The 559430-nt window shown below is 39.9% G+C and overlaps 7 protein-coding genes and 1 long non-coding RNA gene across 25 annotated transcripts; 5 read left to right on the plus strand and 3 right to left on the minus strand.

The window, feature by feature from the left end:
• Positions 1–8234: 8234 nt before the first annotated feature.
• On the minus strand, positions 8235–172943 carry ranbp10 (RAN binding protein 10). 2 transcript variants are annotated; one of them, XM_043707073.2, is made up of 14 exons: positions 172731–172943; positions 171949–172060; positions 171803–171855; positions 83158–83325; positions 59292–59314; positions 54280–54464; positions 54068–54207; positions 50191–50299; positions 49313–49461; positions 42274–42472; positions 38498–38622; positions 24464–24609; positions 19296–19407; positions 8235–15955 (listed from the first exon to the last, which is right to left on the minus strand). In XM_043707073.2, exons 1-14 carry the CDS (start codon positions 172921–172923, stop codon positions 15825–15827), a joined length of 1845 nt encoding a protein of 614 aa, XP_043563008.1. In that variant the 5' UTR covers positions 172924–172943; the 3' UTR covers positions 8235–15824. The 2 variants fall into 2 exon arrangements, with proteins under 2 accessions (XP_043563008.1, XP_043563009.1); XM_043707074.2 differs by having other exon boundaries at positions 8236–15955; positions 54068–54180.
• A 580-nt stretch (positions 172944–173523) lies between these two features.
• tsnaxip1 (translin-associated factor X interacting protein 1) lies at positions 173524–232677 on the plus strand. Of its 3 annotated transcripts, none has more exons than XM_043707077.2 (16): positions 173524–173985; positions 178056–178155; positions 181107–181219; positions 186496–186622; positions 189917–190010; positions 191153–191349; positions 194242–194380; positions 196337–196506; positions 200159–200291; positions 206617–206684; positions 209749–209877; positions 210925–211083; positions 215557–215666; positions 223003–223123; positions 223701–223807; positions 231563–232677. In XM_043707077.2, the coding sequence occupies exons 1-16, from the start codon at positions 173933–173935 to the stop codon at positions 231759–231761; spliced, it is 2019 nt and encodes a 672-aa protein (XP_043563012.2). In that variant the 5' UTR covers positions 173524–173932; the 3' UTR covers positions 231762–232677. The 3 variants fall into 3 exon arrangements, with proteins under 3 accessions (XP_043563012.2, XP_087852067.1, XP_043563011.2); XM_043707076.2 differs by lacking the exon at positions 173524–173985 and adding an exon at positions 174651–175240; XM_087995941.1 differs by lacking the exons at positions 173524–173985; positions 223003–223123; positions 223701–223807 and adding an exon at positions 174650–175240.
• A 139-nt stretch (positions 232678–232816) lies between these two features.
• On the minus strand, positions 232817–286245 carry cenpt (centromere protein T). 5 transcript variants are annotated; one of them, XM_043707082.2, is made up of 16 exons: positions 286152–286245; positions 283925–284040; positions 282574–282697; positions 267611–267758; positions 266327–266420; positions 264147–264286; positions 261539–261611; positions 255934–256061; positions 252383–252455; positions 248520–248647; positions 243673–244059; positions 242339–242854; positions 242016–242103; positions 237609–237764; positions 236795–236899; positions 232817–234788 (listed from the first exon to the last, which is right to left on the minus strand). In XM_043707082.2, the coding sequence occupies exons 2-16, from the start codon at positions 284020–284022 to the stop codon at positions 234665–234667; spliced, it is 2382 nt and encodes a 793-aa protein (XP_043563017.2). In that variant the 5' UTR covers positions 284023–284040; positions 286152–286245; the 3' UTR covers positions 232817–234664. The 5 variants fall into 5 exon arrangements, with proteins under 5 accessions (XP_043563017.2, XP_087852064.1, XP_087852065.1 ...); XM_087995938.1 differs by lacking the exon at positions 286152–286245 and adding an exon at positions 285848–286129; XM_087995939.1 differs by lacking the exon at positions 286152–286245 and adding an exon at positions 285821–286129 and having other exon boundaries at positions 266375–266420.
• Positions 286246–291947: 5702 nt separating this feature from the next.
• On the plus strand, positions 291948–296867 carry thap11 (THAP domain containing 11). The gene has a single exon (XM_043707083.2). The coding sequence runs from the start codon at positions 292070–292072 to the stop codon at positions 292727–292729; it is 660 nt and encodes a 219-aa protein (XP_043563018.1). The 5' UTR covers positions 291948–292069; the 3' UTR covers positions 292730–296867.
• Positions 296868–309328: 12461 nt separating this feature from the next.
• Positions 309329–355576, minus strand: LOC148147348 (uncharacterized). Its single transcript, XR_015759970.1, has 3 exons — positions 355442–355576; positions 335684–335896; positions 309329–310263 (listed from the first exon to the last, which is right to left on the minus strand). It is a non-coding gene; the product is annotated as an uncharacterized LOC148147348 (long non-coding RNA).
• Positions 355426–407796, plus strand: LOC122558466 (nuclear transport factor 2). Of its 9 annotated transcripts, XM_087995949.1 has the most exons (8): positions 355543–355559; positions 360843–361042; positions 365394–365540; positions 368260–368380; positions 370576–370647; positions 377581–377679; positions 385248–385400; positions 403064–407796. In XM_087995949.1, the coding sequence occupies exons 4-7, from the start codon at positions 368282–368284 to the stop codon at positions 385356–385358; spliced, it is 381 nt and encodes a 126-aa protein (XP_087852075.1). In that variant the 5' UTR covers positions 355543–355559; positions 360843–361042; positions 365394–365540; positions 368260–368281; the 3' UTR covers positions 385359–385400; positions 403064–407796. The 9 variants fall into 9 exon arrangements, with proteins under 9 accessions (XP_043563025.1, XP_087852076.1, XP_087852070.1 ...); XM_087995950.1 differs by lacking the exons at positions 385248–385400; positions 403064–407796 and adding an exon at positions 389583–390038 and having other exon boundaries at positions 355514–355559; XM_087995944.1 differs by lacking the exons at positions 360843–361042; positions 385248–385400 and having other exon boundaries at positions 355540–355559.
• A 31230-nt stretch (positions 407797–439026) lies between these two features.
• Positions 439027–554611, plus strand: edc4 (enhancer of mRNA decapping 4). 3 transcript variants are annotated; one of them, XM_043707095.2, is made up of 29 exons: positions 439027–439177; positions 448970–449126; positions 449546–449654; positions 453833–453932; positions 454315–454501; positions 455568–455712; positions 456135–456239; positions 457798–457907; positions 461841–461924; positions 465245–465340; positions 468862–468961; positions 474350–474530; positions 475789–475852; positions 487963–488054; positions 488850–489046; positions 493470–493558; positions 506463–506616; positions 508622–509079; positions 512387–512488; positions 512942–513094; positions 516428–516461; positions 518378–518561; positions 524124–524279; positions 527213–527328; positions 530361–530526; positions 532225–532411; positions 546064–546283; positions 551578–551741; positions 553645–554611. In XM_043707095.2, exons 1-29 carry the CDS (start codon positions 439087–439089, stop codon positions 553832–553834), a joined length of 4191 nt encoding a protein of 1396 aa, XP_043563030.1. In that variant the 5' UTR covers positions 439027–439086; the 3' UTR covers positions 553835–554611. The 3 variants fall into 3 exon arrangements, with proteins under 3 accessions (XP_043563030.1, XP_043563031.1, XP_087852077.1); XM_043707096.2 differs by having other exon boundaries at positions 518381–518561; XM_087995951.1 differs by having other exon boundaries at positions 475792–475852.
• LOC148147349 (uncharacterized) lies at positions 493576–502379 on the plus strand. Its single transcript, XM_087996125.1, is given in 2 exon segments — positions 493576–498705; positions 499243–502379. Coding segments are annotated over 2 exon segments (4128 nt in total). The 5' UTR covers positions 493576–497088; the 3' UTR covers positions 501754–502379.
• Positions 554612–559430: the final 4819 nt, after the last annotated feature.

The following is a 559430-nucleotide window of genomic DNA, read 5'->3' on the forward strand; positions in this document are numbered from 1 at the left end:
AGTCACAGGCGAGGTGCCAGAAGACTGGAGGTTTGCTAACATGGTGCCACAGTTTAAGAAAGGTGGTAAGGACAAGCCAGGAGACTATAGACCAGTGAGCCTGAAGTCAGTAGTGGGCAAGTTGTTGAAGGGTATCCCGAGGGACAGGACGTACATGTATTTGGAAAGGCAAGGACTGATTAGAAATAGTCCACATGGCTTTGTGTGTGGGAAATCATGCCTCACAAACTTGATTGAGATTTTTGAAGAAGTATCAAAGAAGATTGATGTGATCTATATGGACTTCAGTAAGACGTTCGAAAAGGTTCCCCATGGGAGACTGATTGGCAAGGTTAGATCTCCATTTGGATACAGAACTAGCTCAAATGTAAAGGACAGAGCACGGTGGTGGAGGGTTGGATTTCACACTGGGGGCCTGTGACCGATGGAGTGCCACAAGGATCAGTGCTGAGTCTACTACTTTTCATCATTTATTTAAATGATTTGGATCTGAGCATAAGAGGTACAGTTAGTAAGTTTGCAGATGATACCAAAATTGGAGATGTAGTGGACAGTGAATAGGGTTACCTCAGATTAAAACGGGATCTTGATCAGGATGGGCCAACGGGCTGAGGACTGGCAGACAGAGTTTAATTTAGATAAATATGAGGTACTGCGTTTTGGGAAAGCAAATCTTAGCAGGACTTATACACTTAATGGGAGTGTTCCTGAACAAAGAGACCTTGGAAGTGGAGTCACAGGTAGATAGCATTTGGCATGCTCTCCTTTATTGGTCAGAGTATTGAGTACAGGAGTTGGGAGGTCATGTTGCAGCTGTACAGGACATTGGTTAGGCCACTGTTGGAATATGGTGTGCAATTCTGGTCTCCTTTCGATTGGATGTTGTTAAGCATGAAAGGGGTCAGAAAGATTTACAAGGATGTTGCCAGCGTTGGAGGATTTGAGCTATACAGGAAAGCTGAATAGGCTGGGGCTGTTTTCCCTGGAGCATCAGAGGCTGAGGGGGTGACCTTATAGAGGTTTATAAAATCATAAGGGGCATGGATAGGATAAATAGACAAAGTCTTTTCCCTAGGGTGGGGGAGTCCAGAACTAGAGGGCATAGGTTTAGGGTGAGGGGGGAAAGACGTAAAAGAGACCTAAGGGGCAACTCTTTCACGCAGAGGGTGGTACTTGTATGGAATGAGCTGCCAGAGGAAGTGGTGGAGGCTAGTACAATTGCAACATTTAAAAGGTATTTGGATGGGTATTTGAATAGGAAGGCTTGGATGGATATGGGCCAGGTGCTGGCAGGTGGGACTAGATTGGATTGGGATATCTAGACAAGTTGGACCGAAGGATCTGTTTCCGTGTTGTACATCTCTATGCGACGGTAAATTGAATTTGGAATTTTCCTTCATTTTCCTAGAATGCATAAATACTGTTGAGTTGGCTGTGCTGATTAATAGCAGGAAAATAATGAGGACAAGGGAAATGTGGAAGGGAGTCGTCATCCCAAAATGAAGCTGAGATGTATTTTCCTACCATTCAGTATCTTTCATTGAAAAGAAAAACAAATGAAAAAGTATATCAAGAAAAGCATGGAAGGTTAGTGTGAAAGAAAAGCTTTAAAGACACTGGCAAGTAGGAAAGAGGAGAAAGATATCAGCAATGGGCCTTGACAACATTCCAGCAATAGTTCTGAAGTGCTTAAGAAGTAGCTGAATCCTATCCAAGCTGTTGCAGTGCAGATACAACATTGGCATCTACCTGACACTAGAAGTGCTCAGGTATGAGGTGTACACCAAAAGCAGGACAAAATTAAACCAAAAAGTACCACAGTCTACTCTGGATCATCAGCAGTTCTGTCAAGTGATACCTGTTCACTGATACTGGGTGTTGCCCAGGTCTAGCAGCACATGAATAAATCTTTGAGGTGTAGCAAATTGTGCTGAATATTGCACAATCGTCAGTGGACATCCTACTTCTGACCTTATGATGGAGGGAAAGTCCTTTGGTGAAACAGGTGAAAAGCAGCAATTGTGATGTTCTGTGTTTAAGATGTCTAACCTCCAACAACCACAACCTCATCCTTTATATTCTGTATGATTTTCCCCTATTTCCTATTGATACCAGCTTTGCTCTGGCTCCTTGATACCATATGCTGTGGAATGTTGTCTTGATGTCAAGTGCAGTCACTCTCACCCCTGGAATTATTGTTTATGTTTGGACCAAGATTGCAATAAGGTCAGGAGCTGAATGGCCTGGGAGAACACAGACTAAGATATGGCTGATAAGTAGCAAGTAATATTTGCACAACACAAGTTGTGGGCAATGACCTCCTCCAATCTAACTAGTGCCTTTCAATATTCAATGGATTTACCAGACTGAATCTTAAGGGTTGCCATTGACAAGAAACAGGACGACCCATAAGTATTGTAACTACAACAGCAGTCAGTGGCTGGGAATTTTGCAGCAAGTAATTTCCTTTCTTTTCCCCCCAATGTTTGTCCATGGCCTACAAGGCACAAGTGTAGAGTGAGATTGAATCCTTTCCACTTGTCTGGATAAGTGCAGTACCAACGCAAGATGCTGGTATCATCCAGGACAAAGCAGACTTGACTGATACCTCCAGTAGTAGCAATGTGCTTCGTCTACATGGCAGCAAATCACCAAGGCTCCTTTAACAGCACCTTCCAAACCCACAACCTCTACCAACAGAAAGAGGCAGCACATTCATTGGAACACCACCACCTGCAAGATTCTATCCAATACAGACTATTGACTTGGAAACATATTGTTCCTTCACTGTTTTTGGACCAATTTCCTGGAACTCCCTCCAATGCAGCACATAATGGGTGTAGCAACAACAGAAGGACTGTAGCAGTTTAACAAAACAGCTCATTCACACTTTTCTCCAGGACAATTAGGAATGTACAATAAATATTTCACCTACAGTGATGTTCACATCCCACGAACAAATTAAAGAGAAATAGAGAAAAAAAAATTTTGAAGGCAGAAAAGGCAGGTAAGAACGTACAAACATACATACAAATATGTGAACATACAAATTTGTTCTGCATTTACATCCTTCCTTAAATAAAGAGACCAATACTCTACACTTATTCCAGATATGGTCTCATCAATGCTCTGTATAATGGAAGCATATTTTCCCTGTATTTGTATTCAATTCCCCTTTTTAAAAAAAAAATTCTATTAGGTTTCCTAATTACTTGATGCAACTGCATACTAACCTTTTGTGATTCATGCACAAGGACACTTAGATCCCTCTGCACCTCAGAGTTCTGCAATCACCCATTGTTTAAGAACAATGAATAATGCAGTACAGGAATATGCTCTTTGGCCCTCTAAGCCTGCGCCAACACATTCAGAAACTTTTAAAAAAATTCTTCCTCAGAAGACAATTCTCCCACACTATATTCCATTTGCCAGATCTTTGCCCACTTAAATCTACAATCGCTTTGTAGTCAGCTTATATTCTTCAGAACTTCCTTTCCTACTGAGCCTTGTCTCATCAGTCAATTTAGCAACCATATTTCACACCCCCATATCCAGGTTATTTACATTAGATTGTATACAGTTGAAGCTCCAGCACCGAATCCTATAGCACACTGCTCATTATATTTTGACAACCAGAAAATGAGCCATATATACTTATTCACTGTGTAATAACTCAATAAGGCCTGACTAGAAAGGAACATCATCTACCTGATGAATGTGAAAATAGACGCATTAGTAGTGTCATACATAGGCAGACTAACAGTTCTGCACTCATCCTTGGGTCAGCTTTATTTAATTTTCTAGTTCAATCTGTCCAGCTCTGCTATATGTATCTGTGGAGTAGCTGAGGCTTGTATATGGGCGTCATGGTCCAAAGATAGAGACACTACCAATTCACACGACCCCTTAAAAGGTGAAGGATAATCCATGCTAGACTTAGATTCAAGCCAAGGTTGCTGCAACCACAATACCACTGACCCATATACAAGCACACCACCACACAACCAAAGGTCAGGTTTTAAAAGTTTTTTTTAGATTAGATTAGATTAGATTACTTACAGTGTGGAAACAGGCCCTTCGGCCCAGCAAGTCCACACCGACCCGCCGAAGCGTAACCCACCCAGACCCATTCTCTTACATTTACCCCTTCACCTAACACTACGGGCAATTTAGCATGGCCAATTCACCTAACCTGCACATTTTTTGGATTGTGGGAGGAAACCGGAGCACCCGGAGGAAACCCACGCAGACACGGGGAGAATGTGCAAACTCCACACAGAGAGTCGCCTGAGGCGGGAATTGAACCCGGGTCTCTGGCGCTGTGAAGCAGCAGTGCTAACCACTGTGCTACCGTGCCGCCCACTAATATAATTTAATATCATTAACGGATTAAGTCCTTTTGGAAATCATCCCTGGGTGAAACGTTAAGCCATCTTGCTTACATTTTCCCTACTTTTCTGAATAAGCTAGGTATATTTGCTATTTTCCAATTAAATAGAAACTTCCCTAAATCTAGGGAAATTTGGAAAATTAAAACCAAAGTATCATATCTTACTAGCCCCCATTATTTTGGATGAAGTCTATCAGGACATGGACACTTGTTAACCTACAGCTGTAACAATTTGCTCAGTACCATTTCCCTAGTAATTGTAATTTTCCCAAATTCCTCCCTTTTATTTCCTGATTTACAGCTATTTCTGGAGAGTTACTGGTCTCCTTTGTAGTGAAGATTAATGGGATAATAGATTCGCTGCAATTTATGAGCTCTCACTTTCCATTAATTCCCCAGATTCATTCTACATTTCCAAAGCTCAATTTTTAAACACAATTTGTTTAAATGAACTATTTAAACTCTTGCTATATGTTTTATATTTCTAGATAGCTTTTTTTCATACTCCAATGTTTCCTTCATTATGTTTGCAGTCGTTCTTCGCTGATGTTTATATTCTCTCCACTATCCTGTCCTAGCACTCATTGGCATCTAGCAACTGAAAAGGTTTACTACATCACACGATTACCTTCATACATCAGGATGCAATGGACTGTTCCTGGAGGAAACTAGTCAATGTTGTAGAAAGTTTTCTACTTGTTCAGGTATCAGATGTTGTACTCTCAAGTTAGATCTAATTGTTTTACAGTATTTTAACTAGCTAAACAAAAAAAAACTTTTGCTACTAAATACAGACAGCCTTAGCCGAAGGCATTGGGTGGTCACTTCCCTACATGGTATCATGAGCTTGACCAGTATCAGCTAAAAGAAAAGGTGATGACAAATCTACCCAAGCACCTCAATGGTTCAGAAAGAAACCAAACACTTACAATACGCTGATAGCACTGGCAGACAATTTTACAATACTACTCATCTTTGCTTATTATGTTTTCTTTGACGCCATCTTTAACCTTTTAAATAAAGAATGGTGGGGGGTTTCCTCCCTTGAAATTTATTTTCTTTGAAATTGTCTACGCTGTTATGAAATATCCTCTTAAAACTCATCACTGCATCTTTTGACCTAATTTGCTTTCATGCCCTCAATTTTCTTCATTCATTCACGGAATGATGCCATTGCTGATTAGGCCAGCATTTATTGCCCATTCCAGAGGGTAGTTAAGAGTCAACTACATTGCTGTGGGTCTGCAGTCACGTGTATGCCAGACCAGGTAAGGACAGCAGTCTCCTGCCCTAAAGGACATTATTGAACCAGACGGTCTTTTGTTTTAAATAATAGCCTTATTTAAAATATTCGTCTTGAACTCACTCCTCTCTCCCTCAAAGAATATAGAATTCAATCATTTTATGGCCACTACTACATAGGGGTATCTTCAAGACTAGGTTATTAATTAATTAATCCAATCTCATTGCACAATATTAGTTCTAGTATAATCTGCTCTCTGGTTTGCACCCGAGCATACTGTCCTAAGAAACTATCCTAAAAACAATAAACTCCCCATCCACACTACCTTTGTCCATCTTATCTTTCTAGTCCATATGTCCTATGACTATTGGTGTATTTTTCTGACAAACACCCATTATTTCTTTCTTTTTACTACATCTTATCATATGGTCACTGTTAGGGAGCCTATATACCACTGTCACACGTGACTTCTTACCATACTATTCTGCATCTCTACCCAAACTAGAACTAAATCGTAGCTTCCAGAACTTAGGTCAGGCCTCTCGATTGTGCTAATACCATTACAAATTGACAGAGCCGCCACTCCCCCTTTTCATAGTTTATTGCTAACTGCCAATATATCCTGAGTATGCTGTCTGGTCTTAATCTACATCATTTTGCAATTGTGTCTCTGTAGTGGCAATCAAATCATACAAATGTCTCATTATTTGTGCTCTCAGTTCAATTGCCTTGCTTTAAACACTACATGTATTCTGATATAGACTCTTTAGTTTTGTTCTTTTTTATAGCCTTTAGCTTTGTCTAAAAATAAAAATCTTAAGGAAATTAGTTTTGCTCATATGGAGACCAGCTGCTGTTCGTAGTTGCTGCCTCCTGAACTCCCAGTGATACCATACACCTACTACTCAATTTCCTTTATTGCCCTGTTCTCTGCAGCTTTTGCTTCAATTGACTTCATTTTGAAACCTACTAGGCCTAAATTTCTTCAACTAGCACACTCACAAATCTTGCCCCTTCTCTCCAGTTCTGGAACATGTCACTGCTTTGAAACAACATGCCTATCATTATTTCCAGTCCTTTCAATTCCAATTTCATTTTGATAAACAAAGTAGCACGAGTCACAAATGACATCCTCTGCAACTTCAGCTCCCACATCTCATTCACTTTAACATCAGAAACTGAACTGCATTGATTATTTAATTTTCCTTTACAGTCAACTGTTGGTCTCTTCTACTCTTAATTGACTCACTACGGCATTATCTGTATGTCTGTGTTTTTTTTGCTCTGCTTGCAATTTTAGCTTACTACACAAAATGTTCCATAATTACTTGTATGTAAGGGGTGTAAAATGCATGTTGCTACCTCTTAATTGTACTTCTGTTGCATGGGTACTTAGCAAAGTTGTGGAACAAACCATGGCCCACAACTTCAGAAATAGGGCTCTGGCATTTCAACACATGTTGTTTAATTGATTAGGAAATATATAACATTAAAAAAAGATTCTGAAGGCAAAAAGCAATCAAGAAAGTTAATGAAAGGCAAACTGAACTTTTGAAATTCTCAAGTATCTTTCAATTCTCTGTAGCAAGAAAAATACATTGTGTGGGATGTTTAAAGCAATACATAATGCCTAAGTATGAGCACAGTGAATCTCATATCGGTCAAAGCTACAACTATTTTGGAAGTATGCTCCATCAACAGTAATAAATGGAATGGCAACTTACTTTTGTTCTTCTAACAGTATTTGCTGAGTGTTACTGGTCTTGACAGAGTACTTACTGTTTTTATTCTAACCATGCAATAAGATTGAAAATACCATTTAAAACAGCCAAATGGAACCTTGATTTAACCCTTGCCTATGAAAGATGGCACTGGCAGCATGCAATATTGCTTCAATACTTCATTGGTATAGCACCTAGCTAATTCTCTTAAGTACTGGAGTGAGCTTCCCCTACTAATGTGTCAGGAACACAGTAAAAATCTTTAGACCTAATGTGTTCCGGTTTCCTCCCACAATCCAAAAAATGTGCAGGTTAGGTGAATTGGCCATGCTGAATTGCCCGTAGTATTAGGTGAAGGGGTAAATGTAGAGGAATGGGTCTGGGTGGGTTGCTCTTTGGAGGGTCGGTGTGGACTTGTTGGGCCGAAGGGCCTGTTTCCACACTGTAAGTAATCTAATCTAATCTAAAATCTCAACACATTGCAAATAGGAAAAGTTCTTTTCGCAGTAGTGTAATTTGAATTCTACATGCTTCACCACATCAGGAGGACAGCAAATACATTACCATTGTAACATTTATAAAAACAATTCTAGTTTAGCTTTTCCATGCTCTTTATCTTCCATTCACCTCCTTTCCTTTTCAATAAGAGACAATAAGCAGTACTTGCAAACTGATAACGTAACTGCTAATGCTCTATTTAAATACATCATCATTGTCCTGACTGATCTGAACCAACCAGAAATTGTTAGTCGATCATTTAAATGCTTGACTAATGTGTGTCCATTCCTTCAGCTGCAGATTCATGAGCAAAATCAGCCAAAATGTTACCCAGATATGTAAGATAAATATCCTAGGGAATTAAACTGTGCTTCACACAATACTATCTAAATTCACTACTGAAGCTCAATTTCCTCTCTAAACAGCTGTCTAATTATTCTGAAATCGCAAGAGTGAGAAGCAGAAGATAGTTAAGATATAATTTTTAAAATCTCAAACCCCTCAAAAGTACTGCACATCAGTTCTGACAACACAATTAAATCCATTACATCTTTAATAGTTATCCTATTATTCTTTTGAAACTGTTTGATCACCTAGCCTAGTCCTGATGTCATGATCAGCAGTTGAAAAAGTTCTCTCAGTTTCTCCCTTTTGTTATTTTACTGACAACCTTACGATTTACATATTTGCTACCTTATGTACACCAAGTGAAAACAATTCCACTATTGACCATTTCGAAATCTTTCATTATTCTGAAAACCTCATTTAGATTACTCTGCACATCACCCTCATCTTTTAATCCCATCTGCTTCAGTGAAAAAAGGTCATCTTTTTTCAAACCTTCCATAGCAACTAAACATGAAAATTGCATTGAAAGTTTACATTCACTGTCAAAGGAGTAATGATCAAATTACTCCTTCAAATGAAAGGTAATGAATAACTTCTCAAATTTTGTTTTACACAAAATCTGCATCAAAAATTAAACTAAATGAAAGAATCATGAAACTCAGCACAGTTGATTGAAGATCCACACTTCTTTGGGAACCTGTGCTGAACAGCAAGGAAAAATATAGCCCAACATTCATTCTAGATTTGGATCTGGATTCGAAAAGTAAAAGCATTTTAACCAAACTTTTGACTATCTTCACTGATTGCTGTGCATGTTCATTTAAACAAAACTGGCAATCTGCTGCTAATTTGCTATTTATAGGCTAAAATTGTAACAATGAAAAAGTGCACATAAACAGCTGCAAACAACCTATGGGCAGAAGTTATTAAAAAAATTCAACAGCAATTTAGCACATGACTGTGTATTTTAATAAAAATAATTCTGTCAAAATACAACAGAATACATTTTGTTTTAACATATCTCTAGTACATTTTTTTTTGAGTTTTACTTTTGTTTTAAAAGTTTCTCAAATGTTCATGCTCGTACTGGGTAATTTTGCTTCACAAATACTTACTATGCTCAAACTGAACAACCATTGTACTTGTGCACAACTCATGTGTTCATTTATTGAATTCATAACAAATCTAAACTGATATTGAGCATGGAGCAGAAATTAGTTCATGAGTATTGTGTTGGTAAAATGAAATAACTTGCTTCACATTCCATGCTGTAATTGTATGCATCATACCTGAGTTTGGAGCAACAAAAGAAAATCATTAAATTACAATGTATACATTTTATATTGTATACAGAATTTAAAATTTTATTATCACCCTTCCCTTCCGTTAAACAAAATGACTATAGTTTCAAGCTGAGCAGTTAAGTACACAAAACTAGAATTACTAGATTAACAGAACTTTTAAATTTTTAAATAGTGTCACACAATTTGTATTGTTTTATTCTAAAAAAAATAAAAAAAAATCAGCATTAGTTTTGCAGAGCCCAACCAAGGGAAAAGAGCGCACACAAAAAAAAAATCAAAGCCATGCTTCAGTACACTTCATAACATCAGGAAAAATGAGACCTCCTGTTCCCATATTTCAAAGTGCCTGGTACAAACTCAAAAGCATTAACCTCAGGGTTTTGTGAGAGTGCAAATGTAAATTACTGTTAAATTACAGCGTGCTTCTCTTTCTGAATTACTGTTTGGTTACATCCAGAATCAGAACTCATTTGGGAAATTTAGCAGAAAGAGAAGATAGGAGGTAAATTGTACCACTTTTTTCAACTTGTCAGAGTTTGTAAACTATCTCCCGAATCAGCAAAAAACGTAGCTGCATGGGGACAGAGGGATTGAAAACATACAGCTAGAAAGAAAAGTCAAAATGGCACACAACTGCAGTCATAAAAATTTGTGAGACAATGTACAAATTTGAAGCATTGTTTCCAATGCTGAGTGCTAGAAAACAAAATTAGAAACTTTAATTTCAATTAAATTTTAGATTGTCTCATTAAGGTGACATCACCAACCTCATTACTAATTGGTAGATAGTTAAAACAAATGAGAAAGGAAAATACATGGGTTTACAAAGTTGTCATAGTTCATCATATACTATGATGCCTCCACGCTCATTCACACTTACCTAGTACACAATACAGTTTTCCAGCTTACAGTAACAACTGGGTTGTAAATGTAACCAGTTGCACTATATCCAACATAGCTATTGCTGGTCTTTCAATTATTTGTAAATACACAATACTGAATACAGGTTCATGTTGCTAAATACAATGTTCCTTTTGTCTAGGCTTTTCAAGGTTATTAATTTGCCAACAATGTTCTGGACAGTTAAATGCCATTGGTTTGCTATTTAATTTCTTTTCACTGATATTACTGGGGATGGGAAGCAGGAGGAGAGGGAAAGAGGAAGCTAAGTAGAGTTTAGCAATTACGTCTGGTTTGGCGGTTGCACTGACACTATATATTAAAAAAGGTCATTAGCAGCCAGTCAGAAGAGAAATATTTATTTGAAAGCCCAGTATAATCTTTAAGAAGTATTCTCCAATTGTACGTCAGTATGCAATTTCAAGACCACCAATGTCTAGCTGGATGTCCAAAAAGGGGCATTCTATTGTAATGTCAATTTGCAGGTTATCACCAGACCATAAGCTATCCAGCATCACAAACTGACCAAGCGTTTCCCTATTTCTGATTCAATGTATTTTCAAAAGGATGGGAATACAGTCAAAAAAATCATGAGAGAGCCTGATGAACAAAACAGGGTAATTGCAAAAAAATGTTTCTTTTACTACATCATTATTGTCCAACCGTTGTCATATCTGGCCAATCGAACATTCTGATTTGCTAAATGAATTCCATTTATATTCAGCGGGGCATATGATTCCCACGTTCAGACAGGTGGCACATGCACTGTGCAGTTGTTGCTAAAAAGGCTAAACAAAAAGCTAAATGTGCAAGTTTTTTTGGTTGATGTGATTGCTTTGTTACTCCTTGGGTTACTGAACGGTAGTAGATGCTAAGTAAATATACACAAGGTATATGTACTTGTCTTGAGTGTACAACCATTTTCTATTTCATCTGTGGCTAAAATACTGTAGTATCAGCTGGGGTTAGTTAGCAATCATTATTGGACCACACTCTATAAACATGACACTCCCTTTCCGAATATTTATTTATCTTCTTAAAGAACTAAATTGCTGATCTTTTCAAGCATAACCTTTATACATTTTAATTTATTGACATGGTTTGTAGGCGAAATGACTGAACTAATCTGTAACCAAAAAAAATCTGAAAGAGAGTGTGGTCAGATATTACTCTGATTAAATTTATATTAAAATCATATTAAAATAACTGCAGTGTTCTATTAAATTGGACTGATTATCAGATTAAGCATGACCTTAAATGAAACATCCCACAACCTATAGACAGAAGTCCTTTATTACCTGTTTGCTTATCTAAGTCATTATCTTTCAGTAATACTAGGCTATCCAGCAATTGGAACTTACTAAATCCCTTAAAAGGTCAACAGTTGCAAATGATTTGGCGTAATTTAGTCTACAATTAACACTTAAGTTTTATACTTCAGCAATTAGTGTAAACAAACGTGAAAATCCCTTTCCCTCCAGTGGGGAAAAAGTGGATAATGCACAAATTGCTTCACTGTGACATCACTGAATGTACTGTAGCAGAAGAGGGAACTCTACAAAGAATGTCTTCTGCATGATGCTCTTAATGAAATCATATCAAATGATATACATCTACTTCACTTATGATAGATGAACAATTGTCATTTAATTTTAAAAAAAAAATCAGATTGCAGATCAATTCCATATAACTCCCTTTTCATTAATCCCCTGTCAAATCCAAGTACAAGGAAGGCATTGACTTTAAGCTAAGTCTAACAGCCAAAATCAATATTGACTTATATATTTAAACAGTAGAAGCTTCCAAAAGATGAAGGGTGAACTTATGAGAGCTCCAAATTCCCCACAAATCTTATCAAAAGCTAAAATTAAGATTGGTATAGTCAGATCATTCTGAAAATAAAAATGTCAAATGCAACTCAAACCTCAAATCGTTTCATGTGACTCACACTCCACTTACACTTATCATTCAGAACTGCACAGTGGCAGAGACCATCATTAAAAACTGATTGGTTTTCCCTAAGACAACTAGCTGATAGCATTTTTGCGAAGTTCGGAAGGTATCAGGAACTTCATTCCTTTTGTATTAGGCTATAAAATTATAGTAATTGCAGGCGAGCGATTTATTGCATCACTTCCCTTACGCCAGACTCCAGATAAAATCAGGCCCAGTCAGGGACTGGCCGGTAATTTCCATGGATGCAGAAAACAACTTCAGTGGATTTTCCTTCACACATCACTGACCCAATTTCATTCCCTCAAGATCAATTCTCGCTTCAGTGGGGAAAATGTGCCTTAGTTTAGTGGAGGAGCATTGCTATGTTTCAATAATTATTAGCCACAGTCACACTTGGTGGATTCTGTCACATTTTCAGTCAGGCAATCAAAGTTACACTGAAGGCATCAGTGTTTAAATCCTTTTGACAAAGGCAACAAGGGGGCCTCATCAGGAAATCAGTGGCACAAAAAAACAACCATAGTGGTTAAATTATCCCAGCTATGTAGGTGAAGTGTGTGGCATGTTTGGATGACAAGAAACATCTGGTTTCTGATAACTCAACGAGCAGAAATTTAGCATCACTGTATTAACAGGGATTTGGTAACTACGACAGTCTATTTCTTTAACATTATGGATTGCACAAGTGCTTAAATATTAACATGAAATTCCCAATCAAATTCAATAACTGAAGTTCTCAGTAAACATTAAATACATATTAGATTTTTCCCCAAATACTACACAATTGAGCAGAGCAATGGGCAGTCACATGCTGCACTCCATACTTTACAAACTTTAAGAACTGGCTGAGCAGAGTGGAGGTCATACCAGATCAGTCCTGTGTACCTCCCTGTAGCAAATTATTGTGGAATATGCAGAGACCTGTGAAAGCTGTCTGGTCTCCCTGGTGGCGAACAATGCCCACAGCATTGAGAGAATGGGAAGGGAATTATAGGAGAAAAAAATATATAAACAATGGATTGGTAATATTTTAAGAAATTATTACTGGTTACAAGCAATGTGTTGGCTACAAATGACAACTTTACTCAAGCTGAGGAAAATGTGTTTTTAAACCAATAATCCATTCTACAATTCATTATTAATTTATTTGAAGAGGGGCTTTTAAAAGTCTAATTGGTCTAAGACGACATTTTATTGTCCATATTGACAAAAACTCTTGAAAATGGAAAGTACTGTATTAACTGAACCTTAAAATGGCAATTGTTCCTATGTGTTAGTGGTCTTGCATAGGTTGCCCATTATCCTTCATATTTTATTTTCAAGTATTGCCAAGAAGTGGTTCCATCTTCCACTGAGATTGTGTTCAGGAACATGATCCTTTCTTGCAATCACTACATTTTGTCATTTGGCTCCCTCATTCCATCTGAAAGCAAAGCATTGCTACAGGCTCTCAGGCAAGTCAACAACAAGATGGCAAGTAAATTAACATAGGATCATGCAATTCCACAGGCATTAAAACCTCACATTTTTTTCAAACAGTGTTATATGATCATGTCCACAATGCACAGGTCTGAATGTGTGCTGATTCAGACACATGCACGCTTCCTCTTTGAAATTCTCTGGAAACCATATCTAATTTAAATCAGGGACAAAGGAACTGAATTTAGCATCAAATGCTGAGAGAAGACACAGTGAATCTGATTTAGAATAGCACCAATACGAAATAAGTTTACAAGAGGTGGTAATGGTAATATTTTCGTAAAACTATTACAACCCAAATGCCCATCATCCCAATTTGCTCTTTAAGAAAAAAACAATTAAAAGTCAACATGTCAATCCAAACTTGCTAAGTGAACAATTCCACGATGTAGTTCACAATGAAGCAGTTACACAGTCCAGTTCCTATTCAGACTTACAGGCTACTATTTAGAATAACTCCTCAATCGGTTTGATTCATGGTCAGTGCTTATTGTCCAATTAGCAATCATTTTGCTTTCTGTATAATTACATATAGAACTGATGAATTCCAAATAGTTAGATTGCTGTTTTATGACATTCTAAGCAGCCACATGAATCTCCAGCATATTAAGTCTCTTGGCTTGTGTCTGGTGTTCTGTCATTATAATATTTCTCTGGTGACTTATATTGCTGTAGAAATCTTGTGATTTTGTTCATGTAGCTTTTAGGTGGGGCTAATTGGGCAGGCATGACTAATTGATTGATTGAGATGATAAGAGCTTGCAAATTTTCAGAGTAGCTCCCCACCCCCACCTCAACCTGCCACCTCCCCATCCAGAGCTGATTGTAAATTTCCAGCTTACAACTATAATGTTATTAATTGAACAATCAGTGTTGTGATAATCAGGTACCAACGAAACCAGTCACTAATCAACTAAATTTCCCAGAGGCATTATATGAAAACATTTAATAAATCCTTCCAACGAAGGATGTTGTGTAGTAAAGCTGAAGAGATATATATTTCAACTGCCGATATGGCCTTTGCCTTAGTTTCCTTGGCTCCTAGAAAGTTTATTAGCTTTGTACTCACATTATACCGGCTACCATTATCTCCCTCCCAACCCTAACACTATTTGTTACTGACAAATGACCTAGAGAATTGGTGGCACTGTTATTGAAAAGGAAGGCCTGGTGGAGGACAATGCGATAGGAACAGAGCTCAAAAGTAGGAGGCTGCTCAGAACTCTCTGACATGCAGGTTTTGAATTAAACCTCCAGTAAGAAACAAGTGGAAGCTATGGCTGTGCAACTAGGGGCTGAAGGCAGGAAAGCAAAACCAAAAAGTGATGATGAGCAGCATTGTTCCACACAAATATACACAGGTAGAACACGGTCATGTAAACCAAACGTGGTTGATTACTGGGGCTGTAACAAACCAATAATTGTATTTTTTTTTGCAAAGGATTGGATGAAATAAAGCGAAAATTCAAGGCTGCAACAGTACATACCAAAGCTTTTGAGTGTCAATGAGTTTTTGCTAAAGGAAGTGGGGACTGGACTTGAAGCACTTATTAATGCTGGAGAATAAAACTGCATCAGGTAATGCTGCTACAAAACCAAGATGTTTTTCAGCCTTGTTAAATAATGTAAATGCTTAAAGCTTCAAAATACATGAGTTTTGTTACAGCCCTAATGATAACCAGTAAACAATAGAGGCTAGCATAGGACAAGACCTCCAGGGCTAAATACTGGTGACTCAGTGACTAAAAAAAATGAGAAATATGCTACGTTTGTACTGTGCATTACTGCACCCATGATTTCTTTCAATGCAATGCATTCAGTCATGTAACCTGATAAAATGTAACAAGGATGCTGGCAAGAAAGGAGAATGGTCAGCACCCGTCTGGTGGGCAGTGCGATGGTCTTCAAGAAGAGGGGAGGGATTGTTGTACATCTTGAACAGGAGGTGAGGGGCAGTATTTGAGGTCTTTCCATTGCCACAGCAGTTAGTGCAAATAGTCGTCCACTCTGGCAAATGAGCAGGATCCAACCCCTGCACGTGCCATCAGTCGGAGGCATTCGGAAGCCTGGCCCAGTGCAAGCATCAACGGAGGCTGCTTTGGCAGATTCTGAGATTCTTTGTGAGAAAGAACAAAAACAGGTTTACCTCATACTATGATAAGCACAACAGTCCAACAAACTCTACAGATCACAATTTTCACTTCATCCCATTTAAGGTAATGCGTTTTAAATTGCTCTTTCCTCCTCCCAACACGTGTACTCAATTCAGGAGAGAATCAGATTACCTAAGATTTTATTACATTGAGATAAATATTTTACCTGGTGTTCTGGGCATCAACACAGATCACAGCAACTGACTTTAGTCTCATATCCATTGGATTCTACATGAGAAAACTGCTTCCCCATTCTCCAGATAGCATTTTTAGAACAGGTAGTTAGTGTATGCATAGCTTAGTATAGAGGTTGAGCTTACCAAGAAGAGGAAACCAATACCCCAAACAAGAGTGGGACATGTCACAAGGCCAGGTCAGGTCTGATATCATTTAGTGACAATAGAATAAATTTTTATTTTGATTCATTCACCCAATTCAATATGGAGATTTGAAGAGTGCTTGGCAAATGTCAGAAATAATATTCAACAACAATTTCCCTCTGAGGGACTGCAGCTGCAATATCAGACTTAAGGATTTTCAAATGTGATGTAAATCCAAGGCACCAACTGCTGTTTAAATGGAATATCCGAACAGGGCAGGAAGTTTTGGGCCCTGGCCAGACACTTATCATGTAATTAACTAAAATAGCTGATGTAATCAATTATTTCATTGATTGGAATGACAAAGGGATCTGGGCTCATTGGAAGGAATCACAGGACTTAATTTTATAACTTTCTCAAAAACAAAAACTCTTACTTTATGGGGATCACAAGAGAGACCAAGAATTCCAACAGAAGCAAAACAGCTACTCACTGACATGTAATTTCGTAGGGCAGAGGAGTCCTAAAACAGGCATTTAGCACCTGATTTACATATGTAAGAGGCATAACATGTTACACAAGACTAGCGGAGTTGTGAGAAACAGCTTGAGTCAACACCAAGTTGTAACATCTTTCAGATAAAAACAAAATAGTGTAAATGCTGGAAATCTGAAATAAAAACAGAAAAAGCTAGAGAAACTCAGTAGGTCTGGTCGCATCTGTGGAGAGAGAAACTGAGTTAACGTTTCAGGTCCAATAACCCCATTTGGAAGTATTCCAAAGAACAACCTTTGAACCCGAAACATTAACTCTGTTTTGCTCACTCCGCAAATGCTGCCAGACCTCCTCAGTTTCTCCAACAGTTTCTTTTTTTTTAAATTCATGAACCACCTTTCAGTCTTCCTTTGTGGTGTGGGACATTGCTCCCTGAAGTGAACCTAATTTCTACCACAACCATGACTTAATAAGTTAAAAATCACACAACACCAGGTTAGAGTTCAACAGGTTTAACTGGAAGCACTAGCTTTCAGAGTGCTGATCCTTCATCATGTAGTTGTGGAGTACATAATTGTAAGACACAGAACTTACAGCAAAAGTTTACAGTGTGATGTAACTGAAATTATATATTGAAAAATACCTGGATTGCTTGTTAGAGTGAACATGTTAGTTTCACTTCTTTCCTGAAGAAGGGCCTGTGCCCGAAACGTCGAATCTCCTGTTCCCTGGATGCTGCCTGACCTGCTGTGCTGTTCCAGCAATAAAGTTTCAACTTTGATCTCCAGCATCTGCAGACCTCACTTTTTCCTCACTTCTTTCATATGTAAATCACAAAACCTTTTTTAAAATTTACGTTCTCAGGTTAACTTTAACAATTGGTGTCAGCCCAGATAATATGTTGAAGGTGTTAAGCCCCCTGTTGCTGTTGTCTGTACCATACTGTTTAGACTGGTAACTAATCTTTTAGATTAAAATCAGAGTCTTACATGGATTCATGCAGTTTTTGAGCAAAGTACAATGTAACTCTGCAAGTAAATTCACCCCACAAATGTATTTTTGTGTGTGTGTCTGTCTGTCTGGGATGGGGGTTTGAGAGTGTCTGTGAGAGAGAGTGTACGTGTGTGTGTGTGTGTGTGTGTGTGTGTGCGTATGTGTACGTGTGTGTAAAGGGGTCTAAGTCTGTGAGAGGGTGCATATGAGAGTGTGAGAGTGTGTGTGTCTGCATGTGTATAGGAGTGCGTATGTGCGTGCGTATAGTGCAATGGTGATCACCTGTAGTGTGACACGAACCCAAGGTCCCGGTTGAAGCGCTCCCTATGGGTACCAAACTTAGCTATCAGCCTCTGCTTAGCCACTTTTCGCTGCTGCCTATCCCGAAGTTCGCATTTGAGGATGGTCACCCGAAGATCCGAGGTCGAGTGTCCTGGAGCGCTGAAGTGTTCAGTTCAGTTGCCGTTGCCTCTGCACAGTTTCACCAATGTACCATACCTGGCAAGTACGTTGGTGAAACTGAGCAGAGGTTATGGCAACGGATGAATGGGCACCGCACAACCATCAACAGACAGGAGTGCTCCCTCCCAGTTGGAGAACACTTCAGCACTCCAGGACATTCGACCACAGATCTTCGGGTGACCATCCTCCAAGGCAGACTTTGGGACAGACAGCAGCAAAAAGTGGCCAAGCAGAGGCTGACAGCTAAGTTCGGTACCCATAAGGAGGGTCTCAAACGGGACCTTGGGTTCGTGTCACATTACAGGTGACCACTATTGCACTATACACACACACACTCAAACTCCTACAGACACACACACTCCCACTCACACATGCACCCTCTCAGACTCAGAGCCCTTTACACTCTCACATACACATATACTCTCTCTCTCAGACACTCTCAACCCCCCACCCCAGACACACACATTTGTGGGGTGAATTTGTACTTGCAGAGTTACAATGTACTTTTCTCAAAAACTGCATGAATCCATGTAAGACTATCTTAACTAATTTTTTAGATTAGAATCAGTCTAAACAGTATGGTACAGACAACAACACACAGGCTTAACACTTTCAACATATTATGTGGGCTGACACAACTTGTTAAAGTTAACCTGAGAGCGTAATTTTTAAAAAAGGTTTTGTGACTTACATATGAAAGAAGTGAAACTAACATGGTCACTCTAACAGATGAGAGACTTAACAAACAATCAAGGTATTTTTCAATGTATAATTTCAGTTACATCACACTGTAAACCTTTGCTATAAATTCTGTGTCTTACAATTGTGTACTCCACAACCAGCTGATGAAGGAGCAGCGCGCCGAAAGCTAATACTTCCAATTAAACCTGTTAGACTATAACCTGGTGTTGTGTGATTTTTAACACCCCAGATTGTTGTACACCCCAGTCCAACACCAGCATCTCCAAATCATGATTCAATAAGGATGCAAAGCTACACAAGATATTTTTGTCTTATTTTCTTTGTTGCTTACCTAATATAGCACTATTAAGGGCAGCGCAGATAGGTTCTCTCTGGATAGGATCAAGCTGCTGACCAACTGGACAGTTCCAAGGATCAGAGTATGCTAGCAGGCTAAATGCATCCTGGATAAGATAGATTAAAACAAATTATCTCTTAGCTACAATGAAAACAAAGTTCGTCACCCTCAGCCTTCCTCCTTTCCTAATTAACTTTTACCTGCTACTTCTCAAATGTATATATCTCCATCACAAGCAACAGAAAACCTGCTCTCAAGCATCGTCAAACGTGTTCTTCATTTGAGACTATTTTTATTGGTAGCTCCACACTGCAATGTTAAAAGGTAAAATAGTCAGTGAATTGAGCGATGCTCTTTCCTCATCTCTTTGTGACAATGCTCTTATGCAGAAGTCTGAGACCAGGAGCCGTTAAATGGACTTTGATGAACTTTTGTCTTAAATTTTTTTTATTGTTACCTATGAAATTACTAATGACTTCTGTTTTTAATATAGATGCCATGGTAGGGCAACTTATAGTACCTTTCATTGTATTTTTCTCATAAAAGTATACATGACAATAAATTCTATAAATAAGTACATCACATGATCCAACTGATATAAGGTGGTACCAGCTTTTGAGAACTTTTAATTTTTTGCTAAAAAGGATCTGGAAAAATTTAAAATTTTGGTGTTTCAAAGTAAACTGTATTTACAGGTTCAAAAATAAAACAAAAACCTAACAATATTATCACTCTATCTCAGCACCTATACTTATTGTGTTGGATGTTCCTGGTTCAAGGTGCAGAGCCAGGAACATCCTCAATAATGATCAGAAGAGAGCCATTTAAAAAAAAATTACCAAACTCTTAAAGGTTGCAACGTAGATGGGCAATTAGAAGTTATTTTGTTCAGGTCAAGCAAGATAGTCCACAAATATAGGTAGACATAGCTTGTTTATTATTTTCTGCTATTATATGAAAACCACTTACGCTAATTCAATTAAGTCAAATCCAATTGTAACAACTGGTCTGTATGTTCCTCATGCTGAAATAAAGTAACTTAATGATTCATATCCGACTTTATCTTGTGTTTTCTTAGACTGCCTTTGTAAAGGCTGGAGAGATGTATATGATAGCATAACTTAAAATACAAGGCCAAGATACAAATAATTGGGAAGGCTTTGTTGGTCCTCCTTTCAAGACTGTTGAGAGTATGAATGTAGGGGACTCTCACTGTAACTGGTATGCAATGCTGGGGAGACCATATTCTGGAGTACTGTGAGCAGTTTTGGTCCTGTTATTTAAGGAAATATTATTTCATGGGAGACAGTCAGCAAACGTTGATTAAGATGATCCCAGAGTATGGAGGGATTGTTTTCTGAGCAAAGGCTGAACACGCATGGACTCTACTTACTGGAGTTTAGAAGAATGAGAGGTGATCTCATTGAAACAGGAAATTCTTAAGGGGCTTGATAGGGTGAATACCGAGAGGACGTTTCCCATCATGGCACTGTCTAGGACCAATGGGCATAATCTCAAAGGGGTACCAGTTGAAGACTGAGGAATTTCTGTGCTGAAGATTGAGTATTTGGAACTCCTTGCCACAGAAACCATGTTTATGTTTGAGGCTGAAATAGAGTTTTGATCACGAGAAGAATCAAGGGTTAGAGGGATAACTCTTAAGGAAAGCGGACATGAGGAATGTTGGAGGAGTGAGGACTGCAGATGCTGGAGATCAGAGCTGAAAATGTGTTGCTGGAAAAGCGCAGCAGGTCAGGCAGCATCCGAGGAGGAGGAGAATCGACCTTTCGGGCATGAGCCCTTCTTCAGGAATGAGGAATGTTGGATCAGCTATGCTCCTATTGAATGGTGGAGCAGGCTCAAGGGGCTGAATGATGTACTCCTGTTCCTTATAATGATAACAGGATACTGGTTGGCCAGGTTAGATCTCATGGAATACAGGGAGAACTAGCCATTTGGATACAGAACTGGCTCAAAGGTAGAACAAAAGGGTGGTGGTGGTGGAGGGTTGTTTTTCAGACTGGAGGCCTGTGACCAGTGGAGTGCCGCAAGGATCGGTGCTGGGTCCACTAGTTTTCGTCATTTATATAAATGATTTGGATGTGAGCATAAGTGGTACAGGTAAGTTTGCAGATGACACCAAAATTGGAGGTGTAGTGGACAGTGAAGAAGGTTACTTTGGATTACAACAGGATCTTGATCAGATGGGGCTAATGGGCTGAGAAATGGCAGATGGAGTTTAATTTAGATAAATGTGAAGTGCTGCATTTTGGGAAAGTAATCTTAGCACTTAATAGTAAGGTCCAAGGGAGTGCTGCTGAACAAAGAGACCTTGGAGTGCAGGTTCATAGCTCCTTGAAAGTGGAGTCGCAGGTAGATAGGATAGTGAAGAAGGCGTTTGGTATGCTTTCCTTTATAGGTCAGAGTATTGAATACAGGAGGTGGGAGGTCATGTTGCGGCTGTACAGGACATTGGTTAGGGCACTTCTGGAATATTGTGTGCAATTCTGGTCTCCTTCCTATCGGAAAGATTTTCAAGGATGTTGCCAGGGTTGGAGGATTTGAATGTCAGAGGCTGAGGGGTGACCTTAAAGAGGTTTACAAAATCATGAGGGGCATGGATAGGATAAATAGACAAATTCTTTTCCCTGGAGTGGGGGAGTCCAGAATGAGGGGGCATAGTATTAGGGTGAGAGGGGAAAGATATAAAAGAGACCTAAGGGGCAACTCTTTTATGCAGAGGGTGGTATGTGTGTGGAATGAGCTGCCAGAGAAAGTGGTGGAGGCTAATACAATTGCAACATTTAAAAGCCATCTGGATGGGTATATGAACAGGAAAGGTTTGGAGGGATAAGAGCTGGGTGCTGGCAGGTGGGACTAGATTGGGTTGGGATATCTGGTCGGCGTGGATGTGTTGGACTGAAGGGTCTGTTTCCATGCTGTATATCTTTATGACTCTATGATAAATAGCTAACCTGCTTTAATATTACAGCAACTGAACATATTGAGTAATAGTTACAATTATACTCATTTAGTTCATCTGTGTAACTTATCTTTGTGAAAGAAAACAATGTTAACATTTAAATATTCCACCATTAGTGACTTGTCTTACTTGATTTATATAAAATAATCATTCTGCATTTTAAACAAACAAATTTAACAGTAACTCGCCATTGTAGTTTGTCAGGCCAAAAAGCTTGTTTGCCAGAGAGCATTTTTGGCCTTTTTCTTATCTCTGACATTCAGAACCAGGAAAGAAGGTTTTTTGCCAGACAACACCCTACCTGGTTCCCAACAAGCAATCTATCAATACAATGAGATGTTTAATCAGGTCTAGAGGCATGCTAACAAAAGGCTTACTATTTGAATTTTTCTTCCAAATATTGTAAAGTCTAGCTCTTTAACATTTTAATCACTTAGTCAAATACTTTTCTCCGAGTGTGTGTGAATGCAATTTAAGTAATATTTAAATGCAACCCTCTTTCAAGTCCTGTAGCAAAATGGCTGAGTTTGTTATGAATGCCACCTCTAGGTGGCACAAACAGAAGCAAGCAAGCAAACTCTCAAGTGATGGGAAGTAAATATTGGCCAAGGATAGTGCTGCCTGAGTATAAAATAAAGTAGTCCGTAACACAGAATTAATAAAGTTTATTTTATCCTAGCTGCCTCACTTTTTGTCTTACTCTCCTCCAGGCTCCCAATTCTCTGCCAATCTTTCTCTCACAATCTGGCAAGAGATAAGGTGGTTATCGCTTGCCAGATTGCAGGCCTCCCTCACCTTTGTTCTCAATGTAAATCTACCCTAACCCATCTCAATACCGGCCTATGTCTTGTTGTCACTGAAAATCCAGCTTCTATCTCGCTGACCCCTCATCAGCAGTGTTTGCGCTGATGACAGCGTCACTGTACACAGAATAGAATGATGTCAGTGACACATGAACAGACACTCTTTGTGGCGAGTCCTGCCGCTAGATAATATCAGTGTATTGAGTCATTGATAATTCTCCATGGTAAAACAGTCAAAACATAAAAGTAGATTGGGCTTAGTTTCTAAAAATATCTAAAAACAAACTGGCAAATTTAACTGAAGTTTTAAACTTTGGTGTCTTGTAAAAGATGGAAAGTGCAAAGTATTTCAAAGTACTACGAAGTCTTGTTACAACAGTAGAGATGATTATGGCATTTCAGGCCTATTATGTTACGTCGAGTTTTGTCTCTGAATTTTAAAAAGAATACCTGGCATTGGAGGCAGATCAAAAGAGGCTCACTAGGCTGATTCCTGGAATCAAGGTGCTGCCTCATCAAGAACAGCTAATCAGGTTCGGCCTTATTCATTACAGTATGGACAATGAAGAGTGATCTTACTCAAACACAAGATTCCTGCTTGACCAGATAAATGTTCAGTTGAAAAGTGTGGCGCTTGAGAAACAGAGCAGGTCAGGCAGCAGCCGAGTTGATATTTCAGGCATAAGCCCTTCATCAAAATTAATTTCCAATCCTGATGAAGGGCTTAAGCCCAAAACATCGACTCTCCTGCTCCTCAGATGCTGCCCAACCTGCTGCACTTTTCCCATGCCACACTTTTCAACTAACTTTCCAGCATCTGCAGTTCTCACTTTCTTTTAGTTAAACGTTGAGATGTTTCCACTCATCAGGGAATCTCTAATTAGGGACATAGTTATAGAATAATGGGAACATTTATTTAAAACAGAGATAGAAAATAATTCCTTCTCTATAAGACAGTGAATGTCTGGAATTCTCCATCCCAGACAGTCAAGGAGGCTAGATATTTGAAGTGGAGCTAGATATATTTTGAAATAGTGAAAATTTAAGGGCTGTGAGGAGCTGACACAAAAAGGAGTTCAGGCCTAGGGTAGATCCTTTTCCTGATGAAGGGCTAATGCCCAAAACTTCGATTCTCCTGCTCCTCGGATGCTCCCTGATCTGCTGGGCTTTTCCTGCACCACATTCTTAACTCTGATCTACAGTCCTCACTTTCTACTAGGGTAGATCAACCTTGATCTTGTAGTATGGTGGGGCAGGCTCTCGAGACTGACCGCCTAATCCAGGTCATATTTACGTCTTTTTATTTTAACAGTCAGAGGGTTTACAATGGGGCCCTTTGGTATGACTTCCAAAGTAATTAAAAGCATATGCAATACCTGTAACATTTTCTTGTGTGTAGTATTCTTTCCATATTCACGGCAAAGCTGTTCACTCAAGGCTTGCAACTCTCGCCCAAATTGGATCATGCGTTCTGTTGCAGCTTGATTACCTCCGCAGAGCTGGCGCTGAGGGCAACTGTCCTCTATAATCAAAGAAATAAATTATACAAGAGTATCAAAGAATTGCCAAAAGTTGATCACTATGATGACACAAATGAAATCTAGGTTTTTTTTCCAAACTTTGGGGATTTCATTCAAGTCAACTACTGTATTTTAACCAAAATATCGTGGACACTACAGAGTTCAATAAATGAATGTCAAGTAAACAATCTGGTGAAATACTGATACACATGCAATACTCAGTCGTACTCCATATTGTCAGAGATTAGCTACAGCGTGACAGCAATGTTTATTGGTCAGATATTCAATGTGCAAGTCTTCTAGTATCAGTGGATCATTTATGGCTATTGCCACAGTAAGTTAAGAGTTTAGGACCTATTCCTGGAACATATTGTGGTCTATTTGTATTTTTTATCACTACACTTTGGGTGTCATGATGGCTCAGTGGTTAGCACTGCTGCCTCACAGCACCAGGAACCTGGGTTCAATTCCACCCTTGGGCAACTGTCTGTGTAGAGTTTGTGTATATATTGCGTATAAATATATAGTTTTCTCCGGGTTCTCTGGTTTCCTCCCACAGTCCAAAGATGTGCAGGTTAGGTGGAGTGGCTACGTTAAATTGCCCATAGTGTCCAGGGATGTGCAAGCTAAGTGGATTAGCCATGGGAAATGCAGGGTTACAGAGATGGGGGCAGTCTGGGTGGGATGCTCCTCAGAGGTTCAGTGTTTACTTGATGGGCCAAATGGCCTGCTATAGGGACTTTCTGACTCTTCATCATGTCTTTTTCTGGTCTTAGAAATGCATAAAATAAATTAGTGGAGCTAGACTGAAAAAGGTTAGTGAAGGTAGAAGGGAGAAATATCTTTTTAAATGTATGCAAACTCTTATCAGACTGGAGCTCTGTAGACTCTATGCAAACTTTGGCAGAAAAATTGCCTAAAGTAGTCACAGTGCTTAACAGGTTAGAAAAGAGATGATACTAGTTCTATGCCAGAGGGAAAATTAAATATGTTCTGCAATTTAAATTCATTGTTCATTCTACAACTATTAAAGACACAGTTTAAAACATTATCAATGGTTACGATTGAGTCAGCATAAATTGTAAATGCTCACAGCACTTTGAAAACTTAGGTGCCACTGAAAGCAGAGAGGATTTGAGTACTATTTGCTGGTTAGTAGTCAGGTTGGAAAGGGGGCTGGACATGGAGCATAGAGTTATAGAAGATTGCAGAAGTGTCAAACATTTGGAAACAACATATCAAATACAAGGAGAAGCTTAAATACTCCTTGATGAGAGAGAAAACAAAAATCATGCAGTATCAGAAAATGCAGCTCAGGGGATAGGGCCAAACTATATTTCCAAAATCCTTTGCCTGTTGCTGCTGAGCATCAAAAGAATAAGACTTGAAATTAAATTACTGGAAGTGATACAGGAGAAGGAATAACTTAAGGATGCAATGATGATTAATAGACAACATACTATTGATGACGCATTGTACAATTTAAGGAGCATTGAAGAAAACAGTGAGGTTGAAATGGAATAGTTAGAATTAACAGGTGATGGTTGGATTCAGGGCAGGTGAGTGAAAATGATGTGACTGGGCAGGAATTGGATAACAAAGATGGTCCACATTTACTGATCATTGTAAAACTGTTAGCATTAGACATCATTACTCTTCTGATAGCTCATTCTAGAGTCTGCACATAGACAGGAAAAAGGCTGAAATCCAGAAGGTGCTTCAGTGATTCAATGCTACTCCGGAGTATGTGCTGTTGAGCTCAACGAGTGCAGAAACAATCAGGAGTCACTGCACCGGTTGAGCTCAACCATTCCTTCCTGATTTTAGTTTCTGGGCCCATGTATTTGTGTGGAATCACAGTCTATAATGAATGTGGGGCAATTTAGAGGGGATATATCTTGTTGAATGAACTGCAAATGGAGTTTTCACTGACACCCTTTGTTCATAATTATTGCTGTAAAACATCTCTGGCCCAGTGAAGAGAAACTAATTTTATGTTTATGGAATATCAACTTTCTCCATAATTAAAAATTACACATCTTTTTATCAAAATATTTATTTTTTTAAAGAAATGTTTATGAGTGTTAACCTCTACATTAATCCCCAATCATAACTATGTTCTATGTAAATTTAATCAGTGCATTTTCCTGGCTAGTGTTTTGCAAAAATACTGGCTGCTTGCCTTGCTGAGGATAGCACTATTGCTGGATGCCCAGAAGTCATCATAACTTGGTGTTAGACCCAGACCCCATTTTGCGGAAGGTGAAATCCACATCTGAGGTCATTTGACTTTTATGCAGTTTACTGAAATTCAGTGATCAGTATAGTCATTTTATTAGCAGCCTTAAAATCTGGGCCCATATATTTGTGTGGAATCACGGTCTATAATGAATGTGGGGCAATTTAGAGGGGATTAAACAGGAAGCTGAAATGAGTTAAGGAACATGCTCGGAACTGCGAGAGATTGTGCAATGTGGTTGGATTGAGGACCGACGCAGTTAAGACTGAGCAAAAATTACTTGGTTCAGTGGGAGTGGGAATTTGACATGAGGTAGGAACTAGAATGTATAGTAGGGAAATTGTATAGAGAAATATTATCACAAAGAAAGACATCAGAGTGATCAATGCTATCTTATTTTGTTTTACGAGAAAATAAACTAAGTCTACCCTGTCTGGGTGCGCACATGGAGAGTCAATACAAAGCATAGTCGTAAGTGGAGTTAGTGCACAGGATTATTTGGACATACACGCAAGACATAAGACATGGGAGCTGAAGTAGACAATTCCACCATTGCATCAACTCCACCATTCAGTGAATTCACAGCTGATCTGAATCCTCAACTCTACTTTCTTGCCTTTCCCCAAATTCTCAATTCCCTTATTGATTAAAAGCATATTGAAAGCAAAGATAAATTTAACAACAGATTGCCACAGCTCTCTATAGTAAAGAATTCCACAGCTTCACTACCCTCACAAGAAATTCCTCCTCATCTGTTCTAAATAGATGTCTCCTTACTCTAAGATTATATCCTCTGGTCCCAGACTCTCCTACAAGGGAAAATAACCTGTCTCTTAATTTATCCAGCCAAGTACCCTAGAAATCGTACACATTTCAAAAGGTCATCTCGTTTTCCTAAACTTCAATGACTACAGGCCCCAATCTATTCAACTCCTCCTCATGAGACAGTCCTTCCATACCCAAGATCAACATAGTGGTTCTTCCCTGGACTGTTTCTGATGCCGGTACATCTTTCCTTTGACAAGGCAACCAAAACTGTTCATATTTTGGGTGTGGTCCAACTAGTACCTTGTACAATTCTAGTAAGACTTCTGTGTTTATACTCCATTCCCTTAGGAATAAAGGGCAACATTCCATTTGCCTTCCCTATAACTTGAAAATGTTAGCTTTCTGTGATTTATACATGAGGACTCCCAAATGTGTCTATGCTGTAGCTTTCTGAAGTCTTTCCCCATTTAAATAATATTCTTCCTGTCAAAGTGCACAACCTCACATTTTCCCACATAGATTCCATCTGCTAAGTTTTTGCCTGTTCACTTAACCTATCTATTCCCTTTTCTTGTGGTGAGAAATATGTCAATGGGCTTTGGTTTTCCAATATTTAGCCAGAGTTAATTTCTATCCTACCTGTACTTAATGTTAGATAAGCAACAGGATAAGAGATATGGAGATGAGGTAGAACTAGTTCATCAGCATTTTGGGGTTATCCACAAACCACAATATTTGTCTTCATTTCAAATTCATACTTTGGTCTTTTGTGTTTTCAAATTTTACAATATAACCAAAACCTTTAACATCAAGACCAAGTGGAATGGTCAGGACGTTTAATGTTAAAAGACAATGGAAATAAGTGGAGAGTGTGCTGGAGAAATGAGGGAAGAACCCAGTCAGATCAATAAGGCAAAGCAAGATATAGTGTAAAGGTACCCTTACTTCTACTAGAGTTCCTTCTTTGTAATAGGGTTTATGGTGAGCCAGTCCTAGATATTCTTCCAAAAAGAGAGTCAAGCTAGTGTTCCCTCACTCAAACTTGAAATTCTATCTTGTGGGTAGGGGAACTGAGCCTGGGTAATTATTTTCCTTCTCTTGGGATCAAACAGTGGGTAGATGTGAAGCGCAGGTTTGGAGTACACATGACATGCAACATAATAAAAAAAAGGCGCTGATTTGAAGGCATGGAAGTTGGCACATGGTACAAAGATTAGCAGTAATAAACAGATTTGGCGTAAAGAGAACCTAATGGATTTTGGATTTAGGTTTTATTGTCACGTGTGCACAAGTGCAGGGGTACAGGAGTAGTGAAAAGTGTACAAAATGTGTTATATTTCTGGCTACATTATTAAAACCAGAGATGCTCAAGAGGTCAATATTGGAGAAACAGCACTTCCAAAAGCTTGTAGAAATGTAAGAGGTGATAGAGATAGGGAGAGAAAGACCACAAATGGATTTGAAAAGAGGGACAAGAATTTTATAATTGAGGTATTATTAGCTAGGGAATAAATCCAAGCCAGTGAGCAGTGGAGCAATAATGGACTTGGGGCAAGTGGTAAATGACAAGCGGAGTTTAGGACAAAGTTCTGTTGGATTGAAGATGAAAAGGTGGTCAGAAGAGCATTGGAACAGTCAAGTTGAGAGGTAAAAATGTATGGATGAGTGTTTCAGTATCAGATTGACAGAGTTGGACAATATTATAGAGCTCAAAGTAGAGCAGTGTTGGCAATGCAAATGTAAGATCTGAATGTCATCCTGCTGTCAACAACAGCATCAAGGTCTAGTTCAATTTCTCAGTTCCCAAAGGGAGAGGTGAGCTGATGTTTAGAGAACAGAACTTGTGGTGAGAAATATGTCAACTGGCTTTGCTTTTCCAATATTTAGCTAGAGTTAATTTCTATCCTACGAGTACTTAATGTTAGATAAGCAACAGGGTAAGAGATATGGAGATGATGTAGAACTAGTTCATCAGCATATGGAACCAAAAGTTGTGTGTATTCATGTTGTCATCAAAGGATAGTTATAGATGAGAGGTTGAAGGGATCTGGGGACAGATTCATAGGAAATGTTCTAACTAATAAAAGTGCAGAGCATCTACTCCAGTTGAATCACTGGCTATGACTGGAAAAAGTAAATAAGGTGAAGACAGTCAAACCAAGCTGGATTAAGCAAAAGACTGATGCATGCGGTCAGTTCTGTCAAGACTGCAGAGAGGTCGAGGAGGAGGACAACAGATCATCTATCATGGTCACAGTCTAATAGGGTCTGTTTCAGCATGTACAAGGATTGAAATTCAAATGGAGAAATCCAAAGGTGGAGCAAATTAAAGGGCCTGGATTTGGGAAGTGAAGACAAACTCAAGCACTTTGGACAGGTTAGAAAAGTTTCAGATAGGATAGACAGAAAAGACAAAAGGTAGATCCTTCAGGTGAGGGAGAAGGACAAAAAGAAAAGCAGAAAAACACTTGAGGGGCGAAGTTCAGAGTGTTGACAAGACTTAGACCCATGAGGATTAGAATCAAACACTGGTAGGCAAAACACTAACTGAACAATGGGAAACCTTCAAAAAGAAGATGCATCAGGTGCGAAGTAAACACATCCCTGAGAGGGAAAAACAGAGTCCCAAATACTTGAATTCCCTGGATGATTAAAGATGGAGTAAACAGAAACAATGAGAGGTTTGTAACAAATGTAAGGTTCGTGATAGAGAACCAAACTGAATACTTGAAAAAAAATTAAGGGGACAAAACAGAAAAAGGGAGTACCAGTGAATAGATTAGGACCCAACATAAATCTAAAGGTCTGCTAAAAATAAAAATAGCAAAATGATAGTCAAAAACAAAACAGTGACATTACTGAAGTGGGTTTTGGAGTTTATGCGACTGTAAGACTGCATTATCAATGGTCTTGTATCTGAATAGAAAATGGATAAAAAAGGTTCTTTATTGACACTGGAGATGACATGCAAGATCTGTTCCATAAGGAGGAAAATTGAAGGCACTGTGAATGAACATGAAAGTAAGCCATTTGAGATTTGGGAGGGAGAGGATATGTCTGAGGTACTTTTTAATCTGAATTCAGTACAGAATAGTACTTGTCAATGGCCCAAAGGATATAGTAACAATACTGGATAGGGGAAAGAAATAAAGAGGCACCATTTGAAAGGTTGGAAGTACTCAAAAAGTCACCTCGTCCAGACAAAACAGAGTTGTTGAACGGAACAAGGCTGATTGCAATCTTCCTCGCATATGCGGAATTTGCCAGAGAACAGTTCATAAGAATGGACAAGCAGTCAGTAAATACAGCAGTATCCCCAGTGGTCAATATTAGGACTACTAATCTTTTGGACATACATTTATGTCTGGACTTAGATATACAGGATTACAAAGTTCACAGATGATACAAAATTTGGATGAGTAGATGAAATAACTACACAGAGGCTGGTATCCCGTCACCAAGTCACCCTTTATTTGTACACAGTACACTTGCTGCGGCCAGCCAGCTTGCAGTCATTCCACTGAACTTAGGAGATTCTAACTCCCCCATTTATACTTTTTTCTCTCTTTTTAAAAAAAGTGAAAACACATGCAAAACAGAAAGTACAGACACAAAAAAAGAGTGCAAGGGCTAAGCCCTGCCGTAAAATCAGCACAGTCCTTTTCTCAAAATATAACACAAAGGCAGCAACTGGCCACTGAGGTTAAAAAAAAGCAATTCCCCAATGAGAACTAAAATGGAACAGTATACACTGACCATGTAGCCACCTAAGAAATCAGTTCTCAAAAAAGAATAACAGCCAGCCAGCTCGAAGTCAGTCCCCTGAACTGATGAGATACTAAATTCTCCATGTATATCTTTCTTTTATTCAGATAGTTACACAAAATACAAATCAACAATAACAATATACAAAAGAAATTGGGATACAACCATAAAGTGTCCGAAATCCCTCAAATCAAACAACACTATATAAAACATATGCAGAATTTTCACACAAGTCACTGTCCTCTTAAAAGGACCACAATGACAGAAATCCAGAAAAAAAAAAGTCCTTGCAGCCCCTAAGGACACAGTTTACAGCAGGCTGCAGCCCACAATATACAATTGCAAACACTTTACACATCGCTTGCACCCAGGCATAAAAGGAAAACACAGTCTATAAACACAGTATAACCGAAAACAACATTCAACAATAAAAACCACTGATTACATAACTCAACTCCCTCAGTCACCCTCCTGTCCCCGTGTACCGTACACATCTGACACTGGTCCACACTATGTACTGATCAGACAGTCCTTGGCTAGCCTTCCTGCAGGACAATCTTCAACCAACCTGCATACTGACAGAACCTTCCCAGGCCCGCTTTTTTCCGGGCTGATATTGTCAACCACCCAGCTTCCAGTCACCCAGTGTTCTGACCAGACCATCCTGGGCCACTTTCCTACAAGCAGACTGTCGGACTTCCTGTCTCCAGCTGCTCTGCCTACTGACTAATTCTCCCAGGCCAACTTTCCTCTGGCCTGGTTGTCGGCCTCCCGACTCCCAGTCATCCCACGTACTAACCAAAACACCCTTGACATGCATTGTTGCAGGCTGGCTGTTGGCCTTTCAGCACCTGGCCACTTCAGCTGGCTGGCTCCAGACTGCATACTGACTTGTCCTCCCCCGGTTGGCCTTCCTACGAGCTGCCATCGGCTGCCTGGCTTAGCCTGTCCACGTACTGACTGCCCTATATGGACTTTCCTTGAGCACGCTGTCAGTTACTTGGCTCCATCTACCCCACGTACTGACAGGCTTTCATCCAAGCCGGTTATTGACCCTCTGGCCCCAGCTAGCTCGTGTACTGGCTGCCCCTCCCCTGGCCAGCTTTCCTAAGAGCACACGGTCAGCTGCCTGGACCCAGCCACCCTGCACACTAACAGATCCTCCCCACTCCAAACTGCGTTCCCTCTGGTCAGTATCGACTTTCCAGCTCCTGGCTGCCCCACCCACCGACTAGCCCACTTCAACTTGGGACACCCTGCACACTAACTGGCACGTATCCTGCCTTCCATCACATGGGCTGGCCGAGGACTATTGAGCCCCCAGCAGCTCACCATCTCCAGCCAACCTTCTAACCTCCAACTACACACACAAAAACCCTTAACACAATCAATAATAAGACCCACAGAGAGTAACAGAATTTATAAAATCGTCACAATAGAGATTCCCAGCACCCAGGCAGAGGCCACGCCCGCAGGCAGAATCCACTCCAATTTGCAGAATCCACTCCTGAAGGCAGCAAATGCACAGAGCACACACAGGTGTTCAGTCTCCACAGAAGCCTGGCCAATCCACAGAAGATCAGGCCCACTCACAGGAATACAGTTCATTGTAAAGGTACAGGCTCAGTCCATTCCAGTATGCTCACCTCACAGCGTCACACATGTGTTCAGTCTTTACAGAGGCCCAGTCCACTCACAGAGGCCCAGGCTTATGCACAGAGGAACAGTTCATCTGGAAAGGTTCAGTTGACTCACAGGGGCTCAATCCAAAACACCAAAAAGTGAAAACACATGCAAAGAAGAAAGTGCAGACACTAAAAACCAGAGTGCAAGGGCTGAGCCTTGCCACACAATCAGTATAGTCCTTTACTCAAAATAAAACAAAAGAGTAACACACAGACTACAACCAGCCGGTGAAGTAAGAAACCCCAGCTGTTTTCTAATCAGAACTAAAATGGAAGAGTGTGCACTGACCATGTAGCCAGCCAAGAAATCAGTCCTCAAAAAATAACAATAACAAACTGGCTGTGGCCAGCCAGCTCAGAGTCAGTCCCTTGAATGGAGGAGATTCTAAATTCCCTGTTTATATACTTATTTATTTTATTCGTAGTTTCACAAAATACAATAATAACAATGCACAAGAGAAATAGGGACACCATGGTAAGGTGCCCGAAATTTCACAAGACAATCACTACATAAAACACATGCAGGATATTCACAAAAGTCACTGTCCTCTTAAAAAGGTACCACAATGACAGAAACCCAGAAAAAAAAGTCCATCTCAGCCCCCTAAAGGCAAAGTTTACAGCAGGCTGAAGCCCACAATACAGAGGAACCTCAATTATCCGGCACTCGATTATCCTAATTTCACATTATCCCGCAAGATCCCGATGCTTGGCTAAACCATGTTATCCGGCATTCGATAATCCAAAATTCAATTAACTGAACAAAATACTCCCCACCCGTGTCCTTTGGATAATTGAGGTTCCTCTGTATACAATTCCAAACACTTTACCTGCACCCAGGTACAAAGGAAAGCAATCTATAAATCATAATATAGCCAAAAACAACACCTGACACTTGTCCAAACCACATACTGACCAGACCGTCATTGGCTAGCCTTCCAGCCTTCGGTCGCCCTGCATACTGAATGACTCCCCAGCACCGCTTTAGTCCCAGTTTATTTTGGTCGGCCAGGGCTTCCTGATTGGCCTGGGTTAACAACCCGAATCAAGGACCTCAATCAAGAAAGTCGACCTGGTTCCAATCACTACATCCCTTCCCACCAAGTCCAGGGATGTAGGCCTAGTCTTTCTCTTGTTTTTTTTCTGTGACGTTTTCACCCCAGGTCTGATTCAACTCTGACACAGGCAGCATGTACTGGACCGTAGCCAGTCTCTTGCATCCGGAGCTTCTCAGGAAGGTTTCCCCTTCTTTCAGTAGCAACAGTATCAAGAATGCATCCATCTTGATCCTTGACACTAGACGAGTGGGAGAACCTCCAGCTTCTCAAAGACCTTCTGGATGTTGTGAGTGGCCAGGTGTGTTTTGCTCCTGACCTGTTTGCAAATTAACAGCTTTCAGGTGATCCACACACTTGTTCAGCACCGCCTCACCTACCTGAACTTAGCAAGTCACAGCACCTGACTTCGCGACCACCTCCCTTGGACTCATTCAGGTCCATTGCCATGGTTCCAACACCAAACATTGTCCTCCAAATTAAATTGTTTCTCTTGCTTAGAGATGACTTGTGGCTGGCATTGGCATCCCTGCTGCCATTTCACACCCCCCCAGGAATATCAGGTTTAACCTGGTGTGGAGTCTTCTCCCTATCAGCAACTCTTTTGGAGCCATCCCTGTTGTAATCAACCTGGAACCAGGACAATTTGGTATCAAGCGACGCTGCAGGCTGCTTCTTCAAGCCAACCTTCAATATTTGGAATGCTCTTTCCACCAGACCACTGGACGATAGCATGGAGCTGTCCTTTTGTACCAAATGGTTTTTGACTTCAGGAAACACTCAAATTCCCTGCTGGTAAATGACATCCCATCGTCAGTGACCAATACTTCCCAGAATCAGTGTATCGCAAATGATGTTCATAGCTTCTCAACGGTCTTCCCAGAGTTTGCCACAAGGACTTTATGCTCATTGAACCACTTTGAATGGGCATCCACAATGACCAGAAACATTGAGCCCATGAAAGGACTGGCATAGTTGCCATGTAACCGGGTCCAGGGTTTACCCAGCCATTCCCATGAATGAGAGGTCACTGCTGGTGGAAATTTTTGTTCTTGATGGTACTCCAGGCACTGCCCCACCAATGCAGTTATGTCAGCATCCAACCCCAGCCACCAGATATAGCTTCTTGCTAGCATCTTCATCTTGGAAATCCCTGGATGATCTTGGAGGAGTTTGGCCAGTATCTGGCACGGACCTTTACTCGAGACAACCACTCTTGCTCCCCAAAGTAATACACCATCCTCTACAGTGATCTGGTCTTGCTGGGTCCAGACAGGTTTCAGTTCTGCTTGCGATGGCCTGTTTCCCTCCCCCATTATCACCAGCTGTTTTAGTTTTGCTAGGGACAGGATCTTTTTGCATCCATATTTGGATATTGTCAGTGGTGACTGGAAGGGTGTCTAGGAAATTTAAAACCAGAACAGACTCTTCTGGGGGAGGCACCACCGGAAGGGTATCAGCCACTGGGAGGCAGCCCAGGGCATCTGCATTTGCATTTGGCTTCCTGGATTTTCTGGCTTGTACTTGTACACACTGAGAATAAGGGTCCACCGCCGAATGGCATGTTGGCTCAGTTTCTGAAGAACTTGGCCGAGACCGGGCTTTGTTATGAGCTGTCCTAGGGTCTCTCTGCTCAGGATATGCCCTGCATGCGGTTCTGCATGCAAGTGGTGTTCCCCAAGCTCATTTGAGCAGGTGACGGGGTCCACTTTCATTGAGATGCCCTGAAGTTCCCATACTCCACTTGCCACATTTTCTAATGACAAAATCAGTTTAGTACCTGTTTGAAGTCCAGGTAGTAGGTGCTTCTGCATGGTTACATCATTGTTCCCACATACCAAACCATTTCTCAGGATCTCATTCAGGATAAACCCAAAATCGCATGCCTCTGCCAGTCGTCTTAAGGTAGTCAAAACTCCCGATACGGATTCCCCTGGTTCTCGAACAGCCGAATAAAACTGATAGCATATCAGGATTAGTGTAGCTTTGGGGTCATAATTTTCCATAACCAACTCAGACAACTCTTGGAATGTTTTGGTGTCAAGTATCTCTGGGAAAGTTAAGCCCCTTATAACCAAAAATGCCGCAAAACTGCAAGTAGTCAGAAGGATTACTTGTTGCTTTTCATCTGCCCCAATGTCATTAGCCCAAAATAAAATCGCATTCTTTCGACATACTGTGCCCAGTCTTCGACAGCAGGATCATATGAGTCAAGCTTTCCAAATAAAAAGATGATGCTAATGCTTACCCCAACATCATGATAACTGTTGTGAGTAAATGTTTTTCAGGCATGTATTGTTTTCTCCCACCGCCACTGAAATAACTGCAAAGAGGCTGGTATCCCATCACCAAGTGACCCTTTATTTACTTGTGCACAGTGCACAGGTCAGTACCCTGAATTGAGATTCTAAATCCCCGGTTTATATTGGTCGGACATGGCTTCCTGATTGGGGCTGTTAACCCAGGTCAATCAAGGACCTTGTAGTCAACAAGGTCCACATGGTTCCAATTACTACAGTAGGAAACAATTAGGAGCATAGTAACATATTGAGGGCATAAAATAGTGAAAGGGCAAATGCACAGATGAATAGAGTATAGAAGTGGCCACAAAAGTGATGATTCACTTTAGTACCAGTCATATGAAAAGATACAAAGCAATAACTTTCTTTTCTAAAAGGAATGCATTAAAAAACAAAGTGATTCTGTTGAACCTGTATTTAACCTTGGTTAGATTCCATTTAGAGCTTTGATAGTTCTTGCCTCTATTTTTAAAAAAGTGCACTGGAAAGGATGCAAAAAGGTGTCCTAAAATGATATAGAAATGAAAACTTATATTTATTATGAAAGATTGATCAGATTGGAGCACATTTGTTAAGAAAAACAGAAATCTGAAGCATCACTGGCTAGAAACCTCTAACATTACAGAATAATTTGATCAGTCTCGGTGTGGGGGGGGGGGTTGGGGGTTGGCGAGAGAGTGAGTGCTAGGTAGAGATAGGGTGTTTAGGGACTTCAATTATGCCTAGAGACTGGACACTTTGTGATTGTTCTCTTTAGAATAGAGGTGTAAGAAGGAATTTGACAGAGGATTAGATTTTTAGATTAGATTCCCTACGGCATGGAAACAGGCCCTTCGGCCCAACCAGTCCACACCGACCCTCCGAAGAGTAACCCACCCAAACCCACTTCCCTCTGACTAACGCATCTATCACTATGGGCAATTTAGCATGGCCAATTCACCTGACCTGCACATCTTTGGACTGTGCGAGGAAACCGGAGCACCCGGAGGAAACCCACACAGACACGGGGAGAATGTGCAAACTCCACACAGACAGTCACCCAAGGCTGGAATCGAACCTGGGACCCTGGTGCTGTGAGGCAGCAGTACTAATCACTGAGCCACTGTGCCGTATGCAACAGGAAGAACACTTATAATTCAGTAAGTTGCTGTGATCTAGAATGCAATACCTAAAAAGGTGATGGAGATACAATCATTAGAATCTTTCAAAAGAGAATTGGATAAATACACGAAGTGGAAAATGCACTTGGCACTAGGAAAGAACAAGGTAGTGGGACTTATGGGATAGTTCTATCAAACAGTTGGCAAAGGTATGATGAACACTGGCTTCTTTGTGATGATTATATTTAGATTCCATCAGGGTGTAGTCACTTATTCTCAGCAGCTGTGATGTTAAAAATCTTATGACTACAGGAGTTATACCACTGTTGCAAAGGACGTATGCTTTTCACTCAGAGGGTGGTGGGAATCTGCAGCTCACTGGCTGTAATGGTGGTGGATAACATTTAAGTAATATTTAGATGTGCACTTGTAATGCCAAGTACAAGGCTATGGGCCAAGTGCTAGAAAATGGGAATTGCACTATAAGCCTTTATGTAGAGCACAAGTACATATTCAAAATCAAAGTATTCTTCAGTTACAAAAGGAGAAGAAGGACTTCGTCAGGAGCAGATTCAAAAAGGTAGGATTAGTCAGGCAGGGTGAAAAGTTGCTTAAATTTAGGATTGGTAATGCAAATATATTTGTGACCAACAATTAAAAGAAGATTCAAAATCCAGTTATGTATTGCAGTTGGTGGTGATGGGTTCACAGTTCTTCAGGAGGGAGTGGATCAAATCTACTTAATGACAGAGTATTTAAAAAGATACTGAGGCAATCAAAATGAGCAACATAGTTTTGGGGAAAAATAGAGTGAAAACTGTTGAGTACAGAATCTCACTTTACTACTTCTTCATGCAAGTGTTTAGCACAGGCTCTTCCTCTTATTTTCCCTTTGCAAACACATTTGTCTACAGATCCAACAATCGTTCTTCATTTCTTTCATACAGTGTGTACACCCAGCCCTCTGCCTCATCCTACCCATGCTGGACTCATCCGTCTGCAGGATTTCTTCGTGCTTATAGTTGCCATTCATTATTCTAGTGGAGGTGTTTTCCAAGACTCCGTTGGTGTAGTGCTCTGGTTCCATTTCCATTTCACTATCGCTGTTAAGCAACAACATAAATCAGATGGTAAAATTCTCCAATCCATTTCAATGGATCGTTCAGACTCAAAATTACTGAGATGGATATCAGTAGATTTCCTATCCTCCAATAAAACATTCAAGGGTACATGTCTTTATCTTTTCCTTTTCTGTCTTCAGTCAGACAACCTAGCTGCAGTTCTCTAGCATGCATGAAAGCAAGCCAGTCAGTATTGCTCCAATTTCGGTTGATTCTTTCTCATTTGGATGATTGGGAGGGCAAATGGCTGATTGAAAGTTCTGAAGAATACTAATTATCAAGAGGGAAATCTCAGACATAAGACTTCCAGATATTTTATTGGAGCTAAATTTTCCTCACTTTACATAAAATAGCTACTCCTTTCCATTCGGAATACTCAAATGAGGGAATGAGGGGCAGACATGCTGGGGCACAAATCAGGATAACACTCTGGGATTTTCCATTGTCCGGGAGGTTTCTCAATAGCAAATGCTAGGAGGTCAGTCAACTGGCTCTATTCAGAATAATGTTTCCAATTACCTGTGTAGGTAGGCCACTAGTTTTATGGTAGCACCCTCCCTAACTGACAGGCTGTGGACCTAAATATGCTCTCAGAAGAGCCTTAGGTGAATCAGACAGCCCTCATTATCACACCTCAAACCAAGAAGTTTGCCCAGCAGGGCCTTCCCAAATTTCTATTTTAAGAAAACTTTCCTCTACTAGGGAGGCTCATTTGGAATGTGGCGCTGAAAAAGCACAGCAAGTCAGGCAGCATCAAAGGAGCAGGAGAATCAATGTTTCAGGCAGGAGTCCTTCATCAGAATTATGGATGGGGAAGGGGCTGACAGATAAATAGGGGTTGGGGTGAGCTGGGGGTAATTTAGCTGGTAGGCGATAGATGGATGCAGGTAGGGGATAATTGTGATAGGCGGGTGGGGAGGGTGGAGCAACGAACCCACCCTCTGCACCCAACATTTTCTCTTGCCACTGCACGAGGTTTAATGCCTCCCCCTATTTATCTCTCTCAGCCCCTTTCCCACTCAACATTCCTGATGAAGGGTTTATGCCCGAAACGTCAACTCTCCTGCTCCTCGAATGCTGCCTGACCTGCTGTGCTTTCCAGTGCCACTTTTCGTCTCTGACTCTGCAGCATCTTCAGTCTTCACTTTCTCCTAGCCTCATTCTGGGAGGTTGATTTTATTCATTCATTGGAAGCAAGGCCAGCATTTATTGCCCATCCTCAATTACCCTTGATGGGGTTTCCTGTCTGTGTTTGTAATGCACATCTTTTCTATGGGCACTACTGAGGTTTCAGAGCTGCATGCACTCAATGCACTGGCAGCATCAGAAGCATACCCACTGTACTTAATTGGGCTGTGGGTCTGCTGGCAGCCAATTAGGAGGCCACCTGTGGCAAAATTGATAAGCCTATGCTACTGCCAGTAACTTGGGACTTGCTTTCTGGCCCAACATAGGGGTCACAAAGACTATAGCAATTTAGCTCCAGGTATCAATTGTAAAAGGGCGCTGTGGTATTTTAATAAATGCATGGATTTTTTTTCTAAAACCTAACACATACTTCACTGTAAATGACGAACATGTATTTCCACAGTGCTAATTAATTAAAAGCATTTTAACTTCATAAATCAAATTATAGCTTCCTTTGATCATAAATGTGATGAGATTCAGCTTGAATTTCCAATGACTATTGACCTATCCACTTATTTCGTTCTTTATAACTTCATGTTAAGTAGCTTTAAGTCAACATGTGGATTGAACTGTGCTTTGCACAGAAGAAAGATGTTTTAAAATCTCAGCAAGTATATATTAGGAAAAACTAGATCAAGTTTCTGTATGTTCCTGATTTTTATAACCAAGAATAGAAAGTCACATTCATTCAGCTCCAAAATGGATTAAAGTAGAGCTTCTCACTACAAATAACATTTTAAATAGTGTTACTTCAAAAATAAAATTGTTCTAATCTAAACACAACAAACACTGGATGCCGGAAATCTGAAACAAAAGCTGAATGCGCTGGAGAAACACAGGAGGTCTGGCACTATCTGTTGAGTTTGGAAATCTGGATAAAATAACAAAATGCTGCAAATAATCATGACTATGTCATCTGTGGAACAAAAAAAACAAATTGGTATTTGAGGTCATTGACCTTTTGTCAAAAAGGTCATCAACCAAAGCATTAAAGATCATTGACCTCAAATACCATCTTCTTTTCTCCCTCCACAGTTCATGCAAGACCTCCCAATTAGTTCCAGCGTTTCTTTTTTAATTCAAGAAAGTATTTCTTTGCTTCATACTTATCTCTTTCATGCTGCTGTGGTTTAGAGACTGTACACAGAGCTGATAGGCTGAAAACAGAACATAACCTAGGCACTTACATCACAGCACATGCCTACACTCCACAATGTTCTTTATTCCCCTTCTGCACTTATGACTCAGCCGATTTGGTAATTCAGTTACAAAGTAGAAGAATGCTGAAACATTACAAATTCACAAATGATCACCACGCTGATGATATGTTGCAGCATTCTTCCTAGTGGCCCATAAGCTTCTAAGTTTTTCTATACAGGCAGTCCTCACTAAGTCTCCGATTTTAAAGATTTTTTTGTTTTAAATGCTATTCTTTTCTAATGTCCACTCTTCTTATTTAATATGCCATTCCCTATTTTAGCATCCCTACTTCCTGATCATGTCTGACTTCACCAATGTGCCTCTTGCATTTTGCATGGAGTTGTTTATTTGAATGATCAGTGAAGCCCTGATAGTGCTTCTAGAATTGGCACCACTGTTTCTACACCCTACAATTAATGATCAAAGATCATAGTTACTATTTCAACAGTCCTCTGCTCAGATACGGAACTAAAACCTTTCAAAATACTTCTCTGACGTTTTTACTTAGACGAGCAGAGGAATTGCTGTGAACTGAATTTTTAATAAGAATTCCTTGCTGTAGTGTACTCTACCAGTTTACCTTATTGTACACTTACAGTAGTTGAGAACTTGTACTGTAAATTTCTTTAAAGTCTTCTCTGCAAACAAGAAGTCGGGTTTCTTCACTAAAACTTTCCTTAATTCACTTTGCAAGTTATTTCAGCAAGGAATGCACAATGAACAGGTATGGCACAGTATTTCAATTTTCCATTGGCTGTTCTGGACAAAAATTGTCCCAAACCCAACACTGATGTGAACATTATAGGAAGTTATGCTTCACTTAAAGTCTCAATGTTCAAGAATGCAAACTGAAGTTTAAGTGAGGCCACCCTATAAAGTCACAAATGATCAAATATATCAGGTTGTAAGTAAATAAACTATCTGGAGTATGATTTGCAAATGTGCAGTAACATTGAATAAATTTGATTAAAAGGATGCATAACCAGTGTCTACTAATAGAAAGTAACGTCCTCCATTTAGATAAAACAATTTCACATCATGGTGATATAAAGATTCCTGATTTTTAATGAGTGAATACAGCAAATTCCCTCTTTATTATGAAAAGACATTCAAGGACTGCATTTCATCGTATTCTGTGATCAGCGAAATGGAGATCTATTTGCCTTTATTTACAAGGACACCGCTATCCCTCTTTTTTAAAACAAAGATTTGGCTTGATTGCAGTTAGGGTTATGATAAACATACCTGGTTTCCTGGTTACTTGTACTACTGTGCTGCTGGGATTTGGAAGAGTCTGTAGAATTGGACTCTGAATAGTTTACAGAGGAGGGCGAGGAAGAGGACGAAGATGATGATGATGAGGAACTTATAGCTGGATATTTGTTGTGCACTGGTTTGCTTTTTGACAATACAACTCCATTGCTGCAGTTTGGGCTATCTGCTCCTGCAAGGCACAATAATAGATTTATGTACAAAGAAAGGTGCCTATCACTAACATGGTTGTTACTCTTAAAATTGAGTTTGGTCTTTTCACAAAAATGATATGCTTCTTGGTTAGTAGGCCAAGAAGATTCTTCCAACTAAAAGTACACCCATCTCAAATGTTTTTCTGCAAATACGGAGATACCGGATCAGAGATTCAGAAAAAGTGCACAGGCATAACAAAGCTATACTTGCGGCACAAAGAATGTCTTGCAAAGGCAAGAAAGAAAAAAATCTGCGTAGAACTAGAATAGCAAATAAAACAAAGAGTAACAGAGAACCAGCAACATTTTTATCTGCTGCAGTAATATTATTGGAATAACCTTGGGCCTGACTGTCAGAATCCAGCTTTCAAAGCAAGTTACAATAAATGGAATGCTACTCCTTATTTGGAAATTGTACAACTGGAGATTACAGTTATAAATATTACGCAAGACTGAGAGATTATAGCCTTATTTTACCATCTTTCATAAAGACAGAGAGACAAAGTGAGAACCAAAGAGTGAAAGTCAGAGAGGGATAGCGAGACAAAAAAAAAGAGATAACTAAAAAACTAGTTACAATGATTGTGTTGGGAGCAGAGGGTTGGAGGAGCTTGTAGTTGTAGTAACAGTTCAGTGCTTGCAATTAAACTTTTGGATTATGCAAAGTGTCACATATAGATAGTTCCTGATATTAACGGATGTTCAGTTATCAGAAAAAGACACCTTTTTGGATCAAATATTTGTATTTTAAAATAAGGTCCTGGGGAAGCAGTAATTTCTCATCGCCTTGATGGCGCAGATGACGTATTCTGCAGTTACAGAAAGGATTGTGACCTTTCAAGATTGTTGGAGATTAGGCATAGGTGTCAGTACAAACCAAGAGTAATAAATAGGAAGATTGAAGATGAAAGCACTTTAGGCAGATCGGAATGTTACAACAGAATTGGAACAGCAATAATAGACAAATGAATTTCAGGAATCTCCAGGAAACAATTAACAGACGTCTTAGATACTAACCAAAATGCCTTAATGAAATGACCTTTCTAAAGCACAACAGAATTCAGAAGTTGAAGTCAACGATAAACATCTATTTGAGGGAAATGTACTAGTTACAAGCAGCTATAGTCCAGTAATGAATGTATTGGTTATTTAATTTTGCTACTTTAGATAGGGGTTATACCTCTACATTTAATCAGTAGTGAAATCTGAAATTAAAGTTCGGGTGTACAATTAAAATTACAAGTTCTACACATCCCAGGTCAGGGATGACAACATGGTTAGGGCACAAAAAGACAGTGATGATTTCATGCAAGGTAGCAAGAGTAAAGCACTTTATTTGCACTGCTGTCGTCTCTATTGAGGTAGAAGACCTGCTCAGCAGCCAGCCTTCCAAGAAAAAGGCACATATGAAATTTGATATGGAACATGACATCTTTGCAAAGTGAAGGGACCTGGAATTTACTAATAAGCATTATTGCATTTCCTTAACAAAACTTTGGGTTTCCAAATGAGAATGTTAGCAAAGTGTTAATGGTATCAGGTTAAAAAACAAAAGTCAAGGTTACACAGATAATCACCTTGCCTTTCTCACAAATTAAAAATCCTTCTTAAAGATGCTGGTATATCTATCACTCTCAAGAAAGTGCAGTGAAAAACTGAATAATGTAAAAAGTACAGAGGATGCCACACCTCCTCTTTGCAGATCTTTTATTGTCAGAGTTATAGATTTAAAAGACAAAGACAAACATTTTAGCGAGTTTTGAGAAGATTTGTACCTCAGGTTGAGGTTCTGGATATAGGTTTGCTCGCTGAGCTGGAAGGTTCATTTCCAGACATTTCATCACCCTACTAGATAATGTCTTCAGTGGGCCTCAGAAGAAGCAATGTTCATGATTCTTTCTATTTATATGTTTGGATTGGTGATGTCATTTCCTGTTCTTTTTCTCAGGGGGTGGTAGATAGGGTCTAAATCTATGAGTTTGTTGATAGAGTTCCGGTTAGAATGCCATGCTTCGAGGAATTCTCATGCGTGTCTCTGTTTGGCTTGTTCTAGGATGGATGTGTTGTCCAGTTGAAGTGGTGTCCTTCCTTATCTGCATGTAAGGACACTAGTGAGAGAGGGTCATGTCGTTTTGTGGCTAGTTGATGTTCATGCATCCTGGTGGCTAGTTTTCTGCCTGTTTGTCCAATGTAGTGTTTGTTACAGTTCTTGCACGGTATCTTGTAAATGACATTAGTTTTGCTTGTTGTCTGTATAGGGTCCTTCAAGTTCATTAGCTGCTGTTTTAGTGTGTTGGTAGGTTTGTGGGCTACCATGATGCCAGGGGGTCTGAGACATCTCGGAAATGACTGCCAAACTACTCAGACCCTTTGCATCATGGTAGCCCACAAACCCACCATCACACTAAAACAGCAGCTAATGAACTTGAAAGATCCTATACAGAGAAGAAGCAAAACTAATGTCATTTACAAGATACCGTGCAAGAACTGAAACAAATTCTACGTTAGACAAACAGGCAGAAAACTAGCCACCAGGATACATGAACATCAACTCACCACAAAACGACACGATCCACTCACTAGTATCCTTACTAACAGATAAGGAAGGACACCACTTCGACTGGGACAACACATTCATCCTAGGACAAGCCAAACAGAGAGAGACAGAAGAATTCCTAGAAGCATGGCATTCCAACTGCAACTCTATCAACAAACACATCGAGTTAGACCCCATCCACCACCCCTTGAGAAAAAGAACAGGAAAATGACATCACCACAGGAAATGATGTCACCAACCCAAAGAAACCCAAACATATAAATAGAAAGCAGGAATCATGAACAGTGCTTCACCTGGAGGCCTACTGAAGATGTTACCTAGTAGGGTGACGAAACGTCTGGAAATGAACCTTCCAGCTCAGTAAGCAAACCTATGTCCACAAACATTATCATCTTACATTTTATAAATACTGCAGTCCGGTTCTACAGTACAATAATACATGGCATGGACAAAGGTGATTGTAGATAAAAGTCATGAATCGACTCTGAAATCAAACTGCTGGCTAAATTTCTGACAGTCAGGGGAGGGGAGCATAATATGCATCAATTGGTCTGTGGGAGGAATCCTAATTTACATTCTGTGCTGTGCAAATGATCTTGCTCTAGACTGGTCTATAATGATGAATTTAATTTTGTTCTGCAAACTTGAACACAGGAAGAATGGCATTCATCAAGATCAAATTCTCCAAGAAAATTCAGAAAGCTCTCAGACATTAGGGAAGAAATTCTAGAGATAACCTTTAAATCCTGTACTATAAAAGTGGGGGCCATAAACAGTAAAAAGGTCTAGTTTCAATAGGGTGTAACGTAATAGTGGATCACCAACATGGTGGTCAAATTATTAGAGTCTACTATCATAGTTAATGGAGACTGATTTTAAAATTTCAGAACTTGAGCCATTACAGAAGGAAATGAGGCACCCCTATACCTCTTATACTCATGTGTTTGACAGTTATGAAGAACAGATTACTGTAGATGAAAGGTAAAATAAATTAATCCAAAAGGACCATGCTTAGGTGATTTCTATACCAGAAAAGATCCAGTGAATGAAGAGATTAAACAATTATCTGCCTCTGACTGAGACACAGTGGGCATATCTATTTTGTTTCTTTTTGAGGGAAGTGGGGAGAAAGAGGAGATCTTGTGATCGTAGCTCACAAAGCCATTAAGGTGCTAGTACACCATAATCTGATTAGATTATGCAAAAGAACTGGTAACAAAAATCTTAAGAAACAAGAAGCAGAATCTCTTGCGACTATAAGTTTTGGTGTTTGCAAAGAAACCAGAGGTAATTAAGCAAGTGATTGGGGTTATTTGCTTAAATCATTGACTGAATTGATATAAACAGAAAACTGATGTATGGAAAGAGTTGTAAGACTGAGTAGTTAATACACCTTATCCACAAAGTAAAGGTACGTTAATTAGATCTGAATTAATGTAGAAAATAAATTAAGAGGCAAAATAAAGAGAATTAGACAGTTGGAAGGAATTTGGTGTCCATTCAGCAATGTCAGATAAGGAATAGACAGACTTATCAAATAGGCAAATATATAGAGAAAAAGTACTCCCAGTGAAACGTCCAAAGTTAAAGCAAGACCAGTGAGTTGGGATGAAAGTTTCAAAGAGCAATTTGAAGATCAAGATGTTAGTGTGGACACTTAACAGGGGGACAAATGTAATCCAGAAAATTCTCTTTGGATTGTTGGCCACATTCACAAGAATGTAGGTCGACTGACATAAAAGCTGCATTTCTGTAGGGAGAAGGAAAAAGTAGTTTTTGAAACTGCCTATAGAAGTGAGTGATGTAGAAGCTGTAGAAATTAAACAAATATGTTTGTTGATTGAATAAAGCATCAAGTGCATCTCAGTTAGATCTGTCTTACTGAAAGTATGCTGGTGTCAACAGTAAACGTATTCAGCAATGTTCTATTGGTATCATGGAGGGAAATTCTCAGGCATGTTTATGATGCATATTAGTAATTTTCTAAGGAGGGATGTTTCAGAATTCATTTAAATCACTATAAATAAGATTAAAGGTAGACTTTAATCTTTTTTTGTTGAATTTACCTTGTTCCACAATGACTTTGATAATATTCAATTGGTAAATTATTCTAAGAATGCCTCTATAAACCAAAATTTTGCACTAGGCTTTAGGGATCTTTCAATATATAGGGTTAAACATCAAGAAGAATAGATCTGGGGTAACCTTGAAAGTGTTACAGGAAGTCCCCAGGTTATGAATGTCTGACTTATGAACCGACCTCCAGCTTCTCATTTTTAAAAGTTTTTCTTAAAAATCCGACTTACCTACAATGTTTCATCGTAATGAACGGGCAGACCAATTTGCCCATATCTGTTCCAACTTAGACACAAATTCGGCTTACGAACAGCAGAAAAAAAACAGAACTCATTCGTAACCCGGGGACTTCCTGTACTCACATTCTGATATATTGTTCTAGAGGTAGGGGAGAAAACAAATTGGAAAACTAAACATGATTCAGTTGGTGGTAAAGTATACTGGTAGGGGAATACTCTACTGCATATCTACAGATTGAAAACTTTTTTCTTTCAAGGCTGTTCCTCTCTCACTGTACTTGCCTGCACTAGAAAAAAATACTGTTGATGGTGAGTTAATTGTAAGACTAAGATTAAGAATGCAGGAGGTGGTGTATAGATACAGCAACTTTGAGAAAACTGAAACATTGGATAAGGAGGAGGCAGACATTTAATATGTTGTATTCTATAAATAAATCTCATTAAGTAAATGGTTGACATTTGGTTTCTTATTTCATCAGAAACTAACAAAATAAAAAAAGTTAAAAGTACTTTGCAGAAACATTGCTTCTCTAAGAACCAATAGAAAACGGAATCTCATTTGTAAAATATTTCAAAGGAAGTTCTATGCAAGATGCATTGAGAATAGTTTACCTATTGACTTATAAAAGTCATTGTTCCCTGGGGAATAATGTAAATTCAACAAAAACATTGACTGAGAAAAGGGAAGGCTTGACCTTGTTAGGGTAGATGATGGAGAGAATTTTTTTTTTTCGAAGGTGAAATGGATTGATACAAAAGATCAACTGTCAAATATTCTATGTGAGGAAATAAGACTGTGAAGGAGAATGCTTTGTATTATGATTTGTTGCATGGAATATGGAAAATCACTTCTTTTCCTGAGTTTTGTGGAAATATGTTTCCATGCTGCAAAGTTTTGATTTATAGAAGAGAGAATATGTTAAATGCATTAAGATTATACAAGATATACAGAGGAACCTCGATTATCTGGCAATCAATTATCCGAATTTCGGATTATCCAACAAGATCGCAAGGCCCCGATGCTTGGCTAAACTATGTTATCCGGCATTCAATTAACCGAACGAGATACTCCCCACCTGTGTTCTTCGGATAATCGAGGTTCTTCTGTATACAAGGTGGTTGAGGGTATTAAGCACGTGTAAAAAGACACTTCTGGATTACCATGATGGTTATGGAGGTGGTAAACGTTTATAATGTTTGAATTTAATTTGGACTTATATAGAGTAAGCAAAAGATTGGAATCTGGTTTTCTACTTCATCGCCAGGCTTTAAGAAATTTAACAATTATTCTTTAAACAGTCATTTTGTGCAGTGGGTTACATTTCTGCCTGAGCAAAAAAGTGAGGCTCAAATCTCAGTCTAGAACTTTACAGCCAAGGAAGGGCTGTACATAATGCTGCTAAACAAGTAGCAAATCAACTTGTGAATCCTTCCAAAGCACACCAATAGCAATTGTTAAGAGTGGGAGAGTCATGATCCAATGAAATTGGAGTCTCCATCGTCTCTGTCTTCATTATTCACACCTCTACAATATGCTGAGTGTTTGCCGGTCAACTCAGTTAGCTAGGCAGCCTACATGGATCAGATTAGTACCAACAGCACAGAATTCAATCTCTGTTCCCTCTGTGGTGTCGTTGAGACCTGTCTTCTCACTCAGCCATGGTGCTGCCATTCAGACAACTCAATAAGTTTACTTAAGCAGACTGCCCATATGCTAAGGTATCCTGAAAAAACAAAGTTTGCGATGTCTAAATGAGTAATTAATTGATTTGATGCAAATCCAGAGAGGTGGAACCAGATGATCTTCTCATTTTACCATTATCAGATAACGATAAAACTAAAAACAAAACTGTGTATGCTGTAAGTGACTTTTGGGGATCGGGGAAGGATTCTTTCCCCATCAGTATACTGCCTAGACTTAAGAGCAGAAATAGTCAGCAACATACCTGCATTGTTGAGGTGTGAATTATTTGCTCCGTGTCTAGGGCTCATATTGGGTGATCCAGGATAGCTATCTTGAGACTTTGGACTACGACCACTGAAACAGCGCACTTCACTGTCTGTACCATTCACCATCTCCACAAACTGCCGACACCTATACAACAAAAGCAAAGAATACATCTTCAGCAAAAAGGAGATTCAAAATGAAAAGACAAAACAAATGAACTCAGAACACATCCCATGAATGATTTTCAACTGCCAACTATCCGGTTAACAAATACTGCAGTAGACAATAATGCCAAAGAAACTGGAGTTGTCCTTTCTATGTACAAGCCCACTTGTTGTTGAAACAGAAAGTTACCGACACATAAAAATCAGAGTTCTACACTTGATTTTTAACTTGTAATTTTCAAGTACAAATGAGATACAAACTAATATCAAGCAACCTGTCATCCAATAAAGGGACAAAGGAGACAACTTAAAAAAAAGCACCAACTTTTGGAGGGCTGGAAATCCATTACTACTCTTCCTAGCGCACCGAACACAGCTCCATGTTGCCATGTAGACTCCCACTCCTCTGTAATTCACAACACTCCCTTCCAACAATAATACAAATTTCCAGCTCGGCTTGTTCATGAATCTGGTAGATCTCTCATACTTCAGTCTCGCAAGCTGCTCACTCATGCTTAACAAGCAGTGATCAGCTCATAGGGTGTTTCTAATGAGACCCTAAGCTGAAAATGATTTGTCCCCCCAGTGAGTCCATCAGGTGTGTGCCATTAATGGAACTCCGCTATGTACTGACCTTTGAGCAAAACTCCAACCTAACCCTGCTTACATGTCATCTTCAAACAAACAAATCACAATGTATGAATTTACTTACTTTAACATGAACAGCAAGTTTGGATTACGCTCAAGTAATCCTGGATATAGCTGTTGTGTTGCTTCTATAGCTTCACCCACTCTTCCTGATAAAACTAGCTTTTGTATTCCTGAAAAAGATGTGATTACAGCAATTACTGATACAGTTTCATTCCTACTATTTTTATTTTAAAATGGTGAATCTTACCAAAATGTTATTATATTCATGACTCCATCCAACCTGTACTGGAGGAGAAATAGCACCAGCATGTCAGAAACTGTTAGGAAATCTTTCTCATTTGAAATAGGTTGAACAATGAGACGTAGACTGGACCTTTCAACTAAAAAAGCCTTAGTTTTAATGCCAGTATTCATTGCTTAAACATGGCTTTAAAAATGTCTTGCTTCAATTATTTCCACCAACCATGGTGGAAAATCATTGCAAGCAAGCTTTTAATATTCAATCATGGCATGTAGGTTAGGGTTAGATCACAGGCTAGGCAAGCATTTATTGCCCATCACTAACTGCCTTTGAGGGGGGGGGGGGGGCGGGGGGGGAGTGGGAAGCTCCTTCTTGAACCGAGGCAGTCCTTGGTGTGTAGACAAACTCACAGTGCAGTTAGGGAGGAAGTTCTAAGATTTTAACTTAGGAGCAGTGAAGGATCAACAATTTAGTTCCAATTCAGGATGGTATGTGGCTTGGAGTTAACTTGCAGGTGGTGGTACTTCCACTTATCTGCTGTCCTTGTCCTTCGAGGTAGTAGAGGTCACAGGTGTCAAGATGCTGTTTAAGGAACACTGGCAATTTGAAGTATCTTGTAAATGGTATATGTTGGTGGTGGAAGGAGTTAGATGGAATGTCTATCAAGAGGACTTTGTCCTGGATGGTGTCGAGGTTTGAGTGTTGTTAAGGAGTATAATTTATCCAGGTAAGTGCAGAATATTCATGATCACATTTCTGACTTATAACTCGCAGATGGTGGACAGGCACTGGGGAGGCAGGAGGCAAGTTGTTTGACATAGCCTCTGATCTGCTCTTGTAGACAAAGTATTAATATCTATTGGCCAATTAAGATTCTGATCAATGGTAACACCCAGGTGGGGTTTCACAGGTAACTGATTACATTTGAGATGTGGCTATTACCATTATGTAAGCAAACAACAGCTAATTTGCAAATAGCAAATTAAAGAGAATCCATAAATAATTAATCAGAGTTGGTTGAAGGATGAATGTTAGTTAGAAGAACACCTCTGCTCTTCTTCAAATATACATAAATGAAATAACTCATATCTATCTAAAGAAGAACAATACAAAGCTGTTTAGCTTTTCCAGTCAAGTTGATAAATGCTGATCAGCAAACAGAACTCTATTTACCCACTTTTATAAAATATACCTTAATATCCTTACATTAAACACAAATTTATCAATCTTAAATTTAAAAATCAAACTATCTAGCATTAACTTGCATTTGCCAAGTGAACTTCTAATTTCCATTAACCATACTCTGGCTCTAAGTTTGGTGTTATGGCCCCTCGGCTGAAACAACTCAAACAGTGGAAATAAATAGCTTATCTCTACCTACCGAGCATGTGAAAAATCCTTGAACATATAACTCCACTGTTTCCAGGCAATATTACTCTAGTTTGTAATCTATCCTTTGTAAGTGCATTATTGTAATAAATTTCATAATGCTTGATGCCTAGAACCATTTCTGATACTCCAGGTGTGTTCTAATTAATCAGGACAATAATAAATGACTTTTAACCCCTTGTATTCTCTAGCTATACAGACCAGCATTCTTGATTTTTGATTATTTTCTGCTTCTATTCATGACATTTTAATACTCTACTTACCTGAACCCCAAGTCTCTGATTATCAATTTCTAGTTTTTAAACTCTTGGGTTCAAAGTAGATGACCTTACTTTTGTCAACAATACAATCTATTTTCCCATAGTTTTGCCCATTTACTCAATCTTTTAATATCCTTTCTACATTTATGCTTCCATCCAAACTGTTTAAATGTTGCCTAATTTTGTCATTGGCAAACTATGGTAAAAATATATTGGTATATGCTGCATTCAGTTCCGTCCAAGTCATTAATAAGTACTTGTGAATCCAGCCCAAATCCTTAATACACTCCACAGGTCACATGTTGCCAATTCAGGTACTACTAATTATCCTTATTGACTCCTCAGCTAATTTTCTAACTAGTTCAACAATTTGGTCTCAATTCTACAAGCTTCAACTTTAACTAGCAGTCCTTTACAGGATTAAATACTTTCCAGATGTCCATGTAAATAACATCCACATAGATTTCCCAGTTCACCATTTCAGTCACTTCTCAAAACATTCACTGAAGTTCACTCATGTTATATCCTTTACAAATTCATTCTGGTTCTCTTTCATCAGCTGAAACTCCAACCTTAACCTAAATTCTGGTAATTTCCCCGTGGATGTTATGCTAATTCCCTGGCGTCTAGCTTTTGTCTTTTTAAATCAGGCAGTTACACTTTAAATTTGATGCATGATCTGAAAGACAATAGCTGGAACAACTGAAGTAGTTGCATGGATGATGTTTTAAGGCCCATCTAAGACCTGAAAAGACAACCTCCTGATTCAGAATGAGATTGCTAGCACTGAAACAAACTGACTGTGGTACAGGTTCCTCAGGACCTGTGCAGAGAAGCAAGATGGGCTTCCATAATTCCGATTTACAGCAACAATTTTAAATTGCAGCTTTAATCTCCACCCGAAGCATCACTGCTCTTTATATAGCTCTGAAAATAGAGGCTAAGCTTGGGTTTTGTGTCTGCCTGGGACAGACAATATCTCCAGAGGTAAGTTCCTGATAGCCAAAAGCAAAGCTATATAACACTTAGAGGTAGTTAAAGTCAAAATAATGGATTCAAGATACTGTTGTGGATTTGTTATTCATTACCCACAGCAAGAAAACATTATATAATGCTAAACAGCTATTTTGTAAATGCTTGTTTTTGGAAGCATAACAAAGACACCATTAGTAAGTTGCAGACTCTTAATCAGCTCAATTTCATTGTTTAACACTTCAACATAGATATTTTTTGATGAACATTTCAAATAGTGTTTTTGAAAGTAAATGATAAAATATTCACAATACATCTGTCCATTTAGTTGCTTCCAGCCTGAGACTTCATGTAAAATGCATCCATTTTAATATTCCTACCATTTACAAGAGATATGAAAACAAAATGCAAGTATAAAATAAGTTTGCTCCTGAAACAATTTTTGAAGGTGTTGGTAAAGTCAGCACATCCCAAATTTTACTTCCTAATTCTCCTGACGGATTGAATCTACTCAGGTGGCTGTGTGATTAGGCCATGTAAAATAAATGGAAGGCCATGCTAATTCAAACAACTGAATTTATATTTTTCAATATCCAATTTTCTCTGGCTTAATCTAGCATATATTCACACACTGGCATAATTCAATTGCCTTCAAAAACTTTTAATACATTGATTTTCAACATGCCGCACAGATGTAATTGCTCAGATGCCTGTTTTGGAAACTGGCAGAATTTAATTCCTGTTGCTTTCCAGTGAGTTTTACTCTTGGGTGGCAAGTTGAAAATCTATGCCAGCAGACTGTTTTATTGCAGAGATAGACAGCAACTATTTTCATGGTGAAACAAGGTTCCTATATTTGGATCATTATTGAGTGCTCTCATTAATGTTTTTGTCTGTAGTCTGGAGCTGCAGAAGTTGACTTCAGTGCACCAACTATTACTTTGTTAGGCAATTCCCTCCTCAAAATTCATTTGGCACATACCAATATTGGGCAGTGCAGTTAGCAACTGAGACAACAGGGGACTTAAAATATAAATTTCAAATGTTATACACATACACATCACTGCCAGACTTACGCTGTCTGTTTTTGATTGAACTCTGCTCCTCTTGAATGGTCTGCCCTGTTGCTCTGGCAAAGGCAGTTGCTGTTGCACAGTACCCATGATGCACCAGGTAGGACGACACCATGCTATAAAACAAATTCTCACACAATGAGCTAGTTTAAATATGGTACCAAATCAATCAGCTAACCCATTATGTATGATAAGCAAGGAGCAGCATTTCTTACTTTTGCATCATCGTCTGCCATTCCCCTAGTCTGTCTCCTATAGGAAATCGCTCAATTGTGCCATGAATCTTTGCCCTCCACTCACGCATGTAATCTTCTATGTCAAACACAAATGGCTGCTGGCCAAAATTGGCATCTACTATCTCACCCGGAGTTTGAAGCCCCACAGTTGGATACAGGTTAGGCTGAAAGACAAAAGTAGTGACAATGCTCAAATTAATATTACAGTCAATAACAAACGCAAAATGGAAATCAAAGGAATTTATTAATAGAATTCCTAAATATGAAATTCAACTTTGGTGGAACTTTAGTAAGTACAGTCGTAAGCCGACAACCAATTATACTCCCTAATTTTAATATCCATTCATTCTGCTGCTGCCCAATCTTTGTCCCTGCTAAAGATTAGTTTCACCCTCTCACTTTCCTTGTGAATACTTCCATTCCAGTAAGAGCACTTGAAATTTTCAAGTCAGTATCCCACTATTTTAGCATTACAGACCCCAAGCAATAGGCTGTCACCATTTACAAACATCTTGCATACATAATTTTAAAGCAAATTGTCTTAAATAATATCAAAACAGCATTTGCTAAAATATTGCCACATTTTGCATTTAAACATAACTCTTAGAAAATTTTAGGGATTCTGGTCAGTCAATAATTTATTGTATCAATACTTCTTAGTCTTTAAATCTCTTTTTTCTTGCAGCTGGCCCACAGAAATGTCTTACTGATTGCTTGACACAAGATGAACTCCTGGGTCTGTCTTGAGGCTCTCTTTATTCATGAATCCTCCCTTGGATAGAACACTGTATCCAATGGCAGCAGTATGAGATTCAGATATACTAACAAGTGTGGCATAACTGTTTTATGCCAAAATAGGCTTTTAATTAAGTTACCGAAAATATATTTAAAATAATTGTTTGTGTCATAATTTTACTGTTCACTCTTCAAAAGCATCCTGGAAACATGGTGACTAAGTGACGAGTTAACCTGCCATATTGCTATAAACCTGTATCTGCAAAATGCCTTTTTAATGTAATAAAATGTCTCCAGATACTTTATGGTAGTATTATAAAAATTAATATCTGACCCTGAACCACATTAAGGAATAGTACAGGCATTTACAAGACACTGGTGTTGTTTATGAAGCGAGTGGGGTAGCTACAGGCTCTGTTGTTGGTTTGGAACAAATGACTCTGTTTACCAACTGCATACGAACACATCCACAACACCTAAACTTCTGATAATTAAAGGTTCACTTAAAATGCATTAAATCAGTCCGTTCCTTCACAGTAATAATAAACATTGGTACAGTTACCAGAGTTTGATTCAGAATTCAGCATCTTTCAAACACTAAGTTTTGTACTGAGAAATCCAAATTCCAGAAGATTCCACGCAGTAAACATTAGAACATAAGATGTAGGAGCAGAATCTTGCCTATTGTCTACCCTGCCATTCAACAAGATCATCAGTCTAATTCTCCTCAACTCTATTTTCTTACCTTTTCCCCACAACTCTGGAGTCCCTTGCTGATTAAATTCTGTTAATTTCAGTCTTAAATATACTATTGACCCAGTCTTTACAGTGGTCTGTGGAAGTGATTCCATAGATTCACTACCATCAGAGAAGAAATTCTTCAACGCGGTTTTAAAATGGGAAACCTCTTACTTTGAGATTATGCCCTCCAGTCAGAGACAAGGGAGAAACAACATTTCTGCATGTACCCCATCAAGTTCCCCAAGAATCTTGCATGCTTTGAACGGTTGCCTCTCTTTCTTTTAAATTCCAAATACAAGCGCAATCTATTCAACCTCTGCTCAAAGACAATCCTCCGTACTCAGGATCAATCCAGTAAACCCTCTCTCTACTGCCTCCAATGCCAGTACATCTACCCTTAGTTAAGGGGACTAAAACTTTTCACAGTATTTCGGATGTGTTCTGACCCATGCCTGGTGTAGTTTTTGCAACAGATCTATTTTTACATGGTATTTCCTTTATTGCAACATTCTATTTGCCTTCCCTATTGCCTGAATTTATATGTTGTAGTTTTTTCTCGATTTAAAATATTAATATTCAGCTCAACACTTCTTGATAAAATGCATAACCTCACATTTTCCCACATCATATTCCAACTACTAAGTTGTTGTCTACTCGATAAACCCGTCTATATCCCTTTGGAGATATGATCTTCCTCAGCCTTCCCACGTATTGTGTGGCATTCACAAACTTGGCTATAGTATATTCACTTTCTACATTGAACTTATCAATGTATAATTGTGACCCCAGAATTGAGCCTTGTGGCACTTCACTAGTTTCAGATTGCCATCCTGAAAATGAACACCCCACCCACCCCACCACTCTTTATCCTAATACGGTCTTCTATTAGTTATGCAATCCTAAATCCACACTAGAACACAACATACAAGATCATAGGCTGTTAGCTCATTAAGTAGCCTAATGTGTAGCATATTATATCTCTTCTGGAAGTCCAAATGTATCATAGCCACTGCTTCCCTTTAATCTATTCTGTTTGTTACCACCTCAAAAATATTCAAATTAATTTGTGTGGCATGTTTTCCTGTTCATGAAGCTAGCCTGAATAATAATCTGCATTAGGTATTTCTAAATGCTCTACCATTACATCCTTTATACTTGACTAACATTTTCCCAATGACAGATGTGAAGCTGACTAGCCTATTGTTAGTTTTTTTGTCTTCTCTCCAGTTTAAACAAATTTCATTTACAGCTTTCCAATCTTTGGGATTTCTCCAAAATCTAAGGATTCTTGGAAGATTATAACCAATACATCTATTAATTCTGTAGTTACTTCTTTTAAATATCCTAAGATACATGCTATCAGATCCAGAAGACCTATTGGTCTTTAGTCCCATTAGCTTTCCTAGCACTTTTTTTTGAAGTGATTGATATTGCACGTGTTTACTCTTTACCCCCTTTTTTGAATGCTATTGTATCTTCAACTGATGCAAAATAGTTATTCAGCAACTGTCATTTCCTGCTTCCCCATTATTACTTTCCCAGCTTTATTCTCAAAGTGTCCAATGTTCACTTTGACCTCTCTCTTGCTTTTTATATATTTAAAGAAGATCTTGCTTTCAATCTTGATATTACTTGCAAATTTACCCTCAAAATTATCTCCTCCCTCCATTATTTGTTCTAGTTGTCTTTTGTTGGTTTGTAAACATTTCCTAATCCTCTGGCTCACCACTAATCTTTGCCGCATTGCATGTAGTTTTCTTTCGATTTAAGTACATTCCTTGGAAGATCTCAAAACCTACATTAGTCGTTCTGCTAACTCATGGTCCAATTAACGCTTTTCATGATACTAAGCCATACAGACTAGGCAGATCCCATGTTGCATGTTAAGTTCTGTTGAATATAATGATATACAATTCCAAAGATCACTATTCTCAGTAACTTCTGGGGGCATGAAGAGGGAACTAAAAGAATATCAATTAGGGCTTTGTCAATTTGGTAAAATTTGCAAACGTAATGTCACGTGCTCCCATAACAGAACACACTAAAGAAATTAAATATACAGTGACACCACATACATGTACATAACTAGGTGGATATTTCCAACATTCCAAAACAACAATAATGCATATGAAAGAAAAGTCCTACCTAATATAATCATTCAAATTAATGGATTTGTTACTTTTCAAATATCTACTCCATAATATTAGAAAAGAAACTTTCCAAATAATCTTCGCACAATACTTAACTCTTCACAAGTACAGTTAATATTTATAACCAGAGAAGCACAACTCTCATGGCCTAAGCAGGAAACAACTAACAGTGGTCCAAATTTTGCAGTTCGTGGCAAAGTATCAATTTTTGTTGTTGACTTCAAAGTAAGCTTCCACAAAAACCTAGTGAAATATATGGCTGGATTTCACCTTTCCTTCTACTAATTTCATGAGTTAGTGGGATTCGGGAGCATCCAGCAACAGTGATATCATTAAAAAGGCGAAGCAGCCAATCAGAAAGAACTGTCAAAGACCAAAACCAGGAACTAAACAGCTCTGATTAACTTTCATGTTTTAAATCAGATATTGAAAAATATATTTAATTTCTTTAGAGTGTGTTGTGTTATGGGAGCACGTGACATTACTTTTGCAAATTTTACCAGATTGACGAAGCCCTAATTGATATCATTTTAGTTCCCTCTTCATGCCCCCAGATGTTACTGAGAATAGTGATCTTTGGAATTGTATCATTATACTCAACAGAACCTAACATGCAACATGGGAGCTGACTAGTCTGTATGGCTTAGTATCATGAAAAGCATTAATTGGACCATGAGTTAGCAGAACGACTAATGTAGGTTTTGAGATCTTCCAAGGAATGTACTTAAATCAAAAGAAAACTACATGCAATGCAGCAAAGATTGTAATTAATTGAGGTAGAAGCTGAAATATAATATTTTAAAAACAAATGAATGAATTTTGAATCATTATCAGAACAGCTAACATTCCTCAAATATAAAATTACATTTTTCAGGGCCAGAGAGATCAATTAACATCAACTATGACTTAGCAGACCATTAAAAATCTACTTACATCTCTTTCAACAAGGAAAAACTTCAAGTATTTTTACAACAAAATAAATAATATGAAATGGTGAAGTTCATATTAAATCACTTGATTTCTAAGATTTCCAACTGTGAGACTCTCCATAGCACACCTTGTGGAAGAACAGGAGAATCAATGACAGCAACTTCCACATTTCAGTGTGGAACTGCGCATGCGCTTGAAGTGGAGATGGCTGTCAATTTTACTGAGAAATGGTAACAAATATTAACAGCTTTGCCTGAATTACAACCACAACCAGGTCAGTACATTAAGTGACATAAAAATTTAAAAAGATAATTTTTTAAAAATGGCAGCTAATTGGCTCTTTCCAGAGTGAACTGCTTTCGGTAAAGACTTTTGGCAAAAAAGCACTTTTAAAAATGGATTCCAGTTCAGGAAAAAAAAGTTATTTATACTTACAGGCAGGTCTGTGAATGCTATTCCTGTAAAAGAAATCCAAAACACCAATTAACTTTTTTTTTTGCATAGTAACTACTCAATAGTATGGAGAGCATGTAATCTACGCAGTAGATTTAGCATTGCAGATTTCATTACAGTTACATCAGAAAACAGTCAAAAGGTGGCACTCTTGATCTTTATACAGACCTATATGTTTACAACTAATTCTAATTTCGCCAATCAGCAAGTGTCCAGAGTGAATGTAATTGAGATATGAAAGCTGCACACTCTGCAGTAACTATCAAAAACATTAATATATCAGTGTAATCTATCCACAACAATCTTTTGTTAGCTTAACCTGTATAATTTGAGATCTTTATTTGCTGATTGCCTAGATCGTATCCTTCATTTGCACAGAAGTTAATCCATATGTAATTCATAGAATTGTGCAATCTCGTTTATACTTTCTGGCCTGTAAGTGTGTATTTGATAGATTAGTACCTACGAACGTTAGCTGGTGGTTGAAGAGAAAAAATTGCTTCAGCCCTGTAGGAGCAGAACTCCATGCTGGGAAGGGAAATCCACAACACAATAGTTTGTGATTGAATGAATACATCACGTTTGCACTGTACCAATGACATTCTAATAGTCTGTCACAACCACTGTCTAAGACAAATGTTTTACTATAGAAATAAAAAAATTAGAAAATAGAGTCGTCATCAAGTTCTTCCAAAAATGCTATATTTACCTGGAATCATATAATTATATATGATGGAGGTGGTCATTTGGTGCATCAAGCCACTTGGAAAAGACCTATCCAAATTATACTTATTCCAATGCCTCCATCTTAGGTTTGCAACCGGTTTCAAGTACTCATCTTCCTCATTGAACCTAATTCCACCAACCATTTAGACAGTGAATTCCAGCTCATTACTTAGCACACAAAAGTTTTTCATCATTAAACATCAAATCCTAGTGATGAATCATAGAATGGAGCACAAAATGAAGTCATGAAAGCTCTTGCAAAGCAGACTTTGCTAGCTTCACTCCCGCATCCTTATCACACTGTCCACAACTTTCATTATCTTTGCATTCAAAAGAAAGAAAACTCAGGCTGAAAAGCAAACCATTTCTTTTCCCGCTCTGGCACAAATTTGGTTTACAATAGCATCACTTGTATCCCGTTAGAGGTGAATACAGGTTTGATGTTGGTTAAATCAACTCCTCAGCTCAGCCCTGGTTCCTTCCACCTTTCTTGATGACTTGGGGCCTAACCGGTCTGTCTATCTCTCACTCTGCTTTTCAGACAAAAGAAGACTTGGATGTACTACGTGAAACTTTTCAATGGTCATCTTTATTAATTACTCATTTTTTAAAATTAATGTATTGCTTTTCTATTGTTTTATCATCTAAATTTTACTTTGAAAAGTATGTTTAATGCCATGTTGAACTTGGTGTTTTTGAGAATTGTTCATTGGTCCCACAAGTCCAAAAAAAACTTGAAATGTGGCCTCTCACATTAGCAGATGGAACAAGCCTCTTAGAATGATTTAACACTTTTGTTTATGCCACCATTTATGAAAGCACTCATCCAAACAGTTACTTCAATTTGTCCTGTCACTTCCAAACAGTGTGTAAACACAACATATGACCATTCTATTGCAACCCCTTCTAGCTCATTTTCTTTTAAAAGAAACCTAAATAATATGGATGCAATGTCATACAATCTTCAACTTTTGTGCCTGTGAACCGAAGGGCATCACGTGGAGGTCACATTTTTTAAAAATTGGATTACATGATACAGGTAGATGAGGGTGAGGGAAAGACAAGGACAGAAAAATAAAGCGATAAAAAAACCATCACAAATTGCATGCTTTCTGCTGACAGCTTTTTAAAATGAGTTATTAGTGGAAATTGAACACATTTCAAGTTACCATGTTTCTTTGTGGTGAAGGTTTAAATTAAGAAAATTGGTCTAAGAAAGAACAATACAACCAAGCACTGCCCTTGTAGGAATTAAGGATGGAGTCTATGTTATGATAAAATAATTAAGAGTGCTGCTTTGGCTTAGGCAGTGCCCCCACAATGATGCAGAAATTAAGGTTCTGTGCACCTATTCCAAAGGCACAGGGGAATATTAAATGATCACATATTTGTGATATCTTGATCAACATCCCTCCCTCCAAAGCATCCAAAAGTAGTAACTGATTTTTCACTTAACCTTTCCTTCCATGTTACTCAAAATAGTGGCTGGCTAGGCTTGCATAGTAATAATAATACTTCAAAATGTAACAAAATAAGTTTTTTACCTACCACAGCTCAATATGATAAATATGTAAAACATTACTAGAGCCATTTACATGTATGCTGCTGCTATTCTTATTAAGGGTTATACTTTAATGGTTTTTACTTTACTTTGAAACCTCTTGAAAGATTTGTTCAATTGTACTGAATTTTGGCATCAGTATCACTAAGATGAGTTTAAAAAATGTTTTGCAGGTGAGAATATCTAATTGGGATCCATGAGTTTATTTTAAGTTAATTGCATAATATTATCAACAGAGCTGCTGCTGTAAAGAATACTCCAGTATTTACAAAATATTTAAAATGGATACCAATTACAGATCAAACACATTACAATTAGCTCAAGCACCTCTCTTCAGGTTAAAATATCTCCAAATCAGCTTCTTTCAATATTCAAGTATTAAGAGACTGACAATTAACAACCAGTTTGACAGCAAGCACTTCCACTGCAGACATTCAAGACCAGAGTAAATTAGAATGCAAGAGATGACCTGTTAAATATAGTTTTGAGTGCATCTGGAAATAGAAAATATTCTACCCCAAAGGGGTAGGCAATCGAACTGTTCCAACTCCTATCAATGCCTATGTTTACCAGTTTCTTGCAGGTATTCAGCAGTAGTTAAGGCAGTTCACCAATAGATTTCTCACTCCTTCCTACTGGTCACTAATTTAGTTCAAATAGATTAATTTCAGACCTGTGCTCAATTTGGTGAATGGAAGTAACAAATTGTTTCACTGATCCAGTAAAGCACCAAAAAACAAAATGATCCTTTAATGAGTGTTTTACCACAACAATAACTATCCTCTGTACCCTTACAGATTTACAGTAATTCACATAAGATTGGGAATGCAATGTTAAGTATACCAATATTAGTAAGGGAGGTCCAGTATTTAGATTCAGCCACAGTGAAAAAATGACAAAATAGTTCCAAATCAGGATGGTACGTGGCTTTGAGGGGAACTTACAGCAGGCTGTTCTTCCTGGTGACGTCAGAGTTGCATTCAATCAAGCAAATGGATTGTATTCCAACACTAATGTAGATGATATACAAGCTCTGGAGAATCAGTGAGGGAGTCAGTCACCTTAGAACTTCCATCCTCTGACCTATGTTGGTCCAGGTGAGTCTCCTGTGAACAGTAAACCCCCACTGGGATTTACTGTTTGATACTGGGGAATTCAACAATGATAATGCCATTGAAAAACAAAAGCAAGATACTAGATTTCATCTTGGTGAAGATGTCATTGTCTTGCACTTGGGTGGCACAAACATTATTTGGCATTTTCAGCCCAAGCTTGAATATTATCCAGGTCCTGCTATATAACAAAATAGACTGCTTCAGTACTGAGGAGCTGGAGTAATTATATAACCAGCAAAGATCCTCACTTCTGACCAGAGTAAAAATTAAAGATCATTGGGTTTAGGATACCATGCAAGTTCAGTCAAGATGTTCAAGATGAAATTTATCTTAAAAGTGAAGACAGTGCATAGTTATAAGGAGGAGGAGGGATAATGGTAGTAGGTATATTACTCATTTGGAGATTTGGCACAGACAAATTGGGCAGAATGGCTTCATTCTATTCTGTAACAATTTGATCAACTCTCCAGAGATCTGTCTTTCACTGCTGGAGTGGTTGTTATGTTTTAAAGGTTCGTTCAGGCCTCTCCTCACATCTGCTCAGAGTTAATTAAATCAGAAACAACTAATGCTGCATTGATATACTTCCTGATTCTTTGCAACTTGTCAGTAAGTGCAGGAGACCATATATAGTCCTAGAACATTTTTCTCACTGTCATATAGCTGATGGGCCTAACACTCGCCAGGTTCTATTCCTGCCTAAACAATCACAGCCAGAAAATTACAGACAATAGTTTCACTTTCTGGTTTTGCAGTTACCTCTGGTGTCTGCCAAGAATCTCTCTGACTCCATTCCATTTTTAACCTACGTGCTCGCCCCTGACCACCATCTGAAAGAATGTCAGAAACCACTTAGATGCTGACAATACCCAATGAGTACCTCATTCCTGTCTTGAACTTTCCACTACTGTTTGTTTATACAACTTATTTGACATTTCATATTCAATGAGAAATTTCTTCTAATTACATATTGGGAAAATTGTAGCTGTTGTTTTATGGATCCTTGCCATAAACTCTGTTTCTGAGTTATCATTCCCATCCTCACTCTTGGCTACTGCCAGAGGCTGAACTACATGATTGACCATTTTGTTGTCCAACTCAACTGAGCCAAGTTTCTAATCCCACACTCTCTGCATCACCAAGATTGCCTAATTCTAACTCTGTGCTATCGTTTGACACTGCCCATCTTAGTTCTTGTCACCAAAACCGTCACCTGTGCTTGTGTTACCTCCTGATTCAACCATTACAATGAATTCCTACTCTCACTAAACATGCATTCATTTACAATTCTGACACAGTATCCAAATTCCAAGTCTCTTTCAGCCATAAACCCCTGAATTCACTGATCATGGTTAGTTTTTGGCATTAATTTATGAATTCACTGCTCCGTATGCTTTTATCTTCCTTCAGCTCTACATGTCTCCAAAATCTCAGTGTTCCCCTACTGTGACTTCCCCAAAACTCCAATTTTCATTGCTTTACCTTTTGTGGGACTTCAGTTGCTTTGGCCACAAACTCTGAAGTTTAGAAACAGAGGAAGAGGCCAATTAGCCTGTTGAGCTTCCTCCAATATTCCATGAAATCATGGCTGATCATCTATTTCAATGCCCCTTTCCTGTACTATCTTCATACCCCTTGAGATCATTAGTCTCCAGAATATGGAATATTCTCTTGTATCTTCTGCATGATTGTACCTCTACAGCATTTTGGGGTAGAGGTCTGAATATCCACCAACTCCAAATGAACAAACTTTCTCCTCACCTTAGTCTTAAATGGCCTCCCTTATTCTCGGATTATATTCCACGGTTTTAGATTCACCAGCTAGAAGAAACATTGTATATACATCCACCTTGTCACAATCTGCAAGAATTTAAGTTCCAATGAGGTCACCCCTTGTTTTTCAAAACCTCTAAGGAAATAAAACACAGAAAATGGAGAAACTCAGCAGGTGTGGCATGCAACTGTGGAGAAAGAAACAAGGTTCACATGGAGTCCAATATGATTCTTCAGAACTAAAAGTGTTTGGAAAACATTTTTAAAATATATTTTATGTCAGAGTTGGAGGCGAGGCGAAGGGATCAGATGATATCTGGTTCAAAAAGACAAAGGGTTTGTTAATGGTAGTGAAAGAGAAAGTGATTTAATCAGGTGTGAAAGAATGAGAATGGCTCCTTTCTACTGAGAGCAAAGTTTTGAGAATATAAGAAAAGTTGAGAACAGATATGATGCAGTCAGACTTTGAAGTTGTGGTATTTAATACAGAGATCTAGAAAAGGAAAATTAGGCAGTGTTCCTCAAGCTTGTTTGTGTCTTGTTGGAACATTGCAGCAGGCCCAGGATAGAAATGTTAGCATGTAAGCAAAGGTGGCTTATTGAAATGGCTAGCAACTGAAAGGTCAAGGTCATTCCTACAGACAAAGCAGAGTGTTCTGCAAACTGTTCATCCAGTCTGCATTTGGTCTCACCAACGTAAAGGAAACTGCACTGAGAGCATCGAGGAAATGTAAACTCAGTTTTCTCAAAACACAATCCTGCCAGCCCAGGATTAAATCTGCTAAAACACTATTATACTCTCTCAATGCAGTATATCCTTCTTTAGCTAAGAGAGCAAAGCTATTCACAATACTGAAGGTAAACTAGCAAAGTTTGACACAACTGTGGCAAGGCATCTTTATTCCTGTACTTAAATCCACTAGAGATGAAGGGCAATTTACCATTTTCCTTCCTAATTGCTTGTTGTACTTTAAGAACAAGGACACCCAGATTCCTTTGGACACCTACACATCCCTACCTCTTATCATTAGAGTAACATTCTGCAATTGGTTCTTCTACCGAAGTGAATCACTTCACAATTATGCACATTATATTGCATCTATCATATTTTAACCCGTTCATTTCGGCTGTACTCTTGAAGGCTCATTGCATCTACTCCACTTCCAACCCAGTTTGGTATAATCAGCAGATTTACAATTGGTCTCCACGTCCAAAACATTTATATAGAACGTGCATAGATTGCTTTGCATTTAGCACTAATCCTTGTGTACATGATTAGTGACAGCCTGCCATTCAGGGTGATTCCTTCAAATAAACTGATCTGCCATACAGCCTCTTAATGAAAGGAAGTAGCCACTCTAAGAAAGGTTATAAAACATCAAGTAATAAGACGAGGGAAAAGGAATACAGCAGTAATCATGGTAACTTTAATATAACTGGGTTAATCAAATTGAAGAAGGTAGGTACTACAAAAAATTCATAGAGTACGTTAGGGATCGTTTTAAGAGCAATAAGTCATGGAGCCAACCAAGGAGCAGGCTATCTTGGATTTCATAATGAGTAAACAAGGCAGGTTTAATAAATGACAGAGTAAACAATCCCTTAGGAAGCCACTGTACTAACATGATATCATTTAATATTCATTTTAGGAATGAGAAACTTGGGTCAGAAACAACTGTATTTAACTTCAATAAAGGAAATTGCAATGAAATGAGGATACAGTTATCTAAAGTGAACTAGGTGGATAGACTAACAGGAATGACAGTAAGCAAGCAGTGGCAGGCACTTAAGGAGGTTATTCATGAGTCTCAGCAAAAATATGTTCCATCAGGAAGAAAGATTCAAAGAGAGAGTGACAAATCAACCATGGCCAAACAAGGAAGTTAAGGAGAGCATTTAGTTGAGAAAAAAGCATACAAGGAGGCAAAAGTCAATGATGGCCTTGAGCACGGAGATAAATCCGGGAAAGTAGGACTATAAAAGTAATTAAGACTAGATAAGTAATTAAAATAAAGTACGAGGGCAAACTAGTGAAGCCTATAAAAACTGACAACAAAGGAGCCTCTTTAAATATGTAAAAAATGAAATCAAAATGAACACAGACCTCTTAGAAAACGAACCTGGGGAGATAGTTGTGGGGAAGACAACAATGGCAAAGGAGCTTGTTACGACACAGGGTAAACCCTCCTGCTTATTTTAAATCAGCAACACAGAAAAGATTTATCCTGTGCAGTAATCTGTGAAAATTCGAGAGACCAAGAACTATTTAAGGTAAAAATTAACAACTTTATTTCGTACAGTATAACAGAGAATAATTAACCAACAACTATTTACAACTCTTTCCTCTAAACTATCTTAAACCTTTCCCTTCTATAATACTATTCCCCGATAAAATCCCCTGATTAAGGTTTACCAAAATTTCAAGCTTTCAAAACCAGCCAGTCGTCAAATCTTCTCTTCCTTAGTTGTCTTTTCTTCTTCTTAGGGATGTCTGTTTCACAGCTCACTGATCGATCAAGGTACCTTTAAGAGAGCTATTTTTCAGGTGGACTCGACATGCTGGTGGCATGGCAGTACTCCTCCCAACTGTTCAATTTTCCGTAGTCTCATATCCCCCCCAAAGCATCGGATTGTGTCATTGGCTTTTAAGATTGTCAATATACTAAATTCAAACTTGATATTTTTCGGGGTATAAGTTAAACTGATTGGCCTAATTCATTTTTTTTTTGTCTCCAGGCAGCCAGCTACCCAAACTGCTGGCCCACATGCTACATTGTATCTTGTTGAGTACATTTGGTGCTGTCAGGCAGTTCTGCTAGCTTTTAACTTTCTTAAAGGTACAGTACACCCACATCTTCATAAAGGATCTTAAAAGAAGTAGCTAGAGATAGTGGATGCATTGCTTGTAACTTTTTACAAACTTTTTAGGACCCTGGAGATATACCAGACGATGGGAAAACTGCCAGTGATGCCCCTATTTAAAAAAAGGGACAGAGCAAAAAGCAGTAACTATATAAGCCAATTAACCTAACATCTATTGTTGGAAAAGCATGGAATCAATTATTGAACATCTGGAAAATCATAATCTATTCAAGCAGTCAGCTTAGCTAATGAAAGTAACATCGTGTGATTAATTTATTGGAGATTTTCCAAGCAAGTCTCAACCAGAGTGGATAGAAGGGATCCAATAGGTGTGTTGTATGTGGACTTCAGAAGGCATTTGACAAGGTATTTCACAAAGGTTAAGTTATAAGAATCCACTGTTGGAGGTAGACGATTGGCATGGATAGAAAATTGTCTCATGGGCAGGGAAGAATGAGTGGGGATATGGGGTTCTTTTTCACATTTGTGATCCATGTGGTTCCATAGGGATCAGTGCTGTGACCATGATATATTTATGATATATATGCATGATTTGGAGAAAGGAAGCAAATATAATAGCCAAATTTGCAGACAACCCAAAAATAGGTGGAAAAGCAGATTGCCAGAGGGATACAGTAGAGAGAGATAAGTGGGCACAAAGTTAGCAATTGGGTATTATGTGGGAAAATGCAAAGTTCATTTTGGAAGAGAACAAAATAACAGTATTATCTAAATGGAGAAAAAGTGCAGAAAGCTGCAACACAAATGGTCTTGGGTGGGTACATGTGAACGAAAATCTGAAAGCTAGTACGGGGTGCAGCAGGTAATCAGGAATGCTAATGGAATGTTGGCCCTAATTTCAAGGGGATTCGAATACGAGAGTAGGGAAGTCTTACTGAAACTGTACAAGTTTTGACTATATCTGCAGTATTGAAAGTAGTTTTGGTTCCCTTCTTTAAGAAACAATATAATTTCTTTGGAGGTAGTTCAGAGAAGGTTCAAAAGGATGATCCCCGGTATGGAGGAATTGTCTTATTTGAAGTGAAATAGATTTGGATTCTATTCACTGCTGTTTAGAAGAACGAGAGGAGATTTCATTGAGGCATGTAGGATTCTTAACAGTCTTCTTCGACACCATACTTCGACTGACTGAACTGGTCCTCACTCTTAACAACTTCTCCTTCCAATCTTCCCACTTCCTCCAAACCAAAGGAGTAGCCATGGGCACCCCCATGGGCCCCAGCTATGCCTACCTCTTCGTTGGATATGTGGAACAGTCCATCTTCTGCAGCTACACTGGCACCACCCCCCACCTTTTCCTCCGCTACATCGATGATTGTATTGGCGCTACCTCATGTTCCCACGAGGAGGTTGAACACTTTACTAACACGTTCCACCCCGACCTCAAATTTACCTGGACCGTCTCAGACTCCTCCTTCCCCTTCCTAGACCTCTCCATTTCTATCTCGGGCGACTGACTCAACACAAACATTTACTACAAACCGACCGACTCCCGCAGCTACCTAGATTACACCTCCTCCCACCCTGCCCCTGTAAAAACACCATCCCATATTCCCAATTCCTTCACCTCCGCAGCATCTGTTCCCAGGAGGATCAATTCCACTACCGAACAACCCAATGGCCTCCTTCTTCAAAGACCGCAATTTCCCCTCCGACGTGGTCAACGATGCTCTCCACTGCATCTCCTCCACTTTCTGCACCTCCGCCCTTGAACCCTGCCCCTCCAATCGCCACCAGGACAGAACCCCACTGGTCCTCACCTTCCATCCCACCAACCTCCGGATACATCGTATCATCCTCCGTCATTTCCGCCAACTCCAAACAGACCCCACCACCAGGGATATATTTCCCTCCCCACCCCTATCAGCATTCCGGAGAGACCACTCCCTCCACGACTCCCTCGTCAGGTCCACACCCCTCACCAACCCAACCTCCACTCCTGGCACCTTTCCCTGCAACCACAAAAAGTACAAAACTTGTGCCCACACATCCCCCCTCACTTCCCTCCAAGGTCCCAAGGGATCCTTCCATATCCGTCACAAATTCACCTGCACTTCCACACACATCATTTACTGTATCCATTGCACCCGATGTGGTCTCCTCTACATTGGGGAGAGGGGCCGCCTAGTTGCGGAACGTTTCAGGGAACACCTGTGGGACACCCACACCAACCAACCCAACCGTCCCGTGGCTGAACACTTTAACTCCCCCTCCCATTTCGCCAAGGACATGCAGGTCCTTGGCCTCCTCCATCGCAAGACCCTGACCACACGACGCCTGGAGGAAGAGTGCTTCATCTTCCGCCTAGGAACCTTCCAACCACACGGGATGAATGTAGATTTCTCCAGCTTCCTCATTTCTCCTCTCCCCACCTTATCTCAGTCCCAACCCCCGGATTCAGCACTGCCCTCTTGACCTGCAATCTTCTTCCCGACCTGTCTGCCCCCACCCCCTCTCTGGCCTATCACCCTCACCTCCTTCCACCTATCGTATTCCCAGCGCCCCTCTCCCAAATTCCCTCCCCCCTATCTTTTATCTCAACCCGCCTGGCACACCAGCCTCATTCCTGAAGGGCTTATGCCTGAAACGTTGAATTCTCCTGCTCCTCGGATGCTGCCTGGCCTGCTGTGTTTTTCCAGCACCACATTTTTCAACTTCTTAACAGTCTTAACAGGGTAAATGCGGAGAGGATGTTTCCCCTTACAGGAGAGTATAGGAACACACGGCATGGTCTTAGAATTAAAGGGTGCCAATTTAAAACTGAGATGAGGAGAAATTTCCCGAGGGTAAAACGTCTTTGGAAGTCCTTGCCACAGAACTGTGAGTGCAGAGTCCTTATGTGTATTTAAGGCTGATATAGATAGGTTTTTGATCAGAGGAAATCAAGGGTTAAAGGGAAACAGCAGGAAAGTGGGTGTGAGGAGTACTGGAACAGTCATCACTCTACAGAACACAGAGGCTCAAGGGGCTAGACAGCCTACTCCTGCTCCTATTACTCAAGGCCTTAAGGTCTAACCAAGAACACTGATTAAAGGTAAAGTTATAAAGACCAACAAAATATTCTATAGTATTCAAACAGAATTTTCCATGAATACATTTCTGGAAAAGAGTAGCAGGTATATTTCCTGTACAGATATTGGATACTGAAAATAACAATCTTTCCAGGTGATGATGTACGAGCACTCAAATGGTTTTCTTCATCTTTAAAGGCCTTCAGCCAAACCTTCCAGCTTGTTGCAGACCAGGCATATGACCAAAGATACACATCAAGATGCTGTTAATTCAATTGACATTTGAATCTAAGTGGGAAATGCCTTAACTTTCAATTTGATGGGAAATTTCCTTGCTCTCCAGGGTCCTCAGTGAATGACTCCAGCTCAGAGTCAGGAGACTGCAAACAATTCCTTGGGACTTATCTGGATAGTTAGTGAGCAAATATTAGAAAACCTAGTCTAACGTCTGGCTAAATCCACAACTGACACCTGTAATCAACACCATCATCACCTCCCTGACTAACCTGAACAATCTCATACCTTGGCCACCTAACTCTACCCCCAACCTGCCTAGCCTCTCCACCAATGCTCTTTCAAATCAAGCCACACACCTCATGGCCCTACCCACAGCCACCTAGCCCCCCCCATTACCTTTCTACACCTCTTGCTCACCTACCGACCAATTTACCAACATTCAAACCGGACCATTACACTTACTATATAGGAGCTACTAGCATAGAAAACTGGGTACATCCAGTCTTTCCCAACTCAACTTGCTCAGAAAGTATCCAAGACACGCTTTATTATGTTACTCTGAAAGCCAGACTTAGAAAATGGTTTTGAAACTTGTAGCATTATCTAGTTGATCACATGGTATTTGCTTGGAAATTCTGGGCCTTTGTATTACTGGTTCAAGCATTTGCTAAAACCCAAACACATACTCAAATATTCCAATCACCAAATGGAGCTGTGCAAAAGCTAAATAGACGTAGTGTGGTGTTCAGTAGTTCTTGGATTCAGTACAGTATGTTCAGTAACTAGAATAGGGTACAATGATAATAGAACATATTTCAACAAAAATACATCACTCATGCCAACCAATTTCAAGAAAAAAAGTCCAACTTTTATTTGAAAAAATCATATGTTCTGCTTAATCATAAAAATGATAGAGGAAAACACAGGATCGCCCACTTCCAGTCTTAAATCACCATAGCAAAAACAATCTTCCACTAACAATTCAGTGGGTCCCTAATCTTTGACAAACTGGATCAACTCACTTATCCAGAAGGACTGTTTGGCCTAGTTATGCTTATTTAAAAAATCTTCAACAGAAGTAACTCACCCATTTAGGAGCGGTGACAGTCTCGTAGTATTAGATTAGATTATATTACAGATTAGATTACAGTGTGGAAACAGGCCCTTCGGCCCAACAAGTCCACACCGACCCGCCAAAGCGAAACCCACCCATACATTCACCCCTGACCTAACACTACGGGCAATTTAGTATGGCTAATTCACCTGACCCTGCACATCTTTGGACTGTGGGAGGAAACCGGAGCACCCGGAGGAAACCCACGCAGACACGGGGAGAACGTGCAAACTCCACACAGTCAGTCGCCTGAGGCGGGAATTGAACCCGGGTCTCTGGCGCTGTGAGGCAGCAGTGCTAACCACTGTGCCACCGTGCCGCCCTCGTTCTGGGGATCTGGATTCGAATCCCACCATAGCAGATGGTGGATTTGAATTCAATAAAAATAATCTGGAATCAAGTCTAATGATAACAATGAATCCACTGTTCATTGTCAGGAAAAACCCCATCTGATTCACTAACGTCCTTTATGGGAGCATCCTTACCTGGTCTGGCCTATATGCAACTCTAGACCCATAACAATATGATTAACTCTTAACTGCAGTCTGGGCATTTAGCGATGGACAATAAATGCTGGCCTAGCCACAACACCCCCATCCCATGAATGAATTTTAAAAATATACTGACCTTAACATACAGTGAGTTTTGTGGCAACCTTATTTTACATAACTCCATTTGAATCATAGCATTTAATATCCTTCACATATTCTTGATAAGGCAGTTATAATAGTTAAATAATTTTAAATTATATATTAGAGGATTAAACTTCACCAAAACATCACAAGTTCTTGATCCAAACTAGTTTTAAAAAATCATAGTCCATACAAGTAAGTTTTTCTAGAACTGCTGGTAATGTCAATTTGAAACTAACTATTCTAGACAGCCAACACAAGATTGGATGACTCTTTCAGCACCAAATATTTATTTTGATATGTATTTAGTTTCTTCAAGAAATAACTGGTGGCCATTCAATCCCTATTGAATCTTCTTATTGTAAAATGATGTATACCACTGTCATTGGCATCAATAGCCAGTTTGAATTGTTTTGCATAATTCAATACTGCTAAAACAATTGCAGTTGTCAGTACAACTTTGATACAATTATACAGCCCATGTTGTCAAACGCACTTAGACATTCTTGTGTCCATTCAAATTTTCTGTTTTTCTTCAAAAAATGTCAGGGATCACCATAATGTTGAAGTTTAGAACAAACTTCTGATAAAATCTACTCAATGCAATATTTTGAGTTTCATCCCAGGCATGGGAAAATTCAAAACAGTTTTTCCCTTTCAAATACTTTCACTTCAAAGTGCAATTTAGCGTTGTCCCATTGTAGCAAAGATTCTGAATTGATAGTCACAAAGTCAACACAGTAACAAAGCAATCCCTATTCTATTCCAAGATTGGAAGACAGCATTGAAAGACTGGTCACTTCTGCATTGGAAATACTTACTTTTCACAAAATTTATAATCGATCAAACAATTTAACCAAGTGGTGTACGTGTTATTTCCAGGTTTGGCTGAATATAACCACATCATTGATGTAAACCATGCAGTTACATAGCCCTTCAATGGTTTTGTTGGTTAATCATTAGAGCTTTGCTGGTACGCTTTTATTCCAAATGGAAGAGACTTTGCATTAATAAAGTCCACTCAATGTTTGAAAAGCTGATACTCCTCATGTTGTCAGGCAATGGAACACATGATATTCTTTTCGCTCTTGATTTTTGGTGAAGAATTGTGCTTGTGCAAGTCTTTCAATACTGTCTTCCAATCTTGGAATTGAATAGGGATTGCTTTGTTACTGTGTTGACTTTGTGACTATCAATTCAGAATCTTTGCTACCCATCCAGTTTCATCAATATCAAAAAAGAGGTAAGCTCAAGCTACTATGACTTAGTTCAATGTCACTGTCCATTAAAAACTTTAACTCTTTCCTCACTCGAGTTTATTTTGCTGGAATGAGTCTGCAAGGGTGTTGTTTTACATGCAATTCATCATGGTCAGCCAAATATTCACCTGGCATATTCACCCCAATCAATTTGAGTATGCAATAACTTTAAGTCACTTCAATAACTTTCTGAATGACTAATTATCATGCTACCAGACCTTTTAAACACCTCTATTATGATTTCTGGAGGATCAACATTTGAACATTCAATTGATGATGCAGTCTCCAAACAGAATAAAAATTCTCAGTTCAATCTCCAGTTCCTACTTTATCACAATTACACTTCACTCCTGACTATCACGCTTGCTATAATATTGTCAATATATTAAATGTCATAATGTCAATTGTGAGATTTAAACATTTAATTTTTTGTTATTTTTGAGGATCTGGGTTTCTGCTTTGCTGAGTTAGTTACTAGTGGGTTTTCAGAATGTCTGAAGTTAATTATTCAGTTGTAAGTACTTCTGAAGTCATGGGTGATTTATGTTTGAAAGTTTTTAAGGTCTGGCTTTGGAGGTAATAGATTTTGTGTACTGCTGATGGACTTCTGTTTAGTTAGATTATTTATCATGTGGGACACAAAACAATGGGCCCTCAAGGTTGGTTAGTGTATTCTGGAACTTCAGCTTTAAGCTAAAGGGAAATGTCTATAATTGAGAAAGGAAGCATTTCAGCTTCACTTTGAGTAGGTTAGTCTTGTTAAATTCTTGGATTAGATTGGGTGTTTAGGTCTGTGCTGCTGAGAAGGGCAAGATACATAGAATGATAGAATCCCTCCATTATGGAAACAGAGCATTTGGTGCACTGTCCCTCTTAAGAGCAAATCACACAGACCCTAGCCCTGTAACCCTGCATTTCCCCTGGCTAATCCTGATCCAGCACATTCCTGGACACAATGGCCAATTTAGCATGGCAAATCTACCTAATCTGCACATCTTTGTAGTGTGGGAGGAAACCCATACTGATACTAGGAAAATGTGCAAACTCCACACACAGTCTGGAATCAAACTCTAGTCCCTAGCATTTTGAGGCAATAGTGCCAACCACAAAGTATAGCGAACTAAGTTACTTTAGCTCTTTTGTAATAAACTTCAGTTTTATTGTTAAAGCAAAATCTGCAGCATTCCAATCTCATGCTTAAACAAAAATATGGTATATCAAGCCAGGTTTTTGTCTAGAATACAACTGGTGGGGTAATAACGACAAGTGGGATCATAACATGACACATCGGCTGATCCTCTCTCCTGTCTGGAGTACTCACTACATAATTTACACCATTGTGTTTCTTTGACTTGATAAGGTCTTCGTGGTTCCGGAGAGGGGCAACAATATTAATACCTTGTCTCCAGCTTTTTTGCCAATTCCTTTCAGTGTTGTGCACTCTTCAAAAGTTGTTTGGTCAACTCTCATACTTTGGTTAGATCCTCTCTAAAACTTGAGATTTAATGTGCTTTAATTTATCATCCTTTCTTGAATAGACCTCACGTCCAAATATCAGTTAAAAAGAACTGAAGATTGTTGATTCATTGAGACCATACCAAATGGCAAACTCTAAGCAGGGAATTCCTTTATCCCAATCATTTGGATATTCTATACAATAAGCTCCAAATCATGATCTTCAAAAGGTTAATGCTATCTGATAAGAGGTTGTAGTAATATTTTCCACCACAAACTGGTCATAATTTATTTGAATATTTGTGCTATATAATCATATCAACATTCAAATTTTATTTCTTTGAGTTATCAATACCTCATCTTTTTATTGCTTCAGGAAATCTTCTGGAAACATCCATAATTGTTACAAGATACTTATTCCCATTCCTGGCTTTAGGTTGGAGTCCTACACAGTTAGTAAGACCCTGCTAAATAGTTATTTGAAATCTAGTGTTGAGATTAAAAGGTACTGGCTTAATTGATAGATGGAGTTTCTCCACTACATAGGCCATACACATCAATCTGACAAATTATGAACGCATTTTTGTGTAATCCTCACCAATAAAAATAGTTTTAATATTTTATCTTGCATTTTCTTAATACCTCACAACATTATAATGGCAGGCCACTTGGGGATGTGCAAAATGTATTACGATACTCAGATGGAACTACCACCAGAAGGACCACTGCACATTCCTCATCACTTGGGATTTAAATTGATTTCCTCAGTAGTACTTTATCTTCAAAAGTAACAACTCTCAGCTGTGCATTCTGATTCAATACCTGTCAATGCTGTTTGGTCTAACTCTCAATTCAGGATCCATCTTTTGTTTTTCTGTTGAAGATGATTAGCCAAAGATATCAACCTTGTTCTCCTGACCTACACCTTTTGGTTTTACAATCTTTTGAAAACTATCAAATAATTGAATTTCAGTCAATTCCCTTTGTCATAGGTTCTTCCTCCTGAGATCTAGTCATAACAGCGAGTCAGAAAATAATCCAGGACTTCCTTCCTTAAGACCTCAGTTTATTTTATGTCTACTGATTGTGCCACACCCTCAATGAAGGCAAAACCTCTGAAGGAGCCATATTTCCCAAGATAAAAATCAATATTTTCTATAAAGACTTGTTTCATTCGTCCAACTATAACCTCGCCATTTATTAAGTCACTCTGTAATCCAATGCTGTATAGTGGGACTTGTTTGTAAACTCCAATTAATGTTTTCTCCTTTATTAACTCCTCTGGAAGACAAATGTTATCAGAAGCAAGCATCAGTGATCAACTTGCTTCAGTGTCTTTGAATACCTCTACCGGTTTACTTCTGTGATTTGAAGTGCAAGGAAATGCCTCTCCTTTAAAGGTAAAATATTTAGAAACTCCAGGGGTTTGACTCTTTTTGTCAATATTCAAAGAATAATTTTCATGACTGTCATCAGTCATCCCTCCCTTTTTAAGGAAATGTTCTCTTTGTACTGCTGCTACAGTTTTAATACCAAATGCATGGGAAAATGCCTTCACAAGAATGTCTCACCTATATACTGCTATTTTAAATTTCAAATTTACGCATCGCATGTCCCTCACCACAACTTATTGTGAAGAAAATTACAATACTACCTTTTTGTCCCTGTCCTTGCAGCGCATCTTCCTGTTCCAGTTTCAGCAGCAATCTCTTGGTGCAACCATCCATGGAAAGCAGGATCGAACAAGAGCAATGGAATGACCATGTCCCACTTTTACAAGACCAGGTGGTATGCTCAGTTAACATTTTCAGAGATCTCAGAGTTTCTAATGAGGGAGAGGTGGATGTTAAGGTAAATGGGTGGGTCGTGGGACTAGTGCTGAACACTGGGCAAGGAGATAAATGGAGGGGGTGAAAGTGAGGGATGGGATGAATGGGGATGTGGGTGAGTGGATTGAGAGGGGGCAAATCCAATTATATTGGGAGCAGTGTGGGAAGAGTGTGAGAGAGGGAACTCCTTAGTTGATTTCTGGCATATGTCAGTGATTAACATCAGTGATTAATCAGTTAAAATACAAGAATAAACATCAAGTTATGTGTCGCATAACAGGCCCTGATTTCTGAAACAAAGATTCCAATTTAAATTTTCAGTCACTAAATCTTACACATCCATCAGCCCTGAATTTGTTGACCTACTTATCTGAAAGGCCCAATTTTAAAACCCTCATTTTTAATCCCGCTATGTTCTTAACCTCTTCAAACCTTTGTAGCCTATTCCAGCCCCACTAGCTATTAGATCTCTACATTCTTCATTGTCTAACTTCTTATACATCACTTTTTAAAAAATATTTCATCATTTGGAGATGATGTTTTAAGCTGCTGTGGCCCCAAACTCCAGAAAGATCTCCTAAATATCTTGCCCTTGGCTATTTAAAATGTTCATTAGAATTTCCCTCTTTGGTCAAAATTTTGGTCAGATTTTCTTATAGCCACATGTGGCTTAGTGTTTTCATTGATACCGCTCATCTTAGACACTTATGACATTTGACTATATTAAATATGCTATATATAGATGCTGTTGCGGCTGGAAGTGCCAGCTTTGCTTTGGAATAGTAAGCAGTCTGCAATTGTACTTACAAATGCTTCAATATGCTGTACAATTCTCCACATGAGTATCGACTGCAAATATTCAGGCTCCAGTTATCTACAACTCAGAGGACTGAAAAGCTTAGTTCTGCATCAAGTAAATCAACCCTACAAATAAGCATGCAGCAAACAAAGGGACAGGAGTTTTCACTGCCATGTTCATGGAAACTAAGTCACTGTGAGAACTAATAGAAAAAGTGAGGACTGCAGATGCTGGAGATCAGAGTCAAAAGTGTGGTGCTGGAAAAGCACAGCAGATCAGGCAGCATCCAAGGAGCAGGAGATTTGACATTTCAGGCATAATCCCTTCATCAGGAGGAGAAAGTGAGGTCTGCAGATGCTGGAGATCAAAGTTGAAACTTTATTGCTGGAACAGCACAGCAGGTCAGGCAGCATCCAGGGAACAGGAGATTCGACGTTTCGGGCACAGGCCCTTCTTCAGGAATGAGCAGAGAGTGTTCAGCAGGAGAAGATAAAAGGTAGGGAGGAGGGACTTGGAGGAGGGGAGTTGGAAATGTGATAGGTGGAAAGAGGTCAAGGTGAGGGTGATAGGTCGGAGTAGGATGGAGGCGGAGAGGTCAAGAAGAAGACTGCAGGTCAGGAAGGCGGTGCCGGGCTGGAAGGATCCGGCTGAGACAAGGTGGGGGGAGGGGGGATGAAGAAACTGGTGAAGTCCAAGTTCATCCCCTGCGGTTGGAGGGTTCCCAGTCGGAAGATAAGACGCTCCTCCTCCGACCGTCGGGTTGTTGTGGTTTGGCGGTGGATGAGTCCAATGACCTGCATATCCTCGGTGGAGTGGGAGGGGGAGTTGAAATGCTGTGCCACAGGTTGGTTGGGTTGGTTCGTCCGGGTGGCCCAGAGGTGCTCTCTGAATCGCTCCGCAAGTAGGCGGCCTGTCTCCCCAATATAGAGGAGGCCACACCGGCTGCAGCGGATGCAGTAGATGATGTGGGTGGAGGTGCAGGTGAATCTGTGGCGGATATGGAAGTTTCCCTTGGGGCCTTGGAGAGAAGTGAGGGGGGAGGTGTGGGCGCAAGTGTTGCACCTCCTGCGGTTGCAAGGGAAGGTGCCGGGAGTGGTGGTTGGGTCGGTGGGGGGTGTGGATCTGACAAGGGAGTCGCGGAGGGAGTGGTCTCTACGGAAAGCTGATAGGGGAGGGGAGGGAAATATATCCTTGGTGCTGGGGTCTGTTTGGAGGTGGCGGAAGTGACGGCGGATGATGCGCTGTACATGGAGATTGGTGGGGTGGTAGGTGAGGACCAGTGGGGTTCTGTCCTGGTGGCGGTTGGAGGGGCGGGGCTCAAGGGCGGAGGAGCGGGAAGTGGAGGAGATGCGGTGGAGGGCACCGTCGACCACGTCGGGGGGGAAATTGCGGTCCTTGAAGAAGGAGGCCATCTGTGTTGTACGTATTTTGAACTGGTCCTCCTGGGAGCAGATGCGGCGGAGACGAAGGAATTGGGAGAATGGGATGGCGTTTTTACAGGGGGCAGGATGGGAGGAGGTGTAGTCCAGGTAGCTGTGGGAGTCGGTTGGTTTGTAGTAGATGTCCGTGTTGATTCGGTCGTCTGAGATAGAAACAGAAAGGTCTAGGAAGGGGAGGGAGGAGTCCGAGACTGTCCAGGTGAATTTGAGGTCGGGGTGGAAGATGTTAGTGTAGTGGATGAACTGTTCAACCTCCTCGTGGGAGCACGAGGTAGCGCCGATACAGTCATCAATGTAGCGAAGAAAAAGAGGGGGGGTGGGGCCAGTGTAGTTGCGGAAGATGGATTGTTCCACATACCCTACGAAGAGGCAGGCATAGCTGGGGCCCATGCGGGTGCCCATGGCTACTCCTTTTGTTTGGAGAAAGTGGGAGGATTGGAAAGAAAAGTTGTTCAGGGTGAGGACCAGTTCGGTCAGTCGAAGGAGGGTGTCGGTGGAAGGGTACTGGGTGGTACGGCGGGAAAGGAAGAAGCGGAGTGCTTTGAGTCCTTCGTGATGGGGGATGGAGGTGTACAGGGACTGGATGTCCATGGTGAAGATGAGGCGTTGGGGACCGGGGAAGCGGAAATCCTGGAGGAGGTGGAGAGCGTGGGTGGTGTCACGAACGTAGGTGGGGAGTTCTTGGACTAATGGGGACAGGACCGTGTCGAGGTATGCCGAGATGAGTTCGGTTGGGCAGGAGCAGGCTGAGACGATGGGTCGTCCGGGGCAGTCAGGTTTGTGGATTTTGGGCAGGAGGTAGAAACGGGCGGTGCGGGGTTGTGGGACTATGAGGTTGGAGGCGGTGGATGGGAGGTCCCCTGAGGTGATGAGGTTATGGACGGTCTGGGAGATGATGGTTTGGTGGTGGGGGGGTGGGGTCATGGTCAAGGGGACGGTAGGAGGAGGTATCTGCGAGCTGGCGTTTGGCCTCAGCGGTGTAAAGGTCAGTGCGCCAAACTACTACTGCGCCTCCCTTGTCAGCTGGTTTGATGGTGAGGTTGGGGTTGGAACGGAGGGAGTGGAGGGCTGCGCGTTCCGAGGGTGAGAGGTTGGAGTGGGTGGGGGGAGTGTGGGAGTTCAGGTAGCCCTTCATCAGAAAAGCACCTGCTGTGCTTTTCCACACCACACTCTCCACTTTGAGAACTAAAAACTTAAATCTTTTTCCTCTTAACAGCCATCATGTACAAATGATGCAAATTTTGATTAGCAAACTAAGATGTACTTTCAGTTTATTGCTTAATATATTTTATACAGTGCACTTTATTTTTTGAAAATTCATCCTCTATGCCTATTAAAGTTGAGGATGTTTAAGGGACCAATTTGCCATCCAATAAACTGTTGCTGTCAGGGAGCCAAAACAAAAACAAAAATCAGGTAATTCCAAAATAATATTTTTTGTGATTTTAACATTGGCCATCTTGAAGACCTGGCCAAAATTATTAAGATCAAACAACTAGGCACTCTTGGCAATTTGAGGTAATGTGTTTGAAAAGACAAGATATTTTGATTATCTAAATTGAATTATTACTCCTTTATTTCCACTTATTTCTCAATAGCTGAGAAATTTGTGCCTGAATCTTAAGGTTCAATGTATTCAATACATAACTTTCTTGAATAATTTTGATGTAAAATCTTACACTTGATCAGATTGTATTTCTGTGGGTAGTCTGAATCTAGCAAAACAAAATTTAGCAACTCTTCTACAATCCTTTTCACTGTGATACTGCAAAATGGAATGGCGTCTGGAAATCTAGCAAACATCCATTATGATCAACAAATACTAATTCTCACTTTTGTTTTAGGTAGGGATCCTATGCAATCAATGAAGACTCCTGCAAAAGGTTCCTCAAATGCAGGAATGGGTACTAAGGATGCTGGTTTTATCACTGCCTTAGATTTTCCAATTATCTGGCTTATCCTGTGTCCCATATCCATTTTCCAGCACTTTTTCAGGTGACCTACTTTATTACCATGAAAACACATGAGTTATTTTACTTTCTTTTCCCCTTCCATGGATTTCCTTTTTAATATGTGGTAAACCATCTTTACTATCTTCAATAAGCTTTCCTTTTATCTTACCACTTTCTCTGATTATTATCCCTCACAGATTGAAACTGATGTCAGAAGCCAAATTTTAACTTATGAACAAGCTCATAATCATCTGCCATTTTCACTGCTAATCTTGCAGTCTTAACTCTCTGCTCTTCCACATGAGGTCTCACTACTTAAAGTGAATTTTTGAAATCCTCCAAAGTAATCATCTCTCTAAAAACATCATATGTTTGATCTACTTTCAATGCCCTTCTCCATGTATCAAAATTACTTTGTTTGATCCTTTCAAACTCAATGTACCAGGTTCCTTCCTTAGATTCTTAAAACATTGTCTGTAGGCTTCTGGTATTAAGATGGCTTTTTTTCATCTCATCATATTCCCCAGATACCTTTTCTGATAGTGATGCAAATACCTCATTAGCTCTACCTACCAACTTTGTTTGAATCAACAATACCCACATGGTCACCATTCATTTCATTTGTTGAGCTACTTTCTCAAATGAAATAACAATCTTCTCATCAAACCTTGGCAACTCTTAGATACATTTATACAGATCCCACCAGGCCTTTGGCTACAATGGATTGCTCTCCATCACTGTCCTCATCACAACTCCTATATTTCAACTCTACCTCCACCAATGTAAGTCAGCTTTGAGTTTTCAGTCCCAACCAAGCTAGGAGTATTCTCTCTTTCAGCTTTCAACTGTAATTCAACTGCTTCATTTCCTTTTCATGTTCAAGCGGCTTCATTTGCAATTGAATTTTAGCCATTTCCATAGATTCTGATGGCATTTCCAACAATTGCAAATGTCAAGCTATTGCTGCAATTAGCTCCCCTTTTCACACAGACAAAAGCAACCCCAACTCCAGCTTGTCTGCCAATTCCAAAAGTTTTGCCCAGCTCCCTTTCTGTAAAACTCCAAGTGACTCCTTCCACCCCCAGGAAACACTTAGTGACTGAAAGAGTCATTACTACCCAAAACATACCCTATTTAAAAACTTACCAAATGCAATAGCCAAATTTTTTAAAAAACCCAACATTCACTGCCTATAGATTACAGATCTGGAATTACAGAATTTGATCCTTACAACAGTCCCCAATTTGTTATGGACCAATCCAAATCCCCTCAAAATATATTAAGATGATAGCCTAGACCCTAACATTTTCTTATTTTAAAAGGTAAAGATAAGGCATTGCATTCCAGATGCAACTCAATTGGTCAAACTACTTGATTTTAAGCAAAACACATTTTATTTATACACAGCTGTTGAAATACAAACCAAAAAAACTGACTTAACTGTAACTCTATCGAAGTGCTTTACAAAACAATATGCATATTAACTACTACTAATTAACTTCCAATATAGTACCATCCCATAAACATAACCTTGGCAAAGGCAAATTCAGTAAAATAGATTGTTGCACATGCAATTCAAGCAGCAGGAACAGAACCGCAGCTTTTAGCTGTAACCAAGAGGGATCAGCACTTGCACATTCAGCTTCAAGACCCCAGCAACTGCTGAAAGCTAAAACTAAAACTCCCGATTCTGTGGGAGTTTGGCCCCACCTACTCAGCTGCTTCTGTTGTTCAACTTTAAGAAAAACCCAAGGTCTCACAAGTGGTTTACTTTATTGGCTTTGAGCAGACCATGCAGAACCTCGGTTTTAATCTTTCTTCATTAAAAAAAAGACATAAAACACCTCTTAAAGCTATAGTATCGCTACAATACTGGTGACTTTAACACAGGTTAAAAAGACACATTTACTGCAAAGGAGAATGAAACAAGACAATGCAATGTGATTTGCAAAGTAAGTGATATTTAGTCTTCAGCTTGTTTGAAGTGCAAATTATCACTGAGTGAATGAGTCCCTTAATTATATTTCGTTCAAAGGGTTTGAAAATGGGAGGTAATGGCTTACCCAAACTGTGACCATTCTTCGTGTAAAAGCAGGTGTTATTTATAAGGTTAACACAGCAGCCAATGACATCTCCAGTGGTGAAAGTGGGACCATATGGCTGTCCTGTACCTGAAGAACAGAAGGAGTGTCCATCGTCTCCATGATAGCCATATGAATGTTTGTCCCACCCTGAAAAACAGGATCAAGAGAAAATAGAGTTTAAGTTTGTTTCCATTCAAGCAATGTAATCTGGAAAAGATATTGCTGCTTTTTGCAATTGGCACATAATTCACAGAAGAAAGCAGAAGTTAACATGGCTGTCCACTTTTCAAGCACAAGATCAGCAAAGACCACAGAATATTGCAAGGTAATCTGCCATCCCTGAAACATGCCTGAATTGCATCAGATGACATACTTGCTCAGATAACATTTCAGTTGTCCACAGCATTCATTTGAGAAAGTAATCAGAACTTTTCAAATGGACATAGTGGGACCTTAAGCACCTGTAAGCTCCAAACGCAAAATGTAGGTTAACCCAAACTAACCCAACAAACAATCCTCAAAGACATGGTTCAAAATAACAGTTCCAGAAATGAAATTCTTGTTTCATTTTTGGGGTGGGGGAATTGGGTGGTGGTGAGGGGGCTACTGCGTGTGCACCAATGATAATCTTCCAGTTGGAATATGAAGGAAGTTCAATCATTTCCATGAGTAGCGAGCTGCAGCAAAAGTACCAAATATGTATCTGCAGTTCTGCATTAATATTTCAGGAAGAATCAAAGCTGAGGCTAAATTCATCTTAGGGCTCAGTCCAGTGCACCGAATTTATGTCAGTTGGTTGGATTTCTCAGCAAAATGCCTAGATGTAATAACCATGAGATTTCGAGGAAATGCAAGCTAATAAATGAAGCCTCGTGAGTGTTAGATTGAGCTAAGGATCATCTGCAAATTAAATATTTTGGAAAGGATGTATTTTATGTCTTTTAGGTTAGAAATAAAGATGGAATTAGCAAATGAGTTTTCCATGCATATTAAAGAAAGTATGCTACATTTCTGTATGAAAGCCATTTTAACAGTGCCAGGTCAGCAATAAGGCAATGAAACAGAAATAGTAGTCAGTTGTTTCATTGCATTGAAGCCACTTTTATTGACCTGCAGGTGACTCTGACCTCTCATGGGAAAAAAAAGTGTTACCTCAAAAGATCATAGAATCATAAAATCCCTACAGTGTGGAAGCAGGTCATTCTGCCCACTGATCATCCTAGACCATCTCACCCAAACCCACCTCCCTACCCTAATCCTATATAACCCTGCATTTCCTATGGCTAACCCACCTAACCTGCACATCTTTAGTATGGGAGAAAACCAGAGCACCCAGAGGAAACCCAAGCAGGCACAGGAAGAACATACAAACTCTACACAGACAGACAGTCACCTGAGGGTGGAATTGAACCCAGGTCCTTGGCACTTTGAGGCAGCAGTGCTAACCACTAAGCCACTGTGCTGCCCAGATATTCATGAAACTGGAATAGTATAAAGAAATTTATAGCTACAGATTTCATGAAGGGCTAGGCAGTCTTACAGATTGCAAACCAACAATTAATATTAAATCAATTCATAGAACTTAGAACATTACAGTGCAGTACAGGCCCTTTGGCCCTCAATGTTGCGCCGACCTGTGAAACCAATCTGAAGCCATTTCATTCTCGCTCATATGCCTATTCAATGACCATTTAAATGCCCTAAAGTCGGCGAGTCTACAACTGTTGCAGGCAGTGCATTTCACGCCCCTACTACTCCGAGTAAAGAAACTACCTCTGGCATCTGTCCTATATCTATCACCCTTCAATTTGAAGCTATGCTCCGTTGTGCTAGCCATCAACGTCCTTGGAATAAAGCTCTCTTGACCACCCGATCTAACCATCTGATTATCTTATATGTCTCAATTAAGTCACCTCTCAATCATCTTCTCTCCAACGAAAACAGCCTCGAGTCCCTCAATCTTTCCTCCTTACCAGGCAACATCCTAGTAAATTTCCTCTGAACCCTTTCCAAAGCTTCCACAGCCTTCCCATAATGCAGTGACCAGAACTGCACGCAATACTCAAAAGTGCGGCCACACCAGAGTTTTGTACAGCTGCTGCATGACCTCATGGTTCCAAAACACGATCCCTCTACTAATAAAAGCTAACACACAGTTTGCTTTCTTAACATCCCAATCAACCTGAATGGCAACTTTCAGGGATCTATGTACATGGACACCGAGATCTCTCTGCACACCATCACCCTCTTTCTTATTTCAGCTAGCCAATTCTGATCCAAACTGCTAAATCACCCTCAACCCCATGCCTTCTAAGTATTTCGTGCAGTAGCCTACCATGGGGAACCTTATCAAATGCCTTACTGAAATCCACATCAACTGCTTTACCCTCATTCACCTGTTTGGTCACCTTCTCAAAGAACTCACTAAAGTTTGTGAGGCATGACCTACCCTTCACATAACAGTGTTGACTATCCCGAATTAACGGATTCCTCTCTCGATTATTATAAATCCTATCTCTTAAAACCTTTTCCAACACTTTACTCACAATGGAAGTAAAGTTCACTGGTTTTTAATTACCAGGATTGTCTCTACTCCCCTTCTTGAACAAGGGAACAGTATTTGCTATCCTCCAGTCTTCTGGTACTATTCCTATAGACAATGACAACATAAAGATCAAAGCCAAAGGCTCTGGAATCTCTTCCCTGTCTTCCCAGAGAATCCTAGGATAAATCCTCTCCAGCCCAGAGGATTTATCTATTTTCATACTTTCCAGAATTTCTAACACCTCCTCCTTGTGAACCTCAATCCCATCTAACCTAGTAGCCTGTTTCTCAGTATTCTCCTCGCGAACATAGTATTTGCACTGGAAAAAGACAAACAAAAAATATTTATTTAGCGCTTCCCTATCTCTTCTGACTCCATGCACAATTTCCCACTATTGTCCTTTATTGGTCCTAATCTTACTCTAATCATTCTTTTATCCCTTATATACCGACACAAAGCTTTAGGGTTTTCCTTGATCCTATCTACCAACAACTTCTCATGTCCCCTCCTCGCCCATCTTAGCTCTCTCTTTAGGTCTTTCCTGGCTACTTTCTAAATCTCAAAGACCCTAACTGGGCCTTCACATCTCATCCTAACGTAAGCCTTCTTCTTCTTCTTGACAAGAGATTCAACTTCCTTAGTAAACCATGGCTCCTGCGCTCAACAATTTCCTCCCTGTCTGACAAGTACAGACTTATCAAGGTCAAAGAATGAAGGGCTCTTGCCCAAAACTTCAATTCTCCTGCTCCTCGGATGCTGCCTGACCTGCTGTGCTTTTCCAGCACCACACTCTCGACATACTTATCATGGACACACAGTAGCTGTTCCTTGAATAAGCTCGACAATTCTATTGTGCCCATCCCCTGCAGTTCTTTTCCCATCCTACGCATCCTAAATCCTGTCTAATCACATCATAATTGCCTTTCCCCCAGCTGTTCCTCTTGCCCTCCAGTGTATACCTATCCCTTTCCATCGCTAAAGTAAACATTATTGAATTGTGGTCATTGTCACCAAAGTGCTCACCTAGCTCCAAATCTAACACTTGGCCGGGTTCATTACCCAGTACCAAATCTAATGTGGCCTCACCCCTGTTGGCCTGTCTACATATTGTATCAGAAAACCCTCCTGCACACAATGGACAAAAACTGACCCATCTAAAGTACTTGAACTACAGTATTCCCAGTCAATATGTGGAAAGTTTAAATCCCCCATAACAACTCGCCTGTCGCTCTCCGCTCTATCGAGAATCAACTTTGCTATCCTTTCCTCTAAATTTCTGCAACGATTCGGAGGTCTGTAGGAAACTCCCAAAAGGATGACCTCTCCTTTCCTGTTTCTAATCTCAGCCCATACTACCTCAGTTGACAAGTCCTCAAACATCCTTTCTGCAGCTATAATACTGTCCTTGACTAACAATGCCACGACCCCACCTCTTTTCCCATCTTCTCTGTTCTTACTGAAGTATGTTACAGCTTTTTGCATATAAGCAGAAAGCACATCTCAAGTGAGCCAAGATAGCTTCGTATGGGAGTTTTCATATCAATTCCAGGTCTTGAGGAAAATTCACCCAGATTCTAAACCTGGCATAACCAAATGAAAAATGGTGCAGCTTCCTTCAAAAGCAAACACACGGAGGCAGAGAACTAATAGAAACTGAGGAGACCTTAAGCCAGCACTTATCCAAAGCTGAATCATCAGCAGTACCCTGTACCATTTGCAACAGAAACTTCCAGCACAGATTAGACTTAACTGTGACCTATGTATCCCTCCCAAACACCCCAGACAATGAACATATTTGTCCTTCAAAGTGAAGGAAACTAAGATTTCATAAACAAGTTAGTGTGATGCAAGACATTTTGCTAGTCAATACCACAAAGTTTTTACATTCAAATATGCTATTACCAAACTAAGTCATGAGTGAGAGAGATCAAAATACTAGTCATTTAGAAATCTGAACAGCAACTGTTGTCCTAAAATCCATTCATGTCACAGAGTAAGTCACTCAGCATAAATAGTTGAACTGTACCGTATTTGGTGATCAGTTCATTCCATTATCAGTGAGGGAGCCAGACACCATCATGCCAAGTTAAAAAAATACATAGCTTGAAATGTTAAATTTCAGGTCAGTTTTTAACATTGGAAAAATAAATAAAAAACACACCTAGATTCAAAAGCAGAAAGAAATCCCAAGAAAGAAAAGAATCACACTACCTACATAAAATCAAGCCAAGAATACTCCCCATCATTGGAACAAGAACAATCAAATCACATTATCAATAATAAAAACTTTTATCTGCACTGATCGCGCAGGTTTATTTTGTAAATTGAGAGTGTACAAAATTAAAATTATAAGCCAGCACTGTTCTGGTGTAACAGTTACATACGGGAGAAAGGAAGTACAGCAGAAAATAAGGACAGAAAGGATTAGATATTAGTTTTATTTGCATCTGTTATTGATATAGGCAAAATGATAATTGTATCTCTATCAGGCAAGTACAATCTCAGAATTGCACTGAACTCCATCTTACTGGATGGAGATCGAAAATAGGGACCAAAACAGAGAGACATATTTGAATAATGTCTCATCGTATAAACTACTCAGCAGGGTAGTTATGAATAATATGCTATCAAATTTTTACATGGAAACATCTCAATCTAAACCACACAATTTATCTGTCCAACTTTGACAATAAGATTGTTGGAACAATGCTGATCATACTATCAAGAACACACCTTTAAGTCACATAGTTGCAAGTCTATACATTAGACCTTACAGCAAGGAGAAATAACTGCAACAATTAATTCACTTGTTGAACTGCAATTCATTCAAGTCTACAGAAAGTCTCACTGTCTTCATTATAGATTAGATTTCTGTATAACTGAGACACACAGTTACTGCAACTAAAAGTTGAAAGACCGATAACCACTGAAATGTATTTTTAAATAGCAAAAAGGCCACACAAGTTGTGAATTACTGGTGGACTAATAACTGTCACTCTCCTGTCACAGATCTGAAATACGGTACATTACTTTGTTGTTAAACTAAACTGAACATTTTAACATTGACACAGTGTACAAAGAGTCTAGTCACAAGGCGATGAAAGGTGTCCGATTACACAGTCCAATACAAACACACTTCACAGTTAGCTAAAAATATCTCCTGACCAAATTAGTACTTATTAGCCGCAGCAATACAGCTCTGTGGTGTGACACTAACAAAACCCCACTCATGTGCTTACACTCCATATGATCGTACTACATCTAAACAAATTCACTGCCCAAGGAGAATGATTCCAAACTAGATCTATATTTCCTCCATTAACAATATAGCATTAAAGCTGCTGAATGAGGATCTCTCATTACTAATCCTGCCAATGTCAATCTGCTTTAACACAGAATCAGAAAAAAAATTTCTGTATTCTTTCTCAAAAAGCAGCCAATTTTAAATCCCATTATTTGGTTCGAACGCTGGAATGTAGGCATCAATACTCCCTAAAAACAGGTGCATTCTAAAAACCGTATATCATGTCAAGCATGCAAATTTGCTTTTTCAAAACGGGCATGTGCTGATTCATCCTCAACCTTAGTGTATGAATGTGAAATGTCCCCTTCTGGACCAGTTGATTTGAAACAAACTACAGGAATTGCCTAGTTCAGAACTCGTTTATCACATAACACCTTCATCCTAAACAAATTTCTAATTTTTCGTGGCAGTATCACAAAAGATCTGTAAGTAGGTCTAGACAAATTTAAATGCATTTCTTTCATCCATTCATTTGCATTTATACTGAAGAATGCATAGACATTTGTGGTAGTTTCCGAAAAGATTTTGGGGTGAGATTTAGTAATTTCTCCGCCTACAGATTTTATTTTCTTAATCCCATTATTTTCGGGCCTCCTCTTCCTATAAAATATGAGAGAGAGAGAGAGACTTTAGTCATTGGCAGGCAGGACAAGCCAAAAACATTAACATCCACAAATTTTGTTGCGCTGTAAAGACCAATGAGTCTCATTGTAAGATTCAATTGCAAAAGGTTTTAACTTTTGTCTCTGCACACTAACAGTACTTGAAAGCGCACAGCTGTAAGAAACTACAAGAAATTCTGTCACTGAAGTGAACATTGTGCTGCATTGAAAGAACTTATGTCAGTACAATATTGATGTCAGTTGAAAGTCTTAGTGAAATGAAACCCTGAAGAAATCAAACTCACCATACCTGAAGTATGAAGATACAACTCAAAAGTTTATAAACAGCACATGGAGCTCCATGCATGTAGTGCCATAAATCAATGATCTGATAGGGGTAAACTCAATCTATGTTGTTTCAGATGCAAGAGATTACAGCAAAATATTCACAAACTATACACAAAAGTAGGCCAGAGAACAAGTGGGAGATGAGGGAGAGAGAGCCCTTTGGGGTAAAAGAAAGAGGGTACAAGGAATAGACAACATTGCTCATATTTCCAGCTTATTTTATTTATATCTTATGATTTCCCAAATATTACTTTAAGGAAAAGGTATTTGTTTTTCTTTCTCTCTTCCTGAACCTTGTTTTCAAGTGCAGAATGTACTGCTGGAAAAATCATCAAACAGAAAGAAATGAAAGGTTAAAATTCTTGCATAAAAAAGGAAGAAATCCAATAAATTGAATTAAGAGAGAGGGAGGGATGTGTAGGGTAGAGGGAGAAAAAGTTGTTGCGGGGATATCAGTTTCTTTTCCCAATTTCTCTTAGATTGTTCTTTAATGTATAGAAGTATCTGTCAGTACACAGGCTTTCTTTAGTTTACAGCATTTTTCTTAAAGTTTTAAAATATGGAAAAAGTTGAGAGTCCTGGTGATCCAGATGAACCCGACATTCCAGACTTGAAGTTTGCTTTAATATCAACCACTAGAGAATGGCAGTGTTATGATGAACACAGGAAAACTGTAAAAATTGTTGTTCAATTCTTAGCCTCCTGCCCAGCACTGAGTTTCTTATTTCATTAATATCCTTTAATGGCGGTTTATAGCAAGTTTATAAATTCCTGCTTCAAGAACAGTTTGGTTTTGAACTTAAATCTTTAGATGTGAAGAAATCCCCGAAAAGCAAATCGTGGTGCCTAAAAATTCAAAACGTAGCCCCAAAAAATCTGAGAGTCTTGGAAAAGAAATAAATGTTCTGACTCCTGGTTCCTTGACGAACATGGGCCAAAAGGTCATGAGGTATCACTTCAGAGGAGGAATCAGACAAAAGGAGTTTTTGTGCTTTCTGCAGCAGATTACAATTGATTTTAAAAAGCTCTCTTTTTAATCCTCAATCTCACTCAACAATGCTGAGTTTGCACATTCTCTCCGTGTCTGCGTGGGTTTCCTCCGGGTGCTCCGGCTTCCTCCCACATTCCAAAAATATGCAGGTCAGATGAATTGGCCATGCTAAATTGCCCGTAGTGTTAGGTGCAGGGGTAAATGTAGGGGAATGGGTCTGGGTGGGTTGCGCTTCAGCGAGTCGGTGTGGACTTGTTGGGCCGAAGGGCCTGTTTCCACACTAAGTAATCTAATCTAAAGTTTATACAGTTAAATGCAGCAAGGGACAACAGTAAAAATCTACTATTTTCTTCACGGTACAAACCCAGCTGTTCCCTTAAGTTCTCTTAAGTTCTGAAATAGCTAGCACTAAAAGGGATATTGGCAGAATGAAATCAGTTATGTTTTGCAACTTTTAATCCAATACTTCAATATCTTTAGATAGCAATGAAAGCCAGTATTATCAGAACTAGCTTCAGAATTGAGAAATAAGAAAGAGATGATTACTTTAATGGGATTGTATTATAGATCTCCTAATAGTCAGCGTGAAATTGAGAAACAAATTTGTAAGGAGACGTCAGTTATCTGTAAGAATAATAGGGTGGTTATGGTAAGGGGCTTTTAACTCTCCAAACATAGACTGGGACAGCCATAGTGTTAAGGGTTTAGATGGAGAGGAATTTATTAAGTGTGTACAAGAAAATTTTCTGATTCAGTATGTGGATATACCTACTAGAGAAGGTGCAAAACTTGACCTACTCTTGGGAAATAGGGCAATGAGGGAGCAATTTGGGGCCAGTGACCATAATTCTACTAGTTTGAAAATAGTGATGGAAAAGGATAGACCAAAATCTAAAGATGAAGTTCTAAATTGGAGGAAGGCTAATTTTGACAGTATTAGGCAAGAACTTTCAAAAGCTGATTGCAGGCAGATGTTCGCAGGTAAACGGAAGACTGGAAAATGGGAAGCCTTCAGAAATTAAAAATCGAGAGTCGAGAGATAGTATATTCCTGTTAGGAACGGAAAGGCTGGTAGGTTATAGGGAATGCTGGATGACTAAAGAAAGAGGGTTTGGTTAAGAAATAGAAGGAAGCATATGTCAGGTATAGACAGGATAGATCGAGTGAATCCTTAGAAGAATACGGAGGCAGTAGGTGTATACTTGAGAAGGAAATCAGGAGGGCAAAAATGGGACATGAGATAGTTTTGGCAAATAAGTCTAAGGAGAATCCAAAGGGTTTTTACAAATACATTAAGGACAAAAGGGTAACGAGGGAGAGAATAGGGTTCCTCAAAGATCAGCAAGGTGGCCTTTATGTGGAGCCACAGAAAATGGGGGAGATACTAAACAAATATTTTGCATCAGTGTTTACTAGGACAGGGAAGATATAGAATGTAGGGAAATTGATGATGACATCTTGAAAAATGTCCATAATACAGAGGAGGAAGTGCCGGATGTCTTGAAATGCATGACAGTGATAAATCTCCAGGACCTGATCAGCTGTACCCAGAACTTTGTGGAATGCCAGGGAAGTGATTGCTGGGCCTCTTGTTGAGGTATTTGTATCATCATAGTTAGAGGTGAGGTGCCAGAAGACTGGAGGCTGGCTAAAATGGCACCACTGTTTAAGAAAGGTGGCAAGGACAAGCTAGGGAACTATAGACCAGTAAGCCTGACGTCGGTGGTGGGCAAGTTGTTGGAGGAAATCCTGAAGGACATGATGTACATGTATTTGGAAAGGCAAGGACTGATTTGGGATAGTCAGCATGGCTTTGTGTGAGAAATCCTCTCTCACAAACTTGATTGTGTTTTTTGAAGTAGTAAAAAGAGGATTATTGGGGGCAGAGCAGTAGATGGGATCGATATTGACTTCAGTAAGGTGTTGACAAGGTTTCCCATTGGAGATTGGTTAGCAAGGTTAGATCTCATGAAATACAGGGAGAACTAGCCATTTGGATACAGAACTCAAAGTTTGGGTGAAGATTTGTAGCTCGGGTGCTCGTTGTTGTGGTTCTGTTCGCCGAGCTGGAAATGTTTGTTGCAAACGTTTCATCCCGTCTAGGTGACATTGAGGATGTCACCTAGACAGGGGATGAAATGTTTGCAACAAAAATTTCCAGCTCGGCGAACAGAACCACAACAATGGATGAAGAACTGGCTCAAAGGTAGAAGATTGGTGGTAGACGGTGTATGGTCTCCAGTTGAGATTGGAGGCCGGTGACCAGTGGAGTGCCATAAAGATTGGTGTTGGGTCCACTATTTTTCATCATTAGAGGTATAGTAACTAAATTTGCAGATGACACCGAAATTGGAGGTGTAGTGGACAGCAAAAAAGATTACGTCAGATTACAACAGGATCTGGATCAGAGGGGCCAAATGGGCAAAGGAGTGGCAGATGGAGTTTATTTGCGATTAAATGCGAGGTGCTGCATTTTGGGAAAGCAAATCTTAGCAAGACATATACACTTAATGGTAAGGTTCTAGGGAGTGTTGCTGAACAAAGAGACCTTGGAGTGCAGGTTCATAGCTCCTTGAAAGTAGAGTTGCACGTAGATAGGATGGTGACGAAGGCATTTGGTATGCTTTCCTTTTTCGGTCAGAGTATTGAGTACATGAGTTGGGAGGTCATGTTGCGGCTGTACAGGACATTAGTTAGGCCACTTTTGGAATACTGCATGCAATTCTGGTCTTCCTATTGGAAGGATGTTGTGAAACATGAAAGATTTCAGAAAGAATGTACAAGGATGTTGCCAGGGTTGGAGGATTTGAACTATGGGGAGAGTTTGAATAGGCTGGGGCTATTTTCCTTGGAGCGTCGGAGGCAGAGGGGTGAGCTTATAGAGGTTTACAAAATTATGAGGAACACGGATAGGATAAATAGAAAACTTATTTTCCCTGGGGTGGGGGAGTCCAGAATGAGAGGGTTTAGAGTGAAGGGGAAAGATATAAGAGAGACCCAAGGAGCAACTTTTTCACACAGAGGTGGTATATGTATGGAATGAGCTACCAGAGAAGGTGATGGAGGCTAGTACAATTGCAACATTTAAAAGACGTTTGGATGGATATATGAATAGGAAGAGTTTGGAGGGATATGGGCCAGGTGCTTACAGGAGGGACTAGATTGGATTGGGATATCTGGTCGGCATAGACGAGTTGGGCCGAAGGGTCTGTTTCCGTGCTGAAATTGAAAAGATGCATGCACTATGATTCTATATTAAACCTGACTGAAGCAGCATATGCAATGAAAATGACCCAATCCTATTTACTGAATCTTGAAATTTAACAATGCAGTTTCTATCCATATATTTTCCGTATTTAGTTTAGACCATTATAAAATGGACATGCGCGGGGAGGGTAAAAAGTTACTTCTCATTGCACTACTGATCCAAATTTTCCAGGCTAATGCACTGTGGACATGGTTCAAGTCCCAACACTGCAGCTGGTGGCATTTGAATTCAAAAGCTAGTTTCAGTCACGGTAACCAGGAAACTTCCTTTGATTGTAGTGAACCAGATGGATTTTTACAAACGTTCCTGGCGTGGCCTACAAATGATCCAGATACACAGCAATGTGGTTGTCTTTTAACTGCTCTAGTTACATCATTCAGTTCAAGGGCAATTAAGGGTAGGCAACAAATGTTACACTGGTCAGCAACACTCATGTCTCTTGAAACAATAAAAGAGAAACAATGACACTACCTGAAAATCCTGAAAAATAGGATTAATGCTGAAATTGAAAAAAATGCACGCACTTTCAAAACAAGATATACCAACTCTCATTTACCATATTCTCTGACTAAATTAAAGTCCTAAAGAACACAAAACAAATATTTGATGATATCTCCGGTATATCAGAGGACATTTGACTCAGAGACCAACTCAAAATTAAAAAGTTAGTCTTGCTATACGATCATTTTAATTCAACTAAGATCAGATGAAAAATGTCATTTTGTACATAAAGTCTATGAAATGCTGCACATTTACAGCATTTTCTGTTGCAATTAAAGTAGTATAACTTGTATATACTTATCATTTTTATATTTGTATTTCAACAAACAAGCAGATAAGAGTTGGTTTACCCCTGTGTAGGATTTTCCTTAAAAACAAAAAAAGGTCAGAGTCCTTCGAGAGCAGTGACTCAAATCCAACATTTCTGTGAAAACAAATGACAGCAGACCCCTGTAATGCTAAATTGAAAGATTTTTACACTGTTGGATTTATCAAAGACAGGACAAATACTTAAGGACATTAGCTTCCTTTTTAATTCAAAAGAATCTGGCTTTGTTTAGCTCAATTCAGAAAATGCCAGAGTGAAGAGCAGAAGCAAGTTAAGTTTCTTTCCAAGGGAGCTCAAAGAAGCACAGTCACCTCAGCAAAGATTTAGCTTGTAAAGCTCAAAAACAGGGAGTGTTTGCTTAGAATGCTGAAGATTATAAATTAGAAAGTTTAGGCTCTCAGATTTCTGAAAGATTCACATCGGCAGACTTGAAAGGGACTCACTGCATTGTTCTGCAGTCCATGGCAAAGGCATTGCAAGAATTCAGGTAAGCAGAACCCTGAAGAGTTGAAACAAAAATAGATGCTGCTGGAAAAGCTCAGCAGGTCTGGCAGCATCTGTGAAGAGAAATCAAAGTTAAAGTTTTGGGTCCAGTGACCTTTCCTCAGAGCCCTAAAGAGTTGACACAGGAGTGTAAATTCTCTCGATTTGAGTCTCGGTAACAGACAGTGTTTGGGAACAGGTTGAAGTGTTGCTTTGCTGCATTTTCTAAGACCATTGATGTGTCATAGAAATATAGAAAGTAGAAATAGGCTATTAAGCCCTTCAAGCCAGTTCCACCATTCAATATGATTACCCAACTCAGAATCTCTATTCCTGTTTTCTCCCATACTCTTTGACCTCTTTAGCCCCAAGAACTGTACCTAATTCCTTCTTCAAAAATTATCTAAGCATTGAAGAAGTTTTTATTACGACATAGGAGAAGTAGGGCATTTGACCCATCGAATTTGCTCTGTCATTCAACAAGATAATGGCTAATTTGGCAATTCTCAATTCCATTTTCCTGCCACTCCCCATAATGCCTGATCTCCTTAAGTGATTTAAAAATCTCTCAGCCTCATATACATTTAACAATCCAGCCTCAACAGCCTTCTGCAGTACAGTATTTCACAGACTGACTACAGTCTAAGTAATGTGTCTGTCTGAAATCCCTTATTCTGAGATTACATCCAATAGTCCTAGATTCATCCAGAAAGTGGAAACAATCTCTAAGCATCCACCCTATCAATCGCCCAAAGAAACTTATATGTTTCAATAAAGATCAGCTCCTAATTCTTCTAAAGTCCAATGAGTATAGGCCCAAACTACTCAGCCTCTCATTAGAAAATCCCTTCTTACCTGGTATTGTCTGATGACTGATTCCAGACTGCCTATATTGTCAGTGTATCTTTAGATAAGGGGACTAAAACTGTTCAGAGTTCCAGGTAATGTCTAAATGCCTTATATAGTTTTTGCAAGACTTCCTATATTATACTTCTTTCTCTTTGAAATAAAAGGCCATTTGCCTTCCCAGATATCTGCTGAACTTGGATATTAACATTTTATGATTCCCAAATAAGGACATCCAAATCCCCCTGTACTGCAGATTTAAGGGCTATGAGGATAATGCAGGTCGGAGGAGCTGAAACAATGGATAGAGCAGCCATGATCTTACTGAATGATAGATTAGGCTTGATGGGCCAAATGGCATCTCCTGCTTCTATTATTCTGAAACTATGAAATTTCTGCAGTCTTCCACATTTAAATGTTCATCTCTTTTGTTTTGTGTCACGAACATGTACTTCATTGTCTTAAAAAACTGCACCCTTGTGAAAATGTTTCACTAACTGACCACATCAACTAACAAAAAAAACCAGATGATCTTTCAAGCCAGATTTTATTCTGGGATCTGACGTGTCCATTGCACCATCAATTGGGATCATAGCATTGCTTTATTTTAGATGTTCAGCCATTTTCCTTTTCAATTTTAGCTATAACAGTTCATTTATAATAAGCCTTACAGCCTTAAAATGTATTTAACGTATAACAGGTTTCTCCAGATTTGAGAGATTCCATTCATACTTGGTCAAGCAACTTCCACTCATGAAAAGTAACTTGAATTTTATTTCCCATGCCATATTTTTTTGATTAGCAAACTAGACCATTGCTCTAACATCAACAGTACATGTCTGTGTTCAAACACATATCCTGCTCTAAACATGCCTCTTATGCAACAGCTGGAGAGTGGAAACTCCAAAATATTTACTCAGAGGTAGAAATGCAGTTTGACTTTGTTCAGATTCCTGTACTCCAGAGAGCACAAATATAAACACTGGCAGGTTACCTTGTCCTTTGCAATTGCCCTGAAAGCAGATAAACTCAGTGCTGCAACTCTAACAAAGCTTTCAAAGGTTGGGTAATGGGGTAAAAAAGATTAGAATAGATAACAGTACACAAAACATCACATGAGGAAAGGATGATTTGTGTTCTTACAGTTTAGAAGAGTAAGAGTTGAATTAATTGAAATTTAAGAATCAGGGAAATTTTGACAAGATAGTTAGTGTAAAGGAAGTTGCCTCTTGTGAGAATCAAGTACTAGGGATCACTGTTTGAAAATCAGGGGCACCCATCTAAAACACAGGTAAAGGTTTTGTGACAGAGGGTTCAGAGTCACTGGAACAGACTTTCTGAAAGTTTCGTAGAAGAACATTTCTTGAAAATTTTTAATGCAAAAGGTAGGTAGATTCTTGTTCAGCAAAGGGGGAGAAGTTACCCAGGTTACAAGTTACAAATCAAAGAAGCCATGATTTTATCAAGTGGCAGAATAGTCTTGAGAGAGCTGAACGACTTACTGTTTGGTCCTAACTTATAGGTTTGTATATGCAAAGGCTATTAACGAAAATTGCTGAAGACTTCCAAACAGGATTCAAAATGGAGTATGAATCACTGGTCCAGAATTTGCATGAGGGGGCAAACTGGTGGTTTTACCCGCTTTTACGTTTTTGCACTTTTTCACTTGAAAGAAACGCGACCAGAGATTGCTGTAAGTGCAAGCTGACAGGTTATAGCCAACGAGATATGAAGATAAAGAAACAGAAGTAAAAGAATGAAAGGATTAAATGAACAAAGCAAGGAAAAAGAACCAATGGAAAGTTCCATTCACTTAAAAAACTTTTTAAAAATGATTCATCATGCAAGAATGAGGCTCTCAAACTTTAATGGGTTGAAATTGGTTACAAACATACATTTGACCCCTCAAACCTGCAGTGTCATTCAGTAAGTCCACAGCTGATCTCATTACTCCCCATTCCTGCCAAACTGGATAATTTTTCACTCACTCGTTCATCAAGAATTTTTTGACTCTGCCTTAAAAATATTTAAAGGCCCTACTTTCAGTACCTTTTGAGGGAGCATGTTCCAAACAATCATGATCCTTGGAGAAAAAAAAAAAGTCTAAAACGGGTAACTGCTTATTTCCAAATAATGACCCCGGTTTCTAGATTGTCCCACAACAGGAAACATCCTTTCCAAATGCAGTAAAGGTCCTTCAGCATCTTATTTGTTTCACTCAAATCCCTCTTATTATTCTAAATTCCAGCAGGTACAAGGCTTGCCTTTCCTCTTTCGGCAACATATCCAGTGTTTGTTGAGCAAACCTTCTTTGAACTATTTCTAATGTATGCTTCCTGAAATAAAGAAATCCAATTTGTATACAGAACTCCAGATGTGGTCTCAATACCTTGTCCAAATGAAACATAGCCTTCTTGCTCTTGTATGGAATTCTCCTCGCAATACAAGAGAACAAAGAACAATACAGCACAGGAACAGACCCTTCGGCCTAGCAAGCCTGCACGGATTCCTAATCCTTATTCAGACCCACTACTTATTGCCTATGTGCATTTTATATCCCTCTGTTTGCCTCACGTTCATGGGTTGATCAAGATGAGTTTTCAACCTTGCTAACATGCCTGTTTCCACCACCTCCACTGGCAGTGCATTCCAGGTACCCACCAAACTCTCCGAAAATTTTGCCCGCACTTCTCCCCTAAACTTTCCCCTTCTCACCTTGAACCGATGCCCTCTTGTAGTTGATCTTGGAAACTGCCTCTGACTCTCCACCCTATCTGTGCCTCTCAATTTTGTAGACCTCAAATTAGGTCACCCCTCAACCTCTGTCTTTCCAGTGAAAACAATCCAAGTTTATCCAACCTGTCCTCATAATTAAAACCTTTCACACCATCAACATCCTAGTAAACTTCCTCTGCACCATCTCCAAAGTATCCACATCTTTCTGATAGCATAGCCATCTGAACCATAAGCAATATTCCAAATGTGGTCTAACTGAAGTTTTATACGACTGTAACACGATTTGCGAACTTTTATATCCAATTCCCCAGCTGATGAAGGCAAGCATGCTGCGTGCCTTCTTCACCACCTTATTGACCTGTATTGCCATTTTCAAGGATCCAAGGACCTGAACACCCAGATCCCTCTGCATGTCAATGCACCTAAGGGTTCTGCTATTTATTATATAATTCGCACCTGAATTTGATCTTCCAAAATGCACCACCTCGCATTTGTCTGCTTTAAATTCCATCTACCATTTCTCTGTTCAAATCTGCAATCTATCCATATCCCACTGTATCCATACAAAGAACAAAGGAAGTTTACAGCCCAGGAACAGGCCCTTCGGCCCTCCAAGCCTGAGCCAATCCAAATTCACTGTCTGAACCTGTTGCCCATTTCCTAAGCAGCTGTATCCTTCTGCTCCCCACCTACTCATACATCTGTCCAGACGCATCTTAAATGAACCTATGGTGCCTGCCTCTACTGGCAACGTGTTCCAGACACCTACCACCTTCTGTGTAAAGTACTTGCCACGTGTATCCTCTATAAACTTTTCACCTCTCACCTTGAAAGTGTGACCTCTTGTATTGAATCCTTCACCCTAGGAAAAAGCTTATCTCTATCTACCCTGTAGACCTCAATCAGGGCCCCCCTCAATCTCCTTTTCTCAATGAAAACAAACCTAACCTACTCAACCTCTCTTCATAGCTAGCCCCTTCCATACCAGGCAACAGCCTTGTAAACCTTCTCCGCACTTTCTCCAAAGCCTCCACATCCTTTTGGTAATGTGGCGACCAGAACTGTACACAGTATTCTAAATGCGGCCAAACCAATGTCATGTACAATTTTAACATGACCTGCCAGCTCTTATACTCAATACCCCGTCCAATGAAGGCAAGCATACCATATGCCTTCTTGACCACTCTATCCACCTGTACTGCAAACTTCAGGATAAAATGGACCTGAACTCCCAGATCTCTCTGCTCATCAACTTTTCCCAAGGCTCTTCCGTTTACTGTATAATTCACTCTAGAATTAGACTCCCCAAAATGCATCACCTCACATTTGCCTGGATTGAAATCCATCTGTCACTTCTCTGTCTAACTCTTCAGTCTATCTATATTCTACTGTATTCTTTGACAGTCCCCTTTGCTTTCTGCTACTCCACCAATCTTTGTGTCATCTGCAAATTTGCTGATCATATCAATAGTGCCCTCTTCCAGATCATTTATGTATATCACAAACAACAGTGGCCCCAGCACTGATCCCTGTGGAACACCACTGGTCACCTTTCTCCATTTCGAGAAACTCCCTTCAACTACTACTCTCTGTCTCCTGTTGCTCAATCAGTTCTTTATCCACCTAGTTAGAACACCCTGCACACCATATGACTTCACTTTCTCTATTAGTTTACCATAGGGAACCTTATCAAACGCCTTACTAAAGTCCGTGTATATGACATCTACAGCCTTTCTTCATCTACCAATTTGGTCACTTCCTCAAAAGAACTTTATTAAGTTGGTAAGGCACAATTTCCCCCGCGCAAAACTATGTTGCCTATCACTGATAAGCCTATTCTTTTCCAAATATAAATAGATTTTATCCCTTAGTACCTTCTCCAACAACTTTTCCACCACTGATGTCAGGACAATCCTTTGACAATACTCCTCACTATTTGCAAATCCACCAATTTTGGTGTCATCCACAGATTTAACCAGATGACCTACATTTTCCTCCAGATTAGTTATATACATTACAAACAAAGGTCCCAGCATTGATCCCTGCGGAACACCATTAATTACTGATTTCCATTCCGAAAATCACCCTTCTTCCGCTGCTCTTGGTCTTCGATGACCAAGCCATTTGGTCCATTCATTCAAACCCATTTATTTAAATTGTGATAAAGTTGAGGCCCAGCACGATTTCTGTCACACACCACTTTTTACATTGTGTTCACCATTACCCATTTATTCCTACTGTTACTTCTTAGCAAACTAATTTTCTAACCATTCCATCATATTCCCACCTACAGTACAAGTTTTTCTTTTATTTTCTCCAATAACCTTGATGAGACACCTTTTAAAATGCCTTCTGGAAATCCAAGTACAGTACATTCACTGGTTCCCCTTTAACCAAAGCACATTACTTCCTCAAAGTGTGTCAATAAATTGGTCAAACCAATCCTTGCCAACTTTGTCTGATTGCATCTGTTAAATGACATATCAGTGATATAGATAGTTCCCTAAAAAAGGTCCTTATGTTATTAAGCCCCAATATTTCTTTTACAGCATAATTTGCATTTATTGTCCCAAAGGGGTAGATTTCTTAAAGCTCATGAGATGTTATTAGGAAATTAATATTTCTACAAGGCATCTCTTCCGTGCCTTACATTGTTAGATGGTTTAAACAGTAATAATTCTGTCACATTAAACAGTCTAGTATTTGCTGGAAAAATAGCACATTATTTTTACAAGATTCGTGTACTGGGTTGGACTTCAAAGTCAGAAACTTGTGCAATGAAAACATTCCTTTACTGTACCACTGACAAGAAAAACTTGGACCAACCTTTTTTGTTTCCTTTACATTATTTTTTATTTTGCCCCTTTTGCCTCTTATGTAGTACATTGGTCTTGAAAAAATGTGGTTATAGCTGTACTGTAGCTTCTGCGCTTCCAGTATTTACTCCCTTTCACCAGACTTCTAAGTTTTCAACTACAATGAGGAGGACATCAGCTCATTGAGAATAGGATATGGACCAACAACCAATTTAGCATGGCTTTGAACAATGATAACTGGAATGGATGATTTTCTTTTTGACAAACTGCAAAAGGTGACAGGTCTGGCAAGTGTTAGTTTTGTCATGTTCCTGCCTCAGTCGAAACAAAACGCTCAGAGACACAGCATAGTATTACCTCCTTCATCTTTATTCAGGGCCCTGGGAGGGAGAAAGAACGATCACCCATGTACACGGAGACATAAGTTCTCAGTCTTCTCTCAAACAGCAGTTTCTTAATGAATTATATAGTCACTTACAGGGAGGAGCATCCAGATAAGGCAACATACATATTGATTGGGTAACCATGACTATTGACATTCGCTGATTGTAAAGATTAAACCATCTGCTGTTACACAATGAATAACTGTCTTCACATAATGCTTTTCACTTTGTTAACTGACTTTACATACCGAATGCTTCTTCATTTTGTTAAATGGCTTTACGTAAGGAATGCTTTTCCACCTTGCTAACCCACCAACCTTGCCTCCAGTCCCTCATTGTTTACTGCAAGTTCTTATCTGATCTGAGTCATGCCTAGCTGAACCTTTTGTTTCACAAAAATACTGAAAACTTAACTCTTTCCCTACCTGCTCATTCCTTATATACTTTCTCATCGTAATCCATATCACATAAACATTTCTGTTAATACTGGAGTACACTTCTTGGCTGTTCAATTCAGCTACATATTTGAAGTGAAGGCCATGCTAAAATATCAGCTACAGCTCATGCTTTGTCTTGCCATGCTTCCTCATTCACTATACAACTTCACAAGAGTAGATATTTCTTCCTCTTTTCCTACTATGACCAGAAGCTGAAATGGACCAGCTACATCACCATAACTTCAAGAACAGAAGTACTTTGCAATGAAAGGCTGACTTCTAAGACAATCACGTTTATCCACTATCTACAAGGATGTGTGATGGATACTTTCCATCAGGAGTACAAACAAAGCAATCAGGAGTACGACCAACGAGAACCTTGGATAAAGTATTTCATTTATCAGCATTCTTGCCACTGGGTTCAATGAGACTTCCCTCATCAGAACTCCATTGCTACAATATTTATTACATTGCAACTTTAACAGCATTTTCTTGTGCTTTTTGCTATTAAGATTGACAAAAACAACAATGTCACACTGTCACCTTTAACTACACCTCCACGTGTCTCACATCCTCACTTGATGTATATCACTGTTCCTTTATCATGTAGAACCATAGAAGAATCTTATAATCCCTACAGTGTGGCAACAGACCATTACGCCCAACAAGTCCACACCAACCCTCCGAAGAATAACCCACCCAGACCCATTCCCCTAACCTATTAGTCAACCTTTACCCCTGACAAATGCACCTAACCCACACATCCCTGAACACTATGGGCAATTCAGCATGGCCAATTCATCTAATCTGCACATCTTTGGATTGTGGGAGGAAACCAGAGCACCTGGAAGAAACCCACACAGACACAGGCAGAATATGCAAACTCCACATGGACAGTTGCCCGAGGCTGGAATCAAACGTGGGTCCCTGGCACTGTGAAGCAGCAGTGCTAACCACTGAGCCTCCGTGCCACTATTTCTTGGTATTCCTAACACAGTGTTTGTGGTGATGATGGTCATGAATAAAATTGTGATTCAAGATGGCCCCCATTCTCCTCAGATTACCCAACAAGGGTAAAGCACTTCAAAAGGTGTGAGCAAAAGGTGAAGTTAACCATTTCATGCAATGACTATGAAGCAACGAGCACAAACTATCATTACTAATGAGATGTAGCTGTCAAGCCAGAAAAACATTCCACTTGAGAGTCCGTTTCATTACTTCAAATTGCAGTCACAGTTCTAATGAAGTATATGCAACAGCCAATTTGTGTACAGTATGAATTGCAGTGTGATAATAATCAGATGATCCATTTTTGTGATACTGTTCAGGAATGAATAATAGAAAAAATTGACTAGAATAGTAGGGAGAACTCCTGTGTTCTTTGAATTGCATCATGGGATCATTACAACAGTAACCACATTTTAAAAGCACTCTATTAGTTTTAAAACACTTTCAGACAGCTTGCTGTTAAGAAAGATGCTTTATTAAAAGCAAGTCTCTCTTTTTCTTTAAGGTTCTGAAACAGCGTATCAGGGTAAATTCTGAAGTGTTGCAGGCCCCCACCCACCCCCAGATGAAGAATGGAGAACTAGGTTTGGAATCTCAACCTTAAAGGAAACAAAAGGTAAAAAACTCATCTAGGCCTTCATCTTTTTTTAAGATTAGATTACATTACAGTGTGGAAACAGGCCCTTCGGCCCAATAAGTCCACACTGACCTGCCGAAGTGCAACTCACCCATACCCCTACATTTACCCCTTACCTAACACTACGGGCAATTTAGCATGGCCAATTCACCTTACCTGCACATCTTTGGACTGTGGGAGGAAACCGGAGCACCCAGAGGAAACCCACGCAGACACGGGGAGAACGTGCAAACTCCATACAATCAGTTGCCTGAGGCGGGAATTGAACCCAGGTCTCTGGCACTGTGAGGCAGCAGTGCTAACCACTGTGCCACCGTGCTGCCAAGAATCTTCTATCCTTATTTGAAATAAACATATATAGATGCAGGCTTAGGACGGGTTAAAACTCAGTACTTTTATCCTTCCTAAGATGAAAGCCAAAAACAAATTATCCCAAAACCCAATACAGGCCTATATTTAAATTAGACATAAAGTTTTGAGAGTCCAGATTGGAGAAAATTTCTTCTTCTCACACCGGTCGTGTAACGATCGTGTAGCCAACAATATCACCGCAGGAGCACATTATGTTCTTGTTTTGATAACTACTCAAGCACACATTACCTTTGTACATGATTACATCCCTGTGACTGACACAATTTCTTCAGCAAACCAAAAATCAACCAATAAATGTTTTACTTGCAAAATAAAAGGGTGATGTAAGGAAAACAAACACACAGTTTTAGTTAAGAAACTAACTAGCCAATAATAAAAGCTACAATAACATTTTCAAATTCAAAACCCTATTTAATGTGGATATTTCTTAGTCCAGGAGAATGGTTTCAGATGAATTGCACCTTCATGACCAAGATAGCAAGACACCACTTCTCAACTCTTTCATTTCTAAACATTGTCAAAAAGCCGCACGACTGCCATTACTAACAGAGAATAGAGTGGGGTTAATCCAACAATCCACTAGGGGTGAGGGCATATTTTTATTTTTTTTCATTCTTTTGAGGGGTGGCTAGGCTGATAGGCAGAATTCAGAAAGATGAGGTTTAGTAGAACAGTAAACATGACTTAGAAGTTGTCATCCAAAACAATAAATTGATAATTTAAGTAAATAAAAAATGTAAGCAGCAGCAGAGCTAATTAATTGAATCTATTTTTTGCTACCTTAAGAAGCAGGGACTGACAGACTAGGTACCTAAATCCTTATTGTCAAGAATGGGGGTTAGGGTTAAACCCCAGCCAAGTTGGATTTAACCAATGCTGATTTTGTGTTTGCATCTAGTGGCACACACTGAGTTGGCCCTGGCTGAATTCATACCAAAATTGAGGACTGGAAGCAAGTTGAATTTTAGCCTGGGTTTTCCTCTTCCCCTAGCTTGCTTTGTGGCTAGATTTTATGGATGAAGGAAATAGGTGTGTTTTACTCCCTCGCTCTCAGCAGGCTTTGGAGGCCTGCTCTGCCATCTTGCCTATAGTCTTTCAGAGGCTGGAATATTTACACAAAGGAATATGTTTTTGTCTTCCACTGGCCTATTTGCTGATGCCAAGCCTCATCCTTTCACCGACCCAAAAAACATCCTGTCCCACGCAGTCTCCCTCCCACTCCCATGTCAAGACGGAGGCTGAATGAAGGATCAGCAACAATCGCAGGTGGCAACTGGCTTCTGATCGGTAAACATTTTCTAACAGCGTCTTCCACAAGTACTTACTTGTGGGCTAGATATGAGCTTGTGGCAGGCCACTTTTTAGCCTGTGGGTTGGTTACCTGTTGGCAAATCTGATACAGAGAAATGGTGCTACTCACAATAGTTTTTAAGTATCTCAGTGAAATACCCTGAAAGAGAAATCAAGCTCCACCACACCTCATCATTAAAATAGGCAGGCTTAAAGTTTAGCAGTTTGTGATGGATGCTTGATACTGGTGTCATCATAATATCATTTTCATGGTATAAATCTACACTGTAAATGGACTGCAAGGAATCAGATAACACTGAACCTTGAGCAGCTGAAACAAGAGAATTGCATGATGGTCTAACCTTAACTCCTTATTTTCTAACTCAATGTAAATGTGAACATTGAAATCATCAGAAAAAGATAAAAATAACAATTAAAAAAAGGAAAAGCAATAGTTTTAAGTGAACTTTGCGTTTTGACAGCCTATAGGTTATGGCATCCTTGCTACAATACAAGTTGGAAGATTGAAAATTCTGACCATTGTTGAGCAAGTTAGTCTCATTCAAAGCAACATTTGGGTTGTCCATTAAAAATCCAATACCAGTGTTTAGATGTAAAATATCAGCCAGCATTCCTACGCCTGATCACTATCCAGTGACCCTTAATGGAAATGTTAATATTTGGCTGATTAATACAGATAGACAACATATTTCCTTATCAAGATGCACTGCAGCAATTCACGCAAGATTCTCAGACAGCACCTTCCAAATCACTACTATCTAGAAGGACAGGGGCAGTGGATACATGGAAATATCAGCATCTACAAGTTCCCCTCCAAACCATTCACCATCCAACCTTGGAAATATATAACTGTTCCTTCATTCTTGCTGGGCTAGAATCCTGGAACTCCCTCCTTCATGGCATTGTGGATCCACCTACTGCAGAAGTTCAAGGCAGCAGCTCACCACAACTTTTCTCAAGGGCAACTCGGAACAGCAATAAATGCTGGCCCAGTCAGCAATGCCAATATACCATGCATGAATTTTTTTTTTGAAAATCCTGATGATTTCAATATCCAGGTTGAAAAATTAAACACAACTGCTTAACTGGGCTATCCAAGTGTTACTGACCCTTCTGGAATCATACCTGTGAAAGAATCAATTTTTTTCAAGGACAGTGTAAAGGAAGACAATCACACTTAATAAACCACTAGTGATTCCTGAGTTTTCCTTATCTACAGAGGCCACAGCATATTATTACTGTTGTGAATAAAATATAGACTGTTAAAACAGGAAAAAAAACACACCAAACTAAAAGAAAATCAAAAATGGCATGTTATTTCACACAGGGTTACTGACATTGTTGTCATTACTAGGGTCAAGAAAATTGAAGGGAAGTGAGGCAATATATTTCTTAAATAGTTTTAATTAAATTTAATTTGTTCTCACAAAATTTATGAAGTACTTGACTCTGTTGTTCCATTACTCAAAATACACGATTAGAAGTCAAAAGTCACGGTCCAACTTGAGGAAGGACTGCTGAATTTTGCTTCATAGTTAGATTGAGTAAAAGTACAGTGTCGAAAAGTGTAGTGCTAGAAAAGCACAGCCGGTTAGGCAGCATCCGAGGAGCAAGAGAGTTGACGTATCGGGCATGAGCCCTTCATCAGAAATGAGGCTTGTAGTCTAAGGGGGCTGAGAGATAAATGGGAAGGCTCCACTTTCAGTACCTCCACCGTTGAACCCCACCCCCTTCAATCGGATCCAGGAAAGAACCCCCTGGTTCTCACCTTCCACCCCACCAACCTCTGCCATTTCTGTCACCTACAAAACAGACCACACCACCAGAGATATATTTCCCTTCCCAATCCTATCTGCGTTTCGGAGAGACCATTCCCTCAGCTACTCCCTTATCACGTCCACATCCCCCATCAACCCACCTTCCCCTCCCAGCACTTTCCCCTGCCATCTCAAGAATTGCAAAACATGCGCCTACACCTCCCCCCTCACCTCCGTCCAAGGCCCCAAAGGATCATTCCACATCCAGAAATTTACCTGTACTTGCACACATGTCACCTACTGCATCCATTGCACCTGATGTGGTCTCCTCTACGTTGGGCAGACTGGACGCTAACTTGCGGATTGTTTCAGAGAACACCTCCGGAACACCCACACTAACCAACCCCACCGCCTGTGGCTGAGTACTTGAACTCCTCCTCTCACTCTGCCAAGGACATACAAGTCCTGGGCCTCCTCCATCACCAAACCTTAACCACCCAACGCCTGGAGAAAGAATACCTCATCTTCCGCCTTGGGACCCTCCAACCACACGGGATCAATGAGGATTTCACCAGTTTCCCCATTTCCCCACGCCCCGCCTTATCCCAGTCCCAACGTTCCCAACCTCTGCACCGCCCACTTGAACAGTCCTACCTGTCCATCTTCCTTCCCACCAATCTGCTCCACTGTCCTCTACGACCTAATACTTTCACCTCCACCTTCATCTACCTATCGCTTTCCCAGCTACCTTCCCCCAGCCCACACCCTGCCTCCCATTTACCTCAGCCCCCTTGGCCCACAAGCTTCATTCCTGATGAAGGGCTAATGCCTGAACCATTGACGATCCTGCTCCTCAGATGCTGCTTGACCAGCTGTGCTTTTTCAGCACCACACTCTTCAACTCTGATTTTCAGCATGCAGTCCTTAATTTCTCCTAAAAGTAAAGTGTGCTCATTTCATTCAAACCTCAAATGGGACACAACAGTTGACTACAAAAGAGAGATGTAGAATGCAGACATACAATTCACGTCCTTTGTTAGCATACTTCACAAGTGCACATTTAGAAAGTTTTCAGCAAGATTATTTAGAAAAATTGATTGCATACAGGATCTTAAAAGGAGATTTTTGATTCTGTCACTCAGTCACTCATTGTTCAGAAAACAGGAAATTACACTAGCTACAAAAGCAGCTGTGACTAATGGATTCCCCAGAGACCAGCATCAGGAGCACAGTTACTCACAGAATTCATCGCTGTTCAATATCTTTAAGCAACAGGGTTATAAAAGTGTCTTGACTTTAACTTATACGTGTCACATATACTGAAGCATTTATCAATTAGGCATATGAATGGAAATATCATTGTATACTAAGAAATGCAAATCAAACATTTTGATGCTAAAGATAGCTTGTGCTTATACAAAAAAGATGCAGCAGGAAGGAGACTCGGATGAGAGTGTAAGATCAGTGTGCTGTAACAGTCTGGCAGTAGTTATCAGGTAAAGAAAAGTATAGCACAAGTCTGAAGAAACGATCAAAGTTTTATAAATAAAGTACTTGTGAAATCTCATGGGTCACACTTTAAATGATTTGTACAAAACGTTTATGAAAATGCTCTATACGCAATCTAAATGGTTTGAATTAAGAGCAACAATGATATTAGGAATTAGATCAGTTAACACAAGCCAAAACTGCACACTGTCTGGGAAATAACCAAAGAATTGTATTAACCTAGGAATAAAACAATGGTCAGAGAATTTAACAAAAAATTTAAATCATGGTGTTATGAGGGCTTGACGAAGCAAAGTCATAGAGACGTACAGCACGGATACAGACCCTTTGGTCCAACCCGTCCATGCCGACCAGATATCCGAACCTACTCTAGTCTCTTTTTCAAGCACTTGGCCCACATCCCTCCAAACCTTCCCATTCATATACCCAACTAGCTGCATTTTAAATGTTGGAATTGTACCAGCCTCCACCACTTCCTCTGACAGCTCTTTCCCTTTACATACCACCCTCTGAGTGAAGAAGTTGCCCCTTAGGACTCTTTCATATCTTTCCCCTCTCACACTAAACCTATGCCCTCTAGTTCTGGACACCCCCACCCCAAGGAAAAGACCTTGTCTATTTAACCTATCCATGCCCCTCATGATTTTATAAACCTCGATAAGGTCACCCCTCAGCCTCTGTTGCTCCAGGTAATGCTGGATCAAAAAGGTTGCTGCCTAAAACACGTTGGGAAGCTATTCCATAAATTAACCAGTGTGCAGCCACTGAATAGGGTAATTTGGACTCAATTCATGTACTTGAAAGAAAGAGAAAATTGTTAAAAGGAGTGCAAGTTGCTTGTCGATATTAACTTGTGAACGTTACATATATCCACTTCAAATGTATGTTTAATTGATTGCAGACATCTAGTTATTCAAATCAAAATGACATTTACACCAATTCTAACAGGGCAATCGTCAAAACTTGCATCTAGTAGAAGTTTCAGCCCAAATTAAACTTCTGGTTTCTTAAGTAGATCTACTATTCATCCAAAATGCAATATTGGAATATAAAAAAAGGCATGCTTTTAATTTAAGCTTACCAATTTGCTGCTTGTGCTCAAACAGTATTGACTTGAGACCTCCTGAATGCTTTCCAATGGCCCATTGAGCAAAGGGCCATGGATATATATAATATGAGTACCAGATCTGATACCCAGTCTGCATCAGGGAAATTAATATCAAACAGGGTGGTGCAATGTTTCCATTGGGTCAGGAGAGCACAGGTGTGCCATGACAGATGGCACGCGAGAGAGAGACACGAGAGTGAGAGCGAGAGAGGAGAAAGAATGAAAGAAAGAAAGAAAAAAAGAGAGAAAGAAAAAAAGAGAGAAAGAAAAAAAGAGAGAAAGAAAAAAAGAGAGAAAGAAAAAAAGAGAGAAAGAAAAAAAGAGAGAAAGAAAAAAAAAGAGAGAAAGAAAAAAAGAGAGAAAGAAAAAAGAGAGAAAGAATGCGCGAGACTGAGAGCGCGAGACCGAGCACATGAGACAGAGCGAAAACAGAGAGCGAAAGGGCACAAAAGAGAGTGAAAGGGCGCCAAAGAGAGCGAGGTCACAAGAGGGCGAGGGAGAGATTGCGAGCAAGTGTGCAGTCGCTGTCGAGGGTGTGAACCAGGGCATGGGCACGAGCACAGGAGAGAGTATGGGAGAGGGTGAGGGCGAGAGGGGGAATACGAGAGGGCACGAGGGGTGAGGACAAGGGCAATGGCAAGAGCGAGGGCATGGGCTATCTCGCTCACTCTCTTTGAGGATGGCACGGTAGCTCAGTGGTTAGAACTGCTGCCTCGCAGCAGTGAAGGTGCTAGAGAGAGGGTGAGGGCGAGTGGGCGAGGGCGAGTGGGCAAGGGTGCAAGAGCAGGAGTGCATGAGAGAGTGCACGGGATCGAGGACAAGGGGGCTAGGGTGAGGGGGCAAGAGCAAGGACAAGGACAGGAGGGCAAGAGGGAGGGAGGAAAAGGGCACAAGGACTTGAGGGTGGACGCGAACAATGGAGAGCACGAGGGCGTGGGCAAGGCCAAGGGAGCGAGGGTGAGAGCGTGGACGAAGGCATGGGCAAAGGCACAAGCGACAGACAGCGAGAGTGTGATCGCGAGAGAATGAGAAGGAGCGCGACCAAGTGAGAAAGATTAGACTAGATTGAGATTAAATTCCCTACAATGTGGAAGCAGGCCCTTTGGCCCAACACGTTCACTCCGACCCTCCAAAGAGAAACCCACCCAGACCCATTTCCCTCTGACTAAAGCACCTAATGCTATGGGTAATTCACAATGGCCAATTCACCTGGCCCGTGCATCTTTTGGACTGTGGGAGGAAACTGGAGCACCCAAAGGAAACCCACACAGACACTGGGAGAATGTGCAAACTCCACAGACAGTCACCCAAGGCTGGAATCGAACCTGAGTCTCTGGCGCTGTGAGGCAGCAGTGCTAACCACTGAGCCATCGTGCCACCCCCAAAGAGCACGAGTGAGAGCAATAGCGAGAGCAAGGGAGAGAGGGAGAGAGGGAACATGAGCTAGTGAGAGTGCACGTGAGCAAGAAAGCGATTGAGCAAGAGCGAGAGACCGAGCAACCGAAAGTGAGAGAGACACAGACAGAGACAGAGAGCACGAGAGCGAGAGCACAAGAGAGTGCGCGCGAGTGAACGAGAAAGAGAGCGAGCGAAAGAGAGCGAGCGAAAGAGAGCGAGCGAAAGAGAGCGAGCGAAAGAGAGCGAGCGAAAGAGAGCGAGCGAAAGAGAGCGCATTGGGGGGAGGGAAAGAGAGAAAGATGCAAAAGAGAGATGCGAGAGAGCACACGATCAAGCAAGAAAGAGAACAAGCGAGAAAGATAGCAGACAACCAAAAGGAGAGAAACAGACAGAGAGCATGAGCAAGCAAGAGAGAGACAAGGAAGAGAAAGAACAAACTCGAGAAAGTGAAAGAGAGCATGAAAGCGAGTATTTCCCCACGTATTTGCTGTCCTAATCCATGTGGTGAACTTCTGCAGAGCATCTAGTCCATGGTTTATGCTGTTCCTACTGAATGTTCTTAGTGGATGGAATGAAGAAGATGATACCAATCACTGTAGATGTGGTACCAAATAAGTGGACCTCTGTCTTGGATTTATCAAGCTTGTTTAGCTGAAGCTTCACTCATCCAGGCAAGTGGGGAGCATTCCATCGTACTCCTGATCTCTGCTTTGTAGATGGTAGGCAGGATTTGTAAAATCAGGAGGTGAGTTATTGACTGCAAGATTTCTATCATCTGACTTACTCTTGTAGCCACAGTTTTACTGGACTAGTCCACTTCAGTTTTGATCTACAGTAACCCCCAGGATATTGATTTTGGGGGAAGTCAGTGATGGTAATATCATGGAGTGATTATTAGATTGGATTCCTTTAGTATGAGTCGTCATGAACGTTGTCGATCATCGCACAATCACAGCAAGCATTCCCACTTGACTTAGTAACAGAGGAAGGTCATTGATGAAGCAGCTGAAAATGGTCGGGCCTCGGATAATGTCCTGAGGAACTCCTGCAGAAATGTCCAGATGAGATGACCAACTTCCAATAACCTCCTTCCAATCATCCTCCCTTCTGCCACGTACAACTCCAGCCAGTGGAGTTTTATCTCCCAGATTCCCATTGACTCTAGTTTTGAGAGGGATCCTTGATGTCACACTCAGGCAACTAACTGCAGTCTTGATGTCAAGTAACATCCCTTTCATTTTGCTTCTGGAATTCAGCTTTTTTGTTTATGTTTGAATCAAGGCTGTAACATAGTCAAGAGTTAAGTGTTTCGAGCAGATTCCAAACTGATTATCAATAAGCAAGTTACTGCTAAGCAAGCACTGTTCGACAGCTCTGTTAATGACACCTTCCATAATTTTTGATGATTGAAAGTAAAGTGACAAGGTGGCAATTGTCTGGATTTGATTGTCCTGCTTAGCATGTGCAGAACACACATGGGCAAGCTTCCATATTGTTGGGTACATGTTTGTATCATAGCTATAGAGGGACAGCTCAGGTAGGGGTGCAGCAAGATCTAGTCTTTCGCACTATTGCCAGAACGTTGTCAGGCCCCATAGTCTTTGCAGTATCCAGTGTTTCCAGGTGTTTGTTGAGATCTCAGATTGAATTGACTCAGCTAAGGACTGACATTGATGCTGGGGACCTATGGAGGAAGCAGAGGTAGATCATCCATTCAACATTTCTGGTTGAAGATCGCAAAAGATAAGGCATTTGCAACAATAGTGTGTACGGATCCTCAATTACTGAGGATATCTGTGGAGCCTTCTCTTGCAGTGAGTTGTTTAATTATCCACCACTATTTACGACTGGATTGGACAGAGCTTAGACTGGATCTGTTGTTGTGGAAACACTTAGCTGTTTTCACTTGTGGTCAAGGCATAAAGTCTCCGGCAGATACCAAAGACAATAGTATGTCACTATTTAACTGTGGAAAACCTCTGTACATCCAGTACAGGAAGTAGGATTAGCAATTTAAAAAAAGAAATCAAGATAGAGGGTAAGAGATGTGGTAATGAGACAGAGCTTCATGCCATTAAGCATGCACATAACCTGATGCTGTGTTTCCGAATGACTTCGCCAAGGGGGTAGTATTTAAATGAGAAGGGTACTAAATCCAAAATACTAAACCTTTACATTATTCTATAAACGTCCAGATGTATCAAAAAGGAATTGATCTCATTTCAGTCACTAGACGGAGACAATACTCAAAATTTTATTTTCCACATTCTATGACACCTACTTAAACCATTCAATGAAACTTAGCTATGCACATTTATCTTCTCTTTCAAAGATCACTAGACCAGGAATGAAGGAGTGAAACTACCAGACAGAAATGTTTCTTCAAATCCATTAGAGATGTCGAAGAATCAGTGAAAAACAATAGATCTAGTTTTTATTTTCACTATCTCATTTACAAAGCAATTCAACTTCATTTAGCATTCAAAATTTAGCATTAAAGTAGACTGGGCAAACGTTGGGACTGAATCAAAATCGTCACTTATACCAGTTATTATTTAAAATTGGCCTCAGCTGTCCACAAAGCCAACCAAAGTATAAGTTCTTTACTTGGAGCTATTTTTAATATCGAAGTCAGTAGCAGTTTTAGCCAGTGACTGCTGGATCCGCCACATGGGATAAGGAAAAAAATAGAACTAGGCCATCTTCTCTGCACATTCAATGGTCTCCCTATTGCTGAATCCCCACTATGAACATCTTAAATATCATAGATCAGAAACTGAACTTGACTAGCCACATAAAAACAATGGCTACAGAAGCAGATCGCAGGCTGGGAATTCTGTGGCAAGTAACTCACATGTTTCCACATGGCACAAATCAGGAGCATGTGCCAGAATACCCAACAGCTGCCAGAATGGGTGCAACTTCAACAACACTAGAAGCTCAACACCATCCTGAACAAAGCAGCCTGCATGACTGGCACAATATCCTCCTGCTTCAACATTCTTTCCCCACAAATGCACAGTGGCAGCAGTGTGTACCATGCACAACATGCACTGCAACAAGTCACCAAGGCTCCTTCAATAGCATCTTCCAAACCCATGTCCTCTATTACTGAGAAGGAGGAATGTAGCTAATGCATTGGGAAAGCCAGCACCTGCTTGTTCCCCTCCAAACTATATCATATCAGCTAAACATGGAACTACATTACCATTTTTTCTGACTGACAGTGGGTCGAAAATGTGCCACACCAAAAGTCACAACATGATTCAAGAGCTCATGGTATAAGGAGATGTGACATGTTAGCATAGATAAATGAATTAGTTGCCTCACAGGAAAAAGTAGACATAAATGGATCATTTCAAGCAGACAAGAAGCAATCAATCAATCAATCAATTCAGTGCAACAGGGATTACAAGCTATATCAATAACTTTGATGAAGGAACTGAACAGATGGTGCTAAATTTGATAACAAAGATTGATAAGCAAATAAGTTATGAAGAGAATGTGGAGAAGCTATGTCAGAATATCAGTAGGTTAAACAAATGGCAAAAGCTTTAGCAGGTGGAGTATATTGTGGAAAAACAAGTGAACGAGATATTGCAGAACTATGGGGTACAAAAGGCTCTGGGTGATAAAAAGTAGAAATAAAAAAAAGAACTGCCAATGATGGAAACAGAAACTCAGCAGGTCTGGCAGCATCTGTGGAGAGAAAACAGAGTTAACATCTTGGGTCCATTGACCCTTCAGAAATGACCATTCTGAACTAGCCATTTAAAACAACCACTTCATAATAACTAACTTCACAGAGAGAAAGAAAAATCCAGGAAATCAGCAAATGCCAATTTTAATGCTGTTCTTTCCTTTCTAGATTTGATAGAGAAAAAAATACTTGTTACCAAGCTGATGATATTGGCATCATATACTTACCTGTCACAATGAACAACTATTTAAAGTCAACTGTGAACTGAAACAATTTGAATCAAATGAATATAAACTGCCTGGAGAGAGCTGGCCTATTTTGAATCTACTCAGTTCTTAGATCACGCAAGGCAATTTGTTATATCGCAGCCGATACCAACAAGATTTAAATAAACTTCAGTTCATCCCACAGTAGGAATGTTACCACAGTCACTGATTTACCTTCATATGCTGTGCATACGTAGGCAATAAAAGTGCATACATGTTCAAGTTGCCTCTGTATATAACCTGTGTCCTAAAGAAAGTATGAATTTGTAAAACTGGAGGTGGAGGATGGATGTCCCACTGTCATTTCTGTTTTCAAGTTTTTATTTCTGTATCTATTACGGTAAATATCATCAACACTGAAAAAGATCTTCCTAATACATAATTCCATTTTAACACTTAAAATTTAGGGTTTATCATGTACACTAGTACAATGCCAAATTCTTAGCAACACTTCAACTGCCTATGTGCTTGCTACTAATGTTGATGAGAACAAAACAAAGTTTAAAAAAAAGTCAGACGACCTCCTTAAAAAACCCTAGCCGATAGATACTCTTCAAAGAGTGTTCTATTTCAAACATTGTACAGGTTGCTCTGCTACAACACATTTCATTAGCGCGAATTTGCTATAACACGATTGACGAATTTGGGACACTGTCTCAGAAGCACAAACTTTTAAAGCATGTATTGGGGATTTTGGCCTGAATAGTTTAAATGGTGCGAGTATTATGAAATTTTCTGCATGTGAACAGAACTGGCTGTAATAATCTATTAGGATTTATGGTGGTGTAGTGGTAGTGCCCCTGCCTCTGGACCAGAAACTCTGAGTTTAATGTTCTACTCCAGGACTTGATGACCAAGGAAATGTGCTTGCAACCTTATCTGAACAGATCAAATATCAACTTGCAGTTGCTTCCAACACTCAATAGTGGTAGTGCCAAGAGTAGACAAGATCTGTGGTCAGGCAGAAGTGGGTACTGCAGCTGCTGGAGATTAGAGTTAAGATTAGAGTGGTGCTGGAAAAGCACAGCAGGTCAGGCAGCATCCATGGAGTAGGAAAATTGACATTTCGGGCAAAAGCCCTTTTGATTCCTAATGAAGGGCTTTTGCGCTAAACGTCTATTTTCCTGCTCCTCGGATGCTGCCTGACGAGATCTGTGGTCAGTTATGTGTTGAAATGAAATTAGAGCCACTCCATGTCCATCCATAAAACTGAATGCTACAGCATACAGAATCACATCTTTTGGTTCAGCTAGCAGGATGGCTATTGTGGATACAATTGGTACCGAGAACACAGGATTAAAATAGCATTCCACCCGTGGTGGATTTGGGACCTGCAGTCTTAACCTACCCACTAAGGAGGTTGTCATACTATGAGTGGGACCTGCTTTTGGGCTGGAAAGCAAGAAAAAAAAAACAGCCTATTCCAATCCTGAAGAAATACACTAACAAATGTTATTCATACATCAAGGACAAAGTCTGACTCAACCAAAAAAAATTAAAACAGAGGCTGGTGGAAACTTTATTTAACATTTAGTCCAACAAACCGCAGTTCTCAATAATGCAGTGAACCATCAACATAAATTAACATGTCAAACGAGTGACTAATTCAGAATGCAATTGGAAAGGAATGCTATCATACAGAGACAAAAAGCAAACAGTGTGAAATTAATTATATACAGACTGAGGAACTAGCAATAATTAAGTGTTTCATTTTGGTGGGGGCCGCATTGGGGTTTTGGAAATAATGCAGAAAGCATCCAAGTGTCAGTGGACTGAATTGAAGAAAGACCTTAGAAAATTATTTGGAAGATGCTCAGCAGAAGCAGACCTGGGGATCGAGAGAGCGCTCAGAAACCGGAATACACATTTCTTCATTCTGTGATGAATATCTGCATAAAGTAATGAAGGATAAAATTTTAAGAGTCACAAAATAAACTTGGAAGATGTTTTTGTTTACTGAGAGAGAATGCTTTCAAAAGGGAAGAAGAATAGGGTGAATAATCTCAATAATCTATTTGCACTGGTGACCTTTATGAACAAGAACAATATAAAAGTAAGTTTGAGTCAAGCAGAAAGAAATATCAGGCCCATTGCGTCTAGTTATAGCAGCTCAAACAATGTCACGGATAGCAGAGCACTGACATTTGGAGTCAGATGTTGGAGATTCAAAGATGTTCAAAGACATTTCAGATTCATGTAGTTTTCATATCTTACACAAAGATGCCACAAAAGTTCCAGTTCCGCCTTGCTATAATCTCAACCAAAATAAGGATTGTTAGTAACTATGATTTTTTGTGTTATTAACTGGACCTGGAGGATTTCAATAAAGAATAAAATCCTTGTTTATTCTAGAGTTTATTTGGAAGCACTAACTTTTGGAACGCTATTCCTTCAAATCACCTGATGAAGGAGCAGCGCTCCGAAAGCTACTGCTTCCAAATAAGCCTTTTGGACTATAACCTGGTGTGTGATTTTTAATTTTGTTTATTCTACTGAAACTTGTAGAAAAAGTTCACTGATGTAAGTGCAGAGAGGGACATAAGGTGAGTAATCTCCTAGGTTTAAACAGCAATTGTCCACAAGGTGAATCAGCCAAAATAAAAAAAAAATTGTGGATGCTGGAAATGAGAAATATGAATAGAAGCTGCTGGAAAAACTCAGCAAGTCTGGCAGCATCTGTGGAAAAAAGCAAGTTAATATTTCAGGTCGCGAACCTTCTTCAGGTGAAACAGCTTATTGCTATTCATTGTTCAGATTCATTAAAAATGGCCATGTGCAAATGGCTCCACAGTTCCACAAACATTAAAAGCATACAGAAGTTTGAATCAGCACCTTGAAGAGTTGGTAGAAAAGCTGTGGAGGACTTCCATTTGTCCTTTTTGGGCAGATGGCTAAGTATGGTTCTTGGGCAATGCTCATACATCTGGTATAGTTAACTAAAACACAGCGAGGCCTGGAAGCAGTTCACCTGCCAATCCAAATTCCATTTCTTTCAGGCAGCTAGAATAGAGACCATCCTACATCCTTACTTCCTTTTGCAGAACTGATACAAATCACTGAAAACTACATTTTCATATTCCCAATGCTGTGGTCATAATACTTTGAAAACTCATCTTGATCAATTTCTTACCCTTGCCCTTTAATATCCTCTTCTCAGCTAACCCTTTGACTAGGATGAAAGACAAAAATTTCCAAGGAGGATAAATGGAAGCTTGACGAACAGAACTACTGATTTCTCATTCCCAAATTGCACAAATTACTCAGGTTCTGGTTCCCCCATTTTTCCGTGATATTTTCAAAAGGTAGAAAACCTTAGATTGTTTTCTCCACTGAGAAGCACATTCTTGAAGTTCTCTCCTTTACTTGTCATGCTCAAACAAATGGTCACTGATCTCTTTGCAATCAAGAATGGAACAATCATGTCTTTATTCTTCTATTCTCCCCACTGTGTCTAAGCTTTAAGTGCATGTATCACAAGTCCACATCTTTCACATCTTTTTCAAGTATCTTGTCTCCGTGTCCAAGCACACATCTACAAGTTGGAGCCCATTGCTGATAAACTACATTATCAGACATCTCTTACCGAGCCCAATGAAATTTGACAATGTCAAAGACTAGCCTACTTTAGGGATGGTTCCACGCCATTTCAAAATATGATCACTCCTCCTTTACACAAAACAAAAATGTCTATTTTTTTGTAAACTAGTGCTCCATCTTCTAATTCCTCTTCAAAAGACTGAAGATTATGTTCCCTCCCAAATCCATGAAAATCTTTCCCACAAGTTCAGTTTTGAGCACTGATCAGGTTTCTATCCTTGACATCCAGAACAAAGCATTTCACCTGACTGGCACCTCATCTGCATTCAGTCTTTCTACGAAGGAAGTTAGAAAGCCACAAAGGGATCAGTTCCATGTTTTATTTCTCTTTCATGGCATTCTGGGGACTCAAGGGTTAAACATTCCATTGCCAAAGAAATTCACTGCAGTATCAATTGGAAGCCTATCCTCTTACAATATAGACAGAACATCTCAATAGAGTCCAGTGGAGACACACATGTGGATTCCTCTGCAGCCTCAGACAGAGGTATTTGTCCTTCCCAGACAAGACTGAGAGCCTTGGCCACAATCCTGTTATACTGCCTCCTGCTCCCATTGTCTTACTTCCCCTCCATATTAGCATAGGTATGTGAATCCCTCATTAAGAACAGGCAAAACCCTTCTGTTTTAATCTCTTCCCATCAACACATGATCATGAAGAATACAATAAATCAGTCCCTGTAATCCATTCACAAGTTATCACAAGACATCGACATTCATCGGGTTTTGTAAATTCATAATTACCTATCTTAAACTATGTAATGACAATTGGCCATGTGACTGATAAATCTTATGCTTAATCCCTAGAAAAAAATACTGTCTTTGTGAGTAGAGCAGAGATTCGTGGAGAAGTGTCACCACAAGTAGACACACCACTACTTCTGGGGACATTAAGAATCTCTTCCCGGCTGTCCGATAACAAAGCCTGAAACTTGTGTCGTCCGGATTTGTGGAACACAATATAGCCATCAACACTATCACCAATGCTCAATAACAACATTGTGTACCATCTATACAGTGTATTGCAAAAATTCACCAAGGCTTCTTCATAACACCTTCCAAGTCTACCACCACTACAATCTAGAAGGGCAATAGTAGTAAATATATAACATCATCACCACTTGCAAGTTCCCCTCCATCCCATTCTAACTTGAAAGTATATCGCCATTCCTGCACTGTTTGTTATGGACCAGACCACATCAAACCTTCAAAAATATATCAAGGAGATAACCTAGACCCTAACTTTTATTTATTTAAAGGCAAGTGTAAGGTACTGTGTTCCACATATGATTCAATTAGTCCACCACTCGACTTTAAGCAAAGCACACTTAACTTTAACCCTACTGAAATACTTAATAAAACAATATTAACTACTAAACATCAACTGTTCCACTATAGCAGCATCCCATAAACAGAACATTGGCAAGGCGAATTCAGCAGATCTTCCTCACATGATCTCCCACTTCCAATCCAGTAAAAAAGAACACTGAAAAAAAAACAATCCAGCAACAGAGAGCGGCAACCTGACTCCACCCACTCATGCTTCTTCTGTCTAATTTTTCAAAAATAAAAGAGCTGAAAGCAGCTTACATTCCAGCATCACTTGGTAACATCTTTCTGCAAAAGAAACAGTAGAACAAATCTCTCTTAAAAGCACAATACCATCACACTTTGGTGTTCATGGATCTGCATGGAACACCAACTAGCCACGAAACGACATGACCAGCTATCCTTAGTAGCCACATACTCAGATGACAAGCAACATGAGTTCGACTGGGACAACACTACTATTATAGGACAAGCCAAACAGAGAACAGTCAGGGAATTCCTAGAGGCATGGCACTCATCCACAGATTCAATCAATAAGCACATCAACCTGGACCCAATATACCGGTCACTGCAGCGGACAGCTGGAACTGACAACCGGAAGCGGCAGATAAAAATCACTATAAATGCCGGAGGAAACATCACAGAAGCGCTTCACAGGAGCCTCCCAAGCACTGAGGATGTCACCTAGAAGGGGGACGAAACATCTGCAACACAAATTTCCAGCTCGGCGAACAGTTCCATCTAAAGAGTCTGATACTTTCAGAAAAAAATAAGGATAAGAGTATTAAGGAGGTATGATCAGTATACATAATTGTTGCGGATCCAACACTGGCAACATAAATGTTGAAATATTGCAATGCGAACACCAAACTGAAGGTCTCTTTCGCAATGATGGAAAATTTCTTTTGATGAATGTTCAACTTTTGGGAGAAACACTCAATAGGTCTTTTGATCCTCTTATCGTTTTCTTCAAAGAGCACAGCACTGACAAATAACAGAGGAACGCTGTCTTGTTTTACTGAATCAGGTGTAGATGGTAAAAATGACAAATAAAAGCTACTCTTTTCTATGTTTATTGATAACCACATTGAACAACATCGCATAATTTAGGTGTTGCTAACACCAGAGCATTGGTCAATACAGCTTTTAGGTTGTCAAATGCCTTCTGACACTTCTCCATCCACTGAAATGTTCTGCAATTCTTCAACAGGTCAGTTAGTGGAGCAACAACACTGCTAAAATTTGGTACAATTTTTGGTCCCAGGAATCGTGATACTTCCTTTTTCGTGAACAGTATGGGAAACTCACCAATAACCTTTGCTTTCTCATACTATGGGGTCATCTGGCCATGTCCAACGATATGCCGTCGGAATATGACTTGGCTAAGACTAAGACTGAGTTTGCAAAAGCCCATGTTTACCACCAAGCAAGTTTCCTGAAGTCAATTGACAATTCTGCTCGATGCTCCAAAATGTTCCTTCCATGCATGACTAAAAATCACGACGTCATCTATGTACACCACACAATTGGGAAATCCCAAAATGACTTATTGGTTAGTCTTTGAAATTAGGGTGGTGCATTCTTCATACAAAATGGCGAGATTGTAAACTGGTAAAGTCCTTTCGGGCATGAAAGCCAAAACTTCCTTTGCTCTTTTGGATAAAAAAGGTGGAAATGTGTTGCTGGAAAAGCGCAGCAGGTCAGGCAGCATCTAGGGAACAGGAGAATCGACGTTTCGGGCATTAGCCCTTCTTCTATCCTCAGAGTTAAGATCAGCTTTGAAATACAATTTGTTTGTTCCCCCCTTCTACATACAATTTTCCAGTTATGGAACAGCATACAAATTGGATTTCGTAACTGCGTGACTTTGTGGCTGTCCACACATAATCGTTGGCTACCACCTGGCTTTTGGCAGCATTACAATGAGTGACCTCCATTCACGGCAACTCACTTCAATTATGTCACCTTTGAAGAATGCTTTCAATCTCTTTTTAAAATTTGTACGAATTTTACAGAGTTAAGCCAAAAAGGGTGTTGCTTAATTGGAACAGCATTTCTTATATCTACAACATGCACAATCATTTTAGTACTTCCCAGCTTATTCCCACATATCTCCCCACATGATTGTAATAATTCTTCCAGGTCATTTCATTTATCCTTTGGAAGGTAACTCAAAAAATTTATTCCAATTTTTGAGAACTTGCTCATTCCTCAAACTAAATTGGAGAACGTCAAATTCAGAAACATCTGGATTTGGTTCATCACCGAGTTGTAACAAGTAACATATTCTCCTTATGCTTTCTTTCCCTATCAAAATACCATTCTTGCATATTCACATGCCACACTATTTCTATCTTGTGTTTTTACCAAATAATTCGACACATTCAATTTCCGTTCAATTCGATGAGACCAAAGTTCACTTACCACTGGTAATAATACTAACACTGAATTTTTGATCTCTTATCTACTTCTCGTTTCAAGTTGCGCTACTTTTAAATGCTGTCCGGCCAACTCATCCACTTTATTTAATCAGTTCCTTTACATTTGACACACCGTCCAATAATATATTCTCAGACTCACCAATTTCTCCTTAATTAATTATAATTAAGTAAATGACTTGATAATTTAATATAAATTAGCTTTCTTTTACCACATCAATTAATTTCAGTGGTCCTCTCACCTCATGCCCAAAAATTAATTCAAATGGACTGAATTTAGTTGATTCATCAGATGCATTCCTAATTTCAAAAAGTATGAATGGAATTTATTTATTCTAATCCTCTTGTTACTCTTGTCTATAAATCCTGAACATGGTCTTCAAAGTTGATGCCAGCTCTCGATTCCAGATGGTACGGAGTGGATTTGAATTACTTTATTCCCAAGCTATCCATAAAATCCTCAAATAATTCTGAAATAAAATTTGATCCTTGATCCAATTATATCTCTGTGGGTAGTCAGTATCCAATAAAAAAAAATTGAGTAACTCTTTACAATCCTTTTAGCTGTAATACCAAGTAATGGAAGGGCCTCTGGAAATCCATCATAGACATCCATTATGGTCAACAAATATCAATTCCCACAGTTTGTTTTTGGTAGGGATCCCATGCAATGAATTAAGACTTTTGTAAAAGGTTATTCAAATGCGAGAATGGGTGTTAAGGATGCTGGTTTTATCATTACCCGAGATTTTCCAATTATTTGACACGTACGATATGGCCTCCAAAAGTCAACCACATCCTTGTGCAGTCCAGGCCAATAAAAATGTTTTGTATTTTGGCTCGAGTTTTCCTTATTCAAAAGTGGCATCCGACTGGTAATTCATGCGCTACCTACAACACCTTCTTTCTGTAACTCATCGATAACACAACCTGACGAAATTCTGTTGATTTTTCATCTGTCTGAATGTGTGCTGGCCTCCATTTCCTCATCAAGACTTCATTTTTAAGATAGTAACATTCTGGGTTACACTGAGATTCTTTTTCTATGTGTGCTTTTTGATTCAACTGCTTTATTTTTTTCATCTTTTTGTTGTAAGATAACTAAGTTCTCTGAACTAAAAATATCCATTTTGTCCTCACCTGAACTTGTTCTTTCTCAACCATTCAATGGTTTCTGATCATTGAACTTCAACTTCCTTAACTTCAGAGTTCTCCTCCTGTTTCACCTGTGGCTTTGTTCCCACAGAGCCAGGAAAAATCCCAGGATATATTTTCTGTAACACCTCACTTGTCAGATTTTCCACTGGCTTTTCAACCACAGTAGACATTACTCCCACCCGTATCTGACTACAGTATACCATTACCAATGATGCAGTGTACGTCTGGAACAGAGAATTTCTTTATTGCTCCTACCACCATTTTTCAAGGTGTCTCCAGCCTCACCTTATGTAATGGAACACTACACTTTTCATCATGAATTCCACATTACTACCTTTACTGGCAAATACTCCTTCTGCATTACCCATCTCCTCATGTCTCAAAGATGGACTTGCTCTCTCTACCTATTAAAATCTGAATTTCTTGACCCACTCCTCCTGGTTAACACAAGTACAGCTTATGCATCAGGGAAATTCTTTAAAGAGATATGGCACTTTCTTAATAACCAACCCCTGACCAGGCTGTACATTGGAGAAAGTGAGGACTGCAGATGCTGGAGATCAGACCTGAAAAATGTGTTGCTGGAAAAGCGCAGGTCAGGCAGCATCCAAGGAGCAGGAGAATCGACATTTTGGGCATAAGCCCTTCTTCAGGAATTCAGGCTGTACATTCTTTTGCAGCTCTTTTTTATTTCAACTGTGTTTTCCTTTACCACTTTAACAAACTCCACCAGTTATTCCTGTTTCACCCACAGTGCTTTTTTAAAAACAGTTAACACGGATTTCATGTGTCCTACTTTACAGCAATGAAAACACCTGAGTGTTTTTTTTTTAAAAACCCGCCCAGGACATAACCTCAAAATAAAGGGGAGCATATTTAGGACTCAATTGGGGAGGATCTTCTTCATCCAAAGGATTGTGAATTCCCTGCCCAACGAAGCAGTTGAGGTTACCTCCTTGAATGATTTTAAGGCAAAGATAGATTTTTTGAACAGTAAAGGAATCAAAGATTACGGTGAGTGGTGAAGCCAAGTCCACGAAAAGATCAGGCATGATTTTATTGAATGGCAGAGCAGGGCTCGATAGGCCAGATGGCCTTCTCCTGCTCCAATTTCTTAAGTTGAGGGTGTGGAATTTACCTGTATATGGGATCTTTTAACATGGGGTGGCCATTGCACACCAGCTACTATGGTCTTGGCAGGGTAAGGGTTTTGTTCAATAACAGGGATAACTGAGATGAATGGAAACCAGGCTCCATTGCAGAGGCAAGGATTAACACAGCCACACATGTTGTTGCTCCTAAATCCCCTGAGTATACAATCCTGTTGTTTGAGAATCGGTGTCAAATTGAACAGGGTACAGATAGTTCTTCTATATGGCTGCATTCTTGTGCACCCCTTTATTTTAGAAAAATCACTCTTTAGCAACAGCACTTAGTGTTGGTGATGTTAGTGTTGTTTTCAGACTGGAGGCCTGTGACCAGTGGAGTGCCACAAGGATCGGTGCTGGATCCACTACTTTTCATCATTTTTATGAATGATTTGGATGTGAGCATGAGAGGTCTAGTTAGTAAGTTTGCAGATGAGACCAAAATTGTGGTGTAGTGGACAGTGAAGAAGGTTACCTCAGATTACAATGGAATCTTGATCAGATGAGGCAATGGGCTGAGAAGTGGCAGATCGAGTTTAATTCAGATAAATGTGAGGTGTTGCATTTTGAGAAAGCAAATCTTAGCAGGGCTTAATGGTAAGGTTCTCAGGAATGTTGCTGAACAAAGAGACCTTGGAGTGCAGGTTCATAGCTCCTTGAAAGTGGAGTCGCAGATAGATAGGATAGTGAACAAGGCGTTTGGCATGCTTTCCTTTATTGGTCAGAGTATTGAGTACAGGAGTTGGGAGGTCATGTTGCGGCTGTACAGGACATTGGTTAGGCCACTGTTGGAATATTGCATGCAATTATGGTCTCCTTCCTACTGTAAAGATGTTGTGACACTTGAAAGGGTTCAGAAAAGATTTACAAGGAGGTTGCAAGGGTTGGAGAATTTGAGCTATGGGGAGAGGTTGAATAGGCTGGGGCTGTTTTCCCTGGAGCATCTGAGGCTGAAGAGTGACCTTATAGAGGTTTATAAAATCATGAGGGGCATGGATAGGATAAATAGACAGATTTCTCCCTGGGGTGGGAGAGTCCAGAACTAGAGGGTATAGGTTTAGGGTGAGAGGAAAAAATATATAAAAGAGACCCAAGGGGCAACCTTTTCACACAGTGGGTGGTACATGTATGGAATGAGCTGCCAGAGGAAGTGGTAGAGGATGGTACAATTGCAACATTTAAAAGGCTTTAGGATGGGTATATTTGGAAGGATTTGGAGGGATATGGGCCGGGTGCTTGCAGGAGGGATTAGATTGGGTTGGGATATCTGGTCAGCATGGACGAGTTGGACCAAAGGATCTGTTTCCATGCTGTACATCTCTATGACTCTACCTTCAATGCTTTATTCACAAAGTTACCTTGTTTGATCTTTTCAATTTTAACTTACGTTTGACCAGGCTCTCTCCTTAGATTCTTAAACTACTGCACTTAACATGTCTTTTTTTACTTCAACATACATCCCAAACACCACCTCTGATATTGACGCAAACACCTCTCTGGATCTACCCTCCAATTTGTTTGAATCAGCAATACCCACAAAGCCAATGGCCATTTCATTTGTTTAGCCACTTTCTCAAATGAAATGAAAAAAGCTTCTGTGTCCTTCTCATCAAACTCTGGCAACACTTGGACATATTTAAACAGATCTCCACCATGCCTCTGGCTACAATGGGTTTACTCTTCATCACTGTCCTAATCACCATTCCCCCATTTTACCTTTACCTCCACCATCTTAAGTTCACTTTCACTTTTCAGATCCAACTTCCAAACTTCAAAAGTTCTCAGTTTCTCACATTCTTCTCTCTTTATCCCTTTCTTCTGCAAAGGCTCTTTTTTGAAAATTTTGCCTCCAATTCAAGTTGCTTCATTTGCAATTGGATTTTAGCCATGTCCAATGATTCCAATTGCATTCCTGGCAATTTTAAACACTGAGTTATTGCTACAATTATTTCTTCTTTCCTCTCAGATAGAGGAAATCTCAACTTCAATTTGTCTGCCAATTCCAAAAGCTTTGCCTTACTCACCTTCTGTAAACCACCCTCAAATGACTTCTTCTACACTTAGCCACCAAAAGAACACAAGGTACACCCTATTTAAACCAGGCAACACCCAAAAAAAACAAGAACACCAACACTCACCGTCTTTGTGTCTAACAATCCTCTACCCAATCTGGAATTAGGGATTTTAATCCGGACAAGAACCCTCAATTTGTTATGAACCAGACCAAACCCCTCAAAATATATCATCAAGGAGATAGCCTAGACTTGAACCTTTATTTTATTTAGAGGAAAAGTGTAAAGGTGCTGTGTTCCAGATGTGATTCAATTGGTCCACCACTAGGCTTTAAGCAAAACACACTTTATTCTTACATTACAGTTAAAATACAAAACAGAAAAAGAACTAATATAACTGCAACTTCACTGAAACATTTAATAAAGTAATATATTATTTAGTTACTAATTAACTGTTCCAATATACTAGTATTCTATAAACACACCCTTGGAAAAGGCAAGTTGAGCAAAAACAATCTTCCTCACGTGCTACCTCCCTTCCAGTACAGGAGAAAGGAACATCAAACAAAACAATCCAGCAGCAGAGACAGAACAAGTTTTTTTTACTGTAACAGAGAGAGAGCTGCATCTATCAGCCTCAACACTAACTACAAAACACAAATGAAAGCAAAACCAAAACCCCAGATCTGTGTGAGAAAGACAAAAGAAGCATGAATGGGGAAGACAAAGTTAAAAAATATTCAGAGAGCTCAAAGATGCTTACACATTGCAGACACTCTGGGACCACTGTGGCAACACCTCTCTGCGAGAGAAACAGCACAGAATAAATCTCTCAAAGGCATAATACCATCACATGTGAAAATCCTAGAACTCAATCTTCAGCAACATGGGTGGCATTCCTACATTGAAAATGGACTGCAGGGGATCAAGAAAGCAGCTCATTATCACCTTCAAGAGCAAATAGGAACAAGCAATAAATCTGGACTCAGCCCACTTGGATGAATTAATTAAAAAGGTCCAGTTCGCAGTACCCATCCGGAATTCTTCATTATCATCCTCCTCCAACCAACACTGGGTCTGAAACTTCCAAATTCAAGCAAACATAGTTGTTGCATTTTGCTAAGAAGCAACTGAAACAGTTACATAGAACATAGAACAATACAGCACAGAACAGGCCCTTCGGCCCACGATGTTGTGCCGAACATTTGTCCTAGCTTAAGCACCCATCCATGTACCTATCCAATTGCCGCTTAAAGGTCACCAAAGATTCTGACTCTACCACTCCCACAGGCAGCGCATTCCATGCCCCCACCACTCTCTGGGTAAAGAACCCACCCCTGACATCTTCCCTATACCTTCCACCCTTCACCTTAAATTTATGTCCCCTTGTAACACTCTGTTGTATCCGGGGAAAAAGTTTCTGACTGTCTACTCTATCTATTCCTCTGATCATCTTATAAACCTCTATCAAGTCACCCCTCATCCTTCGCTGTTCCAATGAGAAAAGGCCTAGCACTCTCAACCTATCCTCGTACGACCTATTCTCCATTCCAGGCAACATCCTGGTAAATCTTCTCTGCACCCTCTCCAAAGATTCCACATCTTTCCTAAAGTGAGGCGACCAGAACTGCACACAGTACTCCAAATGTGGCCTAACCAAAGTCCTGTACAGTTGCAACATCACTTCACCACTCTTGAATTCAATCCCTCTGCTAATGAACGCTAATACACCATAGGCCTTCTTACAAGCTCTATCCACCTGAGTGGCAGCTTTCAAAGACCTATGAACATAGACCCAAAGATCCCTCTGTTCCTCCACCTCACTAAGAACCCTACCGTTAACCCTGTATTCCGCATTCTTATTTGTCTTTCCAAAATGGACAACCTCACACTTGGCAGGGTTGAACTCCATCTGCCACTCCTCAGCCCAGCTCTGCATCATATCCAAGTCCCTTTGCAGCCAACAAGAGCCCTCCTCACTATCCACAACTCCACCAATCTTCGTATCATCTGCAAATTTACTGACCCACCCTTCGACTCCCTCATCCAAGTCATTAATAAAAATTACGAACAGCAGAGGACCCAGAACTGATCCATGCGGAACTCCACTTGTAACTGGGCTCCAGGCTGAATATTTACCATCTACCACCACTCTCTGACTTCGACCGGTTAGCCAGTTTTCTATCCAATTGGCCAAATTTCCCTCTATCCCATGCCTCCTGACTTTCCGCATAAGCCTACCATGGGGAACCTTATCAAATGCCTTACTAAAATCCATGTATACTACATCCACTGCTCTACCCTCATCCACATGCTTGGTCACCTCCTCAAAGAATTCAATCAGACTTGTAAGGCAAGACCTACCCTTCATAAATCCGTGCTGGCTGTCCCTAATCAAGCAGTGCCTTTCCAGATACTCATAAATCCTATCCCTCAGTACCCTTTCCATTACTTTACCTACCACCGAAGTAAGATTAATAGGCCTGTAATTCCCAGGGTTATCCCTATTCCCTTTTTTGAACAGGGGCACAACATTCGCCACTCTCCAGTCCCCTGGTACCACCCCCGTTGACAGTTACCTCCTAAGCACTGGACTAAGAACTGCAATTTCAAATATGCTGAGTCACTCCTCACTGTGAAGCATTCACAACATTTTGAGATACTTTGGGGCAATTCAAATATAAGTTGCTGTTATCAAGTCAACTTAAAACTCCTCTGCAATGCACTGAGTTTACCTAGTGCACAGCTGAATCATACAGATAAACATAGTACTATCACCCCTGGTCTGTTATGAGTCAGCTAATTTAAGTCAAGCAGCAGTTGGAGCACACTTGTTTAAACATATGTTAGCAAGATTAAAAAAAAAGCAAGAAGTCTCCTTCCTTGATCATCATCCAGTGAATCATGTTAAAGGTAGTCATGGATGGGGTGTAGCTCAGCTGATTCCCACCCCACCTTACAGTCATTGTCAGTAATCAAATGCAATTAGCAACCACTTTCGGGAGAAACAAATAGAGAGTCAAAAAGTACGGAAACAAACCCTTTGGTCCAACACATCTGCGCCAACAAGACATCCCAACCCACCAGATATCCCCATTTCCAGCATTTGGGCCGCATCCCTCTAAATCCTCATTATTCATATACCCATCTAGATACCTTTTAAATGCTGTATTTGTGCCCTCTTCCACTATTTCCTCTGTCAGCTCATTCCACACATCACCACCCTCTGCGTGAAGATGTTACCCCTCAGGTCCTTCTTTATTTCGATGTTTGGTGGACATTTTGGACAAGATTGAAATTGACCTCATTCTGGGTATAAATGTAGCTTTGAAAAATGTCAGTAATACAGTTAAAAAAAAAATGAAGTAGTGCGAATGTAAATTATTCAAATATTATTTAAAAAAAGAAATTTTGGAAATACTCAGCAGAATTAGGCTACATCCGTAAAAAAAAATTGATATTTTAGGTTGATGATTTTTCACAGAGGAATATTTTGTGATATTTCAGATTTCCAGCATCTGTGTTATTTCACTTTTGAACTGCTGAAAGTATGAATCCTTAACAGGCATCTACAATTCCTCTATGTAGTCCATTTAGCGTTCTTGTGATCCCCTTTGGAGGGCTTGCATTTCCTTCCATTAACCTGTGTGTATGTGTTCATCAGCTTCCATATGAATCAAAACATTTTTTCTCTTCCTCTATCCAAAATATATTTTTGTAAACTGAAATTCATGGATAAAAAGTACTAGACACAGCAATTTATTCACTGTTTAGGTAAATAATTAAAAAGATTAATTTTAAAAATTAACAAGTTTAATTATGTCAATTCAACAGACTCCAGACAGCATTAGAACATTAAACTGTCAAGAGAAAACCAAGTAACATGTGGAATCTTTAAAAATCTCCAGATATTTAGCGGTGGCATTTGAATCACCATTTGATCATCTCTGTTCACTTCAGACAAAATACTAGTAATTCAATGTCTAAATTTGGAGGTGCCTGTGTTGCACTGGGCTATCCAAATCACATGACACCAGGTTATAGTTCAACATATTTATTTGGAAGCACGAGCTTTCGGAGCGCTGCTCCTTCATCAGGTGGTTGTCTAGAGACTGTTTATTTCTCCCTTCTGATCATCTCATGTGGACTCCCCAGTTGTTGTGTGCAACTTGATGATGTCCCCTTATCCAAGCTGATGTGCCCTTCCTTATCCATTAGCCTTAACATAGAGTGCCAACAAGTGTTTGACCAAAGAGAGATCATTGTTACATTTGAGTCAGCTCCTGTAACTGGTTTTTTGGTGCTCTTGGCAAAGACATCACATGGAAAGCTGTAAAGGGCAGGCAACTAAAGCAGAAAGGAAAGTAAGACTGCAGACTAAACAAGGAGTTCATGTCCAACCCTAAATGCCCTTGTTATTCTCCTGTTCAGTTCATTTGGATCTAGCTTTTAGGAAATAATGTTATGTATAGTCCTGCAAAACAAAAAAGTTTCCCAAATCTTAAAACTAAGCATTTAATCAAATTGATACCTTTGACAGTGTACTTAATTTTGCTGCACAATTAAACAACTATGGATTGTAATTACTGTTTTATTCCAATCTATTTGTTTAGCAGGACTATTTTTTCCCCAGAGTCATGTGCAATGCTATTGACTCTATTATTGTCAGAACATAACATACTCAGGAATGTTGTGGATTTATAATGCAGTGACTCTGACCTATTAAACATGACACTAAGTGTTGTTGGTGTTACAAAATCAAAAAAGAAACAAACATTCAGGGCTCTATGCATTGTTTCACTCACCGTCTACCCTACTTCTACATCAGACTCCGGGACTTGTATGCATTTAGTTGCTTAGAAGCATGCTTGATAGGTCTTAATTTGCTGCTCAATTGACCTCACAAATGATGCAATAAATTAATTGATCCTGGCTAAAGCGGCTGCAGGGTGCAAAGGCTCGAGTAGATTTATATTAACTATCAAAACAAACTTGTTATTAGGGTTCCTTGCAAATGGTTGTTCAGTAAACTTGGTTGGACATGGCTATTAACAGAAAATATTTATTAGCAGGCTCAAGGGGCTCATTGACCTAACATGCAAGTCAGTGAAGTAAATAGGGCTCAACTCAGCTACCTTAGGAATTATGAAATCAAATATTCATGAGTTTTAGAAAAATTTTTAATGTCAGAAAATGAATTTAAGAGACAGATAAATGGAAGCACTTGATAAACAAGTCTAGGATGATTTCAATTCAAATAGTAACCAGTAATTAATAAATAAATTCAGGCTTGGAAGTGTGAAAACTTAAATAATTGATTATCCATCTCAGCTTGGTGGGGATGGAGAGATACTCAATCATTTCAATACATGATTTGGAATTATTCACTTACTTTTCTAATCAAAGCAGCTAAAACCACTATCATAAACAAGGAAATTTATTGGTGCCACCCGAAGTCTGGAAAGATAATTGTCAATTCCATGAGATAGAGTCATAGAGACGTACAGAATGTAAACAGACCCTTCGGTCTAACTTATTCATGCCGACCAGATATCCAAACTAATCTAGTCCAATTTTCCAACACTTTGTCCATATCCCTCTAAACTCTTCCTATTCATATCCCCCTCCAGATGCCTTTTAAAATGCTGTAATTGTATCAACTTTCACTTCCTTTGGCAGTTCATTTCATATAGGCACCATCCTCTGCATGAAAATGTTGCTCTTGGGTCCTTTTTGTATCTTTCCCCTCTCACCCTAAATCTATGCCCTCTTGTTCTGGACTCCCCCAGCCAAGGGAAAAGATCTTGTCTGTTTACCCTATCCATGCCCCTCATGATTTCATAAGTCTCTATAAGATCACCCCTCAGCCTCATATCCTCCAGGGAGAACAGGCCCAGCCTATTCAGCCTCTCCCTATAGCTCAAATCCTCCAACTTTGGCAACATCCTTGTAAATTTTTTCTGAACCCTTTCAAGTTTCACACTTTCCTTCCTATAGCAGAGAGAACAGAATTGCACACAACATTCCAAAAGTGGTTGAACCAATGACATGGACAGCTGTAACATGACTTCCCAACTTCTATACTCAATACTCTGACCAACAAAGGAAAGCATACCTTCTTTGCTATCCTATCTGACTCCACTTTCAAGTAACTATGAACCTGCACTCCAAGGTCTCTTTGTTCAGCAACACTCCCTAGGACCTTACCATTAAGTGTATAAAGCCTGCTAAGATTTGCTTTCTCAAAATACAGCACCTCACATTATTTAAATTAACCTCCATCTGCCACTCCTCAGCCCATTGACCCATCTGATCAAGATCCTGGTGTAATCTGAGGTAACCTTCTTCGCTGTCCATTACACCTCCAATTTTGGCATCATCTGCAAACTTACTAATTATACTTCTTATGCTCACATCCAAATAATTTATATAAAAAGCACTGGACCCAGCACCAATCCTTGAGAAACACCACTAGCCACAGAATTCCAATCTGAAAACAACCCTCACCATTATCCTGTCTTCTATCTTGGAGCCAGTTCTGTATCTAAATAGCTAGTTCTCCCTGGATTCCATTTGATCTAACTTTGCTAACCAGTCTACCATGAAGAACCTTGTCAAATGCCTTACTCAAGTCCATATCGATCACGTTCACAATTCTACTGTCATCAATCCTTTTGTTACTTCTTCAAAGAACTCAATCAAGTTAGTGAGACATTATTTCCCTCACAAAGCCATGCTAACTATCCTTAATCAGTCTTTACCTTTCTAAATACATGTAAAACAGGTTTTTCAGGATTGCCTCCAACAATTTGCCCTCCACCAATGTCAGGCACACAGTTACCTGACTTTTCCTTACCACCTTTCTTAAATAGTAGCACCACATTATCTAACCTCCTGTCTTCTGGCACCTCATTTGTGACGATCGAGGATACAAATATCTTAGCAATCACTTTCCTAGCTTCCTACAGAGCTAGAGGCTACATGTGATCAGGTCCTAGGGATTTATCCGTCTTCATGCATTTTAAGAAATCCAGCACCATCTCCTCCTCCGCCATAATATGGATATTTTTCAATATGTCACCATCTATTTCCCCACATTCTATATCTTCCATGTCCTTCTCCACTGTAAATATTGATAGAACATAGAACATTACAGCGCAGTACAAACTCTTCAGCACTCACTGTTGCGTTAACCTGAAGTCCATCTAATCTATACTATTCCATTTTCATCCATATGTCTGTCCAATGACCATTTAAATGTCCTTTAAGTTGGCGAGTCTACTATTGTTGCAGGCAGGGCATTCCATGCCTCTATGACTCTGAGTAAAGAAACTACCTCTGACATCTGTCCTATATCTATCACCCCTCAATTTAAAGCTATGCCCCCTTGTGCCAGCCATCACCATCCAAGGAAAAAGGCTCTGTCCACCAGATCTAATCTGATTATTGTCTCAATTAAATCTCCTCCCAAGCTTCTTCTTTCCAACAAAAACAGCCTCAAGTCCCTCATTATTTCCTCATAAGATCTTCCCTCACTACCCAGCAACATCCTAGTAAATCTCCTCTGAACTCTTCCAAAGCTTCCACATCCTTCCTATAAAGTGGTGATCAGGACTGCACGCAATACTCCAAGTGCGGCCACACCAGAGTTTTGTATAACTGCAGCATGACCTCATGGTTCAGAAACTCGATCCCTCTACTAATAAAGGCTAACACACCATATGCCTTCTTAACAGCCCTATCAACCTGGGTGGCAACTTTCAAGGACCTATCGATACCGAGATTTCTCTGCTCATCTGCACTAATCAAGAATGTTAGCATTAGCCCAGTACTCTGCGCTCCTGTTGCTCCTTCCAAAATGAATCACCTCACACTTTTCCACACTAAACATATGCCACCTCTCAGTCCTGCTCTGCAGTTTATCTATGTCCCTTTGTAACCCACAACCTCCTTTGGCATTATACACAACTGTACCAAACTTACTGTTGTTCACAAATTTACTAACCCATCCTTCTACACCCTAATCCAGATAGTTTATAAAAATGACAAACAGCGGTGGACCCAAAACAGATGCTTGCGGTACACCACTAGTAACTGAACACCAGGATGAACATTTTCCATTAACCACCACCCTCTGTCTTCTTTCAGCTGGCCAATTTCTGATCCAAATCGCTGAACCACACCCTCAATCCCATGTGTCCGTATTTTGTGCAATAGGTTACTGTGGGGAACCTTATCAAACACCTTACGAAATCAATGTACAAAATATGGAAAATACTCATTTAGTTTTGATTATTCATCCAAGTTCCAGGACACAAAAAAAAACTTACATTTGTGTTGGGAAAATCCCAAGTATGCCAAAGAAACATTATATTGGGAGATACTGTGTGTTTTACCTGTACTTTTCATCACCAAAAAAAAAACTGCCTGCATCTTATGCAAAGAAAATACTGTACTAAATTCAATCACCATGCAGAACACAGGTCAGAGCTCATGTTCAGTTTACAGCAAGAGTCACTTTGTCAAAAGCTAATGGAAGGATCCCCCATCTAATCTGATCCCTTAGAGAACAGCAAAACATGGGAAGGAATTAAATGAATTTCAGACAGCTGTGACAACCTACGCTGATCTCAGACACAGACAATTTATGCTTGAGATTTCATAATGTGCAAGGGAACTTCTGAATGGAATTTGCAAGCAAAATAAGAAACTGAATTTATCCTTCAACTCCTGACATACTGTAAAGTTTTCTTGACAAAACATTACGAAGCGTCTGCCTTAAGAAAAGGTAAACAGCTTTTTTGGAAATTTGAAATCTTGTGGTACAATTATTTCAGTCACCAGGTGTTTGAATTTATCTGAGCATTAACAGACTCTACTGAGATTACAATCATCATCCATTTGAAATTATGTTCAGGAGGTAATTGGTGTCAGCAGTATGCATGGGGTGGGGGGAAAAAGAGTCTTCAAATGAAATCAGTAAAGGGGCAAAAAAATCATTGAAATGCAAATACTAACAAAAAAAACTTGCATTTATATAGGACCCCTTAAAACCTCAGCACTTTTGAGATAGAGCCAGTATGATACTTTTGAAGTGTATATGCTCCTATAATGTTGAAAATGTGTATGTCTACACACATACAGCAAGATCCTTAAACAGCATGGAGACAAAGTACCAGATCATTTTTTTTTAGCAATCTTGAGGCAGAATGCCCTTGTCCTTCAGATAGAGCCGTGGATGGAATTTTGCATTAATATCGCATCTAAAAGGCTTGCACTGCAATGTTAGCCAAACATTTGGTGCATTGACTGTCTGTGTGGACATTGCACATTCTCCCAGTGTCTTCGTGTGTTTCCTCCGGATGCTCCGGTTTCCTCCCACAGTCCAAAGATGCGCAGTTTAGGTGAATTGGCCATGCTAAATTGCCCATAGTGCTAGGTGCATTAGACAGAGGGAAATGGGTCTGGGTGGGTTACTTTTCGGAGGGTTAGTGTGGACTGGTTGGGCCAAAGGGCCTGTTTCCGCACTGTAGGGAATCTAATCAAATCTAAAGTTATCGCTAGACATCAGAGTGCATCTTGGAAAATTATCAAACAGTGAAATTCACAGCTGATCTTGGAAGAACTGTTGGGCGAAGTTCACAGCACAGAATCAGATAAGTTAATCGTTGTTTTAAGTGTGGCCTACAGAGAATCTGCAGTAGTGAGTAGAGTAGGTTCTTTCTTGATTATATGTTTTTGGAGATAGGTCTCTTGATTAAACTTAAAATATAAGCCATAACTATTAATTTTACCTGGGGTAGTGTTTGTAGAGGAATAAGATGGTGTTATTTTCTGGGTCTGTAGACGGTGAAGGAGTAACAATGGCCTTTAATAGAGTGATATGTACTTCTTGTCAGATATGGGAGTTTAAAGAGAGTTTAAGGGTTACTGCGGATTATACCTGCCATAAATGCTGCTGGCTGTGAATCTTATCAGATCGAATGGGTCGGTTGGAGATACAGTTAGAAGTAATGAGGAATTTGCAACAGCAACAGAATGTGATGGATGGCAGTTATAGGAAGGGGGGAAAAGTCTCAGATACAGTCACATAGATGGGTTAACTCCAGGAAAGTAAGAGAAGTAGGCAGCTAGTGCAGGAGTCTTTTGCAGAGATACCCATTTCAAAAGGGTATGCTAGTTTGGAAAATGTTGGGGATGATGGATTCTCAGGGGAATGTAGCACGAGCAGCCAAGTTTCTGGAATGGAGACTGGCTCTAATGCAACGAGGGGTACGTCAGGTTCCAAGAGGTCAACTGTGTTAAGGGAATCTCTAGTCAGAGGTACAGTGGCCAGCAGCGAAAAATCAGAATGGTGTGTTGCTTCCCTGGTGCCAGGATCAAGGATATCTCAGAGAGGGTGCAGAATGTTCTCAAGGGGGAGAGGGGCCAGCAAGAGGTCATTGTCCGCATTGGAACCAACAACATAGGAAGGGGGAAAGGTTGAAATTCTGAAGGGAGGTTACAGAGAGTTAGGCAGAAATTTAAAAAGGTCCTCAAAGGGCTTGTTTCCACACTGTAGGGAATCTAAACAAAAATAGGGTTGTTATGATAAGGGAATATCTGGTTACTCCCAGTGCTACGAGCTAGTGGGGGCAGGAATAGGAGAATAGAGCAGATGAATGCATGGCTGAGGAGCTGGTGGTTGGGGGAAGAATTCACATTTTTGGATCATTGGAATCTCTTTTGGGGTGGAAGTGACCTGTACAAGAAGGACGGATTGCACCTAAATTGGAAGGAGAATAATATACTGGCAGGGAGATTTGCTGGAGCTGCTCGGGAGAGTTAAACTAGTAAGATGGGAGGGTGGGGGGGACCCACGGAGATACTGAGGAAAGAGATCAATCTGAGACTGGTACAGTTGAGAACAGAAGCGAGACAAACAAACAAGCAAACAAACAAACAAATAGGGCAGGCAGGAACAAGGTAGGACTAATAAATTAAAATTATTTCAATGCAAGGGGCCTAATAGGGAAGGCAGGTGAACTCAGGGCATGGTTAAGAACATGGGACTGGGATATCATAGCAATTACAGAAACATGGTTCAGGGATGGACAAGACTGGCAGCTTAATGTTCCAGGATACAAATGCTACAGGGAGGATAGAAAGGGAGGCAAGAGAGGAGGGGAGGGTGGCATTTTTGATAAGGAAAAGCATTACAGCTGTGCTGAGGGAGGATATTCCTGGAAATACATCCAGGGAAGTCATTTGGGTGGATCTGAGAAATAAGCAAGGTATGATAACCTTATTGGGATTGTATTATAGAGCCCCCTAATAGTCAGAGGGAAATTGAGAAACAAACTTGTAAGGAGATCTCAGCTATCTGTAAGGTTTCCTCCAACAGTCCAAAGATGTGCAGGTCAGGTGAATTAGCTATGCTAAATTGCCCATAGTTGTTAGGTGCTTTAGTCAGAGGGGGTGGGTTACTCTTTGGAGGGTCAGTGTGCATTTGTTGGGCCAAAGGGCTTGTTTCCACACTGTAGGGAATCTAAACAAAAATAGGGTTGTTATGATAAGGGATTTTAACTTTCCAAACATAGACTGGGACTGCCATAGTGTTAAGGATTTAGATGGAGAGGAATTTGTTAAGTGCGTACAAGAAAATTTTCTGATTCAGTATGTGGATGGACCGACTAGAGAAATAAGGCAGGGCAGGTGACGGAGGTGTCAGTAGGGGAGCACTTTGGGGCCAGCAACCATAATTCTATTAGATTTAAAATAATGATGGAAAAGGATAGACCAGATCTAAAACTTGAAGTTCTAAATTGGAGAAAGGCCAATTTTGACGGTATTAGGCAAGAACTTTCAAAAGCTGATTGGGGGCAGATGTTCGCAGGTAAAGGGACGGCTGGAAAATGGGAAGCCTTCAGCAATGAGATAATGAGAATCCAGAGAAAGTATATTCCTGTCAGGGTGAAAGGAAAGGCTGGTAGGTATAGGGAGTTGAGGGTTTGGTTAAGAAAAAGAAGGAAGTATATGTCAGGTATAGATAGGATAGATCGATTGAATCCTTAGAAGAGCATAAAGGCAATAGCAGTATACTTCAGAGGGAAATCAGGAGGACAAAAAGAGGACATGAGATAGCTTTGGCAAATAGAATTAAGGAGAATCCAAAGAGTTTTTACAAATACATTAAGAGGACAAAATGGTAGAGAATAGGGCCCCTCAAAGATCAGCAAGGCAGCCTTTGTTTAAGCCGCAGAAAATGGGGGAGATTCTAAATGAATATTTTGCATCAGTATTTACTGTGGAAAAGGATATGGAAAATATAGACTGTAGTGAAATAGATGGTGACATCTTGCAAAATGTCCACTTTACAGAGGAGGAAGTGCTGGATGTCTTGAAATGGGTAAAGGTGGATAAGTCCCCAGGACCTGATCAGGTGTACCCGAGAACTCCGTGGGAAGCTGGAGAAGTGATTGCTGGGCTTCTTGCTGAGATATTTCTATCATTGATAGTCACAGGTGAGGTGCCAGAAGACTGGAGGTTGGCAAACGTGGTGCCAATGTTTAAGGGCGGTAAAGACAAGCCAGGGAACTATAGACGGATGAGCCTGACCTCGGTGGTGGGCAAGTTGTTGGAGTGAATCCTGAGGGACAGGATGTACATGTATTTGGAAAGGCAAGGACTGATTAGGGATAGTCAACATGGCTTTGTGCATGGGAAATCATGTCTCACAAACTTGATTGAGTTTTTTGAAGCAGTAACCAAGATGATTGATGAGGGCAGAGCAGTAGATGTGATCTATATGGACTTCAGTAAGGTGTTCGACAAGGTTCCCCATGGGAGACTGATTAGCAAGGTTAGATCTCACTGGTTACAGGGAGAACGAGCCATTTGGATACAGAATTGGCTCAAAGTTAGAAGACAGAGGGTGGTGGTGGAGGGTTGTTTTACAGACTGGAGGCCTGTGACCAGTGGAGTGCCACAAGGATCGGTGCTGGGCCCTCTACTTTTTGTGATTTACATAAATGATTTGGATGAAAGCATAAGTAGTACATTTAGTAAGTGTGCAGATGACAACAAAATTGGAGGTGTAGTGGTCAGCGAAGAGGGTTACCTCAGGATCTTGACCAGATGGGCCAATGGTCTGAGAAGTGGCAGATGGAGTTTAATTCAGATAAATACGAGGTGCTGCATTTTGGGAAAGCGAATCTTAGCAGGACTTATACACTTAATGGTAAGGTCCTAGGGAGTGTTGCTGAACAAAGAGACCTTGCAGGTTCTTAGCTCCTTGAAAGTGAAGTCGCAGATAGATAGGATAGTGAAGAAGGCGTTTGGTATGCTTTCCTTTATTGGTCAGAGTATTGAGTACAGGAGTTGGGAGGTCATGTTGTGGCTGTACAGGACATCGGTTAGGCCACTGTTGGAATATTACATGCAATTCTGGTCTCCTTCCTATTGGAAAGATGTTGTGAAACTTGACAGGGTTCAGAAAAGATTTACAAGGATGTTGCCAAGGCTGGAGGATTTGAGCTATAGGGAGAAGCTGAACAGGCTGGGGCTGTTTTCCCTGGAGCATCGGAGACTGAGGGGTGATCTTATAGAGGTTTACAAAATTATGAGGGTAAATAGACAAAGTCTTTTCCTTGGAGTTGGGGAGTCCAGAACTAGAGGGCATAGGTTTAGGGTGAGAGGGGAAAGATATAAAAGAGACCCAAGGGGCAACGTTTTCACACAGAGGGTGATACTTGTATGGAATGAGCTGCCAGAGGAAGTGGTGGAGGCTGGTACAATTACAACATTTAAGAGGCATTTGGACGGGTATATGAATAGGAAGGGTTTGGAGTGATATGAGCCGGGTGCTGGCAGGTGGGACTAGATTAGGTTGGGAGATCTGATCAGCATGGACGAGTTGGACCGAAGGGTCTGTTTCCATGCTGTACACCTTTATGAGAAGACATGGACCTAAAATCTTCTAACTTAGACAAGAATGCCACCAACTGTGTTTGAGGACAACAATCAAGCCTGACACTTCAGTGCTGCACGGAGGGATCAGTGCATTAACTGAGGGTTTATCTTTTAGATGAGAAGTTTAACAAAGACCTGTTTGTGGATGGATATAAATGACCTGTGCATTACTTCAAAGAAAAGCAGAGGAGTTATCCTTTGTGTTCTAGCCAATATTTATCTTTCAAAACATTTTTTTTATAAGAAAGCTTGTTCATGTTATGTGGGTGACATCTTTTTGAACCACAACAATCTTTGGGGGTGTTGAGATAGGAATTTCAGGATTTTTGATGTGGCGACAATGAAGTATGTGGCTTGGAAGGTGACATGCAAATAGCATTCCCATACATCTGCTGCCCTTTTCCTTCAAGTTGCAAGTTTGGAATATGCTGTTGGGAGGAGTATAAGAATGTTTCTATCATGTATGCATTTTGCAAGATACACTGCTGTTGCTCTGCAGTGGTTGAGGGAGTGAATGTTGAAGAGGGTGGATGGGGTGCCAATCAGGCAGGCTAGTTTGTAATGGATGACATCAAGCTTTAAGTGTTTTTGGAGTTGAAATTACTCAGGCAAGTGGAGAGTACTCCATCATTCTCCCGACTTATGTAGTGCAAATAATGGACAGGCAGAACAGGAGAGTTACTCACCACAAAATTCCTAGCCTCTAACCTGCTTCTGTAGTCACAATATTAATATGGTTGGTCCAATTTAGTTTCTGGTCAACAGTAACCCTGGGGATGTTAATAATGAAGGCAGTGATTCAGTAGTGGTAATGACTGAATGTCACGGGGTGATGGTTAACACCTTTCTTGTTGGAGGTGGTGTGAATGTTACTTGCCACTCATCAGCCCAAGCCTGATAGTTGTCCAAGTATTTGAACATGGACTCATTCAGTACCTGAGGAGTTGTAAACGGTGATGAGCAATCAGCAAACATCCCCACATATGACCTTACGATGGAGGAAAAAAATAATTGATACAGCAGCAAAGATGTTTAGCTTTGGACACTACCCTAAGGAATTCCTAGAGAGATGTCATAGAGTATTACAGCACAGAAACAGGCTCTTTGGTCTAACTTGTCCCTGCCAACTAGGTATCCTAAGCTGAACTAGACACATTTGCCTGCGTTTGGCCCATATCCCTCTAAACCTTTCCTGCACCTGTCCAAATATCTTTTAAGTGTAATAACTGTACCCACTTTTGCCACCTCCTTTAGCAGTTCATTTTAGACATGTGCCACTCTCTGTGTGAAAATGTTGCCTATCAAATCCTTTTCCCCTCTCATGCCAAATGTACTTCAGATGCCAAGCATTTCCAATTGACAAACAGTCCTTGAGATGGAATGGAAAGCAATCAATACGTGGATGTCCTGGGACCAAGAGAATTGATTTTCAACGACCAAAACTATGTGTGTGCTAGTTATGATTGCAACCAGCAGAGACTTCTCTTCATTCATTCCAATTTTGCCTTGGTTCACTGATATCATAATTGATCAACCTCTACTGTTATGTCAAAGGCAGTCACTCTTGCCTCACCTCCTCTGTCATGTTTGGTTCAGGACTGTAATAAGTTCAGGAGACAAATGGCTCTTGCAGAAACTAAACTGAGCAGTGAACATATTATTCCTTTGTAAGCACCGCTGAATAGTACTGTTGACAACTCCTTCCATCACTTTACTGATGATCAAGAGTAAATTGGTAACATGTTAATTGGCTGAGATGGATCTGTCCTGCTTTTTGTGCATAGTAAGCACCTGGGTAATTTTTCACATTGTCGGATAGATGCCATGTCATCATTTGTCCGGACCATTCTACTTTTCACAAGATACCGGAACACTATGGAGCACTCTTCTAAAAACCATGCAATCAAAATCTACTACAGACATTAAGTGAATATCATTGGACAATAAAATGAGTTAGACATTTTAATGGTAGCTTGAAAACAGTAATAATTCTGGAGTTCAGTTTAGATTTACAGAGAGCCAACTTCATCCAAATTGCTCCAAGCATAAATTTACACAGTATAATCAATAAACAAAAAGCCATCAGTTAAACAGAAGTTTACAATGAAAAATGCAAGAATGCAAGACCCAAGCAAAGTGGAATAAATGATTAGGAGACAAGGAAATTACAGAACACAAAAACATTTGCCAGCATATTAAATGTAACCTTGCCAACACTATTTTGTGCAGCAACCACAAATATCAATAATTCACATACCCATCCAATCCATTCATGCCCTAAAAGTAAAAAGCTGTATTTAGCAAACAATTCAAATTCCGAGGATAGCACTAGTTCTCAAAAAGTGAATTGCAGGGAGTCACCCCGAACATTGGCACATGGTTGGAATGTTTGAAAAGTGTGTTTTAACACAGTGATGGAACAAAATAAGCCATCTTCCACATCTTGTGGATACAGTAAAACAATTTCTCCTATTGTAGCAATGGAAGTGGAGATGAATTAACGACCTCAATTCAGCTTGTTACAATAAATGGCTTCACATCGAAAAATTCCAACAGAACCTGATAACTTTCTTTTAAACTAAGAAATAAATCCTGCTTCTCTTGAACCCAAAGCAGAGAGGATACATGTACACATGACTGTTGTCAAAATGGTTAAAAGTTGTGCATGAAGCACTGAATTAAATTATTACTGTATCTTCAGCCTTAGGTATTTTAAAAGTAGACCATAATTGACGCACCTTTTGCATAAAGTGAAGCACTGCAAAATGTACAAAAAAGTATAGAAGAAAACTTCATTGATCTAATTTTAAAAATTGTTTCTGTCTGCTTTCCTACAAGGGAAATAACTCATTGTTGTCTTGCTAACTATTTATTAGTAACTGTGCCCTCGGGATTTCCAGTCACTATTGGTTTTAGTACTTTTCTTCCTCATCTTAAATTTTATAACTAGCCACACTTAAATCATTAAAGTAAATCACAAATTCGATCTAGAAGTTCATTACAACGTAAGTGAATCCCTCAAATGCTCATTAAAAATGCCATAATGCAACTGCGTGATCTGAAATATGCCTCAGTTTAATTCAGATTTTTTAAAATACCTGATGTTGGTCACATGCATGCAACTTTCACCAATTGTTTCTACATGAACACATCTGGTTCAGTTGAAAATGACAATCTAATGAAATGAAGTTTTGTTGAAAAAAATTTTTGCATTTTATACTCATCAAGATATCTGTAAGAATATGCTTATATCAATGTATAAGGGAATACAAAAGGGCACAATTCGTAGTATGCACAGAATTATTTAGAAATTGTTGTCCAATTGCATGATCATATTAAATGTTGGACAAGGTTTGCAAGTATTAGCCGCTTGGATCCAGTCAGCACCTTGAGCTCTGAACTGCCGAGTGGACATAAACATTTGATACCATCCATCAATCTTCAGAACGTATGACCTATACACACAGTAACATACTAGCACTGAAATTCTATTCCACATTACTCATTTGAGAAATAGACAGCATGTCTTTTTTGCTTAATGACAGCATTCTGTTAATGGCAAACACCACTTTTGTTGTTACTGTGTAGGAGCAGTGTGAAAACAGTTACATTCACCTGTTACTCAAATATTTGAGAGCCCTTACTCCATGGTAAATCAGAGGTAGACTGGGCACTATGAAGACTGAAATTGACAGTTTAGGCCCATTCATGAATTTGTGCAATATACAGAAAGAAGGGACATAAACAGAGTAGTCATTATCTTGCACAATGCTCAGAACATATTTAGAAAAGTTGTCATTAATACCAATTTCACTGTGCTTTGAACTGTAGCAATCCTAACATATATTGACCTCTGAAGGTTGAGTTGTGGTAGGCAACAGTAGAGAATCCATTAGCAGATTTTTCCACTAAGCACATCAAGGGAGCAGACAAATCAATTCCATTTCAAAAGGTGAATTTGAGCATAGAAATTTACTCCTTAAAGACATGAGGAAATTCTTACACATAGCTGCACACTTTAGTATAGCAAAAGGTATCATCAACATGCTGGAAATATGCAAGTCATAGGAAGTTAGGAGTAATTTCAAAAAGATGTTTCTCAAAGAACCCAACAAAAGGTTCCGAGAGAGCAGAGAAGAAATTCCATAGGAACATTATCTATTTAGGCATACATGGTGTTATTAGAACTGAACTCAACTACGTCAGTTGGTGAGTTTGTCAATTCAATGAATACAGATGCACATCGTAGTAGCAGCAATGATGTTGTATAGCAGTGCAAATGTCTAATGGTTTCTTGAGTGTTAAATTGGTGAATAGGCTAGAAATGACAAATGTCAAACACACATCACATTGCTGCAGATATGCAAGCCCCTCTATAGTCCTTGCAAATGTGAAAGAATCTTCAGCATTCATGGAAAAATTTGCCCAAAATTGAAGCTTCCTTCTAAATGAACTAGATAAAATCAGCACCTCTCCAAGGCAGTTAGTCATTCACTGTTCAAAATAACCCCAGCATCTAGAAGAAGGCAAGCAGCTATTACCAGGCATGTGTGCTTTCTAAGTAGCCTTGTTTAAAAAATCTCTCCAATATCTACAGTGAATTTTTAATTACCTCTAAGAAACTCCTCCAGATTTCCTCACAAAATTTAAAATAAATTCCTTGTCCACAATCTTTCAAAACTGAAGTCCTCCAAATAATAGAAAACAAAGTGTCTTCACAACTCTACAGAATATGTAATTATGTTCTACTGAGATATTAAAGATTGCATCATGGTAACATTTCTTTAAGATTAACGAGAGCTTCTATATGTAATAAAGTGCCAAATCAATTCAAGAGAAAAGATGTTTGTCTCCATACTCAAAATACATACAAGTGTCAAGCAATTTCAGTACATTTCGGTCATCTGAAGGTTCTGGAATACTCAGGACAGTTTAAGATTTTATGTTATATTCATTTTTTGTTCACTTCAATACTGCTTAACCCTTCATATTTCTGTGGCAAGAGGAGATGGTTGGTTCAGCACATTACTTTGGACACATCATACACAAACAACCAATTATACTTACATACCACCTATAACATGAAATGGCCAAGGCATATCAAAGGAACATCATAAAGCAAGATCGGCCATTGAACCCACAAGACACCTATTAGGGCAGAAGTAGTGTTGCTGTGGAAATAGGAAAGACCAACTTTTTTGCTTGCAGCCATTTTAAAAAATACAAAAGAAAACAACATTGCTGAGTTTTCTAACATGGCACTAAACACAATATTTTTTAAAAATGGCATTCAGCATGTTGTTACGAGGGGACTCTTAGCAAAACTGTAAAATCATTAATGTCACAAATCTGTTCCTTGACTCAAAAATAAGTTCAAAGCTTGAAACAAAGTCAATAAACAACAGATTGGGAACCACAAATCAAACTTATTGACAGAGCAGATGCTAAAAAAACTGTTTCCCCATGTTCACAAAATCATAGAAACCCTACAGTGTGGAAGCAGGCCATTCAACCCATCAAGTCACACCACCCCTCTGAAGAGCATCCTGCCCTGACCCACCTCCCTACCCTATCCGATCCCTCTAATCCACGTAACCTGCACAACCCTGGAAAATACAGGCAATTTAGCATGGCTAATCCACTGAATCTGCACATCTTTGGAGGGTCCAAAACCACCAGACTTATGATAAGGGGTCAGACATTCAGCACTGAGTTCAGGACAGATCTCTTCATCGAGTTGTTAATCTTTTGAATGTTCTACTCTAGAGCTGTGAAATTTATTCACAGTTAAGACAGATGAAATTTTAAATTTTTGAGAATCAGATATTTTGGGATGAGATTGCAAGTGGAATTTACATAGGGGATATGTCGAAAAGCAAAGTTATCTAGTCTGATTTTTCTGGTCATACTTACATACTTTAAACTAATGCAATAAACAGGAGATATTTCACTGCAGAATGAAATAACAAAATAAAATAAACGCAAGAACAATAAAATCAGAAAAAGAAAGTGTAATATCAAAACTGATATTATACATTTTATGACTAAGTGATTAAGGAATCAGGCCTTATACACACACATAGAATTTTAAACCAACTCATCTTTACAAAGAGAAACTATATGATTGATATGTAGTCAATAATTTGGTTCAAATTAAAAATTAAAGAAACAATATGCAACCACTGTATACAGACATGGTGAAGAAATGTTGCTGTTAATAGTTATGGTGGCATAGTGGCATGCAATTTCTACAGCAACTTGCATACGTATAGCACACCCTCACAAAGGAGAAAGTTTGGTAGTACAAAATAATAGAAGAAAACAGGATGCAAAAGAATGAGAGAAACTAAAAAGAAAGCATGGTCTAAGAAAGACAAATTATAAAGATTCGGAGATGCCGGTGTTGGACTGGGGTGTACAACGTTAAAAATCACACACCAGGTTATAGTCCAACAGGTTTAATTGGAAGCACATTAGCTTTCGGAGCGACGCTCCTTCATCAGGTGATTGTGGAGGGCTCGATCGTAACACAGAATTTATAGCAAATCACATAGATTCATGTCGAACTCTGAGCTCAAAAACTGCATGAATTTATGTAAAACTCCGTTATTTCACTTTTTAGATTGGAATCAATCTAAACATCAGGTCATAGACAGAACACAGGGGGCTAACACCTTCAACACATTATCTAGCTATCACCATTATTAACAGCTAACCCGAGAATGCAACTTTTAAAAAAAAACGGTTTTGTGATTTACACATGAAAGAAGTGAAACTATCACTGTATTCTAACAGATGAAAGGCTTAACAGACAATCAATTCTTCAATGTATAATTTCAGTTACATCACACTGCAAATTTTTGCTATAAATTCTGTGTTACGATCGAGCCCTCCACTACCACCTGATGAAGGAGCGTCGCACCGAAAGCTAGTGTGCTTCCAATTAATCCTGTTGGACTATAACCTGGTGTTGTGTGAATTTTAAAATTATAAAGAGTATTTCTTTTAGATAGTAAGTGTTGCAGAGCAAAACGTTGAGAGAAATAATGTCAGAGAGCAGGCTGACAGAAACTGAAGGTTCAGTCACACACATTTAAAAAAAAAGAACATCATGAACGCTCGGTGAAACATATTGTACGAGATCTTCTTTCAGGTAGAGTATACAAAAGCTACAGAAGATTTAGCACTAAGACAAGAAACAAACAAAAACAGAAACTGCTGGAGAAACTCAACAAGTCTAACAGCATCTGTGGAAAGAATACAGAGTTAATGTTTTGAGTTCGGTCATCCATTAAGCTCGGGAAAGTATCTTGATTTCAGCACAAACCAACGGAATGTAGGTCTTTGCTTTGTACACAATAATCTCCTTTAAAGGATTCATTTTGGGTGGATTTGAACCTAATTCTAAATTATTCATTCAATTCAGAACTCATTGCTACTTTCATTCACAGATGTCAGCAACTCAAATTGTGGGCGGCACGGTGGCACAGTGGTTAGCACTGCTGCCTCACAGCGCCAGAGACCCGGGTTCAATTCCCGCCTCGGGCGACTGACTGTGTGGAGTTTGCACGTTCTCCCCGTGTCTGCGTGGGTTTCCTCCGGGTGCTCCGGTTTCCTCCCACAGTCCAAAAGATGTGCAGGTCAGGTAAATTGGCCATGCTAAATTGCCCATAGTGTGAGGTAAGATGTAAATGCAGGGGTATGGGTGGGTTGCGCTTCGGCGGGGCGGTGTGGACTTGTTGGGCCGAAGGGCCTGTTTCCACACTGTAAATAATCTAATCTAATCTAAATGCTGTAAGGTGAAAAACATACATACACACGTGGCACTTATTCTCATGCTGAGCAGGTAGAAGCAACATTTGAGAAACAAAGGAAAAGATTTTTAATTTGCATCACATTCATATTATACTTGACTTTAAAGTGTTTGATATTAATGATCTGTGAAGAGCATTTTATGCAAGAGCACTGACATTTATTGAGAAATACCAAAACAAAAGTGGCAGCTTTAGAAACAGGTTGATAGAAGACAATGAAAACAAAAATCTCTAATCAGGTCCTACCAAACACTAAATTTCATTCAAAATCAATGAGCCAAACAGCAGAATATCTAGCAGGTTACATTATCTCAAAATACAGAAAGGAAATTTAAAACTGCATTTTAGTTTGCATGAGTTCAGATTTTAATTTTTCCTCAAAGATAGAAGTTTCCAAACTGATTTTTGTATATCATTAAAACTTTAGGCACACAGTTGTGGCAAAATTTCATGAACAATTTTAACATAAAAAGAGTTAGACAAAACATTTGATACTAACTGCAACAGAAATATTGATAGCCATTATTTCAATATCTCAGTACCTACTAACAGTTGCCAAATAAGTACAGCTGCTTACAGATCTCCCATTACTGCAAATGATTATCGTTAAAAAAAATTAATAATGAACTGCTTGACACAATATACTGAAGTTAACAAACCTCAAAAGTTGGTTATCTTACCTTTTTATTTATATTGTCAAAATAAATAGAGATTCATGCAATTGGCAACAAAAGCAAACGAAAAAAATCAGATTTGCTGTTGGTATTGAGGAAATTTTAAAGCCAAATCTTCCTGACCTGAACTTAGTAAAAATGGTAAATTTAATTTTGTCTTGCTCTAAGTTGAGACACACCCAGGTCAAAAGCAAGCAACACCACTGCAAAATTAAGGCAGCTGAAATAAAGCGCAACAATGTCACTTGAAAGGAATTAAAATGATTGGAAAGACTGGACATTTGAGAGAGTGTAGCCCAAGCATTCAGATGCAAAACAAGTACTGTACAGACTAGTAGAAAACTGACCTCTGTTGAATCAGTAGGTTTAGATGCCTTTGTCAGTTAAACCCTGTACGACTTCAGTCAGCGATCATTAATGAATAGACCTAGGACAATACCTTCCCAAATGCTGCTCACACACAAATCAACCTGCATGTTCAATAACTTTCAAGGTCATAAAGGGTTACAGAAAAAGGAGTATTTATTCATCAACACATAAAAGGTTAATAAAATATTTTTAACCAACTTGCTCAGAAATGTACAACACACCTCAGAGGCAAGTGGAATTTGATTGCATGTCTTTTGGTCCAGAGGTAGAAACAGGCACACAACCACTACACCACAAGAACCACATTTTCAACCAGCCGTTCTGGAAATATTACAGCAAGAACCTCCCAAATACAGTATAAATCAGCTGTCTATGTACAGGGGCACAAACAAATCCCGAGTTGATGCCACCTGCTTATAATTAAGCACAAAATAAGTTACTGTTGAATGCTATGATGGTTGGTGTTAGAGGAGCGCAGGGAGAGGAAAACAGAACAGGTGAAAAAGAATAGATAGATAATATGCCAAGTGACAAGATTACAAGATGCTTGGCCATTTATCATAGGAATCATAGAATCCCTACACAGCGTGGAAACAGGCCATTTGGCCCAACAAGTCCACACCAACCCTCTGATGAGTATCCCACCCAGACCCATTCCCCTATCCTATACTCTACATTTCCTCTGATTAATGCACCTAACCTACAGACCCCTGAACACCATGAGTAATTTCGCAGGGCCAATTCACCTTTCCTGCGCATCTTTACACTGTGGGAGGAAACCAGAGCATCTGGAGGAGACCTTCGCAGACACAGGGAGAATGTCTGTCTGGAGTTTGCACAATCACCCAAGGCTGGAATAGAACTCAAGTCTCTGGCACCGTGAGGCAGCCAGGCTAACCACTGAGCCACCGTGCCACCCACTGATATTGAAGATATTCAAAAACTAGCAATAATTCTACTCACATCTATAGGCAAGTTGTTCAAGTGCATTTATAACATGAGTATCAATCCAGCAATATGAAAAATTGCCGAGGAGAATTTGATTGTCAAACGTCAGCAAAGTGATGAATGTGTGTTTGATGTGCTAACAAGTGATTCTTACTCAGCAATAACCTACTTGTTGATGCCAGTGCATGTTCTGCCAGGCCAATTCAACTTCGGACCTCATCACAGCCTTTGCACAAACATGAACAAAAAAAAAGGTGAAATGAAAGCGAGGGTGACTGCCCTAAACAACAAGACAATATGAGTGACAATATGAGCCCTTCCTGAAGAAGGGCTCATTCCCGAAACGTCGATTCTCCTGCTCCTTGGATGCTGCCTGACCTGCTGCGCTTTTCCAGCAACACATTTTCAGCTCAATATGAGTGAGAAATCAAGAATCATGAGCCAAGCTATAGTCAATGGGAGTCAGGGGAACTCGCTCTACTAGATGGAATCATACCTGGCATAAAAGGAAGAAATTATGCTTGTTCGAGGCCAATCATCTCAGCCAGAGAATATCACAATGGGAAGTTCCTTAAGGTAGTCCTGGACCCAACCATCTTTAGCTGCTTCATCAACAACTGTCCCTTCATCTTAAAAGGTCAGAGGTGGGGATGTTCGCTAATGATTGTGCAATGCTCAGCACCATTTTCAACTCCTCAAATACTGAAGCAGTCCACATACAGATGTAGCAAGACCTGGAACAACGTTGACTTGGGCTGATTAGTGGCAAGTATATTTGCCTAATAATTGCTTTTTCACATTCAATAGCATAACCATAACTGATTCTGCCACTGTCACCACTTTGGGGTTACTACTGACTAGAAATTGAACTGGACCGGCTGTATAAATACTGTGGTTACAAAAGCAGATCACAGGCTAGGAGTTGCCTCCCGATTCCCCGAAGCCTGTCCACCAACTACAAGGCACCAAGTGTTTGATAGAATACTCTTCATTTGACTGGATGAGAGCAGCTGAACACTATTCAAAACAAAGCAGTCCGCTTCATTGGCATCCCAACTAACATTTCAACATTCACTCCTTCCACCATCGACACAGTGGCAGCAGCTCATACCATCTTCAAGATGCACTGCAAAATCTCACCAAGGCTCAGCTCTAAAAGCAGCTTTTTAATCCATAGAAAAGCAAGAGGACAGCAGATACATGGGAGCACCACCACGTAAATGTTTCCATCCAAGCTACATGTCATTCTGACTTCAACTGTATTCGCCGTTTCTTCACGGTTACTCGTCAAAAACCTAGACTTCTCTTCCTATTGGCCGTGTGCACCTAAGCCACAGTCTACAGCAATTCAAGAATGTAGCCCACTACTACCTTTGAAGCTGATTAGAAATGCTGAAACAGACTTTGAAGCCCACATTGCATGAATTAAATTTTAAGAATATAAATTTCAATTCCAGCCTTGAATTTAGAAAAGCAAAGTGACAGAAGCTTCCATGTCAGTTAACCATCATTTGTCAATTTTGTTTCAATTGGTAGAACTCCATATTACTATCTTTTGGTTGCTTATTCCCAGCCCAGATTACAATGATAGCAGCTGTAGAATCATAGAGTCGTATAGGACGGAATAGACTCTTTGGTCCAACTCGTCCATGCCGACCAAGTTTCCCACTTGCCTGCATTTGGCCCATATCCTTCCAAACCTTTCCTATTCATGTAACCCTCCAAATGCCTTTTACATGTTCTAACTATACCTGCATCTACCACTTCCTCCATCAGTTCATTCTATATGCGAACCATGCTCTATTTGAAAAAGGTGCCCCTTTGGTCCCATTTAAATCTTTCTCCTCTCACCTTAGAAATATGCCCCCTAGTTTTGAACTCAGGGAAAAGACTTTGCTATTCACCTTACCTATGCCCATCATGATTTTATAAACTTTGATAAAAGGTCACTTTTCAATCTTCTTTGCTCAGGGAAAAAAAGTTTTCAGCCTATCCAGTCTTCAAAGTTTGTGCGAAGATTTGTAGCTCGGGTGCTCGTTGTTGTGGTTCTGTTCGCCGAGCTGGAAGTTTTTGTTGCAAACGTTTCGTCCCCTGGCTAGGCGACATCATCAGTGCTTGGGAGCCTCCTGCGAAGCGCTTCTTTGATGTTTCTTCCGGTGTTTATAGTGGTCTGTTCCTGCCGCTTCCGGTTGTCAGTTTCAGCTGTCCGCTGTAGTGGTTGGTATATTGGGTCCAGGTCGATGTGTTTGTTGATGGAGTTTATGGATGAATGCCATGCCTCTAGGAATTCCCTGGCTGTTCTCTGTCTGGCTTGCCCTATGATAGTAGTGTTGTCCCAGTCGGATTCATGTTGCTCGTTGTCTGCGTGTGTGGCTACTAAGGATAGCTGGTCATGTCGTTTCGTGGCTAGTTGATGTTCATGTATGCGGATTGTTAGCTGTCTTCCTGTTTGTCCTATATAGTGTTTTGTGCAGTCCTTGCATGGTATTTTGTACACTACATTAGTTTAGTTCATGTTGGGTATCGGGTCCTTCGTTCTGGTGAGTTGTTGTCTGAGCGTGGCTGTTGGTTTGTGTGCCGTTATGAGTCCTAGGGGTCGCAGTAGTCTGGCTGTCAGTTCTGAGATGCTCCTGATGTATGATAGTGTGGCTAGTCCTTTTGGTTGTGGTATGTCCTCGTTCCGTGGTCTTTCTCTTAGGCATCTGTTGATGAAGTTGCGCGGGTATCCGTTTTTGGTGAATACCTTGTATAGGTGTTCCTCTTCTTCTTTTTGCAGGTCTGGTGTACTGCAGTGTGTTGTGGCCCTTTTGAATAGTGTCCTAATGCAGCTTCGTTTGTGTGTGTTGGGGTGGTTACTTTCATAGTTTAGGACTTGATCTGTGTGTGTGGCTTTCCTGTATACCCTTGTAGTGAATTCTTCGTTCGGTGTTCTCTGTATCATCACGTCTAGGAATGGGTGTTGGCTATCCTTTTCTTCTTCTCTCGTGAATCGGATTCCTGTGAGTGTGGCGTTGATGATCCAGTGTGTTTTTTCTATTTCCGTGTTTTTAATGATTACAAACGTGTCATCGACATATCTGACCCAGAGTTTGGGTTGAATTTGTGGTAGGACTGTTTGTTCTAACCTTTGCATAACTGCCTCTGCTATGAGTCCCAAGATTGGTGATCCCATGGGTGTTCCGTTGATTTGTTCGTTTATCTGGTTGTTGAATGTGGAGTGTGTTGTGAGGCACAAGTCCAGTAGTTTAAGTATGCCGTCTTTGTTGATAGGTTCAGCGTCCTGTTTTCTGTTCTGTATGTCCAGTAGGTTGGCTATTGTTTCTCTGGCTAGGGTTTTGTCAATCGAAGTGAACAGTGCCGTCACGTCGAATGATATAATGGTTTCTTCTTTGTCTATGTGTATATTTCTGATGATATATTTTCCGAACGGAGAATTCACTACAAGGGTATACAGGAAAGCCACACACACAGACCAAGTCCTAAACTATGAAAGTAACTAGCCACACTACCATACATCAGGAGCATCTCAGAACTGACAGCCAGACTACTGCGAACCCTAGGACTCATAACGGCACACAAACCAACAGCCACGCTCAGACAACAACTCACCAGAACGAAGGACCCGATACCCAACATGAGCAAAACTAATGTAGTGTACAAAATACCATGCAAGGACTGCACAAAACACTATATAGGACAAACAGGAAGACAGCTAACAATCCACATACATGAACATCAACTAGCCACGAAACGACATGACCAGCTATCCTTAGTAGCCACACACGCAGACAACAAGCAACATGAATTCGACTGGGACAACACTACTATCATAGGGCAAGCCAGACAGAGAACAGCCAGGGAATTCCTAGAGGCATGGCATTCATCCACAAACTCCATCAACAAACACATCGACCTGGACCCAATATACCAACCACTACAGCGGACAGCTGAAACTGACAACCGGAAGCGGCAGGGACAGACCACTATAAAACCGGAGGAAACATCAAAGAAGCGCTTCGCTGGAGGCTCCCAAGCACTGATGATGTCGCCTAGCTAGGGGACGAAACTTTTGCAACAAAAACTTCCAGCTCGGCGAACTATCCAGTCTCTCCCTAAAATTCAAACCCGCCAGTCTCAGCAACATCCTTCTAAACCTTTTCTGAACCCTTTCCCGTTTAATAATGTCCTTCCTATTGCAGGACAACCACAACTGTACACAGTACTCTACAGGAGGCCTCACTAACATCCTACACAACCTCAACATGACATCCCAACTCCAATACTCAAATGGTCAAGTAATGAAGGCAAGTGAGCTAAATGCCATCTTAAAATCCTGTCTGTGATGCAACTTTCAAAGAACTATGTATCTGTAGTCCTAGGTCACTCTGTTTGACAACATTACCCAAGGCCCTACCACTAACTGCATAAGTCCTGCCCTTTTTCATTTTACCATAATGCAATACCTTGCATTTATCCATGCTGAAAAATAATTACTTGGGACTTCTCGGAGACTCTAATGAACACACGCAGAATTGTAGGTTACATCCCACAACTTTGGTGAGCACTTCCAAGAAACAAAATCCTTAAATTCTGATGAGCAGAGCTCACTTGTGATGCAAGTTAACCCTTTCCAGGTTTTAACTGCCTTTAACAAAAATACAAATTAGAAGCAGGAGTAGGCACTTCACCTATTGAGCTTGCTCCACTATTCAATAAGATCATGGCTGATCTGATTGCAATATCAAATCCATATTCCCACCCATCCTGCTAACCTTTCAACACCTGGCTTGACAAGAATCTATTTTTATCTTAGAAATATTCAACCATTACCTTTACAGAAAGAGAGTTCCAAAGACACTCTGCCCTCAAAGAAAAAAAAATTGTGACCCCTAGTACTATATTTTCCCATTAAAGGAAGCAGGCTCTCCACATCGATCCTGTCAGGATAGTTCGGGATTTTATATTTTTAACCGAGACAAATCTTATTTTTCAAAGCTCTGGAAATACAAGTCTAACCTATTCAACCTTCCTCATCAGTCAACCTGCTCATTCCAAATGTCAGTCTGTACACCAGGACTCAATCTTTAGTGGTTTCAGAGTAGGTATAGGAAGGCATCCTACTGGATGATTTATTTTTAATTTGTTCTGGTTAATACTGGCATTGCTTGTCCCAAGTTATCCTGAGAATTTGGCTATAGGGCTTCCCCTAGAACTGCTGCAACTCCTGTGGTGAGGATGTTCCCAACAGGAAAACTACAATGATAAATGTCTAAATAATAATATACAACTTCAGAGAAAAATTAGTATGTGATAGTACAGATGTCTGATTTGCTCTCATCTTAAAATTGTGGATATAACTGGCAAAGGATGGGCAATGAGGAACTCAATAATGACGGAGATACTGTTGATGGTTGGGCCTTTTGTTTCACTTATATGGACCCAATATTACCAGCTGTGTACAAAGACTCGTGGAATTGCCTTTTCAAACATGGCTGTCTCTCGAATGCTTATATCGCAAAAACTTCCTGAAAACTCATCTATTTGGCCAGGTTTGTAATGTCTCCTCCTTCAAAATAATATCAGTTTCCCCCAGCCCTTCCAATTAAAATTCCAAATGCTTTTCTATTTTATTAAAATATCAATGATATTGCTGCAAGTTGTTGCCATTGATTCATCAGCACTGGGACAATGCTAAATCAGATATTACACAGAGAGGTGATGTTATAAAGATTATAGACAATATTCTTAACAGTGCAACCAATTATCATAGAAATGAAGAATTAGTTTGCTGCGCTCAATGTGGTGACTGTATTTTGCACATAGTTTAATGTGTAGAGATTTGCTAAATTATTATTCGACGCTTTGGGACATTCTTGGCAAAAAGCAAAGCAATTGCCAAGTAAGCGCAAATTGTTTTATTATGAACCTTTACCTCAGCTTATTTCTTGAAAAGATAGACAAAACATTATAATTCTAGTATTTATACACCAAGAGCAAATAGAAACAATCCATTTGCAGAGCAAAAGCAAGGGAAAGGAAGTCTAGTAATTAGTTTTCTTTTCCATAATATAAATGCAGACATCAGTCCAGCCACTGACTACTATGTTTCTCTACAGTTTGATTTATATGCTATTACAAATGTAACCCCAAAACATCAATGCTGTATTTTGTATATTTGAAATCATGAAGATTTAGTTACACTGATTTACCAAAATGGATAACAATAAGCAATAACCGAGGTTTTAAATTCTGTATACTGTTCCCCCTGAACACAGGAAGAGAAAAATGGGTTACACGAGTACTCCATGAATTGTATCTAAATAACTAATGAAGTTGAAAGTGATCCAAAAGGTTTCTGATCAGAGGTGACACTCAAAATACCTCATTATACAGCAGCAAATAATGTAAACAGAATGCTGCACTATGTAGTTAACCAGTACAGACCAGATGAAGTCATGCTAATAGACCATACTACAAGTGCCCCACTCAGTTCTATTAACAAGTCATAAGGGAAGTATTTAAAATCTGCTCCAAAATGAACTACAAGATTGATGTCCAACACAGGATCAAGTTATGAACAAGGCTGGAGTGCCTGGAAATTCAGCTTTGAAAAGACAGAAGGAAAGAGTTGGCTTTAGAAAAGGTATAGTGCATAATACAGAAAATATAAATCTGTACCATTATTCCAAATTAAACCATGACAATACGGCAGTAAGTTACAGGCAACATTTTAAAAATTAGGACAAAAGGTTTGAAATTCTCATCAAGTTATGAACTCATAGGGTTTCAGATATGATTGTGGAGGTGAACACGTGGCAGTTTTCTTAAAAAAAAATTGGACACTATGGATCTTTTGGATAGGCAAGCTAATGGCTGTCACTTGTACCCAACTTAGATACGGCACCAAAATAGCAAAACAAAGATTTGGACCCACTACACTCCTTGCTGCCAGCTCCTGATTTGGATTATATCCCCCTCAACCCCCAAGAAAGAATTATTCTGTACAAATCAATAAGTTTCTCCACTCCACAAAAGGAATATACATACCACAGAATTAGAAAAGGAATGGTAGAGGAAAACCAGGTCATTCAATCAAACAGCAATGAGTAACAGGGGCAGAAAAACATATTTTTGTAATAGAAGTGTACTAGGCAATAGTACAACCAGTTAAACAATATTGATAAAGCATGCTTGTCTACAAACAGAAAATTGCATTTATATAGCACCTTTGAGGTAAAGGAGTAACTCAATAAATAGGCAGATAACTTAAATTTTAGCCAAAAGTTTTCTAAGATGGATGATTGAGAAATTTGGTTAAAGGAATTATTTTAGAAAATATTTTAGAAATGGTTCAGTGGAAGCTTCAGCAAGAGAGTTTCAAACTGCATGAGTGAGGTACCTTAAGGTTGTGCTGCAAATGTGACAAAAGGAGGGTTGCTAAAAGCTAGAGTCAGAAAAAGAGTTTTCTCGACAATAAAAGGATTGAAGAAATTGCATCTATAACACAAGGATGAAGATTTTATACTAATACTTCAGAGGCAGGCAGGTAGTCAGCAGGACAGGATGACATGTATATTATTCTTAACTTTACAGGTCCAGAAGTAGGATTGTGGAGAACAGAAAAAAAAACAAAATAGCATGTACGCAGCACCATTATGGACAAGCAGAGCTTATCAGCTATGGATAAAAGTAGGTCAGTGTGTTGAAGACGTCTGGTCAGGTGACAGAAAAGATGTTAAATATTTTAGCAATAAAAAGGACAGATCTAAGTAACGTTCTGGAGCTCTATATACACGCACCACACCTTATAAAAATCAGATATGCTCAAGCCCCTCATTCAAGATGAATTGGGGTCACATGGATCTGTAACTAGATTTAAAATCATGTTGAAACCAAAACATCATGAAATACAATGACTTCAGAAATGTAATTCCACTCCATCTGGAACCAAAACGAAATGGGTCCTGCTGTATTCCATTTTCTTGGCAATAAATTTTCAATGGTACAGTATAGTACTCCTGAAGCTGTTTTATGACTCAGATCAAAATTATCAAGAACCTGATTACTTGCAGCTCTTTCCCTTCACTGTTTTAAAGATTTGTTATTACAAAAAAAAAGTTCTGTTTTATGATTACTGCAGCACAATTTAGAAGCAAACCATACCTTTACAGAACAAAACATGATGAAAACTACATAAGAACATTCTTAAATTCATAAACAATGCATTTACCCAAATCATGCAGCACAGAGTTTTAATCTGAGATCTGTGAACTGTTATCTGACTCAGGGTGCTGCTATTAGTCTGCATCCTTGAGCTGGATAGAGAAAGCATCACCAGAACACTTATGTTCACTAATCAATAGTATCTTGGAAAAACACCATACAAATTGAGTCAACACCTTTAAGCAGTGAAAGGTTTTGAGAAATTTACCTGGACAATGAAAGAATATTACATTGACCCTAACAAATAAAATTCTCTTGAACTGCCACAATAACATTTAGACAGGTCAAATGGTACAGTACAGATAGAGCTATTGGCCAAGCATGATTGCTTTCATAAGCAACGATAAACTATGACCAAAGGATATCACATCTACTGAGGCAACCTCAATGAGATGACAAGAAACTAAGATTAACTTAAAAGGAAAAATAAAAAAAGAGTAATCCACTATTTACATGCTGTTGTGACTGTAAAACCTCTATGATCAACTAAGTCTTCATCTGTATAGCAGCTTTGATATATCAAAAAATGCCAAGTGCATCCCCATTTGATTATGAGAAATGGATGTTAAACTTGTTTAAAAGTTTTAGAGAAAGTTTGGAGGCAGACCAAGGCTATTGAAGGATATAGAGATGTGGACAAATTTAAAATTTGAAATACTGTGGGGCAGGAAATCAAAGTAGATCAGGAAGAATGTTGAGGATGTGGATCTGGTATGAGACAGATATGCATCAGAGACATGGATAAGTTGCAAGGTTCCACAGACAACATTCTCCAAAACCTACAACCTCTACCGTCCAAAAGGACAAGGGAAGCAGATATACGAGAACACCAAAACCTGCACATTCCCCTCCAAACCACATACCATTCTGAAATGGAAATATAATTGCTGCTCCTTCAGTGTCACCGAGTCAAAATCCAGAACGCCCTCCTAACACCACTGTGGGTCTACCTACAGGAAAATGGACTGCAGAAGTTCAAGGAGACAACTCAACACCATCTTCAAGGGCAATTAAGGATGGTCAATAAGTGCTAGCCCAATCAGTGATGCCCACATCCCATGAATAAATAAAATAACAAATCAAAATTTATGATAGAAAGAGGATTGAAAGTGAACAAGGATAGCACAGGAGCAAATGAGTCAAAAGCTCCTTGGGGAAAAGATAATGTCTTTAAAAACTTAACACTGGCGATTTCTGTAGAAGATAGAAATGTGTGTGATCTGCTGCTCAGAATCTAATACGATATACAGAGGAACATCAATTATCCAAATACCGGTTTGTCCAAAAGGGATCTCAATATCCCAATAGAAATATTACGTCAAAAATCTATTTCAACCCTGATCGTGTCTTTTGTTTACAGGTACAATGGTCAAAAACGAACTCGGCTCACTGAAATGCTACTGAAAACAGTCTTGGACAGTCTAGGCACCGTCTCCAAATGACTGACCTTCCACTCTCTCTCTCTCCCCCTCCCCCCACAGTTCTACACAGAGGTGAACACTAAACCCCTCTTCCCCAGACAATCTCTTAAACACAGTCCTATACAGGACAGAGGTGGAACCTGTCAAAATGTTGTGCCTGTGTGCTATTTGGTGTTGGGGGCCGGCGGGGTTGGGGGCCGGCAGGGTGGGAGCAACCAGGGTTGGGGGTGGGCAGGGGCCAGGGTGGGAGCGGCCGGGGTTGGGGGCAGGATCTCTCACAGTGTGTTTTCGCCTCGTCTCCTGAACGGGGATTAGACTTCACAGAAAACTCCGAGCCCCAGAGGAAATCAGTCAATTAACCAAATGATCAATTATCCAAACAAAATAGTGCCCGCCCATCTTGTTCAGATAATCGAGGTTCCTCTGTATACTGTGTAAAAGTCGATGTCTTACAAAAGTTAAGCCTACTAAATCTCTTACAAAAGGAAACTGCATGTTCCCATGAACGCACTTAAACAAAATTGCATTCATTCATGTAACTCTACTCATCACTCTTTGTTTACCAGTATTGTGTCTCTATTCATTCATAATTCTACTTAGCTCACTTGGATTACTATAGCACGTTTTGATGCAATCGTTCATTCAGACCAGTACTAAGACTATCGGCACTTATCGCACTTAGTTAACGATAACTTTTTAATGATATTAACTTTTGGATGTAGTCATCTGGCTTGATGTTGAAGCCTCACAGTCGAGATGTCCCCTAGTCTATTATTCATGGATAAGATGAAATCAGTGATCGAGCAGTGTAAGAGCCCAATCATTTTAAATACAGTGACAGCTTGGAGGATAATGAGGCAAGACAAGGGCAATTGGCTTAAGACCTCGCCATTTACATCATTGGCAGGAGCCCAAGGATTTAAACCTGGGGCAATGGGCTCCGGCTTTAAGGTATGGGAGAATAGGGGAATCTCTTGTTTGGGAAATTTATTCAAGAGGGAGGTCTTGATGTCATTTAGCCAACTAAATCAGAAATATGGATTGTCTAGAGTCAGAGATGCACAGCATGGAAACAGACCCCTCTGTCCAACCTGTCCATGCTGACCAGATATCCCAATCCAATCTAGTCCCACCTGCCAGCACCCGGCCCATATCTCTCCAAACCCTTCCTATTCATATACCCATCCAAATGCCTTTTAAATGTTGCAATTGTACCTGCCTCATCACATCCTCTGGCAGCTCATCCCATACATGTACCACCCTCTGCGTGGAAAAAGTTGCCTCTTAGGTCTCTTTTATATCTTTCCCCACTCATCCTAAACCTATGCCCTCTAGTTCTGGACTCCCTAACCCCACGGAAAAGACTTTGTCTATTTACTCTATCCATGTCCCACAATTTTGTAAACCTCTTAAGGTCACCCCTCAGCCTCGGACGCTCCAGGGAAAACAGCCCCAGCCTGTTCAGCCTCTCCCTATAGCTCAAATCCCCCAACCTTGGCAACATCCTTGTAAATCTTTTCTGAACCCTTTCAGGTTTCACAACATCTTTCCGATAGGAAGGAGACCAGAATTGCACACAATATTCCAACAGTGGCCTAACCGATGTCCTGTATAGCCACAACATGACCTCCCAACTCCTGTACTCAATACTCTGACCAATAAAGGAAAGCATACCAAACGCCTTCTTCACTATCCTATCTACCTGCGACTCCACTTTCAAGGAGTTATGAACCTGCACTCCAAGGTCTCTTTGTTCAGCAACACTCCCTCAGACCTTACCATTAAGGTGTATAAATCCTGCTAAGATTCGCATTTAATCGGAATTAAACTCCATTTGCCACATCTCGGCTCATTGGCCCATCTGGTCAAGATCCTGTTGTAATCTGAGGTAACCCTCTTCGCTGTCCACTACACCTCCAATTTTGGTGTCATCTGCAAACTTAATAACTGTACCTCTTATGCTCGCAACCAAATCATTTATGCAAATGACAAAAAGTAGTGGACCCAGCACCAATCCTTGTGGCACTCCACTGGTCACAGGCCTCCAGTCTGAAAAACAACCCTCCACCACTACCCTCTGTCTTCTACCTTTGAGCCAATTCTGTATCCAAATGGCTAGTTCTCCCTGTATTCCGTGAGATCTAACCTTGCTAATCAGTCTCCCATGAGGAACCTTGTCGAAGGCTGTACTGAAGTCCATCTAGATCACATCTACCAATCTGCCCTCATCAACCCTCTTTGTTACTTCTTCAAAAAACTCAATCAAGTTTGTGAGATACGATTTCCCACGCACAAAGCCATGCTGACCAACCCTAATCATTCCTTGCCTTTCCAAATAAATGTACATCCTGTCCCTCAGGATTCCCTCCAACAACTTGCCCACCACTGACGTCAGGCTCACTGGTCTATAGTTCCCTGGCTTGTCCTTACCACCCTTTTTAAAACAGTAGCACCACGTTAGCCAACCTCCAGTCTTCCAGCACCTCACCTGTGGAACCTTTTCCAGTACTTTCACATAAGGGATTATAAACAGAGGATGACCACGCTCCTGGCTCAGCCTTACACGTCCTACATGGAGAGAAAAAAAAAAAGAGTGCTCTGGTGCACAGACGCTCTTTGTCACATTTACAGAAAGGACGTGCCTTAGGAAATGTGGAGAGACTCTGTAGGACATGGAATCGGGAACTAGGAGAGGATATTTCATTGGAAACATGGGAAGATATATGGGAAAATGTAAAGAAAATCTCAATATGTAACAAAGCGCAGGCTATGCAATTGAAGATTTTACACAGGGCTCATATGGCATCCTAGAGGCTAGCTAAGTTCAACAGAGAAGCATCTCCAGGGTATCCCAAATTTAAAATTAGAATAGGTACTCATACACACTGCTTTTGGTCATGTTGCAAGATATGGAGTGTCATATTAAGGGAGCGGAATGAAATCCTGGGAATTGAAGTCAAAGTGGATCTGGTATTTCTTCTTCTAGGGTTGCCAAATTTGCCCTCTCTGGGGAAACACAGGAAAAGAATGTATAACATTCTCACCCACTGTGTGAGGAAGAACATTTTAATGATTTGGACATTGGAATACCTCCCAGGTCTTATGGGGTGGCACAGGCTGGTGATGGAGCATCTCCCCCAAGACTACCTTACAAATATGATGCACCACAAAACGGAGCAGTTTTAAAAGACGTGGCAGCCCTTTCTAAACTATGCTGACGCAGACTTATCGGCAATATTAATTAGGGCTGTGATATGACTGTAGGAATCAGTTTGCGGCCCCTGGGAGGGGGAAGCTGGGGAAAACAATTATGGGTACAATGGCTGGTGCTCCCAGGGATGGGAGCTTCAGCGGATGTGTGGTGAGTGAAATAGAATAATGTGATAGAAGTTAATGGATGTAGGTTTGCTTGCTGAGCTGGAAGTTCTTTTTCAGACGTTTCATCATCATACCGGGTAACATCTTCAGTAAGCCTCCAGACGAAGCATTGCTGGTGCTTCCTGCTTTCTATTTATATGCTTATTTCTATTTATATGTCATTTCCTGTGGTGATGCCATTTCCTGTTCTTTTTCTCAGGAGGCAGGATATGGGATGTTTGTTGATAGAATTCCAGGATACATGAACATCATCTCACCACAAAACGACATGACCTTCTCTCACTAGTATCCTTATATAAAGATAAGGAAGGACACAGGTTCGACTGGGACAAAACATCCTCCCTAGGACAATCCAAACAGAGACACGCATGAGAATTCCTAGAAGTATGGCATTCCAACTGGGCAGGAAATGACATCACCATAGAAAATGATGTCACTACAGGAAATAACATCACCAACCCAAGGAAACACCAGCAGTGCTTCAGCTGGAGGCTCACTGAAGATGTTACCTAGTATGGTGATGAAACGTCTGAAAATGAACCTTGCAGCTCAGTGAGCAAACCTACGTCCAGAACCTCAACCTGAGTTACAAATCTTCTCAAAACTTGATAATTTAATTGAAGTTAATTTGAATTCAGCTTAATTTTTATTTAATTTTATTGTAGTTTAGTTGAAGTTAAGTAGATAAGTTTGTTCTGGTAGAATAGTAGATAGATTATTAATAGTATTGCAATATTATATTGTTGAACTACCTCTATCTTTTTGTATTTTTTTTTAATATACATTTGCTTTGTAAAAGATTTGAAAAGGTTTTTAATAAATTTATTAAAAAAGTTAACCATTTTAACTGTGCCATTATATCTGAATAAAAAAGGATACGTTAGCTACATACATCCTTAGTTCTTTGACAAATTTGTTAATGATGCTGAGGTTCATTACATACAAGAGTAAATGTGAGGGAAATGGAAGAATTTGGCAGGTAAGTTCAAGACGCTTATACATTCAGAATTTAATAAATGTTTCATTTGAAGTGTGCTATTTCACCAGGCCACGATGATGTTGAACAGTGTAATTTTGCAGGATTTCAATGAATCTTTGAGATGTTAAATTTTTGTACCGGTATGTATAAATAAAATATACTACCAGTAATTCATTCTTGTTTCTCTTGCTTTTTCCGGTAATTACCTTTGCCATAATTCATTGTGTTTTTCTTTTTTATCTGGATTAGGTGAGCAATCAAATTGACTTCTGTTAATAATACCGTATTCCCAGTTGCAGCATGAATTTCAGCCCCTCAAAATTAGTGCCTGTGTAATAGTCAACCCTATAAATTGAACCTTTAAAAATTTAACTTTTACACGGGTATATACAGTAATCGAGCTTACAAAAAGTCTGGCTCAGTTAGAATATATCCGTGGTAGGGTATAGAGTTAGTCAAAAATTTAGCTTCCAAATTCACAGTGCTTGGTCATAGCATGTTGAGTTTCATACAACACTGAATTGTGGATAAGCAGCTGAATAACAGAGGCAGTTCAGAGATAAATTTAGGGTGGATAAATTTAGCCGGGTATCATTAAAGAACACATGAATAGCACTCTTGATGGAAATCACAAAGCGACAGTATATAATTGGAGAAAAGGCCCCTAGAGATAGGTCCTCAGAGACTTGTGAAGTGACAAGTGTGCAGGTGGGAAAAGAAACTATTGTTGAATATGTTCTGACTGCATTCTGACAGGTAGGAGCAGAACCATATTGACAATATGTATTAGGTATGAGCAGGTAGGGAAAAAGTGAAGTTTTGGGTTTTGTGAAACAAGAGGTTCAGCTGAGTAATACTCAGATCAGATAAGAACTTACAATTAGCATGTTGGAGGCAAGGGTAATTGGTTAACAAGGTGGAAAAGCAGTAATTATGTACAGCCATTTAATAATATTCAAAGCATTCAATACATAAGGTCAATTTAACAAGGTAAAAAGTATTCATTATGTGAAGCCAGTTAAGGTCAAGAACATTCATTGTGTATCAGCAGATGGCTTAATCTTTACTGTTGATGCTTTCTGATTGAAACCAATCAATATCTATATTGCCTTATCTGAATGCTCCTCCCTGTAAAATGACTATATAATTCATTAAGAAACTGTTCTTCGAGAGAAGACAGAGAACTCATGTTCCTGTGCACACAGGCGATCATTCACTCTCTCCAGGGCCCGGAATAAAAGAGGAAGGAGGCAATACTATACTGCGTCTGAATGTTTTGCTTTGACTGGGGGGCGGGGGGGGGAGGGAACGGAATAATATGATTCGCAATCTTATGGAGTTGGGTATTTTTTTGTTCAACAGCAAAATTAACCAGACCCAAACTACAGAAGCATTCCACCATAACAGACCACTTCCCCTGGGTGAGCAAATAACAGCCTCAGGATAGCTACATCGCTACTTTTGTAGTGAAAGAAAATTAGTCTGTTCAGAACAGAAGTGGCATAACTGGGTACTCAGTGGGCAAAAACAGTATTAACATGCCTGACCTGGCAGCAATGAAGCCCTCAAAACAATAAAAAAAATCCCAACCACGCAACACAGACCCTTGTCATTCTTATAGTGATGAAGAATTGCAAAGCTTGTGTTGTTCCCAATCTTGGAAGAAATGCATTTAGTTGCATTTAAATCACATTCCCACATGCAATTAAGAGTCTTCTTTAAATTCAGCAGCCAGCCAAAATTTCCTAGTGCTCTGAAACTCAGCAGTTAAAGGCGGGTGAATGTTGTTTGCTTAAGGCAAATGTCTTTTCCCAACATTCCTGTGCACCTGGAAGATAGATATGCACTTTCAGACTCTGATCATAGTGAAATGAACAGCAATATATTATGGATCCAATCTCCACTATGCTCTTTGATCACAATTGCTGTGGACTGCCCACCACACATTCACTCAAACAACCAATTCCCAAATAGCAGCTTTGTGCTGCTAGAAAGTCTGCCACTGTTGGCAAGATTGAAAATATGTTTTACTCATACATTTATAGTTGAACGTCCACAGCCCCAGCGTTGCCAGATTACCTTATCTTTACCTTACTGTCACACTTCCCTCACCTATTAGGAATACTAGGGCCGACATAAAATGTTATAAAATAAAACAAAATTGTAAATTTTGATAACAGTATTAATGATGCCCTCTCTATCAATCACAAACAGTAGTACATACTTTGATAGTCACGTTACAATATAAAATGGGATTCTACTATTGCCAGAGGGTAGTTTTCCAAGGCCACAGTGTCAGCAACACTGATCAACATAAAAAGTGATTTCCATTGGGTAGTTGTTTCCTGCTGGCCTTTCCCAGATGGTTCAGATGAACTTCCAAATTGTAAAATTAAAAGTTGCAATCCTAATTTTCAAACATTTGCACAAGTGCAATGTTTCTGAACTGATGTGCTTTCATTACAATGCAGAAACAGCAATGACTCCAAAGCAACAGATGCTACAGTATATTGCAAACCAGCTATCAAGGAAATAACAGATTCAAAGCTCAGCAACCAAGTCATTTTGTACCTAATAAAAGCACACATCTAACAGATTTCAAACTCAATACCTACATAAAGCTAGATTTTTAATATGATGTATACAGTCTCAAAAGCCAAAAGACATTAGATCATTTTTTTAAGCAGATTAAAAAAAAATGTTGTGCCAACAAAGAAAAACTGATCACTTGGATACAGCAGCCACACATCTTTTAACAAAATAGCTTATAACTTAAAAACATCTTCAACCAAAAATAATAAGTTTATGAACATTAACTTTGGTACACAGCCACAAGTAGAATCCATCCAAAGTTCTAAAAACTTTGTAACCTTGGATATATGTGTAAAAATAGCTACTTATATACTTATGTTATTGACACAGAATATTATCTTGGTTACACACATTCTGTATTCTTTTGCAAACAAAAAAATGCCTTGCACATTTCTTTATTACATAGAACATTACAAATGCAGACGCCATTCTACATGTCAAACTGTGACCCATTTGCAACTTGAAATTCTGTTGAGCATGAATGATCATGATACAAGATTATGCAATAGTTGGAATCCAAAACAATAAGTTATATGTTAAATTATTACAAAGGGGCAAACAAATTTTGTTCTCCTCACAATTCAAAATGTTTGTGTACAGTAATTGGAAGAACTAGAGGCAAAATGAGACTACTTTCATGCAGCAAGTTATGATGACCCAGAATTCACTGCTTAAAATTGAATTTGCTTCCACCATCGTTTCAACTTGCAGTTATTTATCCAATTGCCTTTTGAAGCGTAAAAAACCTCTGGCTAAGAGGTAAAGCAGAACTGAACAGCACCTTCAAAGACCCTTCTTGGCTAATCATTTCAGATTCCAAGTTAAACAAAATTAAGTCCTTGCATTATTAGTGCCATTGCCCCAGGTGCCCGCTCAGCTTAAATAATGCAGGAATAATCTTGGCTTTCTGATCATCCTGGAGGTTGCTGCTCTTGCCCTCAATCAGGTCTGTAGTCAAAGCACCACTTTTAGACCTAACAGCTAGCTTGCTAGCCCTCTTCTTGCACTTAACATCATAACCTCACAAACTGACAAACTTTAAATTTTCCAAGTCTCCATATGTATGGTCCATTAAATTCCAAATATTTTAGAGTACTCATGGTTCAGATTACCACTGCCGACATGCTTGTCAGTCTTTGGTTTTTCAGTTTCCTCAACTACTTCCAGCTGCACAGTGAAGATTCCATCATTAATTTCTTTGATTTTGTAATTCTGCTCTCTGCCTTAATGGGGCCTAGCTTCCAGACATTATTTTTGCCGTTTCCTGTTTAAAAGAGTCTGTTTTTAACAGGGTGAAAAAGGCCCTAGAGACCATCATGTCTGCATCAGTCATCAAGTATTTATCTTTCTACTCTAATCCCATTTTCCAACACTTGCCCCATATTCTTGTATGTCTTGACATTTCAAGTATTCATCTAAATATTTCTTAAGAGTCTTGAAGACTCCCGCTTCTACTACCTTCACTGAAACCAATTAATTTGGTATTCTCTCTTCCTTACGATCATTTAAATTTTCCACTCCACTTCAGTCTGCTTCATGCAATTTTTTTCAATATCTTGTAAAAAAGATCAAAGAGATATTTTCCCACACTAGATGGAACACGATACACATTATCAAGACCACCTCAAAATTGAAATGTACCTAATGAGGCTTCTGATGTATCTAACAAAAGCTGTTTCATCTTCACAAATGACCCTGTACGTCATGCACCATCCTAGTGTTCCAAACAATATTGTGCATGTTCTCCCGAGAGCAGAGAAGACTAAAGAAGACTTCATTGCTCAAAATGATAAAGGATTTTGATATGGTAAATAAGGATGAACTTTCTTCAATGGCAAAAAGTCAACTTAGAGGATGCAGATTTGAAAAGTAATGGCATAAGAATCATAGGGGAGATGAGAACTTTAATTTGTCATGATTTTATAATCTAGGCTACAAAGTCTGAAATAATGCTCGATACATAGTCAATAGGGAATTAGACATAGCACACACAAATTGAACTTGCAAGAATAAAGGTGAAACAGCAGCAAATGTGAACTAGTTGGACAGTGCTTAAGAGCTAGTACAGATACAGTCAGCCAAATGAGCTCTGCAAAAATCTGGATGGTTGAAGGTTTGATCTCTAGCTTGTGCTGATTGAGGGGATCTCAACTCGCATGACAGTCAAGTGAAATATCTAATTTCCCAATCTCAGCATACAAAGGTGAACAAGGACAAACAAACATCATTGATTTTCTACACTGAACAGGAACAAAAACTTCAAAGAGACCCAAGTGGAATTAATCGACGAGGAGAAAGTGAGGACTGCAGATGCTGGAGATCAGAGCTGAAAATGTGTTGCTAGAAAAGCGCAGGTCAGGCAGCATCCAAGGAACATCCTGACGGCAGCATCCTGAAGAAGGGCTTATGCCTGAAACGTCGATTCTCCTGTTCCTTGGATGCTGCCTGACCTGCTGCACTTTTCCAGCAACACATTTTCAGCCAAGTGGAATTAAGCAAATTCTGATTTCCCTGACATTTTCCAATAATGTATTCCAGTAGCAAGCTGTCTAGTTTCACATAAGGGAAAGCATTACAGCAAGATCTGAGATGACTATCAGGATGTTTCGATCATAATCGGTGTGAATCATCTTTCAGAGAGAAGAAAGAAAGCACTATCTAGCAGCTTCTTATATTTGACATTGAGATAGAAAGGAATCCTGAAATGTCAAGTGAAGAATTATCATTGTAAATTTCCTAGTCAAAAAGGCAGTTAAACTCATCACCCATTTCATGGAAAAAATACACAAGACAGTTAATGAGGAGGCCTTAATTTGTAATCAACCACAAAAACACAGTTGTCCACAGCTTGAAGCTTCTCTCATCTTCTGCAAAAGTCATTTTACCAATCAATTTGATTTATACCTCAAAATTAAAATGTACCAATAACAGGTCAAATAGCAATGCAAAGAATGATATTGCACAAGTACTAATGTGCATGCTAATTCCTATTTAAAATTTTAACATGCCAGCTTTTCAATGTGAGAATAATACGTCATATGAATGGATAACTCTTTAGAATAATGGCTCCTAACCTGGTATTGAATAGATTTTCCAGCTTGTCCACAAAAGGTCAAGCAATAAACAAATAAGTAGCATACAGAAGTAAGTATTGTGCAAGACAAGAAGCAAAAGCAGGGTGCAGCCTTCATGCACGTAGCAGTGTGGACAAGTTGTCTCATCTGACAGCGGTCTGAACATGGCCAGATATAGAACCGTAGGAAGATAACCAAGTAGAATTGCAATTATGAAGGATGAAGTGAGTTCAGTCACGAGCTGAGTGAGCTCAGCAATGAGAGTTTTTTTTGTTAAATATTTAAGCAAACTCAAAAGAAGAAGCCATCAAAAGACAGAGGTTTTCTCGTGTGCCAATATAATTTAGGTGGGTGCATCTGCATTAATCCATTGAAATGGATCCCTTCTGGCAAAGAGTTTGAAAACCACTGGCCTGTAAATTAGAATTATGCAATCGCACTCGATACCTTGAATCAACATAAACACAAAACCAATAATTTTAAAAAAACACAAATGCTGATATCTTATTAAAAATGCAATCTTTCCCTCCAGACGGCTCTGCTGCAAAGACTGAACCAATTCCCTGCAATGCATGCAACTAACACGTGAGCGTATGCTAATAATGTCAACAAATATACCAAGAACGGGCACGTGACCATATCTTCAGTTTTACGGGGTATGGGAGAAACAAAAATCACAAGAAATAATAATGCAGAGGTTGCCGAGGACATCGGAACCTTCAGACAGTAATTCAGACTAAACATATGTACTGTCGATGTAAAACATAAGCCAAAATAAACTGATCTTGCTTTGATTATTTTACACTGAAACCATTTAGGTCTCCAGGTTTTTAAACGCCAACAACAATGACACAACCGTGACTTACCGGGCAGCCGGTTCATATTGACACCCTGCGCTGACAATCCGATTCCCATATATCTGCAAACAGCGAAAGCTGCAATTATTAAAGGAATCGTCCACCGCCATGAAAAAAAGTCACGTCATGTTAAGAGTCGACAGGAATGGACTTACCCATCTCTGCCTTTGCTAACGATCTTCACCTCAAAGTAATATATGCCACAAGCAGCAGGGATCGGGTGCGTTGCACGAACCGATGCAGCATCTTTGTGGTTTTTTCCGTGACCTGATTTACAAAAATAATAATCACCTTCGGAGGCACCTGACGCAATTTTAGCAGCTGAATTATTCAAAGCCAATAGTTCTCGCCATGGAATTGCGTCAGTGTTCAAACAAAGAGGACCCATAAGGGGACAAATAAATCTTTTCTTCCTCGTAAATCTACTTTTGACCAAACTATCGGAATATCTAAATAATTACATATCCCACACACCCGAATACAGAAGTTAGGAATCCGGCAGGTGACGACAGACAAATGTATTCGTTTTAAACAATACAAGACGCTCAGCCAAAAAGGGTTGTTTATTTTAAGTAACGATTAAATACGTTACTGCATTGCCACCATTGAGACGATCTGCACTTTGTTACTCAGATATCAGTTGGTTAATCACTTCAATAAACGGGCATAGCGCCAGAAATAAGATATAACTGAAAATCGTCTTTTGGGAAAGAGGAAATGTCTTGCATTTTAAAATAAAGCTTAAACTAAAATGCAATATTTTCAGGAGCTAGAGACGGATCAGTGACGTCGATTAACATTAAGATCGTTACTTGTCATGATACCAACCAACACCACTGATACGAGCACGAAAAAAATCACTTATTCACAACACGATCGCCCGTCGGTTACTCTTTTTTTTCCACAGGATTAACCTAGATTATTCCACCGAGACTACCTTTATAATGAACACGGAGATTGTTTTGTGACAATCCGATATAGTTATACTTGTCCTTCGGGCTCCACGATCGAGGCAGTGGAGTCTCATCTTCGTTCACAGCCGGATACAAGCGTTTCAATCTCTCATTTAACTCCTTTTCTTGGTAATTCAGAGCCGAATCCCCGTGGTTTGAAGCTCCAAACTCAGCCATCTTGGATCCTATTGTGTATATATCCCGGATAACGAACGTATTATACTGGCAACCGATTGGCTGCCACGCATCTTGTGGCCGCGGGTGGAGGGGGAGGAGCGCTAAAGCTCACGGGGATTGCAGTCCGTTCGTCGCTGCCAATAAGCGCCTACCTTTGGAGATTGGACTACAACTCCCGGCCGGCGCTGCGGCAACTGAGCCACGCGTCAACACGGCGGCTGCCTCGGCAACAGATTGGCTTCAGCGAAACGCGAACGCGATGGCGTCAGGATGGAGGGGGCGGTTCGTCGGTGACAGGTACGCTGGGAGTTGTAGTCCCGATCCAAACTGTCAAAGTCAAGGAAAAAGAAATGGGAAGAAATGGTCGCGAGGAGTCGCTGCACTTTTACTTTCAACCGTTTCACCGAGTATGAGGTGGAGCCTGGGTGAGCCACCCTTGCAGAGTTGGGCAAAAGAAACTCTAGCTTCAGAATAACCAGGCTGACCGAACGTGTTGAATTAATCTATCGTTAACGGCCGAATATTAGAAACCTTCGGCTCTGTTCCCTTTCAGGGAAACCGTGTTCAGTCAACATTATTGTTTTTATTACTTTCAGTCACCGGTAACTGTATTCCGAAATCGTACTCGTTTTCGAATAATCTGTTTATTGAGATCTGATAAAACAATTTTAATTCATAGCTAAAATGCTTCGGCCTTTTTCTGGATTACTGAAAGTAATGAACATGATAATCAATGTTCGGTTCCCGGTCGGCAGGAGGAGGCTGTCGCTTTCCCATAACAGTAGACAAGCAGGAGGCTGGAAGAACACAGCAAGCCAGCTTGCATCAGGAAGTGTACAAGTCGGCGTTCCGAGTGTAACCCTTCTTCAGCACTCAGGACTTTTTGCCGCTTTCCTATAACAGGCACCGGAAAGGACAGGCGGGGTCCTATCCGACAGGGTCCTTGAGCTGTCACCATGGTGATGGGTCATACACAGGCAGACTGCGATCTAGCATCGCTCGGTTAACCATGTTCACCGATATTGGCGGCTGCGAGAAAACGCAGGGTCTCTCGAGCCAAGGGTAAGGCTTCAACGGAAGAGAGCGGAGGCACAGCTGTGCCGGACCGTGGGAGGGCTTAGCGACGTGTGCACCGATACCGGCTGAGCTCGGCCAGGCTGGGAAAGGCAGGCAGCCTCTGCTCGCCGTCTCTGCGGTTTGCGTCGCCAAGTTCCCGGTTGCTATCCCAACAGTTTCTCCATCTATAGATGCTCATTGTGGTAGCTGAGAAGCCGTCTCTGAAGGAACAGCTGACAGTTTCTGAGTTGGAAAGTTCACTTTTTATCCCTTGCGACTTGTTTATAATTGACCCCCTCATTTTCCTTTTATCACAGTTTTTAAAGGCGGTACATAATTCCGATTTTTTTGTTAGAGCATGTACGCAATTGTCCTCTTTCCCCCTTCGCACATTATATGCTGTATCCTTCGGTAAAGTTCAAGTATTCAAATATGACGAGTGTTCTTCTTTTTATCCCTATTATTGAGCGGTAGCTAATTATTTTCCTCCACGGTGTTGCCACTGGATTGAGTATTTTTCTCACATCAAAACGATGCATTGGGGACCAGTACAGGTAGTTCTTCTATGACGCTGTAGTTGCAATCTAGCGAAATCTGGATCAATGGAAAATCGCTTAATATAAATAATGGGGCCGATGGGACAAATGGGGTTAGGAGCAGACCAGCAAAAAAATCACCACGATCGCTCAAAAATCACCCAAAAGTATAATACAAAGTATAGCACAGCGTCAATAAAGGTATGAATCGTATTTATCAATGAAACAAAATAGTATGTTTAAAAAAAATATTAATGCAGGGTCAGAGGGTCATCGTGGTGCGTAAGGTAGACTCCCTTATTCCTGTTAAGCAAGCTATATCATGTATTCTCTCCTTACTTTATAATGTCTCTTCTAGTATTATAGCCTTTCTTTTGTATTCACCACCTGCAATTTCATCACCAGGAAACTTCTTGATAACATTCTTGTCACTATGCCCTACCACTGACTACCTTCTCCCCAGCTCTCTCCCCCCCAACCTCATTTATCTCTCCACCCCGGAGGCTCCCTGCCTTCATTCCTGATGAAGGGCTTTTGCCCGAAAAGTCGATTTTCCTGCTCCTCGGATGCTGCCTGACCAGCTGTGCTTTTCCAGCATCACTCTAAACTCGACTCTGTACAGTATGCCTCACAGAAAACTGCTTTGTCGGCAGCTGACATTGGCACATGCGCAGAACAAAGCATGCAAAACAATCACTTCTGGAATCGCATTATTGCGAACAAAGGTGAGCATTCTCAAAAATACCATTACTTAATTCGTCAGCAATGTTATAAACAAATCAGATGGCCTAAACTCGCGTTATCCAAGAACTACCCGTAGAAAGCAATTAAGAGTCTGAGTACTGCCTGAGGTTGATTTGTCATAGTCTCAGTATCTAGGAAATACAGTCATCGAGATGTGCAGCACAGAAACAGACCTTTCAGTCCAACCGTCCATGCTGACCAGATATCCCAACCCAATCAAGTCCCACCTGCCAGCACCCGGCCTATATCCCTCTACACCCTTCCTATTCATATACCCAATGCCTTTTAAATGTTGCAATTGTATTAGCCTCCACCACATCCTCTGGCAGCTCATTCCACACACATACCACCCTCTGTGTTAAACAGTTACCCCCGCAGGTCTCTTTTATATTTTTCCCCTCTCACCCTAAACCTATGCCCTCTAGTTCTGGACTCCCCAACCCCAGGGAAAAGACTTTGTCTATTTATCCGATGCATGCCCCTCATAATTTTGTAAACCTCTATAAGGTCACCCCTGGGCCTCCGACACTCCAGGGAAAACAGCCCCAGCCTCTCCCTATAGCTCAAATCCTCCAACCCTGGCAACATCTTTGTAAATCTTTTCTGAACTCTTTCAAGTTTCGCAACATCTTTCCGATAGGAAGGAGACCAGAATTGCACACAATATTCCAACAGTGGCCGAACCAATGTCCAATACAGCCACATCATGACCTCCCAACTCCTGTACTCAATACTCTGACCAATAAAGGAAAGCGTACCAAATGTCATCTTCACTATCCTATCTACCTGCGACTCCACATTCAAGGAGCTATGAACCTGCACTCCAAGGTCTCTTTGTTCAGCAACACTCCATAGGACGTTACCATTAAGTGTATAAGTCCTGCTAAGACTTGTTTTCCCAAAAATGCAGCTCCTTGCATTTATCTGAATTAAACTCCATCTGCCACTTCTCAGCTAATTGGCCCATCTGGTCAAGATCCTGTTGTAATCTGAGGTAACCCTCTTCGCTGTCCACTACACCTCCAATTTTGGTATCATCTGCAAACTTACTAACTGTACCTCTTATGCTTGCATCCAAATCATTTATGTAAATGACAAAAAGTAGAGGACCCAGCACCGATCGTTGTGGCACTCCACTGGTCACAGGTCTCCAGTCTGAAAAACAACCCTCCACCACTACCTTCTGTCTTCTACCTTTGAGCCAATTCTGTATCCAATTTGCTAGTTCTCCCTGTATTCCATGAGATCTAACCTTGCTCACCAGTCTCCCATGGGGAACCTTGTCGAACGCCTTACTGATGTCCATATAGATCACATCTACTGCTCTGCCCTCATCAATCCTCCTTGTTACTTCCTCAAACAACTCAATCAAGTTTGTGAGACATGATTTCCCACGCACAAAGCCATGTTGACTATCCCTAATCAGTCCTTGCCTTTCCAAACACATGTACATCCTGTCCCTCAGATTCCCTCCAACAACCTGCCCACCACTGACGTCAGACTCACTGGTCTATAGTTCTCTGGCTTGCCCTTACCGCCCTTCTTAAACAGTGGCACCAGTTAGCCAACCTCCAGTCTTCCGGCACCTCACCTGTGACTATTGATGGTGCAACTATATCAGCAAGAGGCCGAGCAATCACTTCTCTAGCTTCCCACAGAGTTCTAGGGTACACCCGATCAGGTCCTGGGGATTTATCCACTTTCATGCATTTCAAGACATCCAGCACTTCCTCCTCTGTAAAATGGACATTTTGCAAGATGACACCATCGATTTCCCTACAGTCTGTATCTTCCATATCCTTTTCCACAGTAAATACTGATGCGAAATACTCATTTAGTATCTCCCCCATTTTCTGTGACTCCACACAAATAGTAGGAAGTTCTAGGTGGGAGTAGTTTCAAGTTTATATGACCCCTGATGGTAGCTCCATTGCTGGAGACAGCATAATTCAGCAATTAACAGGCAATGATACTGAGAAATGGCAAAACTAGGATCAACATTAGGCAATTTGATACATTGAGCCCATTCCTCATTCAACACGCTGATCCTGTATCTCAAAGCCACATGCCCACTCATAGCCTTAACCCTGATACCTTTCAGTTCTAGAAATCTATTTCTTTTTTAAATACAATTGGTCACTTACCACCATGGCCTTCTGTGATAGAGAATTGTACAGGTTCACTACCCTCAAAGTGAAAACATTTCTTATAATCTTAGCCAAAATCATATCTTAAGGTCTCTTGTTCTGGACCTCTGGGCAGATCGCAATGATATTGTACCCATTTATAACTATTTGCATTGTTAGTTCATCTACTTTTTTGCATTCAGACATAGTGCTTTTTTACATATATATTTGTATCCAATATTTTTGCACCTCGTCTTTGTTTCCTCTGTCTTCTACTTTTGCTTTCATTTCCATCTTTGTTTCCACTTTGGGTCCTGTTTTCCTGCCACTCAAGTTTAAACCCTCTCCCATTGTACTAGCAAATGCCTGTGAAGATATTGATACTAGTCCTTCTGGGGTGTCAACTGTTCAGCTTGTGCAAATCTCATTTTCCCCAGGAACAATTCCAATGCTTTAAGAATTGAAATCCCTCCCTTCTGCAACATCACTCCAACCATGTACTCAGTTTGTCTATTCTCTTATTTCTAATTTCATTGGTAAAAGGCACTGGGACTGCACCTGCTGTACGTTTTCTGTTTTTCAATTCTGTCTCTCTGGATATGAACCACTTATATATTCATTCTAAAGAAAATCTAATTTACCATTTAAAATTATCTTTTTTAAATTGCAGAGGAACAACAAGAAAATTGAATGTAAATGCCCCTCCCTGTCTGACATATCGGCTACAAGGGAGCAATTTAAAATACCATCTTCCACAGAAACAATTATTGGTAAGCGTTTTGATTAAATAGCCCTCAAAAAATATTATCTGCAAATCTAAAAGATTCAGTCAAAATATGTGGTGCTGAAAAAGCACAGCCGGTCAGGCAGTATCTGAGGAGCAGGAGCATAAGCTCTTCATCAGGAATGTTTGGGAGGGTGGGAGGTGGCGCAAGGAGGCTGAGAGATAAATAGGAGGAGGGTAGGACTGAGGGGGAAGGTAGCTAGGAATGCAACAGGTAGATGAAGGTGGGGGTGATATTCAGAGTGGAGAGTGGAGAGGAAGTGGGCAGAAAGAGGTACAGGTAGGACAGTTCAAGAGGGCAGCATCGAGTTGGAGGGCTGAATCTGGGATAAGGTGGGGATGGGAAATGGGGAAACTGGTGAAATCAACATTGATCCCATGTGGTTGGAGGGTCCCAAGGTGGAGGATGAGGTGTTCTTCCTCCAGGCATTGGGTGGCTAGGATTTGGTGGTGGAGGAGGCCCAAGACTTGCATGTCCTTGGCGGAGTAGGAGGGGTAGTTGAAGTGTTCAGCCACAGGGCAGTGGGTTGATTGGTGTGTCCTGGAGATATTCTCTGAAATGTCGTCAAGTTGGCGTCCTGTCTCCCCAATGTAGAGGAGACCACATTAAGAGCAGTGGACTCTGTAGATGAGGTGTTTGAAGGTGCAGGGAAATCTCTGTCAGATGTGGAAGGATCCTTTAGGGCCTTGGATGGAGGTGAGGTGGGGGAGGTATGGGCGCAGGTTTTACACCTCGTGGTGGCAAGGGAATGTGCCTGGAGTACAGGGTGCGTTGTTGGGGGCAATGCACCTAACGAGGGAGTCATGGAGGGAATGGTCTCTATGGAATGCTGAAAGGGGTGGGGAGGGAAATATATTTCTGGTGGGGTCTGACTGTAGGTGGCGGAAATGACGTTGGATGATGCATTTTATCTAGAGGTTGGTGGATGAAAAGTGCGGACCAGGGGGATTCTGTCCTTGTTGCAGTTGAAGGGTTGGGGTTCAAGGGTACAGGTGTGCAAAGTGGAAGAGCTGCAGTGGAAGGTATTGTTGACCACGTGGAGGGGAAATTGTGAAGTAGGAGGCTATCTGGGTAGTTCTGGAGTGGAATTGGTTCTCCTGGGAGCAAATGCAGAGGAGGCAGAGGAATTGGGAGTAAGGGATAGCGTTTTTACAGGAGAGGAGGTGTAGTCCAGGTAGCTGTGGGAGTTGTTGGGTTTAATATAGATGTCCATCTTGAATTGGTCGCCGGAAATAGAGAGATCCAGGAAGGGGATGGAGGTGTCTGAAATAGTCCAGGTGAATTTGAGGTCAGGGTGAAAGGTGTTCATGAAGTTGATGAACTATTCAATCTTCTCATGGGAGCATGAGGTGGCGCCGATACAGCCATCGATGTCGTGGAGGAAAAAGTGGTGGTACAGTGTCGGTGTAGCTGTGGAAGATGAACTGTTCCACATATGCGATGAAGAGGCGGGCATAGCCTCATCCCAACCCAGCAACCGCAACAAGGACAGAACCCTCACCTTCCACCCACTAACCTCCAGATACAACGTGTCATCCTCCCACTGTTTCCGCCACTTTCAGTCAGACCCCACCACCAAATACATTTACCTCCCCACTCCTTTCAGCATTCCACACAGACCATTCCCTCCGCGATGCCCTTGTTAGGTACGCCCTCCCCCCACCCCCTGATACCCTCCACTCTCAGCACCTTACCTTACCACTGCAAGTGGTGAAAACCTGCACCCACACCACCATCCTCACCTCCATCCAAGGCCCCAAAGGATCCTTCCAAGATTTTTCTGCACCTCCAAACATCTCATCTACTGTGTCAGTTGCTCTCAAAGTCGTCTCCTCTACACTGGGGAGGCAGGACGCCAAATTGCAGAACGTTTCAGAGAACATCTCTGCTACAAACGCACCAATCAACCCCACCGCTCTGTGGCTGAACACTTCAACTCCCCCTACCACTCCGCCAAGGACGTGCAAGTCCTGGGCCTCCACTACCACCAAATCCTCGCCACCCAATGCCTGGATGAAGCACACGTCATCTTCCGCCTTGGGACTCTCCAACCACATGGGATCAGTTTCCCCATCTCCCCCCAACCCAACATCTTATCCCATATCCAGCTTTCCAACTCGGCCTTGGCCCCTTGAACTGTCCTACCTGTCCATCGTCCTTCGCACCTATCCACTCCACCCTCCACTCTGACCTATCACCATCAGCCTCGAACTTCATCTACCCATCGCATTCCTAGTTACCTCTCCCACCCCACCCCACCCTACCCCTCCCATTTATATCTTAGTCTTCTTGGGGACCCCCCTCACATTTCTGATGAAGAGCTTATGCTCAAAATGTCAACTCTCCTGCACGTCGGATGCTGTCTGCATGGCTGTACTCTTCCAACATCACACTTTTTGAGTCTGATCTCCAGTATCTGCAGTCCTCACTTTCTCCTAAAGATGTAGTCGCAATACAGTATAAGACAATTAACATTTGATCAAAACATACTTTGAGTAATGTAGCAAAACTCTGTATAAACATCAATAGAGTTATGAGAAAAGTGAGACTTAATTTCTTTTCTTAGATCATAGCATGGTTTACATTATAGTAATAAACTTATTGCATTTTGCTATGGACCTTTGATTCACAGACAAGGTTATCTGGTCAGATTACTAGATCACTTTGCATCATTTGAATTATACCTTGATGATGTCTAAATTTCAGTTTCTCCCTCTTTTTTTTGTAAACTTTCTCTTGTCTCTGACCTATGTGGAAGGTCATCAGATTCTGTATCTGGCTCATCACCTGAGCAGCTAAGAGGCCCAAGAAGAACAAGGGAAATTTGACACCTGTTTTTTTTCTCTCTTTTGTAGTTCTTCAATACAAAGTCATTTTTTAAAAATAAATAACCATTTTTAAGTAATACTCTAATTTTACACTCCATTGCTATGCAGCCAAGTGTTGAAAAGAATGATGGATACCTGTCCAACTGGCCTGGATATGTGGGTGGAGAGATTGTTCAACAAAAACAAGCATTTCAACCATCAAATGTCAATAGATTCCATGGGTAAGAGACGGCTATGATCATGGAATTTGTTAAAGTTTATAATATGGAGATATAATCGCTCTTTCTACATATAAAATTGTAAATGAGAGGGTAAATGATATGCCATTGGAGTTCCTCTGTTCAGCAGTGCCCTCCCTAGAATGGAACTGATCAGATCCAATTCGAGTCTGTTCTCATTTGTATTGGTTTGGGGGAGTTGGGTGCAAGGGCAGCAAAGTAACATCCAGGATTTCCATTTAGATGATAGGAATGGGAGCAAGCAATTTTGCCCCTTGAGCCTGTTTCTCCATTAAATTTTATTATGGCTGATTCTTATTACAACAACATATACCCAATACCAATCTACTTCCTGTGATATGTAAGAACGTAAGAAATATGAGTAGCCTAATTGTTGATCTTGATTTTGAACATGTCAGTTGCAACAACATTGACAATGTTTTAGTAGAATAATTCCACATTTCCACGATGTTTTGTATGGAAAAGAAATCACTTAATTGCTGCATTATTCAGTTCTAATTGGAAAAATGTGACCCCTTAGTCTGGATAAGCTGACGAGGAAATGACTTCTCTGTACCTACTGTATCACTTTTTAAAATCATTTTAAATTTGAGGGGTTGCAATCCAGGTTGTCACCAATAATTTTGACATTTTCCAGTCACTATATAAGAATGTGTGTGTATAGGTATCTGATGGGGACAGAATTGAGCTCTTGTTTGATGTCCTATTCCTGTGGTCAAAATACTTGCTCAATTTGCAAAACTACAAATCAAGGGACACTTTTTCTCTTGCTGTCATCATGATTGACATGCAAAAAACCACATTTGGAAAGGAAATACCAGTTAATACTGCAAAAAACTGAGGGTGCTGTTTGGTTAGATCATGGTTGGCATGAGATGGAGTGGGAGTTATTAAATGTAAATCTTAACTGAAAACCTCAGACCGGGCCACCTCTTGATTGGTCAGCATGTTATGACAGGGAGTGCAGCAAGGTTTGGCAGTCTCCATTACCCCATTCTCATTAAAAAGGCACACTGTATCAGCAAATTTCTTCCACTTAAATAGAACAAGGTCTTTTGTGTTAATGTATCAGACTGCAAGGTGAACTGATGATCTTAAATTGGTTTCTGATGCAATTCTTACCACAAATGTTTCCAAAAGCAGAATCCTATCTAATATTGGACATCGTGTTCTGAGGTTAGGAAGCATGGGCGAGTTGAGCACAATTGTTAGACTGCTGAGAATTTTCAAAGGGATGTGTTATTTGATATAATCTGTCTGTGACTGGGATGTACAACCTACATACTTGACATCACACTGGCATTGAAACTTGTTTATATCATCATTCGTTCGTGTGATAGGAAAGTTTTTTTGACATGATGACAGCATCCTGTTTATGGAGTAAAAACCACTCATGTTTACTGCAAATTGTCAGTGTGAGGCAGCCCAGCTTTACAGTTCAAATCTTTGAGATACCCACCCCTTGCAGGTAATCTGGGATGGACTAGGCACCATGCAAAGCAGAAATGGTAGTCATAGGCCCTTCCATGAATTTATGCAATATATAGTGAATGAGGATTTGATCAGGGTAGCTATTATCTCCCTGAGGTAACAGTGACTGAAGGACCTGAACTTAAGGGAATTTATATTTGCCAGGAATTGGTGTTGGAGAGACTGTTAGGTCTGAAGGTTGATAAGTCCCCGGGGCCTGATGGTCTACATCCCAGGGTACTGAAGGAGATGGCTCGAGAAATCGTGGATGCATTGGTGATTATTTTCCAGAGTTCGATAGATTCGGGATCAGTTCCTGCAGATTGGAGGGTGGTTAATGTTATGCCACTTTTTAAGAAAGGTGGGAGAGAGAAAGCAGGAAATTATAGACCAGTTAGTCTGACCTCAGTGGTGGGAAAGATGCTGGAGTCTATTATAAAGGATGAAATTATGACACATCTGGATAGTAGTAACAGGATAGGTCAGAGTCAGCATGGATTTATGAAGGGGAAATCATGCTTGACTAATCTTCTGGAATTTTTTGAGGATGTAACTCTGAAGATGGGCGAGGGAGATCCAGTAGATGTGGTGTACCTGGACTTTCAGAAAGCTTTTGATAAAGTCCCACATAGGAGGTTAGTGAGCAAAATTAGGGCACATGGTATTGGGGGCAAAGTACTAACTTGGATTGAAAGTTAATTGGCTGATAGGAAACAAAGAGTAGTGATAAACGGCTCCATTTTCCGGAATGGCAGGCAGTGACCAGTGGGGTACTGCAGGGATCAGTACTAGGACCGCAGCTTTTTACAATATATGTTAATGATATAGAAGATGGTATTAGCAATAACATTAGCAAATTTGCTGATGATACTAAGCTGGGTGGCAGGGTGAAATGTGATGAGGATGTTAGGAGATTACAGGGTGACCTGGACAAGTTAGGTGAGTGGTCAGATGCATGGCAGATGCAGTTTAATGTGGATAAATGTATGGTTATTCACTTTGGTGGCAAGAACAGGAAGGCAGATTACTACCTAAATGGAATCAATTTAGGTAAAGGGGCAGTACAGAGAGTTCTGGGTGTTCTTGTACACCAGTCAATAAAGGTAAGCATGCAGGTACAGCAGGTAGTGAAGAAGGCTAATAGCATGCTGGCCTTCATATCAAGAGGGATTGAGTATAGAAGCAAAGAGGTTCTTCTGCAGCTTACTGGGCCCCGGTGAGACCACACCTGGAGTACTGTGTGCAGTTCTGGTCTCCAACTTTGAGGAAAGACATTCTGACTATTGAGGGACTGCAGCGTAGGTTCACGAGGTCAATTCCTGGAATGGCGGAATTACCTTACACTGAAAGACTGGAGCGACTGGGCTTATATACCCTTGAGTTTAGAAGACTGAGAGGGGATCTGATTGAGACATTTAAGATTATTAAAGGTTTGGACACTCTGGTGGCAGGAAACATGTTTCCGCTGATGGGTGAGTGCCGAACCAGAGGACGCAGCTTAAAAATACGGGGTAGACCATTTAGGACAGAGATGAGGAGAAACTTCTTCACCCAGAGAGTGGTAGCTGTGTGGAATGCTCTTCCCCAGAGGACAGTGGAGGCCCAGTCTCTGGATTCATTTAAGAAAGAGTTGGATAGAGCTCTCAAGGATAGTGGAATCAAGGGTTATGGAGATAAGGCAGGAACAGAATACTTATTAAGGATGATCAGCCATGATCACATTGAATAGTGGTGCAGGCTCAAAGGGCAAAATGGCCTACTCCTGCACCTATTGTCTATTGTCAAACAGGATTGTTTTGATATGCCCTTTCTCAGCATCAAGCTTACACAATATAGACTCCATGTTAGATAGTGCTGCTTTTAGTTGTACTGCTGGGAAGGCAACTAGTGAGCAGATGGCTAGTTCCCTATTCACAAGGTAGATAAGGTTGATCTAGTAGACCGTGGATTTGTAGCAATATATGTTAATGATATAGAAGATGGTATTAGCAATATATGTTAATGATATAGAAGATGGTATTAGCAATAACATTAGCAAATTTGCTGATGATACTAAGCTGGGTGGCAGGGTGACCAGTGAAAATGGACATTCAGTATATAGTAGTAGCAAACACTGGCAGATTTCTCAACCGCCAGATTGAGGAAAGGGATCTTGTAAATAGCTCCTGTTCTAATCAATCACCCTCTTTTCTGAGTCTGTGTTACTCTAGATTCTGAAACTGCACTCCAGTACTTATTCACAGACACAACTCCAGCTTTTTACTCATAGCTTGCTTCAACAAGCTGAAACTGCCACTGGGTTTTCCATGAGCTCCAATCTTGCTCAGTTGTATCAAGCAAATACAGCTTTTGGGCTTTTAAACTCCCCCTCTCAGCTGTATGAACAATTAGTGGCACACTGTTTTTCTGAGTTCCCACAGCTTCCATGACATTTCTTGAGCGCTGACCCGAAGCCGTCCACTAATTCCTAGAACTTCATTCTGAGTTATGACAACACAGAAATATCCAACTGCTCTTGACATTTCGTTGAATCGGAGAACCTAATTAGTTCAGTTGACTTTCCAGTAGTACAGCTAAAAACAGTATTACCTAACATGGTGTCTGCATCTAACTGCCTCTAACCTTTGAACTCCTCTTCTGTGATTCTTGAACTACCCTGAGCCAATAAAACATACTGAACATTATCCTCAACAATCTCCCTGCCATAAATGCATCTGTCCAGCACAGTATCAATAAGGCCACTGTACAATCCTAGTGGTGATGACACCTCTTCTTCATGTTGAGGATACCTTCCATAGTATTGTGTGGCACTGTCACTGTCCTAAATAGGATAGACCTTGAACACATCTAGCAACCTGAGATGGGCATCCAAGAGATGATTTGAGCTATCAGCAGCAACAGAATTATACTCAACCCATCCGTAACCTTATTGCCCACTTTATCAACGTCTGTATAATTACAAGCCAGAGGATCAATGAAGAATGAGGGAAGGAATGCTAGGAGCAACACTAGGCAGATGTACAAAATGAGATGTCAACCTACAAAGCTACAAAAGGCAAACAAGGGCAGCAAATTCATGGGAACATCACAACTTACAAGGTCCCCTCCAAGCAACTCACCATGCTGATTTAGAAATATATTATCGTTCCTCCAGTATCACTGGGTCAAAATCACAGAACTCACTCCTTAATTTACCTAAAACTAATGGATAGCTCACCACAATCTTCTCATGGGCAGTTAAGGATGTGCAATAAATGCTACTCAGCCAGCCACACTCCCATCCAATGAATTCAAAAAAATGCATGTTTTGTTTGTAAGGGAATTTTTATTCTACTGATGAGAACAGCTGGACTCTACAACCACCTGATGAAGGAGCAGCACTCCAAAAGCTAGTGCTTCGAAATAAATCTGTTGGACAATAACCTGGTGTTGTGTAATTTTTAACTTTGTCCATCCAGTTCAGCACTAGTTCCGCCACATCATATATCCCCAGATACTATGCATTTACTACCTCTGTTTCACTGAGCATGAATCTCATTCATAAGTTGTCTTTGGACTATAATCTTGAGTTGTGTGATTTTTAACTCTAGGGATAAAGTTACCAAAAGAAAATTCATGTTTTTTTTTAATATTCTCATTCACAATAATTTATAAACTATATAATGAGTATAATTACTATATTTGTCTGCAGCTCCATTGTATATTAATCAAGTTGACCCAGATGAGCTGGACTGCAATGGAACAGAACTTTTTTAAAAGCCCCTTTTTTGTTTGTTTTAACCCTATAGATTTGATATTACAAATGTGAACAATGCCCCCAAACCTCGATTCTTGCAACAGCTGGAAACACACCTGAGGAAAGAACTCCAAGTCTTGGACCTAAGTGGGCCCAACGCTCAGGAAGTAACTCTACAAGTGTGTTTAAAACATATTCTAATATGTCGTTACTATTGAGTTTTGAGAAGATTTGTAGCTCAGGTTAAGGTTCTGGATGTAAGTTTGCTCACTAAGCTAAAAAGTTCTTTTTTTAGACGTTTCGTCACCATACTAAGTAACATCATCAGTGAGCCGCAGGTGAAGCACTGATGTTACATCCCGTTTTCTATTTATGTGTTTAGATTTCCTTGGGTTGGTACTGCCATTTTCCTGTGGCAATGTTATTTCTTGTTCTTTTTCTCAGAGGCTGGTAGATGGGGTCCAAGTCAATGTGTTTGTTGAAAGAGTTCCAGTTGGAATGCCATGCTTCTTGGTATTCTTGTGTGTATCTTTGTTTGGCTTATCCTAGGATGAATGTGTTGGCCCAGTCGAAGTGGGTATAGAAAACAAGCAAAACAAACATAATTTACAAAATCCTTGCAAGAACTATAACAAACACTACATTGGACAAACAGGCAGAAAACTAGCCACCAGGATACATGAATATCAACTAGCCACAAAAAGACATGGCCCACTATCACTAGTATCCTTATATATACATGAGGAAGGACACAACTTCGACTGGAATAACACATCCATCCTAGGACAAGCCAAACAGCGACATGCATGAGAATTCCTAGAAGCATGGCACTCCAACTGGAACTCTATCAACAAACCCCATCTATCACCCTCTGAGAAAAAGAACAGGAAATGGCATCACCACATTAAATCAAGTCACCAACCGAAGGAAACCTAAACCCATAAATAGAAAGTAGGACGTATACCAGCGCTTCACCTGACGCTCACTGATGATGTTACCTAGTATAGTGATGAAACATCTGAAAATGAACCTTCAAACAAACTTGCATCCATGTGGTCACTATATTTGTTACATTTAAGTGCATGCGTTTACCATTGATTTAAGAAGCAATTAATCTAGCACATTTGATCTGATTTCCTAAAGAACCAGGTTTCAGCATTTTTAAACACTATTACATTTCTTCATTCCTTTGCCTTAAATGGTCTATGTAACATGGAATTGAGGTGTAGTCTCCACCTATTAATTAAAAAGAAAGAATAAATTATCAAGTTATAGTCACCCAAATAAGCAAATGGAGAATTTTATAAATGCAATTTGAATTTTATTTATCAAAATTGAATTCAATTTTTTACTGAGTTAACACAGCTCAAGAGTGGTGATAATGAAAATAGTACAGCAAGTGAAGCAATTGTATACCTTGTTACTTTCCAGAATGGAAGGAAGCTTATAAGGAGTCTCTATTCTTGTTTGCTTCCTAGTGCTCTTTGTTCCAAGTAATCTATTAAAGTCATTCCCCAGTGGACCACTGAGCTGAAGATATCCTTGCAAATCTTTCCTGAACCATTTCAAGTTTAACAACATATTTCCTCTAGCAGGGACACCAGAATTGAACAGTATTCTAAAAATGGCCTCATCAATGTCCCGAACAGCTGAAACATAACATCCCAACTCCTCTATTTAGTGCACTGACCAATAAAGACAAGCTTACCAAATGCCACCTTCACCATCCTGTCTACCTATGATTCTACTGTCAAGGAATTATGCACCTGTACTCCTAAGGTTTTTTGTTTGGCAACACTCCTCAGGGCCCTACCATTAACTGTATAAGTCCTGCCTTGGTTTGCCTTACCAAAATGTATCACCTCACATTTGTCTAAATTAAACTCCATCTGCCACTCCTCAGCCCATTGGACTTGAACCCAGGCCTCATGATTTGGAGGTAGGGACACTATCACTTTGCCACAAGAACCCTAGAAATATCTTAAATATCTTTGTCATTTTATTATTTTCATTCATAACAGCATCACTGGTAGTTTTAAGTGGTCCACATTACTCCTAATATACTTGTAAATTTTCTATTGTCAAATTATCTGATCTCAGTAAGTGTGTCAGTCGAGGAATCTATAATTGACCTCAATTCATCATAGCTTAGTTGGCTGGACAACTGGTTTCCAACGTAGAGTGATACCAACAGTGTGGGTTCAATTCCTGCTGTGGCAGCGGTTACCAGGTAGGTAACCTCTGCCCTTGCCTGAGATACAGTGGCTCTCTGGATAAGCCAGCACCAGTCATCTCTCTCAATAAATGAGCAGTCTCTTGAGACTATGATGACTTGACCTTTACAGAGAAAAATCAGTAATTGTTCCTATTTCTAATTATATCTAATTAACCATACTGGAGTGTGAATATTTGGTCAGGATGTAATTGAGCTTGGCTATGACACCCTACAAATACCTAACCCCCGACTGGCACTGCTTTTAGACCTTGTATAGCATATAAAGCAAAGGACTACTTGGACTGATTTCAAAGTTCATTCAAAATTTTAAATCTATAGAACTCTACCTCAGCTGGAGTAGGAAAAATATAGGGAACAAAATTACAGATTACAAAAATGTAGCCATTCAGGTTAGCAAGTAGACCACTATTGGCCATTGGTAGATATATAACGGATTTATTGATGGTATGAAGCTAGTTTCTACAAAGTGCTCTCATTTTATTTTATTTAGATGTTCCGTGAAATGTGAAATTGTTTTGTTTTCTCCAGGCGTGATATTAGCTTAACATTGCTGAGTTCCACTTCCTGATGAATTGGACAGAATTCCACCTATGTAAATTTGTGTGCTGTTAACAATATTGAGTTTACCTTTGCAAACTCTGCATCTGCTTTTTAATTACAGACTAATTGCTTTACACTACCAATCCCTCTGTGATTAGTTTTTTACTTTTGATAGATTAATTAATATATCTACTACTATTGCTGTATCTTGCAAAAAAACATTTTTAAAAAACAATGCATAAAGCATGGTTCCAAAGATCAGTAATTGCACGAAAAGCTGATAATTAGATGCTAATGTGAAACTGAGAACCAACATGTAGCTCATAAGTGGCTGTGTTAGACATAATGCAGCAGGTGATTAGTGTGAAAAAAATGCTGCAGAGCAAGACGTTTCTAGGTCTGTGATATAACAGTCTTAACAATTTTGGAACTCTTTTTGTATTTGGTACCAAAATGAATACCTTTGCAGGGCACTGGCTTTCTTCACATTGATATTAATTTTTTAAACAAGGACTGAAGAAAGTACCCAGAATATTTGGAGTAAATACAGCATGGCTGAAATTGGTATGTAAGTTTAAGATTATTTCTGTCCAGCCTATTCTGATTGTTATTATTGATTGTATTATTACATCTGAGGTGTTTGCTCAGATCTTTGCTTATCTTTGCTGAAATATTAATTATTCTGCTCTTCACAAAGGCTTATCGTGAGGTTTTTGAATATTTCATCGAGGATTTAAAAACCTACAAACCATTGCTTTCAGCCATAAAGAATGAATATGAAATTACCATAGGTATGTAATTTTCTGTCACTCACAGTGGAATCTGAAGTGTGCTTTTAGATGCTGAGTAAATTTTAAAAAAAATAAACATTTAATCATTAGTGAACTCCTTTTGGTGCTTATCTAGAGATCAATTTATAAGTAGCTGTTGACTGATGAGTTGCTCATCTTAGTTTGAAAATTTTATTCAATGATTAATGCTTTTAAGTAAGTAAAGATCACTTGTAATTTTCTTAAAGTTCTGCCAACAACACTATCCTTGTGCCTAGTTTTGTTTTTATTCATTGAGTAATTGAACTTTCATTATCAGAAAGAAGTAATTTAACTTCAATCAACAGAAATGTCTTGTGTCTGTGCTGAGTAATCTGGATGCAGCCAGGGCAGCAAAGGATCTCTACAATTAGTCCTTGTCTTCCATAATTCATAAGGGAAGATCTGCTAGGGTTCCTACTCATGTAATTATGCATTGAAACTCCTCCTCATATCTTAGTTTATGGTATAGACAGGATCACACTTGGCTACGTTGTCACATTGTATTACGTCTGCCGACATGTGAACTAACTATGAATAATTACGGCAGCCAGACCTCCTTCAATGTGCCAGATATATATGTTTTCCATTACAGAATTAAGTTTTCAAAAATAAATCAAACAGGAAAATAAATGTTTGGTGAAAAGTTGAGAAGACAATTAGGTAATGTAAATACAATAATTAATTCTCAGGAAAAATAAGTCATTTAACCTGCTGTGTTTTTAACAAAATGCCCATGCTTGTGGAATTTTAATGCAACTTCAGATAATGGGATAGTGTTAACACCTTAGGACTTTTTTAATATTAAGATAAAGACTTCTCCAACCAATTTAAATTCCCCATTTTTTGCAAATTGCTGAGGTTGTTTTGCATTTGTTACAGATTTTAAGTTTGGAGGAGGAAAAGCTAATAATTGCATCGCCATCTTTTCCTCCAATTCAGGTTATTTGGTAATAAAGCAGTAATGTTTTTTCAACTAGAATATGTCATTCCATAAAGTCACATAGTGGCTCATGACCATATTTTGGTTTTTTTTCTAAAGTTTCTTCACATATAATTGGCAAAATATTTACACTTCCCTCTGGTTCCTGTCTTAAATCAAGCAACATTTTTTTCTACATCAGCTCATCTGCGAAACCGAATCCGTGAGTTGGAGCCTTTGAAAAGCTTGCTGGTTGCCACATCAGAGACCTGCGAACAGAGGATTATTGCTCTACAAGAAGAGGAAAGATTTGAAGTTCAATCACTAAAGAGTGAAAAAATAGAGCTACTGGACAAAATTGATTATTTACTGAGGGTGCAAGATTCCCTAGTGACTCAGGTCAGTTAACTCATGTAAGACTGACCAAATATTAAATACTATAGTGGATAAGATATGACTAAAAATGCCAAAATAAATTAGAGTTAAGTCTAACTGGCCCTGAATATCCTTCCAGGGCTGGATTATGATGTTGCTATCAGCCTTAACTTATTTTGCTATTTGATTTGATTTTTTATCTACAGTAAATAGAACTATCTCATTTTAAAATAAAATGTCACAAGTCATGTTTGGGCAATCCGACTGATGCCCCAGAACTGATATGTGTAACAAACAGATTTTGTTTCCATTATTGGAAGAAAAAAATATTTTGTTTTTCACAAACACACAAATCTAGAGAAACCCAGCAGGTCTGGCAGGATATGCAAACTGAGACAGAGAAGCAGAGACAGAGTTAATGTTTCGAGTCACATATGACTCCTCTTCATAACTGCCAAGATATTAGAAAATGGATTATTAATACTGTTGACAAAGGAGAGGACCCATTCTTTCCATTTCACACCTTAATTTATAACCATTTAACGTCTTTTATCCCTCTTCCAACTCCATTTAACAACCCCTTTGTCTTTTGCACTGGACCTCTAAACCATCTCTTCCTTTGTCCTCTCCTCTGCTTCTGTCAAAAGTATTTTTTTTTAATTTCTAACATCTTTCAGTTCCAAACAGAGTGGACTCAATGTCAACTCTGTTTCTCTCTGTGTCAGACCTGCTGAACTTTTCCAGCATTCTGTGTTTGATTCAAATTTCCAACATGCACAATATTTTACTTGTCTTTATCATAGTTGTTTTCCCTCTATCCTGTCCTCTTACATTGGCTGCTGACTGGGGATGGTTTCATAGCTGAGCTGCAATTGTCACCAAATTGATCATTATTCATGGGTGAACCTTAATACTGAAGCTTTGGCAAAAAAAGTTAGTAAACAATTCCAACTCCTTATTTCTAGATGGTTAACACACTTTTGGTGAAACCAGTATCCTGTAAATGATATTTGGTGGTGAATCAGAGAGGCATGATGCATAATTTGAACTCTGCCTATATTTTATTCACATTATCCAAAGTAGTAAAGGAGAAAGACTTGGGATTAAATAGCAACCATAGTATCTGAAGTTCTAAAGTGTTCTGAGGAAGAGTCAGTTTGGACTTGAAATGTTAACTCTCCTTCACTGATGCTGCCATAAATGCTGAGTTTTTCCAGGACTTAGTTTTTATTTCAGATCTTCAGTATCTGTAGTATCTTGCTTTTATTGTCTAAAGTTCTTTTCAGCCAGCTAAGTACCTTTTGAAATGTAACCACGTAATGCCACATAATAATGACAGCCAACTTGCCTATAGCAAAACCCATTGACACAAATGAGATATGTCACCAAATACTCTCCTTTCTAATGCGACCTTTGCTGAAGAATAAAATTTTGTCAGAACATCAGGAGAGCATACACTCCCTTGGATGTTGCTGCAGAACATTTTATGTCCACTTATTGGCTGGCTTAACTCCTCATCTGAAAACTATGTTTCCTGTCAAGGATGCCCAAAACATTGATATTTTTCCATTCCTTTGTAGTGTCATTTGAATGCACAGATGCATAATTCTATTCAGAGTTAAACCAATTGAAGCCAAACCTTTGCCAAGAATACTATGATTTCACTCGTTCAATAATTTTCAGTCTTCTCTGCTTCTGACTCATTTCTTTCAGGCCAACCTCAAATAGCTTTGCAAATTTTACTACGATAAAGGCACTATATAAATGTGACTAAAAACTAAAAGAACTGTGGATGCTGTAAATGAGAAACAAAAACAGAAATTGTTGGAAAGGCTCAGCAGGTCTGGCAGCATCTGTGAAGAGAAATTTAAGTTAACCAGTGACCCACAGGACTCTGAGCAATGGTCACCGGACCCAAAATGTTAATTCCGATTTCTCTTCAAAGATGCTGCCAGACCTGCTGAGCCTTTCCAGCAACTTCTGTTTTTATAAAGGTGATTTATTGCTAATGGGGATAGAAAAGTCCTTTTTTGACATGGATTTTGACTTGAAAAGGGAATTGCTGAGAATGAGTTTATAATTTTGATTGAAACTGCACTAATTCAGTTTCTTTACACAGTAATTCTCAATATAAATTCCACAATCATAACTGAAATTTGAGTTGTGGAATATTTTTGGAATAAAGTAATATAACCACACCATGCATCTGATAAAGCTGTGGTTTAGAAGCAGAATGCAGACACCAAATCGAGTGCTCCAACTTCCATCACCAACATTGCTCACCTAATTTGAAGCCAAATATCTCTCAGTATAAAAATTAGTTTATTTGATAATACGGAACTTGACTATTGCTGAAAAAATACATTCCATCAAAGCTTTTCACTTTTCAGTCAACAGGACAGGTCAGAAGAAGGGAATCCTGTAAATGGAAAGGGAACCTTGATTGTGCAAAGAATTATGCTGACAGCCAATTTAGAATTGACAGTCATGCTTGCAATGTGATGCACTTGCACATACTGGAAGCTACACATTTCAAATTACAGGACCCTGTTCTTTGCAAAAAAAGGATAAAGTACATGCACGATGCCTGATTCAACTCAACAAAATGGATGACATCCATTTCTTCTTGTAGTAATGCCTGGTTTAAATTTTAAACAAAACTTGTTAGTAATTTGTCAGAAATCGCCTAGCTGGTGCATTCTCCAACAGATGTAACAACACCTATACCAAAAGAATCCACTTACCAATACTCTCCTGTCATACAGTATAAATATTATTTATCCTTGCTATTTCTTGTAACATGTCCTGATGAGAACAAAGCAAAAAGCCTTGACAAAATGTCTCTTTTTTTCAGCAATTCTCAAAATATCTTTTCTTAAAAAGTGTGCTGAAATAGTACTAATTTTGCTTTTTCAGGTCAGAAAACTTCAGGAAGAATTGGCAGCTGAATATGAACGGTATCGAGAGCAACGTGATGCACGTAAACTTCTGATTTCAGATATGAATAATCTCCGTTATCAGCAAGATAAGTCAAAAGATTCTCATACAGAAGAAGGTAAAAGAGGATATTCAGGATGGTAAACGTTAGTTGTCTAATGATTAACTAGTGACTATCCTTTCCCATTATGAAATAAGGTCACTTTGTGGTCAAGTTAGTTTCATAGTAATATGTTGGAATGAAGCCAACTCTTTGCAAAAGTTTTGTAGTCTGATACTTCAGGCAATGGTGATTTTTTTGGCTTAGTCAACTGCTCATATTCAGAACCGAGAAGAGTAGATCTAGCACGAGGATATCTTTTTAGTCAGTTCTATATACCCTGTAGGATAAATCCTCACTGGGTATTTTGGTTCCAGCTGGATAAGGAACAAAATGAAGTTAAGATTGTTGGTCTGCTTGTCGAGCTGATTGATTTATATGTAGACGTTTTGTCACCCTGCTAGGTAAGATCATCAGCACGCCTTCCGATGAAGCATTGTTGTGCTACTCCGCTCATTATTTATCTGACTCAGTCTGTAATAGTGGGTGTCTCATTTCCAGTCCTGCTCTGCAGCATCTTGCCTATAGCATCCATTTCTACATGTCTGTTGAAAGTGTTCCAGGTTGAGAACCAGGAGTCTAGAAATTCTCATGTGTGTCTTTGACCTTGACAGCCACACTGTGCCAATTGCTGTCAAGGATAAAAGACCCCATACCTGTAACATACAGAACCAACATAATATGCAAAATTCCATTCAGTGACTGCCACAAACACAACATCAGACAGACTGGAAGGAGAGTAGATACCAGAATACACAAACACCAACTGGCAGAAAAACGACACGACCAATTCTCACTCATCTCCATACACTCAGACAAGGAGGGCCATCAATTCAACTGAGATAACATAATCATCTTGGGACAAGTCATGCAAAGACACGCATGGGAATTTCTAGACTCCTAGTTTTCAACCTTGAAAGCTATCAACAGACGTGTAGAAATGGATCCCATTCACAAGCCACTGTGGAGCAGGACTAGAAGTGAGACAACCCACCATAACAGACCGGATCAAATAAATAATGAGCAGAATAGCACAACAACTCTTCATCGGAAGGCTGCTGATGTTACCTAGCAGGGTGACTAAATGTCTGTGTGTAAACCAACCAGCTCAATGAGATGACCAATAATCTCATCCACAACCCAAGTTACAAATTTTCTCAAAAACCTGAAATAAAATTAATTTTGATGTGACAGTTTAAACTAGTTAAATCCATCACTATCCATTAGGATCACTCAATCTTGGATTTGCAAATTGGAATTGGACAGCAAACATAGGAACAGAATATGAGACATGATGTGTACTTCATGAAGAGGAAAACTGGCCCCGTTGATTGTGTGTAACTTAAATAGGATTCTTGAATTATATGATGGGTGTCGAAGAAAAATATTATCTTTTGGGAAGAATGGTCACCAAAATACTTTAAGCTTCCAGTTAATTGATTAACTCCTTATTACAACATGGTTCTTGTTACATAGTCACTTTATTGACCTGCAAACGTTTTTTTAAAAAACTGTAATTTTATGTAGATGTTTTATCCAGAGTACAATTTAGGAAAAATTAGCACATTGTAGTTCCAAACTTCAATCCATGTTAAAGTGTATTCATTAGAATAGAACTGATTTCACCAAACCAAAATGGAAATTATGTTACTGACTGACTACTAATTAATGACAGTAATTAGTAGTGAAATAACTGCTTATCTCCCTTTTTACTGTAAAATTAATCTATTTAATATAACTAATTAATGTTGCAGTTTAAATAGTGGACAAAAATATTGTCCGACCTTGTTGGTCTGTCTTCAAATACCAATTAAATAGTTTCAGGTTACTATCTGATTAATTTTGTTCAAATAAGTACTTCTGAAATCTTGAGTAGGTATGTGATTCGATAGGTATTAATTATAGTAACTTTGTGCCTGCACTAGTAAGACCATTTGCCTTTTAAGTAGGTTAATTTTGTTTTCTTTTTGAAAGCTGAAGCAGTTGAGGACACAGTAAAGCTGAAGCTGGCTCTAAAGGTGGCTCGTGAAGACCTCAAGGCACTGCAAGTGGAGCTAAATGCAATGAAGGCAGAGTATGGGGATGTGATTCCCAGAAGGGATTTTGAGGCTTTGGATAAGAACTATAATGAGCTGAGTGAGAAGGTACGTTTACCACATTTAAAGTGTGCTTTGCAAGCATTCTGTATGGTGCTGTGCTTTCTTGGATTTGAATATGTTATAAATCTTTGTGCCATATGAATATCATGTTTTCATACTACATCCTGATTGTTAATTTCAAACTTTTTTTTCAACTAGGGCAAAACTGGACCAAGTTATAGGGAATTGCAAAGTAGTTCATACAATCAAATTAGGGCATATTAGATTGAGTCAGAAATCATTGCACTAAGTTAATTATAGACTCATTGAGATGTACAGCACAGACACAGACCCTTTGGTCCAACTCATCCATGCTGACCAGGTATCCTAAATAAGTCTAGTCCCATTTGCCAGCATTTGGCTCATACCTCTCCAAACCCTTCCTATTCATATATCCATTCCAATGCCTTTTAAATGTTGTAATTGTACCAGCCTCCACCACTTCCTCTAGCAGCTGATTTCGTGAAAAAGTTGCCCCACAGGACCCTTTTAAATCTTTCTCCTCTCACCTAAAACCTACACCCTCTAGTTTTGGACTCCCCCACTCCCGGGAAAAGACCTTGTTTATTTACCCTGTCTATGCCCCTCATGATCTTATAGACCTCTGTAGGGTCACCCCTCAGTCTCCAATGCCCCAGCCTTAATTAAATTTATCCTTCCCTGCTGGTAGATTTGATCGTGGGGGCCACATAAAATCCTGCATTTCAAATTCCCATTGTCCTCCCACCAGCCCCCTAAAAACATGTATGAAATTTTACATGGGACACGCAACCACTTAAGGGCCTCCTCCTGCTACTTTTTTTTTAAAACCTACATTAGGGTAAGGTCCATGTCATTTGAGAAGCCAGGCAGCTCTAGCTGCATGGGCTAGTGTTTAGATAAGGGTACAGACCTTCTTTGTATACCATTGTGTCCATCGGAGATTCCCCTTCAAACTATGACATCAAGGCCAGCTAGTCAGAGACCAGCAAACCATCAAGCCACAGCATCCCCACCTGACCCCTCCAAAATGTTAACTCTGCTTTCACTGTACAGAAAATAAACATGACTTCTCTATGGCTAAACATTTTCAAACAAAATTACATTTTTAAACATATTAAAACATAAATGTATAGCAGTTAAGCTATCATCTGAAAGAAAAAGACATTTATGTGACACTTCTGAGTCTTGAAGATTATGTGCAGTGCAGCAGGGAATACGGCTCACGGAATGTTCAACCTTATTTCAAGGGGGTTGGAGTGTAAGAGTAGGAAGTCCTACTGTTACTGTATAAGGTGCTGGTGAGATCACATCTGGAGTAATGTGAACAGTTCTTTTTTTTTATTTAAAGGAAGATATTGTTGGAGACAGTTTGGAGAAGATTCACTAAAGGATCACTGGTATGGAGGGATTGTCTTGTGTGTAAAGGTTAAACAGTTTGGGACTCTGCTCATTGAAGTCTAAAAGAATGGGAGATCATCGCATTGAAACATATAGCATTCTTAAGGAGCTTGACAGTGTTGATGTCTGTTTGACTCCAGCAACCACCAGCTGCTGTCTGAATCCAGCAATTGCCAGCTGCAGCTGCTGGTTCGTGCAGAGAGAAGTGTCAATTCTTATAACTTCACAAGTTACTTTATTAATGTAATAAACCATGCACTTGTCTTTTATATATTCTCTTACAAACTAGAGCTTATATGTTTTCCCACAAACTGAATTAAAAACCTATTTATACACCCATTCGAGTACCCTGGCACTCTCAGAGTAGTCACAGAACACAAAAGATAATACCCAGTCTGAATAACTGTTTTGCTGCTGCTGAGGAGGGCTAATGCTGCTCGCTCTCTGGCGCTGTCTCTCCACGTCCCTGATGTAGGGTTTTACTTCTGCAATGGTGAGTCTCTATAGTTGTTGCTGTCAGTATGCAGTAGAGGGTCTTCTTTTATCCTCTTTCCTTATCTTTCTTGAGATTTGGTGTCTTTTTCCCACTAGCTAAGGCTCATCTGTTAATCGCATGTTTTTACCTTATTGGCTCCAGTCCAAGGAGCTGGGTAGCATTACCTCATTGCCCCTTGTCCAAATAAGCCTTCTGCATTACCTTATCTTTTGTACTTTTATCTGAAGAATATGGTTGGTACCAACAGTATACCTGGACTCCGTTCATTCTCAGTTCACAAACTGTTTTCTCCTGTGTGTCAGCAGTTTTTTTTATATACCGTACTGAGCACTCCTAGCCCCTGTCAGCGACTGGTACCCCTGTGTCTCTGCAGCTTCCTGGCTAACGTCACATTTTCAGGAGCATGTCTTCGACTGATCTCCCTGTCTCTCTCTCTCTCTCTCTCTCTCTCTCTCTCTGCAGCAGCTTGGCTAACAATAGGGTGAGTGCTGAGAGGAGAGCTGTTTCCCTTCAGTGGAGAGTCTAGGATCACATGGCATTGTCACAGAATTAAAGGGTGCCAATTTAAGACTCCGATGAAGAAAATTTCTTCTATGAGGGTTGGGTGTCTTTAGAACTCCTTGCCGTAAATACTTTTATTGGGGCTAAGACCTTTTGTACATTTAAGGTTGTGATTGATTTTTGAGCAGTACAGAAAGTGAATGTGAGGAATGTCAGATGAACCATGATTCTGTTGAATGATGGAGTAGCCTTGTGGGACTGAACAGCCTACTCGTGCCTATTTCTTATGGTTTTTATGGAGATAAACCTTGCCAGCATCTCATGCAATTCTGTCTCACTTTTCACCATTGCTCACGTTTTAAGATTCTGTCTTGTGTAATTTTCCCTATTTCTTTCCTATGTAGAGGCTTAATGATAATGTTTCACATATTCCATTCTTCAAATCCAGTGGAAAGAATAGTAAATAACAACCACACAGAACAACTGAACATTTTGACAGATACTTTATTGATAAAGGTTAGAAAATCATTTAGTGCAGAACCAAGTGAGAGAACTCTATTATGTAGCATGAGAGAAATTCAATGACACTAGGCTGCTTAGCTCAAGCCGGAATTCTTTCTTTATAGAGTCATACAGATGTACAGCATCGAAACAGATCCTTCAGTCCAATTCATCCATGCTGACCAGATATCCTAACCTAATCTAGTCCCATTTGCCAGCACTTGGCCTATATCCCTCTGAACCCTTCCTATTCATATGCCCATCCAGATGTATTTGTACCAGCCTTCACCATTCTCTAAGTGAAAAGGTTGCCCCTAAGGTCCCTTTTGAATTTGTCCCCTCTCACTGGTAAACCTATCCCCTTTAGTTCTGGACTCCCCCACCCAAGAGAAAAGATCTTGTCTCATTACCCTATCCATGCCCCTCGTAATTTGCAAACAAAAAAAACGCCTGGTGTTAAGTGGCACTGTGAGGATTATAAAAACTAAACCAAAACAATTACCTAATCATATTCTTTGATGCATGGAATAAGTATTAGCAATTACATTTTTTTTTTTTTAAAAGTCTGTATATAGTTTTAAGAGTCTCATTGGCAGCAAGATTTCAAATGTCTAAGGCATTTTGGGTCACCCAATGTGGATTGGATGAATACTCATCTCCTTTTAATTCTGTAATTCCTCAAAAAGAAACAAAATTGTTGTTTCCGAATGTAGAAGTACAAAGAGTTGTGGAATGTTAGTATTGTCAGCTCTTTATTTATAAATGTGTTTACTCCTGTAGAATGAAAGCCTCCAGAAGCAATATTTTCAGATGAAACAGGAGTATACCACTCTGTTAGAAATTAACAAGCATATCACTCTTGAACGAGACAAGCTGAGTGCAGAAGTTGAAGTATTCAAAACTGAAATGGCAGGTAAACTCATCATTTTGAATTAGATTTCATTTTCAACTAGATTCAAACCTAGGTTCCAACGATGAAAGAATATTATTTTAATATGCACTTTTCTAAGAACCCATCACAAACCAATTTTTGAAAAGATTTGTAGCTCAGGTTGAGGTTCTGGATATAAGTCTGCTCGCTGAGCTGGAAGATTTGTTGTTAGATGTTTTGTCACCATACTGGTAACATCAGTGAGCCTCCGATGAAGCACTGGTGGTATGTCCCGCTTTCTATTTGTGTTTTTAGGTTTCTTTGGGTGGGTGATGTCATTTCCAGTTCTTTTTCTCAGAGGATGGTAGATGGGGTCGAAATTGAAATGTTTATTGATAGAGTTCCGGTTGGAGTGCCATGCTTCAAGGAATTTGATGATATTAATGATGATGATGTTAACTAGTAAGGTGACGAAACGTCTGACAACAAACTTTCCAGTTCGGTGAGCAGACTTGCATCCAGAACCATCAAGATACTTTAGCTCAGGTAAATTTATAAACAGGATTACAATGGAACGCAAATCATGCCCACTCAAGGTGGACAAAGTTGAAATCACTTTTAATTCCTGGCTCAACTTAGTTAAAATGTTATACAATATGGTCATAAGAATACAGGATACAGAATCTTCAGTCCATCATGTCCATGCTGACCATGTTCACAAACTAAACTAGTCCCATCTGCCTGTGTTTGGCCCACATCCCTCCAAACCTTTCCTATTCATATACATATCCAATGTCTTTAAAATGTTGTAACTGTGCCTGCATCTAATACCAGCAGTTCATTCCACACATAACCACCCTCTGTGGTTTTAAGAAAAGGATTTCTCCCTCATGTCTTTTTTATATCTTTCTCCTTTCAACTTAAAAATATGCTCCCTAGTTTTGATCTCTCCACGTCTTACTGAAAAGATCCTTGCTATTTACCTTATCTATATCCCTCATGATTTTTTTATAAACCTTTTATAAGGTTACCCCTCAATCTCCTACAATCCAATGAAAAAATGTCCCAGTCTATCCAGCCTCTCCTATAACTCAAACCCTCCACTCCCAGCAACATCCTGGTAAATCTTTTCTTAATCCTCTCCAGTTTAATAATAGCCTTCCTTTCACGGAATGACCAGAACTGCACGGACTACTCCAGAAGAGGCCTAACCAGTGTTCTGTGCAACCTCAACTTATGTCTCAACTCCTATATTCAAAGGAGTGATCAATAAAGGCAAGCATGCTAAATGCTGTGTTAACCACCCTGTACGTCTATGATGTAAATTTCAAAGAATTATGTCCCTGAACCACTATGTCTCTCTGCTGTAAAACACTAGCCAATGCTCTACCATTAATAAGTATGGCCTTTGTCTGTTTCACCAAAATGCAACACCTTGCATTTATCCTCAGCCCACTGACCCAATTGATCAATATCGCTTTTTGTATCTCTTAGATAATCTTCACTATCCGCCATACCACCAATTTTGGTGTCATCCGTAGACTTACTAACAATGCCTCCTTTATTCCCATCCAAATCATTTAAGTTAATGACAAACAAATGTGGATCCAGTACTGATCCCTGTGGAACACTGCTGGTCACAGGCCTCCAGTCCAAAAAATGACTCTCCATGACCACCTATCTCCTACTGTTAAGCCAATTTTGTAACCAATTGGCAAACTCATCCTGAATCCCATGTAGTCTAACTTTATTAATTAGTGTATTGCGGAACCTTATCAGAGGCTTTATGAACGTCCAAGTAAACAACATCTCCTGCTCTGCGCTCATCAATCTTTTTGATTACTTCCTCAAAAAAAATTCTAGTTTGTGTGAACTGTTTTCAAAATATCAATATTTATTTCCTTAAGTTCTCTAATCTCCATTTCTTTCTACGTAGTAAAAGCTGATGAAATATTAATTTAATATCTCTCCTAGCTCCTGAGATTTGACATAAAGGTGACTTCATTGATCTTTAAGGGGCCCTACTCTCTCTCTAGTTGCTGTTTTGCTTTTTATGTACTAATAAGATCTCTTTGGATTATCTTTAACTTTATCTGCCAAGGTTATCTCATATTCCCTCTTTGCCTTCCTGACTTCCCTCTAAAGAATGCCCCTACACTCTTAATACTGTTAAAGAGATTCATTTGATCCCAGTTGTTGATAGATAAGAAACATTTTTTATTTGTGACTACAACCTCATATCTTTACTACTCATCCATTGTTCCCTAATCTTTCCACCCTTTCCTTTCACTCTACCAGGAACATATTCATAGTTCCATCCCTAAATTGTAGATTCTCTCAAAAATTTCATGTAGACTGATAAAATTATGTCCATGTAATAAAATTATCTGTAGAGTGATCTACTTGCAGCCTCAATACCTATACTGTATAGCCTTGATTCACTGTAATTACTGTTACAAGTTTATATAGGTAGTTCTCTTCACAAATTTGAAGATCTAAATTTAAACTGTACTAATTGACAGGATTGACAGGACAAAACATGAACTTTTACAAAATAGGAAACAAATAGCCTTTTTCATGGTTAAATCTCCACCATCAAACATTTTCTGGTTCAGAGTTTACCTAGTCGGACTAACATGATTCAGCTTAAAGGACAAGCATTCACAAAAAGGGATTTGTACTAAAGCAAGTCTTACAGCGGTTAGATTGCAGAATATCCTTTAGGGAGGACCTTGGAGGAGCTGAAGTCTAGATTTAAAATCTCAATTGCATTATTGAAGAATCAATGCAGTGGGAATCACAGTGCATGCACACACATGGACTGTGTATTTGTATTGAAGGCAAGAAGTTATTCTACATGCAAAACTTTTGATTGAAAGTTTTGGAAATGTATTCAATTCAGCATAAATAGAGCAATGCTGATATAATGCACAAAGAATAGTGCTAAATTATGGGAGGGAAAGAATTCTGTATTTATCCATGCAACTGTGGCTGTAGACGTTTTGCTTAAAAATTTCTTAGAGATAAGTCATAAGTTACAAATCGACCTGCACCTCACTTCAACCACAGGCACTTCTCTGACTGTCTCTCTTCAGGTCATACTTGCCCATAACTTCCAGGCCAAGACTAGTTTAATGGGACCATTAGCAAGAATAGTCAAACATTGCCCAAAAAAATGCAGTCACGAATTAATCCTTTGCTTCTCTTAGAATATTGGAGTTAAAAATCACACAACATCAGTTTATAGTCCAACAGGTTATTGGAGAATATTGGAGAGTATTATAGAATATTATAGAATATTGGAGAGATCATAGCAGGGCAGTGCAATTTTAAAGTTTAGTGAAAGACATAAATTAGACTCATGCAACCACTTGTGTTCTCCTTCATGCTGACACCATCTATATCAGATGTTTACTCGTCTTAAGGATATGCTAAGAAACTGGAATCATTTACTTTATCTATGTACTTTTGATTGGACTCTCAAATGTTATGGACATATACACCCATCTCACCTTACTGGAAGTACCACAACGTTTCCACTTTCTCTTCTGCTATCTATGGGAGGTGGTGGCTGGACTATATTATGACTAGAGTATTAATCTAGCAAACCAGGTAATGGTCTGGGGAGCTCAGTTTAAATCCTGCCATGGCAGATGTTGGAATTCTTAAATTCAGTAAAAATTTGGAATTAAAATTCTAATGATGACTTTGAAACTATTGTCAATTGACCCATCTGATTTACTAATCTCCTTTGAGAGGAAGAGATCTTTGTCTTTAAATGGTCTGGCCTACATGAGACCACAGACCCACAGCAATGTGGTTAATTCTTAACTGTCCATTGGGCAGTAAGGGATGAAATTAAATGTTGGCTTAGCCAGTGATGCTCTCATCCTGTGAGTGAATACGTTGCCCCATATTTTACTGAAGAATGATACTTATTTTTGCGCAAATCAGCCTGCAACTTATGCCGCAGAACAGATATTGGGCTGAATTTTTCAATTCAGGTTTGAGAACCATTGCTCGACAGAAAACAAGGGAGGACCCAGCTCCAGCAGATTTTCAGATGCTGGCATGGCATTTTACAAGCAGTGGCCACCAACAAATGGCTGCCACAAGGGTTACCAGAATAACCAAACCAGTTTTGCAGTGCAACTAATGATGGTGTGCTACTGGCTTCTTGACACCCAACTCTCCGATCCCTCATGCACACACAATTGATAAATTATATAAGTAGATTCAATTTATTTGATGTCTATAAATTATGTAAATTAAAATGAATTATACATGTGATTAAGAATTATACAGATAAAACAAGCTTACTCTACAAATTCAGCAATTACTATTATTCACTGAAATTGTTGGAACTAGCAGACTACTGGTCACATATTGCTTTGCTTCCTGGTTCCTCGATAACATGAACATTATTTGCATCTTCCCTTAAAGTGGTATCACAACAGCCACAGTTGAGGCTGGTGTGCCAATGTGAGGGTGACTCAATAAGATTAGCTGAATTTTGGAGAAAAAGCCATTCCATGCAGATAGGCCCTATTGATTGGGATTGTGTGTATTAGTACAGCTGAGGAGCATTGGAAGCATCTTGTTGCTGGTACAGCTGTTACCACTGGGGTGTCTCTTGTGAGACTTCCACATCAAGAAGGCACCCCTCCTACAGGAGACTACTGTGGGAGGCTCCCAGGGTTTATCCAACTTTCTTTTTCTATGCAGCAATAAAACTTCTGAAAGTGGGCAAAATGTCTCTTTGCTTATAAACTGAGCCCCAAATGCCCTATTGCTCCTTTATTCCATTATTAACTAATTTCCAGTCACTTGTGGGTAAAATATTTTTAAAAACTAAACAAAGATAAGCAGGCCTAACTAGCGGAGCACACCATAAGGCCATCATCTAGGCTGCAACTTTACAGTAAACCATTAGTACTACTCTAGTGTTGGTAGTACTGATGAGTCATTAAATCAAGGACCCTGAAACTTACAAAATAAATAATTCTGAAATAAATTAATTTAGTTCTCACATTTTGAAATGATACATCAGTTGGATTTTCAGTTGAAGCTCTCCCTTATAAATTCTAGTTGAAATCAATATTTTCAACCAGATTGTCCAATGTAGGTTTACACAAATAATTTTTAATTGCAATCAGTTTATTGTGAGATTTGTGATTAGGTATGTCCCTACAGGAAGGAAGAGCATGATTTTCCCATTGCTTCTCCTAATGATGCCACAAGAATGGCAGTGGCAAAGGACTGGGGAAAAATTGCAAACATAACCTTCTCTCCTAGGAAGCAGGATGTCTTACAGTGGAAACTAAATTAAAGGAGACAATAATAGTGTGTATGGAGAACTGAAAAAGAAGCATTTTAGAGCATAGTCACTAGGTTAGGACTCTGGTACCGTGATATTGTGGGTAGTTGAAGTCACTGTTTGCCATTCGATCTTATTTATACTTTAGGTCCTCAATATATGTGCAGCAGCTTTAGACTGCTCTTGTAGGTGAGACTTTTGAATGCATGTTTTCACAACCTGGTATATAAGTGAGGTTCATAGCTGCCATGAAAAGAAACGCACAACATTTTATTAATTACATTTCAGTTGTTGCTTCTACTCAATGCCTTCATTAGATTCTCTTTATGTTTCAAAAGGTTGCAGAATAACACGTTACCTGAGACCTAATTAAATCAGCCAAGCAAATTTATTCCAATCATATCTGAATATGTGACACCAGAAGTAACACATCATCATCCTTTAAATCTTCATTATAAACAGAATAAACAGTTTGTAAATTCTGTGCAAAAACATACTATACTTAAGTAGTTTTTAAAAATTCTTACCAACTACAGCAGTGAACTAAGTCACTTAGTTATGGGGAGAAGGTGTGAGAATGGGGATGAGAAATTTATCAGCCATGATTGAATGGCAGAGCAGACTTGATGGGCTGAATGGCCTAACCTCTGCTCCGATACCTTATGGTCTTATTTAAAACTGACATATAAATTTGAAAAAGTCATGTACATAAAAAATTTCAAAATGATGGCAACACCATTAGCAAGCAGAAATATACCAATATAGACACATATTCAAGAAAATCCTCAAAACATTTGTCTTCAAATTCAATCTTTCCCTTAGATTCTTATTTTCAAGTTTATTGACTACAATAATATTGCAACATTGTTAGAAACCTAACTGGGATATGAATTTCTGATAAACTGGTTTTCAACAACCATGTGTAATTTAGAAAATTGAAGAAACAAATTGTAAACTACATTTTGTCACAGTCTGCCTTCTTCAAAGGGTTATTTTCTAAAGTTTTAAAATTATTATTGTTTATTTCTTTTTCACTTTTAATTTGAACAGGTGGCCTCTCGTTAAGTCAGTTGGAAAATAGTCCAATTGAAGCTGATGAAGACTACTTTGAGGGACTGGTATGCGCTAGTAGTCATTTGCTTAATAACATTGTAGGGATACAATGCATACAAATCAACTGCATACTTGTTTAAAGATTGCTGATTTGTATTTTCAGTTGAAACATTTGCCATTGAAAAGATGATTTGTTACAGGAATTCCCGTGCATGCCTAGAGGTCTGGCATTCAAACCAGAACTCCATCAATTAACACATCAATTTGGACCCTATTTACCAATCTTTGAGAAAAAGAACTGGAATGATATCACCCATCTTAACAGACCAAGACACACAAATAGAAAGTGGAACAGAACACCAGTGCTTCACCAGATGATGTTACCTAGCATGGTGATAAAATATCTGAAAACAAACCTGCCACCTCAGCGAGCAAATTTACAACCTGAGCTTGAGAGGAATACTAGTTGGCTATTAGGAGGATAGGTGTTTGGCACCAGGGTGTTGATTAGAGTGCAATGGAAGAGTCAGGTATTAGAAAGGTTGAGGGAGCAGGGAAGAATATTGTAGAAGGAGCTGTAGAAATTAGGCAATGGACTGAAGAGTTCAGAAGATTTGGAAGATGATGATGGAGTGGAGAGACTACAGAAGATCATTGTACAAGCTACAGTGAATGGGCAGAACAAGAGAAGGTTGCAGGCATTGGAGAAATCTGGGGAAGGGGGGAAAAGATTTGGGAGGCAAAGAGGAGATTGTATACAGTAGAGGAAATAATCAGATTATTGAGTGTGAAGTTCAATCAGTGGGGAATTAATGATTGAATGAAATGCTACTGGACTGAATCCAAGATCTCTAGCAAATGCTCTGGTAACATGGATTCAAATGCAGTATGGCAACAGAAAATTTAATTTTGTCAGAAAAACCATTCAGTTCACTAATGTCCTTTTACAGGAGAAAATCAGCAGTCCTTACCTGGTCTAATCTACATGTGACACTAGTTCCTCAGAATTATGTTTGACTCTTAACAGTCCTCTGAAATGGTCCAGCAAACCACTCTGTTCAAGTCAATAAGGGATGAACAATAAATGCTGACTTTGAAAGTGATACCAGCATTCCTAGAAAATAAATTTTAAAATTGCTAGTCCTAGGAATCAATTCTAGTGACGTGGGAAAGGAATTGTACTTGCAGCATGTTTCATAGTGCTTTACAGTCTTTTTTTTTCTGTTTTGTTCATTTATCCATGGGATGTGGGTGTCAATGGCTGGGCCAGCAATTATTGCTCATTCCTAATTACTGTTCAGAAAATTGTGGTGTGCTGCCTTTTTGGATTGCTGCAGCCCATTTGGTATAGGTAGACCTTCAGTACTGATGGGAAGGCTTTACGTTCCAGAGACACGGAGGGGATAACAATTTGTTTCCAAGTCTGCACAGTAAGTGGCTTGGAGGGGAACCTACAGGTGGTAGTATTCAGATGTGTTTGCTGATCTTGCCCTTCTTTGTGGTAGTGGCTGTTGATTTAGAAGGTGCTGATTAAGGAGCCTCAGTAAATTTCTGCATTGTATATTGTAGATGGGTACTATGTTTTAGTGGTGGAGGGAATGGATATGGTGCTCGGTAAGTGGGCTGCTTTGTTCTGAACGATGGCATGCTTACTGAGGCTTGTTTGAGCTGCACTCATCCAGGCATGTTTAGAGTATTCCATCATACTCCTGAATTACGCTTTGTAGATGGTGGATGGGCTCTGAGAGTCAGGAAATGAGTTATTCACTGCAGCATTCTTAGTCTCTGACCAGCCTCCATAGCCATAGTATTAATATGGCTAGTCCAGTTGAGTTTTTGGTCAATCATAATCCCCAGGATATTGATAGTGGGGGAATTCAGTGATAGTAATCCATCAAATGTCATTGGGCAATGGTTAGATTCTCTCTCGCTGAAGATCATTGCCTAGCATTTGTGTGGCATGAATATTACATGCTACGTGTCACCACAAACCTGGATATCATACAGGACTTGCCAAGTTCCACATGGACTGCTTCACTGTTTGTCAAGTCTCGAATATTACATGATATTCAACACCAATAGTTCAATCATCAACGAACATTCCTCCTACTTCCTTTAAAATGGAGGGATGCTGCAGCTGAAGATGATTGGGCCAAGGACACTACCCTGAGGAATGCCTGTACAGATGTACTGGAGCTGAGATGCCTGACTTGCAGCAACCACAACCACAAACATTGTCATTCATACTAATTATGTTTCCAACCAATGGAGTGATTTATTTTTCCCCCAATTACCATTGACGCTGGTTTTGCTACCACCCCTTGATGCCACACACTGTCCAAAGTGGCCTTGATATTCTGGTCAGTCATAGTCATTTCACCTCTGGAATTCAGACCTTTTTTTGTCCATGTTTGAACTAAAGCTCTGAAGAACTCAGGAGCTGAGTAGACGTGGTGGAACCCAAACTGAGTGCCAGTGGGTTGATGATGGCTTCCAACGCTTTCCTGATGAATGTTGAGGTGGTAATTGACCAGGTTGGATTTGTCCTGTTTTTCTTTTGTGTAGAGGACATGCCTGAGCAATTTTCCAAATTGTTGGGTTGATGCCAGTATTGTAGTTGTACTGGCACATCTTCACTAGGGTACAAGAAGATTTGGAGCACCTCTTCAGTACTGTTGCCAGAATGCTGTCAAGGATCATTTCCTTTACAGTATTCAAAGGATGTGGACTTGATGGGCCGAATGGCATGCTTCCACACTAGGGATTCCAATCTATTCTATGGAAAAAGCAGCAAGTGGTTAAGTTTGGAATGCACTAACTGTCAGTGTATATGTTTAATTGGAGCATTCAAAGTTGAATTAAACTATTAACTTCAAAAGGAAGGATGTGCAGGGTTACAGGGAGAAGGTGGGAAAATGACATGACATGAAATGCTCATTTGAATCACCAATGCAGACATCATAGGCCAAATGGCTGCCTTCTGCACTGCAGCAATTCTGTGAAATGTTCTGGATTGAAACTAGTTGTAAGGGATCTTTTATGTGCATCTGAATGGACTGACAGGGATTTGATTTAATGTCTCATCTAAATGTAAAACTTGAATTATAAACAAAATGACTTTTTGTATAGGGTACTGGGGAAGATGTTATTGCATATCTGCGTCATGATGGTCTAATCAAGAATGTGAATTTAGCCAAGGAAAGCATAACCAAAGTTCTTAAAGAAGTCTGGAAAGAAAAGATGGCAGCAGATCTCCAGGTATGTATATTCTTTAGAATCCCAGCAGTGACATTTTCAGAGATGATATTAATTCCTACAAAAGAGGTAATTTGTATTTGTAAGGTTAGCAATGGAATCTTTTTTGGGATAACGTTTTTAAAAAGATTTCAACAATGCAATAAATAAAGAAAACAGTCAAATATTAGCAACTCATCAATTGAGCTGGAGTTTGTATACTCATACATGCTAAAGCCAAAAAATTTGTTAGTTTCACATGTCATACACATTGATACTGGGTTTGAATTTATATTATTTGTGCACTATAAGCATGCTAGTATTCTGCAAAACACCGGTCAGTCTCCGTGTCAGAAAGTAGTGCCCTCTGTCATAAATTATATGTTTCCAACTTTTCTACTGGTGCTAAGCTGAATGTCTCCCAACCATGAACTTACTCTATGATTTATCGTGTATCTTCAAGGATCATCTACCTATTGCACTTAATCACTTTTTAAGTATTCCAATGATTTGGCAAATCTCAGTGGACATGTAACTGCAGATAGGGAGACTGCAGGCTGAATTGTAGTTTCTATTACATGAGCTGATTCCAGTTAAAATATTCATGTTGGTAATGTTTCCCAATGCCCACTGCTGATAGTGAGTGCAGCTACCAACATTCTGATGTAACTGACGTATTCCTGTGAAAATTCTACATTTGGAAATGGCCTGGACTAGGGAGAAAAAGTAAATGATTAGAAATCCCATTTATATTTGCTATTCAATGGCAGTATACATGATGGAAAGTCGGTAGGGACAAAGTAGGATGAGAGAATAGTCAAATGTGATATAAAAACATTGAGCTGATTTTTTAAAAAATGCTAAGTTATAGCTTTTCATGCTAGTATAATATATTAATCAATTTCCTGAAGACTAATAATTATGCAATGGAAAGAAACTTCCATGAACAAAACAAATTATTTTACATCTACTGATAATCAAGATGTAATTATGCCTATTGTAGAGCATCCTATTTCTATAAAGAAATTTATTTCAACAAAATCTAATTATTGTTTTTCCCCCAAAATATAGAGTGGGACAAGGTCCAGCCTTCCTGAGTTTTTCCATAACTTCCTCCAGAAGAAGTATGGAGACTCTGCCTTGCTTTGGGCCTACAACATTTATTATGGCTGCAGGAACCATCAGAAAGATGAATTCATCAGTTTGTTTTTCAGTATTCTCAATGGAATTGTGAGTTTGGCCTTCTCTTATTCAATAAAATTAACAGAATTTTAAATAGTATTTATACAACAGTTAAATGGATTTTTTGTTAACCTCCCATTAATGACTCGATACACTCATTGTTTAACAGGGTTTAATTGTTCATTGCTGCAGTATCTACACAGCATGCCACAGGAGTGGTGGGATATAGTATTGATTTCCCCGAATTCTTGGATTTGTACTCTCAGCTGTACTGCTCTGGAGATGCAGAGATAAAGCTGTGTTTCTTTACAACCAGAGAGAATATTTTAAGGAATTTTGGCAGCACACACCTTTTTCTTTTAATCAGTTTAACATGACATTGGTGTTAGCATAGGAATGCCAATGATGGTTTCAACAGCACAAAAGATTATTGGTTCATTCATTGGATTAGTTAAGTCTGAGATGAGGAGGCATTGTGCATCTTTGGATGGTTGTGAATCTTTAGAAATCTCTATTCCAAAGGGTTTTGGATGCTCAATTTTTCAGTACTTTAAAGGCTGAGATAGAGAGAGGTTGTTGGACTGTAGGGATATTGGGATGGGAAGAAAGTGGAATTGAAATCAAAGAACAGCCATGAGCTTCTGGACTATCAGCATAGTGCCTATTCTTGCATCCATTTCTTTTGCCATTTGAACAAGGAGGGTTATTTCATAGGATCAGAAGCTCAAAGGGGTGACATTCCATTCATTATGCCTGTGCTGGATCTTAAAGTGCTGTTGCGCTTAATCCTATGCTCCTTTGTGTCTATAACCTTAAGTTCCTCAGCCACAAATATCTGCCTAGCTTACCTTTTAAAACTCGTTCCACAATAACGCGGGTTTCTTCAATGTAAGTTGGCTATAACACAATTGACGAATTGTGGACATTGTTTGGATAATGCAAACTTTCTACTGAACGGATGTAGCAATTTTCTATTAGCAATGTTCTACAACGCAATTTTCTATAGCGCATGATTATAGAGGAACACAACTGTCACATTATAGCAGAATGACATGTACTTATCGAATCAGAATCCACTATCTTTTCAAGTAGAGCTTTCATCGTTGAGTGAAAGAAATACTATTCTTTCTCCTGTTTTGGATCTGTTAATGATCTTACATCAGTGGCTTGAATATTGACCCCTTCGCAGTAGGGATGTTTTACTCTATCCTCTTGATCGAAATTTTTCATCATGTTGAAAACCTCCATTATGTTACCTTTTAACTCCATGATTATTTCACGTGGTGGGGGCCACATTTCAATTTTTTCTTCACACGGGTAGCCAGTGAGTATATTTCAGAAAGAAGAGGTTTGGCACGTAGATAAACTTGAATTTTATCAAAATAAACACAAAGCAATAAATTGACCATTGTGGGTAGCACGGTGGCACAGTGGGTGGCACGGTGGCACAGTGATTAGCACTGCTGCCTCACAGCACCAGAGACCCGGGTTCAATTCCCGCCTCAGGCGACTGTCTGCGTGGAGTTTACGCATTCTCCCTGTGTCTGCGATGGTTTCGTCCGGGTGCTCCGGTTTCCTCCCACAGTCCAAAAATGTGCAGGTTAGGTGAATTGGCCATGCTAAATTGCCCGTAGTGTTAGGTGAAGGGGTAAATGTAGGGGAATGGGTCTGGGTGGGTTGCGCTTCGACGGGTCGGTGTGGACTTGTTGGGCCGAAGGGCCTGTTTCCACACTGTAAGTAATCTATTTTGTCCTTTTCAATTAAGAGGCAGAGCTAAAGAAAGAAGAGTTTGATCACCAGGGAATGGGGTGGGCACCAGGGTGAGCCAAAGAGTTGGATTTAGTTAACACTGATCTTGGTTTGTGCCTGGTGGGCACACTTTGAACTTGCCTTAGGAGAATTTACATGGACGTGGGTTTCCTTGCAGGCTGATTTGCCCCAGCCTGGTATGTAGGTAGATTTTTGTATTGGGTAGATTTTGGGAATTAAGAGGGAGGAGGAGGAGGAGCTGTCTAGGAATGTCCAGTTTGCTCCCCCTCATTCACCCACGCATCCTTCTTGTTACAAATATCCACTCTTCCAGTACCCAATCAGTAACTCGCCACACCTCCCTAAGCAGACACTTATTCATTTGCCCGCCCATTCAGCCTGTTAGTCACCCACCCAGTCTCAGTAAGTCACAGTCAATCACCCACCCAGCCTCCAGTCTGACTTACCCATCACCCAAATCCCCATTTTAGTCACTCTCTCATTCAAGCAGCAACCATCCTGGTCACTCACATTCTGCCCCAGTCAGTGTCTCACTTACCAGCTCCTGCAATCACTGACCCACCCAATCTCTAGTCACACTCCCCGACCCAACCAGCCCTGCAATCACTTACTCACACTCATCCATTCAGCCTCCAGTCTCTCATCCACTGTCCCAAACTGTGCAGTCATTCCCACACTCACATCTACCCAGACATCCCACACATTCACTTTTACACACAGAAGCATTCAAGTTCTCCATCCTGCACTCCCAATCTCTCTCTCCTCTCTCTCTCAAACACACACACCTACACACCACTACCCCTACTCAGTCAGCCAACTCCAATCACTCTCTGATTTCACACACCCCATCATTCACGCTATCTCGTCATTCATTATCCCTTGTCATTCACCCACCCACCAAAAGCAGCTCACTGACTCCACTCCCATCCTATGCCTTCAAAACCTGCCCAACTTCCAGATACAGACTTTTGAATTTTGAGGTCAGTAACCCACCCAAAGCCTGTCTACCATCTACAAGGCACAAGTTAGGAGTATAGTTTAATACTGTCCACTTGCTTGATGTATGCGGCGCCAAAACTATTTGGAGCTGAACACCATTCACCACAAAACCACATACTTGACTGTCATCCCATTCACAAACTTAAAAATTAATTCCTTCCATTATTTATGTGCAGCGGCAGCAGTCTGTACTACATTACAGCAATTAATCAAAGCTCCTTTTAATAGCTCCAACCCCTCAATTTCTAGCAGTTAATAAATTCCTGATCATGAGGATGTAGATCCACTTGAGGAAGGCTCTAGCATTGCTGAAACCAAGAGACTATCTTAGGCATATTTTAAATTTATGACAAATACAAGGAAAGGAAATGAAGGGAATATAAAGGACAACAAAAAGTAAAATTAAGGACTAAAAACTTTGCATTTCAAGTTAATAGGTTGATCCCTGTATGGTTTTATTTAATTTTTTATTCTACTAAAAGTTGGCTGATAACATCACAGCAAGGTCAATGAGACACTTGTTTAACAAAACAAATGGTGCATTTGAATGCGAAGGAGAGTGAATTAGAACAGGTAAATTCAACATTATATCAATTACACAAAGAAAGAGGTAAAGAAAGATTGGATTTTCTTTCTTTAAAAAAAAGTTCTCTTTCAAGGTCATTGAACTGATTGCCTTGTTAGGCCATTTCAAAGGGTATCTGGATCAGTGGTGCTGGAAGAGCACAGCAATTCAGGCAGCATCCAATGAGCAGCGAAATCGACGCATCTGCAGTTATTGTTTTTACCTCATTTCAAAGGGTAGTTAAGAGTTAACCACATTATTGGGGGATTGGAGTCGCATGTAGATTGGACCAAGAAAGGATGGCAATTTTTTTTTCCCTAAAGAATATTAGTGAGACCGATGGGTTTTTCATGGATACCATTCTTGATACTGGCCTGGAATTCAGATTTATTAAATTAATTTAAATTTCAACAGCTTTTTGGTAGGATTTGAACACAAGCTCCTGGGCATTATTTAGCGAAGGCCTCTAGATTATGAATCTAGTGACAATGAGGGAATAAGAGCAAAAAAGACAAAAACGAAGAGTTAGAGGTTTTTAAAGCATGTTTTTAAATCTCTGACAATAATTCACAGTCTGACGGAATGAGAGACAAGACTTATTATTGCTCCCTTTCGATGTCAGAGATGCTTATTGTCAGTTATCAACTGCATTAATAGATACTTGTGCTGTACTTATTAAATTTACCATAAAATGTTGAGATTAACATGAAATTAATAAACAAATAGAGCAATCTTGTCAAAATCATAGGGCATTTAAGTGATAAATGCACTTTTATAACATTAGTGGTGAAGTCAGACAGCATCCAATGAAGATTCACAATTTACAGTGCATCTCTTTTTGGCACAAATTGCCAATGGAATTTAACATTAATAAGAATGCAAGGAATGTAATTTTTTTTCAGGTAGAACATTTACTAGTATATTTCCAAATCTAATGAGAAAGCAAAGTAACAAATTCTTGCTCTACTACTCTGCACAGTATTAGGGGACAGGACTTCTGTAATGCTTTTGTAATTCCCTGTCTGGCTATTTCCTCATTACATCTATCATTGCAAGAAAGACCCTCATCAAACAAAGGATGCAAGAAAATTAGTCACTTTGAACTGTTGACCAAGATTTGAGATATAATTTGCTAAGATATTATAGTATTCTGCCTAGTTGGACTTGTGTTTTCCTTTTTTTTGTAGGTAGATGAAAGTGTATATCATGGGCAGATTGAACATATTGCACATGTACTGGAACAACTGAATCATTCTGACACCTCCAGAAAGGGAATTCTTTCTAAACAGGAATTCAGGTCAGCATTCTTGAAACTTGCATTTAAATTGCCCAGGGAAATCAAATGAATGGTGCAATAAGTGGGGCAAAAGAACATGTACACCCCTAACTAGCTGCGTGGTTCCGAGTCTCAAAGATCATCAGCCTGAAACTTAACTGCCCTCTCAAAGTTGATGCACTTAATCCAGTGGAGTACAGACACAAAGCACACTAACACAAAATAACTTCCTTTCGGGGGAAGGGAACCGTACAATCTCCAACAACAGTGGCTGCAAACTGGGAAGAAGGTGGGGATGATGAAAAGGTTTACAACTGGACTTCGAAGATGAGGCATTGCTAGCCAGTGGTGGCTGTCAGCTGACCTTTTCAACTGCAGGCATCTGGTCAGGCAAAGATTAAAAAAGGAAGAATGATTTTTAAAAAAAGACAAATTGAAAAGTGAAAACTAATCCAAATGTATCAATCAGTACAGACAAAATTCTCTTGTCTTGGGTATTCTGATGACTCAATAAGTAAATGCACTTTTTAATATGGTATTTAGCCATAAAAACCTAAAAGGTCAGATTAAGCTTGATGGCTGTTTTTGAAACCACAGGTCAACTGGCCTCATTCTGTGCTCAAGTTTTTATGATGTTATGTGTGATTGTTTTACGATTGAATGTTCTGATGTGTGTCAGCAATAATTATGATGCAAGAATAAAGACATTTTGCAACAATTATACAAGGAGAAATTGAGGACTACAGATGCTGGAGATCAGAGTCAAAACGTGTGGTGCTGGAAAAGCACAGCCGGTCAGGCAGCATCCGAGGAGCAGGAGAGCCGATGTTTCGATCATAAGCCCTTCATCAGGAATGCTGCATCCAGAACACACTGCCTTGCACTTACCTTTAAAATAAGAAAACATAAGGGTCAGGTCTACCATCTTAATATATTTTTAAGGAGTTTGGTTTGGTCCATAACTATAACATTCAAGACTATAGGCTTAGTGTAGATTTAGCATAGTTTGTTTGGTGCAGACATGATGGGCTGAACGGCCTTTTCTGTACTGTATGATTCTACGTTTATTGCTGAATCTCTCACCATTAACATCTAGTGGGTTATCACTGACCATAAATTTAACTGAGCTTGCCATTATAAAGATTGTGGCATATTATTGAGTATTCATCTCCTGACTTCCCAAAATATGCCCATCATCTACAAGTCAGGAATGTGATGGAACACTCTCCACTTATCTGGATGGGCATGATATCAATTTAGCTTGACACCATGTGAAAAATATCAGCTTGCTTAATTGCCATCTTATCCATAATCTTAACCATTCTGTTCATCACCATCAATGTACAAAGGCAGCAACAGTTGGTGCACTGCAGCAAAAGTCTTACTTATAACTTGCAATGTAAATGACTTCGATGTATAGGGACAGCAGATACATAAGATTATCACCACTTGATCCCCTCCAAACCATGCATCATCCTGAAATAGAATTTCTTCACTGTGGCTGTGTTTAAATCTTGGAACACCCTTCCTAACAGCACTGTTGGTGTAGCTACACTAGATGGATTGAAACAGTTTGAGAAGGTAGCTTGTCATCAGCTTCTCAAGGGAATTTAGGAATAGGGTAACAAATGCCAGCTTTGCCAGTCATGCTCACATCTCATGAATAAATTTTGTAAAATTGTGTATTTTAAAGCTCAACTTGATAGATTTTTGTATTCAAACGTATTAAGGAATATGGGATAAGGGAGTTATGTTGCAAATCAGTTTCATTCTCAAAGAATGGTAGTGAGAGTGTGGTGCTGAATGATGAAGGGCTTTTGCCCAAAACATCAATTTTCCTACTTCTCGGATGCTGCCTGAACCGCTGTGTTTTTTCCAGCACCACACTCTCAACTCTAATCTCCAGTATCTGCAGTCCTCACTTTCACCTCAAAGAATGGTAGTCTATGAAGGGATTGGATGGCGTATTCCTAATTATATCACTTGCTGTTTAACCATTGAAAAATTGTTTTTTCAGCTCCACTCCTTATTGTCCCTGCCCCAGAATATTAATATGTAATTTACTGGGCAATGCCAATTCTTGTATAAGTTTAGAAAACGAATGTTCAATTTATTTGACTCCTCTAGTCCTTCTAGGATGTTTGCTATGGTTTCTTGAACATTTTCGGGTGCTAATATGTCAACAGGTTAAATATTAAACCATTATCTTCCAAACAATGTAGTGAACATTGTCAGTAGTTTTGATTCTTCATTTAAGAATTAGTTGGCAAAAGCCACTGCTAGCATCAGGTTTCAAAAAAAATATATTATGCTTTCTTTTGCTAGCTTCATAGAACTGCCATCCATGATGAGTGAGTGAACTTCTAGGAGAAAGTGAGGCCTATAGATGCTGGAGAACAATCAAAACGTGTGGCGCTAGAAAAGCACAGCCGGTCAGACAGTATCCAAGGAGCAGGAGCGTCAACTGTTTGAGCATAAGCTCTTCATCAGGAATGTGGGGGATGGCCCCAAGGGGGCTGAGAGATAAATGGATGGGGCTGGGGGAGGGGAAGGTAGCTAGGAATGTGATAGATAGATGAAGATGGCCACTGATGGTGATAGGTCGGAATGAAGAGGTAGCAAGGAAGATGGACAGGTAGGGATAGTTCAAGATGGTGGTACCGAGTTAGAGGGTTGGATCTGAGATAAGGTGGGGTAAGTGGAGATGAGAAAACTGGTGAAATCGACATTGATTCCATGTGGTTGGAGGGTCCCAAGGTGTAAGATGAGATGTTCTTCCTTCAGTCATCGGGTGGCTAGAATTTGATTGTGGTGGAGGCCCAGGGCTTGCATGTCCTTGGCGGAGTGGTTGACCACAGGGCAGTGGGGTTTTTTAGTGCATGTGTCCCGGAGATATTCTCTGAAATGTTCCACAAGTTGGCTTCCTGTCCCCAATGAAGGGGAGACACTTCTAGAGCAATGGACACAGTAGATGAGGTGTTTGGAGGTGCAGGAAAATCTCTGCCAGATGTGGAAGGATCCTTTGGGCCTTGAATGAATGTGAGGGGGGAGGTGTGGCTGCAGGTTTTATACCTCTTGCAGTGGCAAGGAAAGGACTCAGGTGGGTTGGTGGGGGTGTGTTGACGTAACGAGGGAGTCACGGAGGGAATGTTTTCTGTGGAATGCTGATGCTGAAACAGGTGGGGAGGGAAATATATCTGTTTGGTGGTGGGGTCTGACTGTATGTGGTGAAAATGGCAGTGGATGATGCTAGCCTAGTCACCCAACGACTGGAGGAAGAACACCTCATCTTCTGCCTTGGGACCCTCCAACTACACAGAATCAGTTTCCTGATCTCCCCTGCCCCACATTATCCCAGATCCAACCCTCCTACTCGGCACCATTCTCTTGAACTGTCCTACCTGTCATCTTCCTTCCCACCTATCCATTCCACCCTCCACGCCAACCTATCACCATCATCCCCCTACCTATCACATTCCTAGCTACCTTACCTCTTTTCCCCCCCCCCCCCCCCCCCCCCACACACACACACAAATTCCTGCTGAAGAGTTTATGTTCGAAACATTGACTCTCCTGTTCCTTGGATACTGCCTGACCGGCTGTGCTTTTCCATTTCCGCACCTTTTGACTGAGTGAATTTCTGTCAACTGCTTTTTTTGGTGCTGGCACCATGCCAACACAGCAATTCATTGGTTTTGGTACTGGTGAAGTCACTTTCTGCTGTAGCATTGTCTCCATTTTGTGTTTCACTTTCTTCATAAGTGGATGTGAAGTCTTGGAATGTATAAACATTCAGGATCGGTGTCTGATCTCAATGTAATATGATAAGATGACTTTAGCTTTCTCTAACCAGAATTCTCAATTTTGGGAATTTGGCTGTGAATCCTTATGGTTTCTCCCAGCTATCCAATTCATCAACTTATTCACAAGTCGTAGAGATGGCAAGCTTTCTAGCTTCGTAGTGAGCTCTTGTGATTTTAAAACACATGTAGGGTTTCTATGATTTTCCTTTGCACCGCAATGTCTCAGTTAACTGATCTTGTTCTTCTGGTTAAATGTCTCATGGTTTCTGGAGTCAAATTGTAGATTTGATCCCCTACAGTGTGGAAACAGGCCCTTCGGCCCAACAAGTCTACAACGATCCTCCGAAGAGTAACCCACCCAGTCCCATTTCCCTCTGACTAATGTACCTAACAATATGCACAATTTAGCATGGCCAATTCATCTGGCCTGCACATCTTTGGACTGTGGGAGGAAACCGGAGCACCCGACGGAAACCCACGCAGAGAATGTGCAAACTCCACACAGACAGTTGCCCGAGGCTGGAATCGAACCTGGGACCCTGGTGCTTTGAGGCAGCAGTGCTAACCAGTGAGCCACAGTTGTCTCAAATAGTTTTCTTTTAGCCATTTTTATGTCTGTTAGGAATGATACACCTGCCCCACTGTCAAATATTAGAATAGTTTTGTGCCATTTACTTTAATTTTGATCAGTCCAATAATTTTCCTTGGATTTGTCAACAATTTCTTCTTAAATGTTATTTAATAGTGCTTAGGCCCCACAACCTATTGGGGGTCTTGCTGCTGTTTTTGGATTTGACGATTTTGCTGCAGCAAACAACTTCTTGCAGGCATGCCATTCCATGTTTTTGGCAATTAAGTCTTTTTCCCACCACAGCTTGAAGATTTACATAATGGCTATCTCCACTCTATTTAATTCTGTGGCTTCCAGCCTCAGGTTGGAAACCACAGGGTGTATTTTCACTTTTGTGGTCTACGTGCCTCAACTGTAGAATTTATTCCCCAAGGCCTCCCAGTCACCATGAATAAAATTGTGGTTCTGTATTCTCATTTCTGCCTGCCTTGCCAATTGCATTGCTTTTGCTGGTGTCAACTCTTCCCTTGATTATAAAAAGTCCAGTGAGTTTTCTTCCAAAACTCTGACAACGACATATTGTCTAATTGGATATTCTTTCCAGCTTCCATCTTCACAATTATCAACTAATTAATTTGGGCTGTTAGTGAAGGAATCTATACTCTCTCAAATTTTGATCAGGAGTATGCATTTGTCAAATTTTGCCCTCATAATATAGAGTCATAGAGATGTACTGCACAGAAACAGGCCCTTCACTCCACCTCACCCATGTTGACCAGATAAGGTAAATGAATCTAGTCCCATTTGACAGCATTTGGTCCAAATCCCTCCTATTCATAAACCAATTCAGATGTGTTTTAAATGTTGTAATTATACCAGATGTTGTTGAAAGCTGAAATAAGCATTGAAAGATGAATAAGTGTGTGTCAGTTTCTTTATTTATAGCTCTTATACTTTGCCGTGTTGAAGTGTTGTCTGCAAAGCTACTGATTGCATCAAGGAGAGTACCAGCTGGTTCTGGTTTTTTTATTTGTTTAGATGCTAACCCTGAAGCATTCCTATATCTGGCACCAGTTTTTGCCACTTGTCAGTTTGTTTTGGGCTTTCCAGAATCTTTCAAGCATCATGAAGTGGTAGAGTTTGTTCCATGGCTTATCACTGGAATTGCTTCAATTTTTTTTCAATTTTCAGACATGTGCCCAGGGTTGCTTTTTAATCATTGGGCTTTTTCTTCATCCTGCTGTTTCGATTTAATGTGTTTTGCCTTTGATGCTTTCCTACCTATTCCTCATCACCTATTATCATTGTGACAAGTCTTCGAAAAAATTTTGTTTCTAAGGAATTATAGACAGTGCTGAGCCAAGGCTGTTGAGTAAGATTAGCTTTGTTTGACAATGTGCTAATTATTTACACTCTTAAACTTAACACAAGGCTCTGCATAAACTCTGAGATGAGATAATGCTATAATGTGATCCCTTACATTACTATTGATGTAGGCTATTTACATATTTTTGTTACAAGAGAAAATGAATGGTTTTGATTTCCTTGTCTTCTGTCTGCATACAGAATTTGACATGTTTGCTTCAAACCCTGTTTGTGAAATCCAATTTTTAAAATGATTCTTAAACAGGCTTTGGGCTTAAATCAGAAATATAGTTCATTCATACATTGAAACCTGGCAGATGATTGTTACAATACACATATATACATACAAGGAAAAAAAGGAATGAGCTTACAGTTAAGAATAACTTTATAACCAAATATATGAATTTCAATTCATATCATTATTGGAATCCAGACAGTTAATCACCAGTGAGAGATTTTTCTAATAGGAACTCAGATTCAGGCAAGATTCCACTAGAACCTTTGAGGTTCATTGGAAAGAGATTTAATCCACTTTTCAGTTGAAAACAAGATTTATTCAGAACTAGGTTTCAAGAATGTCTATTTGGTCTTGAGAGAAATTATTAGTCTAGATTGTTTTACCAGATGGTTAGATTCTTAGCAGATCAAGGGAAGAATTCAGAAAGTTATAATTGAAGTATTTCAAAAACTGAGTCACGTTGATCATTATGATGAGCCCATAATTGACTCAATTTCAACTTATCAATTTGTTTCTACCTGACAGCCAAAGATCCATTGTTCACATTTGGAGACGGCAAGGTTTATTAGCCCTTCCATTAGTATAACAAGTTTTTTTTTAATGTCCTGGTCCAAAACCATTCTTTATTGTTCAGTTTTTGTAGTTCTTTGCTGCCACTTACTGCTGGGGAGACACTTGCTTCTGAACTCCCAGCCTCAGACCTGTTGTAGTTATTTTGTTGATAGGGCTGGCCCACTTAAGTTTCTATCCAATAATAAGCTCCAGACTGTTGATAGTGGAGGTGTGATGATAGTAATGTCACTGAATGCCAAGGGGAAATGTTTAAATGTTCTTGTTTTGATCATAATTGCCCAGCCCTTGTGAGAGTTTTGGTAGTGGTGAATACCACTCGAATTGCAACTATGTAGTACAGGTGCACAATCCTTTATCAGAAATCGGAAAGGCTCAGAATTTTTTTTCGTGGAGTATGGAGCGTCATTTTGGTGTGCGAACAGGTGACCCAACTCCACACCCACTCGAACCACATTACTCAGATGTGACATGGCACTGTGGCCTAGCACTGGCAGGTGTTAGTTGTGTCTCAGCGCTTGTACTATTCACATGTGCATCTGCTGTTAGGTAATATTTTTTATTTCACCATGAATACGTCATTTATTCCGAATTCCAAAAAACAACTGGCCTCAAGGATTTTAGATAAAGAATTGTGTACCTGTAGCAGCATGAAACAGCACACCTCAAATGTTCATGCAACAGGTGAAACTAAATCCTGGAGTGAAACCTAAACCCAGAGGTAAATGTACACCTATAACTTTCCACTGTACCTTTTATCTCATAATGTTTGTAGCTTTAAGATTAAAGATTGAAAATTCTTCCTTACAGTCAAACTTTGAAGACAGCCCTCCCTAATAAGAATGAAAAGTACATACAAGAACTAATTGTTGCTGCAACGACCCAACTTGGAGATGAGAAAAAAATTAAATATAATACCTTATTTGAAGAGGTAATGTTTTAAAACGAATTATTGTAACTTGACCAATCTTTTGGACAATGAATATCTTGCACATGTTATGTTCAAGAAAATTAAAAGAGGTAGGCTAGTGTCCTTTAGACAAGGGTTCTCTCAACATCCAGTTTACAGGGAATATCCTTCCTCCCAAACACCTCAAATTTTTAAACTTCTTTGGTGGAATAGGGATTCCTAATCATTTACCAGGGTCCCAATTGTCCCTTATTGTCAAATCTCACATCCTTTGAGCTTTGCCACAAATTATATTCTCGCTGAGTAATGCAGGATAAGTGTTTAACTTTATCAAAATAAAAAGTAGTCTTCTGGAAATATGAGCTATTTTAAGTCCCAATCTGATGCCATTAGTTTTATTCTCAACAATATTTAATCACTGTCCCTAAGAAACTAGGAAGACTGTAAAAAGATGGCTTAGTGACTAATATATTCCAAGCATCTTTCAACAAGTAGTGTCCTTGCAAGCTTTTGTAAATTCCATAATTTCAAATTTATCTAACACTAACTCCCATCACATTTGAGTATGTATTCTTATTTTTTTTTTGGTGCTCTACAGAATGCAGAAGGCGCAGCAGGAGCTTTTATTGCATTGCTGCAAAGTCAATATACAGCAGAGAAAACTATATACCTCGATGAACTAAGAAAAGCGTTGGAAGATAAAGAGTAAGAGACAAAACTATTGTTGATCATCTTCCACCAGATTAAGCAAATCTCTATGATGTAGAACACTAATTGAAGTATTCTGTTCGTATCAGACTTGACTTTCATGCAGTTACAAATCTCAAGTTATTTCTGCTTTAAAGCAATGCCTATTGTACCTGTAGTATTTTAGGAATATTAAGTAATATTCCTTTTCACCTTGGTAACATAAATCACAAGGTTAAATGTGCACAATGGAGCTGCTTTTGTTCTTGGGTTTATGAGCAGCAGATTACTGGGAAACAAACTATAGATCTTCTGGTTCTTGCAGTAACTAGAGGGCTCATTAAAAATAGATTAATTTCAAATTTAATCAGAAGTAAAATCAGAATTTTTGTTAGGTGAAGTTTTTTTGCAATAATTCATATTCCTTTTAGTTATTCAAAGTTTGAGAGAAGATTTGTAGCTCGGGTGCTCGTTGCTGTGATTCTGTTCGCCGAGCTGGAAGTTTTTGTTGCAAACGTTTCGTCCCCTGTCTAGGTGACATGCTCAGTGCTTGGGAGCCTCCTGTGAAGCGCTTCTGTGGTGTTTCCTCCGGCATTTATAGTGGCCTGTCCCTGCCGCTTCCGGTTATATAGGACAAACAAGAAGACAGCTAACGATCCGCATCCACGAACATCAACTAACCACGAAACGACTTGACCAGCTATCCCTAGTAGCCACACACGCAGACGACAAGCAACATGAATTTGACTGGGACAACACTACCATTATAGGGCAAGCGAAACAAAGAACAGCCAGGGAATTCCTAGAAGCATGGCACTCATCCACAAACTCCATCAACAAACACTTAGACCTGGACCCAATATACCGGCCACGACAGCGGACAGCTGAAACTGACAACCGGAAGCGGCAGGGACAGGCCACTATAAATGCCAGAGGAAACACCACAGAAGCGCTTCACAGGAGGCTCCCAAGCACTGAGCATGTCACCTAGACAGGGGACGAAACGTTTGCAACAAAAACTTCCAGCTCGGCGAACAGATCCTTTTAGTTATATTTTAAACTGAGATCATACTGCAAATGAAATACAGTTATGATTAGAACTTTGACACTCTTGTATAGCATTAAAGATGGCTTAGTGGTGACAGTGTAATATTTTTGTGTAAAGGCAAAAAAAAATACCCAACTACTCTCAACCATATTATTAAAGCTAATTTGTGTCCCAGCTGAAAAATGAAGCAGCTCAAAGTAGCTCATTAGTATGATCCTTGTGTTGGTGTGCACAATATAATCACATTATGACCATGGGGGAACAAAATCATCAGCGTTGACTGACTGTTAATCAATGCAGAGAAACCATCCAGCAGTTGAAAAATAACAGTAGGACATGGGTATTTCCTTCGCAATTTGACATCAGACTACTTGCCAATGTAGGTCTGCAATAAATTTTCTCCCGTTCACTGTCAAAACTATTTAGCAAGGATTTGACTGTTGAATCAGCTTATAAAAAGTAAACAGTATATTGCTAATATATCTCAATTTGGAGTGAGAAAAGACTCTTGCATGGCAGTTTCTATAATATAACCTTTTTAAGAATTGTTTTTTTTTTCTTTCTGCTACTCCATGGCAGACAAGTGATGTTTTGTTGAAGCAAAACCTGAGGATTTCCAGGAACAATGTTGTGAAGCTGTGTAACTAATAGATTGAATGTGAGAGAGAATCTATTGACATTGTAACCTGAAAAATATTCTCACTTGTAGTTTTTAAGTACTACTTTTTAAAAAGATAGAAAAAATAAATATCTTTCATAAAGAAGGGGGTAGTTGAGGATAAGGAATCTAGCAGAGTTGTTGTAGGAAGAATGTGTAGGTTTCAAGGGGATGTAATAAAGATTGACAATATAATTTCCAGGCATCAGTTTTGGTGGATAAACTGGGGAATCTACAATGGTTGTTCTTCGAGAAGAGCTTTGATAAAGATTATCAAAATCATGGCGTGTCCAGACAGTATTCACCAGAGAGGGACATGAGGGATGTTGAGGTTAAGGAAAGGTTTGTACTTTTGAGCAGGTCAACAGGTGAGGCCTCCCCGGCTCATTGAGTAAGTGAAAAAAAAAACAATGAGTAGTGGTATTTCACCAGTGGCCAAGGCCTCCTCACAGTGCCATACTAGAGTCAAGCTCAACAAGGTCTTCTTTTCCCGCTGATTCTGCAAAGCCCATTCCCTTGCCTGTGGTTTCACTAGAAAATAGGTTGGGCCAATGGGCATCATGTTCATCCATTCATGTGTGTCACTAATTAGATGATGAAGCATTTGGCTATTTAAATATACTCATGGGAGTGCCTCTTTGGAGTCTTTACATTGCTTGTTGGTGTGTGTTAAACTCTAGCAATACCGCAGCTCGGAGAGTGAGACCATGCCAATGTTATAGAAGGTACAGTGGGGAATATCTTGAGGTCATTCCAGTCTCAACTGTAAGGATCGTGTACTGGGGGGCCCTCTACAAAGTGATCAGGGTGTTACAACAAGTGTGGAGGAGTGTGAAGTGAACTAAAGGACCCTTCAAAACATAGAAAAGGGGGTGTTGCGGGAATTTCTTTCTCGGGAGGTCCATCCTAGAAGCTAGATAGCTTTTACGATTTATACCTAAATTTTATAATTTATATTGTTTTTGGGATTTTGTACATTTTTCTTCACACCTGTCTTTGGTGTTCTAGACCCTGGCATCTGGATTAGGCTGGTCATCACTAGCCATTAGGCTAGGCAGCATAGTTTCAGCTTCGGATTACCTGTCGCTAAATATTTGAAGGAGTTCAAGCATCAGGCATATCGATAATCTTGAGATTTGTGGTGAGAAGGACTTGTACAGTTTAAGGAAGTCCATTAATGTGTTGTTAGGCTCTAACCACTTTCATCTTGCTCCCACAACAAATCTGAAAAATTATAATTCAAGGTCTCCCATCAATTTTTAAATTTCTTGTTCCAAGTGTTGGTATTTGACATTTTTCTATCCATGCTTTCTCTAGTGTCTTACTGTCATTCTCATATCAGATGGTCACATCAACTACCACTACTTTAGCATCCCTACTGAAAATTACGTCCGGCTTCCAGAGAACATCAGCTGGGTCCTTGTACGAAGTCCATCCATATTTGGCGACATACAGGTGTTGCTGGTCTCAGATGTTGTGTAGTTTGATTCTCACATTCTTCACAAATGGGCACCAGCCTAAAATATGTGCAAGGATTTCATTAGGAGCTCACATCTTCTACAAATGTTGAGCTTGTTTGTTCTGTCTTTAGTCAAGATTGACCTGGTTAGGTATAAGTTGCATCACAACAGCAGGATATTGATTATTCACGATGAGTTGATCTGGTAGGTTGACCTGATCCATGTACTTGATATCTTGTCCCCCTTAAAAGATGAGATGCAAGCACCCTGACTCTTCAAGGTACTTCACTTTTTAAATTCCCATTCTCTCCACACAGCATATTGGTTTGTTTGATTTTCTCTGGTTAGTGCTTGGTCTCCACATACATGGATGTCCTCTTGTAAGATGGCCGTGAGGTCTTCCTCTCTCTCATTGCTCCCCATTTGCTTTGTATGAAGTCATCCACTTTCTTGAGGATTTTAAGCTGTTGTGTTCCTCTTAATTCTTTTGGAGTTATCTTCATCTCTAAACTGGAATGTATCCTTGGACATATCAATTGCAACCTGATAACTGCCGAAGGGATCTGCACTTCAGGTTTGGGTATGCCAAGCCCGCTGCTCCTGTTACCACAGTAGAGATTCCCATCTGTGTGGGAGGTGTAAGAATTCTATCGCTGCCTTGTGGATAATTTGATCAAGTTTAATGAGTAAGTTCTGCAATACTTCAGCTAGGATTGGGTGGAAGTACAGCCTGGTGACGACACGAATCTTTAGTATCTGCATGGGATGGAGAGCCGCTGCCTGCAGGTTAGATTAGATTAGATTAGATTACTTACAGTGTGGAAATAGGCCCTTCGGCCCAACAAGTCCACACCGCCCCGCCGAAGCGCAACCCACCCATACCCCTACATTTACCCCTTACCTAACACTACGGGCAATTTAGCATGACCAGTTCACCTGACCTGCACATCTTTGGACTGTGGGAGGAAACCGGAGCACCCAGAGGAAACCCACGCAGACACGGGGAGAATGTGCAAACTCCACACAGTCAGTCGCCTGAGTCGGGAATTGAACCCAGGTCTCTGGCGCTGTGAGGCAGCAGTGCTAACCACTGTGCCACCGTGCCGTGTCTACCCCATTCTTCACACCTCCTTATGGATCGATTTGGGCTCCCAGGTACTTTTCAGTATCACCTAGGGGGGATGAATGCGATGGGTTCCTTCTGAGTCTCCAGTTTGGATAGTCGTTGTATGTGATGGTCTTCATCTTGTATTTGAGGTGGAAGCCTTTCATCTTGGCCACATTGATACTCAGACCTGTGCAGTTACAGAAGTCATGGAGTCTCTTCAGGTTCTGTCCCATCATGGTGTGAGAGTTGCTTAGAAGGGCTATGTTGACTGTGAACACCAAAGCAGAACAGTTGACTAAGTCTCCCAGGGGTAGAGAAATCCAAGTTAGCTTCCTCCAGGGAGCACACCAGCGGGTCCAGAGATATATCGAACAGGATTGATGAGTAGGTCGCCCTGCTTGACCCCCCCCAATATTAATTGCATTGTTTTGATCCCTTCAACCACTGTCGTGTAGTTCGTATACAATCTTTAATTAATACTGTGAACTTGTCTGGTAGACACATTCTCCTTAGTGATTTCAAAAGATATTTATGCCCAACTGAGTAGAACACCAATGACAAATCAACAACAAACAACTGCAAGTTCTTTTCAGTTGTTCTTTGCTCCCTTAATGATATCCTTGAGTACTGAAATATTCTCATTACAGCCAGCAAACCCTTCTACCTTGGATTGATTTCAACTGTCTGTGTTTTTGCCATAATGCTCATAAATAGACAAAGCAGCATTGGACCGATAGTTATTGGATGCCAGTTGTCAACGCCTTTCAGACATTCTTGATCCTTGCACTTCAACGAATCTAGTATTTTACTTGACTTCAGCCATAGTGAGAAGAGTCTTGGCGATCTCATTTTATCCTTGTCATGGATGCTCTCTATGAGTCTGTCTCATACCATCTGTTCATGTGGCACTTTATGCAACAATGGCCTTCATTGCATTGCTGACCTCTTCCTCTGTCAGCATCATCAGTAGCCCGTTGTTCACTGCACTGCTATATGGTGTGAATTTATTGAGGTCAGCCTTGTTATTTGGACTGGGGAACTTACTTCAGAAGCTCTCTTCCAGTTCATCTGCAGATAATTGACATGAGTGTGCAGTTGGTGCTCCTGTGATCTAACTGGCTAGTTGCTGTCTGTCTCTCTGGTAGAGCAGCTGTGTTGCTCTAAATACTGCCTTTGGTTTTGCCCATCTCTTCTTCAATCCAATATTAACAGTCTCCTCGCTGAACTTTCTTGCCACCATTTGGGCTCACTTGTTTCTGGGAGATTTCCCTTTGGCCATCAGTATTTCGGTGATACTTTCCATTAGCGCTACGCCAAGGGCCTGACTGTCAGGGTTTTTTCTTTGCTTCCAGAAGTTCCTCAGCATGTGTGGTCGTCCACGTCCCTGTTGGTAGGGATGGATGCCATTGGTCTGATGATTCTTCCTAGTTGCACTTCAGGTTTCTATGGGCTACTGGACTCTCCTCCTGTGGGGTATTCTACACAAGTATCAGCAGTGATCACTTATATTTCTGCTTGGCAACTTTATAGATGCTTGTGTTTATCTGAGATTTGTTTTGCAGATTTTGTTGATTGCTTGCTTCTAGCAAATCTTGTCTCTAACTCTTTCTTCCTCAGGCCACTTATAGGCTCTCCTCCCTGGTTTACAATTTTGCTGCCATTATTTGGAGATGTTTCTCATTGTGTAAGGCCGGATGCCTATGTCGCACATGCTGGCCAAGTCCTCTCTTTGTCATGAACCATGGTTCACATTTGCTGCGTTGGAAGTTGCTATTTAGACTGGGTTGCCCTGTCCCCTTACATGTTCAGTGTCTTGAAATGTATTAAGGTAGACTTAAGTCCCCAGGGCCAGATGGGATCTATCCCAGGATACTATAGGAGATATTGGCTCGGGCCTTAACAAATATCTTTGCATCCTCTTTGACCTCAGACAAGGCTGCAGAGGACTGTGAAATAGTCAATGTTGTTCCTTCATTTAAGAACAGAAACAGACAGAATCCAGGTAATTAGGGGCCAGTGACTCTAATGTCAGTGATAAGGAAGCTTTTGGAGAAGATACTGAGGGACAGGATTTATACATGTTTGGAAGGAAATGGACTTGTTAGTGATAGGCAGCATGGATTTCTGTGAGTAAGTTATGTCTCACTAACTTGATTCAGCATTGAGGAGGTGACAAGAATAATTGAGGGTAGTGTAGTACATGTTCTCTCCATGGACTTTAGAAAGACATTTGACAAGATAACACATGTCAGGCTGGTACAGAAGGTAGAGTCTCATGGATCTTTTGTTCTGGTGAGTTCTTGTCTAAATGTGGTTGTCATGATTGAGTGGTCAGGCAAGTCTGGCCAACACACCAGCCATGCTACCTTATATTTAAAAAAAGGTCTCTGAACTAACAGTCAGACTCCTCCGACCACTCTGAGTCATAACAGCCCATAAACCGATAGCCATGCTCAGACAATTCCCCTATACCCATCATGTGCAAGACCAAAGTAATTACAAGATTCCATGCAAAGACTGCACAAAATACCTTATGGAATAAACAGGAAGACAATTAGCAATGCGCATCCACAAACACCAACCAGCTGGCCCTAGTAGCCATACACCAGATGACAAGGACCACAAATTCAACTGGGACAACATAACAATTATAGCCAGAGAATTTCTAGAAGCATGGCACTCATCCACAGACTCCAACGAAAAACACATTGACCTGGTATACTGGCCACTACGACGATCAATTAGAACTGGCAACTGGAACAAAACCAGAAATTCCAGAAGAGACAGTACAGCGCTTCACGGGATGCTCCAAAACACTGAAAATGTCACTCACACAGCAGATGAAATGTCTGCAAATCAAATTCCCAGTTCAGCAAACATACCCACAACTACAGCAACCGGCACCTGAGCTACAAATCTTTACGCAAACCTCGAATTACTGTTTTTCATTGACAGTATCATCTGGTGATAAACTTTATTTTTTAAAAATCAAGTCAGCTTCACGTTATTCCACATATAGAATAAGAAGTTTAAAGGAATAATATAAACAAAGGATTTTACTAATAAAACTAAAAAGATGCAACGTTGAATAATGCACTATATCCTGAAGTTCTATTGATATCCAGTACACACAAAATAAACCTGCTCGTTTTTTTTGTAAATATGAAAGTGTTGCTTGATTCTGTTAAAATGTTGATGAACAGCTCAAGGGAGAGTCGAATAAATATCCGGAGATAAATCAATGCATTTAATTTTTTAAAAATTGTCTCCTCCCTAACATTGGCAAAGCTACAGAATATTAAGCTAGGTTTCTATCATGCAACTTAAGCACTACTTATTTAAATGCAATTACAACAGTGTCTCCTCCAAAGTGAGTACTTCCATTGCAGTCAAACTTGCATACAACCATGTGATGCCCACAAAGATTATGTAATCTGTTAAACTATTGTGACTCGAGGAAATAGCTTTTTTTTTAAAAAACATTTTCCTTTCTCCACAGGGAGCTGACAGAAGTTGACCTAAAAAAGGCTTTTCAAACTATCGATCCATCGATAGATCCACAGACTTTGGCCACATATTTAGCTCAAGGTTTCCAAACAACAAAGGAACAACTTGATCAAGCTACTGCTGTGGATACTGACACTGTTTTAGATCGATTACAAGCAAGTGACATAAAGAGAGTAGGACCACGGAAGTAGTCAAAAAGTATATTTCAATATTTGTAAAGAGTTCTGATAAGTGCCACTTTACATATGTTAATATTTTTAAAAGTAAACTACATTATGGGTGTGTTTGAATGGAGTCTAATTTTTAAAAATTAAATAACATAGTACTGTCTTCTTGTTCTTTTTGGAAATCTACAGCTAAAGTCTATTTGTATGGTTATTAATAGAAAAGTGCTAAAATTGATATGAACATCTTTTTAAGTGTATTAGTAGGTATTTTTTAAAAACATTAATTCATGGTATGTGGGCTTCTCATGCTGGGCTAGCATTTATTCCCCATCCCTAATTGCCCATGTTGTGGTGGTGAACTGCATTAATACTCCTACAATACTGGTCATACAGTACTTTAATAAAACTTATTTTTAAAAGCTTGCATCTAAAGGAGATGCTGAATGAGTTGTTAACACAAGTTTGGTAGTTTCTATAATATAATGAATGCAAATACTGTAAGACAAGCAGCTCCAATATTACAAAAAATTGACTCATCAGAGACTTCTCTTTTGAGGTTACTATCATTTTATTGAATCTCAAGACAGCAACTTACACGTCTCTGAGTATTGCAACTGTCTACTAACTTATCTAAGTGACCATTTTTCATGAATAAGTCTTGACGGTCAAGATAAGCAGGTTGCTAAATTATGGCATAAAAATGTTTGTTGATGTTTTGACAGACCTCATTCATGATGATATTCCCTTTCCCAGTTCAGAATTTGTACTTCCACTGAATAAAATGGGTCAACTCAGCAACATCAAAAACTGCTGTCTGATTGATTTATAATACCATATACTGTAATTTTCAATGCTACAATGAACAGGTCTCAGATTTGTCTCAAACTGAAAAAGTAGCACAAAGCCCTTGTTAAATCTCAAGAGAACAGAACACAAAAACCCTGCTCTGCAAATGCTCTCTCTCATTTACAACAAATTCAAATCAATCAGCTAGATTTCAAATTTGTAAGGATTAATAAAAAATTATAATTTCAGAGGTTTCACCACTGGTATGATTAATGCAAAGAGTTTTTTTGAGATTCAGTTTTAAAAGTTGACATCTTTATTGTGCATTTTACAGAATTATTAACATTATAATTAATCAAAAGACTGAAATCTTCCATAGCATGTGAAAAAGAAACAAACACGTGTTTGATCAGATGTACAGGTTATTACAGTGCATTCTAGGAATAATGAAATACAATGGACATGTCAAGGAATCACAACTGACATTTGCAGAAATAGAATACCTTAACTCAAATGACAGTCGAAATTAACATTGTTATTTGCTTAGTTAAATTTACCATGTTTTCTTGGTTTACTATCTGAAGTTACACAGGAACTTCTAATGGACTTGAGCAGTTATTGGGTGAGACACGAGTAATGAGAAATCAAATATTACTCAAGTAGGATGGTTAAATAAATTGTAATTAAAGTTTTGTTGAAGGAGATGCATACTTTTCTTAACTAATTATACAACATTTTTATCTAAAATGTACAACATGTTCTCAAATTTTGGTCATGCCAAGTCAGGAACAGCAAACTCAAATCTAGAGGTGAAGATTTTCTATTTTAAGACTGCCTACATTTATTACAAGGAAGTAATATTTTAATACAAAACACATTTTAAGAGTGCAAAAGTACTGATGAGAAAAATTGCTTTGCGGTACAAGTTATATATGTATAATTATAGTAAAATATATTTTAACTTTAAACCTATGTTTTGAATCAAGCTCTCCACGTTTTAATTTTGTATGGATAGTCTCAACCTGCTGCTTAGTAAATACAAGTCCAGAGTACAATTTGCCAATTTTACATGAAGTTGTGCACGTCACTTAGGAGAAAAATTCACATTGGTAATGTAGGGAATTGGGATTAATACATATTATTTGGCTGATTAGTGAGAAGATTCCTTTGTAGATTATTGCAAAATATCCAACCTTGGAGTACACACATTACCATTCACTGCTTTGAAAACATTCCTCATGTTCCTTGTGCATCTCACCAAAAACCTTAAGTCTTAGTCCTTGACCAATCATCAGATAAATCGGAATTTTTTTTTTGTTAACATTATGACTAAATGATTGAAATATATGGTAGAGATATATCTAAACCAATCTCATAAGCTCCAAGCAGGAAAGCACCAACTTCTCCTCCACGATCTTACAGCTAAACTTGGAACCATTCTCGTAAATATTCTTACCTGCTCAACAACTTCATATTCTTCCTAAAGTCTGATGTGCAGAACTTTGTAAAGGTTCAGCTTTTGTACTCAATACCACTATTTATGAAGTCCAAGATACCATCTGCTTTGTAAACTGCCACCTTTAAGGATGTCTGTACATTAAAGGATGTGTGTACATTAAAAACCCCAGGGTTTTTTTTCATGTGCACTTTTAAAACTCTGCCAATAAGTCCATGTTTATACCTATCCCTTCTGCCAAAATGCACCGCTTCACTTCTATAAAATTCCAGCTGCTGCTTTTCTGTGAATTCTATCCAAAACCTTGATCTTTTCTCCGAGCAGTGTTTTTTTCCTGATTTTATCAACCGTGGTATTTTGTCAATTGCTTTAAGATCCGTACAGACAATATCCATTGAATTCCCTTCAAATCTTTCTGTTACTTTATCATTAAAAATTATTTAGTCAAGAATATTTGCTTTAATGTTGATAGGATCCATGGATTAAATGTAATGCTAATACAGCATGGTTTCCTCAGCAGAGAGACCCTACAAATCAGAGCTCATGGAAGTCTATAAGAACGGCTATAAATTTTTACATTAGGGGCTTCATTAAAAGAGAAATATCTCCACTTACATAGAGCTGTAATTTCTGGCCTGGCAAGTAAGAGCAATAGATTTGATGAGACACTCTACGTATGTGGTTGTTACTTATTGGGAACTATCTTACTCCCACTGACAGCCATTGGAATTAGTTTTTCTCTGCATTCCATAGATAGGTGGCGTTCTATCAGTACATTCAAGGGCATCTTTGCAGTCACAAATCCTTGCCTAAGAAACAGAAACAAAATAATTCAACAATAGATTTAACATCTGTTTTTTAAAATCCAATCCACTTGCACTGTCTTTTTTTAAACATAAGGGACGTGCATTTCTTAAATTTATTGTTCACATTATAACTTTACAAAACACATTGTCAGTAATCCTGTGTGCACCCATATAAAAAATATAGCTGATTTATGTAGTGCCATTCATGATGTCCAGACAAACAAAAGTGTTTTACAATCAATTAAGCCTTCTTTTAAGGGATCAGTAGTCCAGAACTTAAGTAATGTTGAGGCTTTTTGTTTCATACTCAGCAAGTTAATTCACAAGGAATAATACTAAGAGAAACAACATTTATACCATATGAAAGGAATTACGATGGTCAGTTCAGCTCAGAGCATGGTGCACTGGCCTGTACTGGAAGTTAAATAAACAGGACTCTTCTTTGCTGACAGAAAAATATGCATACACACAGCTGTTGTTTCAAGTCAACGAAATAAGTCAGAGCATTGTCCTGATAAGACAAAAAAATTCTACAAAATCTTTTTTCCAGTAATATTTGAGCGATTTTAATTTTATACTAGGATATAGGCATGGGACATCACAGAGAGCAGTTAAGTGTCAATCACATAGTTTTGGGTCCAAAATAACATTTAAACCAAACCAAGTAAAGATAATTGCTTGCTTCTTTAATTATCAGCCGATCAGATGGGTGTTTAAAACAATTGATGACAGTCTCTATAATGTTGACATAGCATGGAACACAATACAGCATGGAAACAGATCCTTCAGTCCAACCAGTCCATACTAAACATAATTCCAAACTAAACTAATCCCACCTGCCTGCTCCGGCCCATATCCCTCCAAACCTTTCTCATTCATGTATCTATTCAAACCTTTTTAAATGTTGTAATTGTGCCCGAATCCATCACTTCGTCAGGAAATTAATTCCACATGCGAAATATCCTCTAAGTAAAAAAAAATACTTCTTTTTAGATCTCTCCTCTCTCCTTAAAAATGTAAATCTCTTCTGAGTCCTCTCCAGCTTGATAATATTCTTCCATGAAACAAACTTTCGATTCCAGATTTTAAAAAAATAATTAATTGAATTTAAGTCCCATCAGAAATGACAGTGGAAGTTGAGTCTCCAAAATATTAGCCTGGACTCTGGATTGCTAGTTAAGAAATATTACTATGAGGTTAAATATACTTTGAATATTGTGTCTTTGTGACCATGTATACAGAGAATAATAATCAAAGTCATAGAATACCTATAGCAATGAAAGGAGGCCATTGGGTCCACACTGACCCTCTGAATGGCATCTCACCTTCCCAGTACCCTATCCCTGTAACCCTGCATTCCTCTTGGCTAATCCACCTAATCTACACATCGCTGGGCACTATGGGCAATGTTAATATAGCCAGTTCACCTAACTTGCACATCTTTGGAAGGAAACCACAGCACCTAGCAGAAACGGGGAACATGTGCAAACTCCACACAGCTAGCCGCCCAAGGATGGAATCAAACCCAAATCTCTGAGCACTGTGAGGCAGCAGTGCTAACCACTGAGACACCGTACCACCCAAGATAATCATCCATGTTACCTTTGAAAGTCATACAGATTATGAACAGCAAGCTTACTGTCAAACAGCTACACAGTTATTGAAGCCTATATGCCATACTAAACAGGTGTGTTCATGTTATTTTCCCCATGAAACTACTGATAGTAGCTAATGGCAGTCTAGTCTCGGTCTCTGGCACAAAGCTGACTTCTTGCTATTATCCAGAAGGAAAAAATGGTTAGATAACAATTTTGGATGGTTGGTGAAAACCATAAAATTAATTGATGTTGCAAATAATGCTATTGTTCTTCTGTAAAATAATCCTTAACAACCCTGTCAAGACTAGTATATATGGCTTGAAAAATAATTAAGTTTATTGCCAACTAAAATTGTATTGGATAAATATCAAAATTTGGTGAACTTACTGTTTGTGACTATTCAAAACTCACCTTTTCATTAGAAGTTCCAAATCTTCTTTTTCAATAGTTCTTCTTTTAGCATGTTTGCTATAAATATCAACATCATCACAAAGCTGTTTGAAATATAATTCCAAGCTGTAAAAAGAAAACATTTCTAATATCCACAATAGACATAGAACTATATTTCTCATGTGGTCTTACCATTCCTATTATATCGATTTCAGATAACACCATCTCTGATCACTGCTTCCAGTGACATAATTGGAAAATACAATGTTCACCCAGATATTAATATCACCTAACATTACTTCACCATGACCCCTCTTTCTTCCACAAGCTCTAAATTATCTTGCCTGACATCCAGTACTAAATAAACAGAAATTGGGAATTTTGAAGCCATTTGTCTTCAGTTTTCAACACAAACTCCACTCCCTAGCCACCAGCTCTTCTGTCCCTGTCATTTCTGACCCCAAGATGCACTTTCAAATACATATCTATTCCATACCATGACTAAGACTGCCATTTCCATCTCTATACCTTTACCCAACTCTATCCAAATACCGAGCCAAAGTAGTTCAGAGTCACATTTTGTTTTGTAGTGCTTTGGGACATTTTATTAAAGAGGCCCCTCTTGTGACATTTTATTAAAGAGGCCCCTCTTGTTCCAACCCCTGGACCACGGGACATATAATAACATTTCTAAACAGATTGATTACAAAAATAGGCGATATATTACTTGCTGTTGTTTGTGCCCCAATTTTGAAATTTTTAGAATGATTATTTCAAAGTTTTATAACACAAAATGATTTGCTTTAATAATTAGCATTGTAAAACTGCAACTTACCATTGTTCAACTACTGTAAATGTTTCCTTCTTCACTCTCATTTTGGCATAGTGAGTAAAAACAGACTTTACAAAGCTGCTTGGCAAACTGGTTTTCTTTCTTGCTTTGGTTGTTTTTTTTGGATTCTGCCTTACTTTTACAAGTGGTTTGTGTGCTCTGTTGATCAATACATACAATACTTAATGTTAGTACAAGCAACTGGTTTTACATTATATGACAGGTTTATAACCAACTAGTGCTTGGAAACTAGATTTCAAAATCCAGCGATATTTTAGATCAGTACAGATCATTCAGTTTATTTCAGTGTCACCAATCACTCCTGTAACAGTGTCCTTAAATTCAGCTGTTTAAAAATATACAAATTCATACGAATACAACACTTCCAACATATTAGAGTCAAGTGTTACTGCAATGCCTCAAATCTCATTCTCTCAAGCTGCTACAATTTGCAATAAATACGAGTCCTCTATTCGCTTCATCTGAATCCAATACGTGTTTTCAGAAGCAGATTGTGCTATGGTGACTAATCCCTTATCACCTGAATAGCATTATTTTAATAAATGAATGAATTTCTACAATTTAATCTAAAGTATATTTGCCATGTTGTGGAATTCTGATTATTTGTTTGAAATGAATTTTCAGTACATGATGTTAAAATCAAGTTAAATGTAGTTTGCAAAATAGTAAATCCACATCACATTCTGGGAATTGAAATTGGACCCTCATGAACTAACGTAAGTGACACTTGCTGCCTGCCATACGATCTTGAGCTAATGGAGGTTGATTGCAACACACTTCAACATTTACAAATAATATGCTGTAATACTTTGCGTGATACGAGACTTTTTGGCACATATTTTAATCTAATAATCTGTAACATGACATTTTCCCATCAGCCAGACGTTTCAAGTTTGTTATGGTACCACAACCTACTTTCAATGTTTATTGTATCCCAGCCAATACCTCTGCCTCAAATTACGTAAGTGAAATAGATTTCTGGATCATTTCCTGTTCATTGGCACTCTGGCATTGAGATTTTAAAAGGAGATGAATAATGCAAGTTATTCATCTTTCTATCCCAATGATAAAAGAGTTCTTTGTTATGAAGAAAAATATTTTAAATAAAGAGGTCGACTCCATTTGGCTTTCAACAAAAATTAGGTAAGCATTCAAAGGGAAAACATGATGACAGGAAGACAAGTGGGGAATGGTGCCAGACAGGTTGTTGTTACTGACAGCCAACCTGGATTTGATGGGCAGAACAGCCTCCAGTGCTGTAACCATTCGATGATACCCCAGTGGGCTGATTACTCTAGATGTCTGTGCACCAAATTTCCACACCAGCTTGTGGCTTGCATTGAAAATCAACAAGAATTACCAGGACAATTCAAGTTATCACAACTGCACTTATCTAAAACATGGGAAAACGCTGTGTGACACCAGACTCCACTCAAAGGTAATTGTTATGAAGATGTGGGTGTACTGTACCTTTAAGAAAGTTAAAAGCTAGCAGAACTACCTGTCAGCACCAAGTGTTCTGAGTAAGATACAATGTAACATGTGGTCCAGCAGCTAGGGTAGCTGGTTTCCTGGAGACAAAAACAAATTTGAATTTGGCCAGTTTAAATTATACCCAAAAAATACCAACCTCCAATCAAGTTTGAATTTAATATATTGACCGGTTTGGTCTGGGCGAAGTTTTCATAAGATGGGTAAAGGTTCTCTACAGTGTACCTCTCGCGGCGGTCATTACCAACGGGGTACAATCAAGTAATTTAATATTTCTAGGGGCAGCCGGCAGGGCTGTCCCCTTTCACCATTACTTTTTACGTTGGTGATTGAACCGTTAGCAGAGGCCATTCGTGGGGATCTCAATATATCAGCTCCAGAAGTGGGGTCAAAAGTACATAAGATCTCGCTGTATGCAGACAATGTTCTAATTCTCTTGACAAATCCAGCAGTTCAGTGCCTTGCCTGATACAATGCAATCACACGTTTGGTGCTTTTTCAGGATATAAGATTAATTTTGCTAAATCAGAGGCTATGCCTATGGGTGGTCTTACAAAAGAGTTGGCTCTTGAGAGTGACTATAGATTCCCATTTAGGTGGTCACAGGGGGGTTTTGTGTATTTGGGCATATTCATTACTCCAGTTCTGGATTGGCTGTTCAAAGCCAATTTTACTCAATTATTTGAAAAAATTAAACAAGATCTCCAAAAATGGGAGGCACTTCCAGTCTCGTGGTTGGGTCAGATAGCGCTTATTAAAATGAATATTCTCCCTCGTTTGCTACAACCTATACGGATGCTCCCCCTGATTTTCAATAAACAAACACTCAGGAGACTGAACGATTGGTTCAGCTCCTTTATCTGGCACCATAAACGGCTCCCCATTAAATTAGCCAAACTGCAGTTGCCTCACAGATTGGGGGGAGTAGACCTTCCGGACATTAAAAATGACCAATTAAGCTCGCTTTTGACCTACGTGAGTGATTGGGTTTGTGGGGACCCTCTTTCAATATGGCTAAATATCGAAGCCTCCCAGGCAAGGTGCCCCCTTACCAGTTTGGACAAGGTGAGGACAGTTAGGGAATATTGCCATAACCCCTATAGTCATCAATACTGTTAAAGCATGGAGGGCAATTCGGCAGAGGGAAGGTAATATTGGCAAAACATCTTTGTTTACACCTTTAGTGGGTATGCTGAGTATGATAGATTCAGGATTTAAACGTTGGGCAGCTAGAGGTGTATCTTACATGGGTGATTTATTTGAGGGAGACGTAATGATGTCCTTCGATCATTTAGTACGGAAGTATGAGTTACCTAATAGAGACCTCTTTCGTTTTTTTCAAGTTAGGGATATTATTCAAAAAATGACTTTTGACTGATCCCTACAAATCTGACATAGAAAGAGGGTTACTAAGGGCTAACAGTACACTCTCTGTCAGTACTTTATATCACCAATTGGGGGATGCCACCTCAGATGAGTCTGATCGACTCTGCAAGATGTGGGAAAGGGAGCTGGGTGTTGAAGTTTCTTCAGAGGCATGGGAGGATATTTGGGACAATTTGCAATAGGACCCATGCTTTACAGTTGAAGATTCTCCACAGGGTCGACTTAGCCCCAGATCGTTTGTCAAAATTTAAACCAGGAGTACCTTCAGCATGCCCCAAGTGCAAGTTCGGCACGGGCACTCTTACCCATTGTCTTTGGTTTTGTGACAGGCTTCAAACATATTGGAGCGCTGTGGTGGGTGCAATGGAGAGGATTTTAGGAATGGGGTGGAGAAGGACCCTATTTCTCTCCTTTTGGGCCTACCCAATGTATTTCCTGCAGATGCGTATAAGAAAAAAACTTTTCAATATTCTTACGTTGTGCAAGGAAGAATATCTTGCTAGATTGGATATCAGAAAACCCCCCAGGTCTGTCAGGTTGGCGGAAGATTGTTATGAAGCATATTCCCCTGGATTTTCTCACAAATATGGTACACCACAAAACTGAGAATTTTTACAAGACATGGCAACCCTTTTTGAAATACCTGGTCACAGATTTATCTGCCACACTAACAAGGGCTTTTATATAGCCGTAATGATTGTGTTTCATGAGTCCAATATCCTTGGAGGAGGAACTATGAATGTATGAGTGTTTTGTTTGGCTGGGCTGAGCTATTACTATTTATTTGTTTGTTGTTAGGTATTTATTTATTTAGTTAAATAGCTAGTTTAGGTTTTTAAAAAATTTATATTTCTCTATATATGTTTATACATTCGTACAGGAGGGTGGGTTGGGGAATTTTTTTATTATTTGGGTTTGTACTATTTTTGTACTGTTTTGAATTGCATTGTTTTGTATTTGTAATATTTAAAAATCTATTTTTTCTTAATAAAAATATAATATTAAAAAAAACTTCATACCTGTCTTTGATGTCATATTTTATTAAAGGTATTCCCCACTTTTTGAAAGTTTGCTTTATGCTACTTTGTTTTTACGAAATACCTATATTAGTACCTGTTTTTGCTAAACAAAAGAAATCCAAAGAGGATTTTCGCTTTTACAAAGAAAGGTGAAATTTTTCCCATATAAATTAATGGTTCTTCACTTTACGCCATTTTGGCTTAGGAAAGGTTTCACAGGAACGCTCTACTTTCGGATGGTGAGGATACTTATATTTACAGGAGGTTAGTAAAAAATGAAATATAGTTTTCTTGACTAAAAGAAAGGATTAACTGACTGCTTCATTTTGATCTAGTGAAATACATTTTAATCAAAGTATGATATAGGGGCATGCTAAAAAGATTTTTAAATTTTTGTTGTGACCAACCAAGGCAGTTGAAAAGGGAATCAATTCACCACTCTTCACCTGGTCAAGGAGGCTTATAGTGATGAAATATTGTAATTATTACTTACTTGCTATCCAATATCTTGAGAAAGTGTGGTGTGGTCAGTAATGGAGAGGATCTGAATCCCTTGTCACTCTGCTGGAAAGCCAGTCTCACTTTTATATCGAAGCAAGATTCCAGATGAAATTTTTATATTCAGAAAAGCAAACAGTAGTTATTAGATAAAACAAATAGTCTGAAACATTAAAAGAACTTAAATTAATCATTTTTGGATACTTGCTGAAGACAAAGACGAGAAGACTTTAAAGCTGTCACGTGGATCACAAAAATTTCTCAGATGTAGTCAAGACTCCATCACAATTTTAGTGATTAACTGTTCAGCTAACTTACCTTTACTGTCACCTTCTTCAGATTCACTACTGTCTGGCAACTCTTCTCTGCTGGGCACTTCATCAGGGTCTTCTTCATCATCGTCAGCCGCCTCATCGCCCTCCACTCGCTTGTCATCCGCCTCATCGCCCTCCACACGCTCGTCAGCCGCCTCATCGCCCTCCACTTGCTCGTCATCCACCTCATCGCCCTCTACACCCTCGTCATCCACTTCATCGCCCTCCACTCGCTCGTTATCCATCTCATCGCCCTCCATTCGCTCGTTATCCATCTCATCACCCTCCATTCGCTCGTTATCCATCTCATCACCCTCCATTCGCTCGTCATTCACCTCATCATCCTTCACTCCCTCACTTTCTGTGGTTTCAGCTTCCATTTTATCACTTTCCACTTTATCACCCACTTCATCAACTAACATCCCTTCATGAGTATCCACTCCTTCAGAGTGCCGTGATATGGTTGACTCCTGTTCACCTGGCATTAAGTTCAATCCAGCATCCGTGACCACCTTGAATTCTGCAAACAAAGATAACTGTTAATACAATTAATTTTTTTGAACTCCATCAAAAGCATTTTAATTCAATTCCAAATAAATTTTCAGCAAGTCCACAACTGGGAAGCACAGTTGCAAAATACAGGGGGTCTCCTATTTATTAGGAGGTTTTGTTTGCTGAAGGTTACTAAACTTTGGAATTCACTATCTCAGAAAACAGTGAAGGCTGGTTCATTGAATGTTTTCATGGCTGTGTTAGTCAAATTTTCACAAGGGAGTCACTGGTTATTGGGTGCAGACAGGAAAGTGGAGATAAGGTCATACTCAGATCATCTTATTGAATGGTGGATCAGTTTCAAAAAGCTAAATATGGCTTACTGCTGCACCCATTTCATAAATTAGACTGATTCTGAAAGTATGAACTACTGACCTGAGTGGTTACATTTTTATGAGGAAAATTATTAGAACTTCAAATTATGTTCAGCACCTTTGATATAACTTAGAACCTTGTATTAAATACTTGTATAAAACAGAAATCAAAGTTGTGTCTTCTTGGAGGATAATAGAAAAATGCAAAAAGTTAACAGAACAATATTTGTATTTATAAAATTTTGCGAAGAAATTAGTGCATCTTCACCAAGGTAATATCTAAAGTACCATTCGCAACTATTTTGCAGACTAAAGAGAATAAAAGCTGTGATATTGAATTAAATGTGTCAGCATGCTTTCCAAGAAAATTGCCTGGATAAGAACTTCAATAATGTAAAACACTTATTAATTTTGGCACAATTATGCATATTCAGCAGTATTACCACACAACAATATAACTGAAATGCCTTACCACGATCCATTGATTCTTCACCCGTAGCAAGATCTTCAACATGTTTCTCTGCAGCATACACTATTTGGTGATCTGTATCTGACAAATTCTTTTCTTTAAAGAGACTGTGAGAGCTGGCTCTTCGTGAATTGGCCACCTTTACAGATTCTTCTTCAACTCTCACTGATAATTCAGTTGTTTTTTCCAGGTCAAGCCGAGAGTTTAAATCAAATGCATTTTTCATCTCTTTAGCGTTAGTTGCAACAGCCTTCATACTATTACTTTTTGCTGGCCACGGTGAAGTGTACAGTTCAGTAGCAGCAAGTTCATCGTGCTGAGTGTGCGCACTGGATTTCTCTTTCTCGGTGCTGTCACTTGATGTGTCCTGCACTTCTGGGAGCGGTTTCTCTAGATTATGAAAATAATTATTTTGCCATTACTTCATTGCTTAGAATGCATTCTGCTAACACATATGAACTTCACTTTTTTGGTCAAAATTATTCAACTAAATGTGTTGATTTTGTTTATCAAAAATTATTATTAACAGAAGCTAAACTGTCATTACCTGGATACATGGCACAGTAATCCAATGGTAAACTGGATTCTTAATACAAACAGCAAAACAAAGGATTGAATCAGTTTCATATTAGAGCAGCTCTGAACAGCAAGCCCTGGATAGATATACTGTGAAAGAAGATCTAATGAACCAAAGTCATATTATTGCAGAAATGTTTGAAATCACAGTTTCAACCTGTGTTCTAATACTATGATGACACTAATGCCCAATCCCAGTGAAATATTTCTTACCAACTGATGGCTCCCAGTTTCTTTGCCTTGTACTGCTGAGATGGTTTTATAATTTCTTTTTGAATCTTCTGTTGTGATTTTTTTCCCTCAATATTAATGGCCTATATGTTTTTTCAGTTTTCAACACTAATGGCCTAAACATCTTCAGTTCTTTGCTGCTGGAAGAAAGCTGTTCTCCCTTTTGAACTAAAGCCAAAAACTAGTGTTTTCTGGTCTGTTAAGTCAGCAGTGTAAACATTCTATGCATCAACAGCAATGAAGTCCTGTCAGGCATTGGAGTTAAGACACATGCATTCTTGGAAACGTTTAATTTAAGTTACCAGCACTCTTCTATGACTTTCTGACCTTTAGAACAAAATTTATTTTCACTGAAGTGGCCAAAGTCTACCTGCCTCTACTTTAAAATCCAAATCCTGAGTGATAACACATGTAATTAAACATCTTCCTCTATGTGCTAAAAGGTATATATCCTGAAATTTTAGAATGGAAACAAAAATAATAAAATACACAGAGCTTCAAGAGCATCTGAAGAGAAAAGACAGCGCAACACAACACTTCAGATGATAATTACAAACAGTATTCGGTTAAACATTCTGAAACGATCTCTCAGCTGAAACATTAACATAGACAATTAATTAAAGAGATCAGAGACAGCCTAAAACTAAAGGAGAGGACTTACAATAAAAAAGCAAAAATCAGCAGAGATCCTGCTGAATGGCAAGAATACAAAGATCAGCAAAAAAACACAAAGCAGCTTAGAAGAGCTACTGAAAGGGATTATGAAAGAAAACTTGCCAAGGACATCAATATCAATGAGAAAATTTTTTATTGTTTCATACCAAGCAAGCAGGTAGTCAGGAGCAATGTTAACCCACTAAAGATCGATAGTGTCAATGACAATGGGGAAATGGCAGATATATTGAATAATTACTTTGTCTCAGTATTTACAGTGGAAAAGAAGGATAGCTTGCCAGAAGTCTTTCGGAAATTGAGTGGATCAGGACCAGGGACTGGATAAAATTAATGTATTGTAAGTATAACATTGGTAATTATGAAATTAATGGAATTATAAAGAGTGACAAATCCCTGGGACCTGACAGTTTCCTTCCGAGGGTGTTGAATGAAGTAGGGGTGCACATTGTAAACACCTCAACTATAATCTTTCAGAGTTCCCTAGATACAAGAATTGCCCCTGTAGATTAGAAAATTGGAAATCACTGCACTTTTTAACAAGGGTGAAAAAAACAAAACCAGGGAACTACAGACCAGTTAGTCTAACATCTATTGTGGGGAAATTGGAGTCTATAATCAAGGATGGTAACTGAACACTTTGAAAATTTTCAATTAAACAGACAGACATGGATTCATGATGGGTAGGTCATGCCCAACAAATCTCACTGAATATTTTGAAGTAGTGGTGGACAAGGGAATGTCTACCGGTATTGTTTATATGGGCTTCCAGAAGGCATTTGATAAAGCCCCAGGTAACAGACTTGAACTAAGGTTGAATTCCATGGAATTGAGGACAAATTATTGACATAACTATAAATTGGTTGAGTGGGGTAGGGTTAAGAAGATAGGGTTAAAAATACACAGGCCATTCCTGAAGAAGGGCCTGTGCCCGAAACGTCGAATCTCCTGTTCCCTGGATGCTGCCTGACCTGCTGTGCTGTTCCAGCAATAAAGTTTCAACTTAAAAATACATACTCAAACTGACAGAATATGACCAATGGTGTCCCACAAGTCCCGTTTAGGAACTCAATTATTCACACTATTTATTCACAACTTCGATAATAGCATAGAAAGTCAAATTTGCTGATGACACAAAGTAAGGCAGCATTGTGGACAGTGGAAATAATAGCATTACATTAAAAAGGGATATTAGCAACATTACACAGCGATTTGTTGGCTTTCTTTTTAGAGTCACTGAGCTTTTACAGCACAGGGAAAGGTCCTTCAGCCCAACATATTGGCATTGATGATCTGAATCTCACTTTCCAGCTATGGCATTTCAAATGCTCCTCTAAGTAGCTTTTACATGTATTGAGGATACTCGCCTCAACAATCCCTTTAGGCAGCTAGATCCTAACACTCAAATTGTCTGGGTGAAAATTCTTTCCGGAAATCTCTAAACCTCCTGGTCCTTGGCCTTAAAACTGTGCCCCTTGGTTATTGGCCCCTCAAATAATGGGAAAGGTTTCCCTTATGCAGATGTTGGAGATTAGAGTCGAGATTAGAGTCGAGATTAGAGTGGCACTAGAAAAGCACAGCAGGTCAGGCAGCATCCGAGGAGCAGGAAAATTGATGTTTCGGTCAAGGATTCCTGATGTACACATCAATCAGATCTCCCCTCAGCATTATCTGCTGTAAGGAAAATACCAATCTATCTTATCCTCTTCATAATTGAATTGCTCCAGTCTAGCCAACATGTTGGTGAATCTTTTCTCCAACTCTCTAGTGTAATCACATCTAATAATACAGCAAACAGAACTGCATACCGTACTCCAGCTGTGGCCAAACATTATATTGATGTTCATCATACTTACTTCCTCTTGAATTCAAAGCCTTGACTAAAATAGGCAGTGGTTGGTATCACAGATTTAGGTGGGAAGTGCCTGAACTAAGGGGGAGAGGATGGAGTCGAGGTAGGACAGGGTGAGGTCAGTAACACCTTGATTCAGTACCACCATTCCCCATTCCACTGCTCTAAATTTACCCCCCCCACCCCAACCTGTCAAAAACCTGTAACAGATTTGTCAGGCATGACCTCCCCTTTTGAAGCTGTGCTGATCCCACCCGATTTTAGTCTGCACTTCCAAGTGCTCCATAATCTCATTCTTCATAATGGATTCTAAAATTTTACCAATGACTGAGGTCAGGGTAACAGGCTTACAGTTTCCTGATTTCTGCTTCTCTTCCTTCTTAAGTAGGTGCGTTACATTAGCCGCTTGCCAGTTCTTTGGGACCCTCCCTGACTCCAGTGATTCCAGAAAAATCACCACCAATTTCTCCACCATTTCCTCAACAATTTCCTTGGGAACTCGGGTCTAGTCCATCTGACCTGGGTGATTTATCTACCTTCAGACTTTTGAGTTTCCTCAGCACCTTTTTCTTTGTGATGGCCACCACACTCATGTCTGGCCCTGACTCTTTTGAGGAACATGATATGTTGCTGGTGTCTTCACTGAGAAAACTGATGCAGAGTACTCATTCATTTCCTCCATAGTTTCTGGGAGTTTGGGGTGTTTTTAAGACACAGATAAATAGATTCTTGATAAAAGGATCAAGGGGTAAAGGAGAAGTCAGGAGAATGGGGTTGAGAAACATATCAGCCAAGATCAAATAGTGGAACAGACTCAATGGGCTAAATGGCATAATTACGCTCCTATCCTCTGGTCTTTCCCTGGTTATTCTCTTGCCCATAATATACTTATAAAAAGCTATTTTTTAAATAGCTTGTTGACTATTAAACATTTGTCAACTCTCAAGCCTGACATTATTCAGTGCTCTCTTCAGACTGGCTGCCTGAGAAGCATACTGTGATGCTAGCACATCATAGGTATGAAAAGGCAGACAATACAATCAAAGCACACAGCAGTACAATGCCTACTCAAAGGATTTTCTAACTCCAGTATCCCAGTTGCACTTTGCTTTCGTTCCATGAAGTGTTAAGCCAATTACTCATTTTATCACCCTCTGAAAATGCTTCGTCAGTGTGTTAACATTTAAGCAGTAGTGACAATGCTTGGCACTTGATATGGCTTTGTACTTGTTCACATTAAATCATATTCAGTTATGTTTCAATTGCAATTTTCAAGGGCACATAGCATTTACCAAAGTATCATGTAACGACTAAAAGACTAAAATTTTCAAATTTGAATAGATAATTGAAGGATATACTGAGCAGAAATATCCACTTTACCAAACAGATGGAAAAAAAACAGGTGAGTCATTCCAACAAGAACAGCCAGCACTGAAGAACGAGGTCACCCAGACAAAGGATTATACAGCCCAGAAAAAATTTTGAAAAGGAGATAGAGAAGTAGTGAAAGATTGACTACCTTTTGCTTGTTGCAAGTAGAAAAGTACTCCTTCTTCAAAGTCATCCTCACTGATGAGTTTGTCTCTTCTTGGTCTTCTGCTCAAAACTGGTTTTGACACAGACTCATCAGTGTCAAAATTAATTGATCTGCAAATGACAACACTATCAATATATTCTCCAAAGATAATGTAAATGGCATTGAAAATGCCTGAAAATATACGTTGATTCGATTGAACAAGTTAAGCTTAACTCTTAGCCAGAATCACAAATGCATCACCTGCAGAATTATTTGCATATTAGTAAAATTGACCTTCCTAACTTTAGAAAGTTGAAAGAGCAACACTCATTCACGACAACTTAGCAATAGAAGCTTAATGATCCAAAGTATCAGGTCCACTTTTCAACCAAAATACACATTTAAGTCTCATCTGATTTGTATATTGGAAAGGGGCAATGATGATTCATAAAAGTGACCTCAGAAACTGAGACCATATACCTACCAGGGACTGATGAACCTGCTTTTTTACTTTACTCATTCATGGGATGCAGTCTTCTCTGGCTGGGACAGCATTTGCTTATTCCTAATTCCCATGAGAATATGGTAGCAAAATGCCATCTTAAGCTTCTGCAGTCCACTTGGTTTAGGTACACACCAAAAACTGTGGAGAGGGGTTGCCAAGATTTGACCCAGTAACACTGAAGTAGTGGAGATATATTTCCAAGTCAGAAGAGGAGTTACATGGATGAGAACTTGGTGGTGGTGGTGCCATCTATCTGCAGCCCCAGTGCTTCTAGATAATAATGGTCACACTTTTAGAAATTGTTGCAGCGTATCTTATAGATGGTACACAATACTACTGCGATGCATTTGTGGTGAAGATGTGGTGGAAAACATCTTTGATGTTTATGATTTTGTGCCAAACAAGCAAGTTGCTTTATCCTGCATGACGTCAAGCTTTTCGAGTGATGTTAGAGCTGCACTTGTCCATCAAACTCATGATTTGTGCCTTATAGTGGAAAGGCTTTCAGAATCAGGAACTGAGTTATTCCCCACAGAATCCTTAGCCTCTGATCCGCTCTTGTAGCCACAGTATTGAAATGGCGGGTGAAGTTCAATCTCTGGTCAATGGTAACCTCCAGATTTTGATAGTGGGAGATTCAACAATGGTGATGTCATTAAATGTCAAGATTTTATCTTGTTGGAGATGGTCACTTGTATGGCATAACTATTACTTGCCACTTGTTAGCATAAACCTGGAGATTGTCCGGGTCTTACTGTACTTGGACATGGATTGTTTCAGCATCTGAAGAATCACAAATGTTGTGAACATCCCCATTTTTGACCACATGACAGAGGGAATGTCAGTGATAAAGGAGCTGAGGATGGTTTGTTTAGGACACAACTCTGAGGAACTCCTCCAGATCTGTTCTGGAGCTGAAATGACTGATTTCCAACAAACATCATGCTTTGTGCAAGGTACAAATCCAACTATTGCAGAGTTTTCCCTGATCGAAATATGACAGAATGACTGCTACCAACAACAATACAGTGATTTCTATTGAATGGATTACGCAGAAAACTAAAATGGTCTCTACACGGGTGCAGCCCACGTCATCACCTGTTTGCAACAGGCCTCAGCAAGCAGCTGTGCATGGACTGTTTACATTGTGTCAGGATACAATTTTGCATGCACCATGTTCCATGTACAGTGACATCAGTACAGTGCTTAAACAGATGCCCTCAACCAGGTCTCAGTACAGGATGACCCCCGTATCGGTGGAATTGTTTCCCGCGGTTTCACTTGCCCGTGGCTTACCACGGCCGGAACCTATTATAAGGAATGTTCTAGTACCAGGGACTGGGGGCTGACAGGAAGGTAAATTTCCCATTTAAATGAATAGGTTTGCTCCTACCCACGGATTTGGGTTTCCGCAGTAGGTCCTGGAACGTAACTCCCGCGGATACGGGGGACTACTGCACATACACATGCATTACTAAAGGTACCAGGTACGTTGCTCCATTTTCCACTGACTGAGGATGAGGGAGGTTTGGAGGTGAAAGTTGGGACCAAGGCAGAGACAGAAACTGGGGCCGAGGACGCTGGAGTAAAGCAGAAGTGAAGGCTGGGGCTGATGACATGGAGATTCCCCTCCTCTGTGCTGGCTGTGGAGGTCTCTGTTTCCCCCACCTTGCTGCGTGGCCTTGCCCAGGATGAGATGGTGGTGAAGGTGACCAACAATTGCTTGGGGGTGTGTGGAAAACAGTTGCAGAAGCAGCCTTGGCTCCTAGACACGACATCCTGGTTCTAGGAAACATCCCTCCATGGGCTGGGCAGCAAAGATGCTAAGGGGTGAGTGCAGTGAAGGGGTGGCAGCTGAGACCAACCCTGCAGACACCACTTCATTTGTCCCAGCCTCCATCTTTCCATGTTGTAGAACACATAGAATCTCAGGTTGAAACTGTCTCCTAAGAGCTTTCCACAGCACCATCTTTGAGATCAGCTGCTGTTGTTCATCACTTCAAACTGACATAAAGTACTGCTTTGTTTCTGCATGCTTTTTATTCCACCTAAAGATGCCGTTTGCAGTAAATGCAGCCAACTGTTACATACATGCGCATACAGAATGAGCAACATCTTATGGTGTGGTGATAGTGTCTATACCTTTGGATCAGATCTGTTCTGGAGACGTGATAACAGGTTGATCAAAATCTTTTCGGAATGAGGAAACAATTAGACCAAGCTGTTATGCCCTCATATTAAAAGACACAAGAAGAGTGATCGTTTTGATGAACAATTATAATCCTAACAGATTTCTGCTTTCAGAAGTTGGGAGAAAAGAGAAAAATTGGAAGCAGGGCAGCAAGTGGTTGCAACATTCTCTCCAAAATGAGCATGTGCATGGTCACCTAGCTTTCTATAACTTACTGCATGCTGACATTCCCCATAAGGTGTAAGATTGTGCAGTCGCCACTTTAAACATACACTGCAAACAGAAATCATGCTGAACATTAGAATTATACTAATTTTGTTTTGTTCTAACTGCAGGTAGGTACAGCTCAGAGTAATGCTAATTAGGGATCAGATCCCAACAGGGGTGGCATGACAGATGGTGAGCCGGGCTCAATTCTCACAGGTTTGATTCCAGCCTTGGGTGCCTGCCTGTGTGAAGTTTGCATGTTCTCTCCATATCTGCATGGGTTTCCACCGAGTGCTATGCTTTCCTCCCATGGTCCAAAGATGTGCAGGTTAGGTTGATTACCATGCTAAATTGCCTCATGATGCCCAAGGGTGTATTGTCTAGGTGGATTAACCATGACAAATGTGAGATTACAGAAGGGTAGGGGAACCGAGTCCAGGTGCGATGCTGTTCGGAGGGTCAGTGCAGACTCAATGTGCCAAATTGCGAAAGGTCTATAACACAATTTCTGGTCTACAAACAGAACCACTGTACTATGTCAAGTTCAACCAAATTCCCCAGTGGTTAGCACTGCTGCCTCACAGCACCAGGGACCTGGGTTCAATCCCCGCCTCGGGCAACTGTCTAAATTGCCCGCAGTTTTAGGTGCATTAGTCAAGGGGGAATGTAGGGGAATGGGTCTGGATGGGTTGCTCTTCGGAGGGTTGGTGTGGACTTGTTGGGCTGAAGGGTCTGTTTCCACACTGTAAGGAATCTAATCTAATCATTCCACAAATGGTAACATTTACTGATATCAAGTTATTTTCCATTTTGTATTATCAATTCAACTAAGTCACAATGTTCAGCAGAAAAAATGGATCACAGAATTTAGTCTCAAAGTCATCATTAAATATTGAGTAAATCATGTTATAAAAGTGAATTTGATTTCATTAACGATAAATGAAACAGTTTTTTATTTATTACCCAACTATTCGTGAAATGTCTGTCAGTCCTGAAGTCTTTTCAAATGGTTCAATTCTTTCAACTTCTTCCAGTTCTTTTGGGGAAAAAAGCATTTGTTTTATTAGCAGAGAAACAACTGAGCATAGAGATATTTATGTGATATGAATATCCTACTTTTGTTCACATAAGTTCTTATACATACTGCAATAATGGTTGAATTTGCCAGATATATTTCAAACATGGTAGACAGTGAAAGCCCTTTCTGTAAATCTAACGTGTGATGTGTGGAATAGAACACATCAGGGAAAACAAAACTTGACTGATTCTTGAACTATGCTAAAGTGAATGCCCACAACTAGGAGGGCTTCATGGAGACAACAGTAAGCATCAAAGGCCCTATACTACTAAAGCGTGGAACTGGGAAATGTCATCAACTTTCCTCATAATTTCCATCCTTCCTTTCACATGGCCCATCTCTGAATCCTCCGTTCATTTCTGTAACTTTTCTATTTCTTGGATAGACGCTCAACCAATGCTCACATTAAGTCGACTGACATGCACAGTTATCTTGATTACATCTGGGGAAAAAAAGTCTAGAAGAAGAATTAATTGAATGTTTTTGGGTCAGTTTCCGAGACTAGCATGTTATGGCATCAACCAAAAGCAGGCTATACGAGATCTGGATTTGAGCAAAATAGGATTAATTTGTGATGTCATAGAGAAAGTGCCCCTGGGTAGCAGTGACCATAATAGAATAGAATTTTATTCACACTTTAAGGGCAAAGTGTGAATCCATTACTACCACTCTGAATTTAAACAAGGGAATTTGAGAGGTCAATAAAGATGTAGTACCAATTGTTTAAAGGGCTATTCCAGGTGGACAATAGATCCATTACAACAAATCAGAAAAATTCTAAGGGAAAGACCCATCATTTGGTTAACTGAAAAAATCAAAGATAACATCAAATGCAAAGAATAGACATAAAATTGTGCAAATATCTGTGGTTTCAGAAGATTGGATAAAATATAAAAAGCAGTAAAGAATCACTAAAAGATTAATATGGTTGCAAAAATTAGAGTACAGGAGAAAGTTAGCTAAAAGTATAAAAACAAATATTTTTTAAAAGTTCATAAAGGAAACGTTGCTCCATTAGAAATAGTCTGGGAATTTAGCAATGGAGAATAAAGAGATGGCACATGAATTAAACAGATACTTCATATTAGTCTTCATCAGAGAGGTAACATCCCAGAAATAGCTGCAAGTCAGAACTGAAACGTAGGAAGGAACTCAAAACATTACAATTACCAGTGAAGTAATATGGAGTAAATTGTTGGAACTGCAATTTGATACTTCCAGACATAAAAAGACTTTTAAAAAGCTGGCCCAGCCCAAGGTCTTATAATGTAGTGGTCATACCCCTACTTTTGAACCAAGAGACCCAGGTTCAAATCCCACCTGCGCCACAGGCACGAGATAACATCCCTGAACAGGGATTAGAAAATATTAAACAAATAAAGAATATCCAAGGGTCTCATGGCACATAGGTAGTGCCCTACTTCTAAGCCAGAAGGCCCAGATTTAAGTCCATGATCTTCAGATGTGAGTAATAAGATCACTTAACAAGTTGATCAGAGGGAAAAAATGAAGCAGACCCAGCAGGCTTTTGTGCGTCACAACCTCAGGCCCAGGTTCAAGTCCCATTATGTTCCAGAGGTGCGTGAACTGGTTGACTAGAAAATAAGATAAAACAGACCTGGAAGGGGTCTTATGGAGCATTGCTAGTGACCCTGTCTCTAAGCCATGAGGCCTGGGTTCAAGTCTCACTCCTCCTGAAGTGTGTATTGACATCTCTGAGTAGACCGATCAGTAATTATAGTAAAGCAGATCCAAGAAGCGCAATTGTGGAGCAGTGGCAGTGTCCATACCTCTAGACCAGGAGGTCAAAGGTTCAAGGTATACATATTCCAGAGGTGAGTAATAACATTTTGAACAGGTGGATTAGTACAATAAAGCAGATCCAGGACCCATTCCTGTATTGTAATTGTTTTCACATTAGTTTTACACATGAAAAGGTTCCAGTTAGACTAGGTAGAACACGCCCTCCCAACCCCTCCCTCACTTTTAATAGTTTGCATTGTCCGTAACAGGCCTTAGATGTAAATATCAAATTGATTGCACAGGTGTTTACTGGCAGCGGTTAATAGCTAAAAACAAAACGAAAGCCCAGGCTGGGACTAAGCTATGCATACCTTGAGCAGCGGCTCTATTTTGGTGTTCAACAATGAATTGTGTTCCTTTCCAGTCAGGCTTCCTGAGTTATTACACTTGCTTAACTGAGAAGTTTCTTCTTTGGCATCGTTAGCAGGGCCGTCAATCATAATCATTTCACCTCATGGAATCTGCTGTCTCCTACGCTTCCGCTTCCTCTTCCCCCCAGAACTAAGATCCAGTTCCCTTTCCAGCACAACACACTGACCAAAAGATCATTCCCTGCCATTTCCTCCATTTTTTAGGTGATAGCCCAACTTAACACATCTTACCTTTTCAGCATTCTGAAGGAACCAAACCTTCCATGACACACTGGTACACTTTGTTACGCACTCATAACAGCTCCCCAACTTCCCAAAGCACCCTTCCATCCAAGCACAGTGGATGCAACACCTGTCCTTTTTTCCCTCTGCCAAGGCTTCAACCAGCCCTTTCAGATAATACAGTGATTTTATTGTATTTTTTTCAACATATTCTACTTGATTCAACACTCACAATGCACTCTACAGTGGGAAGATTGATTGACTGCTTTGAGAAAAATCTCTGTTCAGGATGTGAGCATAACCATGAACTTAAAATAATCTATTATTTTAATTCTTTAGTTTTTAATTCTTATTCCCACTTTGACCTTTTTGCCCTTAGCCTCCTGCAGTGTTCCAATGAAGTTCCATTCATGCTCCATAAAAAACACCATCTTCATGTTAGATTTAACAACTTGATCTTGTAACCTCTGTCCATATTTTGCCCCATTTTCTTTGTTGCTTTATTTATAATCTCTTATTCCTCCTTTTCTTTTCCCTTTGCTTTCGGACAGAAGTGCTTTCTGATGTGGCCATTCATAACTTCTCCAGACACATTTTGTTTCTTTGCTTTACCCATTACCACTTGCCCTTTACCCTCCACCATGATACTCTTGTCATGTAATGTCTCCAGATATCTACCCCATCACAGTCTCTCTTTTTCATTCTTTCTTCTCACTATTCCTGGTTCATCAAGGTCACAGAGAATGTTAAGTGCTTCTCTCCCTTCAAATACAGTCACACCTGCTGTCTGCACATTTTTGTTTTGTATCAAATATTTTTGACAAATTTAACTCATCTGTATCGTTTACACTTAAGTAAAATAAACAAAACACATTTTCCAATTAATATTCATAGTACTTGCACAATAATATCCATTCATTCCCTAAATGCAAAAAGGCAAAAGCAAAACTGAGTGACAAATTACTGCAGGCTATTTAAGTAGATGTAAAGTAATATGGTTAGAAACCATAAAATGGCAAAAAAATAGATCAACTTTATACCTTTTCCTTGTTGAAGGTAATTATGTACGCCCTCTTCAAAGTCATTCTCATTTATAACTTTGTGTTTTATTGGTCTTCTACAAAGAATGGGTTTTGTTGTGGATTCTTCAAAGTCAGGATTAATTAAACTGAAATAAACAGACAACCACATGGACCATATTAAACTCTGTTTGAAATACATAACATTCTACTCAGCTCATTATACGTTACAAGCTACGTCACACATTTCTCTAAACGCATCATCAAAAATATGCTGTACTAATACAGTCATTGAGTCATAGAGATGTATAGCATGGAAACAGACCCTTCGGTCCAACCCATCCATGCCGACCAGATATCCCAACCCAATCTAGTCCCACCTGCCAGCACCCGGCCCATATCCCTCCAAACCCTTCCTATTCATATACCCGTCCAAATGCCTCTTAAATGTTGCAACTGGACCAGCCTCCACCACTTCCTCTGGCAACTCATTCCATACGTATACCACCATCTGCATGAAAAAGTTACCCCTGAGGTCTCTTTTATATCTTTCCCCTCTCACTCTAAACCTATCCCTCTAGTTCTGGATTCCTTGACCCCAGGGAAAAGCCTGTCTATTTACCCTATCCATGCCCCTCAATTTTATAAATCTCTATAAGGTCACCCCTCAGCCTCCGACGCTTCAGGGAAAACAGCCCCGCCTGTTCTGCCTCTCCTTATAGCTCAAATCCTCCATCCCTGGCAACATCCTTACAAATCTTTTCTGAACTCTTTCATGTTTCACAACATCTTCCCAATAGGAAGGAGACCGGAATTGCACGCAATATTCCAACAGTGGCCGAACCAATGTCCTGTACAGCTGCAACATGACCTCCCAACCCCTGTACTCAATACCCTGACCAATAAAGGAAAGCATACCAAACACTATCCTATCTATCTGCGACTCCACTTTCAAGGAACTATGAATCTACATTCCAAGGTCTCTTTGTTCAGCAACACTCCCTAGGACCTGACCATTAAGTGTATAAGTCCTGTTACGATTTGCTTTCCCACGATGCAGCACCTCGCATTTATCTAAATTAAACTCCATCTGCCATTTCTCAGCTAATTGGCCCATCTGATCAAGATCCCATTGTAATCTGAGGTAACCTTCTTCGCTGTCCACCACACCTCCAATTTTGGTGTCATCTGCAAACTTACTAACAGTACCTCTTATGCTCGCACCAAATCATTTATATAAATGACAAAAAGTACAGGACCCAGCACCGATCCTTGTGGCACTCCACTGGTCACAGGCCTCCAGTCTGAAAAATAACCCTCCACCACCCTCTGTCTTCTACCTTTGAGCCAGTTCTGTATCCAAATGGCTAGTCTCCCTGTATTCCAAGAGATCTAACCTTGCTCACCAGTCTCCCATGGGGAACTTGTCATACGCCTTACTGAAGTCCATATAGATCACATCTACCGCTCTGCCCTCATCAATCCTCTTTGTTACTTCCTCAAAAAACTCAATCAAGTTTGTGAGACATGATTTCCCACGCACAAAGCCATGTTGACGATCCCTAATCAGTCCTTGCCTTTCCAAATACATGGCTTAAAAATGTGTTGCTGGAAAAGCGCAGCAGGTCAGGCAGCATCAAAGGAGAAGGAGAATCGACATTTCGGGCATGAGCCCTTCTTCAGGAATCTGCCTGACCTGCTGCGCTTTTCCAGCAACACATTTTTAAGCTCTGATCTACAGCATCTGCAGTCCTCACTTTCTCCTTTCCAAATACATGTACATCCTGTCCCTCAGGATTCCCTCCAACAACTTGCCCACCACTGAGGTCAGGCTCATTGGTCTATAATTCCCTGGCTTGTCTTTACCGCCCTTCTTAAACAGTGGCACCACGTTTGCCAACCTCCAGTCTTCCGGCACCTCACCTGCGACTATCGATGATACAAATATCTCAGCAAGAGGCCCAGTAATCACTTCTCTAGCTTCCCAAAGAGTTCTCAGGTCCCTGGGATTTACCCACCTTTAACCGTTTCAAGACATCCAGCACTTCCTCCTCTGTAATCTGGACATTTTGCAAGATGTCACCATCTATTTCCTTACAGTCGATATCTTCCATATCCTTTTCCACAGTAAATACTGATGCAAAATATTCATTTAGTATCTCCCCCATTTTCTGTGGCTCCACACAAAGGCCACCTTGCCGATCTTTGAGGGGCCCTATTCTCTCCCTGGTTACCCTTTTGTACTTAATATATTTGTAAAAACCCTTTGGATTCTCCTTAACGCTGTTTGCCAAAGCTATCTCATGTCCCCTTTTTGCCCTCCTGATTTCCCTCTTAAGTATACTCCTACTTCCTTTATACTCTTCTAAGGATTCACTCGATCTATCCTGTCCATACCTGACAGATGCTTCCTTCTTTTTCGTAACCAAACCCTCAATTTCTTTCGTCATCCAGCATTGCCATCCCTACCAGCCTTTCCTTTCACCCTCACAGGAATATACTTTCTCTAGACTCTCGTTATCTCATTTCTGAAGGCTTCCCATTTTCTAGCCATCCCTTTACCTGTGAACATCTGCCCCCAATCAGCTTTTGAAAGTTCTTGACTAATACTGTCAAAATTGGCCTTTCTCCAATTTAGAACTTCAAGTTTGAGATCTAGCCTATCCTTTTCCATCACTATTTTAAATCTAATAGAATTATGATCGCAGGCCCCAAACTGCTCCCCCACTGACAGCTCAGTCACCTGCCCTGCCTTATTTCCCAAGAGTAGGTCAGGTTTTCCACCTTCTCTAGTAGGAACATCCACATACTGAATCAGAAAATTGTCTTGTACACACTTAAGAAATTCCTCTCCATCTAAACCCTTAACACTATGGCAGTCCCAGTCTATGTTTGGAAAGTTAAAATCCCCTACCATAACCACCCTATTATTCTTACAGATAGCTGAGATCTCCTTACAAGTTTGTTTCTCAATTTCCCTCTGACTATTGGGGGGTCTATAATGCAATCACAATAAGCTGATCATCCCTTTCCTATTTCTCAGTCCCACCCAAATAACTTCCCGGGATGTATTTCCAGGAACATTCTCCACAAGTACAGCTGTAATGCTATCCCTTATCAAAAACACCGCTCCCCCTCCTCTTTTGCTTCCCATTCTGTCCTACCTGTAGCATTTGTATCCTAGAACATTAAGCTGCCAGTCCTGCCCATCCCTGAGCCATGTTTTTGTAATTGCTATGATATCCCAGTCCCATATTCCTAACCGTGCCCTCCAGCTGAGTGGGCCAGAACTTAAGAAAGGAAAAGCAAAACTATCAAGTCCATTAACGTCACTTAAGCTGTCAGCAACACTATGACCTCATCAGGTAAAGGACTATGAATTTATGGGGAAAAGCATTGCTCAAGTCGTCTTCTTTTCCTCAAGGCAAATAAGCAAAACTTCAGGGGACTACATTAAACTATAATTAACTTGAAGCATTAGCTTCTCTCAAGGAATGTCAAGTTCCCTTTTAGATAGCAAACTGGAAGTGAACATCCAACAAACTTTGACACACTGCTCCGAAGGCCAATAACCCTATAAAAACAAATACTTCCTGGAATCTCAGCAATCTCTTTGCTTGAGGATGTTTTACATATGCTTTCTCATGCTTTAACCTATGTAATTAACCTCTGCAACTGCACTGAATTGCCAATGTGCCTTGGCATGAGAACAACAGGCCAAATGGTCATCTTCTTCTGCTCTCGCAATCCTTTGATTTTTGTATTTTTCTTTGCTTATTCTTTCTTTTAATGTTCTTAAGATTGTTCGTATCTGGATAGCTATTTAGGTTATTAAACATTATTCACTGCAAAACTTGAGGGATATCAGAGAGGAGAAAGTGAGGACTGCAGATGCTGGAGACCAGAGTTGAAAAATGTGGTGCTGGAAAAACACAGCTGGCCAGGCAGCATCTGAGGAGCAGGAGAATCGCATTTCGGGCATAAGCCCTTCCTGAAGATTCTCCTGCTCCTCGGATGCTGCTTGGCCTGCTGTGTTTTTCCAGCACCACATTTTTCAACTTGAGGGATATCACCACATTATCTGTTCATATTGTATTTTGCTTATTACTCTAAACTGCTTTTAATTATTTTTACACTTATCATTATCTCTTTGCCCACTTTGCTAGTTTAAATCTTTCCACACTGCTGTCTTCATTCTCTTTGGAAGAACATTAGCAACTTTTAGTTTTATTGAAAAGATCCTGTATGAACACCTTATCTCCCATAGAACCCATACATTTACCTAAAAACATGACATTCTCCCTCTACATTATTTACCAGACCAAGTTTTGATGGATCTCATCTTCTCCTTGCTAACTAGCCTGTCATAACATTAAACTACTATCTTTATAATCCTTTGTTTTTAATGTCATGCACACATGACCTTTATTTTACTCTGTCTAATTCAGTTAGTGCTAACATTTCATTTTTGAGAGGCATGGAGTGTGTGTACATTATGACATACAAGGTAAACAGTTTAGAAATATGTTGGGTTAATTCTTCAGGAGTTTCCACAATAAGAGTTTTAAGCACAATCCAATCAATTAGTTTCTTCTCAGAAGTGTGCGTAAAAAGCACCCACAACTTTTACCATTGTTTCTGGCAATAAATATTTTACAGCTCCTGTATTGATAACACAACTGATGCAACAATATATTTGAGCATTAACTTCTCTAAGCATCATTCTAGAAGTTACCCATTAATTATACTCTTAGTAAATTTATCTAAAACAATACAAATAATTTCAAACTAAAACATGGCACAGTAACGTGGCACTTAAGTGGTCAGTCCACAAATCCCTGAAACAAAAGTCTAACAAAATCCCACCATAGAGGTTTGAGAATTTGACTGCAGACTTAAAAATCTAGAAATAAAAAGCTAGTATTAATAAGAACGACCATGAAGCTACCAGATGAGCAATTCCTACTATCACCATATTGCCTTCACAAGACACCAAACTGAATCAACTCTAGCCAGTAGCTCAGGCAAGTAAGGATGGAATAATCAATCCAGCAAAACAACATTGAGAATTTAAAGCAACACTGATTTCATTTAATTTAACTTCCAAGTCCAAAATCTCTGATGCTATCCAATCATAAGCCACGCTTTTGACATTAGTCAGCCTTCAATATGCAATTTGAGCAATCAAGCAAAAATGGATATAGGTATGTAAAAGCTAGACATAGAAAATGTTCAATAATTAAATACTACTGTAAACTAATACATTTTAATAACCAGCTCCAGAATTTATCATATCAAGACTGGGTGGTGCCAGAATATCGAGCAGAGATATGTAACTGTTGTAACATTGTATGCAGAATGGACCAGAAAGTAGGTATAGCAACATTAATGCTAGAAGTTTAACTCCTTTTTTCCCCCTTGGTCATTGGAATTCTTATAAACAGATATATCAATTTCGCCAATCATACCCAGAAAGTCATAAATGAACCTTAGAATGATGAAACTCCTCAGTCATTACACATTTATTGTGCATCTTTGCAACATTTATAAGCTGAATTAGCAAAATACACCCAAATAACTATCAAATAAAATCACCCTTAATTTAATTGCATTACATAATTATTACCCAACTATTGTCGAGATGTCTGGAAGTCTTGAGCTCTTGTCACATTGTTCCACTTGTTCACTTTGTTGGGATTCTAGAAATTAAAAGAATTTTAGCACATAAAATACACAACCATTTCATCCATTATTTTTCCCCTTATTCTCCTAAAGGAAGTGTTTTCTTGTTGAAGTACAATTACAAGCTAAAAACGTTTAGAATCTTATATAACTCACAATTCATTATATGCAAGTCTCAGAAGTGACTGTAAACAGGTTATTTGAACATTTAAGCATCGACGGTTTGAAAGATCACTATTATGATTTCACTATTATGATTTCAAGATACTTGCCATTGGCATCCATCATATAAACTTTGCTACATTTCCCAGTCAAATTGCATCACTCAAGATGTGGGCATCTCTGTTAAGCCAGCATTTATTATCCGTGTGTCAACTACATTGTTGTGGCTGGTTGGGATGACAGACTTCCTTCCCTAAAGGACCGATAGTGAGCCAGACGGAATTTTCAAGCAACTGACAACAGTTGAACAGTTTCATGGTGATAATTAGACCCTTGATTCAATTTTTTTATTGAATTCGAATTTTAACTTTTGCATGGTGGGAGTCAAACCTGGTTCTTCTGGATTAATAGTTTAGTGTCAATATCCATAGGCCATTTCCTCACCATCACTTCTCCTTTACCACAAGACCTCAAAAGCAAATCAATGGCTACCAATAGCAGAAAAACTCAAATAAAGAGTTACTCAAAGTCACAATTGGAACATAAATTTCTCATAAGTTCACAGGACTGGAAGACATTACAGTGGTTGGGATGGGCAAGACCTCAGATGGGTTTGAAAACAAGGGTCAGAATTAAAACAAACCATTGCTCATCTGAGAGCCAAAGTGGATTATAAGAACACAGTGGTGATGGACAAACAGGACTTATTTTGTGTTACAACCCAAGCAATAACATCATGGAATTTCAAGGTTATGGAAGATAGAAAGGAGGCCAGCCAGAAGCATCTTGGAATGGTCAAGATTAAAGACAGAGATAACAAAGGCACGGATGAGAGTTTCAGGGTTAAACTACCTAAGATACAAGTGTTGCCTGATATAACAGAGGTGGAAATCAAGAAGCTTTTCTGAAAGCAAGAAGACAGCTATTGAGCTGGTCCTATTCCCCTGCTCTTATCCAAAGTCCCATGTTTTATTTTCCTAATTCAAGTATTTAACTAATTCACTTCTGAAACTTACGAGTGAATTTGCTCCCACCTTTCAGGCATTTCAGATCAGAACAGTTTGCCACTTTATATCATCAGCATCCGAGGAGCAGGAAAATGATTCCTGATGAAGGGCTCTTGCCTGAAATGTCGATTTTCCTGCTCCTTGGATGCTGCCTGACCTGCTGTGCTTTTCCAGCACCACTCTAATCTAGACTCTGATTTCCAGCATCTGCAGTCCTCACTTTTGCCTATTTGAAAATATCATGCTGTTGATCTAAACAGAAAGTTCACCTTTTACAAACATTCTTTAGTAAAAGTTTGACATGCAGAGATTTATCAAAATAACAAGATGCGTGTAATCAAGAGTGCCAATGGAATGCAAGCTTTTTTTAGAAGAGGAATTGAACATTAAGGGAAGAATGTTATGGTTCAGTTATATAGGACCCAACACATCTCAATTACTCAGTACAATTTTGTTTAATCTCTTTATTTATATGAGGATCTAAATGCATTGGAGGTGATTTGGAGGTTAGGAGGAGGTTAACTAGATTGATACCTGGTACAAGTGGATTGTTTTACAAGGACAGTTTGGACAAACTGGGCTCGTTTCCATGAGTGTTTAGAAGGGTGAGGGATAACTTGATTGGTGCATAAGGTCCTAAATGGTGCTCATACGGTGGATGTGGAAAGGACGTTTACCCTTTTGAGTGAGCCCAGAACTTTTAGGGGTCAGGTTAGGGGTAAGAAAAACCTTTTTCTCTCAGAAGGTTGTCAATTTTGGAACTCTCTGCCTCAGCATGCTGTGGAAGTCGGGTCACAGAATATTTTGAAGTCAGAAGTAGATAAAATCTTTATTAGACAAGAGAAACAAAGGTTTTGGAGGGTAGATGGGAATATGGAATCCAAAATTCAAATAACTAGACGTGCTTTTATTGAATGGCAGAGGAGGCTCGAGGGGCCAAGTCGCCTACTTCTGCTCCGATTTCATATGATCATACCTTTCAAGAATGAGGGATTTTTAAAACAAGGTTAGATTGGAGAAGCTGGAATTGGTCTCTAAAGTGAAGGAGATTGAGGGGAGATTTATTTGAAATGTACAAGATTAGGAAAAAATTTAGACAGGTAAACAAAAAGGTTTTGGTCAGTAAGTACAGATGAATGCAAGGAAAAACATTTAGTGCAGTAGTGGTAATGACCTGCATCTCCCTGCATTAAGAATGTGGAAGTGGAAGCAATCAATGATTTCATGAGAAAATTGGATAACTCTTGTTGGAATAAACTTGCAGAACTATGGGGATAGAGTGGGGCATGAAACCGTTCTGCACTGCAATGACGCTTAACAGAAAAAAATCCTTGACCTAACAATTTCTCAAATAATTGAATCATCAGGCTAAGTCACACGTACCCTCTGTTTGTTGAAGACTTTTTTGTGTTGCCTTTTCAAACTCCGAAACATTTATCTTCTGTTTTTGACTTGTACGGTCAACAGGCAAACTCTGCTCTGTGGCATCTTCCACGGACGAACTTAAACCAAAGCTGTTATTACTGAGAATAAAGGAATAATTTAAGCAAATGTTCTGATAGCTCATGATGTACAATTTTTTACTCTTTTTTTAAATCAAAATTTTAAATTCTGATAAAAATGGCTGTCAAACTCGCTTAATGTTTGTTTGACAGTGCAAATTAAGACATGTAGCTCAGCCTATGCTTAACCAGGATGGTGATAAGAGGGCTACACTCTTCTTCAGCAATTCAAGTCTAAATGTGCATAAGGAATCACTCAGGGATTTTCTTAAAAATTCCTTACTATTTCCAGTAACTCTTATTACAACAGTTATGAACATGCAAGCAGGTGACAGCAGAATTATGCTAGCAACTGGCCTCTGACACCATGGGCCCTTATCTTACTCAGTAGCCTCCTGTGCAGCACCTTCTTGAAGTCCAGCTAGATAACATCCATTGGCTCTCCTTAGTCTAACCTGCTTGTTATTTCCTCAAATAATTCCAGAAGATTTGTTGGGCATGACTTCACCTTGATGAAACCATGCGGACTTTGCACTATTTTATCACACACTTCCAAGTATTTACAAGTCTCATCCTTCACAATGGATTCCAGGATCTTAGCCATGACCAAGGTTAGGCTAATCAGTCTGTAATTTTCCCTCTTTTGCCATACTCTCTTTTTAAACAGAGATGTCAGGTTACCAATTTTTCAGTCCTCTGGAACCCTTCCTGATTCTAGTGATTCTTGAAAGATCACCACTAACGTCTCCACCATCTCTTCAGCTATCCCCTTAGAACACTGGGTATAGTCCATCTCGTCCAGGTATTTATCCATCTTCAGGCCACTTTTTCTCACACCTTCTCCTTAGTGAGGGGCCACCATACTCAGCTCTGCCCCCTCACTCTCTTGAATTTTTGGGATATTACTCAGATTTTCCACTGTGAAGACTAGTATAATTATTCAGTTCCTCAGCCAATTTCTTGTTCCCCACTTCTATAGCTTTAGTGTCATTTTCCAGCAGTTCAATGTCCACTTTTGCCTCGCTTTTGCTCTTTATATATCTAAAGAAACTCTTACACTCTTCTTATATTACTGGCTTGCTTACCGTCTTCTCTCTCTTTATTTCTTTTCTTGTTGCCTTCTGTTAGCCTTTGTAAGCTTCCCAATCCTCTGGCATCCCACTGCCCTTCACCATATTATAAGCTTTCATGCTATCCCTGACTTCCCTAGTCAACCATGGTTGCCTCATCTTTCCTGCACCATGCTTCTTTTTCCTCAGGATGAATCTCTGCTGTGTCTTCTGAATAATCCCCAGAAACCCCTGACTTTGCAGTTCCACTATCTTTCCTGCTGGGTTCCTCTCCTAGTCAATTCTAACTATCTCCACCCTCATGCCTCTGTGGTTGCCTATATTCAGCTCTAATACCATTACCTCTGATTCTAACTTCTCCCTCTCAAATTGCAGAGTAAATTCAATCATCTTATGAATCACTGCCTCCTCAGGGTTCTTCCACCTTAAGCTTCCTAATAAAGTCTGCCTCATTGCACCATGAATCCAGTATCGCCTGTTCCCTAGTGGGTTGCATCACAAGCTGCTCCAAAAAGCCATCTCATAGACATTACACTACCAACCTGATCTTCCCAGACCACCTACATATTAAAATCCCCCATGATCACTTTAACTTTGCGTTTCCTACATATCTTTTCTATCTCTTGGTATATCTTGCGCCCAGCTCCTGACTACTGTTTGGAGGCCTCAACATAACTCCAACTGTGCGTTTTTTGTTCCTCGATTCTACACCATCTGGCCCTGCTTTGTTTCTTACTATTGATTTCATTTCATTTCATTCTAATATGGCAACCCACCCCCTCTACCCACCTGTCTATTTTTTGAATATTCAGCTCCCAATCCTGATCCCCTTGCAGTCACGTCTCCGTGATTTACTGTCTGTCTTTAATTGCTCTCAATAAAGTGGTGGCAAGGTTCCTTCTCAAACTGCTGCAGTCCAAGTGGAGTTCACTGACAGATCATGCATGTGAGGAGTAAGATCTATGCATTCTTACTTCATTAACTTATATACCTGCAAGATAACAATTTTGCCTTGGATTGAGATTTCTTTTGCACAGACCTTTTCATTGTAGGATTTGCTACCTTAACCAGGGAAGATTCCAGCTCTGTTAAGAAAACAGAAGATTTGTTCAAGGATTTATAATCTTAAGACTTTTAACATAATACAAAGAGTCACCTCCAACATTTATGTTGATATAATCAGTGGGCTGTTATGGCACAATGATAGTATTATGAAGTGAATACTGTTCTGAACTGAGAGCTTGGAAGTTCCTGTCTTATGGCTAACGAGCAGTCTCAGCATGAACTGGAAAATTAGAAATATGTAACATTTGGCTGTGAAATAGATGCCTTAGTTGGTTGCTGTTTTGACAACAATTTGAATTTAATCAGTTTAAGTTATGCCCCAGGATACTAAAACCCAATCAAGTCTGAATTTGTCAGCATTGAACAAACGAGACAATCTGATGTTGGGGGTACAAAAATGGCAGGCAGTTTTAAAGTCAGACAGAGTAACTGTCATCGAGAGAGCAAATGCCATTTGAAACACACTCTATCAAAGGTACCTTTTCATGTGAAACGTATTCACAGTAAAAAGAAGACGATGACTCAGGGAGATCTTCAGCTGGAAGAAGAGACACCGGAGATGACAGTCTCTGTATGGTTTTGAAATTAAGTTGGTGTGATTTTAATAAGTGTTTTATTGGAAAGTATATTATTATAGAGTTGGAGACAGATAATAAGCAGTTACAAGAAAGGGGTGCTTAGAGTTGTGAATAGTTGTTGCTTAATGTTCACTGTTAGAGTTAAGCAATAAATTGATATTATTTTCTTTAAATACTGGTATTTGGGAGTTGGATGTCACTTACATTTTAACAGATTACAAGACGAAGTGAGCTTATCTGGATGTTTGGTTTAATTAACAGAAGGGTTCACCGCCATGTCGTAACAATAGTATTCTTATTCTAACTAACAGCTTTTCCTTAAATGTGTGGATATCAAGACAGAACAAGGATAATGTTTCTCTATGATTATGCCAACTGTTCATTTGTTTTCTCATATTTATTGTTTTGGTTCACACACTAGCTACCACTAGGGTAAGATGCGGAAGGCCAACTGTGCCTGTGAAAATGCACAGCTACTTTCACATAAATTCTAGCCAGATTAAAAACTTCTCAATTTAGAAATCTGAAAAGATTTCTAAATCTTGACTTCTTTTTCACTTTCATATATTTAAGTAAAGGATTCCTATATTGAGCAGTTAACTAAAGAACTGTAAGATTCTGTTGTAGCTCACCAGTCTGCATGAATTTCTTCAGAAGACTTCTTGGTGTGTAATCGTCTAAAGCTTCCTGAGAGATTGCTCTGACAGTCTTCGTTTTCTTCAGTCCGAGATAATTCTTTCCAGTTGTTTGTTTTTTTGATGATTGCGCAGCCACCTTTTCCTAAAATATGAATTTCCTTATTAACGAGAATAGAACTTAGAGCTTCCCTTGACATTTCTCTCAGGTTCAGCATCATGACTATTCCCATAAATTGGCCCCAAGAATTCAAACACAACCTTACATATACACATTCATGTAGCATAGGACAGAGTTAAACAAAAACCATGCTGGAATTAGTCACTGGGATCAACAAAAGTCATTTGTACTTTGCTCACTCTTGAACTTTTTTTTTTACAGGATGGAAGTGTCTCTGGCTCAATTAGCACTTTTTGTCCAGTCCAGTTTGCCCTACACAATGTGAAAATGAACACCAGACTGTGTCACCTAAGCAATCTGAAACATGGCTATTAAGGAAAAAAACTTTCATAACGTCAGGATCACCCCAAAAGCCTTTTAAGGAAAATGAACTAATACTGAAATCTGGTTGCTATTGTCAAGCAGGTTTGTAGTGTCAACATAGGCTCTAATGTAATGAAGGGTACGTCAGGTTCCAAGTGATCGATTGTGACAGGGGACTCTAGTCAGAGGCACAGACAGACGTTTCTGCTGCCAGCAGTGAAAAATCAGAATGGTGCGTTGCTTCACTGGTGCCAGGATCAAGGATGTCTCAGAAAGGGTGCAGAATGTTCTCAAAGGGAAGAGCCACCAGCAGGAGGACATTGTACACATTGGAACTAACGACACAGGAAGGGAAAAGGATGAGATTATGAAGGGAGAATATAGAAAGTTGGGCAGGAATTTTAAAAAAAGAGGTCATCAAGGGTAGTATTATCTGGATTACTCCCAGTCCTACAAGCTAGTGAGGGTAGAGCAGATGAATGTGTGGCTGAGGAGCTGGTGCAGTGAAGAAGGATTCACATTTCTGGATTATTGGAATCCCTTTTGGGGTAGAAGTGACCTGTACAGGGATGGATTTTACCTGAATTGGAGCGAAACTAATATACTGGCAGGAAGCTTTGACAGAGCTGCTCAGGAGGATTTAAACTAGTAAGGGGGGGGGGGGAAATAGGATCCAGGGAGATACTGAGGAAAGAGATCAATCTGAGACTGGTGCAGTTGGGAAAGGGAGTGAGTCAAACAGTCAGGGCAGGAAGGAACAAAGCACAGAACAAGGTAGGACTGATAAAGTAAACTATATTTTACTTCAATGCAAGAGGTCTAACAGGGGAAGCAGATGAACTTAGGGCATGGTTAGGAACATGGACTGGGATATCATAACAATTACAGAAACATGGCTCAGGGATGGACAGTACTGGCAGATTAATGTTCCAGGATACAAAAGCTACAGGAAGGTTAGGAAGGGGGTCAAGAGGGGAGGGTGAGTTGCATTTTTGATAAGGGGGAGCATTACAGCGGTACTTTGGGAGGATATTCTTGGAAATACATCCAGGGAATGGGTGGAACTGAGAAATAAAAAAGGGATGATCAGCTTATTGGGATTATTTTATGGACTCCCTAATAGTCAGCAGGAAATTGAGAAACATATTCGTAAGGCGATTTCAGCTATCTGTAAGAATAATTGGGTGGTTATGATATGGGATTTTAACTTTCCAAACATAAACTGGGACTGCCATAGTGTTAAGGGTTTAGATGGAGAGGAATTTGTTAAGCGTGCACAAGAAAATTTTTTGATTCAGTATGTGGATGTTCCTACTAGAGAAGGTGCAAAACTTAACCTACTCTTGGGAAATAAGGCAGGACAGATGAGTGAGGTGTCAGTGGGGAAGCAGTTTGGGGCCAGCGACCATAATTCTATGAGCTTTAAAATAGTGATTAAAAAGTATAGACCAGATCTACCAATTGAAGTTCTAAATTGAAGGCAGGCTAATTTTGATGGTATTAGGCAAGGACTTTTAAAAGCTGACTGGGGGCAAATGTTCACAGGTAAAGGGACAGCTGAAAAATGGGAAGCCTTCAGAAATGAAATAACGAGAGTCCAGAGACAGTATATTCCTGTACGGGTTACAGGAAAAGCTGGTAGGTGTAGGGAATGCTGGATTCATTCCGCTGGATTCAATCAGCATACATGAACATCAATTAGCCACGAAACGACACGACCAGCTATCCTTAGTAGCCACACATGCAGACAACAAGCAACATGAATTCGACTGGGACAACACTACTATCATAGGGCAAGCCAGACTGAGAACAGCCAGGAAATTCTTAGAGGCATGGCATTCATCCACAAACTCCATCAACAAACACATCGACCTGGACCCAATAAACCAACCACTACAGCTGACAGCTGAAACTGACAACCGGAAGCGGCAGGGACAGACCACTATAAACACCGGAGGAAACATCAAAGAAGCGCTTCGCAGGAGGCTCCCAAGCACTGATGATGTCGCCTAGCCAGGGGACAAAACGTTTACAACAAAAACTTCCAGCTCGGCGAACAGAACCACAACAATGCTGGATGACTAAAGAAATTGAGTGTTTTCTTTAGAAAAACAAGGAAGCATATGTCAGGTAGACCAGAGAGATCGAATGAATCCTTAGAAGAGTATAAAGGCAGTAGTGGTATACTTAAAAGGGAAATCAGGAGGGCAAAAAGGGGACGTGAGACAGCTTTGGCAAATAGGGTTATGGAGAATCCAATGAGTTTTTATAAATACATTAAGGACAAAGGGTAACTAGGGAGAGAATAGAGTCCCTCAAGGATCAGCAAGGCAGCCTATGTGTGGAGCCGCGGAAGATGGGGGAAATACTAAACGAGTATTTTGCATAGTGTTTAAGTGGAGAAGGACATGGAAGATATAGAATGTGGGGAAATAGATGATGACATCTTGAAAAATGTCCATAATACAGAGGTGGTGGTGCTGGAGGTCTTGAAATGCGTTAAATGCGATAAATCCCCAGGACCTGATCAGGTTTAGCCAAGATCTCTGTGGGAATCTAGGGAAGTGATTGCTGGGGCTCTTACTGAGATATTTGTATCAGCTATAGTCTCAGATGAGATGCCGGAAGACTGGAAGTTGGCTAACGTGGTGCCACTATTTTAAAAAGGTGGTAAGGACAAGCCAGGGGACTATAGACCAGTGAATGCGACATTGGTGGTGGGAAATCCTGAAGGACAGGATTTACATGTATTTGGAAAGGCAGGGGCTGATTAGGAATAGTCAGTATGGTTTTGTGAGTGGGACATAATGTAACAAAGAGGATTGATGAGGGCAGAGTGGTGGACATGATCTTTCTGGATTTCAGTAAGACATTCGACAAGGTTCCCCATGGAACACTGGTTAGCAAGGTTAGATCTCATGGAATACAGGGAGAACTAGCCATTTGGTACAGAACTGGCTCGAAGGTAGAAGACAGAGGGTGGTGGTGGAGGGTTGCTTTTCAAACAAGAGGCCTGTGGCCAATGGGGTGCCACAAGGATCGATGCTGGGTCCACTACTTTCTGTCATTTATATAAATGATTTGGATGCGAACATAGAAGGTATAGTTAGTAAATTTGCAGATGACACCAAAATTGGAGGTGCAGTGGACAGCAAAGATTACCTCAGAGTACAACGAAATCTTGATCAATTGGGCCACTGGGCTGAGGAGTGGCAGATGGAGTTTAATTTGGATAAATACAAATACAAATGCTGCATTTTGGAAAACCAAATCAGTGGAGGAATTATACACTTAATGGTAAGGTCCTAGGGAGTGCTGTTGAACAAAGAGACCTCAAAGTGCAGGTTCATAGCTCATTGAGAGTAGAGTCGCAGATAGATAGGATAGAGAAGGCCGCGTTTGATATGTTTTCCTTTACTGGTCAGAGTATTGAGTATAGGAGTTGGGAGGTCATGTTATGCAGGACTTTGGGAGGCCACTTTTGGAATATTCCTTGCAATTCTGGTCTCCTTCCTACTGGAAGGGTGTTGCGAAATTTGAAAGGGTTCAGAAAAGATTTACAAGGATGTTGCCAGGGTTGGAGGATTTGAGCGATAGGGAGTGGCTGAATCGGCTGGGAGTGTTTACCCTGGGACTTGAGGTTGAGGGGTGACCTTATTGAGGTTTATAAAATCATGAGGGGCATGGATAGGATAAATAGGCAAAGTCACAGAGTTATAGAGATATACAGCACGGAAACAGACCCTTCAGTCCAACTCGTCCATGCTGACCATATATCCTAACCTAATCTAGTCCCATTTGCCAGCACTTGGCCCATATCCCTCTAAACCCTTCCTATTCATATATCCATCCAGATGATTTTCAAATGCTATAATTGTACCAGCCTCCACCATTTCCTTTTCCCTTTGGTGTGGGATTCCAGAACTAGAGGGCATAGGTTTAGGGTGAGAAGGAAAAAGATATAAAAAAGACCAAAGGGGCAAACTTTTCACGCAGAGGGTGGTGTGTGTATGAAATGAGCTGCCAGAGAAAGTGGTGGAGACTGGTACAATTGCAGCATTTAAAAGGCATCTGGTTAGGTATATGAATTGAAAGGGTTTAGAGGGATACGGGCCAAGTAATTGCAAATGGGATTGGATTAGGTTAGGATATATGGTCAGCATGGACGGATTGGACCGGAGGGTCTGTTTCCATGCTGTACATCTCTATGACTAAGTCTTCCAATAATTTTTTTTTAAATATACTGTATATCTTTGCTTACATTTGAAATTCAGGCACTTTACTTCTGTTTGGGCAGATGTTTGATTAGCAAAGAGTTAACTGTTGGATTGTGTTCCAAATTTTTGTTATCCATTCGTGGGGTGTGGGAGTCACTGCCACGTTCAGCATTTATCATCCATTTCAAACTAACCCTGGACGTGATGTTGATGAGCTGCTTTCTTGGGATATAGGTTCACCAACCCTGCTCTGAGGGAGGGAGTACAGAATTTTGACACAGTCAATGGAGAAGGGACAGGATATGGTTCTGTCAGAATGATGTGCGATTTGGAGGGTAACTGGCAGGTGGTACTGTTCCCACATATCTGCTGCCTTTGTCTTTTTAGATGGCAGTAGTTGTGTTTGGAAGCTTATGTTTGAAGGAGCTTCAAATAACTTGTAGAATGTATACATTGATGTTATTCTGCACCAGTGCTTATGGGAGTGAATGTTGAAGGCGGCGGATAGAATGCCAATCAAGCTATGGATGTATTGCTATGGATGGTGTCGAGCTTCTTGGGTGTTGACAGAACTGCATTTATTCAGCTCAATACAGATTGATGCATCACCATGTAAATGGTGGATAAACATTGGGGCAACAGGAGGCAAGTTGTTCACTGAAGAGTTCCTCGGCTCTTCCTGTTTTTGTTGCCATAGCATCAATTGGTTGGTCCAATTCACTTTCCAGTCAATGGTAATCCCCAGCATTTTGACAGTAAGAATTCAGAGATCGTAATGGCATTGAACATATAGAACCAATAACTAGATTCACTCTTGTTGGAAATTGCCTTTGCTTGGCATTTCACAGAATTGTTATAGTGAAAAAGGAGGTTTTCAACCCATCATGGCTGCACCAGCTCTATAAATGAGCATCATTAACTAGTACCAATTTCGTGGTATGTCCCCAAACTGTTGTACACTATTTATATACAAATAATCATTCAATGTCCTCTTGAATGTCTTAATTGAACCTGCCTCTATCATATTTCCAGATAGAGTATTTCAGACACTAACTACTCACTGAGAAAAAAAAAAGTTTTTCCCACATCATCCTTGCTTTTTCAGGACATGTCTTTGAAGTTGTATGTATATTACTTTCCACTTATCAATCCAGGCCTTGAAGTTGCCTTTGTCTTGATGCATGTGGATACAGACTCTTTCAGCATCTACAGAATTGTGAATAGCCAAACATTCTGCAACCATCAGTTAACATTTCTACTCTTACCTGCTGATGGAGGCAAAGTCATTGATGAAGGAACAGAAGTTGTTTGGACCCTAAGGTGCTACCCCTGATGACCCTGAGGAAAGTGTTATCATCTGAAATGGTCAGAGGGAATGTCTGAGACCTAACAGAATGAGGGATTAGGTGATGGATATATTAATTAATGGTAAATTTGGTGTGAGATTATTGTATAAAATGAGGAGCAAGGAAACAGTGGAGTGTGAGTTTTAAGAACGGAGGTTGAAAATTGTTATGAAGTTGTAGATGTGTACTGTACCTTTAAGGGAGCTGAAATTTCCATGCTGAAAAATTTAAAATTGTAACATTTGGTTGACACATATAGTTGGAGCTGCGTTGCCATGGCATAAAACAAATTCAAATTCAGCCAATCAGTTTAAACTATGCCCCAGATACCAAAATCCAATCAAATTTGAATTTTACTGTTGGGATGACATCAAACCAATGAAATGATATGGGGTATAACACTGGACCTTTTGAACAGTTAGAGGGAGAACTGCAAAGAGCTGCCAAGCACCAATATAATAGCCAGCAGAATAGCTCTCTGAAAGGTACCTGTCCATAAGAAATTTGTGCAGCAGAACACTGAAACCAACTGAGAGAAATCTACAGAGAAAGTGCGACGTCCAAAAATAATAACTGGGTTTGACATTGATTTTGCCATTAGTTTAAGAGGGAATTTATCGGACCAGTATTGTAGTCGGGGGGGGAATAGAAATAGTTTGAAGAGAAAGGAGTCATAAATAGTTGTTGTTTAATGTTCTCTGTTGGACTTAAAATATAAAATAGCTAATTTTTTTCTTTTAATAGTGGGATAGTTCTTTGCCGCTCGAAATTTAATAGATTATGGCGCAAGGTGAGCTTTTCTATGTGGCAGAGGGGTTTACCCAGTATTGTAACATTAACTAAAGTAAAGCTTTCATTACAAGTGTGGACTTGAATTCTGTTTAAATACCTTATTTTCTCATGAACAACACTTGCAGTGACGTAGTTGGGAAATTATAGCTTGCATTGATTAGGTTGAATTTAAATAAAGGATGGCATAACGAATGGCAGTTTCATTTTCTTTGAAGCAAGACAGTTGTATAAACAAAAGATAAAGAATTAGAACAATTCAAAATAATTACATGGAAATCAGAAAAGTTTAAAATAATCAGGCATATCCAAAGAATGTACAGTTTAGCATTAAGTGACAATAAAATATCAATCAATGCAAATTCACCCCACAGACTCTAGGATATGGAAAAATGCAGATTGACCGAGCAGAGGTTGATTGCCAGGTTCGGCACCCATGAGGATGGCCTCAGCTGGAACTTTGGGTTCATGTCACACTACAGGTGACCCCACGACATAATATACTCTCACATACACACACACTTTTACATTTTCTCTCACACGCTTTCTCGCAGACACGCACACATAAACCTCCCACACACTCACCCATGCGTACACCCTCTCACAGGCTTGTATTTTCTCTCTCCCTCTCTCTCTCCTCTCTTTAGCACATGCACACACATATTAGTCTACGGGATGAATTTGCATTTGCAGAATTGTAATTGCAGATATTTTGTTCAAAAAGCACAATCTGTGGCGATCAATCCATGTAACAAGTTATAAATCCCTACTTTGGAAATAGAACCAGTATGGCTCAAGTTTAGGAAACACACAGATTCTAACCTCACACCCTTAATGCATTATCTGAGCTGAGGTGTCACTTTTTTTTTAATATAAAACCTGTATTCTTTTGTTATAAATTTGGAGTCTTATGATCCTGCTCCACAGCGACTTGATGAAGGAGCAACACTCCAAAGCTAGTACTTCCAAATAAGCCTGTTGGACTACAACCTAGTGTTATGTGATCTTTCACTAAATTCTGATTGTAATTGGATTACCAAAAAGAACAATGTAGGATCCAAACTGTCTGCATTTTTGGTCAATTGTACGATAAATTGTGATGAAAAATCATCCTACTGTTAACTGTTTGTCTCCACAGCTACTCTACAACCTGCCGAAAGTTTCCAGTTTCATTTTGTTCTTATAAATTTCCAACATGAACAATATTTTGCTCGTTAATTGTAGTTTAGAGTGTACACATTAGTTCTTTGCTGTAAGTGTGAACATGTATTGATGGTCCATTGATTGTGTTATGAATGCAAGTCCATTGCTTTTATGAATATACCCAGGTGACATCTTGGATACTAAGCCAGAGAGGTATAACAATAACTTTTGAAAACAATCTAGTATATAGTTCTAGAGGTTTGCAGAAGACAAAAGAAATTGAGAGAAGAAATAGGTCAGAGCTTGCACCAACTTATGTCCAAGCTGCTTCAGAAAGTAAAGTATGTGATTCAAGCTATTGATTGATTGTTAGGTAATGCTTTATTACTCAATAAATTCTCTTAATCTGGTGCACCAAACCTACTGTAGGGCTCTTATGGTACAGCGGTAGTGTTCCCCTCTGGGCAAGAGTCAGTGTCAAGGCCCAAATTCAAATCCTACCTGCTGCAATCTTTGAACAGATTGATTAAAAAATACACTAAAACTACCATTTGTCAACTTGTTGCCAAGACAAGAACTCAAAAATGCAAATAATTTACAGAACCCGAAAGGCTGAAGCCAATTTTCTCATGTAAGATTCCACAAATAGTTATGAAATAAATGATCAGGTAATCTGTTTTAATATTACATGCTAAGGGATAAATAGATATTAGAAGTATGCTTTTGGGATTTTTTATTTGACCCAGCAAACATTGGTTTACTGAAGCATTACTTTGGACAGCACGAAAGTAGCAGCCTAATTTATTTTCTCAAATTTCTAGACTGGGAATTTCACACTCAATTTCCTGACTCAGAGAGGAGTGTTCTATCTCTGGGCCAAGGATAACAACTTATAATAAAAGTTTGGCAATTATAAAGGATCAATGCAGTAGGTTTCATTAGATAACAGTTTTTCTGTTTTGTTTTTCTTGAGTTGTGCTCACCTAAGTGAGGGATTGCGAAGCCTTTATTCGAAACCTGTACACAAAATTCTAACCCATTTTCAAGGTATTCACTCATCTTAATGTAGGGTATAGTAATGAAACAGGATGAACCAGAAATTTCTGGAAAAACTCAGCAAATTAGGCTGCATCTGTGGAGAGAAAGCAGAATTAACACTTCGGGCTCAGAACTGATTTAAGCTAGGAAAAGGATTATTAGCTGCCATTTCTACCACCTCAAGCAGGATGCTACCAAACGTATATTCCCCTCCCTTCCCTTGTCAGCATTCTGCAGGGACCATTCCCTCCAGGACACTCCTCCACTCCCAATGCTTATCCACACCCCCACGGCACCTTTCCATTCAATCCCAGAAGGCAAAACACCTGCTCATTTATTCTCTCACCTCACTACCCAAAGCCTCAGACACACCTTCCAGGTGAAGCAGATATTTACCTGCACTTCACTCAATCTAATCTATTGTATTCGCTGCTCACAATGTAGCCTCCTCAACACTGGGGAGATGAACGCAAACTGGACAACTGATTTGCAGACACCTTCACTTTGTCCGCAAAAATAAACGTGAGCTTCCTGTTGCATGCCACATCAACACAACACTGTGTTGCCTACCCAGCATCACTATCTTGGGCTTGATGCAGTGCTCCAGAGAAGCTCAGTACAAGCTGGAAGAACAGAATCTCATTTTCATAGAATTGTAAAGCACCTACAATGCGAAAAGAGGTATTCAACCCTTCAAGTCTGCAACAACCTTCTAAAGAGCATTCCAATCGAACCCTCAACCTGTCCCTGTAACCCCACATTTATGCTGGCTAATCTACTTAGCCTGCAGATCCCTGGACACAATCGGCACATTAGCATGGCCAATCCACCTAATACATACATCTTTGAACAGTGAGAGGAAACCGGAATATTTGGAGGAAACACATACAGACATAACAAGTCAGGCACCCAAGGCTGGAATCAAATCCAGGTCCCTGGCACAGTGAAACACAATGCTGTCACTAACCACTCAGCTACCGTGCCACACGCACATTTTCCACTTGGAGACCCCACAGCCTGCAGTACTCAATCGAGTTCAATACTTTTAGGGCCTGAGCACCTTCTCCCACGACCTTAAGCCAACCCCCATACACCAGACCTTGCCATCACATGGGCCGCTACCACGAACACCACATTGTCAGCCACTAATGGCCCCTATTAGTTAATTCCTAGTTATCAATTCTCCTATGCTGACCTTTTCTCATTCATCTGACTGCATAACTGTGTTTCTCTCTGTCTCAGGACTCCATCTCCCCGATCACATATTCCTCCCTCACCTTTCCTCCAACCCATCTTCAGCATATATGCCAACACTTTCCCAGCTAAAATCAGTTCTGAAGAAGGGTCAGTGGACTGAAATGTTAACTCTGCTTTCTCTCCACAGATGCTGCCAGACCTGCTGAGTTTTTCCAGCAATTTCTATTTTTGTTCTGACTTTCATTATCTTCAATTGCTTGGATCATTTTGTTTAAATTAACTCAAATACATTGTTTCTTTTCGATCATAATCATGCTAGCTTGCACTGCTCCCAGAAGACCATATGGTCCATAAATATAATCCATTAAGTTTTCTACTGGACCACAAACATCTCGAAATAAACATTTTCAAATATTCTCCATACTTCAAAGCCCAATATTTCAGAGCACTGCTGCCTCACAGCGCCTGAGACCCGGGTTCAATTCCCGCCTCAGGCGACTGACTGTGTGGAGTTTGCACGTTCTCCCCGTGTCTGCGTGGGTTTCCTCCGGGTGCTCCGGTTTCCTCCCACAGTCCAAAAGATGTGCAGGGTCAGGTGAATTGGCCATGCTAAATTGCCCGTAGTGTTAGGTAAGGGGTAAATGTAGGGGTATGGGTGGGTTTCGCTTCGGCGGGTCGGTGTGGACTTGTTGGGCCGAAGGGCCTGTTTCCACACTGTAATGTAATCTAATCTAATTTCAAATGTGTCAGAGTGTAAACTCATGGATATTAAATATAATCCTTCTCTTCAGTGTCATAGGATCTTACTACAGTTGATTAGGTTCTTGAGGATTTGTTTTAATGCCTCAGTAACACAGGTCTTGTGACCTTCATTTCACAATTAGCTGCAGATCACCTCTGACTCAAAAACATGAGTGCTATCAACCTAGCCAAACTACCAGTTTACTACATTGGAGCACCCTGCAACATGATACGACATCATGATATTCTAGTCTCCCTCCTACAGGAGGAATGGTGTGAAACTTAGAGTTCAGAAAAGATTTACAAAGATATGAGTCTGGATTACTCCCAGTGCTACAAGCTAGTGAGGGCAGGAATAGGAGGATAGAGCAGATGAATGCATGGCTGAGGAGCTGGTGTATGGGAGAACGATTCACATTTTTGGATCATTGGAATCTCTTTTGGGGTAGAAGTGACCTGTACAAGGAGGACGGATTGCACCTAAATTGGAAGGGGACTAATAAATTGGCAGGGAAATTTGCTAGAACTGCTTAGGAGGATTTAAACTAGTAAGGTGGGGGGGTGGGAACCAGGGAGATAGTAAGGAAAGAGATCGATCTGAGGCGGGTACAGCTGAGAACAGAAGTGAGTCAAACAGTCAAGGCAGGCAGGGACAAGGTAGGACTAATAAATTAAACTGCATTTATTTCAATGCAAGGAGCCTAACAGGGAAGGCAGATGAACTCGGGCATGGTTAGGAACATGGGACTGGGATATCAGAGCAATTACAGAAACATGGCTCAGGGATGGGCAGGACTGGCAGCTTAATGTTCCAGGATACAAATACTACAAGAAGGATAGAAAGGGAGGCAAGAGAGGAGGGGGAGTGGCATTTTTGATAAGGGATAGCATTACAGCTGTGCTGTGGGAGGATATTCCCGGAAATACATCCAGGGAAGTTATTTGGGTGGAACTGAGAAATAAGAAAGGGATGATGGGGATTGTATTATAGACGCCCCAATAGTCAGAGGGAAATTGAGAAACAAACTTGTAAGGAGATCTCAGCTATCTGTAAGAATAATAGGGTGGTTATGGTAGAGGATTTTAACTTTCCAAACATAGACTAGACTGCCATAGTGTTAAGGGTTTAGATGGAGAGGAATTTCTTAAGTGTGTACAAGACAATTTTCTGATTCAGTATGTGGATGCTCCTACTAGAGAAGGTGGAAAACCTGACCTACTCTTGGGGAAATAAGGCAGGGCAGGTGACTGAGCTGTCAGTGGGGGAGCAGTTTGGGGCCTGCGATCTTAATTCTATTAGATTTAAAATAGTGATGGAAAAGGATAGGCTAGATCTCAAACTTGAAGTTCTAAATTGGAGAAAGGCCAATTTTGACGGTATTAGGCAAGAACCTTCAAGAGCTGATTGGGGGCAGATGTTCGCAGGTAAAGGGATGGCTAGAAAATGGGAAGCCTTCAGAAATGAGATAACGAGAGTCTAGAGAAAGTTTATTCCTGTGAGGGTGAAAGGAAAGGCTGGTAGGGATGGCAATGCTGGATGATGAAAGAAATTGAGGGTTTGGTTAAGAAAAAGAAGGAAGCATCTGTCAGGTATGGACAGGATAGATCGAGTGAATCCTAAGAAGAGTATAAAGGAAGTAGGAGTATACTTAAGAGGGAAATCAGGAGGGCAAAAAGGGGACATGGGATAGCTTTGGCAAACAGGGTTAAGGAGAATCCAAAGGGTTTTTACAAATATATTAAGTACAAAAGGGTAACCAGGGAGAGAATAGGGCCCCTCAAAGATCGGCAAGGTGGCCTTTGCGTGGAGCCACAGAATATGGGGGAGATACTAAATGAATATTTTGCATCAGTAGTTACTGTGGAAAAGGATATGGAAGATATAGACTGTAAGGAAATAGATGGTGACATCTTGCAAAATGTCCAGATTACAGAGGAGGAAGTGCTGGATTTCTTGAAACGGTTAAAGGTGGGTAAATCCCAGGGACCTGAGAACTCTTTGGGAAGCTAGAGAAGTGATTACTGGGCCTCTTGCTGAGATATTTGTATCATCGATAGTCGCAGGTGAGGTGCCGGAAGACTGGAGGTTGGCAAACGTGGTGCCACTGTTTAAGAAGGGCGGTAAAGACAAGCCAGGAAACTATAGACCAGTGAGCCTGACCTCAGTGGTGGGCAAGTTGTTGGAGGGAATCCTGAGGGACAGGATGTACATGTATTTGGAAAGGCAAGGACTGATTAGGGATAGTCAACATGGCTTTGTGCATGGGAAATCATATCTCACAAACTTGACTAAGTTTTTTGAAGAAGTAACAAAGAAGATTGATGAGGACAGAGCAGTAAATGTGATCTATATGGACTTCAGTAAGGCTTTTGACAACGTTCCCCAGAGGAGACAGATTAGCAAGGTTAGATCTCATGGAATGCAGGGAGAACTCGCCATTTGGATACAGAAGTGACTCAAAGGGTGACAGACAGAGGGTGGTGGTGGAGGGTTGTATTTCAGACTGGAGGCCTGTGACCAGTGGAGTGCCACAAGGATCGGTGCAGGGTCCTCTACTTTTTGTTATTTACATAAATGATTAGGATGCGAGCATAAGAGGTACAACTAGTAAGTTTGCAGATGACACCAAAATTGGAGGTGTAGTGGACAGCGAAGAGGGTTCCCTCAGTTTACAATAGGATCTGGACCAGGTGGGCCAATGGGCTGAGAACTGGCAGATGGAGTTTAACTCAGATAAATACGAGGTGCTGCATTTTAGGAAACCAAATATTAGCAAGACTTATACACTTAATGGTAAGGTCCTAGGGAGTATTGCTGAACAAAGAGACCTTGGAGTGCAGGTTCACAGCTACTTGAAAGTAAAGACACAGGCAGATAGGATAGTGAAGGTATTTGGTATGCTTTCCTTTATTGGTCAGAGCATTATAATATCATAAGGGGCATGGATAGGATAAATAGGGTTCAGAAAAGATTTACATGTTGCCAGGTTTGGAGGATTTGAGCTACAGGAAGAGGCTTAACAGGCTGAAGCTGTTTTCCCTGGAGCGTTGGAGGCTGAGTGGTGACCTTATAGAGGTTTACAAAATTATGAGGGGCATGGATAGGATAAATAGACAAAGTCTTTTCCCTGGGGTCGGGGAGTCCAGAACTAGAGGGCATTGGTTTAGGGTGATAGGGGAAAGATATAAAAGAGACCTAAGGGGCAACTTTTTCATGCAGAGGGTGGTACGTGTATGGAATGAGCTGCCAGAGGATGTGGTGGAGGATGGTACAATTGAAACATTTAAGAGGCATTTGGATGGGTATATGAATAGGAAGGGTTCTGACAGGTGGGACTAGATTGGGTTGGGATATCTGGTCGGCATGGACAGGTTGGACCTAAGGGTCTGTTTCCATACTGTACATCTCTATGACTCTATGTTGTCAGGGTTGGAGGGTTTGAGCTATAGGGAGAAGCTGAATAGGCTAGGGCTGTTTTTCCTGGAGTATCAGAGGCTGAGGAGTGACCTTATAGAGTTTTATAAAATCATGAGGGGCATGGATATGGTAAGTAGACAAGATCCTTTCCCTGGGGTGGGGAGTCCAGAACTAGGGGGCATAGGTTCAGGGGGAGAAGGGAAAAATATAAAAGGGACATAGGGGCAATTCTTTCATGCAGAGGGTGGTGCGTGTATGAAATGAGCTGCCAGAGGAAGTGGTAGAGACTGAAACAATTACAGCGTTTAAAGGCATCTGGATGGGTACATGAATAGGAAGGGTTTAGAGGGATATGGGCCAAGTGCTGGCAAATGGGACTAGATTAATTTAGGATATATGGTCAGCATGGATGAGTTGGACCGAAGGATCTGTTTCCATGTTGTACATTTCTATGACTCTATATACTGCATGATGAGACACGTTACCAAAAATTTTACTTTGTTGTAACTGAATACCTAACTTCTTTACAACAATAGATTAAAACAAAATGATTTTGATTCAGAAACATAAAATGGTCCATTACTCACAGCAGCATCAGTTAGCCGACAACTTCTGACCTTCGCTTTCATTTGACTGCGGAGAACCATAGTTGGAGACTGTTGCACAGAGACGTCAATGAGCCTTTTGGGAGTACTTGTCTTTTTCCGTAACCTAAAAGTTTAAAGAGAAAAATAATTAAGATCTACACAATTAGCAAGGTATGATTTGTGGGTGGCATAACTGACTAACTCTGGGTCAAGTTACAGCTGCATAAAGTATATTTTAAGCCTTGCTGAAACAACCATTTCTCACTGGATTTAAGCATCTAATGTTCTTTCGGTTTTTATTTCTCACTGGAATACATGATGGCTGAGTGTGTACCTTCAATCCTGATTATACCATTGATCAAATTGTCTTCTGGAAAAATGACAAGTCAGATCAGTGTGGCCACACATTTTTGTATTCAGCAACTCACCACTGAGTTCAGTACTCGATGGAAAATGACATACAACAAGCTAACTTGGATATATATTTTTGGAAGAGGCTCAATACAACTTTACTCAGCAGTAAATTCTGATGCTGCTGCACAAGTGGACTTTTAAAGTTTGCAGTGTGGCAATGACAAAAACAAACATGGTTTCCCATCAACAATGTTAAATTATTGATATACACAGCAGCCTAGACTTTTGCAATGGCCCAAGTGTTGTCATCTAAGGTAGCACAAAATTTTACATTTACTACTATTAGTTCTTCATCACATTGTTCAGAGATTAAGGCTCAGAGGTCTCAGAATATCTCAGGCCTGTGTAGGAACATTAACACAAAAGCAGCTCAAGATAGTAATGCACAATCTACATTGTTAGTTCTGAGTTCACCAGAAAAAGATCAATTTCCTTCAGATTCTTATACTGGTAAACAGCATTGCATTGAATTGCACATAATCGTCAAACATCAGAGACATGGGGAATCCTTAGACACCCTAATTCTGTAACTAAGCCATAAGGGGTACATTCTTTGAAACCTGACAAACTCCCAGTTAAAACATTTAGCTGAACAAATCGCTCTCAGACCACAATAGATAAAAATGCCGAAAGGCAGCCCCAGTTCACAGAATTAAGTGTTCGGGAGAGCTTGAAATAGTAGAGCTAAGACCAAAATGTGAATATGTACAGCAGAATCCTATAGGGTTTCAAGACAATGCATTCACCTCTCAGTCAGTGTAGCTGATAAATTCTAACAATACAGGCACAGAGTCTAGACCCTATATTAAGCATCTGCGAATGCTTCACCCATCAGCGAACATCTGAGCAGGCGTCTTTTTGCTGGGAATGATAACTTATGTCAGTGGTCTTGTAGGAGGCAGTAGATGGATATAACCTGGCAAGATATCATTCTTACCTGTGTGTCGCTGGACGCACTATGCTCTGTGGAACCTCTTCAGCAATCATACCTTTAATTAGGGTGCGCACCGTCATATCCTCAGGTAAAGAATCCATTTTTTTGTGTAGAAAGGTCTGTAGAAATAAAACCATAACCATAAGTCCTTTTTGCCAGCCTGTCACCTATATCTAACCCAGAAAGTCTGAAGATACTTCATTTTTTTTGGAATTTAGGAGCATAATGGATTTTCACTAAAAACTCTACATCAATATTACTTCTGTCAGATCACTTGTCTAATTTGCTGATCTGGAAACCCTATTTGCAATCCTGTCGTCATGTATTCATGATAAATGAAGTGGACTATAAAAAGTAACAAAACACAAACAAAATGCAATCCATGTTCTTTCAATACTTACACTTGCTGAATTTTCAGATTGTCCAGTTTATCTTGATACCCTCCAAAATAAAACTGAAGTGTCTTTATTTGCCACTCAAATATGTTTTGTATTTGATAACATTATGTTGCACAAATATTTTAATTGACAAAACAAAGCAAAGATACACAAACCTAAATCAGTTTGGAAGACATGAGAAAAAAAACTGCTCACACTTCCACTGCTCATCACTATTCAGTGACTACTGTTAGAAATGCTCTTGGATGGAATTTGGGTCATAACAATTCAGCTGTAAGTTTTCATATTTGAAATTCTACCACCACTGTTTTCATGCTCAAAACAAAGAATAGGCATTTAAATAAAGTGCACAAAATCAAGCAGCACAAATGAAGTTGAACTCATAATAACCTCCCTGATTCGAGAACCAAAGGTTTAATTTGACAGGGCTGTATTTTAACAAAATGAACCTGCCAGTGTACTGGCAAAGGAACACAATGTCTGAAAAATCATATTAACCTGCTACAAGTCTTGCATATTTGTGAAACAAATTACTTTACATTGAAATTACCATTTCTGTGCAAATATACCTGCAAACAGGGATGTTCTACAATAATAATGGATCTGGTCTTTCATGCAACACTGGCCAAAGAATAAAGAGCTAATTTCAGGTTACTTTCTTAAAAGATTTCCATTTATCTACAGCATAGTTGGACAAATGTCTGAAGTTTCTATGTGATTACTTCTGAAGTGCAGCTAAATATGATGGTAAACATAGCAGTGCAAAACTAGATTTTTAAAAATATATATATATTGGCAGTAGTCAGTGCCCATTCACTGGATTGCTCAAAGCCAGTGTTGCAGGGTTATTTAATCAAGTTTCAGCTCATAGTCAGTTCCTTCAGTCACTCCTCTGAAAACATATTTGGTGCCTGAATCATGCGTTGCAGACTGGAACATTTCAAGGTCCAGGACTATGCGGTGAGGATGCACTGAAGTTTGGGGTAGCTGTTGCCAAGGTGCAGAGGGGAAAGACCACCATCTAAGGTATTTTGTTCAAAATGTAATGAGGATATGTTCAGTTGTCAGGTCCTTTGTCTCAAACTAAATGTAAATAGGCTACTGCATAAATAGAAAACACCTTTGCTTTGCAACAGCAGGGAAGCTCCAAGGAATTATAAAATTCCAACACATTGCTATTTTTGCTCTGCAAAGACCTGTTAAGAAGCATTTTAGGACCTTTTGTGTATACTTATTTTGAAATAAAAATTTGATGCTAAAATCATCAGAGGATCATTTGGCCACTATTACACAATAAATGTCCATGTTAGAATAAGCTCAGTGGGCCCTGGGTCCAATTATTGAAGGGGCAGGTTACCAAATCATAGTTATTTACAAAGTCACTACCACAGTTACACGGCTGGTTCTCATAGCTACGAGGTCAATTCCCTAATTACGGGCTCGGTGCCCAGGTTACCAGATCAACTCCCTCAGCCAGGGTACTGGTTACCAGGTTAGCTACCTCAGTTGGGAGTCGTGTCCTCGTTACCTGGATCATTGTCCATTGAGCAGTGAAATAAAACAAAGAACTGCGGACGCTAGCGATCGGAAACAAACACAGGAGTTGCTGGAGAAACTCAGCAAGACTGACCGGCAAGTACACAGAGAAAACAGTTCCGAATTGGGGTCACTGCACCCGAAAATATTAACTATTTTCTCTCCCCACAGAAACTGCCAGACCCTGCTGAGTTTCTCCAGCAATTCCCATCGAGCGGTGGACTCACTCCCGTAGCTTTAACTCTGTAAACCAAGGGATTTTGAATGAGTTACAATCTCGCCCGTGTTTGATTCACCTGCTCCGTGCTGTCAAATGTACCCCGGGTATTGCTGAAGCCCGGTGCACTACGACACCACCGCCGCCCCTCGGTGACGAAACTGACAACGGCCGAGTCCAACTACCGCCCGTCCCGCCTCAGCATTCAACTGCTTCTCGCGAGAACCTGCAACCGGAAGCGCGAAGTCGCATTCTGGTTATCCCCGCAATGGCCATTGGAACATGTAGTTCACTTGCTGAGGCTCCCGTCTGGCTCTCCCAGTTCTACTTATTTCTGTTCATCAAAGATTTGATTTCAGTGTTAAGGCCTATTTTCCCTTCGAGGGGTTCCCAGTTACCAAACAAAAGCCCTCTTAGCTGAAGATTGTGCGGTTGGTTAACTGTTTTAGATGGTTTGGAGCAGAATGGCAGGAGTTAGAAATTGGAAACTGTTTAAATATATCGAGCTACGTTAGGTTTTAATAAACTTCTGCATCTATTTATACACGTATCTTCTGAATAAGCAGTTGCCAAGTTAGTTGAAGCTCTGCCAGAACTCTGGGTTGATGTCACATTTTGAATATTACAGCAAAAAACTGATTTTCCAAAAATATGCTTTATTCATAAATTATCTATAAGTACATTACAAAATCATCCAAGTCAGACATTTCAGAAAATTCAATAAAAAATCTCATTTCTCATTTGAGAATTGCAATCTTGCGTGCCTCCAACCAAATGCAAAATTGGAACATTTACTAAATATGACAAGAAACTATTTACATTTCCAATACAAGCCATGATGAGTTCTGTATGTCAGCAGACCCTCATGGTAACATGTCAATAAAAGGTTTGAGACAGTGGTCTTTTCCCACAATGCTTTAGTGGCAACAGCTTCAAGCTTTAGTGTGTCATCCAGTATTTAGACCTTGGAATGTGCCAGACCACAACACTTGATTGAGGACATTACACTGGGAAGATCAACAGGTTTCAGACAGGCTAAAGAGCATCCTTTCACCAAATCAATTGTCCTCCAAGTGCGGTTCATGTTTGTCTCACAGTGTCCTCCAGGGAACGACCTAGAGAAAACAACATCCTGCATTACTGATCTTAACTGGTAATTTGCTGCCTACCAAGCAGTCCAATTGTATCATCCTCAAATAAGCATTTAGCTGAGGACGACTCTCCTATTTAATACTCTTTAATGTTCACTAAATAATGCAATTAACTCAATCCGATGGAAGGAACTTATAGATTCTGCCTGAGACAAAGAACATGTTCTAACTATCCTCACTGTTAAAAAAAACTCTTCATATTAGGCCACACCTTCACCTTCTTCACACTAGTTTAATTAACTTCTCAAAACTACAGGAGCTAGCTTTTGTTGGACGTATTCCAGGAGATCAAAAGCTGATATCTCCAAATGGTCCACTCAATCAAACAGTCATTGCCTCCAATTTAACAATCTTTTAAAATAATAAGTAAGAATATTAAAGAAAAATTATTCTTGCTTCTGTGACATTTTCTCACATATTCCTTCAATCAGTGTTGAGGAGATTAATCTTTTATTTCCTGGAAATCTCAGCACAATACTGAAGGGTTGAAGGGTTTATAGAAATAAAAAATATTTTTATAAGGATTGAGATTGTTAAAAATACTCAATTTGATTTCATCTGGGTTTAACCAAGTTCATTAAATATTAGCTGCAACTCAATAAACTTATTTTATTTTTTCTAATTGGATAGCAAGGTGACACAGTGTTAAGCATCACTACCTCACACCATCAGGGACTCAGGTTTGATTCCACCCTCAGGCGGCTATTCGTGTGGAGTTGACAAAGTTTTTCCCGTGTCTGTATGGGTTTCCTCCAGGTGCTCTGGTTTCCTCCCACAGTCCAAAGATGTGCCGGTTAGGTGGATTGGCCATGGTAAATTGCCCATGGTGTCCAGGGATGTGCCCGGCTAGATGGATTAGCCATGGGAAATGCAAGGTTATAGGGTAGGGAATGGGTCTAGTGGGATGCCCTTTGGAGGGTCGATGTGGACTCAATGGGCCAAATGGCCTGCTTCCATACTGTAGGGATTCTATGATTCTACATCATTCAGGCCATCAATCCAAATGTTGGAATGACATAAAGAAGGATATTTTCCAGGAAACACAATGGTATAGTGCATTCCTATTGCAAAACATCATGTCAAGATGGGCACCTCAGTGCCAACTGATTTTTGTTGGTACTGGAAAAACTAAAGTTTAGAAGTGCTATGATTTTAATTTAAATCCAACAGCTATATGTTCCATCAGGTTTTCTACAGCATCTTTGAATGACTATATATAGAATGGAACCAAATAAGAGATAATCTAGTATGATGTGCGCATACATCTGATATTATGTTCCAGGAAACGTAAGAGAAATTAGGTTGCTTGAATGTACACTCTGGGTTGATGAAGGAGTAACAACAGAAATTGCTGGAAAAACTCAGGCAGCACTTCTGGGTAGAGAGACAAAGTTAACATTTCGAATTCTTCAGAATCCAAAAAGAGAGTGTTGCATTCTGGGAACTACCTGCATTTAGATAGGATATTAATAAGTTCTGACCTATCCAAGCTGACAACACGGTAGGAGCTGAGGGATCAAGAGAGTTGGTGGAATGGTACATTTAGGTCACTACCTTGGATTGGTGGAATTATTCCATTTTTGTGGTAGAAGTTCAATGTGGAGATATGTTTTGGTGGGTAGAACATGGAGAAATAATATTTTTAATTCTTAAGAGGGCGCTGGAGCAAAGAGACCTGGATGAATATGTACATAGATTGTAAAAAGTGGCAGAACAGTGGAAAGAGAAATTAATAAAGCTTACAGTAACCTGAGCTTTATTGACAGAGGCATAGAGTTCAACAGCAGGGGCATTATGCTGTAATTATACAAGATACTCGATCAACCTCAGCTGGAGTATTTTTACAGTTCTAGGTACAAATCTAAAGGAAGGATGTGTATGCATCAGAAGAGTGCAGAATATCTTTACAAAAATGGTTTCAGGGAAGAGAAACTTCAGTTATGAGGATAGATTGGAGAGGTAGGGACTGTTGTCCTTGGAGGGAAGAAGGCCAAGAGGAGTTCTAACTGAAATTTTCAAAACCATGAGCTATATGGATAGAATAGTTAGGAAGAAATTGTTCCCACTTGTTAGGGGATCAAGAACGAGAGGGCACAGAGTAAAGTAATTTACAAATATAAAGTGAAGTATAGCCTTTTACTCAACAAGTGGATCAGGTCTGGAACGCACTACATGGAACTATATTGGAGCAGGTACAATAGAAGCATTCAAAGGACCATTAGCAGATTATTTGAGTAGAAACAATGTGAAGTGCATGGAGAAAAGGCAAGAGAATGGCATTATGTCATATTGCTCATTTCAAATGCTGGTGTAGGCATAACGGACCAAATGGCCTCCTTCTGTGCTGCAATATTTCCATGATAGGAAAATTGGACAAATGCACAAATATTATTTGGTGATAATTGTTGGTTTCCAGGAACAGCATTTCACCACAATTAATGAACCACTTGTAATCAGTATATAATTAATACCTAGTTTTGTGATTAGTATCTTTATTTGTTTAGATTAGAATATTTGTAAGTTTGTCTTATGTAAGTAAATATTTCTTCACTTTGTTGTTAAAACCATTAATATAGAATGGCAATTGACTTTGTTCTAACAAACAGCTGGAGAGCTGCTTGGTAATGTGTTCCTGTTCACATCCCATCTATTAAAACAATAAAAATATTTAATGTTTAGTTACCACTTTGTTGAAAAATAAATTTGATCAACTCCAAAGGAACATGCCTAGTCTGAAAAGACAATATTGATCTAGAATTTCAAAAGGAACCTTGGAAGTATTTAAGCAACACTGAGTATCGAGATTTTGCAGATCCCTCATTTGAACCTTTTGTTTCCACCTTGTTGGCAATGAAACAAAATTTAGTGATACAAAAAAAGGGGTGAATTATGTCCATTAGTACCTCAGTTAATATTCCATTACATATTGCCTTATTTAAATCTCAAAGCAAGATTTGAGTATTCTGTATCAATAATTGTAAAAATTGATTATTCAGACTTATTGTTTGTATAATTATAAAATATTAAAATAGCTACTGGTTCTGGTTTTAGCTAGAATGATACAGTCTGACAATGTGGAGCTCATCTTAAGCTATCCAAGCAACCACATACGCAAAATATTGCGATCAAATTGTGAATTTGTGGCAAGATAGCCTGTCTGCGGTTCCTGGAATGGTTATCAAGATCACAGTAAATAAATATTTCCACTTCTTTGACAGACTTATATTAAATGTATAACATGTACACAATTTGTTCTCAGAATATGGAGCAATGTTACTTTTTTCACCTACTCATAGTTGCCCTCAAAGCAATAAATAAATAGATCCAGACAGAACATGGATGAAATTTAATTCTTACAATATGCAGCATTTTCATGATTATTTCATTTGGTGCCAGCCTACCAATTATCACATTACCTATATTTAAATTCCAAAGAGTCATATTGAGATTTTAAATTAATGTGGTCAGCACTGTTAAATAGGTACCATACATACTACATACTATACTACATCTAATCCATTTATAAACTACATTCAGATTTTAATGATATGCTTTGATGTTGAAGGAATGGATTGTTTAAATTTATATTGCGAGATCCTTGTCCTTTTACTAATGTAACTACTTTCAAACCCAAGTGGTCTGCACATCCTGTGAAACAGCAGATGGATGAGTATACAGACTCGTATTTATTCATCTTCCTAAATTACAAATAACAGACACAAAGAGTGTTTTCTTATAAAATGAAAATATTCTTTTTGTCAGATGGTGGCATACTTCAGAATTTGAATCCTTTCTTTTAATTATGTTTATTTCAGGGCACATAATTATCTTCAATGATTATTTATTAATTTCATCTTCCATTGTCAAATCTATCATTTAGAGGTTGGTGAGCTCAGTTGGTTGGATGACTGGTTTCTCATGCAGAGAGTTATCAACCAGGTTAGTTCAATTCCTGCACCAGCTAAGATGATGTGAATGTCCCACGTTCCTGACCTCATCCTCTGCCTGAGGCATGGTGGCCCTCAGGTTAAACCTACCACGAATTGACTGTCTCTGTAATGAGTATGAGATTGTGACCACTATCATTGATACCAGTTTTACTGTTGGCAGAAATTTACTTTTGTACCTTTATTGATAACGTTTTAAATAAAAATGAGTTCAATCAAAATTTTCAAAATTTCAGTCAAAAACAGCTTTTGAGATGCCATTTTGAATGTTAATAAACATCGTTAGTAAAATGAATTTACTGATCAATTTTCAAAAAGTATTGTCATGTACATCCTGTGAACAAAATACTAAGATTTAGGGTCTGGTTTTCGTAATTTGAATATAGATTTTGGTTATTTCTGTGAATTTTGTTGGCAGTAAACTCTCACCCTATTTGCATACAATAAATGCTATTGCTTTAGGTGTAGTATAACAGTAAAACAAAAATGATGCAAAATTTAAAGCAAAAATATGATAAAATGCAAACAAAGTTTGAAGTCGAGTTTGTGAAGTGTTGATCAGTGTAATAAGAACCAAATACAAATGAGCACAAACGCGAGAAGAGGTTTCAATAATTCGTTCATTATTTTGAGAAGTTCATTTTATTGCATTTTTTTGCAGCTGTTTGTTTGTTTGACCGGAAGTGGCTGTGTAAGGCGCGCTGCACCCTGGGAGATGTAGTTCCGCTGCGCGGCCTGGGCTTTGCAGCTAACTCGGTGTTTGGGGGGAAAATAAATAAACCTGGGGGGACTGGAGTGGGGGAGAGAGGGCATCGTGCGAACAGGAGAGTCCGGGGAGCCGGGCCTGCGATTAAAGAGGCCGCTCGGGCGGCGCTGGCCCCGGGGATCGCAGCGGCAGGATGCCCGGCTTCACCTGCTGCGTGCCCGGCTGCTACAACAACTCGCACCGGGACCGGGAGCTCCGCTTCTATACTTTCCCCAAGGATGAGGAGCAGCGCCGGCTCTGGCTTCAGAACATCTCCCGCACCGGAGTAACGGGCTGCTTCAGCACCTTCTACCCCACCACCGGACACCGGGTGTGCAGCGCCCACTTCCCCGGCGGCAGGAAGACCTACTCAGTCAAGGTCCCTACCATCTTCCCGCTCCGAGGGGTCAACGAGAGGAAGATCAGGCGCTCCCGCAAGAAGCTGCCGGCCACCAGCGCCGCCGGCCAAGAGGACGTCAAGCCCATCGACCTGTCCGGACCCTACTTCTTCTCGTCCTCGTCCTCCTCATCCTCGCCCTCCCTCCCGGCCGCCACCGCCGCCGCCGTCCCTCGCCCCGAGGCTCCCGAGTGCCTGGATCACTCCTACTCGCTCTCCTCCACCACCACCTCCGAGGAGCTGCTCAGGAAACTCAACGAGCAGAAGGACATTATCGCCCTGATGGAGGTGAAGATCAAGGAGATGAAAGGCACCATCCGGCAACTGAAGGTCAGCGAGGCCATCCTGCGGGAGGAGTTAAGGAACAAGGAGAAATTACTGTCCATGTCGGTCATCAGGAAGAAACATGGAATGTGATGCCTATTTTATAAATGTACAGTATATATATTACACGAACACTTCGCAGCTACTGGACCCGCGGAAAGAGAGAATTTAACAAAAACAAAAAGACAAATACGACGATCATGTGCCGGTGTGGCACGGGATGTTAGGACTTTTCGTGTGATATTTCAGATGTGATAAAATAGTGTGACACCACTTGCTTCATTTTTCTGTGTGTGCGCGCATCCCAAATGATATGCACCCTTGTTACCGGTTGTTTCACGCGACAGGTCAGATTTGAGGCACATTCTGCATGTTGCAGTGCTGAAGTTAACTTTTAGGAAGTAGTGCAGCAACAAGGTACTGAAAAACGTTCATTTTCCACCCGAGCATCAGTCTTAGAAACTAAGTTTATCACGACAATGTGACGATCATTTGCTATCCAATATATTCTTATGAATCAATGTTTTTGTTTTATTATAATGATGCTATAAATTTAGTAGTTCCCCATTATTTTGTATACTGCCCTCTCCATTAAGTTACTGTACAACAATAACCATCAAAAGTATAATAAATCCTCTTATGGTTACACTTTGTAAATTGGTCTAATAAGATTTTTACTTTTTTTGAATTTTTAATGTTTTTAATACGATTGTGAGACTTTAAACATGAGCAAGCAAAGAGGTAGAACAGTACTTAAATACTCACAAACAGTAGATTGGTTAGGCTGGTGTTGGCATTCTCTTCCTAAACTTCTCCATCTGACCTTCCTCGTCTAAATCCCTCCATTAAACGCATGTTTGAAAGAAAGCTTTCAGTCACCTCTTCTAATATTGCCTTCTTTGGCTGTGCATCCATTTGTTATGTCACCTCTATAAAGCACCATTTTTCTGATCAATAACTCTGCAGTTTGCTTATCATTTCATGTGGAAAATTATGTCATTTACTGTTTAAAAGATTTAATTTTTAAATGAAATTTCACAGAAATACATGCTAATAGTTACAATATTTTATTTTAAACAGGATCCTGAATAAGTCAATTATCATGCAATCAGTGCAGGAAGTTCTATAATTCACAATAATGCACTAAGTTTATTGAAACAGGTCAAGTAATTTCAACATTGCATCCATGGTCTCATACTGAAATAAACAGAACAATTCCTCAAGAAGGGCTCATGCCCGAAACGTCGATTCTCCTGCTCCTTGGATGCTGCCTGACCTGCTGCACTTTTCCAACAACACATTTTCAGCTCTGATCTCCAGCATCTGCAGTCCTCACTTTCTCCTAGGACAATTTCATAACCGACAATCATTAAAATGTTTATCTGCTGTTGGCTGGACCTTAAATGATTCTCTAATGTTACAATAGCACACTACCTAATGTGCTTAGTGAACACTTTGCATCTTGAATTGAAGAATTATTGTAAAATTGCAAACAATTATTTCAAAAGTCCAATGCTATAAGTAGAACAGCAAAGTTGCTGGTGAACACAAAACATTACCGTTAATGATAATTTGCGTAACAAGATTGAAACAAAGTTCAAATAGTTTTATTTTCATGCTCCTGTAATTATATTAGACACAAAATAGTGCTGGAAAGGAGAGCTTTTTTTAAATTATAAGTTTCATTGTTACTGTGGTTTTCAGTAGAAATATTTGTATCTTTGAATGCAAATGCTGGAAGGCACTGAAACATTCAGCACATCAGTTTCAAAGAGGTTTTATTCATCAATGGCTAATTTTATTGTTCTCTTCATCCTGTAGGCCAACTTTGCTGATTGTGCCCTATCTCATTTGTGATGGTGTTATTGTTTTTTATTTAAAAATGGCATCTATCTAAAATGTCAGAATCTGCTTTTTCTCTTTTCAGATGCAAACTTGAGCTGCTGTGTATCTGAGCATTTTCTAATTTTAGTTTAACTACTTAAACTATTGACACCAGTGGCAATAATTGTTATGTGAGGAGTCTCACTTTGAAGGATTAATGATTGTGACATGATTACTGCAGCATTTCTCTGAAATAATCTGTAGTTGATTACTTGGGAATTGATGTTTCATGGCATGCCATATGCCATGAGTATAACCATTACAATCAACTTTATTATCTTTTGATCTATATTGTTCTGCCTCTTAATTCTCAATGTATTCATCATTTGTTGTAAATGCTTTGGAATGTCCAGAGCACTTCAAGGTGCTATGTAAATAAAAGTCTTTTTTCTACCATGCCAGCAACAGTGATAAATTGAATACATATCATTAAAAATAAACAATTGCTGCCAGTGTGTTCAATTCAAACTGACAGTGCCTCTAATGCTAATTAATCACTTGCTGTAATTAAGTCATGTTCAAATAACATAAAGTGTCTATTTCACTGTTACTCCTCTTTGATTCTGGTTGTAATGCAGTTTTACAGCTCTTATTCCATTTAGAATTTATGTTTTGAAAACAACTAGTATTCATTAGCATTTCAATAATATTTGCAAAAGGTGATTAATACCATGTGATGATGATTAAGAGAATAAACATACCTGTAAACTGGGAGCAGAACATCCTAGTAATTAACTACAAGTTACCTCTACGCAAGCTTGCAGCAGTATTGTCACGAATGTTGAGCTTCCACCGTGAAACATCATATTAGTACGGTGAATATGCAGGTGGAGAAAAGTTACTTTTTTAAAGATTCCTTTCTTCGCTTGATGTCACAATGAACAGGTAGTCTTTGGATTAACTTTCACAATTCATTTCTGTGATACTAAAGACTCACCGAAGTAAAGGTGTCCACAAGTTAAAAGAATAAATTTTGGATTTTATTCAGGGTTCAAGTGACCAATTTAAATGACTAAATCTTTTGGTGTCTTAATTTTATAATTATTGTATTGCTGTAATCACTCTTGTCTCTATTTTCTTTTAATATAATCACTGCTGATTATGAGGGTTACTTCAAAATACTATAATGTACATACAAACAAGGAACGAGAGTAGGCAATCAGTTCTAGTCTGCTGTGCTATTCAATATGATTGTGGATAATCTGATTTTAACCTCAAATGTACATTCCTGCATACTTCTGACAATAATCATTGCTGTCTTTTTAAAAACTTAAAGATACTGAATCAAAGCTTTTTGTGAAAGGGAATTCTAAAGCTCACAACCCTTCAGGAGAAAAATAAAATCCTCATCTCCCTTTTAAATGGGTGAACCCTTGTTTTTAATTAATGACCTATTTTCTAGATTCTCTCATATCCAGTTGTGTTCTCTCAGGATCTTGTAAATTTCAATTCAGTCACCTCTGATTCTTGTAAACTCTATAGGAGTCCACAATCAGATCTACAACCTTATTGAATAGCAGAATAGGCGAGCGGGGCCAAGGTGTCAATTATTGTTTCTAATTGTATCTTTGTAATTACTACCTTCATTCTTGATATCCTAGGAAGGAGGGTGATGTCTAAGGCTGTATTTATTGTGAATGTCATCACTTGGTGCTGTAGTACCTATACATGTGTAGGAATATTGATTTGCAGTGCCACATTACGAAGTGCCAAAACAGCAGCTGCGATGAACTTCATCTGAATTTTCTGTTTAAAGTTATTTTCTGGGATTTATGGCCAAAGGAACTGTCCATTGCGAGCATTCTTACTGTGCATGCTCCAAATGCAGCTGAGCACTCCACCTGTGCAATGTCATCCACTGTGGCAAATTATGGTCAGGTGGCAAGGCAGTGGAGAACTATTCCACAAGGGAGTGAAAGCTCCACCTCACCTCCAGCCCATGTCCCTGTCTGTTCCCACATCTGTATGTGTGCAAGCGCTGATGTCACTGAACCTGGAACACAGTGATATCAGCAATAAATACGCAAACATTGTCACAGCCTGTTGATGTCACAACCAGTTTCTGCTCATGCACAGGGGCCATTTTGACATTGAGTAATCATTCCAATTGTATAATATAACCTGACGGGGTTAAGTACATTTCAAAATAAGTTTTGCCTATCAGAATATAAGAAATTGTTCCTGGGAGCAGTGAGCCAGTTCTCCAAGTGTTGCAGAGAGTTGTTAAGAATTCTGTGCTTGTTACCAATATTGTATAAGAATGTAATGTGAACCCACTCATAGGTTGAGTCTGTCATCTCATAAATGGCCATCATTCATGTAACTAACTATTAATAAATATGTCATCAACCTATTCACTGCTCTGTCTCAGCTGCTTGTGGGCATCCTACCTCATATAGCAGCAGAAGCCTAAACTAATACAGTACGAGCAACAAGAATGGTGGGGATAAATCTACCCAAGATACCCTAGATGGTTCAAGCAGAAATCAACATGTACAAGAGAGGGAAACCTCCCACCACGTTGCTGGCTGAATGAGGAGTTAGCTGTTCTAGCAGCCCCATCCAGATAGGAATGTGAGGAGGCATCCTCAGGGTCATACATTCAAAGTGAAAATTCAAAAATGTCAGAACAGAAGGAAAATATCTCTGGCTACAACATTTTGGCTGCAAATGTAGTTTTGAGATAGAAAGTTCTTTGAGTTGGCTGCTTACCTCTGCAGGCAAATTGCTGCCAAGCCCTCTCATACATGCCTAATTGGCACCTTAGGTGAGCAGACAAACAAAATTTTTCCAGTTATGGTAATGTGTTGGGGAGCCATTCCTTCTTTTGTATTTTCCAAGCTTCTGATTCCCCATCTCAGCCACCATAGGGCTGGAATTTAAATTAGACCATATAATGCCTGAGTATCGATAAAAGCAGTAGACACAGAGACTACTGAACAGAAACCGCACACATCCATTGAATGCCTCATTCTGTACAAACTTTACCCTCCATCAAAACATTATTTCTGTCAGCCCTCATTAGGCTACCATGCAAGACTGTCAATGTCAATGTTAAATGCGTCAGAAGCTCAGCGAATGAGTAAACTTTGCTGAACACAATTTTAAAAACTGCCACATGCAGTATGGAGAGTGGATCAGTATAACACTTCCCTAATGTTGGTAAACTGGGCCAAGGTTTGAAAACATAAATTTAATCTCTGTTGTGACACCACAGGCTGTAATTGTAATTCTAATTTCAGACTGGTGTGAAAGTTTCGAACATGCATCAATTCATATTTAAGAATCAATGTTCCTAGTTTCCAAAGACACTTTAATAAGAAATGCAAAATCGTCTCATGTAGACAATCTTAAAATGTTTAGAATTTACAGCAGCTGTAAATTGGCGGGAATTTGCATTTTTAAAAAACCCCTTGGAGTTCCTCGTACCATGAACTTCGTTCTCAATGTATCAAGGAAGCAGATACTCTTGTTCTTAATCTTGAACAATAACCGTTCAAGCGCGAATTCTGCACATGCAAATGTAGTTCAGTATTGTCACGAAATAAAATGCAATGCTCAAGAGGCGGAATAACTGAGCGTATTGTAAATTAAATAGATACTATGCGGACACCAGTAAGGCTCGTCAATTCAGACATAAAGTGCCATCGATTGGCAACCTAAAAAGAATTTTATTTAGAAGAAATATGGATGAGAAGAAAGTTATAAAATTTTAATTGTAAATTACATTGACGACATGATTTCATGAAGAACGCCATAGAATGAACTGGAAAATTCCAAAAAAAAAGTCTTCATGCAAATTTCCGGCAGTCGGCGAACACAGTAACTTCTCTGCAGTTGTTGCGTAGCCACGGATCGAGAAACCCGGTTCTTTTAGAAACTATTTGTGATATTTTAAAAATTGCATTCTCCTCTTTATTCCAAAAGGGTTACTTTCTTCTTCATGCGGCACTCTCCACTACAAGGTTGCGTTGAAATTAGATTTCTCAGCACACACAACAAAGGACAACGCATTCACTGTTCAGTCAGATTAAAGGCATGGCGTTTTACAACTTGGAAACAGACCCTTTTTCTGTCCTACTAGTCCCTGCTGACCAAATATCCTAAACTGATCTAGTCCATTTGCCAATATTTGATCCGAATCCCTCTAAACCCGTTCTATTCATGTACCCATCCAGATGCCTTTTAAATGTTGTAATTGTATCTGTCTCCACCACCTCCTCTGCCAACTCATTCTATTCACGCACCAGCCTCTGCTTGATCATATTGCCCCTCAGGTCCCTTTTGGACTCCTCAACCCTGGGGAAAAGATCTTGGCTTTTCGCCCTATCCATATCCCTTATGGTTTTATAAATGTCTGTACCGTCACTATTTGAAACTTGGTGGAGAGCTTTTGAGCTACTCCCCACGTGTGAATTTTCAATTTACAACTTGAATTTGGACTGCTGAGTGTGGACTCTGGTTTTTAACACTGCCTATTTGGACCTTCAATGTGATGGCTTGATGGGCGGTTGCTATGGATTCACCTATTTGGTATCACGACCCAAGTCCAATTTCGACAGTCTTGAATTTGAAGTCAGAGACTTGAGGTCCATTCCATCTGGGCAATGACTTGTTGATACTTCCTGCCTCCCAACACAATGTTAAGGATCAAGCGATAATACAGGAGCTTATTTGACCTTTAAAGTAGTTTGAGAGATGCTGAGGTCATTATTAGATGCTACACAAATGTAAGTCCTCTCCTTTGGGGCCATGCATTCTTTCACAGCAGGACAGAGGTTAAATTCAGAGCCAGCAAATTAAAATCTTTCAAGAGCAATAGTGGAATGCACTCGCACTGGTCAAACATTTTAAAGCGAGTTTCTATGGAGTGACCAGGTGCACTGTCCCATCCCTTTACTAGTTTCTCACTCACTTAACTCTTCAGTCAGTTTAGAATCTGATTCCCAAACTGCAGGAGCCCTGTACCACTGTCAGGCTGAAGCTCTGGCCTAGCAAGGATCTAGCCTGTCTAGGATGGGTAGCAATTAGCCTTGGCTGATGTTAGCAGCTAGGCCTCATTAGATCGCCAAGGCAACCCAAAACTGGGCCATCAAGTGATTACCCAGTAATTAATACAGCTTGGAGAATGTCTCTGTCGAAGTAGAGTTATAGTAGGTAGATGGGAATGGTCACTAGTGTAACACGAGGGACTTCTGGGTGGGATTGAGGTCAACAGAGGATGGCCAACTGAGAAATAGGAGGTCATGGGTTGCCTTGTGGAGTCTCCTGACCTTTGTCAAAAGTTAAAAACTCTTGACTGACTAGTTCACATTTCTCTTTTCCAAATTTGCAAGTGGTTGAGGCTAAAACATTAAATATTTTCAAGAAGGTGTTTGATATAGATATTAGTGCAAGAGGGATCAAAGAATATGGGGAGAATGAAGAACAGAGGATTGAGTTGGATGATGTGCCATGATCATATTAATGGTGGTGCAGGCTTGAAGGGCTGAATGGCCTATACTCACTCCTATTCTCTACATTTCTATGTTTCTGTTTCTCCATCCATCACCCTTTTGCCATTTAATCTCTCCTCTCTTCTGTCCTATGTCTCTTCCATGCATTCGTTCCTACTTCAGTATTCACTGGGCTGAAATGATAACTCTAGACCAGTGTTTCTCAACGGGAGCGGAAGCGCCCCCTCAGGGGCATTTGCCTTCCTTCAGTAGGCGTTGAAGTCAAAGGGGGCAGCAAGGGGGCACTGAACGACTTTGTAGAGAGCTTACCATTCACTTGGAAGACTGCCATGTCCTTGAAGGTCATTGCTGTGTGCACATGGATAGTCGCATAACACGAGTCTGTTATTTTCCCTGCACCCATAGAGGCATGCATTCTGATTGGTTGCTGCGCTATTATTGATAGTCTTCTCTGTGAATGGCAAACCATTTGAACTCTTTCGCAGTTGGCACTGATTCTACTGCCAAGATCAATATCACCTAACTCATGTCACTTCTAGGAAGATGAAATGCATGATTCCATCTGGGTATTCGAGCGACAGTGTAAACATGGCCTCATCGAGTACGAAAAAGTGCAGGCAGTATAGTATGGACTATTTGCGATATGGCTTTATTCAATCTCCTTCTAATAAGCATTTACCATTGTGCTTGCTCTGTGAACAAAATTTTTCCAACGAGGCCATGAAGCCTTCCTGTCTTATTAAACATTTGGAAAAGAAACACAGTGACGAAAAGGACAAAGATTTGGCATATTTTCAAACATTAAAGAATAAATTCAATCAGTGACCAACGATTTCCACTGCTTTTTCAAAGATGGGAGCCACAAATGCGGATGGCCTTGTGGCATCATACAACATAGCGAAGCTAATTGCAAAATTGGTAAACCTCATTCCTTGGTTGAATCATTGGTGCTTCCAGCTATTGCCGAAGTATTATCAATCGTGCTACATCAGGAACCATCAATGACTATCAAGCGTATTCCTCTTAGCAACGATTCCGTGAGAAGGCGCATCGATGAAATGGCCTCAAATGTTGAGGATAAATTATGTTCCCTTTTGATATCAAAAGAAATCGCCTTACAAATTGATGAAAGTACTATATGCGGAAATCAAGCTTTACTTTTGGGGAGCGTTGCATGATTTCAAGGATAAGAAGGGGGCATTGAATACGGAAAGGTTGAGAAACACTGCTCTAGACTCTTTCTCTCTCTCTCTCTCTCTCTCACTCACTCCAGAGGTGCTGCCTGATCGACTGGTTGTGCTTTACATTCTTATCTGATTGTATCTCAGATTGCCAGCATCTGCAGTATTTAGCTTCTGTAGGCTGAGCTGCAGAATCTCAATGTGACATTTCACCAGTCATTCGTCAGGAGGACTGGCAAAATGTCTTTATTAAAGGAAGCCAGTGAGATGGATCTGAAGTGGTTGAATTCTTCACACGGTGCAGTGATGCAGCATAGAGTGAGCAGTCACAAAGAAGTGTCTGGACATATATAAATGATGAAGATGTGTGCAGACCCATATAGGGCAGTGAGTTTAGGTAAAAACAATGACTGCAGATGCTGGAAACCAGATTCTGGATTAGAGTGGTGCTAGAAAAGCACAGCAGTTCAGGCAGCATCCGTGGAGCAGGAAAATCGACGTTTTGGGCAAAAGCCCTTCATCAGGAATAGAGGCAGAGTGCCTGAAGAGTGGAGAGATAAATGAGAGGAGGGTGGGGGTGGGGAGAAAGTAACATAGAGTACAATAGGTGAGTGGGGGTGGGGATGAAGGTGATAGGTCAGGGAGGAGGTTGGGGGAAGGTAACAAAGAGTACAATGGGTGAATGGGGGTGGGATGAAGGTGATGGGTCAGAGAGGAGGGTGGAGTGGATTGGTGAAAGGAAGATAGGCAGGTGGGACAAGTCATGGGGACAGTGCTGAGCTGGAAGTTTGGAACTGGGGTGAGGTGGGGATAGGGGAAATGAGGAAACTGGTGAAGTCCACATTGATGCCCTGGGGTTGAAGTGTTCTGAGGCGGAAGATGAGGCATTCTTCCTCCAGGCGCCGGGTGGTGAGGGAGCGGTGGTGAAGGAGGCCATGTCCTAGGCTGAGTGGGAGGGGGAGTTGAAATGTTGGGCCACAGGGCGGTGAGGTTGACTGATGCGGGTGTCCCAGAGATGTTCCCTAAAGCGCTCTACTAGGAGGCGTACAGTCTCCCCAATGTAGAGGAGACCGCATCGGGAGCAACTGATGCAATAAATGACCTTGGTGGATGTGCAGGTAAAACTTTGATGCATGTGGAAGGCTCTTTTGGGGCCTTGGATGGAGGTGAGGGAGGAGGTGTGGGCTCAGGTTTCACAATTCCTGTGGTGGCAGGGGAAGGTGCCAGGACAGGAGGGTGGGTTGTTGGGGGGGCGTGGACCTGACCAGGTAGTCACGGAGGGAATGGTCTTTGCGGAAGGCAGAAAGACGTGGGGAGGGAAATATATCCCTGCTGGTGGGGTCTGTTTGGAGGTGGTGGAAATGTCGGCGGATGATTTGGTTTATGCGAAGGTTGGTAGGGTGGAAGGTGAGCACCAGGGGCGTTCTGTCCTTGTTACGGTTGGAGGGGTGGGGTCTGAGGGCGGAGATGTGGGATGTGGATGAGATGCGTTGGAGGGCATCTTTATCCACATGGGAAGGGAAATTGTGGTCTCTAAAGAAGGAGGCCATCTGGTGTGTTCTGTGCTGGACTGGTCCTCCTGGGAGCAGATACGGCTGAGGCGGAGGAATCGGGAATATGGGATGGCATATTTGCAGGAGGTAGGGTGGGAAGAGGTGTAATCCAGGTAACTGTGGGAGTCGGTGGGTTTGCAAAAATGTCGGTGTCTAGTCGGTCGTCATTGATGGAGATGGAGAGGTCCAGGAAGGGGAGGGAGGTGTCAGAGATGGTCCAGGTAAATTTAAGGTCAGGGTGGAATGTGTTGGTGAAGTTGATGAATTGCTCAACCTCCTCGAGGGAGCACGAGATGATGCCAATGCAGTCATCAGTGTAGCGGAGGAAGAGGTGGGGAGTGGTGCCGGTGTAATTATGGAAGATGGACTGTTCTACGTAGCCAACAAAGAGACAGGCATATCTGGGGCCCATACGGGTGCCCATGGCTACCCCTTTGGTCTGGAGGAAGTGGGAGGATTCAAAGGAGAAATTGTTAAGGGTGAGGACCAGTTTGTCCAAACGAAAGAGAGTATCGGTGGAAGGGTACTGTTGGGGGCATCAGGAGAGGAAGAAATGGAGGGCTTGGAGGCCCTGGTCATGGCGGATGGAGGTGTAGAGGGATTGGATATCCATGGTGAAGCTGAGGCGTTGAGGGCCGGGGAAATGGAAGTCTTGGAGGAGTTGGAGGGCATGGCTGGTGTCACGAACGTATGTGGGGAGTTCTTAGACTAGGGGGGATAGGACAGTGTCGAGGTAGGTAGAGATGAGTTCAGTGGGGCAGGAGCATGCTGAGACAATGGGTTGACCAGGGTGGTTAGGCTTGTGGATCTTGGGAAGGAGGTAGAACCAGGCAGTGCGGGGTTCCTAGACTATGAGGTTAGAAGCTGTGGGTGGGAGATCTCCTGAAGTGATGAGGGCTTAGTGATGAAGGGTGGGGTCATGGTCGAGAGGGCAGTAGGAGGAGGTGTCCTCGAGTTGGCGTCAGGCTTCAGCGGTGTAGAGGTCAGTGCGCCAGACTACCACTGCACCCCCTTTATCTGCTGGCTTGATGGTGAGGTTGGGATTGGAGCAGAGGTAGTGGAGGGCAGCACGTTGTGAGGGTGAGAGGTTAGAGTGGGGGAGGGGGGTAGACAGGTTGAGGTGGTAAATGTCCTGACAGCAGTTGGAAATGAAGAGGTCGAGGGCAGGTAATAGGCCTCTCCACCCTTCAAGCACTCTGCCTGTATTCCTGATGAAGGGCTTTTGCCCAAAACATCGATTTTCCTGCTCCAGTGAGTTTAGGTGTCAACTAAAAAATGGAGGAGGGTAGGTTTAATTTATTACAAGATCTTTTTGATACAAATGAATAAAGGTGTAGGTGAATGTTATACTAAGATGACTTTTTTTCTGTTCATTTTGTGTGGGAGTGAACTACATACTTGCCATGGACCAGAATAAGTGATGCTAAGAAAGTGTTTCTGAGTTAACAGCTTTGAATTGAGACCACCCCTGACCTGGGGTGATAAGGGGATCAATCTGGTTTTAACACATACTTTAATACATGCTTGGCTGGCACAAGAGTCAGAGCAAATTGGTCAACCATCTGAAGTCAGTCACTGGCAGTCCACAGCTGACTGATGTGATCCAGAGGTTGTTATGTGGGTGGGATCAGAGGGAAGCACTCTGGAATGAGTTCCAAAGGAAAGTCTGAGAAAGCTGAGGTGGTACTGCCTTTTCATGGGCCCAGAATTTCTGTGTGGAGTTGGAAGATTAATGTTTGCTCATCATGGCTACCTTAGTGAAAGGTATCAAAGTTATCCCTGGTACTCCTCTCCTACTATAAAAGAGAGGTCTTCCTAAACTCTAAAACAAAAAAAAACAAGAATTGCAGATGCTGGAAACACTATTGTGATGAAGGATCACTGGACCCAAAACATTAACTCTGCTTTCTCTCCACAGATGCTGCCAGACCTGCTGAATGTTTTCAGCAGTTTCTTCTTAAATTCTGATGCCCACATGAACTACTGTATACCTACTACCTCTTTGCACTGGCTTCAAGTCTTGGAGGAAGGCAGTGCGTCATGCTAATGTCACTGGAATAGTATTCTAGGGATCCTGACTAGTGCTCTGGGAACATGAGTTCAAATCACATCATGGCAGCTGGTAGAACTTAAACTCAAACTAAAATCTGGAATTGAAGGCTATTCTCAGTTATAATTGTTGCAAAAATTCTTCTGGTTTACTAATGTCCTGCCATCCTTCACCTGATCTGGTCTTCATGAGATTCCAGACTGACAGAAATCTGGCTCTTAACTGCCCTCTGATAACCATTCAGTTCAAGGGCATTTAGGGACAGACAACAATTGCTGGTCCTGTCAGTGATGCCCACACCCCATGAAAGGATTGAAAAAAAGCAACATATCGATTTTAAAATGTTCCCCACTGCATTATTTCAATTGAATTGTTGTGAAATATCTTCACAGTCAGCCTGTACCGAGGCTGAGTCTGCAAAGGAATAAAGCTCCTTTCAGGAACCGATCCTAGTAACGATTCATGTAATTTTTCACATTAAGCATTGGAATCTTTGACAACTTCAGCATTTTGAAATATGGTAAAGTATAAGGATGTTTGGAAATTGTGTCATACATTCAGTTAAAAGTGGATTACTTTAAATTCTGTATTCAATATCTCCTTGACATTGTACTTATTCAGACCAGGTATTGGTCGGCTATTAGCTTGTATTTTTAAAGCTGTGTGGGTACTGGGTTAGCTCCTGCCATTCACAGGCTATGTCTACGTTTAGTTTTTGTTACTTTCCTGATTACCTAAAGCAGTTTAGAATATTCACTCTTTGATATTGATTTTTTGTAGAGAGATCATTGCAAATTTATATCAATCTCTAAATGTTGGCCTGGCTTGTATTAATTTATTCTGCACAATGAAAGAATTTCACCCTTAATTTAATTTGAAGATTTATTGTTGTGACTGCTGTCATTAGTTAGATCAGATTTTGGTCCATTCGTGTGGCACCACCCTCACAGTAACATGTTCCTTTATGCACCCACACATCCTCCTGGAAATCCACCTGAATATTTACAGTGCGTGTGAGAGAGGGTACGCATGTGTGTGTGTGTTGCGGGTGGGTGGTTGATGTGTATCAGTGTGCTTTTCTCAGAGTGCATTTGTGCATCCTGGTGTGTGAAGTTGTGGGCGTGAGGGAGGGTGTGTTTGTATGTCTGTGTGTATGGGAGGGTGTATGTGTGTGTATGTGTGTCTATCTGTCTGAAGTTGTGGAGTGTGTGTGAGGCCATGTTTGTGTATATGTGTGTGAGAGAGATGGGGCATGCATGCATGTGTGGGCTAGAGTGTTGGTATGTGCATGTACGTGGGGTAGGGTGCATGCAAAGTAGGGTGTCTGTGTTGGAGAGGTTGGGATGTGTGTGTGTGTGGCCGTTAGGGGATGGATGGTAAGGGCTGCTGTGTATGGTGGGTGGAGGGTGTGTGTGGATGGTGTGAGGTTAATATGGCATGTTTGGAGGTTCAGGGGTGAGGACTGTTGCAGTGTGTGACATGACACCATCCAACTGTGAATGTTAGCCGTCGGTTAGGTTCCTTATCTTAGTCCCCTGCAACTTCTTCCCCCAGCCCATGGTTAAATTATATGGTACACTACCGACTTGAACAACAGAACGACATGCAATATGCAGAATGACATGATGTTACATCATCAACTCACAATAATGTGCATTATTTCATGAAATGAGAAAGAACTGACTTGGGGCACGAAGTGGCTGTGAGCTTAATCATTCGGAGTTTAAGAAGGGTTCAATATCTAGGGAAACAATGAGGAAATTTTCTATCATATCATCCCATTTCTTTGAAATTCTCTGTTTCAGAAGGTTTTAAATGCTGCATTATTAAACTTATTTAAAGCTGGGAATTTTAGTCTCTCAGGAAATCAATGGTTATGGAGAATAGGTAGGAAAGTGGCATTGAAGCCCAAGGTCAACCATGATCACGTTGAATTGCAGAGCAGGCTTGATGGGCTGAATGGTGTACTCCTGCTTCTGTGAAGCTGAAACTCAGTGACAGGGGACACTTACCTGAGGTGCGGCCACCCAATGCTGGCCTATTCGTTTCTGGTGAGGCTGTTACCCTTGAGGACAGTGTTTTTCACAGAGAAGTGAAGCAATGAAATCAACTTCAGCCTACAGACACACATGACACAACTCACGAGCCTAGTGGTATTATTGCTGGACTGGAAGGAAACTGCCAATCTTTGCCTCCTCTGACCCACAACAATGTAACTGACTCTTAACTGCCCTCTGGGCAATTAGGGATGAACATGTGACACCCTCATCTTGGCACATAGAAAGATTTGTAGTGGAACTTCATCTACCCACTTTAGCTCAATGGTAAATCAGAAAAAAAACTGAAAGGGCTGGTGAAACTCAGCAGTTCATCTGTGAAGAAACAGGGTTAAGGTTTTGAGACCTATATGACTTCTTCAGAACAGACGGATAGCTCTATAGTTCTTAATTTTCTTCCCCAATAGAAAATCACTGTCTTGAAAGACCAGCATTTATTGCTCATTCCAAAAGCATTTGAGAAAATGCTGATGCCGACATCTTCCTGAACCACTACAATTCGTGTGGTGCAGGGACACCCGCAGAGCTGTGAAAGAGGGAGTTACAGTACATTGATCCAGTGACAGTGAAGGAATGGTGACATAGTTCCAAGTCAGGATATTGTGTGGGTAAGATGGGGACTTGCAGGTGGTGGTGTTGCCATGCTTTTTGCTGTCCTCAACCTTCTGGATGGGGTCATGGATTTGGACAGTGGTGTCGGAGGGTTACGACACGTTCCTGCAATGCATCTTGCAGATGGTACATACAGCTACCACTGTGCAGCGGTGATGGTGGGAATGAATATTTAAAGTGGTGGATGTGGGTGGCACAGTGGCTAATTGGTTAGCACTGCTGTCCTACAGTGCCAGGCATCCAGATTTGATTCCACTCTCTGTCTGTGCAGAGATTGCACATTGTCTCTGTGTTGGCATGGATTTCCTCTGGATACTCTGGTTTCCATAGTGTCCAGGGGGATGCTGGCCAGGTGGATTGGCCATAGTGGGGTGCAGAGTTACAGGGATAGGGTGGAGGTTTGGGGTTGGCTCAGGTAGGATGCTCTTTGGAGGGTTGATGTGTACTTGATGGGCTGAATGGCCTGCTTCCATACTATAGGGAGTCTACGAAAACGCCAATTGTCCCAGCAAGATAACAAAATTGAGAAATCCTGGCCATTATTGAATTTAGACAAAATCAGTAAATATATAAAAGTTAAAAGTTTAGGGCAACACGGTGGCTCAGTGATTAGCACTGTTGCCTCACAGCACCTCGGGCAACTGTCTGTGTGGAGTTTGCACATTCTCCCAGTGTCTGCGTGGGGTTTCCTCCGGGTACTCCGGTTTCCTCCCACAATCCAAAGATGTGCAGGTCAGATGAATTGGCCATGCTAAATTGCCCATGGGTTAGATGCATTAGTCAGAGGGAAATGGGTCTGGGTGGGTTACTCTTCGGAGGGTCGGTGTGGACTTGTTGGGCCGAAGGGCCTGTTTCCACACCGTAGGTAATCTAATCTAAATGATCAATTTTCCATGTTCCTTCTCTTTCCTTTACTAACATTTTCAGTATGAAGCCAATCATAGGTGTTTAGTTCTCTACAGTTATCTGATCATGGAAGTCATGTTATTGTCCCAACAGACCCAATCTTTACCCCCTGTTTACTCTAGGCACTGGCATAAGAACTAGGTGGAGGAGCCATGCCCAACATTACCTTGCCTACCAGGTAAAGCATCTGAACGTAGATCTTCTACTCTTAATGCCAATTAGCTAAAGCTGTGCAAGACAATTTTTTAAATTAAAAAAAGCCTTTTAATTTAGTTATCTTTCCTTCTTTAGCCTACTCTCTCTGCATGTTACATGGTGTGGATACAAGCCATTCGGCCCATCACGTTCACACTAACCCTCCGAAGAGCATCCCACCCAGACCCACAAGCTACCCTATCCCTGTAACCATGCATTTCCCATGGCCAATCCACCTCGTCTGCATATCTTTGGTCTGTGGGAGAAAATCGGAACACAAGGAGGAAACTCACAGAGACACAGGATAAATTTGCAACCTCCACACAACTACTTGTCTGAGACTGGAATTGAACCTTAGTCCCTGGTATTATGAAGTAGCAACGCTAATCAATGAGCCACCCACATAGCATCTTCAGCTATATGACTGGGCTGGTGCAGTTACTAATTTTTGAAAAGACAGTTTTATAAATGAAGGAGAGACAAATGAAAGTTTACTTTGTTTTAATTCTTGTGGTAAACTATGCAGTCTGTTTCTTAATATTTTGCCCTCCATGTCTTTTAAAAGCCCAAAACTTTGCCACACAGAGAACTGTCCAGCAATTCAGATTTACAGCAGCAACACGTCATGTCATACCATAGAGTATATTATATATATTTATATATTTCACAAATGTTAGTGATGTCGTGTCATCCAACCAATTTGATTTAAAAACTCTATTATGTTTCATCTTATTGTTATAAAAATGAATCTGTGGAGATTTACAAAACCAGCTTAGAAATTAAAAAAAAAAACTTGTATGGACCTAACTTTTCACAATCCAGGACATCTCAAAGGGTTTCAGAGACAACAATGTACTTCTTAGGTGTAGTAATTGTTACAACGAAAGGAACAACAGCCATTTTGTGTATGAGAACCCCAAAAGAGCAAAGAGACATGACAAGTTAATCTATGTCTGCCTTTATTCAGATATTCTTATCAGTAATCGGATAAATGTAAGTGTTGATTCCATTATTCATTTGTTATTGTGGTATAATAGGGTGCTCCAGAAACCTGTCTGTCATCCAAATGAACTGTGTCAGTACTCCAAGCACACCATTTCCCATCATTTACTACTGTTAATTTGTTTTAGACAAATTACAGACAGACTATGCTCGTCACATAGGATTTTTCGAGGTGCTTTCTTGAGGATTTACAACAATAGGTTTGAATCCTACACGGTGTTAGGTGAAATGTTTTGTATCCAATGAAGTCTGTTTTCCCTGACCAGCTTGTGCATTTTTCCATTGGACAGAGCATGTAGGTGGTGACCCGCCTGATAGCCATTCTGTGATATTAATGCTGAAGGCATAGTCTACATAGGTTAGGCACAGTAACATTAATTTGTTCAGGAGAAGCTGCTCTTGATTCGGATCTTGTGAGCAGGTGACTAGTCAGATGATGAAACAATTGGTGTTTTCATAGACTCCTTATAGTTTGGAAGCAGGCCATTCAGCCCATCAAGTACACATCAACCCTCCAAAGATGATGTTCATAGAGGCAGATGTCCCAAAGACTGGATTCCTCTAACACATCCAAATGTAGATTCCAAGAGTCGGTATCAGGTAAGGGGTCACTTTGGGTGTGGTTACATCTAGACTGTACAGCCTGTCATGAACATCACTTTTTTATTTTATTGATACAGAATGTATGGAACCCACACAGGTATATCAGTCCTTTCTTCCTTGTAATGGTGCTGTATTAAAACAAACAGAAGTAAAAAAATAATGAAAGCAAGAACTGAATGGCAAGGTGGAGGCAATGGAGCAACCCAGACAAACCAAAGATAAATAAAATATAATTGAGGGAAACAAATCTGACACAAAAACAATTGTTTTCAAAACAATTACCTGGACCCTTTAAGGGGCATCCTATAACTGATTAGCATATCAAGGTCAACTTTAAATATTGAGAATAGAGTCATGGCAGAGGTAAGAAAATCCAATGCAGGGCATTATGGCAACATCTGAAAGAATTTAGAAATCCTGCACTGGCTGGTAACATAAGAGAACTTAAATACTTCACACAGAAAATCAGGTGCAAAACACTGTTATCCTGTTTCAGGTTTTTCAATGGCCCATTTTGGCATGCGGGATCGTTATGGTAGGATTTTGCAAATTGAAGGAGAGCCTTTTAATCTTACATAGCAAAGAAAAATAACATAATTAATGTCTCAAAATAATGGTATGAAAATGTGAGACACATTAATATTTAGAAAAAAAATTAAACAGGTTATTGCAGATTTTGTGTGGTCTTTGCTGAAGAGTACCAAATCCTAAAATATCATACCTGTCCTTTCGCGAGATGCTGACTCACATGATGTGCTTTTTCATCATTTTCTGTTTTCTATTCATACAGTAGTAGAATGGTTACAGCACAAAGAGGGAATATTTGGCTCTGGTGTCCCTGCAAGAGTAACTCACTTACCCTCAATTCCCCATTCTGTTTATAGCCTGATAAATTCTTCTCTTCAGGTAATTATCAAATTCCTCTTTGCAAGTCAAGTCCAACTTTTCTTCCACCATACACTCGGGTAGTATATTCCCGAACCAAACTACAAACACCATAAAAGAAACGTCCTCATGTTACTTTCGCTTCTTTTGACAATCATCTGAAATCAGTGCCTTCTGATTCTCAATCCTTCCATCAATGGGAACAGTTTATCCCTATTTTCTCTGTTCAGATCGCTCATAGTTTTGAAATCCTTTATCAAATCTTCTCTCAACATCTCTTTTCCAAGGAGAACAGGCACAGGTTCTCCAATCTATTGACATAATTGAAGTTCCTCACCCTGGAACTATTGTCATGAATAATTGTTGTACTGTCTCTAATGCTTTCACATCTCTCCTAAATTGTGACCACATAAATTGACAAAACTCTTGAGCTGAGACCAAACTAATATTTTATACCAACTAATCACAATTTTCTTGGCTTTTACACTCTGTGACCATACCTCAAAGCCTGGGATCCTAAATGCTTGTCAACCACTTATGCAATTTGCCCTGACATTTTCAATTATTTGCAGACATATACCCGAGAGCTCTCTGTTTCAGAACTGTTTTTTAGAACTGTACCCTTTAATTATATTGTTTCTCTTTTTCCTTTCTACCAAAATGAATCACTTTGCATTTCTTTGCATTTCATATTTCATCTGCCACTTCTCAGACCAGTCTATGTCTCCCAGACCCAAATAAGTTAACAAGAGAGAGTATATAAACATTAGAATAAATAGTGACATAACACACATACACAATATTAGAAATGAGGTGAGTCCAAAAAGAAAAAGTAAAAAAGAAGCTTACCCTCTGCATTGTTCAGAAACAGTGAATCGATGAATGTTGGGATTGTTGCAATGAGATTCCCAGTACATTGATGTTGATAGTTGAACAGTCAGTTACACAATCCTTTCTTTTGCAGGTTACTGGAGGTTCTGCTGTTCTGATTTCTTTGACCAAAACTTTTCTCACTGAAGCGTAGGAGGTTGAGATGTGACCTTATCGAGATTTATAAAACCATGAAGGATGTAGATTGGGTTAATGGTAGGCTTATTTTCCCTCGGATGGGGGATTTCAAGACTAGGGCACATTTTTCAGGCAAGAGGAAAGAGATTTAAAAAAGACATGGGGGCAAATTTTTTACACTAAGGGTGGTTCACATGTGTAATGAACTTCAAGGAAGTGGTTAACGTGGGCACAATTACAACGTTTAAAATACATATGGATAGATATGCGACTAGGAAAGATTTGGAGATATATAGGGCAAGACCAGTTAGGTGGGACTAGTTTTGTTTGGGATTATGTTTGGTATAGACTGGTTGGACCAAAGGATCTATGCTTAATGATTCTATGATTCTATGACTTTTATTGTCTTGTTTTCTTTTGTCTAGGTTGCTAGCTAACTGGTTACTAGCGTTCAAAGTGAGAGAGTGGGAAGCAGCTTTATCGTGGTAATATCAATGATTAAGTAAGCCAGAACTCCAGGAAAAAAGTTCCAAGGACATGGGTTTGAATCCCATTATGATAAATGATGAAATTTGCATTCAATAACAATCTGGAATAAAAATATACCCAAATGACACCCATAGAACTCTTGTTGTAAAAACCCATCTGCTTCATTGATGCCCTTGAGGGAAGGAAGTCTGCCATCCTTACCCAGTCTGTCCTGCATGTGACAATGCACAAAAAGCTTGACACCATCAAGGACAAGCAGCCACACTCTCATTCAGTGACTCTACCACCACAGCAGCGGTGTGTACCACCTCCAAGATGCAGAAATTCACCAAGGTTTTTTTAGACAGTACCTTTCAAACCAATAGTTATTATCATTGAGAAGGACAAGGGCAACAGACATACAGGAACACTACCACCTCTCCTCCAACTAGACTTGGAAATATATTGATATTCCTATAGCATCACTGGGCCAAAATCCTGGAACTGCCTCCTGAAAAGCAGAGGGTCTTCTGACACCTAATGGACTGCAGTGGTTCAAGAGGACAGGTGACCATCACCTTCTCAAGGGCAATCAGGGATGGACAAGAAATACTGGCCCAACTAACAACATCCACACCCCATCAGTGAACATTTAAAAATATGCTGATTTATCCCATGATACCTGCATCCTGTGAAAAAATAAAAATAAAAACCTCTTTATCTACAACAAAGGAATGACTAAGGGTTAATTCTTTGACTGTGACCTTCACAGAATGGAAATGTTTGAACCCACAACTAGTACACATGGGTACCTTGGCTCACTGACACACATGAGTACCTCATTCCCATGACTCATTCCAATAGCATTGACACTACAATCCTTGGCTTTGTATATTCTTCAAAGGGAAACACATAAAATGTGTCTTCAGTTTGGGATACAATCCCCTTGCTACCCCTCGTATCTTTGCAGCTACAAGAACTCATGGCCAGTCTGTTTTGATTTGCTTCTCCCCACTTTGAAGGGCTATTGGTTGAAGTTCCCTTTGCATCATTAAATGTGTCTTTCCATGAGTCTCTTTCTCTCTCTCTCTAGATAAGCACTTAATTTATGTCCACAGCAATGTTTGACTGTATCAGCCCTCATTTAAAAAGAACATATTTTGAAGGTTAAAATTTACATTTTACAAGTTTAAAAATGTCTTTTGTACTTTGAGTCATTCTTTGTACTGGGTCATAGCTGGAGCTCTGTGCACAGTTCTGGTCACCACAGTACAAGTAATTGCTCTTGAAAGAGTATGAGGAGATTCACAAGAAAATTATTGTGAAAATTTGAAAATTATTCATGTGAGGAAGGAGTGGATGGGTTTGATTTAATTTCCTTAGAACAGAGAATGTTGAGTGGTGACTTAACTGAGGTGTACAAAGTATTGTGCAACTTGAATGAGTTGCACAATTGCCTGGTTGAGGAAGAAACCCTCAACTCATTTAGAAGAAATCTGGATTTGCACCTGAAGCACTGTAGCCTACAAGACTATGGACCAGGTGCTAGAAAGAAGGATTCAAATAAACTGCTAGTTTATTTCGACAGCACAGTGAACTGAATGGCCTCTTTTTTGCAGCTCTAAGATCTAATTGGAACCATCAATCACAAAGGACAACTTCCAGAAGTGGGTACTAAAGTCAAATGTTTACCTGAATTGGCTAAGCAGTAGAGAACTGGAATTATTATAAGTAGAACATGGCAGACCACTGAAAAGTAAAGCAACTGATTCAATGTGCAGAAGGAGGAGTAGGAAATTAGACCCATAGATTGGGGAATATAACATACAAAAGTGGAAAGCAAAAAAACATAGTGTAAATTCAGATAGAAGCTCTGGTGGTGGCACAGGTGGCAGATAAGGGGTAACTGGCCCTATCATATCAGTGGATAGACACTGAAAACATACCTCCTGATGGGACTGACAAGGCTAAAGCAAGGCTAGCTGCAATGCAATGGCAGCCTATTGTCAACTGGAGGCTTAAGCATACTAGATTGGAATCAGGTAGAATGGATCAAGTGCTATTTTACATCAGCAATCTTATTTTGGAAATGTTAACCCATTGTTAGTCATCAAAGTAAGGCTTCATAAGATGAGGATGCAGATTCCAAAAATATAATGGAGAAATCCCAATGTGGAGGATATTGATCAAAAAGTGAACAAAACATTGAAAACTTTCAAAATGGACCATAGTCAGTCAGTCAGAGTAGAGTGCTTTGAATTTTCCAGCATTGGGAAATACCTGAAACATAGACACCTATTGTTTTTGGTGATACGTATTATGCAAGTAATGATGGGATTTCTGTATTGTAGGAGGACTTATCATTTTTCTTTGAGGAGAGGGAGGTAAACAGTTCCCTTTATCTTCGGAAGTAAAAATGACCTTTTGTGGCAAAAATTTCTATCTCTTTATCATCTTGTAGGCTCCGACAGGTGTGTCCATGACCTCATGGGACAAGTGATGAATATAAAAACAATGAAATGGTAATTGGGTGTGACCTGGGAGTATAAATGTGGAGAGTCAGCAATGAGTATGGTTGAAGTTTGTAGTATATGAGAATGAGAAATAAAATTCTGACTAACATTCAGTCATTAATTCATGCAAGAGACATGGGCATTGAGAGCTCAACCAACATTTATTACACATCCCTAATTACCTGTGGACAGTTAAGAGCCAATCATACATTGCTGCAGACCTGGGGTCACATATAGGCCAGACCAGGTAAGGATGGCGAGTGTCCTTTTCTAAGGGCCATTAGTGAACCACATTAATTTTTTACAACAGTAAACAGTTGCTACATGGTTGTCATTATGCAAACATTTAATTGAATTTAAATTTAACCAACTGTCATAATAGGATTCAAACCCATAAACCCAGAACGTTTGCTTATCATTCTGGAATATTAGTCCTGTGACACTGTCACTCCATCATCACCTCCCCTAAACAAGCATCTGTGGGGAGTATGTTTAAATTAAAATTTTGGCTGGCATTATATTTATCTGAGCAAAAATACACAACTAAAATTTGCATTTCTTTAATCTCGCCACAAAATATCATATTTTTGACATTCCAGCCGACTGTATAAGATGTTTGCATTTCTAAGTTAAAATGGATGTTGTGCATAATAGGTAATGCAAGCCATCTCCTGGACATGTCCCTATTGTATCTGATGGCACCACTTTCCATACTAGAACTTCTGAAATATATTTTTCTTAGCAGACAACTTCCTTTATCGTGCTGTTGACCTAGATCCATCCCATTTCCCATACTTCTGCCAGCTCCCTACCACCTTGTTGCAGGAATAGGACTTGGATCTCCTCTGTACTTAACTTTATATTAATATCACCTAAGTCAATCAGATGATCACTTGGAAGAAATATAGTTATTTTCTTAGAGCATTCACAGTCTTGTGACTCTACCTTCGCTGAAAGTGCCTGTGTGTGTCGTCTGTGGAAACCGTTAAACTCAATTTATTTGGGACATGGTGTCAGAGTAATGCTATTTAAAGTGTGTGGGAATTCAGGGCTGCAAGAGAACCAGCTCCTGTGAAAGACAGCAAGCAATGTCTGGCTGAAAATGTTTGCTGAAAGAAACAGCAAGGAAGAAGTAAAAAACAACAGCCTAGGCTGAGCCAAAATGGTGGAATTTTATCCATTACCTGCTGCTGTAGAAATGAAGGGAGAATTTGATTTTTTAAATTCTCATTGGTAAAAACTAAATAGCTATAGAATTAATTTATAATATGAGCATATAATAGCAGCAATCTGCTATCATTTCTAGGTAGAGCCATACAAGCTGCCTGATATATTGCTTGTGACTGTTATAATTTATAAATGTAGATTTACAACATAAGTGAACATGAAATCTCAGACACCAGTACTTTGTGCAACATCATGGGTTTCACAAACATGTGAAATGACTCTAAAATGAAACCCTCTGATGTAATGTTGTTGCTTTACGTGATGGAATGATACTCAAGCCAAGAGATCAAATCAAGCTGAGAGAAGCATTGGGAAGAATGGTCATCTGGAGTTCCAAATGTTAAAAACTAAACAAAATCCACTCTTCTCAGTTGCTTAGATTTGATATGATTTATTATTGTCACATGTACTGAGAGACAGTGAAAGGTATTGATTTGCTTGCTATCCAGACAAATCAGACCTTACCATAAGTAGTAGAATAGAATACAGAATATAGCATTACAGCAACGGAGAAGGTGCAGAGAAAGATCAGCTCTTATGTCATAAGTCTGATAACAGTGGGGAAGAAGCTGATCTTAAATCTGTTTGTACATGTTTTCAAACCTTTGTATCTTCTGCCAAGTGGAAGAGGGTGGAATACAGTATAACTGGGGTGGGAGGGATCTTTGATTATGTTGGCTGCTTTCCCAAGGCAACAGGAAGTGTAAATGGAGTCAATGGAAGAAAGTCTGGTTTTCGTGATGGACTGGGTTGTGTTCACAACGCTGTAATTTCTTGTAGGCTTGGGCAAGGTAGTTGCCATACCAAGCTGTGACGCATCCAGATAGAATTCTTTCTATGATGCATCTATAAAAATTGGTCAGAATCATTGTGGACGTGCCAAATTTCCTTAGCCTTCTGAGGAAGTAGAAGTATTGGAATGCTTTCTTGACAAACTATGACGTGGATGGGCCAGGACAGATCATTGGTGGTATTTACTCTGAGGAACTCGAAGTTCTTGACCAACTCTACTTCAGCAGCACTGATGCAGACAGATGCATGTCCTTCACTCCGTTTCCTGAGATCAATGACTAGCTCCTGCGTTTTGCTGACATTGAGAGAAGGATTGTTGTCTTTACATCATGCCACTAAGTTGTCTGTCTCTGTCCTGTACTCTGTCTCATCAATGAGATCTGACCCACTATAGTGGTGCCAACAGCAAATTTGTAAATGGAGTTAGAGCTGAATTTAGCCACACAGTCAGGAGTGTATAAGAAGTATAGTGAAGGGCTGAGTACACAGCCTTGCGGGCGACTGGTGGTGAGGATTATTATAGAGGAGTATTGTCGCCTATCCTTACTGATTGCGTTCTGTGGGTCAGGAAGTCAAGGATGCAGTTGCAGAGTGGGGAGCAGAGTCCCAGGTTTCAGAGTTTGGAAATGAGTTTGGTTGGAATCATGGTGTTGAAGACGGAGCTAAAGTCAATAAATAGGAGTCTGATATAAGTGTCCTAGATGATGTAGACTGGAAGACCTAAATTTCCTGAAAAGATCTGGATTGTTTTGCAGTCCATTATGCCATTAGTTATTTAAGAGATCTGAGAAGATTACAAAGATGATTTTATAGGTCTTGGATATCTTCCCAGTGAATACCATCTCCAAAAGTATGAGAGTGAGACTAACACAGCATTTCCCTAGAAGAATTCCAGCTGCTCTCAAATCTAGTCCGAGAGACAAGACAACTGGAAAAGAAAATGACAACTCCTATCAACTGGATTAGCAGCATGGTAGCTGTGTAATAAATCTAGAGAACTCAGGGTGTATGTGAACCCAAAGGATCTCAAGAATGCTTTGAAAGATTTTCATCACCTTAAGCCAGACATGAAAGAATTATGCTACAATCTGCCAAAGCAACAGTCTTTACTTATTGTTAAGGTTAGTTACCAGCAAATAAAGCTATATGAAAGCAGTCTACTATCTATACTCTGGATGCTATTTGGTTGCTTATACCATTTGGCATTTCTACTGCTCCAGGAGAGCATCAACACAGAGAACACAAGATGGTGATCTTACTGCAATGGATAATCTAAAGTCCACAAATGTGGAGACACAATGAAAGAAACCATTGCAAATCATGAACAGAATCTGCTGCAATTGGTAGAGAGCTTTCAGGTGAACCTGCAATTGGGCAAGAGGAGGATGCATTGAAGATGCCTAAAGTCAAATACATAAGGTCATGTGCGGTCATCAAAAGGACATCCTTTACATTGAATCTGAAAAGGTTAAAGCTATAATTGATATACAGTAACCAACAGATGCAAAAATAGTAAAACAATTTGTTGGATTGGTGAATTATTTAGTAAAATTCTTGTCTAATTTGGCAGAGTGTGAATCTCTGTGCGAGTTCACTGTTGAGAATGTGCACTGGTATGGTGCACAGAACAAGAAACTGCTTCCACTAAAATCAACAACTTGTGATGACAACACTAGTGCTGAGGTGTTATCATGTCAATTATGAAGACCCCTTATAGTGAGATGCCAATGAGACAGGCCTTAGAAATACCCTTATGCAGCAAGGGCAACCAGTTACATTTGCAACCCAGGTATTAATGCAAACGGAACAAAGATACACTCAGAGAATGTGTGTCTATCTCTTCGCTTTGATTGTGAGTATTCTACTCAATACCTGTTTTGTGAGGGACAAAGTAACAGTGCAATCCAACTACAAGTCACTTCAAAGCATATTTCTAGAAATGCTTCTATCTGCTCCAAAGTGTCTCAAAAACTTAATTTTATTGTTGAAATATTATCTGGATATGACTTACAAGGGAAACAGATGTACATTGCTAAAATGCTGTTGAGAGCAGAACTTCCTCTGAAGAAAGTTGAGGATGCTAACACAATGAACTAGATAAGATTACACAATGAGAAGCAACAGCTCTATGTGCTCTGGAAGTTGCCACCCAGCAGATACTTTAAACTTAAATCAATAAACCATGCAACATGATGCAACTCTTAAGTGCTGTTGGAAGTAGTGTGAAAGGATGGCCTGAAAGCAGCAAGGATATCTGTTGGCATTAGAATACTGATGAAATAAATTGAGTCATTAACTCCAGGGATATGAGAAAAGAAATGCTAAAGCACTGATGCAACTGAATCTACTCTGAAGAAGGCAAAATAAGTGCTCTACCAGCCACATGTGAATAATGAGATTAAAGACCACATCAACCAGCTTGTAACAAATATCATGCTAAAGAGCCATTTACGAAACATAACATCACAGATTGACTATGAATGAAGTTTAGAGTAAGACTGTTCATTCGTCAGAAACTTATTATCTTGACACCATCATCTACTATTCTGACCACTGGGAATCATACCAGTTGATATCAGTGGCTACCAGTGAGACTATCAGTGGTTAAGGTGTTTCAGACATTGGCACTGGCAGTGACAATGGCATTCAATTCATGAGTGAAGAATTCAGCTGCTTCATAAAGAATTGTGGAAATTCAATGCCATATATCTCTACACTATCCTCATCAACTGGAAATGCTGAGGTGGTAGCAAAAAATACCGAATGGATCATAAAAGAATTTAATAAATCCAGTGCACAAACATGGCAATCTTTAAGTGAATTTTTAAGTCTGTCTACTCATGACATGTAAATAGTCCAGTTCATAGACTAATGTAATGCTAAACCCAAATTCATTTTCCTACAGCATAAATGGAACTAAATAAAACAAGAAATAGTAACATATTTGAGTACCATACATAAATAAATAGAAAGAAACAAGTAAAACAATAAAACCAAATTTAGTTTTGAAGAAATAGTCAAGTCATTGCCAAAGCTGAGAATTGGACAACTAGTAAGAGTGCAAACATTCAACACTCAACAAAAGTCAACCATGAGGCAATTTAGAGCCTCAGTGCTTGCCACCTCAATCTTACATGGTAAGATATATCATCGTAACAACAGACATTCGCATACACCTAGTGAAATGTGTCTTCATTACAAGTAGTGGATCGGGAAGAAGTGATCTCACCATCTGCACAGAATAGAGAATAACTTCCAGTCCCAAAAGTCCACTGTTCCCCAGAAATGAATCTGAACCAACAGTTACTATGGTAATAGCACTCGCCATTGGAACAATAGTCCCAGAGAAGGAACACCTCCATCAGATGAGTAGATACCAGAGAGACACATGTGTACACATACAATTAGGAACACTGTGAAATTTAAAAACTAGGTTTGGAACACATATGCAGAGATTGACAAATGTGGAACTGATGAGAGTTAATGCATTGTTTTGTCAAAGAATAATGATTTTCTTTGTGACCATGTATAATGAGTAACATTTGTATTACAAATGATAGTGCAACATTTTATTGTCTCTCTATAAAAGAGGGGATGTTTGGAGAATTGCAATTGTATTCTATGTATACTGGCTGGTTTGCCAGAGTGATATGACCACTACCTCTGCTAGATGTGCTTTTGTTTGCAGTCTGTGGAAGCTATTAAACACACGTTGATTGTAGCAATAATGTTCTGCAATTTTTGCCAACTACAGCATGAATGCATCAAACATGTCCTCTCCTCCCTTCTCTATTTCTTGAAATAACTAGCACTTCTCAACACCTCGTTCACTCTTCCACTGAATGTGTCTCCATTGCCTTTCCCCTTGCACTTTGACATAAATATAGTTACTAGACTAGCGATCTGGACCAATCTAGAGAATTCAAATCCAAACTCAACAAGGTGCAAATTTTGAAATTTACAATTTCTGAAAATAATCTGCATTAAAAAAAAACTCCTTGGTTCACCAAAGATGAAGGAAATCTGCTGTCCTTAGCTTTTCTGCCTTATAAGTAACTACAATCCTGTGTCAAAGTGATAAATCTATTAGTCCAAATCTTTGTAAGATTGCCACTCTGCTCCCACTTTTCTGTGCCGTGACCAAGCTGCAGATTTCTGGTCGGGTGTGCCGATCTCAGATAGTTGTACTGTGTTGTGAGAAGTTGTCAGGATGAGTTAGTTTAGCAGTTACTTAGGAGTTGACTAGGATTTTTCTGTCTAATATTTCCTGGGTAACTATCCAGATAAGTAAGCCAATTCTGCCTGAAGTCTGTGACTCAAACTCAGACACGACATTGTGTGTGTTTTCAGCTTTTTATGTTTTAGTTGCCAAATACTGCTACAATTTGTTGATGGCAGGATAAGCTTATCATGGGATGTATACTTTGGCAATCCATTCAAGTGAGAGTCCAATAGAGAAATAATGTGCCTCCCACAACAAACTTCAGTGGAAAGGTTAAAGTGTTGAATACACAGCTGCAATTGCATTTTGGGGCATCCTTACCTTCCGCTTATGGAAGTGATAATCACATGATTCTTGCCCAATGGATTCAGTTGAGCACTGTCCACTGTTTTTGAGAGAAACCAAAGCCAGGGACCTCACCTCATTTATTATGCTGACGCATTCCATCAATCTATCTATTTGGCTTGTGAATAAATACCAACTGCAAGAATGGCTACAGCTTCCAATAGGGGAAAATGCAAATTAAAGCTCTTTGTTAGTCATGCATTTTCTCCGATTTTTCCAATTAGGAAAACTGATATTTCTCTCAACCTTTCCCATCTCTCACAAGGAATCTGGAACAAGTTTGACTGCAGTTCATATTCTGGCCACCAAGCGGCTCTACACAAATTTTCTTTTCCCACCATGTGAAATTACTAGACATGAGAAAGGCCAGCCGATCCATTAACTTGTCCTTTATATTTCTGTAAGGCCATAAGACATACGAGCCATTTAGGCCATTCAGCCCATCGGGTCTGCTCCACCATTCAATCATGGCTGATAGGTTTTTCAACCCCATTTTCCCGCTTTCTCCCCCTAACCTTTGATCCCCTGGGCAATCAAGACCTTATCTCTGTTTTAAATATACTCAATTACCTGGTCTCCACAGCCTTCAGTGGCAATGAATTCCACAGATTCATCACTCTCTGGCTAAACAAGTTTCTCCTTATCTCCATTCTAAAAGGTCTTCCATATACTCTCAGCCTGTGCCCTCAGGTCCTTGTCTCTCCTGCCAATGGAATAATCTTCCCAACGTCCAACTCTGTCCAGGCCATTCAGTATTCTGTAAGTTTCAATCAGATCCCCTCATCCTTCTAAACTCCGAGTATAGTCTCAGAGTCCTCAAACGTTCCTCATACGTTGAGCCTTTCATTCCTGGGATCATTCTCATTAAACTCCTCTGGACGCAATCCAGGGCCAATACATCTTTCCTGAGGTATGGGGCCCAAAATTCGCAGTACTTTAAATGCGGTCTGACCAGAGCCTTATAAAATGTCAGACATACATCCTTGCTTTTATATACAACTCCTCTTGAGATGAAATAACAACATTGTATTTGCCTTCCTAAATACCAATTCAACCTGCAAGTTTACCTTAAGAGAAACCTGGACTAGGACTCCCAAGTCCCTTTGCACTCCAATTTCTGAATTTTCTCCCCTTTTGAAAATAGCCCATGCCTCTATTCTTCCTGCCATAGTGCATGACCTCACTCTTTCCTACATTGTACTCCATCTGCCACTTCTTTGCCCACTCTCCTAACCTGTCTAAATCTTTCTGCAGCCTCCCCATCTCCTCAATGCTACCTGCCCCTCCACCTATCTTTGTATCATCTGTAAACTTAGCCAGAATGCCCACAGTTCCTTCTTCCGGATCATTAATGTATAAAGTGAAAAGTTGTGTTCCCAACACCAACTCTTGTGAAACACCAGTAGTCACCAGCTTCCATCCTGAGAAGAATCCTTTCATGCCCACTCTCTGCCTTCTGCCAAACAACAAATCTTCTATGCATGCTAGTATCTTGCCTCGAACACCATGGGCCCTTATCTTATTCCGCAGCCTCCAGTGTGGCACCTTATAAAAGGCCTTCTGATAGTCCAGATAGATAACATCCATTAGCTCTCCTTGGTCTAAATTGCTCGTTACCTTCTCAAAAAATTCTAACAAATTTGTCAGGCATGACTTCCCTTTGATGAAACCACACTGACTTTGCCCCTATTTTACCATGCACTTCCAAGTATTCAGAAATCTCATCCTTCACAACAGACTCCAAAATCTTACCAACAACTCAGTTCAGGCTAATCAGCCTATAACTTCCTGTCTTTTGCCCTGCTCCCTCCCTAAACGGGGAATTACATTAGCAACCTTCCAGTCCTCTGGGACCCTCACTGACTGAAAGATCACAACTAAAGCTTGCACTTAATCTTCAGGTATCTCCTTCAGAACTCTAAGGTGTAGCCCATCTGGTCCAGGCAATTTATCCACTTTCAGACTTTTCAATTTTTCTCGCACCTTCTCCTTGGTGATGGCTACTGTAATCATCTCTGCCCCTCGGCCCTCTTGAATTTTTGGGTTATTACTTATGTCTTCCACGTGAAGACTGATGCAAGGTACTTATTCAGTTCCTTAGCCATTTCTTTGCTCCTTATTACCAATTTTCCAGTGGCCTAAAGTCCACCTTTGACTCTCTTTTGTCCTTTATATATCTAAAGAAACTCTTGCAAACTTTCCAAATATTGCTGGCTAGCTTACTCTCATATTTGACCTTCTCTCTCCTTATTTCTTTCTTCATTGTCCTCAATTGGTCTTTGTAGGCCTCCCAATCCTCTGGTCTCCCATGGCCCTTTCCATGTTATATGCTTTCTCTTTTGCTTTTTTGGTGTCCCTAACTTCCCTAGTCAGCTATGACGGCCTCATCCTCCCTTTAGTCTGTTTCTTTTTCCCTGGGATGAATTTTTGCTGTGACTTGAATTATTTCCAGAAACCCCTGCCATTGCTGTTCCACGGTCTTTCCTGCTAGGTTCCTCTCCCAAACAATTCTACCCAGTTCCTCCTTCATGCCTCTGTAGTTGCCTTTATTCAACTGTAATACCATTACATCTGATTCCATCTTCTCCCTCTCAAACTGCAGACTAAACTCTTTCTCTGCCTCCTAAGGGTTCCTTCACCTTTAGCTCCCTTATCAGGTCTGCCTCTTTGCACAACACTAAATCCAGAATTGTCTGTTCCCTAGTGGGCTCCACCACAAGCTGCACCAAAAAGCCATCTCATAGGCATACCACAAATTTATTTTCTTGTGATCCACTACCAGTCCCAGTCCACCTACATTTGAAATTGAACTGCTATTTGTTCAGATACTCCATATCTGATATTAACTTGCAGGGAAAGAAAAATAAACCTGGCAACCTCCTCTCTAATCTTCTGTCAGGAGAATCAAGTCCAGGAGAAACTAATAAGTATGATAGGTCAGAGATTGGCAATTCTGCAGTTCGTAACCAATCACTTGACTCCCCAAAGCCTGTTCACCATCTACGAGTCAGCAGAGTGGTGTAATACTCCTCAATACTTGCCTGGATCACTACAGGGCAACAAGCCCAACACCATTCAGGACAAAGTGGCTTCTTGATTAACACTCCATCCACCACTTTAAACATTGACTCCTTCATTGACGGGTGCATCATGGTTGCAATGTGTACCATCTACAAGGTACACAGCAGCAACACACCAAAGCTGTTTTAACAATATCTACCAAACCCACAATCTCTACAAGCTTAGAAGGACACGGAAAACAAGTTTCCCTCAAAACCATACACCATCCTGATGTATAACCTTATCATTGTTCCTTTACTGTCCCAGTGACACAATTCTGGAGCTCCTTTCCAAATACACTGTGGGTGTACCCACACCCACATGAACTGCAACAGTTAAAGAGGTGGATTATCAGCACCCTCGAGAAGACAATTAGAGATGGGAAATAAATTCTAACTTTGACAGTGATACCCAGTTCCTACAATTGAATAAAGGAAAAGTCCAGGACACCACACTGACAATGACTTGCACAACTTTGCTCAATGGCAAAAAGGTTAGTAAACAGGAGTCACATATATGAGGTTATACACAAAAGAGCCAGAGACACCCTGTGTGCTTTTACATGATAAGTTGTGATCTGGAATTTAGGCATTGCCTAAAAGTGTAGTGGAAGAAAATTGGTTAAATATTTAAAGGAAAAACATGAAAGAGGTATGGATTGGGAGCAGGCACAGTCACGATCCTCTGATACAATGACGAGCATGACACAGCCTTCTTCAGTGCAGCATTATTCTACGACACAGGAACCAATCCTACTCTGTTTTGTAAATCAACATGATGCAGGTTTGCTTGCAGCTAGCTTGAGTGCCCAGAAAAAGGCATGGTGAAAAATTTAATGACACCCCTTCAACACTTTAAACACTTATTAGCTGCAATACATACCATCTAAAAGGTACATAACAGCAATACACCAATGCTCTTTTAACAGTAATTTCCTCATGTCTGTTGAGTAGCACTGTATTGACAGCCTTTGGAAAGTTCATGGACACCACATCAACAACACCCTGCTCTTTATCTATTCGATATCTGTTCAATAACCCTTCCATCACTTGGTTGATGGTTGAGAATCATGTAATAAGCAGTAATTGGCCAGCTTGGATTTGTCTTGCTTTTTGTGCACAGGACTGAACAGGCTGGTGATATTTTCCCTGGAGCGTTGGAGGCTGAGGGGTGACCTTAAGAGGTTTACAAAATTATGAGGGGCATGGTTAGGGTAAATAGGCAAAGTATTTTCCCTGGCGTCGGGGAGTCCAGAACTAGAGGGCATAGGTTTCGGGTGAGAGGGGAAAGATATAAAAGAGACCTAAGGGGCAACTTTTTCCACACAGAGGGTGGGATGTGTATGGAATGAGCTGCCAGAGGAAGTGGTGGAGGCTGGTACAATTGCAACATTTAAGAGGCATTTGGATGGGTATATGATTAGGAAGGGTTTAGAGGAATATGGGCCGGATGCTGGCAGGTGGGACTAGATTGGGTTGGGATATCTGGTTGGCATGGACGGGTTGGACTGAAGGGTCGGACTCCATGACACATGTAGGTAATTTTTCATACTTTCGGATAAATGTTAGTATTATAGCTGTACTGGAATAGCTTGGCTTGGGACAATGACAGTTTTGGAACACATGACTGCAGTACTATTGGCGGAATCTATTGCCTATTGCCTTTGATGCAGCCAGTGTCATCATTTGTTTTTTGATATTACATGAATTAACCAAATTATTTATGAGATGTTGAGAACCTCAGGAGAAGGTCACAGACTGGTATTTGTGATGTTGAGAACCTCAGGAAAAGGCCAAAATGGATTGTTCACTTGGCACTTCTGGCTGAAAATGGATGCAAATATTCAGCCTTGTCTTTTGCATTAAGATAACTAGATCTTCCATCATTGAGGGTGTGGATATTTGTACAGACTCAGCATTTGTAATTGGATAAGGCAGTTCTGCAGCAGGAACTTATTGTAGACAGAAAATGAGCTGGTACAAGCAGTTGAAAGCCTGAAACTATGAACTATGATGTTATAAAGATATTTTTTGGGGAGATCATAGCCTAGTGGTATTATTGCTAACCATTAATCCAAAGACCTGGTTTGAATCCTGCGATGGGCAGATGGTGGAGTTTGAATTCAACAAATATCTGGAATTAGATGTCTAATGATGACCATGAAAATATTACCAATTGTTGGAAAAACCCATCTGGTTCACTAATATCCTTTAGGGAAAGAAACTGCTGTCCTTACCTGGTCTGGCCTACATTTGACTTCAGACCTACAGTAACGTGGTTGACACTTTTTGCCCCATGGGTAATAAGTACTGATCTGGCCAGTGATGCTCAGATTCCTTGAATGAAAAAAATTGTGCAGTCACATGTGATGACCTGAGTTTGAAAGAACAAGATGTAGAAATAAGAAATGTAAGAGGTCACTGGTGGGAATACTTTAAACACTCCCAAACTGTAGTATGTGACTTAAATCTCAAGTAATTTTTTATTTAAAACAGCAAGCTATCATTTTGTTTGAAATGTAACATTCAGAGTACATTCAGTTCCCAACATTGCTCGTTGGCAACATTTGATTCTGCCCAGAAATAAGGAAGAGGTCTATTGCGATATTTTGTGAATTAGGACATTCTAAGGTCACATGAGAATCGTTCAAAGGATTGGAGACCAATTATCAGTAAGTATGCGAAGAAGAGAGGGAAGGCTTCCAAAAGCTCCCTACCTTTTATCTTAGCCTGCTGGACACACTTTCCTCATTCCTGAAGAAGGGCTTATGCCCGAAACGTCGATTCTCCTGTTCCCTGGATGCTACCTGACCTGCTGCGCTGTTCCAGCAACACATTTTCAGCTGCTGATTTTTACCAATGCTGAAGGGAAGGGCAAATCAGCTATGTAAATTCTGTGTAGTTAGGAAACTCAGAAAAGTTCTGTGAAGCTCAGGAAAGTCTTATAGCAGTTGAATAACTCTGTGTATCTGGGACTTGGGGATGTCCAAGGAGAAAGAGAAGCAATTTCCATGCAGAAAGGAACTGTTTAGTTTATTCCTGGAAACACAACTGACCTACACTGAAACTGTGTAATTGTGATCCAGTGAGACGTCAAAGAGTGCTTGGGTAGCGCTATGCTTTTAGAATTCAAGGTAAGTTATAGGATTATTAGGCAGCTAATTTAATATTAATTTTCAAGAAAGGAGGGAGAGAAAACCGAGGCAAGCTAGCTTAGTATCAGTCAAATATAGAATCAAATATTATAGTAGGATGCTTAGAAAATCATAACATGGTCAGATATTGTCAACATGATTTGACAAAAGAAAAATAGTACTTTAGTAATTTTATGAGACGTTTTGAGGAAGTAAAAATTAGGGAGATAAAGGGCAATCTATTGATGTAGTATCCTTGGATTTCAAAAAGGCATTTGAGAAGTTGCCACATCAAACATAGCTACACAAGAAGAGCACAAGTTGACAGGGGTAACATATTTAGCATGGATAAAGAATTGGTTAGCTGTCAGGTTTGGTATTGCTTTGGTTGGCAAGATGTAACTGGTAGAGTACCAAATGACTGAGACCTGGGACTTTATAACTATTTATAAACAATGATTGAACGTGGAGACCAAATGTGCTCTGGAGTCATAGTTATACAGTATGGAAGCAGATCCTTTGATCCAACTAGTCCACGCCAACTATGTTCCCAAATCAAACAAGTCCTATTTGCCTGAATTTGGCCCATATCCCTCCAAATTGTTCCTATTCACATACTTACCCAAATACCTTTTAAATATTGTAACTGTGTCCACATTGACTACTTCCTTTGGAGGTTCATTCCACATATGAACCACCCTCTGTGTAAAAAAATTGCCTCTCATGTCTTTTTAAAATTCTTTTGTCTCTATATGCACTCTAGTCTTGAAATTCCCCATGCTAGGGAAAATAAACCTGCCATTCACCTCATTGATGCCCCTCATGATTTTATAAACCTCTATAAAGTCACTTCGAAACCTCCAGTGAAAAGTCCCAGCCTATTCAGGTTATCCTTATAACTCAAACCCTCTATTCCTGTTAAATCTTTTCTGAACCCTCTCCAGCTTAATTATATTTTTCCTATAACAGGGTGACCAGAACTGAACACAATACTCCAGAAGAGGCCTCACCATGTACAACCTAAGCATGACGTCCAAACTCCCATACTCAAAGGACTGAGCAATAAATGCAAGTGTGCTAAACGGCTTTTAAATCACCCTGCCTACATGTGACACAAACTTCAGAGAAATATGGAACTGAACTCCTAGGTCTCCACATTCTACATTACTCAAGGCTCTATTTTAATTGAATAGGTCCTGCCCTTGTTTGTTTTATCAAAATGCAATACCTTGCATTTATCCAAATTAAACTCCTTCTGCCACTCCTCATCCCATTGACCCAATTGATCAAGATCTCTTTGTAATCTTAGACAACCTTCTTCACTGTCCACTGTACCATCAATTTTGGTGTCATCCGCAAATTACTAATCATGTCTTCTAAATTCTCATCCAAATCATTTATATAAATGACAAACAAAAGTGGACCCATTACCAATCCCTGTGGAACACTGCTGGTCACAGGCTTCCAGTCTGGAAAACCACCTTCCACCACTACCCTCTGTCTCCTTTCCTCAATCCAATGTGTGCTTGACATCAAAAGGCAAGAAAGTGAGTTGCCAAAAGGAAGTGGAAAATCTGCAATGGGATATAGAGAGATTAAGTGAATGGACAAAACAATTGGCAGATGGGGTGTAATATGAGAAAATGTGATGTGATCTGTGTTCTGTGCCATGGTCAGTCTGCATTGAGAGGCATATGTTCATGACATGTTTACTCCATGACAACATTTAACCTGCAGGTAAAGAGATCTCATAATCCATCTTACCACGATCACTTGATGAAAGCATGTTACTCCATTGTAACTTGTAAATCCACTGTAATATTAGTCCAGACATTTATAGGCTTGAGGAATGTAAAGTTCGTGCATTATAATTAATTATAATAAATGTCTGTAAGATTCATCAATACCACAAAATCCACACCTAGTTTCTTATGTTACAGAGACAACATAGACATTGCCGCATCAGTAAAACACCAAGTTGGAGGCCATTCGGCTTATCAAATCCACATCAGTCCTCTGAAGAGCATCCCACCCAGACAACCCCTTCCTCCCCAATCCAAATCCACGCAGGCTGCATATCTTCGGACTGCGGGAGGAAACTAGAACACTCAAATGTGCAATCTCCAACAGACAGTCACCCAAGGCTGGAATCAAACACAGGTCCCTGACGCTGTGAGGCAGCAGTGCTAACGACTGAGCCACCACGCTGCATGTTTCTTTCTTGCCATTGGTTAAATATAGCTCTATACAATAAAGAGTTAATTTCTTGTCAATGAAAAACCTGTATGTCCTTTTAACCGCAACTAGGCGGAAATGGGAGACCATAAAGTTCAGGATGAAAGGGAAAAGATATAAAAGGGACCTAAAGAGCAACTTTTTCATGCAGAGGGTGGTGTGTGTATGGAATGAGCTGCCAGAGGAAGTGGTGGAGACTGATACAATTGCAGCATTTAAAAGACATCTGGATGGGTATACGCATAGGAAGGGTTTAGAGAGATATGGGCCAAGTGCTGGCAAATGGGATTAAATTAGGTTAGAATATCTGGTGGGCATGGATGAATTGAACTGAAGGGTTTGTTTCTGTGCTGTCTATCTCTATGACTCTATGTTGGAACAATCAAATGTTCACACATAAACACAAAAAAGGAACAGGAATAGGCTATTTGGCAACTTTCCCACCAATTTTATTCTTGCTTCAAAGGCCTCTGAAACCCACATGTGAAGCGGCTTACAGAGCTGGAAGTTAACACCACAATCTGACTGCTATATTGCAGTGATCAGTGCCTTGGTGCAGCCACAGCTTAGACCAATAATGTTGCTTTCAAGCCTGCTCTGCCATTCAATGTGATCATGGCTAATCTTTCAACTCAGTATCTTGTTCCTGCTTTCTCCCCTTACACTTTGCTATCTTTAGCCCCAAGGACTATATCTAACTCCTTCTTGAAAACAATTTGATGTGCTGAATGGCCTGTTTCCATACTATAGGGATTCTTCTTTTTCTTCTCTGAACAGAGCATTCTAGCCTTCTTGCTTTCTGTATTATATGGCACTGTACTGCAGTTTGAGTACACACCAGACTTTTTGTGTTGTTTTCATTAATATAAGGTAATCTTAGAAATTTATTTCATCTTGAGATAAATTTGATTTTAATCATGAAGAAAATAGCCCAGTTTTCTTGATGGTTATGCCCTACCTTCAGATCTGTACAGCCATCTATACTCTTAGAAACTGCTGCTGTTTCTTAAGGATAAGGTACATCCTTTTGTCCAAATATTCTTTTGTTGTTTTGTTAGTCTTCAATTAGTTTTCCAAATATCTACTACCGAAAGGCCATCTCCTGACAAATAATACATAAATAACAGCTCTTCTATTAACAGCAGCTACAAAATAATAATTATTTAGGAAGGACAACATGAGTGCTATCACATCCAATACTTTATTGGATGTAAATTTAGATTGTCAGCTTTGAAAAGAAGAACAGAAAAGTAATATATTATTTCAATGGAGATTGCAGAAATTGAAGAGAAATTTGAGTGCCTGTTACATGAATCACAATTTGTTAGTTTGCATGTAAGCAAGTGGTTAGGAAAGTAAATAGAATGTTGTAGTTTGTTACATGGTAAATAGAATACCAGAGGAGAGAAATTTTACTGCAGCTGTACAGGGCCTTATCATATCAGGAATATGGTGTATAATTTTGGTTTCCCTTTTTGAGAAAGGACCTAATTGCATTAGAAGAAGTTCAAAGAGGGTCCAATAGACCCATTGCTGAGATGAAAGGATTATTTTATGAAGAAGAATTGAACAGTTTGGGCCTTTATCCATAGGGTTTTGACTAATAAAAGATTATATTATTGATACACATAAGATCCTGAGGGGACTTGATAGAGTGGATACAAGGAGAATGTTTCTCGTTGTGGAAGAGATTGCAAATAATGGATACAAGAACATAGAACACAGAACAGTATAGCACAGTATACACCCTTTGGCGCACGATGTTATGCCGAGCTTTTATCTTAATTTAAGACCAACCTAACCTACACACCCCTCAATTTACTGCTGTCCATGTCACATAAATGTCCTTAATGTTTCTGACTCTACTACCACTGCTGGCAGTGGATTCCATGCACCCATCACTCTCTGCATAAAGAACCTACCTCTGACATCTCCCCTATACCTTCCTCCAATCACCTTAAAATTATGACCCCTCATGATAGCCATTTCTGCCCTGGGGAAAAGTCTCTGGCTATCTACTCTATCTATGCCTCTCATTACCTTATACACCTCTATCAAGTCACCTCTCTTCCCTCTTTTCTCCAGTGTAAAAAGCCCAAGCTCACTACTCTCTCTTCGTAAGACAAGCCCTCCAATCCAGGCAGCATCCTAGTAAATCTCCTCTGCACCCTCCCTAAAGCATCTACATCCTTCCTATAATGAGGCAACCAGAACTGGACACAATATTCCAAGTGTGGTCTAACCAGGGTTTTATAGAACTGCAGCAAAACCTCGTGGCTCTTAAACTCAATTCCCCTGTTAATGAAAGCCAAAACACCATACACCTTCTTAACAACCCTATTAATTTGGCTGGCAACTTTGTACACGGACCCCAAGATCCCACTGTTCCTCCACACTGCCAAGAATCCTGTCTTTAGCCCTGTATTCAGCATTCAAATTTGACCTTCCAAAATAACCTTTGCATTTATCCAGGTTGAACTCCATCCGCCACTTCTCAGCACAGCTCTACATCCTGTCAGTCATGTTGTAGCCTACAACAACCCTTGACACTATCTACAACTCCACCGACCATTGTGTCATCAGCAAACTTACTGACCCACCCTTCCACTTCTTTGTCCAAGTCATTTATAAAAACTACAAAGAGCAGAGGCCCAAGAACAGATCCCTACAGGACACCACTGGTCACCAACCTCCAGGCGGAATACTTTCCATCCACTAATACATGCTGATTTCTACAGTTTGAGAATAGGAGGTTCTTGCAACTCTCTTCCATTAAAAATAGTGAAGGCCAAGTTAGATTGATTTTTAATAGACAAAGGATCAAGAGTTTTGATGCATAGACAGTAGAGTTAAGAGTGCAACAAATTATTTTTGAGCACATCCCAAAGACATGTAGAATTGTATGAGAACACTTTAAGCACTGTGCTGCCACCTTTAGATTTCATCTGTACCCATGGGAAGAGGTGTGAAGTTATGTCTGCTTTTAATCCATTCCAGGTGAAGACACATCACAGTGAGATTTTCAAACATTTTGGATAGAATGTTCAGGTCACATTGAACATTTATTTGAATTTTCTTTGATAAAATTAGATGCATAAATCATCATATGATTAAAAAACTGCTTTTCAACATAGAGCTGCAGCAGTGAGCAGTATTCAATATTGCCTCGAATGCTGAAATGAAAATGCATGTAACAATCTGAGATTTTAAAAAATGAATTCACAGACGTCAGCATTGATGGCTAGGCTCATGTTGCTCATCAATAATTGTTTAGAGGGTAGTTAAGAGTTTTTTTTTCTGTAAGTCATATGTTGGTCAAACCCAGTAAAGATTGCAATTTCTCTCCCTAAAGGACATTAGCAAAGATGGTTTTCCTGACAATCAGTGATGGTTTTGAGGTCGTCACTAAACTCTCAATTTCAGATTTTTAATGAATTCAAATTTCACCAACTGCCATGCCGGGATTCAAACTCAGGTCTCCAGAACATTACAAAGGTGTCTGGATTAGCAGCCTAGCAATAATGCTGTTAGGGTCCCATATCCCCTAAATTGGAAAATATCAAATAAATTGAAGAATTCTTTGTACTTATTTTGCAGCAGTTTCATTGTAAAAATTACACACTTAATTGATTTGTGGACTTCATCTACCTGTACGTTCTCATTCAGTTATGATTTGTAGATTTACTTAAATACATCCTGTACATGGTCATTCATATTTTAACATAACTGTGTCACCTCGGGAAGGAAACATGAGGTGAAATTATGTAAATTTTGTAAAAGCAGTTAATTGGAATTCCATTTCTTTGCAACTGGCATTTCACAAATTAATTTACATTTATAAAAGTTAATTACAAAAAAAACTCATTCAGTTGGTACCAAAAACAAAGTGTACATCAAACTTCAGGTTGTCAATGTATATTTTATGTTTTTTCTTTGTTTTTCAATGGGATGTGGTATTGCTGTCAAGGCTAACTTGCATTGCCCACCCCTATTTGCTTTTGACTTGAGTGTTTGCAAGATCATTTCAGAAGGTAGTTAAAAGTCAACAACTGAATGCGTGTGAATCTGGAGTCATGTATAGGCCAGACCCAAGTAACAACAGCAAATTTCTGTTCCCAAAGGCAATTTCTGATCCAGATGGGCCTTTACAACAGTCAGAAATAGATCACCTTTAACTCTCAATGGGATATGAACCTATATCCTCAGTGCATTATTTTATATCTCCAGATTACCAATCTATTGACGTTACCACAATGACTGTGTCGCCATATTTGACTACAGTACGATATTCAGTACTGGTGTAATGCCAGCTGCATTGGCTATACATCCCAACAACTGGTGGATTGTATCAACATCATGTCCAGTCAACTAAATTGCAACAGGCAGGATACTGACCATACTTAATCAATCTGTGCTTGCAAAGCTCAGAGCATAATGTTTCATGTGAGACATGATGTATTGATTTGACAACACTTACTGAACAATTGAGAGTGTGCTAAAATTTACACTAACATCTAATTTAAAGTAAAGTAATCAGTCAGGCTTACAAAGTGGCGCACCTATCAATGTTCAAAGCTACATATACTCATGCACAGTGGCCTTTGTTTTCTGCAGGTAAAGAGGACATATCCAAGTACTACACTTTTTTGAATGTGGGGTACAATAGTTCCCTAGTGCATTCTCTGTAGCAATGCCTCAATCAATCAGAGTCAAAAATCACACAACACCAGGTTATAGTCCAACCAGACTATGGTCTGGTGTTGTGTGATTTTTAACTTTGTCCACCCCAGTCCAACACTGGCATCTTCACATCAATCAATCAGAATTGACTTGTCAATGAATCAGCACCCTTTTCTTATACAGAATAAATGATTGATCCCTTTGACATTCTTTTTCTGGCCTAATGATTGCAAGATGAAAAACTTCCATGCAGATCTGTTATTTTAGTAATCTGAAAATAAAATATTGACCTAACTGTCCTTCACATTGCCGATTTCTTAGTCTAGGTAGAAGTCCTCACAGCTTGCCCTCTTTAAAACTTGACAGTCATCAGAGTTATGGCTGAACCTAATTCTGTTACGCCTTCTCTGTTTTGCTCTTTCTCAGTTCAGACCAAACTCCATTCACTTTTTGGAATAAGCAAATTAGCCATACTGTATTTCGTAATTACTAAATCAATTTTTATTCCTCAGTATTTTCAATATTTGCAGAAATCATCTTTAATTCACATATTTAACCTTTATGCATTTGGTGACTTTGTAATGAATACGGTTAGGTTTAAAAATACTTTCAAACTAATTATTTTCCAAACTCCTCTCTATGGAAAAATTGACAAAAATAATCATGAACTGTGACATGGATGCTTGGAAGAGGTACTGTAACAACTACAGAATATACTCTGTGTGGAACTTCAATGTCAATGATGAAGAGTGGCTTGGTAACAACAAGAGGTCTCAAAGTCCTGAGGGACATAGAATTGACAGATGTGCCAGACAGCAGATGGAAAAGAGAAGAAGCATGTGGCAAAAACCTAATTAGTCGAGGGATCCATGATGACGGCGATCTAGGAGGATCCACACTGCAGCACAAGTGGACAAACTTCTAACCTGCCCAACGCGGACCATTGCGATATCCTGGGACTCTGTAAAATATCAACTTACCTGTGTTTTTGCTGTCCAGAGATGCCAAAGAAGGGAGGAGGAGCATCCAAGGCCGGGCCTGCGGTCCAACCTGCAGGATCCGTGGACTCGATTACCGACCAGGCCCTGGTGAAGTAGCTCCCGAAATCTCGTGAGATGTTGGGTAAGTAGGTAGAGGAGAAGCTGATCCCGATCTCTCTCATGCTGCAGAAGCATGAACAGCAGCTGGGAGTCCTGGAAAAAAGGACGGATGAGGTTAAACATCGAGTCACAGAGGTGGAAGCTGATACCAGTTCCTTCAAGGATAGGATCTGAGCCCTGGAGATGCAGGTCCGTAATTTGCGTGACCAAGTGAATAATCTTGAGAACAGGGGCAGGAGAAAAAATATTTGGATCATCGATTTGCCGGAGGGTAATGAAGGTGAGCGGCCAACGGAATTTACTGTGGAATGGTTGCCGAAATTCTTTAACTTGGAGGCTGGAATGTGAGGCTTGGACACACCAGGTCACGGCGTGGACATCAGGTCTTGGTCAATGTCCTCATCCTCTCTTGGTGCGGTTTCATCATTTTGGAGATAAAGAGAGAATCGTGGAAGCTTCCAGAATCCAGGGGAAGGATCCGTAGGCCCTAATGTACGAGGGCTGTAAGATCATATTCTTCCAGGTCTTCTCAGCAGTAGTGATCCAGTAATGACAGTAGACAATAGACAATAGATGCAGGAGTAGGCCATTCAGCCCTTCGAGCCTGCACCGCCATTCAATATGATCATGGCTGATCATTCCTAATCAGTATCCTCTTCCTGCCTTATCTCCATAACCCTCGATTCCACTATCTTTGAGAGCTCTATTCAACTCTTTCTTAAATGAAACCAGAGACTGGGCCTCCACTGCCCTCTGGGGCAGAGCATTCCACACAGCCACCACTCTCTGGGTGAAGAAGTTTCTCCTCATCTCTGTCCTAAATGTCTACCCCATATTTTTAAGCTGTGTCCTCTGGTTCGGCACTCACCCATCAGCGGAAACATGTTTCCTGCTGCCAGAGTGTCCAATCCTTTCATAATCTTATATGTCTCAATCAGATCCCCTCTCAGTCTTCTAAACTCAAGGGTATAGAAGCCCAGTTGCTTCAGTCTTTCAGTGTAAGGTAATCCCGCCATTCCAGGAATTGACCTCGTGAACCTATGCTGCACCTATGATGGTGTCTAGAGAAGACTGAGGGAGTTTGGGATCTGGTACACTCTGAGGTATCCGGCGGTGCTTCAGCTCACCTTAGATCTCTGACAAGTCAAAGAAGGCAAGAGACTTTGTGGACACATTAACCTAATTTGAACAATTTAGTATGCACAAATAGTAGTGTTGTTTAGGTTTGTCTTTTTTTTATTTCAAAAACAGAGGAAGTCCTGTTGGGGTTTTCTTTTCCTTTTTATATTAGTAATAATTTAGTTTAAGCTGTATTGGGCAGCGGTTGAGATGTATACTTTCAAAGTTTACGTTAAGCTATACCAAAGGATGAGTGGGGTATTTACCCCTTTTTTCTTTAAAAATGTTATCTTTATTCACACTGCTATTTCATGGTGTATTTTCTTTCTCTTCTGCTTGTGTTTGCGGTGCGGCTCTAGCTAGGAGGAGGGAAAATGGTTGGGTTGGCTAGATATCTACTTACGGGCAATTTATATCTGGTTCAGGTGGTTAGATGCCTCTGCTGCAGTCTTGGCAATGGGATGGAAAATTGGGTTTTGGACGGGTAGTTACCCCCTTTGGGCAGGGGGTGAGTTCCCCTATTCATCGCCATTGGCGCTTTGTACGTTGGTTTGTTTTTTGTTTTTTGTTGTATATAATCTTTGATAGCTTTGTCGGTTTGTTAACTGTAGTGGTTTTAGTTTATGTAGTTTTTATGTCCAATGGATCTTGTGACACTAAGGCTCGTCGATTTGTGGTTCAAGTTCCTCCTTTCTGGAATTTAAATGTTACTGCAGAAGGTTATGGCTAATGACTTGATTAAATGGTGTACCTGGAATATCAAGGGGAGTCACTCACCAATTAAGAGGAAGAAAGTACTTTTGAGTCTTAGAAAGGAGAAGGTGGATATTGCTTTGTTACAGAAGACACACTTGGATGATAGGGAGCATTTGAAACTACAGCAGAATGGCTTTGATCGGGTTTACTTTTCATCTTTTAATACCAGAAGTAGTGGAGTGGCTATATTGGTTCGGAGGAATTTCCCATTTAAGTTACTAGAATGTGTTAAAGACACATGGAAGGTTTGTAATTCTCAAAGCCCTGATAAACGGGGAAGTATATAATATTTTAAATGTTTATTGCCCTCAAGTCCATCCCCTTAAATTTGTGGTAGATACCTCCTTTAAACTGATCAATCTTGAGTCTTGGCATATCATTATAGCGGGAGATGATAACTGTGTCATGAATCCCATGGTGGACAGGTTGCCCAAAGGCCCCCCCCCCGATACTCTCTGTACAAACTAAACAATCAGTGGATCTGTGTGTGGAGTTAGGGTCGGTGGACGTCTGGAGTCATCTTCACCCTACAGGCAGGGATTTTACTTTTTTTTCCAATCCACACAGATGTCACACCAAGATTGATTTTTTCTGACCCCTGTGGCAACCCTGGACTTGGTGGCATCTTGTACGATTGGTAATATTACCATCTCCGATCACTTTGGGGACAGTGACCACAATTCGGTGACTTTTACTCTAGTGATGGAGAGGGATAAGTGTGCTGGGGGCAGGGAAATTATGATGCGGTGAGGCATGACTTAGGATGTGCGGCTTGGAAAAGTAAGCTTCAAGGCAAGGGCATAATTGATATGTGGAGCTTGTTCAAGGAGCAACTATTGAGTGTCCTTGATAAGTATGTATTCGTCAGGCAGGGAGGAAAGGGTCGTGTGAGGGAGCCATGGTTTAATAAGGAATTGGAATCCCTTGTTAAATGGAAGAGGGCGGCCTATGTAAAGATGAGGCGTGAAGGTTCAATTGGGGCAATTGAGAGTTATAAGGTAGCCAGGAAGGACCTGAAGAGAGAGCTAAGAGCAGCAAGGAGGGGACATGAAAGGTCCTTAGTTGGTAGGATTAGGGAAAACCCTAAGGCTTTCTATAGGTATGTCAGGAATAAAAGAATGACTAGGGTAGGAATAGGTCCAGTCAAGGATAGTAGTGGGAAGTTGCGTGTGGAGGCTGAAGAGATTGGGGAGACACTGAATGAATACTTTTCGTCAGTATTCAATCAGGAACAGGACATTGTTGTCAATGTGAATACTGAGTCACAATTAAGTAGAATGGATGGCTTTGAGGTATGTAGAGAAGAGGTGTTGGAAATTCTGGAAAGGTTGAAAATAGTTAAGTCCCCTGGGCCTGATGGCATTTATCCTAGGATTCTCTGGGAAGCAAGGGAGGAGATTGCAGAGCCATTGGCCTTGATTTTTATGTCCTCGTTGTCTACGGAGTAGTGCCAGAAGATTGGAGGCTAGCAAATGTGGTTCCCTTGTTCAAAAAGGGGAGTAGGGATAACCCTAGTAACTATAGGCCGGTGAGTCTCACTTCTGTTGTGGGCAAGGTCTTGGAGAGAATTGTAAGGGATAGGATTTATGAACATCTGGATAGGAATAATGTGATCAAGGATAGTCAGCATGGTTTTGTGAAGGGCAGGTCGTGCCTCACAAACCTTATTGAATTCTTTGAGAAGGTGACTAAGGAGGTGGACGAGGGGAAAGCGGTAGATGTGGTGTATATGGATTTTAGTAAGGCGTTTGATAAGGTTCCCCATGGTAGACTACTGCAAAAAATACGGAGGTATGGCATTGAGGGTGAGTTGGAGGTTTGGATTAGGAGTTGGCTGGCCGGAAGAAGACAGAGGGTAGTAGTTGATGGCAAAGGTTCATCTTGGAGTGCCGTCACTAGCGGTGTTCCGCAAGGATCTGTTTTGGGACCATTGCTGTTTGTCATTTTTATAAATGACCTGGAGGAGGGGTTAGAAGGTTGGGTAAGCAAGTTTGCGGATGATACGAAAGTCGGAGGAGTTGTAGACAGTGAGGAAGGACGTGGCAGGTTACAGCGGGATATAGATAAGCTGCAGAACTGGGCAGAAAGGTGGCAAATGGAGTTCAATGTAGCTAAGTGTGAGGTGATTCACTTTGGTAAGAGTAACAAAAAGATGGGGTACTGGGCTAATGGTCGGATACTTGGTAGTGTGGATGAGCAGAGGGATCTTGGTGTCCATGTACACAGATCTTTGAAAGTTGCCACCCAGGTAAATAGTGCAGTGAAGAAGGCATATGGCGTACTGGCTTTTATCGGTAGAGGAATTGAGTTCCGGAGTACTGAGGTCATGTTGCAGTTGTATAAGACTCTGGTGCGGCTGCATCTGGAGTATTGTGTGCAGTTTTGGTCGCCATACTATAGGAAGGATGTGGAGGCACTGGAACGGGTGCAGAGGAGGTTTACCAGGATGTTGCCTGGTATGGTAGAAAGATCGTATGAGGAAAGGCTGAGGCACTTGGGGTTGTTTTCATTGGAGAAAAGAAGGTTTAGGGGTGACTTGATAGAGGTGCACAAGATGATTAGGGGTTTAGATAGGGTCGACAGTGAGAATCTTTTTCCACGTATGGAGTCAGCTATTACAAGGGGGCATAGCTTTAAATTAAGGGGGGGTAGGTATAGGACAGATGTTAGGGGTAGGTTCTTTACTCAGCGAGTCATGAGTTCATGGAATGCCCTGCCAGTAGCAGTGGTGGACTCTCCCTCATTATGGGTATTTAAGCGGGCATTGGATAGGCATATGGAGGATAGTGGGCTAGTGTAGGTTAGGTGGGCTTGGATCGGCGCAACATCGAGGGCCGAAGGGCCTGTACTGCGCTGTATTCTTCTATGTTCTATGCTCCAGTGTACCTATTGGTTAAGATTAAGGACATTACAGTGGGTTTGAGGCACTGGCGAATGGATCCCTTTATCCTCAAGGATAATACCATTCTGGAGTACTTCTCAAGGGAAGTTTGGGTGTTCTTAGACATTAACTCAGGGTCGGTTAGTAGCCCATCCATCCTTTGGGAAACTGACAAAGCCTATGCCAGGGGTTAGTTATTTCCTACTCTGCTAGTAGGAAGCAGCAGAAGGGTGAGCAGCAACGTCTCCTTGAAGCACGGTTGAAGGCAGCCGAGAAAGCTTACTTTGACAAGCCCTCAGTCAAGCTACAGAGGATTATGGCGCTGAGGTCTGCATCGAATTCCGTGCTCATGCAGACAGCAAAGAAGGAGTTTACTTTTGCAAAGCAAAGGTTATGTAAGCATGGTGACAGGCCAGGCAAATACTTAGCAGGAAAAGGAGTGCCCCTCAAGCCATTACGGCGATTAGGGAAGGGTTTGGAACCCAACATGTGACTCCAAAAAGATTAATGTGGCATTCCAGAGATTTTACTCCAAGTTATACAAATCTGAGGGCTGTGAGGAGGGGCGGACCAAAATGGAGTCTTTTCTTAAGGATCTGGAGATCCCAGATGTGATACCCAAACAAAAGTCTTTCCCCAATGCTCCCTTATCAGAGCAAGAGGTGCAGGAGGCCATGAAGCAGCTTCAGAGTGGAAAGGTGCCCGGTTCTGATGGACTTGCCAGCGAATTCCAAAAGGAATTTATAAACATATTGTCAGACCCGATGCTCAACGTGTTTAATGACTCATTCAGCCATGATTGTCTCCCGTCATTTCGTAGAGATGCCGATATTTCGCTTATTCTTAAAAAAGGGAAGGTCCGAGAGGACTGTGCTTCATACAGGCCCATCTCACTCTTGAATGTAGACTTTAAAATCCTCTCTAAGACTCTTACATTAAGGCTGGAGACTATGTTACCTTCTACTGTAAAAGAGGACCAGACAGGCTTCATAAAGAGCTGAAGGTCCTCCAATAATGTTAGGAGGCTGCTTAATATAATTCAAACGTGTCAACAGCAATCTATACAGAGATTGGTGATTTCTCTAAATGCAGAGAAGGCATTTGACTGAGTTGAATGGCCATACCTTTTCTATACTCTTGAGCGGTTTGGCTTGGGCGAAGTCTAGATGGGTAAAGGTTTTCTACAGTGACCCTCTCGCTGCGGTCATCACCAATGGAGTGTGATCCAGCAATTTTAACATTTTTAGGGGCAGCCGGCAGGGCTGTCCCCTTTACCCACTGCTTTTTACATTGGTGATTGAATCATTGACAGATGCCATTCGTAGGGATCCCAATATATCAGCTCCAGAAGTGGGGTCAAAATTACATAAGATTTTGTTGTATGCGGACGATGTCATAAATTATTTTGTCAAATCCAGCAGTATCGGTGCCTCGCCTGATACAGTGCATCAGTGCGTTTGGCGCCTTTTCATGGTACAAGATTAATCTTGCAAAATCAAAGGCAATGCCTATGGTTGGTCTTACGAAGGTGCTAGGTCTTGAAGGTGAATACCGATTCCCATTTAAGTGGTCACGGGGGGTTTTGTGTATTTAGGCATATTCATTACTCCAGTTCTGGATTGGCTGTTCAAAGCTAATTTTGTTCAATTATTTGACAAAATTAAACAAGACCTTCAAAGATGGGAGGCACTTCTGGTCTCGTGGTTGGGACGGATAGCACTTAAGATGAATATTCTCTCCCGTTTGTTATACCCTATACGGATGCTCTTCCTGATTTTCAATAAGCAAACATTCAGGAGACTGAATGGAGTTCTTTTATTTGCCATTGTAAGCAGCCCCTCATTAAATTAGCTAAACTGCAATGGCCTCACAGATTGGGGGGGGGTGGATCTCCCGGACATTAAAAGCTACCAACTAAGCTCATTTTTATCCTATGTGAGTGACTGGGCCTGTGGGAACCCTCTTACAATATTGTTAGATATCGAAACCTCCCAGGCATGGTGCTCCCTTACTAGCTTGCTGTTTTTGGACAAAATGAGGACACTTAGGGAATATTGCCATAACCCAATAGTTATCAATACTGTTAAAACATGGAGGGTAATTCGGCAGAGGGAAGGCAATGTTGGCAAAACAGCTTCTCTTACACCTATAGTGAGTCTGCCGTGTTTTCAACCGGGGATGATAGATTCAGGATTCAAACATTGGGCAGGGGTATGTCTTGCATGGGCGATTTATTTGAGGGAGACACAATGATGTCCTTTGATCAGTTAGCATGGCAATACAGGCTATCTAACAGGGACCTCTTTCATTTTTTTTCAAGTTAGGGATTTTACTCAAAACAAACTACACTTTTGACTGATCCCCACAAACCAGACTTAGCTTGTGCTAAGAGTACACTTTCTGTCAGCATTTTATATCATCAGATGGAGTTCGATCGACTCTGCAGGGTGTAGGCGAGAGAGCAAAGTGTTGAATTATCCTCAGAGGCATGGGAAGATATTTGGGAAAATGCAAGAAAGATATCAAATTGCAATAGGACCTATGCTTTACAGTTGAAGATTCTCCACAAGGTCCACTTGGCACCGGACTGTATGTCAAAATTTAAATCAGGGGTATCTTCAACATGTCCCAAGTATAAGGTCTGTACGGGCACTTTTCCCCATTGTCTCTGGTCCTGTGGTAGAGTTTAAACATACTGGATCTGTGGCGAGTGCAATGGAGAGGATTTTGGGTGTAAGGGTGGTGAAGGACCCGATCTCTCTTCTTCTTGGCCTGCCCAGTGTGTTCCCTGCAGGTGCGTATAAGAAAACACTTTTCAACATCCTCACTTTCTGGGCAAGAAAGAATAACTTGCTAGGTTGAGTATCAGAAAACTCCCAGGATCTGTTGGGTTGGCGGAAGATTATTACGGAGCATATATGCTTGGATTTTCTCACATGTATGGTACACCACAAAACTGAGAATTTTTATTAGACGTGGCAGCCCTTTTTGGAATACCTGAACACAGATTTATCTGCCACACTAATAAGGGCTTTTACATAGCCGTAACAATTGTGTTTTACAAGTCCAATATCCAGGGAGGAGGAACTGCAAACATATCAGCATCTTGTTTGGCTGACTGGAGTTACTACTATCTAATAGTTCTGTTGCTGGTTATTATTTATTTAGTCAAAAAGTTAGTTGGGGTTTTTGATTATATATTTTTCTTTCTAAATTGATATATTTGTTCAAGAGGGCGGGTTGGTTTCTTAAAAACTTTTTTTGTGTTATTTCTTTATATTGTTTTGCATTTGTTGTAATATTAAAAACGTCTATTTTTTCAATAAAAATATATTTTTAAAAAACCTAATTAGTGATTCATTTATGGACTAGGCTAGACCACTCAAAACATTCTTAAGCAGGCAGCCCAGACCATAACTTTGCAATTTGTTTCAGTAAGTGTACAGTGAAAATTATCCAGAGTAAGTTTGCGAGGTTGATCACCAGGTTGCAAAACAAACAAAAATTTATTCACATAATTACAGAATGAAACACAAAGAACAGAATAAAGAACACCTCCAGAACTCAGTCTATGCAAACTAGACTTAATTATGCTGTTATGAATGTGCACAACAGTTCCAATAAATAAATCCTCTTAAACACAGTAAAATTGAAACAAAGGCTTATTGGTCGAAGTTAGAAGAGCAGAAGAAGAGAGAGTCTAGCAGCCTGTCTCCACACAGCTCCACAGCTGAACTCCCTAACTTGTTCTGGACTGAACTGTTCAGCGAGAGCGCTAGCCATGCCCCCTTGACTGAGACAGGTTACTTATAAAAACATAAAAGCTTTAGCCTAAAGACTCATCTGTTTACGTATAAACAAAAAGGCCTTTCATCTCTGTACCAAACCAAGCCATTTTGGAGCCCAGTTTGTTTACGACCCTCTGATAAAAACCAAAGACACAGTATCCTTGAGAAAAGGAATAGCTTTTAGAAAAAAGGACCAGCTTGTGACAATACACAGTGTTCATCAATGCTCTCAATGCCTTCAGAGAGAGGTGGGCACTGCTCAATACAGTATTATATTTCCTCCTCCAATTATATTTTGATTTAGTCCCCTCCCTCTCTCTCCCTGCCTCTCACTTTTTGATGTTAGTATTGCCCTTAAAAGGTTTTGCTTGCAAATATCCAATTGGCCACATGGGTGTTTTCCTGGTGTGGGAAAAAAAAGGAAAACCTGATTAGTCTGGTTCTCACCAATCTACCTGTTAAAGATGTATTTGTCTGTGACAACAGCAATATAGGAGTAACCATGGCATAGTCCTTGTCTAGTCTTCATGTTATGTTACATGGAGAAAGCGAGGATTGCAGATGCTGGAGATTAGAGTTGAAGAGCATGGTGCTGGAAAAGCACGACCAGTCAGGCAGCATCCAAGGAGCAGGAGAATTGACATTTCAGGCATAAGCCTTTCATTAGGAACTTACATACTCTTTGATTATGTTATGTGGCATGACAATGTTGTTTAATGGGATGGATTAAAATTAATTGTGAATGATTCAGCAGTTACAATTGGCACCATGAGTCATCATTAACGATAGAATTGTATCAGACCATGATATATAACCTAATGCTTGGCCCAGCCCTGTTACCTTCAAGACAGGGGACAAAATTTGATTCAATATGCAGTGCAGGACCCTTATTAGGTATGTATAAAAATGAAGTGCCTACACAGAATAACAGCACAAGTAGCATACGGACAGCCGAGTGATTCCAAAACAAGGTCAAAAACTCTAAACTCCTGTCATGCTCAGTTGTTGATGGCAGTACACAACTAATAGCCGATGGGAAGAAAAGATTCTCTGAACATGCCTACCATCAATGATGCTACAGTCAAGCAATTCAGTCTAAAGGACAAGTTCTGTAACCATCTTCAGCCAGGACAATTGGTTGTATTACATATTCAAGCATCCTCTGAAGATTATAGCATCTCATGTTCCTTTCTTTACCCAATTTGACATAACCTCAGAAAATCGCCGAGTACACTGGATACAGTAAAAACTATGGTCCCTGACAATATCATAGTTGAAATTTTGAAGATTGTGCCCTTCCAAATTGAAGTTGTTCGAATACAAATGCAACACAGGTATCTAACTGACAAGAGAATGTCCTTCTGAAAATTTAAAGCTTAAAGGAAAATGTATTTATGAAATAGAATGTTAATAGTAAATGATTGTTAACAGCATAAAAACTAAGAAAGGAGGAGCAAGTGGAACAAATTGTGAGAGTGACCAGTGCATGAGGATTATGAATAATGGTGAAGGAGAGATGGAGATGTATAATTGGTGCAATTGGAGATCTGAAAGGATAAAATGGTTCCCTCTGGTCAGAGCAAAGAAAACAATACAAGGCTCTGTGTGCACATGTTTATAAATGTGTGTTGGGGGCAGGTGGAAGTAGAATGTATGAAAAAATTCAGACAAGGTTATGCTCTGAAGTTGTGGAATTCAACATTAAATCCAACAGCCTGTAAAGTGCCTAAGTAGAAAATAAGGTGTCGCTCCTCCATCTTGCATTGTGCTTCATGGGAACACAGTAGCAGGCCCAGAACAAAAATGTTAGCCTGGGGACAAGATGGTTCACTGAATTGGCAAGAAATTGGAAAATTGGGGTCATTCTTACAGACCGAGCAGACGTATACTGCAAGTGTTTTCTTAGTCTGCATTCGTCTTGCCAATATAAAGGAGACCACATTGTGAACAGCCAATACACTTCTCTCAATCTAGTCTCCTGTAAGTAAAACCCTGCTTCGCCTCGAAAGTGTATTTGGGATCTTGGACAGTAAGGAAGGAGGAGGTGAATGGGCAAGTGTTGCATGTTCTGTGATGGCATTGGAAGGCGCCATGGTTGGGGGGGGGGGGGGGGGGGTGGTTAGGAATTATTAAGAACGGTAGTGTAGTGGGTCAGGGTGAGTTGTTCCTACAGAATGCTGACAGTGGAGAGGGTAGGAAGCTGTGTTTGGTAGTGGTATCCTTAAAGAGGTGGTATAAATGGTAGAGGCTAAACCTTTGAAACCTAAGCTCTTTCAACAACAACTTCCGAACCTCTAAATTCCAATAAGAAGAACAACAGTGAATGGGACAACCACCACCTCAAAGTTCCTCTTGAAGTAATACACAAAGTTGATTTGTAATTACATTACAATACCTTGATTGTCACTTGTTCAAAATCCTAAAAATCCTGCCCCAACAGCAATGTTGTTTTACAGATGCTACATGGACTTTCTCAAGGGCATTTTTGAATAGGCACTGTCATATCAGTGATTCACATATTCCACAAACAAATAAAATAATGCACAATATTGTATTTAAATTTCATTTCCCTGTCGCATGAACTCCCTCTTCACATGAACTAACCCTTCTCCTTCAAACCTATTATCAACCAACCTCTCTTCAAAAAAATCTTATACTTGCTAACTACTGCCTCATCTCCAATCTTCCTTTACTATCCAAGGTCCTTGGCTTCATTGTTGCCTCCCAAATCTGCCATTTTTCAATTCTTAATTTCCTCCAATCAGGTTTCCACCCCACCACACTATTAAAACAGTCCTGTTCAAAATTACACATCACATGCATTATAACTGCTACACACAATATAACTGTTACTGCTATAACTATCCCTTGTCATCTTTCCTGACTTGTCTGTAGCTTCTAACATGGTTGAACATGGCATCTTCCTCCAGCATCTCCTGACTATTATCAAGTTTTGCAGGACTGGCCTTGCCTGGTTACATTCTGATTTAACCATCCATATCCAGAAAATCTTCAGCAATAACTTCTCTTTTGATTCCTGTACACTACGAAAAGTATCAAAAGATGTATTTTTGGCTACCTTCAATTCCCCATTGACATGCTTTTTCTTGGTGACACATATGCTGACAGCCAGCGTTCACCTCACCATCATCTCTCACAAGCTGCCACCATCTCTGATTTTCACTCTCCTTGTATTAAATGGATATGTAAAAATTCTTCTCTAGTGAATTATTGGGTGGACTGAAGAGTTGTTATTGGATCCTTATCAAAAAACATTATGTTGTCTATCCAGGACTCCATTCCTTGTTCTGGCAACTGTTCAAGGCTGAATCAGGTCATTTAGTATGGCGCTTACCTAAGGTGTACTCAGAATACATATCCATCATCACCAACATGACCATTTGCATCTCTGTCACTGTTATGAAACCATCTGATGTTATTGGTGGAACCTGGCTTGATAAATCATATCTTGATTTGTTTTAGTTTTAATGAAATTACTTCTTGCTGAAACATAAGTATGCAATGCTGTAGATATTATTTCAACAATAAAATGGAAGTTTATTCAAAAAGATAAAATAATCCAAATGATTTACTTATAATACAAATTCAAAGATTTTAAGCACATAGAAAAATCCCATTAAACTTAAAATACTCCTTCAAGAAAAGAAACAAAACAGTTTTTGTTTAGTACCCAAAATACACCACTGGTATAGTAGCCAAAGCACACTACTTATAATACCCATACCAGTGTCTCTGTATCTAACACCTTGGTAAGTTTAGGTCATTTGTGATTTTAGCTTTCAGATTAGAACTGCAAATATCTTTTTTCTGGAATTATCCTACACCTGAGCTTCATTGTACTCAGCTTTAAGTAACCACTTTGGAGTTTTGGCCCAATACTTCTGGTCTGGGACTTACGCTAATACTTCCTTCTCAGGAACACTATTCTAATTAGTCATCTTATTTCAAAAGCTTCATAGGATTGTCCGACTCAAAAGTCAAAAGTTAAACGTAAAGTCGCGCTCAGCTGGATATCTCCCTTTGCCAGTACCTATGGCCATACTCATCAGAAGATGTCTGATCATGGAAGCTAAGCAGGCTCAGGGCAGTTTAATACTTGGATGGCAGACTGCCTGAGAATACCAGATGCAGTAGGCTTTTTCTTTCTGATATTTTCCTGACAAGATGATTCCTGCTAAGAAAGTTGAAGAGAAAAAGAAGGGTTGTTCTGTTATCAGAGCTGAAAATGTGTTGCTGGAAAAGCGCAGCAGGTCAGGCAGCATCCAAGGAACAGGAGAATTGACGTTTCGGGCATAAGCCCTTCTTCCCAGTACGCTGATTGATAATGGTGTCATCAAGGCTGTTTGCATTAAAGGCATAATGCTTTTCTTTAGAAAACACAATGAAAATGAGGACTCTCCAAACAAATTTCCTACATTGGTAACCTATGTTCCTGTTACATCATACAATGAATGCAATGATTGAAGTTGATGAAAATTAAACTATAAATGTTTTGTTAAACAAACTGTTAGAAGTGAGAAAATGAACATTTCCTTAAAGTTTAAAAAAAGTTCCTTAATTGTTGAATAAAATTTGAGGCCCCATAATTTATCGGTTGAACAGCAAAAGAACCTAAAATTAATGGAAGTCCATTACTGGTGCTCAAAACCCATTAATTTTAAAGCCAGGCTTAAAAAAGTTTTAAAGGACACACTTAAATGCTTACAAGTTAATAATTAACTTCAGCCACACAAAAGAACAGACCAGTTATTAATTCAAAAATCAGAAACCCAAGCTCCCACAATGTACATCACAACCTATCTCACCACTTCCTCAATGCTCACTGGCCTTCATTGCCACCTATCTGTCAGGTGGATTTTCAAATTCTGGTTCTTGTTTTCAATCCTCTCTGCCTTGGTCTCAGTTTCTGGGGACTCGTACAATTCTTTGAGATCTGTGTTCCTCAGTTCTTGTGGATTTCAGATTTTATTGGCTGCACCATTATCTTCATTTTCTCAGTGGCAGTTGCAGTGGGAGGACAGACAGTGAGGACAAGAGGCCCGACGGGAAGGCAGGAGTAAAGTTTAAAAACTTACCTCATGTATAAGCAGAGCGCACACTGAGCAGGAGTGAACACGAGACTGCTGGGTAAGTGAGGCTTTATAGTTGGGTGGTTGCTTTCTCTGAAACACGACTCCAGTAGTGTCTGCCACCCATCCTCTTCCTCCTCTAACCAAAGAAAAAAATTCTGTACGCTGCATTGATGAGGTGGCAAGTCTTTTTTTTCCCTCTCTTTTAGTTTTCAGTAGGCTTATTGGGAATTTAGAATAGTGGGAATGGAGGTTAGAGCAGTTGAATGTTCCTCCTGCAGAATGTGTCCCTGCTGCCTGCATCTTCGGAAAGTGCACCCAACTCCAGCTCCTTGAAAACCACGTTAGGGAACTGGAGCTGGATGAACATCGGATCATTCGGGAGGCAGGGTCTGTTATTGAGAGGAGTTACAGGGAGGTAATCACACCTCAGGTAAAAAAAGAAGGTAAATGGGTTACCGTCGGGGGCGGAAAGGAGACTGGCAGGCAGTGCAGGGATCCCCTCAGCAAGTATACCATTTTGGATACTTTTGGGGGGGGAGGGGAGTACTTACCAGGGGTAAGCAATAGGGCACAGGTCTCTGGCACAGAGTCCTGTCCCCCCCCCCCCCCCAGGGGTGGGTACTCAGCCCCTACTACACTCACTGTATACCCATGACTGCATCGCCAAATACCAGACTAATGCCATTTACAAGTTTGCTGATGACACCACTATAGTCGGTCAAATATCAGATGGCGATGAAACAGACTACAGACAGGAGGTGGAAGACCTAGAAAATGGTACACTGAGAACAATCTAGCTGTCAATGCCGGCAAAACCAAGGAACTCATTATTGACTTTCGGTGGGATGTCACTCATGCCCCCCTACACATTAACAGCACAGAGGTGGAACGAGTGGACAGTGTCAAGCTCCTGGGAGTGGTCATCCACAACAAGCTTTCTTGGACTCCTCATGTGAACACACTGGTTGCAAAGGCCCAACAATATCTCTTCTTCCTCAGACAGCTGAAGAAGTTTGGCAAGATGGCAAATACCCTTGCCAACTTTTATAGGTGCACCATTGAGAGCATTCTGTCTGGATGTATCACTACCTGGTACGACAACTGTACCATTCAAGGTCAGAGGCGGTTACAGAGTGTGGTGAACTCAGCCCGGACAATCACAAAGGCCAACCTCCCATCTATAGAATCCATTTACCAGGCCTGCTGTCAAGGAAAGGCCACCAGCATTCTCAAAGATCCATCCCACCCTGGCAATGTTTTTCTACAACCTCTACCATCGGGGAGAAGGTACAGAAGCCTGAACACATGCTCCAGCTGGTTTCAAAACAGTTTCTACCCTACTGTTGTTAGAATACTGAATGGACTCACAAACTCTTAACATTCGCCTGTGTTTTTGTTTTTGCCACTGTTTACCTATTATTTACGATCTATGCTACTTAACTCTGTGATCTGCCTGTATTGCTCACAAGACAAAGCTTTTCACTGTGCCTTAGTACATGTGACAATAAATTCAATTCAATTCAATTCAGTTCAGTTCAGTATGTAATAGGTTACAGACGGACATAGATAAGCTGCAGAGTTGGGCTGAGAGGTGGCAAATGGAGTTTAATGCAGAAAAGTGTGAGGTGATTCACTTTGGAAGGAGGAACAGGAATGCAGAGTACTGGGCAAATGGTAAGATTCTACGTAGTGTAGATGAGCAGAGAGATCTTGGTGTCCATGTACATAGATCCTTCAAAGTTGCCACCCAGGTTGATAGGCATAGGTGTGTTAGCTTTTATTACTAGAGGGAACGAGTTTCAGAACCATGAGGCCATGCTGCAGCTGTACAAAACTCTGTTGTGGTCGCATTTTGAGAATTGTCTGCAGTACTGGTCACCGCATTATAGGAACGATGTGAAGCTTTGGAGAAGGTTCAGAGGTGATTTACTTGGATGTTGCCTGGTACGGAAGGAAGGTCTTACGAGAAAAGATTGAGGGACTTGAGGCTGTTATTAGAGAGAAGAAGGTTGAGGGGTGACTTAATTGAGACATATAAGATAATCAGAGGGTCACCCTAAACCTATGCCCTCTAGTTCTGGACTCCCCCACCCCAGGGAAAAGACTTTGTCTATTTATCCTATCCATGCCCCTCATAATTTTGTAAACCTCTAAGATTACCCTCAGCCTCTGACGCTCCAGGGAAAACAGCCCCAGCCTATTCAGCCTCTCCTTATAGCTCAAATCCTCCAATCCTGACAACATCCTTGTAAATCTTTTCTGAACCCTTTCAAGTTTCACAACATCTTTCCGACAGGAAGGAGACCAGAACTGCATGCAATATTCCAACAGTGGCCTAACCAATGTTCTGTACAGTCGCAACATGACCTCCCAACTCCTGTACTCAATACTCTGACCAATAAAGGATAGCATACCAAACGCCTTCCTCACTATCCTATCTACCTGCGACTCCACTTTCAAGGAGCTATGAACCTGCACTCGAAGGTCTCTTTGTTCAGCAACATTCCCTAGGACCTTACCATTAAGTGTATAAGTCCTGCTAAGAGTTGCTTTCCCAAAATGCAGCACCTCACATTTATCTGAATTAAACTCCATCTGCCACTTCTCAGCCCATTGACCCATCTGGTCAGATCCTGTTCTATTCTTCTATACGGATCTTCCTGTGGCTTCTTTTCTACTTAGGAATTTCTGCGGCACAGGAAAATGATCGAAAAGGTACTTTTTTTAAGAGTCTTATTTTTCAGGTAGTCTGTTTACATGCTGGGCTTGTCAGTTCTCCTCTCAACTGTTCAATGTTCCCTGGTCTTATACCCCAGAGCATCGGATTGTGTCATTGGCTTTTAAGATTGTCAATATATTCAATTCAAACTTGATTGGAATTTGTTTTTGTCTCCAGACGAGCTAATCGAGTTACATTGTTTTACATTGTTGCCTTATTGAGAACACTTGGTGCTGTGTCCAGTCATTCTGCTGCTTTTAACTCTCTTAAAATACACCCACATCTTCATAACACAAGTTGGGGAACAGCATCATTAGGTTGGGATAATCTGTTGGGTTTTCAGATAGGTTAAACTATTCTATATTCTGTTGTCTTTTGTTTGAGTTTCATTTAGTAATCTAGCAAATAAATTCTGTTATGTTTAAAACTAAGTGTTTGGGCCCATCTACATCACTCATGGAATATCCACCTTACACCTGCTTAGGGTTCGGGCTACTTTCTTGAAATGTTTTGAGGGGGTTTGGCCTGGTCCATAATACAGGGAACTGTAGACCAGTGAGCCTGACATTAATGATCGGTAAATTCTTGGAGGGGGTCTGAGGGACAGGATTTACATGTATTTGGAAAGGCAAGAACTGGTAAGGGATTGTCAACTTAGCTTTGTGCATGGGAAATTGTGTCTCACTAACTTGTTTTTTGAAGTGACAAACAAGATTGATGAACGCAGAGCAGTGGATGTTGTCCATACGGACTTCAGTCAGGTGTTCAACAAGGTTCTGCATGGTAGGCTGGTTAGCAAAGTTAAAAATGTGTTGCTGGAAAAAGCGCAGCAGGTCAGGCAGCATCCAAGGAGCAGGAGAATCGACGTTTCGGGCATGAGCCCTTCTTTGGCTCATTTTCAGCTCTGATCTCCAGCATCTGCAGTCCTCACTTTCTCCTGGTTAGCAAAGTTTAACAACATGCAATCCATGGAGAGCTAGCCATTTGGATACAAAATTGGCTGGAAAGTGGGAGCTAGAGGGTGGTGGTAGAGTTTTGGTTTTCAGACTGGAGGCCTGTGCCCTAAGGATCGGTGCTGGGTCCACTGCTTTTTGTCATTTATATAAATAATTTGGATGTGAATAAGTTACCAGATGATATGAAAATTATTGGTAAAGTGGTTAATAAAGAAGGCTACCTTAGAGTACAAATGGGCCTAAGAGTGCAGGTGCAGTTTAGTTTAGATAAATACGAGGCGTTGACTTTTGGTAAGGCAAATAAAGGCAGGAATTATACACGATGCTAGGGCCCTGGGGAACTTTGTCGAACAAAGAGACCTTGTGGTGCAGTTTTATAGTTCCTTGTAAGTGGAGTCATTGGTAGACAGGGTAGTGAAGAAGGTGTTTGGTATGCTTGCCTTTATTACTCAGAACATTAAGTGTAGGGATTGGGGTGTCATGTTGTGGCTGGACAGGACATTGGTTAGGCCTCTTTTTGAATACTGTATTCAATCCTGGTCTCCCTGCTCTCAGAAAGAAGTTGTGAAACTTGAAAGGGTTCAGAAAAGATTGACAAGATGTTGCCAGGGTTGGAGGGCTTGAGTTATAGGGAGAGGCTGAATAGGCTGGGGCTATTTTCACTGGAGCATTGGAGCCTGAGGATGAACTAGGCTGATCTTACAGAGGGGCATGAATACAGTGAATCCAAAACTAGCAGACATAGGACGAAGGCAAGACGGGAAAGATTTTAAAGTGCTCTAAGTGGCAATATTTTCAGACAAAGGGTAGTATTTGGATGGAATGAGCTGCCAGAGGAAGTGGTGGAGGCTGGTAAATTACAATTTAAAAGGCAACTGGATAGATATATGAATAGGAAAGGTTTAGAGGGATATGGGCCAAATGCTGGCAAATGGGACTATATTAATTTAAGATATCTGCTCGGCATGGATGAGTTGAACCAAAGGATCTGATTACATGTTACACAATACTATGACTCCATGTGTTCAGCTACCTAAGCCCTGAACTCTTGAAATAACCTCAATACAACCTCTCTCCCCTCCTTTAAGGCCTAACACTTTGGAAAAAAAAGTTTGGTCATCTGCCAAATATTTTCTTCTTTGGTTCATTGAAACATGTTCGAATGATAAGGCTTGTTGAAGCACCTTGGGATGTTTAACTTCATCGTCAGGAAGACTTCAGGTTGTGAAAGACTCAATCTAAATTTCCTTCTTTTCAGATTGAAGGCTTTATTGACTCACCTCAGATTTTTTTGGCCAATATGAGTATTCAACCCAGTAGCGAAAGATATCAGTTGGACTAAGACTGCACTGACATCACTTATCGTGCATAAGTATTTACTTGATATTACAGCAACATAATTTAATATAGGTTTTTAAAAAGTTTCCTATACAATTTTCTTCCCACCTCCCTTCAATGAGTTCTGAGTTTTAACGTGTGAGTTAAAGATGTCCATTATTCTTCTCTATCTTGCTTATTCTTCACCTCATGATAATAGATTGTTCAAACTAGGCCATTCCCATTCCACAATTGGAATACAGATTATGTATATTAATCTAATATAAGGCACATTCAAAATTACCAACTTGCTATATATGTATGATTCAAGCAGCAGTTTGCTGTCGAAACATAATTGACTTCAAAGAAATTGAAACCAACGAGGTCATGTTTTGGAGAAGACTGGACTGAGGGATATTTCAGGACCTCTCAAATCCTACATGATGCAACTGGTCGTACACTGGGTTACTCGGATGAACAGCTCTGAATTTAAGTACATGGAACGGTAGAGCTTTCATTTGTTTTTAAGGCTATTCAATTGAAATGGAGGAAAATAATTCAAAACTGCTTTTTAATCACGTGAAATTAGAAAAAATACAACCGAAATTTAGGATTAAAATGTTCGCCTATAAAAACAAAATATTTAGCTGCTAGAAGCCTGTAACTACTAACGCAAATCCTATCCCCAGTTTGACTTATGAGATTAGAAATTGCTGGGAAAGGAGAAATTCAGAGGGCTCAAAAAATAGCTAAAAACAAGACTAATTCTACATAACTACAAACACCTTTTTTAAACATAAAAGGTTGAAATGCAAGCATTACCCAATCTAACACTTGCACCATCCAAATTTATCCCTACTTCCTTCCGAACGCTCCCACATACGTACACCTGTATTGTACTATGGATATTGTAGTTCCCTCATTCACCCACTTTCAACACTGAACTTTTGATAGAACTACAGATACCGTGGTGCATTGCGCGGCCACTCGCCTCGAGCATGCGTCCTACCTCAGCTGTCTAAGGGGTGCCTCCTACTTCCCCCACCACCCCACACGCAGGGGCTGGGAGGGGCCTGGTGCCGTTGGTCGCCATACTGCGATCGGCCGGAGTTTCGGGCGCTGTGGGGGTAAGTGTATGTTTCCCCCTTCTTCTCATTAACTCGTTTAAGCGTTGTGTTGGTCTGGCTCTGAAATGGCGGCGAAGCGGGGGAGGGTCCGGAATGAGAGTCGTGCAGGCGGGTTTATTGGGCGCGGTGCGCACATGACAATGCGGTGTGAGGCGGCCGACGTGCCTGCTCGAGCGGGTGGGGGTTCGGGCCTGGCCTGTTCTGGTCTGGTCAAGGGGCTGGTGCTGGAGCTGGAAATGGAAGAAAAAGGCAGCGATATTTTTAGGCTTAATAATGGCGGCATGGACCTGGGTCGGGAATCTACACGCAGTGATCTATTCCCAGAATCAAGTTGAGAGAAAGACAAGCGGGCGACCAGTAACAGGCTGCTGCTGGCGGTAATGACGCTGCGCTTTTCGCTGTTAGATTTGAATTTTTTTTTGAAAGAACCGGACGAACGTGAGCCATCAACCTCGCGCCTCCCTTGTGGGTCCATCAGAGCGAGAAAGTGATTTAGAAGTTTCCCCGTTTAAGCCTCGATTCACTTCAGTCCTCAATTTACCAATCCTTCACATTGGAATACCGCTCTTTCCTCTGTCGAAGGGATCAATTTAGACTATTTTATCTCCTTACCAGGTTTGGCGGGACTGTCGGATCCTTCAGTCTCATTACCAATCCCTAGTTCTCTTCAGCAACCCCTCCCCGTTAAAGGCTGCTGTTGGTTAGACCAATTAAAAACTAATACTGATTAGTCTGCAGATTTTTTTTATTGCAAGAGCTTTGGTTTTTCTTCTCTCAGGAGAAAGTGAGGACCGCAGATCATAGTGGAAGAGTGTTGCTGGAAAAGCACAGCTGGTCAGGCAGCATCGAGGAGCAGGAGAGTCGACGTTACGGGCATAAGCCCTTCTTTAGGAATGATGGTCCTCGGGTGCTGCCTGAACGGCAGTGTTTTTCCAGCACGACACTCTTTGGCTTCTTCCCCTCTCAGTGCGATCCCATTGCTGCAAGAAGTTATTCATAAGCTCGTCGGCTGGCGAAGAATTTTCACCTTCTCATGTCGGATCAAACGATCGTGTTTATGTTTCGTTTTATTTTAAAATACCATGCATTGAATGTACTTTAATGCTGAGGGTTTTGTGCGCGTTTTGTTATTCCGGTTATCGACACTTCACCTGAAGTCTACAATAAACTTCGAGAAATGAAGCATGTTTGAATATCTGTAGTTGCACCCCTTGATCTTCGGAAGTTTTATGCCGCTCAATCTGTCACTTTTTAGTTGAAAAATAATTTAACTAAATTAGTTCATTGAAGCAACTTTTATTTGGCTGCCACTTTTTTCCTCAGTACTCAAAACTAAGACAAAATCAAATGAGGGCATTATCAGTGAACTTAACCAATTGGCTTTACATTTTGTTTCAGGTTGTTTCAAATTAGAATATTATCTCCCATCAACTACTTCTGTATAGGCATGTACATGTAGAAACAAAGATTTTTGTCTTCATGTGAAATTTTTTTCTGATATTTATCATAAGTTTTCTTTTAGCAGTTTTATCACTGTCCCCATTTTGCTCTAGTATCTACTACACTAAAATTTGTAACTGGGAGGTTAATACTTTGGGGGCATGGGTTAATTTTGAATGGCATGTGCATAAGGCTGAGATATCAAAGATGAGAAAATGCATACAAGGTCAGAAGTTAGAGTTGGAGTAGTTAGTCAGCTTCAGCAAATTTGAAACAGTTTGGAGCTCATGTACATAAATGCTTGCACTGACCCTCTGTGAGGAAACTTGTCCTGTTTCAAATTCTGTGTAATAAGTGAAAAACCTTTTTGGATGGATTCTGCAATTAGAGATAATAGTATTTCCCTATTCGCCATCGTGGCTGGCATTTGTTGCCCATCTCTAATTGACCTGCAGTAACAGGAACGCTTGGAGTTGGAATTCCCATGAAGCTGCTGGACTGCTGTATAGCTTGCAGCAGTGAGTGTGTGACAGTCCCCAGCTCAGGGATTCGGTCATTCTGGTCCAAGATGGCAACAGAGGATGCTCCAGCCAGAGTTCCTCCGTTCCATCTTTCCTTATCTTTTCCTCCTCTTTTCAAGCTTCTAACTTTTGAGACTTACTCCAAGGGGAATGGAGGTGGTGACTCCCAGACCGGAGGCTGGCGCGGGAGACTTGTGTGGGGAGACAAGTCCTATCTGGAGGCCCCACTGCGGGGAAGCAAGGTCTCGAGTTTTGATGCCTGGCGTGGTCTGGAGACTTTGCCTGGTACAGTCTGGAGGTTAGGTGCTGGTGTGGACCTTGTGAAATGGACTGCATTTCATGTCTTTTTTTTCGTATGCTGGACTTTTATTATTCTTTCAAGTTTGTACCAAACACTAGAGTCCATACCTAGGTATCTTGTACCTGTGATAGCAATACCTTTCACTGCATTCATTTGAGTGCATGTGACAAAGGTAATTGTAATTCTAATTCAAAGCATGGGTGAGAGAGGAAAGATATGAGAGAGTCCTAAGGGGCACCTTTTTCACGCAGAAGGTGGCATGTGTATGGAATGAGCTGCCAGAGGAAGTGGAGGCTAGTACAATTGCAACATTTAAAAGGCATCTGGGTGGGTATATGAAAAGGAAGGGTTTGGAGGGATATGGGCTGCTTCCTGGCAGGTGAGAATAGATTGGGTTGGGCATATCTGGTCAGCATGGGCGAGTTGGGGACTGACTGGTCTGTTTCTGTGCTGTATATTTCTATGACTTAATAACAGGTTATTTAATTTGACCTAATTCAGACTGGAGTAGTAACTGAAAAGTACAAAGATGTGCTGGATGAGTTGTATTGAATATTCAGTTCAGCGAGGAAGAAAGTGGTGTTGGATCTAGATCTGAAGAATTAAGTACAATATGTATCAATGGGAAAGCATTCGCGAAGCAGTAATCATAACATTAGGTGTAGAATAGAAAATTGCAGTGCAGTTTAGGCCCTTCGGCCCTCGATGTTGCACCGACTGTGAAGCCAATCTGAAGCCCATCAAACCTACACATTTTTATTCATGTGTATCCAGTGACCATTTAAATGCTCTTAAAGTTGGTCAGTCTACTACTGAGTAAAGAAACTATCTTTGACTTCTGTCTTTCACCCCCCAATTTAAAGCTATGCCCTATCATGCTAGCCATCATCATCCTTGGAAAAAGGCTGTCATTGTCCACCCTATCTAACCCTCTGATTATCTTACATGTCTCAATTAAGTCACCTCTAAGCCTTCTCATCTCCAATAAAAACAGCCTCAAGTCCCTCAGCCTTTCCTCGTAAGGCCTTCCTTCCATACCAGGCAACATCCTAGTAAATCTCCTCTGAATCCTTTCCAAAGCTTCCACATCCTTCCCATAATACGGTGACCAAAAGTGTATGCAATACTCCCAAGTGCAGAGTTTTGTACAGCTGCAGCATGACCTCATGGTTCTGAAACTTGATCCCTCTACTAATAAAAGCTAACCCACCATATGCCGCCTTAAAACCCTATCAACCTTGGTGGCAACTTTCAGTGATCTATGTTCATGGACACCGAGGTCGCTCTACTCCTCTACACTACCAAGAATCTTCGCATTAACCCAGTACTCTGCATTGCTTTTGCTCCTTCCAAAGTGAATCACCTCAAGGTTTTCTGCATTAAACTCTATTTGCCAACTCTCAGCCCATCTCTGTCCCTCTGTAACCCACAACATCCTTCTGTACTATCCACAACTCTACTGACCTTAGTATAATTGCAAATTTACTAACCCATCCTTCTCCGCCCTCATCCAGGTCGTTTATAAAAATGACAAACAGCAGTGGACCCAAAGCAGATCCTTGTGGTACACCATTTGTAACTGAACTCCAGGATGAGCATTTCCTGATGAAGGGCTTTTGCCCGAAATGTCGATTTTCCTGCTCCTCGGATGCTGCCTGACCTGTGCATTTCCAGTACCACTCTGATCTAAACCCCAATTTCCCATCATATAGTCACCCCCTGTCTTCGAGCTGGCCAGTTTCTGATCGAAACTCTGAAAACAACCTCAATCCCATGCCTCCATATTTTGTGCAATAACCTACCATGGGGAACCTTATCAAATGCCTTACTGAAATCTGTAATTTATAGGAAAGGATAAAGTTCCATCAAACTTAAAAAAAAAACTTAGCATTGAAAAAGGAACTGGCCCAGGTGAATTGAAATCAAAATTTGATGGGAAAATCATTAATTGAACAATAGCAATCCTTCAAAGGGGCTCCAGTTCAGACACAACGACATCTCTGTGAGGAAGAAAGGAAAGACACAAGTCCCTGGTTTTTGCAGATAGAGGTATAAATGAAATAGAAGAAGGGACTTGTGTCATGCCTAAGCTGCTTAATGCAATAGACAACCAAGCTGAATATTGAATTAAAGGGGTGATCAATAAACAGGGAACAAATATAGAGGGAGTGGAATGGAATTGACTGAAACGCTCCCCTAAAGAACAGGGATAGTGGCTGAATGGCTGCCTCCTGTGCTGTGGTTCTTCTAGCCATATTGTAGATTCAGTATTGGGTCTTTTGCTGTACTGATATACAATGGTGACTTGATACAAAAATCTAAACATGCCACTCCAAATTAAAAAAATTAAACCAAATCACTGATAGTGGAAATCTGAAATAAATAGAAATTGCTGAAGAAACTGAGGTCTGGCATCTGTGAAATGATAGCAGAGTAAACATTTCAAGTCCAGTGCCTTGACGTTTCTGTTTTGTGTTAAATTGAACATGGGGTGGCTTTTTTTTTAAGATTCCCTACAGTGTGGAAACAGGCTGTTTGGCCCAACCAGTGCACATCGACCCTCAGAGTAACCACCCAGAACCATTTCCCTCTAACTAATGCACCTAACACTCTGGGCAGTTAAGCATGGCCAATTCACCTGTGCACTCTTTGTGACTGTGGGAGGAAATCTGAGCATCTGGAGGAAACGCATGCAGACACTGGGAGAACGTGCAAACTCCACGCAGTCTCCTGAGACAGGAATTGAACTTGGGTCTCTGGTGCTGTAGGACAGCAGTGCTGCCAGGCAGAACATTTGGATACCAATAAAAAGGAATCGGATAAAATTTGGACTGAAGTTTGGTGCTTCCTGAGCATTCACATTGTTAAATCACAATCAGGTCCTCCTTTTTGGTTGTTTATAATTACTGTGTAATATGTACTTGACACATGCAATCTTTGGCTAGTATACACTATCTTGTATTTGCCTGTTCTGTCACTGATTTAGCTTATCAAAACTTTTATGCTTCTCCCTTTATTTAGATGTTCGGCCCTCTTGCTGACTTCCTTGACATGTCACATGTGCCTTTGTAGGTAAAACATTTCACTGAACTAGAAAGTTATGGATGAAGTGTCGTACCAGAGACTTAAGCACAGAGTCTTGGCTCGAAACTGTCAGAATAGAGGGAGTTCAATCGTTTTCTTGCAAGTATCAGAATTTGGAATATTGCCCACAAGATCTGGTAAATTGAATCCAGCATTCAGAAAATATAACTGATAAATAATGGTCAATAATTAATGTAAACGTTTGTCGGGATAAATCAGAAAAGTGAATATCTCTGGCCTGGTTGCTCCCTATATTGGTCATCTTCTACAACTGTGCTTTGTCAATTCTGGCATCTCACTTTTCATAATTCCATTGGTGTCTGCACCTCCATTCCCAGATCCTGGGCTCTGGATTTCTATCCATTAATCTTTTCTCTTGTCTACTCCCCTTTTCAAATGCCATATAACTGAGATTTCAATCACTTGTTCCATTATTTGGCTTCACGTCAGATTCTGTGAGATAATGTAGTTTGCAGACTGGGGCCTTAAGTATTTGTGGTCCATAAAATAATGAAATGCAAGGCTGTAATGGAGTAAGGCAAGGCCACCATGTGCAGTGCAGAGTCAGCTGGCTGTCACCTTGGAGGGAAGCATGAAGGGATAGAGGCTGCAGTCTGAAGCAAATGTGCACCTGGCTAATCTTGAAGTAAAAAGCAATTGGTGTAAGGTCATGCAGATTAGAGAATTAAACATGGCGCACATGGTCATAGAGGAAGAAGCTGCTTTGATTATTTAGCACTAATATCTGTCCTGGCGAAAGAAGGAGCTGTTTCTTTGACATTAGATTCCACCTTTTAAAAAGATAGACAATATGCAAAAAGATGTAGAGTATTGGTGATGAAGCATGACAGAAGTAGTGGGAAAGATCTTGACACTCAAGGTTAGGAAGCAAAATCTATATGAGCTGAGATTAGGAAAAACGACAGCCAGGAAATGCTGTTGGGATTAATTTATAGGCTTCCTCAACATCGTTGAACCAGAAGTATTTGGAATTTTCAGTAAAGGCATATACGTTGGACAAATCAACTTGGCAAAGATGATCTTGATGAATTTGCAAAATTCCTTTGTGACTGTTTCCTAGTGAAATAATTGATGTTGCCAAAAAGAAAGTTCTGAAATGCCTCTCCATCCAATTTAGATCACGCTATGCATCTGAATAGCTATACTGTATTACAATCAGTGGTCTAAATGTTGAGTCCTCCAAGCTCCTCCCTATGCTAAGCAGCATGACATTTCTGAAGCTTGTGATGTTGCATTTCACGTCATAGAAGGAGCTAGTGGACAAATTGAATGTGTTGAGTGAAACATAGCTGGCATTGAAAGAAGCATTATTGAGAATACTTCATTTAAATTGTTGGGTGAGGTTTTGCAGAGATATAACAACAATGAAGGTTGCATCCAAACTAGTCCACTGGAGAACATGCTTTGCAGTCATGTGCAGGACACATCAGGTACAGGATTCTCAGGCTATAGTTTGTAATTGCAGAAAAATATAGCAAACATATTTTCACTTATTGATTCATATTTCTTTGGACTAATGTGCCAGCTTCATGATTCCTTAGCTCTTGGGCAATAAAATCCATGCAGGGGATCTGAAGATGAATGTGCTTTTAATATTTATTCAGACACTTTTTTTATGCACTGTACAAGCATTTCAACTTGATTTTGAAGAGACTGAGCAAGTACTTTGCAGATCTGATAAAATCTATGGAGAGAGAAATGGCATGTTTTGTTCCAAGTAAATAGCTGTTCATGAGAACTGTTTAATCATAATCTCTTTGTCCTGTCATCTTGATTTGCTTTTTAAAATCTATCCCGTTGTTAATGAGAATCTTCATGAGTACCATATAATGGAATACTGTTCTGCATGTTTCCCTGAGTCTATTACTTTTGAGATCACTTCATCATAGAACAGGACAGCATAGGAACAGGCTCTTTACTGTGGCACACTGTGTGTGCCAACCATGATACTATTTTAAACTAATTCCATCTGCCTCCATCTGGTCGATATCCCTATGTTCTCTGGGTTTTCATGTATCTATCTAAATGCCTCATATCAGATCTGTGGCAATGCATTCCAGACACCCATTACCGTGTGTGTTTGTATACTTATATAATGTATATATATTTTTTTAAATTACTGTATATACTCATGTGTAGGTTGAATTTTGGAGAAGGTTTTTTTTTAAAGCTGAAATTAGGGGTTGACTAATATGTGAGGTTTGTTTTTGAGGGGATGAAATTCATGCTTGGTATGAGTCAAAAAATGGACAAACAAGAGCCAGATGTCTATATAAAATAAACAACAAAAGGAACAATAATTATGACCATTATTGAATGTTTATCTACAAAATAACTCTCCATTCTGCCTGCTACGGTAGAATGGTATGGTAGAACTAGGGTCGATGTACACGAGATATATGGGACATATAAGATTTTTGGCTGAGAGTAAGGGTTGGCTTATACATATCATTGACCTATACATGAGTATATATGGTACTAACACATCTTCAAACTTTCTCCTTTGCCCTCTAGTATTTACCATTTTCACTCTGGGAAAGAGACCCTGACTATCCCCCATCATAATTTTATATGCTTACATCAGGTTGCCCCTCAGCCTGTGCTCCAGCCGAAACAATCCAAGTTTGTCCAGCCTCTCCTTACAGCTAATATGCTCCATTCGAGGCAACATTCTCATATACCTCTTTTGCACCCTCTCCAAAGCCTCCATTTTATTCCTATAGTGTGGTGCCTGTACTACACGCAGTACTCCAAATGTAGCTTGACTACTTCTATACCTCAGTGAAGCATAATGTATTCCTTATTTACCACTTGTTTCTGCTTTCAGTGAGCTATGGATTTGGCTGACAAGAATTCTGTATATCAGTGCTCGTAAGGGTCCAGGCATTTGTGGCATAATTGCCTTTTGCATTTGACCTCCCAAAATGCATAACTTCCGATTTGACTCCATCTGCCATTTCTCCGTCAAACTTTCCAGCCAATGTTTATTCTGCTGCACCCTTTGACAATCGTGCTCACTATCCATAACCACCAGTTTCATGTAAACTTAATAAGGCCGCCTACATTTTTATCCAAATCATTTACATATAAATCACAAACAATAGATTACAGAACACCATTGCTCATAGACCTTCAGTCAGAAAAGCTCTTTCTTTAACAACTACTATTTTGTCTTCTATGGTCAAGCCAATTTTGTATCCAACTTGCCAACTCACCGTGAATTCCATGTGATTTGGTCTGCTGGACAGGCCTGCCATGAGGCACCTTATCAAAGTCCAAATTTGAGATACAATACCTCCCCTGCATAAAACCGTTCTGACTATCCCATATCAGTCTATTCTTGTACAAATGCAAGTAAATCCTGTCCTTAGAAATCTTCTCCTTTTCCATATTCTTTTCCTTACTACAAATATAAAACTCACTAGCCTATAATTTCCTGCATTATCCCTATTTCCCTTAAAGGAACAACAGTGGCTATTCTTCTCATCTGGGACCTTGCCTTTGGCTAAAGAGGATAAAAAAAAGTCTCGCAAGACCTAGCAATTCCCTCCTTGTCCTCAGTATCTTGGAGTCAGGCCCTAGGGGCTTATCTCCCTTTTTAATGTTTTTCAGGACAACCAATACCACCACCACAGTATTAACATGCCCTAGAGTATTATCAAACCCCTGTCTAAGCTTGCCATCATTTATGTGGTAAAAACAACGACTGCAGATGCTGGAAACCAGGATCTGCATTAGTGGTGCTGGAAGAGCAGTTCAGGCAGCATCCAAGGAGCAGCGAAATCGACGTTTTGGGCAAAAGCCCTTCATCAGGAATAAAGGCAGTGAGTCTGAAGCGTGAAGAGATAAGCTAGAGGAGGGTGGGGTTGTGGAGAAAGTAGCATGGAGTACAATAGGTGAATGGGGGAGGGGATGAAGGTGATAGGTCAGGGAGGAGAGGGTGGAGTGGATAGGTGGAAAAGGAGATAGGCAGGTAGGACAAGTCATGGGGACAGTGTGGAGCTGGAAGTTTAGAACTAGGATGAGGTGGGGGAAGGGGAAATGAGGAAACTGTTGAAGTCCACATTGATGCCCTGGGGTTGAAGTGTTCCGAGGCGGAAGATGAGGCATTCTTCCTCCAGGCGTCTGGTGGTGAGGGAGCGGCGGTGAAGGAGCCCAGGACCTCCATGTCCTCGGCAGAGTGGGAGAATGTCACTGACTTCATTTGGCTACCCACACATTTCCTATTTTCTTGTCTTTGAGTGGAACTACCCTTCCCCAAGTTACCCTCTTGCTCCTAATATACAAATAAATTGCTTTGGGGTTCTCCTTAATCCTACTTGCCAAGAGTACTTCATGGCCCCTTGTAGCCATCATTTGCTTAAGTACTTTTCTGTTTCTTTTGTACTTCTCAAAGGGTTTGTTTGATTTGTTTTTTAAACCTTTACATTTGCTTCCCTTTTTAACTAATGTCTTTTGTCATTCAAGGTTCCCAAATTTTGCCATCCTTATCTTTCATCCACACAGGAACACGTTGGTCCTGAACTTTGGTCAATAAAAACTGAAAGAACTGCGGATGCTGTAAATCTAGTTCTGACGAAGAGTCAAAATGTTAACTCTGATATCTCTCTACAGGTGCTCTCAGACCTCTTGATCTTTTTGAGTAATTTCTGTTATTGTTTCTGAACTTTAATTAGCTGATTTTTAAGAGACTCCACAGATCAGAAGTGGATTTACCTTCAAACAGCTGCTCAAAATCCAATCCTTCCACTTCCTGATCAGCATTGTTATAGTTAGATCTCCCATACCTCCATAGCACTTTCACCTGAAGACCATTCCTATCCTTTTCCATTGCCATCACTTCCAAAATGCTCCCCCACTGAAACTTCAAACACCAAGCCAAGCTTATTCTCCAATATAAGCTCTAATATGCCCCTTCCCTCTTTGGATTAATCTCTATAACGTTTTAAGAATCACTTAACATTCTGCCCAATGACACTATGGGAGTCCCATGACTATTGGGGAAATGAAAATCACCCACTATCATAACCCTGTTGTTTTTGTTTACCATCTTTGCATTATCTGCTTACATGGCTGTTGCTCTAATTCCCATTGACGGCCGGGAGGCCTATGGTATCAGCCTATCGTCATGATTAGATCTATCTTATTCCTAAATTCTACCTCTGTTGCCTCACTGGATTAGCCCTCCAAAATGTCTAATTTAGTACAGCTATGACATCTTCCTTACCGCTCTGCTAATGCTCTCTCTTAACCTCTTCAGTCATGCAGAAGATACAGAAGCTTGAACACGCTCACCAACAGGTTCTAGAAGAGCTTCTTCCCAGCCATAATTAGACTGATGAATGGGCACTCAAACTTCAAATTATGTTGATCTTGCTTTGTGCACCTCCTGTGTGGTGTAACCTGTATGCTTTGCTCTGTCTAAGCATCCTTTGATCTCTATGTCCTTGTTCGCTATGGTTTGCCTTATTACTCCATAAGACAAAGCTTTTCACTGAGGTATATGTGACTACAAAAAATCAATGAAATCAAATTTTCTGTAATGCAACTCCTCTACCCCTTTTACATCCCCTTGTAACATGCCTGAAAGGTCTAAACCCTGGAAAGTTTAGATGGCAGTCCTGCCTGTCTCAACCAGCTCTCTGTAATGGCTAGCACATCATAGTCCCACATATGACTTCAAGCTCTAAGCACATAAGTTGTACTCCTTGCATTAAAGTAAATATACTTCAGACCACGAGTTGTGTCATGTTCATTAACCTGGCCTTGCCTGTTATTTGATTTAGCCCCATTCTTCAAACACTCCACATACTGATCTGCTGCTCTGGCTGCCATCCCCCAGCCACACTAGCTTAAGCCTTGTAATTGGTGCTCTTCCAGTTTAGGTGCAACCTGTCTTTCTTGTACAGGTCCCATCAGTTTTGGGAGACACTTAAAATCCACATACCTGGAACCCTTACAGTAGAAGGCATGGTTAAACAGCTCGTGTATTATCTTCCTATTTCTGGCCTGATTTGGAGGTGCTGCTGTTGGACTTGGATGAAGAGTCTGGTGGTAGAAAAGCACAGCAGGTCAGGCGGCATTCGATGGGCTGGCCTGTTAGCCGCCGATGATTTCTTCATTTCCAACAAAAATACCCCCCCACCCCACCCCCGATTGGGGTGGACAAGGTTTAAAAAAAATTAAATCCCTCAACACCAGGTTATAGTCCAACAGTTTTATTTGGGCTAGTGCTTCCAAATAAACCTGTTGGACTACAACCTGGTGTGGTGTAATTTTTTTTTACTTTATTTCTGGCCTCACTAATGTGTGGCACAGGGAGTTATCCTACAGTAGTACATCTCAGCCTCATGGATGCTCCACAGTGAGTCCATCTGAAACTCTAGGCATTCCAGTCACCATGGACAGTGAGAGTTGAGTTCTCTTGCCACTTTTAATATTTTCAACTACAAGCGATAATCTAGCAACCAATTACACAACCATTTGCACTTCTCACATTTCTCCTCTCACTGTATATTCCTAATAAGCTAAGATGACAAAAGTAAGCGTTCTTTTTCTCTCTCTTTTTCTTTTTTCTCTTTCTTTTTCTCTTTTTTTTCCTCTCTCTCTCTCTCTCTCTCTCTCTCTCTCTCTCTCTCTCTCTCTCTCTCTCTCTCTCTCTCTCTCTCTCTCTCTCTCTCTCTCCTGACACTACTTTGTCTCTAGTTCTGAGCATCAGATTTTGAGTCTGTCATTTGTCGGGGTCTCTTTGGTTTCAGCCTCATTCCCACCGCCACCAGTCTGACTGCTGCTGCCGCTCACTCACCCTGTTCCTCAGGTATTTATCTGATTGCTCCTGCCACAGCTCAGCCCCAGGTTTGCTTTGCTGTGTTGCGCTGCTGCCACTCTGAATCACCCCATTCCTCAGGTATTCATTCTTTACTGTTTTATCCATTGTTGCCTTTTAATTGTCCGATTGTCTATTTTTATTTGTGATTCCAATTCGCGGGTCCACTCGCCTGAAATGTTCCAGTGCAATTTCTTATGCAATTTTAACTTTGTGGGATTTTCTATTCCTCTTTGGGCTTGCCACTCTGATCGATACATATTTTTGTTTGTAGGTCGGCTGTTGATGGCACTGAATTTTAGATTTTTTAATGGGTTGGCCAGTTGAGCAACGTGGAGAGCACAGTTTGTCCAAAACTATCATAGCTAGAGGTTCAGTGTGTAAAAACCCTGATCTGTTCCCACTTCATTTCGGTTCTTGGATTAAAAAAAGGAAGTGTAGTAATAAAAAAAAGTGATTAATTTTAAGTTAATAGAGTACTGATTCTTCGCTCTAATCTGGTTTCAGTGCCTGTGGCTAAGTTATCAGAATGAATGACAAACCTATCTGGGAGCAGATTGGAAGTGGCTTTGTTAATCATTACTATCAAGTTTTTGATGCAGACCGGGGCCAACTAGGATCATTATATGTAAGTATGACTATTGTCTTATCGCCTTATTTTCTATAACTTCTTTAATATGACAATTTTTAAGAGAAATTTTCTTAATATTTGTGCATTGATGTTGGGAAAATGTATTAAAATCAAACAGACCCTACAGGGCATAAAGAGGCCATTTGGCCCATTGAATTCCCAACCCCCTGCCCTATCCCGTAACCCTATGTTAACCATAGCTTATTCGCTGGCCGTAACAACATCTCTGGACACTATAGGCAATTTAGTGCGGCCAATCCACCTAACCTTCTCATCTTTTGGACTGTGGGAGGAAACTGCAGCACTTGGTAGAAACCCACATAAACATGTGGAGGACATGTAGGCTCCATAGACACTTGAGGCTGGAATTGAACCCAGGTCTCTGGTGCTGTGAGGGAGCAGTGCTTACCGCTGAGTTACCTTGCCACTATGTTGCTTTGACGTTATGAATTAATACTAATATTTGGTTTAATTGATGGAATTTATTTTTACATGAACCCTCTTTCTAAAGAAGATATTTTCTCTGTTACTTTGACAACTCTTAATCTTTTATTTCCATAAGATGTAACAATACGTTGGATTTTTAAAAAAATATATAGTCTACTCTTGATTCTCAGCAGTTTTGTACAAAATATTTTGGATTATACAACAAACAAAATAATTTGTGGTGATTTAATGCTAAAATTGTCAAATAATTTAAATTGAGCAACTTAAACTAATGAGTAATTGTACATTGGGGAAATAAGGTTATTTTGCTTATGCAGTAATAGAAAATATCACTGCTGTACTTGGACCCAATATATATTATGTATTATATACTTTATTCCATCTTGGAATGTTCTGTGTTGACTGTTAAGTGACAAGTGAAATATCCACTTCCTACAGTCAGTGCCTCTTTCCAAAAAGAAATGGTGTAACCACCCATTACCTCTATGCTTAATATGACCTTGACTGCAAACATGATCATCCTTTAATTCTAATCTTTTCCAGTGCACTTGTAATTCAAAATTGAATCATGTTGTAGATTCATTAAATGAGGAATGAAACCATGAAATAATGTATATTGAAATGCTTAATGTGGTGAGTGAATTTATTCTCGCAGAGCCATAAACTATTATGAATCTGCCATTTATATAAACACACAACTGTTGCATCACCAAAATACCATATATGTTTTCAAGTATCATCATGTGGCTAGAAATTGATTGATGCCCGATCTCTATGCTTAAACTAGAGCAATCTTCGAAGTCTTTGAGATAGACAGCACAGTAGCTCAGTTATAATTGCTGTCTCCAGAGGGTCAGGGACCTGCGATTGATTTCAGCCTCAGGTGACTGTCTGTGAAGTTTGCCCATTCTCATTCTGTGTGGGTTTTCTCCAGGTGGTCTGGTTTCCTCCAACAGTACAAAGATGTGCAAGTTAGATGGATTGGCCATGCTGAATTGTCTGTCGTGTCCAGGGATGTGAGTTAGCCGTGGTATATATGGGGACAGGGTGGGAGACTCGGTCTGAGTCTGTGTGGGATGCTCTTTGAAGGGTTGGTGTGGGCATGGGCTGAATGGCCTCTTTCCACACTAGGGATTCTGTCATTATTTGATTCTATTTCAGGAATACAGAAAGCAAGTGTTTCAGACATCTTCAAATTTTGAGGTTTTTTAACATCGAACATATAGAAAATAGAACAGTACAGCACAATTCAAGCCCTTCGGTAGTCGATGGTGTGCCAGTGTTTTATCCTACTCTAAGATCAGACTAACCTACATACCCTTCATTGTACTATCTTCCATCTGCCTATCCAAGAGTTGAAGTGTACCTAATGTATCTGACATGACTACCACTGTGAGCAATGCATTCCATGCACTCACCACTGAGTAAAGAATCTACTTCTGACATCTCCCTAAACCTTCCTCCAGTCACCTTGAAATTATGATCCCCTGTGATAGACCTTTTCACCATGGGAAGAAGTCTCTGATTATCCACTCTGTGCCTCTCGACATCTTGTACACCTCTAACAAGTCACCTGTCTTCCTCCTTTGCTCCAATGAGAAAAGCCCTAGCTCCCTCATCCTTTCTTCATAAGACATGTCCTTGAGGTTTTTTTTTGTTCCCAAAGCGACTGTTAGTTTGAGCACTGTTTGAGGGAGGGCGAATTTATGAATTAATTTGTTGTCATGTGTGTATTTTCATTTCAGATTGATGCATCATGTCTAAGTTGGGAAGGACAGCAGTTCCAAGGTAAAACTGCTATTGTGGACAAACTACTTGTAAGTATATTTGGGGGGGGGGGGGGGGTGGGGGGGGAAGAGAGGGAGGAATCTGTTCATTAGTGTAATGTTTGGATCGTTGTAACTTTGAATTAAAACGCATTGAAATGTTCAAATGTTGTGCGTCCGGCTATTCCATGCCAAACCACGCTTTTCCTGTATATACTTGTGTGGCTTCTGGGATATTGAATTTGTTGATTAGATGCACTGCAACCTGGATTAGACTGAGTGTTTTTTTTCTTGTTGAATTTTAAGACAAATTCAGTAGAGCAGAGTGTTTATTTCATTCTTAGTATCCCAGGATTTACGTCAAATGAATCCCCCATATGTGGAAATCAGACCAGATCAAGATTACCAGTGATTACTGCTCTTTGGATACTGCTTGACCTGCTGTGCTTTTTCAGCACCAGTGTAATCCAGACTCAGGTTTCCAGCATCTGCAGTCCTTGTTTTTACCTAGTGATTACTCTGTTATAACAGCCTACTGATTCCCACTGTTAATATTCATGTGTGATCATTGATCTCTTAGCCAATGGAAAGTGTGCGGTATGTACGAACCCCTTCCTTTGACAGAATTAGTGAGAAAAAAAATCCAAAAAAAAATTCATAATTTATGATTGCAAGGCAACAACATGGAGTTATCCTGTGTTGGTTCAACTTGTCTATACTCATTTTAATCACGATTATATTTTGTCACAATGAGAAAAACAAACAGCTGGTATCTGAGTGAACAGGGCAGGCAACTTACCAACTAGATTGGAGGATTGTGAAATTAACGGTGCAAGGACTGAGAAGTACATGTAAATTAGAATGCTTGAATTCAATATGTCAGATTGGATGCAGAAGAGAAAAAGAAAACTGATTAGCAGTAAAAAGAAAGATAAAGAAAAATAAGTTTGACTACTTTAAAATAGAAAGTGATGCAATAGTACGCTTAATTTTCAGTGGTAGGGAAGTTATTTATCAGTTCTTATGTTTTAGCGATGCAAGAAGTTTATTTGTGGACTGAAATGACCAAGTTCAACTTTGGCGTTTAAGTTGAATGTACCATACTGACATAGTAACTTCAAACTATTCAGTGCTGAGCCAAACATCAAAATGCAACCAAAATAACTAAAGCAGCAACTTTTTGGATTTATTTAACCTTGCACTTGCCCTCATCTGAATTTCATATTGCAATTATACAATTGGCAATATCACATTTTTGTTATAATTTGCTGCCAATATTATGGAAAGACAGAAAATAGGAGCAGGACTCTGCCATTCAGCGTTTTTGAGTCCTCCCAGGAGTTCATTACAATCATGGGAAAGATAAGAGGTGGAGGAGTGTCATTGCTAATCCAGAATAGTATCACAGCTGCAGAAAGGGAGATCGTCGAGGAGGGTTTATCTACAGTGTCTGTATGGGTGGAAGTCAGAAACAGGAAAGAACGTTCACTTTATTGGGAAGCTAACTTAAGGTTGAGGTAAGAATCAGACAGGGCTTTAGAGGGTTACAAGGTAGCCAAGAGCGTACTGAAGAATGGTCTTAGGAGAGCTAAATGGTGACATGAAAAGGCTTTAGCGGGTAGAATTAAGGAAAACCGTAAGGCGTTCCACAGCTACATAAGGAACAAGAGGATGGCCACACGGAGGATAGGGCTGATCAGGGATAGTGAAGGGAACTTGTGCTTGGAGTCGGAGGAAGTAGGGGTTCGTGGAGTTGTGCAGAGTGTGGAGGACTGTTGTAGGTTGCAACAGGACATTGACAGAATGCAGAATTGGGCCGATAAGTGGCAGATGGAATTCAACCTGGAAAAGAGTGAAGTCATTCACTTTGGAAGGTTGAATTCGAATGCAGAATTCAGGGTTAGAGGTAGGATCCTTGCCACTGTAGAGCAACAGAGGGATCTTGGGGTCCATGTCCATAGATCTCTCAAAGTTGCAACTTCGGTTGATAGGATTGTTAAGGTGTATGGTGTGCTGGCTTTCATTAGCAGGGGGATTGAGTTTAAGAACAGTGAGATTATACTGTAGCTCTATAGAGTCCTAGTTAGACCACACTTGGAATATAGTCTTCATGATATGAGGTCAAAAGTCATATGACACCAGAAGAAATGAGCTTTACTCTATGAATTACATGTAAGCTTTTAGCCTGACCCCAGCTTACAGTCAAGATTTAGAGCATGAAATGAATGGTTTTGAGCAAAATCGGTGTCAGATTTGAGTTTTTGACTGCCCGAGGATGGATTTTGGGTGTTACTTAAGATGGTGCTATTCATGTTTTTATTCAGCTTTAAAAACTTCAAGTGTCAAATAGTTCCATTTGAGCCTGTTGTTCTTGCATATCACATCAGCTTATGTTTATTTAACACATTCTAAAGAGAAAATTGAGAGATGGAATGATTTCATTTAAATGAATCTTGAAGTGGGTGTCGGAGCGAGATGTAGTGTAAGAATTGAGAATTGCCAGGCAAGCCCATAAGTTCATTTGATTAGCATCTTAGTTGACCAATCCTGATTACACAGACTAGAAGAAGATCAAAGGTTAAACCTTCTGGTTTCTTGCCAAGCTGAAACAAAAGTTATAAGACAGTTTGCAGTAATATGGAAGTCAATCATAGAATGAGTGTTCATCATTGAAAAGCAAATTTGTAAGGAGATCTTAGTTATTTGTAAGAATAATAGGGTTATAATAGTAAGGGATTTTAACTTTCCACACATAATCTGTGACTGCCATAGTGTTAAGAGCTTGGATGGAGTGGAATTTAAGTCTGTACAAGAAAATGTTCTTATGTGGATGTACCTACTAGAGAAGGAGCAAAGCTTGGCCTTCTCTTGGGAAATAAGGCAGGGCACATGGTGAAATATTAGTAGTGGAGCATGTTGGGGGCAGTGATCATAATTCTATTAGTGTTAAAATAGTGATAGAAAATGATAGACCTGATCTAAAAGGTAAAGTTCTAAATTAGAGAAAGACCAATTCCGAGGATATTAGACAAAACTTTCAAAAGTTGACGGGGTGGGGGGAGGCTATATTCGCAGGTAACGGTGTTAGGTTCCTTTCTTGAAATTCTTACATGCTTGATGCACCTGCAATGCGCCACTTTCTATTAGCAGCCATGATTTATTTCAGCAAGTACAAGTTTTTGGAGGATCACTTAATACTTAGGGTGTAGGTTTGCTCGCTGAGCTGTAGGTTTGATATCCAGACGTTTCATTACCTGGCTAGGTAACATCAGTGGCGACCTCCAAGTGAAGCCTCTTTGTGATACTTGCGTAGCATGTCAAGCAAGGCTGTCTGAGCAAGGGATCTGTCCTCCCTTTATACAGGGTTTCACATCTGTTGGTTGTGCATGCAAGACTCAACTCCCTGCTATTTCCCCCAAAGTCAGGTACCACCCAAAAACAATCTAAAGTGGTTAAATTATTTCCAGAAATGGTGTGTGATTAGGCTGTTGCTCCAGCCTGGGTGTGATGAGGCTGTTGCTCCATTAACAGAATATGTTTAGTCAGCCACATCCTGCCTGCAAGACAGAAAAACACACCCAGCAGAACAAATTAATCCTTTAACATCTCAACGCAACAGTTGGAAAAATGGAAAGCCTTCAAAAATGAGATAATGAAAGTCCAGAGATAGTTTGTTTCTGTTGGTGTGTGAGGTTGGTAGCTGTAGGGAATGCTGGATGACTGGAGAAATTGAAGTTCTGGTCAAGAACAAGAAGGAAGCATATGTCATGTATAGACAGCAGAGATCAAATGAATCCTTAGAAAAGTAATATGGCAGTCAGAGTATACCCGAAGGAAATCAGGAGGGCAGAAATGCCACATGAGAGAACCTTAGCAGATAGGTCTAACGAGAAAGAGATTACATTAACAGATCTACAAATACATTAAGAACAAAAAAGTAATGTAGAGAACAGAGCCTCTTAAAGATCAGCAAAGATGCCTACTTATGGAACCACAGGAGCTGGGTGAGATACTAAGTAGTTATTTTGCGTCACTGTGGTGAAGTATATAGAAGCTAGACAACTTAGAGAAATGAACAGTGATATCCTGAAAAGTTTCCATTTTACAAAGATGTTGTTGCTCGACGTTTTAAAAATTTTAAAAGGTGGATAAATCCCCAGGACTTGATCAAATGTATCCTAGAACTTTCTGGGAACTGATTGGTGGGGCCCCCTCCTGAGATATTTGTATCATTGATAGCCACAGATGAGGTGCTGGAAGACAGGGGTTTGATTAACGTGGTGCCATTATTGAAGAAAGGTGGTAGGGAAAAGTTGGGGAACGAGAGAAGGGAACCTGACGTCATTGGTGGGTAAGTTGGAGGGAATTCTGAGGGTACAGGATTTAAATGTATTTGCAAAGGCAAGGACTGATTAGGGATAGTCATGGGAAGTCCTGTCTCTGTAGCTTGAGTTTTTTGAAGAAGTAACTAAGAGGGTTGTTTTATGGACTTCAGTAAGTGGATAACAAGGTTCCGCATGATAAACTGGTTAGCAAGTTAGATCACATGGAATCCAGGGCGAACCATTTGATACAAAATTGGCTCAAAGGTAGGTGGGAGAGGGTGATTGTGGAGGGTTGGTATTTGGACTGGAGGCCTGTGATCAGCAATGTACCAGAAGGATTAGTGCTAGACCCAATGCTTTTTGTCATTTATATAAATTTATTTGGATGTGAGTATCGGAGGTATATTTAGTAAGTTTGCAGATTACATCAAATTTGGTGGTGTTGTGGACAGCAAAAGTTAGCTCGGTACAACGGGATCTTGATCAGATGGATCAATGGGTCAAAGAATGGCAGGTGCAGTTTAATTTGGCTAAGTGTGAGGTGCTGCATTTTGGTAAGGCAAATCAGGGCAGGACTTGTACACTTATTGGTAAGGTCCTGGGGTATATTGCCGAATAAAGAGACCTTAGGGTTCACATTCATAATTCCTTGTAAGTGGAGTCACAGGTAGACAGGGTAGTGAAGAAGGCGTTTGGTATGCTTGCCTTTATTGGGCAATGCATTGAGTGTAAGAGTTGGGAGGTTATGTCGCAGTTGTACAGGACATTGATTAGGCCACTTTTGGAATACTGTTCAATTCTAGTCTCCCTTTCTAGAAAAAATGTTTGGGAACTTAAAAGAATTGAGAAGAGTGATGCCAGGGTTGGAGGGTTTGAGCTACAGGGAGAGGCTGAATAGGCTGGGGCTATTTTTCCTGAAGCTGAGAGGTGACCTTGGATTATAAAATCGGGGGCATGGAGACAGTAAATTGGCATGATCTTTTCTCCCCAGAGTAGGGTACTCCAGAACTAGAGAGCATAGGTTTAACATAAGAGAGCAAAGATTTAAGTGATATAAGGGGCACCTTTTTCATGCAGAGGGTGGTGGATGCATGCATGCAATGAGCTGTCAGAGGAGGAAGCTGGTACAATTACAATGTTTAAAAAGCATCTGGATGGGTATGTGGATAGAAAGGGTTTAAAGGGATATGGGCCAAATGCTGGCAAATGGGACTACATTTATTTAGGATATCTGGTTGGCAAGGACGAGTTGGACTGAAGGGTCTATTTTGGTGCTGTACATCTCTGACGCTGACTGTAAACAGAAGATGTGCCATACTTTGTTTTTCTGTTTCATGGGCACTTTGAAATAGACTAAAATTCAGAAAAATACTGTAAACGTGTTTTATTTGTTCAGTGTATTAGTCACACATTGTGAAAGTTCATAAATGTGACCCCCTGTCCTGTGTTAGACTTATATTGTTTTGTTTGGGAGTGAAGTGCAACTAATTGGAGCAACTACTGGATTGATAGTACAAGAATGCTTACATTATGATGAACTTGAATAGCTAGCACCTGAAATGTGTATCAGAGTTTTTGAGGAAATTATTTTCTGTGACAATTATCATTTGGTCTACAAGGAACTGTTTATTTACATTTAATAGAAATATGCACTCGTGCGATCCATATTTGAATTAACATTTGAGTTTTTGTCTTTTCCACCTTCGAGAGTTTGTTCTGTAGATGTCAGAAGAGATGCGTTTCAATCTAATGGAAGTTTAGTATGTGCTAATGGAGGACCGTTGAGAAGCACTTTTGACAATCCCCAACTTTATGTGCATCAAATGATCTATCAGTTTTAATTCTATTTGTTTGATAACGTATTCATTCCTGTCCGTACAATGAAACCGTTAAGGAAAGTAAAATTTATTCTAGAATTTCAATTTTGCCAAGAAGTGCTAATCTCTTGGCAAAAAAAGTGCATATTTAAGAATGAATGATTGGAAAGTTTAATTTACAATATTTGACTATGTAAGTGACCTTCATTATCTTCTGAGGTTTCCAAGGCCATACGCAAGCATTTTATCTTCTCCCCTGCCTGCACCCACCACTCCCAAAAACAAGCAAGTTCTCAACACTTGATCTTGATTAAAGCAGTAATTACTTCCAAAAACAAAAAGGAGAACCTTTTAATATGTGATGTTCTTTTAATTGAACATTAAAAGTGCAGGCATTTATTTATAAGTAAAATTATACTTGAATTTCAGAATGGTGACAGTACAATATGTTGTATAAAACATTCTACAAAATTTGGAATCCTCTGTAATCTCTATATTAGAGTGCTCAAAAGCCTTTCCTATGCAATAATCACCTGAAAGGCTCTAAAACTTCATTATATCATGTTAGCAAATGAGACTCTAAACATGTTCGTTTAAAAAAAAAATTACAATGTATTTAGATGGTACTGTTTAAAACAAAAAGCTTGTAAGCAGCAAGTAATGTCCAAGCATTTTTGTTTGTCTTAAACTGTTGACAAAATGTGATGAGTTGCTTGCATTTTACACACCAGTCCAGTTTAAATTAGTACTGATGTGTTGGTTCAGTGCTCACTATGAATAATGAGTTTTTTCTAAGAATAAAATTGGAGTTCTCTTAAGTAGGTTTGTCTTTTTAAACACAGGCCCTTCCGTTTCGAAAAATACAACACAGCATAACTGCACAAGACCACCAACCCACCCCAGATAGCTGCATCCTGAGTATGGTAGTGGGCCAACTTCAGGTAAGCGTATTTCTGTTTGTGGTCTTTAATTTCATTCAAATCTCTAAACTGCACTGACTTTTACTAAACGTGTTTGTTCTGCTGTTTATAACTTCCTATTAGTAGAATGGTGTCTAAATCACTTTTTTAAAATTTGCATTCACATATATGGGTGCACAGTTAGAAATATATCTAAAATAGCAGGAAAGTATGTAGGAATTAGGAACAGAAGTATGCCTTTTGGTCCAGAAAGCCTGCTCTGCCATTCAGTTAAATCACGAATAATCATCTGTCTCATTTTCCAGCAGTGAACCCTTGATGTCTTTAAAATTTAGCAAGTTTTCAAACTCTTGTCTTGAATATACTTGACTGAACCTCCTCAATCTTCTAGCAAATTCCACAATTTACTGCCCTCTGAGTGAAGAAATTCTTCTTTGTCATTGGCCTAAATGGCTGGTATCTTAATCTGAGACTGTCTTTCTTGGCCGACCACTACCTGCCTCTCCTAAAAGTCGGGGGAACTGTGTTTCCTAAGATTAGCTGTACGCATCCTGAATTGATGCCTGATTGTAATCTATCTTCAGTCTATCCTGATTGGACAATTCCACTATCCCAGGAATGTGTCAGATGAAACCTTGTTACTCTCCTATGGTATGTGTATTGTTCCTTGTGTAAGGAGACCAAAACTGTACACTATACTCCACTCTCCAGGGTGCAGTCTCACTCAATCTTGTACAATTGAACCAAGATGTTATAAATTCCTGTGTTAAAATCCCCTTGTAAAAAAGCATAACAAAACCTGCATTCCATCTTTGAATTAAATTCCTTAAAAACTAAAGGTAATTCATGATTGCATACTTGTTGACTGTTAAAATCTTTTTAAAGTGGTTTTATAAATCTCTTGGTTTGTGTTCTCAGTCCCTGATAGATACCTCTGCTGCTGCCGTTCAGGAACACACTCCTTTTTCACTTTGAGGAAATGTGACATTATGTATTTGAGTAGTTCACCAATAAGTTTCAACTTGTGAAAAGTTCAGCAGAAGGTTGCAACTTAAATTACAGCTGTTTTTCATGTGACAAAGGGCAAATGGAAGTAGTTTATATGAAGTTTATATGAAGTTATGCACCATAATTTGTTCTGTAGGTATACACCCTGTATTAGAAAAAGCAAGTAACTAAAGGAGTTGCTAACTTTCTGCATGTGCTGTTGCTATTACTGCTGTGATGGGCCTGTACTGACACACTATATCCTGGTTGTGGAAGCAATCAAAAAATATAGGAGCAGACGTAAGCTGTTCAACCCTATGAGTCAGCTCTGCCATTCAGTGAGCTCATGGCTGATCTGATAATCATCATATCCATCTTCCTGCCTTTTCTCCATATCTCTTGATTCCCTTAGGAATTACAAATCTGTCTGTCTCAATCTTGAATGTATTTAATGATTCAGTCCCTACAGCTTTCTGAGATAAAGAGTTCCACACATTCACCACTCTCAGAACAAATTCCTCTTCATCACTTTCTTAAATGGACAACCCCTAACTCTGAGGTTATGTTTCTGGTCCTAAACACTTAGTGCTGCGAGTAGTATTGAAGAGTAAGTCTTAGGCAATTATAAAAGTAATAGAAGATTTTCAACTTCTCCAGAATTAACTGGGGTAGTCATTGTGAAAGGTTTTGAGGGACCAGAATTCTTAAATCATCAGGAGAGCTTTATAAGCCAATATGATGAAGCCTCTTCAAGAGAAGAGGTGGTCCTGACATAATTTTAAGTAATGAAGCTGGGCAAATGGTTGTAATGTCATGGGATGTGCATTTTACACAGTGATCATACTTTCGTTGGACTAAAGGTGATTATGGAATAGATCAGAGATAGGTTTACAGACCGATCCTGAACAGTGGGTTGCATTCAAGAAGGAAATGTGGAAAAGTCAACATCTTCCAATGAAGAAAACTAATGGGACCTCATCCTGTGAATGCTGCCTAAGAAAGGATATACAGCATTGAACTAAGAAAAATGGAGGCCAGTGGCAGAAATTGACAGCAGAGTCCTGAGAGGAATATAGAATGTGCAAGAATAAATTTAAAAGGGAGAGTAGGAGAGCTAAAAGATGCTATAAAAGGTAAGATAAAAGAAAATCCAAAGTTATTTTACAGATACATTTTGGGGGGGGGGGCGGGGGGGAAGGATAATGAGGGAAAGAGTAGGGCCCCTTAAGGGCCAAAGCGGCAATTTGTGTGGAGCCAGAGAATGTAGGTAGGGTTCTCAATGAAATACTTCTGATTGTTGTTCACTAGTGAGAAGAACAATATGGGTATAGAAATCAGGAAAAAGCATAGTGATAGTGTTTTTAAAAAAGCATAGACAGAGATGATGATTTACATATTCACGCAGGCTTAAAATTAGATAAATCTCCAGGACTAGATGTAATCTATCTTGGGCTGTTCATTGAGATAAGGGAGGAAATAGCAGGGCACTTGCAAACATTTTCAACTCCTCTTTGGTCACAGGAGAGGTTCTAGAGGACTAGAGGTCACCCAATGTGCTATCATTAGCCATAAAACATCGGAGCAGATATTAGGCCATTCAGCCCATTGGGCCTGCTTCACCATTCAATCATGGTGGATAAGTTATTCAATCGCTTTCTTCTCATCTCCCTTAATCCTCTTAATTCTGATGAACCTATCTATCTCAGTCTCAAATATACTCAATGATCTGGTCACTACAATGTTCTATGGCAACAAATTATGTAGATTTACCACTCTTAGACTAAAGAGGTTTCTCTTTATCTCCATTCTAAACTGTAGAAGCAATTCTGAGGAGCAGAATTAGTGTGCATTTGGAGAAGTGGATTAATCAAGAACAGTCAGTATCATTTTGTTAAAGGGTCGTTATGTCTGACCGTTTGATTTTTTTGAAGAGGTAACCAGCTGTGTAGATGAGGACAATACTTTTGAGGTTATTTGGACTTCAACAAGGCTTTTGATAAGGTAATGCAAGGAGAGTGATAGCAAAGATAAGAGCCTTTGGGATCTAAGGAAATATGGCTAATTGCATCAACGATTGGCTGAGTGGCAGGAAGCAGAAGGTGGTGGTTGAGGGGTGTTTTTCTCACGAAGTCTGTGTTTGGGTTTCTGCAAGGATTTGTGTTGGGTCCTGGCTGTTTGTGATACATTTAAAATCGAAATCATTTATAATGTAGGAGGGTTTATCAGTAAGTTCACTGACATGACAAAAATTGGAGTGATAATAGTGAAGCCTTAGACTGAGAGAGGGTGTAGATGGGCTGGTCATATGGGCTGATCAGTGGCAAATGGAATTCAATCCAGATAGATGAAAGGCAATGCACTTGGGCAGAACGAATAAGGCAGGAGAATCCAGGAAAAATGATAGGACTCTGAGAAGCACTGACGATTGGAGGGACCTTGATGTACATGCAACTGGTCCCTTAAGGAATCTGGACAGATGGATAAAGTGGTTAGGAAGCCAACATAGTGAATTGCTGACACACAAATTTCAAGAGGACGCAGCTGGAACTGTACAGAATGCTTGCTCAGCTACAGCTAGAGTATTGTGTGCAGTTCTGGAATTCACATTACGGGAGGGATGTGGTAGTATTGGAGATGGTGCAGAGGAGATTTACCAAGGTGTTGCCTAGGCAGGAGAGTTCTTTTAGAAAAGAGATTGAACAGACTAAGGTTGTTTTGTTTAAAGCAGTAGAGATTGGCAGGGGACGTGATTCAGATGGATAAAATTGAGGTGCACAGATTGGACTGGAAGAAACATTTCCTCTTGATGAAGGGATCAGTGACTCGGAGCTTAGATTTAAGGTAAATGGCAGAAGGTTTCAAGGAGATATGAGATTAAAAACCTTTTTCACCCAGAGGTGATGGGAATCTAGAATTCGCTATCTGTAAGAGTGGTAGAGGCAGAAGTGGGATCAAGGACTGAGTTGAAAACAAAAGTAAATGAATCCAACTGGGTTAAAGTATGGATATTAAGATATCCAGCAAACTTTATTTTAACCAGCATCTTATGAACTGACACACTCAATAAACTGACAAAAAACTTATACACCTGAAATATAGGAGGTTTACTGTATTATCGCAATGTCAGAGTAGTCAATTGAGGGTGCAAGTTAGAAGGATCTATGCTAGGAAGTTTTATTTATGCTGTCAATAACATACATTGTGATGTGTATAAAGCCTTGCATTATGTTGGTGTGTTTTTACATTGATTGGACCTTTTGATCAAACAGAATATTTGATGAACTGGTCCTATAGTTTCCAGTTCACAAACATTTTGCTGTGTTTAACCTTCCGTAGTATACTGACAATTAATGGAATTGAGTATTGCTAATGTCTCGAATTACTCAACTTGATATCCCACAAACCTGCAAGTGGGATGGAGTTTAATTTAGATAAATGCGAGGTGCTGCATTTTGGGAAAGCAAATCTTAGCAGGACTTATACGCTCAATAGTAAGGTCCTCGGGGAGTGTTGCTGAACAAAGGGACCTTGGAGTGCAGGTTCATAGCTCCTTGAAAGTGGAGTCGCAGGTAGATAGGATAGTGAAGGTGGTGTTTGGTATGCTTTGCATTATTGGTCGGAGTATTGTGTACAGGAGTTGGGAGGTCATGTTGTGGCTGTACAGGACATTGGTTAGGCCACTGTTGGAATATTGCACGCAATTCTGGTTTCCTTCCTATCGGAAGGATGTTGTGAAACTTGAAGGGGTTCAGAAAAGATTTGCAAGAGTGTTGCCTTGGTTGGAGGATTTGAGCTATAGGGAGAAGTTGAATAGGCTGGGGCTGTTTTCCTGGAGTGTCAGAGGCTGAGAGGTGACCTTATAGGGGTTTATAAAATCATGAGGGGCATGGATAGGATAAATAGACAAGGTCTTTTCCCTGGGGTGGGGGGAGTCCAGAATGAGAGGGCATAGGTTAAGGGTGAGAGGGGAAAGATGAGACACCAAGGGGCAACTTTTCAGAGTGGTGGTGTGTGAAATGAACTGCCAGAGGAAGTGGTGGAGGCATTTAAAAGGCATCTGGATGGGTATATGAATAAGAAGGGTTTGGAGGGATATGAAGGGTTTGGCAGGTGGGACTAGATTGGGTTGGGATGTTTGGTCAGCATGGAAGAATTGAACCAAAGGGTCTATTTCCGTGCTGTACATCTGTGACTCTGACTGGAAGAAGAAAAAGAAAATGTAGGTAGAGTAATTAGAGGACTGCAGCACCCATACTGAAGAAACCGGTCTTAGCAAGTAAAATTTGCATGTTGAAGAGATCTGTTGGGACAGTGCATTTGAGAAGTAGTTGTCATTTTTAGTATCATAACAGGAATAGAATGATTTAACTGTAGGTGAGTTAAAGCTTCTGTGTTATCTTTCCTGACCATGATGAGCAGTTTTCATTTAACTAGTATTTTTTAAATAAACGGATACTGTAAGTTTAGATGTAGGACTGTTGCAACATGTAAGTTAATATCAAATGTTTAATATTTAAGCTGTACAGTTAGCAACGTCTGAATCACCTAAGAGTTTAATTGTGAAGTTTCTGGTTTGAGTAGATAAATTCAGCTTAATGTAATGCTTTTAAAGCACATGAAAATTATTTGTCATTTAAATTTTGTTCAGTGATATTTATGGAACTGCTTTGGCACTCAAGGTGCGCTAACAGTTACATTTTGGAAATGTTTTTGACGTGCTTGTGCACCCTGCCAAATGAAGTATTTGCTCTCTATTTTTCTCATGTTTTCTTATCTGGTTAGTGAAGCACTTTCGGATTATGTAGAAGAATTTAATCAAAATGACTTGGTTGTTTCTGAAATTGTTTTATTTCCTGTGGCTAAACTTTCATCCAGAGTTCAGTTTCTTTCTCGTCCCTACCTGCCAGCACTTTGTCCAAATCCCTCCAAACCCTCCTTATTCATGCCTTTTAAATTCCTCCACCACTTTCTCTGGCAGCTCCTTCCACACGCGCACTACCCTCTGTGTGAAAAGTTTATTTTGTAATAAAGTTACTATGTTTATTTTGCTTTGTTTTGAAATTGTGTGTAGTCACCTTGATTTTATGTCAGGCACACTGATTTGAACTTACCAGGTACATAATCTTAAATGTTTTGAAACAGGAGACATTTGATTGTCTATTCTTGTCAAGTTTTCCTCTTCCTTTCCCTGTATCCGTTGCTTTCTTCCATTTTTTAAGTATGCATTTTCCAACATGTCATATGTTCGTGGTAAACCATCACATTTAGTAATCCATTGTGTGGTAAGAGTTTTTGTAAATAATACAAGTTGATTTTCCCTGATATTTAATTCCCGACCACCGAGAAACCAGGCTGAGAGCTGCCCAGAAACCAGGCCGCCTCTCAGAATTGTGAATTTGTGGAACTTGCTGCACAGAGTGCAGAAGAGGCAAACTCAATCAACAGATTCTAGAAAGAAATTGATTTCTGATGAAAAGCAGGATAAAGGGCTATGTGGAGCAGGCAGGAAAGTGGAGTTGAGACCAGGAGATGATCAGCCATGATCATGCTAAATGGCAGAGTGGGCTGGAAGGGCTGAATTGACTACTGCCACTCCTACTTCCTATGTTCATAATCCTGTCTATTACTTAGCACTTCAAACACTTCCAAATCGTGTAAATCATATGTGAGACTTCTGTCATTTCCTCTTAAACTTTGAATTGTAAAACAAGCCTCAACATTTTAGCCTTTCTTTAAGTCTGTAGTCTTTCAATCTTAGTGTCATTAGAAAGAGTCTTCATTGGATTCTTTCCATGGCAGAGGTATACTTTTTTTACGGTGCCCACAACTGCATTCAGTATTCCCAACTCAGGTTAAACCATAATATTTTACACAAATTGAATTACATTAATTTGCTTTCATGTTTAGCTAAATAAAAAATAGATTTTTTTGTCTTTGCATGGACAGGTTGGATTGAAGGGTCTGTTTCCATGCTGTACATCTCTATGACTATTATTTGCATGGGCAATGTCCACTTTTAATGATCATTTCATCTCTGCACCTGTAGATTCCCTCTTGCTTTTTGATGCAATTTTGCAAACATGAAATAATGTTGTTTTATTTTGACTTGCTGTCTGCAGTCGGTCAACCTGAACACCTGAAATTTTGTTCTAATTTTACCATCTTGTGAACATCCATGAGAAAAGTTAATTGATATTTTCAATTACTGCAGCTGGAATTGGAGAAGGTAGCAAATTGTCCATTGGCATGTCCAAATTCTTTCTTGAATCTGTCAGTTTGCTATTGTATGCACATAGTATCAGATGCATAGATCAGTTTGTACCAGTTTAGTGTACCAATTTTTTGACAAAAATATATTAGATTTGGGTCTTCAAGACTTCAGTTTGTTTCATATCAACAAACTGAACACTTGTAGGTTTAGCACTTCCTTATGCGTTTCTGCTTTGGATTATTCTCAGTACTTCAAAATATATTCTATTGTTTAGATGATAAAATCATAGACTTCAGTCTTGGGGATATTTTCTCAGAAGATATTTGAATTTTAAAATGTAGGAATATAAAATCATATTCTGTAACAGTCTGTTATTTCATCTTTTGTTCAGGCAGATGACGACCAAGTTATAGGCTTTCAACAAACATTTTTGTTGAAATGCCTGAGTGATACCTGGGTGTGTACCAATGAGGTCTTCAGGCTAGCACTTCACAACTTCTAATAAACAATCAACCTTCTCCTCTCTTGTCTTTCCTCCTCCCCAGTAAGCATTACATTTTGCAGTTTTGCATGTGTGTTATCTTCACAGCAATTTGCTTGATGCTAATGTGGGTTTGTTTGTCTTTGTGTAGTATTGAATTTTAATAATTTCACTGGTCTCTGTGTAATGTAGACATATAATCTAAATTATAAAACTTTGGATGTGCGTACATCTTGAGTTGAATACCATTGCATCAGTGTAATTCTCTCCTGTTTAGATAACTTGTTTGTTTTTGTTTAATTGGTGACGGTTAGCTGTTAATTGCTAATTAGTGAGTCATTCGTTTTGCATGATTTGGAGATGCTGGTGTTGGACTGGGGTGTACAAAGTTAAAAATCACACAACACCAGGTTATAGTCCAACAGGTTTAATTGGAAGCACACTAGCTTTCGTTTTGCATTTCATTTTGCATTAAGCTGAAACCTTGATCTTTAATGAACTGTTTTGCAGGTAAACTACGCAATTGCTTGTGGAGAACAGGAAACATTTGCTCGCATACAATATTTTGATCTGAATTGTCTGAGCCCATTTCTGACAAATCTAAATCCAAAGTAGCTAGTTAAATGATTTATTTGCAAAGTGTCAAGTATTATCTACAGTGGTCTGAAGTTTCCATTTTGGGTGCACGTGGAGTTGTCCATTTTTTATAATGTCAAATTATATTCTCTCAATTGTAGCAGAATGTCATCAAAGTTTAAAATTGCGTAGCTCCGCATTGGCAGCTGCACAGTCTTATGCAGATTGTGACTGTTTCTGGAAAGCCCCACATTTGTCTGTATCCATCCCTAATTGTCCAGGAGGCAGAGGTGAATATGCAGTTTACATGGTGAATATATGCCCATGGTGCTGATCTGTGTGAAGTTTTTAGGAATTTGACCTCGTGCAATTAAGGAAAAATGACATACAGCATGGTGAGGGATTGGAACAGGAATTTAGAGGTGGTAGTGTTCTCGTGCACATGTTCCCCTCCTTCTAGGAAGTGCAGGTGTACCTCGATTATCCGAACATGATGGGCAGGCACTATTTCGTTCAGTTAATCGATTAAATGCCTTTACTCTGAGGCTTGGAGCTTTTACAGTCTGCTCCCTGTTCAGGAGGTAAGGCAGCATCACAGCACGTGAGACCCTGCCCCAACATCCCCTGCTCCTAACCCCATTCAAAACCCCCGCCCTGAACCCTGTCCAACCCCATCTCTTTCTCTTCACCCATCCCCGCAGGCTGACTGAAAAGCACATTTGCCCTGTACAGGACAATGTGGGGAAGAGGGCTTTAGGGTACATCACTGTGTAGAACTCCAGGGAAAGTGTAGGGGGAGTGGCGGGGGGGAAGAGAGAGAGCGTGCGGGGAGTCAGTCATTTGGAGACGGTGCCTGTTTAATCACTGTTGGAAACACGTCTTCGATGTTATGTTTCCATTAGGACCTCGGTCTCCTTCGGATAATCTGGTTTTCGAACAACTGGTATTCGGATAATTGAGGTTCCCCTGTAGTGGTTATAGTTTGGGAGATGCAGGCTAAGAAATGTTGAGTAAATTTTTGTATGTTGTAGATGGTATGCACTTTACCACTGGGACACCAGGGCTAGAGAAAGTGAATATTTAAGCTGTGCATGAAGTGTCTATCAAATAAGCTGCTGACCTTAGCTTTTTGAGTGCTGTTAAAGCTGTAGTCATCCAGGCAAGTCAAAGGTAATCCGGAATATTTCTGGCTTTCATATGGATAGTGAATGGCTTTTAGGAATTAGGTGGTGAGTCATTCATTACAGATTGTCAATTCTGCCTGCTTTTCTGGCCAGTAACAGTTGAGTTTCTAGACAATGATAACTTCAGGATAGTGATGGGGCCTTGGTGGTGATGTCATGGCATGACACGGGGAAGTGGTCGGATTTTCTTGTTGCCAAATTGTTAAAATAAAGCATCTCAACCTCTTGAACTGTCATCTTATGCATAACAGTCACAAAATTCATCAGAACTTCTGATTGCAAGGTGCTTAATTTTTAATGCGATGTGGTTGGTTTATTGTTACAAGCATTTCATTTTGCCCAAAATTCCACTGCCTTTACAACCATTAAGTTAATTTACAGTGCGATTGTCATAAATTTGGCCAAGACTGTGGAGGAAATACTGGAATTATACAGAAAATTCATACTTAAATTGACCACCTAGTCTTCCTGAAGTGGAATATTACATCATCCATAGAAACCATTGTCCATTTGGGGAAAAAAAGACTAGAAAGGATTTACAATTTAAATGAAGCACCATATTGACCAGTAATTTGTGGTGTTCCACCATAAGTGGATACCAGTTGTTAGAAAACTTAACACGTATTGATGGTATGACTTTCTGGTAATACTGTAATAGTGTTGATTTCAGAACAAATTGCTCATATCAGAACTGTCCAGTACTCAAAGACCATCTGTTTTTCTTCAGTTATCTCCCTTTGTTTCCTCGAATTATCTGGAAAAGTTGCTATGACATCAACTATTCTTCAGTTAAATGCTGAGTGATAGTTTCTCATGAGCTTTGATGATGAGTCAGATGATTGACCTTTGCGATCACTCGAAGAATGTAGTCTTGTCCACCCATTTGAAAGATAAATAGCATGATGAAATGAGTCCTGATTGACTCGAGGGCTAAAACCATTTGCAGGATTCCTGCTGCCTCAAATCAAACAACAGTACAGATTAGGAACCTTTTAGCTGCTAACTAGCTGAAACTGCTGATCAATCAAACTGTGGATGTTTAGACTTTGAGGATGGTTGGACCAAAGAGGCTGTTTCTGTGCTGTATATCTTTGACTTTATGACTATGTGGGTAGGCTAAGGGGAAGTATTGGGAAATGTGGAACAGTTTCTTCAAGCAGAAAAACGGAGTTTTGAGACTTTTTGCTCAGCAGATCCAGTCTGGCTCTTATTTTAGGAACAGTGCTGATAATTCTGAAATTTGGGAAATTGCAGTGCAAATGAAAGGCTGATTGTTGAGATTGCGGTTGCCACTCTTTGCTGGCATGTTACAATAAAGAAAAATTAGAACTGAGCATGAAACATTTTTTTAGAAGCCTTTTGAAATTGGGCTAGCCAACACTTGAGAGAGAGAGAGAGAGAGAGAGAGGATGCCTGACATAGAGAAATATTGCTTTATTTCTTAAGTCTCACCTGTAATATATCGAACATTGAACCCCCACCACGTCTGCGTCAACCATATTGCCACTCTAAACTGATCCCACCTGCCTGCATGTGGTCCGTATTCCTTTATTCCCTGCCTGTTCGTGAGTTTGTTTAAAAGCCTCTTAAAACATTACTATGGTATCTGCTTGTACCAGCTCCCTTGTCAGCACATTCCATGCCTCTGTAATTAGACCCTTGGATAGAAATATACTGACAGATGATTTGTGATTTCCTGCAGTGACACAAGTTCTATTCTTGTATCAAGTGGATTGAGCACTGGTACTTTGGAAGAATTGAATGTTATTGATCATCAGATCCTATTTTCTGTTGAATATATTCTTACTCTCTTTGTGGGAGATGTTAGATACCAAGTGCCTACTATGCATCTGGGCTGTGTTGTTCTCCTGGTGTCTTGGTCAATATTTTCCATCCATCCAAATGATTTTTAATGAAACCTACTGTCTGTGGGACCTTCCTACGGTGGTTTTCCTGTATTTCAAAGCCTCATTTGCTATGAGGCTTGACCTTAGGGGTGCCCTTTCGGGGCTTGGTTGTGGGAAAATCTTGTTTTGACCTACTTTGAAACTCAGCGCATCACTCCCTTCTGAGGTAGAGTCATCAAAAATTTTTAATAGATGGAAATGTCATATTCAAAAATCAGACAGGTCAGCATAATTCTATTGAAATGTGGAGCAGGCTTGAGGGGCCGAATATCCAATTCTCCTAAAGATATGTTCTTTGTCCAGTGGCCAGAATGCCAGATACTTAACAAAATGAATGTTTTCAGGGGAACTTCAGTCTGTGCACTCTCAGCAGTGAAAGGAAGCACTGGAAGGGCCTTCGATAGCTTTGCTCAAACATTAGATTTTGACACTCAATCCTTGGAAAAAATTGTCTAAGATTGATCAAAAAAATTAAAACCTAAAACTGGCCCCTTTATGAAAGGTGTCAGAGAGAAAATGCCATGGGAGGAAATCACACGCCATAACTGGTCCAAAACTCAAAATGTCATCCTCTGCAGCAATCTGTCACATTTGCAGAGTGTCTTCTGGGTGGATATTGGTCTCAGCAGTCGCTTCCATACTTCAATCAAGTCAAAACCCCCAGATAATGAAGTTGGTCATTTATCTTGCATCCAAGAAGGGCAACCAAGAAATCAATCAAGACTTGGGCATGACTGTCCACATGGCTCAGGTCTGTTTTGTTAAATTTTTGTTTGAATATTATTCTGGTCATAGAATTGCTTAAACAACCTTTGATAGGAATTACTTAACATTTCTGTTAAGTGAATTAGTTGAGTATTTTCGTTTGATTCAGTTTGTGACCCGTTAACTCAATGATGGTGTGGTCACTGCTTGATCTGATATTTATTTGTTCAAGCATGTTACTGTGGGTTATTCCTTTGAAAGAAGGGGAATTGGTTCAACGCACCTGCTGATCAGTTAACTGAGGAATGTTTTACAAAGGACACAAGTGGCTCAGGAAGAAATTATTTATAAACAAAATTTGCGAAGTGTAATTTTGCACTGCTGTTTGACCAGATATAATTAGTGATTGCAGTTTGTCAAAATTTTCAATTTGGCAGTCAATTTCATTGATGTGTTAAGTTCTTTTACTCTTGAGATTCTTACGCACTTGATGCAACTGCAAGCACCAACTTCTGTGAACAAGCAACCAAATTTATTAACAGTACAGTACCAGCTTTGGAGAAACCCTGAACATTCTTCACCATGCTTGCAAGTTGTGCCCAGAGGTGTGTCTCTGAACAAAGGAAACAGTCTTTCCTTTATACAAAACTCTTTACATTACAATTAGTTAGTAGCCCACAAGACCACCCTCAGCCATCCCCTCATAGTCACATGCCACTCAAGATATAATGTAGTGACCACCCTACCTCCAGAAACAATGTAATGCAAATCATCCCTTAATGATCAATCTGTTGCAAATTGGAGTAGTCAAGTTCCAACTGTAATGTTGTTCTTGATTTCTGGATGAAAATAAATCATCCCTGAATGGCAAGGAAATGGCCATATAAAACTCTCACATTCTACCTAGAAGACAAAGACACACCATCTTATCCCCAGGCATTCAATTTCTTGCAGGTCAGTAGAGCAAATTAACTCTTTAATGTCTCATTCCCTCCTTTATCATTCCAAGATAACCACCGGGATGAGAAAGGCACACCAATTTATTCAACTGCCAGTACTTAAGCAAGTTATTGACACAACATACAGTAGGCTATTATACAAATGCGGAGGAAAGGGATTGTGGGAGACATAGCAGTTTGGATCAGTAATTGGCTTGCTGAAAGAAAACAGAGGGTTGTAGTTGATGGAACATGTTCATCTTGGTGTCCAGTTATTAGCGGCGTACCGCAAGGGTCGGTGTTGGGTCCACTGCTGTTCCTCATTTTTATAAATGACCTGGATGAGTGCTTAGAAGGGTGGAATAGTAAATTTGTGGACGACACTAAGGTCGGTGGAGTTGTGGATAGTGACGAAGGATGTAGTGGGTTGCAGAGAGACCTAGATAGGATGCAGAGCTGGGCTGAGAGGTGGCAAATGGAGTTTAATGTGGACACAAGTGTGAGGTGATACACTTTGGACAGAGGAATAGTAATGCAAAGTACTGGGCTAATGGTAAGATTCTTGGGAGTGCAGATGAGCAGAGAGATCGGTGTCCATGTATACAGATCCCTGAAAGTAGCCATCCAGATTGACAGAGTTGTTAAGAAGGCATGCAGTGTTTTGGCCTTTATTAATAGAGGGATTGAGTTCCGGAACCAGGAGGTTATGCTGCAGCTGTACAAAGCTCTGGTACGGCCACGCTTGGAGTATTGTGTACAGTTCTAGTCACCGCATTATAAGAAGGATGTGGAAGCTTTGGAAAGGGTGCAGAGGAGATTTACGAGGATGTTGCCTGGTATGGAAGGAATGTCTTACGATAAAGGGTTGAGGGCCTTGAGGCTGTTCTCGTTAGAGAGAAGAAGGTTGAGAGGTGACTTAATAGAGATATACAAGATAATCAGAGGGTTAGATAGGGTGGGCAGGGAGAGCCTTTTTCCAAGTATGGGGACGGCAAACACGAGGGGACACAACTTTAAAGTGAGGGGCGATAGGTATAAGACAGATGTCAGAGGTAGTTTCTTTACTCAGAGTAATAAGGGTATGGAATGCTTTGCCTGCAATGGTAGTAGATTCGTCAAGTTTAAGTGCATTTAAGTAGTCATTGGACAGGCATATGGTCATACATGGAATAGTGTAGGTGGGATGGGCTTCAGATTAGTATGACGGCGGCGCAACATCGAGGGCCGAAGGGCCTGTACTGTGCTGTAATGTTCTATGTTCTATAAAAATCACTAGCCCATGCAGTAGGTAGGATCCTCCCACATGGAAAAAATAGTTCACCAGTAAAGTTCTTAAATCCACAGTCCTTAGTGACCACTCCACCCCCTCCAAGTCAAGTGGAAACAAGCCAGTTATCAAAAATCTTGTTCCGTTATCTAAAATCTTAAGTCCAAACCTGAAAATAAAATTCAGTCTGTCCTTGTACACCACTCCATGGAGAAATCTGAATTCTTGGATAAGGGCAGTTAAATACTTAACACTGACGAGAGTTCCATGTGGAGATGCTTCAGATGGAGGATACCAATGCGTATGAGGGCAGTGCAGCAGCAGCGTAGATGAATGTGGCATTCTTTGCTGCTTCTGCTCTGCTATCAAATGTAACAAAGCCAACTGGCAATTTTAATGTTTGCTTGATCAGTGAACCATCGTGTCCCTTAAATGATCGAAAGAGAAGAAAAAGCTCACGTGGTTTAGTGTCCATAGGAAGGCCACTGACAAGTGTACTGACTTCCTCTTCACCATTGTTAGCTGTTTCACTTTTCGTGCTCACAACTGATGAGCTGATTGAATCCATTGGATCAGGTTATGGAGGGGTGGGCGGTGGTCCGAAGGTGTGTTTTACCTGTGAATGGAGAAACTAGAGAGACGTTGTTAACTGCTGAAAGTATCTCTGCATCTCCCCTCTCATTCGCTCCTTTCCAAGGTGGGTATCAGTGTGAAGATAGTCACACATTTGACTACAGTAAATTGTCTCTGCCTTTTTCAACATTCTCAGTAGTCTTGAAGTCTATTACTGTCTTCACTATGACATTATCAAGTTTTATATAATCTATAAATTTTTAAATTGTACTGCCTAAACAATTCAGTCACCTATATAAAAAAACAATCGATGGTCCTAAGATTAACCCTTGGAAGACTCCAGTTATTCAAAAATTATTTTCCTTTAACAAGTTGATACTTGCTGTGGTTCTGTTCGCCGAGCTGGAAGTTTTTGTTGCAAACGTTTCGTCCCCTGTCTAGGTGACATCCTCAGTGCTTGGGAGCCTCCTGTGAAGCGTTTCTGTGGTGTTTCCTCCAACATTTATAGTGGCCTGTCCCTGCCGCTTCCGGTTGTCAGTTTCAGCTGTCCGCTGTAGTGGCCGGTATATTGGGTCCAGATCTATGTGTTTGTTGATGGAGTTTTTGAATGAATGCCATGCTTCTAGGAATTCCCTGGCTGTTCTTTGTTTGGCTTGCCCTATAATGGTAGTGTTGTCCCAGTCGAATTCATGTTGCTTGTCGTCTGCGTGTGTGGCTACTAGGGATAGCTGGTTGTGTCGTTTCGTGGCTAGTTGATGTTCGTGGATGCGGATCGTTAGCTGTCTTCCTGTTTGTCCTATATCAGCTATCCCTAGTAGCCACACACGCAGACGACAAGCAACATGAATTCGACTGGGACAACACTACCATTATAGGGCAAGCCAAACAAAGAACAGCCAGGGAATTCCTAGAAGCATGGCACTCATCCACAAACTCCATTAACAAACACATCGACCTGGACCCAATATACCGGCCACTACAGCGGACAGCTGAAACTGACAACCGGAAGTGGCAGGGACAGGCCACTATAAATGCCAGAGGAAACACCACAGAAGCGCTTCACAGGAGGCTCCCAAGCACTGAGGATGTCACCTAGACAGGGGACGAAACGTTTGCAACAAAAACTTCCAGCTTGGCGAACAGAACCACAGCAACGAGCACCCGAGCTACAAATCTTCTCACAAACTTTGAAGTTGATACTTGGCTAATGTGAAAGCTGTCATGAAAAGAATTTCAAAAATCTGCAACAGCAAGAATACAAAATAATGTTTCCTGTGTTCTAGCCATTGAAGCAGTTCCAGTTCAGATTTAAATCTCGAATATTTATAGGCAGCAAATGCAGAATATATTAAAATATGTTCTCCAAGTGAAACTTCCCAAATAAAAGTCGGAATTATAGTGGCAACTTTGATAGAAATCAACATTCTTTGAATTTTCAATATGAAGGGGGCCAATGAAGTCTTTACAATAATTGACAACTTGAACATCTCAGCCTCCAGTTCTAATATTCTCAAACCGTAAAACGTCAAAATTAAAATGCACTCTTTTTGTGAATATTCTGCATTAAAAACACAGCAAAGATACTTTAATACAATACTCTCGTGGCTAAGACATTACAACTGACACAATTGTTTTTTGAAACGGGCATTGTAGAATTTCAAACAAACCAGGGGCTTGAGCTCCTCAATCAATTTGTTTTAAGGTTGCAAGTTTGATAATTTTTTAAAAATGACCTAATATTTCAATGTAAAAACAAACTTCCTGATTACATAGCTCACAAAACTCATTAATATCCTGATTCAAATAAGGCAAAACAGTTACTTAAAGATTTTCTGAACCAGTATTTTAACAAAACAACATTTAAATATCAAACACACTCAGCATGGCATAATTTACATTGAAACTGCTGTTTCTGACCCAACCTTAATTTCAGTGTTTCTTTTTTTTTTTCAGCATCCTCTCAATGAAATTACTCTTATTAAAAAAAGGCCTCACATGTGACCACATGGCGTCGCAGTCCATGCCACTCTTTCTCTTCTTCTCTCCCCCCCCCCCCCCCCAGAAGAAAGACTTGCTTAGGGAAGAATTAGGGTGTGTAGAATTGGGTAGCAAAATGCAGGGGATGCAGACAATGGAAATGTGGACCTGGTTTAAGGAACAGATATTGCGTGTTCCTGATAGGTATGTCCCTGTCAAGCAGGGAGGGAGTGATAAGGTAAGGGAACAGTGGTTCACGACAGAAATTGCATCTCTTGTTAAGGAGGAGGCTTATGTGTTGACAAGGTGGTGGAGACTTACAGACCGGCTTGGAAGGATTTAAAGAGAGTTAAGAGCAAAGAGAGGACACGAGCGGTCTTTAGCAAATAGAATAAAGGAGAATCCTAAAGTTTTCTATAGGTAGGTGTGGAATAAAAGGATGATTAGGAATAGGGCCAGTCAAAGACAGAAGTGGAAAGTTGAGTGTGGACCCTCTGGAGATTGGAGTTGCTAAATGAACATTTCTCATTGGTTTTCACTTAGGAAAAGGAGAATATTGTAGCAGAGAAGAATGAGATAAGAGATATTAGACTAGACAGGATCGAGGTTCTAGAAGGAGTGAAAGTAGACAAGTCCTCTGGGCCGGATGGGATTTATCCGAGGATTTTTGGGGAAGCGAGGGAGGAGATAGCAGAGCCTTTGGCTTTGATATTTGAGTCGTCATTGTCTACAGGTTTAGTACCAGAGGACTGGAGGATTGCAGATGTGCCCTTGTTCAAGAAGGGCAGTAGAGATGACCCAGGTAATTATAGACCAGTGTATACTTCCTTCCTTCTTTTGTAGAAAAGGTTTTGGAAAGGATTATAAGAGATAAGATTTATAATCATCTAGCAAGCAACAATTTGATTTCAGATAGTCAACATGGTTTCGTCAAGGGCAGGTCATGTCTCACAAACCCCGTTGAATTTTTTGAGAAGGTGACCAAGTATGTAGATGAGGGTAGGGCAGTTGACATGGTATACATGGACTTCAGTGAAACCTTTGATAAGGTTCCACATAGGCTGTTGGAGAAAATGCAGAGGCATGGAATTGAGGGTGATTTAGCAGTTTGGATTAGAAACTGGCTTTCTGAAAAAAGTCAACGAGTGGTGGTTGATGGAAAATATTCAGCCTGGAGTCTGGTTACCAGTGGTGTGCCACAAGGATCTGTTTTGGGACCACTGCTGTTTGTCATTTTTATAAATGCAGGCATAGGTGGATGCAGGCATAGGTGGATGGATTAGTAAATTTGCAGACGACACTAAAGTCGGTGGAGTTGTGTACAGTATGGAAGAATGTTACAGGTTGCAGGGGGTCTTGGATAAACAGCAGAATTGGGCTGAGAGGTGGCAAATGGAGTTCAATGCAGCTAAAAGGGAGGTGATCCACTTTGGGAAGAATAACAGGAAGGCAGAGTACTGGGTCAATGGAAAGATTTTTTGGTAGTGTGGATGTGCAGAGGGATCTTGGAGTCCATGTACATAGATCCCTGAAAGTTGCCACCCAGGTGGATAGTGCCATTAAGAAGGCATTCGGTGTGTTAGATCTCATTTCGTAGAGGCATTGAGTTCCGCAGTCGCAATATCATGTTGCAACTATACAAAACGCTAGTGCGGTCACACTTGGAATATTGTGTACAGTTCTGGTCCACATATTTCGGGAAGGATGTGAAAGCATTGGAAAAGGTGCAGTGGAGATTTACCAGGATGTTGCCTGATCTGGAGGAAAGGTCTTATGAGGAAAGGCTGAGAGACTTGGGTCTGTTCTCATTGGAAAGAAGGCTAAGAGGGGATTTGATAGAGACGTACAAGATGATCAGAGGATTAGATAGGGTAGACAGTGAAAGACTTTTTCCTAGGATGAGGTCTTCAGCTTGTACGAGGGGGCATAACTACATATTGAGGGGTGATTGGTCTTAAATCTATGTCAGAGGCAGGTTCTTTCCGCAGAGAGTGGTAAGGGCATTGAATGCCCTATTTGCTAATGTAGGAGGTAAAAACAATGACTGCAGATGCTGGAAACCAGATAGTGGATCAGTGGTGTTGGAAGAGCACAGCAGTTCAGGCAGCATCCAACGAGCAGCGAAATCGATGTTTCGGGCAAAAGCCCTTCATCAGGAATAAAGGCACTGCCTTTATTCCTGATGAAGGGCTTTTGCCCGAAACGTCTATTTCGCTGCTCGTTGGATGCTGCCTGAACTGCTGTGCTCTTCCAACACCACTGATCCACTATCTGCTAATGTAGTCAACTCAGCCACATTAGGGAGATTTAAACAATCCTTAGATAAGCACATGGATGATTTTGGGATAGCAATTGTTGCTTGCTAGGTGATTATAAATCTTATCTCTTATAATCCTTTCCAAAACCTTTCCTACAACAGAAGTAAGGAAGTATACACTGGTCTATAATTATCTGGGTCATCTCTACTGCCCTCCTTGGGGATGGGTTGAGAATAGTTCACAGGTCAGCACAACATCGAGGAACGAAGGGCCTGTTCTGTGCTGTATTGTTCTATGTTCTAAAGCTTCCATAGCAGTCGATGCACAAAGCGGACTGGCTCCACTTTCTCCCCCTTTCCCAGTGACGCCATGTTGTCCTTAAAGTACTTCTAAGGGGAAGTATGGGGTATAAAGATAACTTTAAACAGTAGTAAATTTTGTTTAGATGTTTTTCTTTGAAGTTCCTGATTTCTAGCTTTTTTTAATGCTGCAGAGCCCCAAACCTCACCACTAGAGAACATTAACCTACTTTTTACCCAGGGGACTTTAAACTCCGAATTCCCAGGAACTTATGATTCTGAAAGCAAGCTCATTGGCATGCAATTGCCTAAATTACCTCAGATTCCATCACCAGAGTCCATGGGGATGAGGGTCGACTGAGTGGTAGGTTAAGGCGAAAAATTGAGGTAAATCTTACCTCGTGGGCTCATCCATCTCTCACAACCAGCACACTCAGTCACTTATCTGGTACACCTGGAAGCCCTGTGCATGTTGGAATCCTACTGCTGCCACCAAATATTTGGTTCCTTGACTCTTGAGATTCTTACTTGATGCAACTGCAACACACCAACTTCTGTGAACAAGCAACCAAATTTATTAAGCACAACCAGTACAGTACAAGCTTTCTGGAGGAACCTTTAACACGCACCTTGCAGAGCTTATGGTGTCGTTGCAAAAGCTCTCACCGAACAAAGGAAACAGTGTTTTTCTTTTTTTTATTTCAAAAATATACTTTATTCATATATATTTAATCTATACAATTGGACATGTCATCATTCTGTAAACATTCCATTTCTTTACGTATCGAAACAGGGTAATCATTCATATTCACAGGTTAGTGCGATTACATTGAGCTCAGACGCCAGCGGAGCCCAAATGACTGCGTGGGCCCCCTGTTCTTCGTTAGGCAGGCAGATGTTAGACAGTGGTCTTTCCCCACCGCGCCTTGGCGGCAGCTGCCCCAAGCTTCAGCGCATCCCTCAACACGTAGTCCTGGACCATGGAATGTGCCAGTCTGCAACACTCAGTCGGGGTCCTGTATAAACAGTGTTTCCTTTATACAAAACTCTTTACGTCATAGTCAGTTAGTACTGCCCACAAGATAACCCTCAGCCATCCCCAGATAATTGCATGCCCCTCAAGATTCAATGCTGTGACCACCCCATCTCCAGAAACACTGTAATTTAAATGATCCCTTAATGGTCAAATCTGTTGCAAATTTTTTTGGTAAATATAGGGGTGTAGTCAAGTTCCATCTGTAATGTTCTTATTGATTTCTGGATGAAAATGTAAATCATTCCTGAATGGCAAGGAAATGGCCAGTAAACCTCCCACATAAGACAAAGACACCCCACCTTACCCCTGGGACATTCAATTTCTTGCAGGTCAGCATAACAAATTAATTCTTTAATAGCTAATTAAAGATTGGGATTATGGTGAGAAGTTTTTCATACCCTTATTAAGCCATTTTTAGATAACTAAAACAACTGAAACATCGTGGGACACATAGCAAATTTACTTTGTAAAAAATCACTTGTGAATTTTTATTTCTGGTTCTGATGTTATTGTTGAACTGATTAACACAGCACTTCGAAGGGTATAGCGTGCACAATACTGAAGGGAACAGCATGTTGCTAAATTTCTATGATCTAATGTATTTTCACATTTAGTGGTAAACCAGTACATAGGTCTGGTTGCTGTTTCGTGCTAGAATTTTATTGGATCCATCTGAAGCAGACCCAAGATTATTAACCCAAGTGAAGCTTTGCTCGAATGCAATGTTGGTAAAGTGTTTTGAGGCATCCTCAATACCAAGTTGAAAGGAGAATTAAGTGAATTGTTTGCAGATTTTGAGTCTGTTAAACAACTAATCAACAATAGATTATGGGCCTTGAAGCTGTAGTGCCTTTCACCTAACTGAAAATATAGAAACGTATAAAAAATCTCAGCATAGAAATTGAATTAAGGCATTACTACTTGACGTAACTTTAAAATGAGACAGTGTTGCTTTTGGGCATAAAATTTTAAGAATTAGCCCTTAGATTTTGACACTACTTAGTGTTTATGGAATAGAAGGAAGCTATTTGGCCCACTGAGTCGTGTGGTTCTCGGTGCAGCATTTTGGTCAGATTAGTTCTCTTGCAGTGGGCCTGCAAGTTTAATTTCCTCATGCTTGTTGAATTTCTTTTTAGAAATTACAGTGTGGAAACAGGCCCTTCGGCCCAACAAGTCCACACCGACCCGCCGAAGCGAAACCCACCCATACCCCTACATTTACCCGTTACCTAACACTACGGGCAATTTAGCATGGCCAATTCACCTGACCCTGCACATCTTTGGACTGTGGGAGGAAACCGGAGCACCCGGAGGAAACCCACGCAGACACGGGGAGAACGTGCAAACTCCACACAGTCAGTCGCCTGAGGCGGGAAGTGAACCCGGATCTCAGGCGCTGTGAGGCAGCAGTGCTAACCACTGTGCCACCGTGCCGCCCACAAATTGTTTATCACCAGCATTACAGATTGCTGCAGAAATAAGGGAAGATTAAGAACGTCTGATTAGCCAAGAAAAGTTTTTCACTGTTAAAAAGGACTGAAACATTTTTTCTTTTTAGAGAGATATTTTATAATTAATTTTAAAATGCAAAATGATGCAATCATTGTCCATTGCAATCAAAACTTGGTAGAGAACTTTCTTAAGCATTGCAGCATCAACATGGGCCATCATTATAGGACTCCCTTCCTAACAGCGCAGTGGGTGTTCCTGTATCCAAGGATTTCAGCAGTTCAAGAAGGCACATCACTGATATAATCTTGGGGCCATTTGGGAATGGACAATTGCTGGCCCAACCAGTGATGCCCACATCCCATGAACAAATAAGTGCAGTTATTGTTAAAACAATTATTCCTTATCTAATATCCTTTTAGGAATTAGACTCAGAATTTTTAGATTAACAAATATTCTCCCTTTTAATTTGATAATTTGCCCTGATCAAATTGAACAGGTTCTTTCTTTTGAGTTCTTAATTAAATCCATTCCAACTGAAAGTTCTTGCAAAATGAAATAACATTAACTTTAAGGAAGATGTGCTGCCAAATTGCATCCTGTGATTCAGGATAGAGCAGTAGAGCTGGTGTGTGCTGGTATTTCAGATGGTTATCTGACTGTGAAGACTCGAGGGTGATCGTATGGCTGTACTGTTGCAAAAGCTTTGGCCTTTAGAGTTGGTTTCTGGGGGGGATGGGAGTTGGGAAGAGGTGTTATAAGAAAAGGGTGTGGGTTGGGGGTTAGGAGCAATGTTCCCTGTAATTGTGTCACTGTTTGTGTGTAGGTGAGATTGGTTTCAATGTATCTTGAGCCACCCAAGAATATTGAGAACTTAGCGGAAGGAAAGGGCTTATGCCCAAAACGTCGATTCTCCTGCTCTTTGGATGCTGCCTGACCTGCTGCGCTTTTCCAGCAACACATTTTTCAGCTCTGATCTCCAGCATCTGCAGTCCTCACTTTCTCCAGAAACATAGAAGTGTATAAAATAAATATGCAGTGTACTTTTAAAACCATATGATGTCTGTTTGATGTGTTGTTAAATATATTGTCACGTGTACGAATGCACAGTGAAAAGCTTTGTCTTGCGAGCAATATAGGCAGATCAGAGTTAAGTAGCATAGCTAAGTAAATAGGTAAACAGTGGCAAAAACTCAGGTACAGATGAATGTTAAGAGTTTGAGAGTCCATTCAGTATTGTAAAAACAGTAGGGTTGAAACTGGCTAGTGCATGTGTTCAGGCATCTGTACCTTCTCCCTGATGGTACAGGTTATAGAAAAACATTGCCAGAGTGGGATGGATCTTTGAAAATGCTGGTGGCCTTTCCTTGACAGTGGGCCTGATAGATGGATTCTACAGATTGGAGGTTGGCCTTTGTGATTGTCCGGGCTGAGTTCACCACTGTGGTCAATAATACACAAACTTTTAATTATACATTAACTGTTACTATTTGACTTTATTCTGTTTTTATTGATGTTGAGGGTGATATTGAGTTTCAATTCATAATATTTTTGTTCGTAGAATGTGGCCATCACTGGCAATGCTGTCATTGTTGCCCATATCGAATTGATCTCAAAGTGATGAGATAAAATGGATTCCTATTGGAAATCCTTGCTAAGCATTGTCACAGTCCTTTGATTTGTTTTGCATGTGTATAATTTGGCAAGATGTGGTCTTTTATACTTCATCCTGTATTAAATGTACTAACTGCATCGAGTGCAGAACTCTAATTTCAGTGTAATGCATATTGCAGAAAACTGATATTTCTACCCATTTGAAGTCCAATAATTCCACCTTTTTGAAGTGCCTGAAAACATTTGCACTCAGAACAAAGGCACAAAAGGTTTTCAGAGTTCGACTTATTGGCTGATTTTTTTTTTTGGCATATCCTTGTCTTAGGTCAGTCTCAACTCTTTTGTTTAAACCTCATATAAGAGCACACTCTTATTAAATCACCTTTTCTAATCAGAACTTTGTAAAGCTTCAACATGCCTTCCCTATTTTTATGCTCAATGTATCTATTTATGGAGCCCAACATCTGACCTACTTTGTGAGCCACGCTCTCATGATCTGCCCTCTTTGAAAGATCCATGGATGTGCACCCAAAAGCTCTATATTCCAAAACATACTTTAAAACCATGCCTTTAACTATACATTTCCTCTTTGTCTAATCAGTCAAATTGCATCACCTAAACAGGTGCTTCTCTGGATTAAATTGTATTGAGTATTTGCCCATTGTTAACCTGTTGCAGTCACTATTTGCCACACCTTCAGGTGAGGTATCATTGAAAACTTTTGAAAATTGATTTTATTCCAAAATCTATGTATGTATCAAATGCATATGTGTAGATGCACTTCATTTAAAAAAAAAGACCATCCTTTAGTCTGATGCTTTCTTGAAGTCCATAGATAACCTCTAGTGCATTTGCTTCATTACCCTTGTTAACTTTGATTTTTTAAAAATAATCAGATGTCAAGTACAAGCTGCCATTCACAAATCCATGCTAACTCCTTAATTGGCCTGAACCCCTCCAAGTGCTTCTACATGTTCCTGAGTTTCTAAAACCATAATTACCAATAATGTTAAACTGATCAGCCTATACAGATGTCCTTATTACTTTTTTAACAAGAGCATCGCATTTGCCAAATCTCTGGCACGTAGAAACTTTGAACGCAGGAGTAGGCCATTTGACCTTTCAGTCTACGCTGGTATTTAATAGAATCCAAGTCTATAGAGGATTGGCACATTATGGGAAGTCTTTATTCTGTCTCTAACCCCCAGTGCCTTCAGCAATCTTGGATGCAAGCTCTCCAGGCTAAGTAACTTATCCAATATAAGCATAGCCAGCCTTTCTAATACGTCTGAGCTATAACTTGCCACCACATCCATTATCATCTCCAATCCTGCAGATAGTTTGTCAGCATCTTCTTTGTAAGAAATACGAAGTACTCATTACGTATTCTAGCCTTGTCTTGGTGGTCTTGGGATACCAATTATTTAAAATGTGAAGTTGCTAAAACAAAGTCTGCAGGCTGCAATTCTGGTGAGATCCATCTCAGGGTTCTTAATTTGTGTTCTGGTGGTTACGATTATCACGTGCCTAATGTCTGCCAGTAGTGCAGGGTGGGATATTGACATAGAAAGGTGGCTTTTTAGGAGTCCAGGCTGTTTTTCTCACTGACATTGTCCGAAGTGACTCCATTGTGCTAACATTAAGGCTGATGACCTTGCAAACTTTCAGTATGAATGATTTGGAGATGCCAGTGTTGGACTGGGCTGTACAAAGTTAAAAATCACACAACACCAGGTTGGACTATAACCTGGTGTTGTGTGATTTTTAACTTGAAGTATGAAGATATTTTGAAATTTAAGTGGGTAGCAAAAAGCCTTACCAGGCTAACTGGAAAAACCAGTTTTTCACCAACAATCCTAGCTGTTCACAATGCAAATGGAAATACAAAAGAATAAAGGAAATGTTCACTTTTCAGAACCTAAACCTATTTTGTTTCTTTTCAGGCTGATGAAGACCCAGTCATGGGATTTCACCAGATATTTCTACTGAAAAATATCAACGATTCTTGGATCTGCACCAATGATGTCTTCAGGCTAGCACTGCATAACTATGGCTGAGACTTCTGCCTCAAGCAGATCCCTACATCCACTCTTTTAATCTGCTATTAATCACAATAACTAGATTCCAAATATCATACACAAGTGTGTACACAAAGTAAAATCTGCAACCTGTGTAGTATTGAATCAGTTTGCTTGAATTTAGCTATTTGTGCATGATGTTTGGAATGATGTTACTTTAGCTGACATGGGCAAGACAGTACTCCAGTGTGTGTTGTACCAGCATGCCTTAGAAGATAAGTCATCTTACACTTTTTTTTCTGATGTGTACTGGTAAGTTGCTATAGCAATCCAAAGAATTGAAATAAATAAGAGCAACTGACTGTCTAACTTTTTGATCTGTTCATAACTTTTGTTGACTCATGATACAATAAACCATGTACTTTTCTTAAGATGGAAATTGTTTCATTTGGTTTCCTGGCAGGTTTAAAGGTGTTTATTTTATGAAGAATGCATCTGACCATATAAACCAGTTGAAGGATAAGATTGCTGTTGAGACTTTGTGCTGGTGCAAAGATTTAGTCACTTGTCTTATCGAAGGACAGTCATAAGTCAACTTGGACATAACTATTTGGGCTCTGTCTTCCATATGATCTGACTTTGTTTCAGTTTCATGGAAGAATATGTTCTGTCTCCTGCTTAATAAGTTGAGACTTTTTTTTAAAAAATGACCGATGTTTCATAGCTATGAAATACAGTATTCAACATTGTGTAAATGTTGAATTAATTTAAAACTACAAGTTTACTTATCTGTATTTGAACTGGAAAGTCATATTGCTTAAACTTTGAAAATTTGAAGGGTACAGTAAATTCAGCCAATACTTGGAACAGTGTGTTGCACCTGTAGACACCTTTTTGCATTATGTTTTAATTCTCTGTTTCTCCATGATTCTAACCAAGCGATTTCCATCAGCTTGAAGAGTGAAGTGCTTTTCAATGGCTGCTACTGACAGTGCTGCCCTGTGGTCAGTTGCCAATTGAGTTAGAAGTGGATAAAGAATCAGTTTTTGGCCCCTGGTAATGTTCACAATTGTGAATTCTAATGCAATGTTTCCCTAACATTTAAGTTTATGACCACAGGTTGTGCTGTCTCTGTTCAAATATGGCTTTATCTATTTTGTTTATGACGGAAGTAAGTCCAAGTAACCTGTCACAGTTTAAAAGAAAATTGAGTCCATTCATTCATATTAGACTATACAACTTGGTACCAGAGCTGTAGATTATAATGCAAAAAAGTCACGCAATAAGCATTTGTAAACAAAAGAAGTTAGCATTTATCTTAAGAATTATGTGAATGTTACTGGTACGGTTGTCTTTAAGAATGGATTTTTTTATCCTAATATAATTAGTATGCATAAGTTTGGTATGTAGATTTTGGATTTTCCTTTCCATGAATAGCATTGTATGCTGAAAGTACAGTCTCATGATTACCTAGACACTCTGGCATCTCACCTAAGTTACATTGTCAGCAGCCCAACCCTTTACTACACCCATTTACATTCTGGAAAATGTTAATTTTTAAAAACAGTAATTGAATAGGGATAAGGAATAGGATTTTCCATTCTCAGTCATACCATGATTTGACTCCAATTTGTTTAGGTCTGTATGTTTCAACATGAAGGCTTTTCTTAATATAATATTTGTAGAAGGAATTTTGACACTGGATTCATTTACATAATGGATTGTGTGAAATACGTTTGTGAGAGGTCACTTGTACAGGTATGCATCCAAATAACTTCCAAAATTTTAGATTGTGATATGAGCTTGTAATTTGTGAAAACGTTCCTTTTGAAAACAGGAATGTAGATTTGTTTTGAAGTCATCAACATTTTTCTGTGAACTTGAAGGATTAATTCCTAATAAATTCAAAGCATTTTGATGACACTATTCCTCTTAAGTTCAGTTATTTAGTACTGGAAACATAAAGTAGCAGTTTTAATTGATAACTGTTAGCACATGATTAGAGAGCTAAATCTTGACATAGTGGCCTAGTGAAAATGGCAGATTGTTCCCACAGCTTGAAAACTCTTGCGCAATTTGGTAATGCTGGCAGACATAACTGGAAAGTATTAAGCCTCTGGTTTGTTATAGCAAGAAGTGAGCATTTGACGGATTCCAGCAATGGTGCAACGTAGATTAGAAAATGCAGTTACATGAATCAAATATGTAACACAAAACAATGTGCTGAGTTAGAATTTTTTAATTTGAATCTGATATTACAATGAAGTATGTAGGGGACTGTCCAAAGTATGATTCTAATTTTAGATATCAAGAAGTACCTACTACTTTGTGGACAATAACTTAATGTCATTAGTTCCCATAAGAAGTTGTTTGGTTTTCCCACTTGCATGTAAAATTTCTAAAATATACGAATAAAGCCAGTTAATTCTAATTTGATAGCTTCCTAGTTCTTTGATGTTTTATTCCAATTGAAGATCATAGCTATCATCGTTGAAAACTCAACTCCGTGCCTTTCCCTTGGTTGAATCAATTTGGATATTTGTTTGCGATAATGAATGTGTGAACTGAAATTACCTTGTTGAGTACTGTGAGGAGAGTTTATTGGGGAGCAGAACAAATGTGTCTAAGTCAATTCAGAATTTTGTATCAGTGTTGCGGAAGCTGACTTTTTTAAAGACATACATGAAGTGTGTAATTGTGTCATAACTTAGCAAGGAACAGTTTCTCTTGCAATGTTATTCAGTAGCTCTCTTTACATTTTGTTACTATACTATTCTTAAATGGTCAAACCATGGTACATTGCACATCTTAGACTGTAAGACATAGGCGTGCAAGCAAGGCTGTTCGGCCCATCGAGCCCATTCCGCCATTTAATCATGGCTGATGGGCATTCCAATTCCACTTAACAGCACTCTCCCCGTAGCCCTTAATTCCTTGCAAGGTCGAGAATTTATCAATCTCTGCCTTGAAGACACCCAATATCCTGGCCTCCACTGCGCTCCGTGGCAATGAATTCCACAATGTTCATTGATGCATTACATTATCTATAAGTATTCACGGTAGTAACGTGGCTAATTCCCTGGATAGTATGATGTCTGATGTAAATATTAAGGAATACTAGCACATTGTAAAAAAAAAAATTAAGTCTTCTAAATCCAGTAATCATCTCCATTACTCAAAAATATTTGATGTAATCATGTTTTTCTCCTGTTAAGATACTCAAAAGAGAATGGTTGTATTTATTTTACATTAATTTGGCTGTTTCAAACCTGTCTTGGTTTCAATGAGAAGGTCATTGTTCTTTTTAACAATGATCAGAACTAAAATTGTAATGTTATTGGTTGGTGGTAAGTTTATTTTCACCAATTTCAAGTTAACAGTATCAGTTTTTTATAATGAGGCCTTGCATTTGACAATTTGACTGACAATTTACCCTCAATTAAGGTTGGCAGATTTGAATAACCCGGTTAAGGATTTTGAGCATGGCTGCAGTGTAGTGCAGGACCACCTATTTTTTTTAATATTGGTTGACGCTGATTATTGATTGCTTAACCATTGGTGCTACTATATCAGTATTTGTAACATAGCCTATGAAGTTTGAGATGAGATGTAAACTCCACTATATTTGTGATCATGAGTAATATTAGGGTCAAGAACTTCACTAACTTTCTGTGTATAAGACTTCATTGAAACATGCTGATTTCTACTTTGGCTATGAAATATTTTCAGTGTCAGTGTGGTTGTGGAATATTTTCAGCCAGTTTGGAGAAAGAAAGGTTTTACATAGATTTTCATTTGATATACTCTTTCATGTAATCTTAGTTACCTTTCTGATCTTACTCATTGTTGTACTTAAGCAAATTTACAAAAAAATACTTGAGGGTGTGCCCTTTATAGTATAACTCTTACTTCAACAGGTTTTTGGCAACGTTACTGCAGTCAGGCGTAACCTGACAGTTTAAGTGCAAATGTTTAAAATCAGTCGCTGATCAAAATGATAATTGGAAGATACATTATTGGAATTGTAACTATGTTGTAAATTTTAAAGAACTGCAACACATGAAGCTTGGCATTTATTTACATTAAAATGTATATCTTGAAGTTGCATAAAAGTAATGAGAAAACCATCTGAAAAAATGTCAAAAGTGGATGTATGCAAAATAATGGATAGTTGGGTGAATTAGTTGATATTGCCTTTCATATAGATGTGACTCAAAGCTGCAGAATTCTTGACAACTGCAAAGCACCATGTGCAGCTTACACCTATTGTATCAAAGGACTTATGTTCAGAAATTATTTAAACATGTTACTTTGTGCCATACTAAGGATATTTTGTTTTGCCTTAGATATTTTACTGTTTGAAAAAAAAATCTGATTTAAATTTTTTTGCAATAACCATTTAATCTTTATTATTTTGCTATCTGGTGTAGGTTGACAGGAATACAGCTTTCAAGCTCCCTCTAGTCCAGACATAACTAAGAATCTTGGGCTGTCTGATATTCCTGTTGTGATTCTTTCTATATGCAGAATCTAACTTCTCATGACCTGTTTTAGGAAAGTGAAAGCTCTTCTTTCAATAATGACTGGTACTCGTTGATAAAATTGCAGTGTAAAAATCCTTGTTTTGTTGGTTTCTAAAATAAACTTTATCAAACAGCTTTCCCATTGTACTTAATGTTATTGCTTCAGCCAAAAAGGTATTTCAGTCATAGGTGGTTTAAGATTAGAGTATTGGTGTGTTGAATATTCACAGCACTTAATCGATTTCTAATTAAATAGTTTGTATTTTAAGGATATTTTCTGTCTCTTTGCTTTTCATTTTGTAAAATCTGTTATTTTCACAGTCAATTAAGTGACTGTAAAACTAGTGATGAAAATATGCCATGACTTCATTTTAATAATAGCATTTATTGTATGTTTTTGGTTTGACCTGAAATCTTGAATTTGAAGGAATAATGACGAGAAATTCAAGATTAAACCTAAAGCATATTATGTCTTGTATTCTCTTCAAATGTACAATGTTTGTGATAGTGGAAATATTGTTTAGGTGTCCCGTCACCCAGGGTATTTTCCCCGTGGTTGTATAGCTTACTGAAATGTATTCTTCACCCATTCACAGGGATAATAACTCCTCCAAAATCCAATTGAGCACCCACAGAAAAGGAGAGCATTTCCAAAGCAAGCAAATTCATTACTTTTCCAAATATGCACCATCAAAATTGTGGTAATACTTTGCAAAAATGATGTATGACAGAAAGCAAATAAGACTGAATAAAACCAGATGGTTCTACTTGATTTAACGTGAATGGGAATTAGGCCCCCCCTCTCCATTTCTAGCAGGTATAATGTGTGTGTATTGAGCACCAACCACAACCTCCTGTCTTTGGAAGCAAGAGTAAAGAAAGTATTCCTTTCCTTGTAGAGAGCCCACTCAACATCCTAATTGTTGGACAAGGCGCTTGTTCTGAAATGGGGAAATACTGAATCATTCAATAGTAACTAAGTTGCATAAATTCTATGATCATTCTATTTAGTGTTTGTCTGTCAGGGTGTTGTACAAATTGAAAGATAATTGTAATCTTATGTTGGTACTATAATTACAAGCTGGAGTGTATTACAAAGCAGAAAGTTGTTGAAGGGTCCACTATTGCCTGCAACAGCTTGCTGTGATCTTGTGCCTTGATCGTACACTAAGATGAGTTGGGACTTGACAGAACTGAAGTAAAGATCCTGCTCTGACACTTAAAGGAATCTACATGTAGGTAGAACAATGGAGTAGATCTGAAGTTTTGCTAATTGGTAGACTTGCACAACCCCCTTGGATGTATGAATGTAGATCTTTCAGCAAAGAATGAATGAATAAATGGGTCAAGTTGACTTGAAAGAAGCTAGAATCTAAGGTACCATGATACAAATCTTACACCTCTTTCATGTAAAGTTTTTGTGGGAGCTTGATCTTGTTTGGATAATCCAAATTTGGGATAATTGATCGGATAACCAAAGTTCTGTAAATAATATGCCCCTATCTTCTGGGTAGAACAGTGACTTGGATCATTCTTTCAATCCTTGCTCGACAGACTTGGAGAACTCAGATCTTTATTGCCCTGTAGTCACGTGCACTGTCTGCTGATTGCAGCATGATGCCTATTGTGAATGAAGCCCTTAGAAATGAGATTTCCAATAAAATACTACATGAGAACTGAAGCATCTTGGTATCTTGTCCAATCACAAGCTGTCTTTTCATGGAATATACAGCATAAAATCAAGCCATTCAGCCCAAATGCACATTTTTAATGCTTTTTATGTGCAGATTGTTTATTTCAATCTACAGTGCCTTAAAATATTCAAACAATCCCGCAGTTGTGTTTATCTCAAAGGGCACAACTTGTGATAAGTCTTCCTTATGCCTTCATGACTGCATGGCAGTACATGTATCCATTAGAACAATTCTGGTTATTATAGTTTTGAGTGTTCCCTCATTCTGCTTTGCTTGCTTTATGCATTCATAGCTTGATTTTAAAGAGCTCTATCGCCTCCAATGGCAACAATGACTGCACTTCAAAATTACATGATTTCGAGATGTCCATTGGTACTAGTATGATGGCATGTCTTTCATTTGTTTAAATGTCTATTATCATGCTTGTAAATATATTTTACTGCTTCACTGCTCTCTTTCTGATATGAAGACCAGAACTGCGAGGAACATTTTGTGGACTGAACCAGGATCCTGGACATAATTTTTGGGGTTGGTTAGCTCAGTTGGCGATAGTGCTACCAACAGCATGGGATCTGTTTCCACGTTAGCTGAGATAACTATGAAGAGCTCTCAACCTTCTTGCTTGAGGTGTGATGATCTTTGAGTTAAACCATCACCAATTGCCTCTGGTGAGAGGGCAGTCCTCTGGTCTAGTAACTTTACCTTTTATGTTACTTAACTCGGATTCATTTATCTTGGGTCAGAAAAGCACTTAAATTCTATGTTTTTAGTGTTTTTTTTTACTTATTCTCCGATCCCTTTTGCTGTTTAGTTGTATCAGTTTCTTATTTTCTAAACTGGATATTATCTGCAACCTCACTTATTATCTAACTGCGCAGTTGTTCTTTTTCCTTGCTCTAAACTTCAAATCACTTTGACCCCTTGACATAGTAGGTACTCTTAACCTGGCATAGTATCTGGTCCTGTACACCTCCCCCACCCCTGCATAGTTTAAGAAAGTTTATTATTATCATCTTTGAAGCATGTTGATTCAACTTTAAATACTACATCCATTTATTATTAGGTTGTTAACCTTCCGAGCCAATAAAACTATGCAAGCAATCTCTCTTTACACCAAACCACATTCCCATTTAATATCCAATTTTTCATTCAGTATTAGTGAGTTTTGAGAAGATTTGTAGCTCAGGTTGAGGTTCTGGATGTAAGCTTGCGCACTGAACTGGAAGATTTATTTTCAGGCGCTCCATCACCATGCTAGGTAATATCAGTAAGGCTCCGGTGAAGCTGCCTTACAATCTCATTTGGAACAGCAGTATAAGCAGTTATGTTTCAAACTATGTCTCTTAATCTGAGATCAAGTGGAACTTGTTCTGCTCAGTGTGAACCTGCTATAATCTGGAGCAACTGGCTAATGTGGCTAGATGTAATTATACTCCGATTTAATGCTGATATCGTGAAAGAGTGAGAAAAGGAATCCTAGGTAAAGAGACAAAAACAGTTACTGTTGTGAACAGCTGGCAAAGTGGCTATTTTCTGTTTGCCATTGGGTGTGTGCTTATTCTCTGGTTGAAGGGGTGAGGCCTGGAGAAATCTAAAAACACAAGATTTGGCTGGTATAGCCAGGAAAAGTTGCTGGAGTGGATCATGCTGCTGAAAGCTAGTTTGAGGGAAACTCAGAAAACGAACTGATGTTGAATGTTACAATTTGGCAAAATTTAAATGTGAGCCCGTTGGAATTTGGGGTTAACTTTATTTTGGTTCCTTTTAATTTGTGGAAAGAACAATGTAACATAGAAAAGTGAAATGGGATTTTCAGTCAAGTTGGGTTCAGGGGTATTGTGGATATTAGTTGCTTATTAAGTAATAGGAAAGATTAGGCCGTTTACTCCCTTGAACCTGCCCTGTCACTAAATATGACCATGGCTAGTCAAAAGCTTCATTGCCTTTTAAAATATTTAGTAATGGTTAGTCAATGTTGATTTCCAGTTTGTTGTACTAAATGCCTTTAAGATGTGAAATCTTACTGTGTGATCATTGTCACTCATTAAAAAGCCACTTTAAATCTCTTTACTTTGAATTATTTTCTCACATTCTCTTATGTCAGTTTACTTGATTCTCTTTCTAGGTTGCTCTTAATAATATAATGCACCATATCACTTTGGCAGAAAGAATACAAATACGGAGTATAACTTAAGCTATGCAGAATTCCAAGGTGAAAAAGTTCTTGTGCACGAGTCTTAATGTTGTTATGCAGATAAAGCAAGTAATTCAGGTTCAAAACAGTGACATATTGCAGGAGAAACTCAACAGGTCTAGCAACAGTTGTAGAGAGAAAGAAGAGATAAGTTTTGAGTTCACTGACCCTCCAGAACTTCAGTAATTTAGATTAATGGAATGCTGTCCTTTACTTTGAGAGGGATTATATTAAAGATCTTGCTCCAGCTTATTTCTCCTAATGTGTATATTCTCTTAAAAATATCTGATTACATTTACATACAAAATACATGCATAAAGGTACCAAAAAAGGGGGAAATTCCTAAATCACAAAAATATTATCCATTATTTGATCTTGTTGCAAACATTTTTTATTGCTGCTTCTGGTCCAACATATTTCTGTTTTGTCCAGTATATCTTGATTTTTGTTCTTTACCCAGGGTCTACAACAGACCTGGGCATTTTATGGCCCGCGAGCCATATCTGGCCCTTTGGTCGTTCCTGTCTGGCCTGCATGAGGTCAATCTTAAATTAGATCATAAGTGAAAAAGTATTTACGCCTTGCACACAGTACAACTGTGGTGCTTTTGTTTTGAAAAGGATGCTTTTTTAATTTAAGTATGGATGCACATGCGCGTGTATGCGCAAACAGCTAAAAGTGATGCTTGCTGGCTAGCCCTCAAAATGTCAGCTCACATCAAGACAAGTTATGTCATATCCCACAAAATTGCCAGAAACAGTAAACAGTTTGCTGATGGAGAGTTTATTAAGGAGTGCTTGTTGGACTCTACAGAACTAATATGCCAGGAGAAAAAGGAGGCATTTGAGAATGTGCCCCTCTTCCGATGCACTGTAACGAGAAGGATTGGGGACATTGCGAGAAATCTGGAGCTTCAGCTGCAGCACAGAGTGGTCAACTTTGACTTTTTTTCCTTGGCTTTGAATGAGAGCTGCGACATACATGACACAGCCCAGCTACTCGCCTTCGTATGTGGGATAACTATGGACTTTAAAATCACAGAGCTGGCAGCCATGCAGTGAATGAAAGGAACAACAACTGATAATGATTTGTTCACGGAGGTAAATGCATGTTTGGACACGTTAGGAGTAAAATGGGACCAGCTGGCGGATGTGACAACAGAGGGTTCTCCAAATCTACAGGAAAAGTGTTGGACTCTTAGAGAATGCACGATAAAGTGACAATTTGACCCTGAACAGAGATTGGTATTTTTGCATTGTATTATACATCAGGATGTGTAAGTCAGTGTTAAAAGTTAACCATGTGATTGATGTAACTAAAATAGTTAACTTCAGGGCAAGAGCTTTTGAACCACAGGCAGTTTGTTGCACTTTTGGAGGAAAATGAACATCGTGACATAGGCTACCCCACAGCTATCAGGTGGCTCAGCCTGGGCAAAATGCTGAAAAGTGTATGGGACCTGAGAGAAGAGATTCAAGATTTCTGTGTGAAGAAAGGGAATGGCATTCCACAGCTTTCAGATGCAGACTGTTGATGTGATTGCACTTATGAATAAACTAAATGTGAAACTGCAGTGCAATGGCCTTTTTGTGCATGAAATGTACAACTTGGTGAAGACTTTTATGAGAAAGTTGTAGCTTCTCTCAAGCCAAATGGAGGACAACATTCTCACCCACTTGCCAACACTGAAGGAAGCCGCATCTTCAGCTGATCACCTCCACAGGTACTCATCCATGTTAGAAGCACTGCATGGTGAATTTTCAAGGTGATTTTAAGACTTTAAAACAGTTGAGAATGAAATGCACATGATTTTTTTTCCCCATTTACATGCAATGTGGAGAATGCACCTAGTGATATTCAGCTTGAACTCATTGACCTGCAGTCTGACACTTCTGGCAGAGTACTTTAAATCAGTCTCACTGCTTGATTTTTACTCTTCCCTCAAAGAGGAGAACTTTCCACACATGAGGCATGCTCAGAAGATTCTAGTCTTTGGATCTACCTATATATGCGAACAGACATTCTCAGTGACTAAGTTCAACAAATCTAAATACAGATCATCTATCACTGATCACCTCTCAGCTGTCCTTCGCATATCCACCTCAGACATTCAACCAGATTTCAGTGCACTTGTTCAGGCCCAAAACAGACTGGATTTTTCTCACTAAACGAGTAAAATGAACTGAAAAAACATCACAAGCACATATTGCTTTTTGTATAGAGTTGTGTGTAATACTGAACAATAATGAAACAACTTTTCATTAATGGTTTGTGAGATTAACATTTTAAAAAAAAAAGTGAAATTATTGTTTTTACTGTTTTATTTCTTCTGTATTTGACATACTTCACAATTTCATATCTTTATTGTAACAGAATATCCTTATTAGATTAGATTTTGCCCACCCCGGTCTACAGTTCAAACAATTACCATTTTGAGTGTGATTTTGTTTGTGCCTTTTGTTATCTCTTGGAAGTAGTTCTCTGGCGGAATGACTTATTCAAAACTATCATTTCATCGTGCACACCAATTGTCATTGGTGAGCTAAGTATTCAAATTCCTGAGCAGAAGGATTATCTACAAAATGTATTTGAGTAGAAATAACATTTCGAATAGAAATAACTTCCCATATGGGTTAACATTTAATCAATATCACAACATTAAGAACTGAAAAGTGAGGTATTTCAATAGTGCATTAAAGTATCAGTGGCAATATTGCTTGGACAGACGCATCGTAAATTTATTGTGTCAACATCATGTAATAAAAAGGTGAGATTCATATATATCACTTATTTTCCAGTTTGGAATTTGAACAATGGCATGTGGATTTTCATCTGTGTAACAGGGTTTTTATTTTCAGTATTTCTGGAGCCTTTTTTTTTAAAAATATAGTATGATGGAGAGACTTCCTACATGAGAATTTTTGTATTAGGAGGGTCTTAAGAGTAGACAAAGTAAATGTTGAGCATTAGCTTGCTTGCAACTAGATGGGTCAGATTGCCTAAAGAAACAAAAAAAAAGGCCATACTTGGAAAGCTTTTGGATTCAATTTGCAAGAGTCTTTGTTGAAGTTGGATGTACGAAATGATTTCTCAGAGAAAGGAATTAGTTCGGAAAAGTTAACAAAGATTACTTCTCTGTAAGAGTTTTAGTTTGAAAGTGCAAGAACAGATATATTTAATTTTAACCCTGAGGGGTTATTTGGAGTTGAAAGTCTAAGTTCAGTTGTGTGAATACTAGAGAAAGAAATTACCTGACTATCAAAACTGCAGTTGAAAGAAGCAAATTACCAACCATAGGGGTGAAGTTTTTTCAAAAAAGTGAACTTTCTGATGTTTGAATACTCTTTAGGTATGTTTTTGGGATAGATAATTTTTTTGTTTTTCAGAATCTTTCAAATTTTAATGGCTAGCTTTATTCTATTTACCTTTCCTTTTGCATTATGACCTTCAGTTTTACTGTTAAGATTGGATCTGCAGCATTGTGCAATTGCATTCAGTGAAAGACCTCCTTTTTAATCAACAAAAAAAACTATTAAACCAGATTTCAATCTGTGATCTTCCTTTTCCAGCGAATTGCATCAGCTGCAGTCACAACAGTAACACGTTATGGCTTTACAATTTTGAAAGATAATCTTTTTACTCAATTTATCTAATCACTTACAGTTCAACAGACCTTAGATCTTAGTATTACTCCTTAATTTTCCTAAATTTAATTTTAGCTGCTGTATTTGTTCTGGATGCACTTTTTAAAAATCAACTTATTCACATATCAAGATTTACCATCATAAATGTTTGCATCTTGCCACTGATAAAGGATTTGTTCCACGAAACCTCGACAATTAAAGTTGGCTAGCATGATTTGAAGCTGAATCTTTTTAAAGAAAGGTATATGGATGTCAATACAAGATCAGGCGATGACCCCAGAACAGGCAAACAGGACTTTAGACAGGCAGCAACTACCAGAGCATCAGATGAAGGGAGGACCCTGAAACAGCAGCACTTTGAGGAACAAACAAGTAGAAGACCCCAAGACAGGCAGTCAGTGAGACCCAGGTCATTTGCTCAGGGCTGTAAAGAAACTTGTAGTGGAAAAGGGAAGATGCATGTAAGTATTAACAACAAAGTGCTGCTCTTGTCAGCATGAGGAGCTAGACACCAAATTGAGAAAGAGAACCTCACAGATAATAATATCACTAAAGAAATGAATGCATTTGATCAAATGCCACATTGAAGGTTGTTGTGGAAAACAAGCTCATGGTGTAAGAGACAGCATATTGTCATGAATAGAAGATTGGCTGGCTCACAGGAAATGAAGGCATGAATTGGTCTTTTTCGGATTGACAAGATGTAACAATTGGTGTGCCACAAGTCCGGTACTGGCATCCCAACTAGTCACAGCTCATATAAATAAGCTGCAGAAAGTAGGGTTGCCAATTTTGCTGATGACATATCGGAAAATAAGTTGTGGAGAGGACATAGTGAGGCCACAAAAAGTTAGATTGGTTAGGTGAGTCAGCAAACATTGACAAATAGTGGAGTATGGGAAGTTGTATAATTGTCCATTTTGACGAGGGATTAAAAAAAGACTAAATTGAGCAATTAGAGATCGCGGAATGTCCTCAAGCATGAATTTTAAAAGGGTAATATGCAGGTACAACAAGTAATCATGAAAGCGAACAGAATGTTGTTGATTATGAGGGGAATTGAATACAAAAGTATGAAGATTATGCTGAAGTTATATATGGCTCACCCAAAGCCATGGGTGAAGTCATGACTGCTGCTTTCTACTGTCATCTGGAATTAAAGATTTGTTTACTTACAATTTCTGTCCTGCTCCATCTCTGGCTCTCCCTTTTCCTTGATGCCTGTCCCCTGTTATGGGGATAGGCCGTCTGCTAATATTTATTGCAGGCTCACTAGCTCCCACAGTTAGCTCAACTGCACTTGCTCACATCCAACTTTGTGAGATGTTTGCATTCTATTCTTCCAGTTTCTCAGTCTCCATCACTCTGTGGTGATGCCATCTTCTACCTTGGTGTTTCCAACGTGACCTGTGTTTTCCTCAACTGAGGATTGTACACCATTTAGCAGGGTGCCTCTGTCTGACCCAGCTCCCACACTTGTCTCCACTCCTCCTCAGAACCATGGCAGGATTCCCCTTGACCTCACTTTTCATTCCTCTAATCTTGCCATTGAAAGGATCATCCTCTGCTATTTCTGTCACATCCAGGAGAATGCCACTAACAAACACATGGCCCCCTCTCTTCTAGTGTCACATTCTACAGGAGTCATTCCCTCCCCGAAACAGTGTCTGTCTTAATCATTCCTAACAAATCCTCACTTTCCCCCAAGGTGCCTTTCCATGCAATCACAGATCCTGCCCATTCACTAACTCCCTTGTCACTGTCCATGGCCTCATTAAAAAAAACCTACAGCTGAAGCAATGTTTTACTTTCAATCTAATATACTGCATTTGCTGCTTGCTGTTACATTGCAATCTCTGACACATTGATGAGACCAGACACAGACTGGGTGACTGCTTTGCAGAATACCTTTTGAGACCTTAATTTGCGCCCATTTTACAGGCCTATTCCTCTTTCACCACAATTAGCAACCTATTTTTGCCCTGAGCCTCCACACCATCTGTTTCCCTTACTCCTTTGCCTTTGTCAAAACACCATTTGAGGAAAAATCACATTGGATTTGAACCGGTACCACCACCTACAGATGCTGCCAGACTGGAGTTTCTGTAGCATTTTCTGTATTTGATTCAATCAAGTTGAACCTTTTTTGGGCTGTTTCCAATGCTAGTATATCCATTTTTAGATAAGGTGACCAAAATTTCACAGTATTCTCAATACCTGACATTTAGGAAGGACAGGGCAGTTGGAAAAAATGGAGCAGTGGCTCTGTTAATTTAATATTGGTAGAATAAAGGAGTGGCTTTGTTTCTGGAAACCAGGATGAAGACTTATTTGGGTAGAGATGAGAAACGATAATGGCAAAAAGTCACTTGTACAAATGATCTGCAGACCCTGAACAGTAATGGAATATGAAGGAAGAAATAATGGGAGCATGTCAGCAGAGTACAATAATCATGAGAAATTTTAACGAACATAGAGTGGAAAAATTACTTGGGCAAAGGTAGTCTGGAAAGGAATTTGTACAATGTTTTTGGGATAGTTTCTTAGAACTGCATGTTCTGGGGACAAGGAGAACAAGCTATACTAGATCTGGTAATGTGGCACTAGATAGGATCAAAGAATGGAGTTCCTCTGGATTTGGAGGTTAGTTAATGTAACTCATAATTTTTGGGAAAAGGTGGGGAGAAAACAAGGAAATATCCATCAGTTAAGAGTGTGGTGCTGGAAAAGCACAGCAGGTCAGGCAGCATCTGAGGAGCAGGAGAATCGACATTTCGGGCTAAAGCCCTTCAGGAATGAGGCTGGAAGCCTTGCTCGTGGAGAGAGAAATTGGAGGGGGGTGGAGCTGGTGGGAAGGTAGCAGAGAGTGCAGTAGGTAGGCAGAGGTTGGGGGTAATGGTGATAGGTCAGAGGGGAGGGTGGAGTGGATAGTGGGAAGGAAGATGAACGGGTAGGACAGGTCATGGGAGTGGTGCTGAGCTGGAAGATTGGAACTGGGATAAAGTGGTGGAAGGGGAAATGAGGAAACTGGTGAAATCCACGTTGATGCCATGGGGTTGGAGGGTCCCAAAGTGGAAGATGAGGCGTTCTTCCTCCAGGCATCAGGTGGTAAGGGAGTGGCGACGGAGGAGGCGCAGGGCCTGCATGTCCTCGCGGGGGGGGCGGGAGAATTGAAGTGTTCGGTCACGGTGGGGTTGGTTGGTGCGGGTGTCCTGGAGATGTTCTCTGAAATGCTCTGCAAGTAGGCATCCTGCCTCCCCAATATAGAGGAGACTGTATTGGGAGCAACGGCTACACTAAATGATGTGTGGAAGTGCAGGTGAAATTTTGATGAATGTGGAAGGCTCCTTTGGGGCTTTGGATGGAGGTGAGGGGGTAAATGTGCATGCAGGAATTGCTAAGTAGGCCAGTCGGGGCACACAGGGTCAAAGCAGAGAACACAGTAGGACTGATGAACTAAACTGCATTTATATAAATGCAAGAAGCCTAACAGGGAAGGCAGATGAACTCAGGGCACGGTTAGGAACACTTGACTGGGATATATTACAGAGACATGGCTCAGGGATGGACAAGACTGACAGCTTAATATTCTAACATATAGATGTTACTGGAAGGATAAAAGGGGGGGTGGGGGGAGCGGCTGGGCAAGAGAAGAATGGGAGTGGTGTTTTAGTTTAGGGTGGAACTGAGAAATAAAAGGATGACCACCTTAGTGGGATTGTACTTTAGACCTCCCCCCCAGTAGTCAGTGGGAAATTGAGAAATAAATTTGTAAGTAGATCTGATATCTAAGAATAATAAGGTTGTAATGGTAGGGGGTTCTAACTTTCCAAACTAGGACTGCTAGAGTGTTAAGGGCTTGGATAGAGAGGAATTTAAGTGTGTATAAGAAAGTTTTCTGATTCAGTATGTGGATGGACCTACTGGAGGTGCAAAACTTGACATCCTCAGGGAAAATAAGGCATGGCATGTGACAGAGGTGTGTGTGGGGGAACACTTTGAGGCCAACCACCATAATTCTATTAGTTTTCAAACAGTGATGGGAAAGGATAAACAGGATCTAAAAGTTGAAGTTCTAAATTGGAGGAAGGTGAATTTTGACAGTGTTAGGCAAGAACTTTTGAATTGGGGGTGGATGTTTGCAGGTAAAGGGACACATGGAAAATGGAAAGCCTTCAAAAATGACATAACGAGTGTCCAGAAAGAGTCTGTTCCTGTTAGAGTGAAGGGCAAGGCTTATAGGTGTTGGGAATGCTAGATAACTAGAGAAATTGAGGTTTGGTCAAAATAAGAAGGAAGCATATGTCAGGTATGGACAGCAGAAATAGTGATTCATTTGAAGAATATAAAGGCAGTAGGAGTGTACTCTAGGGGAATCAGGAGGGCAAAAAGGGGACATGAGATAGCTTTGCCAAATAGGGTTAAGGAAAATCCAAATGGATTCTACAAATACACTCAGGACACAATGGCAACTAGGGAGAGGATAGATTAGATTAGATTACATTACAGTGTGGAAACAGACCCTTCGGCCCAACAAGTCCACACCGACCCGCCGAAGCACAACCCACCCATACCCCTACATTTACCCCTTACCTAACACTATGAGCAATTTAGCATAGCCAATTCACCTGACCTGCACATCTTTGGACTGTGGGTGGAAACTCACGCAGACACTGGGAGAACGTGCAAACTCCACACAGTCAGACCTTTAAAGATCAAATAAGGCCACCTATGTGTGTAACCATTGGAGATGGGGGAAAATACTCAATGAGTATTTTGCATTAGTGTTGACAGCAGAGAAGGACATGGAAAGTAGAGAATGTGAGGAAATAAATAGCAACCTCTTGAAAAATGACCATATTACAGAGGTGGTGATGCTGGATGTCTTCAAAAGTGGACCTGATCAGGTGTATCTTAAAACACTGTGTGAAGCGAGGGAAGTGAGTATTACTGATAGCTGCAGATGAGGTGCTGGAAGACTGGAGGTTGGCTGATGTGGTGCCACTATTTAAGAAAGGTGGTAACGAAAAGCCAGGGAACTTGGTAGACGAGTGAACCTGACATCTGTGGTGGGCAGGTTGTTGGAGGAAATCTGGAGGGGCAGGATTTACAAGTATTTTGGAAAAGCAAGGACTGATGAGCAGTCAACATGGCTTTGTGCATGGAAATAGTGTCTCATGAACTTGATTGAGTGTTCTTTAGAAGAAGCAACTAAGAGGAATGAGGACAGCAATGGACGTGATCTATATGGACTTCAGTAAGGTATTTGATGAGGTTGCTCATGATAGACTGGTTAACCAGGTTAGATCACATGAAGTCAAGGGAGAACTAGCCTTTTGGATACAGAAATGGCTCAAACGTAGAAGACAGGGTGGTGGTGGAGAGTTGCTTTTCAGACTGGAGGCCTGTGATCAGTGGAGTGCCACAGTATCCGTGCTTGGTCTACTGCTTTTTGTCATTTATATAAATTTTTGGATGTGAACGTAGGGAGTATGGTTAAGTTTGCAGATGACAACAAAATTGGAGGTGTAGTGGACAGGGAAGAAGGTTCCTCTGGTTACAACAGGATCTGGATCAGATGAGCCAAGAAGTGACGGATGGAGTTTAATTTTGATAATTGTGAAGTACTGCACTTTGGAAAAGCAAATCTTAGCAGGACTTATAAACTTAATGGTGAGGTCCTGGAGAGTGTTGCTGAATAAAGAGACCTTGGAGTGCAGATTGAGTTCCTTGAAAGTGGAATCACAGGTCAATAGGATAATGAAGAAAGCAGTTGGTATGTTTGCCTTGGTCAGTGCATTGAGTATAAGAGTTCAGAAGTCATGTTGCAGCTGTCCAGGATGTTGGTTAGGCACTTTTGGAAGATTGAGTGCAATTCTGGTCTCCCTGCTATAGGAAGGATGTTGTGAAACTTGAAAGGGTTCAGAAAAGGTTTATAAGGATGTTACCAGGATTGGAGGGTTTGCGTTATTTGGGGAGGCTGAATACATTGGGCCTATTTTCCCTGGAGTATCAGAGGCTGAGGGGTGACCTTATAGAGATTTACAAAATCATGAGGGTCATGGATAGGGTAAAGATCTTTCAGTGTGGTTGGAGGGGGTGGGGGTGAAACTAGAGGGCATAGGCTTAAGGTGAGAGAGGAAAGATTTAAAACAGACCTAAGGGGCAACTTTTTCACTTAGAGGGTAGTGTGTGTATATGGAATGATCTGCCAGAGGAAGTGATGGAGGCTGGTACAACTACAACATTTTAAAGGCATATGGATAAGTACATGAATAAGAAAGGTTTGGAGGGATATCACCAAAAGGGCAAGTGGAACTAGTTTACTTTAGATTACTTTCAATGTGGAAACAGGCCCTTCGGCCCAACAAGTCCACACCAACCCGCCGAAGTGCAATCACCCAGACCCATTCTCCTACATTTATCCTATTCTCCTACATTTATCCCATTCACCTAACACTATGGGCAATTTAGCATGGCCAATTCACCTAACCTAATCCAATCCTCCCACTTAAAAGCCTCCAAGCCCTCCGCTTCTTCCTCTCCCGCCGACCCAACCAGTACCCTTCCCCTGACACCCTCCTTCGACTGACTGAACTGGTCCTCACTTTTAACAACTTCTCCTTCAAATCCTCCCACTTAAAAGCACCAACCAACCCAACCGTCCCGTGGCCGAACACTTTAACTCCCCCTCCCACACCGCCAAGGACATGCAGGTCCTTGGCCGCCTCCATTGCTAGACCCTGACCACACAACGCCTGGAGGAAGAGTGCCTCATCTTCTGCCTCGGAACCCTCCAACCACACGAGATGAATGTAGATTTCTCCAGCTTCCTCATTTCCCCTCCTTCACTTTATCTCAGTCCCAACCCCCGGATTCAGCACTGCCCGCTTGACCTGCAATCATCTTCCCGACCTCTCCGCCCCTACCCCCTCGCTGGCCTATCACCCTCACCCTCTTCCACCTATCATATTCCCAGCGCCCCTCCCCCAAATTTACTTTAATGAGTTTTTAAAAAGTGAATTTCTGGGTAGAACTTTGAACTTTTCAGTTTATATTTTAAGCAAAACTTCCTGGGCTGTGAAAAACTACAAATCATTCCCAAAACAAGAAATAAGCTGATGTTTTTCAGACATTCAACTTAGAATTTACAAATAGTTTTAAGGAGAAAAATGGTAAACAAAAGAGATACAAGAAATACCTATTCTGTGTTCTTGTCTTGTTTTCAAAATTGGTCTTAGAAGATCCTAAATAGTTTTGACTATTGAAATATTGGGCAAAGTTCAGGAAAAGACCATTTGAAATTCTTGAAAAGTTGTTTATATTTCAATTCTACTTTGAGAGATAATGTTCCTCAATGGAGGTTTTGCCCTACACTCAGTTCAACTGTCATCTGCTGACAATGGTAATTTAAAAAAAACTTGTGTGATTCTGCATATTACCACATTTTGGAGTAGAGTGGTGCTGGAAAAGCACAGCAGTTCAGACGGCAGCCGAGGAGCAGTAAAATCGATGTTTCGGGCTAAAGCCCTTCATCAGGAATCTTTTGCCTGAAACGTCTATTTTACTGCTCCTCGGATGCTGTCTGAACTGCTGTGCTTTTCCAGCATCACTCTACTCCAGAGAGATTACAACAAGATCTGGACCAGATGAGCCAATGGGCTGAGAAGTGGCAGCTGGAGTTTAATTCAGATAAATGCGAGGTGCTGCATTTTGGGAAAGCAAATCTTAGCAGGACTCATATACTTAATGGTAAGGTCCTAGGGAGTGTTGCTGAACAAAGAGACCTTGGAGTGCAGGTTCATAGCTCCTTGAAAGTGGAGTCGCAAGTAGATAGGATAGTGAAGAAGGCGTTTTGTATGCTTTCCTTTATTGGACAGAGTATTGAGTACAGGAGTTGGGAGGTCATGTTGCGGCTGTACAGGACATTGGTTAGGCCACTGTTGGAATATTGCATGCAATTCTGGCCTCCTTCCTATCGTAAAGATGTTGTTGTGAAACTTGAAAGGGTTCAGAAAAGATTTACAAGGATGTTGCCAGGGTTGGAGGATTTGAGCTATAGGGAGAGGCTGAACAAGCTGGGGCTGTTTTCCCTGGAGCATCGGAGGCTGAGGGGTGACATTTTATAGAGGTTTACAAAATTATGAGGGACATGGATAGGATAAATAGACAGTCTTTTCCCTGGGGTGGGGGAGTGCAGAACTACAGGGCATAGGTTTAGGGTGAGAGGGGAAAGATATAAAAGAGACCTAAGGGGCAACTTTTTCACGCAGAGGGTGGTACGTGTATGGAATAAGCTGCCAGAGGATGTGGTGGAGGCTGGTATAATTGCAACATTTAAGAGGCATTTGGATGGGTATATGAATAGGAAGGGTTTGGAGGGATATGGGCCGGGTGCTGGCAGGTAGAACTAGATTGGGTTGGGCTATCTGGTCGGCATGGACGGGTTGGACTGAAGGATCTGTTTCCATGCTGTACGTCCCTATGACTTTATCTGCAGTCATTGTTTTTACCTATTACCACATTTTACAGTTTTACAGCTATTAGCCCATTGGGCCACAGTGGATTTTATTTTGTGTTTTTAAACAGATTTCAAGAACCACCTAAGTATTTTTGCCACAGCAAGGGGTGCAGGATGCTTTCAGATTCAAGAACTTATGTACAGACATCGAATTTGAAAAAGCCTTTGCCTTTTTTGAGACTTCGCCTTGACCAGTCAGTCTATTTGTTATCATCTGCTACAAAGTGCTTAAGAGTGGGAGAATTCTAAACTGACTGTGATCATTTGTCTTCAATATACAAGCATAATTTATAACTACCAAGCCTGGACATATTTTATCAATCCCAATTTCAGAAAAATTAGCTTGATATAAGTTTTGTTATTTCACGCACTCAATGAAGAAAGCAGCATAAACAATTTAAAACTTAGTATTTTAGTTTAAAATAAGTCAATGGAAATAGCGTAGATGATGGTTTTAAGTTGTATTTTTTAAAAGAATGATTGGGAAGAAATAAATTGACCACACAACTTGTTAATCCAACAGCACTGCTGAAGCTGAACATAAAAAAAAACGTTGCCATATTTGAAGTTGGAATGATTTTAAGAGGGAGAGGTCAAGCATAGTCGCGCAAGTTATTTTTGAGAGACAATTTTTTTTAAAAAAACAGAATAAATACATGGAATTTGGCAATACATGGAACCTCTGTCATGTTTGATCTGTTGTAAAGATATTAGGAAAACATTATCTTTTAAACTGGACAGTAATGATTCTCCAGAACTCCTGAATTGGGTAAAATAGCAACAAATGGAATGCCCCCTTAGAATTAAAGTTTAATGACAGGAACATTATACTATTGAATGGGAATAACTTGCATTAGGTGTAGTTAAATGGAAATATCAAGTGAAAGGAATGTGTAGATGTTTAATTGATACTAAAATGAATTAATAGCTTTCTCTTTGAAATATGTGCGCCTTTTCGATGACTTTTTTTTAAGTTAACTGAATTGATGATATAGTCACCAAAACATTGGGATCAAAAGGGGTGAGATGCAAGCACTCCCCCACTACTTTCAATCTTTCATTAATATCACTTAAGTCCAGAATGTGTTATGATGTTGGGATAACTGTGTGAACATACAGAAATGATTTTTGCATCTGAAGTAACGAACGTGAGGCAATCATAGTGATAATAACCTGAAGAATGGGTTTCAGAATGGACAGGCTATTTGGGGCCTGTAGGACAAGAAAACACTTTTTAAATTATCAAAGCACTGATCCATAATCCATTGGGAAACAAACAATCAGTGGCACTGGTAAGTGGCAAAAGTTAAAATAGAATGTAGTTTTGGTGAGACATTTGAAAGTTATAGGGGAGAAATACATAAGAACTATCCATAAGATGAGTACAGATGAAGGGCAGGCTGGATTTTCTTTTAAATCCATTAATGATGTGTTGGTGTATTTGTATCTATCGTAGCCAGCCAAAGATTAGTCAGAGTTCTCGGGGAATGATAGGATAGTTTCCATGTGGAATGAGGGAGATGATGAGGGACAAGATAATGCATGGCTTAGAAAGGGTGAATGCTGGGAATTTGTTTCCGACAGGCGGGGATACGAGGATGTGTGGGCACAGCTTTACAATTAGAGGGGGCCAATTTAAAATGGAAATGAGACAAGTCTTCAGCCAGAGAGTGGTGGGCCTGTGGAATACATTGCCACAGAGTGCAGTGGAGACTAGGATGTTAATGTCTTCAAGGCACAGATTGATAAATTCTTAGTCTCACAAGGACCTAAGGGATACGCGGAGAGTGTGAATAAGTGGTGTTGAAATGCCCATCAGCCACGATTCAATGGCAGAATGGACTCAATGGGCTGAATGGCCTTACTTTCACTCCTGTGTCTTATGGTCTTAAGGAAAGATATTTGCCCCATGTGGAATCCTACATTCTGCATCTGTTGCACTGATACAACTGAGAGAAAATCATTTCTTTAACTTTGTATGATATGGTAGTGCTGAGATATGCCTCTCCAAGACAGTTACTGAGATTACTGAAGTTAAGATCCTTTCATTTAAGTCATAGAGATGTACAGGATGGAAACAGACCCTTCAGTCCAACTCGCCTATGCTGACCAGATATCCTAACCAACCCTTGGCCCATATCTCTCTCAACCTTTCCTATTCATATACCCATCCAGATGCCTTTTAAATAATGCAATTGTACCAGCCTCCTCCACTTCCTCTGGCAGTTCATTCCATACACGCACCACTCTGTGTGAAAAAGGTTGCCCCTTCGGTCCCTTTTATATCTTTTCCTCTCTCACCCTAAACCTATGCCCTCTAGTTCTGGGCTCCCCCACACTAGGGAAAAGACTTTATCTATTTATCCTATCCATGCTCCTCATGTTATAATGACCAAAAAAGGAAAGCATACCAAACGCCTTCACTATCCTATCTACCAGTGACTCTTCTTTCAAATAGCTGTGAACCTGCACTCCAAAGTCTCTTTGTTTAGCAACACTCCCTAGGACCTTACCACTAAGTGTATCAGTCCTGCTAAGATTTGCTTTCCCAAAATGCAGCACCTCACATTTATCGAAATTAAACTCCATCTGCCCTCCTCATTCCATTGGCTCATCTGATCATGATCCCATTTTAATCTGAGGTAACCTTCTTTGCTGTCCACTACGCCTCCAATTTTGGTGTCATCTGCAAACTTACTGACTATACCTCTTATGCTCATATCCAAATCATTTATATAAATGACGAAAAGTAGTGGATGCAGCACCGATCCTTGTGGCACTCCACTGGTCACTGGCCTCCAGTCTGAAAAACAATCGTGCACCACCACCCTCTGTCTTCTACCTTCGAGCCAGTTCTATATCCAAATGGCTAGTTCTCCCTGTAGTCTGAGATCTAACCTTGCTAACCAGTCTCCCTTGGGGAACCTTGTCGAACACCTTACTGAAGTCCATATATATATCACGTCACCCATTTTGTCCTCATCAATCCTCTTTGTTACTTCAAAAAACTCAAACAAGTTCGTGAGACATGATTTCCCATGCACAAAGCCATGTTGACTGCTCCTTGCTTTTCCAAATACTTGTAAATCCTGTCCCTCAGGATCCCACCACTGACATCAGGCTCACTGGTCTATAGATCCCTGGCTTGTCCTTACCACCTTTCTTAAATAATGGTACCACATTTGCCAATCTCCAGTCTTCTGGCGCCTCACCTGTGACTATCGATTGTACAAATATTTCAGTAATCACTTCCTTTGCTTCCCACAGAGTTCTAGGGTACAGCTGATCAGGTCCTGGGGATTTATCCACCTTAATGCATTTCAAGACATCCAGCACTTCCTCCTCTGCAGTATGTTTACAAAGTTAAAAATCTCATAACACCATAGAATCATAGAGATGTACATCACGGAAACAGACCCTTTGGTCCAACTTGTCCACACCAACCAGATATCTCAACACAATCTAGTCCCACCTGCCAGCACCCAGCCCGTATCCCTCCAAACCCATCCTATTCATATATCCATCCAGCTGCCTTTTAAATATTGCAATTGTACTAGCCTCCACCACTTCCTTTGGCAGCTCATTCCATACACGTACCACCCTCTGTATGAAAAGGTGTTCCCTTAGGTCCCTTTTATTATCTTTCCCCTCTCATCCTAAATCTATGCCCTCGAGTTCTGGACTCCCCCCACCCCAGGGAAAAACCTTTGTCTTATTTATACTATTCATGCTCCTCATAAATTTGTAAACCTCTGTAAGGTCATTCCTCAGCCTCCGATGCTCCAGGGAAAACAGCCCTAGCCTATTCAACCTCTCCCTATTGCTCAAATCCTCCAATCATGGCACCATCCTTGTAAATCGATCCTGAACCCTTTCAGGTTCCGCAACATCTTTCCAATAGGAAGGAGGCCAGAATTGCACATGATATTCTAACCAATATCCTGTACAGCCGCAACATGACCTCCTCAATCCTATACTCAATACAAGAAAGCATACCAAACGTCCTCTTTGCGATCCTATCTACTTTCAACTCCACTTTCAAGGAGCGATGAACCTGCACTCCAAGGTCTCTTTGTTCAGCAACAGTCCCTAGGACCTGACCATTAAGTGTATAAGTCCTGCTATGATTTGCTTTCCCAAAATACTGCACTTCACATTTATCTAATTTAAAGTTCATCTGCCACTTGTCAGCCCATTGGCCCATCTGTTGTAATCTGAGGTAACCTTCTTTGCTGTCCACTATACCTCCAATTTTGGTGTCACCTGCAAACTTACTAACTGTACCTCTTACGCTCACATCCAAATCATTTATATAACTGATGAAAAATAGTGGACCCAGCACCCATCCTTGAGGCACTCCACAGGCCCCCAGACTGAAAAACAACCCTCCACCACCACCCTCTATGATCTACTTTTGAGTCAGTTCTGCATCCAAATGGCTAGTTCTCCCTCTATTCTGAGATCTAACCTTGCTAACCAGTCTCCCATGGGGAACCTTGTCGAACACCTTGCTGAAGTCCATATAGATCATGTCTACTGCTCTGCCCTCATCAATTCTCTTTATTACTTCTTCAAAATCTCAATCAAGTTTTGTGAGACATGATTTCCCACGCATAAAGCCGTGTTGACTATCCCCTTGCCTTTCCAAATACATGTACATCCTGTCCCTCAGGATTCCCTCCAACAACTTGCCCACCATTGACCTCAGGCTCACTGGTCTATAGTTCCCTGGCTTATCTTTACCACCTTTCTTAAACAGCGGTGCCACGTTAGCCAACCTCCAGTCTTCTGTCACTTCACCTGTGACTATCGATGATACAAATATCTCAGCAAGAGGCCCAGCAATCGCTTCCTTGCTTCCCATAGAGTTCTAGGGTATACCTGATCAGGTCCTGGTGATTTATCCACCTTTATGCGTTTCAAGACATCCAGCACTTCCTCCTCTGTAATATGGACATTTTTCAAGATGTCACCATCTGTTTCCCTACATTCTATATCTTCCATGTCCTTTTCCATAGTAAACACTGATGGAAAATACTCATTTAATATCTCCCCCATCTCCTGTGGCTCCACACAAAGATTGTCTCCCTAGTTACCCTTTTGTCCTTAATGTATTTGTAAAAACTCTTTGGATTCTCCTTAACTCTGTGTCCCTTTTTTACCCTCCTCATTACCCTCTTTAGTATACTCCTACTGCCTTTATATTCTAAGGATTCACTTGATTTATCTTGTCTATATCTGTTATATGCTTCCTTCTTTTTCTTAACCAAACTCTCAATGTCTTTAGTCATCCAGCATTCCCTATACATACCAGCCTTTCCTTTAACCCTAACAGGAATATGAGAAAACAAAGGGGTATGATTAAGGAGAATCCCTAGATTTTCTATAGGTATATTGGGGGAAAGAGGATAACCAGGGAAAGAGTAGGGATCACGAGCGACCAAGTAGGCAATCTGTGCGTGGAGCTGGAGGACATTGGTAGGATGTTAAACTAGTACTTCACTTCTGTCTTTGGAGGAGGAGAATGTAGGTACAGAATTCAAGAACAGGGGCTGTGAGATTCTTGAGCAATATGACATAGGAAATTGAGGAGGTATTTGAGGTTTTGATGAGGGTTAAAGTGGAAAAGTCTCCCATGCCCAGATGAGTTGAGTCCAGGCTGCTGTGGGAGACGAAGGAGGAAACTGGGGCTCTTTCCAAATTCTAAATACCTCCGTTCTGGAGGACAACTCATGCAGTTTCATTTTTCAAGAGATAAACATAGGAATTATAGACCAGTGAGGTGATTCTGAAGGAGAGAATTAATCTTCACATAATCGGCATGACCTTTTCAGAGGGAGGTCAAGCCTAACAAATTTGTTTGAATTTTGCGAGATGGTGACCAGGTGTGCAGATGAGGGTAGTGCAGTTGATGTAGTTTATATGGATTTCACCAAAGCTTTTGCCAAAGTCCAATTGGGAGACTGATAAAGAATGTAAAAACACATAGGATCCAGGGTACCCTGGCAAGTTGGAGCCAAAATTGGCTTCATGATAGGAGACAATGGTGATAGAAGGCGTAACAGAAACCAATATCCAGTGGCATATCACAGAGATCCGTGTCAGGCCTCTTATTTTTACAAGAGAAAATATAGGTGATAAGTATATAAGTTTGTGGTTGACACCAAGATTGGCCAGATTAATCATGAAGAAAGTGGTCTTAGGTCATAAAAGGATGCAAACAGTTTGGTCAGGTAAGCTGGTCAGTGGCAGATGGAATCTAACCCTGATAAGTGTGAGGTGATGTATTTTGGAAGTAGTAACAAGTGAAAGGAGTACTCAAAGAATGTCAGGACACTTGGAAGCTCAGAAGGAACAGAATCAGCTTAGGGTGCTTGTCCACAGATCCCTGAAGGTGGCAGGACTGCTCAGTAGTGTAGTTAAAGAGGCAGGTGGGACCCTTGCTTTTATCAGTTGTGGCATAAGTATTAAGTACTACATGCAGTTCTAATCAAGGCATTATGGGAAGTATGTGCTTGGATTGGATGCAGTGGAGTGGATATTCACCAAGAAGTTGTCTGGGATGGAACTGCTTTGCTATGAAGAGTGGCTGAATAGGCTCGGTTTATTTTCGTTCAAGCAGAGAAAGCTGAGGGGGACCTGATGGAGGTATATAAAATTGAGGGGCATGGAGAGGGTTGGTAAGAAACAGCTGATTGTCTTAGTCAACTGAGAGGGTCAATAAGAAGGAGGCATAATTTTAAGGACAAAGACTTATAAAGGTTTTGAGGAAATTGTTTTCACCCAGAGGGTGAAGGGAACCCAGAATGCACTGCCTGGGAGGACACTTGAGGCAGAAAAACTCAACTGATGAGCAATTGAAATGTTAAAACATTCAAGGCTGTCAGCCAAATTTTGAAAATTGGGCCTTTGAGGCATTAGTTTTTTAAAAATCAGGGCAGTCTTTGTGGTCCAAGGGATCTTTTCTAGAAGGTTATATGCTGTGATTCTATAAGTTCTTCATCCTGCAAATGAACCTTCTCTGAACTGCTTCCAAGGCAATTATATCTTTTTCGAATCAGATGATTTTGAAAAGGGAACATCATTACCCTTTTGCAAGCCAATGTCATCTCTACCTTGTCATACCTTAATTTGCTAAGTCTCATGCTATAACTTCCTTATTAATGGATTTTAGCATCTTCCTATGACTAATATTAGGCTAACTGGCCTAGAGCTTCCTTCATTCTGTTCTGGTCACTGACTGTATCTTTGTCTAATTCAAGCCATCTAGACTGGTCTTGCCACTCAGGTCAAACTGAGAGACAGGCACAGTTATCATTCAATATTAACTAATTCACACCAAAGTTAAGTTCATTATCTGCATGCCCAGGCAGGCATTAGATAAATCTTGATACTGATGTCTGCATAATTAGACAACTTATCAGTACTCACTGTTGGAGCCAAACCACATTAACAAGTTAGAAGAGAAAACCAGAGAAAGGGGAAACAAAAATCAGCTAAGAGCAGAGGAGAATATACTTGCCTATGTGAATTCACCAAATCTCACCTTTTATTTATATCAGGCTTCAAAAATCACATCTACACTGAAACACAGCTATTTAGAAATACAATAGTGTTTCACTATAATATATATAATGTTGTTATAATATAACACACAAATACAGTTTTCATTGAAACATTATATTGCCAGCTTCAAAGATGTTCGCCAAGTAGTCGATGATCTGAGTGAATTCACGGATAATGTTATCGCCATGAATGAGTACAGCACCTCTCCTGCTAGGTTCAAAAGCATAAACAAGGTTCATTGTGTTCATTTAATGGTAGATTAGCATTGTACTCTTCACATTTTAGACCCTTTTCTGCAATAACCAAATGAACCTATAATCCAAAAGGTTTAATTGGAATCACTAGTTTTCGGAGTGCTGCTCCTTCATCAGGTGATTGTGGAATACACAATTGTAAGACACAGAATTTATAGCAAAAGTTTACAGTGTGATGTAACTGAAATTATACATTAAAAAATACCTTGATTGTTTGTTAAGTCTCATCTGTTAGAGTGATCATATTAGTTTCACTTCTTTCATATGTAAATCACAAAACTATTATAAAAGTTACATTCTCAGGTTAACTTTAACATTATGGACATTTTTCAAGATGTCACTATGTATTTCCCCACATTCCATGTCCTTCTCTACAGTAAACACTGATGCAAAATACTCGTTTAGTATCGCCCCCATCTCCCGTGGCTCCACACAAAGGCTGCTTTGCTGATCTTTGAGGGGCCCTATTCTCTCCCTAGTTACCCTTTTGTCCTTAATGTATTTAGAAAAACCCTTTGGATTCTCCTTAACCCTATTTGCCAAAGCTATCTCATGTCCCCTTATTGCCCTCCTGATTTTCCTCTTAAGTGTACTCCAAATGCCTTTAAACTCTTCTAAGGATTCACTCGATTTCTCCTTTCTATACCTGACATATGCTTCCTTCTTTTTCTTAACCAAACCCATAGTTTCTATAGTCATCCAGCATTCCCTACATCTACCAGCCTTTCCTTCCAGCGTATACTGTCTCTGGACTCCGGTATCTCATTTCTGAAGGCTTCCCATTTTCTTGTCATCCCTTTACCTGTGAACATTTTCCCCCAATCAGCTTTTGAAAGTTCTTGCTAATACCGTCAAAATTAGCTTTTCTCCAATTTAGAACTTCAACTGTTAGATCTGGTCTATCCTTTTCCATCACGATTTTGAAACTAATAGAATTATGGTCGCTGGCCCCAAACTGCACCCCCACTGACACCTCAGTCGCCTACACTGTCTTATTTCCCAAGAGTAGGTCAAGTTTGCAACTTCTCTAGTAGGTACATCCACATTATGACTCAGAAAATATTCTTGCACACTCTTAACAAATTCCTCTTCATCTAAACCCTTAACACTATGGTAGTCCCAGTCTATGTTTGGAAAGTTAAAATCCCCTACCATAACCATCCTCTTATTCTTACAGATAACGGAAAATCTTACAAATTTATTTCTCAATTTCCCTCTGACTATTAGAGGATCTATAACACAATCCCAACAAGGTGATCATCCCTTTCTTATTTTTCGATTTCACCCAAATAACTTCCCTGGATGTATTTCTGGGAATATCTTCCCTAAGTACAGCTGTAATGCTATCCCTTATCAAAAACACCACTCCTCCTCTCTTGCTTCCCTTTGTATCCTTCCTATAGCATTTGTATCCTGGAACTTTAAGCTGCCAGTCCTGTCCATCCTTGAGCCACGTTTCTGTAATTGCTATGATATCCCAGTCCCATGTTCCTAACCATGCCCTGAGTTCATCTGCCATTCCTTAGGCCTCTGGCATTGAAATAAATGCAATTTAATTTAGCAGTCCTACCTTGTTCTCTGCTTTGTCCCTGCCTGCCATGACTGTTTGACTCACTTCTTTTCTCAACTGTACCAGTCTCAGATTGATCTCTTTCCTCAGTATCTCCTGGCGTCCCAACCCACTTCCCGCCTCCTTACTAGTTTAAATCCTCCCGATCAGCCTCTAGCAAACCTCCCTGCGAGTATATTAGTCCCCTTCCAATTTAGGTGCAATACATGCTTCTTGTACAGGTCACTTCTACCCCAGAAAAGATTCCAATGATCCAAAAATGTGAATCCTTCTCTATACGTCAGCTCTTCAGCCACACATTCATCTGCTCTATCCTCACTAGCTCATAGCACCAGAAGTAATTCTTGTATTACTACCCTCAAGGACCTTTGTTTTATATTCTCCCTTCAGAATCTCATCCTTTTCTCTTCCTATGTCGTTGGTTCCAATGTATATAATGACCTCCGACAGATCCCTCTCCCCTTTGAGAACATTCTGCACCCTCTCTGAGACATCCTTGATCGTGGCATTCTGATTTTTCACTTGGCCACAGAAACGTCTGTGCCCCTGACGAGAGAGTCACCTAACACAATCGAACCCCCGTACCCCTCATTACATTAGAGCCAGTTTTGATACCGGAAACTTGGCTGTTCGTTCTACGTTCCCATTGAAAGTCCATTACATTTTCCAAATAGCATATTTGTTTGAAATGGGGATAACCACAGAAGATTCCTGTACTACCCGCCTACCTCTTCTACCTTTCTTGGAGTTAACCCATCTACCTCACTGTATCTGCGGCTTTTCTCCCTTCCTATAACTGCCATCCATCACACCTCCTAGCTCTTGTAAATTCCTCATTACCTCTAACTGTCGTTCCAATCGATCCATTTGATCCGACAGATTTCGCAACCAACATTTATTGCAGAGAAAATCCTCAGTAACCCTTATCTCCCGAAACTCCCACATCCAACAAGAAAAGCATATCACTCTACTAAAGGCCATTTTGCTCCTTCTAATCTACAGACCCAGAAAATAGCACAGTCCTATTGCTGTACAAAACGCTGCTCCAAGCTAACTTAATCCTTATGGCTTATATTTTTAAAATTTAATCAAGAGACAGATCCCAATAAAAACATATAATCAAGAAAGAACCCACTCTACTCACTGATGTAGATTTACAGCAGTCTATATGTATACCACTTGACATACATTTGGCTGTCTGCCTGCTGTTGATGCTTCATAACTTCAATTAACATGTATTTTTCAAGGCAGAGAAAACAGTCATCAACAATCCCTCAGCCGCTATGTAAAAAAAAAACTTACTTTCTCAAGTAAAAATAAAATACTGTGGATGTGGCAAATGCGAAATAAAATAGAAATTACTGGAAAACTTCAGATTTGGCTGCATTGGTGGAGAGAGAAACAGAGTTAATGTTTCAAGTCCAGTGTCATTCTTCTGAACTGTTCTCAGTTGATTTCAGCTTGAATTTTAGCTAAGTTCAATGGGCTGCTAGGCCCAGGTCTCACTGTGTGTCACTCCGTCTGATCCATCTTCTAACTGATACTAGGGAATTAAGAACTTCCAGCTTTAGAATAATGGCCCTTTGCTGATGGCCATGTTTGGGTTGAGAAGAAATTCAGTCTTCTGCCCTGATCAGGTGTCAGGAAACTCTCATCCTTTACCAGGATTTAGATGTTGCCTAATTTGCAGTTAATCCATTGCACTCTCCTGAAGATCATGACAGGAATGTGCTGTGATTTTTCTGCTCAATTAATATTATTTCCTGTAAATTTGAATTAATGATGTTTAGAATCAGCAACAAACCAGCAGTAAATACCTAGAACAAAAACAGAAATTGCTGGATGAAATTTAAAGATCTGGCCACGTGTGGAGAGAAAGCAGAAGATTAACGTTTTGAGTCCAGTGACCCTTCAGAACTGATATCATCTGGGGAAATGTGCTCCGCTCTTTGCCTCAACCGGGAATTTCCCGCTATCGTGTTTGACAGGACTCTTAGCCATGTCCAACCATTCTCCTGCACTTCTACCTTCATCCCTTCTCTTCCCTCCCGCAACAATGATCACCATTTTACATCTCACCAGTCTCCACATTCAAAGGATCATAAGCAGACATTTCCACAAGCTGTAGCAGGATGTCATCACCAGACACATGTTCTACTCCCCTCCCTTGTCAGCATTCTGCAGGACCTGTTCTCTCCAGGACACCCGTGTCCACTCCTCCTCCAATCCCAACACCTTCCCCATGTCACCTTCTCATGGAATCGCAGAAAATGCAACACTTGTCTGTTCACCACCTCTTCCTCACTATTCTAGGTCCAGACACACGTTTCAGGTGAAACAGTAATTGACCTGCATCTCACTCAATCTAATAAACTGTATTCACTGCTCACAATGCAGTCTCCTCTGAATTGAGGAGATGAAATGCAAACAAGGTGATCGCTTTGTGGAACACCTTTGCTGTATCCATAAAAATGAACAAAAACTTCCTGTTACCTGCCACTTCAACACATCACTGTGTTTTCATGTCAACGTTTCTGTTTCAGCCTGCTGTAGTTATCCAGCAAGGCTCAGCAAGAGCTGGAGGAACACCATTTCATATTCCACTTAGGACTTTGCAGCCTTTGGACTCAATATCGAGTTCAATAATTTTAGAACTTTAACACCTCTGCCCTTATCTATGACCTACTTTCAAACCCCATGATCTGTCATGACGTGCATTGCTTTCAGCACAGCCAATCTATTTTCACACACTCATAGTCCTCACTATCACCTATCTAGCTTTTCTTTTTCCCTCGCTGACTATGAAAATCTCTTTGTAACTCTCTCTGGGATTTGTTTCCACTTTTCTGTGCAATCCTCCTCCCTCCTCCTCCACCCAAATCATTTATATAAATTATAAAGAGTAGTGCCATCTCTCGTGCCACACTACTTGTGACATCCCACCAGCTTGAAAAAGACCTCGTATTCCTCCTCTCTTTCTTGTTAGCAACCCAATCTTTTACCCATGCCATTGTGTTACCTTCTGCATCATGAGCATTTATTTTCCACAATATCCTTTGATTTGGCACCTTTTCAAGTGTCTTTTTGATATCTAAATATCCGATGGACATGGACGACGAGTATTTCTTTCGGTTAATTAAATTCCAGATAATCGAATGCCGAATAACATAGTTTATTTAAGCATCGGGACCTTGCGGCCTTGTCAGATAATCGAATGCTGTATTATCGAGGTTCATCCACTGATTCCTTTTGGTAAAAACAATGACTGCAGATGCTGGAAACCAGATTCTGGATCAATGGTGCTGGAAGAGCACAGCAGTTCAGGCAGCATCGAGGAGCTTCAGCACAAGAGATGAATGAAGAGACAGGGGGTGCAGATGCATAGTTCCTTGGAAGTGAAGTCATGGGTAGACAGGGTGGTGAAGAAGGCATTTGGCAGGCTTGCCTTCATTGGTCAGGGCACTGAGTATAGAAGTACGGAGTTCATGTTGCGGCTGTAGAAGACGTTGATGAGGCTGTGTTCAGTTATAAGACTGGAAGACATAGGAGCAGAATTTAGGCCATTCAGTGCATTGAGTCTGCTCCGCCATTCAATTATGGCTAATAAGTTTCTCAACCTCATTCTCCTGCTTTCTCCCTGTAACCCTTGATCCCTTTGATACTCAAACCTATCTATCTCAGTCTTAAACATACTCACTGACCTGGCCTCCGCAGCCTTCTGTGGCAATAGTTCTGGTCTCCCTGCGGGAGGAAAGATATTAAACTTGAAAGGGTTCAGAAAAGATTCATAATGATATTACTGGGATTGTAGGGTTTGAGATATAAGGAGAGGCTGAATAGAGTCATAGAGGTATACAGCACGGAAACAGACCCTTCAGTCCAACTCATTCATGCCGACCAGATATTCTAACTTAATCTAGTCCCATTTGCCAGCACTTGGCCTATATCCCTCTCAACCCTTCCTATTCATATACCCATCCAGATGCCTTTTAAATGCTCTAACTGCCAGCTTCCACCATTTCCTCTGGCAGCTCATTGCATGCACACATACTCTGCATGAAAAAGTTGCCCCTTAGGTGCCTTTTATATCTTTCCCCTCTCACCCTGAACCTATGCCCTCTAGAGGTTTATAACATCTTGAGGGGTATGGTTAGGAAAAATGGACAAGGTCTTTCCCCAGGTGGGGGAGTTCATAGGTTTAAGTTGAGAGAGGAAAGATTTAAAATGGACCTGTGAGAAACAAAGCTCATTCACTTCAATAATTTCAGTCCGAGACAAGATCTGAAGCAATCAGTATGTTTATTATATGCTTGCAAGCGTGGTGCCTGGAATAGGGCACACAGAGTTTAGCAAGTACATATCTTATATAGGATTCACTACTCCCAACCTGGTGCCCATTACTATTGTTTATCTCTTGCCTTATCTGGCCTTGTGCTAACAAAGTACAAGTTTTACTCGGCCATTTCACCACATCCTGCTGTGGCCCATTGTTAGGTATATCCTTCTTCACTATTATCTACTTCCTCCACCTGTCACATTTCCTCCCTTTCCCCAACCATATCAATCCTTATGACCTTTTAATTGGGGTTTGTTTTTGTGTTTTTGCAAAAGTGGGAAACAGATGCTTATAACTACTGCTTGTACAGGCATATCTGGCTTAACCTACATCCTCACAGCACCTTATCTATTTGTCTGTAACATCTACCATTGTTTGCAGGCAAGTTTCATTCTTGTATGCACATTTTAGCTAATACAAAAACAATTATATATTTCCTCCACATAGTTTTCATTCTTGTTGACTCAGCTTTTGGTTGAAACAATTATACACTGGTGTGAGTGCATTTACCTTGCATAAGTAATTATGATTGCAGAGGTAACACTACCTATATCCCACAGACCTAAGGGGCAACTTTGTCATGCAGAGTTTGGTGTGTGTATGAAATGAGCTGCCACGTGAGGTGTGTACAATTAAAAGATTTAAAAGACATCTGGATGGGTGCATGAATAGGTAGGGTTTGGAAGGATATTGTCAAAATGCTAGCAAATGAGACTAGATCAGTTTAGGATATCTGGTTGGTATGGATAAACTGAGCCAAGGGATCAGTTTCTGTGCTGTGTATCTGAACGACTTTGATTCTCAGTTACTTCTTCAAAGGACGCCAAAGGACTCTGAAGAAGCTTCTATTTTTTATATTTTTGGTTAAGTTTCATAATCTGCTTTCCCCCTCCTTGTTAATCTTTCAGTAATTATTTGCTTGTTTAAAATGTTTTGTCCTGAAGAAGGGCTTGTGCCCGAAACGTCGATTCTTCTGTTCCCTGGATGCTGCATGACCTGCTGCGCTGTTCCAGCAACACATTTTCAAGTCCAATCTTCTGACCTGCCGCCTACCACAGCAGAATTATTTGTGTTTTCTTACAGTTTGTTATGATCTTTGTTAAAGGTAATCACAGATGGCAGGTACCTTAGAATCTTTTTTCTTATTTATTGGAATATATCTACAGGGTTTTCTCGATTTATGAATGTCCCACTTAAAAGTGCTTACACTTACGAACGCGATACAGGGGTGTAAATTTTAAAGATCCAACATTAGAACATTTCCTCTATTTACGGATGGCGGTTTTATATTGTCCTGCATTAGTCAGAAAAGAAACGAAATAAGTGTGGAAGCCAAAAATCGGAAACAAAAACAGAAATTGCTGGAAATCTCAGCAAGTCTGGCAGCACCTGTGGAGAGAAATGAGAGTTAACGTAATAAATTATTTTTGTTCTTCCTTTCCCCTTTTGTACATTATAAGGTTTAACGGTATTTAATTATTAGGAACATAGTATTGCTTCAGGATGGTCTATTGTGCTGGGGTTCGGTGGTCGAAGGGAGAGTTTGTGGTTGCACCGGAAGGGACCTGTTCAGCTGTGGTACTGCCGACGGTTTGGCGGGGTGGCTGCGTGCGCATCTTTCTGGTTTTTGGGCCGCCGTCGCCGCAATGGCGTCGCCACCGAGCCCGGCTTCTAAGATGGATATCGAGAATGCCACTCAACACCTCCGCGATATGCTGAAGCTGGACCGGGTCTCCGGTAAGGATAGATCCCCGGGCCGCTTTGTTTAACGGCTGCGTGAGGCCCCGGAGACGTCAGGCACACTCGGGCCGGGAGGGGGGTTACCCCGGGAGCCCTGGAGGGTGGGCGGAGCGAATCACTTTAAACCGGAGTCCAGGCCTCGGTTACCGGGATCTCCACCATAGACTGGCTGTCCCTTGAGGACCCTGCTCTTCCCTACCCGGGGCTTAGTTCCTGTGAAATGGTTCCCTCCAGAGTCGGGAACCTGCTGCCTGCCCCTTGTCCGTTTGCTGGGGATGGCTGCAAGTGATTCCAGGGGGTGGTGTCTTTGCTGTTGCCAAGTATTGACCGAATGTTTTAAAAAAATCGAAGACCGTTGGATGCTGGAGAACGCAGAGTTGATGTTTCGTGACCAGTGACCCTCCTTTGGAAGCAATTTCTGCTTTTATTGAATATATTTTCTTAGTCAGGCAGTCCTTTTTCAGTTTCGTTTCCTTGATTAACAACATTTATAACAGTCCAATGTGTAGGCAGGAATTTCTTGGCTGATTGTTTTGACGGTTGGTTTTGAAGTTAAGATGTGAATGTGCTGATAGTCAACATGTTGACATTCCTTCTAGTTGGCTTTTTTGTAAAAGAGCTAAGAAACTAGTTATTGCTTAATTATTTGGTCTGCTTTAAAGAGATCTATACTTGTACTTTATAATCTGAATTGACGCTGTAAGTTATCTTCTGAATCTCTTTGTCCATTCTGTTATAATGGTACAGTTTCAGTTGTATGTATTCCATTGAAGCACTCTGACTCAAGATTGAAATATATACAGACTCTAACCTCAAATCTTTAATGAATGGTCAGAACTGAGATGTCACTTTTTAAAAAAATAAAACCTTGAGTTATCTTGGGAATGTGACTTGCAAGAAGTTCTGGGGTTTACATATTAATGAATCGAAAGCTACAACCCATTCTAAAAGATGAAAGACTCAACAGCAATTGAGGTGTGTTCAATATATCATTTTAATTACATGACACTGATCTTTAGCTATAAATTGTGCCCAATGATCCTACTTCATGAGCTACCTGACAAAGGAGCAGCACGCCGAAAGCTTATACTTCCAAATAAACCTGTTGAACTATAAACTGGTGTAGTGTGATTTTTAACTTTGCCCACCCTAGTCCAACACCGGCACCTCCACATCAAGACTACTGAGCATACCTAACCATAAAGGTATGCATGTGGTTGTGGTACATATCTCTGCTTTCTGGAGAGTGGAGAATAAACCTTCAGTTCGCAATTTATTTCAAAAACTGGAGCTTGCATGCCAGCCAGTCTGGTATTGATAGCATGGTCAAATATATGAACCTCTCTAATCCTGAAGTGTTGTCAAATTCTATTCAAATTTTGAGATTTGTCAGGAAGCTGCAGATTTAATGGAGCACCATTCTAACTGTTCTACGTGAAGCATTTGTTTATACTTTTAGATTAACCATGTGCATGAGTCCACTTCCAAATGCATTGAAGGTAAAACTAGGGCTTGGATTTCTAACCTATCTGCCCCTTTCCTGATAAGAATGGAATAAGATAGGCTGTTGTGTCTGTTATTGTACTATGTTTCATTCTGCATCAGTCCATGCATTCGGGTGGGTGAAAATATTGTTAGTTTAAAATATTGCTGTCTCTAGTGTAACTGGATTATCTTGTTGATATCACATTACTGTTAATCGCATTTTGCTGAGCACACACTGGCTGTTGTGTTTTCTGCACTATAACAGTGACTACTTTTTTTTATTTTGGTTGTATCTGAACAAAATTTTTCATTTTGGAGTCTCTGGCCATCCCCCAACAACATGTGCTGCCAACATTTGTGACTTCAGTCCTTCCTGAGTGTAACGACTGTTCTGAACCCCTGCCATCATGCCACAATAGCTCAGTGGTTAGCATTGCTGCCTCGCAGCGCTAGGAATCTGGGTTTGATTCCACCCTGTTGTAACTGACTGTGTGGAATTTGTTCATCACTGTGTCTGCATGGCTGTCCTCCAAGTACTCCAGTTTCCTCCACAGTGCAAAGATGTGTGGATGAAGTAGATTGACCATTCTTAATTGCCCATAGTGTCCATGGATCTGTAGGTTAGATGGCTTAGCCAGGAGAAATGCAGAATTACACAGATTGAGTAGGGGGGGATCAGGGTGGGAAGCTCTTTGGTGGGTCATTGTGGACTTGATGGACCAAATGACCAGCTTCCATACTGTAAGGATTCTTTAAGTCACCACCTTTCCCAGAACATTGACCAAATTAATGAATGCACCTTTTTGGCTGACATTCCACAATCAAGGACTGAATTTCCCAAAGCATTTCTAAAGGAATCTAGACAGGAGGTTAAAATCAGAAAGCTAAATACTTATTTTAACAAGTCAATTTTCTGGATAAGTTTAATCTCTGAAATGTGGATGAAAAGATTACCTCATTGTAAAATGATAGGACGAACTTATAACGGGGTGATTTCACTGCTAACGTCACGAAGCTTAGCACAGGATAAAATATTGATGAAATAGTTTTTATAACAGTTAAGAAAGCTACCATGGTCTAATATTTGATATTGTTTTTATGCTGTGGTAAACTAATTTTATTGGGCACCTTGCTGAGATATTTGTATCATCGATAGTCACAGGTGAGGCGCCAGAAGACTGGAGGTTGGCTTTTATTTAAGAAAGGTGGTAAGGACAAGCCAGAGAAGTATAAACTGGTGAGCCTGATGTTGCTGGTGGGCACGTTGTTGGAGGGAATCCTGAGGAACAGGATTTACACATATTTGGAAAGGCAAGGACTGATTAGGGATAGTCAACATGGCTTTGTGCATGGGAAATCATGTCTCACAAACTTGATTGAGTTTTTTGAAGAAGTAACAAAGAGGATGGATGAGGGCAGAGCAGTAGATTTAATCTATATGGACTTCAGTAAGGCATTTGACAAGGTTCCCCATGGGAGGCTGGTTAGCAAGGTTAGATCTCATGGAATAGAAGGAGAGCTAGCCATTTGGATACAGAATTGGCTCAAAGGTAGAAGACAGGGTGGTGGTGGAGGTGAGAATGTGTATAGGGTATAAGCAGGCAGGGAAAGAGTTAACGTTCTGAGTTTTGTGAAACAGGAGGTTCAGCTGAGCATGACTGAGTTCAGATAAGAACTTACTGAGTTCAGATAAGATAGGGGCTGTTAACAGTGGGGTGCTGGAGGCAAGGGTAATGGTGAACAAAGTGGAAAAGCAGTCATTATGTAGAGCCACTTAATATTTGAAGCATTCAGTGTGTGAGGTCAGTTTAACAAGGTGAAAAGTATTCATTATGTGCAGCCAGTTATTCATTGTGTAACAGCAGATGGCTTAATCTTTACTATTGACGCTCGCTGATTGTAACGGTCACCTAATCAAAATATTTGTTGCCTTATCTTGGTGCTCATCCCTGTAAAATGGCTATATAATCCATTAAGAAATTGCTATTCCAGAGAAGACCGAGAACTCATATCCCTGTGCACATGGGTGACCGTTCTCTCTCCCTCCATGACACGGAACAAAGATGAAGGAGGTAAAGCTATACTGTGTCTCTGAGCATTTTGCTTCGATTAAGGGGGAACGGGATGACAGAGGGTTGTTTTTCAGCCCGGAGGCCTGTGATCAGTGGAGTGCTACAAGGATCGGTGCTGGATCCATTACTTTTGATCATTTTATATGAACGATTTACCTGGGTGAAAGTTGCGGTAAATAGTGCGGTGAAGAAGGCATATGGCGTACTGGCTTTTATTGGTAGAGGAATTGAGTTCTGGAGCCCTGAGGTCATGTTGCAGTTGTATAAGACTCTGGTGCGGCCGCAACTGGAGTATTGTGTGCAGTTTTGTTCGCCATACTATAGGAAGGATATGGAGGCACTGGAACGGGTGCAGAGAAGGTTTACCAGGATGTTGCCTGGTATGATAGGAAGATCGTATGAGGAAAGGCTGAGGCATTTGGGGCTGTTTTCATTGGAGAAAAGAAGGTTTAGGGATGACTTAATAGAGGTGTACAAGATGATTAGGGGTTTAGATAGGGTTGACCATGAGAACCTTTTTCCACGTATGGAGTCAGCTATTACGAGGAGGCATAGCTTTAAATTAAGGGGTGGTAGGTATAGGACAGATGTTAGGGGTAGATTCTTTACTCAGCGAGTCGTGAGTTCATGGAATGCCCTGCCAGTAGCAGTGGTGGACTCTCCCTCTTTATGGGTATTTAACCGGGCATTGGATAGGCAATTGGAGGATAGTGGGCTAGTGTAAGTTAGGTGGGCTTGGATCGGCGCAACATCGAGGGCCAAAGGGCCTGTACTGTGCTGTATTTTTCTGTGTATTCTATGATTTGGATATGAACTTAGGTGCTATAGTTAGTAAGTTTGCAGATGACACCAAAATTGGGAGGGTAGTGGCCAGCGAAGAAGGTTACCTCAGATTGCAACAGGATCTTGATCAGATGGGCCAATGGACTGAGGACTAGCAGATGGAGTTTAATTTAGATAAATGCGAGGTGCGGCATTTTGGGAAAGCAAATCCTAGCAGGACTTATACACTTAATGGTAAGGTCCTAGGGAGTGTCGCTGAGCAAAGAGACCTGTGACAGCAGATTCATAGCTCCTTGAAAGTGGAGTCGCAGGTAGATAGGATCATGAAGAAGCCGTTTGGTATGCTTTCCTTTATTGGTCAGAGCATTGAGTACAGGAGTTGGGAGGTCATGTTGTGGCTGCACAGGATGTTGGTTACGCCACTGTTGGAATATTGCGTGCAGTTCTGGTGTCCCTCCTATTGGAACGATGTTGTGAAACTTGAAAGGATTCAGAAAAGATTTACAAGGATGTTGCTAGGGTTGGAGGATTTGAGCTATGGGGAGAGGCTGAACAGGCTGGGGCTATTTTCCCTGGAGCATTGAAGGCTGAGAGGTGACCTCATAGAGATTTATAAAATCATGAGGTGCATGGATAGGATAAACAGACAAAGTCTTTTCCCTGGGGTGGGGGAGTCCAGAATGAGAGGGCATAGGTTTAGGGTGAGAGGGGAATGATATAAAAGGGTTGTAAGGGGCAACCTCTTCACGTAGAGGATGGTGAATGTATGGAATGAGCTGCCAGAGGAAGTGGAGGAGGCTGGTACAATTGCAACATTTAAAAGACACCTGGATGGGTTTATGAATAGGAAGGGTTCAGAGGGATATGGGCAAGGTGCTGGCAAATGGGACTAGATTGGGTCGGGATATTTGGTCGGCATGGACGAGTTGGACTGAAGAGTCTGTTTCCGTCCTGTGCACTTCTGACTGTATAACTAACCAATCTCAAGGTGTTAGAAATAATTCTTTAATCTCAACACAAATTAATATTGAAAAGTGACACCACAAGCCCCTCATTTTACAACTATAACAATTTTCTTAGAAATCTGAGGGAGAAGAACCTCACTTGGTAATAATCAGTTATGTTACTTTACTACTCGGCCCTCTTATGCGTCGACCTATGAAATTAATTTGATGCCCATCTAACCTACACCATTACATCATTATATATGTCTAATGCCCATTTAAATGTCCTGACATTGGCGAGTTTAGTACTGTTGCAGGCAGACTATTCAATGCCCCTACTACCCTCTGAGAAACTACCCCTGACATCTGTCCTAAATCTACCACCCCGTAATTTCAATCTATGTCCCCTCGTCTTGGCCTTCACCATCAGAGAAAAAGGCTCTCACTGTCCTCTCTATCTTAACCCTCTGATTATTTTATACGTCTTGATTAAGCTACCTGTCAACCTTCTTCTCTCCAATGAAAACAGCCTCAGTTCCCTCAGCCTTTCCTTGTAAGTTCTTCCTTCCATATCAGGCAACATCCTGATAAATCTCCTCTGAATCCTTTCCAAAGCTTTTACATCCTTCCTATAATGTGGTGACATCCTTCGTATAATGCAGTAAATTTTTTTTAAATAATTGGATATCTAACGTAAGTATGGCACTATTTGGATTCAATAACTTAATTCTTTGTAGAAATACATCCTTATTTTCTATTTTTTCCTAGAATTATTAATGCAATTGACCTGTCTTACCAATGTGAATTGAATGCTCAGTTCTTGAATTAATTTCTATATAATTTAGGGTTTATGTTATGTCTAAATCTTCTCTCTTTCTAATTTGTGAATCCTGTTGTCTCTTTGATGGGGAGTTATTGTATTGAAGAGAGATCCCTGGACTCTTGCAATATATGGGATGTTATAACCTGTCTGAAACTTGTTTTTTTTGTATAATGGTAATAATGAATTTGTTCCTGTCCATAGGGAAGAATTACTCCAGATCTTCAGACTCATTCAACGTCGTTTACATTTAGCTTTCTAAATCTTAAATTGTGAGATGATTAGGGGAAAATTCTGGATCCAGATGGTCCCATTAAGAAGCTAGGATTATAACCTATCGGATCTCTTTACATGGCCAAACAGTCTACTCACTGTGGCAGCATTACTTCCAAAATGTTGCAAATGTGGTCAGTCCTGTCCAATATGTTAGACTACTGATATCCTGAGTTGGCTGGAAATTTGGCTTGCACGTTATAACCCTTTCCGTATAAAAGCTCTCCCGTCATATGATCTACTCTGCATTTGTAATGTTCAACTCTGCTGTTCTAACACTTTGTCCTCGTGTGAAAACATCATCCTCGTTCAGATTTCTTCTTTCATGTCTACCGACAGAGCACGCATCATGTTGATTCTCGGCTAATCAGTACTCACCTTGGTGATGTCATCTCCCCTCACCTGGCGTGACTAGACTTTTCTCCCCTTCTGCATTTGCTCATTTAACAGGAAGTTAAAAAAACAACAGGAATAGGTAATACAGCCTCCTAGCCTGTCCTATCGTTCATTGGTGTCATGGCAAATTTATGTCTGAATTGCATCAACCCCACTTTGTGACATATCAAGAAGGTAGGTACTATCTAGGACAAAGCAGTCTGCTTGAGCAGCCCCATTTATTCTCTTCGCAACCAACTCACAGTGGCAGCAGAGTGTGCCACCTGCTCAAGATGCACTATAGTAACTCACCAAAGCTCCTTTGATAGCACCTTCCAAACACATTACTTAGAAGAATAAGGGCAGGCGATACCAAGGAAAACCGCAATCTTCAAGTTCCTGTCCAAACCAAACACCATGCTGACTTGGAAGTATGTTGCAATTCCTTTACTGTTGCTGGTCAACATCCGGGACCTCCCTTGTTCCCAGCTCAGGAAGTCACTGCACCCTTGGACTTCAGTTCCAAACAGGCGACTCACCACTTGGGCAAGTAGGGAAAGGCAATAAATGCTAACCAAACCAGCAACACCCATACGTCATGAATGAATAAAAGTTATTTATTTCTCGCAGTGAAGAAGAAGCTGTTGATCTTAGATTTTTAATTGAGCTACCACCTTTTTTTTGGTCAGGTTTTCTACATTTCTAGAGTCCTTTGAATGGCCCATTACTGATTTTTAAGGTTATGTCCCCTTGTCCAAGAGACTCATTATGAAAAATGTTTCCCTTCTCTAATTCTAAAAATTCCTAAATAGAACTTTCTATTTCTATCAAATCATCCATGAATCTTACATATCTCTAGGTAAACAAGCCTAGTTTATGTAATTATTTCTCATAGTGTAACCTTTGGACCTGTGGTATAATTTTGAGGAATATTAATCTTTGTTTTGTATCAATTTTAATTATTGTTGAGGTCATTTCTGGTCACGACTTGGTCTTTCCTCTTCTTCCGGTCCCTGGAAAGTGCTTGCCTCAGCAAATTTTGATCTTCTAAACAGCATTCTTAGCTCTTACTGAGTCCTTCGACTTGCCAGAACTTCTCGAACTTTTTGATAGCTGTTCACCTGGCTTTGGCTCCTATCTGCAACCTCAAATTAAAAAGCTACTGACTTGAACATATTTAGCTCATATATGGGGGGTTTTGTGACAGAAGAGCAGAACCGTTCAGACTATCTGAAGAAATCAATCCAATTTGAGAATAGTAACAACAAGAACTTAAAAGCAGGGATGAGAACAAGTATAAGAAATTTGATGTGCTCAAATAAGAAGCATATTAGATATAGACAGATGGATTTGATGTATGTGACCAGATGGAGTAGCTTAAGCAAGGTGCAGGATGTTATAAAACCTAAATGATTCTGCTCAAGGATCAAACTAAATTATTTCAGGCTGTACTCAAAAACAAATTGTTTCTGAAGTCTATACCTCTGTTCACCACCTACCCCTTTTATATCATTTTAAATAGCTTACAGAATTCTTTTTCTTCAAGATTAATTTGGTGGTTATCCCATGATCTTTTCTGTCTCCTTGTAACCATCTCCTGTACCAGTTCTAACTCTTCATATTGTTTTGCCAATTCTCCATGTTCCATCTAGCTGTCATTACCTGCTGCCGCAGTTCCTTTCTGACCGATGTCTTAAATACTATTATTCCCATTTAGCTGTTGACAACTCTTCCTTCCTCTTGTTGCTAGCATTGTCAGTAGTTCATTTTCCTCAGTTATTGTATATCTCCCTAAAACTGGCATCTTGTTCTCAAAGAAGCATTGCAAGAATTTCAAGAAGCATGCTTTGCAAGTTGGTGCTTTTATCTGTAATCGCCTTTCCCTCTCGGAAATCTTTTTCATGTTTCCAGTGTCTAATGAATATTTCTTTCTATCCCTATCATTGGACTAGGGCAGTTACAATAAATGATATCTCATGACTGATGCATTATCCCCCTAGTCTTTGACCTGTCAGCTGCTTTTCACTTGACTGACTTGTAGCACTGTCCTGCAATGCTCCTCTTGTTTTCATGCCAAGTGAAATTATCCTGTTTGGATTGACTCTTACATGCTTTGTAATTCAGAGCTTACTTCGAGTAATGACATCTCTCTCCTCTCTGTGCTGTTCTTCTAGGAGTCTCTTCTGGAGTTATCTTGCTATTTATTCTTTGCGATGTACATGCTTCTCCTTGTTAACATTGTCTCCTTCCATATGTATATTCATGAAATTCACTTGTTCCTCTTCCCCTATCCAACTTGACACACTGAAATTATTTGTGTTGTTGGATTGTTTGTTGAACATTGTTTAGCCCTAAATGAGCCACAATTTTCAGAAAAGATTTACAAAGATGTTGCCAGGGTTGGAGCATTTGAGCAATAGGGAGAGGCTGAATAAGCTAGGGGTATTTTCCCTGGAGCATTGGAGGCTAACCTTCTTGAAGTTTATAATGTCATGAGGATAGGGTGATTTACCAAGGTCTTTTAGAGCACATAGGTTTAAGATGAGAGGGAAAAGATTTAAAAGGGATCTAAGGGACAAAGTTTTCATGCAGAGAGTGGTGCGTGTGTGGCTTGAGCTGTCAGAGGAAGTGGTGGGCGCTGGTATAATTACAACATTTAAAAGGCATCTGGATACGTATATGAATAGGAAGGGTTTAGAGGGATATGAGCCAAATGCTGGCAAATGGAACTAGATTAATTTAGGATATCTGGTCAACATGGACTGAACTGTCTCTTTCCATGCTGTACACTGTATAACTGAGTTTTGTTCTTGCCATGTGTTATTTGACAGAGTGTAATTATGTTGTCATAGCTACACTTTTATAATTTGTACTAATAAAATGCATTTTCAAAACTGTTAATAAATTCATATTTAGTTCCATGCTGTAACTATAACCATCTTAATTCAAGGCAGAGTTGCCAGTTTTAAGAAACTGCAGCTTTCCTTGCGTTGTGAAACAGAGTTTTGATCATTTAATGTAATCCGTTCTGTTATAGAGTCAACAATTGATAAGCAGAAGAAATCTGCATCGTACAATGGAGAATTGAATGGTTTGCTGGTTCCAGATCCAATTGCAGCTGGAGATGGGCCCATTCTCAGAGAATCAAACAGTGCGAATTTGGACAAGCTGAACCTACAGCAAAATCAGGAAATGTATGAGTTGTACTACTTTTTGAAGCAAAGTTGTTAAATGTGTGATTTTCTGTTTGGAAGAAGTATCTTCTAAATTAACTCACTTTGTTCCTAACTGCATCTTTTGCCCTTGCCCCAGAAAGTGAGAGACAAAACTCTACAAATGGGATGAAGTAAAGACCTTTATTTGACCTTTTAATGGTGACTTCTCAGGTATACAAATGCATATTTGGATTCCAGTACTTTGCCACTTCCTATTCAGGAAAGATATTGCCCTTTCTGTGATCTGCCATCATTAATGTGAGATAGCCAATCTCAAATCCCAATGGAAATTCTGCCAATTTGTGGAGGATTTTCTTAATGTATAATTCAGTGTTCCGCGCCAATGAGCAATGTAATCTTTTTTAAAGGATACTGGTATTTTGATTGTCTTTCTCTAGTTACCTTACAGGTGATGACAGTTCAAATTGTGTTATAACTGCCAAAGAAGTGGAAATTGTGGCAAGCAATGATTCGAGCATCAGTAATAAGGCCAGGGGTAGCAACAAGGTAACAATGTACTAAAAATTTCTAATTAAATATATTAATTAGGCATATACTTATGTTAATGTCTGTTTGCTGTTACAAAATTGTATGTTTGCATTTGGAGTTGATCTCAGTTTTTCACCTCAGAAAAGCATTTTTACTTGACCTCGAAGCTGATGCATGGGAACATGCAGGCAACAACACCAAGATGATCTATATGAGTTTTAAGATGTGCTCATTCGGAGCAAACCATGCATGAGGAATGACAATCAGCAATGAGTCCTCCAGCAAAAAGATTGAAGTATGAAATTGCTTCCAAGTTAACTTTTGCTCCCTCCTCAAATAATTGCTGCGATGGGGGAATTTGGTGTTGGTGAGAAACTGGTGCAGGACTGGATGAAGCAATCCTCTCTAAAAGATGTCAAGACCAAGTGCACCAAGAGAACAAGAACCAGCCACTGGTCTGATTTTGAGAAACATGTATCGTCATGGGTCCTTAAATCGTCAGAATGGTTTCATGACCGCAAATGCAATAGATATGTTTGCATTTAAATGGGTCAAACCAAACCCTGAATCCAGCAAGGACTTTAGAGCAGTGGTTTATTAGTATAGAGTCTAGTTTTGCAATGAAAGACCAAGATCAGTAAGCCTTAATGCTAAAATTTGGTAATTCTTCATGCACACAGTGACAAAATAACACATACCTGTTAACCCGTATCGGCCATACGGATTAAATGCCCAACTACTAGGGTGTGGAGTGGAAAGGTTAAAAATATTTCTTGTGAAAACCGCTAGACATAACAAGATATGGCAGGAGGCAGAACGTTTAAGACATTTGATATAAAAAAAAAATTTAAAAATAGAGTTCTCGAGGAACTTCTGTACTAGTCTGTGACAGCTGCTGGATGGATGAAGTGAAGTTGTGGAATTGATAATGTGTAGAAGAGGTACTCTTGTGGACCCTGCAAACGATGGTTGCATAAGTATGGGATGTGTTCAGATCCTATATTACCAATGAGGTCAAGAGGCAGCTGTGAAGAATAATATCCAAACTGCAGATGTATAAGGGATCAAACGTTCATTGTTCAATGTTTGGGTGTGTACCTCAGTAAGCCATTGAAGGAATATGTGGTGAGTGGAATAAGTCTAGGATATGCAAGGTATGAGGCCTGACCATAATTGTGCTTTAAGACATCAACAATGACTGTTGATCTGGATTGCTGCTTGGATCATGAATTTTTCTTCCTCCATTTGCTACCCTAATGGATCAATCTTTTCAGTGTCATGAATGGCTGTTCAATTGGGGACTTCCTTGAGCATGCATGGAATGGAGAAGGCATTTTATGCAGTGTGGTGAATGGCAGGATAGTCCTTTGATCATTGCCAAGGCTCCATTATGTACAAGTGCATGATTCACATTCCGAAGTGCCATATATTTGTTTGGAATAGGCTGCCAGAAGTAGTTGTAGAAGCAAGCACAGTTTCGTCATTTCAGAACATTCAGACAGGTTCATAGATGGGATAGATATGGAGAGATATGGACCAAACACAGGCAAGTGGGACTAATTTAATTGTGAATACTGGACAGTATGGGCAAGTTGAGTGGAAGGGTGTTTTTCCATGCTGTAGACCTCTATGATTATGACTCTGGAAAGATTTTCTTTGAGGCTCAAATATCATTTATATGCGATTATAATATGATGATTTGAGATTAGAATACTGGAATAAAACGTTTTTTTTGACAAATTATATTGTTTGCCATCAATACGGGTCTCAAACAATCAGATCCGTGTAATGTTTGAATTTTAGTAACTTCAATGCAATCATCCAATAAAGAAATATTAATTTTACCTCAATTTAGCACTCTTGATTGAATTCAATCTTTTTATTATTCTATGTAGTTTGAAAGCAAGTAATAACAATGTGTTGGTTAAAAACAAATTGAAGTCAAACATTAAAATCTTGATGTCTGATCACAATTTGATACATCTGCAGAGATTGAGAGTTAGTGCTTTATTTAATTGCATGCCAATGTTAATTGCGATTCCACTGTGAGCATCACTGAGTGTGAATTACCCTGCTCATGCTGCAACTTAAACTGGAGGGTCTGATTTAGGAAAGTATTCATTTAAGCATTACAATGAAATTGGAAGAAGTTGTGATTGAATTCAAAGGCATTTTGCTGTGGAAATTGATTGGGATCTCTTATTTAGTAAAATCTTTTTTTTATTTGCACAATCTTGTTTAATTAGTGCCTTTATTTTTGATCTGAATTTTAGGGGAAGTGCTCATGCGAATAGAGTACCTAAACCAACATTTGAATTGCAGGTAGTTCGAAAATGCAGTAGTTGTATTCCTGTGCAACATTGTATGGTAGAAAATTGCGCAATAGAAGTGATGAGGCCTTTGGGAAAAACAGGGTTAGGGACTCCAGTTTAGCGAACCTGTTCATTTCTGGTCAGTTACAGAAATGCCAAGCTGTTACAAGCAAAATTTCCCAATGTAGTGTTACAATACTGGTTCTTCATGGAGTGGAGTTTATCCAGAACCCGGCTGCCTCCCGTTAAACATTGTGAAACTTTTGCAAGTTTCTTTTGGTATGAATAAAATCTTTTTTGAGGGGGTGGATAAAGTGCTGGGTTGTTCTGAATGGCTAGAGGTTTTGATAGGTCTTGGTTTCAGAGGGAATGAACCTCTCAGATCTTTCCCATACCTTTCAAAAGGTGACTGGATGAACTTGGATCAGGCATAACTTGGGAATGGGTGGGGAGAGATGAGGGTCACTAATGGTCTGTCCGTGTTTCACCTCACCCCCTTCTCTCTTCCCCACACCCCCCCACCCACACCCCCCCACCCACACCCCCCCCCACCAACACACACAGTCTCTTGTAAAGTTAGATTAGATTAGATTCCCTGCAGTATGGAAACGGGTTATTTGGCCGACCCTCCAAAGAGTAACCTACCCAGACCCATTCTCCTACCCTATAATTACCCCTGACAAATTACCCCTAACCCCATGTCTGTGTGGGTTTCCTCCGGGTGTTCCGGTTCCACAGTCCAAAGATGTGCAGGTTATGTTAAATTGGTCATGCTAAATTGCCCATAGAGTTAGGTGCATTATTTAGGGGGAATGGGTCTGGGTGGGTTATTCTTCGGAGGGTTCGTGTGGACTAGTTGGGCCGAAGGGCCTGTTTCCACGCTGTAGGGAAGCTAATCTAATCTAAACGCAATTTAGCATGGCCAATTCACCTGACCTGCACATCTTTGAATTGTGGGAGGAAAGAGGAGCACCCAGAGGAAACCCACGCAGACATGGGGGGGTGGGTGAAATGTGCAAACTCCACACAGTTGCCCGAGGCAGGAATCAAACCCAGGTCCCTGGCACTGTGAGGCAACAATGCTAACCACTGAGCCACGGTGCCGCCTCAGATAGCAAGCAACTGAGCCTCTGCTTAACAAAAGGCCCTGCTTACTCTGCAGCATTTACCAGACATTGCTGTATTTGTACTTTCTTTCGCTCCTGTCTCTCTCTGTTTCTTTCTGTTCCCGTTCTCCAGACCCCCCCCCCCCCCCCCCCCCCCCCCCCAACCCACAACTCTATGCATGATCCCAGTAAGCGTTCCAGCAAAATATTCCATTGTTCGCTTCCTGTATCTTAGTTGCAGATAGAAGCAAAGCATACAGACATATGGACACCAACCTGTTGCAATAGATGCATGAGCAGAATAGATTACAGCCAGCTGATAATATGGGGAATAGAATTGCGTAACAGCAAACAGGAGTTCACTTTATAAAAAAAGAAGTCTGCAATTCACAAATCATATTATAGCCAACAAGAGTTTATAAAATGCATGTTATAGGAGAACCTGTACATTATTTTTAAGTTTACATTTCATCTCCTTTAAATTATTGATGAAAAACAAACATTTGGTCAAATTGTAATATGTTGCATGACTGTGAATGAACTACTTTTCCTATTATAAGATCAACTTAATCAAGTCCGTATATTTTTAGCCTAAGGTTTTGTTGAAGGGCATCGTATTTGTTAGATTGATGACTGAAGAGATAGAAGAGTAATGAGTTTTGTGGTGATGGGTGAAAACAGGGCAAGAAATGTTGGAAGGCTGGCAAGTTGAGATCAAACAGAATTAAGTTTGGAAGATTATTGTAACAGACTGACAAACCAGTGTTCTATGTTTTAGGTAAAAATACAACCTGTGGCAAAGTATGAATGGGAGCAGAAATATTACTATGGCAACCTCATAGCAGTGTCAAATCAGTACCTGGCATATGTCATCAGAGGTGAGAATGATTTATATATAGCAAATGAACAATGCACAATTTCTGAAATTGCATGTCATAAGCTCTGTATTTTAGTTGGAATATTTGGGAGTGTGTGATCAAGTGTTCCGTTGGTACCCCATGCTGCAGTTTTTAACAATTATTGAATATTTAAATATTAGAGTAACAATGAGACATCTTGGAAAGATCCTAAAGTTAATATTTTTGAATCTATGTATAATTTTAGTTATACATGCATTTAAAGTAATATATGCATTGAATAACTTTTAAATTTTAGGACTGTGCAAAGTTAATTTTTAAAGACGTTCATAGATGGTATATGGTTTGACAACTTTGGTTTATACATTTACATGGAAACTAAACATTATTTTCCTCTGCCCAGGGGCTAATGGTGTTGGCATGGTACGAGTATTGAGTGTTGGAATGGCTGAACGAACTTTGCTGAAAGGATTTACCGAGGGAGTTGCTGATTTGGGTTTTGCACATCTCAATTCCAATCAACTGGCATGCGTTGATGAAGCAGGCAACCTATTTGTCTGGCAACTAAATGAAGAAAATGGGAAAATACAGTATCCTTTTGTAGACAATGAAAGTCTTGATTAAAATACAGATATATCTGCCATATGTTATTCTAAGGTTCATTATTATTACTATCTTGTGAAGTTACTTAAGTAATAAATTGCAGATAAGTTTGGGAGAAGGATTCTGTGACTGCGAGGAAGCTTCGATATTGTGCATACTCATGAAGTTTTGATCAAATGCATGAAGATGTGGTTGAATTGTTCTATTTGAGGATAGATACCTGAACAATAATAATTATTAAGAATAGCGCAGATTAGTGAAAGACAGCTTGGATTTGTTTCTCTTAAGGTGATGGAGAGTATTAATGGAGTTTGGTAAATGTGATGTCGTCCAGATGGATTTTAACAAGGTGTTTGAGAAGGTCCATCAAATATTCAGTTATGAGACTAATGAAATAAAATCACAGCAAGCTTATTATCGAAACCATAGCAACAAACTCAGGCGATGGTTTAAAGACTTGTGCAACCTATGCACTTGTGGTCAGGTAGAATGCAATTCTTGGAGCTTTGACTTTTTGATCTTCAAGCTTCTCGCTCTCTATCCTCTGATTTCTAGTTTTCTCTGCCAGTTAGTCTTTCTTGGGGTGATCTTTTCTATCCTGGCTCATATCCATGTGCCCTCCTTCTGTCCTGTCATGGTTCATGTGAACTGTGAGGAAAACAATGGTAAACAGAAGGCACAGTTATTGATCAAGCATCTAGGTAACTTGAGAAAGTAATTTATGGAGTGTCTTAAATTCTAGAATGCACTGCTTGAAAGATTGGAGGAAGCAAATTCAACAGAAATGTTTAAGTGAATTGCATATTTTCTTGAGAGAAAAAATTGCAGGCAGCTCGGATTAGTTGGACAGTTTTACTTGAGGGAATGCACAATAGGCCAAATGGTCTCTGTTGTATATCTTAATGAGTTTATAATATCTTTCTTCTGTGAAATTCAGAATTTTGTTTTCTATATGTCGAATATAAAGTTATTAATATAATTAATAGGTTATTAGTTTTAAAAATGACATACATACTGTAGTAAATAAGGCAATTCCTATACTTAAATGTTCAGGGAAAAACTCATAGTGCACATCAAGAGACCAGAGGGAACACCTTTAAATGCAAACAGGAGGGTTATCTGGTGCCCTTTTATTCCTGAGGAAAATGATGAAAATGATGAAGGAAATCAAACACTTGCTGTTTTACATGAAGATAGGGTAAGATGAATGGAATATTTTGAAATTAGTAATATTAGGATTTTACTGTTACCTTTTGTAACTAAAAAAACTGTAGAATCTCTCTGCACACTAATGGTTTTGAATCTGGAGCATAAATCTTTTGGTTAATCAAGGTGAAACGATAAAACAATTCTTTATTACCTGCTATCTCAGCTTCAGTTTGGTATTACCTTTTAGTGATTTGGGTTATTTGTTAACGGTTTACTAAGGAAAGAAAGTTTTAATGATCTCTAAATAGATGAGACCCACATGAGTGATCTTAATATTAATGTTTTCGTGTCTTGCCATATAATGTATTTAACCATTGAGCTGTTGGGAGAACTCAATTATTATTATTTGACTTGGTCAATTAAGTTTAATTTCTTTGAGGTTTTGTGTTTTCTGGTTGTAACTTCATGTAGGCTGAAGTCTGGGATCTGGATATTCTACGAAACAGTAATAGTGTTTGGCCCATTGAAGCAACTGATATAAAAGAAGGCTTTATCATTGTGAAAGGTCACACAGCAGTAAGTATAGATTTAAATGAAGTCAAAACCTAAATTAAACCTGTGCTTTATCTGTTGCTTGTTTAAATTTTGTTATACTACATGGTGTGAGTTTCTCTTGACTTAATTATGACTAATCACATTTGTCACATGCTCAGTAGTAGCAAGTCTGCGTACAAAAGCAAGAAAAGGCTGGTGCAACTAAATGGAGTACTTTTTAATTGTATTTATTTGTATATATTATCACACTTTGTTTTGAAAGATGTCAAACCTTGTTTGCCAAGCTTCATAAATTACATTTCCTGAATTGTGTTGAATAGTTGGAACTAGAATGCACTGCTTGAAAGATTGGAGGAAGCAAATTCAACAGTAATGTTTAAGTGAATTGCATATTTTCTTGAGAGAAAAAATTGCAGGCAGCTCGGATTAGTTGGACAGTTTTACTTGAGGGAATGCACAATAGGCCAAATGGTCTCTGTTGTATATCTTAATGAGTTTATAATATCTTTCTTCTGTGAAATTCAGAATTTTGTTTGCTATACGTCGAATATAAAGTTATTAATATAATTAATAGGTTATTAGTTTTAAAAATGACATACTGTAGTAAATAAGGTAATTCCTATACTTAAATGTTCAGGGAAAAACTCATAGTGCAGATCAAGAGATTGCACATCATTGTGCAATAAAGTAAGTCTCAGACAGTTTGCTCTTGGAACTGTTTTTCCTTGTAACAAGGCTACTTACTTGTATATAATACTTTTATAGTGCTGAGACGTTTCTGATTTTACAGACATAAATTTTCATGGAATGATTTCTTCGTTTAGAGTCATAGAGATGTACAGCAAGGAAACAGACCCAAATGTCTGATTGTCCAGTCTTTGTGTTGCACTGAAGTAGGGACATTAATACTCTTCTATTTTGTGAGATGTGGCAGATTTGGCATTGGGCTCCATCTACTCACCTATCTCTTGTTATCAGAAGTCTATCAATTTCACATTTTAAATCTAACAATCTAATTGATGTAGTTTTACTACTGTTTGTGATGAAGGCTTTAACTTTTTTAAGGAGAAAGTGAGGACTGCAGATGCTGGAGATCAGAGTGGAGAGTGTGCTTGCTGGAAAAGCACAACAGGTCAGGCAGCATTGAAGGAGCAGGAAAACCAATGTTTCGGGAATAAGCCCTTTATCCTGATGAAGGGCTTATGCCCGAAACGTCGATTCTCCTGCTCCTCGGATGCTACCTGATCTGTGTGTTTCGAGCACCACACTCTCGACTTTTTTTTTAAGGCTGGGTTTGATAGTTTCTTAATTGACAAGGGAGTCAAAGGATATGGAGGATAGTTTGGAATGTAGAGGCCACAGTCACATCAGCCATGATCCCATAAAATGGCAAAGGGTCAAGGGACTGAATAGCTTAGTCCTGTCTTTTATCATGTGTTTGTATCCTCCCAATGTTGCTTATCTTTGTGTCGTTAACAATAATATTTGTGTCAATGGCTTTGAGCTTCCATATTGTACTAAGACTTGGAAATTGTCATGAATATCTGGTTAAACAATTCTAAATAGTGTTTCGTTTCAGCGGATCAGTGAAGGTGCGTTATCTCCAGATGGAACAGTACTTGCAACTGCGAGCCATGATGGTTATGTAAAATTCTGGCAGATCTACATAGAAGGGCAAGATCAACCAAGGTACTGATGTATAATTTTGGCTGAATATAGTGATAGCTGATCATGTTTTCTTTTAAAAGATTCAGCTAATATAACTTTGGCTTTTTAAAAAAAAACACATTGTTAAATAATTAAAGGCCAAGTTACACAAAAAGAAAGGTCTACTGTTTGAATAAATGCATTTGTTCATATTTAATTGATTTAAATTGATTGAGGTTTAATAGTGGCAAATCATGTTCTTTGACTTGTTTTTAACATTTCTAGTGCCTCTTGGAGTTTAAAATGCCAATCAAATTTGAGAAAAATATGTCAGCATAGTTATCACATGAAAAATCCTTTGATCCTATTGAGTGAAATGATGCGTCAGCTACCGAGGAATATTACAGGCAGAGCATTGTTCAAAGTTACTTGATATTGATAATCTGTTTATTTTCATTATTGAAGAATGCTCAGCCTTCATTTGTTTGCTATGTCTGTATCTTAGTAAAATGTATTTGAGTTTTGGTTTTATAAAAGACACCTTTTGTCAAATCTTTTGCTTGCACTCAGCAGAGTAATTTGCAAGGATCACAATTCAAGATGAAAAGAAATATACTGCATGAGAGGAGAGTTCTGTTTAGTTGACAAGTGCACTCTGATGGTAGAGGTGTTTCCATGGAGAATACATCCATTAATGCTGATTCACAGTTAACAACCAGGTTTTGTTTAAATTTAAACTAAGCAGATCAACTCTCATGGTCAGAGCATGTCCTGCATTGGTGAATTGTTATTGTAAGGCCCATGGAAAATCACTAATTAATTTACCAGTGGAGCTTGTTGAGTATGACCTTCCTTGGTAACAAGCAATGACCTGCCCAGCTGGTCATTCACGTGGTAGGGATTCTATGGATTGGAAGGTCCATAGAATCCCTACGATGTGGGAATAGGCTCTTCAGCCAAACAAGTCCACGCTGACCCTCCGAAGAGTAACTCACCCAGATCCATTCCCTTTTTTTGGCACTGTGGTAATGTCTCCATCACTGGACAGGGAGGCTTGAATTCTAGTCCCATCTGCTCCAAAAGTGTGTAATAACATTGCTGAACAGATTGTTTAGAAAAAAAAGGAACTGTAGTGGTGCAGTGGTAGTGTCCTTCCCTTTAGGCCTGGAGGCTGAGGTCCGACACTTGTCTGCTCCAGAAATGTGTTACAACATGTCTGCACAGATCGCTTTTAAAAATAAGTTGATTCAGGATTAAAGAAAAGAAAATTAAAGCTGATCTAGGGGCTGCAATAGTATAATGGTAGTGTCCCTATCTCTGAACCTTCTCTAGAGGTGTGTAATAGCGTCTGAGCAGGTTAATTATGAAAATATCGCTATCTCTCAAACTAACCTGGAAGGCTTTTGTGAAGTCATAGTGTTCCTATCTCTAGTTGAGAAGGTTCATGTTAAAGTCCCACCTGCTTCAGAGGTGTGTAAGGACATTCCTGAACAGGTTGATTTAAAAAAAAGACCAGAGCATGCCTGGGGTGGGAAGCATGTGGGGCATTAGTAGCGTTCCTACTTCTGAGCCGCGAAGCCTGGGTTCAAATCCCACTTGCTTCAAAACTGTCATGACTCAGCAGGTTGATGAGAAAATCTCATTCAAGCAGACCGGTTCCTTTAGAGAGAAATGCGCACCTCTGGTGATATATTGCTTGATTTCGTCTTCCAACGCCAGCTCAAATTCGCCCCTTCCTACTCTCCTTGCCCCTCGCTCACTTTTGATGGTTTGCCTTTGCACGAAAATTCATCGAAACAGGCAGGTGCATGTGCATGTTTCTGTCTGCAAAAAGTAGGGTCCTGTATATTAATATATAGCTTTCAATGAATGTATGTGTGTCACTCTGAACCTGACTAACAATCCTGAATTGGTTGTCAGTGAAATTCTTCCTTAAATCAAAGGCTGATTCAACAAATGTCCAACTGCAGAATTAGGTTTATTGTTGGACACAAGTATGCATTTTGCAAGCACAGGTTTGATTGGGTGCAATCAGCACCTTATTCTGAACAGCTGAAGGGATATGTTATTTGCTATGTTTGCTCCTTCTGTGGTATATTCATCCGACATGCATGGTACCACACCGGCACTTAATTCACATGCCATGGCACTTTTTTTGTCGTTAGCAGAATGTCTCTTTGGCTTGACGGCAGCATCCTGTTAATGGTGCACACCATTTGTGTTGCTGCTGCTAGTAGCAGCTTGAAATAGCTTCAATAATTGCTCAAACCTTTAAGGTCCCTTAGACTTCTAGGATAACCTAAGATAGTTGGGGTCCTTTCCAGGAGCAAGCGTGGCTGTCTGAAGACATTTCATGAGTTTGGGCAATGTAAAATAAGAAATAATTTGCTCAGCATGATGCCTTGAACAATCGGCGTCAACCTGCCTGATTTAAAATTTTAATAAAATCTGGCAGTTAACTGTCAATCAACATTAATGGATGCATTGTCCATGATAGCATCTAATTTAGAATCCACTTGCCAATGAATTAGCCATCTCCTCTCATGTATGAAAGGTGGTTTTCCTCCTAAATTCTTGCAAATTATCCTGATGAGTGCATGACAATAAGCTTTGACAAAGTGTCTATTATTTTTCAGAAAGACGTGAATTCTGTACTCCTAAATGACTCCTTAAAGTTTAATTTTAACAATCATGCTTTGGATCTGAGTGCAGCATGGATACAATTTTAAGAACTCTGGTTTCAATTGTGGGATGAATAACAATGCAGACCACATCATTTAGTTCAGGCAGCCTGCAGTATGTTGTATCTACAATTTTTAGCTCAGTTTTGTCAAAGTAGTAGCAGTTAAAACTGTTAACTGTCAGGTTTTTTAAAAAAATAGCTTGGAGAAACTTCTCAATAAACTATTAAATTAACTGTGACATTGTGGTGTGATTCCGTCTCTCTAGACCTGGTATAGTTTAGTTCAACATTAGATTGTATCCACATTTTTTCAGTGATCGTTCTACCTTTTGTGTGCAATTTACAGTTGATCTCTAATTCACTCAAATTTCCAGATGAAGGTGAAATATAAGCATTGCTTTTCATCTGCATAGAGATTTATGTTTGCTTGTTGCAATTCTTGGTCTTCTGGTAGTGCAAAATAGCTGGGCTTTCAACAACAGTTGCGTAGTGTTGTTGAATGAAATTGCATTTTGCATATTAAGAGTTTTCATTGTGACTTGATTTACTTTTGGTACCGTATTATTGAAATAGATAGCATTTATTGGCTACATTTTTGTTTTACACTTCCAGTAACCTATGTGCAATTCTGCTCATTTGATTTCCCCGTATTAAGTTCACTTGTATTAGATTAGGTTTAATTTAAGTAATTCCCTCATCAAGACTGGATAACTAACTTGTTGTCAGACTTTTATTTATAAAATAAAATAATTTCTCTTCACTGGAATCACTTATGCAACTAATATTGGAAATGGCTCATTAATGTAACTGTCGTCTTTATCACTACTCAAACATACAATGTGATTATGAGAGTTTTGTTTCAAGTTTGTACTTTCTTGAAATTCTTTAACTGGAGCGTTTGTTTTTCTGCTGCTAGTTTTTCACCAAAGTATTTAATGTAGAAAGCTATGGCTAAGCTTTATGTAGACAGCATTTTACAAGCATAAATTTGCTCAGGTTTCTTCAGTGAACTTATTAACTAAATGTTGTGGCGATACTGTTTTCATTCCTCAATGCTGATCAAAAGTTGGGATTGATTTCATGTTACTGTTGAGTTGTGTTTAATACATATGACTCAAGGATATGTTTTAAATGGAAACTGGAGAGAAAAATGAAAATTATTTGTTAATATCTCTTGTGCTTCAGAAATATAATGTTAATACATTTAAATGGTTTTATTTTGTGAAATGCAGTTGAAATGCACCTCCTGTTTAATTTGTATCCTTTGGTTTGTTGTTTGGGCCTTCTGCCAGATGTCTTCATGAATGGAAGCCCCATGATGGCCGACCATTATCATGCCTACTTTTTTGTGACAATCACAAAAAGCAAGATCCAGAGTAAGTTCATAAATTTGTATTTATAGATGTCTACTTTCCATTTGACAGATGCAGCAGCAATTCTGTACTCTGGGCAAGTGTATAGAAATATGATGCCCGCATTAACTTACAATTTTCTATTCAAATTTAGTGGCTTCAAGAAAGTACAGTATTTTAAACCCATTTTGTTCATGCAATATGCTGCATTTAAAAGCAATTCTTTTTGTTACTTATGCTCTCACTTGTGAGCCAAAGGTGGGGAGGGAGTTGAAATTGTCCCGACCTCCCTTTTTTATTCCAAAGCCATCTGTCTGCAGACTAGTAATGGAGTTTTATTTTTGTGATTTAATAATGACAGACTGAGTGACTGTGGAAGAACTTAGAAGCAGTACTGCAAAATTATTTTGGGATTTGTTTTTCTCTCTTCCCGTTTACCCTTTCTAGGTCTCTGGACCACGTACCACTTTGAAACTATCCACTAGGAAGTGTCCAAAAACAGGTTGGAGTGATTTTCTCCTCTTTCCCCCGTTTCCTTGCAACCCTCCACTGGAGAAGTGTGTGGCTATTGCTCAGTTCCCTCCTATGACAGCATGACAGAGATTGGGAGTTGGTTTGTGGGGAATCAAGGGTATGAACCCAGATCCTTTCATTCAGTTTTGGAGCTCCATTGAGCTGTCTGGCTTAGCACTTTATTAAAATTAATATTAAACCAGCAGTTTCAAGAAGAGAAAATGTATTAGTTTCATCAAAAGAACTATGGAAAGGGACCAGTATAAACAGTTCTACATGATAGCGCTGACTTTATTAAATAATTGCAAGATTATTTACAGATTTTGTATCATGGAGGAAAGATCTGCAAGGTTTGCATATTTGCCTTAAGTTTGAGCATATACTTCAGATCACATTGAAAGGACTTGTACTAGTGTTCAATTCAGTAATTGTTCAAGCTGCATGGAGTTTTGCTCATGACAGGATACATTAAAATTAGTAGCTTCATGATGTTCAGAATATCAATAATTCAGCAATATCAACAGTAACTCCAAGATCACGAAAGCTGCAAGACAATTAAATATCTTTTAAATTAAGTGATATTTAATATAGGTTACTTTTTAAAATCATGCTTGAACATGTGAATTAGAAGCAGTTATCGGCTCCTTGAACCTCCAGCTTCAATCAAAAAGACCCTGACTGATGTGATTACTTCACATTCTTGACTACTCCAATAACCTTTCATGCCCTTACTTGTCAAGAATCTAGCTACCTCTGCTTTAAAAATATTCATAGACTCTGCATCTACTCCCTTTTGAGCAAGAGTGTTCCAAAGACTTATAATCCACAATGAGAGAAAAAGTTATTCCTCATCTACATTTTAAGTGGGGCATCCCTTATTTTTAAACAATGGCCACGTTTCACAAGGGGAAACATTCTTTTTACAACCAGCCTGTTTAGATTCCTCAAGTTCTGATAAGTTGCACCAAATCACTTTACTTGCATATTAAGTTCTGCAATTTTGTTATATCTGCTCTTTAGTAGTTTAATAGAATAATTTTAATGCAAAGTGCATAATTATTTTCCTAATGGTGTACCTTTAAATAGCCCTTGAGATCTTCCATGCATTGTATGAATGAAGAAAGCTTAGTTGAATCTCCAAAATTTTGTCTCTCAATGCTGTCCCAAATGCAACAAAGCTCATGTTTGTTTAAAACCTGAGCTCGACTTGTTGGTCCCTCATTGGTGATTAAGAAGTAATTACCTCTGGCCAATAATGTCTGAATTGCAATGGAGTTTTTTCACATGCTGATCGGACATGGGCTTCACTGGCTGGCCAGCATTTATTGCCTGTCCTTAATTGCCCTTGGGAGGGTGATGGTGAGCTGCTGCATTGTTCTGCTGCACTCCATGTGCTGTAGGTTGGAGCACATCGCCCTTGGGGAGGAACTCCAGGATTTTGACTTCGCAGCAGTAAAGGAACGGTGATATGTTCCAAGTCAGGATGATGGGTGGCTTGGGGGGGGGAGGGAGGAGGATAGGACCTTGCAGGTAGTGGTGTTCCCATGTATCTGCTGCCCTTCTTCTAGATGGAAGTGGTCATGGATTTGGAAGGTTCTGTCTAAGGACCTTTGGTGAATTTCTGCAGTGCATCTTGTTTATAGCACCAATGTGCACTACCTAGTGAAGGTGGTGGCGAGAATGGATGCTTGTGGATGTGGTACCAGCAAGATGGCTGCTTAGTCCTGAATAGTGTCAAGTTTCTTGAGTGCTGTTGGAACTGCATCCACCCAGGCAAGTGGGGAGTATTCCATCACACTCTTGACTTGTGCCTTAGAGATAGTGGACAGGCTTTGGGGAGTCAGGAGGTGAGTTACTTGCTGCAGTATTCGAAGCCTCTAACCTGTTGCAGCTGCTGTGTTTATGTGGTAAGTCCAGTGAGTTTCTGGTCAATAGTAATCCCAGAATTTTGATTATGGGGAATCGGTGACGGTAACATCTTTGAATGTCAAGGGATGGTGATTTATTTGTCTTTTATTGGAGGTGATCATTGTTGGCATTTGTGTGATGTGAATGAAAATTGTGGAATTTTTTCATGATTTTGTTTCCTTCCCCAAAGCTAAGTTTAACTTACTGTAGTTATCGCCCCTGAAAGAAGTCCCAGTTTGTATTGTTGAATGCTGTAATTGGCAACCACAGTTATGAAACACTTGAGTAACCCCAAACATGCCAATTGATTGCCAGGCTGAAAAATTCCAAACCATCACAGTGCAGAAGTGAAATATTTGTAGAATATCAATGAATAGAGTCCGAGTAACCTTGAGAGAAGTTTTTTTTTGTTGAGATGGTGCCTTGAGAAGTTATTTTGCTAATTTTCTTTTCCCTTCCCTCTAGGTTTTAAGATTTTATTGCCCAGCTTCCTTCATGCAAATCAAATCTGTTATTGGAGACTAAAATCTAGCAAAACAAACCTAAGGAAATTACTATTTTTTAAAATGGAACTCAGTGCCCCAAGGTATTTTAGCCTTGAACACTGGGCTGCAAACATTGAATGGTTTCTTTTCTTTAGCATAAAGCTAGAAAGACCAGACGTTGTATTTGGTGATGCAGTTAGCTTCTAATGAGAGATGATTGAGAAGAACAAAACATAGCAAGATGATCTCTGAATCGAAATAATTTTATGACATGTCACAAATAACCTTGTTTCAATAAATATTTGATGGCAAAACATTTTGAGGTTATGAGAGAGATCATGTTAGTGCTATATAGGTGTAAGTTTCTTTTTTAACGTTGATCCATGCTAATTCAAGTTTGATCTCCTGTTAATTACTTATTTTGTCTCTGTTCTATAGTGTCCCTTTCTGGCGTTTCCTTATCACTGGAGCAGATCAGAATAGGGAGCTGAAGATGTGGTGTACAGTGTCATGGACTTGTTTACAGACCATCAGGTGCAAAAACTAATTCAAATATAACTGCTGAAGTACAGGCCATGTTTTTTGGTCTTGAACTAAAATCTCTTCTGTTTTTAAGCTGTGTTAAGGTTAATGTGTCCCTTGTGCTAAATTGGACAGTTTGTAATATATGACTTCAATCCTTTGAAATGTTGATGCCATTTTTTTTTTAAAAGTTCTGATATTATTTTGCGATTTTGTTCCCTGACGTAAGTTTAATTTGCTGTAGCTACTGTCCATCTGATTAGTGAGAAGTTCCATTTTGCAGTGCTAAATGCTGTAATTGGTGGCACCTGGAGTCATTTAAATGCTTGAGAGCCAGACTGTGTTCAGGATTCTCTTCTTGTTGCACCTTTTGTTCCTGTAGCTTTGACTGTACTGCCTAGTCATAGAGTCATACAGCATGTTAACAAACCGTTCAGTCTAACCAGTCCATGCTGACCACAATCCCAAACTAAACCAATCATAACAGCCTATGCTTCAAACATTTCTTCTTCTTGTACTTATCAAAATGTCTTTTAAATGTTTATCTGTACCCACATCCACCACTTTCTCTGGAAGTTCATTCCTCACACGAACCACCATCTGTGTTTTTTAAAAAAAACTCTCATGCCGTTTTTTAATCTTTCTCTTCCATATGCCATATATCCCCATGTCTCGAAATCCCCTAGGCAAAAGACACCTACTCACCTTACCTACACCTTTCATGATTTTACAAAATTCTATAAGATCACCCTTTCACCTCCAATGTTACAGTGAAAAATGTGCCAACCCAACTATCCTGTCCTTATAACTCAAACCTTCCTTTCCTGGCAGCATCCTGGTAAATCTCTTTTGAACCCTCTCCAGGTTAATCCTTCCTATAACAGGGCAACTAGAACTGGACGCAGTACTCTGGAAGAGATCTCACCAACGTCATGTACAACCTTAACATGACATCCCAACTGCTAAACTCAATGGTCTGAGCAATGAAGGCAAGCATGCTAAACATAACTAATTACCCTGTCTATATTTGACGCAAACTTCAAAGAATTGTGTACTTGCACCCTTAGATCTCCATGTTCTGCAACATTTACCCAAAGCCCAACTTTTAATTGAATAAATCCTTCCCTTGTTTGTTTTACCAAAATGCAATGACTTGCATTTGTCCAAAATAAACATCTGCCACTCCTTAGCCCATTGATCCAATTGATCAAGATCTCTTTGTAATCTTACATTACCAACTTTACTGTCCACTAAACCACCAAATTTGGTGTCATTCGCAAACTTACTAACCATGCCTTGTGTATTCTCATTTAAATTGTTTGTATAATGACAAGCAAAGGCGGACCCAGTACCGATCTCTGTGGAATACTGCAGGCAACAAGCCTCCGGTTGGAAAAACAACTCTCCACCATCAATCTGTTTCCGGCCTGTTAAACCAATTTTGCATCTAGTTGGCAAGCTCACCTTGGATCCCATGTGATGTAATTTTACAAATAGTCAACTATGCGGACCCTTATCAAAGGCTTTGCTAAAGTCCAAGTAAACAATGTCTACCACTCTGTCCTCATCAATCTTCTTGGTTATTTCCTGAAAGAAACTCAATCAAGTTTGTGTGACCGTTTCCTTCACACAACTTCATCCGTAATCATTCTTTGCCTCTCCAAATTCATGGAAGACCTACCTTTCAGAATCACCTCCAAAAACTTATTCACCACCAAAGTCAGATTCACAGGTATTCTCGTAGGATCTCTTCTTAAATAAAGGTAGAATGTTAACCACTCTCCAGTCATCTGACATCTCAGTTAAAGATGATAACAAATATTTATGCTAGGGGACCCAGAATTTCCTAACTTCCCACAATGTCCTGGCATATGCTAGATCAAGTCCTGGAGATTTATCCACTTTTATGTTTTATTACGTTCTCTTCTGTAATGTGAGTTTTTTTCAAAACATCAGTATTTATTTACCTGAGTTCCCTTTCCCTCATTTCTTTCTACACAGTAAAAACTTACCCAGTAAATGCTTACTGGGTGAATCTGTCCTAAAAACGTGTATGTCTTTATTGGAATGCTCTTGAATAAATCAAAACAATTGCTTTAATATTTATAAATAATTAAAATGTTTCTGCTTTTATGTGAGTGGGTCAGAATTGATAACTAGATGCATTGGGTGCTAATTGAATCTTACATTCCTTAATTTCATCTTTATCCAAAGATTTGTCACTTACATAAATGATTTGGATGTGAGCATAAGATGTACAGTTAGTAAGTTTGCAGATGACACCAGAATTGGAGGTGTAGTGGACAGCGAAGAAGGTTACCTCAGATTACAACAGGATCTTGACCAGATGGGCCAATGGGCTGAGAAGTGGCAGATGGAGTTTAATTTAGATAAATACAAGGTGCTGCATTTTAGGAAAGTAAATCTTAGCAGGATTTATACGTCTTAATGGTAAGGTCCTAGGGAGTGTTGCTGAACAAAGAGGCCTTGGAGTGCAGGTTCATAGCTCCTTGAAAGTGGAGTCGCAGGTAGAAGGCGTTCGGTGTGCTTTCCTTTATTGGTCAGAGTATTGAGTACAGGACATTGGTTAGGCCACTGTTGGAATATTGTGTGCAATTCTAGTCTCCTTCCTATCGGAAAGATGTTGTGAAACTTGAAAGGGTTCAAAAAAGATTTACAAGGATGTTTGTTGCCAGGGTTGGAGGATTTGAGCTTTAGGGAGAGGCTGAACAGGCTGGGGCTGTTTTCCCTGGAGCGTCGGAGGCTGAGGGGTGACCTTATAGAGGTTTACAAAATCATGAGGGGCATGTATAGGATAAATAGACAGAGTCTTTTCCCGGAGGTGGGGGAGTCCAGAACTAGAGGGCATAGGTTTAGGGTGAGAGGGGAAAGATATAAAAGAGACCTAAGGGGCAACGTTTTCACGCAGAGGGTGGTGCATGTATGGAATGAGCTGCCAGAGGAAGTGATGGAGGCTGGTACAATTGCAACATTTAAGAGGCATTTGGATGGGTATATGAATAGGAAGGGTTAGGAGGGATATGGGCTGCGGGCTGGCAGGTGGGACTAGATTGGGTTGGGATATCTGATTGGCATGGACAGGTTGGACCGAAGGGTCTGTTTCCATGCTATACATCTCTGTGAGTTTATGACTGTATGTGCAGGCTACGTGGGTTAGCCAAGATAAAATCGGGAATACAGGGATAGAATTGGGGTAATGGGTCTGGGTGGGATGCTATTTGAAGGATTGGCATGGACTTGATGGGCCGAATGACCTGCTTCGGTACTGTAGGGATTATATGATCTATGATTTTATTTGTCATAGGTTCAGTGTACCAATTGAACCATACCTTTCTTGTATAAAGTTTAAGCAATAGAACTTTTACTTCAATTTTCTCCAGTTCTCTTGAGTTGTGTGTACTTCCACTTTGGTAATTTGGGATCACGTGCTTCAATTTGTTGATTTTTGAAATAGAATAAGACCACTTTTATTGGATCCACATTTACAGTTCCTGTGTTTTTTTAATATTTAGGTTTATGCCTGACCCTTTTAATACCAATGTGTACCCAAGTCTGAAAGCCAGTCTGGATCTATCTGCAGAATACCTCATCCTCAGTGATGTACAGAGAAAAGTAAGTGACTTCAAATCTCTTGTGTTTTGTTTCTAGCTCTAAATTTTAATTACAAGAGAGATGGCCATACCCACCTCAGTTCGTGCAAGAATATAAGGTGGAGAGCAAAAAAGGAAGTGTAAACAAATCAAATTGCCCTGGTGAAGTTAATGGTCAGCCATGCTTTTGAGCTATTGCAGATGATGTGATGTCGATGCACTCAATTGTATATATCAGGGATCCCAAGGTATGGATGATGTGACGTTGATGAAGCAGTAACATTATTCCAAATCACTGTGATATAGTTTGGGAACCAACTTGCATGTGCTATACTTCCATGTACTTGCTACCCCTTCTAGCTATAGAGGTTTTTGGGCCGGAAATATCTGGCTGAGTTGCTGCAGTACATCTGATGGTGCTGCACAAATGGTGCTGTGTACCAGTCACGAAGGGAGTGGATGTTTAAAGTATTCTCATTGGACCCACAAAAATAGAAGCAGGTACAGGTAGTTCTGTTATAATGTGACAGTTGTATTTGTCTGCAACCTCACGCTATAGAAAATCACACTATGGAAAACTGCTTTAGAAAATCACCTGTAGAAGACTGCTAATAGAAAATTGCTATGCCAATTCAATAGAAAGTTCATGTTATCCAAACAACGTCCACGATTTGTCAATCACATTGTAGCCAATTCGCGCTGACGAAACTCACATTATAGCAGAATGACCTGTACTGTTTGTAGTAGTAAATATATACAGAGTAAAAGCTAAGACTAGTACACGTAAAATGATTGTACATTTTGGGCTTTATTTGCAAGATTTATGATTTCATGCAAAATGCTCCTGTCAGTAGTAGTTTCGTTGTGATGGTTTGTTTTACAGGATAGATGTGAAATGACATGAATGCAAAATAGTTTGAGATTTTTCCCTCCTTATTTTGAGTAGTATTTTTTAAATTGTGCATTTACGTCACTGTTGATTTTGTTCATGAATTTCAGCAACTTGTAGACATGTTGACCATGAGGATTAAGATGCTGAGCTTGATTGCTTCTGCTACATCTTCCATTGTTGTGAAATGTCTAATTTTGGCCAATTTCTCTTTCTTTCACCTATCCAAATTCTGCTCATTAATCTTTTGAGCTCCATTACCTGTTTACTCAGTTTCTTCCTCAGGATGTAATTTCCTCTTAACTTTGGTCTCTGAAAAAGGGCCTGATTTTTTTTTTGAGGAGTGGTAATTGTACAAATTGCCACTCATTATCTCCCTTCTTAGGGAGCTCATATTTCAACCAGGAGATTCAGTATTTCTTACAGTAATTTCAATTCGACAGTTTTTCATAGTGCACAACTGTCAGAAGAAGGCAAACCATATTCCCTTTTCACAACAGTCACCTGCTGTATTCTGAAACTTAAGTTCGTGACAAATGCTTTGACAGCTGCTGTCAAACCGAAGATACATGAGGCAGGTATGATATTAGGGTGCTAGGTCAACTGACTACCAGATTGATAATGAAGTAGGATATAGTTGGAAAGAGTAATAGCTGGGTCAGTTGTTCAGTTCCATTTGAGTATGGAGGATGTTATGGTGTCACGTTTTAGAGTGCAAGGTGGTAAGGTAAGTAATGCAGTGTTTAAGGCAGATCGAGGTGGATTTGGTCGAGTTGTAAGGATGGATGAAGGTAGTCTGGAGGAGGTGAAGTTTGGGGTATGTGGGTAATTATGATTTCATTGTAATACTTAGGAGTTAGACAATGCATTTAATAATCTAACTTTTCCTGAGTAACTGTTATTTAATTACATTGAAACCATCTGAAGTCTCTGATTTAAATGGAGACATTTGGAGTGTTCCAGGATATCAGAATTGGCTGGCAGAAAATTCAATTTCCTGATCAACTCCTTTGGAGTGCACTATGATTGGGATTCCGCAGAATCTCCATGTGTTATTCCAATCTACACCAACATTTGCTTTTAATAAGGTCCCGTGTGGAAGATTAATAGCAAAACTGAAAGCCTTTAAGGTTCAAGGGAATTTGGCAAATTGATTGTGTGGTTGGAAGTGGAGGGTGTTGGTCGCACGGTGTTTTTGTGACCGGATGCCTGTGTCCTGTGGGATTCTGCAGGGATCAGTGTTGCTGATTGTTCAATTTAGACTTGAATGTAAGAGCGTTGATCAGTAATTATGCAGATAATATGATGATTGGTAGGGTGGTAAATAGTGAGGAGGAGGGCCTTAGTTTGCAGGAGGATATAGATAGCCTGTTGAGATGGACTCGTTTGTGGCAAATGCAATTCAATCCAGCTAACTGTGAAGTAATGCACTTGGGCACGGCAAACAAGATAAGGGAATATGTGATGAATGGTAGGAGTCTGGGAAGCACTTGGGAAGGTTGTTTAAGCCACCACTTGAGTATTGTGTGCAGTTCTGAAATTCACATTACATTGGAGAGGGTGCAGAGATTATCCAGGATGTTTCATGGGCTGGAGTGTTTTAGTTATGGTGATAGATTAGAAAGACCTAGGGTTGTTTTCCCAGAGCAGAGGAGACTAAAGGGGGAATGTGATTAAATATAATGGGCATAGACAGGAAGAAAGTTTTACCCTTGGTGGAGGGATCAGTGAGCAGATGGAGTGAATTTAAGGTAACAGGCAAGAGATTTCAAGAAAAGGAATTTTTTAAAAAACCCAGAGGGTGGTGAGAATCTGAAACTCCCTGCCTTTAAGGGTGTGAGGGGTAGAAACACTCTCAACATTTTGGAAATATTTCGATAGAACCAAACTGAGTATGCTGGAAATGGTTAGATGGTTGTACTTGACCACCACAGACTTGAAGAGCAGAATGGCCTTTTTCTGAGCTGTAGATTTCTATGACAATGACTGATTAACAAGTCTATGGCCAGTAGAATATCCGGCCATTGTCCTTGGCCTAATCTGTCCTTCTGGCTTTTAACTCTGCTGACATCTTTCTGTGTTCAGATCTCTTCAACTAAATGTTTTTCTTGGTGCAATTCACTACTGCAGTAACCAGATCTTGTATCCTCTATAGTCCGTAGCTTGCACTTTACTGCTAAAAGCTAGGTAAATAGTTTAAAGCTGGTATTATACGTGAAAATCCTTATCACCTCAAAATATCACTAAAACCGAAGCTATCAGGTTTCACCCTGAAAAATATCACATCCTGTCTGTTATTCTGTTCTCCATCTCTGCTTCCTTCTTGGCCTTGCATCTTGTACATTTCCAGAACATGTGGATGTAGGTTTGTTCGCTGAGCTGGAAGGTTAACTTTCAGATGTTTCGTCACCATACTAGGTAACATCTTCAGTGAGTCTCCGGACGAAGCATTGCTGATGATTCCTGCTTTCTATTTATATGTTTTGGGTTTCTTCGGGTTGGTGATGTCATTTCCTGTGGGGATGTCATTTCCGGTACTTTTTCTCAAAACGGAGTTCAAGTGAATGTGTTTGTTGATAGAGTCCCAGTTGGAATGCCATGCTTCTAGGAATTCTCATGCATGTCTCTGTTTGGCTTGTTCTAGGATGGATGTGTTGTCCCAGTCGAAGTGGTGTCCTTCCTTATCTGTGTGTAAGGATACTAGTGAGAAAGGATCATGTCGTTTTGTGACTAGTTGATGTTCATGTATCCTCATGGCTGGTCTTCTGACTGTTTGTCCGATGTAGTGTTTGTTACAGTTCTTGCATGGTATTTTGTAAATGACATTAGTTTTGCTTCTTGTCTGTAAAGGGTCTTTCAAGTCCATTAGCTGTTGTTTTAGTGTGGTGGTGGGTTTGTGGGCTACCATGATGCGAAGGGGTCTGAGTAGTCTGGCAGTCATTTCTGAGATGTCTTTGATGTAGGGGAGAGTAGCTAAGGTTTCTGGATGTGTTTTGTCTGCTTGTTTGGGTTTGTTGCTGAGAAATCGGCAGACTGTGTTAATTGGGTACCCATTCTTTTTGAATACATTGTTTAGGTGATTTTCCTCTGCTCTGCATAGTTCCTATGTGCTGCAGTGTGGGATGGCTCGTTAAAATAATGTTCTGATGCAGCTTCGTTTGCGGATGTGGGGATGGTTGCTTCTGTAGTTCAATATTTGGTCCGTATGTGTTGTTTTCCTGTAGATGCTAGTATGAAGTTCCCTATTGGCTGTTCGCTCTACGGTGACATCTAGGAATGGCTGTTTGTTGTTGTTTCCCTCCTCTTTAGTGAATTTTATGCCAGTAAGGGATGTAGCGGACCCAAAGCTTGGGTTGGATGGTTGGCAGAGCTGTTTGTTCGAGTCTCTGCATTACTGCCTTTGCTAAGAACCCTGATATTGGAGATCCCATGGGTGTTCCGTTGGTTTGTCTGTAGGTTTTGTTGTTGAAAATGAAGTGGGTGGTAAGGAATAGGTTCACTAGCTTGACGATACTGTCCTTGCTGATGAAGTTGGTGGTGTTTGGTGTATGTGTCTTTGGGTCTTCTAATAGTGTAGTCAGTGTTTCCTTGGCTAGATTGATGTTGATTGATGTGAACAGAAATGTTACATCAAAGGAGACCATTATTTCATCCTCTTCTAGCTCAGTGTCTTACTGGTCTTCAGGAATTCTTGGGTGGAGTGGATGGAGTGGCATGAGTCTTCTACTAAGTGTTTTAGCTGCACAAGAAATTCTAGAAGCATGGCATTCCAACCAGAACTCTATCAACAAACACATTGACTTGGACCCCATTTACACCTCTTGAGAAAAAGAATAGGCAATGGCATCACCAACCCAAAGAAACCCAAACATATAAATAGAAAGCAAGAATCATCAGCAGTGCTTCATCCAGAGGCTCACTGAAAATGCTACCTAGTATGGTGACGAAACGTCTGAAAATTAACCTTCCAGCTCAGCGAACAAACCTACATCCAGAACGCCAACCTGAGCTACAAATCTTCTCAAAACCCGCTATTTCTAGGACTTGTTCAGAATTTCACCGTTGTCTTGCATGAAATCCTGCTCCTTTATTGCCATTGCCCTTGCTGATCTCCATTGTGTCCTCTGTGCTTTACTATTATTTAAGAACTTTGCCCATGGCTTTGGCTCTCTCTGCATCGATACAGTTTTCAGCCCTGCATGCGAGTATGAACCCACTATTCTTCCAACCCAGGTTGCCTTTGTATTCTTTGCATCCCTGTTTTATTAGTCTCATTCTAGCACTGCATGCACTTGTCCGTCTAATGACCTGGCACCTTAAAATCTCTGTCTTCAGCATTAAATTTGACAGCATTCCTTCCTTTTCTGTTGTTTGACTTTTTGCCCCGAAACTATTTGGGATGTTTAAGGTTCTATAAAAATTTAAGGTTCTGTTTTTGGATAATTTTTCCTACTATATGGGTAGCCATATTGTTTAAATTGAATGGACCTGTGTATGCAAGTAACTGTTGGACTGTTGCAGGTGCTATATGTGATGGAGCTACATCAGAACCAGGATGAAGGCAAAGCCCATTTTGTCTCCATATCTGAGTTTTTGCTGACTCACCCAGTACTTAGCTTTGGCATCCAGGATGTCAGTAGGTGTCGCCCAAGGCATATCGAGGTTCTGTCAGCTGAGGAGGAAAGTGACACTTTAAATGCAGGTCAGCAAAACAATTAATGGTACACTTTAAGATGCCATGTTTGTACAGTTCATTTTTAGTGTGTATAATGTCTTAGTTCTTTTGTTTTATTAATTCATTCATTCATACGATGAGGATGTTGCTGATTAGCTCAGCATTTATTGCCCAGAGAGTAGTTAAGCGTTAATTACATTATTGTGGGTCTGGAGTCACATGTTGGCCAGACCAGGTAAAGATGGCAGATTTCTCTCCTAAAGAGCATTACTGAACCATGAGTTTTTTTCCTTACAATGGTTTCATGGTCATCAGTAGACTCCTTATTTCCAAACTTCTATTGTAGTCACATTCTACTATCTGCCATCGTGGGATTTGAACCTGGGTCCCCAATACTGGATCTCTGGATTAACCATTAGGCTGTTGCCTCCCTAATATCATAATAAGTGACCAGATACATTCTGGGTTTGAACACATGTTTTACCATTGAGTTATGATCTGCCTAGAATGTGTCCTGAAGGTGGTAAAACAAGCAGTCAGGTGGAACTCAGATGCTGTTGGTGTTGCTGTTGAGTCAGTTGTTGTGTTTCCACTAGTGTTAATTTTGCCTGTCCTTGGAGAGTATTCATCACCTAGGAATTGATTTATGTTTAGAGACTTGATCACTGGGAGCAAAAACAAGGACACTTTTTTTTTGTTAATAGTACATTAATTTTTACTGAAATTGCAAGATCACTAAAGTTAACTTATACATAGCAAATTAATGACTCATAATACTTTTGTGAAAATCTCATCCCTCACCCAGTTCTGAATATGTCAATATGTTCTCAGGTCAATATTATCTGTCACTACTGCTGTTGTGTTTATGAATGTATTTAAAATTAATTTGAAATCTGAAATGTTGCTATTTGTCTCATAATGTTTTAAGCTCCTTGTCCCTTAAGTTACAGATCTCTCCACGTAACTGATCTTTTATGGCGGTTAAGTTGTCATACACTCCTTTTTATTTTTGTAACCTAGCACTTGGCAATTGGCCAAGTGCAAATGGAAGTGCACACTCCTAAATCTGAATACGTCAAAACCCGGTTCTAAAATTCCAACTGTTTTAAGGAGGCATGGAACTAACTGATTGCTCTACAGAAAACTGACATGGCTCTTTATTTGGAATGCTTTGTCTCTGGCTTGTGGAGAGTGGATTGCATTTTTATAACCTCCTTACTCTAAGTGCAGAGGTGTTCTTCCTATCAAGCATGATTTCTGATGATATTTAACTTTTTCTTGTCAGAAGGAACTCCTGGCCTTGTTGAATCTTCAATAGTACAGCTAAAACTGTACTGTGTGCACACCAAGTAAGTGATACAGTTAAGATTTCTCTGAGCTTACTGGCAGCTTTCTGACTATTTTGTGTACATATCACTGTCTTGTATTTCAGATAGATGTGTATATTTATGTCCAAAACTAGTTTATGTAGTGTACTAATCACTCTTAACTTTTTTTAAAAGTTGCAAGTGCTTTTGAAAAATTATGCAGAAAGAGTTGTCCTTGAAGTTGCTTGGATGTTGGTTGCATGTTTCATTACTGAAGTTATAATCTGGAATAAATTTTTGTTTGCAATTTTGCATGTGATAGACTACTATTCCCCAGCTCATTACGCTGTGAGAAATACATTAATACTTAAGCATAACTGGTCCTCCTCACCTTTGGCTGATTATGGACGAGCTAAGAGTGCAGAGCTCAGGAGAAGTTATTTAAAATCTCTAGCTAAGACACAAATAAGACAGAGTTCTTGGAAAAGGTTAGCAATCAAACTTCAAGCATATTGGACAAATGAATGACAATGAGAAGAGGGTCGGTTAATATACGACTGAAGGTGTTATATCTGAATGCATGCAGTATAAGGAATAAGCTTGTGGCGCAGGTTGAAATTGGCAGATATGAAGGTATGGGCATCACGGAGATGTAGCTGCAAGGGGATCAGGAATGGGAGCTGAATATTCAAGGACATACGTTCTATCAAAATGATAGGTAGGTGGGTAGAATGGGTGGTGTTGCCTTATTAATAAGAAATGAACTTAAATCAATTCTAAGAAACAAAGTAGGATCAGATGGTATAGAATCTGTGTGGGTAGAATTTCCTGAAGAAGGGCTTATGCCCGAAACGTCGATTCTCCTGTTCCCTGGATGCTGCCTGACCTGCTGCGCCTTTCCAGCAACACATTTTCAGAATTGAGGAATCACAAAGGTGAAAAAAAAAACTATAGTTGGACTCAGTAGTCAAACAGTAGTCAGGAGCTGGGGTGCAAGATATACCAGAAAATAGAAAAGATGTGTAGGAAAGGCAAAGTTACAGTAATCATGGGGGATATGTAGGTTGACTGGGAAAATCAGGTTGGTAGTGGATTGCACAAAAAGGAATTTGTGGAATGTCTATAACGTGGCTTTTTGGAGCAGCTTGAGGAACCACTAGCTAACAGGCAATATTGGATTTAGTGTTGTGCAATGAGACAGACTTGATAAGGGAGCTTAAGGTGAAGGAACTATTAGTAGCCAGTGATCATAATATGATTGAATTTACTCTTCAATTTGAGAGAGAGAAGATAGAATCAGAGGTAACATTATTACAGCTGAATAAAGGCAACTACCCAGGCATGAGGGTGGAGCTGGGTAGAATTGACTAGGAAAGGAGCCTAGCAGGAAAGACAGTCAGACAGCAAGGGCAGGAGTTTCTGGGAGTAATTCAGGAGATGCAATAGAGAGTCGTTCCAAGGAAAAAGAAACATGGTACAGGGAGTGTGAGGCAACCATGTCTGACTAGGGAAGTCAGGAATAGTATAAAAGTAAAAGAGAAAGCATATAAAGTAGTGAAGGTGAGAGGGAAACCAGAGGATTGGGAAACTTACAAAGATGAACAGAGGGCAACAAAAAAAGAAATAAGGAGGGAGAAGATTAAATCTGAGGGTAAGCTCGCCAATAATATAAAGGAAGACTGTAAAAACCTCTTTTGATATATAAAGGGCAAAAGAGAGGCAAAGTGGACATTGGGCTGCTGGAAAATGATGCAGGACTGATAGTAGTGGGGAACATGGAAATGGCTGAGGAATTGAAAAATTACTTCGCGTCACTCTTCACGGTGGAAGACACGAGTAATATCCCAAAAATTCAAGAGAGTGAGGGGCAGAGCGGAATATCACAAATGAGAAGGTGCTAGAAAAACTGAATGGCCTGAAAGTGGGTAAATCAGCTGAACTAGATGGACTGTAACCCAGAGTTCCAAGGGATATATCTGAAGAGATAGTGGAGGTATTAGTGGTGATTTTTCAGGAATCGCTAAAGTCAGCGAGGGTTCCAGATGACTGGAAAATTGTAAATGTGTCACCCCTGTTTAAAAAGGGAGTAAGGCAAAAGAAGGGAAATTACAAAACGATTAGCCTAACCTCGGTCGTGGGTAAGATCCTAGAATCCATTGTGAAGGATGAGATTTCTGAATACTTGGAAGTTTATGGTAAACTAGGGCAAAGTCAGCATGGTTTCATCAAGGGGACGTCATGCCTGACAAATCTGCTAGAATTCTTTGAGGAAATAACAAGCAGGTTAGACCAAGGAGAGCCAATGGGTGTTATCTAGCTGGACTTCAAGAAGGGCTTTGACAAAGTGCTTCACAGGAGGCTACTGAGTAAGCTAAGGGCCCATGGTATCAGAGGCCAATTGCTACCTTGGATAGAAGCTTGGCTGTCTGCAGAAAGCAGAGAAAGGTGATGAAAGGGTCCTTATCAGGATGGCAGCCGGTGACAAGTGGTGTTCCGCAAGGCTATGTTGGGACTATAGCTTTTCACTTTGGACATTAACATATGAGGAATGTTTGAGCATTCTGGATCAATACTTGATGGAGCTTAGAAGGATAAAGGTGGGGTCTAATTGAAACATACAGAATATTGACTGGCCTGGACAGAGTAGATGTTGGGAAGATATTTCCATTGTTAGGAGAGACTATTACCCGAGGGCATAGCCTTAAGGAAGACATTTCAGAACGGAGATGCTGAAAAACCTTTTCAGCCAGAGGATGGTATATCTATGGTATTCACTGCCACAGAAGACTGTGGAGGTCAAGTCATTGAATATATTAAAGACTGAGATAGATAGGTTTCTGATTGCCAAGGAGATCAAGGATGACAGGGAGAAAATAGGAGAATGGGGTCAAGAAACTTATAAGCCGTGATTGGTGGAGCAGACTAGATGGGCTGAATGGTCTAATTTCTGATTCTATGTCTTATGGTCTTAATAATTGCCACAGTCCGATAATGTTTCTGATTTGTGGCTTCATTTGCAGTGCTGCAAAATGAATGTTTTATCTAATTGCTGTTTGTTTATTAGAAATGATTTTTGATTATGTTGCTGTTGTAATGAAAATAAAATGCTTTAAACACTACACAGATCTACACTGTTCAGAAATGATAACTTTGCAGGAAACATTAATTGAGTAGTTTTACCACCTTAGGTATGTAATTGTAACAGTTATTTTTGACAGGTGTAGTGCTCCTTCCTTTTGATCTGACAGGTTATTTTGAAGGCTTATTGTATTTTCCACTTTTGCCCTAAATACACTGACTTGTACTGAAACAAGACACTTGAGCTTCTTGTTCCAGTTGCCTTTTCTTACTGATCTAAATTGATATACGATAGTAATTGAAAGACTCTTGTTTACTCACTGACAAATATCTAAAATCATCAGCTGGGGAGGTCAGTGGGAGGAAAAATTAAGGTTGTTCAAAAGGGTGATTTGGTAATGAAAGATGAAAATACAGAAATGCTGTGCTTCAGTTTAGAATTCTTAGGTGCAAATGGATTTGGTTGTTCTAGTACATGTCAAAACGTTGCTATACAGATGCAACACATATCAAGAAGCTTAATGGGTTGCTATCCTTTTGCTATGAGGAATTGTACCTAAAAGTAAGGATGTTTCTGATACAGGGCATTGGTGAGACATCTTGAATACACTGCAATTTTGGTCTCCTTATTTCAAGAAGGATGTGAATGCATTGGATTTGCGAGATGGTCATGTAGTGCTAATGTTACTGGGCTGAAGGTCCAGTGTAATCCCCTAAGGAAGGAGTTCAAATCCCACTATTACAACTGGTTTACTTAAATTTAAGCTTACATTGGTACTTCCTTACTTCTGGGCGAGAAGGTCTTAGTTCAAGTCCCTCCCTGCTCCACACGTATGTCATAATTTATCAGAACGGTTGCTTTACAATATATGTAAATGCATTGGATGCAGTTCAGAGGAGGCTAACTAAGTTGATGGCTGAAATGGGCAGGTTGTGTTGTGAGGCTATATTGAATAAACTGGGATTGTTTCCTCCTAATTTAGAAGAGTGAGTGGTGCCTTGGTTGAATTATATAAGATCCTGAATGGTCTTGACACTGGGGTTGTGGAAATTGTTTTCTCTTGTGGGTGAATCCAGAACTAGGTGGTACTGTTTTAAAATTAAATGTTGCCCTTTTTGGGCAGATGTTTTTCTGAGCATTGTAGGACTTTGAAACTCTGTCTTGAAATGCAGTGGAGTGCAATCATTGAATACTTTTAAGATAGCTATTGATAGGTTATTGTCAGAAAAGGGAATTGAGGCTAACAAGTAGATGAAAAAGTGGAATATAATATGCGTGCATTGTCTTATTGAATGGTGGAGCAAGAATTGTCTTTTCCAGCTCCTATTTCCAATGTTCATATTGGATTAAAGTTATTATTGTTGGCTTCCTGGGGTTAAGTTAAAACCCACTTGTGTGTTTAACAAGCTTCTGTTCATTGAATTAGGGATGCACTTTGCATTTAATCCTGTTCTCACCTAGTGCCATTGAATTGTACTTTATTGCAGAAGTTACAGAATAGTAATCAGACATGTGAACCCTCATCTATATTTCTGATGTAGCTAAGGGCCTTGACCTCCGTTGTATTATCCAAGTGCCAAGCTGTTGAAGTCTGGATGCATTTGCTGCCCTTTTCATTCTAGGTGGTTGAGCTCATTGGGAGGTGGTGTCAGAGAACTCTTTAGTGAGTTATTCAAGTGCTGCTGCAACTATGTGTTAATGTTAAAGGGAGTGAATGTTGAAAGTGGTGAATGACTGCTTTGTCTTGGATGGTAACCAACATTTGAGTGTCTTTGGAATTGCATTGATCAAGGCAAGTGGAGAGTATTCAGTACCTTGTAAGTGGTAGACAGGCATTGGAGATATAAGAGGTGAGTTACTCACCGAAGATGTCCTAGCGTCAGACATGCTCTCACGTTTGCAGTATTCACATGGCTGGCCCTGTTCAGTTTCTGGTCAATAGCAACTGCCAAGATGTTCTCAATGTAAGATTCAGTGATGATTAATGCCATTGAACACTAAGTTAGATTCTCTCTTGTTAGGGCTCATCATTGCTTGACAGTTGTGTGGCATGAATGTTACTTTGTCACTTAGCAGCACAAGTTCTTGAATGTTGTCCAGGACTTGCAGCATCTGGACACTGACTTCATCAGTATCTTTGGTTCTGAATGTTGTGCAGTCATCAGCAAAAGAAGCCACTTTTGACCTTGTCTTCAAAACAAGGTAATTGACACAACAGTTGAAGGTGGTGCATTGATGACACACTCCTGTTGTGATGTCGTTTGACTGAAATGATTGACGTTCAAAAACAATATTCCCTTGTGATAGTGGAAAGTTTTCCCTGATTCCCACTGACTCCATTTTGCATGATGCTACACTCATTCGAATACTGCCTTGATGTCAAGGGTGGTCAGTCTTATCTCAACTCTCGAAGTCAGCTCTGTTGTCCTTATTTAGACCAGAGCTATAATGAGGTCAAGATTTGAGTGGCCCTGATGAAATTCACACTGAGTGTCAGTGAGCAGGTTGTTCTTTGGAGGTGCTGCTTAATAGCACTGTTGATCTCAAACATCACTGAACTGATGGTCGACTGACAACCATAATTGACAGGATTGGATTTGTCCTGCTTTTGAATGCAGGGTGTACCTGGGCAAATTTCCACATTGTCAAGGAGATGGCAATGTTTGCAGAATCCACTGTCTTCACCCATTCTTGCTATCATGTGGACAATGTTCCATGTAAGCTGCACGGGCAAACTGTCACTCTGCAATAAGGTTGTGCATGCTGACACCATTGACTTGTGATTTCAGAAATTGCTGCCATGCGTGGACCTCAGAAATCCACGCTAAAGATAAATATTAGAGGGAATGTAGCATGTGGATTAATTTAAATTGTTCTATTGCTGGTATCTGTGATGTTAGGCATACCTGGAGGAGGTCAAGAGGGTAATCCATTTGCACTTCTGGCTGCAGATAGATGCAGATACTTCAGCCTTGCTTTTGGCACTGACAAATTGGGGTTCCCCCATTTGGAACTTTCACTTCTGTTGTTTAATTGCTTCATCTGACTGGGAGTTAGATCTGATCCATTGGTTGAGGGATTGCTTTCTACTCTTTATTGCATGCTGTTACACTGTTTAGCTTGCAAATGGTCCTTTCTCATCTTAATGGGTCAACACCTCTATTAGTTGTGCCTTGTGCTGTTCCTAGCATGCCTTCCTTCATTTTATATTGAACCAGGGTTGGTTTCTCAGCTTGATGACAATGCAAAGAAGGGGATGTGCCAAGCCATGACGTTACACATTGTGGTTCAGTACAATACTGCTGCTGATGGTCAACAGCATCTCACAGATGCTCAGTTATGAGTTGCTAGATCTGTTCAAAGTTTGTTGCATTTACTTGTGCCTGCAGTGGAATGGAGATATCCTCAATGTGAAGATAGGACTTTGCGGTGGTGATTCCAACCGATACTGTCACCTCTGAAAGGTAAATTGGCGTGGCTGAGGTCAAATGGTTTTTCCTCATTGGCTCCATCACCCCATGTTACAGGCATAGTCTCTTGGCTCTTTTCTTTATGGGACAATAGTTAATAATTTGGATGCTCCTTGCCCAAATTTGACCTGCCAAGAAACCTCATGGGGTCGTGACTTAGTGGTGAGGATTCCCAAGGCACCTTCCTCTCTACTGTATGCCACTGTGCCGCCAGCCCTAGAACATTCTACTGGTCCAGAATGCCTTAAAGGCCACACCCAAAGATGCTGATGGTGTTTGCGACATTGTCAGATGTGATTTTGAATATGACACTCAAACTGTTGTTTGATTAGTCTGTGGGTCAGATCTTCTAATTCTGGGACAAGCTGCGAAATACGAGTCATAAAGTCATAGAGATGTACAGCATGAAAACAGACCATTTGGTCCAACCCATCCATGCCGACCAGATATCCCAACCCAATTTAGTCCCACATGCCAGCACCTGGCCCATATCCCTCCAAACCCTTCCTATTCATATACCCATCCAAATGCCTTTTAATTGTTGCAATTGTACCAGCCTCCACCACTTCCTCTGGCAGCCCATTCCATACACGTACCACCCTCTGCATGAAAAAGTTGCCCCTTAGGTCTCTTTTATATCTTTCCCCTCTCACCCTAAACCTATGCCCTCCAGTTCTGGACTTCCCGACCCCAGGGAAGAGACTTTGTCTATTTACCCTATCCATGCCCCTCACAATTTTGTAAATCTCTATGACGTCACCCCTCAGCCTCCAACACTCCAGGAAAAACAGCCCCAGCCTGTTCAGCCTCTCCCTGTAGCTCAAATCCTCCAACCCTGGCAACATCCTTGTAAATCTTTTCTGAACCTTATCAAGTTTCACAACATCCTTCCGATAGGAATTGCACGCAATATTCCAACAGTGGCCTAACCAATGTCCTGTACTGCCGCAAGATGGCCTCCCAACTCCTGTACTCAATACTCTGACCAGTAAAAGAAAGCATACTAAACGCCTTCTTCACTATCCTATCTACCTGTGACTCCACTTTCAAGGAGCTATGAACCTGCACTCCAAGTCTCTTTGTTCAGCAACACTCCCTAGGACCTTACCATTAAGTCCTGCTAAGATTTACTTTCCCAAAATGCAGCAACTCGCATTTATCTGAATTAAACTCCCTCTGCCACTACACAGCCCATTGGCCCATCTGATCAAGATCCTGTTGTAATCTGAGGTAATCTTCTTCGCTGGCCACTACACCTCCAATGTTGGTGTTATCTGCAAACTTACTAACTATACCTCTTATGCTCACATCCAAATCATTTATATAAATAACGAAAAGATGTGGACCCAGCGCCAATCCTTGTGGCACTCCACTGGTCACAGGCCTCCAGTCTGAAAAACTACCGTCCACAATCACCCTCTGTCTTCTACTTTGATCCAGTTCTGTACCCAAATGGCTAGTTCTCCCTGTATTCCATGAGATCTAACCTTGCTAACCAGTCTCCCATGGGGAACCTTATTAAACGCCTTACTGAAGTCCATATAGATCACATCTACTGCTCTGCCCTCATCAATCCTCTTTGTTACTCCCTGAAAAAACTCAGTCAAGTTTGTGAGACATGATTTTCCATGCACAAAGCCATGATGACTATCCGTGATCAGTCCTTGCCTTTCCAAATACATGTACATCCTGTCCCTTAGGATTCCCTCCAACAACCTACCCATCACTGACGTCAGGCTCACTGGTCTATAGTTCCCTGGCTTGTCCTTACCACCCTTCTTAAACAGTGGCACCATGTTATCCAACCTTCAGTCTTCCGGCACCTCACCTGTGAGTATCAATGATACAAATATCTCAGCCAATTGTCCCGGCAATCTCTTGCTAGCTTCCCACAGTGTTCTGGGGTACACCTGATTAGGTCCTGGGGATTTATCCGCCTTTACGCGTTTCAAGATGTCCAGCACTTCCTCCTCTATAATCTGGACATTTTTCAAGATGTCACCATCTATTTCCCGACATTCTATATCTTCCATGTCTTATTCCACAGTAAATACTGATGCAAAATACTCAGATAGTATCTCCCCCATTTTCTGCGGCTGAACACAGAGGCCGCCTTGCTGATCTTTGAGGGGCCCTATTCTCTCCCTAGTTACCCTTTTGTCCTTAATGTACTGTAAAAACCCCATCGGATTCTCCTTAATTCTGTTTGCCAAAGCTACCTCATGTCCCCTTTTTGCCCTCCTGATTGCCCTCTGAAGTATGCTGCTATTGCCTTTATGCTCTTCTAAGGATTCACTCGATCTATCCTGTCTATACCTATCATATGCTTCCTTCCTTTTCTTAACCAAACCCACAATTTCTTTAGTTATCCAGCATTCCCTACACCCACCAGCCTTTCCTTTCACCCTAACAGGAATATACTTTCTCTGGATTCTCGTTATCTCATTTATTTTTTAGATTAGATTCCCTACAATATGGAAACAGGCCTTTCGGCCCAACAAGTCCACACCGACCCTCTGAAGAGTAACCCACCCAGACTCATTCCCCTACATTTACCCCTGACTAATGCACCTATCACTATGGGCAATTTAGCAATGCCAGTTCACCTAACCTGCACGTCTTTGGTATGTGGGAGGAAACTGGAGCACCTGGAGGAAACCCATGCAGACACGGGGAGAATGTGCAAACACCACACAGGCAGTCACCCGAGGCTGAGAATTGAACACTGGTTCATGGCGCTGTGCGGCAGCAATGCTAACCACTGAGTCACCGTGCCGCCCCATTCTGAAGGCTTTCCATTTTGCAGCCATCCTTTTACCTGTGAACATCTGCCTCCCAATCAACTTTTGAAAGTTCTTGCCTAATACCGTCAAAATTGGCCTTTCTCCAATTTAAAACTTTTAGATCTTGGTCTATCCTTTTCCATCACTATTTTTTAAATCTAATAGAATTACGGTCGCTGGCCCCAAACTGCTCCCCCACTGACACCTCAGTCACCTGTCCTGCCTTATTTCCCCCAAGAGTAGGTCAAGTTTTGCACCTTCTGTAATAGGTGCACCCACATACTGAATCAGAAAATTTTCTTATACGCACTTAGCAAATTCCTCTCCATCTCAACCCTTAACACTACGACAGTCCCAGTCTATGTTTGGAAAGTTAAAATCCCCTACCATAACAACCCTATTATTCTTACAGATAACTGAGATCTCCTTACAAGTTTGTTTCTCAATTTCCCTCTGACTATAAGGGGGTCTATAATACAATCCCAATAAGGTGATCATCCCTTTCTTATTTCTCAGTTCCAACCAAATAACTTCCCTGGATGTATTTCCAGGAATATTCTCCCTCAGCACAGCTGTAATGCTATCCCTTATCAAAAATGCCACTCCCTCTCCTCTCTTGCCTCCCTTTCTGTCCTTCCTGCAGCATTTGTATCCTGGAATATAAAGCTGCCAGTCCTGTCCATCCCTGAGCCGTGTTTCTGTAATGGTTATGATATCCCAGTCCCATTTTTATAACCATGCCCTGAGTTCATCTGCCTTCCCTGTTAGGCCCCTTGCCTTGAAATAAATGCAGTTTAATTTATTAGTCCTACCTTCTCCCTGCCTGCCATGACTGTTTGACTCATGTCTGTTCTCAACTGTACTAGTCTCAGATTGATCTCTTTCCTCACTATTTCCTTGGGTCCCAATCGCCCACCTTACTAGTTTAAATCCTCCGGAGCAGCTCTAGCAAATCTCCCTGCCAGTATATTAGTCCCCTTCCAATTTAGGTGCAATCCATCCTTCTTGTACAGGTCACGTCTACCCCAAAAGAGATTCCAATGATCCAAAAATATGAATCCTTCTCCCATACACCAGCTCCTCAGCCATGCATTCATCTGTTCTACCCTCCTATTCCTGCCCTCACCAGCTCATAGCACCGGGAGTAATCCAGATGTTGGTAAGAAAGACTTTGTCGGGTTGAAAGAGTTGTGTTTGCTATTCCCAACGCATAGGTTGATGCCAGGTAGTCTGTGGTTTGACACGACTAAGTGGCCCACTAAACCATTCAGAAGGCAATTCGAAGTGAGCACTTTGTGGGTCTGGAGTCGCATGTAGGTTCGATGAGAGAAGGATGGCCGATTTCCTTTGCTGAGGACATTAGTGAACAAGATGGATTTTGTGACATCTGTTGTGTAGAAATCATTTGGTTAGCTTTTGATTCCAAACGTTGTTATCGATTCAACTTCCATCATCTGCTCCAATGGGATTTGTGCAAGCAATCCAAGATAGTGCACAGTGAAATAGTCCAGCTATTCACTGTGTAACTGCCTCCCCAAATATATTCCTTTTTTTAAAATGAGACCAAAACTGTGCTTAATGCTTCAGATCTGATCTCATTGAAGTTCTGTAAACTGCAATAAAACCTGTTTCCTTGAATTTTTTTAATTCACTTGTGAGATATGCACTTCGCTGGCAGGCCAGCATTTATTGCCCTTCTATAGCTGCCCTTGAATTGAGTGGCTTGCTAGGCTATATGTGCAAGCAGTTGAGAGTCAACCATATTGTTGTGGGTCTGGAGTCACGTGTAAGGTGAAGATGGCAGATTTCGTTCCCTGAAGGACATTAGTGAGCCAGATTTTTTTTTTCTGATAATTCGCAATGCTTTCATGGTCAAAAGTAGGTTATTAACTCCAGGTTTTTTAAAAGAATTCAAATTCCACCATCTGCCTTGTTTCTGGGTTAATAGTCTGGTGATATTCCATTCTGTTTGAATATTCAGTCCTGTTTCTAACAAATGCCATTTTAAAAGTACGGTGACAATGAGTTATACTTTGTTAGTAATCTCGCTGCAAAACAATTCAGTAATGCATGCAACCTCTTGAATACCTGTTACTAACTGAATCTCACTCATCAATTCTCATACTTGTGTTTTATTTCTGCAACAAATTGCATTGAGTAAAATAATTACCTAATGAAATAAAAAGATCAAGTGGTTATGGATGAAGACTTATCTCCTGTGAAATGATAGTGCATCTGCTTTTGCAACATGGGTGGCAGTTGTGACCATAAGACAGGGAAGCAGAGGATGGAATTTAATTCTAGTTACTTGCAAATTGGTATTAACTTTTGTTTTGTCCCCTCTAATCTTGGGTTGCTGGTGCCATTCCACTGACGTGCTTTATTATTGAAAACTAGTGTGAATGTTAATGGCTGCTGTGTTTGATAAGGTCACTTGACATCATGGGACAGGCTTGGTTATTTTTAAGAGGTCCCCTTTTTCTTGACACCTGGACTTTTGAAATTTGCTGTGTAAAAATGGTATTTTCATCATTGGTTTGAAATTGTCTTGTTAGCAGGTTGATATATACCATTTGGGCTACATTACGGTGGGCAGTTGTCTTTTTCCTTTATCCTCCTCTTAAAGAGTCAGTCATTATGTTTTACATTGCTGCCGAGGAATTGTAGATTCCATTTTATTTGGATTAAATAGAACATTGACCCTTCTGCTGTTGAATGGACTATGCAGTGTGACTGCAGGGCCATTTCAGGCATAAGGTTAAGCGCTACAAATTGTTTCTTTAATCTTCAAAGCATGTTTTGAATATTGCTTTGTTTTAGAACACTTCAGGACGTGCAGATTTATTTCCAACCACATCAGAATACAGAAGAACCTGTTTTAATGTCATCTGCTGCCTCCCATGAAGATTTTAGTAAGTTTTATATTCAATTCCTTCTTTCAAATTTCATCAGGGTGTCATGTGAAAACATTGTTTATCCGGTTGTTTTTAGGTTATACAATGCTTTTGTCTTTCTGTCTTTACTGAATGCAATATTTAAGAACTTCTTTGGCATAGCATGTAACATGGAATATCTCACTGTAATCTTCCAAATAAATCTATTATTGATACTGTTAAACCAAATCAATGTAAAAATTACTAAAATTTATTTAAAGAAATCTTTAAACATGAAAGTGGACTATAAGTATTATCTAATTGATCACTACTGACCAGAATGAGACTTATTTTGTTCTATTTAAAACAGTTGAGTTATTGTCTATGCAATTTATCCCGTTCTCAATTTCAGACCTGCCTATTTTACCAATGCATTCTTTGAGTTGTTTGAAATCTAGCATATTGTTTGATACAAAAAAAGTCCTCTTTTACTTTGCCTCTGACTCACCTCGTTCATCAAATTTACAGTGATCTGTTCTAAGTGTGCTAACTTTCACATTAACCATGTGTTATGCCCTAAAATATCAATTTGTTTTTATTACCTTTTATTGTTTTGCACAATCTCCAATCTTTTGAATTTGGTTAAGGAAGTGGTCACATATGGAGGCTGTGTATTCTGCAAAAGGCTTGTGTGTAAAACTTCACTGTCACTGCCAATGATGACATATGATTCTTTGGTTGAGGCCGTAAGTTGGGAAGGATCAAAAGTTGTGGAACTTTTTGTTCTCAAAATTATTGGAATTACTAATACTGTGTTTAATTTGGCTTTTGAAGCTTTTGCAGATCGCTTAACGGATGTGAGTGTTGAAGGGCCAACATCTGAAAAGGGATCTAGCAGAGATTCTCAACATGATTTGCGGCGTATAGTGGATCTTCCAGTTCCTACAGACTTTCTTTCTGTCTCTAATGATGTGAAACCAAAGTTAATGACTCCAGATGCTTTCATGACTCCTAGCACTTCACTTCAACAGGTGAATGTCATTTAATATTTTTATCGGAAGATAGAATCTCAAGTTTTGATTTTATGATGAATTTTTGCTTTTGTCAGTGAAGAATATCTACTGAAGAATTTTAAAGATGGAGGCAAGGGCATTGTTGAGGTATTAAATTCATAATTTGCATCTGTCCTTAACAAAGACGAGGATACTTCCCAGGGCGATGACAGAAGAATTAACTCTTTCATTAGAAGGGATCAAAATTTGTGAGGAAGTAGCCTTGAATAGACTGTTGGCAGTTAAAGTTGACAAGGCATGCTGACTGGATGAAGTACATCCAAGAAGTTTGAAGGAAGTGAGGGTTGAAATTGTGGACCTGATATTTGTCTTTCCTGGACTCTGGGAAGGTACCAGAAGCCTGGAGAATTACCAACATTACAATCTTGTTCAAAAAAGGTTGTAAAGGTAATTCCAGCAATTGCAGTCCAGTTAATTTAGCTTGCGTAATGGGGAAAATTTTGGCAGCAATTATTCACAGCAGAGTCAGTAGTCACATGGAAAAAACATGTCGGCATGAATTTCTAGAGGGGAAATCTTGTTTAACTAACTAGCTGGAGATTTTGAAGAGGTAACAGAAAGCATTGATGAGAGTCACACTTGCGATTATGTAGATTTTCAGAAGGCTTTTGATATAGTGCTCCACAACAGACTTGTGAGGAATGTTCTCGGTCGTGGTATAAAAAGGACAGTAGAAATGTGGATGTGAAATTGGCTGAGTGATAAAACACAGAGCGATGACCAATGGATATTTTGCAGTCTTGAGAAAGCTCTCCAGGGATTGGTATTTGGGACCCTTTCTTTTCCTGATATACAATAATAATCAGGATTTTTGTGTGCAGGGGACATTTGCAGAAGACACTAAACTTGGAAGAATTGTGAACTGTGAGGAAGATAACATGGAACTCACAGGACGTTGACAAGTCGGTGGAATGGGTGGACAGGTGGCCCATGAAGTATAATGCAGAGCAGTGAGAGATGATGCATTTTGGTTGGAAGAACATTGACAGAAAATACAAAATATTGAGTCCAATTCTAAAGGGGGTGCAGGAACAGAGGGATCTGGGTGCATATGTGTATTGATCATTTAAAGGTGGCAGAACAGGTAGAGGGAGTAGTAAATAAAAGCGTGCAGTGTTATTAACTGCTTTATTAATATGGGGATAGAATATAATAGCAAGGAGTTGAAAGTGATCTTAAATTTGTGCAAAATACTTGTTAGACCTCAGCTGGAATATTGTGTAGAAATGTGGGTGCCACATCAAAGGGAAGATGTGAATGAATTGCAGTGAGTGCAGAAGTGATTCGAAAATTAAGCTTTGAGGATAGATTGAAGCTAGGACCGTTCTCCCTGGAGAGAAGGAAGCTGAGAGGAGATTGAAGTTCTCAAAATCATGAACGAGCTAGATAGAGTAGATAGGGTGAGGCTATTTCCACTTGTAAAAGAACCAATAAAGAGAGGGCGTATATTTAAGTGATGTGCAAATGAAGCAAGGGTAATGTGAGAAACAGTGAAGAGCTAGGGTATGGAATGCACTGCCTTGAAAATTGGTGAAGGCAGATTCCATTGGGGCATTCAGGAGGGCATTAGATGATTTGTTTTTGGATTGTAATGCTTTGTAGGGGTAAGGCAGAGGTTGGCAGTTGATAATTGAACCAGTGCAGTTGCAGTGGTCTGAAGAGCCTTGTTCTGCCCTGAAATAATTGAGATTCTGAATGTGGTACTCTTAGCTCCAGCTCTACACTTCCCAGCTTATCACTCTTGGGCAGGGTGAAGCTTTTGAGCCGTTACATTAGAACCTTAATTCAAAAAGAGCTCATTGCGCCTTCACCTCAACTCCAGAAGAGTGTATGCGCCATTACCCTCAGGTGAATTAGCAGTCTTGCACTGGTAATTTTAAACCGTTACAGTGAGTGACACTCCAGTTGAGAAATTATTGACTATTCTGTGCTGTAGTGCTGCATTCATGAGAATGTTGGTTGGAGTTGCCAAATCCATTTTACTGTGGAGGTTTATGTCACCAAAAAGAGCTAATTTCTGACTGGCTTCCAGAAATGGAAGAATGACATGCTTGCCCAGACTCTGCTGCTGAGTAAGGTACTGTGGGTAAAGTCTTTCAGCGAAAATTCCTTTGTGCTGGAGCATTTTGTATTTAAAGTACTTCATCTAAAGTGTGCCACTACCAGTCAGACCTTCCAGAATGCTTATATTTGTAACCTGTTGTTTTTGACCATCTACAGCATATTATATGAACATAGAACAATACAGCACAGAACAGGCCCTTCGGCCCACGATGTTGTGCCGAACATTTGCCCTAGCTTAAGCATCCATCCATGTACCTATCCAATTACCGCTTAAAGGTCGCCAATGATTCTGACTCTGCCACTCCCACAGGCAGCGCATTCCATGCCCCCACCACTCTCTGGGTAAAGAACCTACCCCGGATATCCCCCCTATACCTTCCACCCTTCACCTTAAATTTATGTCCCCTTGTAACACTGTTGTACCCAGGTAAAAAGTTTCTGACTGTGTACTCTATCTATTCCTCTGATCATCTTATAAACCTCTATCAAGTCACCCCTCATCCTTCGCCGTTCCAATGAGAAAAGGCCTCGCACTCTCAACCTATCCTCGTACGACCTATTCTCCATTCCAGGCAACATCCTGGTAAATCTTCTCTGCACCCTCTCCAAAGCTTCCACATCTTTCCTAAAGTGAGGCGACCAGAACTGCACCCAGTACTCCAAATGTGGCCTAACCAAGGTCCTGTACAGCTGCAACATCACTTCACGACTCTTGAATTCAATCCCTCTGCTAATGAATGCTAATACATCATAGGCCTTCTTACAAGCTCTATCCACCTGAGTGGCAACTTTCAAAGATCTATGAACATAGACTCCAAGATCCCTCTGCTCCTCCACCTTACTAAGAACCCCACCGTTAACCCTGTATTCCGCATTCTTATTTGTCCTTCCAAAATGGACAACCTCACACTTGACAGGGTTGAACTCCATCTGCCACTCCTCAGCCCAGCTCTGCATCATATCTAAATCTCTTTGCAGCCGACAACAGCCCTCCTCACTATCCACAACTCCACCTATCTTCGTATCATCTGCAAATTTACTGACCCACCCTTCGACGACTCCTTCCAAGTCATTAATAAAAATTACAATCAGCAGAGGATCCAGAACTGATCCCTGCGGAACTCCACTTGTAACTGGGCTCCAGGCTGAATATTTACCATCTACCACCACTCTCTGACTTCGACCGGTTAGCCAGTTTTCTATCCAACTGGCCAAATTTCCCTCTATCCCATGCCTCCTGACTTTCTGCATAAGCCTACCATGGGGAACCTTATCAAATGCCTTACTAAAATCCATGTACACTACATCAACTGCTCTACCCTCATCCACATGCTTGGTCACCTCCTCAAAGAATTCAATAAGACTTGTAAGGCAAGACCTACCCTTCACAAATCCGTGCTGGCTGTCCCTAATCAAGCAATGTCTTTCCAGATACTCATAAATCCTATCCCTCAGTACCCTTTCCATTACTTTGCCTACCACCAAAGTAAGACTAACTGGCCTGTAATTCCCGGGGTTATCCCTGTTCCCTTTTTTGAACAGGGGCACAACATTTGCCACTCTCCAGTCCCCTGGTACCACCCCCGTTGACAGTGAAGATGAAAAGATCATTGCCAACGACTCTGCAATTTCCTCTCTTGCTTTTCACATAATCCTAAGATATATCCTGTCAGGCCCAGGGGACTTGTCTATCCTCAAGTTGTTCAAAATGCCCAACACATCTTCCTTCCTAACAAGTATCTCTTCTAGTTTGCCAGTCCGTTTCACACTCTCCTCTTCAACAATACGATAAATTTACAATTTACAATTATTGTAAATACTGAAGAAAAGTACTCATTCAAGACCTCTCCTATCTCTTCAGACTCAACACACAGTCTCCCACTACTGTCCTTGATCGGATCTACCCTCATTCTCGTCATTTCTCACATACGCATAAAAGGCCTTGGGGTTATCCTTGATCCTATCCGCCAAAGATTTTTCAAGCCCACTCTTAGCTCTCCTAATCCCTTTCTTCAGCTCCCTTCTGGCTATCCTGTATCCCTCCAACGCTCTGTCTGAACCTTGTTTCCTCAATCTTATGTAAGCCGCCTCCTTCCTCTTTGCAAGACATTCAACCTCCCTCGTCAACCAAGGTTCCCTCACACGACTATCTCTTTCCTGCCTGACAGGTACAATGGCCAGGTTCTAATGTGCTGAATGTCAAGAAACTACCAAAGCAGCTAAGAAGTCAGTTCACAAAGTGTTTAAGTTTACTGTGGTTTAGCTGACTGTACTTGTCCCTCTGTGCTGGTTAAACTGAATATTTTATTGTGGACAGATCTCTGTGTCACCGGGAAGCAGTGTAAGCACTTTGACTGCAGTGACTGGTTTGACTAACAGCTCTGCTAATGAGACTGGATCATCAAGGTAGGCAATTGATATTACTTACTCAAAAGTATAAGTGCCCATTTCAGAGCATATGTAATTCTGCTTAATTTCACTAGTTTTATTTCTGGATTTTTTTTCATTTTCATGTTAAATGCTGAAGAAGATTTGAACTGGTCAATCTGTCTTATTTGCCATTTGATTTACCATGATTGACAATGGTTGCATGGTCACCATTGGGCCAGCTTTTCTTCCAGACTTCCATTGAATTCAGTTTTCTCCCATCTACTGTGTGGGATTCAAGCTCCTGTCCCCAGAATATTAAACTGGGGTTCTGTATTACTAGCCCTGAGATATTACCACTATGATACCACCTCTCCATTAATGAGTATAGCTTCCAGTCACACAAATGCACATGCTTCTGGCCTGACTGACCAGTCCTAATAACAAATGATGTTCAACTACAGGGTCACATCTAATACTGGACATGGTTGCAAGGTTTGCAAACGGTTGGGTCTGGTTTTGATGTACCTTGCTTGTTATGAACAACTATGACGATATACTGTTGATATGAATTGTCAGTATTTTGGACATATGCCTACATAAGTGGCTTGGCATTGGTGCTGAAATTCACATACAAATCATTTACTGGTTAGTCTGATGGAACATCTTTTTGGCTTGATGGCAATATCTCCGTCACGGTGAACACCATTTATCTAAATCTTATGCAGGTGTGGAGCTGTGTCGAGTTTCCTTAACACTGTACTTACAACTGCATAGTTTTTTTATACTGGGGAATGAATGAGCTTTGACATGAGCTCATACGAGTTTTCAAAGTAATGAATGGGATTGATGAAGTTGATCCTGAATTTCAGACTGCGTTAAAGTAGAGCCATAATTTTAAGAATTGAATAAAAGATTTTAAACAATCAGTACTGTCGTAGACATTTAGTTGTTGTTCAATCAAATAATACTTGTGTCTAAGAGACAATTGTAGATGCTTTTGCATAAGTAGAGAATTTCAGGGTTAATGAAACAATACCAGTTTTGGATGATGATTGACAAAATAAGGTAGCAATGTTGGTCCAAGTGTTTCTTTGTTTTGATCATAGTTTCTTTTGTTAATGACCAAGGTTTACAGTATAAAGCTGATTTAGTTGGGTGTATAAACAAAAAGTATTGGTAGTATGTTGTCAGTCATGCTATTCAGTGGCACTTGACCTGGCAAAAAACTGCTCACCAATACTCAATTTTGATTCTAGCAAGGCCACTCAGTTTCAGATCTTGTTATAGTGCATATCCAAGCATGGACCAAAGAACTAAATGCCAAAGAAAACATAGAGGCACAGAAACAGGCCAAATCATCAATGCAGAACAGGTTTCCTCAACTGAACCAGTCCCATTTGCCTGTATTTGGCCTGTATTCCTCTTAAATCTTTCCTACTCATGTACCTGTCCAAATGTCTTTTAACTGTTGTAATTGTACTTGCCTCTACCACTTCCTCTGGCATCTCATTACATATATTCATCACCTCCCGTGTGAGAAAGGTGCCCCTCAGGTCCCTTTCAAATCTTTCACCTCTCACCTTAAATCTATTTCCTCTAGTTTTGGACTTCCCTAGTATGGCTGGTCACTTTATCAATCCTCCTCATGATTTTATAAACCTCTATAAGGTCATCCCTCAGCCTCCTATGCTCCAGGGAAAAAGTGCTAGCCTATCAAGCCTCTCGTTATAACTCAAGCCTTCAAGTCTCGGTAACATCCCTGTAAATCTTTTTTTGCATCCTTTCCAATTTAATAATATCCTTCCTGTGGCAGGGTAGCCTGAATTGTACACAATATTCCCAATATCTTGTATAACTGTAACATGACGTCCCAAGTCCTGTACTCAGCCCTCTGATGAAGGCAGAGCTCGCTGTTTACTTGTGACACCACTTTCAAGGAACTATGTATCTGCACCCCAGGGTTTGACAACATGCCCAGGTCTGTGCCATTAACTTTATAAGTCCTGTCCTGTTTGTCTTATCAAAATTCCACACCTCACATTTATCTGAATTAAACTCCCATCTGCCATTCCTCAGCCCAAAGGCCCAATAGTTGAAGATCCTGTTGTACAGCACTGACTGGTCCTTGCAGTACGCCGCTGGTCACAGGCCTCCAGACTGAAAGCTAAGGAACTTGGGGAAATAAATCCACCACCCTCTGTCTCCTACTGTCGAGCCAATTTTATATCCCGTTGGCTAGCTCTCCCTGGATCCCATGTGATCTAACCAGTCTACCATGCAGTATCTTGTCAAAGGCCTTGCTTAAGTCCATGTGGACAATGCTTATTTCATTGCCCTCATCTATTAATCTTGGTCATCTCTTCAAAAACTCAATCAAATTTGAGAGAATATCCCACGGACAAAGCCATCCTGAATCAATCATTTTCCAAATGAATGCAGATCCTGTCTCTCAGAATCCCCTCATGTTCATAATTTTGAATAAGATCACCTCTTGAACTTCTCTGCTCCAATGAGAAGTAGTTCAATGTCTTTTTTCTTTCCTTATATCTAGAATCCTTCATTCTTGGTATCATTCCAATAAATCTTTTGTCAGCTGCCCTTGACAAAGTTATGCTGACTGCCATTTGCCTTATCCTTACACTTGTCCACTTGGATGCCTCTTACTAGGACCAGATCCAGCACAGGGTCCTCCCTAGTAGGACTGGAAATGTACTGCTCCAGAAAGTTCTCTTGCCCACTTTTTTGCAGGAATTTCTCACCTTCCATGCCCCATATTTTACTTTTCTTTCCTAGCCTCCCTGAGGGTGATTGAAATCGCAACCCTACTTGTCCTGCAGATTTCCATAATCTGCCTACAGATGCTGTCTTCCACATCCTCCCCACTAAATGTGGAGATCTGTAACTGTGGTGAAAGGGTTAAAATTATGTCCCAATACATGTGTGGATCTTATTATCTGTATGTAACCGGAATGGAATGTGTTGCTTAGTCTTGCCCTGTTGTTCGCATGAATATGTTACCGGAATGGAAGGTGTTGCTTAGTCTTGCCCTGTTGTTCGCATGAATATGTTGCCGGAATGGAATGTGTTGCTTATGGTGTTTATGCTACCAGCCTTGATAAGGAACAGACACTGTCAAACAGGATGTTGCAAGCTTAATTGGTTCCAGCTGAAACTCGTAAAGAATCTTGCCCTGTTGTTCGCATGAATGTTTAGATCTCGAAAGAGTATATAAGCTGGGAAAGTCCCCAGTTTGGTAGAGTCTGCTCCGGGTTACGTTTAACCGCCGAGCGTGGGTTGTTGGCAACCGCTCTACGAGAACTGACGGCTCCCAGTTCCGGTAACATGTAGAGTGAGTATAAACCAGACCCGTTGTAAGTACGAGACCTGGTTGAGGCGACGCTGCGGGGAATAAAATACTTATATTCTAGCAAACTCGTCTCTCAGTTCTTTTCTCCTGGTCTGTGTCAGACTACTCTCCTGCGAACCCGATCCTTGAGAATTTATAAAACATTTTGGCGTAGTCGGCAGGATCAATCGCAATTGGGGAGAGATTTTGATACAGAACAATGTTTGGGAAAAGGACTAAGAAACCAGAAGAACAAACTGTGGAGGTCCCAACCGTCCCGGGATGGCAGGGACCGTGGCATGACGTGGCAGTTTGTTTGAGGAATGGTGGGGGGCGACCGGAAAACTGGGAAGCCGAGGGCGTAGGAACCCCAGTGTCGCTGCTGTCCACCCTTGAGAGGATCCCAGTCCTGCCGAAGAACCCCTTGCCTGGGGTACAGCGGAGGATGTGGGCAAATGGTGGGGGGCGACCGGAAAACTGGGAAGCCGAGGGCGTAGGAACCCCAGTGTCGCTGCTGTCCACCCTTGAGAAGATCTCAGTCCTGCCGAAGAACCCCTTGCCTGGGGTACAGCGGAGGATGTGGGCATGTGCGGCGGCTTGTAGACAACAGTCAGACAAGCGCCAAAAAGCTGAAGCAGAATTAGCCCTCCTGAAACATGAGCAGGGATTCAGTTCGGGAGATGCCTCTATGTTGAGGCAGGAAATTATGAAGTTAAAGGCTGAATTGACAGCATTAACTGAACTAGCAGGACGAACTATTATGTATCTGTCTGCTAAGAAACGGAAAGAGAAAAGGAAGGTCCCTCCAAACCCGGACCCAGTACAAGTACGGGCGTTTGTAGCCCAGTTAAATAATGGGGATCGATGGGATATCGACCATTGGGACGGAAATATTTGGGGAGATTCAGATGATCAGTATGAAGATGACCCACCCGTACTCCAGGCTAAACCAGTAGTTAGGAGAAAACAAGTCCAGAGACGCCTCCCGGTGCAGCGGGAAGTAATGTTAGATGGGGAAGGGAATCCCATACGGAATGAACAGGGGGAGGCAATTATGCATGAATTACCGCGGGCTCAGCCTCCTGCGGAATTGGGATTTTGGTCCCGGAAATTGCCCCCGGCAGGGGAACGATACACCCCCTTTGAGAAACAATTGTTATCATGTTACTGGAGCTTGGTGGAAACTGAAGCTCTAACTATTGGACATGAAGTGATCATGAGAACAGCTATCCCTATTCTTCCGTGGGTACTTAGTGACTCCACTACCCACCGAATAGGAACTGCCCAAGAGAGCAGCATCATTAAATGGAAATGATATGTGTCGGAGAGAGTGCGGACTGGACAGAAAGGAGTGTCAGTCCTACATGAGCAAGTGGCGGAGGCCCCTGAGGAAGGGGAAAAACGGTTTGAGGTGATTGAATACAAGGAATCACCCGTTAAGATGGGAAAACGATATGATGAACTGACCCCGGATGAACAAGCCACGGCTTGGTTCGTAGATGGGTCAGCCCAATGGAAAGCGGGACAGCGTAGATGGAAGGCTGCTGCCTTTAACCCAAAACAAGGCACTACCCTAGAAGAATTAGGGGAGGGAAAAAGTAGTCAGTGGGCAGAATTAAAAGCAGTGCATATGGTAGTCATGCAAGCAGGGGTCATGGGAGTTTATTTGTTTTCTGACTCTTGGTCAGTGGTTAACGGCATGACACAATGGATGCCAACTTGGCAGGCCAATCAGTGGATGATCCAAAATAGGGAAGTATGGGGTAAACAGTTATGGGAAGATATATGGGAGAAGGCTCGACATCTAGATATATATATTACCCATGTAGACGCTCATGCATCCTGAAATGATGCGGAAGCTCTACATAACCGATATGTAGACGGCATTGTCCGAGCCATGAGTGTACAAAGGGGCACCTCAGTGGACTTGGCTAGATGGGCACACCTTAAGGCCGGACACTGGGGAGTGCAAGGAACCTTGCAGTGGGCTCGAGATCGGGGAATAGATCTTATGGTAGATGATGTCAAGACTGCAGTAAATCAATGCGAGCAGTGTCAGCATCAACGGCAGGGAGTGCCCCAACATATGATGGGACATATACACCGAGGAGAGGGACCGGGACAGAGCTGGCAAATGGACTTTGTGGGTCCATTACCTTCCTCACAAGGATGTAACCATATATGTACAGCTGTGGACACTATGTCTGGGGTTTTGGTAGCCCATCCCTGTCGACATAACAACCAACAGGCTACCTTACGGTGTTTAGATTTGATCGAACAATTTTATGGATTGCCCATACAGGTCCAGAGTGACAATGGCTCCCATTTCACAGGAGGGATGGTGAAGCAGTGGTGTCATGATAACCATGTGGAGTGGATTTATCACGTGCCCTACCATCCGCAAGCTGCGGGACCTATTGAACGAATGAACGGGCTTCTAAAATCCTCCCTGCGAAAGGCAGGAGGATGTAATAATTTAACAGGTTGGAAGAAACAATTGATTCGGGTAGTAAAGCAAATTAATAACCGCCCATTGGGAAACGGGGTGACGCCCTTGAATCGGATGATACGGGTGTGTGATACCCCAAAGGCACAGCCTATTAAAATGTGGAAATTTGCTAAGGAAGCTAATATTCCCGTAAGGGCCACACCGGCTTCGGCTGGACTGGACTTACGAGCGTTAACTACACAGACTTTGGTCCAACAAAAACCTACGGTGATTAAGACCGGATTAGGATTGATTTGTCCCCCTGGAACCTATGGGCATATCCTCCCGCGATCGGGATTGTCACTAAAGGGGATTGATGTAATGGCAGGAGTAATTGACGCGGACTACCAAGGAGAATTGGGAGTAGTCCTGGTCAACATCACACCTGAACCTTATGTGATACAGAAGGGAGACAGAATAGCACAATTAGTTATTAAACCATGTAACCTTACAACGGTGGAAGAGACGGGAGCTCCCGTTAAGGTTACTGAGCGTGGGACGGGGGGATTTGGGTCTACTGACACTAAGGGTGCCAAGGTATGGGTACGCCAGACAACTGGTCCCCCCAAACCGGCAGAGATCATAGCCCAAGGAAAAGACAGTCTGGTCACCATTATGTATCCTGGGGAATCAGTCTGGAGGAGTGTGCCAGCTCAGTCGTTGGTACCCTTATCGAAACAAAATGTAGGTTGGAAAATTAGTAGTGAGGAACGACAGCAAGATGATTTTAAGTGCGCGGCAAATCAATGGTGTACAATTTTAGATCTCACGAGTGATTGTCAAATGTATACTTGTGTACGATGTTATAAGGGGAGAAATGTAACTTTGATAACCCCTAACTGTACATTGATGTTGAATGCAACGGTGAATATGTGTCATTGGAATATAACCGCTCGTGAATGTGAAAGCTCAAACGGGACACGATGGAACATCACGACTGGAGATGAGGACATCTGGATCAGCAATGGAACAGTTATTCAAAACCGGACTCGAATGTTATGGCTGATCTTGGTGCGCCCTAACGTCTCTGACGCGCACCGCATACAGTTGGCTCCCATTATGTCAACTTGTCAGCAGATGGCCCAGGCAGTACTGCACACTGATGTTCACTGGCAGGTGCGGCTGCCGGCTATCCCAGAATGCCAACATAAGAGGAGGCGGCGTGCATGGTATGACACTCTACTGGGAGGTGCAGGAACTGTCATGGGTATCTCAAATGCTATTGACTCTGAGGTAACCCGTACTAAATTATCCAACACAGGACAGGCTACTTCACAAGGGCTGCACACCATCGGGAGATGGATGCCTTCTGTGATGATGACTCAAGAAGAAACAGCTAAAATATTGATGCAATCCCTACAATGGGAACTGAATGTTTGGAACGCTACTCAACAACTGTTTGAAAACATTACAGCTCAATTAAATTGGACTGCCTGTCATATTAACATGTTGCATGCACAGATGCAGAAAGAACGATTTTTGCGTGTGGTAACATCCCCCAATGTACAAGCGTGGAGGGGAATATGGAATGTATCTGAGAAATTGTGGATGATAACCCATCCAGAAAGAACATGGTGTAACGCAACTATGTGTAGAGGATACTTTGTTACCATGAATGTAACCCACACTGTTACGGTCTGTCGATATTATGTATTACCAGTGATTACATCTTCTGGATATTATTTTCTGAAGACAAGGGGGCAGTGGTTTAGCCCAGATACCAATATTACCTATGATCTGTCCGCTTGTGAACAGACTGATCAGGGAAAAACTTGCCTACTGATGGACAGATATCGGAACCCTTGCTTGACTAAGGGAACGGCCCTGTGCGAATGGACTGTTGAAACTCCAAGGGACATGATGTGGCAGATTGGGCCACACACGCTCTGTGTGGCTACCAATAACCCACATCCTACGCTTCCCACAGTACCGTTCTCGGGATGCCTCTCAAATGTCTATCAGTGGCAATGGCAGAATCAGACCTATCTGTTAACCAATTATAGCAGTGCTCACCACTTTACCAAGGTGCAGTGGAAAGTGCTGATGAATCCTTGGAACATTTCCCTGGATCGGTTTAAGCAAGCATTGGACCGATCCGAGGAGCTTAAGCAGATATTACGAAAGCATCAAACCAATGTCACCAAGGTTACAGTGTCTACCTTTATACATGGACAGGAGGTAGTACACGCTGCCCATGTAGTGGAAGTAGAGTCAGCTCATCATTGGTGGGATATGTTGAGTGGTATGTCCTCCACTGCGGGGAAGTTCTTATTCCCACCCTCATCGATCCTGGTAGGAGTCCTGGTGATCGTAACATGCTGTAATATCCTGACTTGCTTGTATATTTGGCATGTACGTAGACGCTTGTTGGAAAAGATATATATGGGCATGATGTAACACATGTATTGGGCCAATCAGTGGAATGTGGTGAAAGGGTTAAAATTATGTCCCAATACATGTGTGGATCTTATTATCTGTATGTAACCGGAATGGAATGTGTTGCTTAGTCTTGCCCTGTTGTTCGCATGAATATGTTGCCGGAATGGAATGTGTTGCTTATGGTGTTTATGCTACCAGCCTTGATAAGGAACAGACACTGTCAAACAGGATGTTGCAAGCTTAATTGGTTCCAGCTGAAACTCGTAAAGAGTCTTGCCCTGTTGTTCGCATGAATGTTTAGATCTCGAAAGAGTATATAAGCTGGGAAAGTCCCCAGTTCGGTAGAGTCTGCTCCGGGTTACGTTTAACCGCCGAGCGTGGGTTGTTGGCAACCGCTCTACGAGAACTGACGGCTCCCAGTTCCGGTAACATGTAGAGTGAGTATAAACCAGACCCGTTGTAAGTACGAGACCTGGTTGAGGCGACGCTGCGGGGAATAAAATACTTATATTCTAGCAAACTCGTCTCTCAGTTCTTTTCTCCTGGTCTGTGTCAGACTACTCTCCTGCGAACCCGATCCTTGAGAATTTATAAAACAGTAACAAATACCCAATAAGGTCACTGCTCCATTTTTGTTTCTCACCTCCAACCATATAGATTCTAATTCAGGAACTGTATCTTGTTTAAGGGCAAAGATGCTATCTCTGATGAAGACTGCTATATCTCTTCCCCTGTTACCCACCCTGTTTCTACCAGATGTCTTTTAACCTGTGATGTTAAGTATCTATTCCTGTTCTGGCTTGAGCTGTGTTTTGGTCAGTGCTGCGATATCATATGCCCCAGTCCACTTTCTGCTTCTAGTTCTCCAATTTTGTCGACTGTATGCTGTGCATTTAGATTAGATTACCTACAGTATGGAAACAGGCTCTTTGGCCCAACAAGCCCATACTGACCCTCTGAAGAGTAACCCACCCAGACCCATTCCCCATATTTACCCCAGGCTAATGCACCTAACACTATGGACAATTTAGCATGGGCAGTTTAGCATGGCCAATTCACCTGACCTGCACATCTTTGGATTTTGGGAGGAAACCAGAGCACCTGGAGGAAACCCAAGCAGACATGGGGGAGAATGTGCAAACTCCACACAGTCGCCTGAGATGGCAATTGACCCCGTGTCCCTGGCGCTGTGAGGCAGCAGTGCTAACCACTGAACCACCATGTCGCCGACATAAGCACAATTTAACTGCCCTTATCTCTTTATTGTGCGTGGAAGGCGATTTTTCTTTATTTGTTCATTGTCAGCACTGAAGCCTTCCCTCACCTCCTTTTCCCCATTCACCATCCTCTCGATTTTGCACTCTGTAGTACTTTGAAAGCTGGCTCATTTGTCCTCTCCGCCACGCACGCGTGCTGCAGGACTCCACACCCCCCCGCCCCCAGCACACACACGCACGCATACTGTTCCGCCTGGAGTTGTTGGTTTCCACATTAATCACCACCATTCATCTGTTCTTTCTGTTTACCCATTCGTTGTGTTATGTCCTGAATCTTTGTGCCGGGGAGATAGACTATATGAGGTTCACAATCTTGGCTGTAAACTGGAGTGTCAATCCCTTGAACTATTGAGTCATGAATTGTTACTCCCTTATTAATCTGCCTACTAGCGCCTCTCTCTTCCCAGAGCAGCCTCAGGCACCATGCAGGCGTGGTTTTCCCTCAAATCATCCACCATTGACTTAGTTTCATTAAATAAGCATCTAAAATTTCATACCTGTTAGACAGCTCCAAGGAGACCTGGGTTTCCTGGACCATTGTCATCTTTCCTTTTGGAAAATGGTCACTCACTCATACGCCATCTTTATGCTCCTTGTCTGCCTATCATATTGTGGAGTGACCATTCTTTGATCCAGAAACCTCGCTCCTCCTTGTATCGTGTGTAGTGAGGAGAGTCGCTGTTCCAGATCGGCTACATGTTGTTCAAGGACTGCTACCTTCTAGCTCTTCATGCAGATATGACTCGCCTGGATGTCTTTGTGTATTCAAAATCACCTATGTTTTATATGCCTCACACATCACAAGCTTTCCCAGAGTCCATACCATTTTTATTGGTCAAGCCGATGCACGCTGCTGAGGTTCTGCTGTTTCTAAGCTGCAAACAATTTACGAACAGCCTCGCTCTCTTTTTGGTTCGAGGAGGAGGAATCTATTGAATGGTACTATTTCAATGGCTGTTTGAAAATCCATCTGTACCATATCAAATCCCAACAAGTTTTTTTTTAAAAAGGGATTTTCATTTATGAGATGTGTGTGTCACTGACAGGGCCAGCATTCGTTAGCCCCCCTAATTTCCATTAAACTGAATGGCTTCCCAGGCTATTTTGGAGAGTCTGTTCAGAGTCAACCGCATTGCTGTGGTTCTGAAGTCACATACAAGTCAGACCTGTAAGACTGATTTCCTTCCCTAAAGAATATTTGTAAATCAGATGGGTTCTACAACTATTAAGGATTGTTTTCATGGTCCCAATGCTGAGACCAGTTTTATTTTCCAGATTTATTGATTGAATTTAAATTCCTTTGCTTTTATTATGGATTTATGGTGGATTTTGAATCCATATTCCCAACATATTGGCCTGAGCTTCTGGATTAGTAATCCAGTGAATTTACAGTATGCCACCATCTCCCCAATATACAAGTATATGACATCACTGATTGCAAAAATATGCACATCATGGTTCCTAAAATTTGCTGCTTGTTTAGGGTAGTCAAGATGTAATCAGTGCTTTTAAATTTCCAGTCTTTGATTATAATATGCAGAGTCAAGGGTGCACTGAAATAATTTAAAAGTGTATGTTCGAGATCTCCTTGAGACATTGGTGAAAAATATTCATCGGTTGCTTTCTAGAGGGTAATAATATTTTCAGATTGGTTGGAGAAATGACTTTTTACCTTACAAACTTGACTTGTGCAGTTAAATCTCTTTACAAGTCCTGCGGTTCTTTATCTTAGTTTTTAGAGGACAACTTCAATATACTTGAATACATAAAGCATCAAAAATGAATGTTTGCATTTATATTTGCTCATAAATTATATTCACAATTTGTGCTGCATTCAGATCCAAAGTGTATTCTCAGATTCTTTTGTGTGGCATATTTGCATGACATGATTCCTTTAAGATTGCTATATGATGGTACACACATGCACCCTAATGGTGGTGTTTGATATGCAATGGCTCTTCACGGTTTAGAGGCAGTATTGTTTGGATCTACTGTTCAAAGTTAAATGTTGTACAATCTTTCCATAAGTTGTCACTGTTTGTATTCTCAATTTGTAAATCGAGAATAAATACTAACTGCAAATAGTTGAAAAATGTCATGCCTTGTTCAGTGAGAGCCCCTGGCCCTGAAAAGCAAATTTTGCATAAACCAGTCCAGACTTCAAGTTCTCGTTCTGTTCTCATGACTTCGTCAATCGTGGATACCCATTGGAATTGGTGTTAAAGCTGAAGTTAGGTTCCTTGGCTATTTGCTTGCCAGGAAAAAACAAATGTGCAAGTTGAAATTCTGTATTGTTCATGTCCAGCACTTGCAAATTAAACACGTTACTAATTATCTAAGAAATACAGTGCAACATACAGTATTTTTAAGAAACATTTCACTCATCTGTATTTTTAGATTGATCAGGCTGTATATACTGGCCGAAGTTGATTGCTGCAGAGAGCTGAGTTTCAGTACTACTGCACCAACTAATGCCAACCATGAGATGGAGATGTTTCTTGCCAGTTTAGAACACAAGCCAAGGGAATGAAGCATTTGAAAACTGATCTCAGCCCCTAAAGGCAAGATCAAAGTGTTGGAAGCAAGCCCTGTCTCCTTGACAAAAAAAACTTCTGATCTCAAGTTTTTCTGACATCATATGACTCTGGCACATGATGACACACGACCATGTTAAAACAGTTGTTACGATGTAATTTGAAGTAACGGGCCATAAAAGTAAATTTATATTCAAAACAAAACGATGTTAACTGGCAACAATAAGCAATAAATATCTGTGAAAAGTTGAATTTCATCTTCGTGATGATTGTATATGTTTTCAAAATTTTTCCCATTGATATTTTAGCTTTACCTTAAATCCACTCTGAAAAATTAAAAACATGCAGGATGTTTTGTGTTTGTTACTTGTTTACTGTTTGAGAGAATTCTGCAAAGTGATTAGCAGCTTAACTTCCTTGACAGTGTCACTCTGGCTAGATACCAGTGATTTCCCAAATCCAATTGCTAACATACTATGAAATTAACAAATTTTGCAGATTTGTCTTAGATCCCTTTGTGTGTAGTATTCTTCGAGGTCAACAGTGAGCACTATATTTTCTGCACTGGCAGTTAAATTTGGGCATCTGAATTATTTCAGGAGCAGTGGAATTAAGATTTTTTTCATGCTGTTACTTTTCTTAATTTACATTTGTATTTAACAAAGAAATTTATTGTTTCACTAGAAGTTGTAATTCTCAGAAGTTTTCTTTTGGAACCAAGCTTACCAAAAATTGGAAGGCATTGGTGGATGTCTGATATCGCCAAGATTTTATAATTGTACATATTTTTAAAGTTTTACATTGTAATATAAATGATTTGAAATATGTTATTATTTCTGGAATTTGCTTTGGCAGTTAGACTGTCATACCCCAGAAACTGTATATTAATTTAGCTCTTTATCCATTTTTGTTTTAGACCTGCTGAAGACTTGTGTCTAAGCCCAAAGGTCACATTGGAGAATGTCAATCTCAGTAATAACACAAGTAATACTGTCCAAGCTAGTCCCAGAAACAACTCTGTGCAACTTATTCCAGGGCTTTCTGAGCAGCTATCTACAAAACCTCTCCAGGTATACTCATTACAGCAAAACTTTGTTCGAAAAGTGTTGTCATGTATTGATCTTCATAGAAGTAAAACATTTTGTTGGCTATTGGGGTGGGGAGTGTGAATATTGTACAGCATAGTTTGGAACTCAAACTGCTATACTGATACTAGTGTCAAAAGTAAAAAGGTAAGAAAGTATATACATGGAGAATTTTAGAGCATAAAAATGCCAAGTAAAGTTTTGCATTATCAAAGTAGCTTCCATGGTGATAGCAATATGTTTCTGTCTATGCATAACGCTAATAGAAGCAAATGTTAAGGTGGTTGACTTTATGGACTAAAATATCACTAACTGAAGAGCTAAAAGGGCAGTGTGGACAAAAATGGTCACCTTGTAATTTACACCCATCACTATATCTGTCGTCAAAATTCCTCAGGATATTCTGTTTTTCAGTAATTCTCGCCAACCTGTTCCTTTTGCTCCATTATTGACAGCTCAGTGATCAGCCATCAAAGCCTAAACACAGGAATTTCCTGTCTAAATGTTAGTTTTTCTTAGTTTTCCCATCTACATTCAAATTGTCCTTTAAGTCTTCCGCCTTGACTTTTAGTCACTTCACCTAAAATCTCCTGTTGCATCGCTATAAATGCATGCTGTTCTGCAAATTGTTGATGTTATATTTTTCTTTGTGGTAATCTCTTAACATTTTGGTACTAGCTTTCTAGATGGTGCTTGTGTGGAACAACTCCTTGTCTACTTCATCCTGTACAAGAAGAAAAGATATCTATAACTATACTTTGGTATTTTACTGATAGCACAGATATCAATCTTTGCTGTCATTATTGCATAAAACTGACTAACTTTTCTTGTCCCCAAGTACAGAATTAAATGTGGAAATCTTGATGTTTCTGGCAATTATGCCTTGTTGCTGCATAGGGGATACACTGATGTATATATCATATACAGTAATCCCTACGTTCTGGTCTGTGCCAGTCCTACAAAGAGCATCCCACCCAGACTCAGCCCCCTACTGTTTTCCCATTACACCTGCATTTACCATGGCCTGTCCATCTTTTGTAGATTTGGCAGCTGGTGGAATATGGACTGCAACTTTTTATGCACCATTCTTCGTGTAAAAATTGAAAAATCTAAATCTTATTTAGATTGTGTAAGTTAGGTTTTGCACAACCGATCCAATCCTGAACAATTTATTTAGAAGCCGAGTGATTTATTATTTTCACTTTATAATAATTCTGTACAATGTTTTTCTGTTTAAGATTTCAACGGCATCATAAATTCCATGTTAATCTCTTAACCTTTACTTTAGTCTCTAAAAGGTTAAAAAGTGGAGGTTAACCGGCGTTTATTACTTTCTAGTTTGCTATCTATGAAAATTTGTGAACCTGACTAGGTGCTCCGCTTGCATAATGCCTTTACTGTTCCTGGATGCCAGGAATCTGACATTACAAAGTTAACTTTCTCTACTAGAACACTGATGCCACACAGCCTGTTAAATAATTGTGAGCACCATTCTTTGAAGTCAGCAGCTTACACTGACCATTCACAACTGATCAAAATCTAGATCATTTTAGCTCGTGCCTTGAGTTTCCCAGCTCTTCAAATATAGTGAACTACTTAGAAATATATTGATTTGTACAGGAAAAGTTGGTAGCCAGGCAGGCATTAGTTGAAGAAAAATATTATCTTTGATCAAGGAATGCTTTCAAGTATCCATGAACAGTGCCATGTGATTGTTCATTTGAATTGACAGATGATCACTCATTTTAATATAGTATCTGAAGGATGAGGTCTCTTAATAGTACTGCAACTCCTTTGTGTACAGCACAGAAATAACAACTTAAGTTATGTGTTTAGGTTTTGTGGTAGGGTTTAAATTTGCAGCTTGGCTACAAACAGGGTTCCACAGCTGAATTCAGTCTATATATGTAGAGCTGATCTCACTAAACTAAGATTCGATGTTTTCTCGTACTTAATTTGAATATAACTGATATTTTACCCCCTCTGTCAGGTTACTGGTGCTAACTCTTCGCTTCCTTTGGAGCTTCAGTCTGTGGATCCTCTTTGTGTGCCTCAGAGTTCCCCAACGCGGGAACGTTCTCCTGATGTCATCTCCTCAGCATCCACAGCATTGTCGCAGGACATTCCTGAAATTGCCTCAGAAACCCTCCAGCGTGCATTTTCAAGCTCTGTACTACCCACTGAAGTCCTGGAACCTACCCATCATATGGACAGCATGGCTTCAGCTGCCTCTGCACTGCATCTGTTATCCCCAAGAAGTAGACCTAACTCAGAACATAGTCATCACTCTCTAGATATGCCTCAGGTGGAGGTGGAGCGGCTGAGTACTCCGTCACTCTTAGAAACTGTTTTGTCTCAAGAGAATACAGCAGCAGACAGTATTGTTAGCCAACCTTGGCCAGCAGCACCTGACATTACTCGTGAAACTCGTAATAGCATAAATGAGAGGTATGATCAAATATTTTTGTTTTACGTGTAAACCAATTAATGTGTTAGCTATTTAAAATAAGTCATCTGATCAAGTTTGCATTGAGGTTTGTTCTTCAGCTTCACTTTCTTCTGCTGTTATGCTGTTTTGATGCTTTATGCTGTGTAACATTTCTTGGATGCAACTTGCAAAGTAATTTTTTTCTTGGGTCTCTGCAAGTCCAGTTTTGTAACATCTAATTAACAATGCATAACCAACATTCATTTTTAAAGCATTCAGTGAAGGCAACTGTTGGCTTATGATTTTTTCAAAGTCTGTTTATTTGCAAACTGGATTGGATTAAGACATGGTCATCTGAGATAAGGCATATGTAATCCCCTTAATCCCCTTCCCATAGCACTGTAATGGATTAACAATACTTATCTCCTTTCAGAATTTTTAAAGATGAGCATAAACTTCAGCTGCAAATAAAATTTCACCTGGAAGACTTCATATTTGCTGTTTATGTGGTGAAACATGAAATTCTTCACTTTGTTCATAAGAATAGAGAGATTGAAACTTCTAAATGCTCATGTCCAGAGAGACTTGGCATGCTTGACAAGGAATGTGAAAAGTTAGCATGCAGGTGTAGCAAACAATTAGATAGGCAAATCGCGTGTTTGCCTTTATTGCAGAATGAATGAAGTACAGGAATAAAGAACAGTTGTTACAAGGCTTTCATGAGAACACTATGCAGGTTTAATTCCCATATTTAAGGAAGAATATATTTAAATTGGAGGCATTATAGCAGTGGTTCATTAAATTTGTACCTTGGATGAGATGGTTGTGCCATGATGTGTAATTGTGTTGGGAATCTAGTTATGGGTATGATATTGCTGCATTCAAAGGCTTGTGAATGTTAAGAATTTTCTAGGTTAATATGACATTCTACATTATTGATCTAGATGAAGGAACAGAGGCTATTCTGCTAAGTTTGCGGATGATTTAAAGATAGGTAGAGGGATAGTTAGCATTGAGGGGCAGGGGCCTGCAGAAGGATTTGGGCAGTTAGGAGAGTGGGCAAAGAAGTGGCAGATGGAGTACAACGTGGGAAAGTGGTAGGAAGAATAAAGGCATAGACTATTTTCTAAATGGAGAGAAAATTCAGAAGTCTGAAGTTCAAAGAGACTTGGAAGTTCTCGTAAGGATTCTCACCAGGTAAACGTGCAGGTTGAGTCAGTAGTTGGGAAAGCAAATGCAATGATGGCATTTATTTTGAGAGTACTTGAATGTAAAAGGGATGTATCTCTGACGTTCTATGAGGCTCTGGTCAGACAACATTTGGAGTATTGTGTGCAATTTTGTGCCTCGTATCTCAGAAAGGATGTACTGGCCTTGGAGCGTGTTCAGAAGAGGTTCGTGAGAATGGTACCAGGAATGAAAAGCTTAACATATGAGGAATGTTTGAGGACTCTGGGTCAATGCTCAATGGAGTTTCGAAGGATGAGGGGGATCAAATTGAAACGTGCAGAATACTGACAAGCCTGGACAGAGTAGATGTTCAGAAGAAATTTCCATTGGTAGGAGAGAGTAGGACCCAAGGGCACAGTCTTAGAGTAAAGGGAAGACCTTTGAGAACGGAGATAATGAGAAACTTCTTCAGCCAGACAGTGGTGAATCTATGAAATTCTTTTCCACAGAAGGCAATGAGTATATTTAAGACTGAGTTAGATAGGTTTGAGTTTCAAGGGGATCAATGATTACAGGTAGAAAGTAAGAGAATGGGGTGGAGAAACTTATCAGTCATGATTGAATAACGGAGCAGACTCGATGGGCTGAATGGCCTGATATTTTCTTCTATGTCTTATGGACATGTGTATGTGACCATATAAATTAGGAGCAGGTTTTTTGGCCCTTTAAACCTGCACTTGAAGATCTTTTTCCTAAACTTTTCTGCAGCTTTACCCTTTGATTTCATCTGAAATATATTCACTGATTCTCTCTGCACTGTTGTTTATTGAAGAGAATTTCACAGGACAAAAATCCCATCAATGGAAAAGTTTCAATCCAACCTGTTCAACCATTCTTCATAAGACAGTCCCTTCATGCCAGGATGCCATGAATGAACCTGTTCTATATTGCTTCCAAAGCTATTACTGTATAGTATTTTTCAAGCAAGGAGACCAAAATTGTGTATGTACTCCAGATGTGGTCTCACCAGGACCCTATACAATTGTACCAAAGCTTCCCTACTTCCTATGCTAGAAACCTTGTTTCATTTACCTTCCTGATCACTTCATTAACCTGCATGCTAACTTTGTGTGATTTATGTACCAGAACACTCTGACCTTATTGTTTATCAGAGTGCTGCAGTCTTTCTCCATTTAAACAAAAATGGCTTTTCTGTTCTTAGTCGCTAATTTTGCATTATCCCATATTTCTTGCTTGCTAATTATTTATCCATTCACTTAACACATCTAAATCCCTTTGTAAACTCTTTGTCCTGCTCACAATTTACTTTCTTACCTATCTCTGTGTCATCTGTCATTGTAGCACCCATATGCTCATTGCATCGTCCAAATCATTTATAAGGATTGTAAATAATCGAGGTCCCACCATTGATCCTGTGGCATTCGATTGGTTAGAAGTTGCCAACCTGGGTCTGGATCTGTGTGGGATGCTCTTCAGAGGGTTAGAGGGACTTGATGGGCTGAACAGCCTCCTGCACTGGAAGGATTCTCTGATTCTCTGAATCATCTCAGCCTCAGGATATCACTGCAGGAGTTGTTGTGGATTGTGTCCAGGCCCAACCATTTTCAGCTTCTTCGTCAATGTGTATGTGCATCATCGTGATATAAACTTAGTGTGCTGATCGTAATTGACAACGGTTGGATTAAATGTGGAAGTTGTTAGAATCTGAAATTTAGCCTCTGCCACAATTAACTTCATGGTTTGTCTTACAGTAAACTTTCAGTTTCAGCATACTATATTTTGCAAATAGGATATAAAAGAGCATCTTCGGTTTCATAAGGATGTAGGAGAAATGCATTTCAGTCTTGATCCAGTTCATGATTTATGTGTGCAAAATCTAAAGACAATGAACTAATCTTTCACAACAAAAACATTTTCTTCAAAGAAAATAAACCTATTAAATTGTGTGATTGAAGAGTGTGTTCTAATATTAAAGTAAACTAATTAAGCACGTTCAGAATTAATTACATGTTGCTTAAGATTTTGGATGAGCTGAATTCTGTAATTTCGTTGAATGATCTGAACTGTTGTCTCTGGAAGACTGTTTGCTTTTAATTGCTGTTGCAAAAGTTTGTTTACTGTTGTTTTGCTTTTAAGTTCCAGAGAAGATATGCAGGAGAAACATAAGAACTCAGCCTTTCACAGGCATCCATACCAGTTGCACCAGCATGATAGCCAGGATGCGAGTGCTGAACAGAGGTAATGCACACCTATGTTGGGAATCAGTAAAAATATTGTGACCTCCTAACTTAATGAATAAAATCCATCATTTGTAGTCCATAAAGAACTAGTTTAAGTTTCAGACTTACTTGTCAACTAAACATGCCACTTTTAATAACTAGTGGTGGTGGAGTGGAGAGAGAATTTGGACAGAGGAGCAGTGCTATTGCTTGACCAGGAAACTAAATACATAGCGATGTGAGGAAGTAAGCTCATAGAAATTTAATTAACTTAGTAGAATCTCAGTGGAAAAAGTATGTTCCATCTTACTTCAAGATATGTCATATTATGGACTGCCAATAGCAGAAATAGAATAGTTATTAAAATGGAATGGTTGTGCTTATGATTTTAAAATAAAACAATGAGAAGCAGGAATAATAAAACATGGTGTATGTCCTTGAAATTCATATTCCATTTTCTTTATTATTATAGTGACCATGATGATGAAGTAGCAAGTCTTGCTTCCACATCGTGTAGCTTTGGTTCAAAGTCTGCTTCTCATAGACTTCCAATTAAAGATTGGAAATCAAAGACATCCCCTCGATCCTCTCCCAAACTGAGAAGAAAGAGTAAAAAGGACGATGGGTAAGAATTTTTCTATTTACCCAATTACGAATGTATGCAGCAAGACCGAGAAAACTGTCAAGCTCATAAATTGGCAGGTAACAATCCTAATATGAGTGCGAGGCAATGAACGTCTTTATTTGACATTCAACTGTATTGTCATAACTGAGTCCTTGAGTAATAGAGATGTACAGCATGGAAACAGACCCTTTGGTCCAACTCATCCATGCTGACCAGATATCCGAACCCAATCTAGTCCCACCTTCTAGAACCCGGCCCATATCCCTCCAAACCCTTCCTATCCATATACCAATGCAGATGCCTTTTAAATGTTACAATCATACTGGCCTCCACCACTTCCTCTGGCAGCTCATTCCATACACGTACCACCCTCTTTGTGAAAAAGTTGCCCCTTACGTCTCTTTTATATCTTTCCCCTCTTACCCTAAACCTATGCCTTCTAGTTCCTTCCCACTATTAACATCCTGGATGTGGAAAGGAAGTTGGTCAGGGGAGGAAGCACTTAGACATACTGTGGCTGAAAGCAAAGACTGAAAATTCTACAGTTTGTAGCCACCAAGGCCCAAGAGAAGAGTGTGTTTGGGTTGTTTGATGGATGAGCCTATCAGTGCATCTTTACTAGCACCTTCCAGAGCTGCGGGGCGTCCATTGCCTAGGAGGACAAGCAAAGCAGATGCGTGGGAATACCACCACTGCTGTTCGAAACCAGCCACACCTGAAAAGCCATCCAATATGACTTGAAATTAAAGTGTAGTTTCTTCCCTGCTGCTGGATCAAAATCCAGAAACTTATTCCCTAAAAGGATCATTGTGTACCTGCACCAGAAGTACTGCAGTGGTTCAAGAAGAGAGCAATAAATACTGGCCTAACTAGCAATGCCCCTGTCCCATTAAAAGAGTCTTAAGAAAATGCCACTGTACGCAACAGAAGGTGAACTTGTTGCTGTGGTTAGTACTTTGTTATTTTAAAATAAGTTGACCAATCTTGTGTTTTCATAATGCATATTATTGACTACCAAATCCCAAAGCAAAATTTAATAAGATAAGAAATTAGTATTTTGGCTTCCTGATTGTGAGGTTGTTTTGTTGCAAGTTGGATTCTGAAAATACACCATTGAAGAAAATTAAAGGGTGTTTCAAGCGCTTAAGACTGCATCCTGGAAAATCATGTGTATTTTAAATACAGATGGGAGAGGGATTTTGTAAAGCATAAACATTAACACAGAGCTTTTAGGGTGAATGGCCTGTTTTTGTGCTGTTCTGTATTTCTGGAGTTTTTCACAGCTATTATATTGTGTAAAAAGTAATGGGATATTAAACATTATTGACTGTGAAGTATACCTGATCAAATATCTCCACAACTTGAAAAAGTAAACAGTAAATAGTATTTATTGCCACATTGCAATAACTATTAGAATGTTAGCATGACTATTAAGTGTATTTTAGACATGCTGTGCTTTTTGACAACTTTATATAAAGTACTAAATATATTGACAAGTTTTTCTATTTTACATCATAGGGCGGACTGTTATGATTTAGACCGATATTTGAAGCATGTATTTAGGTTTAATTACTTTAATTTTTTGTACATTTATCATAGAAGTTAACCAACAGATGTATGCCAACTGCCCCATAATGTAATTGTCCAAAATGTAAAGTGTATTCTAATGACAAATCACATCAATCACAATTTATGGTTTATCAAGGAGCATTAAATAATAGCAAAATACTGCAGATGGTGAAAATCTGAAGTGAGCACTGAAAACGCTGGTTAAGCTTAGCAGATCAGGCAGTATTTGTGGAAATACAAATGGAGTTACTGTTATGACTCTGATATGGCTCTTCAAAGTAGCTTAAGTATAGTGGGTTTGCAGTTAAATCATGACATTCCAGTCATTGTGAAATAGAGACTGTGCATAGTATTGATAATGCACAAATAAATTGGCAAAAGAGCAACATGAATAATTTCAACCATGAACTATGAAGATTTACTTTCATTACTTCCAGCATTGGTAAGCATACCTCTGTCTATCAATGTCTGACTGTCTGAAATTTAGAGTGAACTCACTCATGTTTGTGGCCAATAACATACTTCAAATGATGATCACTACTGTAAGACAGGAAAACAGACTAACCATTTGCAAGTCAATATCCCACATCTAAAAAGATAAAATATAATCAGTTTACTGGCATTGAATGAAGGATAAATATTGATCAAGACACTGAAAGTATGCCCCATGTTGTTCTTGAATATTGTAATGGAATCTTTTGCGTTCACCTGAGATAAAAGATGAGTCTGTGTTTAATCTGAAAGATGAAAGCTCAGATAGTGCAGCACACCCTCAGTTCTGCACTAAAATGTGAACCTAAATTATGTGCACACATTTCTGGTGGGGCACTTCAACTGAATCATAGAACCCCTACATTGTGGAAGCTGGCCGTTCAGCCCACTGAATCCACACCAACCCTTTGAAGAGCATTTCCCCAGACCCACCACCCCTGAATTTCCCATGGCTAATGCACCTTGCCTGCACATCCCTGAACAATATGGGCATTTTAGCTTGACCGATACACCCAATCTGTACACCTTTGGACTGTGGGAGGAAATCAGAGGAAACCCACACACAACTGGGAGAATCTGAAAACTCCATACAGGGAGTTGCCGGAGGGTAGAGTTGAACTTGGGTCCCTGGTGCTGTGAGACAGCAGTGCTAACGAAGCACTGAGCCATCGTGCCACGCCAACTTCTTGAGTCTGAATCAATGGATCAGAAATGTTACCAACAGTCATAAATGCCTTTTCCACTGCTTAATTTGGACGCACTGCTATGTAAATATTAATTAGCTCTGGGTCAGAATGACCCTCAGCTAAGCATTTCTATTCATTGCAGTGCTTTTCTAGGAAGCTCAACTTTTAAATAAAATAGCAAAATGTTAATGTTACCTAATTGTTTACATGGCCTGTTTTTGTTAAAAAGAGAAAATTTGTATTTCATTTGATGACTCAATTAATCAAGCTAGCTCTGTCACATGCACCAGGTTGTTTCTTTGTTCTGGGAGCCAACCTCAGCTGGTGTGCAAATTTGGTTCTAAATTGGTGTAATGCTTCCATTTCCTCGCTGCTATCCACAAATCCTGTTGTAAAATAGAACGGAGTGTGGATGTTGGTTGAGAATAGGATCAAGTTGGCTCTTTGTTGATTGTTCAAAATCGCACACACTTAAACCATTGATTAGCAGGTTTGGGTTTATTGTTTCTTATAAGATTTGAACTAATAAGTTTTGAAAATAAATTTTAAATGTAATGTATCCTTGTATTTCTTTTGCTTTGTTCAGGGAGACAGCGCAATCCCCACGGTTAGAACAACAGGTTAGTATACGCAGAAATTTCAACTATATATAGTTTCCATTTAATTGTATTCTGTTTGCACTTAATGAATATTCAATAGCTTAAAATAAGCAAAACGGACAAAATGTAAATTTATTGCTAAAATCGTTGGATTCAATTGATTTCAGCTATGCATTAGGAATTTGTTGATATCTTTGGAATTATTAAATCTGATTTTATCAAATTTCTCTTTGTGGGAGGAGCTGAGATTTCAGAAGTGCACTTGATCTGATGAAAATTTATGTAGTTTTGCAGCTTTTAGGAATGGGGGATTTACACCTGACGATTGAACAATATTTAGTTCAAACTGAAATCATAATAAATCTTGGTATGAGTGTACAAGTTAACAGCCTATCTATTCTGCTTGCCATTCAACAAGATCACAGCTGATCTAAGTGTAGACCTTAACTCCGCATTCTTGCCTACCCCAACAACCATTGACTGTTTTGTTAGTCAATCTACTATATCTTTGTTATGAGAATTACCTGGTCCTGCCTCAATTGCTCCTTGGGGAAGAAAGTTTCAAATACTTGTGATGCTCAGAGAAACAAATACCTCCTTATCTCCGTCTTAAATGGGGAGACACTTTTTAAAATTTTGTTCCATAGTTGTAATGTCTGTCACAAGGGGAAGCATTCAACCTGACAAATTCTTTCAATATCTTAATTACTTCAGTAAAATCATCTTTCAATTAATTACATTCTGGTACCACTTGCAAATTTTGGAGCTCCCTTGTAAATTAACTATTATTTTAATAAGAGTGTACGAAACTAATTATAAATCCAAAGTTTGCAACTGACGCTACAATGTAACTAATCAAAAATTGTGCAATGGTGATTTTTTAAAAAATTGTTTAGCCTATGTTTGTGCTGGATTATAAAATAGAGACCTTAAGATGGATCGGCTTTTTGCTTTCTCTGAATAGGGAGAACTAATTTTACATATTGGCCAATGAAGTTAGATAATATGAGATCTACACTATATTAGTTGACATGTCATCATTCTGCTGTACTTCCACTGATGAGCTTTCCAACGTGGTACAGCTTGGTGGATGGATGAGTGACATGACCTGAGCAGACCAAAATATTGCTACACAGGAACAGAGCAAAGTCTAATAGAGTACCTTACTTTACCTCCTTTTTACACATTTTAAACATTGCCACAAGAAGGCAAATGCTAAAAACCCAAAGAACTGCAGGTGCTGGAAATCAAACAAAAACTGAAATTGTTGGAAAACTCAGCAGGGCTGGCAGCTTCTGTCAAGAGAAAGCAAAGTTAATGTTCCACATTGTGTGACCTTGAAGAAGGATCACTGGACCTGAAATGTTAGCCCTACTTTCTCTCTGCAGGTGTTGCCAGACTTGCTGAGATTTTCCAGCAATTTCTGTTGTTGTTAAGCATTTGAAGCTTTTCGTCTTGCCTCAGAAGCTTTATCTTGTCTCCTTTTTAACAATGTTGTAAATTCTGTATGACCAAGCCATTAAATTTTAAATAAATTTAAGCACTGTGAATTTGATGTTAATCATATGTAGTCTGAATCATTCTTGATGTCTCCAATTTGCACAAATTCTAATCCAGAAATAGAGACCCAAATACTTTTTCTCCTTGCTTAACAAAAGAGTCTTTAGATCATCTGGAATGCCACCCTGCTTCCCTGGCTGAGACCAACTCATAGCTCACTTCCTGATATGCATGGCTACTCACTAGAGTCTTTGAGGAAGGTTATTTATTGTTCTTTATGTACTCCCACTAAACTCTGCCTTCGTACAAAATAGTTGCACCAGAAGAAGAGCACTACTTCATCTCATTTATAGGAAAAACACGTAATTCAATCCATGTCTAATTTAATCCTTTCTTCAATAATGAATCCCCTCTTTAGATTTATTTTATTTTGTCAGCAGCAGTTCAACACAGACCAGGAAGAGTTGCTATCTCTGTTACGGAGCCAACAGAGGGAGCTCTCTGAATTGCGCCAGAGCCAACTGGAGCTTATGCAGAGGCTGACAGATCATATGGATGCAGTCCAGGGTTCCATTATGGGTCATGTGGAACGGATTATGGTCACACAACAAGAACAAGAACGTATCCTTTTGTCCTACCTGTTGGCTTAATAAATCATCTTTATTCTCTTTGATTTTAAACAGTAAGCACATTTGATACCATTCCAGTTATTCATATGTATAACATGATAAATACCTTGACATAGTGTAATAAAAGGTTTTCATGATTCCATCCACCCAAAACAGTGTATTGCCAACAGTAATTGATTGAGTCCCCTCAAATAAACTGATTAAAATTATATATTCCCAAGAACTGGGTTAGCTGTTAACAAATCATAGTTTTAGACTTTTCATTGAAAGGATAACCGTCAGGATTCAGAATTTTCGAACACTCCTGATTGTGGTACGTCAATCGCTTTCAGAGAAACATTCCCCATTTATGGTTTTACAGGCTTAATTCTTTGCCAGGAATGCTGTTTCCAAATCATATTAAAGGTTTGATCTCACAGACTAAAGAGCTGAGTTGAGAGTGCCTAATTTGATGTCAAGGAGGATTTAACTACAACACCAAGGAGCCCTAATACAATCAGAGATCACTGTGAAAAGCTCTTCACTGGCTGCAGTTACTGAGGAGGGTGTGTGTCCTTGTTGGAAACCACTTTTTTCAACTATAGGACATTAATGCAGTTGTTCCCTGAGGCCCATCGACTTTCTTTCATATGACCAAAGTGGGATGTTTGCTGAAAGTTGAGCAATGTTTTATTCCTTTTGCAACTCCTTAGTTAATGAAGGACTCTTGCCCACAGTATTTGTGTTTGTGCTGATAAGTGGCAAATAATATTTCTGTCAAACAGCTATCATGTAATGACCATCTGTAATGAGACAATCTATTATCTCCCCTTCAGTAGAACTCCCATTGTTGATCTCCACCATCAAATCCAGGAAGTCACCAGTATATAGAAATTTAGTAACCAGCCACACATTTATCTGGCTTCAAGAGCAGATCAAAGGCTGGGAATTTTGTGCCAAGTGATTCACCACTTGACCTCCTACAGCTATCCACTACCACAAGTCATTAGTGTGACTGAAAACTCGCATCACATCTGGACAAGTACAGCTCCAACAACTGTCCAGAAGTTCAGTATCACCAGGGAAGGGAAGCAATCTGTTTGATTATTCATCGTAAATATTTGTACCCACTGTTATCCATGTGTTGTAGTTGCATTGCATTCCTTTTAGAAGATGCACTGCAGGAATTCCCCAAGGTTTCCTCTATGAGCATGTAGCAACTATTACCGAGAAAGTCAGTCAGCAGGTGCAAAGGCATACTGCCTTGAGATTTCCCTGCAATGTGTACACCCTATTGATTTGGAAAGATATTGCTGTTCTTTCAATACAAGATCCAAATCTTGAAAATGTCTAATGATACTCTGGAAGTACCTCCACATGTAGGCAAGATGTTAAAGAAGTGGTGTCACCACTGCTTTCTCAAAGGTAGAGATCGTCAATAATGCTATTCCTGCCAGTGATGTCCACATCCAGTGAATGAATTTTTAAGAAGTTAATATTTCTTATATTCATTACTCATACTTTCTATCATGTCATGCGTTCATATATTGATTAACATGCTAACATTATATGTGTTGAGGACAAGAGACTACAGTGGTGCAATTATTTCGCCCATTACCGATATCGACACCAACAGTTTATATTTCAATTATTGATATTTTGTTTTGAGACAGCATTTTTTAAGATATTTTCTGATATGTCAAATATAGTTTTCACTATCCATCTTTCTTAGAAATTCACATGAAATGATATCTAATGACATAACCATGGGTTGTTTTAAAGTTGAGTGTATTCAAGTATTTCAGTTTGTTTATCCTTGAGTCAACAATGCTCTTTTATATTTCATGAGCAATTTAAGCGGAAAGATCAATGACTTTCAAGTAATAAATAATGTTATGCACCCTAACATCCATGACACAACGCAGGCCATTTTGCCTCCTTCCAATGTCCAATTTGAGATTGCGTGCTCAGAAATTTACTTCCCGCATCTGATCACAGTTTTTTCGGGATTGGAGTGGCTCTAAGAAGAGACTCGTACACTCTTGAACTATAAAGCCCTTTTGGGAAAAAAAGGGTCACTTTGCTAAGTGGAGCAAGCTTTAGTGAGAGAACATTTATGGAACAGAAATCATGACATAAGATTTTGAATAATTATGGAATAGGGCAAGTAAGGGTCAAGCAAGGCATGAAAATATTCAAGTGAAGAAAAGCTTAGCTTGAGTTAAAAGGGATGGAATCCAAAATTGCTGGTAAAGCTTTATTGGAGTAAAGCATTAATGGAGTGCTTTCTAAGATGAGATGCATCATCTACAGAGTAGACTCATTCCCCTCTAGGGGAATGAAAGGCCATCCAAGTAGCCTGAATGACTCAAGATATAAATATTAACATTAAGCAGAGAAAGGAAGTTTGCCTGAGACAATAAGTTTATAATAGTACTAATTATAGATTAGTGGCTAACATAAAAGGAAACACAAGTGTTTTAAAAGTAGAAAATGTAATAAAATAAGGGTCTGACTGGTTAGGAACCAAAAGGATTTTCTTGTGACTCTATAGTCCATGGCTAAGGTAATAGATAAGTATTTTGCACCTTACTTCTCTAGACAGGAAGCTTCTATCAATATTCTTAGCAAAAATAAAGGTAACAGTGATATTTGGTGTGATAAAAATAGAGGAAGCAAAGGTACTTAAATTTGCAGACTCAAAGTAGAAAGGTCACTTATTCCAAATGGGATATGTTGTAGATTGCTAAGGGAAGCAAGGATGGAAATTGAGAGTTTGCAACTTGGGCCTCCTTTAATGTTTGTGTTGTTTCAGAGAATAATGGGATTACTTCTTCATATTCCTCTTTAGATAAGGTAAGAGAGATAAACCTAGCAATTATAAACCCACCAGCTTAAATTTGATGGTGGGAGCTATTAAGAACTATAATTTGGCACAAAATTAATTGGCACATGTGAAAAGTATCAGCTAATAAATAAATCTCAGCATGAATTTCTTAAAAGCAAGTTGGGTAAATTGTGCCTAAATCGATTGAGTGTTTGAAGTAATGGAGAAGGGTAGATTTTTTATTTAATTTTGTATTTATAGCAAAAGGTATTTGGACACAGTCAGACATGATAGACTTGTAAACAAAATTAAAGCTCCCATGATTGATGGCGGTGAGGCAATGTCAAAATGAAATTTTCTAAGGAAAATAGCAATTTTTGGTGAATGATTACTTCTGGTACTGGAGTAAATAATATGTTGTTTCCCAGTGGGGTCAGTATTTGGATCAGAATTTTTTTTTAAGTATTCATTAATGATCTGGATGTAGGTTTGATTAGATTAGATTACTTACAGTGTGGAAACAGGCCCTTCAGCCCAACAAGTCCACACCGCCCCACTGAAGTGCAACCCACCCATACCCCTACATCTACCCCTTACCTAACACTACGGGCAATTTAGCATGGCCAATTCACCTGACCTGCACATCTTTGGACTGTGGGAGGAAACCGGAACACCCGGAGGAAACCCACGCAGACACGGGGAGAATGTGCAAACTCCACACAGTCAGTCGCCTGAGGCGGGAATTGAACCCAGGTCTCTGGCGCTGTGAGGCAGCAGTGCTAACCACTGTGCCACCATGCCGCCCACATGTTTGCTTGCTGAACTGGAAGGTTCATTTTCAGACATTTCATCACCATACTAGGTAACATCTTCAGTCAGTCTCCAGATGAAGCACAGGTGGTGCAGCCGGTTTCTATTTATGTGTTTGGGTTTCCTTGGGTTGGTGATGCTATTTCTTGCGGTGATGCCAAGTCCTGCGGTGATGTCATTTCCTGTTCTTTTTCTCAGGGTGGTAAATGGGATTCAAGTCAATGTGTTTGTTGGTAGAGTTCCGGTTGGAATGCCATGCTTCTAGGAGTTCACATTAGCAGAGACACGCACGAGAATTCCTAGAAGCATGGCATTCCCAGCGGAACTCTTATCAACAAACACATTGACTTGGACCTCATTTACCACCCCCTGAGAAAAAGAACCGGAAATGACATCACCATAGGAAATGAGGTCACAACAGGAATTGACATCACCAACCCAAGGAAACTCAAACACATAAATAGAAAGCGGGTTACACCACTAGTGCCTCATCCAGAGGCTCACTGAAGATGTTAACTAGTATGGTGATAAAACGTCTGAAAATGAACCGTCCAGCTCAGCCTGAGCTACAAATCTTCTCAACTCGCTAATTCATTAATGATCTGGAACTATGTTATAGGGCATGACTTCAAAGATTGTACAAGATGCTCAGCTTGTAGAAGTGAGGACTATGGTAAAAGGCTTCATGAATATGCAGAAAGACTGGTGAAATGGGTAAACACTTGACGTGAATTTCAATGTAGAAAACTGTGAAGTGACATGTATTAGTGGACAGACTGAGGAGAAGCAGTACGGACTAAATGATGCAATGTTAAAGTGGAGATGCAGGAACAAAGAGACTTGATATTAGTGCACAAATCTTTGAAAGTGGCAGACATGTTAAGAAGGCTTTTCAGAAAAGTACTTTTTTTAAGATCCCAAGTTACATTAAATCTTTAAAAACTCTGGTTATGCTTGAGTTTGGAGCATCAGACCTGAAGAATGTCAAACCTTTCGTAAAGAAGAGATCATGTCAAGGATGATGTACTGTTAAGAGGAGAGACAGGAGAAGCATATCTTTTGCTTGCAGAAGGAAAGATTTAAAGGAAAGTTGATAGAAGTGTTCAGTATCATGAAGGGTTTTGCTAGAATAAATGGAGGAGCAAGTTTTCACTGGTGGAGGACACAGATTTAAGGCGGTTAGAAAAATGGCCAGAGGTAACACTGTTCATTATTAATTTATTCACGATTTTAAGTTTGTTTGCAGATTTCATTATTTATGTGTACAGTGTTCAGAATAATTTCAAGGTGGAATTGCATACCTTCTCATATAAAAAATGTTTCCCCTGGTATTCCAAATCACTATACCTTGATCATAAAGTTGTTTTAATATCTGTTTTTCAAGCAGCACAGTTGAGTGCATCTTTTGATTCCATTTCTCAACATAAGTCTTTTTAGAGCTCAGTGACCACTACAATGCTTTCAGACATTTATCTTACAAGTTAAGTATTTCTCAAATACTTGATTTTCATTAGCCTTCCTCCATTTCTCAGTTTGGAGGAGAAAGTGAGGTCTGCAGATGCTGGAGGTCAGAGCTGAAAATGTGTTGCTGGAAAAGCGCAGCAGGTCAGGCAGCATCCAGGGAACAGGAGAATCGACGTTTCGGGCATAAGCCCTTCTTCAGGAATCCATTTCTCAGTTTGCCTCTTTTAAAACCCAACTCTTTACCTGGATGCTGTTTTTTCCTTAATTGCATATTCTTGATTTCAACTTTTTCGAATCAGTAAGGTCCTGTACTGTGGACTTTAATTTTGACATGCAACAAATTTGTTTCTCCATTGCTTTTATTTTAAACTAATGTTGAGATAATATTTTGATATAAAAGATAATCTATTACTGATTTACTTTCATCTAATAACAAGATGTGATTTGAAATGGTTTGCCTTAACAACCCTCTAGAGAGACGAATGGATAGGATCTTGGCAGAAGGGCATGAAAGAAATGGGCAGTTTCAGGAACAATTTTCTCACCAACTCTCTCAAAACTTGGCAAATTCTATCAGTAATCGTATAGAGAAGACTGTTCGAGATGAGATGAAGAAAACTTTACCACAATGTGAGTAAGGATTTGGAGAAGCGTTACTGATTATTGAAGCATTAAAGTTGCTTACCAGAAAAACAATTCTGCACAATTTCAATGTGTTTCAATTCTGCATTTTGTCTGACACATTAAACAAACATTTCACCTCTCAAATTCAGTTTTGAAAAGGTCCTTGTGATTGTTGCTCTAATGTTAGCAGGGGTTAAATGTGCCCAGTCAGCAATTTATGAAATAGAACGTAGAACAGTACAGCACAGAACAGGCCCTTCAGCCCACGATGTTGTGCCGACCACTGATCCTCATTTATATTTCATTTTTAAAAAATCATTCACAGGATGTGAACATTTGCTGGAGAGTCCAGCATTAATTGCAAAAACATTCTGACACAGACATCACTTTATGTGGATGTATTCACATGTAAAAATAGTCTGATGTTGGAAATTCAGATTCTTTAGTTGAAAAATGTCCATATTACAGAGGTGGTGGTGCAGGATGTCTTAAAATGCATAAAGGTGAATAAATCCCCAGAACCTGATTAGGTGTACCCTTGAACTCTGTGGAAAGCTCAGGAAGTGATTGCTGGCCCCTTTGCTGAGATATTTGCATCATCGATAGCCACAGGTGAGGTGCCAGAAGACTGGAGATTGGCTAATGTGGTGCCACTAAAGGTGTTAGGGAAAATCCAGTGAACTATAGACCATTGAGCCTGATGTCGATGGTGGGCAAGTTATTGGATAGAGTCTTGAGCAACAGGATTTACATGTATTTGGGAAGGCAAGGACTGATTAGGGATAGTCAACAGGGCTTTATACGTGGGAAGTTGTGTCTCACTAACTTGATTGAGTTTTTTGAAGAAGTAACCAAGAGGGCAGAGCAGTGGATATAATCTGTATCGTTTTTACTAAGGTGTTTGACAAAGTTCCTCATGGTAGACTGGTTAGCAAGGTTAGAGCACATGGAATACAGAGATAACTAACTATTGGGATACAGAACTGGCTTAAACGTAGAAGACAGCGGATGATAATGGGAAGTTATTTTTCAGATTGGAGGTCTGAGATTAATAGTGTGCTACAAGGATCAGTGCTAGGTTCACTGCTTTTTGTCATTTTTTAATAAATGATTTGGATGTGAATGTATGGTTAGTAAGTTTGCAGATGATACCAAAATTGGAGCTATATTGGACGCCAAGAACCATACCTCAGAGTATATTGGGATCTTGATCAGATGGGCCAATGGGTCAAGGAGTTGCAGATGGAGTTTATTTTCGCTAAATATGAGGTTCTGCATTTTGGAGATGCAAATCAGCACGGGACTTATAAACATGATGGTAGGATCCTGTGGAGTATTGCTGTACAAAGAGTGGTACAGCATTCTTGGTAGTATGGATGTGCAGATGGATTTTGGAGTCCATGGACATAGATCCCTGAAAGTTGCCACCCAGGTGGATAGTGCTGTTAAGAAGGCATACAGTGTGTTTCATAGAGGGATTGAGTTCCAGAGCCGCAATATCATGCTGCAACTATACAAAATGCTAGTGCGGCCACACTTGGAATATTGTCTACAGTTCTGGTCCCCATCTTTCGGGAAGGATGTAGAAGCATTGGAAAAGGTGCTGAGGAGATTTACCAGGATGTTGCCTGGTCTGGAGGGGAGGTCTTATGAGAAAAGGCTGAGACTTGGGTCTGTTCTCATTGGAAAGAAGAAGGCTAAGAGGGGATTTGATAGAGACATACAAGATGATCAGAACATTAGATAGGATAGACAGTTAAAATGTCTTTTTCCGAGGATGATAACGTCAGCTTGTATGAGGGGGCATGACTACAAATTGAGGAGTAATAGATTTAAGACAGATGTCAGAGGCAGGTTCTTTACGCAGAGAGTGGTAAGGGCGTGGAATGCCCTACCTACTAATGTAGTCAACTCAGCCACATTAGGGAGATTTAAACAATCCTTAGATAAGCACATGGTTGATGATGGGATAGTGTAGGGGGACGAGCTGAGAGTAGTTCACAGGTCAGCGCAACATCGAGGGCCGAAGGGCCTGTTCTGCGCTGTATTGTTCTATGTTCTAAAGAGAACAAAGAGTGCAGGTTCATAGTTCCTTGAAAATGGAGTTACAGGTAAGCATGATAGTGAAGATGATGTTTGGTATGTTTGCCATTATTGGTCAGTGCATTGAGGAAAGGAGTTGGGAAGTCATCTTGTGACTGTACAGAACATCAGTTAGGCCACTATTGGAATACTATGTAATTCTGGTTTCCCTGTAATAGGAAGGTTGTTGTGGAAATTGAAAGGATTCGGAAAAAGATTTACAAGGGTGTTGCCAGGGAGTTTGAGCTTATACGGAGAGGTTGAATAAGCTGGGCTTATTTTTCTTGGATCATCGGAGGTCTTTCTCATTGAATGAGCCACCCTGTTAGTTGTCAGTATGTGCATGTGTCATCATCAGGCATTTAAGTACGTTAATAACAACTGAATCAGAAATTACATTATTGTGACAGATATTAGTTCACATACAAGATTGCTGAATTAGAAGACTTCCTTAATGAAATTAGTCACTAATTTTGCAATGGCTTGCCTGCCACTGTTTGCCCCATAAGTGGGAGCAAAGTGTATGACTCAATTTACTACATGTATCCAGTTATAAAACACTCATTCGTTGTGTATATACATCTCCCAGTGACCACAATGAAACTAAGACTTCATGTTCCTGGCTGCAACCCAATGCTTTGTGGGCATGGGTGGAAGTAGAAAGATCCGGATAAGGAATTGCACCCTTTGTTTATAAATCAACTGAAATTTAACTAAGGGAACATGGAACTGTGGGATTCTCATGTCCTGATTAATCATGAAATAGTGTTAGTGGAAATCTGTTTCTGAAAGAAAAAGGTTTTGGGATGCATGTTGATAGAAATATTAACATTTGATTTTTCAACCTCCTTTGAAAGCTATTTCCAAAAGTTTGGAACCAGTGTCGGGTCAGCTGAATAACCATATTGCAACCAAGCTTGCAGCAATTGAAGGAATATTAAAAGAGAATATAACAAAAATGGTAAAATCAAAGGTAAGGTTTTTGAACTTCAAAATGTTCTTAATTACAATGCATAGTGTAAAAAGTGAAATTGATAATTTTAGTTGTTGTGGTTCTGTTCGCCGAGCTGGGAATTTGTGTGGCAGACGTTTCGTCCCCTGTCTGGGTGACATCCTCAGTGCTTGGGAGCCTCTTGTGAAGCGCTTCTGTGATGTTTCCTCCGGCATTTATAGTGATTTGTATCTGCCGCTTCCGGTTGTCAGTTCCAGCTGTCCGCTGCAGTGGCCGGTACATTGGGTCCAGGTCGATGTGCTTATTGATTGAATCTGTGGATGAGTGCCATGCCTCTAGAAATTCCCTGGCTGTTCTCTGTTTGGCTTGTCCTATAATAGTAGTATTGTCCCAGTCGAATTCATGTTGCTTGTCATCTGAGTGTGTGGCTACTAAGGATTTCTGGTCGTGTCGTTTCGTGGCTAGTTGGTGTTCATGGATGCGGATCGTTAGCTGTCTTCCTGTTTGTCCTATGTAGTGTTTTGTGCAGTCCTTGCATGGGATTTTGTACACTACATTGGTTTTGCTCATGCTGGGTATTGGGTCCTTCGTCCTGGTGAGTTGTTGTCTAAGAGTGGCTGTTGGTTTGTGTGCTGTTGTGCTCATAACAGCACACAAACCAACAGCCACTCTGAGACAACAACTCACCAGAACGAAGGACCCGATACCCAGCATGAGCAAAACCAATGTAGTGTACAAAATCCCATGCAAGGACTGCACAAAACACTACATAGGACAAACAGGAAGACAGCTAACGATCCGCATCCATGAACACCAACTAGCCACGAAACGACACGACCAGAAATCCTTAGTAGCCACATACTCAGATGACAAGCAACATGAATTCGACTGGGACAACACTACTATTATAGGACAAGCCAAACAGAACAGCCAGGGAATTCCTAGAGGCATGGCATTCATCCACAGATTCAATCAATAAGCACATCGACCTGGACTCAATATACCGGCCACTGCAGCGGACAGCTGGAACTGACAACCGGAAGCGGCAGATACAAATCACTATAAATGCCGGAGGAAACATCACAGAAGCGCTTCACAGGAGGCTCCCAAGCACTGAGGATGTCACCTAGACAGGAGACGAAACGTCTGCAACACAAATTCCCAGCTTGGCGAACAGAACCACAACAACGAGCACCCAAGCTACAAATCTTCTCACAAACTTTGATAATTTTAGTGTTTGTACTATTTATACAACCTGTTTACCTGTTTCACCTCTTAATCACATTTCTTGTGTTATCTCCAGTTACATTTTCTTCCCTCATTTTCTTTGTGATCTTTGCTCCAGTTGCTTCCTGCACGTAGGTTTGTCAAGCCATGGTTTCTTCATGGCTATTGTTAATGCCAACCTGAACTAGGGATATATTTTACAAAATACCGAGGGTATTGGAAATCTGAAACAGTGACAGAGCACTGGAAAAACCCAAGTCTGTCAGCATCTATGAAGAGAGAAACAGGGTTAATGTTTCAAGTTTGGCATGACTAATCTTCAGAACTGAAAGATGTTGGGAGAAAATCTCTTTATACTTCTGACGGAGAGGCAGAGGAGTAAGACAGCAGATGGTACAGAGGGCCTGTGCAGAAAACAAATAGATTTTTAATTTACGTCCTTTTTTAATTTTTTCATTTGTTTCTCCACTAATAACTATCCCATTTGTCGTTTTATACAGGGTTTGTATTACCATCTGCCTCTTCCTCCTTCTCTGCCTCTGTCAGAAGTATTAACTAAAAACAGTTTTCCACCACCTTTTCACTTCTAAAGATGAGTAATACCAGATTTGAAATGTGAGCTGTTTCTCTCTTCACAGATGCTACCATACCTGCTGAGTTTTTCCAGTGTTCTCTTTATCTGTTCTTATAATTCAGGCATCAGTTATTTTCTTTTCAGTTCGGGAAACCATTTGCTGTACAGTAAGTACTCTCAACTCGAGACAACTGCTGGCTGTCCGAGTGGTCAAAGCTCTTAAATAAAAACCACTAGTTCAAAACTTGGCTTTTGAGTGGTCATTTTTCATTACGACAACCCTATCATCCATTTCAGGAGCTGTTTACTATACCCTCTGAATTCATATCTTATATAATGTTTGAATCCATGTTTATTGTTCACTGTATTTTTGATTCTGTATTGTCTTGTTCAATTTGCAGAGCCATTTTTGTTGAATTGGACAAAGGATGTCCTTTATAAAATTGCTTTTAAAACCAAGTAATTAATTTGAGTTTAATAACTAATCAGAGCCAGTGATGAAGGAGCAGCGCTCCAAAAGCTAGTGCTTCCAAATAAACCTGTTGGACTATAACCTGGTGTTGTATGAGTTTTAACTTTGTACACCCCAGTCCAACACTGGCACCTCAAGATCATGAATTTTAATATGCATTGAGACATTTCTACTTGTACTGCAGGTGTAAGAGCTTTATAAATTCAAACCAGTGTTATTAACCTTCTGAATTACTTTCCTATTTAACCATTGAGCTAAGTTATAACTAATATTCCTGTTGAAAAATAATATTTATTACCAATCTAAAAAATTGCTAAATGTATTGAGCTGAATGACTGTACATGAGTAAAGTTCAGTTTCAGTTCCTGATGGAGTTCATGCTCCATCTGTTTCTTTTAAGTTTCATTATTTTGCATCATTCCCTGAGTGAAGTCCAGCTCTCCATTTCTTACTGGTGTTTCTAATTGGCCTAATTTGTTCAACTGGATGCAGAGGAATGGAGGAGGCATAGTTGTGTTTGGGGAAGGAGGTGATTGTGGTATGTGGGTTGTCAAAGAGAATGGTGGGCGAAGTAATTATTCTTTTGAGTTTGCTTTGGGCAGAATGGATTAACAACCACATCTTGAATTGCTGAAATAGTATTTTGAAACCCTGGAACACGGGTAATTTTGAATATTTAAGAATTTATTACTTACTTAAAATGGTATTTGCGTATTGTTTCTGCCACTTGAGAGTAGCAAATCTAATGAATGTTATAATTTTTTTTGTTATTACATGCAGAACACTGTGGAGAGTATTGGAAGAGCTGCAGCAGATGCCTTGCAAGGACCGATACAATCAAGTTACAAAGAATCGTTCCAGAGTATAGTTGTACCTGTGTTTGAAAAAGCCTGCCAGTCAATGTTCCAGCAAATAAATGACAGCTTCAAGCAGGGGACACAAGAATGTAGGTATTGTTTTGATTATTATGGTCAGTCATTCCTATATTTTAGAAGTTTAATTGTTTCCAATGATGTTTTTTTTCTGTATTTAAGTGGATTAAAGTACTGGGTGGTGTAGTTTTACTGGCACTGATTCAATCCATGGTGTTGATTATATAAGCTGATTTTTGTCAAGGTGTTATTTGGGAGAGCTATTTGAAACCTTCAATTGGTTTAACCTTGTAGCTGAGGCCAAGGAGATCATAGAATCAAACAGCACCAGACAGACTCTTTGGTCCAACTTGTTTGTGCTGCCGGAGTTATACAAAATTAATCTAGTCTCATTTGCCTGCATTTGGGCCATGTCCCTCTAAACCCTTCCTATATCTCTGTATACCCATCCTGATGCCTTTTAAATGTTATAATTGTTCCAACCTCCTGACACTTCCTCTGGCTCATTCCATACACTCAGTACCCTCTGTATGGAAAATATTGCACCTTAGGTCCCTTTTTAAATTTTCCCCCCTCACCTTAAACCTATGCTGTCTATTTTTGGACTCGCCTCCTCTGGGGAAAAGACTTTGTTTATTTACCCTGTCCATACCCATCATGATTTTGTATCCCTCAATCTCCAATGTTTCATGGAAAATAGCCCCAGCCTTTTCAGCCTCTGTTTGTAGCTCAAGCCCTCCAAACCTGGCAACATCCTTGGAAATCTTTTCTGTTCTCTTTCAAGTTTCACAACATATTTCCGATACAGGAAGACCAGAATTGTACACAGTATTCCAAAAGTGACCTAACCAATGTCCTGTATAGCCGCAACATGACATCCCAACTCCAACTCTTAATGCACTGATCAATAAAGGCAAGCATATCAAGCGCTGCCTTCACTACCCTGTCTCCTGTAACTCCACTTTCAAGGAACTATGAGCCTACACATTCCCCAGGACCTTACCATTAAGTGTACAAGTCCTGCCTGATTTGCCTTACCACAGTGCAGCACCTCACATTTATCTAAATTAAACTCCATCTGCCACTCCTCGGCCCATCAGTCTAATCAAGGTCCTGTTGTACTCTTGCGATAACCTTCACGGTGTTGGGGGAGAAAAGGCCAGTCAAAATTTCTGATCCAGCTGCTCTCCAATGAACTGTACAAGTGTCTAGGCTTGCTTGCAATCAATTTCCCACTCACAAACCACCACCCAACATAATCCTGTACCTTTGATGTTTGTCTGGATTTGTGCATGAACAGTTATACTAGTGTTGGGTTTCTTTGGGGAAGAAATTAAAAAGGATTAACAGGAAAATATAAATATTTTTGCAGAACCTTTGAGTGAAATACAAAAGTTATAAATTTCAGCCCCCTTGCTGATGGGTCATGTTTTGTAATTTCTTCATTGTTGACTATTTTTGCTTTGAGTGCATTGGTTGAGGTCTGTGCTTTAGTAAAGGACTAATGTTTGTTTTTCACTTTGCAGAATAAACATGAACTATGCTATCCAGTGAGCAACTCTGTAAAATAAGTTGTACACAACAGCATTGGAAATTGCATTGTTTTCTATGTTGTTAGTTTTAACTTTGAGCAGAATTCATATGCAATGACTGTCATGTTAAATGTTTTAATGACATTGTGTGTGTTTTAGATTATTACCCAACTCTGTTACTTCAACATCTATTTTAATTCAAATGTAAATTTATTGATGCTTTGCACTTCACCTACACAGATATCCAGCAACTTGAGATTCACCTTCAGTCCAAAAAGACCCAAGAACAAGAAATCCGTGATCCTCTGATTAGTCAGTTACAGCAAATGATTGATCGCTTCCAGAGTGTCACTGATCACCTGGCTGCTACCATCACAAATGGCATGCGTTCAGAAATGCAACATCAGCTTCACATCATTGTCAGCAAGTGAGTAGCAACATGCTCGCTGTGTGATACTTGTTCGTTGGTGTTGTATTTTGATGTTAACAATATGAACTTGAATACCTGGTCTCTGTGATTCTTTGCCTTCAGCCCATTGATTGCCATTTAGAAAAGCTATCCATCATCCCACTTGCCCATCCTTTAAGTGTGACTCTGCAAATCTTACATTTTTGGGTGATTATCTAATTCCTTCTTGAAAGTCACAATTGAATCTGCCTCTACCACCTTTTTAGGTAGTGTACTCCAGATCCGAACTGAAAGAATGTTTTATCACATTACCTTTGGTTCTTTTAAACCCATGTCCTCTGCAGTACATGGGTCAACATACTGCCCCTCTAACTCGGGCTGAGGCTTGATTAGGTGAAGCAAAATGAGAAGTAATTGATCTTTTGTTGTACAACATTTTGTGAAGTCAGACTCAGTAATGCCAATCAAATTGCTGGGGATATGATAAGTGTTGAAAAAAATATTCTACTGTTGCAGGAGAGATTGTTTTGAGATTGAAGGTGTGATATTTTTGTACAGAACAGACGAAAGCTTTGAATCGTAACTCGCTTTGAAAACCTGACCAGACAGTAGAGGATAGATTTTTAAATATGAAGTAGATTGTCCACTGCGGTAAAAAACACACCAATTTAATTTGAGTTTTCCCCAAGTCCACTTACAGACACATTAACTCCAGCTCTGGACCTTGGACCTGAGCCCATCACTCTGTTTCAACTTTTGCTCTTAATTTTTATTTCTTTTCTTTCTTTCATCCAAGATGCCTCTCTTCCATCATTTCACTAACTTTTACATATCCTCTTTCAGATACTCTGACCACCCAATTCCCTACTCTGGCTTTTCAGTATTCCCAGTTCTGCTGCTCTCCCACCATCACTTTAGGCTTGGCACCCTCTTCAAACAACTGTGTCTCTTTAAGCATCTTCAGAAGAGTCTTTGAAGTATTTGCTATACCTCATTACAAACAACAATTCCAGTCCCACTTTCATGCTTACCTTTTCAGTGCTTCAGCCGAGGGCTTACTTTGTTAATCTCCTTCCTGTCCAACTCATTTCTTATATTGCTTAGTCTTTCACCACCTCTTTACGCATTTTCCTCCGGAATGTCTTTTTACTTATGAAATAGGTCCTTATCATTCATGAATTTTTTGTGATTGATTGCAGCCTGACATCTTTATGGACCAACTCATAATCATCAGCTGCTAATCTTGCTGTTTTAACTCCCTGCTCTTCCACATGAGTTCTCACTGCTTCAGGAAGTGAATTTTTGAACTCCTCCAAAATAATCATCACTCTAAAATGTCATTTTTAATGCCTTCATCCACTTTCAAAATTCCTTTGTTTGATTCTTTCAAACTTAATGTATGTTTGACCAGGGTCCCTCCTCAGATTCCAGTAACATTGTCTGTAGGCTTCTGGCACAAGCTCATATGCACTTAAGATGTCTTTCTTCACCAATGTTGGTCAGAGTATTGAGTACAAGAGTTGGGAGGTCATGTTGCGGCTGCACAGAACATTGGTTAGGCCACTGTTGGAATATTGAGTGCAATTCTGGTCTCCTTCCTATAGGAAAGATGTTGTGAAACTTGAAAGGGTTCAGAAAAGATTTACAAGGATGTTGCCAGGGTTGGAGGATTTGAGCTACAGGGAGAGGCTGAACAGGCACGGGCTGTTTTCCCTGCAGTGTCGGAGGCTGAGAGGTGACCTTTATAGAGGTTTACAAAATTATGAGGGGCATGGATAGAATAAATAGACAAAGTCTTTTCTTGGGGTCAGGGAGTCCAGAACTAGAGGGCATAGGTTTAGGGTAAGAGGGTGAAGATATAAAAGAGCCATACAGGTCAACTTTTTCATATAGAGGGTGGTATGTGTATGGAATGAACTGTCAGAGGATGTGGTGGAGGCTTGTACAATTGCAACATTTAAAAAGCATTTGGATGGGTATATGAATAGGAAGAGTTTGGAGGGATATGGGCCGGGTGCTGGCAGGTGGGAGTAGATTGGGTTGGGATATCTGGTCAGCATGGACGGGTTGGACCAAAGGGTCTGTTTTCATGCTGTACATCTCTATGACTCTATGACCTCCTAGCCCCAGATACCACCTCTGATAGTGATGCGAGTACATCACTAGCTCTGCCTGTGAGTTTTGTTTGGACCAACAAAAATCCACATGGTCACTGGCCACTGTTTAGCCACCTTTTCAAGTGCGATGTAAAAGGCTTCCACATCCTTCTCATCAAATTTAGGCAAGGTTTGAATATATTTAAACGGTTTCTCACCAGGCCTTTGGCTACCATGGGTTTGCTCATCCTCACTAAGCTTACCTTCAGCCTTTATCTTCAACATTTTAAGCTAACTTTCCCATCTAAGTGCCAATTTCTGAAGTTCAAACTCCCTCTCATTCTTCCTTTCCCCTCTCTCCTTTTCTCTCTCTTGTCTCTCTTTCTGTTCTGCTGAAGTGATTTGTTCTTTTTCTCTTTCCTCTGCTTTTAATCATAATTCAAACCGTTTCATTTCTGTTACCCTTTCTTTGTCTTTTGCCTCTAACTCAAGCTGCTTCATTTTCAATTGAATTTTAGCCATCTCTAAAGATTCTGATGGTTTCCAGCAAATTTACATGTTGAGTTATTGTTGTAATTATCTTTCTTCCCTCATGGAAGGAGGCAGCTCCAACTCCAACTTGTCTGCTAATTCCAGCAACTTGACCGTATTCACCTTTTGTAAAACCCCCACAGTCACTTCTTCCACCCCCAGAAAACTCTTTGTGACGAGAAGAGCGATTGCAATCCACTGTTTAAACCAATCAAAATCAATATCCAGAACAAATGACACTAACACTTGCCACTCGTAGCCTTTGAGTCCAACAATCGTAATCCCAATCAAAACTATTGATCAAATCCTGCAAAGAGCTCCCAGTCTGTTATGGACCAGGCCAGACCCCGACAAAACATTTTAAGAAAATAGTCCGAGCCCCAACTTGCCAGTAAAATGGATACTCCAGGACTGATGCAGCTTGCCCAACCACTTAGTTTCAAACAAAACAGAATTTATTTACAAAATTACCAAATGAAACGCAAACAAAAGAGAACAGAATAATTTAACCTACCGAAAACCCAACAGATTATTCCAACTTAATGATGCTGTTCCAAATACTTACAACAATCCCCATAAACACCCCTTTGCAAAAAAATGAAAAATCCAACACAGGTTCTTGAGAGATGTCAGAGAGAGGAAGGATCAGCATGAACCTGTTTCTTTATGTCCAGCAGCTTCACAACTAACTGCCTGCTATAAAACCGAACTAAACCAGAGAAAAGCTGAACTGGGAGAACTTGGCCGCTCGCCTTTCATTGTACAAGTTTTTTTTAAACTTGAAAGCCTTTTTCTGAGGCAGTATCCATGAGCTATAATCAAATTGACCCTAAAACCCTTCTGACCTAGACCTCCCGGAGTCTCTAGGTTCATGAACCCTCTGGAAAACAAACAAGGACAATATATCCTTGTTAAAGGACAAGCAGCATCATTCAGCCTCCAGTTTGAAAAGCAACCCTCGACCCCCACCCTCTGCCTTCTTCCTTCGAGCCAGTTCTCTTTCCAAATAGCTAGTTCTCCCACTATTCTGTGTGATCTAACCTTGCTAACCATAAGCAGTCTTGTTGAATGCCTTACTGAAGTCCATATAGATCATGTTCACTGCTCTGTCCTCATCAATCCTCTTTGTTGCTTCTTCAAAAAATTCAATCACGTTTGTAAGACACGGTTTCCCATGCACAAATCCATGTTCACTGTCCCTAATCAGTCCTTGCCTTTCCAAATACTTGTAAATCTTGTCCCTCAGGATTCCGTCCAACAACTTGCCCATCACCGCTGTCAGGCTAACTGGTCTGTAATTCCCTGGATTTTCCTTACCACTTTTCTTCAACAGTGGTAGCCAACATTAGCCAACCTCCAGTCTTCCGGCACCTTGCCTATGGCTATTGATGATACAGATACCTCAGCAACAGGCCCAGTATTCACTTCCCTAGCTTCCTACAAGGTTCTAGTGTACACTTGATCAGGTCCTGGGGATTTATCCACCTTTTTTGCGTTTTAAGTTATCACCACCTCTGTAATATGGACACTTTTCAAGAGGTTGCTAATTATTTTCTCATGTTCTCTATCTTCAAAATCCTTCTGCACAGTAAACACTGATATAAAATACTCGTTTAGTATCTCCCACATCTGCTGTGGTTCCACACATAGGTGACCTTGCTGATCCTTAGGGAGAGAATAGGGTCACTTAGTTACCCTTTTGTCCTTAATGTATTTGTATAATTCCTTTGGATTCTCCTTAACCCTATTTGCCAAAGCTATCTCATATCCCCTTTCTGCCCTCTTGATTTCTCTCAAGTATATGCCTACTGCCTTTTATACTCTTCTAGGGATTCACTTGATTTCTGCTGTCTCTACCTGATATATGCTTCCTTCTTATTCTTGACCAAAATCTCAATTTCTCTAGTCATCCAACATTACGTACACCTACCAGCCCTGCTCTTCACTTTAACAGGAACATACTGTCTCAGGGCCCTTGTTATCTCATTTTTGAAGGTTTCCCATTTTCCACCCATCTCTTCACCTGCAAACATCAACTTTTGAAAGTTCTTGTGAACTTCTGATCACCCATCTACCCCTTTTTTAGCCCAGGTTAGCTAATGTTGCTAATGGTGCTGTTTCTTGACGTATTGTCCTTTTAATTCTGTCATCATTACTCGTCAAAAAAAAACCCTTGCAAACTACCATCCTATCTCCAACTTGCATTTCCTCTCCAGAATCCTTGAGCATGATGTTATCTCTGAAATCCAAGTATTCTCTTTTCCACAAGTCCTATATTTGTTTTGTGCCTGAACATAGTTCTAAAATGACAGTTAGCAAAGTCTGCAACCTTTGACACTATTGTCCACCTCATTCTCCTCTAATATCACTTTATTGTCAGCGAGCTGGACAATTCTGCATTCCTCTGATTCTATTCTTATTTATCTAATTGTATTTGAAGTATTGTCTTTTCTTCTTATGTCCACAATTGTTCTGTTAAGGATTTTTTCTTGGACATCCTCCTTTATCTTCTTTACATTCTGCATGACATTGACATTGTGAAAATTAATGCTGTATGCTCACAACAACCAACTCTACCATTCCACCACCTCTCTTATTATCTGGCATCAAATACTAGATGGTCTAGACTTTTCTGAGAAAACTGAAGCTATTGTCTTTGGTTACAGCTCCAAACTTACTTCCATACTTGTCAGCAAGAAGGTTGCTTGTGATAACAGTAAAAGACTAAATTAAAACAAAGAACTGCAGATGCTGGAAATTTGAAAAAAACCCAGATATTGTTGCAGAAAGTCCGGTTTGGCAACATCTGTGGGCGTAAAGAGAGTTAAAGTTTAAAGTCCAGTCACCCTGCTTGAGAGCACAGTGAAAGACTGTGTCTTGGTGATTGTGCATATTAATGTTTAAAAGATCAACTTGAAATCAAATATCACACCAAGGTTGCAAACAGACAGTCTATGTCCATCTCGGATCATCTGCTGATACCCTGATTTTATCCATTAGTTACCTCGAGAGTTAACTATTTCAATGCACTGATAGCTAATCTCCCCTATTTTATGTGCAGTAAACTCAAGAACTCACAATACTTTGAGATATGTGCTCATTTAATTGTGTGGAGTTTGCACGTTCTCCCCGTGTCTGCGTGGGTTTCCTCCGGGTGCTCCGGTTTCCTCCCACAATCCAAAAGATGTGCAGGTCAGGTGAATTGGCCATGCTAAATTGCCCGTAGTGTTAGGTAAGGGGTAAATGTAGGGGTATGGGTGGGTTGCGCTTCGGCGGAGCGGTGTGGACTTGTTGGGCCGAAGGGCCTGTTTCCACACTGTAAGTAATCTAATCAAATCTAATCTAATCTTAATTCTGGCCTTTGAGGCATTACCAGTTTTCATCAATTCTGTATTCGTAACTAAGCCTTCACCTCCCTAAGCTCTGAAGTTCTAAATATGTTTACTTCTTTCGTTGACCCCCCCCCTTAAAACCTGCCTCATTGATGCTTTTGATCATCTGACCTAATAACTGTTTATGTGGCTTGGTGCCAGTTTTATTGTGCTCTGTTAAAGTACCTTAGGGCAGTTACTGCAGAATTGTTATGTCCCATTGTGCCTGCGCCCACCAGCATTTAAAATGAGTATCAGTATCTAGTGTTAATCTCCTGTTCTTATCTCATATGTTGTACATTATTTCTGTTCACCACATTCCTGATGGTGCATTCAATACGGTTATGACCGGCTGTGTAAAAGATTTTTTTCTCCTGTCGCCATTACCTCTTTGGTACATCACTTAAGTCAGTACCCTATTTTACAAGGGATACTATCCTTATTAGCTGAGAATAGAAGTGAGTCAAACAGTCAGGGAGTCAAGGACAAGGTCGGACTAATGAATTAAACTGCATTTATTTCAATGCAAGGGGCCTAACAGGGAAGGCAGATGAACTCAGGGCATGGTTAGGAACATGGGACTGGGATGTCATAGCAATTACGGAAACATGGCTCAGTGATGGGCAGGACTGGCAGCTTAATGTTCCAGGATACAAATGCTACAGGAAGGATAGAAAGAGAGGCAAGAGAGGAGAGGGAGTGGCATTTTTGATAAGGGATAGCATTACAGCTGTGCTGAGGGAGGATATTGCTGGAAATACATCCAGGGAAGTTATTTGGGTGGAACTGAGAAATAAGAAAGGGATGATCACCTTATTGGGATTGTATTATAGATCCCCTAATAGTCAGAGGGAAATAGAGAAACAAACTTGTAAGGAGATCTCAGCTATCTGTAAGAATAATAGGGTTGTTATGGTAGGGGATTTTAACTTTCCAAACATCGTCTGGGACTGCCATAGTGTTAAATGTTTAGATGGAGAGGAATTTCTTAAGTGTGTACAAGACAATTTTCTGATTCAGTATGTGGATGTACCTACTAGAGAAGGTGCAAAACTTGACCTATTCTTGGGAAATAAGGCAGGGCAGGTGACTGAGCTGTCAGTGGGGGAGCACTTTGCAGACAGCGACCATAATACGATTCGTTTTAAGATAGTGATGGAAAAGGATAGACCAGATCTAAAAGTTGAAGTTCTAAATTGGAGAAAGGTCAATTTTGACGGTATTAGGCAAGAACTTTCAAAAGCTGATTGGAGGCAGATGTTTGCAGGTAAAGGGACGGCTGGAAAATGGGAAGCCTTCAGAAATGAGATAACAAGAATCCAGAGAAAGTTCATTCCTGTCAGGGTGAAAGGGAAGTCTGGTAGGTATAGGGAATGCTGGATGACTAAAGAAATTGAGGGTAAAAACAATGACTGCAGATGCTGGAAACCAGATTCTGGATTAGTGGTGCTGGAAGAGCACAGCAGTTCAGGCAGCATCCGAGGAGCAGTAAAATCGACGTTTCAGGCAAAAACTCTTCATCAGGAATAAAGGCAGAGAGCCTGAAGCGTGGAGAGATAAGCTAGAGGAGGGTGGGGGTAGTATGGATGGGAGTGTGGGAGTGTAGTGCACTGTGTGAGGGTGGTGCAGTATGCTACTTTCTCCCCACCCCCACTCTATGCTACTTTCTCCTCACCCCCACCCTCCTCTAGCTTATCTCTCCACGCTTCAGGCTCTCTGCCTTTATTCCTGATGAAGGACTTTTGCCCGAAACGTCGATTTTACTGTTTCTCGGATGCTGCCTGAACTGCTGTGCTCTTCCAGCACCACTAATCCAGAATAAAGAAATTGAGGGTTTGGTTAAGAAAAAGAAGGAAGCATATGTCAGGTATCGGCAGGATAGATCGAGTGAATCATTAGAAGAGTATAAAGAAAGTAGGAGTATACTTAAGAGGGAAATCAGGAGGGCAAAACGGGGACATGGGATAGCTTTTGCAAATAGAATTAAGGAGAATCCAAAGGGTTTTTACAAATATATTAAGGACCAAAGGGTAACTAGGGAGAGAATAGGGCCCCTCAAAGATCAGCAAGGCAGCCTTTGTGTGGAGCCGCAGAAAATGGGGGAGATACTAAATGAATGTTTTGCATCAGTATTTACTGTGGAAAAGGATATGGAAGATATAGACTGTAGGGAAATAGATGATGACATCTTGCAAAATGTCCAGATTACAGAGGAGGAAGTGCTGGATGTCTTGAAACGGTTAAAGGTGGATAAATCCCCAGGACATGATCAGGTGTACCTGAGAACTCCGTGGGAAGCTAGAGAAGTGATTGCTGGGCTTCTTGCTGAGATATTTGTTTCATTGATAGTCACAGGTGAGGTGCCGGAAGACTGGAGGTTGGCAAACGTGGTGCCACTGTTTAAGAAGGGCGGTAAAGACAAGCCAGGGAACTATAGATGGGTGAGCCTGACCTCGGTGGTGGGCAAGTTGTTGGAGGGAATCCTGAGGGACAGGATGTACATGTATTTGGAAAGGCAAGGACTTATTTGAGATAGTCAACATGGCTTTGTGCATGGGAAATCATGTCTCACAAAACTTGATTGAGTTTTTTGAAGAAGTAACAAAGAAGATTGTTGAGGGCAGAGCAGGAGATTGATCTATATGGACTTCAAGGCGTTCAACAAGGTTCAACATGGGAGACTGATTAGCAAGGTTAGATTAATATATGGAGAACTAGCCATTTGGATACAGAAGTGACTCAAAGGTAGAAGACAGAGGGTGGTGGTGGAGGGTTGTATTTCAGACTGGAGGCCTGTGACCAGTAGAGTGCCACAAGGATTGGTGCTGGGCCCTCTACTTTTTGTCATTTACATAAATGATTTGGATGCGAGCATAAGAGGTACAGTTACTAAGTTTGCAGATGACATCAAAATTGGAGGTGTAGTGGACAGCGAAGAGGCTTACCTCAGATTACAACAGGATCTTCACCAGATGGGCCAATGGGCTGTGAAGTGGCAGATGGAGTTTAATTCAGATAAATGCGAGGTGCTACATTTTGGGAAAGCAAATCAGAGCAGGACTTATGATAAGGTCCTAGTGAATGTTGCTGAACACGGAGACCTTTGAGTGCAGGTTCGTAGCTCCTTCAAAGTGGAGTCGCAGGTAGATAGGATAGCGAAGAAGGTGTTTGGTATGCTTTCTTTTATTGGTCAGAGTATTGAGTACATGAGTTGGGAGGTCATGTTGCGGCTGTACAGGACATTGGTTAGGCCACTGTTAGAATATTGCGTGCAATTCTGGTCTCCTTCCTATCGTAAAGATGTTGTGAAACTTGAAAGGGTTCAGAAAAGATTTACAAGGATGTTGCCAGGGTTGGAGGATCTGAGCTACAGGTAGAGGCTGAACAGGCTGGGGCTGTTTTCCCTGGAGTGTCGGAGGCTATGGGGTGACCTCATAGAGCTTTACAAAGTTATGAGGGGCATGGATAGAATAAATAGACAAAGTCTTTTCACTGGGGTCGGGGAGTCCAGAACTAGAGGGCATAGATTTAGGGTGAGAGGGGAAAGATATAAAAGAGACCTACAGGGCAACGTTTTCACGCAGAAGGTGGTACGTGTATGGAATGAACTGCCAGAGGATGTGGTGGAGGCTGGTACAATTGCAACATTTAAGAGGCATTTGGATGGGTATATGAATAGGAAGGGTTTGGAAGGAAATCGGCTGGGTGCTGGCAGGTTGGAGTAGATTGGGTTGGGATATCTGGTCGGCATGGACGAGTTGGACCGAAGGGTCTGTTTTCATGCTGTACATGACTCTATGACTCAATCTAGCCCACTCATGATTTTGAAAACCTCTCAGAAATCTATACCCAGTTCTCCAGCTGGGTCTAACAAATGTCTTCTGCAATTCCCTATGAAAAGTTAGTATTGAATCTGCATCCACTACACTTGCACGCATTCCAAGTCATGTTAAGTTGCTATTTAAGAAGGTTTCCTTGCGTCACTTTTTTTTTTGCTAATCATCTTGAATCTATGTCCTTTAGTTACTAGCTCTTCCACCACCGGTTACCATTTATTTCCTTTTGCTTTTTTTACTGTGTGACCCAGTTAATGAAGCTGGGAACATTGCTTACCTAACTCCTCTATGACCTGTCCTGCCACCTTTGACAATCTGTCCACGTGTTCACCAAGTCCTTCTGCTTCTGCCCTCTATTTTGTATTGTCCCTCAATATTCTTCCTACACCTCACACTTCTATGCATTGAATCTGCCACCTATCCACCCACTCTACCCACATGTTGATCAAGAGGCAGCTTTTTCACACAGAGGGTGGTGCATATGTGGAACAAATTGACAGAGGAAGTGATAGAGGTGAGTACAATTACAATATTTAAAATACATTTGGATAGGCACATGGATAGGAAAGTTTTACAGGGATGTGGGCCAAATGGAGGTAAATGGAACTAGTTAGGTTTAGGAAACCTGGTTGGCATGAATGAGTTGGGCCAAAGGGTCTAGATCTGTGCTGAATGACTCCATCAGTGTCCTTTTGGAGTTCTGCACTGTCTCCTCACCGTTCACAATTCTTCCAAGTTTTGTGTTGTTGGCAAACTTTGAAAATATCCTCTGCACACCAAGTTTTAGATCATTAGTATATATCAGGATACCTGAGTGCCAGTTGCATTGTTGGCAGGCTGAAGACCTTTGTCATTGACAACTGGTCATCATTTCACGGACAAATCAGCTACTTGTTGACTCATTTTGATGCACCTCTTGGTGCTAATTGATCTGCAACGGAATGACTCTTTGCTTGAACAAATAATATTGTAAATAGAACTTACAATAAGTGCTGGTAGCTTGCTTTTTAGAAGTGTGGAAATCTTTTCCATTATCCTTGATGTTTTAAAAACCATCCTTTTCCCATTTCAGTCCACAATCAAAAATACATTAAAAGGATGTTGGACAGATTTACTTGATTGATAACAGTTACATGAGCAGCTTGTGCTGCTTTCTTTAAAGCAAATAAGATTGCAAGAGAATTTATTTATTTTACATATGAATTTGATAGAGTACATAATCTGTTTCCAATGGTGGAAGAGCTAGTAACCAAAGGATATAGATTTAAAGTGATTAACAAAGTAAAAAGGTGACGCATGGAAATCTTATAGAGCAAGTTAGTGTGACTTTGAATGCACTGCGTGAAAGTGTAGTGGAAGCAGATTAAGTATTACCTTTTATAGGGAATCTGAGAAATACTTCAAGGAAACAAATTCAGGTGGCTTTAAAAAACTAAAATTAGGCAATATTGTTGACAAGTCAGTTTTGTATCCTGAGGGCAAGTTGGAAAAGGTGTCTCAAAAGGAAGAGTTTTTATCTTGATTAAAGTAATTCACAGAAAATTTTTCAAGTAAAGAGATTAGTATCTTTATTCAGGATTGTCTTGATGGTCTGTACTTGTCTCCCAAGACATTCCATAGAATCAAGGCTGAGTTCACATTAGTGAACTCCTTTTACTTGGAGGTACAGATCAAAATTTTCTGTTCTTGTGCAGAACTGAAAGTTGAGCACCACTCGGGCAACAATTTATGTCACCTGCAAACAGGACAGAAAGACAATTTACAAAGTAGAAGAATGAGAAATATTAACTTAATGGAAATTGTCCAGGTGCTTTTCTCCCCTGTGGAAGCAAATGACACACATAAAACATCTTTGCACCCAGGCATTATTAAACAGAAATGTACTGGCTATGTTTGATTATGACTTCGTATCTACAGCCAAGAATAAGTCTTAAGGTGCTTGGTGTGGAAATATCACAACAGTGTCACCAAGAATTAGCAAGGCATGCATTTAACATGTAACAAAAAGGCTTGAAATTACTTATGACTCAAGAAGGAATATACCGGGAGGTTTAGCTTTCTTTACTCCTTATTTTAAAAACAAAACTATTTAAGAATCACTTTGGGATGTACCAGTGCACTTTTCAGCCAGTGAAGTGCTTTTGAAGTGCAGTTGCTATTGTACTGTAGAAAATGTGCCAGCCAATTTGTGCAGAACAAATTCCTACAAACATAAAAATTGTGATGACCTGATGATCTGTTTTGGTAATGTTGATTGAGGGACGCATATTGTCCAGGGCTAGGGATAACCTCCCTGTTCTTCTTTTTGAAATGGGCACTTTTACATCCACCTAACAGAGAGCACCTTGTTTTGACCTCTCGATTTGAAAGATGATACCACCAACAAGATAGCATTGAAGTTTCAGGCCAGATATTTCTGCTCAAGTCCCTAGATTGGGATTTGAGCCCTCAAAATCTAACATGGAAGAAACAATGTGACCAGTGGCCATACCTGACATTATTCTATAAATCTTCATATAAAATATTAAGCAATTTCTGTTTTTGATTCTAATTTTCAGCCTTTGCCTTTCTTACAATTTGTCATATTTGTAGTGGAGTCAGTTTTGTAAAGTTTCACTAAAACATTAAGTGAAAGCAGTTATTACCATTGGAAATCTTGATTCACAGTGTGTGTATGTATATACTACCTTGGTGCATTATTTACATTATCATTACTTTTCTAAATTTTGTCATGCTTAGACCATTTCTGAAAAATTGATTTGTTAATAATGTACAGTATACAAATTGCAGCCTGTTGATTATCATTATATTGAACCAAGTTTCATGTGCAATCATCTAAATTCTAGTTTGAAGATAATGCAGTGAATAGTTTTTTTATTATGTAGAGAAAGTATGTATGGACTAAAAAATTTACTTGACCCGTCATTCCTGTTCTAACACATTAGGTACAGGTCACAGTATTGTGCGCTTATTTATTTAATCTCCTGAGGGAGCCAGGTGGCTGCTGGTGAAGTTTAGCAAAAGATAATCTTGAGATGATTTTTTCCTGAACATTTCAAATTGAGGGAAAAATATATATCACTTCAAAATTCTAAAATATAATCAGTTCTGCAAGTTACATTTCGCTTACTTTTCTGAGACTACTAGGCGATTTAAGGAAATTTAGTGAAATGATTCTGCAAAATTTGCTAGCACATTAAACTTGTATAATTTCAGGTCTTATAAAGCAAAAATCTGTGTGTATCTGAGATGGTAAAAGAATTACAGTAATCTTACAAAAGTCTTGTTCCACAGATCATAAAATGACCAAAATGTGTAATCAGCTTTCATGCTGTGAACCAAAACAACACTTCCTTGCATCACGATTAATTCCCAATCTACTAATTGGATGGCCTTGAGTAGCTAGCTTGCCTTTTCTCTTCATGTTATGCAGTTTGTTTCTTTGCTAAGTTAGCTGTTCCAGATTTCTGCCAAGATAAAGGCCCCAAGTGATTTAGCTGAGGTAGAACCACTGCAAGTTCTGTGAATGAATTTAAGGATACATTTGTGATGTGTTAAAACATTAAGTTTACTTTCACTGTCATTTTAAGATCAACTGAAAAGCATCAATAATAACAGGGAAGTCTGCATGGGATGTCATAAACTACAAATTGAAATTTGATGTTTTTTGGTAATTTAATGAAATACATTGTGTAGCATGTCAAGTACAAATTAAGTACATTATGGGGGCAGTGTGCTTATCAAGAGTATGCATTATATTTATGTTTGAAGAATTATTTGAAAATGTAGAGTTTAATCAATGATAATTCACCAAACTCATGTGTAATATCTAACAGCTTACAGGAATCGATTCTGACTCAAGTGCAGAGAATTGTGAAAGGTGAAGTTAGCCTAGCAATGAAGGAGCAACAGGCTGTTGTTACATCCAGTATCATGCAGGCCATGCGATCAGCTGCAGGGACGCCCATTCCAACAACTCACATGGATTTCCAATCCCAGCAGGCCCACATCTTGCAGCTGTTGCAACAGGGGCAACTTAACCAAGCCTTCCAGCAGGTATGAATACAAGGTTAATTAAAGTCCAGTGTTAATAAGTGGAAGACATTTAAGGGGTGAATGAGAGGGCTCTTTCTTTCCTCCACCTCTCCCTTCTTGCACCCTGGCTCTCTTCACCCCAAGCTCTCCTCCATACCCCTTACTTCTGGCCTGCCTTTGCCCTGCCAAAAGGGACTTAAGGGCAACTTTTTCACGCAGAGGGTGGTGTCTGTATGGCATGAGCTGCCAGAGGAAGTGGTGGAGGCTGATACAATTGCAACACTTAAAAGGCATCTGGATGGGTACACGAATAGGAAAGGTTTAGAGGGACAAAGGCCAATTGCTGGCAAATGGGACTAGATTAATTTAGAATATTTGTTGGCATGGATGAATTGGACTGAAGGGTCTGTTCCCGTGCTATACATCTCTATGACTCTATCCTAGGCCCCAGTCCCTGTGTCCCCAAAACTGCCCTTAGATATGCATGCATGAATTGAAGTGGCGCATAGCATATGTATGCTGGTATTAGCAAATGCAGCCAAATAGTAATGTAAGTACGGAGTAACCCCGTGTTTATTTAATTAAATATTTATTGCATTTCAAATTTATTATTGATTTAACCATGAGACATTAATTTTCTAGCGATTACTCTAGATGATTATATCATGAAATCAGGTCTTACTTATACAAGAAGTCATTTAAGTCACTTTTCTTTCTATCAGCAGCAATCTTTACTGTATACTAAATGCATTTGTCCCAAACCATTTTGTCAGTTCACTTGTACCTCAGTAATCTTTGTAAGATTGATTGTTGCAAAAGTTCTGTAAAAGTTTAGATTAGATTACTTACAGTGTGGAAACAGGCCCTTCGGCCCAACAAGTCCACACCGCCCCGCCGAAGCGCGACCCACCCATACCCCTACATCTACCCCTTACCTAACACTACGGGCAATTTAGTATGGCCAATTCACCTGACCTGCACATCTTTGGACTGTGGGAGGAAACCAGAGCACCCAGAGGAAACCCACGCAGACACGGGGAGAATGTGCAAACTCCACATGGGTCAGTCGCCTGAGGCGGGAATTGAACCCGGGTCTCTGGCGCTGTGAGGCAGCAGTGCTAACCACTGTGCCACCGTGCCTGAAAGTTTAGGTGATCAGAATCTATAATTCTAATTGAGATGAATTTTCTCCTTTTTGATAGTCGTGAGTTTTATGTCAGTATTTTTAGTTTGAAATTATCTTTGGTACTGAAAGATATTGCACAGTTTTAGGCTTTACGTCAGTAATCACACATCCTTCCCAGTGGCTGATGTTGGTGATGCCTTTAGTCATAACATCTCCTGAAGTTGTGCAATATCCAGAAACGTGAAGCCTGCACAACGTTCAGGAAATGTCCAGGATAATTCGTTGGATGTCCAGAAATGAATAATTGAAAGCCTTCTTTAATGTGCTTGTTACGTAAATTAACTTGTAGGCTTTCACAGAACTTTAGCATCTAATTTAGTAATTTTAAAAAGCAATACAACCTATTGATACTTCGACTTCAAAATTGAGATAACCTCGCTTTGATGTTGCATCCACATGGATAATGGTAGACCAATGCTTTCTTTTCTGCTTTGTGAAGTGACTATTAGAAAAGATGTATTTGGATCTTGTTAAAAGGAATAGTATCTAGGATTTCTGTTGTTTTGATCTGAATTTGAAGACTGGACTAAGCTACATCTTTTTAAAATGAATGGTGATTTACCATTTCAACAGAAAGTGTCGCTTGTTGTCTTATCTCTGCAATGAACAGTAATATTGCTGCCCTAATGCTTGCTTTTAAATGCAACCTTAAACAACAATGCAACTCGCTGTGCTTCACATTGGAATGTCAGACACTGAACTTGAGGTTATCCAAAGCCCTGCTGCACGTGTCCTACTATTTGCCAAGTCTTGATCACCTGTCATCCAGCATTTTCAAACCTATATTGAATTCTGGTTCTGCAAAATTTCCATTCGTATTTTCATGTTTCTTCAAGGCCTCACCAACGCCAATCTCTAGCTGTAAATTATCTTCTGAAATCATTGAATTTCCTACAATTTGGAAAGAGGCCATTTGGCCCATCGAGTCCACACCGGTCCTCCAAAGAGCATCCCACCCAGACCAAGAGCTTACCCTGTCGCCATACGCATGCATTTACTATAGCTTATCCACCTAATCTACATATGCCTGGACACTGCGGGTAACTTTTAGCATAGACATATCACCTAACTTGCATATCTTTGGACTGTGGGAGGAAACCCACACAGACACTGGGAAAATGTGTAAACTCCACTCAGACAGTTGCTCAAGGCTGGAATTGAACTTTGTCCATGGTGCTGTGAGGCAGCCGTGCTAACCACTGTGCCACCGATCTGTGATATTCCATTTCTGCCCTGTTATGTTTTTAGTTGTTGCACCATTGGTGAGTGTGCCTTTAGCTGCCAGTTTATATCTCTGGAATTCCATCCTTAGATCTGTTTGCCGCTCAACCTGTTTCTGCCTCTCAATCTGTTTCTTCTATGGTATTCCTTACCGCATATCTTTTTGACAAAGTTTTTGGTCTGCTGCCATCCCCATATGTGAATCTGTATCAAATTTTGTTAATGCCCCTGTGAAGATTGTTCATATGTTTTATTATGCTAAATGGACTGTGTAAAATCCAGTCACTGTCAATTGTGTTGGTTGTTGCTCCTGGGTTTGTTACACTGGCACTACTGAGGCCCATGTTTCTATTACCTAAATCCCGTGTTTACAAAGTATTACAGTACAGAAGCATACCATTCAGGCCAGCAGGTTCATGTTGGTGTTTATGCCGGATATGAGCCCCAAGGTTCAACCATCAATGTAATGTTCTTTTTACATTTTCCTGCATGCACTTATCCAGTTTCACAAAAGATGAATCTGTGCTATTTATCTCAACTACTTCTTACAGTCGTGAGTTTCATCATCTAACCACTCTCCAAGTAAAGATGTTTCTCCCAAATTTCATGATGGATTTATTGGTGATCCCTAATTCTTGTTTTGCCTCTAAGTGCAACCACCTTAGAAACTTGTTTCCTGTGAGGAATATTATATAATTGACATGTTTTGGATTTTTTTCTCCTATGACATGTTTTGTTGAGAAGCAGCTAATTTGGAATTGGGGTGCAAATTCATGTGATGAAAAATGCTCCAAAATAATGGGTAATGTGATAAATTTAAATTGCTTACCTGCATGATTTTTGCAAAGAATTTCATTACTGTGCAACTACCTGTTGGCAGAAGGTTCACTTAAGGCTGAATTATTGTGCCTGTACATAGACTGTAGATTGCAAAATGAAATGTTTAGCAGGAACTGACCATCCATTGCAGAGGACGTTACTTTTTATGAAGTGAGCTTCGTCTTCGGGCCTAAATTTAATTACTAAGTCTTACTGAAGTAATGGATTCTATATTGCTATCAGTATGAATCGTTGCACTTTATTGACCAAGTCCTATGTAGTTAAGGCTGCTTTTCTTTAGTAGTTAATTCAAAACCATTTTTACAAATTAGTAGAGCCATATTCAGATGCTAATTGTGGGTAAAGTGCAAAATTGATTTTAATTTGATTTATTGTTGTCACATGTACCTGAGTACAGTGAAACTTTTGTGAGAGTATAGGAAGATCATAGCAAACAAGGTCATACCGATCATAGGGTGCTTAGACAGAGCGAGGCATACAAGGTTACACCTACACATAAAAGCAGGGAAGAAGTTGTTCTTGAACCTGTTGGTGCATGTGTTCAAGTTTATGTATTTTCTGCCTGGTGGAAGAGGTGAAGGAGAATATTACTGAGGTGGGAGGAGGTCATTGATGATGTTGGTAGCCTTTCCGTGGCAACGAGAAGTGTAAATGGAGTCATAAAGATGTACAGCACAGAAACAAACCCTTCGGTACAACTTGTCCATGCTGACCAGATATCCTAAATTAATCTAGTACTATTTGCCAGCACTTGGCAAATATCCCTCTAAACCAATCCTATACCCATCCAGATGCTTTTTAAATGTTGTAATTATACCAGCCTCCACCACTTCCTCTGGCAGTTCATTTCATACACGCACCACCCTCTGCCCCTTAGGTCCCTTTTAAATTTTTCTCCTCTCACCCTAAACTTATGCTCTCTAGTTCTGGTCTCCCCCACCCCAGGGAAAAGACCTTGTCTATTTATTCTATCCACACCCTTCATGATGTTATAAACCTCTATATAGTCACACCTTGGCCTCCAACGCTCCAGGAGAAACAGCCCCAGCCGATTCAGCCTGTCCCTATAACTTAGACCCTTCAACCCCGGCAACATCCTTGTAAATCTTTTCTGAATTCCTTCAAGTTTCACAACAATCAGGGAAACAGAATTACACACAGTATTCCAAAAGTGGCCTAACTAATCTCCTGTCCAGCGGCAACATGATCTCCTAACTCTTATATTCAATGCTCTGACATGGACAGGAGGTTGGCTTCTGGGTTGGTCTGGGCTGTGTACACAACTTTCTGTAGTTTCTTACAATCTTGGGCGGAGCAGTTACTGTGCTGCTGTGAAAACAACCAGATTAAGTTGGTCATTGTGTTCTGTTGAATTTGCCTATTTTTGATTTTCCAGACAAAATGCAAATTGCTATCTTGGTTGTTTTTTGTGAGGGAAGGAAGGTTTGCCTTGCGTTTGTTCTGAAGCTGCTTTAGTAATTGTTCCATGGGTCAAAGAAACAATGCAAGTAAAATCAGCCATATAATTCGGGCAAGAAAACGTATACATTTCAAATGTATAATATACCTGTTCAAGGGAGTGATTGCTTTATGGATTCTCTGGATCTTCTTAACACAACACAGGCACACAAACAATTTTAATACATTTTTCAATTTCTGAAGAGCTGAATTTGCCAAATCATTTTTGATGTAACATTTTCAAAATATTTTGACTGTAGATATCCTGTTGGGACTGCTAAAATAGGTTCAGAAATATAAAGGTTGTTGAGTATTCCAGTACTTTTCTTTCCTGAAAGGTATTCTAGTTCTTGTCTACAAATGGTTTAGTGTTATTGTTATGTAGTTGATCGTACATCCCAAAAGAATTCCAATAATGAGTTTTCCAGAATTTCCGTTCATTTAATTTGTAGCAATAACTGAGTAAAATTATTGATTGATCTTATAGTCCTCATTATTGAATAACTGCCATAAGCTAATAGTAATATAGTATTGGTTTGAACACTTGTTTATGCAGTTTGTAATAGGCTGAGCTATTATCTGTCTTAATTAATTATTTTCTATCAATCAGGCTTTGACTGCAGCAGATCTCAATCTGGTACTTTATGTCTGTGAAACTGTGGATTCTCAACTTGTCTTTGGCCAGAATCCTTGTCCCCTGACCCAACCGGTTTTGCTTTCACTTATTCAACAACTTTCCACCGATCTCAATTCACGCACAGAACTAAAACTGAGGTAAGATGCACCTGAAAATTTAAAGCCTGTCAATGACATCAGGAAAAGAAAGAATGGTTGGCATTTCTGAAACAGGGTACAATGGTTATGGTATTAAACTTATAATCTAGAAGACAAATCTAATGATCTAGTGTTCAAATGCTGCCACAGCAGCTGTGGAATTTAAATTCAGGTGATTAAATAAAATCTGGAATGAAAATCTAATATTGATCATTGTGATCAAGAAACTACCTTTTGTTGTTTTCAAAAAAAAACTGGTTGCATTGGTGGAAGGATCAAGAACCGGAGGTCACAGATTTAGTGTAATCGGCAAAGGAAACACATTTTTTACATTTTTATTGAAAGTGACAGTACAAATTGAGAGAAAGCAGGCAATGAACTGGGCTTCATAAATAGAGACATTACTTCATTACTGTTGCATTTTATCTTAATAAACTGAATACAACATTGGCTTGGCTTCAGCTGAAGAATTGTCTAGTTCTATGCACTGATCTTTAGGAAGGATGCAAAGTAATAAGAGAGTGTCCAGCGGTTAACTGAGTGATTCCAGGGATGAGGACTTTCAGTCATGTGAATAGATTGGAAAAGGCATGACTGTTATTTTTAAATAGAAGGTTGAGATGAGGCTTCATTTACTGCTTCCTTTCTCCATTTTTTCTGCCTGTTTCACTTATTTGTGTGCATGCACACACCTGAGTTCCTGCTCTTTCAAATTGCAAGCTTAATTTTGTCTATGTTCTTTGTACCAAGATGACTTGCTTGCATCTTGATGACCAATTGCACTAACTTTTCAATGTCCTTTAGAAGTTCTACACTATCCTCCTCAAGTCTTACAATACTTTCTTATCCACAAATATATGTGTTCCAAATACCAATCCTGTAGAGTTTCACTCCCAAACTTACTCCAGTCTGAAAAAAAACAACCATTCCCCAAAACTCAGTCATTTTTGTATCTGTTTTGTTACAGTCCTTTTATTTCATTAGCTCTACCATTCCCACAAGTCTATCTTGTGGCACTTTATCAAACATCTCGTGTATATACGTCAACCCTCAGTGTTGTCTCATAAAAAAAACTAAAACAAATTAATTAAACAGTGTTAATGCTGCTGGCATCACCTGAGTCTGAAGGAATTTGCATGTGATTAAAATTCTCACTTTTATTTCCAGTGTTATTAGGTTTGTTTTTAAACGAGATTGTAACATTTGCAATTCTCCAGTACTTGTGACATCATGCCTGAATCTGCGAAGATTGGAAAATGATGACCAGTGCATCTGCAATGGCCATTCTTGCTTCCCTTAGTATCTTGCATGTATCTCATCTCATGTGCATATCCTGTGATTTGTTTTAAAAGTGGGATCCTTCTTCAATGTGTTTCAATAAGCAACACTACCTATCATAGTAACCTCCTTCAAGACAGGAATACACAGTGTAAGCATTGAGTAAAATGCTGCATTGTCAGGTGTGTGATCATTCAGATAAGATGTCAAACTAAGGCACTATCCATCTTCAGGTGGATATAAAAATTCTCAGGACAGTATTTTAATAAGCACAAAGAGTTCCTGTAATAATGCCTAACATTTTCCCTCCTGCAATGTTATGGAAAACACACTGTCTAGTTACCAGTTCATTCACTATTTATGGGACCTTGATATGTACAAGGTGCTTGCCTTTTTTTATACAAGTGACTGAAAAGGTAAATTAGTTGGTTGTGAAGTATTTTATGGCTATCCTGAGGATGTGAAAGACAATATATAAATACCTGTGTAGGTTTCTTCTAGCTTACTTTCAATTGCTGATTGTTGAACTTTTATAGCATTTTCTGTTTGAAAAATATTGGAAACACAATATTATGCCTTTTCATGTATGTTAACTATAGATAACTAATCTCCAATTTAATTTCAGTTACCTGGAAGATGCAGTCATGAATCTAGATCACACAGACCCAGTTGCTAGGGATCACATGGGTTCTGTATTGAATCAAGTCAGACAGAAACTGTACCAGTTCAACCAGGCAGAACCTCACAGTAATTTGAGCAAAAGGGCTCGGAGACTAATGATGATGCTTCAAGGACTAGTGACTCCACTGAGTTAAGCTGTACACTGTGGCCATTCCATGATCTGTAAGGATTGTGCTATGATTATACAATTTGCATAGCTGTATCTTCCTAATTAATCTTTTTTTTAAAAATAAAACTCTAGGGCTTGTGCGTCCTCATCTGTGGTAAGAAAATGATTTGGAGCCACAAGTTAGAGCAGTAACTTGATGTATAAGCTGCTTCATATGTTTTTTCAACTTCCTTCTAATCTGGTTAGCCTATTTTGTATAAGTATCTACTTGTATGTTCCTCAGGTTAAAAGTACCTATTTAAATATATATTAAAAAAAGTCCTCTCCCATGGTTACATTTGTGAAGCAGCTGAGGCTATGTAACCAACACAATACTACAAATTTAAACTTGCATGTTAGCAAAAATGTATCAAACAATACCCGTAAACTCCATTTGAAGAGTAGGCTCATTCTTCTTGGCCCTGTTAAATTCCTTGAAGCACTAAACAATTTCTCATTTGCAAATTCTGACCTCAAAGCTGTGAAGTTGAATACAGCTATCAGAAGTTGAGTGAACATCCAAAAATATATTTTCAGAATATTTCAAATTAGTGTTGGACTGTTACTTGAAGTTTCTATCATGTTTGTTTGAGGAAAAAAAAGATAAAAATCAACAGCAACAAGTTTGTTTATTGCATAATGTTTTCATTCATTTACAATTTTGTTGTATTTTACATTTTTGCTTCCTTTTTATCTTTAATATGGAAACTCCTTGTTTTGGATAATGTTTCAAAACTGTTCAATAAAATCTTTGGAAATTGTCTGGATTGGTTTTTCCTTAAATCATTAGCACTAATTTACATTTATTTTTGACCAATCCAATCAACAGGTAAACTGCCTTGTATATGATACTTTTATAACTTTTTTGTTTTTATGATGGTTTGAAAGTTTAGGAAAACTTCTGTATTCTTAATTTTAGAATTGTAATGTTTAAAATAAATGCCATATTTCAAACAAAATTTGTGGATATATGTTAAAAATTTTACAAAGGTGGTGTGAAAATTGGCATAATGGTTATTGAAACTGTGCATTTAATTGAATTGCTTCGGTAAATTTTGCCATTTGCACAGCATTGTATTACCTTCAAACCCTTGTGTCCTGAATAGCTCACCGTGTTCATTTTTTCAGTTCCTAAGAATATAAATAACTGAACAAATACAATCTGCAATTTCTAACCTGATCTTTTATATTAGTGGTTAAAAGACATGAAACTGCAGTTGCCAAGCAAGAACTTTCTTTTATCTTGGTTGCTGCAAAATAAGCTCTATGAAGATAATTTGCTAAATATTTAAACTTCTGCCAGTAAGATATTGAAAGCTTTGAAGGTGGTTCACCTTCTGCAAAATTCATTCGTTTAATTATTCCCAGTGAATGTTTTGCAGTTAATTTCTACATGCCCACAAAACTGTGTTTTGTAGCTAAAGTCTGAAATTGTTGGGAGTTGGTTCAAAAGAAAACTGTGAATCCTGTATTCAGGATAGAGGTATTGCCGCAATTTTGACGTCCCAGCGTCCAGACACAAATTCAAAACCACCATTGCAGCTGGTTGAATTTAATTCAGTTAAAGATATCACTAAACTACCCTTTGATTATTATTAAACATGGTTCATGAATGTCCTTTATGAAAGGACATGTGATCCCAGATCCTTAGTAAGGGGAGCCAATGACGTACTGGTCATTGAACTGTTAATTCAGAGACACAGGTAATCTGCCGGGGACCTGGATTCAAAGCCTGCTATGGCAGATGGTGGAATTTGATTTCAATAACTTGGAATTAAGAGTCTAACGATGACAGTGTAACCATTGTGGATTATCAGGAAGAACCTATCTAGTTCATGAATATCATTTAAGGAAGGAAACTGCCAGCCTTACTTGGTCTGGCTGACATGCAACTCCAGAACCAAAGCAATGTGGTTGACTCCTAACTGCCCTCTGGGATGGGCAATAAATGCTGCCTAGCCAGTGATGCCCTCATCAAGTGAATGAATATCAAAAAGGTAAACCATCACTACTTGCTGAAATGACGCACCAAGCCATTCAGTTCAAGGGCAATTAGGAGTAAGCAACAAATGCTGACCTTGCCTATATTGCGCTTAGCCCATAAAAGAATCCTACTATTGTAAATTTTTCATACAAATTTGAAGAGATTAAAATATCCAAAGCAGCAATGTAATGATTTTCTGAAATAACAATAAGAATTATTCAGTGATACAAACAAATTGGCACTCAGTTGAGTACTAGAATTTGAGGGTGATACAGAACGTACAATGGACTCCAACTTACCTCCAGTTTTTGTACATTATTTAAAGAACCAAAAAGAGGGTAACGGCTTTTTGTTTCTTTTACAGAATTTAGACAAAAAATTTGGCTCAGTGTAAAGTAAGAAAAGATGCAAAGCTTTGCATAGGTAATTCAAAGCTTGAGATTTGAAAGCTGGCAGATTGTGGAAGGAATGAAAACATGCTGTGAATCTTTACTCAACAACAAACAATGTGATTTAGTTCTTTCTAGGAGGATAATGCAGGAATGATCAAAAAGAATTGAAGGGCTGTCCACAGAGATTTGCTACAGTATTTCATTTTCCAAATTTGCATATTTTGCTGATGTGATCAAAAGAAATGGTAGTGTGGGTGCCATTTGGGAACTAATGCCAGATGGTGTTCTGTAGCAGACTGGCCACCACAAAGAATGCTAGAATGTAGCTATTTGCTCTAAGCACTTTTATGACTTGACCAGTGGTGGTCCTGTGTGAACTCCATATTCACACATAATATCATATATTTCAAGATTGTGATTTTTTTTCCTGTTCTGGATGTAAAAGAATACGATTAAAAATACTGCCATAATTTACAATAGAAATTGATTTTGTGCTATTACCCCATGCTTTTTGAGCAAGACTGGTGAAAAACAGAGCTGATTTAATGATGCTGTGTGACAGTGGTATCAAACATCCGGCATGTGAAGTTACCTATCAATTTAGGTTTTATGTTTAATCTCACCATATTTTCTCAATGGGACCTCTAAATTATGACGAGCACGTGCTTCAAAGATCTGTTGAGCATTTGCTAATAAATCATAGTAATATTTCAGTTTATTTTGCAAATTTTGAACTCATCAGAAGGGATTCCAGCTTTAATTCTGCACAGTTGTGTGCACTGAACAGAAACTGATTTGAATACTGGAAAACCTTTATTCACAAAACGTGTAGCAATATGCAGAGTTTTCTTCATATCTGAGAATGTTATGAAACTTCTTCCAAACCTCTCCAGTGTTTCCACACAAGTAACTATAGCAGCCTCATAGAGTTGTATTTACATACGAGATTTGAGGGACTGTTTAAAGCATGCTGCCAGTAGTACTGCAGCACTTGCACTGCTAGCTCAATAGTAGATACAGTGAAATATGAGAATTGTATTGAATCATTGGGAAAAATAAATAGGTTGATTATGCAAATAGTGAAGGTATAAAGTCAGTGATGAGGCGTGCATTTTTTCAGTTGGTATTGGAAAGATAAATTATTGAAAGTTATTTTCCAAGGAGAAGGTTGTTAAAATATTAAGTTCATTTGCCAAGTTGGAAGCTAAGGCAATTTGAAGAAATTACTCAAACTCTAATATAGAGTATAAGAAATGAGACTAAGGTAAATGACACTAGTGTAAAGCCAGCACAGCCATGAGGAACTGATTGTCTCCTTGCTGCAATAGTATGATCAGTGGGTAATTGGGATTACTTCTGTGAAATTCTAAAGCAATAGCATCCAGTTGAATGGTATGGTTGACATGGTAAACTAATGGAACAGATGTTGGAATGGTTTATATTCATTAGGAAGTGTTAATTGGATCACTATCCAATATTGATAATTAGTGGATATATGATCTCTAATGGTTTGTGGAGTAGTCAACTTATGAGGCAAATACTTTCATTAAAATAAATGATGATGTGCTTCCCATGATAAATGTATTTTGATAATAACACAACTTGTTTAAAACAAGTACTTTCTGAATTAATCTTTACTGAAGATTCACAATACTTGCTCAACTATTTATTGTTGCACTGTAACTAAAATCTGAGAATGATACCATTTGGCCCATCTGGCTCTTTGGTTATCCAAATAACCTCACTCCTCTGGTCTTTCACCATCACTCTAATTTCAAATTACAACTCACTGCCTTCCTAAGATTGTCCCTTTTTTTTGCCAAATCACCTTAAATCTATGACCTCTGGTTACTCATCCTTACAACACCAGTAATGGCTTCTTGTTGATTAACCTATAAAAACCATTTGTGATTTTAAACATTATCAAATCTCTTAATATGCACTTGTCTAAGAGCAATTCCAGCATTTTCAATCTCGCTGTGAAACATTATTGCATATATCCTTTCAGTCTAGTAGACAATCATTTGCCACTACTATCTACTTAGCCACTTATCTCTTTTTGAACCCTTTGCTATAAATCTTATGTGAGACTTAAGACACATTTTGAAAGTCCATATGCTGAACATCAACTGCAACTGCAGCACCCACATTGCCTCTTCCCTTTACTTAATTAGAACAAAAATATTTCATATACCCACTACAAAAAAAATTACACTGAATGCATGCTGAATTTCTTAGGGCATGGAATTAACCTTCAATTTGCAGATTGTTCCCGTATTGGGATCTGTGTAAAGAAATGGCAGGTTATAATTTTTTTTAGGTAGATCAGAAGACTGAAAAACCTATCAATGTTTCTCCTAATGCTGAGATCCAAAACTCTGCAGATTTTCTCCCTTTCTCCAATAAAGATTCATGTCCTCTTTACCCCCTACCCTTTCTTCGTCTCTCCTTCCGACCCTTCCGACCCCCCCCCCCCCCCCCGTCAATTTCTGGAGACAGTAAAGATCCGGAAGGCACTTTAATTCTCTTGGTTAATGAGATGTTAGCAGCAAGATGTTATGCCCTGAAGTGGACATAAACGGATCCATGTCACTACTTCAAAACGGAACAGTGGAACTACTTATTGGTTACAACCAAAAATAACATTTGCATCATACAAGTGCCAGGAAATCATCTCCAATAGAAGAAACTCCAGCCAGCTCTCTGTGACATTTAATGGCATTGCCATCATTGAATGCCTCACTATCAACATCCTGAGAGTTGCTATTAACCAAAAACTGAATATTATGATTACAGGAGCAGGCAACGCAAATTTTGTGACAAACAGTTCACGTCATGGCTTCTCGAAGCCTGACCACCATCTACAGCAATGTGATGGAATGGGCGTAGATCCAATAAGATTCAAAAAGTTTGACATCATGCAGGATAAAGCAGCCAGCTTGATACCCTATCAAATCTTTTTAATATTTACTGACTTTACTATTGACATGCAGTGTAACGTTTACCACTTACAAGATGCACTGCATTAAGGACCCACATTTTCCAAACCTACAACCTCTACCACCTAGAAGGACAAATGCAGCGGATGCCAGGGGAGCACTACTTGCAAGTTCTTAATGCCTTCTTTTCAAAGGCATGAGGGAATGGGTAATGAATACTGACCTAGGCAGCGCTTGCCCACATGTCCAGAGCTTGGTGACTTTACT

The sequence above is a fragment of the Chiloscyllium plagiosum genome, unplaced genomic scaffold (genome assembly GCF_037043375.1).
Source record: "Chiloscyllium plagiosum isolate Xiang-an unplaced genomic scaffold, Cpla_swu_hap1 HiC_scaffold_17, whole genome shotgun sequence".
Lineage (NCBI taxonomy): Eukaryota > Metazoa > Chordata > Chondrichthyes > Orectolobiformes > Hemiscylliidae > Chiloscyllium > Chiloscyllium plagiosum.

Coding starts and splice junctions, on each gene's coding strand:
- ranbp10 (XM_043707073.2), bottom strand. CDS start 172,923: ATGGCTGAGTTTGGAGCTTCAAACCACGGGGATTCGGCTCTGAATTAC. Junction 172,061..172,730: donor TCTCCGTGTTCATTATAAAG/GTAGTCTCGGTG, acceptor TTTGTAAATCAG/GTCACGGAAAAAACCACAAA. Junction 54,208..54,279: donor TGGCAGACGATGATGCAAAA/GTAAGAAATGCT, acceptor TATTTAAACTAG/CTCATTGTGTGAGAATTTGT.
- tsnaxip1 (XM_043707076.2), top strand. CDS start 175,182: ATGCGCAGAACAAAGCATGCAAAACAATCACTTCTGGAATCGCATTAT. Junction 178,156..181,106: donor TTCCACAGAAACAATTATTG/GTAAGCGTTTTG, acceptor ATTGCTATGCAG/CCAAGTGTTGAAAAGAATGA. Junction 194,381..196,336: donor AGATTCTCATACAGAAGAAG/GTAAAAGAGGAT, acceptor TCTTTTTGAAAG/CTGAAGCAGTTGAGGACACA.
- cenpt (XM_087995937.1), bottom strand. CDS start 285,856: ATGATCCAGGTAACGAGGACACGACTCCCAACTGAG. Junction 266,421..267,610: donor GAAGAAATTCATGCAGACTG/GTGAGCTACAAC, acceptor TTTTCTTAACAG/AGCTGGAATCTTCCCTGGTT. Junction 236,900..237,608: donor TTTACAGTAGTTGAACAATG/GTAAGTTGCAGT, acceptor TTCTTTTTACAG/CTTGGAATTATATTTCAAAC.
- thap11 (XM_043707083.2), top strand. CDS start 292,070: ATGCCCGGCTTCACCTGCTGCGTGCCCGGCTGCTACAACAACTCGCAC.
- LOC122558466 (XM_043707090.2), top strand. CDS start 368,282: ATGAATGACAAACCTATCTGGGAGCAGATTGGAAGTGGCTTTGTTAAT. Junction 368,381..370,575: donor GCCAACTAGGATCATTATAT/GTAAGTATGACT, acceptor TTTTCATTTCAG/ATTGATGCATCATGTCTAAG. Junction 370,648..377,580: donor CTATTGTGGACAAACTACTT/GTAAGTATATTT, acceptor TTTTAAACACAG/GCCCTTCCGTTTCGAAAAAT.
- edc4 (XM_043707095.2), top strand. CDS start 439,087: ATGGCGTCGCCACCGAGCCCGGCTTCTAAGATGGATATCGAGAATGCC. Junction 453,933..454,314: donor CCTGGCATATGTCATCAGAG/GTGAGAATGATT, acceptor TCCTCTGCCCAG/GGGCTAATGGTGTTGGCATG. Junction 465,341..468,861: donor ACTTGTTTACAGACCATCAG/GTGCAAAAACTA, acceptor TTTAATATTTAG/GTTTATGCCTGACCCTTTTA.